The sequence below is a fragment of the Meles meles genome, chromosome 7 (genome assembly GCF_922984935.1).
Source record: "Meles meles chromosome 7, mMelMel3.1 paternal haplotype, whole genome shotgun sequence".
In the NCBI taxonomy this organism is placed as follows: Eukaryota; Metazoa; Chordata; class Mammalia; order Carnivora; family Mustelidae; genus Meles; species Meles meles.
In genome coordinates, this window is record NC_060072.1 from 96,793,540 (window position 1) to 97,348,399 (window position 554,860).

General features: G+C 49.3%; 25 protein-coding genes and 2 long non-coding RNA genes across 83 annotated transcripts; 14 read left to right on the forward strand and 13 right to left on the reverse strand.

The window, feature by feature from the left end:
• Nucleotides 1-395: 395 nt before the first annotated feature.
• Nucleotides 396-8,142, reverse strand: TAC3 (tachykinin precursor 3). 3 transcript variants are annotated; one of them, XM_046012925.1, is made up of 7 exons: nucleotides 7,951-8,142; nucleotides 7,274-7,392; nucleotides 4,033-4,138; nucleotides 3,814-3,843; nucleotides 3,268-3,321; nucleotides 2,798-2,872; nucleotides 396-657 (listed from the first exon to the last, which is right to left on the reverse strand). In XM_046012925.1, the coding sequence occupies exons 2-6, from the start codon at nucleotides 7,385-7,387 to the stop codon at nucleotides 2,799-2,801; spliced, it is 378 nt and encodes a 125-aa protein (XP_045868881.1). In that variant the 5' UTR covers nucleotides 7,388-7,392; nucleotides 7,951-8,142; the 3' UTR covers nucleotides 396-657; nucleotide 2,798. The 3 variants fall into 3 exon arrangements, with proteins under 3 accessions (XP_045868881.1, XP_045868883.1, XP_045868882.1); XM_046012927.1 differs by having other exon boundaries at nucleotides 396-718; XM_046012926.1 differs by lacking the exon at nucleotides 7,951-8,142 and adding an exon at nucleotides 7,640-7,830.
• Nucleotides 8,143-13,205: 5,063 nt separating this feature from the next.
• On the reverse strand, nucleotides 13,206-34,937 carry MYO1A (myosin IA). Of its 6 annotated transcripts, none has more exons than XM_046011524.1 (29): nucleotides 34,583-34,935; nucleotides 33,842-34,070; nucleotides 32,005-32,138; nucleotides 31,763-31,878; nucleotides 31,399-31,493; nucleotides 31,097-31,201; nucleotides 30,841-30,887; nucleotides 30,634-30,697; nucleotides 30,144-30,242; nucleotides 28,050-28,153; nucleotides 27,787-27,934; nucleotides 27,194-27,312; nucleotides 27,030-27,116; nucleotides 25,501-25,566; nucleotides 25,257-25,361; nucleotides 22,214-22,276; nucleotides 21,807-22,007; nucleotides 21,411-21,637; nucleotides 20,865-21,065; nucleotides 20,523-20,616; nucleotides 19,945-20,094; nucleotides 19,758-19,826; nucleotides 19,267-19,341; nucleotides 15,734-15,868; nucleotides 14,959-15,065; nucleotides 14,431-14,563; nucleotides 14,177-14,329; nucleotides 13,871-13,998; nucleotides 13,206-13,577 (listed from the first exon to the last, which is right to left on the reverse strand). In XM_046011524.1, the coding sequence occupies exons 3-29, from the start codon at nucleotides 32,116-32,118 to the stop codon at nucleotides 13,454-13,456; spliced, it is 3,129 nt and encodes a 1,042-aa protein (XP_045867480.1). In that variant the 5' UTR covers nucleotides 32,119-32,138; nucleotides 33,842-34,070; nucleotides 34,583-34,935; the 3' UTR covers nucleotides 13,206-13,453. The 6 variants fall into 6 exon arrangements, 5 of the variants coding, with proteins under 5 accessions (XP_045867480.1, XP_045867479.1, XP_045867482.1 ...); XM_046011523.1 differs by having other exon boundaries at nucleotides 33,842-34,132; XM_046011526.1 differs by having other exon boundaries at nucleotides 32,005-32,194; nucleotides 33,842-34,132.
• A 2,815-nt stretch (nucleotides 34,938-37,752) lies between these two features.
• Nucleotides 37,753-62,812, reverse strand: NEMP1 (nuclear envelope integral membrane protein 1). The gene is made up of 9 exons (XM_046011528.1): nucleotides 62,655-62,812; nucleotides 50,384-50,508; nucleotides 49,005-49,224; nucleotides 47,186-47,258; nucleotides 45,797-45,890; nucleotides 45,214-45,328; nucleotides 44,093-44,318; nucleotides 43,138-43,311; nucleotides 37,753-42,391 (listed from the first exon to the last, which is right to left on the reverse strand). Exons 1-9 carry the CDS (start codon nucleotides 62,776-62,778, stop codon nucleotides 42,214-42,216), a joined length of 1,329 nt encoding a protein of 442 aa, XP_045867484.1. The 5' UTR covers nucleotides 62,779-62,812; the 3' UTR covers nucleotides 37,753-42,213.
• Nucleotides 62,813-69,582: 6,770 nt separating this feature from the next.
• LOC123947466 lies at nucleotides 69,583-70,059 on the reverse strand. The gene is made up of 2 exons (XR_006819757.1): nucleotides 69,950-70,059; nucleotides 69,583-69,707 (listed from the first exon to the last, which is right to left on the reverse strand). It is a non-coding gene; the product is annotated as an uncharacterized LOC123947466 (long non-coding RNA).
• Nucleotides 70,060-71,781: 1,722 nt separating this feature from the next.
• On the forward strand, nucleotides 71,782-77,848 carry NAB2 (NGFI-A binding protein 2). Of its 2 annotated transcripts, XM_046011936.1 has the most exons (7): nucleotides 71,783-72,106; nucleotides 73,518-74,391; nucleotides 74,821-74,954; nucleotides 75,291-75,342; nucleotides 75,431-75,563; nucleotides 75,784-75,975; nucleotides 76,985-77,848. In XM_046011936.1, the coding sequence occupies exons 1-7, from the start codon at nucleotides 72,024-72,026 to the stop codon at nucleotides 77,092-77,094; spliced, it is 1,578 nt and encodes a 525-aa protein (XP_045867892.1). In that variant the 5' UTR covers nucleotides 71,783-72,023; the 3' UTR covers nucleotides 77,095-77,848. The 2 variants fall into 2 exon arrangements, with proteins under 2 accessions (XP_045867894.1, XP_045867892.1); XM_046011938.1 differs by lacking the exon at nucleotides 75,784-75,975 and having other exon boundaries at nucleotides 71,782-72,106.
• Nucleotides 77,830-91,788, reverse strand: STAT6 (signal transducer and activator of transcription 6). Of its 3 annotated transcripts, XM_046011935.1 has the most exons (23): nucleotides 91,619-91,788; nucleotides 91,365-91,481; nucleotides 88,360-88,499; nucleotides 87,825-87,963; nucleotides 87,455-87,538; nucleotides 86,880-87,018; nucleotides 86,701-86,753; nucleotides 86,342-86,490; nucleotides 85,429-85,560; nucleotides 85,115-85,303; nucleotides 84,697-84,784; nucleotides 84,457-84,579; nucleotides 83,796-83,888; nucleotides 83,229-83,435; nucleotides 81,932-82,026; nucleotides 81,701-81,837; nucleotides 81,225-81,371; nucleotides 80,947-81,010; nucleotides 80,733-80,843; nucleotides 80,455-80,538; nucleotides 79,461-79,526; nucleotides 79,242-79,370; nucleotides 77,830-79,151 (listed from the first exon to the last, which is right to left on the reverse strand). In XM_046011935.1, exons 3-23 carry the CDS (start codon nucleotides 88,473-88,475, stop codon nucleotides 78,962-78,964), a joined length of 2,535 nt encoding a protein of 844 aa, XP_045867891.1. In that variant the 5' UTR covers nucleotides 88,476-88,499; nucleotides 91,365-91,481; nucleotides 91,619-91,788; the 3' UTR covers nucleotides 77,830-78,961. The 3 variants fall into 3 exon arrangements, with proteins under 3 accessions (XP_045867891.1, XP_045867890.1, XP_045867889.1); XM_046011934.1 differs by lacking the exons at nucleotides 91,365-91,481; nucleotides 91,619-91,788 and adding an exon at nucleotides 91,177-91,345 and having other exon boundaries at nucleotides 88,360-88,496; XM_046011933.1 differs by lacking the exons at nucleotides 91,365-91,481; nucleotides 91,619-91,788 and adding an exon at nucleotides 91,177-91,354 and having other exon boundaries at nucleotides 77,831-79,151.
• Nucleotides 91,789-107,952: 16,164 nt separating this feature from the next.
• LRP1 (LDL receptor related protein 1) lies at nucleotides 107,953-187,626 on the forward strand. The gene is made up of 89 exons (XM_046013760.1): nucleotides 107,953-108,483; nucleotides 117,035-117,157; nucleotides 119,353-119,490; nucleotides 121,611-121,730; nucleotides 122,908-123,036; nucleotides 123,161-123,424; nucleotides 132,432-132,594; nucleotides 132,674-132,896; nucleotides 133,902-134,091; nucleotides 134,573-134,716; nucleotides 135,909-136,145; nucleotides 137,288-137,468; nucleotides 138,317-138,539; nucleotides 139,896-140,097; nucleotides 140,364-140,489; nucleotides 142,672-142,812; nucleotides 142,934-143,059; nucleotides 143,749-143,865; nucleotides 144,281-144,361; nucleotides 145,966-146,133; nucleotides 149,115-149,297; nucleotides 149,733-149,933; nucleotides 151,129-151,374; nucleotides 151,587-151,784; nucleotides 153,009-153,213; nucleotides 153,396-153,560; nucleotides 154,198-154,442; nucleotides 154,674-154,805; nucleotides 155,101-155,328; nucleotides 155,572-155,746; nucleotides 155,831-155,925; nucleotides 156,122-156,271; nucleotides 156,376-156,516; nucleotides 156,838-156,972; nucleotides 158,836-158,967; nucleotides 159,224-159,358; nucleotides 159,562-159,691; nucleotides 159,833-159,959; nucleotides 160,365-160,516; nucleotides 160,605-160,729; nucleotides 161,042-161,419; nucleotides 162,718-162,907; nucleotides 166,376-166,580; nucleotides 166,952-167,144; nucleotides 167,825-167,950; nucleotides 168,159-168,287; nucleotides 168,559-168,678; nucleotides 168,896-169,009; nucleotides 169,219-169,368; nucleotides 169,455-169,577; nucleotides 169,833-169,949; nucleotides 170,102-170,230; nucleotides 170,470-170,592; nucleotides 170,707-170,847; nucleotides 170,925-171,115; nucleotides 171,878-172,061; nucleotides 172,166-172,251; nucleotides 172,405-172,524; nucleotides 173,059-173,246; nucleotides 173,383-173,588; nucleotides 174,095-174,283; nucleotides 174,846-174,994; nucleotides 175,431-175,524; nucleotides 175,644-175,760; nucleotides 176,053-176,172; nucleotides 176,532-176,654; nucleotides 176,774-176,899; nucleotides 177,298-177,414; nucleotides 178,091-178,197; nucleotides 178,302-178,434; nucleotides 179,283-179,402; nucleotides 179,512-179,634; nucleotides 179,975-180,115; nucleotides 180,222-180,356; nucleotides 180,433-180,552; nucleotides 181,357-181,625; nucleotides 182,179-182,357; nucleotides 182,876-182,982; nucleotides 183,237-183,353; nucleotides 183,827-184,003; nucleotides 184,126-184,266; nucleotides 184,387-184,560; nucleotides 184,905-185,066; nucleotides 185,464-185,638; nucleotides 185,755-185,856; nucleotides 186,011-186,075; nucleotides 186,188-186,278; nucleotides 186,373-186,517; nucleotides 186,662-187,626. Exons 1-89 carry the CDS (start codon nucleotides 108,417-108,419, stop codon nucleotides 186,800-186,802), a joined length of 13,635 nt encoding a protein of 4,544 aa, XP_045869716.1. The 5' UTR covers nucleotides 107,953-108,416; the 3' UTR covers nucleotides 186,803-187,626.
• A 3,586-nt stretch (nucleotides 187,627-191,212) lies between these two features.
• NXPH4 (neurexophilin 4) lies at nucleotides 191,213-200,693 on the forward strand. Its single transcript, XM_046012695.1, has 2 exons — nucleotides 191,213-191,393; nucleotides 199,131-200,693. The coding sequence occupies exons 1-2, from the start codon at nucleotides 191,337-191,339 to the stop codon at nucleotides 199,983-199,985; spliced, it is 912 nt and encodes a 303-aa protein (XP_045868651.1). The 5' UTR covers nucleotides 191,213-191,336; the 3' UTR covers nucleotides 199,986-200,693.
• Nucleotides 200,694-203,233: 2,540 nt separating this feature from the next.
• SHMT2 (serine hydroxymethyltransferase 2) lies at nucleotides 203,234-208,232 on the forward strand. Of its 2 annotated transcripts, XM_046013847.1 has the most exons (13): nucleotides 203,274-203,386; nucleotides 203,509-203,835; nucleotides 204,379-204,576; nucleotides 205,079-205,158; nucleotides 205,336-205,536; nucleotides 205,809-205,890; nucleotides 206,026-206,148; nucleotides 206,276-206,415; nucleotides 206,761-206,926; nucleotides 207,117-207,216; nucleotides 207,303-207,458; nucleotides 207,540-207,647; nucleotides 207,761-208,232. In XM_046013847.1, exons 3-13 carry the CDS (start codon nucleotides 204,409-204,411, stop codon nucleotides 207,886-207,888), a joined length of 1,452 nt encoding a protein of 483 aa, XP_045869803.1. In that variant the 5' UTR covers nucleotides 203,274-203,386; nucleotides 203,509-203,835; nucleotides 204,379-204,408; the 3' UTR covers nucleotides 207,889-208,232. The 2 variants fall into 2 exon arrangements, with proteins under 2 accessions (XP_045869802.1, XP_045869803.1); XM_046013846.1 differs by lacking the exon at nucleotides 203,509-203,835 and having other exon boundaries at nucleotides 203,234-203,386.
• A 213-nt stretch (nucleotides 208,233-208,445) lies between these two features.
• Nucleotides 208,446-210,636, reverse strand: NDUFA4L2 (NDUFA4 mitochondrial complex associated like 2). The gene is made up of 4 exons (XM_046012845.1): nucleotides 210,526-210,636; nucleotides 210,083-210,171; nucleotides 209,245-209,305; nucleotides 208,446-209,143 (listed from the first exon to the last, which is right to left on the reverse strand). Exons 1-4 carry the CDS (start codon nucleotides 210,580-210,582, stop codon nucleotides 209,087-209,089), a joined length of 264 nt encoding a protein of 87 aa, XP_045868801.1. The 5' UTR covers nucleotides 210,583-210,636; the 3' UTR covers nucleotides 208,446-209,086.
• A 6,724-nt stretch (nucleotides 210,637-217,360) lies between these two features.
• On the reverse strand, nucleotides 217,361-224,591 carry STAC3 (SH3 and cysteine rich domain 3). The gene is made up of 12 exons (XM_046010870.1): nucleotides 224,314-224,591; nucleotides 223,526-223,592; nucleotides 222,983-223,250; nucleotides 222,230-222,327; nucleotides 221,945-222,017; nucleotides 220,961-221,058; nucleotides 219,277-219,343; nucleotides 219,041-219,090; nucleotides 218,657-218,742; nucleotides 218,429-218,480; nucleotides 218,202-218,339; nucleotides 217,361-217,758 (listed from the first exon to the last, which is right to left on the reverse strand). The coding sequence occupies exons 2-12, from the start codon at nucleotides 223,589-223,591 to the stop codon at nucleotides 217,660-217,662; spliced, it is 1,095 nt and encodes a 364-aa protein (XP_045866826.1). The 5' UTR covers nucleotide 223,592; nucleotides 224,314-224,591; the 3' UTR covers nucleotides 217,361-217,659.
• Nucleotides 224,592-226,456: 1,865 nt separating this feature from the next.
• R3HDM2 (R3H domain containing 2) lies at nucleotides 226,457-385,264 on the reverse strand. Of its 23 annotated transcripts, none has more exons than XM_046011379.1 (28): nucleotides 385,101-385,264; nucleotides 357,550-357,624; nucleotides 344,594-344,654; nucleotides 268,684-268,883; nucleotides 266,138-266,161; nucleotides 263,872-263,913; nucleotides 261,429-261,515; nucleotides 260,770-260,896; nucleotides 259,783-259,861; nucleotides 259,076-259,135; nucleotides 258,374-258,514; nucleotides 257,865-257,973; nucleotides 255,046-255,141; nucleotides 252,107-252,138; nucleotides 251,955-252,008; nucleotides 247,502-247,734; nucleotides 245,435-245,610; nucleotides 241,545-241,646; nucleotides 239,189-239,431; nucleotides 238,524-238,650; nucleotides 238,087-238,247; nucleotides 237,454-237,608; nucleotides 235,792-235,892; nucleotides 230,498-230,667; nucleotides 229,736-229,883; nucleotides 228,696-228,793; nucleotides 228,273-228,351; nucleotides 226,457-227,480 (listed from the first exon to the last, which is right to left on the reverse strand). In XM_046011379.1, exons 4-28 carry the CDS (start codon nucleotides 268,846-268,848, stop codon nucleotides 227,140-227,142), a joined length of 3,150 nt encoding a protein of 1,049 aa, XP_045867335.1. In that variant the 5' UTR covers nucleotides 268,849-268,883; nucleotides 344,594-344,654; nucleotides 357,550-357,624; nucleotides 385,101-385,264; the 3' UTR covers nucleotides 226,457-227,139. The 23 variants fall into 23 exon arrangements, with proteins under 23 accessions (XP_045867335.1, XP_045867329.1, XP_045867330.1 ...); XM_046011373.1 differs by having other exon boundaries at nucleotides 228,273-228,357; XM_046011374.1 differs by having other exon boundaries at nucleotides 228,273-228,357; nucleotides 344,594-344,659.
• Nucleotides 385,265-388,416: 3,152 nt separating this feature from the next.
• Nucleotides 388,417-400,898, forward strand: INHBC (inhibin subunit beta C). Its single transcript, XM_046012785.1, has 2 exons — nucleotides 388,417-388,871; nucleotides 398,054-400,898. The coding sequence occupies exons 1-2, from the start codon at nucleotides 388,556-388,558 to the stop codon at nucleotides 398,797-398,799; spliced, it is 1,062 nt and encodes a 353-aa protein (XP_045868741.1). The 5' UTR covers nucleotides 388,417-388,555; the 3' UTR covers nucleotides 398,800-400,898.
• Nucleotides 400,899-403,148: 2,250 nt separating this feature from the next.
• Nucleotides 403,149-405,510, forward strand: INHBE (inhibin subunit beta E). Its single transcript, XM_046012863.1, has 2 exons — nucleotides 403,149-403,661; nucleotides 403,892-405,510. The coding sequence occupies exons 1-2, from the start codon at nucleotides 403,295-403,297 to the stop codon at nucleotides 404,647-404,649; spliced, it is 1,125 nt and encodes a 374-aa protein (XP_045868819.1). The 5' UTR covers nucleotides 403,149-403,294; the 3' UTR covers nucleotides 404,650-405,510.
• Nucleotides 405,511-407,158: 1,648 nt separating this feature from the next.
• Nucleotides 407,159-418,073, forward strand: GLI1 (GLI family zinc finger 1). Of its 5 annotated transcripts, none has more exons than XM_046013928.1 (14): nucleotides 407,159-407,506; nucleotides 407,721-407,870; nucleotides 410,618-410,741; nucleotides 410,973-411,065; nucleotides 411,366-411,561; nucleotides 411,806-411,950; nucleotides 412,296-412,385; nucleotides 412,472-412,609; nucleotides 412,947-413,096; nucleotides 413,979-414,143; nucleotides 414,635-414,865; nucleotides 415,194-415,346; nucleotides 415,479-415,746; nucleotides 416,150-418,073. In XM_046013928.1, exons 3-14 carry the CDS (start codon nucleotides 410,645-410,647, stop codon nucleotides 417,892-417,894), a joined length of 3,471 nt encoding a protein of 1,156 aa, XP_045869884.1. In that variant the 5' UTR covers nucleotides 407,159-407,506; nucleotides 407,721-407,870; nucleotides 410,618-410,644; the 3' UTR covers nucleotides 417,895-418,073. The 5 variants fall into 5 exon arrangements, with proteins under 5 accessions (XP_045869884.1, XP_045869883.1, XP_045869887.1 ...); XM_046013927.1 differs by having other exon boundaries at nucleotides 407,741-407,870; XM_046013931.1 differs by lacking the exon at nucleotides 415,194-415,346 and having other exon boundaries at nucleotides 407,741-407,870.
• Nucleotides 418,074-418,468: 395 nt separating this feature from the next.
• On the reverse strand, nucleotides 418,469-425,873 carry ARHGAP9 (Rho GTPase activating protein 9). Of its 3 annotated transcripts, none has more exons than XM_046014067.1 (17): nucleotides 425,362-425,873; nucleotides 424,802-425,025; nucleotides 423,640-423,864; nucleotides 423,350-423,463; nucleotides 423,055-423,126; nucleotides 422,755-422,816; nucleotides 422,533-422,623; nucleotides 422,236-422,331; nucleotides 421,993-422,091; nucleotides 421,593-421,734; nucleotides 421,390-421,497; nucleotides 420,968-421,066; nucleotides 420,710-420,787; nucleotides 420,513-420,566; nucleotides 420,143-420,277; nucleotides 419,351-419,456; nucleotides 418,469-418,762 (listed from the first exon to the last, which is right to left on the reverse strand). In XM_046014067.1, exons 1-17 carry the CDS (start codon nucleotides 425,675-425,677, stop codon nucleotides 418,591-418,593), a joined length of 2,193 nt encoding a protein of 730 aa, XP_045870023.1. In that variant the 5' UTR covers nucleotides 425,678-425,873; the 3' UTR covers nucleotides 418,469-418,590. The 3 variants fall into 3 exon arrangements, with proteins under 3 accessions (XP_045870023.1, XP_045870022.1, XP_045870024.1); XM_046014066.1 differs by having other exon boundaries at nucleotides 423,055-423,159; XM_046014068.1 differs by lacking the exons at nucleotides 424,802-425,025; nucleotides 425,362-425,873 and adding an exon at nucleotides 423,970-424,753 and having other exon boundaries at nucleotides 423,055-423,159.
• Nucleotides 425,874-430,591: 4,718 nt separating this feature from the next.
• MARS1 (methionyl-tRNA synthetase 1) lies at nucleotides 430,592-448,223 on the forward strand. The gene is made up of 21 exons (XM_046013374.1): nucleotides 430,592-430,747; nucleotides 431,480-431,570; nucleotides 431,731-431,809; nucleotides 431,888-432,022; nucleotides 432,368-432,443; nucleotides 432,690-432,862; nucleotides 433,028-433,134; nucleotides 435,048-435,164; nucleotides 435,310-435,513; nucleotides 436,523-436,724; nucleotides 439,669-439,743; nucleotides 444,164-444,334; nucleotides 444,504-444,599; nucleotides 444,726-444,843; nucleotides 445,226-445,439; nucleotides 446,267-446,398; nucleotides 446,514-446,618; nucleotides 446,693-446,879; nucleotides 447,505-447,576; nucleotides 447,809-447,901; nucleotides 448,006-448,223. Exons 1-21 carry the CDS (start codon nucleotides 430,639-430,641, stop codon nucleotides 448,150-448,152), a joined length of 2,703 nt encoding a protein of 900 aa, XP_045869330.1. The 5' UTR covers nucleotides 430,592-430,638; the 3' UTR covers nucleotides 448,153-448,223.
• Nucleotides 448,224-448,378: 155 nt separating this feature from the next.
• DDIT3 (DNA damage inducible transcript 3) lies at nucleotides 448,379-452,292 on the reverse strand. Its single transcript, XM_046013379.1, has 4 exons — nucleotides 452,206-452,292; nucleotides 449,719-449,766; nucleotides 448,836-448,993; nucleotides 448,379-448,749 (listed from the first exon to the last, which is right to left on the reverse strand). Exons 3-4 carry the CDS (start codon nucleotides 448,971-448,973, stop codon nucleotides 448,381-448,383), a joined length of 507 nt encoding a protein of 168 aa, XP_045869335.1. The 5' UTR covers nucleotides 448,974-448,993; nucleotides 449,719-449,766; nucleotides 452,206-452,292; the 3' UTR covers nucleotides 448,379-448,380.
• A 1,846-nt stretch (nucleotides 452,293-454,138) lies between these two features.
• On the forward strand, nucleotides 454,139-461,665 carry MBD6 (methyl-CpG binding domain protein 6). 5 transcript variants are annotated; one of them, XR_006819733.1, is made up of 15 exons: nucleotides 454,141-454,563; nucleotides 455,596-455,659; nucleotides 455,836-455,972; nucleotides 456,274-456,376; nucleotides 456,507-456,669; nucleotides 456,896-457,948; nucleotides 458,125-458,786; nucleotides 459,063-459,216; nucleotides 459,398-459,567; nucleotides 459,702-460,115; nucleotides 460,208-460,275; nucleotides 460,487-460,550; nucleotides 460,694-460,863; nucleotides 461,129-461,192; nucleotides 461,451-461,665. XR_006819733.1 is itself a non-coding variant. In XM_046013373.1 (13 exons), exons 3-13 carry the CDS (start codon nucleotides 455,860-455,862, stop codon nucleotides 460,766-460,768), a joined length of 3,024 nt encoding a protein of 1,007 aa, XP_045869329.1. In that variant the 5' UTR covers nucleotides 454,139-454,563; nucleotides 455,596-455,659; nucleotides 455,836-455,859; the 3' UTR covers nucleotides 460,769-461,665. The 5 variants fall into 5 exon arrangements, 2 of the variants coding, with proteins under 2 accessions (XP_045869329.1, XP_045869328.1); XR_006819731.1 differs by having other exon boundaries at nucleotides 460,694-461,192; XR_006819732.1 differs by having other exon boundaries at nucleotides 461,129-461,665.
• Nucleotides 461,666-461,820: 155 nt separating this feature from the next.
• DCTN2 (dynactin subunit 2) lies at nucleotides 461,821-476,379 on the reverse strand. 4 transcript variants are annotated; one of them, XM_046013375.1, is made up of 15 exons: nucleotides 475,396-476,379; nucleotides 474,389-474,457; nucleotides 468,743-468,748; nucleotides 466,306-466,402; nucleotides 466,062-466,132; nucleotides 465,658-465,756; nucleotides 465,005-465,165; nucleotides 464,661-464,811; nucleotides 464,267-464,332; nucleotides 464,015-464,053; nucleotides 463,776-463,853; nucleotides 463,615-463,686; nucleotides 463,292-463,394; nucleotides 463,089-463,180; nucleotides 461,821-462,278 (listed from the first exon to the last, which is right to left on the reverse strand). In XM_046013375.1, the coding sequence occupies exons 1-15, from the start codon at nucleotides 475,429-475,431 to the stop codon at nucleotides 462,192-462,194; spliced, it is 1,227 nt and encodes a 408-aa protein (XP_045869331.1). In that variant the 5' UTR covers nucleotides 475,432-476,379; the 3' UTR covers nucleotides 461,821-462,191. The 4 variants fall into 4 exon arrangements, with proteins under 4 accessions (XP_045869331.1, XP_045869333.1, XP_045869332.1 ...); XM_046013377.1 differs by having other exon boundaries at nucleotides 466,071-466,132; nucleotides 475,396-476,364; XM_046013376.1 differs by lacking the exon at nucleotides 468,743-468,748 and having other exon boundaries at nucleotides 475,396-476,372.
• Nucleotides 476,380-478,896: 2,517 nt separating this feature from the next.
• On the forward strand, nucleotides 478,897-509,890 carry KIF5A (kinesin family member 5A). 2 transcript variants are annotated; one of them, XM_046012619.1, is made up of 29 exons: nucleotides 478,897-479,397; nucleotides 491,970-492,057; nucleotides 492,167-492,240; nucleotides 492,649-492,753; nucleotides 492,995-493,043; nucleotides 493,696-493,751; nucleotides 493,994-494,081; nucleotides 494,362-494,486; nucleotides 494,976-495,080; nucleotides 495,233-495,381; nucleotides 495,472-495,620; nucleotides 496,153-496,328; nucleotides 497,185-497,253; nucleotides 497,616-497,822; nucleotides 498,120-498,266; nucleotides 499,036-499,224; nucleotides 499,590-499,707; nucleotides 500,057-500,121; nucleotides 500,215-500,324; nucleotides 500,692-500,793; nucleotides 501,309-501,369; nucleotides 501,607-501,678; nucleotides 501,859-501,963; nucleotides 504,524-504,740; nucleotides 505,012-505,165; nucleotides 505,480-505,562; nucleotides 505,968-505,995; nucleotides 506,452-506,566; nucleotides 507,609-509,890. In XM_046012619.1, exons 1-28 carry the CDS (start codon nucleotides 479,269-479,271, stop codon nucleotides 506,528-506,530), a joined length of 3,099 nt encoding a protein of 1,032 aa, XP_045868575.1. In that variant the 5' UTR covers nucleotides 478,897-479,268; the 3' UTR covers nucleotides 506,531-506,566; nucleotides 507,609-509,890. The 2 variants fall into 2 exon arrangements, with proteins under 2 accessions (XP_045868575.1, XP_045868576.1); XM_046012620.1 differs by lacking the exons at nucleotides 504,524-504,740; nucleotides 505,012-505,165; nucleotides 505,480-505,562; ... (1 more) ...; nucleotides 506,452-506,566; nucleotides 507,609-509,890 and adding an exon at nucleotides 502,498-502,717 and having other exon boundaries at nucleotides 479,129-479,397.
• A 3,200-nt stretch (nucleotides 509,891-513,090) lies between these two features.
• Nucleotides 513,091-523,959, forward strand: PIP4K2C (phosphatidylinositol-5-phosphate 4-kinase type 2 gamma). 3 transcript variants are annotated; one of them, XM_046010997.1, is made up of 11 exons: nucleotides 513,228-513,361; nucleotides 513,939-513,994; nucleotides 515,930-516,027; nucleotides 516,700-516,796; nucleotides 517,140-517,283; nucleotides 519,946-520,092; nucleotides 520,280-520,318; nucleotides 520,879-520,992; nucleotides 521,347-521,614; nucleotides 521,792-521,895; nucleotides 522,080-523,959. In XM_046010997.1, the coding sequence occupies exons 2-11, from the start codon at nucleotides 513,992-513,994 to the stop codon at nucleotides 522,158-522,160; spliced, it is 1,095 nt and encodes a 364-aa protein (XP_045866953.1). In that variant the 5' UTR covers nucleotides 513,228-513,361; nucleotides 513,939-513,991; the 3' UTR covers nucleotides 522,161-523,959. The 3 variants fall into 3 exon arrangements, with proteins under 3 accessions (XP_045866952.1, XP_045866951.1, XP_045866953.1); XM_046010996.1 differs by lacking the exon at nucleotides 513,939-513,994 and having other exon boundaries at nucleotides 513,091-513,298; XM_046010995.1 differs by lacking the exon at nucleotides 513,939-513,994 and having other exon boundaries at nucleotides 513,092-513,361.
• Nucleotides 523,960-524,857: 898 nt separating this feature from the next.
• On the forward strand, nucleotides 524,858-530,407 carry DTX3 (deltex E3 ubiquitin ligase 3). Of its 5 annotated transcripts, none has more exons than XM_046011001.1 (6): nucleotides 524,877-525,434; nucleotides 526,781-526,845; nucleotides 527,038-527,114; nucleotides 527,466-528,201; nucleotides 529,166-529,383; nucleotides 529,711-530,407. In XM_046011001.1, exons 3-6 carry the CDS (start codon nucleotides 527,086-527,088, stop codon nucleotides 529,784-529,786), a joined length of 1,059 nt encoding a protein of 352 aa, XP_045866957.1. In that variant the 5' UTR covers nucleotides 524,877-525,434; nucleotides 526,781-526,845; nucleotides 527,038-527,085; the 3' UTR covers nucleotides 529,787-530,407. The 5 variants fall into 5 exon arrangements, with proteins under 5 accessions (XP_045866955.1, XP_045866956.1, XP_045866957.1 ...); XM_046011002.1 differs by having other exon boundaries at nucleotides 524,882-525,434; nucleotides 527,447-528,201; XM_046010999.1 differs by lacking the exon at nucleotides 529,711-530,407 and having other exon boundaries at nucleotides 524,858-525,434; nucleotides 529,166-529,663.
• Nucleotides 530,408-530,719: 312 nt separating this feature from the next.
• Nucleotides 530,720-538,871, forward strand: ARHGEF25 (Rho guanine nucleotide exchange factor 25). Of its 2 annotated transcripts, XM_046010993.1 has the most exons (16): nucleotides 530,720-530,902; nucleotides 531,187-531,301; nucleotides 533,565-533,779; nucleotides 533,917-534,012; nucleotides 534,086-534,162; nucleotides 534,360-534,426; nucleotides 534,634-534,737; nucleotides 534,923-534,992; nucleotides 535,107-535,196; nucleotides 535,282-535,374; nucleotides 535,517-535,567; nucleotides 535,761-535,838; nucleotides 536,022-536,222; nucleotides 536,373-536,553; nucleotides 536,788-536,999; nucleotides 537,314-538,871. In XM_046010993.1, exons 1-16 carry the CDS (start codon nucleotides 530,804-530,806, stop codon nucleotides 537,422-537,424), a joined length of 1,860 nt encoding a protein of 619 aa, XP_045866949.1. In that variant the 5' UTR covers nucleotides 530,720-530,803; the 3' UTR covers nucleotides 537,425-538,871. The 2 variants fall into 2 exon arrangements, with proteins under 2 accessions (XP_045866949.1, XP_045866950.1); XM_046010994.1 differs by lacking the exons at nucleotides 530,720-530,902; nucleotides 531,187-531,301 and adding an exon at nucleotides 531,929-532,623.
• Nucleotides 538,872-539,644: 773 nt separating this feature from the next.
• On the forward strand, nucleotides 539,645-546,675 carry LOC123947406 (solute carrier family 26 member 10-like). 2 transcript variants are annotated; one of them, XM_046013593.1, is made up of 18 exons: nucleotides 539,645-539,987; nucleotides 540,493-540,603; nucleotides 541,194-541,351; nucleotides 541,509-541,673; nucleotides 541,937-542,089; nucleotides 542,791-542,873; nucleotides 543,012-543,159; nucleotides 543,270-543,383; nucleotides 544,276-544,353; nucleotides 544,443-544,538; nucleotides 544,921-545,027; nucleotides 545,133-545,202; nucleotides 545,275-545,391; nucleotides 545,623-545,656; nucleotides 545,737-545,819; nucleotides 545,917-545,971; nucleotides 546,090-546,369; nucleotides 546,424-546,675. In XM_046013593.1, the coding sequence occupies exons 1-17, from the start codon at nucleotides 539,645-539,647 to the stop codon at nucleotides 546,344-546,346; spliced, it is 2,172 nt and encodes a 723-aa protein (XP_045869549.1). In that variant the 3' UTR covers nucleotides 546,347-546,369; nucleotides 546,424-546,675. The 2 variants fall into 2 exon arrangements, with proteins under 2 accessions (XP_045869549.1, XP_045869550.1); XM_046013594.1 differs by having other exon boundaries at nucleotides 546,090-546,196; nucleotides 546,512-546,675.
• On the reverse strand, nucleotides 544,051-545,866 carry LOC123947409. Its single transcript, XR_006819753.1, has 2 exons — nucleotides 545,783-545,866; nucleotides 544,051-544,344 (listed from the first exon to the last, which is right to left on the reverse strand). It is a non-coding gene; the product is annotated as an uncharacterized LOC123947409 (long non-coding RNA).
• A 57-nt stretch (nucleotides 546,676-546,732) lies between the features above and the next one.
• Nucleotides 546,733-553,775, reverse strand: B4GALNT1 (beta-1,4-N-acetyl-galactosaminyltransferase 1). 2 transcript variants are annotated; one of them, XM_046013595.1, is made up of 11 exons: nucleotides 553,375-553,775; nucleotides 552,527-552,745; nucleotides 551,839-552,003; nucleotides 551,622-551,728; nucleotides 551,143-551,183; nucleotides 550,821-551,001; nucleotides 549,550-549,648; nucleotides 549,222-549,412; nucleotides 548,605-548,745; nucleotides 548,087-548,327; nucleotides 546,733-547,443 (listed from the first exon to the last, which is right to left on the reverse strand). In XM_046013595.1, exons 2-11 carry the CDS (start codon nucleotides 552,742-552,744, stop codon nucleotides 547,226-547,228), a joined length of 1,602 nt encoding a protein of 533 aa, XP_045869551.1. In that variant the 5' UTR covers nucleotide 552,745; nucleotides 553,375-553,775; the 3' UTR covers nucleotides 546,733-547,225. The 2 variants fall into 2 exon arrangements, with proteins under 2 accessions (XP_045869551.1, XP_045869552.1); XM_046013596.1 differs by lacking the exon at nucleotides 553,375-553,775 and adding an exon at nucleotides 553,173-553,274.
• Nucleotides 553,776-554,860: the final 1,085 nt, after the last annotated feature.

The window sequence follows — 554,860 nt, forward strand, 5'->3', positions numbered from 1 at the left end:
AGAGGCAGGCAGAGAGAGAGGGGGAAGCAGGCTCCCCGCTGAGCCGAGAGTCTGATGTGGGGCTCGATCCCAGGACCCTGAGATCATGACCTGAGCCGAAGGCAGAGGCTTAAACCACTGAGCCACCCAGGTGCCCCTTGTTCGTTTATTTTTAAATTGCTAAACAAATCTTCCAATACTAATTATTTGAAGCACTGACTAAGGCGCTTTTGGGAAAATCAATATATGTATAAAATAAAAATGCTTCCACTGATACATGATACATAACCTATGCGTATCACCTGGGCGTGTATGATGTAGCTGGAAGAGTCAAGGAAGAGAACCACTCCCCTCCCCCATCAAGCAGCGAAACAAACACAACACTCTGGATCATATGTGAAAATCCTTTATTGTTGGGGAGTAGAGAGAGACATCATATTTTTGATGGAGGACCCTCCAGAAACCCCAGGGGAATCTATAGTCAATGTCCACGGGGACTGAGGGTGCTCAGTCTGTGGTTTCTACATCACTGTGGGTAGAGGGATGGGGAGGGAGTCCAAGCGCAGGGGTGTTACAAGGCTGGAGGAAAGAAAGGGAAATCAGAGCACGTGCAGCTGGGGGTTGGGAGGGGGTGACAGGTGTCTTCATGTTGCAGCCCAGGGGTCCAGAAGTGGAGTGCTGGGGACCAGAAAATATGAAATCACATCTTCTGTCTCGTAGAACTCATACCCGCCACCAGCTGGGGAAGTAGGGATGTGTGGGTGGTGGGGAGTATATAAGGGAGGAAGAGAGAGAATAGAAGTCTTAGCCCTCAGCTCTCTGTGTAGCCTTTGAACTAGAGGATGGAATCCTTCTAGCCACAGGAGCGTGCCCCTTTCTGGTCGCATGTTTACCATGCTACTTGCAAACACCTGCAGGACGGTGTGGTGACAGGGTCCCTATCTATCGTCCTTGCATCCCCGTGAGTCAGGCCCACACAAAGCCCCATTCATTGTGTCCCGATGCTAATGCTCCCCCAGGTTCACCCATGTCCTCCTCCTCTTTCCAGAAACCTCCCAGAGGAAGCTCAGGCCCAGGGATAACGTCCTTTGTCAACAGATTCACATGAATGAAATAAGATGACCCAATGATCTGTGTTGATCCATCTCATCTAATCTCCTTTAAATGCCAGCCCCCAGGGACTTTATGTGCTGTTCTTTTTGGCTCCTAACAGGCTGAATGCTCCATCAGTGGTGAGATTACGAAGGCTGCAATTATGCAACTGGCCCTTCTGAAAGAGCCTGGATTCACCGGCGAACATTAAAAGTAGATTTCCACAATGCCCTTGTTTCCACCATTTGTATAAAATACTATGGCAAAATTGCACTGTAATTATCTTTATGGCCGATGCATAGCGCTGGGGGAAAGTATGTCATCCAGACAGAGCTGCCCGTATAATTATCTGGCGGTCGGCAGGACTGAAATAACCGTCTAATGAGAGCAAAACGATACGGTAAGGACCATGTAATCAGCGAGTTACGGTCATTACGGCTCTTTGTGCCCTCTCACCCAGCACTGAATGGGGGGCTAGACCTAGTCTCCGGGCCTGAGGAGCCCTGCACAGGCAGCTTCATCAAGAGCCATCGAGAGCTCTTGCTCCTTTGGTCCCCCCTGAAAGCAACGACCATGGGCAACAGAGACACAGGGAGAGAGGCAGGAGTCTCTGCGTGGGAACATAGGCTTTCCAATCCCTCTCTTTTTCTCCCCCCACACCTTCTTTCTTCAGAAGGTAGTGCAAAGAAAGCCATCCCTCAGGCTGCTATTGCTATGTGGGGGAAGATGGGGTTGAGACGGAAATTTCCATGTTTTGACTAGACACTCCCCTGGGGACTCATGCTCGCAATAGCAAGTGAGAGATCTGTCAGCCCACTCAAGCCCAGGGTCCAGTCCAGACAGCTCTAGAGCAGACAGACCAGAGTCAGCCAGGAGGGACACTGGGACATGACCCACACCTCCCAGACCACAATCATCGTAGCACACAACACTGTGTACGCTGTGCCAGGCACTGTTCCGAACACTTTACCTATGCCCAATCCTCAAAACCACAACCCTGCAAAATAATATTATCACCCCCGTTTTTCAGATGAGGAAACTGAGGCACAGAATGGTTATGTAACTTCGCCAAGGGGACACAGTCAGTGAGCTACAGATCCAGGATTCAAACGCAGGCTATGCTCTTAGCCATTACACCGCACAGAGCAACTCTGATACGGTTTCTAGATACTCCCCATAAAATTTCAGAGTCGTTGCATTTCTTCCTAAATCACCCTTGTGAAGAATTGCACAGCAGACCCCGTCAAGATCTGAATGGCTTGCGCCTACCTAGGAGGCAGAACACTTCACCCGGGAGTTGGCTGTGGTCCCTGCAATTATCAGATGCTGGTCTCTCCATCGTGTATACAGATAATGAGAGAACAGAAGCGGAACAACTGACTTGACCATCGGAGAAGCCACAAGGAAAACCTCTCGCTCGCCACGTCCCACGACTCATGCCTGCTCGAGAGTCAGCGGGGGTCCATGATACTGGGGCAAGAGAGGGCAAGTGGGCATGTGTGCACGCACGTGTGTGCATGTGGGTGCACATGTTCTTCAGAAAAGCATGTCCCCTGAGTGACGGTGTGTTTGACAGACAGTGTGCTGGGCACTGACAGTGCATTTTAGGGCAAAATTATGAGTATTAATGCCTGTAGCGTCAGAGGAAATGCCTCTCTGGCAACCCCCCCACCCCCCACCCCCCACACACAGAGTCCCCTCTCCTCTCCTGACCAACAATCCTTACCTCATTCCACACTGGGGGGATACTTGAGGGTGCCAAAGCTGGGAACATTCTCTTGGTTTACATCAATAGAAGTGTCTGGGTTAAAGTAAATAGTGTAGTTAGGAGGGATTTTTCTGAATGTGACCTTCACCCTGACCCAAAAGCAAAGCTCTAAGCCACTAAGGGTAGCCTTGGAAGATAGAGTTGGAAAGAAGAGGCACACTGTGTTTGGGAGATGGGAGGAAGGACAGCCCCCCGCCTCCAACTCCTTCCCGCCTGCATCAGGACTAGCTTATAAAGGTCTCCCCACTGTGTTCCTGGGGAGATCTGGACTGTGTATCCAACCTGATTGGGTAGAAGGGCCAAGGAACCCTCACTAGAGCTAAGAGAAATCCTGTCTTTCCCTCAGGTGACAAATATGAGGCCCTTGACTTTTGCCATATCTTTACTTGTACCCTAAGCCCTCCCACTGCACCTCCACCCACACATACCTGGCTGGATGTTCCTCTTGCCCATAAGTCCCACAAAGAAGTCATGCATGTCACCTGTAGAGAAAGGGCCAACATTGCCAACAGTGATCATGGGGTAAGTGGGGAATGGGGATGCATTCCCCCAGACATGTATCAAGACTTCTGCAATTGGGTTTCTGGTCTTTGGTTCTTTATCATGCCACAGCATGACTCCCCCATTATCAGGGTATCCCCTAAGCTCACCCTCTCTGCCCACCTCTCCCTCCTCCACATTTCAAGAATTCTCTGCCCCCACAGATGCCTGGTTTAGAGTCTTCACAGCCACCACGAGATTCTCTTGGCGCCCAATGACCAGCTGATGGAGGGAGAGTCCATCACGCTCCTCACACCTGTTTCTTCCAGTTCCCGGTGACCTCTCACACCCAGGAAAGGCTGGTCAAGCAGTTCCAGCCACCATATTGTTTGGGCCAGCTGAAATGGGGCCAGCCAGAGTAGTCACTGGGACCCATGCCCATGGAGCTGTAGCAAGTGGTCAGCAGAGACAGGGAGGGAGAAGACACTACTCACGTTTCTGGGGAAGTGACGATTCCTTAGGGTCTGTGAAAGCAAGAACAGTGAGTTGGTGGGGAATGGAATCTGGAAAGTGACAAGAGGGGGTTCAGAGCACACCCCTCAATTACTCATCAAGCTATCTCCAGTCTCCGTCCCACCCGAAGTCTCCTCCCAAGCTTCTTTAATTATCAGAATCCTGCCCCCCAACCCCCTCTCCCCAGGGCTGCTTCCTACCCACGCTAGCCTTGCTAAGCATTTTGAGCAATCCATCCAGAGAGACAGAGCGGCTGTCATAGAGTTTCCGCAGCAAGGACGGAGGCAAGTGGTAGAGGTCTGAGTCCTTCGAAGAGACAGAAACAAAGAGGGATGAGGCAGGAGGCTTGCACTTAATCCACTCACCCCTCCCCACAAAGGACAGCCTCTTCCTGAGACCATCACAGCTGAACCTGACATCCTGTAACTTTCAGAATTTCTTCTGACTTACACTGGAAGAGAAGTGGGCTCTGAAAGTGTGGTCCATGGACCAGGAGCATCACTACTGTAGGCTTGTTAGAAATACAGTATCTTAGGGTGCCTGGGTGGCTCAGTCGGTGGAGTGTCTGATTTCAGCTCAGGCGGTGATCCCAGGATCCTGGGATCGAGTCCCGCATCAGGCTCCAGGGAGTCTGCTCCTTCCTTGCCCTCTACCTCTACCCCTGCTCATGCTCTATCTCACTCTCAAATAAATGGAATCTTTAAAAAAATATATTAAAAAAAAAAGAAATACATTATCTCAATCTTGGTCCTACCCCAGACCTACTGTGACAGCCTGCATTGTAACCAGGGCCCCAGGTGACAGGTGTGCCCAGCAAGATTTGAGAAGCCCTGGAGAAGGGAGCACATTGGGCATCCCCAGAGGCAGACCAGCTATCCCGGTTTGCTGGGACTGAGAGCTTTCCTGGGATGTGGGGCCTTTAGTGCTTAAGCCAGTGGTCTGGGAACACTGGGACAGTTGGTCACACTCTATCTCCCAAGCTCAAAAGGGACTGTCTCTTGGGGCTCTCTCCCAACTACCACTGCCTCTCAGTGAGAAGGGCCATTAGTTCTGTTCTCCTTGGCACATCGGGAACCAGTTTGCTCCAGGATATGGTTGCCTCACTGTGTGAGTGAGCCATGAATGCCAAGAAAGCCCTGTCAGACAGAGCAGGTGTCCTCTGTACTCCACGATGGAGTCACAGACAGGACTCAGTCCCTGGGATGGGTGTAGGCAGGCAGCCAGCAGCCAGCTGCGATCCTGAAATCCCCCCACCCTGCGCTGTGTTTGTGGTGCGTGCTTCTCTGGCTAAGCTTCTCACCACCTCTCACCCTCTTTTCTTCTTCATAAGTTTCTACCTCTGGCTGTCCCTCCATCTCTTTCTTTCTTTCTTTCTTTTTTAAGATTTTATTTATTTGACCGAGAGAGAGATCACAAGTAGGCAGAGAGGCAGGCAGAGGGGTTGGGGGGAGTAGGCTCCCTGCTGAGCAGAGAGCCCGATGCGGGGCTTGATCCCAGGACCCTGGGATCATGACCCAAAAAAAAGGCAGAGGCTTTAACCCACTGAGCCCCTCTAGGCGCCCCCCCCCATCTCTTTCTACACAGAATTTGGAATTTCTGGAAGTCTACGTGTTCAGAATGACTCTTCTTCTCCTCCACAAATGAACCCCATTCCGGACCTGCCGCCAGGCAGGGGCTCCTCATTGCCTTGGTGATTTTTTTTAGCAACCTGGGCACAGCCGGATGGTTGGTGGGCACACACCACACAGCCAGTTAATTACAGCTGCAGAGAAACAGTGACCATGATCATGTCTGGAGAGTCTCACCTTGAGTCTCAGCGGTGCCTCTCTCTCTCTCTCGCCCAGATGTCCTTGGGTTACTGAGCACACAAGGAGCACATTTACATGGAATGTACCCCTGCGCATACCAACCTGCTTGCCTAGGCACATACAGGTCCTACCCTGCCTCATCCCAACTTCCCTCATCCTCTCAGACTGTCGGCGGAAGGTGGGATGGCAATCTCTCCCTTTCATTGACCAAGAGGAAAAGACCTTGAAGCAAGCTTGTCTTAGAAAAATATATCCAGATAGTCTATCTCCAGCTGGAACTTTGGGCTCCAAACGTAAGGGCCAGCCCATATTTGGCATTCCTTATGTGTTTTTTAAAAGACTTTATTTTTGAGTAATCTCTGTACCCAATGTAGGGCTCGAACTCACAACCCTGAGATCAAGAGTAATGTGTTCTACTGACTGAGACAGCTGGGCAGCCATATTTTTAAAAAGATTTTATTTATTTATTTTTCAGAGAGAGAGTACACAGGGAGAGGGAGAAGCAGGCTCCCTACTGTGCTAGGAGCCGGATGAGAGACTCGATCCAGGACCCTGGGATCATGACCTGAGCCAAAGACAGACGCTTAATCAACTGAGCCACCCAGGCGTGCCTGTTTTTTGTATTTTTGAATTGGTTCCGATCTTTTGGATCTGGTGCAGCAGCCACCACCTGCAAGGTTACCAGCCTATTGTGCCCTGGGACACGTACAGATGAAGACTGATTTCTCTCTCTGCCCAGCACACGGCTTCCTAGGCAGCCGCTTTCCCCAGATTGTTCAAATATTCTGCCCACCTCCTGTAATGACATGCTAAATAGATCTGAGCTGTAGAGGCAGTTAGACTTCACACACTGAATTTGTAATAAGTTCCATCTATAATCATCTTAAAAGCATGTGTACCAATGTAATTGCTGTCATTTCAAAACCTGGAAAAGACTTCCTCCCTGCTCTCTGCCTGTACCCCTTCACTGTCAACTCCTCTTCTCTTTCCCAGAGAAACTTTGGAAATCAGGCCCAAGTCTGTGTTGTAGGGATTTTGCCCCCTACCCCAAGCAGAGACTAGAGTGGGGGCAAGAGAAAGGAAAGAAGGGGTTGGGGGTCTTGGGAGCACCTGACATCACTGGGGGTGCATGAGCAGGGAATAATGGAATTTATTCGAATTTTGGAAACAAAATGATATACATAGCTGATAGGTAAAATGGCTTAAAAATGACCATTTGGGAGAGAATTTCTGACTGCGTGTCCTCCCATCCAGGAAGTGGACAGGATCTGCCCCCTGCAAAGGACAGAAACTGAGCGAGACCACCCTAGCTTACCGCCCCCCCATGATCCAACCCCCAGGTTGCCAATCAACCAACCGCACAACATACTAGTAGGGCACGTTTTAGGTACAGGGTTATCAAAGACACACAGAGGGACTGAGACCCCCCCACCTTGTCCACATAGCTAGAGAAGTGAGAACATGACACCCCCCGAGAGGCAGGGAAACGCACCCTCTGGTGTGTCACCCAGGTAGCTCCCAGTCTCACCCGTCCCACCTTCCTCGCAACAGCTGTGGAACAGGCAGAGTGAGGGCTCTCGTGATGTCGGTCCGAGCTCCGCCGGGGCGGGCACAGCTAGAGGGGGTGTCTTACCTTGTTGTGCCCCCCAGCAGGCACCACCTGCTCCTGTGAGTCCTCACACACAGCCCCCAGACTGTAAGCCAGGCTGATGGCCAGAATGGCTGCAAACAGTAGGGCCCTCCGCATGGTGCCTAAGAGGACAGAGAGACAGGACGGGGGAGCAGAGGAAGGATACAGCATGTGCACTGGTGCAGGAGACATTCTGAGACAATCTGTCTTGACCCTGCTTCCCCAGCCTCCAATTCTCCCTTCTAAGCCCTGGTCCAGGGAGAGTATCTCTGAGCAGGATGGCCAGCCCTTGGGCTCAGTGTCCCTGCTCCCCCATCATACATCTCCCCACACTGAGCACCTGGCAATGAGCCGTGTTGCAATACAAACCCGAGGAAGATGATCGATCCGTAGCACATGCCAGGTCTGCCTTCTTAGTCAGCTTAAGGAGGGATCCTGGATTCTAGTTTCTAGCACTAGATAACCCAAGACTTAGGCAAAACTTTCTAGTATTAGAAGAATCAGTCTGAACCCACAGGCTCCAAACATTACTGGTTCTCAACCCATATCAGCTCTTTCTGCTTCCCTTCCCTGTACCCAGCGCCCAGATCATAAGTTGCCACCTCTATTGCCTCCGAACCCTGGCCTCTGTCCTGTGGTGCCAGCTCCAGTCCCTCCAACATTCTCCCACTTGTGCCTACCTGTGGAGCAGCTTTGAGCCTGGGGCAGGCGGTCTAAGAGGATCAGGGAGCTGGCCGGGAGCACTGCCCACTCCCCAACACACACACACACACACACACACACACACACACACACACACACACAGGCTGGTGGTGTTGCTGCCTCCGTGAAGAGAGAAGCTGGGAGTGGAGGGGATCTGAGGATGTGGCAGGAACTCCTGCCCAGCTCACAGATAAAGGCTCTGGGAGGGTCTGGGGGAGCTGGGGGAGGGGCTGCGAATCACCAATCCCAGGGTGGCTGGAGGGGAGGGGGGGGAGCTGGTGGAGAAAAAGGAGGCTATAGGCTGCAGGCAAACACACACACGCGTGCGCGCACACACACACACACAGGCCCTGCAGTGTGCTCACTTTCCAACAGCTCTGGAGCTGGGCGCACTAAGGAATGATGTCGTGTATGTTTTGTACCAAACTGTCCATGCTGGGTATAGCTCAGTAGGTGTGGTCCCGGAGTCTCGTTCTCCTCATTGTTCACCCACCAGTTCCTTGCCCTTTAAACCTCCAGCCTCAACTGCCAGACCAGAAGCATTTCAGGCAGGTGCTTCTCTGGCCCTCCCACACCCCCGGGACAATGAGACATAGGCCCCTGAGCACTGGGAGGTGAGTTTGGCATCCCTTCCCATCCTCATTTCTCCCTCTGTTCTCCTCCCAGCTGCAGCTGACCCATCACTTGGTGAGGACCAAGTGGTGGGTCAGTGCTTCTCCCCTGCTGTATAATGCAGAAACTTCCAGTGTCTGCCTCCCTCTTCACCAGGGCATATGCCTCTCCTTACGCCACTCCCTCTCCAGCCCATAATCAGCCTGATTTTGTTGCATTCTTCCAGAGTTCTAACTTCTATTCCTCTTGCTAGAATCTCAGGAAGGAGGAAAAGAACACAGTGGCTGAGCTGTCACCCGCCCTCCCCCGCCATTCCTCTCCCTGGCCCGGCCCGGCCCAGCCCAGCCCAGCCCAGCTCAGCATTGATCTCTTAACTGCTTCTTTTTTCTCACATTTACGTGTTTTCCCCTCTCTGATCGGCCTCCCTGCAGCCAGGCATTCTTCTCCCTGGACATTTCAAGCCTCTCCTTCCTTTCCCACTCTGTTGAAGGAGCTCGTGCTACTCATTTCATACCCAAGGTGGAGCCCCAGGGGAGAGTCAGAGTCAGAGCTGGGCTGGACTGGAAGGAGAACTGGAAAGAGAAGATGCTGCTCAAGGGAACCAGGTTGGGGGGTGAGGGGGGCAGCAGAGTGAAAGCAGCTTCAGAGCCGTTGTCACTCTTAGCATTTCCTATTTTTCAGGGGAGGAAACTGAGGCTCAAAAAGTTCAGTCCTGGGGCACCTGGCTGGCTCAACCGGGAGATCAGATGACTCTTGATCTCGGGGTCTTGAATTTGATCCCCACTTTGGGTGTAGAGATTACTTAAAAATAAAAATAAAAAAATCTTTTTAAAAAAAGGTCAGTCCCGTGCTCCAGGACATACAGCTACCAGAGAAGAGCCATAAATTCAGGTTTTGTTTGTGTGTTTTTCACTCCAAACCTCCCCTTCGTTTTACTGCACTGGTACGAACTTTGACCAGTAAGGGAGCCATTAATTCTCCCAGAGGGAGTGGTGCTCCCCCTCTCTGAAAGACCTGGAGATTTGGGGCCTTGCTCTCTTCTCCTTCTGGGGCGGTGAGGAGAACTACAGCCGTTGTGTATTTACTCCAAAGATGCTCAGCTCACCAACGTCTTCCCCAGTCACCCTACTTCAAAAGACTGCCCTTTCACACTCCATATCCCCCTTCTGCTTCTTCTCTTCATCATTAATTACATCCCATATGCTAAATGCTTTACTTACAGCCTGTCTACCCCACCAGAATGTCCGTGTTCCATTGGCAAGGACTTTTGTCTGTTATCTTTACTACTGGATCCTTAGCTCTATAGTGTTTGGCATATAGTAAGTGCTCAATAAAAATTTACTTAGAAAACAGAAAAGGAAGCCTGAGCCTCCTTCTTGACTGCAGCCCATAGTGTGGATCCTCCGCAGAGTTTCTCAGGTGCTGCTAGTGCTGAGATGCTCGCGTCCCTACTCCACACTCCCAACAGCCACCCACCCTGGGACTTGGGCCACACTGACAGAAGTCACTCTGCCAGCACATGGTCCCACGCTCACTCCTGGTGAGGGCAGCGGCTGGGTCTCAAGGCCCCTTTATAATGTGAGAGGCTAGTGGGGCCTCATTTAAAGCTTCCCATTATCCAGGTAATTACAGCGCTGTATGGGCCAACCGTGGGCCGGTACCCAGGCTTAGGAGCCTTCGGTGGGATGAGGGGTAGAAGCTGGAGCCTGTTTACATGTAAATACATGGCGGGTTCATGCCTTGGAGAAGCTCAGGTGCTGATCCTAATTGCAGCCATCCCCTACCTCTTCTCCTCCCCATACCATTCTGGAGAAGGGAGTCCAGGCTAGGGAGGCTGGAGGGAACCAGGGTGGTGGGAGATGGGGTGGGGAGCAGTAGGAGGCATGTTAGACTGAGGGCTGAGAACTAAAGGCTCCTGGGTCCCATCTCCGAGGCAGCCTCTCTCCATCCGCCCACCCTCCATCCCTGCCTCTGCACCCCGGCAGCAGGGAAGCAGGTCTTCAGCAAAGGTCCACCATGAATAATGTCCTTTGATGATGTAGCCTCTCACAGAGGATGGCAGGAGCCGAGGATGGGGAAAGCAAGGGCATGGCAGGGAGAACTGGAGAACTGATCTCCTCTTGATCTCTGGGATGAGCAGAGACTTGAAAGAGCTGATGCTAAATGAAGCCAGAAAGGTGAGGAAGGAGGGAGGCTTTGAAGGGCTGGGGCAGGCAAGGCTTCATGTTGCCCCCACACGCCATGTGCAAATGCCCTGTGGAGTGCGTGTTGCAGCTCCCAAGTCCCTAGGTGGTTTCCCCTTACATACTTTTCACTGGAGCCACATCTTGGACAGCCATCACCAGCCTAGAGGAGCAGGGCCCCTAGCAGATCCTCCCTCTGGAGCCCCCCCTCTTTGTTGCTAGGGTGGTTTGGGGATGAGGCCAGGACAGTATGTGTTCTGTGGAGCCGAGATGGTGTTTAGTAGAAGAGGAGACCAACGAGCGTGCATTGTGATGCACGATGACCGACATATGTTCGCCACGTGCACAGCTCGGGTGCAACATGGCAACTTCCCCAGCCTCCCGGAGGGGTGCTGCAGGGTGGCAGGGAGGGCCCAGACCCTAGGCGGAGATACCAGAAAAGAACAGGAGGATGGCAGTTTCTGTGTCCTGCCAAGTCCTGCAGCCGGCGACAGCTGGTGGATGGCCCTCAGCAAGGAACTGGAGGGGATGGGCTGAGCCAGGAACACGGCGCCAGAGCTGCTGTGAACTGAGGCGCTCGGATGGCTCCTCACGCAGCCTAGGGGCCTCCAGGCCGGCTTGAGCCCTCAGAGAAACCACCCAGACTTTGAGAATGCTGGACTGGCAGAGCAGGAAGGCAGAAGAACGGCAGCTTCTCCCGGCACGGTGGAGACAGTTCAAGCCTTATCACACAGGTGGGACAACAGAGCCCTCCCAGAGGCTTCGGGGGATGAAAACCCACACTCCTTGGCCCCAGAAGAGAGGCAGAGATGGGAAACAGGGGAGGGAGGATGGGAGAGTAAAGGAGATGAGCCTGCACCCTTCCTCAGACTAGCATCAGTCCACATGAGAGCTGGAGGGAGGAAGGAGGGTGACAGGGACTGCAGCCCTTCCCCCCCTCCTCTCCCCAGTCCAGAGAGCGGACAGTGCCTTCAGCCCTGGGGAAGGAAAGCAGGATGGGGAGCAGCAGCTGCATATTCTCCTGAAATTGCTTCTGAAAATGACCAGACACTTCACTGGGAAAGTGACGACAATTTGGGCCCTGGGAGCAGGAGATGAGGCAGAGAGCGGGGGCGGCCAGGCTCTGGTAACCAGCCCCCTCTCCCCAGACACGATCTCCTCCTCGGCCTGATTCTGAGAAGTCAAGGATGGAGAGAGCTGGGGTGGGGGGGCAGGCAGCGGGAGGCTGACTGGGAGCCTGAGCTCCCCTCACTCAGGACACAGCTCCCCATGTGCCCAGGAAAAGCAGACTCCCTGTGCCCTTTCCCAGCCCAGAACAGGACTGGTGCTCAGAGAGCGAGATTAATCTACAGGCAAGAAGAGAAGTTAATCGGGGCTCCCGCAGGCATGATTACCTGGGGCCGTGAGCCGCCTGCCGATGATGGAAGCTCTGGAAGCTCGAGGTGGAGGGAAACCCCAGACTCAAGGCACAGGGAGCTCAGTGGTGGAAACAGGCAAGAGGCAAGGAAGGTAGGGATGGTGAAATGAGGGAGAGACATCCAGAGACAGGAACAAAGGCGGCCATTTGTACACTCTCACAGAGCACACATCTACATTTCATGGCAAACACAGGAGCCGCTTGTTCCCTAAAGGTAGAGACGGGGGTGGGAGAGGCTGAGACAAGCAGAGTCTAGAAGGAAACAGATATTAAGGGAAAGGGGAGATATTCAGAGCATTATACAAATATTACGTATTGATATTGGTGAGAGCCCACAGAAAAGGGGACAAGATGGTGCGAGACAGTTGAAAATTAAGAAAAAAATAATGGCAGTGACCCAAGGAAAATAAATGAAGGCGGGGGCAGTCCTAGGGGTGGGAGGGTCTGGGACCGGGAGCCTCCCCACCCCCGCAAGTGCCACCAGCTGCAGCCCCAGCTGCTGGGCAGTGATTAGCAAGAAAACTATTGGCCGAAGCCTAGCATCTCTGGAGTACAGAAAGGAAGAGGATGCTGGGGGGCACATGTGGCAGAGCCCAGTGATGAGATGGGGAACGGAGGGGGCAACTCCTGGGTGTAGGGGACCCTGCATTCCCAAGTTCATCTCAGCTCACATGAGCCCTCCAGCCTTGGGCCTCTTTTCAGGCTAAATCTCCAAAGGATCCTAGTTTCCGATAAGACAGGGATCCTCACTTCTTCCCTCCAGGGACACACTTAATGAATCAGCCCGTTGGCCACCTGGGACCTGAGCCCCATCGCTGGTTGCCCCACCCCCACCCCAGTCTCTCCAAACCCCGCCAGAGCTCAGCCGGTCAAGGAGGCCAGAGACAATTTCCCTTCTTTTCCTTCTTATTATCTGCATTTGCTAGCTCTAAGGAGCCTGAGGAGGGGGAAGGGGGCGAGGGCAGTCAAAGTACAAGTCCTGTGAAGGCCGGGAAACAGGGACTCACCCACACTGAGCAAATGTTTGGAGAGTCACTTGCTTTATTAGTGGTCAAAGAGGCTGAGGATGGGAGGAAGCTAAGTTCTAAGGGAGAGGAGACTGGAAGAGTGTGGGAGGAAGGTCCTCTTCAAGGGCTCTTCAGTCTCTGAGCCCCATCCCTGGGATCAGAGGAGTTGGACAGGAGATCCTCTCACAAACACGGGTGGGCAGGATGGGCACTGGTCCAGGAGAAGAAGCTGCTGTCTCCGCCTTCGGCCCCCACCTCTTCACTATACGGTCACTTCCAGGCCACGGCTCCCTTTCTTCTTGCAGCTTAGCTTGCCATTTCTACCCGCCTCAGGGCCCTGGATGACCTTGACAGTCATACTGCTCTCCTTGAACCTCACTGAGAAACTGGAGGGGAGCAGGCAGAGGGGCAAAGCTAGTACCCCCAGCCCCTCACCCCTACTCCCGTATTTTCATGATGGCCTCCCCTCCCCTTCTTGAAGGAAGCGCATCTCTCCTCCCCTTGCGTCAGAAGACTCAGGGCCCCAGACAACTTGGGTGGGGAGATTAAGAAGACCTCCGAGGCTTGCCCTGACAGAGTGTGCTTCAGTTTCTGACTACACAGATTTTTCCGGTCACAATGACCAACAGCTTGGTCATCTGCCCCCAAGCTGGCCCTCGCCCCCAGCTCATGGCCTTACTTCTCAGTCACGGTGACTGGAAGCTGCTTCTGTGTGGCATCCAGCACAGCCCGGGACATTCTGGTTAGCAGTTCAATCACATGTTCACTGACCAGCAGGAAGTCCCCCTTGGAGCCCACTGATGATATCTTAGGAAGGGGGACAAAGAGTGAGGACGGGATTCCTTTTCCCTCCATAGGAGCAGCCTGAGAGGCATGGAAGGCCCAGAGTGAGAGGTCTGGGCCCCATCGCCCCCAGCCCACCCCAACTCCATGATGCCCACCGCCTTCTCCAGCCTAAGGGCCTGAAGCCAGGGAGCTCTGATACCTCAGTCAGATGTAAGCTGAAAAGCCCATCCTTGAAGCTGGTGACTGACACCCCGGCCACACTGTCCAGCCCAATGACAGTTTTGGCCTGGGACTTCTTGGTGTCTATGAGAATCACATGCCCCTTGGTCAAGAGAAGAATTCGGGAGGAAATCTAGGGACGGAAGAGGAAAGTGTGAGGAAAGACAGGGATGAACCCCCACCCTTCCAGCTCTGGAGCAAACTCCAGGGAGGGTTCAGGATGTGGGCCTTCACCTTGCCATTGCCACGATTGACCTTCTTCACAGTCTCTGCCACCAGAACAGACCCTTCCATTCCGTTCTTCAGCTTCTGCAGCTTGGGGTTCCCTTGCAGCCCAATGTAGTCACCACGGAATGGGATGGGGACACTGAGGACACACAGGAGGTACGTGGTGGAGACCAGGTCCTTACCACTGACCCCCCAAGGCCCTGGGCCTCCCCGCAGTGAGTTCCCCTCTTAGTCCTCCCACGCCCCTTTCCCCATCCTCCACCATATCTTCTCTCTCGGTGGTTCTCAGAGCATGGGCCATGACCAGCAGCAGCGTCCCCTGGGTACTTGTCAGAAAGGCAAATTCTTGGGCCCACAGCCCCAGACCTGCTGAATCAGAAACTCTGAGAAGAGGGTGCAGCCATCTGGGTGTTATCAAGCCTGCCAGGTGGTGCCTATGCACACCCAAGTTTGGGAACCACTGCCCTATCCCACCTGGGGGATACTCCTTTGCTTGTGATGAGACTGACTGCACAGGGTCTGAGGGGCCCTCACCTCTGGGGGTAGGAAGCCTTCTTGCCCTTGAACAGTTCGCTGGCGTAGAGTTTCTCCCTCAGGATCTCTACCTGCTTCGGGGACAGCCGATCCCGGAATTTCTTGCACTGTGGGGGGAGGGGCAGGGACTAAGCTCCAGAAGGCAGGGGGCAGGCCTGGGGAGGGTAGGTGGGAAGAACTCTGAGAAGTGGAGAAGAGGGGAGACAGCAAACAGAACAGGTTTGAGGCACTTCAGAGAGGGCAGGGGCTGGAGGAGCCCTGGGGCCTGAGGGCCTCTGGGGGAGAGGGTTGGAAACAATCAAATGCCAGCCCGAGGAGGGAGGGCCGTATGCCCAGCACACAGCGCAAGGCCTAGTCTAGACAGGTGCTCAGTAAATATTTCGTGAACGGAAGAACACTGTGCTAAGTGAAATAAGCCAGACATAAAAGGACAAATGTATGACTCTACTCATATGAGGCCCCTAGCACAGTCAAACCTCACAGGGAAAGTGGAGTAGACATTCCAGGGGCTGGAGGAGTGGGGAGCGGGGAGTTACTGCTTAATGTATACAGAGGTTCAGTTTGGGATGATGAAAAAAGTGTGGAGATGGATAGGGGTGATGGTCTTACAACGATGTGAACGTGCTTAATGCCGCCGAACTGTCTGCTTTAAAAATGGTTTAAACGGCCAATTTTGTTATGTATGCTTTTTCACAATTAAAAAAGGGGGCAAACGAGGAAAATCAGAAGGAGGAGGGAAAGAGAAATGAGAGGTGCCGCACCGGGCCCCCCTCACCTTCCAGCGGTAGAAGAGCTGCCGCAGTTCCTGGTTAGCTGCATGGAAGCACCTGTAAGGGGCGGCCGGCCACGTGCTGTCCAGGACGTTGGTTGATGGCAAATTGTCCTTCAGCCCCAGCAGGAACTTTTGTGCCTACGTGGGGAAGGGGTGGGATTGGGAGTGGACTGATAAGAAGAAAGTTCTCCCAAGAGGCAAACTCTCCTCTAGATCCTGCCACACAAGAGGAGGGAGGCCCCCCAGAGCAAGAAGCACCAAGTGGAGTGAGGAGATGGAAGGGAGTCCCCTCCCCGATCTCTTTGGTGTCAAGTGTAGGCTGGAGGCTGGCCAGTAGAGTGTGATCAGGAGACTGAAGGGAGGAGAGGGTTGGTTCCAAGCAAAGATTTGCTGCTCAGGGTAGGAGAGGTGAGAGGAGCCAAGGTGAAAACTGGCCTCCATATTTTGATAGTTCGCTCCTGTACCTTCCCGTTGTCTTGGTTCACAGTTGCCTACCGTTGGCCGCCACTATCTGCGGGGGCCGCCTCCCATCCTCTCTGATCAGTCCAGCCCAACACCTCCACCTGGCATTCAAAGTCTTCCACTTAGAGCCCAAGCTCCTGCCACAGGATCCCTGCACTATGCTGACACGCCTCTCAGACAGGACTCCTTCTCACACCCTCTGCCCAGCCCACGTGTTAGCTCCCTGTGCCTTAGTCCATGCTGCTCTCGGCTCAGTTCTGCCCACTCAGACCCTACCCATCGTTTGAGATGCACCTCCGTACCTAAGAAGACTAACATTAATTAGATACACTCATCTAACAGCGATCCATGCTCAAATTTCTCCTAACGTCCTTTATAAACTTATAAAAATGTTCTTTTTAGCTTTGCTTTTATTTTTCCTGTTCTGGGATCCAATCAAGTTTCACCCATGGCATCTGTTTACTCTCCCCAAAGAAAGAACAAGGATTCTCAAGTCTTTATATCCAAGGGAGCACCGAGCACCCCGTTTGTTTGTGGGGTAGAATTATTGAAGATATAGAGAATGGCTTGATCTTGGGGTGCCCAGATGGTGCCATCGGTGAAGCAGCTGACTCTTGATTTCAGCTCAGGTCATGATTTCAGGGCCTTGAGATCAAGCCCCACATCGGGTTCCTCGCTCAGCTTGGAGTCGGCTTCAGGATTCTCTCTCTCTCTCTCACTCTCCTTCTGTATCTCCCCTGCCCCTCTCCACCTCGCTTATTCATACTCTCTTCTTCTAAAATAAATGAATCTTTTAAAAAATAGCTTGATTTTGAGCACTTCTAAGTTTTCAGAATATTTTTTTAAAGATTTTATTTATTTATTTGACAGAGAGAGATCACAAGTAGGCAGAGAGGCAGGCAGAGAGAAAGAGAGAGAGGAGGAAGCAGGCTCCCTGCTGAGCAGAGAGCCCAATGCGGGGCTCCATCCCAGGACCCTGGGATCATGACTGGAGCCGAAGGCAGAGGCTTTAACCCACTGAGCCACTCAGGTGCCCCAGTTTTCAGAATTTTTATGGAAACTTTTTACTAAGACATCAGGTTAGAAAAATTAAAATAGGGGCACCTGGGTGGCTCAGTGGGTTAAAGCCTCTGCCTTTGGCTCAGGTCATGATCCCAGGGTTCTGGGATCGAGCCCCACATGGGCTCTCTGCTCAGCATGGAACCTGCTTCCTCCTCTCTCTGCCTGCCTCTCTGCCTACTTGTCATCTCTGTCTGTCAGATAAATAAATAAAATCTTTAAAAAAAAGAAAAGAAAAGAAAAATTAAAATAGAAAAAGGCAGTGTACTCAGTATATTGCTGTCACTCCGCAGGAATTATCCCAGCTCTTTGATTCTTCCATCACAAAGATCTAGCAGCCTGGGTCTAACCGTTAAGTTCCTGGTCCTTGGTCAGGTCTAGTTTGATTTAATTCAATGAACATTCCTAGCATTTCCCCAATCCCCCATGTTCTAACTGATGTGGAATCTCTGAGTATTTTCTCTTTTTAATTGTTTTTCTCTAGATCTAGAAAGTCTTGCCTTTCCCCTTACAGCCCTCCTGCCCCGGGTAGGCCTCTGTGAGGGGAGAGGGGACCGTGTGGGGAGACAGTCTCAGGCAGGCATTAAAACTCTGGAGTCAAACAGTGTGTATCCCAGCTCTCTTGCCCTTACCATCTGCAGGACCCCTCACGAGTTAGTCAGCCTCTCTGGGCCTACCAAATGCGGGAAAGAAAAGGGTCTACCTCACAGGATTTTGACAGTATTAGAGTCAATGCATGTAAAGGGCGTAGGGCATAGTAAGTATTCAAAAAATAGTAGGTATTCACATTAGTTATAGGCAAGGCAATAGCAAAATACAAACTCGTCAGAAACACTGAAGTAATCCATGTCGACTGGCCCTGTACACATGCTTCTGTAGGGGCTGTGGTTCACTGAAATACTGGTCTAAACCCAACAGCTGCTGGGGTGACATTCAGCAGAGGCCTGATAATATGCAGGTAAAAGAAAAGGTAGAAGAGGGGCCAGTCAGGAGGTAAGAGTTGAATCAGATTACTGGCCTCAGGGATGCAGCGAGAGAGCACGTACTCTAGGAAAGCAGACAGTCTGGGGCCATCGTGATGGAGCCCCCCTGGGGGAGGAGGAGGAGGACAGCAAAGGCTCAGGGAGACAGTGAGGAGGCCCAGCAAGGATTCCACCTCTCCAATCACAAAGGGGAGCTCCAATGACTGTATCCCAGAAGCATAATTAGTAAGAGTCCTAACTGTCAAAAATGGAATCAGCAGAGGTTAACTCTGCTTTACCCCAGCCCTCTGTCCAAGATGTCCTGCTCTCCGTCCCTCTCTCTGGCCTTTTGCAAGGCGTCGCTGGAAGTGCTACTCTCTCCCTGTCTGCTTTCCCTCGCCGCTCCTCAGAAGCACCATTTCTGTTGGATGGACGTCTCTGGAAAACACCCTCCTCTGTCCACTTTCCTCTCCCTGGAAGCTGCCCAGAGTTTGAATGTCCTGGCTTCTTCCTGCCACCTGGACCCAGATCCTCCAATTAAGATCTCGCCTAAGGTTTAATTTTGGACTCACTTGCTATGGTTTTAGAAGAGGTGGAAGGGAGGATTCCTCCACTTTCACCCCAACCCTAAAATGGATCTTGGAAGGTGGAGTTAGTTAGCCCTATGTGTGTCCTCAGGGCACTCTTCCAGAAGGCTCAGCGTCCTCCACTGCTGTTAACCACCCAGCCCATCTCTTCCTGAGCCTGTTCACCACGGATCAGTCAGTGAGTGTGCTGGGAGGGAGCCCTTCTGGCCACAAGGTTGCCAGCCGTGTCTGCTCAGGCCAGAACACCCTCCCATTCTGTCCCTGGGCCCTGGGACGCTGGAGCCTGCTTCCCGCTGGTGGCTGCCCCACTCCCTTTTATCCCCCGACTTCATCACTAAGTAGGAGAGATGGAAGAAGCCCGTTGGGGGGAAAGCCTTGAGTCACCTCTTCTCAAACCACTCATCTTCCTTTTCCAAACTGTGCCCCCCAACCCTCCACCTTCCACCCCCAAAACCCCACTACTTACTATGCTCTTATAGATGAAATTTGACAATGTGAGGGCAGCCCCTGACCGGAAGTACTTTCGATAATCCTTGCGGGCCTGGCAGGGACATAGGAGAAAGGAGTCAAAGTAAAAGAGAGACAGTTAGACCTAGATGACAGAAGACAGATCTAGAAGAGTTTCTATATTTTTCACCCACACAAAGAACACAGTAAGATAGAGCTGTGACTGTGCTGCAGGGAGAGGCGGACGGGTTGGCCAAGAGGAGGGCCCTCCAAGCAACAGGCAGAGCTCTGTTACCAAGTTCGAGACACACCCTGCACACAGACACATCCCCCCGCCCGCGGCCACCCTCCCAGACCCACGGGGGACCCGCACAACCGCGCAGGCGCAGACCTGCCATCACACCGCACTCCCTGCTCCACTTTCTGCCCTGCACTTGGCACAGTCAGGGAGAAAGCATGTGGGGAAGGACCTGTGTGTGGGGAGGAGGCCCTTCTGCCCTTCCCGGTTACCTTCCACCCTCTCACGAAAGCCTGGATCAGCAATACCGATGCCTTTATCTTCCCGTATCGTTTCTTTTGCTGCAGAAAACAACAGGACTGTTAGAAAGAAACTCCATCTCCTGAAGCAGCTGTCCCGCTTCCCAGTCTCTTATGAGAGCCAAGGGATGAGCCCTTGGGGGGTGGCGGTAAGCGGTACCCTGCTGCCCCGAAACCAGGCGGAGATGACGATCTGACTCTTGCGCATGAGCTGGTAGTGGGTCCGGCAGCGCCAGCCCCGGTAGGTCTTCTGGATGAGTGTAGCGAGTTGCTGCAGCCGCAGGCGCCGCTGCTCCTCCAGGAAGAAAAGCTGTGGGGAGTGGAAGCTGGGGTGGTGAAAGGCTGGCCTGGGGGCACCCAGGGCACCTGCCCTTCCCAGCTAGGGTGTCCTCATTGCTCAGCCACTCCCTGGGCACCTACTGAACTCTGTCTCAGGCCTATGCTAGGTTTGGATGATTGGACACTAGGGGCGCATCCCTGGGACCCCCAGGAGTCCCACCCCAGGCAGAGGCACTCAGAGTGGGCTGTGCAGGCCCCTATCTGCCAGGGCCCAGGGCAGGGGCATAGCCCAAGGATTCAGGTCCCAGGGATGAAGTCCTGGCCGAGAGCAGACTACCTCACCCACCATCCGTCCCTAGTTACAGATGCTTCCCTAAAGCCCGGCCTCTCACTGGGGGGCTCTCCAACCCGGCTGCCCCCCCCCCCCCCGACCAAACACAAGTGCCTCCTCCTACTCACAGTCTTGGGGCTTCTGATGAAGATCTTCGTCTTCCCGAAGACCAGCTCCTCTGAGGACAAGCTCAGCTCCCCCACAACCTTCTCAATCCCCTCCCTACAGGAACGGATGGGGAAAGCTGCCCAGGCCCCTGGGAGGGCCTTCTTTCACCTTTCCCCAATTCCCTTTACCCAGGGAGAAGAGCTCTGGGCTTGCACAGATTTCAGAGCCCCTGAAAACTGAGAATTCATTTCCCCAAGTATCCATTCACGGACCTTTGGGGATTTCCACTGTCTGCTCCCTCCCCGGTCCAGATGGTCCCTGGCTGCCCTTCCCTGCTCCCCTGTCTCCCCCAGGGGTCTTACCGGTCTCCCCCATTCCAGCGAGGCCAGGTGCTCCGGCTCAGCAATCGGTATCTTTCCAGGAAGGGCTCGTACCTCTGGCGGTAGGCGTAACCTGCCCGTCGCACCCGCACATTCTCTAGCAGTCCCAGGTACCGAGTCTGGACGGCCACCAGCTCTGATGAGAACTGACCTTGCTGCTGATGCTCATTGGGCTTTATACACCTTGGGGTGGAGGGGTGCAAGGCACAGGCTTCAGGAGCTTCACCTTTGCAAGTGTGACCCATTCTGGTCTCCAGAACCCTGTTCTGCACACAATCCCCCGAGTAGAAACATTTCAGAGGACGTGAACACACCAGCCTTCCCAGCTTCACTCACTGAAGCACGGTTCCTACCAAAGTCTGATGCTCTCCCTGCTCCAGGACTCTCAGCAACTCATCCGACTTTGTTCTTTATGAGGAAGGGGCCTCTGACACCCCATTCCGGAGACATCCCCCCAAAGGACATTGTGTGTGGACACTGCATGTGTCATCACATACAGTGCATTTCCCTATGTGCCCAGCATGTCACCTGATGTAGTTGGGGTTTTTGGAATATAGGTTCTTCATGAGTATGGCCACAGAATTCTTGAACTGGGCCCCAGCAGTTGGGGGGCGTTTGAGAGATGCCTGCTTGGGATCTCCCTCAGGGAACAAGGACCGAAGGAGGGGGTGCTGGGCCTTCCACATGGCCTCGGACAAGTCCCGGAAGAGTAGGTCATTGTTCTTATCAATGAAGCTGTTCACATTGTAAGTCACCTGTAGAGGAACGGCTGTTGGTCTGGAGGACCCATGACCTTGTCCCAGCAACTGGTGCTCCCAGTCTCAGCATGACGTATTCCCAGATCTCATCTCCCCGTAGTTTCTCCCCCATTGCCTTTCGCCCATGCCCAGCCCTGGTCTCTACCCTCCAGCCCTGCCATGTCACCTTGCCCGCATAGTGGCAGATACGGAAGCTGCTGAGGCCCATGGTGTGGTCATACTGGCGCTGGGCATTCTGGGTGACTTTGCTCTCATAGTGACTGTGCTTGGAGAAGAGCTGGTTCAGCTTCGCTAGGAAAGTGGTGTCACTGACCACCCCAGGCCGTAGGCACTCCTCGTCCAGCATGGCCAGGATGCCTCGCTGATTCTGGTCAGGGAAACAAGATCAGCGCAACCTAGGCCAGGGCCTCCAATATGTCCACATCCTCACTGCTGTCCCATGCCCCTATCTTTTGTCTTGTTTACCATCTTTACCAAGGGGGGCGGGAAAGGCGGGTGGGAGAGACAGGGCGAGGACATTCAGGCATTCTGGAAGAGGAAGGAGGTCTTGGAGATGAGAGAAGGAAAACTCACATGCTCAATGAGGTTGCAGATAATGCCATTGTCAAAGTAGTCCACCTTTGTCCACGGTATGCCCTGGCAAGAGGTAATGTGACAGGTCACAGGAGCAGGTCCAAGACAAGTCTCCGAAGACCTCATGGGACTCAGGCTCCCTTTGACCCACCCCACAAAGGACTCAGAAAGCCCCATAGTTAAGGGGGTGCTTGGTGTGATTTCTGTTTAGGTCCCCATCCCTCCAAGGTTTGTTTTTTTTTTTTTTAGATTTTATTTATTTGACAGAGAGAGATCACAAGTAGATAGGGAGGCAGGCAGAGAGAGAGAGAGAGAGAAGCAGGCTCCCTGCTGAGCAGAGAGGCCGATGCGGGACTCGATCCCAGGACCCTGAGATCATGACCTGAGCCGAAGGCAGCGGCTTAACCCACTGAGCCACCCAGGCGCCCCCCCTCCAAGGTTTTGATGGAGAATTTGTGGGGTGGGTGGCTGGACACGTGGGAGGACCCAAAGCAGCTGTGAGGGACAGGGAAATGCTTCAGAGTGCCCTATAGGCACTGTGGGCTGGAGAGGGAGGTGTCATATGTTGAATGAAGGCTGGGCTAGGAGTTATCCCACTGTGGCAGTAAGGGAAGGGTCTCCGAGTACGTGGAAGAGCGAATGGCTATGCTGCTCTCACAAAAACCTATAAGCCAAAGTGCACGAGCCAACTTCATCAAACAGCAGACCTAACTTGATACATCTTCAAAGACTTACATCAATGCTTCCCAAACTTGGGTCGCCGTCATCTCGAGGGCTTGGGAAAACAGACTGCTGGGCCCCCAGGCTTTCTGACTTAGCATGTCTGGGACAGAGCACAGGAATCTGGCTTTCTAACACCTGATGCTCCTAGTTTGAGAACCACTAATCTACCTGATACTTTGGGATTGTATAGTTTTTGTTTTTGTTTTTTTTAAAGCAAGAATGGTGGTGCCTGGGTGGCTCCGTCAGTTAAGCTTCTAACTCTTGGTTTCAGCTCAGGTCTTGATTTCGGGGTCACTTGTTCTGTACTCAGTGTGAAGTCTGCTCGAGATTCTCTCTCCCTCTGCCCTCCTTCCCCCAGCCCCGCACACACGTGCGCACTCTCTCTCTCTCAAATAAATAAATAAAATCTTTCTTTTTTTTTTTTTAAGATTTTATTTATTTACTTGACAGAGATCACAAGTAGGCAGAGAGGCAGGCAGAGAGAGAGAGAGAGAGAGGAGGAAGCAGGCTCCCTGCTGAGCAGAGAGCCCGATGTGGGGCTCGATCCCAGGACCCCGGGATCACGACCTGAGCCAAAGGCAGAGGCTTTAACCCACTGAGCCACCCAGGTACCCCAAGTAAAATCTTTTTTAAAAGATTTATTTATTTGAGGGGCGCCTGGGTGGCTCAGTGGGTTAAGCCGCTGCCTTCGGCTCAGGTCATGATCTCGGGGTCCTGGGATCAAGTCCCACGTAGGGCTCTCTGCTCAGAGGGGAGCCTGCTTCCCTCTCTCTCTCTCTCTGCCTGCCTCTCTATCTACTTGTGATCTGTCTCTGTCAAATAAATGTTTAAAAAAAATAAATAAAAGATTTATTTATTTGAGAGAGAATGAAAGCGAGAACAGGAGTAGGGCAGAGGGAGAAGGAGAAGCAGACTCCTTGTTGAGCAGGGAGCCCAACATGGGGCTCTACATGGCCTGCGCCAAAGGTAAACACCCAATCAACTGAGCCACCCAGGCGCACCAATAAATAAATCTTTTTTAACAAAGGCAAGAATGGTACAGAAGAAGACCCAAAGATAATTGCTGCCCACTTTAGGGATAGCTGCAGGTGGAATGGTTCCTAATTCCACCCAAGGGCCACACCTCCCAGGCTCAGGCCATTCCCGGGTATGGGGATGTGGCAGGGGAACACAAGCCTCTCTCTCTTTTTAGGGATTCTTAGGGAATCACAGATCTTTAGGGAACGCGTAGTGGAATTAAGTAGAGTTGCCCTCCTACTTCATCCCCAATATGCCTTCCCCAACTAGTTAAATGAAGTATGAGATCCTTACAATCCTAGTAGCAATAAAGATGCTTCTTTGTTTACCGATAAAGAAAGATCTCTTGTTAACTGATGAGAGCACGATGTGGAGCAGATTGTATTCACTGCCATTTGAATAAATTCTGTGGGCAAATGTACTTATAGATTTGCTTGATTACATATAAAAGACTTGTGAAAAGAGGGCCCCTTCAGTTGGCTCTAGATGGTAGGAGTACTAGGAGGCTGGGGACAAACTGGGTTTATGGGCTTTTTTAAAGAAGTTTTTGAATTTCGAAGCATGGGAATATGTTCTCTATTTGATCATTAAATTTTTAAAATAAAAAACATACAAAACAACTAAGAAAAAAAAACCTTTCCCACACATTGTGGCCACATTGCCTGAAATTCTGCCACAGCGGGTCCCTGACGGCTCAAGGGCAGCATCTCTGGGACTCTCAGCTATTCACACTCTGGGGTGGATTAGCTCAATCAGATAGCTTTTCTCACACCTAGCCACAGAAAACAAGGGTTCTCGGGCAAAAGGGGGAAGGAGTGTGGAAATGTTGAGCCATGGGGCACTTCTGGGGAGGAAGTCTGGGATCAGAGTGCCACAAGAGGGGACAGTGACATCAGCCAGGGCCCCAGGAGACAAAGAATTCTGAGACGTCAAAGAAAAGCACCAAAAGGGATATGAGGGTGATGAGGGCAGGAGAAATGGCCCTTCTAAATCTGGTTCACAGCGGGCTGCAGGCCATGCACAGCTGTCACCTCACCCGCGTGAGGTGTCCCCCCACACACCCCTCCATCCGTCTGCCCCTTCCCTGCGTGGACTGGGGTCGGCGCAGGGGGCCCGGGGGATGAAGAGCAAAAACCAGGGCTTCTCGATAATGCTGGACTGTACCTGTGCAAGGGAAACTTGTTGTCCTTTGTGTTCCCATCTGGGGACAAGTGAGAGGACATTGTGATGGGGGAAAAGGACAGATCGGGGACGTGCCCAGAAGCAATTTCCGAGAGGGTAAGCGGGGGAAGGCTCAGCGTACCTCCCTCTCATACTCCTCTTGCTCCTCTTTCAGCGTCATCTGGATGAACACCTGCTGCAGCTTCTCATTGCAATAGTTGATCACAAACTGCTCGAAGCTATTATCCTGAGGGAGGGGCCCCGGGCAGAAAGGGAGCTGCTCAGCCCAAGCCCCTTTCTGCCTCTCGGCCCTACGCCTCCCCTCTCTCACCACCCCCTCCCCAACCCCAGGGGGAAGCAGGGTGTTGCAGCTGGGCAAAACTCACCTCTAAGATTTCAAAGCCGTAGATATCCAGGACCCCCATTACCTTCTTCTTCTCCCCAGTGCCCACCTGAAGAGGAGGAAAAGAAAAGTCTGAGGACGGGCCTCCTCTGCAAACCAGGCCAGGCCCTTCTGGGGCGGAGGTGACTGGAGCAGAGGGCGAATAGAACTCGAGTGAGCTTGACCATGCTGGGAGAGGACTGCTGTGATTTTATCCTCCTTCCTCCTCTGCATGGTAGAGGACAAGTAGAGGGAGGGAGGGAGGGAAGAAGGGAGATGTGAACAGACTCTAGACTGGTGCTCCCAGGGAATGAGGCAGGAAGATGCTAAGATCCTCTCTGGACAATAGCCATCTCTTAGATTTGTGTTTTTGTTTTTTGTTTTTTTTTTGTCTTAGACAAATCTAGATTTGTCTAGATTGCATTTTACAAAAAAGTCTACGTTCTTACTTCAAGAAACCTCACAATAACCCTAGAAGGTGTGATTATTCCCATTTTACAGATGAACAAATCAAATTTCAAAAGAGCTAAGCATTTACCGAAACCTAGATTTAAATCCTATTTTTCCCCAGCTGCCTCTCAGTAATAGCTCTGAATTGATGGCATTTTCATGTACAAGAAGCTTTGAATAATAGCTCCATTTTTATCTAGCTCACATTCCACAAAATTTACCCTTTTAAGGTGTATGATTCAGTGCTTTTTTTTTGGTATATTCAAAAGGTATATGACCATCCCCACTACCTCATTCCAGAACATTTTCATCAGCCCCAAGAGAAATCTTGTACACACACCCATTAGCAGACACTCTCCCCTTCTCCTCCATTCACCCCAAGCTCCTGCTAAACATTAATCTGCTTCCCATCTCCATGGATTTGCCTATTCTGGACATTTCATATAAATGGAATCATACGAAATGTGACCTTTTGTGTCTGGCTTCTTCCACTTGAATGTTTTCAAGATTTGTCCATGCTAAGTATGAATCAGTACTTTGTTCCTTCTTAATATCCCACTGTATGAATATACCACATTTTGTTTATTCATTCATCAACTGCTGGACATTGGAGTCGTTTCCACTTTTGGGGTAGTATGAATAATGCCTCTCTGAACTTTTGGGTACAGGTTTTTATGTGGACATCTGTTTTTAAATCTCTTGGATGTATATCTGGGAGTGGAATTTCTGGGTTATATGGTAACCATGTACATAATTTTATCCAGTCCTCACTAAGCCCTGTGAGGCAGGTAGCCATTACTGTCCAATTTTCCAAATCAGGAAACTGAGGCTCAGAATCTCTGTGAAATGAAAAGGCCATGCAGGCGGTAAATAGGGGATCCAGAGTCAAATCCCAAAACCAGAGATGTTTGCACAACAACACACTACTGGAAGGAACTGAACCCTACGCTTCATCCTTCCTCCTCTGCTTGTCTCAGAACCTGAAGTATAGGGATGGTGACCAGGGCAAGAAAGGTGAGGCAAAAAAAAAAAAGAAAGGTGAGGCAGACAGGAAAGTGTTGGAAGCAGAGAACCATCCCTCACCTTGATGCTCTCATTGATTCGATTCACGATCCAGTTGAAGAGGCGGCTGTAGATATTCTTGGCCAGAGCATCACGAGCATACTGAGCCTGCGGGCAGGGCCAGCTGGTTAGGGGAGTAGCCACAGAAGAGTCCCCAGTTCAGCCTCCTCCCATAGGGCCCTTACCTGAATGACATTCAGTGCAGTGACCACCTTTTCTTTGGCTGTTTTCATGGTCCTTGAGCACAAAGCTTTCTCTAGTTCCTCTGATTTCAAACCCATCATTTCCCCAATCTCCTGAATTCCTGGAGTGAGGAGGAAAACACAACATGGCCTGAAAGAGGGCTTTCCTCCCAGGGAGGGAGCGCTGAGAAGTGACACTGCTGGGAGACAGGTGTCCGTGGGTCTTGCTGGGGATAGCCTTATAGGCCATCCAGAACACAGCCCAGGAGGAATTTCTGGGGAGGAGGAGGAGGACAGAGGGAGCTCTGGACACTTTGAATGCATTATCCACTTCAATAGGACAATCTCCCAAAATGCTTTGTAAAAATGCCATTGAGATTCAGAGAGGTCCCAGAATCTAGGTCTATTGAACTTCATAACCTCATTCCAAAGTGTCTCACTGGGAATCTCCATCAGTGTGTTTAGGAAAGAGCTCGGGAATGGACGGAGTGGGACTGAATCAGAGTGAAGTCAGTGACATGGGAGTTGATGGAAGAACAGAAATCGTAGCAGAAGATTCGGGAGCTGCTTGGGGTTACCAGCAGGGCGATGCAGACCTCTCCCATCCCGGATGCCACTTGCTGATATCCCGTTGGCCTGGAACTCATCTGCCAGCTCCACGTTCCCCAGCTTGAGCACGAGGGCCGTCACCTCAAGCACCTGTTGAATCTCCTCCTCCGAGAACCCAATCACAGTCATTGCACTCTTGAGGACAGAACAGAAATCAGAAGCTGAACGGTGGTGGCCATTCAATGCGTCCCTTCTCAAAGCCAAAGCCTGGGCTCACGGGCTGACCTAAGGGCCCACCATGGGCACCCACCTGTACGACCTTGAAGTTGGAGGTGTCGTCCATGCCGTCCACTCTGGACACTCTCTGGTTTAGGTAGGTGTAGCCACTTGGGTCCCGCTCGAGCTTCAGGGCCTCTGGGAGGGCCAGTGTGAGGGAAGAGGGTTAGTATGCAGGCTCTCAGGAGGCTTCTGGCCTTGACTCTCACAGCCCCTGACCTAGCTTGGTATACTCATTAATTCAAAGGAGCCATTTTTGCTTTAGACTTTTCCCCTGCCTCCTTTGTTTGGGGATCATTAATTCCCATTAGAATAGATGACATTTTTAAGCAGTATTTAGGGTTTGGGTGTTCTTAATCCAACTTTTATGATTTTGTTTGTTTCCAACTTTTATGAAAGAAAAGACTCCATTCCTCGTCCCACCCTCAGGGTTCTAAACAATGAAAACAAGCAAACTCTCCATCCTGCTCAGTTCTCGGTGTTTCTGAGAGGACAAAGGTGAGGAAAGAAGGGCGAGCACCTATCTCCCACCCACCCCAAGCCTCAACGCCTCACCTAGGCCAGAGTTGGCCCATTCATTATTTGTTCATTCAGCACCAACAAAGTGTCAGGTGCTCTGTTCCCCAAATCTGACCCCTCTACTGGACGCTTCTCTCTGACATTGTGGGACGGAGCCAAAGTCTCTCTTATGTTCCCCCCATGGTAAGTCTCTATCCCAGCCCACAACATATGGGCTAGGTTTTGTTTTCTTCTGTCTCTCCCACAAATGAACAACTTGTGCATTGGGACTGTGTTTTTCATCTTCATATCCTGTGTGCCTGGCTGCCATACACAAACTTTTTTCTTTATAAGAAATGAATCAAGGGAATGGTCAAAGCTGTTCACCTGAGATGGGAAGGAGTAGTTTAAGCATGGAGCTTGAAAGATATCAATTAGCTGTTATTTACCCGATCTGAGAATCAGGGACTATCCCTCAAACTGGAGTGTAATGGCAACTTCCCCTGAGACACAAATTTTAAAACAGGAACCTGCTAAAGAGGGGTGTCTGGACAAAGAATGAGTCAGAAAGGCCCTGGGATGATGACACCAGGGAGGCCCTGTCCAGATTTGGCTTCAATCAATCATTGACAGAATCAACCAGAACAGGATACTAGTGCCTATGATTCAGACAACCTGAACACAACCAAGACTATGGAGCCAGGAAGGAATTATGTGAGCGATAGGGGCTCTTGAACCAGGGAGACCCCCATAAGGGGCAAGAAGAAGGTCACAAGTCCAGTGGAGAACAACCAGAAACCAAAAGGATAGGTCCTTGGGGGCCAGACACCCACAATGCTCACAGCTAGAGGCTGGATTGGGAGGCAAACACTGGCAAGGCCTTAAGTCCCACCAGACTCCATGGTGCTGCCCACCCAGAGCTACCTCGGGCCCATCTAGCATCCAGGGCTCCCCCAGACAAGGCAGGGTACTCCATGACTAGTGCTCTGACAGCCTCCAGCACAGGCCTGTGGCACTGATCACACTGTATTTTGCTGCGTTCCTGTTCAAATAGCTGTCATCCCTGGGAGACTGTAAGTTCTTGAGGACATGTCATCTTACTCAACTCTGCATCACCAGAGGCCAGCACCATGTTCGAGCACAGTAGGTGTTCAAGAGATGTTTGATGAATAAATAAGTGAAACCTCCATAAGACCATCTAAGAAGAGTAAATCAAGGACAGGGCCTGGGTGAGGCAGATGTAGACCCAGAACAGCTTCTACTACAGCTCATCAAACATTCTTGAACACTTAGAATATCTTGCCGGATTTTCTGCTGAGCTATCGATAAAGCCCCTTAAACTGAAGATAGGAAAGAATGATAGATGGAAATAAGCGTTCCATTTTTGAAGCCAGCCTGGGGAAGCAGGATCTCAAGCAGGACAGAGGAATCAGAGGCCAGAAGGTTTATTCCTAGCAATACAATCCCAGAAAAAGAAGAGAACACAAAGGTCAGGGGATTGTTCCCAGCGACGAGTGACTGAGATTCAGAGCGAGGAAGGCAGGGAGAAGAAGCCTGAGGGCTGCAGGGGCCCAGAGGACATGGAGTGGAGGTTGGGCTCTTCGGCCTTGTGTCTGGGACAGGCACATACTCAACAGATGGTCATCTGCTCCGGCCAGTAGCTGATAGAAGATGTGGAAGTTCCTTTCTCCTTCAAGCTGCTTCACCACTCGGGATTTCTCCAGCAGATCTGGCAGCAGATTGGAAAATAACATCCTGAGGGGCTGGGAGATGCCACAGCTTCCCTCTAAATCGGCCCTCATCACTGGTGTTCTGAGGGCTTGGGCAGTCTCAGTGGCCTACTATTCCTTCCTAAGGTAGCAAATCAGCAGAAAGGGGTGGGGTGGGGAGAGAGGTGGTGAGCAGAATGGGGATACACGTTCGGGGCGCCTGGGTTCCATCAGTTATGAGCCTTTGACTCAGGGCGTGATCTCAGGGTCCTGGGATCGAGTCCCACCTGCTCAGCAAGGAGTCTGCTTCTCTCTTTCCCTCTGCCCCTGCCCCCAGCTTGTGCATTCTCTCTCTCTCAAATAAAAAAAATAAAATCTTAAGAAGAAAAAAAAGAATGGGGAGACACGTACAGTTTGTGATGACACCACCAAGGGGGGATCCCTTGAAGTCGAACTCGATATCCATGTATTTTCCCTTCAGAGACCAGAGAGAGAGAGAGAGAGCGAGACTTTGCTTCCTCCTCTTCTCACCACCCTGTCTGGCAGGGGTCTGTGCCTCATTCCTCCGTCTCAAGCCCCCACACCCTCTCCTCCCAGGCCAGGGAGATGGTCACTCACAAATCGAGAGGAGTTGTTGTTGCGAATGGTCTTGGCATTGCCAAAAGCTGCAGAGATGGGGAGAGGGGAGGTGAGGTGACTGAGGGGAGGAGAGGGGCTCTTGAGAAGGGGAAGGAGGAAGGTCTTCCAGCCATCATGCCAATCCCGGATTTTTCAGGCTGAACAAGAACAGGGTAAGAGGGTGTAGGGCTAAGTGTCTCTGGGGCCCGTGGGGAGGGGATGCGGGGGCAGAGAAGGCAGAGACTGGAATCCTCACCCTCCAGCACTGGGTTTGACTGAAGAAGCTGCTCCTTCACAGAGTTCACCTGCTCCCCTTTCCCACAGACAGCTGCCACATAGGACATCACCAGCTTGCTAGCCTCTGTGTGAGGGAAACCTTCACGTGGATCCCCACCCCCTCTTAACTCCCCTCAAGTCCAGCACCTCACACCCCTCAGAAGCAGAAAAGCCGGGGAAGAATTCCTGGGGTGGGGCAGGGCCAGGCCAGGCTGGGAAAGAGATGAGGGGAGAGCTCAAGCAGTGACTCCACGGCCCCCTGCCCCCAGCCAGGGCCCTCACCCGTCTTGCCCGCTCCGCTCTCGCCTGTGATGAGGATGCACTGGTCTCGGTCTCGGTCCCTCAGTGACTGGTATGCCACGTTTGCCAAAGCATAGCTTCGGGGGGGAAGAAGCAGGTGATGACTAAGGTGGGGCTAATCCAAGACCCCATCTTTCTCTCCATCTCCAGCCCCCAGAGTCATCTGCCCTCCTCACTTGGATTAGACTGAGGCAAGGGATAGGTCTAGGAAGGGGCTTCCTGGGGCCGGGTTGGAGGTGGGGGGAAGCTGGAGAGCCTCCTTCAGGAGAAAGGATAGAGGAAATCAGGGTGTCTCGCTCTCAGGAAGTGGGGGCCCTGTCAGCCTTCCCTCGGTCCCTTTACTTACATATGGGGCTTCAGCTCATAGAAGGTGTAGTCCCGGTATTTGGCAATGAACTCTGGGCCATAGATGGGCAGCTGTTGGTAGGGATTCACTGAGATCAACACATTCCCAATGTAGGTCTGGAGGCAAAAAAAAAAAGGAAAGAGGATGAGCAGGGCGGGGGTAGGGGATGCTGGGAGGGGTGCTGGGAGCACAGGACCGCTCTGGCCACACCCCTGCAGCCAGGGGCACCCACAAGCACTCACATAAATCTCCTTCTTTTCATAGCGCAACTTGAGGTTCCTGAGCAGAGGCTCCTGTTCCAGGGGTTCCAGGAGCACCAGGTCCTCCACCCCCACAGAGCCTTCCAGAAGCGTCATATCCAGAGGGGCTGCTGGTCCTAGGAATAAGGAGGTCAGTTGGTTGAAGTCTGCTCAGCTTTAGGGGCCAGTAACTCTGTGAAGGGAAGAGGGCAGAAGGAGCTAAGAGAGCCTCCCCTCCAGCTCCTGGCCATAGAAACCATCCTCAACCCAGGGAGGCCTCTGGACTAGCCCAAGCTAACTGTGGGAAGCTGTGGGAACACTTGCCAAGTGGGGAGAATCCCCTGCTCTCCCAGCTGGGCCGGGGCTGGTGGGGGTGGGGCAGGGGTGGGACAGGACCACCTGCCTTTGACTGGGGTTAGGAAGGCACCCAGCAGGCAGCTACCAACCCAGGGGAGGACAACTGTGCTTCCAGGAGAGCAGCCTGGGGAGGAGTGGTAGGCTCTGAAAGCTCACTCCCTGCCCCTCCACCCCCAGCACGGAGGCCCTGGCCAGGGTCCAGCTTCCCTGACCCTCTGCCCCCAGTTCTCCTTCTCACCTCCTACCTCTCACAACCTCTAGTTCAGTCACCCAGCCCACCCACACCCAGTGCAAACATCCTTGCGAAGGTCCCTCTCATGGTCACGGTGAGATTCACCTTCTTTTTTTTTTTTTTTAAAGATTTTATTTATTTATTTGACAGACAGAGATCACAAGTAGGCAGAGAGGCAGGCAGAGAGAGAGGAGGAAGCAGGCTCCCTGCTGAGCAGAGAGCCTGATGCAGGGCTCCATCCCAGGACTCTGGTCTCATGACCTGAGCTGAAGGCAGAGGCTTTAACCCACTGAGCCACCCAGACACCCCGAGATTCACCTTCTAAATGGGGGCCGGATGAGATGATTGGTGAGTTAGAGGACATGACTTAGAGGAGTTCCTCCAGCAAAGATTAGAATACCCTAAATAAAAGTGAGGTTGGTTTCTCCCACATCAATTAGCTGTCATGATCTCTCCATGTGCTATGTTTCCATCTCCTGCTTTTACACCCAGTGCTGTACCTTCCGGCATGGACTTTGCCCCAGAGGGACACTCCCAGCTTTTTAGTAGCTGGTAGGAGTGGGCAAGGAGGAGCAGAGTTATTGTGGGGCTCCCCACACAGTGAGCACATGGCAGGGGCAAACTTGGGAGGAAGCACAGCCCTCCTAGGTCTTTCTTGCGGGGCCAAGTAGGTGGGGTGGCCTGGTGCAGGACAGAATCATTAGTACAATGGTCAGGGCTACTCCCTAACAGGAATAAAAAAGCCACATCCTCCTAGTCTCCAGCAATGCTAAACCTGGGTGGGGGAGGGAAGGGAGGCAGAGATGGAAGGTGGGGCGGGAGGGGAACACAGGCTGCCTTCAGCCTTCGCTCTGCTTTCCCCAAGTTTCAGAAAATGAGAGCGCTTGTCACTTCCTGGAAGGACACAACGGTAAGAGAGCAGTAATCATGACAATAGCAATCTCTAACAATCAGATACTGCAAGCCAGGCAGGGCTCCAAACCCTACATACACGAATTCATTTGATGCTTACAAACAATATCCCTATGAAGTAGGTACTATTATTATCCCACATTTTCCACATTAAAAAATAAAAGTTTTTAAGTAACTTGGCAGGCAGGGGTGAGCAGAAGAATCGGGGCTGGAGGAAGGCATCTTCTTTGGATTTGGATTGGAGGGGAGTGGGAATGTGATGGGTTGGGGGGAAGGAAATGTCCCCAGATAGGGCACCCCTAGATGGGCAGAGCAGTGACAGGCCAAAGCAAGACTCACCCAACACTGGAACTAGGGTATAACTTCAGTGTCTCTTGGAGAATGGTGAATGAAATCCCAATTGGACAGGAAGGGGGCATAGGAGTCCCAAGGCCCCGAAGGTAGAGAGGTGCAGTCGTTAATGGGAGCTGTCCATGGTGTCGGAGAGGCCAGGAAAGAGGTTGCCCTTCTCTTGCCGGTGTCCACTCTTCTGACCTTCTACAGTGCTGCCTCCTCTCGCCAAGGCTCCCTGTGCCAGTCAAGCCAGGAGAGGCAAGAGATGGCTGCTCAGCACAAAGTCCGAGGCCGTTCCTGCTGAGGGTGTGGCTCGATTAACTCTTCCCAGGCCTGGAGCCCCAGAGGGAGATGCTCAGTCACATGAGAAAGGCCCCCCTCACACAAACACACACTGTAGGTAGGAAAGGTATCTGGCTGGGCTTAGCTGAAGGGCTAAGGTAGAGTTCTTGCCCCACTCCCCCACCCCAAATGTGGAAATAAGAGCAGGAGTGGAATTTATAGCCAAGGAAAACTTCCCCCAAAGTCAGGAATTTTGTCAAAGAGGAAGCCAGGCTGGGGTGTCTTCCCTAGCAAAGAAACAGTACTTCTCTCAAACCTGTCTATCTTATTGGGAGTCAGAGAATATTAAGGACATTGCTTGGGGGAACTAAGCAGACAAAATCCCCAAATTCCCTCCCCCCGAGTCAGCCCCCCACAAACAGACCCAGAGGCTACAGGTAGTGATACCACCTGGCGTTTGCATACATGTCAGTTTATGGACTCCCACATGCACCAGTCATCTCCAGGAATCGCACCACCCTGTCCGCCAGGCAGCACAGCTACTCACTCCATTGAAAATGAAAATTAGAGGCAAATACTGACAATACGTGGCAGAACCAGGAATAGAATAGAGCTCCCTGACCCTGCCCAAGTTTTGGTATTTCTGATTTTTAACCTTCTGGAACCTGAATGAGACCCTGAGACGCTGCTTTCCAGCACTAGCCCAGCTGGAAACAGCCGCCTCCAATAGGTAAGAGGCTTACACAATCCTATTTTCCTGGGTAGCCTCTCAGCCACCCAGGAAAATTCCTCAACAACAGGCTCCGTCTGCCCACCATCCTCTCTCCCAGGCATGCACAAAGAGCAAATGGTTCATTACACACACTTAGCTGGAGAGAGACTCGATCCTCCCAACTCCCAGGCACAGCTGCTTGGTTCAAGGTCCAAACTCTACTGCTCTCACAGAAGCATTCTGCATATGCCAGGCCCATCAGCAGTTCCATTATCAGCCTCCCCGTACATGATTTATTGATCTACTCGATATACCTGAAAGGAGAAAAGGCAAGGGAGAGAGCGAGCAAGCCAAGCGGAAGTGCCATCGGCACACTATCCCAGGTGTATGTGGAAGTATCTGTGTCAGAGGCAGAAAGGATCACAGACCCCCTCTTTTCTGTGGAGGAAACAGAGCTAAGGTGAGAAGCCACTTTCCCACGGTGTGATCCCGGCAACCCCGGTCTGGAATCCAGGTCTCTCTGTTCTCCAGGCCAAGAATCTGCAGCCACCCACAGTGAGGGGTTTATCTGTGTGTCCACCCACTGACTCGTTTTCTGAGTGCCTCCTATGTGCTCCATGACAGAAGGCATCACACAACAGCATCAACATCACAGCTGGGGTGACCAACCATCCTAGTTTGTCTGGGACCTACGGCGAGTCCTTTAAACGTGGGAACTTGAAAATTAAACTAGGAAGGTTCTGGCCACACTGGGATGAATGGGTCACTCTAAATTGATGAGGTATGAATACACTTCCAAGTCCGTGGGGATTTCAAAATCTGTCAAAGCATTCCTGGAGTGATGGAGAGGAGGCAGCCTGGGGCATGCAGGACTGGGATCTGATCCCCAGGCAAAATTCAAGTAACTGGAGCTGCTGGTTTTCCTCCACCTCGATTCTGAAACCCCCTTCCTCTTCTCTCCATTAACATTTCTAGTCTGTATAAGGGGCATGAGGGAACTCTGGGGGCGATGTTAAAGCTCTGTATCATGACTACGGTAGTGGTTACACAACTGTCAATTAACTCCTTTTGTCAAAAGTCAGCAAAACCCAAACTGAATTTTATTGTATATAAATGATATTTCAATAGAGCTGGCAAAAAGAAAAAAAAAAAGAACAATTCTAGATCCTTTAAGCACTGATTATTGGCAGGGCTGGGAAGACAGTAATCTGATTGAACTAATACATACGCGGAAGTCTTCCCAAGGATATTCATTTTTAAAAGATGCTACAAAATAAAAACACAGAAGTTTTCAGATATGGTGAAGATGTTTGGCGGTAGAGGGTCTTCTTGACTCTCACAAATTATTTGGGGTCAGTAACATTGACTAAATACTTATTGTGTGCCAGGCAACAAGCTTGCTATTCAAAGTGAGGTCCACCCCACATCTGAATCACCTGGGAGCTTATTAGAAATGCAGAATCTTGGGCCTCAACCCAGACTTATTGTATCAGAAGTCTGCAATTTTTTAAAAGATTTTATTTACCTATTTGAGAGATAGAGGACAAGCAGGAGGAGAGGCAGACAAGAGGAAGAAGCAGACTCCCCAGCGAGTAGGAGGCCGGATATGGGGCTCGATCCAGGGCTGGATATCACGACCTGAGCCGAAGGCAGATGCTTAACCATCTGAGCCATCCAGGCGCCCCTAGAAGTCTGCATTTTAACAAACTTCCCAGATGATACTATGCATGTTCAAGTTTGAGAAGAACTTCTTTACATACTTTTATCTTTTTTTGTCCTTACTAAAACCCTATGGTGTTGCATACTTAGCAATAATGCTTTTTTATTAATTCAATGATTAATAATCACCTCCATCTCGTTTACCTAGTATAGTTATAGAAGGGAGAGAAGATGCCATTAGTGTGTGTTCATCTACATAAATTTACATATGGTCTCCACTCTGGTTCTTCCTATTTTATGGTCTTTGAAAAATGGACAATAGATTTCCATGTAGCCTAAATAACTGGGAAGAGAGGACACAGGTAGAGAATTAATGCAAATACTCTAACGGATCCCCCAGAGCAAAGGAAATAGCTAAGACATAAAAGAAAATGGAAGGTACCAGACTCCTCCCACAGAAGCCGGGCCTACACATAATTGAAGTTTTTATTCCATGGCCCCCTAATACTCACTGCAGCCCTGCCCCCTCTCTCCCTACACAAAGCTCTTGGCAGACATCCCACAGCTGGATCCACAGGTCCATCTCTCATCCCAGCAGAGAAACAAAGGATATTTTTTATTTTTATTTTTTTAAAGATTTTATTTATTCATTTGAGACAGAGCATGAGCATGGGAGAGGCAGGAGAGGGAGAAGCAGATTCCCTGCTGAGTCAGGAGCCCTAAGTGGGGCTCAATCCCAGGACCTGGAGATGATGACCTGAGCTGAAGGCAGACACTTAACCATTTGAGCCACCCAGGCACCCCACAAAAGGTACCGTTTAAAAAGAAAGAAGTAGGGATACCTGGGTGGTTCAGTCAGTTGAGTGTCCAACTCTTGGTTTCGGCTCAGGTCATGATCTCAGGATTGTGACATGGAGCCCTGAGTAGGGCTCTGCCCTCAACAGAGAATCTGCTGGAGATGCTCCCTCTCCCTCTGCCCCTCCCCCCCACTCAGGCTCTCTCTCACTCTCAAATAAAAATAAATAAATCTTAAAAAAAAAGAAGAAGAAGAACTAAAATACAATCGGAGTAGCTCCCTGAACCAGGAATGGCCTATACATGTTTTTTCCCTGTGAGACTGCATGGTCATACATCCCGTGACTCCTGCAGGAATAATTCCCCCTTGAGATCGGGCATGCTGGAAAATCATCCAGTCCAAGGATGGAAGCAGACCAAGGCAGACCCAGGATGGGCAGTGGTGGGTAAGAAAAAAAAGGAAAACTGATGGCTTGCAACACCACCTCATCAGAAAGATGAAACTTAGAAGCTAATTGCCTCAAGAGATCCAAGTAAGAAAAGTACACGTTCATTAAGAGAGACTACTACATAGTCTATAAAACTTTATTAAAATTGGGATTACTTACAAACTTGTACAATAAAAATGAAAAAATATATAATAAGACATTGTTATTTTTTCTTACAGAAAAGAGTGAAAATGAGACCCATGGCAAAGAGCCATCCCTGATCGTTTTGTTCTTTTCAAACATTCATGATCATTTGTTTTAAATATAAATGACAAATCTTTTAAAACAACACTAAGGCATTACCCATGGGTTAAAACTTACCTAGGAATTCCTTAGCCCTGCTATTTCACCACCAAGTCCGCAAACATGGGAAACAGCGACCATGGCAGGCTCTAACAGTTCTAACACTCACACTACGAGCTATCTAGTATGCTAACATGATACGAATGTTGCCCACACTGTAGGAGAGTTCACAGAAGATGATTTCACCATTTTCAAGTTACTGTCAAGAGCATGAAGAGGAAGATGACACACGCAGGCAGGGAATATGAGAGCCCAAAGTCCCAAATGTTGGGGAGGCTGTGTGCCATTCCCACCCCCCCACTAAAGCTGAATGTTGATGTAGACATGAATCTGCTTTGTCCATTCCTAGCAGGCTCTGGCTCCCATCACATAAGGCACCAAACACCCTTTTCAAGGTAGTAACCACCTAGAACCTAACTCAAAAGCAACTGGGGCCATAAGCTACATTACCGAGAGATACCACTGGCTCACCATAACTGCATAGGCTTCCTTAAGCATAATCATCAATTTCTGCTACATCAAAACATAAACAAGAGGTTTTAGCTGCACCTGCCTTGTGCAAATGGCTATTTTATATGTTTATTACTTGGTTTCAATGCCTATGTAACATGAAGGCATAATAAATCTGTCAAACTGTCCTCTCCTTGGTTGAGATAAAGTTCTTGGCATTTCAATATAGGTTATTATCTCATATGTCAGACCTGAGTCCAAAGGAATACTAGAAGGACATTTAATTTCCTTTCCTCCTACTTCAACTTTCACTACTCAATTCAGAGAAAAGTTATGAATACACAGCTAAGAACCATTTTTACGCAGGCATCCATCTGAGCTCATCTTTTCTTCTGGAACAAAAAGATTGAGGGCAATTGCATAATCCATTTCCAAGCTTTTTATGGATATCAGGGCCGGGGAGGACTATCTGGCCTATTTGGGTCCTTTCATTCATCAAATCTCTAACGTATATGCCAGTTGGGAATTGGACTGAAGGGAACATGGTCCTTGGAGAGAGGGCTAGGCCCCAGATGGGATGTATCTGTGCAAAATAGAACAGTGGAACCCAAAGCCTGTGATCAGCAAAACTCCCTTTGTAACAGACATAAAAGTCATGAATCTGGGGGAGAAAACAAACTAGTTTTGGTGGGATGAAGTAGCTGGTAGGACTTCATTATTAGAAGACATCCAAGTTGCTAAACCTGTCCTTAGTTTTGGTGATTGGTTCTGCAGGTCTCGTGAAAGCAATCTGAGTGGGAAAGTGAAGGAGGAAAGGTTTTAGGCCAGCTGGCTCTCATATTCCCATTAATGGCAGTCATGCTCTCCGTAACTTGGTCAGATCAATTAGGGGTGATAGATTTCCGATGCTGAAGAGACCCTCAGCCCTGGGGCCAATTTACAGCTTGGTATTTGCAAGCAAGACGCTGATGCTGACGTGGCAGCAGACGTGGCTCCAGTGTCAGTTCAGTCCATGGTTATCCCCTCAATCCTTTTGGATGAGATCAGTCTGAGAGACGAGACTATGCTGAATTGCAAGAGCTGTAACTGCCAGAGAAAATTAAGTGGGGGCTTCAAGTAGCGACGGAGCCAGCAGACTAAACGGCCAAGAGGGAGACAAGAGCGGCTCCTGAAGAAGGCTTATGGAGTCAAGCAATCTGTGGGCACAAGGGGGCACTGAACCATCTGGGGCAGGGCCACACGGGCAGGCAGAGCAAGGACACACAGCACACCAAAGGCACCGTCGTCCTTCCCAGTCTCAGAGCAGCTGTCACGCTGCAGGATCCACGGTCACCTCCACTGCCTGCAGTTCTGGTCTCTGAACACACACACACACACACACACACACACACACTCACTCACTCACTCACTCACTGGGTTTGACTATACTCGCCCCAAGTTCAAACTCGGTGGAAAAAAGTGATCTGGAGATGGAAAAGAGATTTCATGAGGAGTTGAACAAAACAGAAAAAGACAAGACTCTTTCCCTGCTTCTTAGCACTTTCTCGCCGAGATAAAGATAAGAGGCAGGGCAGGGAAAGTCACCCTGGAGGCAAACCACCGCCTCTGGAACAAGCTCTCTGGGGGAAGGCACCGAAGTCTCCGGGTAATCCTGAGACCACTTGTACAGATGAATTATTTTTTCAAATTAACTGCTGCTCAAATATGCTGGATCCCGATTTCTATAAATATAGAGCAAAAAATAGTATATTCCAGAGGCCCGAACAGTTCTCTGCAGAGGGATAAAATTTTACCATGTACATAATTTACAAAGGCATTAAGGTTTCCCAGTATAAAGCTCCTTTGCCCTGCAACCTTAACCCACGGCATCTGCCCAAATCCTGACCTTTCACTTTCCACTGTATGTGTATTTGCTGCCAATTGAGGTAGTTGTCACTTTAGGACAGTGTAAAGCTGTGGAAAACACTGGTGGTAATAATCAACTGGCCACCTGGATGGGAATCTCAGAGCTGACATTTTGGAAGTCAGCACTGAGCCCAGGGCCGTCGAGATTATCTGCTAAATGGCTAGCCTGAAGGAGTCATTAACAGTTTTTTGAAAAAATCATCTGCCTTCTCAGTGATCCCGGTGGACCAGGGTACCTGCGGCTGTGCTCCCGCCGTCAGTGCCCACATTCCTGCCTAGAGTCATTATGGCCTCTTCCAAAGTACGGGGGTGAAGATCACTGAGCCAGAACCAACCAAATGACAGAGACTTGGGAATTTGCTCCCTCATAAATGACATTGCTGGTTTATAAGGGTACTTTCCAATGGCAAAAGAATCTGAAACTAATGCCACTGTAATAAAAGGCAGCATGAATCTCTGGTCAGAAATGGAACTGCAAGTAAGTATACTAAGTTCATGGAAAACTGTGTCTGACTCTGAGAGGTGAATGAATATCCGAGGCATGAAGGTGACGTGGAGGACTATTTCGTGGCAATGCAACTTGTGGCCGCTACATAGCTACAGTTTTATGTTATACCAAGGAAACTTCACAGACAGTCTCAGGGCTTGCAAATTAGCCAGATTATGGTGGGGGAGGGAGCGGGGTACACGTGGTAAGGAGAGGCTGAAAAGAACAGGTAGAATGGATAGACAAAGGAAGAGAAAGGAAAAGGAGAGTTTCTTGATTCCACAGCAACTCAAAGATATGTGTCCCACTGACAGGAAAAATGGAGGACACGTAAAAAATTCTCTCAAAAATGATCACTTCTCCCAACTTGCAGGAATAATGCTACAAATGAAGGCGAAGAGAATATAAGAAATGAAACGAACTCTAAATTGTACATACTTCACAGCTGAGGAAATAGACACTTCCTGGAAGGGCAAATGGGGCTGGAGGAATGGCAAGGAAAGAATGCAAATGTCTTCTTAAGATAGAATTAAAACTTAAATATAATAAAATCCTGACAGACCTCCCCTACAGAAGAGTTCACAGGCATGTTCCTAAAAACAAGCAAGACTTAGAACATCATATGTGTGAGAACTAATTCAAACCCCAACAGAACAATTCTGGGGCTTTAATGGCTGACCCATACTAACAAACATGTAGGGGCCCATGGGCTTGTCAATCCGGAGTACTCCCTGGTTCTGGAACATGAATTTGTGACATTTAAAAAAATATATTCATTTCAAAAGCAAGACAGAAATAAAAATCTATATTCCTCTTAAAACAGCTAAAACAAGGAATATTCTAAAGTCTCTGAAAGAAAAGCAGAAGTGAAGGAGGCTCAGATTTGTGGATTTCTCTCTGGAAGACGCAGCCTAGGGTCCGCAAAGGGTTACCACACATGTAACACAGTTCTCACTTTTGAGTGCCAGCTGTGGTGGCAGAAATGCCTCCACCAAGTCAATTTTTAAGAGGGGCTAGAACGCCGTGCTAGCTGTGGTCATCGGTTTTTGTTTTTGAAACATAAACATGGGAAGCATTGAAAGCATTCACTGCTTTACCCATTCTCCCTCAGAGATCCCATGGAGACCACCAAGACCATTTCCAGAGGGAGGCCTACTTCGGCTTCTAATTTCAGTGGGAGAAGTTTTACACTATCTCACCCTGTTTCAAGGAGTTGAGAAGCAATGGTGCACACATGCAACATGGACCACTGAGGTGCCAAGCCAGTTCATATAAAAATAACGAACCACCACCTAAGTCAGGAGGTGATCTGTTGTGTGATAGCAGGATACCGAAAATCTGAGTCCTCCTCCTCAGTGGATGTCTCCTCATAGATTTCATCCTCAGCAATGATGCTCCCTAATCCATATTCCTGCTCATGGACAGAAACCTCATTTGGTGTGAGGTGAGAAGAACCTTCCACAAAGTCGGCAAATCTGGAAGAGAGAAGATAATACTCATTAAGAACCTGCCTTCTGTCCTTTCTGGTTTTCTTTCAAAAGAAACGAAGTGAAACCCTCCATATACTCACAGCTCAAATTTTACAGAGCCTGCCCTACTCTGGCAGGAAAGCAGACTAAAAGCAAGAAATAAGGAGAAAAGGAAAGCTGGGGTCAGAGGCCAACATCCCATGAAACCCTATCCTGCTTAATAAGCACTAGCCTATCCTTTTAGTTAGGAAAGTGCTAAGGTTCCTTTAGTCATCTGTAATCCTGATAAGGGAAGATTATGGGGCATTACACATTTATTCACCTTTATGGCCCTGTAAACTTTATGCCATCAGAATTCCAAACTGAAGCTTCACATACTCACCAGTACAGTGGTGCCCAAGTAAAAAGGGAACACCCCACCCTCCACCCCACCAAAAAAAAAACAAAACAAAATTAAAAAAAACCACTCAGAGAGCAATGTAAAAACTGTCACATGGGAAACTTAATATGGTACTGGAGTCTCCTCCTCTCAATGCTGCCATCAAATCTAGAATAGATGGTTCCTTGAGGAAGCAGAAAACAGGCTACTGCTTAACATATGATGATACATTTATCTTTTTCCCAACTACCCCTCGATGAGCAGGAAAACAAAGCTATGAGTACAAAATGTTTATCTAGAAGTATGATCTCTGTTAAAACTCAAGGTCACAATCACCCTGATAGATTCCTGGCATAGATGGCCAAGAGTTTACCTCTTTGGAGACTGAATTCGAGAAACAGTCTTCCAAGCAGAGCAGTCTGGACTGTTACAATATTCTCGAAGCTCCTCTAAAGCCTTTCGGGTCTCCACTTCTCCTTGTATCCGATATTCTTCTTCTGTCAGGAGACGAGGGGGGACAGTCTTTTCTGCTGCCTTACACATCTTTCTGTGCTCACCAAAATAACATCATGAATCATTAATCAGTAATTTCTATCCAGCCTGCCCTCTAGCTTCCTTCAGTGTGCCAAGTATACAGGAGAGAGACTGGACATTAAGAATCATCACCCCACCTTTCTTCTAGAGACATCTTTACCTATAACATACTCCTGACGTGTTAGACTAGGAATGACAAGTCAGAGTAATCAATAGTATTCACTAATGTGAATAAATTCACTTATTTTCCTATAAATGTTAGACAAAATATTTGGAAAGTAGAAAAATGACAAGAAAATGGTATAAGATTGTGGTCCATTAACTTGAGATTCCCCAAACTGATGGCATCACCTTGACTATGTATAACAAAACCACCAGACAACCTCAGAATCTATGACCACTCCATGTTCACTGTGCAAGAAGATAACACGCTTTGAACTACATCTTAAGACTAGAACTCTCAAAGCAATCTGAGAGCCAGTGTGAAATAATCCGGAACCAGGTGACCAGAGGCATGTGGTATAAAAGTGCTATGCTTTGCACCACCTAGTGGTAACAGGAACACATGACACTTTACTGGATGCTTTTATTTTAGATAAAATGATGAAAATAAAATGAGAAAAATGCCTTGAGAGAGTCTAAAAAGAAAGACTTGGAAGGAACAAAAGCAGAAGCATAATAAGATCAATTTCCATGAACAAAAAGGCTCCCAGGTCAACGCCTCTGTACCCTTTTGCTGCAAGTGCATCCCACACGGTGTGTTTCAATACAAAGTCATATCGCGTTTCGGTCACCTGTAGGTGATGAACAGCCACTGAATAGGGTACTCCAGGTTCTTAGTACACAGTGCAATGATGATAACGGCAAGGGCAATATGTGGTATCTGGATACCGGAATACATGAAAAATAGGCCCATCAGCTGCAAGGTCCAGGTCAGCAGGTTGATGCTCCGCTCATTCTCCAAGGGCCCGTACTTGTAACAGACTGCGAAACTTATGAATCCGACTGTGAGGACATAGCCTAAGAGAAGAGTTATCAGAAAAACATTCTTTCTGATCTATAACTGGTAAAAATAATTTGTGCGGGGAGCAACAGTGCATTCACTACATGGTGCCTACTAAACTAGGAAAATGGATAAGATCTTTACCCAGGATTCACGCTTTTTTCACTACTCAAACATATTTATCTCTTGAAGTATCTACTCTTTCTGTTGTTTCCAAATTTATCTGGTTCAGATGGAGGATTAAAGCTACATGTTGAAGGGGCTCCTGGGTGGCTCAGTGGGTTAAGCCTCTGGCTTCGGCTCAGGTCATGATCCCAGGGTCCTGGGATCGAGCCCCGCATCAGGCTCTCTGCTCAGTGGGGAGCCTGCTTCCTCCTCTCTCTCTGACTGCCTCGCTGCCTACTTGTGATCTCTGTCTGTCGTGTAAATAAATAAAATCTTTAAAAAAAAAAAAGCTACATGTTGAACAACGCTGGAACAGTCTGTTTAAAAAAGCCTAATATATGAAAATCCAGATTAATCCCCTCTCAAAAGATAGATTAAGGGTTATCAACTGTATAACCAAAGGATCTTCACTTCATAGAAAAATTCAGAGTCCTTTGCTTCTTAAGGTCTTCAAGTGCGTTTAAAATATGATACTATTAATAAGTCAATTTATAACTTTTCAGAAAGATGCCTATTGTGTAAAGAGAGGTATACTTATAAACACCAACCAATTAAAGTCTTTTCCCTGGCAGCACCATTTTCATTTAATGTGACGACTACACAGGGTTAGAAATAAAGTAAAGAACTATGATTCTTAAAGATTAATAAAAGGGCATGGACTGTAAGCAGGCAACATCTTTTCAGGATCAAATGAACTAAAAAAACCTATAAACATATAAAAAGGAAAGCAAAACCAACAACACTTACTTAAAAGATACTGCCAGTAACACCTCCAGATCTCTTGTAAATTTTTTAAAACTAGCTGAATGAGGTACAGAGAAAAGGACCAGCCTCCCACCAGGATGACGTAAATGGGACTTTTCTAAGACAGAGTAGAAGTGAAAACAAAAAGTTACAACAGGCTTTCCATACATAAAACCAGCAAAATGGAACTACGATTTTTTAAAACTTCAACCTACTGAAAATGCACAAAAACCACATCCCTTAAGAAGACATCCTTAATATTTAAAATGGTACAGTATGCAAAGACCACTGGGAAAATGAGGTGCTAAATAACTTAAAAGCCTGGCTATGTAATCAGCAAATAGGAAGGAGACTTTAATTCCCCACTGTGCACAGGATTTTAAATAAGAAGGGGGAGTTTGTATGCAATCAGACTCCAAGTTTCATCATGGAAAGTACCTTTCTGAATCAAGGAAAAGATCAGTGAAAAAGGACATTAACTTATCAGTCACAAATGCAAATTTTCAGTGCTGTAAGATTATCCAAGAAAACAGTCCCTCAACTTTCCAAGTTCCTCCTGACTGCAGATGAGGATTCTGCTACTTACCTTGGGCATGAACTTGGACAGTACGAAAATGACGATTAGTAGAGAGGCCGCAATACCCACACTCATCCCAGTGGAATAGTAGAAAATTTGGCTTCTGCAGAGAGAAACATTACTTTATGACTATGTGCGCAGTCTTCACACATGGCATCGTTTGAACAAGAACAAGTAACCCAGGGGCGCCTGGGTGGCTCAGTGGGTTGGGCCTCTGCCTTCTGCTCAGGTCATGACCTGAGGGTCCTGGGATCGAGCCCCCCTTCAGGCTTTCTGCTCAGCGGGGAGCCTGCCTCCCCCTCTCTCTCTGCCTGCCTCTCTGCCTACTTGTGATCTCTCTCTCTCTGTCAAATAAATAAATAAAATATTTTTTAAAAAAAAGAACAAGTAACCCAGCTGAAAGACAGAAAAAAGCTATCAGATGAGAGCAAGTGTATGTCTAAATCTTGAGGTCTGAACACTGATGGGACTGGTACAATGCGGTTGCTGCCAGCTCAGGAGGATGGGTATCAGTAAGACCCCTCAAACATATGCCGACAGTAAGCCTCTGCCTAGTTGCGCAATCCCATCACAGCATCTCTCCCAACCCAGTTTTAAGGAGAATCTTTCTTCTAAGGAACTGCCCAGCTTCACTGGGGAAAAAGAAGGTACAAGGACACTGCCCGAGTGGACACTGAAAACTGGAACTGGACTGACTGCCCAGAAAGATAAACGTCTTTCTAGGCCAGATGCAGGGCCTAGAATAGAGAGCTCCGGATCCTACACCGGGCTCTTCCTGCCAGGCATTCCTCCCTCGCTGTGAGTTTCTCTCAGGATCCCCAAAATAAGGAACCGCTTCTACCAATCTCACTCCAGCCCAACTTCAAACTCCAATGGGTAGCTTTCATTCATTATTCCACAAATATTCTTTTTACTTTTGTACAAAGTTAATGTCAATTCTACATTTGTTCAATGTTTAGTTACCTGTGTTTTCTTCTTATTTGTACATGTCAGTTTTACCTAGCTTAGCTGGGAGGTTCCTAAAAACAGGAAATGCATAAGTGGTTGGTGTTTGTTCCTTTACCTCTGAATGGCATGAAACTCACCAACACATGGCCCTGGAAAAAGGAGGACTTAACATGTCATTCCAAATGGTGGAAAAGGTGGTGGTGTATTGGCTAAATCCCATCACATGATGGCTCAACCTAAAAGGAGACTTTCATTCTTGCCAATCTTGTTCAATATAAGAAAAAAGCAAAAATTGTAACATGTATTAAAGTATTTAAAGATTTTTTTTTCCCAAGCAGGGAATGGCCTAGCCATAAAGCTCATGGAAAAGGGAAGGGTAGCTCTTTCCTCACGATAAAAGTAAAGCAGGGTCTAAGCCTCATCGTTCTGCACTCCAACCTTGGAACCTACCTGCTCAGCAAATCTCCACAAAAAAATAGCATAAGTCCAAGAAGGAAAATGAAGAAGAGTCTGGGGTCAAATCCTGAAACAAATAAAGACTTCTGTTTGATCGGGAAAACAAACAGTATAAAGGATTATAGAATGAAAGACAATGTTGGCATTAAAGGTCAGCTAATAAAGTACAATTGACCCTTGAACAACATGTGTTTGAATTGCACGGGTCCACTTATATACAAACTTTTTCTGACAAATACATCACAGTACTGTAAATGTATTTTCTCTTCCTGCGGCTTCTTAGTAACATTTTCTTTTCTCTAGCTTACTTCATTGTGAGAATACAGCATATAATATGTATAACATATAAAATATGAATTAATTGACTGTTTATGTTATCAGTGAGTCTTCCTGTCAACAGTAGGCTATTAATAATGACGTTTTGGGGAGTCAAAAGTTATATGCAGATCTTTGACTGATGGGGTGGAGTAAATCAGCCAGCATCCCAACCCCATACTGTTCAGGGGTTAACTATAAACACAAACAACCTACCTAAACAGCATTGTAAATGTCACACAAAGCCTGGGAACCCTTCCAAACAGGAAATATAAGTAGGTCTCTGTCTAACCTCTACTTTTTTGGAGATCTTATATTTTTTTTGGTTACTTATGCTAAGGCTAAAAGAAACTAGGCTTTGCTTCAGATAAAGCTAGGCCTAATGCTCTCAGCACTTCATGCAATCACCCACAAGGGGTCTCTACCACTCCGGCTTTCACTTGAAAGTCTCTCGCAGGTTCCGATTCAGCAGATTTGCCTAGAACTTTGGGTCTGGGCCCTCTGTTGTTCTCTAACTGGCTGCTTTTCTTGCCCAACACCACCACCTACTTCCTTCTGCTACACAAGCACTGTGTTGGAAAAGCCTACACTCAAACACATCTCACCCAGGACCAGGGGGCACCCCCCGAGCAGAGGCCCTTGGTGGCATACCAGACACTCCCACAGCATTCACATTCAAGAGCTGAGTCTCAGGGAGGCCCTCAAACAGAGCAGGAGCAAGAAGAATCAGTACAAGTGAAAGGGGCACAAAAACAAACAAACAAAACTCCAAAAGGCAAATTCTAATACAAGCAAAAAAGCCTGTGGAACCATAGGGTAGTTAGAAGAGCACAACCTATTTTGTAACAAAACCCAGGGATGTTTCTGCTATTCACAACATCCCAGGACCCTCGGTAGTAACCAAGGAGAGATCAAAAGTCAGAAAGTTCAATAGGATACTTATTCTAGTCCTCTGTGAAACCTTCTCATACATTCAGAAAAGGGAAAACTTCTCCTGGTTCCACTGAATAAGGCTTCAACTGCAATGATTTTCATAGTTTCTTACGGTTCCACAAATCCTTTTTACTTGTGAAATATTCATATTCAGTTCTGCTTGCTGTCAGTTTTTATTATTTAACGACTCAGGTCTTCACATATAGGTCTTTATATCCAAGACACCTAACTTTGTCTAGGAGTGCCCACAGAGCAGGAATAAGTGTGTCTTACCCTGAAGAACACTAAGCATATCAGCTCAGGGCCACTGAAAGTATTAGGACACAAGTCTTCACAAACCTAGGTAAGGAGGTACTCTGAACCACCTAGGTGAGGTCTTTATTCTAAGTCTAAAGGGTTGTATGTGGGAGAGAGACTCTCTTAACTGTTTGCAACAGTGGTATACTCAGGTCATGATCAGAATCAAAAGGGAGTTGTCTTGAGCTAACTTCTCTGTCTCGCTAATTACACTCTCCAAAGCCCTTTTCACGATAGAATCCACCAGAAAAACAGAGGAAAGACTTACTCCGGGTCACAGTGACATTGTACTGGGTGTCTTCCTCTATAATCTCAACTTTGAGGCAGGTTTTTGGGTTGTATAGACCCACATTTACATAGGTGTCATTCAATTTCTCTTTTAAAAAGGAAGAAAAAAAGTTCCAGATACTAAACTGCTCTAACTCCTTCAGTTTCTCTTCATTCTCCACCTGGGTGACTCGTACCAGTTTGGAACTATTTACCCGGATCTGTAACACAAGTAAAACCAGCATGAGAAAGAAGTAGGAACTTTAAATTTTCATAAATACAAATTTAAAAAACCTTCAGAGTAAATAGCTAAATCAGTAATAGTGCCAGTTTTCCACAAAGCTTATACGAAATACAGAGATGCAACAGCTCAAATATAATTGGGCAAATAACGTTGCACATAGCACACAGAGGCAGCTGTTAGAATGTCTTGTTGTTAATGATCTGAATCTACTATTAAGCAGAACAACACAGGAGGAAAAAAGACTTCCGAGCTGAGTTAGTCCTGCAGCTATTTATGAGAGATCATACAAAACAAGGCTCTAGAATATTAAGAAAATTGCCAGGCAGAAACAGCCCCAGAACACTGAAAATGTTTCCCATAATGACAGGCTGAGAAGTTCAACCCTTTGTCACAAATCACTGATTATGGGTAAATGTTGGTTATAATGTGTCTCAGATGGAATGTGATCTTTATATCAGACAATAAAAAAAAGAAAATTAAAAAAACCCACAAGCCCACCCTTAGGTTTCTGATGTGAACAACAAACGCTCTTATCAGTAACTATGCTTACAGCAGCAGCGGCGTTTCCAAAAGGACTCATTTTGTTCAATCATTATTACAGCCAGATGTTCTCGCTTGCCAGGTGGCCTAATAGTGTTATGAAATAAATGAAACCAAAGCCATTCTATCAAGGGAAAACTTCAGGCATGGGGTTTACGAAACATTTCGTGTTGAATCAAAATAGAATAAGAACAGCAAGACAAGAGTTTACATCCTGACAGGCATGCAACAGTTTCCAGGCCAAAGACGGCATAAGGCCTGGCGGGGGGTGGGGAGTGCATGTGTGTTCATGTACGCATGTACGTGTGTGTGTGTGTGCGCGCGCGCATGCAAGGAGAGAGAGGACAAGAAGGAAGCTTCTTCGGGAAAAAGAGGAAGGAAGGTTACCTCAGGGTCAAGTATTCTAAGCTACTTAAAGGAACAGAGACAGAGAGGGGAAAAAAGTATAAATGCTTACTGATGAAAACCCAATTCAGGATAATCTGAACCCTACCCCAAGGTTGCTGATAGGGGACAATATATCAAAGTACTCGTTAATCACATACAGACAAGATACTCACAGAAGTTGCCCCAGTCAGGGGCCTCCAAATTATTACCTGTATCCGTGTCCACACATCATGCCACTTTGGGATAAGCACATTTTTATAACAGAATTGTTGCCTGTGATTCGAATTATGAACTTCGGATTCCTGAAGCATGACCACGCTTGCACTGATTCCCGCTTTATGCAAAGAAAGGAAACAAGAACTGAGTATAACAGAACAAGGTAATAGCTACAATTCACTCCATAAAAAAGAATTAACCTGACCACTGTTTTTTTTTTTTTTCTTTTTTTAAAGATTTTTTATTTTTATTTTTATTTTTTTTTGAGACAGAGAGAGAGGTCACAAGTAGGCAGAGAGGCAGGCAGGGGGTGGGGGGGAAGCAGGCTCCCTGCCAAGCAGGGAGCCTGATGTGGGCCTCAACCCCAGGACCTTGGGATCATAACCTGAGCAGAAGGCAGAGGCTTTAACCCACTGAGCCACCCAGGCGCCCTAATGTTTTCTTTTTTAAATTCAAGTAGACACACAATGTTACATTAGTATCAGGTGCACAACACAGTGAATTCTTCAAGTCTACCCCTTATCTGTGCTCAAAAGTGCAGCTACCACCTGTTACCAGGCAATGCTGTTACAATACTGACCACTGACCACTTTCTCAAAATTGGGGTTAAAATCTGAGGGACTAAGAAACAAGAAAACTGAAACGAGAGAAGAAATTAGATATTATAGGCACTAACCCTGAATAAGCAATAATAAAAGTTACTAGTAAGTGCTTTTTTTTTTTTTAATTTTATTTATTTGACAGAGAGAGAGAGAGATCACAAGTAGGCAGAGAGGCAGGCAGAGATAGAGGAGGAAGCAGGCTCTCCGCTGAGCATCGAGAGCCCAATGTGGGCCTCAATCCCAGGATTTATGACCATGAATTGAGCTGAAGGCAGAGGCTTAACCCACTGAGCCATCCAGGCACCCCAGTAAGTGCTTACTAAGACAGTATGCTGTCTTTCTTTTCACTCTCCAACAGTGCTATGAGGCAGGGACTCTCATAATCCCCGTTTCACAAATTAAAAAAAAAATGATGCTTAAGGGGCGCCTGGGTGGGTCAGTGGTTAAGCCTCTGCCTTAGGCTCAGGGTCCCAGGGATCGAGCCCCGCATCACGCTCCCTGCTTGGTGGGAAGCCTGCTTCTCCCTCTCCCACACCCCCTGCTTATGTTCCCGTTCTCACTGTCTCTCTGTGTCACATAAATAAATAAAATCTAAAAAAATAATAATAATAACAAAAATTGATGCTTAAGAAGGATTAAGCAACTTGCCCAAAGTCACACAGGTAGTGAATAACTTAACTGAGATTTACACCCAGGTCCTGCTTCTCTTATAAAGGCACAGCCAAAGTAACGTCATCTACTTATTTCCTCTACCCTTTTTCTGAGTAGGATGAACAGACTTAGCAATGTTTTTGCATATACAGTACTTTAAGAAGATACTAAAAGATCACAAAGTTCCTTTTTCCAGCTGCTTTGTTTCAGGTTTTAAGAGCAGTCAATTAATATATGCATGCCTTAGATTTTTGCCAAGACAGAAGAGCCTCCATTCAGAAGTCTGTATTCAATCCCAGCCAAGGCAAGGCTTAAAAGTGACCGCTCTCATACCTTCCCACCCAAGTTTGCACAAGCTACCTTCTTTACCACAAAATAGTTTAATAACTTTTTCCTTGAGTTCTATATTGTACTAACTTATTAAATGCTATTATAAGTGGAAATTAAGTTATCACTCTGGTCTAGGTACAAAGATAGGTAGATTTAAACTAAATAAATTATACTAAATAATAAATAAACAAATAAATAAACTGAATATAAACAAAACCCAAAACACACACACAAAAAAAACCTCAACCAAACCTTAAAATACCAAAGTTACACACACAAAAAAGGCAAGGATACTTGCCAGTCCAAAATGGCTTTGGTGAAGCTATGACTAATTTAGAAGTTAATTTCTGCCTTAAACCTAACCATAAGAGCAAAAACTACAAAACTCTTAGAAGAAAACACAAGTTGAGTCTTCCTGACCATGGATTAGGCGATGCAACCAAAGGGAAAAAACAGATGAATCAGAGTTCATAAGTATTTAAAACTTTTGTGTTTCAAAGAAACTTATCGGGGCACCTGGGTGGCTCAGTGGGTTAAAGCCTCTGCTTCAGCTTGGGTCGTGATCTCAGGGTCCTGAGACCATGCCCCGAATCAGGCTCTCTGCTCAGCGGGGAGCCTTTGCCTTCACTGAGCAGAGAGCCTGCTTCCTCCTCTCTCTCTCTGCCTGCCTCTCTGCCTACTTGTGATCTCTGTCAAATAAATAAATAAAATCTTTAAAAAAAAAAAAGGACCTTATCAAGAAAGTAAACAGTAAAATGCACAAAATGGTAAACAGTAAAATGCACAAAATGGTAAACAGTAAAATGCACAGAATGGGAAAAAATATTTGCAAATCATATATCTGAGAAGGGTCTACTAGCCAGAATATATAAAGAACTACAACTCAACAATAAGAGGAGAAATAACCCAACTGTAAAAATAGGCAAAGGATCTGAATAAGTATTTCTCCAAAGAAGATACACAATGGCCAAGAGACATGAAAAGATGTTCAACATCATTAGTCCTCAGAGAAATACAAATCAAAACCACCAGGAAATACCACCTTATATCCATTAGGAAGACTAAAATAAAAAAGAGGACAGTAACAGGAGCTGGCCAGGCAGGATGTGAGAAACTAGAATCCTCATAAAGGGCCGCTGGGGATGTAAGATGGTGCAGCCTCTTTGGAAAACAGTTTGTCAATTTCTCAAAAAGTTAAACATAGAGGGCGCCTGGGTGGCTCAGTGGGTTAAGCCGCTGCCTTCGGCTCAGGTCATGATCTCACGGTCCTGGGATCGAGTCCCACATCGGGCTCTCTGCTCATCGGAGAGCCTGCTTCCCTTCCTCTCTCTCTGCCTGCCTCTCTTGTGATTTCTCTCTGTCAAATAAATAAAATCTTAAAAAAAAAAAAAAGTTAAACATAGAGTTATCATATGACCCAGCAATTCCACTTTATGTATATACCCAGGAAAACAAAACACAAGCTCACCCAAAAACTAGTACATGAATGTTCATAACAGCAACATCCACAATAACTAGAAAGTAGACATCCAAACATCCACTGATGAACTAATGGATAAAACAAAATGTGATATACCCATCTATACAGTGGAATATTGTTCAACCATAAAAAGAAGTACTTGTTTCATTTTTCCTAACTCCCAAATCCCCCGCCCTGCCTCTCAAATTCCTCATATCAGAGAGATCATGATAATTGTCTTTCTCTGATTAACTTATTTCACTCAGCATAATACCCACTAGTTCCATCCACGTAGTCGCAAATGGCAAGATTTCATTTCTTTTGATGGCTACATAGTATTCCATTGTATATATATATACCACATCTTCTTTATCCATTCATCTGTTGATGGACACCGAGGCTCTTTCCATAGTTTGGCTATTGCGGACATTGCTGCTATAAGCATTCAGGTGCATGTGCCCCTTCAGATCACTACATTTGTATCTTTATGGTAAATACCCAGTAGTGCGATTGCTGGGTTGTAGGGTGGAATAGGGAGGGAGACAAACCATAAGAGACTCTTAATCTCACAAAACAAACTGGAGGTAGCTGGGGGGAGGTGGGGTAGGGAGAGGGTGGTTGGGTTATGGACATTGGGGAGGGTATGTGATATGGTGAGTGCTGTGAAATGTGTAAGCCTGACAAGTACTAGTACCCCTGGGGCAAATAATACATTATATGTTAATAAAAATAATTAATTTTAAAAATAGTAATAAAAAAGTAAATAAAACTTCAAAAATCCTTTTAAAAAAAGGAAGTACTAACACATACTCCAACGTGGATGAACCTTTAAAACATTCTCAATGAAAGATGCCAGACCAAAAGACCACATATCGAATGATTCCACTTATATGAAATGTCCTGAATATGCAAATCCAGAGAGACAGAAAGATTTCTCCTCACTGGGAGGAGAAGTGAACGGTGAGTGACTGCTAAAACGCATGGGGTTCCATTTCGGAGTGAGAAAAATACTCTGAAATTAGTCAGTGGTGATGGATGCACAACCTTGTGAATATACTAAAAACCACTGAAAGGGTGAGCTTTATTATACATGAATTGTATTTTAATGTTTTGAAAAACTCGGTCTTAGGGAACCTGGGTGATTCAGTTGGTTAAGCATCTGCCTTCAGGGGCGTCTGGGTGGCTTAGTTGTTGAGCATCTGCCTTCGGCTCAGGTCATGATCTTGGGCTCCTGGGATGGAGTCCCGCAGAGCCTGCATCAGGCTCCCTGTTTGGGCTCCTTGCTCAATGGGGAGCCTGCTTCTCCCTCTCCCTCTGCTCCCCCTGCTTGTGTTCTCTCACTCTCTCTGTCAAATAAATAAATAAAATCTTAAAAAAAAAAAAAAAAGGCATCTGTTCAGCTCAGGTCATGATCCCAGGGTCCTGGGCTAGAGCCCTATGGGCTCTCTGCTCAGCGGGGAGTCTGCTTGTCCCTCTCCCTCTGCCCCTCCCCCCACTCATGCTCGCTCTGGCACTCTCTCTCCAAGAAATAAATAAAATCTTTAAAAAAGAGAGAAAGAAAAGAAAAGGGAAAGGGGAAGGAAAAGGGAAAAAGAAAGGAAAAGGGAAGGAAATTCAGCCTTCACATTGTAGGGGAAGAAAAAGTTTTCCTCTATCCTCTTAGGGTCCCTGGCTGGGTCTGAAAATTTAAACTGACAAAGATTAACAACAGAAAACCATACACATTTAATAAAAATTTTACATGACAAGAAAGCCTTCATAAGGAAATGCAGACCCAAAGAAACAGTTTGCCTCGTTTCATGAAGAGTAGACACTTGGGAAAGAGTGTGATACGGTAAAGAATTCCGTGGTAATTGTAGTAAGCTGGGGGAAACTGAGTGAGGCTTGTTTGCTTGGATTCCTCTTGCCATCCCCTTATCTGCATTTCCTCAGGTAGAGGGAGGGAGGGCGCCTCTCACAGGGTTTTATGGTCTGTTTCACAGAAGAAGGGTGAGGTGGGGAGGTCAGAGAGATCTTCCTGTTTCTACTGTTTTCTTAAACTCCCTCAGTTTAAAAACATTCAATATGCCAAGATGCTGTACTTTGAGGTAGCATGCTCTGAACCCCCTCCCCCCCATCTATCAGCTTCTCACTAGGGTTTAGTCCAGTAGTAATTAGAATTTCCCCCTAGACTATCTTTTATAAAATGAAACTTTTTAAAGAGGTCTCACTAGCAAGCCCACAAATGTACTGATAAATACCCACTCATAAATATGGTTCAAGAGTTTATTTTTCTTGGAGCACCTGGCTGATTCAGTGGGAAGAGCATGCAAATCCTGATCTCTGGGTTGTGAGTTCAAGCCCCATGTTGGGTACAGAGATTAATTAAATAAATAGAACTTTTTTTTTTAAAAAAGGCTTATTGGGATGCCTGGGTGGCTCAGTCGGTTAAGCCACTGCCTTCAGCTCGAGCCATGATCCCAGGGCCCTGGGATGGAGCTCGATGGGCTCTGTGTTTGGCGGGGGGAGCCGCTTCCCCCCCACCCCCCGCCCGCCCTGCTTGCCTCTCTGCCTACTTGTGATCTCTCTCTCTTGTCTCTCTCTTGTGATCTGTCAAATGTGATCTGTCAAATGAACAAAATCTTTTTAAAAAAGAGAGTAAGGTTATGTGAATGCTAATGCTACTGTACTGACAAATTCATTGAGGTATATAAAAACACTGGACGTATAAAAAAAAGATGTTGTACAGAATCTATCACTTCCTTAAAAGAACATCCAATCTGTGTACAAAGCCTTAAGTAGGGGCACCTGGGTAGCTCGGTCATTAAATGTCTGCCTTCTGTTCAGGTCATGATTCCTGGAGCCTGGAATTGACACCTCTATCCAACTCCCTGATGGCAGCAGCCTGTCTCTCCCTCTTCCACTCCTCCTATTTGTGTTCCCTCTCTTGCTATCTCTCACTCTGTCAATTAAATAAATCTTTTTTTTTCATTTTTAAAAATTTTTTTATAAACATATAATGTATTTTTATCCCCAGGGGTACAGGTCTGTGAATCGCCAGGTTTACACACTTCACAGCACTCACCATAGCAAATACCCACCCCAATGTCCATAGCCCCACTCCCCCTCTCCCAACCCCCCCTCCCCCCAGCAACCCTCAGTTTGTTTTGTGAGATTAAGAGTCACTTATGGTTTGTCTGCCTCCCAATCTCATCTTGTTAAACAAACAAACAACAAAGCCCAAAGTAAAAACATACACTTGTTCAATTAAAAAAACAAGAACAAGAGTCACACTTGGTAACCCCTTCCCTCCAACAGCACCAAGTAATAGAAAACTACACATTTTTAAGTCCATTGTTATTTTCAAGAAGATAGAAAGATACAAATAATGTCAATAGTACAGGGCATTTGAGAAACTTAATGCCAAGAAAAGGTATCAGTGTTTTGAAACTAATTTTAAAATTCTCTGATACCATTTTCTTAAAGAAATAAAATGGCTCTATAATAAGCACTATCTTTTAAAATCTAGTTTGTCGGGGCCCCTGGGTGGCTCCGTGGGTTAAAGCCTCTGCCTTCAGCTCAGGTCATGATCCCAGAGTCCTGGGATTGAGCCCTGCATCAGGCTCTCTGCTCAGCAGGGAGACTGCTTCCCTTCCTCTCTCTCTGCCTGCCTCTCTGTCTACTTGTGATCTGTCTGTCAAATAAATAAATTAAATAAATAAATAAAATCTAGTTCATCATTTTCCCAAGTTACACAACATTCTAGGGAAACAATTTCAAGTAAGTGAATAAATAAATAAATAAATAAATAAATAAATAAACTAATGTCCTTAGCAGTAACTCCCTATGGAAATCAGCACCTTGGCCAGCCACATCTTTGGAAAGTTACTGAGCGGTAAAATACACCAATTCAGCCAAAAGGATACTCTGTGAAACAATCACCACTCCAGCTCTAGGTTAAATTGTTAACACAGAACTAAACCAAGTGACCTTAAACATATACAAGTTGTCAAAATGTTCACTTAAAATTTTGTGCTTCCTGTAGCAAAAGGATATACACCACCTTTCTTCCTCTTCCCTCAAAAGCCAGCATGTTAAAAAGCAGAACAGATTAAACATTCAAGAAAATGTCTTCTGAGCCCAGAGATTTTAGAAAATGCCTTCATGGATTGTAGTGAATCATAACTTGCTTATCACATTTACCCGTAAAGTAGTTATTCAAAGGTTAATAACTTCATACTTGCTTACAGTCATTACAAATTAATCAATAGCACTAATCACTTAACATCTACAGGTAGAATCAATAAAAATGATTCAAACTATGTGAGGACAGGAAGAAACCCTAAAAAGTCATGAAAAACAACCTCTTAAATAGCCTGTTCATCTCTTTCAAGAGGTAATTCAGCTCATACTTAAAAGCCTTCTTAAAAAATAACATCTTTTTGTTTTGTTTGTTTTTAAAGATTTTATTTATTTATTTGACAGACAAAGATCACAAGTAGGCAGAGAGGCAGGCAGAGAGAGAGAAGGAAGCAGTCTCCCTGACAAGCAGAGAGCCCGATGCAGGGCTCGATCCCAGGACCCTGAGATCATGACCTGAGCCGAAGGCAGAGGCTTTAACCCACTGAGCCACCCAGGTGCCCCCAAAAATAACATCTTAAACAGTGCACTTAGCAAAGCATCATTCGATGGGATGCTGGAACAACTGACTGGTTATTTGGAAAATAAGACCTATCTAGATCCTCACCTTACACCAAACACTAATTAATTATAGATTAAAAAGTAAAATAAAAAAATTAAAGAGTAGCATAAAAATGATAGAAATTCAATTTTTGAGGGCTAAGCATAAAGTAGGGGAAATAACTCTAGAGAATAAAATTAAGTGACTACATAAAAATATAAATCTATTTAAAAAATCAAAAAAGGGGCACCTGGGTGGCTCAGTTGGTTAAGCATCTACCTTCAGCTCAGATCATAATCCCAGGGTCCTGGGATCAAGCCCCACATCGGGCTCCCTGCTCGGCGGGAAGTCTGCTTCTCCCTCTCCCATTCCCTGTGCTTGTATTTCCTCTCTCACTGTCTCTCTCTCTCTCTCTTTCTCTCTCTGTCAAATAAATAAATAAAATCTTTTCAAAGTAAATAAATAAAATAAAATAAATTAAAAAAATAAAAGGAGGGTGCCTGGGTGGTTCAGCCGGTTGACGACTGACTCTTGGTTTTGGCTCAGGTCATGATCATCATCTGGTGGCGGTGGGATCAAGCCCTACTTGGGGCTCACACTCAGTGTGGCGTCTACTTTGGATTCTTTCTCCCTCCTCCTCTCCCCTCCCCCCTCGTACTCTCTCTCTACCCTAAATAAATAAAATCTTTTAAAAATAATAATAAATAGGGGCGCCTGGGTGGTTCCATGGGTTAAAGCCTCTGCTTTTGGCTCAGGTCATGATCCCAGGGTCCTGGGATGGAGTCCCGCATCAGGCTCTCTGCTCCATGGGGAGCCTGCTTCCCTTCCTCTCTCACTGCCTACCTCTCTGCCTACTTGTGATCTCTGTCTGTTAAATGAACTAAATAAAAAATTTTTTAAATAATAATAAAAAAATTTAAAAAAAGAAAAGGTAAAACGGGACTACACCTATTGTGGTGAGTGAGCATGGAGTAATGCATAGATTAGCCAAATTACTACGCTGTATTCCTGAAAATAATAACATTGTATGTCAACTATACTTCAATTTAAGAAAATAGGGTAAGGATGCCTGGGTGGCTCAGTAGGTTAAGCATCTGCCTTCAAGAGAGGGGAAAAAAAAAAAAGTGTCTGCCTTGGCCTCAGGTCATGATCCCAGGTCCTGGATTGAGCCCCAAGTCAGTTGAGCAGTGACAAGCCAGCTTGGTCAGATCACTGTCCTTGGGGATCCCTGCTCCCTCTACCCCTCCCCCAATGTGTGCTCTCTCTGGCTCTCTCTCTCCCTCTCAAATAAGTAAAATCTTTTTTAAAAAAAGGTAAAAGAGGGGTGCCTGGGTGGCTCAGTATGTTAAGCCTCTGCCTTTGGCTTGGGTCATGATCTCAGGGTCCTGGGATCAATCCCTGCATCAGACACTCTGCTTAGCGGGGAGCCCGCTTCCCCCTCTCTCTGCCTACCTATGCCTGCTTGTGATCTCTCTCTCTCTGTCAAATAAATAAATAAAATCTTAAAAAAAAAAAGAAAAAGTAAAAGAGGGTAAACAAATTAAAGAAAAATTTTCAATAAGTCAATAGATTATAAAATATATATACCCTTAATATATTAGAAAGTTCATACAAATTGATTTTTAAAGTACATAAAAATTCCAGGGCCATCTGGGTGGCTCAGTCGGTTAAGCATCTGCCTTGGGCTCAGGTCATGATCCTGGAATCCTGGGATCCAGCCCCATCAGGCTGCCTGTTAGCGGGAGCCTGCTTCTCCCTCTCCCTCTGTCTGTCCCTCCCCCTGCTTCGCATGTTCTCCTTCTCTCTCTGCCAAATAAATAAAATCTTAAAAGAAAAACTCCAATAAAGAGTAATTACAAGTACACCAAGAACAAAGGACACACACATTCCAAAAAATCTTAGTCTAAAGAAAAATTAAATAGCTACTAAAGGAGGTGCTCCCTCAAAATAATGCAAATGTAAAGAAATGCAATGTTAAAACACCACTTTTGGTCTATCAAATTAATAAAGGTGTATATATCCAATGCTGAAATATCCAATACTGGCAAGCATATGGGTCACAAGCAAATAGTGCTGTTAGTGGTGTAAACAAGCACACCTTTTCAGGAAAATATTTCAGCAAGGTGTTTCAAGGGTCTTAAATATGTTTTTGCTTTTGATCTAATAAATCTATTTCTGAGAATCTATTCTAAAAATATAATCTAAATGCAGTAAAAAAAATTATACACAAAAAGTTCACAAAGAGTTATCTACAATGAAAAACTAGAAATACAATAAATGTCCAACCAACAATAGAAACACCACACATTTACTTCAGAAACATTAAATGGTCTGTCCAAAAAATGGAATACAAATAAAAATAACATTTAAAAAGAATTTTAAATGATATAAGAAAATGCTTATGGGGGCGCCTGGGTGGCTCAGTGGGTTAAAGCCTCTGCCTTGGGCTCAGGTCATGATCCCAGAGTCCTGGGATCGAGCCCCGCACCAGGCTCTCTGCTCAGCGGGGAGCCTGCTTCCTCCTCTCTCCCTGCCTGCCTCTCTGCCTACTTGTGACCTCTGTCTGTCAGATAAACAAAAGAAAAAAAAAAGAAAGAAAGAAAATGCTCATGCTACAAAATCAAATAAAAAATAACGGGTGGCCTCCAAGGAGAACTGGCTTGCTGACAGGTCTATGAATGTATTATCAATTTAAAAAAATTTTTTAAGGTTTTATTTTTAAGAAATCTCTACACCCTATGTGGGGCTTGAACTCACAACCATAAGATCAAGAGTCACACACTGCACCCACTGAGCCCTCCAGGCACCCTCCAAATTTTTTTTTTTAAAGATTTTATTTATTTATTTGACAGACAGAGATCACAAGTAGGCAGAGAAGCATGCAGAGAGAGAGGAGGAAGCAGGCTCCCTGCTGAGAAGAGAGCCCAATCGATGGATCCCAGGATGCTGGGACCATGACCTGAGCAGAAGGCAGAGGCCTTAACCCACTGAGCCACCCAGGTGCCCCTCCAAATTTTTTTTATTAGAAACACATAAAAAAAAAAAAAAAAAAAAGACCAGGAGAAAGTGTGCTACAATGATTGTCTCTGAAAGGAATAAACGGTGAGGGTTTTTTCTACTTCTTTATACTTAATTGTGCTTCCCAAATAGTATAAAATAAACTCACATCATTTTTATAATCAAAAACTTCCAATGAGAAAATACTACCTACCTTTCGAAGTACTGCATTTTATCTTTAGGTACATCTGGCTTTTAGAAAGTTCTTCTGTACTACATGATCAGCTGTTTGTAGCTGCCACACACATGATCTACCCAGTCACACAGAACATCAACCTAAGTCTACCCTCCTGCAAGCTAAGAAGACCCTGTTCCTCTCATAAAAGTGTCTCATTAAAGTGTCTGCTGATTGAGCACTGACTAGGTAGAGACATTTTTGCATTTATTTTTCTCTTTCAACCCCCCAATCCACTACCCCATTTTAGAGGTTAACCATCTGGCCCAAGTTCATTCAGACCATAAGTAGCCCTTCAATGTTACTCTGGCCCTCTCCTCTGGCAAAGTACCTTCCTGCAGACCTACTACCTTCTTTCCCTGCCCCACACCCCCACACCAGGGTGGGGGTGGGGTGGGGGGGACTCAAACCATTGCCGGAGGACGTAACACCTGGAACTAGATCTATGGATCCTGAGACAAACTTAAAGCTGCAGCTACGGATAATCTTTAAGTGACAGCATGAGATAGGCAGCAAAGGATGGGAGAGGTGAGAGCATACTGTGTTTCCAAGATAGGATTATCCCGAACCCCACGTTTCAAACTCTCTCCAGTGGAACTTGGAAACCTCACTTATTTTTGTGTTGTGCATTTGATAAGAGGGTAGGAGGTTTTCAGAAACATTCTAGGTTTTATGAGTTAGAGCGTTAAAGGGAAACAGTTTCATTTCAGCCCAAAGCCAATCATCCAATAGGTAGATAGCAATAAGTTTGCTGGAGAAATGATGTTTTTTGTTGTTGGTGGTGGTTTTTTGTTTTGTTTTTGTTTTTTTGGAAACGCAAATTTAACAGCGCCAGGATCTTATAAGGACAGGACATTAGATAGAACTCACTGCATTTCAGTGAATTAAAATGATCCGTTCAGCCACACCCATGCCCAGAGTCTGGACAGAACAGACGCTCAGAAGGTGTTGCTAACTTCTCAATGAATGGGATGCCCCCACTCCAGTGGCAACTCTGCCCGCCAGCAATGGAACTCGGGTCCCCTCACTTGTAACCAGGAAAACCAAGGAGGCCCAGGCAGCGCGATGCAGCCCCCAGGACCGCATCTCACCCAGTCCAGGCCTCCCTTCCAGTCTCTGCCAAAAGGCTCCAGGCTCCTCCCCACTCTAGTAGCTCCCCCTGGCCATCCCAAAGCCCTGATCCCTCAGTGACGGCGACGAAGCTGCTTTTTCCACACCACGTCCGCACCCCACTGCGGAAAAACCGTCCGCACCCTGCGGACACTCCCCACTTTTCTAAATATAACCCTCTCGGCACCCGCCCACAAGGCGGCGGCTGCCCCGGCGGTACCTGAGCCGCAGGCCAAGCAGCCAAAGATGATCAGGAGCAGCCGCACTACCCCGCCGCCCTCACGGCACCCAGCCCTCCAGCCCCAGGGCCCGGCACCAACTGCCGGTGAGACCGCCACTTTCATTCCTCCCGCCGTGGTCGCCTCACGCCGCCTCCTCTTCACGTGCCTCTCCCCGGCAACTAACCGGAACAGGCAGGGCCAGCAGCCTATCCACTGCAAGACCTGCCCCCTACCCACCAATCGGATGGGTGGAGCTTCGAGCCCTCAGTCCTTTACGAACTCTATAATCCCGCCTCTTAACAACTGCTGCGAGAGGGCGGGAAAAGCAGCTTCAGCCTATTAGAGAACGAACCCTCCACCTTAGCAATGGCGACAGGAAGGTCCCACCCCTTGACAACATGCTTCCGTATCCAGTTTATTTACAACTGGTGAGATTGATGGTAAGCTTAGCCAATAGAAAATCAAAACGGGAGAGGCCTCCTTGACCAAATTTGCTATTTCCAACGAAGGAGAAGTTTCTTCTGTTCTCTTTCCTTTTTAACCACGATCTGGAGACTTACCCTTGAGACCTCTTTATAAGTAGGAGTCCCTGACGGGACAATTTTTAAAAGACTACCTGTCCTCCAAAGTCCTTTATGATTTTAAAAGAAGTCGCACAGAAAAAAAAAAAAAATTGTGTCAGTATTTTATGGGAACAAACATTAGCATTTAAAAATGTAGGACTAGGGCGGTGCCTGGCTGCTTCTGCCCCTCTTGATCTCGGGATCGTGAGTTCGAGCCCCACGTTGGGTGTAGTGATTACTAAAAAACAATAAATTTTTTAAAATAAAATTAAAATGTAGGTATAGGGTTTTGGGGTAATTTTTTTTTAAATCTCTACAGTCCACGTGGGGCTTGAACTCCACCCTGAAATCAAGAGTGGCATGCTCTTCAGACTGATTCATCCAGGTACCCATGAAGATGGGAGGATTGGAAGTGAAATGAAGGTGAAGATTAGGAGAAAATTTTTTATTCCTTACAGCAAGATGCGAAACAAATATCTCCATTTAAGAAGCCAAGGCTAGGATACAGAACCTGCCCAAGACTGCATAGTTAATTGGTCTGGGCTAAGGTTTGAACCCAAGTCTTACCCAAACGCCCAAGTTCTTTCTATACATCAGGCTGCTTCCCGTTAAATGATTTAACACAATGAGGTCCTAGAAGAATGTCTAGCACATAAACAGATATTCCGTTAATGTTAGTAGAAATTGAAGCATCTTACTTTTTTAGAGGATCTGATAGTGGTGGGTGGGAGCACCAGAGATGGTGGAGCCCAGTGAGCTGAGAGGAAGTTCTGGGAAGGAGGTTACTGCTGGGAAAGTTTCAAGCTTTCAAAACAAAGTATTTTTAAAGAGTCAAAATGGGTCTGAGCTATGCGCAGGAGAAGAAATTTTATCCTCAAAAAGAAAAGTCTAGGTTACCCCTGCTGCAGTAGTCATCGTGTGTCTCTCTCACGCATATTCCTCTGGCTGACCTGGAGAGGTCAGTATCAACAGTACTAAATCACATTGATACTGTGTATGCCTGATGTCATGCAATGAAAATGTCATTTAATGTCTGTGGTTTTCCTCCCCCAAACCCATAAACTAACCTAATCAAGAGGAAAAAATTAAATAAATTCCAATAGAGGGTCAAACTACAAAATACCTGACAAGTACTCCTCAAAACTATCAAGGTCATCAAAAACAAGGAAAGACTGAGAACTTGTAACAGCTAGCTATTTCTGGATAGAAAAAAATATTAGGTAAAACTCAGAAAATCTGAATGAACTGTAGACTTTTCATTAATAATAACATAAGAATACTGGTCCATTAATGTTGGCAAATGCACCACACTGGTAAAAGGCAACAATAGTAAAACTGGATATAGGGTATAGGGGAACTCTCTATATTATCTTCTCAATTTTTCTGTAAATTCAAAGGTTCTTCTTTTCAAGATTTTATTTATTTGACACACAGAGAGAGAGAGAGATCACAAGGAGGCAGAGAGGCAGGCAGAGGGGGAAGGGGAAGCAGGTTCCCTGCTGAGCAGAGAGCCTGATGCAGGGCTAGATCCCAGGACCCTGGGATCATGACCTGAGCAGAAGGCAGAGGCTTTAACCCACTGAGCCACCCAGGTGCCCCAAGATTTTATTTTTAAGTAATCTCTACATCCAATGCGGGGCTGTCCTCCTCTCTCTCTGCCTGCCTCTCTGCCTGTTTGTAATCTCCGTCTGTCAAATAAATAAAAAATAAAATAAAATCTTTAGGGACATCTCATGATTCAGATGGTTAAACATCTCTCCTCAGCTCAGGTCATGATCTCAGGGTCATAGGATAGAGCCCCACATCAGGCTCCCAAATCCATGGGGAGTCTGCTTCTCCCTCTCTCTGTCTCTCTCTCAAACAAATAAATGCAATCTTTAAAAATAAATAAATAAATAAATAAAATCTTTAAAAAAGGAGTCATTTTCAGAGTCCATAGCACACAATGCAATGAATATTCATTATCTGCAGGTGGATCTGATGTATGCAAATAGCCAAAAACTCAGGCCAAGACTGTGGAGTAAATGGGGTGGAAAATCTGGATAGTAAATGTGTTTTAGAATATTTTTGGATTTTAGGAAGGTAATATGGTGCATAAGCAATGTATAGGGCAACAATACCAATGGGGCCTAGGACAGCACCCTGTAATCAAACAAATTAATTTTTCTGCATTGAGACATAAATATTCACACTGGGATAAACAAAAGTGGGATAAATGGAACTATAAACAACTTGATATAAATTTCAGAGGTGTGCCACAAGTAAGTTCGGGTCAGATTAGGTTGTGGTGTCAAATGAGTTAAGAAAAGGTTTTCATTTTCATAATATTTTTTTTTAATTTAGGAGGATTGCAGACAATAAAAATTTGATGAAGATACTCCATTCCAACTATTCAGTCGCCCAAGCTAAAGTCCTAGCTACTTGGGCTATTTGCATACATCTTGCCACCTTTCACTTGAACCACTTTAATTTTCTCCAAGCTGGTTTCCCTGTGATTTTTGCAACCATAAAACCCTTCATCCACACTACTCTTTTTTTTTTTTTTAAGATTTTATTTAGGGCGCCTGGGTGGCTCAGTGGTTTAAGCCGCTGCCTTCGGCTCAGGTCATGATCTCAGGGTCCTGGGATCGAGTCCCGCATTGGGCTCGCTGCTCGGCAGGGAGCCTGCTTCCCTCTCACTCTCTCTGCCTGCCTCTCTGCCTACTTGTGATCTCTCTCTGTCAAATAAATAAATAAAATCTTTAAAAAAAAGATCTTTAAAAAAAAGATTTTATTTATTTATTTGACAGAGAGAGATCACAAGTAGGCAGAGAGGCAGGCAGAGAGAAGGGAGGAAGCAGGCTCCCTGCTGAGCAGATAGCCCTATGCGGGGCTGGATGCGGGGCTGGATGCGGGGCTGGATGCGGGGCTGGATGGGGGGCTGGATGCGGGGCTGGATGCGGGGCTGGATGCGGGGCTCGATCCCAGGACCCTGGGATCATGACCTGAGCTAAAGGCAGAGGCTTTAACCACTGAGCCACCCAGGTGCCCCATCATCCACACTACTCTTAAATGCAGTTCTGCCTGTGTCACTCCCATATTACAAAGTCCTTATGATTCCCTAGTATCTCCAGTGATGAAGCCCGGGGTCTTGACTATGATCTAAAACATAGATGTAAAGAAACTAACTACAACTGGGCTGTTCAAAGTTTGTTACCAATCTGCAATGAAAGTATTTCAGAAATTAAGTGTAAGCATTTAGAAACTTTTCTTGCAGTTTGACAGAGAATTTTTTTTAAAGATTTTATTTATTTATTTGACAGAGAGAGAGATCACAAGTAGGCAGAAAGGCAGGCAGAGAGAGAGGAGGAACAGTCTCCCCGCGGAGCAGAGAGCCCGATGCGGGGCTCGATCCCAGGACCCTGAGATCATGACCTGAGCCGAAGGCAGCGGCTCAATCCACTGAGCCACCCAGGCGCCCCACAGAGAATTTTTATATTTGTTGAATCTAATAAAAATATGGACTTTGTTTTACTTTTATAACAACTCACACTTAGTGTATTTTACAGAAATAGGGAACAATAGATTAGAATTTTTAAAAGATTTTATTTATTTACTTGAGAGAGAGAGAGAGCACAAGCAGGGGAGCAGGAGAGAGAGAAGCAGTCTCCCTGCTGAGCAGGGAGCCCAATGCAGGGCTCAGTCCCAGGACCCTGGGATCATGACTTGAGCTGAAGGCAGACACTTAACCGACTGAGCCAACCAGGTGCCCTGGAATTTATTTGACAGAGAGAGATCACAAGTAGACAGAGAGGCAGGCAGAGAGAGAGAGAGGGAAGCAGGCTCCCCGCTGAGCAGAGAGCCCAACGCGGGACTCGATCCCAGGACCCTGAGATCATGACCCAAGCCGAAGGCAGCGGCTCAACCCACCGAGCCACCCAGGTGTCCCTGAAATTTTTTAAATTGGTTCTTTACCATAGTTTGAGAAAGCACAAGTCTAAAATATACTTAATAAAATGGACTTGTACACCTCCCTGGGCTGGTTCTCTTCTAAAGATTTTATTTAGTAGGGTATGTGTTGTAATGAGCACTAGGTATTATGTAAGACTGATGAATCACAGATCTGTACCCCCTGAAACAAATAAGACATTATGTGTTAATTAATTGAATTTAAATGTTAGAAAAATGAAAAAATATTTATTTTTTAAGATTTTTATTTATTTATTTGACAGAGATCACAAGTTGGCAGAGAGGCAGGCAGAGAGAGAGGAAGGAAAGCAAGCTCCCTGCTGAGGGGAGAGCCAGATGCAGGGCTCCATGCGGGGCTTGATCCCAGGACCCTGGGATCATGACGTGAGCAGAAGGCAGAGGCTTTAACCCACTGAGCCACCGACGCACCCCTTATTTATTTATTTGAGACAGAAAGAGAAAGCGCACACACAGGCATGGAAGGGGAGGGGGCGGAGGACCAGAGGACCTGACTCCATGCTGAGCACTGAGCTGATTCAGAGACAAATCCTACAATCCTGAGATCATGACCTGAGCTGAAACCAAGAGTAGGACACTTCAACTGACTGAGCCAATCAGGTGCCCCTCCCTGGGCATCCTATCCAGCAATAATGAATAATTTCTTTATTTTTTTTAAGATTTTAATTTATTTATTTGACAGACCAAGAGAGACCTGAGCCAAAGGCAGAGGCTTAACCCACTGAGCCACCCAGGTGCCCCAATAATGAATAATTTCTAGTTTCTGAAACATATTGTTTCATATCTCCATGTAAGTTTGCCTTCTGCTCTGACTTGACTGGCCCTTACTCCTGGAAATCTATTCATACATCAATATCCTAGGCTACATCAACAAGTCCTTTGGATGCCTGTCTAAACCAGTTTCCTGTAACACCAGAAGACATCAGTTGCCTGATGGGGTATCCCTTTTGTTGCACTATCTCCCTACCTCCTTCAAGGCAGAGGTTAGGATTATTTGTCTTCACGGGGTGAAGCATCTCTTGTAAAATGACTAACTGAAGGACAACACTCCTTAGACCACAATTATAACATGTTACAAAGAGAAAAAAATGAGGATCGTTATTTTATATTCATATTTTTCTGTTACTAGCAAGGATTTCAGTCTCCTACCTTTTCCATCTGGGTATGAATTAATTTACCAGAACATTGGACATTTTATTTTCTTAATTTAAGTAAACTCTGCGCCCAACCTGTCGCTGCAGCTCACCACCCCAAGATCAAGAGTCACATGCTCTACTGACTGAGCCAGTCACACGCCCCACAACAGTAGACATTTTCGAAGACCAAGGAGTCAGACTTGTGAGATGCACTGGAAACTTTAAGTAAAGGAGACCTCTTCACTTAATAGTTTTGCCCAGGTTTGGCCCCTTTTGGAGCAAAATGTGTCAATCGCCCTTTTCAAGTTTCCTCAGACCAGGAAATAGCACCATTAATGCATTCATTTCAAAGGGTCCACCAGAGAGCAGACCAGTGCGGGATAAGTCTTGGGCTGAGGGAGAGACAAGCAAGTATAATTGAAAGGCTTAAAAAGAGCCTTGAGGCCTCTGAGGGATGGAAGGAATTAATTCTGTCTGGGGGGTGGGGGGAGCGGTGAGGGAAGATGACATTTGAGCCAGACCCTGCTGAGCGAACTTGGTTTGGCCTGGTAAAAACATAGTGGAGGGGAATGTGAGCAGTGCAATCTGCTAGATGAAAATCTGCACGTGCCCAGGAATGACAATCCTTCTGGTTAGCAATTTCCTCACTCCTCTTCCACCCACTTCTTCACACTCTTTCCCCCTGTTCTTGGAAAATTGGGACTGGGGATACTGTTTCTCTTCCTGGAAAAGACCGGTGTAGACAATAAATTAATCCTTGATTAAATGGGATCCCTTGCTATGCTATGCGTAACTCTGAGAACACTCGGATGGGGGAGGGGGAAGCAGGTCAGTCAGGTAGGGAGGTGTCCTGATCCACACTGGAGAGAATGGGTCTCACGGAGAAAAAAAGGAGAAATAAGATTTTTATATTTGTGCAACACCTTTTTATCACCCCCCCCCCACCCCACGCCACCTCTTATCTTTGTTTTTCTATAGCTTCTCATACTCTCGGTCTCTTTGTCTCTGTCTCTCTCCAATTGCAAAAGGCTGGAAATTCCTAGTTCTCAACGGAAGGGAGTAGGAGGGGAGTTGGGGGCGGCAGGAGTGGGAGGGAAGCGAAGAACAGACGTCTCAGCAGCTCCGGCTGCGGGGGCGCTCTGGGCCTCTTGCGGGGCTTCACAAGTCAATGATTTTTTTAAATGTACATATTTTTAAATTCACACATAGGGGCTCACATACAAACCTAGAGAGAGACAGAGACACAGATACACAATTCGATGTAAAGAAACATATAAATACATTATCTCAGGATACAGAGGCACAAACTAGCAATAACGTCTTAAATTTGCTTGGCACTTTACAGAGTTCTTCATACACATCTTCTCATTTGAACCTCACGACAACCCTGAAAAACAAAGATACAAACCCTCGGGAGTTCCACTCTCCCACACAGGTTCGCACCCAGGGAGACCCCCTACGTACTCCCCTAGGGGACTGGACAAGCCCAGGTCTTGGGGCTGGTCTCCCTTCCTCCTTCTCTGGCCGAATATCCGCCCCCAGAATAAAAAAGTGGAGGACCCGGAATCGGCTCCTCCCTCGTCCCCTTTCCCGGGCTGGGATCCAAGGGCCCAGCGCCCAGCTGGTTACCCTCGCCGGCTTCACTCGCTACTTCGCCCTCTCTCCCGGGCCTGCGTCTCCCTCCGGACCCGGGGGCTCAGCACCGCCCCAAAAGGGCCCGGGTGGGAGGGAGGGGGGCGCCTGGAACAGAGGCTGCGTGGGCGGAGGATGTGCGTCACGGGGCGCGTGGGCAGGGGGAGGGAGGAGGCACGTGGAAACCCGGGGCCAGCGGCTGGCAGCCCAGGCTCCAAAATAACCAGAGAAGAGTGGGGGAGGGGTGCCCACACACTTCAGAGAGGGTCAGGGAGAGTCCCAGGAGGGAGCCCGTCTAGCCTCGCCTTCGAGTTGCAGGACTGGGGGATGGGGTGTTGGGGGAGGAGGGATCTGCGCTTTCCTATTACTCCCTCACTGCGTTTGGGGCAGAAGGAGAAGTGAATCTTAGGTACCGAAATCCCACCCAGGGATGCACTCCCCCTCTTCTGCCCCCACCGGAGAAGGAAAGGTCCCCCTGCTGAGCCGGAATGTAGAACTAGTCCCGGCCCACGCCGCCCACGCCTTGCCAGGCCCGGAGCCACTCAGAAGTGCGGAATGGCGGGGCGGGGCTGAGGTTTCGGACCAGGGAGAACCTGACCCCCGGCCGGTCCGCTCGGTTCCCCATCCACTCTGCCTTCATTTTGTCGGGGCCTCGCGCCAGGACCGGCCCTCAGAGCCCCTGCTGGCCCCCCACCCCCACCCCCACCCCGACCTCCCAGCCGTGGGCGGGAGTGTAATGGGAACCAGATGGGGCTAGGAGAAACAAACGGGGAGGGTGGGTTGCGGAGGGGGGCTAGGCTCCTTGAGGGAGCTCCTCCCTTCAACTCCTCCGCAGGGAGCCACGTCGGACTCTCAGGCCTCCCGCCCATCTTCCATTAGACTCTCTCGAGCGCAGGCCCCTAAAAACGTCTGCAGAATGCATGTTCTCCCTACCCCAACTTTGCCACAAAATTCCCCAGGAGCAGGTCCCCATCCTTAGCAAACGGTGCGACGAGTAGAGGAAGGAGGAGTACCTCCTTCCATCCCTGCCTGACCAATGCTCTAACAGCCCGACGCGACTGATCGACGCGTTAGCTTCTACCATAACCCTCCCATTCCTGTACCCCAAACTTCGACAGGGACTCGAGGCAGGGATGGAGGCCTGGGTTTCTGAGCAGGGCCCTTCAAATGACTCCTTTTGCAGCAGGGTAAGAATGCTGGGATATCCGAGGAATTCCTGCAGAGCCCCGCGCTCGCAGACCTGCCCTAAGCGCACACTCAAGGGGAGTCGGAAGCACGCCCGAGAGGAGCCGCGCACCCCAAGGTTCCGCCAACTTTTCCCGGCTCATTCCTAGCAATCCCACGTACAGCATCGCGAGGCCGGAGTGTGGGCAGCGGGCGTCCGCGTATTTGTTGAGGCGCGTGTGCACGTTCGTGCGCTTCTCCGTGTTTTTGTGTACCCGCGCGTGGTTGTGAAACTCCGCTCTCCGCTCGGAGGGGTAGGAGAGGGCGGGAGGGGGATGTAGGAATGTCGCCGGCTGGGCGCTCACGTGGGTACGTGGGCGCGAAGAGGGCCGGCTGTGCATCCGGCGTGGGCGGCGCGGAGCGACCTCGCCCCGCCCGCCGGGTCCCCAAGCCCGCCCTCCCGCAGCCCGGCCTCGGTCACCTCAGTCCCAAGCTCCGCGCCGCAGCTCCGAGTCCCCGCCCCCGCCTCCCGCTCCACGCCCCCTCCCCCTAGTCTCCGCCTCTCTCCGACGCTCCGCCGCGGAGCCTCCACCGCCGGCCCCGAGGCCCGGGCGCCCGCCCCCCGCCCCCGGCCCCCGCCCCCGGCGCTGCCCACGCCCTCCGCCCGCCCGGCAGCCAGCGCCGCGCCGGGCCTCGCTCCCCGTGCGTCCTGCGGGGGCGGCGGCGCGGAGAGGCGGCAAGCGCAGCCGGGGAGGGGGGGGCAGAGGCACAGACAGAGGCGCGGAGGCTCGGAGAGAGGAGACGTGGAGGGAGGGACGGAGCCCGGACAGCGGCGGACACGGCAGCGCGCGCCAGGCGCCGAGCGCTGGGCACCGAGAGGGACAGCCCCTGTGGCCTCCGGCCGTCCATGCACAGAGCGCCCTCCCCCACAGCCGAGCAGCCGCCGGGCGGAGGGGACTGCGCCCGCCGGACCCCGCAGCCCAGACCCAAGTTAGTGGGCAGAGGGAAGCGGCGGGGAGTGGGATGGGTGGAGCTGGACTCAGTAAAGGGGTCCGGAGGGCGGAGGTCGAGGAGAGAACGAGGGGAAGCGGGATGGGGGTGGGGGGTGGAGACTGATTGAAAAGGGGGTGCGTCTTTGAATTAGGGGGCCCTGGGAGCAGGTAGGGAGCGGATGAAGCTGGATATGAAAGAGTAGTACTTAATTTTCCATCCCCCGTTTACTCTGCCGATGTGATCTGGCATGTGAACCCCCTGCAAAGAATGTGGGGGCCTCCAAACGCCAGGGGAAGCCCTGGAGCCCTGGCTGGTAATAGGGCTGGGGGAGGGCTGCTGCGCTGTTTCAGTCTTCCGTTGATACGGAGTACGCGAGCCCCGGGGTCCGGGAGAAGCCGGCGCCTCGGTGCCAGGGGAGAGCATGAGCACGACTGTGGAGAAGCTTTAGGCTTCCTTTCTCTTTTCTGTAGCTATATTTACGGCACGCGGAGGGGAGTTTCGGTGTGCAGCCCCTCCCTCAAGAGGCCTCCAGCCGCTCCTCCGCTCCACTTGGAGGTGTGGGTGGAAAATGAGGGAGAGGAGGTAGGTGGGAGCCCCCAGGCGGTTTTCGCCCACTGACGCTGCGGCTGTAGGAGTGTGTGTGGGCGGAACAGGCCCCAGAGCAGAACAATTGAGGCACTCCTCCCTGCTGGCGCCTGAGCTGAAGGGATCGGCCTACCTACCCAGCAGGTGGGGAAGGTCACTGCTGGGAGAGGGGCCAACTTAAGGGGCACTGGGCAGTCGGGAGGAGAGGGGAGGTCCTGCGGAACAGCTCAGGGGAGCTGAGCAGAACAGAGGTCCGCCTGGCTTGCAGAGTGAGAAAGGGCCACACCCCTCCCTTGCAGCTGCCTGGGTAGGACGCCACCGCGGAGTGAAACTGGCCAGCAGTAGGTCCCAGGCATCCACTGTGGGGAGGACAGGGGTCCTACATGCACCTCAGTGTAGAAAGTCACCTTGAGTAAAGTTGAGACTGCTGGGCATTTAGGGTGGAGGGTGAAGACTGTTCTGGGGGAAAAGGAGGCCCAGCCATCCCAGGAGTGTGCTGCTGGCCTCAGTGCTCAAGGTCTCATTGCCCCGGGCCAGAAAAGTAAGAGCTGAGAATGGGGGTGAAGAGCCTTTGATTTTGGCAGAGAGACTGGGCTGCCTTTTGGTACTTGTGGCTGGTCTGGGATGGCACTGCTGTGTTTATGCCTCCTGGTAATGCCTAGTTCTGTGTCTGTGCTCAGGCTTGGGTCTTGGGTAGAGGGCACATTAGAGGAGGGGAAGAGAAGCAAGCAGGAAAGAGAGGACAATTGCGAGTGTGGGTTGGTACTCAGCAGGGGGACCCATACTGACTGCCTGCCTTTCTCTCTACCACACTCCTCCTCAGGCCCAGTGCCCGAGCCATGGCACTGCCTCGGACACTGGGGGAGCTGCAGCTTTACCGGGTCCTGCAGCGCGCCAATCTCCTTTCCTACTATGAGACCTTCATCCAGCAGGGAGGGGACGACGTGCAGCAACTGTGTGAGGCTGGCGAGGAAGAGTTCCTGGAGATCATGGCACTCGTGGGCATGGCCACCAAGCCCCTCCATGTCCGCCGCCTGCAGAAGGCACTGAGAGAATGGGCCACCAATCCAGGGCTCTTCAGTCAGCCAGTGCCTGCTGTGCCTGTCTCCAGTATCCCACTTTTCAAGATCTCCGAGACTGCAGGCACCCGGAAAGGAAGCATGAGCAATGGGCACAGCAGCCCAGGTGAAAAGGCAGGCAGTGCCCGCAGTTTTAGCCCCAAGAGCCCCCTTGAACTTGGAGAGAAGCTGTCACCACTGCCTGGGGGACCTGGGGCCGGAGACCCCCGGATCTGGCCAGGACGGAGCACTCCAGAGTCTGACGTTGGGGCGGGAGGAGAAGAGGAGGCAGGCTCACCCCCCTTCTCTCCACCTGCAGGGGGAGGAGTCCCGGAGGGGACCGGGGCTGGGGGGCTGGCAGCAGCTGGGGCTGGGGGTGGTCCGGATCGCCTGGAACCAGAGATGGTGCGCATGGTGGTGGAGAGTGTGGAGAGGATCTTCCGGAGCTTCCCAAGGGGGGATGCTGGGGAGGTGACGTCCCTGCTGAAGCTGAACAAGAAGCTGGCACGGAGTGTGGGGCACATCTTTGAGATGGACGACAGCGACAGCCAGAAGGAGGAGGAGATCCGCAAATATAGCATCATTTACGGCCGTTTTGACTCCAAGCGGCGGGAGGGCAAGCAGCTCAGCCTGCACGAGGTGAGGACCCCATTCTCCTAGAATTGCACTTGGCTCCCAGGCCTCATCCTCCTCACCATGGAGAACCTTTGCCCTCCCCAACCTGTTTCATTGCCTCCTGACCAGGACCCCACGCCCCAGTCACCCTACACAGCCCGGTCCCTGCCACTGCAGTGCTTCCCTCCTCAGCTGAGGACGAAGCAGAGGTACAGGCCAGCGCTGGGCAGTCCCGTGCCATGCCTCTCGGGACTGCTCTGGCTGAGGGAACTCCAGCTCCCTTGGCAGCCAGGGATGTTGGCCTTTGTCTTCCACCTCCAGAGAACTACACAGCATCAGATCCTAAGCAAGCGTCTAATGCACGGTCTTTATCTGATGGCGAAGGGTGGGAGGAGGTCTGGGCAAGGCAGCGGGGCCTGAGGACTGTGCCCACTCAGGCGGCCCTCTCCACAGCTGACCATCAACGAAGCTGCTGCACAGTTCTGCATGAGGGACAACACGCTTTTACTGCGGAGGGTGGAGCTCTTCTCCCTGTCGCGCCAAGTGGCCCGAGAGAGCACCTACCTGTCCTCGTTGAAGGGCTCCAGGTGAGACTCCCTTCTCCAGGTCCCTCCTAGATTAGAGAATCCTGCCAAGGAGCTGGGTCCTGGGCCTAACTTTCCCGGTAGGGGCCTCTAGGCCTGCTTCCTGCCCACGTGCATGTCCTGCTTTGCACCAAGCCCACTTGTCTGGGCCTGGGTCCTCCTCCTGTCCATCTTGGGTTTTGTCTGCTCACCCACAACAGCAGTACCAGAGCTAGACACTCCTGTTCAGCCAGCTGCTTTCTGGTCTTGAAAGAGCACACGCTCCTCCCCAGATTCTATGTTCTGCCCGCCGTGCTGCCCTCCCCAGCGTCACCTTCCTTACTGCTCTTGTCTTCGCAGGCTTCACCCCGAAGAACTGGGAGGCCCTCCACTGAAGAAGTTAAAACAGGAGGTAGGTTTCTGGGGTGGACAGGGGGTTAGCGCCCCTCCCCAGCCCCTCCCTTGAGAGGTCCTCATCTTCCCGTTTGGGGCATCCACAGGTTGGAGAGCAAAGTCACTCTGAACTCCAGCAGCCTCCACCAGGCCCTGAGTCCTATGCACCCCCATACCGGCCCAGCCTGGAGGAGGACAGCGCCAGCCTGTCTGGGGAGAGCCTTGACGGACACTTGCAGGGTGAGTGTCCATCAGAATACTTTTCTTCGAGCTGTGGGGGTGGAGTAGGTGGGAGGAAGGAGCTAGGAGGCCACTGCCTGGAGCAGGGTTGGGAGGCCTGGCTGGATGGGGGCAAAGGGGCCTGGGCCTATGGGTCTGCTTTGTGCTTGAGGTGGGGGGGTGGGCGGGGCGGGGTTCCGTTGACTGTAGTCCCTTACCTGATCCGTGCCCATGCCCACAGCTGTGGGGTCATGCCCAAGGCTGACGCCGCCCCCTGCTGACCTGCCGCTGGCATTGCCAGCCCATGGGCTGTGGAGCCGCCACATCCTGCAGCAGACACTGATGGATGAGGGGTTGCGGCTAGCCCGCCTCGTCTCCCACGACCGCGTGGGGCGCCTCAGCCCCTGTGTGCCTGCGAAGCCGCCTCTCGCAGGTGAGGCAGCAGCAGCGCTGTCCCCAAGCACCCCTGCCACCCAGGCCCCACCCAGCAGTCCTGGCGTCCTGGGGCCAGGTGGGAGGGAGAGGGATGTAGTCACCAGAGAGGGCAACCAGTAGGGTGCTGGGGCTCCAGCCATCCAGGCCTTGGGCTGAGGAAAGGGGGATCCTACAGGGTGGTTTCCACTAGGAGGATCTGATCCACTAGGAGAGCTGTGAAAGGGGCGCTGGAGTGAGCAGGGGGACAGAGACTGGGGGACTAGGGGAGCAGGAAGGGAGGGTCACCAAGAAAGGAAGCAGAGACAGAGCTGCCGCCAAGGCAGAAGGGTAGGGAAGGCGAGGAGTTACAGTGGGGTTGCCTAGCTGGGAAGTAGAGGAGCCCAAAGGGGGATGCTTTGTGTGTGTATGGGGGAAGGGAGTAGTCCGCCAGAGGGCCAGAGCGGCTGGGCTGAGAGTGATGCAGCAGACAAAGCCACCAACCCTGGCTTGGTATTTTTAAACCGTGCGTGGGTGGGAAGTGGGGGTGGGGACTGGAAGGGGGGGCTCTTCTTGGGGGAGGAGTTGGGAGGCTGGCTTCCTGTGTTCCCCCTGATTTGGCTTCTAAGAAACTAGAGGGGCATGGTAGGGTAGGTGGGGCCTGGGAGGGGGGCCAGGGATGAGTGGGGGCGGCAGAGCCTGGGAAGGGGGGGAGGGGGAGAGGTCAGAGCCAAGCCACCCCCACAGCTCCTGACAGAACCAGAAATTCCAGCAGAACGGAGGCGGGAGAGACAGAGGAGAGAGACACATACAGAGAGAGCGCTACACACAGCCAGAAAGGGGAGGGGGACGCACACACTTGGGTATGGAACACCCCCCACCATACGCACACCTATAAACGTGCAGTAGGCAGGAGGCAGCCCATCAAATCCAGCTCATCTTCGCAGTCTCCCGACTCCTGCCTCCTGTCCAGCCACCTCCTTGCTTCGTCCACCCCATGGCCTCCTAATTTACTCCTCTTCTTCCTACAGAGTTCGAGGAAGGGCTGCTGGACCGATGCCCCGCCCCAGGACCCCATCCTGCCCTGGTGGAAGGTCGCAGGAGCAGCGTCAAAGTGGAGGCAGAGGCCAGCAGGCAGTGAGGGGTCCTCAGACCCAGGACTCGGGCTTCTGGCTCACACGGACTCCGACATTCTCCATCCCTGGCATCTAGTCACAACCCTGGATCCTTCAGCTGCCCTTCTCCTGCCTCCCCACCTGCTCCATGGGCATAGAACTATGGGGCTTCAAGCAATAACGAGCAGGGGCCTGGCAAGAGGACACAAGGAGGGTTGCGTGGTGCCCCTTCACCCTTGCCTAGAGCAAGGGGGCAAGGACTCTGTCTCCAGGGTATCTGGGGTTCTCCCCTCCCTTACCCAACACACTCCCGTTCTCTGTAGCTTGAACCAGTGGTATGAGCAGTTGGATTCAGTTTGGACATGGGGGAAAGGGGACTTCCCTGGGAAGGTCCAACAGCTAAAAATGGCAATGTTTCCCCCCAGAACTGGGGGCCTGGGAACACTGGACCTCCTCCTCCCCTCTGCTCCCCCATTTTTGTGCTTCTAGTTTGTTTCTTTAATTTAACAAGTGCTGCAGTTTGCCCCCCTATCCCCATCTTTCCCCCAAGTCCTCAGCAACTTTTTCCCTCCTGCCCTCTCGGGGGGTAGGGGGGAGGGTGAGTGTGGGGTCCCCTCGACCGGCCCCCTCAGGAGGCCTGGGTTGGACTCAGGGTCTCCCTCAGCTGGGGGCTGGACCGCAGCACCTGTCTGAGCAGTTAGAGCGTCTTTCTTTTCAGATCGTGTACAGTAGATTATTTATTTTGTTATTTTGGAATAAAATTTATTTTATGGCTTAGGATCGATGACCCCCCCCCCCCAAGAGGGAGAAAGGGTGGCATGGGAATGGGGCAGTGGAGGGAAGCTGGCAGTGAATGGGGAAAGAGAAAAGCAGCGGCAGGGAAGGCCCCCTAATTCACTCAGAGGACCTCATGCCCGGGCCTGGGTCCCAGACTCACCCCTGGCCTTTGGGCAGGATTGGCAGGATTGAGCCACCAAAGCTAGAGCCACGTACAGATGTCACAGCCACACAGACCCACGGGGGCCACGGTCCTATGAAAGCTGAGTACATCTGGGTTAGCGTGCATCAGAGAAGCTAGCGCATTCGCTGGTGTCTTTTGTGCAGTGTTTCACACTTCCGAACTTGTCACACAGGCAAGATCAGAAAGATACATGTATTTTTGTGGCCATAACAGTGGATGTGTGTGACATCTGTATATTCACACATCTCAGGGATGCACACTTTCACACGGCTGCCCGTAAAATGCAGCCCTTGACCTGCACGGTCTCCTACACATAACCAAAAATGTCCATCCGACTGACAGGAATGTGGGGCTGTTGAAAATTTGTTTTTTAATCTGGACATAACCCACATCAGTAACCCAACTGTACAGATTCTCCCACCCAGGGTCTCCTGAACTGCTGCTCCATCCACCCCAGGGCTGGGACCCAAGCCCATCCCTCAGTTCCCAGCCTCTCGTACAAACGTGTGCACGTGTCTGCATGTTTCTACGTGTGTGTCCTGGGCTCTGGCTCAAGATGGGCGGAGAAGCCCTCTATGCCCTAACCTGTGCTGCCACCCAGCCCCCTTCCTACCCAGCCCCATCTTCCAGGGAGAGCTGTGTGTGTGTGTGTTCTGTGTGTGCAGGCATGTTGGGGCGTGTCTCACTTTGGAACCTGAATTTCCCTTCCAGTGTCAGAAGGGGGAGGACAGGGGTGTGTGGTAGGAGGAAGGAGTGGATAGGCTCCACCCACTGTGCATTTTCCTGGCAGTCTTTTCCTCCTGACCAGGGAGTAGATGGGGATAGGAGGACACTCTCCCCATCTGCCGCTTGGCAGGAGCGTGGGCAAGTGTCCAGAGCAGGTCCGGGGGGTAGAAGAGCGGTCTTCCTTGGGACTCCCGTTCCAGCTGGGATCACCAACTAGGGTTGGCCCTTAGGTCCAGGTGGGACATTGAGATCCCAGACTGCCCATAATGAGAGGGCTGCAAGAGGGGCTGGGTGCCCAAGGCTCCTCCCCCCGATTCCCCTTGCCCCTCCAGGAGAAGCTTGGTGAGGTCCTGTTCAGTAGGAGGCAGCAAGGGTGGGAACATGTCTTCACCAACCCTGTAAGGAGGAAGGGGAGAAAGAGTAGGGTAGCTATGGCACCCACTCCTCCAGCCCTCGCCCAGCCATCACCCCCAGGCCGCCACTCACCAGGTTCCCTGAGGGAACCCTCCCACCGACTGGCTCATGCAGCTGTCTTCAGCCATGGTCACATCTGAGCAGAGCAGGGGCTCAGGAGTGGACACGGCATGCTCCTGAGATGGGCATGGGAGCAGGCCCCTGCCAAGACCAGAAAAGTCAGTAAGATGGGGGTGGGATAGGATGGGAAGGAATGCGGAGCATGGGATCAGGAGGGGTGCTGTCACTCACTGAGGGTGAGTTTGGTCAAAGGACAGGTTCATCGGGTTCAGGTTGGGGGGCATCTGCAGGTGAGATCTGGAAACAGGAAGGAGGGCACAGTCAGAGAAAGGAAGGCTAGACAAGGGCACCATGTTCCAAAGTCAAGGTCACTGAATGAGGAAACAATTTCCAGCTCCTTTTCCTGACCACATAGTCTTGGGTAAGCCGTGGGCTCAGCCTTCTCATCTGTAAAATGTGTATGTGTTGGGGATTGGACTGGGGGAGGAGAGAAGGGCTGAGCTAGCTGATCTCTTTATTTATTTGGGAGGGGGAGGAGCAGAGAAACAGACTCCCAACAACACAACTGCCAGGGGTTTGGAGGGAGGCTTTATCCCTGGGCCCCTAAGATCATGACCTGAGCTGAAACCAAGTGTCAGATGCTTAACCAACTCAATCACCCAGGAGCCCTTGAATCAGCTAATTTCTAATGTTTCTCTGGACTCTGGTGGTTCTAAGCCCCCCAGTCTCTACCCTACCTCAACTCCCGGGAGGGGAGATGTTGTGCCTTGTCTAAGAGTCAATAAGCACCTGCTGTTATTATAATAAGAGTGTTACTTAGGGAGGAAAAATGTCTAGGCCACGTCAAGGCCAAAACAGATGAATAAATAAAAATCCAGACAGCAGATAAATGACAGTGGCAGGAGAGGTAATCTTAGTTCTTAACATAGTTCTTGCTATGAGCTTTACAGGTATTACTAATTCAGTTAACCTTCACAATAATCCCGCGAGGAAGGTATTATTAGTATTATTATCAACATTCCCTATTCTCAGGCACCAGTATGAAGCAACCTGCCCAAAGTCAGTAGGTGGCGGAGCTGGAATTTGAACCTGGCTAAATCTGGATCTTAAACTCTCAATGGAGTGGACAGCCTTTGGCTGCCCCTTTCTCACAGCGGAGCCTCTCCTAACAAACGGTAGATGCCCATCCCCCTTGCAGGTGGGTATCTGTGTCCCTTCCACTTACTCTGGGAAGGTTGTCAACGTGTCTTCCCGGGAGAGGGCTTGGTACGAGGGGATGGAGTGAGAGTGCGGTGGGTACACCTGGGACCTGGGGAAAGAACGCAGACCCCCCTGAGGCCAGCCCTTCTGCTGGACACCCCCACCTCCTATCCCAAGATGGGAATCCGTCTCCTGGAAAGGGAAATCCCCTACTTCAGTCCCTAATGCCAGCTCTCCCAGCTGCCCAGGCTTAAACACCTGTCCCCACAGACCACTCCCATTCCTGCCTCTCAAGCTCCTTACACCATGTCTGGGCTGAGCTGCATATTCATGGGGGAATCAGCGGCCATCCCAAGATCGTAAGCTGGCACCATGGTAGGCATTTGGGGCTCCAAGGTAGGAAGTGGCTGGTCCCTGGAGGAGGGAAGGAGGTCCGTGTGACTGACCAAAGGCTGATGCCACACTTCTTCCAGTGAGGAGTACCAGGCCCGCCCACCATTCACAACGCCACACTCACCTTTCCACAGTCATCTTGATGGTAGCTGGGACATAACCCCTGCCGTCCTTACCCATCTGTTCAGCTGTTGTGGGGGAGGAAAGGAGAGCCATGGAGTGCCCCAGGATTGGGGAGGAAGGGATGTGCAAAAGTGAGCATAGCTGATGGGCAAGTAGGAGAAATGGGGCTTTGAAAATGGAGAGAGAAGTCAGGGATGACATACACTGTGTAGGAGGGGGCAACTGGGATGATGGAAGAGATGGACAAAAGAAGGATTCAAACTGCGAGCTCCAGCTTACGCTTGTAGTGGCTCCGGAAAGCTTCATCCTTGGGTTTCTTGGGGTAGAGGTTTTTGAGCTGAGCAAGGTCCCGGATTCGATCTCCCAGTGAACGAATGGATAGGTCTTTGGCAGAGAATGGCTGGATGTTCTCTATCTGTGGGGAGCCTACAATAGGAATGAGATCCTGAGTCTCCTCTGTCCAGACATTCTCCCCCTCTCCACCCGGCCCCAACACAGGATCCACTCTCAGTCTATCAAGGTGAGGGGAAGAGGAGTGAGGGTGAGAGTCCTGGGGGAGGGAGACCAACCAGTCTCTGTTCCTACAGAGCTCACAATGAGAAGGTAGGCTGCAGAAGGGTGGAGGGAAGTTGGGCCTAAGGAAGGACTCCCTGAAGATCAGGCTTGGCATCAAGGAAGGCCAAGACATTTCCTTCCCAGAAGAAACCCCAGAGGGCACAGGTACGGAAACAGAGGACTGGCTGGGGTGACCTCACCATCCTGGCCCCGGATGACATGGGCAATGGTGATGCCCCCAATCTCTGAGTCGCTGAAGCGAAGGAGGAATGTTCCATCAGGCTCATTGAGAAGAAGGCTAGTGACGTACTGTTTGCTGATGAAGCCAATGATCAGCCTGGCCAGGATGAAGGAGAGGAAGGGGTTGGGACACTGGCTGTGGAGAAGGAGCTAGGGGTACAAGTGCTCAGGCCACTGGGGCAGGGACTCACCGATCTGACCAGTAGCTCCGGAGACAGCGCTTGGTGAGGTCCAGGACACCGTCGAACCACTGCCAAAAGGTGAAGCCACGACCCAGCAGGATCTCCTGGGGAATAAGGGGGAGCTAGTGTGAACACAGGAGGGCCAGAGCTAGGGCCTGGTTAGGACAGGCCCTGGGCTGTGAGTGCCCACACAACAGAGTCACAGGGCTGAAGGACAAAACAGAATCTGAGATCTCATCAAGGACAATGGCCAACCCTCACACTGACCAGGTGCCAGGCAGTATTGCACATCCTTTCCATAAATTCACTTACCGGATCTTTACAAGCCTCTAAGTATCCCATCTTACAGATGAAGAAGTCAAAGCCCAGAAAGGTCAAGTAACTTGCCCAGGTCTACACGGCTGGTGAGAGGCAGAGCTGGGATGTAGCCTAGGAAGTCCAGGCCAGAGTCCCTCCTAATGACTGCGCTCCACCAATCCTTGATTAGATCGAGGGCAGCAGGGTCCAGACAAGGCAGATCGCCAGGTGCGAGTGTCCTGTTCCCTCTGCTAACACATCCTTTCGTCATGTAGACTTCTCTTTCTTTTTTGCTAAGAGAACAGTACATGACTGCATTTACCCAGCTGGTCCTCAACCAAGACACCCAGACCTTTTCCCCCATTCTTGTAACAGGTCCGGTTCTGAGCCACCTCCCTTTGAGGGCAGTTAAAATACAGCGGCTAAGAGCAAGAAATAGGAGGTTATATCCCACCCTCCTCACCTGCTGGACAAACGACTTAACCCCTCTGAGCATCACGTTCCTCACCTGTAAAATGCGGAATATAGCAGCTACCTCGAAGGGATGTTGGGAGGGGTAAGTAGATAACATCCTAACGTGCTAAACACAGTTTCTGGCACATAGTAAGGTGTCAGAGCACGGTTGCTGGTATCACTGTGTGTGTCCCTGGGGGATTTCATCCTGGTTTTTGAAGTAAGAACTATTTTCCCAATGGGTCAAAGTCATTTTGAATCAGAGCTGTGTTTACATACAATCTGGACGAGTCATGCGAGTCACTGGTAGAGAGGGAGGACAGAGGGCCCCCAGTCCAAAACCTGAGGGATGCTGGGAAATGCTCCCTCTCCTCGGGGCTTACCCGCCCGGCTGAAGGGTTTTCCTGCCTGGGCTGTGACGGAGGCTTCCCTGATCCCCATGATGGGGCACCATGAAGACCCCAGCGGTCAGTCTCTGGACAGAGGTTGGGAAGGTCCTGAGTGCCTCATGGATGAAGAGCTTAGGGGTGGGAGGTCCAAAAAGCAGGGGAATGACCTTGTTGAACTGTGACCAGGACACGGAACGGTGCTGGAAGGCCTCCATGCTGAGGCTGTTATCATTGAAGATCTTCTGGGCTAGGAAGAGGAAGTGCTCTGGGAGTAGCCCCCGATTGGTCCCCACTTCAGCCATGAACTTGAGGTTGAGAGTTTCACACATCTTCTCCCAGGGCACGCGCTCAGCTACCACAAAGGGGACACGGTCCTGGGTGAAGTGGAAGGGTAGGACACTTCAGACTATCATCTTCCTTCTTCCGCAGGAGGGGCCCTTATCCCTCCCACCTCCCCAGCGCTGCCCTTCCCAGCCATTATCCCCCTGAGCTCGCTCACAAGGACGGTGCTTTTCCGAAAATAGTTTAGGGTGCCACAACATGGTAGCTGTTAAGACCAGCACGAAAAGAGGTCAGAAGTATAAAAGCATGAAGTTAGAGAGTACGATGAAAGGAGTTATGGCCACTCCCATTTGAACATGTCTGCTCCCTACCTCCCCCTACGTGAGAGCCCACATTACTTGCCTCTGTTCCTCCCCTCCCTCCCTCCATGGCCACTCCAGGTCTTTCCTCACCATCTCAGAGAAGGCGTTGTCCCACAAGATGGTGGCTTTGGCATTGTTGTCCTGGTTGCCGTGGACAATGACTACTAGCGGCAGAGACAGAGCCTGACAGGGGCGAAAAGAGGGGGATCTTCTTACTGGAGCAAGGGGCTTCCTCAGGGGGTTGGCTCTGAGAATGCAGGGACGCTCTAGGAGTCACACAACATAGTCAAATGTTCCTGGTGTGTTATCAGATGTTTTCTGAAGCTCCATTAAGGCCTAACTATAGACAAGTGGTTATGAGTCAGTGGTTTAGAGTCAGACCTCTGGGTTTCCAATGCCAGCTCCAGCACTTCGTAGCTGTGTGACCTGGGCAAATTCCTCAGTCTCTCTGTATCTTAATGGACTCATCTGTGAAATGGGGCTAATGATAGTGCTTACCTCTGTGTGTGTGTATGTGTGACTTAAAACAGTGCCCTGGTCTACACGAAATGTATAATAAAAGCTAGTCGCCACCACATGATGCCTAGGCAGGTACACTCTTGCGTCTCCCCCTCCCGCTCTGACCCCAGTGCATGCGGATCCCAGAGGCACGAGCTACGGAGCCATCATGAGGAGCGAGGAGCCAGGGCCCCAGCATGTAGCATGGTGGGGAGCCGGTGCCCTAGACTGGGTGGCCTGAGGCTCAGTTCACCTGGAGCTGGATGGGGAGTTTGTTGGGGCCAAGCGTGAAGCTGGTGGAGAAGAGCACCGCACACTTCTCCTCGGTGACGGACTCAGTGCCCTTCCGTTCACAGCGCTTGATTTTCTTCAGAAGCTGCAGGAGTGGGAGGGAGAGCAGGGGTGAGGCTTCCCGACACCCTCTCCAAGGACAGTCCCTCCGTCTGAAGACCCCCCCACCCCACTCTTCCCAATGGCTCCCCAAAGCCCTCACCAGGTTCTTGAACAGGGCAGAACAGCAGTTGCCAGGAATGCTGTTCTCCAGGGCCACGGTGTTGTTGATGATTTCGCCAGTGCTTTCTCTGCCAGGGGAGGTCGGACACTGAGTGGGTGCATCCCAGCAGGGCCAGGGGTGGGGAGAAGCTTGAGTCCATGGGTGGATGGCAAGGGCGACTGGCCCCAAATCTCCATCTCCCTGCTTGGATTCTCAAGGAGGTCCCTATCTTGGCCAAATCACAATTCCCCATCCCACTCCAGCCCTGATGCATCCCCTCCCTTCCTCTGCCGTGACCATTCAGGGTCCACACACCCTACAGCCCTCCCTCCCCACCACCCTGCTCTTTTGGGGTGCCAGTCGCCCAGGCTCCCCTGGCCTCCACCAGCCCAGCAGGCCTTCACCACCCCTGGCTTACGCTCCAGCCCCGGGCCCCTGGGGCATGCTCAGCTCCCTGGCTTGCTTCTCAGTCACCATGTCAGCCCTGACCAGCGGAGGCTTGGCTGGGGCCCCCAGGAACCGTAGGCCCAGTAAGAATCGAACCCCAGCCTGGAACTTGGTCTGAGTCTTCAGAACCTGGGGGGGCTGCTTCTCTACCAGGAAGGAGCTGGGAGGAGGGAAGACACAGGGGAGTTTAGTGGCTGGGTCCCTCCTGGCACCCTTCCCACTGCTCTAAGCCTCTTCCTTCCTCAGGGTCTGCTCTAGGCCGGGCTGAGGGCTCAGGGGGCATACCTGGTGACGAGGGTTCGCAGGACTTCATCCAGCCGGCTGATCAGCACTGCCCGGGCCTTGGGCTCCAGCTCCCCGCCAGCTGCCCCCACTTCCTGCTGCAGCTGGGAATAAATGTCCACCAGGCTCTCACACCTGGGGCCAGGACAGCGGTCAGGGGACACAGAATTCGGGCCGCCCAAACTCCCTACCCCTAGACCCAGAACGAAGGCAGGAGAGTGTGTATGGCTGCGAGGCGCCTGGGCTGAAGGGGCTGTGGGACCTGCCTTGACTCTGGGTGTGAGGCTCCTTCTCTGTGACTGGACCCCTGTGGAAACCCGGCTGCCTCTTCCCCAGGACTCTGGTGCCCAGGTCAGCTGCCAACACGCATGGCACTTTGGCGCAAATTGAAAGGAGCCTCCGCCCAAACAGACCAAATAGGAAAAGGCTGCCCAATCCGTTGGGCAAGGGGCTCAAAGAGAAAAGCACGGGCCAAGGGAAGCCTGGGTAGCTCAGTTGGTTAAGCATCTGCCTTCGGCTCAGGTCATGATCCCAGCGTCCTGGGACTGAGTCCCACATGGGGCTCCTGGCTCAGCATGGAGCCTGCTTCTCCCTCTGACTGCTGCTCCCCCTACTTGTGTGTGCTCTCTCTTTCTGTCTTGACAAATAAATAAACAAAATCTTAAAAAAAAAAAGAAAGAAAGAAAAGCATGGAGGTGAGCTCCCGCTCCCACCCCACTCGGCCGGGCGTGCTCAGACAGGACAGGACGGGACCTGACCACAGCGCAAGCGCGCAGCCCTGCTGGAATTGGCCTCCTGGGTTCTCTCTCACACCTGTATCAGAGAGAGACACCTCTGTCTCTCACCTGTCCTCCAGCCAGGACAGCAGACACCCATCCCTGGCCCCGCCCTCCGGTCCCATCAGTCTTGCCCCGACCTCTCCTGCAGTGGTGCCAAGCTCTCTTCAAAGGGTGCACCGTTCCCTGCCAGCTGCTGCTGCCGTTTCCAAATCTGGATCCTCTTCAGCACCAGGGCCTGGGCAGCTTCCAGCTCCCCAACAGTCTCCTGCAGCAATGTGGCCAGGGCCTGCGGGCAGGGGAGGCCTCAGCAGGGGCCAGGCTGGCTCCTCCTCCAGCGCCTGAGGGCAGGCCACTCTCTCTTTCCCCTCTCAGTCCTGCCCCTTCTCTGCCACAGTGTGTATCCCTCTAAGGCCTAATCTCCATCCCTCCACAGAGCTGAGATCCCTCCCGGACTGTACTTTTGAGTTCAAACTCCACCTCCCAATCCATCACTTACCTCACTTGGCCCCTTCCCATTGGCAGGAGCATCTAACAAGTTGTGCAGAGACACTGAGGGTGAGGGTGGAAATAAGGGGTACACATAAATCTGAGGTTCGGTCAAGGGTGAGGTCCAAGAGGGTGTCACTCCCACCCACTCCCCAGAACCCTCTTGGAGCCCCGGACCCACGCTCCCACCTTGGCCAGCCTCAGCCCCGGGCTGCAGGGCCTCTCGGAGAAGGCGAGTTTCCCCCACCCGGTGCTGCAGCCTTTGCAGGGCTGTGGTAAACTTCAGTTCCTCCTGCTTCCAGTGGAAGGGCATTGGCAGGTGGCGAAACTGCACGGGAGGGAGAGACACCAAGAGGTGAGATACTCCGTTCATCCCTCTACACTAGGCCTCTGCTTCCTAAAGGAGTGCCTGCCGCCATGCTCTGCTGAAAGGAAACAAACCACTTCCCTTGTCTGGCTCCTTTTCCGCTTTGAAGGTTCTCCCTGACCTTTTGGAATCTCCCAGGGATAAAATCTCTCTCTTGGCAGAAACAGCTTCTTACCCCTTGCTCTCTCCTTCCCAGGCCTCACTACCCTCAGTCCCTCATTTTGAAGCTTCCCTGAGCTTAGCTTGGGGAGCACTCTGACCCCTGGAACCTCCTTTAGTTATCCTGGGCCTAAAACATTGAGCCTCTCCTGAAGTTCAAATTCCTTCTAGTTTCTCGTGGCTCAGGCTAACATCCCAGGGAGTTGACGTGGGGTGGGAGGTGGGGTATTAACAATACCTGTTCCATAACAGCTTTTTTCTCCCCTTGAAGGATTTGTCTAAAAGTGGCCACCAGCTTCAGGGGGTCCCTTTGATATATGCTCTAGAGAAATGAAGAGTGGCGGACTGGGTTAGCCTGGCTCTCACCCATGTTATTCTCCCCTTCCAATCCACGCCACCCCCGCCCCATTCCTAAGCACACAGAAAGGCAGCGCAACTGTAGACTCCAGAAGTTTTCATGCATTTGCATGCTTTTAAAACCTCATTTGCATGCTAGCTAACAGCTAACTACAGGAACACCAATTTGCTCTCGCATCCAATTTCTTCAGGTGTTCCAAGTCTCATCCCGGCTCCACTCCAGCCTCGTCCCCTCCCCTCCTTGTCCCTACCTCCAGGGTGCTGATGTGTTGCAAAATGGCGCTCCCCTCCCCCTGCTTTCCAGCGGAAGTCTGAAGGCGCTGGACAGTGGCAGAAAGGAGGGCACTAGCCATATTGCAGCAGAAGGTGTCTGAGCCGACCAGGAACTCCCTGTGGGAAGATCAAGATGAGGTGGCCTTGGGTCAGGGTTTCTTCAGCTCTACAGACCTTCTGCTCTTCAACAAACAGCTCAGCAGCTCCTTCCCAGTCCTAGTCTCCATCCATGCCCTGTACAGCTTCATTCATGTGCCCTTTGTTCCCCAATTTTCCAGCTGCTATGGGATGTCCCCTTGCTCCAGTCCTGACCTTCTTCCTCTTTGACTGGGGATCCTCAGGGGGTGGGGGACTCCATGTGTCAATGTGCATAATCTGGTCCCTGCTAAATCTTGGCCACCACACGGGGAATAACACATCCTAAGTCCCGACATGGGACAGAGCAATCTAATGAGAGGGAAGGTGGGAGAGGGAAGACCTGGAGGAGACCAGCACGGGGCAGCGAGGACTTACCAGGGCTGGTTCTCCAGCCAGTCACTCAGGAGATGCCGCAGGTGTTGGGGAAAGTCGACATAGAGCCGCTGCAGTTTTTCCGGAGGCATCTTGGAGACCAGACCCCACAGAGACATGATCTGGGGTTTGGAGGGTGCCTTCTGGAAAGGAACAAGGCCACTCTGAGAGGCACCCAAGAAAGTTGGCTTACGTTCTGGGGGGCAGCCAGCAACCTCCTACAGATCCCAGATCCCAGAGACCATCCCCATCACCACTCACAGCCTGACACCTCAAATGGGGGACATCATTGGTCAATGCCCCAAACAAGGTAATCCCTCCAGTTGTAAACAAAGGGGTGATGGGGTAGGAAGAGCTGAATTGCAGTCAGAGGGCTGGAAGGACAGGGCAGGTGGGCAGAGTACAGAAAGCTCTCTGAGAGAAGGCAGAGGACTTGGATTGTAGCTCTGAGCTGGCTCTGGTTCTGTGGGCAAGGAACCTCCCCACTGTGAGGCTTGATCTTCTCATCTCATAAAATATGAGACTTGGATACATGCAGAAATTTCCAAAAATTTCTAAAGTAGTAGACAATTTTAGTTTTTAATCTGTGGAATCCCAATTATATAAAAGGTATAACACTGGAGTTTCTCTGTTGAAAGCAAGTGTGGTAGGCCCCAAATCCTACGGCTTCTACTTCCCTCTCCCTACCTCCTGACCCCAAAGATGTCACTAAGGACACCCCTCAAAATCCTGGGGCTCCATGAGATAATTTGAAAACGACCAGGCTGGACGATGACGAAGAGAACGGGAGAGCATTAACAGCTACCATTTATTGAGAACTTACTATGTTTGAGGCATTACACGAAGCTCATTATCTCAGAGCTTTGCAGTGATTTTTAAAATATGGAACTATGCCCTTTCATAGATGAAGAAACTGAGTCTAAAGGGGGTTCTCTAATTTGCCAAGGCCACTGAGCCAGTGAGTTCGGAAATCAGGATTTGATTCCAAGAGGTAAGTGACACCGTTCTGTGAGGGCCCCTTCCACCTCTAGACCCCAACATCCTAAGAGGTGGGGCTGTGGGAGGAGAGCTGACGAAGGGAGGCGGAGATGGGGGAAAGGGTGAAGCAGAGAGAACTTGGAAAGAAGGTGGGAGAGACTGGAGAAAAAGTAGTGTTAGTAAGCCTGGAGTGAAGAACCTAGAAGCTGGGAAGAGGAAGCTAGAGATTGGGCTAGAGGCCAAGGGCAGAGGAGAAAAGAAGGAGAGGAAAGGAGGAGATGGAAGAAGTACGGGAGAGGGTTGCATCCCCATTTCTGGGTGGGCTGCAAGGTGGGGAGGGTCAACCAGTGTTTTCCCAGGGGTCTCTCAGAGCCTGTGTCCCATAGTGCCCCCCTCCTAGAGATGAGAGGATGGCGATGGAAATTCCCTGTAACCCAGTAACCCCAAGCCCTCTTGTTGGGCTTTTGGCTACTCCTCTCTCCCAAGACTTCCAAAGGGATAGAAAACAGAGGGACGCCTTCTCTGGAGACTCTTGGTCCCAAGCCTTCTTGCTCCCCCCACCCACCAGCTTCTATACCCTCTAGCTCTTTTCTCTGAAAGGCAGAATCCTCCCGCCCAGGATCTTCCAACAGGCCTTTCTCTACCACCTCCCACCCTGAAGTGGGGCACCTATTGGTCTGTGTTTCAAATTCAAGAGAGGACTCCATTCCTCTCGTCTCTCTTCCTCTAGTATTTCTCATGGTGCTCAGACCTTTGATCCTCTATCCCTACCCAAGTGGAGACAGGTAATCCTTAAGCAGAAGGCAGCCCCCTCCCACTCGCTCCCCACTTTCTTCTATAAACCCTTGCCGAGTGACCAGCCTCCTGGCAAGACCCAGGCTTCAAATCTCCTCCCCTAATCCATCCCCAAACCTCAGAGGGCCACCCTATAATGAAGCTGAGCCCAGGGGCCTGCACGGACTGCGGACTGCCCGCACCTTAGGCTTTAAGACCCCCAGAAGACCGGCGGGGAGGAGGAGCCACGGCGCGCGGGGGGGGGGGGGGGGGGCGGGCGGGGCCAGCGTTCCCCAGCACTTCCCAACCTGGAAGGCAAGCCCGGACGTCCACCGTCCTCTGCAGCCTGCTTCCTGGCCTAAATCCGATCACCTCTGTCCCTGCATTCGCGAGCCCTCTGACCGCGGAACCACAGGATCAAAAGTCAAAAGAGCTTCTCTGAGTTGCCCAATATGTGTATGTGGCAGTGGGGGCGGGAAGGTGGAGCTAGTTCAGCACGAGGAGGGTTAACCCTGCGCCGCCACCGGGAAATCTCGGCGTCTACAGCAGCCAAGCGTGGAGCACTTTTGAGGGGGAAATTCCCCCTTCTCCGGGGCACCATGAGGTCTACATCTGGGGCTCGCTCATCCCCCCAAGCCACACCCTTGAACGACAGCCTTTATGGGGGGACAGGATAGGGGCTTGTCAAGGACCCACCTCCCTCGGGCATCAACCTTCTAGGGAGGGGCGGCCACCTCCCCTCCCCCCCCTCCAGGGCAGAGGGGCACCTCCATGCCCTCCTTTCCGTGCCTTTACTTGCCCCTGGAGGTGCGGGGGCGGGGGTGTGGAAAAAGTGACCCACGCGGGGAGTTGGGAGTGCCGGGCCTTGCCCAGACCAGATTCCTCTGAGAATTCAAAAGTGCCCAAACCCAGGACCACCAGCTCCCAACACCAACTGAAACAATTTCCCGGGGACCAGACACCCCGCCCAGGGGAGGGTCCCGAGAGTACCCCCGCTAATCCACACCCCCCACACACACACTTAAAGTCAGCACTCCCCCCTCCCCCTCCTCGGAGACATCCCCTCACCTTGGCAACCCCTCCGCTGTCTTCTCCCTCTCTCAGCGGGCACTGCCAGGCCCCATGAGTCCAGTAGCTCTATCCAGCGAGTTCAGGCCTGGCCCTGCTGGCACCCCCGCCCCCCTCCACCACCACCACCACCACCAAAAACAACACACACACACACACACACACACACACACACACACACACACAACCTCTCCCGTCTTTCCTCCTCAGTGTAAGCACTGGCTGCCCCAGCCCGCTGTTTCCGGCTTCTCCGTCTAACCAGGTCCCTCCCTGGAGCTCTGACGACACAGAGAAGAGAAAGTGGGCTGGAGGAGGAAGAGGAAGAAAGTAGGGTGAGCGTGTGTGCCTCCTGTGCCGAGTGGGGGATCATGGGGTCCAGGGAGCCAGGACTGGGGCTCCCGACCCTGGGGCCAGACTGGAGGGGAGCCTGACCCCCACTTACTGTGTCCCCTCAAAAGCAATCAACTTTTCTCCAGAAAGTCACCCAAAACCAAGCAGAGACCTGTGGCTCCAAACTGCCTCTCCCATACTCAGAATTTTGCTGGGGCCTGCCATTGGGCACAGGAAGAACTGGGCAACCCCCTCACCCCCCACCTCTGGAAAAGCTAAATCCCTCTGGGCTCTGCGCTCCCTCCAGTGGTGGACCCTGAAAGCAGCCAAGGAGCTCCAGGCTGTCTGGAACTCCTAGGTCCTCCTCCCTTCTTGGCAGGCGATCGCGTGACCACTGATGGGAGGGAGTGGGGGAGGGGACCCAGAGCTCAGAATTCTGGAAGACTCCAGAAGGACTCTCTAGTACTGAAAACCATCTCAGCCCCCTCCTTACAGAGCACTCCTCTTCAGACACTTGTGGGAGCCAGCACAACCTGGAGCTGCTGCCTGCAGATTCCCAAGGGACAAGTTCGACTAGGAATCTGTGGTGCAGCCTTGGCCAAGTTCCTATTTCTGTGGTAAACACGGAGACACACCCAGAAACAAACACATACATGTGCAACTTCCCTGGCCATCAGACCACACACACACACACACACACACGCTTACACATGTACGGGCAGGCTCACAGTCATGTCAGCCCTCAGAGCCACAAGCAGTCACAATGAGACACAAACTCACAAACACTAGGCTTGCTCAGCTTCTGAGTCATCGTCATTACTAGTGGATGGTTTTTGCAGCTTTTGCTGGCGGAGGAGCTGAAGGAGGCCAAGCGGCCTAGAGAGGCCTCTACGTCCCCAAACCTGGGAGACAAGGTGTATAAAAAGGGTGGTCTCCAGGGGGTAGTGGGAGGTGGGAGGATGTTTTCTATTCCCTTCTCTCTCCCAGCAGGGCGGGCTGAGGGGCCAAAGCCAGGCCTATGCTGCCCCCTAGTGCTTGAACTGATTTCTAGAATCTAGCTCCTCCCCCGCCCTCCCCATGTGGCCGGGCATGTGTTTGCATGAGTGCATGTGTGCATGGGGTCCCCAGCCGGGCAGCAAAGGATAGCAGTTAAGAACTGGGATTCTAGAGACAGGCTGCTTGGGTTCCAGTCCTGCCAGTGCTGCTAACTGAACAACTCTGAGCGAGTTACTCTTTGAGTTTCAATTTTGCCGCCTATAAAATGGAGCAAGTAAGTCTTCACTCATAAGGTTGTGGGAGGGAGATACAGTAATATTATGTATAGGCTTAGAACAATGCCTGGCACACAGTAAATGTTAGGCATTATTTTTACAGGCTGGAATAAGGCAGCCTGTAGGAGGAAGGCAGAAGGACTTCCATCCCACATTGGGGACCCCTGATGTGGGGGTAAAAATAGTGCCACAAAGAAGAGATATTGGAGGTAACTATGTTTATGGGTTTGCTGGGTCAGGAAGGCAGTGGAAAGGAGAGGCTGTTGTCCAAGGGTGGAGATGACAGGTAGGGAATCTGGACCATGGGTTTGTATGACCAGCAGTGCTAGGATGGCAGTGTATGGACACAGGTGCTCAAGACACATGTTCTCAGGGGCCCACCTTGCCTGCAGACATCCACAGATAGTAGCTGAATTAATAAGGGTCTCAGTAGCCCCAAGTTCCCCCGAATTTTGGCAAGAGAAGGGGAGGATTGAATGTAGTCTCTAACTTCGACTCCTTTTGCAGGGTAGAAAGGTGAGGACCAAGGGCTGGTTAGAAAACAATATTTATTGCCATCCTCTCTAACTGATTGCACCAATGGGGACACTGTGGTGCCATAGAAAGAACTGAGAATCGGGGTGCCTGGGTGGCTCAGTGGTTTAAGCCGCTGCCTTCGGCTCAGGTCATGATCTCAGGGTCCTGGGATCAAGTCCCGAATTGGGCTCTCTGCTCGGCAGGGAGCCTGCTTCCCTCTCACTCTCTCTGCCTGCCTCTCTGCCTACTTGTGATCTCTCTCTGTCAAATAAATAAATAAAATCTTTTAAAAAAAAAGAAAGAAAGAACTGAGAATTAATTAATGAAACTAATTAATTAATTGAGGACCCAGAATTTAGAGGCAAACCTGGCTTAGATCTGACTCCACTTAAGAGCTTTGTGGCTGTGTGTCAACCCCTCAAATAGAGGTTAGCAAAACTAAACAGTTTAGCAACCGTTTAGCAAAACTAAAGGAGGCACTCATCTTCAGGTTGTACAATCGTAGGGTCAGCTAGACTTTCAGTGATGACACCCCCACTTGTGTGACTCTGGGAGTGAGGGCCTTGCTTGCCTCACCCTCCTCTCAGCCCTACCATCCCCCTGACGGGTCATGAAGATTACATGAGAATAAACATAGGAAAGAAGATATTTGTGGTCTGGGGCTCCTGGGTGGCTCCGTCAGTTAAGCATCTGCCTTCAGCTTGGTCACGATCCCAGGATCCTGGAATCGAGCCCCATGTCGTTGGGCTCCTTGCTCAGCAGGGAATCTCTTTCTCCCTCTTCCTCTGCCTGCCACTCCCCCCTACTTGTACTCTCTCTCTATATATATCAAATACATAAATGAAATCTTTAAAAAAAAAGGAAAAAAAATTGTGGTCTGTAAAGGGAAGTTTAATAAGCCAACAGTGAGTCAGAAAATCAGTTTGAAAGGTGTATTAGTTTGCTGGGACTGCCCTCACGAAGCACCCCAAGTTGGGTTGGCTTAAACAACAGAAGCGTATTGTCTCACAGTTCGGGAGGCTAGAAGTCCCAGATCAAGATGTTGGCAGGGTGCCCCTTCAGAGAGCTGAGAGGGAAAATCTGTTCTAGGTATCATTCCTTGGCTTGTAGATGGCTGTCTTCAGGTTCTCATGGTGTTCTCCCTATATTTGAACCTATCTTCAAGTTTCCCCTTTTCATAAGGACACCAGCCATATTGGCTTAGGGCCCATCCTTAATGACCTCATTTTAACTGGATTACCTCTGTAAAGTCCCTATCCCCAAATAAGGTTACATTCTGATGTACTGGGTGAACCTCAAATGAATATGAATTTTTAAGGGCATAGGAGTTCAACATATGAAAATATGAATTAAAAACAATTTTTTAGGGGCACCTGGGTAGCTCAGTCGGTTAAATGTCTGACATTTAGTCTTGGCTTAGGTCATGATCTCAGGGTCCTGAGATCACACCCCACGTCAGACTCAGCACTCTGTGTGAAATCTGCTTGTCCCTCTCCCTCTGCTCATCCCTTTGTTCTCTCTTTCTTTAAAATAAATCAATAATTTTTTTAAAAGTTGTTTTAGGGGGCGCCTGGGTGGCTCAGTGGGTTAAAGCCTCTGCCTTTGGCTCAGGTCATGATCTCAGGGTCCTGGGATCAAGCCCCGCATTGGGCTCTCTGCTCACCAGGGAGCCTGGTTCCCCATCTCCCTCTCTGCCTGCCTCTCTACCTACTTGTGATCTTTGTCTGTCAAATAAATAAATAAATATATATTTTTTAAAAAGTTGTTTTAGGGGCACCTGGGTTGCTCAGTGGGTTAAACCTCTGCCTTCGGCTCGGGTCGTGAGTCAGGCTCTCTGCTTAGTGGGGAGCCTGTTCCCCCTCTCCTTTTGCCTGCCTCTCTGCCTACTTGTGATCTCTCTCTCTGTGTCAAATAAATAAATAAAATCTTTTAAAAAAATAAAAGAAATAAAAAGTTTTAAAGTGATTAAAGTAAGTTCTACATCCAATGTGGGATTTGAACTCATGACCCTGAGATCAAGAATCACATGTTGTACTGACTGAGCCAGCCAGGCTCCCTGAAAATAAGAATTTTTCAGAGACACAGTTCAGTCCATCACAGCGAACTTTGACCATCACTTTTTAAAAACAAAGTAGAATAGAATAGAAAATATCAGAATGCATCACACAAAGAAAAGGTAAGTATTGTTTAATGAAAATTTTGTTTCTGTTACATCTAAGTATCTGAGTTCTAGGTCTTGATATAACAGATATTTTTATTGGGGTCTGTGATCAGGAAGCAAAGCACCAGTTGGTTGTTGGTAACCACCATGTATCATTTGCATTGCTTTTAAATTATTGTATGCGTGTTTCCTTCTTTGACAAAAACACAAGCTCCCAGAGGGCAGGGATTCACATCACATGGTCCACACTCCTATGCAGCTAGGAAAGACAACATGCATTACTGCTAGTGAATTCAAGGACTACCATTTACTGATTCTTTACTAGGTACCTGGTTCTGGGCCACGTGTTTTACAATCACTCTCTTACATAAGGACTACACTTAGTTATGGATTGATGGCAGGAGCTCAGTGCATTTCACAGACAAGATGGTGGGTGCCATGTTCAGGAGCACTGGATAGTGTCCTGGGATTCGTGGAGGATTGAGGGGTAGAAGGAAAGGTCACAGAAGAAGTATGGGAAGCTGCTGTGGCTCCCTAGCCAGCTCAGTCTTCCAGGCCTTTGCCATTCTCCCCAAATTTTCATCCACCTTAACACCAACTCAACACTTAGATTAGATGAAACAGAGGCCATAAATTGGAAACTCCCCCAGTTTCTTTCTCCCAGCCAACACATATATTCATCAGCGCCTGCCCCTTTCCTGTAGGCTGGGGGGAAAGAGAGGCTCTGTGCCTGCCCTGGCCTGAGGACTGTTCCTCCACCTGAGGGACCCCTCCCTCTGCTTCCTCAAGCACTGTTCAATTCATTGTCCCCTCAATCCTCCAAATCTCCAACCTCTCATTCTCTCATTATTACAGTTCTTTACTCTCAGTATATAAACATGTTCAAATCCCCCCATCTTTAAAAAAAATAAAATCAAACTGATAACAAACATAGAAAGCCAATCCTCCCAGAATATATGTTAAGTCAACAAAAATTTGTTTGGTGTCTGTTCTCAGTTTCTTACAGCTGATGGGGAGTCAGATTAGTTAGCAAACAGTGATATTATGGGATAATCAGGGCTGTGACTCCAGTGAATGACAGGGTGCCATGTGGGTCCATAGGAGAGGCATCTAAGCTAGGTAGGAGATAGGGGAGATCAGGGAGGGCTTCCTATAAGAGGTGATGCCTGAACTAAATCTTGAAGGAAAAATGGGAGTTATTCTGCCAAAGAACAGTTAACCAGGAAGTTAAACCAGAAAGAGGATCCAGCAGGTGCAAGAGTATAGATCGGTGGGAGCCTGGTACCTTCTGGAAGTGGGTAGTAGTTGGCAATGGGAAGCATTAGAAAATTCAGACAGGTGAGTAATATGATGCGGTTTGCAGAGAGATCACTCTTGCTACAGTGTAGAGAATCATTTAAAGTGTAAGTCTGAAGCCAGGAGAACAGTTCCAAAGGTTAATAATAATGGAGGAAGAGACCATTTCATGGAGGAGCAGGAGTGAAGCATTGTGGAATCAAAGCTGGTTAGGAAGAGAAGTAAAGACATGAGGAACTGGTGGGTAAGGAAAGAATAGAGTCAAGGAACTGGAAGTCTCCACAGACCTAAAGACCAGCCTTCCTGAGAGCAAAGGGAAAAAGAGCTGGAGTGCTGGAATGTTGTATTTGGAGACTAAGGGATGAGATTTCAGTCCTGCTTTCCTGGCAGGATGCGATGTAGGTCGTGGCGCTGGGAGAGAGTAGCTATGGCAACATGACAGTGAGTCGTTGGAGTTGAGGAGGGCAAGGGACTGAGAGACCAGAGTGCTGGCTGGACTACTACATGAGTATCTGGGTTTGCAAAAGACCTGGGGTAGACAGGAATACAGTGGATGAGATGCCAAGGTCTTCAGGGAGTGTGGGTAAGTGACCAGGACAAGAGTGGATGACAGAAAAAATAGTAAGAATTCACATTTAGTGAAGGTTTATGTGTCTCTTCAATTCCTACCTGAAAATCTAAACACTGTGCATTTTCCTTGACAGTGACACTATGAGATAAAACTATGTGCCCAAGATGACAACCACCAACCACATGTGGCTGTTCAATTTTTTTTAATTAATTAATTTATTTTAGAGAGGGGGAGGGGCTGAGGGAGAGAGAGACAGAAACTCAAGCATCCTCTGCCCTGAGCACGGAGCATGGAGCGTGACACAAAGCTCAGTCTCATGACTCTGAGATCACAGCCTGAGCCAAAACCAGGAGTCAGTCCCTTAACTGACTAAGCCACCCAGGCGTCCTGTGGCTGTTTAATTTTAATTTAAAAATTTAATTCCTCAGATAACTAACCACATTTCACTCAGTAGCCACATATAACTAATGGCTACCATATTAGCATAGACATGAGTCATTATCATCATCACAGAAGGTCCTACTGGATAGCGCTGATAGCCCTCATTTTACAGAGGAGGAAACTACAATGTGGAAAGGTGAAGTAACCTGCCCAAAGCCAAAGACCGGGCAAATGAGTGAGCTGGAATTTGAACCCAGTGAGTCTGGTGTGATCACCATTGCCCTGAAGCGTCACGCTACGCATCTTCTCAATGGAAGGTGAAACAGGTGGCCCTTAAAAGGTAGGGAATTTAATTTATAGGACTACCAAGGTGAGCTCTTGATGGTATCTACTCAGCAGCAATCCTTTCTCCCTGGCTGACGAAGTCTGAATTTGGTACAGGTGTTCCCCTCCCACACATTCAGGGATGATTCTTATTGGTCTAGCCAATCTCGGTATAGCCCTTCCCCTCACCAGTAGGACCTTAGGGGGTTCTTGGGAAAGATTCTGTTCTTCAATGCTAAGTTCATTTGTAAGGACTGGAACAGTGGCAACCCTGGATGGCACTTAGGATAGAGTACAAGCGTGAAGAGGTAGAAAAGTCTTGATGAATCGATCAGCCCTGGATCTATTCTAGAACTCCTCCATGTTCAATTTACTTTAATGGGGTTTTGTGCTGCGGTGCCTGGGTGGCTCAGTTGGTTAAGCGTCTGCCCTTGGCTCAGGTCATGATCCCGGGATCCTGGGATCAAGTCCTGCCTGCGGCTCCCTGCTCAGTGGGGAGCCTGCTTCTCTCTCTGCCTCTGAGTGTGTGCTTGTGCACTCTCTCTCAATCACTCTCAAACGAATAAATGGACTTTAAAAAAAAAAAATGGGTTTTGTGTTACTTGCTGCTAGATGTATTCCTAACTGAGACCTGGGTGGAGCAATACTGACTCTTGGAAATGGAGAGTTCCAACGTCTGACTGCCCATGCTCCCACACCGTAAGAAGATAAGTGATAGCTCATAATGGAAGAGAGTCCTCAAGGAAGAGCCAGGTTTCAGACAAGCAAAGAGGACCAAGGACAGTATGAACCAAGGGTGGATTAGGGTTTTCTGCAAGGAGGGGGGCAGGGAGCAGTGCAAGGGTGGTCAGGAAGAGGAAGCTTAGTGGAGAAGGGTGGACGCCCAAGGAGGCCGGCCAAGGATGACAGGATGTGAGCAATGGCGGGGTCAGCCAATCTCAGGGTTCCGAATGGAGCCCTAGGGCTGTCAGAGGCTTACTGTGGCCAATAGATCTTCACCTCACAGAAGGACAAGTGGCAACCTTGGTGGGTGGGCAAGCATCCCTGGATGGAGTCAACGGTGGTCAGGATTGAGCCTCTGCAAGGAAATTCCAGCCCTCAACTGGCCCTCTAATTACCGTCTTGCCTCTCTGTCTCTCTTCCCCTGTGTAGCCAAGCTTCTTGGGAAAGTTATTCACATGCACCGTCTTCCCTTCCTCACCTCCTCAGGACACTGCCAGCGAGTGGCTGCCCCCACCAGTCAACATCAATGAAACTGTTCTGGCCCATGTCACACGTGTCCATCTACATGCTGGGGACAGTGGCCTATCCCTGTCTTTCTCTTGCTGGACCTCTCAGCAGTATTCAACACTGTCAGCCATTCTTTTTTTTTTTTTTAATATATTTTTTTTTAAAGATTTTATTTATTTGACAGAGAGAGATCACAAGTAGGCAGAGAACCAGGTGGGGAGTGGGGGAAGCAGGCCCCATGCTGAGCAGAGAGCCTGATGCGGGGCTCGATTCCAGGACCCTGAAATCATGACCTGAGCCGAAGGCAGAGGCTTAACCCACCGAGCCACCCAGGCGCCCCGACTGTCAGCCATTCTTCAGTAAGCTCTCCCCTCATTGGTTTTCCCCAACCCTCTCTCCCAGTCTTCCTCCTACCCCTCTGGGTGCTCCTTCTCAGTCTCCTGTCTCCACAGGCCACTCTCCCTGTGTGATCTCATCCACACCCAAGGCTGAAGCATCCCAGCAGCAAAGCAACGTAATGTGGTGGTTAAAACCATGGCCTCTGGGGCCGGGGCTCTTGGGTTCAAATCCCTACCCTGCCACTCCATTGCTGTATGACATTCAAACCCCCGTTCAAGATATAGGTTGTTGTTGGGCGCCTGGGTGGCTCAGTAGGTTAAAGCCTCTGCCTTTGGCTCAGATCATGATCCCAGGGTCCTGGGATTGAGCCCCGCATCAGGCTCTCTGCTCAGCAGGGCGCACACTTCCTTTGTCTCTCTCTGCCTGCCTCTCTGCCTACTTGTGATCTCTGTCTGTCAAATAAATAAATAAATAAATCTTAAAAAAACACAACATATAGATTGTTATCCTCACCCTACCCTCCAGGGGGAGCCACTGGTCTGATCTCCCCGCCCCCCCCATCCTCCCCCCCCCAAGGTGGATTAGTTTGTTCTGGAATTCATATAAATGGGGTAAAACAGGATGTGCTTTCTGTTTGGCTTCTTTTTACTCGCCGATGAGTGTTTTGAGACTCATCCACGTTGTTGTGTGTATCTGTACTTTGTCCATTTTTACTACTAGGTAGTATCCAATCGTAGAGATAAACTAGCTTATCTTTTTTTTTTTTTTTAATGATAGACACCTGGGCTGTAGCCAGTTTTTGGCTATTATGAAGAAGTCTGCTATGAACATTCTTTTTCAAATCTCTGTTTTCATTTCTCTTGAATAAATAACTAGGAGTATAATTGTTGGGTCATAGGTATGTGCTTAGTTTTATAAGAAGTGCTACATATTGTTCCAAACTGATAGTACATTTTACATTCCTAATACTATGTGTGAGTTCTGGTTACTCTACTTCTCACCAGCATTTGGTATTGTGAGTTTTTAAAACTTTAACATTTTGGTGAGTGTGGCAAATGATGCCATTATGGTTTTAATTTGCATTTTTTTGATGACTAAAGATATTGAACACTTTTCATGTGCTTATTGGCCATTCACACATATTCTTGTGTGAATTATCTGTTCAAATCTCTTGTCCATTTAAAAATATTGGGTTGTCTTTTTATTACCGTGTTGTAGAATTTTTTTTTCTTATCCTGGATACCAGTCCTTTGTCACATCAAATTTTGCTTACCCATTTGGCTTGCTTATTCATTTTCTTAATGGCATCTTTTGATAAAGAAAAGTTTTAAATCTTGATGTTCCTTTTATGGTTATTGTTTTCTTCAAGACATTTTTTTTTTAACCTCCAAGTCATGAAGATATTCTACAAGTTTGTAATTCTAGCTGTTATGCCTTAGTCCTTTGACCCATCTTGAATTAATTTTTGCATATAGTATGAAGTGGGGATCAAGTTTCACTTATTTCTTCCTTATGGATATTCAGTGGTTCCTGCACTATTTGCTGAAAATACATTCCTTTCCCCAGTGGATTGCTTTGACACCTTTGTCAAAATCAAATGACCTTTAAGTGTGAGTCTATTTCTGGCCTCTCTTATTCTGTTCCATGGATCTGTTTGTCAACCCTTAATGCCAGTACTGCATTGTCTTGATTACTGAAGCTTTTAAGTCTTGAAGTCAAGTAATACAAGTCTTCTAACATTGGGATTTCAGGAGCTCTTCAGGTGATCCTATTGTGCAGACAAAATTTGAGAACTTTGACAACATTCCAATGAGTGGAAGTCTCCAGTACTAGCTTTCTCTTTCACCATCCTCTAGGCTGACATGACAAAACAACTAATGTACTTGATCCTAACTCCTTAATCTGGAATCTTCTTCCCCTTCAACTTTCTGGTTGATGCATTGGGACTGCATCAATTTCTCACCTGGCTCCCCACTACTTCCAGAAAAAAGAAATTCTAACTACTTAGCGTGGCCAAAATCACCCTTCATGATTAGGATGATTCAAATCATCCATTTCCCTTCCCAATAAATTTATTGAACTTCAGCCATATCATATTTGCCATATTTTTGTTTCAAACTTCCTCATGCCTCTACGTCTTTGCCTATCCTCCAGCCTAAAACACACTTTCCTCCTGTCATTCACTGCTTGTCATCTTCTTCCTCTGTCAGCATGTAGTTTTGGCATCATCCTCCCAGCTCTGCTTTGACCCCTTTATCTGGAATAGTTATCCCGCTCTGGTTCCCTCTGTTGTTTGCCTTTATCACAGGCATTAGGCACTGTGTTGTGATTGTCAATCATAGGTTGAGCAATCCCACCAAAGCACGTCCTTCTTGAAGGCTGAGACTGTGTTTCCATCTCTTGTCCCCAGTACACACCTAGAAACATGTCCAGCACGTATGAGGTACCTAATAAATGTTGATTAAGTGAATGAAAACTGGGCTCCAATCTGCACTGTGATTTGGATCAGATTTCTTAATCTCCCTGAGCCTCTATTGCTGTCTCTGCAAACTGGAAATAACACCTATGCCACAAGGTGGTTGTGAGACATAAGTGAGCTAATCCATGGAAAATCCATTGCGTGGGCTTGGTACAAGGTAACCATTCAATAAATCTTGGTTCTTGGGCTCAATCAGTTAAGCGTCCCACTCCGTTTCTGCTCAGGTCATAATCTCAGGGTCATCTCAGGGATCTAGCCCACGATCCAGCTCCGTGCAACCCTCCCTCTCTCCCTCCCCCTGCTCATGCGCTCTCGCTCTTCCTCTCTGTCTCTCACTATAAAATAAATAAGTCCATAAAAAATAAAAAGAAATCTTGATTCGCTTCCCACCTTCCACCAGACCCTTCCAAGGTATCTTTCCTAGCCACACTTCTTCAACTAGCCACTAGGTGGTATCAGTCTCGGGCCTGACATTCAGTTCCAGAGCGACTGCCTTAATGCCCCATCCCAGGACCCGCTATACTCAGACAGGTAAGGGAGATATTTCGTAATTTGCTGGGAGATCCAAAAAGAAGATACCCTCATTCTGTACCAACTTTTTTGCCCACTGTCACCATTCTAGGTATCCCAAATATGGATTGCAGAGCATTTCTCCTTGATTTCCCACTATTTGGTTTATAATTCCAACCCAAGGATTTAAAAGAAGAAACTTCTTAAGAATAAAAGGGGGGGCGCCTGGGTGGCTCAGTGGGTTGGGCCGCTGCCTTTGGCTCGGGTCATGATCTCAGGGTCCTGGGATCGAGTCCTGCATCGGGCTCTCTGTTCAGCAGCGAGCCTGCTTCCCTCTCTCTCTCTCTGCCTGCCTCTCTGTCTACTTGTGATCTCTCTCTGTCAAGTAAATAAATAAAATCTTAAAAAAAAAAAAAAAGAATAAAAGGGGGGTGGGGCGCCTGACTGGTTCAATCAGTACAGCATGTGACTCTAAATCTTGGGACTGTAAATTCAAGCCCTGTGTTGGGAGTAGAGATTATTTAAAAATACAAAGCCTTTTAAAAAATATAAAAGTGGGTCAAGCTTAACTGATGTATACTTGCTAAATAAAAATTGTATATGTTTGGAGCACCTGGATGCCTCAGTGGGTTAAGCCTCTGGGCTCAGGTCATGATCTCAGGGTCCTGGGACTGAGCCCCACATCAGGCTCTCTGCCCAGCAGGGAGCTTGCTTCCTCCCTCTCTCTGTCTGCCTCTCTGCCTACTTGTGATTTCTCTCTCTCTCTCTGTCAAATAAATAAAAAAATCTTTAAAACATTGTATATGTTTAAAATGTAAAGAAAAAATATAGAAGTGGGGTAACAAGAAGCTAAGGCAAGTGTTTATAGTCATATCTCCTTTGACAGTGAATAATTAGATTGTCTCCTCTCCCAGTGCAGGTACCCCTAGTCCTAACACTCCTATTAGTCTCCTCCAACACTCCTATTAGCCTCCTCCTTACTGGATGGATATAACGAAGTAAAAGTTATAATCTTTGCCCTTAAGGAGTTTATGGTCTCCTGGTGGGCACAGAACTCCCAAATTGAGTGCTAAATTCTATTGAGGCTATCTTGAGTGCAAGTTTGGAAGAGGATAGGAGAGCTTTTCTGGGGAGGGAAAAGAGAAGTTGGGAGAACAGTATAATTAAAGGCTCAGGTGGAAATACGCATTCTCTCATCTCACAGACACACTCTCAGCAGTTCACATACTGGAAATAACCCAAGAGCGCAACAATGCCAGTAGACTGTGGAGTAGCCAAGTCAGGAGAGTCCAAGTAGCCGATCTAGAGAGCAGGCTAGATATGTGTGTTTAATGTGGCAAAAGATCAAGATAAGTTAATTGAAAAAAGCAATTTCCAGAACAGTAGAGATTGTATGAAATCATTTGTGGTTTCAAAGGATGAAGGATGGGATGCCTGGGTGGCTCAGTCAGTTAGGTATCTGCCTTCAGCTCAGGTCATGATCCCAGGGTCCTGGAATCGAGTCCTGCATCAGGCTCCATGCTCAGTGGGGAGCCTGCTTCTCCCTCTGCCTGCCACTGCTCACTGCTTATGCACTCTCTCCCTCTCTTTGACAAATGAATAAATAAAATCTTTTTAAAAATAAATTAAAAGGGATGAAAGATTTTTTTTTCTTTTAAATTTATTTGACAGAGAGAGAGAGAGAGATCACAGGTAGGCAGAGAGAGAGAGGAGGAAGCAGGCTCCCCACCAAGCAGAGAGCCTGATGTGGGGCTTGATCCCAGGACCCTGGGATCACGACCTGAGCCGAAGGCAGAGGCTTAACCCACTGAGCCACCCAGGTGCCCTGGGATGAAAGATGTTTAATTATATATATTTTTGTCATTAAAAAGAACTTTAGGGGTGACTGGGTGGCTCAGTCGAGTGTCTGACTCTTGATTTTGACTCAGGTCATGATCTTAGGGTTTGTGAGATCAAGCCCCACCTCAGGCTCCCTGCTGGGTGTGGAATCCACTTAAGATTTTCCATCTCTCCCTCTGCCCTTCTCCCCCTAAAAAATAAAATTAAATTTAAAAATTATAAATAGGGGCGCCTGGGTGGCTCAGTGGCTTAAGCCTCTGCCTTTGACTCAGGTCATTATCTCAGGGTCCTGGGATGGAGCCGGCCCCACATCGGGCTCTCTGAGATAAATAAAATCCTAAAAAATTTTATAAATAAAATGGGATGCCTGGGTGGCTCAGTCAGTTAAGCGTCTGCCTTTGGCTCAGGTCATGATCCCAGGGACCTGGGATCAAGTCCCATGTTGGGCTCCCTGCTCAGCCTGGATCCTGCTTCTCCCTCTTCCTGCCGCCCTCCGCCCCCACTTGTACTCTCTCTCCCTCTCTCTCTGACATACAAATTTTTAAAAATTGGTGGCTCAGTGGGTTAAACCGCTGCCTTCGGCTCGGGTCATGATCTCGGGGTCCTGGGATCGAGTCCTGCATCGGGCTCTCTCTCTGCTCGGCAGGGAGCCTGCTTCCCTCTCTCTCTCTCTCTCTGCCAACTTGTATATGTTGTATATGTTTGTATATGTTGAGCCTGATGCGGGGCTCAATCCCAGGACCCTGGGATCATGACCTGAGCTGAAGGCAGAGGCTTTAACCCACTGAGCCACCCAGGCGCCCCCCGGGGAACTCTTAATAGTGGTCACTGTGAGAGTGGGACTGAAGAATAAGATCTTGGAGTATGGCAAGTTTACTTTCACCTTCCTATATTTCCTACACTCTTCCTGTACCTTTCTATACTCCTTGATTTCTTTAAACTAAGTATTACCATGTCTAACAGGTAAAGAATTCACATTTGATTCAGTGGTCTACAGATAACCCACAGAGTTTCGCCACCCAGGACGAGACACAGAGAAAACAGTTTCAGGAAGATTCCCTTGTGGTAGATTAGATATCAGAGAAGAAAGAATGAGATGTCCCTCACAGCTCTCTTGGGCTATACATGTGGTGATTCCAGAAAGCTTTTTCCTTTCAGAGCTGCCCGAAGTCTGCTTCACTTGGACCACAATATTAGGGATGTGTGTGGGGGGCGGGTCCTTGGAAAGGAAGGAACCTAGTAGACATTCATTAAAAACAGTGAGCCCGGGGCGCCTGGGTGGCTCAGTGGGTTAAAGCCTCTGCCCTCTGCTCAGGTCATGATCTCAGGGTCCTGGGATCAAGCAGGGAGCCTGCTTCCCCCTCTCTCTGTCTGCCTCTCTGCCTATTTGTAATTTCCGTCTGTCAAATAAATAAAAATCTTTAAAAACAAAACAGTGAGCCCATTACGGTGTTAGCCCATGAGGACTGGATAAAAAGATGAATATGACCCCAACCCTGCCCAGAGAATTTCTCTGGCAGTGGTCATGGAGAAAATCTGAGCTATATTTCAAAGGACAAGATGACATGCCTTGAGCACAGGCTTGCAAGATTGGATGTAGAAGAGAAAGGCCTGATGAGGAACTGGCAAAATGTCTTAAGTTTCTAGCCCAGGAGGGGCACCTGGGTGACTCAGTCAGTTAAGCGTCTGCTTTCGGCTCAGATCATGATCTTGGGATCGAACCCCTCGTCAGGCTCCCTGCTTGGTGGGAGCCTACTTCTCCCTCTCCTCCCTGCTTGTGCTTTCTCTCACTATCTCTGTCACTATCTGTTTCTCTCTCAAATAAATTAATAAAACCTTTTAAAAAAGTTTCTAGCCCAGGAGACTAAAAGCAAGTGACGGCGGCACCTGGGTGGCTCAGTGGGTTAAAGCCTCTGCCTTTAGCTCAGGGCATGATCCCAGGGTCCTGGGATCAAGCCCCGCATCGGGCTCTCTGCTCAGCAGGGAGCCTGCTTCCTCCTCTCTCTCTGCCTGCCTCTCTGCCTACTTGTGATCTCTGTCTGTCAAATAAATAAATAAAATCTTTAAAAAAATAAAATTAAAATAAAAGCAAGTGACCTTGGCCCTGAGCAAAGTGAGCCCAGAGGATGTTCTGTTTGGAGAAAAGGTCCAGTTCCTTCTGGATTCTCGCTTTCACTGTCATCAGTGGGACAAGTCCTCCATGCTGCTCTGCCAGGGACAGACTGGTGTGAGGACTTGGGACCCTTCCCATTCCTCAAGTAGAATTTAAAAAGCAAGAAGGGTGGTGCAATCCTCTCTCATCTTTAACGTCAATTTCTGTCCGGCAGTCGACCTTGCCTGCTGCCTGCCTGAACTCTGACTTCCAGACACCAGAAGTCGGACACCCAAGGTCCAACCTTAAAACACCGCCCAGAAGGGGGCAGTGGCCAGAACCACATCCACCGGGCTCTGGGAACCGCCCGGCGCCCGGCGCCTTCACGACTCAAAGGAGCACTCCCCGTGCGGGCTGGAGGCCCGGACAAAGGTCCGACACTCAGCAGCCATCTCAGAACCCGAGGCCTGGAAGCAGGGGGTCACAGTCCCGCGTCTTATTCCAAAGCCCTGTTGCTCGGAATCTAATACCTTGACTTGGTGGGAAGTCAATCTGAAGGTATAAAAAAACCAAAACACCAAACAAAACATAAATGAGCCCAGACCTCTTGGGGTGAAGAGGGGTGGCCCTTTCTCAACCCCACCCGCTGGTGACTCACCTCCCTCCAAACCAGGGCTCGCCCCTCCCGCGCCCGGTTCCAGGAGTACAGGGTGGGGCGGGTACTAAGGTGGGCTCCATCCCCAAGCCCTGGGCGAACGGACAAGCTCCGGCGTGTCCCCGCGGGTGTCCCTGTTTACTCTGAGCCCAGGAGCAAGGTGGGGGCGGGCCCTCGCAGCCCCTCCCCCACCCCGCCCCCCTCCTCCAAAAGCCCCAATCCCGGTCTTGGTTTTACAAAGTCTCCAAATCAAACCTCAGCTTTTCTCCGTATCTTCCTCGCGGACTGGCGAACCCTGCCCCCACTTCGGGGAGGAGAGGCGCAGTCAGGGTTCCCGGAGGAAATCAGGCCTCGGCCCGGACCCCGGGGTCTCGGATCCCTAGACGGAGCCTGAACTCCCACGGCATGACACACAGTTTCAAAGAGAAGCCCCTCATCCCTCGCCCACTGCCCAATCTCCCCTCGGCCCTTTAGCTCTCTGAGGCACGAGGGAGAAAGACCCAGTCTGGGGAGAAGGCGCTCCAGGCCCCAAACTGGCTAGAGGGGGTCCGGGGACCTCCACTCCGGGACCGCTGGCTAGAGCTCCAAATATTGTCGAGGCTCCGACTCCCCCTCCCCAGGGCAGCGCGCCAAATCGGCGCATGCGCACACACAGGATTGCCGCGTAGCTCTTTCTCCCCCCCTTTCTTTCCCCGCCCCTTCTCTCCCTCCCTCCTTTGCCCGTCCCCTCCCTCTACCCCCCTCACCACCCCCCCCCCCCCCGTCGCGGCACCTCAGTCCGGGGAACAGTGGTGCGAGCTCCAGGCCCGTGCACTGAGGAGGCGGAAACCGGGGGAGCCCCCAGAGCTCCATCAGGCCCCTTCCAAAGGCTCCCCCACCCGGTCCACGCCCCCCACCCCCTACCCCGCCTCCTCCCAATTGTGCATTTTTGCAGCCGGAGGCGGCTCGGAGATGGGGCTGTGAGCTTCGCCCGGGGAGGGGGAAAGAGGGGAGAAGAGAAAAGCTGGGGGTGAAGGGTTTGGATTTGGGAGCAGGGGGCGGGCGCACCCCCGTCAGCAGGCCCTCCCAAGGGGCTCTGAACTCTACCTCTTCACCCACGCCCCTGATGCTCTTTGCTTAAGGATAAGGATAAGAATAGAGGAGGAGGGGAGAAGGAGGAAAAAGGGGGACCCCCCAATTGGGGGGGCGACGGCAAGAAGTAGCAGGCCCAGAGGGGAGGGGGCTGCTGCTTGCATCAGCCCACACCATGCTGACCCCGCCGCGGCTGCTGTTGCTGCCCCTGCTCTCAGCTCTCGTCGCGGCCGCTATCGACGGTGAGTGAGATTCCGCGGCCCCCTTGGACCCCTGGGGACACCCACTCCCCAGCCCCCACTCCTGCGCTCAGATGGGGAAGGGAGAAGCGGGAGGGGGTGCCTTTTGTTATCCCAGTCCAGCTGACACAGCAGCGGCCCGACTGGGGGCGGGGATGGGGGTCCGATTTGGAGGATGGGGGCCCTGGGCAAATGATGCTTCCGGGACCCCCCAGCCCAAACAAAGACCAGAGGCCTGGAAAGGGAGAAGAGGGCTCCCCTTTTTTCTGATTCTGGGATCGAGAGGCCTTCTCTTCCTATATCTGGCTGGGGAGGGCCTTCTCCTCCCCTACATCCTCCACCCGCCCCCCCCCATCTGAAATGTGAAGGAATCCGGATTTGCAATGTACGGCTGCAAAAGGGGGCGGGAGGGGGGGCGCTTTGCAGTGGCCTCTGAATCTGGTAGGAAGCTGGGTCAGGGTTGCCCCGCTGGGCAGAGGGCAGGCAGGCCGGGGAAGGCTGTGGGTGTGGAGAAGGAGGGCCTCGGGGAGGGCCCCCTGCTTGGGTGTGGAATCTGGGCCCGGGAGACCAGGCTTTGGAGGCCTGGGTCCAGGATCCAGCGGGGCTGCCCGCCTGGGTTCCTAAGTGGGCACTTCCCCCTCTCAGGGCCTCTGTCAGTAGCCTGGATAGGGCTGTTGGGAGGGGGGGGGGAGCGATGCTATGTGACTTTGAATTTTCCTTCTTAATTCCTGGGAGCTTTGAGATGAAAAAACGTCAGATGTCATCATTGGGGAAGGGGACTGGAGAATGGCCTGGAATGCTGAGGTGGGAGGGAGGAGGAAGGCTGCTTTCTCCCTGACTTCTGGCTTGATCACAGTTTAGACTGGAAGGAGAGTTGGAGGTTGGATGGGGGTTATGGCTATGCCCCTGCCCCCCAATTCCCTGCTCCTTTAGTAAATGTGTTTATTTCTCTCCATCATTTCCCCATTTCCCCCCCCCAACACACATACTTTGTATACTGTAGTTGGGCTTTAGCTAGGACATAGTCCTTTTGGGGAAATGAGGTGCCCCCGTCCCCCTTTATGTCAGCTATTTTTCTTTTCCTTGTGAGTCACTGGTTCAAGTCTTGCCTAAGCTTTGAGCTGGGATCATGGGATTGGGCTGGGCTGGCTCCCTGATTTGAGGAGGGTGGAATCTCATCCCTTCCTGTCATTTAATCCATCCATCCAGGGAAAAAACTGGGTTCAATACCATCATGCACCCCTCCTCCATCTTCTAAATTTTGCCAGGTTGGGATTGGGAAAGTTTTTCTCTGAAATCAGATTATCTCTCCCTCTCCTCCCCTCCTCTCCCCCCAACTTGCTCCAGTTTGAGGAGGGAGGTTAGAGGGTCAGGAAGTAACTGTGTCCAGAAAGGCAGTATTTTCAGTGACACCCCCCCCCCACACACACAAGATGCCATCTTGGGGAATGTCTGTCCCCTTCCCCACCACTACCTCAATTATCTGCCCAAGAGGAGGAAAGAGGCTCTCTCCTGAGTATTCTCTAGATCAGCCCTCAAAGGCAGCCCTAGCCCATGAGTTCCTTGTTATACATGTTCTTTCCTCTTTTTCTCAACCCTGTGAGATGGAAGGGGAAACTAAGGCAGAAAGGTTCAAGTTCATGACTTCTAGGACGAATAAAAAAAAAAAATTTAAGAGAGAGTCCCCTCAGGAATCCCATGATGGAGGGAGGACGGAGTTAGGCAAAAGCAAGAGGGGTCTCTGTGGAAAGCAGAAAAGGTCCCCAGCCCACTCAGGAAGGGCGCCAGGTTGCCTCACCCCCAAGGTTCTAAGGGTGGTTCTATTTACCACGCTCTAGGTTGGTTGGTGGTGGGTGGAAGTGGGAGATACTGGTCATGTTCTCCTTAACTGTCTCCCAGCCCTTTCTTAAAATTTCCACTGAGCCCACATCTGTAACCCAGCTCAAACTAAACTGTATCCAAAGTCCCAGGAAGAGGACCCCTCCCCAGGCACACTCTACTACTCTTCCCTTGGGAATGGGAATATGAACCATTGGTTCCGCCCCGCTCTGAAGGGTGGGAAAGGGGAATTGCACAGACCTGTAGGGCCAGTGCTATCCAGCCCAGCCTAGAGGATTCTCTTATCTCTACCCCTGCCCTCATGCCTTGGGCCCACAGACATGGAACGTTCTTTGCTTTCCAAAGAAGGAAACCTCCTGACCCCAGATACCTTAGTGTTGAACCTTTCTTTCTGCCGCTATCACAGGCCTTGCTGCTTTCCCCCTACAAGAGCAGCCCTAGGGGCCTTCCCCACGTCTTCTGCTTTGTCGGCTATGCCTGAACTCACACAGGGTTCCCTTCTTTGGGGGGAGCAGCGTCACCCCGCTAGTAAGCAGAATTGAGTGGGGTTGCTACCAGGGAGGATGGGGAAACAGATGAGGTGGGGGATGGGCAAGGGAGTTACTGAGGACCCTGCTGAGACTAGGAATATCTTGGTGTGGGAAGGGCAGCCTCGGCAGATCAGGCTCAGGGAAGGCGGACTCCCTCCTTCTCTCCACACCCCTCTCCACCTTCTCTCCACACCTCTCACCACACACCTCCTTGAACCAGTGTATCACCAGTTATCAGACAAGCGGCACAGCTTAAGTGAGTTATGAAGCTGAGGTGTTTGCCTCCTGGCTCTCTGAGAGAAGGTTCCAAACTCCTTTTTTCCCCACCCAGACCCAGATCCTTGAACACTTCCCTTCCTCCTGGTCTTTCAAAGCGCATTGATTTGGGGATGGAAGGGGTATTTTGATGTTTGAGGCTACTTCACAAGACTTCCTTTTCATCCAGTCTTGCTCCCCCTTCCTCCATTTTCTCCATATATATAATTTCCCCCCCTCAACCTCTCTACCGTCACTGAGCTTCTTAAGGATGCAGCTGGGGTCCTGGCCAGAACCAGCCCTGGTCCATATCCCCCTCAATTCTTCCAAACTACTTTCTCTAGGAAGCCCTTCTTTACGCAAGTCTAACTTTCTTTCCTCCTGCTGCCGTCTTAGCCTTTGCACCTCAGAACCCCAAGCTTATTGCCCTTCAGTTATCTCTTGTCGGGGTCCCCTCACTCTGTGGACTTGCCAGCATTTAAGCCTTCTGCTCTGGACTGGGGGGAATCTGGGTGCAGTTGATTGGGGCCATACAAGGTCCTTGACCCAGTGGAGCTGGGTGCCAGGAGTGAACATTTGAAGAACTTAGTCCTACCCCACTGTGTTCAGTCCCAGATTTTAGCCCAGTTAGCAGGATCCTGCATTGTTTGGAGAAGGAAGCAGTTGGCTCTGGAGTGCTTCCAGTGCCATGACCCCAGGCACCGGTGGAAAACCTCCCCAGGAAAGAGGTGAGGGATAGTGGTGGGGGAGAGGTATTTATTTGTACCTCTTCCTCCCTCAGGAGAGATGAGAGCCTCTCCCAGGCCTTGGCTTCCCTGGCTGAAGAGCTCCAGTCTTCTTCCCCCACCTCCCTATTCTGTGGGAGGCGTTAACCCCTGTTCTGGGTATCCCTTGGGTCACACACTGCTAGGACAGGGACTCTGTCTCCCTAAGTCAGGGTATATGCTGCCCCCACCCTATTCTGAGTCTCAGGGGGCTTATTATTTTCTGGGTTCATCCCAAGACAACGGTGCCATTATCTTGGCAACTTCTGGGCTAAGACCCCTTCCTGTCTATTTTTCCTCCATCTGCTGTCATTCGTTTGTGCTGTCTTGGCTCCTTGGGCCCTCTCACTGTCTCTCATCCTCTTGGTTCATCTCTCTCTGGTGGCCCACCCTTTGTGGTATTCTCTTATCTCTTTTGGTCTCCCTTGCTTGATTTGTCTCTGTCTGTCTTCATCTACCTCCATCCAGGTCTGTGGGGGTCCCTAAAAACTACCTGGGAACCGGCGTCTTTCCTGGGCTTTCCCACATGCTCTGCAGTTCGCCCCTCATCATTTTGGAGTTACTCTCCCCTCCCAGGTCAGAGTCTGAATGCCCCATTCTGCAGTTTCCCCTCCGCTCTCCTCCAAACTTTTCTCTCTTCTTCTCCCTCCGCTAAGTTTAGGAATGGGTTTTGGAGAGAATATTTCTGGAGGAAGGGAACTTGATACCTTTCGTGGGCTGAGTAACAGGGGAAAGGAGATCTGTCAGAGGAAAGGGGGAGGTTAGACTTCTGGCAGAACTTCCTTATGACCTGAGAACTGGAGAAAGGTGTGGGAAATAAGTCGGGGGGCTCAGAGCTTCTCCTTCTGCTAGCATAAACCATGTGTGTGTGTGTTGGGGGTAGGTGGAGAGGGCTCGTAAAGGCCTGGTGAGAGATAGAGGATGACCTCCGGAGGCCTTCAAGGGCTCCGAATTTTACTTAGGGGGAAAGGAAAAGATGGTGGGGAGGTCACTGGTCAGACTAATGTCCTGCTGAGTCAATATTGACTCAGGATGGAGGGGGAGACCCTTCCCCTTCCCTGGCAATCCAAGCCATCCCGTCTGTACGTCTGTCCAGGCCGCAAAGCAGAGGCCCAGACTCAGGAATGACAAAAATGTGTCTGAGCCTCACTGAGCTGCGGGGAAGGAGCCACCGGGTAACACCCAAAATACATAAAATTCAGTGAAAAGCTCTCGGTTTGGGTCTGGGAGGCCCTACTGCCCCACTCCCGTGTGTTTGAAAGTGTGTTTGAAAGCGTAGATTCCTGCAGGCTCTGCCCCCCAGCTCCTGACCTCCCCCCAGGCTCCTCAGTTCCCTTAGATAGCTCCTGTGGTTCCCTTTAGAAAATATCCCCCGGCCAAGGGCCTATCTCTCCTTCTGCTGCGTCTGCTCTTGAAAAGGGCCTCAGGGTCTGTTTCACGCTTTCCTGGCCTCAAGTCTCCTGGTCTTTTAGGAAGAAGCGCCATCTGAGGTCTCAGCTTCCTTCCTCACCCTCACTGCTCCCAAAGGGATCAATGGCTGGGTCTCCTCCTCTGAAGAAGACTCCCTCAGGGTCTGTTCTTTCCTGTCATCCTCTCTTCTCTGGCCAGGCACTCTTACCCTCTCTTCCCCACCCCACCCCCAAGGTCCCAGAATGGGACAGAGGACGACAGCCAAGGCTCAAGCAGGGCAGTGGGGTCCGTGTTGTGTCTGGACACACACCCAAGCCTACACCTCCTGTCCTGGCTCCAGCTTGGTGGCCCTGGGGGCCATGGCTGGGCTGGGTGCCTGGGTTTGAGGGGGGAGCAGGGGTGTTGGCCAGACTTAGCATGGCGGTCACATTCAACTCCAGGCAAAGCTGAGAACAGACGGCCCCTGTGTCCTGGCATTCTCGCTGCAACCTCGCTCATTCTCCTCCCTTTCCAGTCCTCTCCTCCTTCTTCTTCCTCTGTCTTCCCTCACTGTTCTGTTCTTGTCCCTCTCTGCCTCCTCCACCACTCGCTCCTCTCCAAGGAGCCCTGAAGGTCACTGCCACCCCCTACAATCTCTTTCTCTACTCCTAGTGCCAAAGAACCAAAATATTCTCCCTGTTGGTTCCTTTTCTTCATCCTTTTTCATCTGGCCCCATCCTTGTGGCCAGTGAGGAAACCACCTGTTTGTTCAGTTACTAAATCGCTCTGTGCCTCAGTTTCCACAACTGTACGAGGGAGATCGCAAGGGTACTCACCTCCCAGGGTTGTGAGGATTTAAGTGAGTTCACATGTACCAGTGTTTCAGTTCAGTGGCTGACACATAGTGACCAGGTTGAAAAGTATTAGCTCCCATCATTAGGAAGCCCCGGTTTTTGTGAGGGGGTCAGGCAGGGGAGGCTGGTGGCTGGTTTGCTCCTGAATTGGGGACTGCATGGTTCCCTTACCTAAGCCACAAGCCACAGAGGTGGGTTTCTGGGTGCTGGTGTCAGAGGCAGAAGGCTCAGCTGAGGGGAGTGGGGTTGTCTGGGATTTCTGAGCAGGTTGCAAGTGCTCTACCCCACCCCCACTGCAGCTCCCTCCCACCTCTGAGGGAGGCTTCTCTTGGCTGTGTGGACTGCCCCAAAGTAGGTTAGTTGTTTCTTTCCTCCCCACTCCCCCTGAAGGAAATCAAAGACAGGCCTTAGCCTTCAAACTCCAGATTCCTGGGGCTTTCTCCACCATCCGGGACAGGAAGGAAGTGCTTTCACATATCTCTCCGAGATTCTTGGGCTGCCCTGTCCCTTGGGAGCAGGGCAGCACCCCCAAGTCCCTCTGCCCTGGGCCCGAAGAGGTGCTGCTGTGGGACAAGGGCCTGGGTGCCCCTCTCCCTTTCCCTCCCCCCATCCCCCTCTCCCCTCCCTCCGCAAGAGCACATCTGGTTTGTGAATCTCTCTCATTCCAGCTTTCGGAGTTTGCCAGCTGCTGTTTCCTCTGCTGACTTTAGGCCAAAAGTGGGGGTGGGGGACAGCTGGGGGGGGGAGCAAAGTGAAGGCCAATGGAGGGGAGATCGTGGCAGGGACATGGAATGGAGGGGAGGTTGGAGTGGCCAACCAGTGACCTCACGGGGCTGTGAGTTCTGCCTTGGGGAAGAGTGGGGGCATGGACTAAGTCCATGTGAAGGGGTGGGGGTGGCATGGGGGCCATTTCTGGGCTCCAAACAGCCCATCTGCCTTTAGTCCCATTCCAGCCCCTTCTATGCCCCCCCACCCACTCCCCCCAGCCAGTCTCGGCTGGCCAGGGGAAGAGGACCAGTCTCCGGCATGCTAACTAGGCTAGCGGGCTGTTTCCCGGGAAGACCTCACAGCTGGCCCAGTGGGGCAATGAACTCAGCATTATCCACCTCCTCAAGGGGCCTTTATTCCCTGCTCAGGGTGGGAGGTAGGGGAGGGGGTGGGGGAGCCTGGCCAGGCCATCCCTGATGTGTTTCCTGAACTCAGCTCTCATCCTGGCCAGGGGCCTGAGTGCAGTCCCTTCTGCCAGAGATGGGGGTTAGGGAGGGAGGCCATCGTCTCCGTGTGGCCCTCCTCAGACTCTATCCCTCCCTGCTCAGAGCCCTGACATACTTTATTTATGCTCTGTCCCAGCCCTGAGCTCATTCTGCCCTGCATTTGAGTTAGTTGTGTACAGCTGTCTTCCCAGGGGGGCTGGAGATCCCAAGGGGGCACCTCACTCCTTCTCGGCACCCCAGTGCCCAATGCAGCACCTAGCACAGAGCGGTCTTCAGTGCACACCAGTGAATAGAGCTGGAATCGTCCACGGGCTGAGGAAAAGGTGATGGTGGGCTGGGAGACTGGGAACCCAGCCCTGGGTGGGGATGAAGGAGAGCAGGGGACTTTTCTTCCCGTGAGGCCATGGTGATGGGGTTGGAAGGAACACCTCCGAGTGGGAAGACTGATGGGGACCGCACTGATTAAAAGCATAGACTTGGCTCACTGGTTTCAGTCCTAGTTTTGTCATTTGCCTGCCATGTAACCCTACCCTCTCTGGGGCTCAGTTTCCTCATCTATGAAATGGCAGTATTAGTATTACCTATTTTGTCATATTGTGGAGAGGTTTAAATGAGATGATACATGGAAAGAACTGGTTTACCACAGTTCCGGCACATGCTAAGCCCACAATAAGAGTTAGTGTTACCATTCTTAATTCCTCCTTGAGGAAAGAGGTAGGAAATCCAAGTAGGAGCAGAGGAAGGCTGGTGGGGGTGAAGGCTGGGGCAAAGACATTCTGGGCTGAAACCAGCTCTTGTAGGTTACCCTGGTCGTTCTCCTTCCTTGAATCTCCAGCTGTGGCCTCCTGAGCCGTCTTAGGTGCCTCTTATCTCGCATGACATCTGCTGAAACCTCCCTGAGGTTTCACCAGCAAGGGAAGCTGTGTCTTTAGAGAACAGAGGTGGAGGCTGGGCTTCCCCCCCTCCACCCCACCCCACCATGCCCTCCTGTACCCCTGCTGATACAATCTCCAAGTCACTGCTGTGCCAAGGGCACTACCCCCTCTCCCAACACTTTCTGTCCGGGGACCTGGTGGTTAGGACTTGGAGATGGGCAGGGCAATGGGTTTCAGGGACTAGGAGTGTCCCAGAGGGCACACTGAGCAGAGAGGTTAAAAAAGAGCAGCTCTCGGGACGCCTGACTGGCTCGGTCGGTTGAGCGTGCACCTCTTGATCTCAGGATCATGAGTTCGAGCCCCATGTTAGGTGTAGAACTTACTCAAACAAAATAAAACAAAACAAAAGAAAAAGGCAGTTCTGGGCTTCTAGTTGGAGGGAAAGGAAGATAAAGAGGAAACATGTCAAAGGCCTAAATGCGCCTTCTTCACCGTCACTCTGTCGGCAAAGCTGGGGCTGCTGGTGTCTGACCAGAGCCACATAGAATGACAAGGGCTTGACCCTGAGGACTGAAGGAGAGACACACTGGATAGGCAGCATATGGGGCTGGGTTGGGGGCTGCAAAATGTGTTCCCTGCCTTCTTCCCCTCCCCCTACCACAGGCGCACAGTGTTCAGGATCGACCCCCAGACCCCTGCCACCCACAGGCCCCTGGACTGCAGCTCAGAGTCTGGGCCACGTGGAGACTGATGCTGGGGAAGGAATAGGAGCTCTAGGGGACTTTAAGGCCTCCATCCTTCATTTCCACCCTCATTTTCTTTCCTTACTCCTAGCCCCTAAAACTTGCAGCCCCAAGCAATTTGCCTGCAGAGACCAGATCACCTGTATCTCAAAGGGCTGGCGGTGCGATGGTGAGAGGGACTGCCCGGATGGCTCTGACGAGGCCCCTGAGATTTGTAAGTACCTTTTCTCATCCCTCCGCCTAAACACCTTTTCCTTTTGGCCCAGGCAGTTTGGGATAAGGACAGTTGACCTCTAGCCTGGTGTGGACCTTGCTCTGTGATTGTTTGCCCATGACACAGCTAAAATTTTCCCCCTCTTCAAAGTACCCGGCATGGTGCCTGACGTGCTCAGAAATGGCACCGCGGATTGCTCTGTTAACGGCTGCACCCCCAAGCCTGCCAGGGACTTTGTTGTCTGGGCTGACAGCTTTGTCAGAAGGAGAGAGCCTGACTTCCCTGCCCTCTGGCTCGGTCCTCTTCTTCCCATCTCGGAGACTTCTGACTCTTGATAAGTGCCCCCCAGGTCTTGCTGCGTCCCCTTCCTATCCTCACGCTCCCAGGCCAAAGGCCACTGGCTTTGCTTAGTCTCTGTACCAGAAGCTCCACCCCTGTGCGTTTCCCGCCACCCCCGCCTTCCCCTGCCCCAGTAAGTGGTGTAATCAGAGGCAGCTGTTTAAACTGGGAGAAAGGTCCCCACCCAGCCTTTACCCTGCCAGTGGGGGATGGAGGACTTGCTGGCAGGACCCCAGAGTCCTGGGCAGCTGGCAGAGTCCTGGGGTCTCCACCTTCAGCCTCTCCCTGCTTGGCCATGGTCTAGGAGACCCTGCGTTCCTAGGTCTGTCCCTATTCCCTCTCAGAGCTTTATCCTGCTCCAGCTCCGTCCCCTGTCCTCTCCCCATACCCTCACCCGCAATTATCAGGGGTAATTTTAGGGCCAGAAAGGGAGCCACCAGTTCTCTCTGCCTCACCCCCATACCCTGCCCTTTGAAGGGTGGGGCCAGAGATATTCTGCAAGCATTTCTATGGTGGAGGTGGTTCAGCCTAGAGTCTCATCGCTTCTCACTTTTGGCTAAGTTCAAGTGCAGCCTGGAGTCTTCTTGACTGATGCCACCTTTGTGCCCTACAAATGGGGATGCAGAAGCCCAACCTCAGACAGATGACCCCAGACACTCAAAAGCAAGCTCAGACTCAGACTCCAGCTGCACAGGCCTCCCCAGGCACATGTGGGTAGACGCACGCACACACGGACACTTTCTCTCTCACACACACTGTCCGTTGTGGGAGTCCGTAGGTTGTGGTCGGTCCCCCAGACCCCCGGGCTCAGACAGCATCCTAGTCTGCATGGCCTCCTTAGACTTCCCTGAGGAGCTCTGTCCTGCTACCCCAGGCCCATCATCAGTGGGTCACAACCTCTGACACTTCCCAGATCCTTCTATCGGGCAGGCTCTGGGGTCTGTCATCTAGAGTGGTGCCGTCCAATAGAAGTATAATGCAAGCCACGCATGCAATTTTGAAATTTTCTCGTAGCTACATTACAAAGGGTAAAAGTAGAGGCGCCTGGGTGGCTCAGGCAGTTGGACGTCTGACTCTTGGTATCGACTCAGGTCTTGGTCTCGAAGTCATGGGTTTGGGCTCCCACCTTGGGCCCTGTGCTGGGGGTTGGGGGAGAGAGCCTACTTAATAAAAATAAAAATAAATAAAAACCAGAAAAGGTAAAAGTAGGTAGGTGAGGTTAATTTTAACTGTGTGTGACCCAATGTATCTGAAATATTATTTCTGTATTTTAATCATGGAATATTGGTAATGAGATCTTTTGTTTTCTTTTGTGTGTGTGTGTGTGGTATTAAGTCTTCCAAAGCCAGGGTATATTTTATATTCCAGTTCGAACTGGTCACAATCAGGTACTCGAGAGCCACATATGGCTGTTGCTATGTGTTGGACAGTGTGGTTCTAGGTAACTTGGTCTGGCTTTCAGCCCCAGGCTCCCGGCCCTGAGGAGCTATGGGAAGGCGGTGTTCTCTAACATGAGTGCCTCCCTGCCGTGGACTCTGCTTCCCTCGGCTCTTCCAGCCCTCTCACTTCTAAACCTCATCCTGTCTCCTGAGTGTATGATGTAGAGGTGTTGGGCTCCATGGGGACCGGGCGCATGGGGAGTGGACTCTGCGGAAGGCCCAGTTCTCCCCTCCCCTGGCTGCGCGGCTCCCATTGGGAATGGTGTAGAAAAGCTCTAGGCCCCTGAGGCCTCCTGAGAAGGAAGAAGTGCAGGTGTCCGAGGTGACACTCTCTGTGTCCTCATCCCCACCCCCGGGGGAACAGCCGGCCAGACCGTGTAGCTGACTTGCTCATCTAGCCTTTCTGTGTGCCCGCAGGTCCACAGAGTAAGGCCCAGCGATGTCAGCCAAATGAACACAATTGCCTGGGCACCGAGCTGTGTATTCTCATGTCCCGCCTCTGCAACGGGGTCCAGGACTGCGCGGATGGGTCAGACGAGGGGCCCCACTGCCGAGGTAAGGGCCCTTCTGCCTCTCCTGCCCTGGGAGATGGACGCCGGGAGTTCTCAGCTGTGCACTTGGTGGGTTTGGAGGCCCAGCATCTGAGGACTGTCCTCACACCTGCAGTGGGGATGAGGCCTTGTCCTGCTCCGGTTCTCCCAAATCAGCGGGCCTTTGGGCTTGGGGCTGGGTCAGCAGCCCTCAGGGATCAGCCTGGCCTGGGCACTTCTTTCCGGCTGTGTGCGCCTGAGCAAGTCACTCCTTCTCCCTCTGGACCCCAGGATCCTGCCCGTAAAATGAGAGTTCGGCACTATTTTCATCCTTCGTTGTTGTTGTAAATAGTGGGATCCTGGCTTCAAATGATTTCTTACATGAAAGCTTTGTATGAATAGGGAAGGGCAGATGCCGGGATTGGTGCTGGTGGTGGGGATATGGTGCTTGGGTCACCTGCCTCCTGGCCAGTGCCCCTGAAGGCATTCCCCACCCCCATCCCTGCCCCGCCCAGGCCGCAGGAAGTGCAGATCTTTGAGACACTCTCAAGCGGCCTGATGGGAAAGTCACCCGGACTGAGGAGGGGACTTTAGGAGGATAGGTCCCTTCCCCTCTGCAGCTCAGGTCACCAGCTCTACTGTTCTTCCCCTGAAGGCCCCTGTGGGCTGGGGAGAACCTGGGTCATTCCTGAGCAACAGGGGAGGTTTTGTCGTGAAGGCAGAGCCTCGGGCCTGCGAGGCAGGGACCAGGGAATGACGACTTCTCCCTTTTGCTGAGCTCAAGGCCTCCAGAACCCCAGCAAGCTGCCAGGTGGGTGGCGTCCTGCGCCGGTACGCCTGTCAGAAACATCTGCCTGTGGGAGGGGACACATCTGGACCCTGTTCACCAAGGGCAGGGAGTGCGGAGCAAAGAGTTCGTGGGAGATTTGTATCCTTTCCTTGGGTCGAGTTGGCATGTTATTGTCTAGAGCTCCTGGGATGGGATGCAGAGCTCGGGCCTAGGGGCTGACTTTAATAACCATGCCCATTGAATCTTATCGCATGGTACGGGTTCAGGTTTGTTTCCTTTTAATACTTTGTCAGCATCAAAAACAACAAAGAACCTCGAGAACGTAGGGTTTGAACTCCCTTCTCTGCTATTAGAGAGGTTGGGCCTCCTTATCCTCCTGCCACATGTCCAGAAGAGAAATTCTTTTCTAGATTTTCTTGAACAAACCATATCATCCCCGCCCCCGCCCTCACTCCTCCACCCTGCTTTGTGAGGAAAGGCTGGCCCGGCAGCACCTTTGGGCTCTTTGGGTAGAGACGAAGAGGAGAGGAAATAACTGGGGCCTGGCCCCCCATCTCAGCTCCTCCTGGCAGGCTTAGTGCCTCTAAACATCTTAGCATCTCGGGAAGCTCTCTCTCCTGGGGGGGGGGGGGGTGTGAGGCAACCGGACAAAGGGATCTTTGTGGCCAGGCCGCCTGGCCCCACGCAAGGCCATTAATTGGGTCGCTGGTCTGGGGGGGCAGCCGCTCTCCCACCTCTTCCCCCTCCTGTTTCATTCCCTTCTGTCTCCCCTGTGGAAGTGGGTCAGTGGCAGGAGGAAGATTAGAGAAAGGTCCTGAGGGAACCAATTTTCTCCTCCTCCCATTTTCCCCCTGGACCTTGGACCTTCTCTCTGAGGCCTCCAGGGATGGGCTGGAGGGGTGCTTCCAGACCAGAGCTGGGATCCTGAGGGCAGAGACCCCATCCCATGCCCACTCCTCACCCTCAACCCCGAAGCCAGCACTGTAGTTCCTGGGCAGTGCAGATAAGAGGCAAATGAAGGGACTGAGATTCACTGTCCTCACTCCCTGCTGACCTCAGCAAGTGCCAGAACCCCTCTCTAAGGGGACGGAGGGAGTCCAGAGCAACCACAGCAGGCAGATACGGCTTCTAAGCCATAATTCACTATATTTTATATATAAAATATATATATTGGGCCCATCTTATACCCTCCCTGGCTCTCAGTTTCCTCACTTGCAAAATATATTAGATGATTCCTGAAGCCTCTTCTGTCTCCCACCCTGCGGGCCTCGGAAGTGTTTTCCCAAGAGTTGACTGGAGTTGGGGGACCTTGGCAGTCTGGGGGCCTGAGTGCGTCTTGCCTGCCCCCCCCACAGAGCTCCAAGGACCCTGTTCTCAGCTCGGCTGCCAGCACCACTGTGTCCCCACACTCAACGGGCCCACCTGCTACTGCAACAGCAGCTTTCAGCTACAGGCGGATGGCAAGACCTGCAAAGGTACGTGAGCCCTGTGCCCGCGTGGACCTGCTGAGGAGCGTGGCTGGGGGGGCAGGCATGGGGCCGGACCAGCTCGGAGGAGGGAAATGAGGCATAAGGGACAAGAGAAGGAGGCCCTGCTCTCCGGCCTGCGGCCCCGGGGGCCTGGGTATGAGCCCTAACCACTTGCTGTCATCAGATTTCTGAATTCCTCTTCAAATTTCATACGTGGTATATGTGAGTTTTCTTGTAAAAACCTTAAAGCATTGTAGGTAAAACCAAAGTCCTCTTTGACCAATCCTCTTCAGCTCTGCTCCCTTTCCCATCTCTGTCTGTCAGCTCTGTTAGCGGGTTGCTGCCTCTGTCTCCAGGCCTTTTTCTGTATGTTGGTATGCACGTATTTGCAGATAATCGAATTGAAAGCACTGTTTACATGCGTGTGCTCTTTTCACGTTACTATCACACTGTACATTCCTTTCCTCGGTTTTTTTCACTCGGTGCATTCTAGAGAGTTTCCCATATTAATACGCAGAGATCTACCTTGGTCTTTTAGAAACCACTATGAAGTATGACTGTTCACAGTTTGCTTGGCCATCTCCCTGTTGGAGAGTGAGATGTCCCAATTTCTCTCTGTCACGAACAGTTCGTCCTCTTCTGTTTTAAATTTACCTCCCTCGGCTCTTTGCACAAATGCCACTTTCTCAGGGAGGCCATCCCTGAAATCACAACCTGCCGCCTGCATTCTCTCCCCCCATCTCTGCTTAAGAGTTTTCCCACCAGCCACTTCCCACTATACTAGCCCCTCTAACATATAGTTTACTTTTTTGTTTCATTTATTATGGAAATGCCAATATTTCATTTATTATCAGAATTTAAATTTCATGAGTTTGAATATATTTTATTCATGGCTGTATCCTCAGAGCCTAGGACGGTACCTGGCATCGAGCAGGTCCTCAAGAAGTCTTTTTCTGAATGAATGGGTGGCGTGCGCGTGTGTGGGTGTTTCACTAGGGGCCGATTCCAAGTCTGGACTTGCTCGGTGATGAAGTTTGCACATCTCTCCTTGTGGTAGATGCTGCCACATTGTCCTCCAAAGTAGCCATAAGGATGGACAGCCTCACCGGCGAGGTCTGAGGGCACCCACTTCCCTGCCCTCATTACACTGGAGATGACCGCGCTTTTGCCCCTCTCCCCGCAGACTTTGACGAATGCTCAATATACGGCACTTGCAGCCAGCTCTGCACCAATACAGACGGCTCCTTTACGTGTGGCTGTGTGGAAGGGTACCTCCTGCAGCCAGACAACCGCTCCTGCAAGGCCAAGAACGGTAGGTGGGGTCCCCAGCGGCCACAGCGATAGATGGCCCCCAAGTTGTTCCCGGGGAGGGGAGCGGCCTGAGATGTTCTAGAAGAGTCCCTTGCCACATAGCCCCTTCTCTCCTTCATCTACAGAGCCAGTAGACCGGCCCCCCGTGCTGCTGATTGCCAACTCCCAGAACATCCTGGCCACGTACCTGAGTGGGGCCCAAGTGTCTACCATCACACCCACTAGTACGCGGCAGACCACAGCCATGGACTTCAGCTACGCCAACGAGACTGTGTGTTGGGTGCATGTTGGGGACAGTGCTGCCCAGACGCAGCTCAAGTGTGCCCGCATGCCTGGCCTGAAGGGCTTCGTGGATGAGCACACCATCAACATCTCCCTCAGTCTGCACCGTGAGTCGCTTGCTCCTGGTCTGGAGAGCGGGGGAGGGCAGGCAGAATGGGGCAAGCTGGAGTCTGCCTGAGACAGAGGCAGAGGATTAGACGGGATGACCCCTGTCTGGGGCAGGACTCTAAATAAAAAGCCCTTGACCGAGACCAAGGCAAGGGGCTGCACAAAATGACACCTATTTGGTGGTCAGAGGCAGACTGATGGCTCTGCTTCCTTCCCTCTCTCTGAGCCAGGTCTCTAGATGGCTCCTGATTTTTGGGCCAGGGCCAAGGAAGAGGGGCCACAAATGGCCAATCTCCAGAGACCAGGGACTGTCCCCTCTCAGAGGGAAGAGTATTCATTAGACCACAGAGGGGCTTTCCCATGAAGCACGAGCCAGGGCAAGGGAAAGAAAGGGCCTGGAGCCCAGGCAGAGCCTTGCTAGGTTGTGACTGAAGGCAAAGATGCCAGGGCCTGGCCGGGTCTATCCCCTGGCTCCGTTATTTTCCTTGGGGAAGTCATCAGAATGGATGCACTGCTGCAGGGTGAGTGTGGGGGGAGGTCCTTAGGCTGTTTGGGGGGCTTTTTGGCAGTGACTGAGACTAGGAGAGAAGCAGAGAGCACTGGGACCACAGGATATTTTAGGACCTCTGGGATGTTTCCATTCAAACTCTCTTCCTGGGCTGTACTTTGCTATCTTAGGGGTGGAAGCAGGGGTATACCTAGGGATGGGGCCAGGGCATAGACCACTGCCTGAGGTAGTCCTGCTCATGTCCGATGCTGTTACATAAATGGACAAAACATCTGGCACCATCACAGTTCCAGGAAGCGCACTGCAGAGATGAGGGGGAGCATCTGGCCTTGGGTGACCTGACCCCCAAGAAGGAGGGTAACTTGATCTGTGACCTTGAGTAAATCAAGGTGTGCCTGCTTTGATTTCCTCATCTGCATCATGGGTTTGAGCTTGCCTGTCCAGAGCAGATCAGTTGAAGTGAAAGCGAGAGGTAACCCATAAGGTTTAGAATTGTGAACCTTGGGCCTGCTAGAAGATCTTGAAGTCCCTCATTGCCTCCCTGTATGATGATCATCACAGAAGACAGATCCCAGGAGTACACACGGGCTTAGTTCTGGACTAGCAGGGGTTCCTGAGAGCCCTCTGCAGCCTCATCGTCTGGTCCACACCTTGGATCCAGCTCCTCCAGAGCGTCCCAGGGGTGTCTCTGGGCTGTTGGTCACCAGGGCTCACATGTGACTGGACATGTCTTTCTAGAATGCCAGGCTGGGGGCTGCCACACTTGGTTGGGCAGATCAGGGAACCCAGTGGCAGCCAGGGTAGCACAGGGTGAGACCCCATGAGACAGCTGCCCTCTCCCTGCTCCTTGTTGATGGCCCCACCCAACAGGCCTGTCTGGGCAAACAGCTCTGGCAGCTCCCTCCTTGGCCCTGCCTCAGGGCCAGACGATGGGCTCGTGGGTAGGCGGCTGGCGAGGGCACCCTGATGGGAAACTTCTCGGCTTTTGCTCTGGCCTGGCCCCTTCTCCTGCCTTCCGCCAAAGGAGAAGCAGGAAATAAGCTCAGGAGGGTACCCCTCCCTTGGCAAATAGAGCCTTGCCTCCCAGTCTGCTAGATTCATTGGGCCCCTTTGGGGCAGAGTCCAGGAGGCAGGGACAGACCAAGGTTCTGGGGAGGGAGGCTAGTCAGGTAGTTGAGTGGGTTCCCATTGCCCCAGCCTCTGTCCCTCCTCCCTGCCCCCATTCCACCCCCTATGCCGCCTGGATGTCTGGCTGTCACCCTGAGGATAGTTGTTTTTCTCTCATCCCACAGACTAATTATGGGCCCTGAGATGAGGATGTCGGAAGTGTCTCTCCCCTAGCACCCTCCCCCATCCCTTGTTCAGCCCCTTCCCAGGAGAAGCTGAGTGGCCTGTCCTGGTGTGCGGGTGGCTGATCCCAGGCACTCACCTGTGCAGTGGGCTGCTGGCCTGTAATTAGCTCCCCAAGGGGGGATGAAGAAGAAAGGCTGCTGCTTTCTCCTGCTTTCTCTCTGCCTCCTAGGGGAGCCCTCCCTGCAATCATCCCATTCCTGGCTATGACCATGACCTCCACTGCATCTCTGGGAGGGAGCCCCATGCAGGAGGGAGGAGTCTGACAATTGAGAGGTGCTGGGCCCCAGAGGCCAAGAGGCAGAGAGAGCCTACTTGCTGGTGTGGGAAAAAGGGGGAGCCTGCCCCAGAGAAAACTCTGGTAACAGAAATAGAATAGAAAAAAGGAAGGAGGCCAGGAAGTGAGCCGGTTTCACACGGGTCCTAGGGCATGTGTGCTCCAGACCCGCTCGGAGTCCTGAGAGCCCTCAGAGGGCCCCTCCAAGACCCTGCCATGCTCAGTGGTCGCTGCAGCCTCCAGGAGAGGCTCCGTGGAGCCAGCATGGGGTCGAAGCTCCTGCTGTTTCCTGTCTTGATCCCAGCTCCTTCTCTCTGTTTCTTCTCAAGAGTTGGGGAACACTCTCTGACCAACTTCCTCACATGTTCTGGAAGGGGGTGTGCATGTGTGCGCGCGTGCGCACGTGCTTTCCTCCCTTAACTGAGCCCCGGCTGCAACACTTCTTCCTCTGTCTGTGACTTTCACTGGCCTGGACCGGGGCGGCGGGAGTGGGGGGCTCTGGGGGCTAAGTCCTCAGCCCTCCTCCTCCCTCCTGGGATGCATTCCCAGGGCCCATCCTCCTTTCTGCCACTGTCCCAGCAGCATGGGGAGGTCTCTGTGGATTGTGATTCTGGGAACATGGTAGTGAGAGCTAGAAGACCCTTAGGGAGGACTGAGACTGACCCCTCAGTCTGGTACCGGCTTTCCCAAAGCAGGGATGCCTTGATTTTAGGTGGTACGTGGACATGCATGTTTTTATTGTCATGGTTATGTTTTTATGTAATGCCCATTAGGAGACTCCTATAACTAGCACATCAGATCTAAGATTTCATAGATGGCTTAGGATGCAGCAAAATAAGAGACGAGAGTTGACGTACATTAACAGTAGGTAAATGAGAGTATCAACTGTATATAACCGTGGCAAGCATTTTGAAAGTGATACACAGAAGACTGAAGTTATGGAAACTGAGACCCAGAAGGGTCAGTAGCCCTGATAGTACCAGAGCCAGGCCCGGCCTGCCTCCTGTGCCTCTCCCCACTGACCACTGGCTCAGGAAACCGTAGGTTCTGCCCAGCCCCCTGCAGGGCTGCCCCTGGGCAGGGCTGGAGGTCAGGTCTACAGACCCACCCTCCCAACACCCCCACCCCCATCCCTGCGTTGCCTTAGCTGTGCTCCTCTGACCTGTCTTCCCCTGGCTTTGAGGATGTTTTCCCCATAAAAAGAATGAGGGCAGCCTGCAGGAATGGGGCCCTGGGAAGGAGTGTATGTGGGAAGGGAAGGTTCTGACGCTGCACGTAGAGGCCTTAAAGGAAGGAAGTGTTGCTGAAATCACTTAGGGTGTGAGGGGATGCTTTGGAAGGGCCCTCTGGGGTCCTCTGGTCTCTTCCCTGCATGCTGCCTCATGCGGGAAGGAGAGGGGAGGCAGAAAAGGCCCCCTAGGCTACAAGCAGCAAGGTTGCGAAATGAGTCCCCAAGTCCAGCTGGCCAGCTTCACTTAGCCCTCCCTCTTTGTGTGCCTGTGTGGATGTGTGTGCTTAAAATCACAACAGGAAATGGGTAGTGATGTGTCTAGAGGGAAGGCAGGGGGTAGGCAGAGAGCAGCCCCCTGAGTCTGCGATGAACTGACTTCCCCGGCGGGAAGGGGAGCTGTCTTCCTCCTGAACTGGGCAGCCCGGGCCCTCTCAGCATTCCCCCCTATGCATATGGAACCTTTCCAGATTGGGTGTGTGAAAGCCAGCCACTCCCCCCACTCTCTCCCTTAGCCTTCCTCACCCTCGGGGTGTCAGAATCCTGGGGGGCTCTTGCCAGCACACTCTTTGGCCTTGCGCCACCCGTGCCCTGGTGCTGCTTCTCCCTGCTCCCGCCCCGAGTTTCCAAATCATTTCAGAGCCCTTCTCTCCTCTCCCTGGCCCGGCCAGCCCCGGGGGCCAGCCCCGTGTCTCCCGGCTCAGCTCCAGCCTGGCCTCTCCTCCCCCGCTGTCTCCTTGAAGCTGCCTCTCCACCCAGCCTGCTCCCAACACAGGCAAGCCACAGGAAGTAACTTAAGCAAGAGAGATGCGTTTTAGAGCCCAGCAAGGGTTTCTCAATAGCGGGAAAACCCTGGTTCCGATTCTGAATCAGAGCTGCAGAATCTGGGCATCTCATCCCCGGGACAGGACGGACCGCCTTTGTGGACCTGGGCCAGCCGAGGGAAGGAGCAGGGCATAAGCCCGAGGCCGGAAGTGCAAGCAGGGCAGGAAGGGAGCCCCGGAGACAGAGGTGATGTGCTGTGACTGAGCCCCGGCCTCGGCCTCGCTGGAAGCAAGAGGAGCTAATGTCAGGACTTGGCAGGAAAACAGGAGCATGAGGACATGCCATTTGGCAGAACTTCTGCCAGGCCTGCCTGACTGTCTCTTACCTACTTGCAAAGCCCCCAGACTCCTGGTCATCTTCCCTGGGCCTCTCTCTCCCCACCAGCCCTCAGGACAACAGCCCCTGACTGGCTCTAAGAAGCAAGAGGGTCACCAGACAGATGTGCTCTCCCACCATCTTGGGGCATCCCAAGGCCAGAGAAGGAAGATCCTGGCAGTCAAAGGGAAGGGAAAAAGTGATGTCCCGGCGCTAGGACAACAGAGTGAGAACTCAGTGCTCAACAAATATTTGTTGAATGAATCAGTGTATGTGTGTCAGACACCGGGGACAGAGATGAAAGATAGCACCTTGCCCTCAACAATATTTGTAGTCAGGTAAACAGGCTGTGATAAAAGGAGTGACTGGGGCTTATGGAAGTTTGAAATAAGGAAAGCTTTCTTCTGGGGGCCTGAGCTGAGTCTTGAAGAATAGTAGGTGTTAGCTCCACACTGCCCACCTGGAGGGGCCACCTGTAATCAGGAGGCCACAGGGCTCTAGCTGAAGGCATAGATGGTAACTTGGTGGAGAAGGTAGGGAAGAAAGGGGTCGAGGTGAGGGAGGATGATGGTATGAACCACAGCTCCCATTTGTGGAGTGTTAATTATGTGCCAGGCCCTGTGCTATTAGTGTACCATCCCATTTTACAGATGAGCAAACTGAGACGCAACCATTAAGTAACTTTCCCATAGTCCCATTTTACAGATGAGCAAACTGAGACTCAGACATTAAGTAACTCTCCCATAGTCCCATTTTACAGATGAGCAAACTGAGACTCAGACATTAAGTAACTCTCCCATAGTCCCATTTTACAGATGAGCAAACTGAGACTCAGACATTAAGTAACTCTCCCATAGTCCCATTTTACAGATGAGCAAACTGAGACTCAGACATTAAGTAACTCTCCCATAGTCCCATTTTACAGATGAGCAAACTGAGACTCAGACATTAAGTAACTCTCCCATAGTCCCATTTTACAGATGAGCAAACTGAGACTCAGACATTAAGTAACTCTCCCATAGTCCCATTTTACAGATGAGCAAACCAAGACTCAGACGTTAAGTGACTTTCCCATAGTCCCACAGTTGAAGGTGATAGACCCAGGATTCAAACCCACATCCAGGGACCTCATGCCCTGTCCTACAATCTTTGGGTATATGGATGCATTGCAGGGTATTTCCTCTGGACACAGAGGCCGCCTTCCTCCCCCAGATTTATTTTAGGGAGAGTGACTAGAGTCCTGCAGCTGAAGTGAGGGCCTTCTTGGGAATGGTGGGGCAGGGGGTTGTTTTTGGAAAAGGAACCACTGTTTAGGGAAATGCCTCTTAAACAATGTGAATAGTAGAGAAGTCGAGAAAAATTGGAGTTATGGGGGTACAGAGTGCTGAGCATTGGTGGTGGGGGGAGTGCAGGGAGGACTATCAGTTATAAAAACACACACCCCAGGTCTATTCTGGAGCCTGGAAGTGAAAGCCTTTTGTGACATCACTGGCAAGCTGTGGTCTGTCCTCTGACTCTCACTGTCCTCCTAGCTTCCTGGCCTCCTTCTCTATACTGGAATCCCCCAACAGTGTGACCCCAGACCACCCCAGACCCTTCCCATCCCATAGCATTCTTTCCCTTAGGTTTACTTGAAATTCTTCTGTCTTCAAGAGCCCCTCTGGAGCATGCTCTGGGGTCAGCCCTGAGAAGGCTGGGGCTCAGGGGACAGCTGCCCTCTGAATGAGTGGTTGCCAGAATGTTCAGGTCTTCTGGGGTCAAACCCAGGAGTCACCTTGCCCCCCCATGCCATGAGACAGGCCAGTGGCCCAGACACTGCCCATAGGGGAGCCCAGGAGGGAAGGTGCCCTCTTCTAATCTGAGCCCATCTGTGTACACTGGCCTTGGATAGGTATGAGTGGCCGTGTGTGTGTGTGTGCACGTGTGTGAGTGTGTGTGTGTGGGGGGGCAGAGGAATCTGGACTTTAGGAGAGAGGAAAATAATGTGGAGGGGGGTTGGATAACAAAGGATTTTTGCTTGCGACTAATAGTCTCCAGCTGCAAAAATACCAAAGTGGAGGCCAGGCCGGGCTGGGGACTCCCGTTCTTGCCAACTCCTCACCGGCCTGCTGAGTGGGGCCCTGCCTGGCCTTTGGGAGGTGGAAGGGGAGACCGGCCAAGGGTAAATAATCCAGAGCAAGGATGAACCCTCTGCCTTCTCTCCTGAAATTGGCAGGGAACCCAGGCCAGGAAGGAGTCTCAAAGGTCGGCGACGTCCTGGGGGCGTGAGGGGCAATTGTGGAGCTGCTCCTGGGATGGGAGGCGTTTGATGTCTTCAGATTTCTTCCTCCTTCCTTCTTGCTGAGGGAAGGGTGGATGGGGCGCGGGCCCAGAGTGTTGCCAGCCCTGAGCTGGGCAGTGACTCAAGGAAGCCTCAGGAAGTTAGAGAGAAGGACACTGCTCCACCAGCTGGTGCTGGGAAAACGGCTTCCAGTGAAGTTGCCTTGCATGCCAGCAGCCCCCCAGCGTGCCCACCAAGTAAAGGGCAGGAGGGCCCGATTTGCCTTTCAACCTGCTTGCCTTCCCACCTACTTGCCTGCTAGCAGCGTGACGCTGGCAGGTCACCCTCAACCCCTGCCTTTGGGGAGTTTGGGTTTCCTCCAGAGGCGGCCTAGCCACATTCATTTTAATCTGCCTTCTCGGGGGTCACAACGTGTGGGGCAGTGTGATCGCCTTATCCCAGCACCGGGCCCCCTTCCTACGTGGCCCGGACCCACATTTCCCAGGAGGCTTTGCCCCTCTCTTCCACTGTCAGCAAGATGGGCCAGCACTAGGAGCCCAGAGGAGACAGTGGTTGGGCTTGGGGGTGCGTCAGCAACCACAGGGGCGCTGCCTCTTCCCTGTGACCTCCTTCTCCGGTCACCTTGAAGGGAGGCTTAACAGGGGGGACCTGAAGAGGAAACTAATTTGATGAGAGCCCCGAATTGGCTCATGCCCTTCCTCCTGCGGCCTAAGTCCTGTGACTGTGAGTCAGTGTCGGGGCCCAGCCAAGTTCCCGGGGAGCCATGTTCCTGTTCCCTTTGCCCCCACCCCCACCCACTGTTAGGAAACAGCCCCTGAATCCCTGTGGGGAGGGGGGAGGATTAGAGAGGGAGGAGCAGAGTGCCTCATTGTTATTATACGTACAGCTCTGTGGGGGCAGAACCATCCCCACTGGGTTTGAGTGTGGGTAGTGTGTGGGGGTAAGTTGCAGCCAAAGGCAGGTGGTCCACGGATCTCTTTACCTTTTGGGGCATTTGGTGGAGGAGGAGTGCAAGGCAGGGGTCCCGAGGAGTCGTGTCTTAGGAGATTCCCAGTTTGCGAGAGGCATTACCCCTGGTGGTGGAAGTTGGAGGGGACAGAGTGTGGATGGGAACCAGGAGGTCTTGGAGAGGAGCCACCCCCACCGAGGAGGCCAGCAGGGGTCCCTGTCCCCAGATTTCCACTGTTTGTGCCCTCTCCCTCCCCTCTTCAGTCCTTTTTAGCCTCTTCCATCTCCCCCAGAGCTGGCATAGACTGAACATAGGCACCTGGTCTCCATTCTCCTCTCGTCCTCACCTTTCTGAAGCTCCCCTTCTTTGTGAACCATGCCTCAGTTTACCTTCAGAGTCCTTTTATGGCCCTCCTCCTCTGTTCTCGGCCCACCAGCCCTGTATCTTATTTTCTGCTCCTTCCCACCCTCCCTAGGATAGGAAATTGAGCAATAGAGACACTGAAGAAGTGGGAACGGGGGTGAGTGGAGGAAGTCTGGCCCGTGTCACTGGATACCATGGGCCTTCCCTTTTCCCTGTCTATGGGCGCCGTGTTTGACATACTTTTCTCTCAGATTGAATTTATTGATGATGTACCCTGCTTTTCCATTTTTAAGAGTCACGCAACACGTACGTGTCTGGTTAGTGCCCTGGCTGGCATGGATAAACTGACCATATAATGTTGAGGCACATCCAGCCAACATCACACATGTGTGATGTTTCAGTTAGCCTGAATGCTGGTATCTCAAGTAAAAGCGTATTTTAAAATACTGGAATAAGCTAGGGGACCTGTCCTCCCTGCCTTTTGGGATTCCAAGAAGACGGTCCCACTCAGGGAACGGCTAGAGCTGGGGAAGCCTGTCCATCAACTAAGCAGCCAGCACAGACCCAGTGTCTCCTGTGTGCTGGCCCTGCGCTCCGTGTGTGGAGCAGGGCTCTGTGGGGGGGCACTCAGACACTTTTCCCTGAAGAAACCAAATAGGTTTCTCAGACACTTGTCTTTGGAGAAACCAGATAGACACCAGATAAGAAAGATGGCAAAGAATACAAGGTAAAATGTGCCTTTGCCAGGAACTCCTATAGGAGCTCAGAGAGGAGAGATGGCTTGTAGCCTCCGTGGTGAAGGAGGTCACCCCAGTGGAGGTGGACTTCCAGGGGTGGGTTCTGCACCAGCAAGGGTGGGCATGTCTGCAGGAGGACCTCCCCCCATAGCTCTTTCACTCACACTTTCCAGACGTGGAACAGATGGCCATCGACTGGCTGACGGGCAACTTCTACTTTGTGGATGACATCGATGATAGGATCTTTGTCTGCAACCGAAACGGGGACACATGTGTCACTTTGCTGGACCTGGAGCTCTACAACCCCAAGGGCATTGCATTGGACCCTGCCATGGGGTGAGAGGGGCGGGGCGAGTGTGGGGGAAGGGAGAGTGCCCGGTGCCCAGAAACCAGTTAACGTGCCCTCTGCCTACAGGAAGGTGTTCTTCACTGACTATGGGCAGATCCCAAAGGTGGAGCGCTGTGACATGGACGGGCAGAACCGCACCAAGCTGGTGGATAGCAAGATTGTGTTTCCTCACGGCATCACGCTAGACCTGGTCAGCCGCCTTGTCTACTGGGCTGATGCCTACCTGGACTACATTGAGGTGGTGGACTACGAGGGCAAGGGCCGGCAGACCATCATCCAGGGCATTCTGGTGAGGGCAAAGCTTGTGCCGGGCCGCCATCCCCTAGGCCTCCCAGTGAGAGGGAGGCTGACATGGGAACACATTTGCCTTCTCGCGGGAAGCAGGGTGGGTGTGAGCCCTTCAAGGAAGGGAGTAGATATAGCTTGTACTCTGACAGAAACAGATCATATTAGAGACACCTTGTACTTCCCTTTTTTCACTTGATCCTTACAACAACCCCTGGGGAGAAGCAGGCAGGTGTCTCAATTCCCCTTTGGCATGAGAAAAAGCAGGGTCCAAAGAGGTTAAGAGATTTGCCTGAGGTTACACAGCTGGAAAATAGCACTGGGACCAAGTCTAGAAGCCCTTCCAACTGGGAGATGGCACCTCCCTTTGGGGACCATTAAGGTGCCCAGCTGTCCCTGTTAGCACTGGACGTGCCATAAACCAGCAAATCCCTTTGTCTTGGACAAGCTGGGACAGTCAGTTCCCTTGGATAGGTTTTGTGGGTAGCGAGGGCTGCTACCCAGCTTGCTTGGGGCAAGTCTGTCCCCTGAACCTTCCCAAAGCTGGGGGCTAGGGTTGGGCTAAGAATGTCCTCCTGTGGACAGAGTTTAGGGCCCAACTCCAATTCAGTCCAAAAGGGGTTTCATCCCCCACAGTGTGCCTGAGCCTGTAGGGGCCATGGTTCCTGCCCTCAAGGGGTTTGAGCAGAGTGGATGAGTCCACAAATCGCCGGTCAGTGGATAACGAGTGGATAATAGCCAGAGAGATGGAGCGTGAAAGGAGAGCCTGCATCCGGTTACAACATCCCAGAAGTTCTTCAGAGAGATGCCTTGTGAAGGACGAGCAGGATTTTGACAAGCAAAGATCTCAAGAGACAGAGGAGACTGGGGGAAAGCATGGAGTTAGACAGCTATGGAATGAATTGGAGAGTGCAAATACTGAGATTTGGATGGGACGCCGAGGGGCTCTCCAGGGGCAGAGGGAGGATTCCCTTCTCTCATGCTGACCTTTCCTGCCTGCCCGTCTCAGATTGAGCACCTGTACGGCCTGACCGTGTTTGAGAATTATCTCTATGCCACGAACTCGGACAATGCGAATGCCCAGCAGAAGACGAGCGTGATCCGAGTGAATCGATTCAACAGCACTGACTACCAGGTGGTCACCCGTGTAGACAAGGGTGGTGCCCTCCATATCTACCACCAGCGGCGTCAGCCCCGGGGTGAGTGGGGCCCCGTAGCCCCTCCGTGGACCCTCCTGTGGGAATGGCCCATTCTCTTATACCATGACTGCTTCGCATAGCGATCCATCCCCGTCTAGCTCCCCTGGCCCCCCAGCTTCCCCTGCCAGCCCCTTCCTGCCGCTCAGCCTCTCTAGATCCCACCTCCATGGAGCCCCTGCACCCAATTCTGCTCAGGACAAGGTTGCACCTCCCGGTCCCTGGCTACTCCAGAGTCGCAGCACCTGCCCACGGGCAGTGGCGTGACTGTCTCCACTGACCACAGAAACCGTCCCCTCAGAGTCTGAAGGCTAGGTCACGGCGGGGTGGAGAGATCCCAGTCCTGTGGCTTCTAAAGCTTCAAATGGGACAACAGGCATAAAGGCCACAGCAGGAAGGAATGCGGTCAGACTCCAGGAAGCCTTCTAAGGTCTCGGCATGGGGCCTCTGGAGGAGCCTGACTAGCTCTCTCCCCTGCCTGCAGTGAGGAGCCACGCCTGCGAGAACGACCAGTTCGGGAAGCCCGGCGGCTGCTCTGACATCTGCCTGCTGGCCAACAGCCACAAGGCACGGACCTGCCGCTGCCGCTCTGGCTTCAGCCTGGGCAGCGATGGGAAGTCATGCAAGAGTGAGTGAGCAGGCAGGGCATGCGTGCCTGCTGGCATGGGGCGGGACCCTGTCCTTGTCTGCCTCCCCACAGCCTGGCCCTTTCTGTCTGAGATGCAGAGAAATGAAGGGATTTACCCAACATTTTGTCTCGAGTGAGGGGCCGAGACAGAATTTGAACCCACATCCAAGAACAAGGCTTTTCCCATTACCCTACTTGGGCTCCATAACAGACTGTCCACTGGCCCATTCAATTCATTCATTCATTCATTCATTCACTCAACAAATATCTCGTGAGCATGGACTGTGCGCGCGTCTGGCGCTGTCCTGGCCATGAGAATTCCTCAGACGACAACAAGGCAGTTGTCATCTCTGCTTTATGGAGTCGAGCGTAGAGTCTGGCAGGGCAGACAGACGGGTAAAAATAACTCCAGGTGGTACCTGGTGTTAGGAAGAGAATAGAGAGGCACCTAGACCTGCTGGTGACAGTGAGGGCTCCTGCTGGGTCGGAGTGGTCAGGGAAGGCTTCTTCGTGGAGGGGGGATTTGAGCCGAGCTCTCCATGAAGTGAGGAGCTGAGTCGTGGGACCATCCGAAGGCAGGGCCCCCTCTGGCAGAGGAGATTGACAGAGCCAGGCTTCAAGGCTGAGAAGGGAACAGCGTGAGTGAGGGGAGACAGGAAGGAGGAGCTGGATGCATCCGAAATGGGATGAGGAGCTCTTGGTGACTTTCCAGCCGAGAAGTGATGTGATGGGCTTCACGGGTGGCAAAAGATCGTGCTGGCTGGCCACTGGGTAGAGGACAGCAGGGAGTGGCAGGAGGCTCCTGGGGTATAAGCGAGGGGTGATGTGGGTTAGAGAAGGAGGGGAGCAGCAGAAGTGGTCCAACGTGACCAGATTCCAGTGTATCTAAGCCACTCATTTGACTCACTGAGCAGTGAGCACCTAATTGAAAACCCGCTCCTTGCTGCTCCTGCCCCATAGGCAGACCCCCCCCCAGGGTGCTGTCCCGGGCTTTCCTATTTATATGTCTGTCTGTGTGACCCAGACCCCCTGCGATGCCCATCTCCCCTGACCCAGGAGAGCTGGAGCATTGCAGCCCCTTGGGCTATGGCCCCGGAGGCAGGGTGGTAGTGTGTGTGTGTGTGTGTGTGTGTGTGTGTGCGCGTGTACACATGTGCACCTGACTTTGTGCCCCTCCTTGCACCTGCCCTAGAGCCAGAACATGAGCTGTTCCTTGTCTACGGCAAGGGCCGGCCAGGCATTATCCGGGGCATGGATATGGGGGCCAAGGTCCCAGATGAACACATGATCCCCATTGAGAACCTCATGAACCCCCGGGCCTTGGACTTCCACGCTGAGACTGGCTTCATCTACTTTGCTGACACCACCAGCTACCTCATTGGCCGCCAAAAGATCGATGGCACAGAGCGAGAGACCATCCTGAAGGACGGTAAGGGCCCCCAACGGGGTATGCAGGTGGGATCCCCAAGGGACGCCCACTTGGGACAGGAAGCGATGTGAGGCCTGGGCATTGCCTTTTAGTACCCTCTCAGCATGGAGAGTCCCCCACTCACTGGCTGGCTGGGCTGGTTGGCATGGAGATGAGGGGACAGACAGATTGACCCCTGTGTGACCCCCTTCTTGGCTGAGTCGAAAAGAGGCTGGAGGATGGATGGGTTAGGAGTGTGGGCTGTCTCTGCCAATGCTTGGGAAAACTCGGGGTCTTTCTGCCATTGGCTCTGCTCCCCGGAGCTGCATGCAGGACACAGCCCAGGAGAGGCCTGAGACCTTGAATAGAGTAGCCATCCCAGCCCACGGGTGCTCACAGAGGGCCTGTGCAGCAGCCGCACAGCCACCAGAAGCCGCTTGCTCACTTGTCCTGGGAAGAGTCTGTTTTGGGAGCTGAACCCAGTTTTTCCATCTGAGCTGCTCGGGCAAAGCAACAGTACGTGGTCTGAATTTCCATCTGCGTGGAGCCTCTGAGCTCCTGAGTTCTGTCTATTTCCTGCCAGGCGTCAGGAATTCCCAAACCTGCCCTTGGACCCCCAGGACAGGGTTCCCTAACCAGGGAATCTGTCTGATGCGTTACTGCTCCCCACCCCCCAGCCCCGGTCCTGCTTGTAGAACCTCAGCAGTCAGCAATCATAAGACTTTGGGGAAATCAAAAGCCACTCATCAGGAAGAGATTGGGGTTCCCTATACCCGGGGAACTGAACCCTTGGCTAAGTGGAAAATCACTTCCTGATTTATTCGTTTTGTCAGCTCAGGACTTTTGGGCGTGGGACGTTGTGTCACACGGGTGCCCAGAGCCACACGTACGTTTCTTCAGCTCCCCGGAGCTCAGGCCCAGATCAGCCCTCCCGCGAGAGCTCGCATTGGCCTCATAGGTTTCACGGGGTGCGGGCCAGAGTTCTGAGAGCCCCTGAGCCTCAATGCCATGTCCCCAGATCCTTTTCCATCCTCCCAGCCCATCCCACCCACTGTTGCGGGCACAGGGTGCTCCCTGCCCCACTGGGCGCTGACTCACTCTGAGCCAGGCCGTGCTAAGGTTCCTTTGAAGCCTTCTGTCATGACCCGCTTCACTCCCTGCAGGAATCCACAATGTGGAGGGGGTAGCTGTGGACTGGATGGGGGACAATTTGTATTGGACGGATGACGGACCCAAGAAGACCATCAGTGTGGCCAGGCTGGAGAAGGCTGCTCAGACCCGCAAGACTTTAATCGAGGGCAAAATGACACACCCCCGGGCCATCGTGGTGGACCCACTTAATGGGTGAGTCTGTTCAGGGCCTGCGGGCAGGAGGAGCCAGAACGGGGAGGTGAGACAAGAAGCGAACAGGGAGGTGAGACAAGAAGCGAACAGGGAAGAGCAGCCCAAGAGCAGCGCTGAGGCAGGAATCAGAGGCCGAATGAGGGAAAGGTGTACACACATACAGTTCTGGTCCTGTCACTCCCAACTCGAGGCCCTCCACAGGCTCCCCTTGCCCTGGGAGTGAGACCCACGTCTTTATCAGCCTGGGCTCCTGCAGGATCTGCCCACATCCCCTTGGCCTCATCTGCGGCTCTCTCCTGCCCTCGGAAGCTCTGTCCCCACCGCCTGCTATCTGTTCCTCAGACACCCCAGCTCTTCCTGCCTCCAGGCTTTTGCTCTGGGACTTGCTTTGCCCGGAGCTCCCAGACATTTGTCCGCATTCACACCTAGGCTCAAATGCCGCCTCCTCAGAGAGGCCTTCCCCAGCTGCTGCCCAGTCCGCTCTCTGTACCATCACCCTGCTTCGTGTCCTGCCTGGTTTTCCTCGGCCTTCAAAGTGCATCCCTTTCCAGTTGACTTACTTCTTGTCTGTACCCCGGGGTGGGATGAGACCTCCAGGAGAGCAGGGGCCTGGTCTCCACGGGGTCCCCGAGTGCCAGAAATGTGCCCAGTCCTCAGCAGGCACTCGACAAATGCTTGCTGAGTGCAGGAAGGAATGAAATGTGGGGGCGAGGGGTGAGCAGGCAGGAAGCCCCCGGGAGGAGCTCTGGCATTGCGCGCACGGATTGGGATCACACAGGAGGCTGCCAAAGGCAGTGGTGGCCCGTGTAGAGGTGCACACCAGTGTCCTGACCAGTCACTGCCCACAGGTGGATGTACTGGACAGACTGGGAGGAGGACCCCAAGGACAGTCGGCGAGGGCGGCTAGAGAGGGCCTGGATGGACGGCTCACACCGAGACATCTTTGTCACCTCCAAGACAGTGCTTTGGCCCAATGGGCTGAGCCTGGACATCCCAGCAGGACGCCTCTACTGGGTGGATGCTTTCTATGACCGCATCGAGACCATACTTCTCAATGGCACAGACCGGAAGGTGGGCGGGCACGCACCTGTGTGCGGGTGTTCATGTGTGCGTCGCTAGCCCACGTTTGTGTGTGGATGGGGCTTTTTCTTTTTTTTTTTTTTAAGATTTTATTTGAGAGAGAACGAGCAGGGCTGGGGGCAGAGGGAGAGGGAGAGGGAGAGGCAGAAGCAGTCTCCCCGCTGAGCAGGGAGCCTGATGCAGGACTCGATCCCAGGACCCTGGGATCATGACCAGAGCTGAAGGCAGACACTTAACTGACTGAGCCAGCCAGTCGCCCCTGGATGGGGCTTTTTGTGTGTGACTGCGTGGGCGTCTCTGTGTCCAGGCCCATGGGCTTCATGCGTGCTCACCTATGTGTCTGTGGGCGTGCGCCTCCCTGTACTGTGTGTGGTACGTGTCAGATCATCCGAAGAGTGCCTCTGTCAGAGTGTGGGGCTGCATGTTGTCTGCGGACTCGAGCACTCGTGTGCGTACCTGAGCACACAGCGCGTGTGCACCTCTGCACATTTGTGCACGTACACACAGCACATTTTGGCATGTGCCTGCCATGTCAGCCTCCGCCCATGTGCAGGACGGCTGGAGATGCCACGGACACACGCTTTGTCCCTGGTGCGGCCGTAGGCTTCTGAGTCGCATGCCTATTTAGGCATGGGGACTGAGCCCTTTCCTGGTAGATAAGGCCCTTGGTGACCTGGCCCCTGACTCTCTCTGGGGTCCTATTCCTCTCCCTGTTCCCTGTACCCCGAGATCTGAGCAAACGACACTCGACTGCTCAGAACTCCCGGCGCACAGTGTACACAGTGCGGCCCCCTGTGCTGTTGCCAATGTAGTTTTCTGCCTCCACCCCCCTCCTCCTCCCTGTCCCACTGCTCAGGACCCACCTTCCCCTGGTTCTTGTCTCCAGACCCCCCTCCAACCTGGACTACCGTGTGCACCCTCCATGGGACAACAGTGATTTCACAGCAGGGGCTGTGTCTTTCATACCACAGCTCGGCCCTTAATAGATCCTGGCAAGTGTTTGTTGACTGAAGAAATGAATGGATGGATTCTGGCTATGGGCTAAGGACTGTGTGTGTATGTGTGTGTGCGCGTGCACATACACGCATGTTGGGGGATATGAACGAAGATGAATGTATCCAAGGGAGGGTAGTGTGGACAAGTTCCACATCAGCATCCCTCTGTGCCCAGGGTCCAGCACCTCACTGTGTGCCAAACTGTTACCCTCAGGGTCACCCAGGCTAACGGGGGAAACAAGACCCACCCCCAGGATATGGACATGTAAATGAATAAAACCGTAACCTCCCGGCCCTTCCTCAGGCACCCCATTTGTCCTCAGCTCCTCGGTAACCCCCCCTCCATTCTTAGATTGTATACGAGGGTCCTGAGCTGAACCATGCCTTTGGCCTGTGTCACCATGGCAACTACCTCTTCTGGACCGAGTACCGGAGTGGCAGTGTTTACCGCTTAGAACGGGGCACAGACGGTGCGCCCCCCACCGTGACCCTTCTGCGCAGCGAGCGGCCTCCCATCTTTGAAATCCGCATGTATGATGCCCAGCAGCAGCAAGGTACCCTCTGGGGCTTGGGCCAGAGATGGGGTGGGACCTGGGTAGGGGGTGAGGCTACTCAGGGGTGAAGGGACTCCCCAGGGATCGTAGGCTCTGATTTTTGAGGCCCTTGGAGAAGAGTTTGACTGTCTTCCCCGTCTCCCTCCCTGTCCCATGCTTCCATGTCCTCTTCTTCAACATGATTATCATCCTGTCGCCACTGCCTCCCTTTCTGACTCCCCACTTGAATGTGACTTCTCCCTGTCCCCTCGGCCGTGCCTTTGCAGTGGGGACCAACAAATGCCGCGTGAACAACGGTGGCTGCAGCAGCCTGTGCCTGGCAACCCCTGGGAGTCGCCAGTGTGCGTGCGCCGAGGACCAGGTGCTGGACACAGATGGTGTCACCTGCTTGGGTATGAGGGGCCCAGCCAGGGTGGGAGGCCTGGGAGCAGTCCTCAGCAGGAGGGGGCCGAAGGGTCCAGTCAGAGATGAAAGAGGCAAAGAGGGCCCTGTGGGGACATCAGGAGGCAAGGGATGAGTGAGGGAAGACCTTGGGGGCTGGGGGGGTGGTTAGGGAGGATCAGGGATGGGGGGAATTTGGGAGAACACAAAGATGAGGGGAAACTGAGTGATGATTGGGACAGCTTTGGAAAGAGGAACACATTCCTTTACATTCGTCTTCCCTTGATCAAAGTAATATAACAACAGCTCTAAATACTGGAAATGAGAGAAGGGTAAAAAAGCCCAAATTCCCCCAACAGACACCAACCCGTGTATTGTTAGCAGTGTGGCAAGTGAACAGCGTCTCTCTATAGCCAGCTGGGCTCCGAGGCTGCGTTTACGTAGCTGAGATCGCACGACACGTTAAGTGCCTTCCACCCTCTTGGACTCGTACATGTCACAGCATTTTCTGTGTCATTGTTGCATTATTTGAAACAGGCTCTTCTTAGATCAAAGTAGGTCGTGCTTGTTGTAAAAGAAAGAAATAAATGAACAGTATAGAAAAACACAAGGAGAAAGTACAAGTCACCCCAAATACCAGCCCCCATGGATGTCACTGTTAACATTTGGGGGGTCACCCTTCCACACACTTCTCTCCGCATTTACCTTTACTTAAACAGAATCGCGATCTGCCGACTGTTCTGTTCTCTGCTTTTTGCCACCCGACAGTGGGTCATAGATACGTCAGCAGAATTTTTAATGACTGAAATATATTTCATTAGTAAATGTTCCCTTATTTTCTCCACCATTTCTCCCCACTCCAGGATGATCAGATTGTTTCTTTCGGTAGAGTCACAGCTAACATTGATTTCTTGAGCACAAATAGGTATCGAGACAGGGTTGTAAGCACTTCCCATGCAGTAACTTGTTTACTCTTTAAAATATTCCTGTAGGGAGCGTGTATTTGATTATCCCCAGTATACAGATGAAGAAATTGAGGCCCGAAGTCCAAATAGCGATTTGAACCCAGGAAGTTGGACCCAGAACCTGGTGTTTTTTTTTTCATCACTTGCTCCACTATTTCCCACACCTTCTTGCCTTCCCATATGCTGCATGGTTACCTTAAGATAGAATCCCAGAAATTATAATGAGTCATTGGGACCTTAGCAGATAGCTAAGAAGGAGAGACTGAGGTCAGGTGGAAGGCAACAGCATTGGCAGAGAGGGAAACTGAGTGGCCAGGGTGATGGAGTGATCCACACTGACACTGAAGTCCCCACAAATTAGAGCAGGAGAGAACTGTGGGAAAGTGACACCAAGCCAGGAGCTAAAACCCTTAAGATGCCCACGAGTGTCCTGGGGCCCCGTGGAAGCAGAACTTGGTGTAGTTGAATAGCAAGAAAGTCAGCGCTGATTTTTCAGGAAGGAGAGAATTGTCGGGAAGCAGTAGCGAGGAACAAGGTGACACATACCAGGTCTCGGTGGTCCAGGGCCACAAGAGACAGGAGGCACCCACAGGACACACAGAAGTTTCAGGGCTTAGAGCGGGGATGAGCGAGGGGTGGGTCGGAAAGACATCCAGCAGAGCTCAGCATGCAGGGTCAAGGGCCGACATGGGGGTGCTGGACTTCTTGATGTTACCCTTGCAAATGCAGACCAAGGACATGGTGATTTCCCCGCTGGGAGCTCAAGGCAGACAGGGGTGGTGAGGTGGAAGTGTTGGGGGCAGGAGGGCGCAGCCCTCAGAGTTCTGGGCCCCGTGTTCACTGCCGGTGGGGGCAGTGCCTCTGTGAAAGAAAATGCCAGGGACCAGGATGGGGACCTCCGGGTCCCAGAGGTGACTGCCAGGAGTGGTCTTCTCAGGAGGGACAAAAGTAGTGGGGAGGGGCTGGAGGCTCCAGGCCCTCTTGGAAGCAGGTAGTTTCAGGTCGTGCGGAAGTACTGGAAGTGTTCAAGTAAACGTCACCCCTGTGGCTTGAGAAAGAGCTGCGGTTTCCATCCAGATTATTTGGTCGTGAAGAATGACACCCTAGGGAAAATGACTCTCAGGATATTATTTAAAATGCGACAGCAGACGAGCGTAGTGCAGATAGGGGAGCACCTGTCCCAGGAGCTGGATCTGACTCTCCCCCCACACCCTTGTGGTGCCCGCAGCGAACCCATCCTACGTGCCCCCACCCCAGTGCCAGCCGGGCGAGTTCGCCTGCGCCAACAGCCGCTGCATCCAGGAGCGGTGGAAGTGCGACGGGGACAACGACTGCCTGGACAACAGCGATGAGGCCCCGGCCCTCTGCCGTGAGTCCTCGACCCAACCCCGAACCCCCCCCCCCAAGGCAGGGTGGGGGGATGGCAGGGTCGCCGGTGGGGCGAGCTGGGCCCCGCCCACTCACGGAGCCCGGGCCTCTTTGCTCCCCAGATCAGCACACCTGCCCCTCCGACCGCTTCAAGTGTGAGAATAACCGGTGCATCCCCAACCGCTGGCTCTGCGACGGGGACAACGACTGTGGGAACAGTGAAGACGAGTCCAACGCCACTTGCTCAGGTGTGGGGTCGGGATGGACCGCACCGGGCGCCCCTCAGGCAGGGAGGGGGAGGTGAGGGCAGGGGCGGCCGGACCCGGGAGACAGAGTTACCTCCGCCAGGAGAGGAGTGCGGGTTGTTAGGGCTGAGGGGCGGGGCAGCGAGCAGGAGGAGAGGAGTGCCTTCCCGGTGCCCAGAAGAGTGGGGTTGGCTCTGAGGACTGAGCTTGTGGGGAACAGAGCATAGCTTCCGATTGGAGACAGAAGCAAGGAGGGTGGATCTTCTGGGAGGACACCAGAGACCCCTTGAGAAATGGGGTGAAGCAGATGGGGTGTCAGACCACATGGTTGGGTTTTTAAGTTTTTATTTCATTTATTTGAGAGAGAGAAAGAGCAAGTGTGAGCGAGTGGAGGGGCAGAGGGAAAGGGCAAGGGAAGGAGAGAATCCAACGCCGACTCTGTGCTCAGCACGGAGCCCAACCTGGGGCTCGATCCCACAACCCTGAGATCATGACCTGAGCCACAACCAAGATTCTGACACTTAACGACCCAGCCACCCAGGCGCCCCACGTACTGATGGTTCTGAGCTTCTCTAAGACAAATGGTTTTGAGACCCTTGGGAAGACTTCCGGATAGGCAGTGGATGGTAGGAAAGAAGAGGAAATGGAAAGGGGGACAGGACTATGAACAATTGCACCCACCCTGTCCCTAGCTCGCACCTGCCCACCCAACCAGTTCTCCTGCGCCAGTGGCCGCTGCATCCCCATCTCCTGGACGTGTGATCTGGACGATGACTGTGGGGACCGCTCCGATGAGTCCGCCTCGTGTGGTAAGAGGAGCAGCAGGGAAGCTAGGCTGGCACAGGGAAGGGGGAGCACAGGAGAATGTGCCTGGGGGCAGGCGTGGGTGCTGGAGGGCCCCTGAACCTTAGTCCCTGGGGGGCCATGAGCAAGTTACTGCATCTCCGTGGCCTCTGTGAGTTTTGTCTGCAAAACGGGGATAATCACTGTGCTGACGTGGGGATTCATCATGCATGAAAAGCACTCAGCGAGTGGTTGGTAACTAGAAGCTTGAAAAAGGGAAGCTCAGAAGGATGGGGATGAACGAGCAGGCCTTTAGGCTAAGCCCCTGCCGCTTCCCACTGCTGACTGGCCAGCCTGTGCCTGCTGGTTCCAGGAGGGACCCCACAGCCACCTGCTGGGGGCCATGGTGCTGTATATTCAGCTGTTCCTTTTCCCTGACAGCCTACCCCACCTGCTTCCCCCTGACTCAGTTTACCTGCAACAATGGCAGATGCATCAACATCAATTGGAGATGTGACAATGGTAAGAGCTCGCCTCCCTTAACCTGCCCTGATTCCTAGGAAAGCTAGAAGCCACAGCCAGGTCCTGGGTGGGAGACAAAGGGGTCTTGGAATCAAGCTGGGGCCTCCTCCCAGTTCACTAAAGCCCCACTGGGTTGGTTGGGAGTGGTGAGTCCACGCCAGAAATCCCATGGGGGAAACCAGTACGGACCGAGGGGAGACCCTCCTGGTTGCCCATTAGCACCCAGGGCCTGAGCGGCCCATTCTCTGGTAGAGGATTGGGGACTGGGGAGAAATGAGCGAGAAAGGCTGGAGGGGCAGAGCAAGGGGAGCCCAGTGCCCCGTTCCCTTCTCCCTGCAAACCTCAGCTCCTGAGGTCCTTGCTGCACCCTCCAGGCTCTGGCTTCAGGCTCGGGAGCCCAACTGGCGGTCAGCCACGGACTACGTGATGTCAGTCCTGAGCCACGGGGGCCAGTGGATCGTCATGTGTGTGCCGTGTCGCGGCTCTGGTGGCGTCTGTGTGTTGTGACATGTTGTACCAGTGGCTCCAGCCCTGGCTGATTGTGAGAGGATGTATGGGGCCAACGCCACGTTGCCCCTCATCTGTGCTGTGTCTCGCGTGCCAATGGTTGCCCTGGCGGTTTCTGTGTTTCAGAGAAGGATTGTGGGGACGGCTCTGACGAAAAGACCTGTCCTGAGCCTGCCGGTCAGTGCATAGAAGCACATGCACCATCACCCCAGGGCCCCGGCTGGCCTCGGGCCGCCTCTCAGGACCCCTCAGCAGCTCCACTCTCCAGAGACCTCCTAGGACACGAAGGGAAAGAGATAGGGAGAGGAGGTGACAGAGAGAGAAAGACAGCAGAAGGGCAAGAAGCAGAGAGGGCAGAGGAGAGGAGGTGACAGAGGTGGGGACAAGAAGAGCAAGACACAGAGGGCAGGACAGACAAACAAACCCAGCTGGAAAAGGGGCAGGGACACACCCCACGGGGGAAAGCCATACCCGGTCCTTCCAAGTGTCCTGGAAACGTGGAGGAAAGTCCTATAGCCCCCACCCACCAGGCCTCAAAAGCAGGACATTCATTCAGTCACCCTCAGACACCTTCCAGAAGTGGCCCCCAACCCTCCCAGCTGCAGGCAGTACCCCCCCCCCCCATCCATGAGCAGGGCTCCGAGAGCCTGGGCTCCACCAGTGCCCAAGCTCAGGGCGGGGCGGGGGGGACTGATTAGTCCCCTCCCTCCCAAGCAGGGCGCCTTACCTACTCTCCACCCACCTTACTCCCTCCCAAACCAGAGAAGCCTCTGCCTTTCCCCCAAAGCAAGCTGACCCCTGTTCCCACACCCTGCCGAAAGGAGAAAGGGAAAGGAGGGTGTCCAGTCCCCCACCCACCGCCTTCCGAGACTCCGGGAAGGGCTGTCAAGCCCCCGCCACTTCTCCCCACCCCCCACGTGGGCCATGGTGCATGCTGCAGTCTATGCAGTTTCTGTGTCTTTTCTGTTTGTTATTTTCTCAGTGGGGGCGTGGGGAGGTGGGAATGGGGCGGTGGGTGTGGGGGCCCCAAGCTGGGGTCACAGATGAGGCAGCGGGCTGACCTGCTCCTCCCTTCTGCCATTCTTGCCTCCCCCCAGACAATGACTGTGGGGACAACAGTGACGAGGCCGGCTGCAGCCACTCCTGCTCCAGCACGCAGTTCAAGTGTAACAGTGGGCGCTGCATTCCCGAGCACTGGACCTGTGACGGGGACAATGACTGCGGGGACTACAGCGACGAGACCCACGCCAACTGCACCAACCAGGGTGAGAGCCTGGGGGCCGGCAGGTGCGGCGTGCCAGTCACACTCAGCCGTCCCTCCGTCCCCCTCCACCCCCCCCCCACTTTGTGTGCTGCAGCCATCTGGGAACCAGAGATAACCCAGACCCGGCTCTTATCCTCAGGAGCTGCCTGGCGTGAGGGCGGGAGGGAGATTGTCGACAAACCCTCGTCACACGCTGTTAAGATGACGGGCTTTGCAGCTGGGTGGCCTTGGGTTTGAGCTCCAGCTCGGCCACTTACTATCTGGGTGGCCTTGAGCAAGTTGCTTCATCCCTGTGGGCCTCTGTGAGTGTCATCTGCAAAGTGGGGATAATAATAGCACCCACATCACGGCGCTGATGTGGGGGTTCGCTGAGATCGTGCACAAAAAGCATTCAGCATACAGCCTGTGCTTGCAAGCTAGGAGCTTGAAAACAGCGATGCTGGGCGGGGTGGTGGGTGAGGGTGAATGAGCACAGTGGAGACCAAAGGAGAGAGGCATTGGCTCCATGAGGGTTCTCCGTGCCGAAACCTCCAGGGCCCAGTTAGGGGGCAGTGGGGACCAAGTGTTCTGGAAGGCACAGACCCTCTGAAGGAAGGTTTGTTTCTTGGCTCTGGCCCGTTGTTTCCATGGAAGACTGCAGACCCAGGGCGGTCCAGGCTTTAAGAGAAATCAGACAGGCAGAGTTCTGTGTGAAACCTGCCCATTTCCAAACACTGGTGTATTAGCTTCCTGTGTCTGCCACACCAGAGTACCACAGACTGAGCAGCTTAAACAGCAGACATTCATCGTGTCAGTTCTAGAAATTAGAAACCCAAGTCCACAACGTTGGCAGGGTTGGTTCCTTCTGAGGGCTGTGAGGGAGAATCCCTCCAGCTTGTGGTGTTTGCAGGCCATCTTTGGGATTCCTTGGCTTGTATCTCTGCCTTCATCCTCGTATGGCGTTCTCCCTGTGTGTATGCTTGTCTTTGTGTCCGGATTTCCTCTTTCTGTAAGGACACAGTCATATTGGATTAAGGCCTACCCCAGGGACTTCATCTTAACTTGATCGTTTGCAAAGACCTCTTTCCAAAGAAGATCACATTTGCACACCATGAGTTAGGACATCAGCATCTTTTTAGGGAACACAAATCAACCCATAACAACTGGCAATGGACTTTAAGTTTCAGAAATGCTGTAGGCCAAAATCTTTCTGCGGGCCTTATCTGGGTCCTGGACTTCCAGCTTCCAGCCTGTGCCCTATGTAGTGAAGGCACATCCAGTGAGAGCAGTATGGTCGCACAAGCTCCCACCAGGGGCCCAGGACTGAGACGGAGGGTAGGGAGGGTCACCTGAGGCCCAGGAAACAGCCACTGAGTCTCAAGGGCCATCTCAGAAGTATGAGTGGGACAGGTAATAGTGCCTTGGGATTCTGAGAAGGGTGTCCCCAGAGGCCTGCGGTGTGGCAGAGAAAGCACTCTGTCCCTCACCTACAAGCTGGGTGAACTTGGACAAGTCATTTCCTCTAAGCCTTGGCTTCCTGCTCCATGAAATGAGAGGGGATGTGGGGGTCCTGGCCCGGGGAAGCATGCATGTCATGACTAGTAGTGACTGTTAGTGGCGGTGGTGAGCTAAAGTGGTATGGGGCCATTTAGGATGATGTGGGGCCTGAACCGGGCCCTGATGAGGGCTTGGACAGTGGCCACATGGACAAGAGGGAGGGTCCTCAGATGGAAGGTGGGTAGGGGTGAAAACTTAGTAGCAAGATTTAGAGAGTGAAACTGGGCACTTCCGCCTCTGCCTATTGGGGCCACTCAGGCCGGAGGGGCCAGCCGGGAATGAAGCTGCGCCCAGAAGGGACAGATGACATCAGCAGGGGAAAGTCAGGCACTGGGACCCCTGAAGGACTTTGAAGCTGGAAGGTGACAAGATGGAGGAGGTGCTTTCAGAGGACAGTCCTAGAAGGGGTAGAAAGAGGTTCAGGGGCCCCCCGAGGAAGGAAGCTCAGCCCAGAGGCTGCTGCCGAGAGGCAGGCATTGAGATGAGAGCATTGACCGGATTGGTGGTGGGGCAACACGGAGGAGCAGGCAGCAGTGTGAAAGTGAGGTGGGGCTCCTGCCCTGTCAGCGGTGGGGGCCCTCTGGGTGCCACTCCCACTGCTTCCCGACCTCCTGAGTCAGACCTCGATCCAGCAGCCGGAGTACGCCTGCAACCCATGAGTCACACCACAGCCGGGCCCTGCCCTGAAGCCTGCACTCGCCCCCCACATGCTTGCACGGAGGCCCAGCCCCACTCCGCGGCCTGCAGGGCTCCCACCACCTCGCTGACCTGTGTTCCTGCTGCTCCTTTCCTGCAGCCGGACAGCCTCAAATACACCTTGGGCATTTTACTAATATGCCCACCTGGTCCCATCTCTGAGACTTTGCACCAGCTGTTCCCTCTGCCTGGGCTGCACCTCCCAGGATGCTCATGGCTCATGTCATTCAGGCCTCTGTTCAGACTTCTCCTGCTCAGAAGCCTTCCTTGGCCATCTTACCCAGTGCCATTGACACAGCTTCATCTCCATGGCTTTGATCGCTCCTCACTAGAACGTCAGCTTCGTGAGGGTAGACACTTGGTCTTGCTCACACCGGCACCAGGAACAGTGCCTGGCACACCAGAGGCACTTGATAAGTTTGTAGCCTTCCTGGGTAAAACGGAGGCTAGGTGAAGGGGGGGGTGGGTCTTTGAGCTCTGGCCTAGCAAATTGCTTAACTAATAGACCACTGGTGTGTAAAATAGGGAGATTCTTGACTAGCTAATTGCTGGGGTCCTGGGAGGTGTGACCTTCCTGCCTCCAAGTTAGCTTCTGAGAAGTGTCAGCCAGGCTTAGAGAACTCTCCATCCCTGCCTCAGCTCATAGCTCCAGACTGGGGAGAACAGGAGGGGGGTTGGGAAGGCAGACAGGAGAATGGCTGACCTAGAGCCCCTACCCCCCCCCCCACACCCCCCCTCTGTCCCCTGCAGCCACGAGGCCTCCTGGCGGCTGCCACAATGATGAGTTCCAGTGCCGGCTGGATAGTCTGTGCATCCCCCTACGGTGGCGCTGTGATGGAGATACTGACTGCATGGACTCCAGCGATGAAAAGAGCTGTGAGGGAGTGACCCACGTCTGTGACCCCAATGTCAAGTTTGGCTGCAAAGACTCTGGTAAAAAAAAAAAAGGATGGGCAGGAGCCTGGACTAGGGTGGTCTGGACAAGGGGAGACCATACTGAGAACAGGGGAGTGGCAAGGGAGACAGTGCTATGCTGGGGCGGGGTGGGGGGGGGGACTCTGGGAGGCAAAGGGCGGCATAGAAGCTCGTGGGTGACACCTGGGGGAAGTAGTGGAGGGTCCAGGGCCTGCGCTAAGGGCCCTGGGAACCAAAACCATCACTGTCAAAGTTGAGCTTCAGCACAACTCTTGCAGACTCTTGCTTTCTCTGTTGCCCATGTGAATCTGACAGAGAAGGCCTCAAGGTTCCTAGCGGACCCCAAGACATTACAATCATGGCCCTATTAGAGAAGCCCACTGGGTCTGGGAAGAAAGGCATGGAGAGCCCTCGTGCCCAGGCCTGGCCCCTCACACTATATCCATCCCTCAGCTCGATGCATCAGCAAAGCATGGGTATGTGATGGCGACAGTGATTGTGAAGATAACTCGGATGAGGAGAACTGTGAGTCCCTGGCCTGCAGGCCACCCTCGCACCCCTGTGCCAACAACACCTCAGTCTGCCTGCCGCTCGACAAGCTGTGTGATGGCAACGATGACTGTGGAGATGGCTCGGATGAGGGAGAGCTGTGCGGTGAGGCCCAGGCCTAGGAGAGGCCCCAGGATAGGAGTGGGGAGGGTGGCTGGGGAAGGAGCCTGGGCTGGGGCCAGCGCCGGAGCATGGAGCAGGACAAGCTCTGTGGGGAGAGGTCTCAGAGTGGGAAGAAGCAGCTCAGGCTACTGGGCAGGACATCCCCAGAGCAGTTACCAACAGCCTTTGTTGAGTTCAGACTCAGCTGGGCAAGAGGCTGAGCCGAGCATGCCACACTATTATAGCATATTAATCCCTCCAATGGCCCTGTGAGCAGATGGAACTATTGTTTCCATCTTACAGATGAGAAAACTGAGGTGGAAGGGTTAAATAACTGGTCTAAAGTCACATGGCTCCTAAACTGTTGTGGAGAGTGCCTAGTGCAACCCCTTCCTGCAGGCGTGGCTCCTCCCCCACACCCAGATTGGGGAACAGCACAGAGCTGCCTTTAAAAACGCAGACACCAAGATTGCGTGTTGATATGGTCAGGACAGCCTTCCCAGAGGAGGCAGAGATTTAACTGGGTTCCCGAAGATGATGCTTAGATCTTGCACAGTGAGAAAGTGTGGGGGGGGGGGGGCGAGGAGTCTGTGCATTCAAGGGTCAGAATAAATAGGGGTCAGGGAGGGCCATTTGGTGTGACGGGGGGATGAGGAGTGGAGCAGAGGCGCCTGTCTCCTCCGGGCAGGCAGGGTATCTGTTCCTGGGGGAGAGGAGTGGGAGAGGAGGCAGGCTGGGACTGGCCCGGAGAACTGCTGACGGGTCATCAGTCAGGGCTGGTGGATCTCAGGGTGTGTCAGAGAACCCGGCAGGACATTCCCACACCCCACCCCAGTTATGCCCAAGTCAGGGGAGACCAAGGAAAGGGCAGCCCCTCCAAGAGAGGCGAAAAGCTGCAACTCCCACCCGCCGTGGGCTCAAGAAGGGACAGGGAAACGGAGACCCCATGCTGCTGTGATGTGGGGGCGCTCCTCCTGGTCCTGGTGCTGGGTGCTGGGGTCCTAACCCTGGTCCTGAGGGAGCCTGGGAAGTGGTGCGGCAGAGACTTGGCCAGAAATGGAAAAGAAGGATGCCATGGGCAGGGAGCCAGGGTTCTGTCTGGGCCACCCAGGACTTGGGGCCCAGTCAGGCCATGGTCCTGCCTCGTCCCAGCTCCTGACCCTGACCCTGGTCCTGTCCCCTGCTGGCCACCCTGCAGACCAGTGCTCTCTGAATAACGGAGGCTGCAGCCACAACTGCTCGGTGGCACCTGGTGAAGGCATCGTGTGCTCGTGCCCGCTGGGCATGGAGCTGGGGCCCGACAACCACACCTGCCAGATCCAGAGCTACTGTGCCAAGCACCTCAAGTGCAGCCAGAAGTGCGACCAGAACAAGTTCAGCGTGAAGTGCTCCTGCTACGAGGGCTGGGTGCTGGAGCCCGATGGCGAGAGCTGCCGCAGCCTAGGTGACATGCGGGTGAAAGGTGGTGGGGCAGGCTGGGCAAGCTGGGGCAGGCCCCCGAGCCGCCGTTGGCTGGGTTTGGGCTGCCGGATGCCAAAGGCTGCGGTTTCCACCCGTGACCAGGCCCAGGGCCAGCGGGGACCCTGCCTGCTCCAGGACAGGGTGGCTCTGAGGCAGCAAGCCCTACGCTGACCCCTGTATTCCACCCCTCCCCAGACCCCTTCAAGCCATTCATAATCTTCTCCAACCGCCACGAGATCCGGCGCATCGACCTTCACAAAGGGGACTACAGCGTTCTGGTGCCTGGCCTGCGCAACACCATCGCCCTGGACTTCCACCTCAGCCAGAGCGCCCTCTACTGGACTGATGTGGTGGAGGACAAGATCTACCGTGGGAAGCTGCTGGACAATGGAGGTGACCGCCCCCTCCTGCTGACCCAGGACTGTCGCAGGTGGCCCACACACAGAAGGGGCACCTGGGGACTCAGAGCTGCAGACCCAGATCCAGGCCGAGGCCCTTAACTCCCCCATCCCCCACACTCTCATTAATTGGGTTAGATTTTGCTGTGGGTCTCAGTTCCTGACGCCCCGTAATTATCGTCAGCAGAGCCGGCAGCCTGATAATTAACAAAATGATCAGCCTTTCTTTGGAATGGACTGGAGCTCCCCAAATCCTTGAACAGCAAGCTTAAAAGGAAAAAGCCATTTAGGAGTGGGGTACCTGAATCCTCCCTTCTGTCCAAAGGCAGCCTGACCCATCACAGACTTCTCTCATTAGTAACACATGTACCAAGCACCTGTGTACACATGGGGCCTGGGGAGATAGCAGTGATCAGAGCAGGCCACGACGGCTGCCCTTGTGGAGCTTACACACCAGGGAAACATCAGATATGAGCAAAACAAACAAGTACAACGTGGAATATAGCAGAAGGGGATAATGCTGTGGGTATAAAGAAAGGAGGTGGGGGGCAGGTAGGGAGAACGGGGATTGACTGATTCTAAACTGGGTGGTCAAGGAAGGGCCCCTAAGAGGCAACATCTGAGCAAAAACTTGAAAGGAGCACATTTTACTAGAGGAGTTTGTATTGTTTTTGATAGAAAAAATGTTGGAGCCATTCTAAATGTTCATCAGCAAGGGGATGGCTAAGCAGATTATGATAATATTCACACTATGCAACAGTTAAAAAAATATATATGTCTGTTTGTATATATACATACATACATACATGTATACATACATATATGTGTGTGTGCGTGTGTATTCCCCCCCCCCGTGGAAAAATCTTCAAAGATACTTTATGAAGTGACTTCTAGAAAGTTCTCATATTGACTCTGTGTTTGCCCCCAAGGCCTCCACCCTCTACTCTGACCTCTTTCCATGGGTTAGCCCTTCAGAGAGCTGCCAGCAGAGGAAAGCTGTGACTTTCCCTTCTTCGGGGTTCTGGAAACTAGGCCTCTCCTCTCCTATTTGACTTCCTGGTGGGGTGGGGGATCTAGGTGAGGTGAGTGAGGGTGTCTGTGAACCCCAGGTGAAGCCGGGGTTTGTCAGACATATTGGCAGAGGTGTCAAGGCTGAGGGTGAGTCATCTAGGCTTCCTAGTCTACTGTGATTTCACCCTCATGACCTTCTCTTCACCAGCCCTGACCAGCTTCGAGGTGGTGATTCAGTACGGCCTGGCCACCCCCGAGGGTCTGGCTGTAGACTGGATTGCAGGCAATATCTACTGGGTGGAGAGTAACCTGGACCAGATTGAGGTGGCCAAGCTAGACGGGACCCTTCGGACCACCCTCCTGGCTGGTGACATTGAGCACCCGAGGGCAATCGCGCTAGATCCACGAGATGGGTAAGGACCCTGCCCAGCCCTGTTCTGGCCCCATGGTCTCCTCTGAAGCCTCATTCAGCCGAGTCGGGAACACTGGTCTCTTCAAAGGCTATTCACCCCCTCTGCCCTTTACCAAAGATCCTATAATAGCCCCACGCCAGGCCCTTGACCTTGGCACCCCTGACCCCCTCCCTCTTCCCCAGGATCCTGTTTTGGACAGACTGGGATGCCAGCCTGCCGCGCATTGAGGCCGCCTCCATGAGTGGAGCTGGGCGCCGCACCATCCACCGGGAGACGGGCTCAGGGGGCTGGCCCAACGGGCTCACCGTGGACTACCTAGAGAAGCGCATCCTCTGGATCGACGCCAGGTCAGCGCCCCCCACCACCATTCCAGAGGCTCCCATCTCTCCCCTCCCCTCCAGGGACAGGGTGGGGTTGGGAGCCTCAGGACTTGGTAGTGAAAAGGCCTGGGCAGCTGGAACCCGAACTGGGGCGGCCAGGGGCTGGGCCCAGTGGGGGGACTGAGATGATGGGTGAGGCCAGGCTGGGGGAGGAGGTGTGGGAAGAAGAGGCTGGAAGCAGGGCTGCACTGGGGGGCCTGGCCCAGGCGTGGGCAAGGCAGAAATGCAACCTCTTGCCCTCATTCACGGATCTGTGCCCTCTGCCGGTGGGCTTTATCTGCCCAGGGGAAGGGGTAACTTCTAATTGGTCTGCTCAGAGGGGGTGCCTTTTTCCAACCTCCTGCAAGCCCCATGTGTGCTCACTGTGGCCCTATGGAAAAGGGAGCCAAGAGATCCAGGGCGTGGGATTTGGGATCCAAAAGCCAGGGTCCTAGAGGTCAAACCACTCTGGTTCTCACTCCACATTGTCATGTTGGTCTTCCCCGGCCGGCAAGGCCTGGTAGGAAGAACTGCTCCAGTGTGCGAGGGCTGTAGGGGGCAGGGGCCAGGGGGCCAGGGCCTGGCCCCCGCCAGCATCCTCACTCTGCCCCGACCACGCTCTCAGGTCAGATGCCATTTACTCAGCCCGTTACGACGGCTCCGGCCACATGGAGGTGCTTCGGGGACACGAGTTCCTGTCGCACCCGTTTGCAGTGACGCTGTATGGGGGGGAGGTGTACTGGACGGACTGGCGGACAAACACGCTGGCTAAGGCCAACAAGTGGACCGGCCATAATGTCACCGTGGTGCAGAGGACCAACACGCAGCCCTTTGATCTGCAGGTGTACCACCCCTCCCGGCAGCCCATGGGTAAGGGGCCTGCAGCCTCGGCAGAAGCCCTCCAGGAAAGAGGGTGCCGTGAAAGCATGAGGGGCTGTGCTGAGATGGTGGGACGGGCCAGCCTGCTGATGGAGGAGGGTCTGGCGATGCTGAAATGGGGAGGGGGAGAGCAGGTGAAGAGGGGTTGGTCCAGGTGAGAAGGGCCAGGTAGGTGCTGGCAGATCACAGGATGCCCTCACTTCTCCTCTCCCCCTGCCCCAGCTCCCAATCCTTGTGAGGCCAATGGGGGCCGGGGCCCCTGCTCCCACCTGTGTCTCATCAACTACAACCGGACGGTCTCCTGCGCCTGCCCCCACCTCATGAAGCTCCACAAGGACAACACCACCTGCTATGGTAGGAGGCCGCTCCCTCAAGGCCACGGGTAAACTGAAGCCCAAGGGGAAGGTGTCGGGACCCAGGCTCACGGCTGTAAGCGAGCGTAGACCGTCCCAGGCGGGAGAGGCTGCAGAGACAGCCACCTGAAGAAGATGCAGGAACTCGGGCAGGGAGGTGACAGCCATGCTGTCACTTCCTGATAGCCAATGGCCAGCTGTGAATGGAAGGAACCAGGAGGAGGGACCCTCATGTGGGTGGGCAGGAAGCATGAAGAGAGGGGACTGCCTTCAGTGACCCGCCCCGTGCCCCACAGAGTTTAAGAAGTTCCTGCTGTACGCACGTCAGATGGAGATCCGGGGGGTGGACCTAGAGGCCCCCTACTACAACTACATCATCTCCTTCACGGTCCCTGACATTGACAACGTCACCGTGCTGGACTACGATGCCCGCGAGCAGCGTGTCTACTGGTCCGATGTGAGGACACAGGCCATCAAACGGGCCTTCATCAACGGCACGGGCGTGGAGACCGTCGTCTCTGCAGGTTCTGCCCTCGCCCTGGACCTCCGCAGTGGGCGTGCCCCCCCATCCAGCCCTCCCTCCCATCCCTGCTGCTCTTGGTCCCAATATTCCTTTTCCGAATCTTCCTCCTTCTCAGTGCTCCAACCCTGGATTCCCGATCCCCATTCTCCCCCCGCCAAAACCAGGCCAGTCCCTTATCTCCTCCAGCCTCCCGACCTATGCCCCTGCAAATACCCAACCTCCAAGTCCCCGCTGTGCTCCCCAGACTTGCCAAATGCCCATGGGCTGGCTGTGGACTGGGTGTCCCGAAACCTGTTCTGGACAAGCTACGACACTAACAAGAAGCAGATCAACGTGGCCCGGCTGGACGGCTCCTTCAAGAACGCGGTGGTGCAGGGCCTGGAGCAGCCCCATGGCCTGGTGGTCCACCCGCTGCGTGGGTCAGTCCGGGACCCAGGGTTGGGGGTCGTGGGATGTGGGGCAAGAGCAGAGAGGTCTGGCTTCATCTTCCCGCACCTTCCCAGGAAGCTCTACTGGACCGATGGGGACAACATCAGCATGGCCAACATGGACGGCAGCAACCGGACCCTGCTCTTCAGTGGCCAGAAGGGCCCTGTGGGTACGAGCTTGCCTTTCCCGCACTGCGGCTTGCCCTAATTCCTCAGTTAGGAGATCCTCGGGGTCCATCGATTGCCCCTCTGTCTGCCAAACTCCTAGCTTAGTGTGCATCCTCACCATCCTCCCTCAAGACCATATATCCCTCAGCCCGCTGCCCAGGAGCCACACTCCCTGGCAGTGACACCCACCTCTTCCAGGCCTGGCTATCGACTTCCCTGAAAGCAAACTCTACTGGATCAGCTCTGGCAACCACACCATCAGCCGCTGCAACCTGGATGGGAGCGGACTGGAGGTCATCGACGCCATGCGGAGCCAGCTGGGAAAGGCCACGGCCCTGGCCATCATGGGTGAGGGCTGCTGGCTGGGGGCAGGGACAGGAGCAGAGAGGCTGGGCCCATCCGGGCTGGGGGTGGGGCCCTCCCCAGGATCTCATCCCCTCCTGCCTCCCCAGGGGACAAGCTGTGGTGGGCGGATCAGGTGTCAGAGAAGATGGGCACATGCAACAAGGCGGACGGCTCAGAGCCCGTGGTCCTGCGGAACAGCACCACTCTGGTGATGCACATGAAGGTGTACGACGAGAGCATCCAGCTGGGTGAGGCCAGCGGCCGGGCTGCAGAGGGGCTCCCTGGGCAGGGAGGTGAATGGGGATGAGCATGGGCTAGACTCCACTCTACACCCAGAGGGGCTCCTCTCTCATTCTCACGAAGGTGCCGTACGTGCTAACAGGCACACTGGTTGCAAGAGCGGGGGGCCTGCGAGAACAAAAGACTGGGCGTGGTTTAGGTGGTGGCCCCCGCAAGGTCCAGGGTGAAGATATTGCCCATTCGGTCCCTGGGCACTGCAAGCCTGACTGTGAGGTCCCGAGGAGGGCCACCTTATCCCTTTCTTTCTCTGTGCCTCCTACCCACCCTAGACCATGAGGGCACCAACCCCTGCAGCATCAACAACGGTGACTGCTCCCAGCTCTGCCTGCCCACGTCCGAGTCCACCCGCTCCTGCATGTGCACCGCCGGCTACAGCCTCCGGAGTGGCCAGCAGGCCTGCGAAGGTCCGTGCCCCATGCTGCCCGGGGAACCCCCCAACCCTGACCCCTCCTGCCCCCTGCCCCCCACCCACCCCCTCTCACCCTGGGGACGGAACTGCATGGATCTCATATTACTAAGTGCCTCCTGGGTGAGATGCTTGGTAAGCCCCCACCATACTGGGAGCTGCTGGGGAAGCCCAGGTGTAGAAGTCCCTGTTCTGTCCCCATGCCACAGTCTTAACCAGAGATGGGGCCAACCCAGAGGGGAAAGGGGATGGTGAGGTGCTCTCCGGGCCCTGTGGGAGGGTTTTGGAGAAAGAGATGTCAGCAGGCAGTGCCAGGGTGGCCTCATGGAAGAGGTGTGCTGTGAGCCGAGTTCTACAGGGCAAGGAGGATTTGAGTGCATGGCTCAAAGAAGGAAGGACAAGTGAGGCACAGGGTCCAGAGCAAGAGGAGGAAATGTGCAAGGGCCCCCGAGGCACCAAGCCCATGGGTGGGCAGAGTGTGGGGAGGATCATAGGTGATTGGCTGTGGGCTAGGGCAGGTCTCTGGTGTGTTCTCAGCAAGGAGTGCCTGGAAGGTGGTGTTTGGGGCAGATTAACCTGGCGGCAGAGAGCCGGCTGGTGGGGGAGGGAGAAACCAAACCCAGGCGGTTAGACCAGTTAGGAGGCTATTAGCGTGAGCCCCGTGTTAAGAGATGGGGCTTAGCAGCTGGGTTGAAGAGAAGGGGTGAGACTCAAACATTTCACAAGAACTTGCTGACTGATTTATGAATTTGCCCCAGGACAGCACTTCCCAAAGTGCGCTCTGGGAACCTTCCTCTTTGATGTGGGTAGATGTTACAGAAAGAAGCACTGGGTTGAACAAAGTTTAAGTGTTTTTTGCTGCAGAACTTCTCAGAGTCTTGAATATGCTCATCTGCACTGAGAATTTTTCTCAAGAGAAGACTCTAATGTTTGGGGTTGCCCCAAACTCCTTTGACCTTGAGTCCTTTTTTTTCATGCAGCCTGAGAAACCAGAGCCTGCTGGGGGATTGATCTGGGAACACACTGTATCAAGGGATAAAGGCAGTGGAGGGTTCTGGCTCATGTTGATGGTGGCGCCTCGTAAGAAATGGGAAAGCAGAGAGAGGCCTGGGTAGCTCATTCTGTTAAGTGTCTGCCTTCAGCTCAGGTCATGGTCCTGGGGTCCTGGGATCGAGTCCCGCTGAGTCCCACATCGGTTTCCCTGCTCAGCAGGGAGTCTGCTTCTCCCTTTCCCTCCCCTCCCCCGACTTGTGCTCACGCCCTCTCTCTCTCTCTCTCTGATCTCACTCTCAAATGAAGAAATAGTTTTTAAAAATTAAAAAAAGAAGAAGAAGAAGAAATGGGAAAACAGAATGAGACCAGTTCAGGAGTGAGAAGTCAGGAATGTTGAGTTTTAGGTGTTTGAGAGAGGGTGTAGGTGACACAGGCCCCACTGAGGAGGACAAAGAGGAACCTAAGATGGAAGTCTTCACTGAGGAGTCATCTCGTTCCATTGCTTTGTCTGAACCTCCCCAGGTCCTCCCCAACAGCCCTTGGGGTTGAGGGGTTGTATTGAGTCAAGAGGGATTAAAGGCCCCCTTTGGGAGAGAGAAATCCAGGTCTCTTCTGCCCTCTAGTGGGAACTAGCAGTCTTGCAGGCGCTTCCCCAGAGGTGCTCTCCTTTCCTGTTCCCCGCATTCCCAGCCCAAGCTGCAGGCCTCAGGCTAAGTAAGGTGTATGTATCTGTGTGTTGAATGGGGAGGAGTGATCTGTGAGAAGATATCAAAAAGAAGCAAGAGAACAATAATAGGTTTGAGAGTGACAGACCCCAAGCTTAAAGGGGTGTCACTGCGGCCCAGGCCTGAGTGTTCTTGTGTTTCAGGTGTGGGTTCCTTTCTCCTGTACTCTGTGCATGAGGGAATCCGCGGAATCCCCTTGGATCCCAACGACAAGTCAGATGCCCTGGTCCCAGTGTCGGGGACGTCTCTGGCTGTCGGCATCGACTTCCATGCTGGTGAGTGATTTGGTGGCAGGAGAGAGTGGGACATTACCTTGGGGGTGGTGTGTTCTGGGAGCCCAGTGAGAGGCTGCATGACCACAGCTGGAGGGGGAGACAACACAGCAACCCCCATCCTGCTCTGTCTTCCCTTCCAAGCTTCCTGCCCCCATCCCAGCACTGACCTCCATCTCAACTGCCATTTGATTCTGCCCACCCTCCAACCTTTCCCCTGCCTTGAGGGATATCCCCATGTTGGCTCCTCTACCTCCAGAAAATGACACCATTTACTGGGTGGACATGGGCCTAAGCACCATCAGCCGGGCTAAGCGAGACCAGACATGGCGTGAGGATGTAGTGACCAACGGCATTGGGCGCGTGGAGGGCATTGCCGTGGACTGGATCGCAGGTGAGCCATGAGAGGGTCCTGGGTGGGCTGGGGGCCTCCAGGTGAGGTAGAGGCCTGGCAGGGGAGATGTGGGATCTCAGGAGCAGTCTGAGGAGGAGTAGGCCGGGACAGATGGGGGAGCAGCAGGGATCTAGAGGCTCAAAAGGGACCAGGTACAAGCGCTCCCACCCACTCTCCCTCCTCTCCACCCACTCTCTCCTCAGGCAACATCTACTGGACCGACCAGGGCTTCGATGTCATTGAGGTCGCCCGGCTCAATGGTTCTTTCCGCTATGTGGTCATCTCCCAGGGTCTGGATAAACCCCGGGCCATCACTGTTCACCCAGAGAAGGGGTGAGAAGCTGGACAGGCTGTCCAGGTCCCAGCCCTGGCTCGGGTCTGGCCTGGTCACTCCCCACAGCCCACACTGATGAGACCCTCTCTTCTCGGTGGTCTGGGGACTGACCCCCAACTTCTCCCTCCTCCGCCCCACAGGTATCTGTTCTGGACTGAGTGGGGCCAGTACCCACGTATTGAGCGGTCTCGGCTAGATGGTACTGAGCGGGTTGTGCTGGTTAACGTCAGCATCAGCTGGCCCAACGGCATCTCAGTGGACTATGAGGTTTGGGTGCAAGCTGGGCCCTGGAGCCCATGGGCTATCCAGACCCTATGCTCTGGGGGAGGCTCCCCTTACCCTATGCTTTGCTCCCCATTGACTCTGTGATGAGGCCCCATTTGGTGGGGAGATGTGGACCCAGGGTAGTCATGGAGTCTTCTGGCCCAGCTCCTGACCCAGAGTGGGACTCCTGCCACCCCAGAGGGGTAGGGGGCCATCACTCAGAAATGAGGATGGAAGGCATGCCTAGAACTTGTCAGACTGGCAGGTCAGAGGGTGGGAAGGATATGGAAGAAGCAGGAGAAAGACTCGGGAGGCAGGAGTGAGTGGGAGCCGTCCTGTGGTCCAGGACCCTGGGGCAGATGGGGAACACTGGGCATTAGAGGTGAGGTGGGTGCCTCTGGCTTGTAGGATGGGAAGCTCTACTGGTGTGATGCCCGGACAGACAAGATTGAGCGGATTGACCTGGAGACAGGTGAGAACCGTGAGGTGGTTCTGTCCAGCAACAACATGGACATGTTCTCCGTGTCCGTGTTTGAGGATTTCATCTACTGGAGTGACAGGTGAGGGCTTCTGCCCTGGTCTTCTCCACCGTCTGTTCCCACCCTCTGTCAATGCCCTGCTCACGGCCTAGCCCTTCCCTTCCCCCAGGACTCATGCCAATGGCTCCATCAAACGTGGGAGTAAGGACAATGCTACAGACTCCGTGGCCCTGAGAACGGGCATCGGCGTCCAGCTCAAAGACATCAAAGTTTTCAACCGGGACCGGCAGAAAGGTGAAGCTGGGGCCCTGGGCCGGGCAGGAGAGGCTCACGGGGGCGGCCCTGGCGTGGGAGTGACTCCCCCGTAGTGAGAGGGGCTGGGATAGGGGCTGGACCCACAGGGACATGTTCCAGCAGCTCTAGAGAGCCGAGAGAGGGGAGGAGAGGCTGGGGAGCTCTGGGACGGATCCAGGTGTTGTGTGCACAGGCCCGGAGGCTTGTCTGTGCTGAGGCAGAGTGGTGGCCCAGCCAGGGTCCCCACGGTGGCAGAGATGTCCGAGGCCACCCTCTGCAGCCATCTCCTTCCCCTCCCCCCACCCCCGGCAGGCACCAACGTGTGCGCGGTGGCTAATGGCGGGTGCCAGCAGCTGTGCCTGTACCGGGGCGGCGGGCAGCGGGCCTGTGCCTGCGCGCACGGGATGCTGGCTGAAGACGGGGCGTCGTGCCGCGAGTACGCTGGCTACCTGCTGTACTCCGAACGCACCATCCTCAAGAGCATCCACCTGTCTGACGAGCGCAACCTCAACGCACCCGTCCAGCCCTTCGAGGATCCTGAGCACATGAAGAATGTCATCGCGCTGGCCTTCGACTACCGAGCAGGCACCTCCCCGGGCACCCCTAATCGTATCTTCTTCAGCGACATCCACTTCGGGAACATCCAGCAGATCAATGACGATGGCTCCTGGAGGACCACCATCGTGGAGAGTGAGCCCATACCCCGATCTTCCCCCCGGGAGGGGAGGGTGGAGGGCTGTGGGGCAGGACCGGCCCACCTCCAGGGAGAGGAGCCCTCCGCTCTCAGCCGACCCCCTGAGCCCCGGATCCCAATCCCAGCCGTGACCGCGTCTCTGACAATTCACCGGCGAATCACACTGCACCTGTTATAGTTACTTGAAAGTTTCTCCTCATTTGAAGTCAGAGTCGACTCTTCTTCCTTCTCCCTCCAGCCCTAGTTTGCCCCCAGGGGGCACAAAGCTCTACTCTGTGTGGCTGGGACTCATGGCACAGGCTGCAGAGAGGCTGGTTCAACCCCAGCCACGGGGTTTCAGGCACTTGGGCAAGTTCCCTCTGCTGTCCAAGCCTCAGGTGTCTCGCATATGTAGGGAGGCAGGGTCACCTGAGGAGCAGGTGTGACAGCTTAGCTCAGCACAGGACACGTGTACGTGCTCCACAGAGAGTGCTAGGGGCTAGACATAGCGTCCTAGAACAGCCTTTCGGCTCTTTGCAAAGCATTATTTCGTTGTGCTATGGTTTCCTCTTCTCCGGGCTGGGTAAGCCCTGGTCCCTTGACTCACTCCTTTGCTCATTCTTTCATTCATCCTGTCCACAAAGATCTACCCAACACTGAATGAGGTCCTGGTATCCAGCAGTGGTAAACAAGCATCTGCCCTTTGAACCTCCTTTGGACACGTTCTGCTCCACGCAGAACACGCCTGCCTAAAAATGTGTCCAGAGCTAAGCCAGATACCCTGCAACCATAGCTTGACCAGGAGAGACTGGCAAGAACTCTCCCCTGCCTTCGGCCCGTTGTTTAAGCTGCAGTACTTCTCATAATGCAGCCTTCTGGCAGGCACGGCGTCATACAACTAGAAGCCACAAAAGACCGAGTCTTTTTCTCTTAAGCTACGGTTCCACTACTCATTGTGCACTTAATTCTTTAACCGGAGTTTAGGATGTTTAGAAACAATCCGGTTTGGGTCTTATTCATTTGGAAGCTCCCGGGACAGCCCAGGTTGGATGTGATTTACCAAAATCCATAATGCCATTTCTACTCGGCTGTGGGGAAGATGGGAAGATGGGAAGAAGGGTCAGGAGATGGACCATGGACCATTCGTGTAGAAAATGGGGAAGGACGGGAGGGGTTGGGGGTGCCAAGGGCTGTGCTCCCACACATCCCCTGACAGCTCCGCATATGCCAGAGGACTGGGTGCTCTGGGCCACCCCCTCTTTGGCTCTGCAATCTGGTCCCATCCTGACCCACGACTACTCCTCTCCGCTTGCAGATGTAGGCTCTGTGGAAGGCCTGGCCTATCACCGTGGCTGGGACACCCTTTACTGGACAAGTTACACAACATCCACCATCACCCGCCACACAGTCGATCAGACCCGCCCAGGGGCCTTCGAGCGTGAGACGGTCATTACCATGTCTGGAGACGACCACCCACGGGCCTTTGTGCTGGACGAGTGCCAGAAGTGAGCTGCTGGGTACAGAGAGTGGGAAGGGATAGGCCACAGGGTGGCAGAAGCTCCCCCAGGCAGACCTGGGTGGGGGGTGCAGCAGCAGGAGGGGCTGGCTGTCCCCTGAGATCAGCTACTTCTTGCTTTGTGACCTTGGGCCAGCTGTAGGAACTCTCTGAGCTTTAGTTTCCTCATCTGTACTACAACAATAGTATTTCAGGTGCCTGAACCAAGGGGAGGACCGGGGGACTCTGAAGGACAGTTCTGGCTCAGTGGTGAATCGATTCGTTCATCTGAGAGCCATGGTCGAGGCACATAGTAGGTCCTCTGTGTTTCTGGCCCTCCAAGCTTCAGGCAAAGATTGTTCACTGAACACTTGCTGTATGGAAGTCTTCATCTGGGCCCATTCAAACCACCTAGCCCGAAGGAGAGAAATCACAGTGGTGGGAAAGGCTAAGACAAGTACAGGACTGTATGTAATAACCAGGAGTCATCCCAGAGGCCGTGCTTTGGCATTGGGCCTAGACGTCGGCAGGCCAGGGAAGGGCCGCCTGGACACAGGGCAGTGCTTTATGTGACAGCCAGAGGAGGGAGTGCTCTGGGCAGGAAGGACTGTGGGGGCCTCCCCCAGACCCAGTCAAGGGGCTCCCATGTGCAGGGCAGGCCTGAGGATGGCCCAGGAGGCTGGACTCAGGTTGCAGGGGAGGCCAGAGCACAAATCTGGAGAACTTGGGAGGAAATAGCCCTGGGGGTGCTGCACGCCCCTGGTCTCCACCCGCTGTGCTCCCCCGCAGGGCCAGCAACACCCCCCCCCATGATTTCCAGTGTGTGGGCTGCTGCTGAGCCACCCACTCACCTTAGAAATCCTGACCCACAGGAAAGCAAAACTGTTTTCCCCGGAACTCGGCAACACTTGGAATATTTTCCCAAAGCTTTGCTAGGAAACTAAGGGACAAACAAAACGCAAAAGCAGCTACTTAGAAACAGTGAGTGTACGGAACCTAGATTCCTTACCGTGATGTCACTCAAATCCAGCCCCAGCCCGGCCTCCTGGCCCTGCAGACCAGCAGAGGACCCTCTCCCAGGTCTGCCTCACCCTGGCCTGCACGTCCATGGCTCATGACAAAGATTCTGTCTTCCCACTGTGACCCTTGGCCCCGGCAGCTGTCCCTTATGGGCCTGGAACCTCCATGAGCCGGGGATGCTGTGGGACACCCCTGCCTGCCTCCCACCCCCAGTCCAGAGGTGATGGAGCACTGTGGCTTCTGGAAACTCCTTTAAGGCTGTCCAGCAGGTTCCTTTGCTCTGAGCCCAGGGAATTCCATTGTTCACTCAGCAAATGGCTTTTGAGAACCAACGATGTGCTGAGGAGCCAGGGGAGGATGAGATGGACCTTGGCTCTACCTCAGGCCTATTTGCTGTTAGGCATGAGGCTTCAGGGGGCTTTATGAGTGTGTAACAAGGACCTGACCCAGCTGGATACCAAGGGACGTGTCCTTCAGGAGGCAGCCCCTCCGCTGGGGTCTGGAGGTGGGGGGACGGGGGTACTGAAGTCAGGGCAGGGTGCGGGAGAAAGGGCTGAGTTGTCTGGGAGAGGCCCTCTCTTGGCCAGAAGGAGCGAGTGCTTTGGGGTCAGGGGGAGGGGAAGTGTGCACCCAGTTGAAGGGGACAGGGACCCCCTGCCCTCCTGCTGAACCTACCCTACAGCTGCCCCTCGGGAAAGCCCCACTTCCTAGCCCTCCCCCCAACCCCAGAATCCTCAGCTGTGGGACATGTCCTTCTTCCACATGTGGCAGTTTGTAATGTTAAGAGGAAAGCCACTTCCTACCACAGAGTCAGCTGGGCCCTACCTGAGGGTGTGGTAGGGAAGTCCCTGAGGGTGTGAAGTCCCTGAGGGCCCTACCTGAGGGTGTGGAAGTCCCTACCTGAGGGTGTGGGACCAACAAGGCCAGGAGGCTGACTCTTGCAGCTGGGCCTGGGACACCACTTTCTCCTGTGGAGGCCGGAGAGAGATGCCACCATCCTTGATGGCATCGGGCCACCGTCCACACTCCCACCCTGAACTCCGAGAGCCATCCAGAACCCCCACCCACTTCCCCCAGAATGAGAGCCTTTAAAGCAGAGCCTCAGCCTCCTTAGGTCCCAGGGCTTGGGAGCAGCCAGCACCTCCCTGAGTGGAAACGGGTGTCCTGTTCCCACCTGAGCAGAGCAGCAGGAGGCCTCAGCTCAAACTGAGTGGGGAGGGGGTGTTAAAAAGAGAGAGACCTTGGGGACACCTGGCCAGTTCAGTCGGTAAAGCACGCGACTCTTGATCTTGGGGTTGTGAGTCCAAGCCCCTCGCTGGGTGTAGACATTACTTGAAAAAAAGAGACAGACCTGGAGAGGTTTGAGGAGACAAGTCCACGAGCAGCAGACAGCTTTGCGTCCCGAGCAGCAGAGGGCGGACGATGTGGAACCCTCGGGCCGGGAGGCAGGGGCAGTTGCTGTGAGGAAGCTGGGAAACAGAACTGACTCTGCTGCTAGACGGTTCTCCAACTCCAGGATGCATGCAGCTTGTCTGGAGAATGCGGGAAAGAGCTGGTTCCTCAGCCCCGCCCCAGGCCTCACTGAGTGTGAATCTCCGGGACAGAGGACCCAGGGGTCAAGATCCAGAGCAGGTGGTCAGAGGATCACACTGTCACACCTAGCATAGGGACTGAGCAGCCTGGAAGTGAGGCTCTCCCAGCTCTGGAGCCTCCCCACCCCCCAAAGGGAGCTGAGCATGGCCAGATCCCACCACCTCCTTTACCGAGAGGAAGCCAAGGTGCAGAGATAAGAGGCTGGTTCAAGGTCAGACCTAGTAAGGGGCAGAACTGGGGCTCAGACTCCAGATATGCAAAAGCCTGAAATGACAGAGAGGGTGATTTTCAAGAACTCCTTGAGGGTGGGTGTCCCCAGCACAGGCATATAGGAGACACTCGCAAGTGTTTCCCAGATGCCAGGCAAACAGCAGTTAAGAATAACCTAATGGGAAATAGTCCTGTGGCATTTACCAGCTGTCATTAGGTAAACATTAACTCTGAATCCTTAAACCACCTATGAGGCAGGTGTAGTATTATCCCTGCCTCCTGGACAAGGAAACTGAGGCACAGAGAAGTTAAGTCACTTGCTGAGGTTCCTCACTGGTAAGTGGCAGAGCTTGGATCAGAGCCCAGAGCCTGCCTTACTTGCTACACCGTCTCTCAGTAAATGCAGACGATCGTTTCCGAGACACCGAGAAATCCGTGTGCACACACATCCACATAGCGACCCTGTGGCAGCCTGGCCCTCTGGGACCCGGGCCATGTTGGCCTTGGTGACTGTGAGGCCGCCTGGGTTGTGGGCGTCTGCCTCACACCCTAGCTGACCCTTGGGTTCTGGTCAACTCTTGGCCCTCGACCGGGCCCTCTTGTGGCAGACTCCCCGGCTTTGATTCCTGACCCCCGGGGCCTTCCCTTCCCCCAGCCTGATGTTCTGGACCAACTGGAACGAGCAGCACCCCAGCATCATGCGGGCAGCCCTGTCAGGAGCCAACGTCCTGACTCTCATCGAGAAGGACATCCGTACCCCCAACGGCCTGGCCATTGACCACCGGGCCGAGAAACTCTACTTCTCCGACGCCACCCTGGACAAGATCGAGCGGTGCGAGTATGACGGCTCTCACCGCTATGTGAGTCAGGGGGGCCGGCGGAATGGGGCTCGAGGTGGGCTGGGGCCAGGGGGCGGCGGGTCAGCCAAGAAAGGGATTGCCCCGGCAGGAGGGGAGGCCACTGAGTGGGAAGATTTGGGGGGAGAATGAAGCAATGACACGGCCACTTAGCTGTGTGGCCTCGTGCGGCCCCCATCCTATCCAGGCTTGGCTTCCTCATTGGTTCAGGGAGGAAACGGCAAGATGCCTCTGTGGGTCCTTCCCCTTCTCAGCTGCATCCAGGAATCTGGGCCAAGGCCAGGCGCCTTTGCCCCTGGGGCCGGCTGCCTTGGGGCGGAGTTGGGGCGGGAGGCCTGAGCCCACCCGTGATGGGCCTGGTGCTGGTGCCGCAGGTGATCCTGAAGTCAGAGCCAGTCCACCCCTTCGGGCTGGCTGTATACGGGGAGCACATCTTCTGGACTGACTGGGTGCGGCGAGCCGTTCAGCGCGCCAACAAGTACGTGGGCAGCGACATGAAGCTGCTGCGCGTGGACATCCCCCAGCAGCCCATGGGCATCATCGCCGTGGCCAATGACACCAACAGCTGTGAGTGGGGCCGCTGCCACCAGCCTTGCTCTCCCGCCCACGGTGCCAGCACATACACACACATGCAGACATCCACTTGTACACACCTTGTACACACAGCCCCCGAGAAACTCCAAGACACCTAACACCCCTCTACTGCAGCTCCCTCAAGACATCTGTGCACACACACACACGTACACACATTCATACCACCCCACAATGGTTGCACCTGAATCCTTGGACACCCCAGCGCATGCCCTGGTTCTTCTCCCCACCAGGACCACACATGCCCCAGAGCCTGATCCGCGCATCCCAGGCTCTGCCTACCTCGTGCTCTGCGTGCGTGTGCCCATGCTCTTGCCTTGCCCAGCGGCCCCCACCCAGATCCATAGCTTTCCTAGGCCTCTCACACTTACTCTGGGGCCCCACCACGATGCCCACTAGACTTGAATCTCCACAAAGCACACAACGAAGCCCACACCATCCCTGTGAGAGCACACACCTGCTCTGCCCCAGGCCCACCCCAGACACTCCCCCTGGCCCACCTCTAGCGCCTTTTCTGCCCCCCCCCCCCCAGCCATGTGCCGCTATGCCAGGCCCGGGGCTAGGAAGCTCCATGAAGCTGTGTGAGTGGGTCGGGGCCTCCTGTGTGTACACAGCCGGGAACACTCCTAGCCCACTGTCGTCTGTCCCTGTTGCAGGCGAGCTCTCCCCCTGCCGCGTCAACAACGGTGGCTGCCAGGACCTATGTCTGCTCACTCACCAAGGCCACGTCAACTGTTCTTGCCGAGGAGGCCGCATCCTCCAAGAGGACCTCACCTGCCGCGGTGAGAGAGGGGATGAAGGAGGGGACACTGGTGGGGGACCCTGGGCACACACTGGGGCCATCTCCTCCCAGACTCCCAAAAGCCCGGCTCCCTGAAGCCTTTTACCAAGAAGGGACTCAGGATGACCTCAGTTCCCGGGGGCCGAGGGGTAGAGGCATTCCAGGCCCCAGGGCCCTGGCTCATGACACTCGCTCCACACTCTCGCCAGCCATGAACTCCTCTTGCCGGGCACAAGATGAGTTCGAGTGTGCCAATGGCGAATGCATCAACTTCAGCCTGACTTGTGATGGCGTCTCCCACTGCAAGGACAAGTCTGACGAGAAGCCGTCCTACTGTAGTAAGCGCCTCCTCCAGCCCCAGTGCCCCGGCCCGCCTCCCTTCCCCCGGCCCTCCAGGTGTCCCCAGCCCCCAGCAGGGCCAGGCGTGCAAGTGAGGGCCGCAAAATCTCCCTGACCCACTATGTGGCTGAGGAGTCTGGGGTGGTCGTGAAGGGCAGAGCCATGGCCAACCCTGGGCCAGGCCCAGAGCCGGGCTGAGCAGGTTGTCAAGGCCTCAGGAGGCTGCCTTCCCAGAGCTGCTGCTGACTGGTGGCCCGCTCCCCTCCCCAGACTCCCGCCGCTGCAAGAAGACCTTCCGCCAGTGCAACAACGGGCGCTGTGTGTCCAACATGCTGTGGTGCAATGGGGCGGATGACTGCGGAGATGGCTCAGACGAGATCCCCTGCAACAGTGAGTGCCACACAGCAAGGCCTGCCTGCCTCCGCCCTGCCCCGCCTCTCCCCACCCCCTCCCCAGGCCCCAGGGCGTCTGCTGCAGCGCCTTGGGGGTGGGGGATACGGTGGGGGGGTTGCTGGGCTGGTACTTTGGGCCAGGAGTTCCGGCTGGGGTCTCCTGGTCTCTGCGGGGAAGACTCTGACCTGATGGTCTCGGGGCGGGGCTGTTCTAGAGACGGCCTGCGGCGTGGGCGAGTTCCGCTGCCGGGATGGCACCTGCGTTGGGAACTCCAGCCGCTGCAACCAGTTTGTGGACTGCGAGGACGCCTCTGACGAGATGAACTGCAGTGAGTGACGCCCCTCCCTCACTCCTCTCTGCCCGCCCTCTGGCCCACTCACAGACTGTGTGCTCCTGCCCCCTGCCTCCAGGCCCCCGCTCCGGGGTGAGTGGAAGGGGTGGACAGCATCTCCTCCCCGGAAGGATACCATGTGAGGACAGCTCTGGGGAGGGAGTGTGGAGGGAATCGTGTGTCACCTGTGTCCCTGCCCCTACCAGGTGCCACCGACTGCAGCAGCTACTTCCGCCTGGGGGTGAAAGGGGTGCGCTTCCAGCCCTGTGAGCGGACCTCCCTCTGCTACGCCCCCAGCTGGGTGTGTGACGGTGCCAACGACTGCGGGGACTACAGCGACGAGCGTGACTGCCCAGGTCCCACCGCGGGCTGGGTGTGCAGCGGGCGGCAGGCGGCAGGCACCCCGGGGAGCCAGTGCTCTCATGCCTCCTTCTCCCTCCAGGAGTAAAGCGCCCCAGATGCCCCCTGAATTACTTCGCCTGCCCTAGTGGGCGCTGCATCCCCATGAGCTGGACGTGTGACAAGGAGGACGACTGTGAACACGGCGAGGATGAGACCCATTGCAGTGAGTGACCAACCCCAGCGCCCGCCCACCGTGGCCACGGAGTCCCAGTCCATGCCCGACCTTTCAGTTCCTTCCCAGGAAGTGTGCCCTTGGGAGAAGAGCCCCTAGGGCCCCTGAGGGGGCATCTCTCTGGCTCATGCTGACCCCCCAACAAAGGGATACCTGGGGTCTCTCCCATCTGTCCTCCACCTGCCTGTCCAGTGGAGTGACTTGCCATCCCCTCCCCCGCCTCACTTTGGTTTCCAACCGCCCCAGACAAGTTCTGCTCAGAGGCCCAGTTTGAGTGTCAGAACCATCGCTGCATCTCCAAGCAGTGGCTGTGTGATGGCAGTGACGACTGTGGGGACGGCTCGGACGAGGCGGCACACTGCGGTGAGGGGTGGCTATGGTCGGCTCAGGGAGGGGCTCCCGGGAGGGACAGACCCCCCCCCCGCCCCCACTCCCTCCTCTAGGAGGGGCAGCATGACGCCCAGACCGCTGTGCCTGCTCCTGAATCTCTCGGTGGCTCCCGGTTCCCCCAACAGAAGGCAAGACATGCGGCCCCTCCTCCTTCTCCTGCCCTGGCACCCACGTGTGTGTCCCCGAGCGCTGGCTCTGTGATGGCGACAAGGACTGTGCTGACGGTGCTGACGAGAGTGTCACAGCTGGCTGCTGTAAGTGGCAGGGGCGCATGAGGAGTGGGGCCACCGTCTCACTCTACAGAAGGGGAAACTGAGGCTAAGGAGAGGCAGTGCTTCAGCCGGGGTCACCCAGCTGGCTAGTGGCAGAGCCCTGTCTACAGCCCAGATGGGTGTCTCTGCACATCCCACCGCTCGGACCGCACGAAGGTCTCAGGGACGGGCAGCAGTGGGCCAGGCGGGGGCTGAGGGGCCTTGTCCGTCTCCGTCCACAGTGTACAACAGCACCTGCGATGACCGTGAGTTCATGTGCCAGAATCGCCAGTGCATCCCCAAGCACTTTGTGTGTGACCACGACCGGGACTGCGCGGACGGATCCGATGAGTCCCCTGAGTGTGGTGAGCTGGGCGGACTAAGCTGGGGTGGTGGCAGGGGCAGGCTCCACCTCCCCCGTACCTGGGCCCCGCCGGAGCACCCAGCTTCACCCCCTCACCCCACCCCTCCACCCCCAGAGTACCCCACCTGTGGCCCCAACGAGTTCCGCTGCGCCAACGGGCGCTGTCTGAGTTCCCGCCAGTGGGTGTGCGACGGTGAAAACGACTGCCACGACCAGAGTGACGAGGCCCCCAAGAACCCGCACTGCACAAGCTCAGGTGGGCCCCGCCCCAGCCTCGGGGGGACCCCCCTCTGTGTCCCCGTGCCCCACTGACCCACGCCTCCGCCCCCGCAGAGCACAAGTGCAACGCCTCGTCGCAGTTCCTGTGCAGCAGCGGGCGCTGTGTGGCCGAGGTGCTGCTCTGTAACGGCCAGGACGACTGCGGGGATGGCTCGGACGAGCGCGGCTGCCACGTCAACGAGTGTCTCAGCCGCAAGCTCAGTGGCTGCAGCCAGGACTGCGAGGACCTCAAGATCGGCTTCAAGGTGAGCCCCGCCCAGAGTGGGAGCTGCTGGCCCCTCTTCATTCATTCACTGGCTCCGTCATCCCTTCCTTCACCAAGGGCTCAGTTAGCTCCTAGTCTGCCGGGCAGTGTTCCAGGCACTGAGGGCCCAGTGGAGAACAGAACTAAAACCCGTGCTTGGTGGGGCTCCGCCTCTCTGTGGAAGGGAGAGCCGGCAAGGGCCGTGGGAGGAGGGACGAGCAGATGTCAGGGAGGCGCCGGAAGGAGGGCTACCCAGCTCAAGGGAGCACAGACTCTGGGTGTTTTCACTGTAGAGACAGCATTTAAAATCCATGAGTCTGGAGAAGATCCCCAGGTGAGTATAGTTGAAAAAGAGAGGAAGTTCAAGGCCTGAGCCCCGTGCTCTGACCCGGACCTGAGCCCTGACCCGGAGGGCCAGGGGGTGCGGGGGGACTGGCAGAGGAGCCTGAGAAGGGGCAGCGGCTGCGGGGGGAGAACAGCCAAGTGAAGAAAGCCTTGGAGGAGAAGCACAAGCAGCTCTGTCAGATAACGCTCACAGGTCACAGCAGATGAGGCCTGAGCCTCGTCCTCTGGGGATAGAAACAGGGCGGTCGTCAGTCACATGGGGAGAGAGGCAGACGCCTGGCACCGGTCAACTCAAGCACCTGCTTGCTGCCTGCCCGCTGAGCCGCCATCCGGGGTGGGTGGAGCTGGAGCCCCAGTCTCCGGGGTGGGAGGCCCCCAGCCCTGCCCAGCCCCAGACTGAGGCTCCCTGTGCCCGCAGTGCCGCTGCCGCCCCGGCTTCCGCCTGAAGGACGACGGCCGCACGTGTGCTGACGTGGATGAGTGCAGTTCCACGTTCCCCTGCAGTCAGCGCTGCATCAACACGCACGGCAGCTACAAGTGTCTGTGTGTGGAGGGCTATGCCCCCCGCGGGGGCGACCCCCACAGCTGCAAAGCCGTGACTGGTGAGACGGGCACTTGGCAGGCGTCGGATAGCTGGGACAGCTGGGGACCGGGGCTGTGGGGGCATGCCCTGGCCGGCAGCTGAGCCGGGGTGATCTGTCTGCAGATGAGGAGCCCTTCCTGATCTTTGCCAACCGCTACTACCTGCGCAGACTCAACCTGGACGGCTCCAACTACACGCTGCTGAAACAGGTGCTGTGCTGGCCCGCCTCAGCCCGCCCGTCTCCCCAGGCCCGGAGCTATGTTCCCTGCCCTGCACAGCCCCCTCCTTCTCCCCTGCTGACTCCTCCAGCCACCCATGTCCTGATTCTGTCATTCTCCTTCTCCCCCACCCCCCATATCCAGGGCCTGAACAACGCCGTCGCCTTGGACTTCGACTACCGAGAACAAATGATTTACTGGACGGACGTGACGACCCAGGGCAGCATGATCCGAAGGATGCACCTTAACGGGAGTAACGTGCAGGTGAGGCCGGGGCAGCCCACTGCTCCGCAGACCGGAGCGGTGGGGGTGGGGTGGGTGGCAGAGATCCAGTCCCAGTGTCCCTCCCCAGAGGGCTCTCTCTGTTTCAAGGCCGTCTCCCCCTCACCCCACCATCCCACTGAATTCTTCCTTCCTCCCCCTTCTGACGGAGTCTCTGCACAGCTCTGCTTGTCCGGGCTTCTACCTCCTCCTAAGTTCAGAGAGTAAAGTCTAGGAGATTCCTCCTGGTCTTTTCCTAGTCATCTTGGTCTTTTTCTCTCAGAACAGACCTCTCTTAAATGCTCGCCCCCAGGCACTGTGGGGCTTGGGGTGCGGTCTCTCTCACCTGAAGGCCCCTGTCCTAGAGCCTCCGATGACATCAGGCCCAGGGCTGGGGGTTTTCTGTCCGTTGTCCTCCTGGCTAAGCTGGGGGACAGAGCTCTGCTTCGCTTCACACCGGGGGAAGCTGGGCCCCAGAGAGACTGAGGGTTCCGCCCCAGGTCACCCACAGCTCTTCCTTCCCTGCCCCTGACACAGGTGCTGCATCGGACAGGCCTCAGCAACCCTGACGGACTGGCTGTGGACTGGGTGGGTGGCAACCTGTACTGGTGTGACAAAGGCCGGGACACCATCGAAGTGTCCAAGCTCAACGGGGCCTACCGGACGGTGCTGGTCAGCTCTGGCCTCCGTGAGCCCAGGGCTCTGGTGGTGGACGTCCAGAATGGGTACGCAGGCGAGGAGGGTTGGGGGAGCCCCTGAAAGCCAGAAATGTGCTCAGGCATCCAGGTCCAGCCCCCCTGCGGGCTCCCGGGGGGATCAGCCGCAGGATCTCTTGGGGCTCACTGCCCGCCCACCTGCCAGGTACCTGTACTGGACAGACTGGGGTGACCACTCACTGATCGGCCGGATAGGCATGGATGGGTCTGGCCGCAGTGTCATCGTGGATACCAAGATCACGTGGCCCAACGGCCTGACACTGGACTATGTCACCGAGCGCATCTACTGGGCCGATGCCCGCGAGGACTACATTGAGTTTGCCAGCCTGGACGGCTCTAATCGCCATGTCGGTCAGTGAGGCTGCCTGCCTACAGCGGACCTGGGGGAGGGGGATCTGAGTCCGTGGATCAGGCCTCTAGGGTCAGAGTGTAGAATTAAAAGTCTGAGGGCATAGTTTGAGGACACCACCCACCAGGAGTATGGGGGTCCAGAGCACCCCAGCTTATGGCCCCTGGACAAGCCCCGGCATGAGGCTGCCATCTGCTGCCTCACGGAAGAGAAAGAGAGGTCCCTTCTTATGCACAGCTCGGGGCCCCAAGAAAGGCAGGGGTGGGAGGTCTGGGGTCTGGATACTTCAGCACCCGGAATCCTATAATATTACAGACCAGGAACCTGCTGTCAGAGTCCCAAGTTTGAGTTCCAGGTCTGCCACTTATTAGTTGTGCGATCTTGGGGAGCCACCACACCATCTGGAAGCAGGGCAAGCGCCCACCTCCTGGGGTTGCTACGAGGTTAAGGGCATCTGGTAGGGAAGGTGCTGACCGGCTGCTGGGCCTGTTCCCTCCCTGGCCTGCAGTGCTGAGCCAGGACATCCCGCACATCTTTGCACTGACCCTGTTCGAGGACTACGTCTACTGGACCGACTGGGAGACCAAGTCAATCAATCGAGCCCATAAGACCACGGGCACCAACAAGACACTCCTCATCAGCACCCTGCACCGGCCCATGGACCTGCATGTGTTCCACGCCCTGCGCCAGCCGGATGGTGAGTGGCTGAGGGGTGGGAGCAGATGAAGGAGGAGCCTGGCACCAGGGGCTCCTGTGGGAGGATGGGGCCCAGCAGGAAGTTGCCTTCTGCCCCATCATCAGCATCACCTGAGACATGCTCGTCAGACACTGGGAGACTGGGGGGCTGGAGACAGGCCGTGGTCGGGCTCTCAGGAGCTGCAGCACAGCCCAGGGCCAGGCAGCCCCGGAGTCTTGCAGCAGCAAGCCCCTGAGGGTGCGGACTGCCGAGGTGGGACCCCAAAGGCAGGCAGGCCATAGCTGAGGGAGGGCCCAGGGGAGGCAGCATACGAGGCTTCAGGGCTGGCCTGATCCCGGGACCTTAAGAAGGGACCTCTCCCTTCTCTGGCTTCAGCCTCCTCCTAAGCGAGTAGGATTTGGAGCCGTTTGCCAGGATACAGTGGACTGGGCAGCCTTCAGCAGACCAGAAAGCATCGCACGAGGGAGTGCTGGCCACGCTCTGCCAGAGGCCTGTGGCTCTGGGAGTGTGGCCCATATGCTGGGCCCAGTGCGCTGTGTTCTAGCCCCTTTCTCTCCGGCAGTGCCCAATCACCCCTGCAAGGTCAACAATGGTGGCTGCAGCAACCTGTGCCTCCTGTCCCCCGGTGGGGGCCACAAGTGTGCCTGTCCCACCAACTTCTACCTGGGCAGTGACGGGCGCACCTGTGTGTCCAACTGCACAGCAAGCCAGGTGAGGCTCCTCCCTGTACCCCACTCACCGATGCCTTGCTCCCCAACCCCCCACACCAGTGCCCCTACTCCTCCTCGGACCCCAGACCCGCTCTAATGTCCTCACGCATCTGGTTTTTCCACGCTAACGCCCCCACATTTCTTGCCTACCTCTTGTCTCCCCACAGCAATACTTTTATACCTGTCACCTCACACAAACACCCCCACCCCCTAACTCTGGCCCTCCCTCACCAATACCCTCCACCCTGACCCCCCCACAGATAGCCCATCACCCAGCCCTCCTGCACACCTCACATCCCCTCCATCCATCCAGCTCAGGCCCCCCACCAAATGTCCTGACCCTCCCACTTCTTTGAAACATCGCAGCCCCTCAAAACAAAAACCTCCCGAGTTCCCCAGACCCCCACCAACCCCTCTTGCCCCCACCTGCCCTCCAGTTTGTGTGCAAGAACGACAAGTGCATCCCCTTCTGGTGGAAGTGTGACACGGAGGATGATTGTGGGGACCACTCGGATGAGCCCCCGGACTGTCGTAAGTGCCCAGAGCAGGGGTGGCAAGGGGGTCCTTCGTGGGAGCAACCCAACTTCCGAGGCTCCGAGTGGCCATGCCCAGCCCCAGCCCTTCTGACTCTGAGGCTCCCTTCCTGGCAGCTGAGTTCAAGTGCCGCCCTGGACAGTTCCAGTGTTCAACCGGTATCTGCACCAACCCTGCCTTCATCTGTGACGGGGACAACGACTGCCAAGACAACAGTGACGAGGCCAACTGCGGTAAAGGGCTGCCCAGACACCGGCTGCCCTCCTCCTCCCTCCCCCCTGCCGTCTTTTCCCTCCCTGGGATTTGGAGGTTTCACACAACACTCCAAGGGCGAGGGAGCTCAGCCCACAGCAGCCTCCTCTCCGGGCTAGACTCCAGCTGCTCTGGGCCCTGAAGCTGCACTGCTCACTGCCGTGGAGGGGGTGGGGCGGAAGCAGGGGCCGGTGGGCCCTCCCCCTCCCCCTCCCTGCCCCTGAACCCTCTGCCCTCCATTAGTTACCCTCCCCTCCTCTCCACCTCCCATAGATATCCATGTCTGCTTGCCCAGTCAGTTCAAGTGCACCAACACCAACCGCTGTATCCCCGGCATCTTCCGCTGCAACGGGCAAGACAACTGTGGGGACGGGGAGGACGAGAGGGACTGCCGTGAGTGCCCGAAGCTGTGGGCAGGGAGCGGGCTGGTGGGCAGACAGGCATGGAAACAGTCCACAGTGAGATCTACCCACCGCTTGTCTAGGGGCTGCGCTGCTCTCCGGGAACGTTATTAGATGGGCAACATAAATTATATTGGGTGTGACTTGGCTTGCTCATAAAAACATCATGCTCGGCATAGGGATGTGCATACAAAAAGCACCAAAACTGGAGCTAAATAGTCCCTTTCTCTGAAGAAATTGCTGATGGAACTGCAGCTAGAGCTTGGAAGAGGGAGAAGGTGGTGATCTCGAGCTGTGGTGCTGTGGTGCAGGTGGAATGGGCAGGTCCTCACTCTCTCCCCCACTCCGCAGCTGAAGTGACCTGCGCTCCCAACCAGTTCCAGTGCTCCATCACCAAGCGCTGCATCCCCCGAGTCTGGGTCTGTGACCGGGACAATGACTGTGTGGACGGCAGCGATGAGCCCGCCAATTGCAGTGAGTGGCCTGGCACCCCTGGCACCCACCTGCCCTCCGCAGCGTGTGCTGCTCCTGTACACCACTCCCCACCATGCTCCAGCAAGGAGCCTCCGCCTCACCACTGCCGCCCCCTGCAGCCCAGATGACCTGCGGAGTGGATGAGTTCCGCTGCAAGGACTCAGGCCGCTGCATCCCGGCCCGTTGGAAGTGTGACGGAGAGGACGACTGTGGGGACGGCTCCGATGAGCCCAAGGAAGAGTGTGGTGAGCCTCCCCAGACCTGCTCTCGGGGGAGGGCATCCGGCCTGGGCAGAACTCAGGCCGTCCACAGCCCCACCTCCCACACCCACCACCTCCTTTTGGATTCCCCATCCCCACCCACTGGCACCTCAGAGGCACACACCCGGGTAGACTCTTCCTGGCCTACCCCACACCCAAGGCTCTGTTCGTCCGCCCCTGGGCAGCTCCTCCTGCTCGAGCCTCTCCCACCTCATAACGTCCTTGCGGACCCTGCATCTCAGCCAGAATGCAGCATGGCCTCCCCCTTGCTGCCCTCGCTCCCACTCCTGGCCATCCTGCCAGTGCTTGTCCGAAACCCTCATGCCTGCCCTCACTCCATGCCTGACGGCCCCGACATCTGCCCCCGATCTTGCCTCCACTAGATGAGCGTACCTGTGAGCCCTACCAGTTCCGCTGCAAGAACAACCGTTGCGTGCCAGGCCGCTGGCAGTGCGATTATGACAACGACTGTGGGGACAACTCGGATGAGGAGAGCTGCAGTATGTCCCCGCCCCCCACCCCACCCTGCAGGCACCCTGCTACGAGAGAGTTGGGGCACTTCCCCTCTCAGCACCCCTGCCCCCACCAGGTGGCACTGGGGCAGGTGGCCACCTCCCAGGGCTGGGGGTCAGGTGCCCCCTCCCTGCTCACCCCACCCCACCCCGCTCCATGTCGTGTATTTGAGTTTGTGCCATTTCACCTCATCTCATGTTTCTCTCCATTTTCACACTGTCCTCTCGGGGTTGCAGAGGTAGGTGTCTCCGATGTGCCCGTGCTCCCACCATACCCCCTGCCACTGCCCCAGAGCCCACCCATCCCTGTGCTGTGCCTCAGCCCATCATCCTTTACTGGCCTCTCCCTAAACCCCGGTGCTTGTCTTAGTGGTGTCGTCCCTCTCCTGTTCCCCACGACCCCTGTACACAGTCCATCCTGAGGGCAGAGCCAGGGACCCGTGCCCTTTCTCATGTGTGTCCACCCCAAAGGGGTAAGTGTGAGCCCCCGCTGGACCCAGCTAATCCCGCGAGGGCAGCCAGCTGGCTTGCTCAGGATTGGCTGAGCATCTTGGTCGTCACCTGTGGCTCTCTGGGACACGGGGATGGGTGGTCTTGCTCCGCCGAGGGTTGAGTCCCTGTGCCCACCCTCCTGGGGCCTGTCTCTCCCCTATCCTTTCTCCAGCCCCTCGGCCCTGCTCTGAGAGTGAGTTCTCGTGTGCCAATGGCCGCTGCATTGCTGGGCGCTGGAAATGCGATGGGGACCACGACTGTGCAGATGGGTCTGACGAGGTGGGAAGGGAGACCAGCCCGAGGGAGGGATGGCCTCGGAAGGATCAGGGCTGGGCTGCCGGGGTGCCCCGCTCTGACCAGGATGCCCGCTCCTGTGCCCACAGAAAGACTGCAGTCCCCGGTGTGACATGGACCAGTTCCAGTGCAAGAGTGGCCACTGCATCCCCCTGCGCTGGCGCTGTGACGCAGATGCTGACTGCATGGACGGCAGTGACGAGGAAGCCTGTGGCACCGGCGGTAAGCCTATCCCGCCACCCCTCCACCCCTCACCCCCGCCACCCGGTCACTCCTGCGTCCTTTCCTATAGTCACTGCTCAGGCAAAAAATCATTCTGAAGCATATACCGTGTGCCAGGCACTATCCTAGGCGTCGGGGAGAGAGCTCTGAGCCAGACCCAGGGCCTCTGGGGATATTTCTGTGTGGGGTGTGCTCTCCACAGCAGCACATATTCAGGCTGCCTGTTGGGCCCAAATTCAGCAGAAACCTGTTGGCTGTGTCCATCCAGGCTCCACACCACCAGGTCCCACAGAGCAGTCCCCACTCACTCTCCTCTCCCTTTCCCGGGGCCAGGAAGCAATGCCTGTCCCTGGCCGGACTGCCTGGTCTCATTGGCCCAAGGCCTCATTGCGAAGCTTGGGTAAAAGAAGTCTGGGGCTTGGAGCAGAGATTCCACAACCCCATCCAGATAGCCAAGGACAGACACTCTGGCTCTGTCCTGGTGGGCGGGGGAGCCTAGGTCTCCTGACTCCCAGCCCAGTGCTCCTCCTTTGTGCCTGCTGGTAAACTAGGGTAGGCCCGGATGCCCTGCCACAGCCACCAGAGAAAGAGAGCCCTCCAGACCTTTCTGTACAGGCTTCCCCGAAAGGCTTCTTCTCCCCTAAAATAATCAGAGGAGGCAGTTTGCTCAGCTGCCTGGCTGGTATAAAATTAGGAGGCCTGGGTTCATTCCAGCCCTACCACTGCTTGCCCTGTGATCCCGCTGGGCCTCCACCTGTGGAGGGAAGGATGGGGGCAAGATCCCGGCCCCTACAGTCAGCCTGAGGCTCAGAGCTCATTCTTGGCTCTTTATTGGCCGCGGTACCCAGTGCGGACCTGCCCCCTGGACGAGTTCCAGTGCAACAACACCCTGTGCAAGCCGCTGGCGTGGAAGTGCGACGGCGAGGACGACTGCGGGGACAACTCCGACGAAAACCCGGAGGAGTGCGGTGAGCTGGGGGGCGGGGCCCGGGGGAGGGGCGGGGCTTTCTCGCGCTCCCGGGGCTCCAGGCCCGCCCCACAGGCTGATTCTGGCTCCGTCCGCTCCCACCGCTGCAGCCCGGTTCGTGTGCCCTCCTAACCGGCCCTTCCGTTGCAAGAACGACCGCGTCTGCCTGTGGATCGGGCGCCAGTGCGACGGCACCGACAACTGTGGGGATGGGACTGACGAGGAGGACTGTGGTGAGCAGGGAGGGAGCCTGGCGCCGGCGGGCGGGGAAGAAGGGGCGCGCCATATTTTGGGTGCTGCACAGGAGGTGGAGGAGGAGGGTGGGCCAAGTGCAAACTTCATCCGCTGAGGGTGCAGATCCATTGCCGGGAGCCCGAGGGCCCTTCCTTGTAAGAGAGAAGCCCCTGGAGAAAGCCGGGAGGCTTCCTGGCCCCTAGATCTTGAGGTAGAGACTGGGACTCTGAATGTTTAGCCCGCATCCCCCGAAGCTTGACAGAGAGCCCAGGGCGTCCCTGTGGACCTGGAGGCTGTGGGGTGGCCAATAGCCAGATCTGAAGCCCCCGCCTTCCTCAGAGCCCCCCACGGCCCAGACCCCCCACTGCAAAGACAAGAAGGAGTTTCTGTGCCTGAACCAGCGCTGCCTGTCCTCCTCGCTGCGCTGCAACATGCTGGACGACTGCGGGGACGGCTCTGATGAGGAGGACTGCAGCATCGGTAAGCCCCGCGCCAGCAGGGGTGGGCGGGGGCCCGCCCCGGGGCAGAGAACCGCTGCCCGGGCACAGGGCAGCTCAGGGCAGGGGACCCGCTCTGTCCCCCGCAGATCCCAAGCTGACCAGCTGCGCCACCAACGCCAGCATCTGCGGGGATGAGGCCCGCTGCGTGCGCACGGAGAAAGCCGCCTACTGCGCCTGCCGCTCCGGCTTCCACACCGTGCCGGGCCAGCCTGGATGCCAGGGTAGGAAGGCGGGACTCGGAGGGGGCGGGCAGACACCCAGACTCTCCATAACGCCCCTCCCCCGTGTAACCCCCAGACATCAACGAGTGCCTGCGCTTCGGCACCTGCTCCCAGCTCTGCAACAACACCAAGGGTGGCCATCTCTGCAGCTGCGCCCGCAACTTCATGAAGACGCACAACACCTGCAAGGCGGAAGGTACCGCCCCAGCCCGCTGACGCTGACGGCAGGAGTGGGCGGGACTACGGACACCTTGATACAAACTCTGCCGACTTGTAGAAGGGACGCTTCCCTTCCCGCTCTAAGCAGGGAACCCCAGAGCCACAGGCCGGCCAGGGCACAGGGGGTGCTAGTTTGGGGTTGGCTCATCGGAGGAAGCCTGCGGTGCGGGCAGTACACCTAAATCCCATACATACCTCCTCACCCACCGCTCACCCGCAGAGCGCACAGGCACGCATCAGCACGCAATCACCGCAGTTGCTTTTCATTTTCAGCTTTAGCGGGGTGTAATTGACAACACTGTCAGATAGTTAATGTGCACAGGGGATGATCTGATATACATACCCCTTGTGAAAGGGTTCCTTTCATTGAGTTAACACAAACCATCATCTCATATTTACCTTCTTGGGGGGCACTGAGAACAGGTAAGCTCTACTCTTCCATATCCTTTGGCGCACACCTGCACCTGCCTGAGTACAGACACCCCCAGTTAGCCGCGCATACACCCACGCACCCACGAGGGCACGTGTACACACACAATCCCACTGCACGTGCCCACAATCATGTGGCAGAGTGTAGGGATGCCAGCCCCAAGACTGTGGAGAGGCAGAAGTTTCTGGGGCTGGAGAGGCCCAGAAGGTTTTCTGGAGTGCCAGGTCACACCAGATTAGCTCAGGGAAGGAGAGGAGGGAGCCCATCCCAGCAGCAGGCCCAGCACCCCCCAGCCTGGCCTCCCATCTCTACCATTTACCGCACCCAACACCTGGCCTCTCGCCCATCCAGGCTCCGAGTACCAGGTCCTCTACATCGCCGACGACAATGAGATCCGCAGCCTGTTCCCCAGTCACCCCCATTCGGCTTACGAGCAGGCCTTCCAGGGTGACGAGAGTGTCCGCATCGATGCCATGGATGTCCATGTCAAGGCCGGCCGTGTCTATTGGACCAACTGGCACACAGGGACCATCTCCTATCGCAGCCTGCCACCTGCCGCCCCTCCCACCACTTCCAACCGCCACCGGCGACAGATTGACCGGGGTGTCACCCACCTCAATGTGAGTAGCCCCCCCCCCACCCTGGGGATGGGACCCACACAGATTGGACGGGAAGATGGCAAAGAGCAGATGGTTCAGAGCAGAGTTTGAAAAGGCCAGTGGAAGGGGGTAGAGGGTGAGGCTGGCAGGCAGGGCAGTCAAGGTCATTATGGGACAACAGGTGGTCAGAGAGATGCCAGCAGCTGGTAGCTGGCTCTGCCACATGGCTGCCCAAGGTGGCAGGGTACAGTGGGCACACTGGCCTTGAGCCTCAGAACCACATTCAGCTCCTGATTGTCACGGCCACCCACTGTGTCGGGCTTGGGAACCCATTTGACCTCTTAGGGCCTCACTTCTTTCCTCAGTAGAGCAAGGAAATAATGCCTAATTCAACAAAACATGGGAAAGCTCTTATGGCTCATAAGGTAAGTGTCAGGGAATTTCTTCAAAATCAGAGAACTGGCTCTCTGCCTAGGCTGACTTTTTAGCAGGGACAAGCTGGCAGGTGGCGGTGGGGATAACAGGCAGGAAGACAAAGGGTGGTTGCCCCTGAAATTGTCACCCCTGCATTCAGATTTCAGGGCTCAAGATGCCAAGGGGTATTGCCATCGACTGGGTGGCTGGGAACGTGTACTGGACAGACTCGGGCCGAGATGTGATTGAGGTGGCACAAATGAAGGGCGAGAACCGCAAGACACTCATCTCGGGCATGATCGACGAGCCCCATGCCATTGTGGTGGACCCGCTGAGGGGGTGTGCAGGGGTCCTCCCGGGGGGAGGCATCCGAGCCGGTGCTAGAAAGCCTCTGGGAGGGGGGCGGGTACCCAGCGTCCGCAAGCCCGTCCTTCCCCTTCCAGATCACCCTGAGATCAGAGTCTTCCTCCAACCCTAGCATCTTCAGGCCCGTACCCAGCTCTGGCTCTCCCCATGGGTTGCCTTTGCCAGAACTCCCAGCTGGCCCGCTGGGTAGGGGCCTGACCTCCATGTGGCTGGCTGTCATGTGCAGCCAACTTCCAGCTCCTCCTTTGCTCCAGGGGGCAGTTCTGCCCACTTTGATGACTCTGGATCAGCACAGTGTGACTTTAGAGTAAAAGATCTTTAACCTGGGCAGAGAGCTGACTCCCCTGGTTTTCTCTGGAGGAGGGAGATAGGACACCCTCCTTCCACTACCCAGCAGTCCCTGTGCCTAGGTCATGACCTGGTGACCCATGTTGCTCAGCCTCCTCTGGGAGCCCCGGTCCTACCAACACTGACTTTTTCTTCTTCCCCAGCACCATGTACTGGTCAGACTGGGGGAATCACCCCAAAATTGAAACAGCAGCAATGGATGGGACCCTTCGGGAGACACTGGTACAGGACAACATCCAATGGCCCACAGGTCCGTGGCAGCAGGGGGCAGGGGATGTGGGAGGGGTGGACTTGCTGAGCCTGAGGTCACATAAAAGCTAAGAGGGGAAGGGGCTTGGACTGGGATGGACAAGGAGTCATGGAAGCTTTTCCCAGATGTGACTAGGAGTGGTCATGGGGACAGGATGGAGCTGTCCCAAGCTGTCCCATGGAGACAGGTCTGCTTTTTCTCGAGTCTAGGGTGGGCGAGGCTGGGCCTTCACAATGCTCTCTGCCTTCCCCCAGGCTTGGCTGTGGACTATCACAATGAACGCCTGTACTGGGCAGACGCCAAGCTCTCAGTCATCGGCAGCATCCGGCTCAATGGCACGGACCCCATCGTGGCTGCTGACAGCAAACGAGGTCAGCATCGAGAGCAGCCTCAGCCGGCCCTGCCCTCGGGCCTCTCATCTTCCCCACTGAGTCCAAGGCCTTGTCCAGCATCTGTCTCCTCATCCTGGGGCCCAGCAGTCCTGCGGTGCCTTCTAGGCCTCACCTCCCTCCTCCCTGGCGCTGGACTCCCTCTGTACCAGCCCTGCATCCTCTGGCCCACTTGCCCATTCATTCATTCCACCAACGAGTATTGAGCTGTATGGAGGCAACAGAGGTGGCAGGAGGAGCTTAGTAAATGCAGGGAGAGAGAGCAGAAGTCGGTCCTGATCCCAGAAGTCAAGGGCTAATGGGACCTTTTGCCAGTAGTGGCCAAAGAGGAGGAACAGGTTGGGGAGGGTTTTGTTTGGGACATGTTGAGTTTGGGATGCCTGGGAGCCATGGGAGCTGTTGTCCTCGGGAGTGACCAGGGCCTGAGTCCCCTCTGAGTTCACCTCCTCCCCCAGGCCTGAGTCACCCCTTCAGCATCGATGTCTTTGAGGATTACATCTATGGCGTCACCTACATTAATAATCGTGTCTTCAAGATCCATAAGTTTGGACACAGCCCCTTGATCAACCTGACAGGGGGCCTGAGCCACGCCTCTGACGTGGTCCTGTACCACCAACACAAGCAGCCTGAAGGTAGGCAAAGAGGGCAGGCCTGGGGGCAGAGCCTCCAGGCTGTCACCTCAGGTCTCGGTGGGTGCAGGAAGGTCCTGGGTCCCCGAGGCTCAGCATCCTCCCACCCCTGCCCACACCCACAGTGACCAACCCCTGTGACCGCAAGAAGTGTGAATGGCTCTGCCTGCTGAGCCCCAGTGGGCCTGTCTGCACCTGTCCCAATGGGAAGCGGCTGGACAATGGCACTTGTGTGGCCGTGCCCTCGCCAACACCCCCACCAGATGGTATGCTCATGCCCCCGCTCCATGTCCCCAGCCCCCCTCTCCCGCCCCAGGACTCTCTGCCCCATGAGCCCTGAGCTCCCCTCTTTCCCTGGCTCTGTGCCCTGATGGTCCTTCCCGCAGCTCCTCGACCCGGAACCTGTAACCTGCAGTGCTTCAATGGCGGCAGCTGCTTCCTCAACGCGCGGAGGCAGCCCAAGTGCCGCTGCCAGCCCCGGTACACGGGCGACAAGTGCGAGCTGGACCAGTGCTGGGAGTACTGCCGCAACGGGGGCACGTGCGCCGCATCCCCCTCCGGTACAGCCTTCAGTTCTCCAGAGGCCAGGCCTGCTCCCAGCTCCTCCGCGCCCCACCCCGGGCAAATCCCCAGCTCCCTGCTACCTGGCTCCCCTCCTCCCTGGCTTCACCTCTGCCCCCGACTCTGTCGACCCCCGCCTCCTGCCCACAGCCCCAACCCACAGCCTCAGTGTCCCTCCCTCCGCTGCCCCCCCCATGCCTCCCGCCTCCCACCCATGGCCCCAGCATCCCTTATCCCTCCCTCTGCCGAGGCTCTCCACCTGGGTCCTCCAGGCCCTGCTCCCCATGCAGCAGGGCTGGCGCCTCAGTGGCCTCAGCCCCGCTCACATTTCCTCTCCCGCCAGGCATGCCCACGTGCCGGTGCCCCACGGGCTTCACGGGCCCCAAATGCACCCAGCAGGTGTGTACGGGCTATTGCGCCAACAACAGCACCTGCACTGTCAACCAGGGCAACCAGCCCCAGTGCCGATGTCTACCCGGCTTCCTGGGGGACCGTTGCCAGTACCGTGAGTGAGCCATCCCTGGGCCCCGGGGCGGGTGCTGAGAGGGTACACTGGAGAAGCTAGAGCCCAGGCTGACAGATCCAGGGGCCTGCTTTAGGCAGGGAGGCCATTGGCAGCTCAAGCAGGCTCAGGGGGCTCACCCAGAGAGGTGTGCACACTTCCCGCAAGGTGATGAGCCCTCTGGCATCAGGATCATTCAAATGAAAGCAGTGCCCTGTCAGGCTGTTTGGGGATATCCATTCGCTCTGAGTCTGTGACGATGGGGGCTCGGGAGGAGGTGGGAGTCACCTAAGAGACCCAGGGGTCCCCTCAGGTGTCCAGCCGCCTCCCCCCACAGCCTGTGGAGGAGCCTCCTGAGGGTGGGGCTTGAGGCAGCTCCTTTCCTGCCCCCCAACCCCAGGGCAGTGCTCCGGCTACTGTGAGAACTTCGGCACGTGCCAGATGGCCGCTGATGGCTCCCGGCAGTGCCGCTGCACTGCCTACTTTGAGGGCCCTAGGTGTGAGGTAAACAAGTGCAGCCGCTGCCTCGAGGGAGCCTGCGTGGTCAACAAGCAGACTGGGGATGTCACCTGCAAGTGAGTGGGGCCTGACCCACAGCTCCGCCCCTGCCCCGCCCCTTCCTCAGCACCTCAGCACCCCCCGCGCCCCCCCCACCCGCCAAGCCCACCCAGCCTGTCACTCCTTCCTGCAGCTGCTCTGATGGGCGCGTGGCCCCCAGCTGTCTGACCTGCGTCGGCCACTGCAACAACGGTGGTTCCTGCACCATGAACAGCAAAATGATGCCTGAGTGCCAGTGAGTGGGACCTGAGCCTTCCTGAGACCTCGCTCATCCCCACCCCCTCCCCACAGCTGTGCTGGGACACTGGGACCCTGTGGCCCCTCCCAGTTCCCTGGCAGCCATGGCTGTGGAGGTCCCGCCTGCTCAGGTCTGCCCCTCCTGTCTACAGGTGCCCGCCCCACATAGCAGGACCCCGGTGTGAGGAGCAGGTGGTCAGCCAACAGCAGCCTGGACGTAGGTGGCCGGGAATGGGAAAACAGAGCTTCAGGGCTCTGGAGCAGGGAGATTTGGGTCTCCCGTTTTCCCTGAACCTCACTGACTCCATTTCCCACCTCCTCCCTTCCAGATATGGCCTCTATCCTAATCCCTCTGCTGTTGCTGCTTCTGATGCTTCTGGTAGCTGGAGTGGTATTCTGGTATAAGCGGCGAGTCCGAGGGTGAGTTATGGAGAATTCTGGAAAATTCTATTAGTTTACCATCCTAGCCTTGCCCTCCTAGAATCCCTGTACCCTAAAATCCTGCTTCCCCCAGGGCTAAGGGCTTCCAGCACCAGCGGATGACCAACGGGGCCATGAATGTGGAGATCGGGAACCCCACCTATAAGATGTATGAAGGCGGGGAGCCTGATGATGTAGGGGGCTTACTGGATGCTGACTTTGCACTGGACCCTGACAAGGTGGGCCGGGAGGACAGAGGAGGAGGCTGTGTGAGGGTGGGGTGATGAAGGGCACTGGGTTGGATGATGGAATGGAGGTGGGGGGCTGGGCATCCGGGCCAACGACCCCATCTCCTGAGCCCCACTTGAACTGTCACCTTGCAGCCGACCAACTTCACCAACCCCGTGTATGCCACGCTCTACATGGGTGGCCATGGCAGCCGCCACTCCCTGGCCAGCACGGACGAGAAGCGAGAACTCCTGGGCCGGGGCCCCGAGGACGAGATCGGGGACCCCTTGGCATAGGGCCCTGACCACTGGACTCGCCCCAGAGAGCCTCCTGCCCCCTGCCAGAGAAGTCCTTCGATGAGCCCCCTCCTGCCCAGCCAGCCCTTTCCCGGCCCTGCCGGGGTGTATAAATGTAAAAATGAAGGAATTACTTTTTATATGTGAGTGAGCAAGTGAGCAAGCGAGCACAGTATTATCTCTTTCCGTTCTCCTCCTTCCTGCCTGCTCCTCAGCAACCCCCTCATGCTGCCTTCAGGGAGGGGGGCAGGGAGGGCTCTGGGAGCTCCTGAGGCTCACAGGTACCTGCCTCCCACCTTCCACCAAAATGCACCCCCACTGGGAGAGCTGGTGGTGCTGCCTTCCCCCTCCCTGTACGAGACACTTTGTCAAGGCTCTCCCCCCTCTCTCCCCACCCCACTCTCATCCCTCCCAGCTCCCCAGGGCTTATTCTGGGCAGGGGGAAGAGTCCTTTGCTGCCCCTGTCTGAAAGACTTGGCTCTGGCTGAGGCAGCAAGGAAAGGATGGAATCTTTTAGTTCTTCCTGGGGGAGGCCGTTCCAAGCGCCAGCCCCCACTCTGGGGCACCTCTGAGATGGCCATGCTCAATACCCCCCCAGACAGGCCCTCCCTCTCTCCAGTGCCCCCACCGTGGCTCCCAGGGCTGGAGACTTTCTTTGATAACCGGTCCCCCGGCCTTCCCACCCTCCCCTGGGGACGAGGAGAAGGTGGGGCACAACCAGAAAGGGCAAGCGGGCAGCCCCGCTTTGGGGACATGAACGTTTTAATAATTTTTGCTGAATTCCTTTACAACTAAATAACACAGATATTGTTATAAATAAAATTGTAAAAAAAAAAAAAAAGAAAAAATGCCACTTGTGTCTACCTGTGAGTGTGAGACTCTGGGAGCTGGGCTGTGCTTGCCTGCCTCAGCCGCCAGAGGGAGGCCTGCCCTGAGCTATAGGTGGGCTGGGGAGTCTGGTCTTCAGTGCCCTTCTCCCTGAGCTCTCTCCCTCTCCATCTGGCTGCTGGGGTTGGGGGGGGGGGGGGAGGGGTGGCACTGAACTTGACGAGGAAGACCAGCTTCTCCTGGCTGTGTGACCTTGAGCCAGTGACTTCACCTTTCTGGACCACGTATCCTCTCTGGCTCTAGGACAGTAACTCCAAAATCTGTTTCTCTCCATTGTCACTTGTGGGACATCACCACCAGCCCTCCCCAAAAAACAATCTCCCACAGTCAGAAATCCCACCAAAGAACTGAACACACTGAGGTTGTGAAATGCTTTCTAATCAGTCCTTCAGGGTGTTCCCATACAGCTCTCTCCGCCCGAGTTTGCTCTTGAAGCGCTAACATCCTCACGGAGACTAATTAATCGGATGCCAAGAGTAGAACTCTAGATTCAGGAGAAGGAGGGACACCCTAGACTGAAGGAGAGCTGGGAAGACCAGTTTGCCAGGCCCCACTGGCCACCAATAGATCCAGCTCACCAATCATTTTAGCCATCCCAGGGGTTAAAGGTAAGGACTGCCACCATCAAAGGGGTCCCAGGTCTGCCTCGACCCTCACCCAGAGAGGGGAAGCTCTTGTAGAAAGTCACACAGCTTTACACAGAGAGAATTAGAGCACCACTCTCCCCTTAAAAGCAAATGTGAGCTCAGGGAGAACATCTGCAAACACCCAAAGGACCCTTACCCCTCTCCCAAAGGAGGCCACTGCGATGCTTTCATCCTCCCTCCCTGCCTCAACTTCCTCAGCTTATTCCTTTCTTGAGGAAGCTCTGAGTCTAGGCACCTCTAGAAACAAGAACCCTCCCCTTCCGTCTTAGCCCCGAGATCCCAACTCGGCCTCAGCCTCCAAGTCAGTTCTCAGATCCTGCTCTGTCTGGGGCCCCTGGGAGCCCCAGGGCAGAGCCACCCTGCTGGAGAAGAGGCATCCTCCACTGCTGCTTGGGAAGGTTTGTGGCCTCAACTGTCCACCAGGTGGCGCACGCACTCCTGCAGCGCCGCTCACCCTTAAGCCCAGCACAGCCCCCTCCCCGGTGCTAATTATGCACCTGCAGGCGGACCCCAGCCTAGCCTCTCACTTCCTTCCCTCGGGCTATTCTGCCACACCCCCTCCACCCTCCGCCAGCCAGCTCCCTCCCTCCCCCAGCTCCTGCCTGCTCCCCCCCACCACCACCAGCCCCACCCCCTCGCTCCCTCCCTCTGCCAGCCGTGCATCTGGTGCCCCCGGGGAGCCACTGATTCTCTGCCTGTCGCCTCAAGATCCCGGGCAGAGCGAGAGGGGCCCCCAGCTGCGGCTTGGAACACACACCCCTCCTGTCAGCTTCCTCCCTCTGCCCATCAGGACCCGCCAGAAAAGGGTCTACCAGGAGGCAGTCCTCGAACTCCTGACCTGGCGAGGACAATGGGCCTGAGACCGAGATGGAGAAGAGACAGGGGCTGAGGCTGATACAGACAGAATGGGAGACAGAGATACAGATGGAGAGATGCAAGGGCAGAGGCAAAGACCCAGAAACAGGAATGGGGTGTGTGTGTGTGTGTGTGTGTGTGTGTGTGTGTGTGTGTGTGTAGCTGGAGACAGGAGGAGGTGACCTAAGACTAGCAGAAGGTGAAGAGATGACGTGGGTCAGGACTCCAGAAGATCAAGATCCTAGTGATGAGCTGGGTGCCCTAGGCCGGGGAGTATCCGCTGGCTCCGTCCACTCCCTCACAGCAGCCCCTGGGCTTGGCACCTGGGCTAAGGATTCTGGTTGGAGCTTGTGGCTTCGGGCCTGGCCATTCCTGCCCCTTCCGGCCTCTCTCCTCTTGGCCCCATCTGCACCCAGGCCCCCTCCTCCTGGCCTCTCTCTCTGGGTGTCTCCGTGTCTGCCTCATTTTCTCAGCATCGCTGATCCTTTCCCGCTGTCTGTCACATCTTTGTATCTGAGTCTCTGTTTGTATGTGGCCGGGCTTGCCTTTTGGACTGCCAGGGCCGGCGTATACCTGAGTGCATGTCCGTCTCTGTCTTTGGGGGGTTGCCTCTCTGCCAAGGCAAGGAAGGGGGCTGGGGTCCAAGTACCTGGCTGGGTGTGCTCAAGTGTGCGTCTTTGCCGTGAGTGTGCATCTGTCTCTGTGTGTGTGTGCTCCTGTGTGTGTGTGAACTGAGTGTGTCCATCTGTGTGTGTCAGTGTGCCTCTCTAGGTGTGCACTTGCCTGTGGGTTTTGGGCTCTGCATGACCATGTCTCACTCCGCCTGTGCGCTCACCTCTGTGGTGTGACCTGTCCCTGTGAATGCATCTGCGTGCATGCCTGGAGGGGGGGAATGTTGGTGTCTCATGATAGGCGTCTGTCTCTCTATCTCTTTGCTTGTCCCCATCTCTCACTGTCTAGGTGTCGGTCATACCACAACCTCAGCCACAGCCTCAGTGCATAGCAACAGCTGACAGCTGAAGACTCCCCGGGCAGGGAAGAGAGCGAGACTAGGGGGAGGAGGGAGCCAAGCTGGTGAAGAAACAGCTAAGAGGATAGGGACAGAGACGAGGCTGGGGCTGGGGACAGAGACAAGGGCAGAGACGGAAAAGGAAAGGGACAAGGACCTAGAGGAGCTGATGGTGAAAGATGGGACAGTGGAAGGGAAGGGATAGAGTCTGCACCAGGAGGCTGGGCAGGCGGCGCTGAGGGGACTTCCCGCCCCACCCCACCCCCCTCAGGGACTCTCTGGGACGCGTGGGGGTCAGCGGTGGGGGGCGAGGGGCAAAAGTGAACGGCCAGTCCAGCAGAGGGGTCCGGAGCCCTCGGAGGTGCCTTGGGGGCGGAGGTGGGGGCAGCGGGCGCCGTTTGTCAGCCCTATTGACAGACGTGATGGGGTTTCCGTCCGTGATCAATGATTCTCATCTCCGGGCCGAATGAGCCGCGGGGCGCCCATCCATCCCCGTCAGCGCCGCGCGGCCGCAGCCGTCCGAGGCCCCGCCCGCCCTCACCGAAGACCCTGCCCTACTCCTGCCCCGGACCCACCTCGGCCTGGAGCCTAGAAGGGGCCCGGAGCGCCGAGGGACCCTGGTCTTGTGGAGCCGCTGAGCCTCGCCGGGCTCCAGCTCCGCCGTGCACCCCTCCGAGGACACGGTCCCGGAGCCTCGGGCCCCACGCCCTGCCCCATTCCTCAGCAGTGCACGGACCTAGCCCCTCCGGTACACGACCCCTAGGCCCCGCAGCCTTCTGCGCTTCGCACCTGGGCCGGGGGCGTGTCCGGGGCGTGTCGGGGTGAAAGTCACCTTCGGTGCCCCCAGCTGGGCGGGAGGGGGCGCGCGGGGCGCGGCGGGGATTGGAGCGACGCGGAGCCCCGCCCCCCCCCCCCCGCCCGCCCGCCCGAGTCCGACCCAACTTTCTCCCCCGCCCGCGCCCCGCCCCCAGCGCCGAGATCTGTTCCTCTCGCACAGTCCGCGCGGGCCGCGCCGCCTGCTCCCGCCGCTCCGGCAGCCACCCCGCGGCGCGGCAGCCCAGGGTCCCTCGCCCCCAGGCCCGGCTCCGGCCTGACCGGGACCAGTCCCGCTCGCCCCGCTCAGCAGCCCAGGAAGATGCGGCTGCTCCCGGAATGGCTTCTCTTGCTCTTTGGTCCGTGGCTCCTGAGGAAGGTAAGGGCAAACCGAGCTGGAGCGGGAGCGCGGGGGTCCGGGACGCAGAGGTCCCAGAGTGCGAGGGGCTCCGTGCGCCCGCCCGCCCCTAGAACGGAGCGTCCCAACTTTGCGCGGCGCGGGGGATGCGGACAGACAGACTCCCTGACCTACGACCGGTGCTCTCCCGGCCCAAGTTGGCTGAGGGTTGGGGGTGGGTGCCGGGGTGGAGGCCAGACTTGGATCTGGCTCCCTGCTTGGCGGGGGAGGGGACGAAGCCCGACCCGCGAGTGCGCCAGACTGAGCGGGAGTGTGAGACAGACAGACAAGCCAGCAGGGTGTCAGCCTTGCCGTCTTTCCGCGCCAACGTCGCTCGCCTTCCTCGCTGTCTGTCCTTCCACCCCTCCACCTCGCCTTCCCATCTCTCTTCTCTGCACTTGTCACAATGCCAGGTGAGCATACACGACCCGACACACGCGCGCACACAGATTCGGCCGAACTTGGCTACAATCTCCCATCACATTTCCCGCGGAGACACCTTCTCCCCTGCACAAACCTCACAGACACACCCCTCTCTCGCGCCCAGCTGATGAGGGTGGGGGCTGTCTGGAAGGGGAGTCTCTCTTCCTGTGTTCTTCTGGCTCCCACATCCCACGGCTGCCTCTTTCCCGAGGCTCTGGGGTGAGGACCGAGGCTGAGGAGGCCCCGATTTGATCTGCCTTCCTCCCAACTTGAAGGCTTCAACTCCTGAACACGGTGTGCTCATATGCGTTGGTGTGGAGTGTGGGGGTCAGCGTGTGCACCTGTGTGCGTGCATGTGTCTGGGGCACCCAGGCTTGGGTGTTGAGTGCTGAGGTCCAGAGTGTGTGTGTAAGCTACTGTGGCATGTGGTGTTGGCTTTGAAGGGGTGAGTACAAGAGCCTGCTTCACAGTGCCCTGCTCTGTGCCCCACAGTGGGGGCATAGGCCCTGGACCCGGACTCCTTTCATCGCCTCCTTGTCTGTGACTTTTCTGTTTCCTGCACCCTAACTGTGACTTACCTAGCTTGGGGGGTAGGCAGGTAGCTTCCTAAACCCCTACTTCTTGCACCCCAGCCCCTAACCCCTATGGAATCTGGAAGGAGTATAGTCCCCCTGCCTTTCCCCTGCCAACACTTGGGCCCCCCCTGCTCAGGCAAATCAAACTCAGCAAGTGGAGCAGGGTAGGCACTGTCCTAGAGGAGCTGGTGATTGAGCTTCCTGATTCTCCCAAACGCGCCTGGTGACCTTGAGGGGCTGGAATATGGGAAGAGGGGCCCCCTCCACAAAGACTGCTTCTCCTGGCAGGAACTTCCCATTGCACTGGCTGCCCAGCCCTGCCCTTAGACTACTACAGGAGAGGGCCTGGGCCCCACAAGCCAGCTGTATATGTGAAGGCCTGGGGGGAATGGAGTAAGGATCCTAGTCCCCTGCCCCTCCTTTGTACTTCCTCCCCACTCTCCTCTCCACGCTCCCCATCAAATAAACTCCCCTGTGGACAGATCTGGTTTAATTTCCTTTGCCCCCTGAAGGGGAATGAAACATCTGGTAGAGACTTGAAGGAGAGTAAGCATGAGGATGTGAACGATGGGGATCTAGCTCAGAACTGCAGCTGTGAGCCTCCGTGTTGGAGGCAGTGGGGGCGAGTGTATCTGCCTTTTAGTCCAGTTTGTGTGCATGTGAGAATCAGTGTTTACACACATGGAAGGACTGTGGGTGTGTATGTATGTGTAATTGTATGTCAGAGTGTGTGTAGAGAAGTGTTTGTGTGTCCAGGTACCTATCTGTGTGCTTGTGTGCACTTGTGGGTACAGTCTGGGCACAGGTGCATAGCCCAAGGTGGGTGTCCAAGCACATCTGTGTGCTGAGGTGTATGTGTTGCCTGGAGGTAAGTCTCCGGGCTTTGTGAATGTCTGTGTGCTTGTGGTTTTGAGTGCCTTTGAGTGTGGGTGTGGGATTGTGAGCCTCAGGATGTGTTCATGATCTGAGTGTGGCTTGTGTGTGTGTGTGTGTGTGCTCTCTCTCTCTCTCTCTCAGGGCTGTCTCAGTGCGGGGGCTGGGAGTATATTGACACGGTAAGGGGCTGGTGGGGGACAGATGACAAGGTAGCTCTTTGGAAAACCATAATTGTCCAACACTAACCCTGCCTCTCCCCTGCCACCCCCTGCCCTGCCACCTGCCTCCTCATCCTGGGCCTGGGACTCTGACTCTGACCCCGAGCTTCTGCTGCCCCTGCGACTGAGGCCTCTTGGCCAGACCTTCTTCAGGATCTTTCTGATAAGGTCTCTGACTCCTCTCCCCATCTATCTCTTGCCTTCCCACCCCTTGCCAAAGCAGCTGCCTACTGGGAGAAGCAGCAGGCGATCAATAGTCACTAATAACTAATCACTAATTACTAATTAGCTAGGGGAGGGCAGGGGCGGGGCCCTGTGGGACCTTCCAGTTCTATCCTGCCTCAGGGAAGGATTAGGCCAAAGCGAGCCTCTCAGCGCTGGCGGGCCCCAGACCTGCTTCTAGCCACCCCCTCCGGCCTCATACCCCTCTCCAGCCCCCCACCTAATCTCTGCCTGGGCCACTTAGGCACGCACTGCCTGGGTGAGGGCCCAGAGCCTCTGCGGGGATTTGGGGGTAATCAGGGGCCGCAGCTGGGCCGGGGTACAGGAGAAGGGGGGCGCTGTGACAGCTCCCTTGGGCCAGAGCCTGCACATATGAGAGAGGTACCCACGGGAAAGGAGAATTTAGAGGGTCATGGGGTTGAGGGTGCGGGAGGAACTGGAGATCCAGGACTGGGTGACTGGGGAAGAGGTGAAGTAATTGGGAGACAGAAACAAGGTAATGAAGTGTCACTGGGGTCCGACGCGAGGTCACTGGGAAGGGGAGACATAAACGTTGATAGAGACCAGGTAAGTGGAGGGGGCATCCCAGGGCTCAAGAGATGAAGTCATTGTCAAGGAGATGGGGAACTTTGAACAGAGCCCTGCGACTCCACATGGGTGGGATCCCGAAAGGGGCCAGAGTAACAGAGAGAGGGCAGGGTGATGGGGTAGGGGTCCCAGGGCTCAAGCACGGCTGGGCCCAGCGGGGAGTAGCGGCGTGTGGGGTCGAAGCGAGCTGAGGGGTGGGAATGGGGAGCAGGGAGCGCTGCCTTGAGCACTAGAAATTGGCGAGTCTCCCCCTCTCCCTCTCCTGCCCCTCCTCCACCTCCACCCCGCCCACTCCCCCTCCGGCTCCGGCTTCGGGAAATTACATCCCCGCTCCGCGGCTCTCCCCCCACCACCACCACCGCGCCCCGGAGCCCGCGCCTTTATAGGCACATTTATTGCAATAATAAAGTGAGGCGCGGGGCGGGGGGGCGGGGGGCGGCCGTTCCCGGGGGGACCGCGCCGGCTCTAGGAAGCAGGGAAATAAAATAAAATAAAATAAAATAAAAATTCAGATAACGGTGAGCCTTGCGCTGCAGACCTGGAGCAGGCCGGCAGGCGGGGCTGAGGGGGAGGGGGTGCCCGGCCCTCGGGGCTGAGGGGGAGGGGGTGCCAGGCCCAAGGGCAGAGCCCGCTCCACCAGCGGTCCCCACCCCCTCACGCTATAGCGGGGTCTGGAAGGAGCTATCATCGCTTCCACCTGCCTGGCCCCCTCCCATAACCTAATCCTGCCCATCTTCTGCTTTTTCCTCTGACTTGTCCCCCATACCTGTCCTCAGTTCTGTCTCCGTCCCTGTCTCCCATCTCCTTCCTTGTCCCCCATTGCCCATTCCAGTCCCCATTCACATTTGCCATCCTCATCTCCTGGGCCTTTGCATCCCTCAGCACCCCTGTTCCTGCCCAGTAACCAATCCCCATCCCTCATTTCTGTTCCTGCCCCATCTGCTCCCCATCCCCATCTTCCAGTTCCTACCCCATCTCAGCCCCACTTGCCATCCCCAGTGCCCATTCCTCAACCACCATCCCTGTTCTCCTTCATCCCCATTTTGGTTCCCATTCCATTCTTTACCCGCCTTCATTCCCCGTCTACAGCCCTGTCTCTGCCCAGTGCCTGTCCGCCATGTATGATCTCCTCTCCATCCCTGTTTCCATGCCTATCCTTGTTCCATCCTTACCTCTGCACCATATACCTGTGCCTGCCAAGTCCCAAACCCCAGTCCCCCCATCCCAGCCCTCACCCCAGCCTGTCCTATCCGCCCACCTCTGTCCTTACCCCCATCTCTGTCCCTGGTTCCCAACCAGACCCTGTCTATTCCACCCCGCCCTGTCTGCAGTGGCCCCCACCCCCAGCCCTTGCTAGGTACAAGGGCTTAATACGCAATTTGCTGCCCTTCCCCAACCCTGGCCTGGAGGAGCACTGTTCCTTCCCCAACCACAGGGTGCTGTTCCCTTCCGGTATGGGTCCGGAATCCTGAGCAGCCCCGCCTGACCCATACCGGCAGAAAGAAGCCAGGGACTGGTCTGGAGGCCTGGGGGAGGTGCGCTCTGCAATGCGGCTGGGGGGCCGACAGGCTGAACCTCCCCCCTGCCCCCCCTGCAGTCCCATCCTGAAAGAGCCCCCCCCCCCCCACGCACGCACACAGTGGAATTTGTTCAGCAGCAAGAGGCAGGCTCAACTCCCCTCCATTGCGTGGGCTCACTGCCTTAGGGGCAAAGCACTCCTGGCTGGGCTCCCGCCCCGCATGGGCCTGGAGGCGCCCGGTGAGGAGCACCCCCCCACCCACACCCCCACCCCTGCCCGCCACCAAGCACCTCCACCCCTGCGCCAACAGCCAGACTAGCCTCTCCCCTCCGCAAATGTCACCGCGCCCAATTAGCTTAATTAAACCAGCTCTGGAGCGAGGGGGACCCCTCCTCGGACAACACCCTGCTCCCACTCTCAGGGAAGGGGAGGGACAGCACCATGGATCTGGGGAAAGAGGGGATCCTTTATCACCCTGCTTTCCTTCACTCCCACCGCACCCACAGATGGAGACAGAAGGATAGAGGGAAAGAACCAAGAGAGACAGACAGAAACAGGGAGCAAAACAGAATCATGGAAGGAGAAAATTCGAGACAGAGTGAGGGACTCAGAGAAGAGTCTCCGAGAGAGATGGAAAAACAGTGAAAGAGGGAGAGAGAGAGCGAGAGAGAGCGTGCAAGCGAGGAAGCCAGAGGGAGGATTTGATTTTATTTTATTCCATGTTCCCATTTCTCGGCTCGTTTCCTCACAGACTCTCACCCCCTCCCTGTCCGAGCTCCCCCCAAGGTCGCTTTGGCCGCCCCCCCCAACTCTTCCCTTTTATCTTGGCAGTCTCCTGCAGCGGGTGGGGGTGTGGGTACCCAAAGCCCAGGGATTTGCCAGGATCAGAGAAGCTGCAGACAGCAATTTGTCTGGGATCACCGGGCCGTGGGGGAGGGGGGAAACCCCCAACACCCCTCACCACCCAGCCAAACCTCCTTTCCTCTCCCAGCCCCTGCCTGTGAGGGGTCGCAGGTCTGAAGCGGCCTCTGACAAGTCCTGGGCTGGGTGCAAGACTATGAGTGCTGCAGGGGTGCACTGGGAGGGGGTGTCTCAGAGGTATTCAGGGTCATAAGAGCAGGTGACTGGAGACTGATGGATGCCCCTGGAAAGGCAGTGTTGGGCCTAGAGGGGTGAGGAGATTAGGAGTCAGAGTTCAAATGACTCCCCCCTTCCTTGACCTTCCCTGGAAGCTTTATGCACTCCCTTCCTCCGGTGACCAACCTGAGGCTCAGGCCCTGCCCTCTGCAAGCCCACCTCCTTGGAGGTCTGTGTTGCCCCCTCAACAGTGTGGCCTGGGACCCTTCCCACCATTCCTCTCCAGCCCACCCTCCCCATGTTAGCTGCCAGCTCAAGCTTGTCTGTCTGAGTCAGTCACTCTTGCCGCCCCCGCCCCCCTCACCTGAGCTGGGAGGAGGGATGGACGGGAGGAGGAATGAGGGGGGCGATAAATATGTATGACGAGCGGGTGGCGGCAGCATTAATAACCCGGGATCGCAGTGCTGCGGGGATGGGGACCAGGCGGTGGAGATTCTAGCCCAGCAGCTTGACTCTGGCATTCCTGTCCTTTGTGGACTCATGCTATGTACACAGGGTGTGTGCAAACACAGGGGGCACCCATGCTGCCAGGCCTCTTTACCTACCCAAAGCTCAGCCTGCAGGCCAGTGTGGAACCCTCGAGGGACCGGGACCGTTCATATACAACTCACACAGATGCACCCCCCGGGGAACACACCGCACTTGTTCTATTATTGTGGACATACTGACACACACCCTTGAGAAAGAGCTTGACTCATGGACAGAGGGTGATAGGAGGTCACACAGGAGAAGTAACACCTCTGGACACAGCTAACCCAGGCACACAACCACACCAGGCACACAGACAGAACCACCACAAACTGATAGACAGCCTCATTCAGATCAACACACAGACACACACAGCTAACCCAGGCACATACACAATCCAGGCATATATACATAGCCCCCACAGACTGACACAACAACCAACCAGCACCACAAGCAGATACACACACACACACACACACACACACACACACACACAGAGGCCCCTCAGACTGATACAGGCAGGCAGGCAGGCAGACAGACACACACACACAACCACAGGTTGAGACACAGGGTTAGCGTGCACATGTACACAAGCCCTCCCACACACCATCACTCCAGGTACACAGACACACACAACCATCCCAGGGCTGCCAGATACACCACCACTCCAGGCTGATGCCCGCGCTACTCCCTCCCAGCAATCTGAACCTTCCCAGCAAGGGCCACACAAACCGGCCACAGCTAACAGTCTGACTGACACACTCTGACACTCCCGGCTCCTCTCCCTCCCGCTGCCCTCGCTGGAGCCGCGGCTCCATATTTCTTCCTCCTCCAGCTCTCACACGTCTCTTTCTCTCCCGGCCAGCCCCCACCCCACCCCACCCCCCCTGGATAATTGATGGCCAGGGCCTGGCCCGGCCGCTCCCGCCTCTCGATCCATCTTGTACTCGCGCCCGTGCTGTCTCCCAGATCAGCGGCCACCTGAGACAGGCGGAGACGGGTGAGGGCGGGCAGGGGCGGTCCACTGGCCCCCTCCAAGCCCAGGGAAGGGCCATTAGGTGGCCTCCCCACAGTAAGAGTGTCGGAGGTGAAGAGGGGGGGCCGTGTAGCCCCCCAGCCTCAACCCACAGCGGTGAGACCCTCCAGGGCTCTTGCTCCGCGGGTTTCCTGGGCCCCTCCCTGCAAGAGAGTAGAGGCTGAGGTCTGGGCAGAGACTAAAACCTTGGCAGAGGTCAAGTTGGGAGGTCTTCACTTCTTTCTTGATGCTGGATGTTGACAGCCCCCACGGCCTGGCCTTCCTGAGTCCAGCTCCTCCCTGGTCCACCATTACTTGGAACCAAGCAGGTTCCAGGCCAGGGGAGACCCAGCCCCCATTCCATTCCCTAATCCAGCCCCGCGGGGCTTTGACTTTTTTGCCTTCCTCAGCTCGCATTGGAGTTCTCTGGAACACAAGGATTCTCAGTGTCATTTCACAGATGTGGGAACTGAGAACGGGTCAGTGACTTGGCCAAGCGCACAGAGGTTGAAAGGGCTGCAGGCCTACACCAGTACACGGCCTGGAACCACTGACCGCCCAGTTCTCTTTGGGCTCGCAGCGGCTGGGAAAAGGGGCTGGCCGGGTAGCGGGTGGTGGGCCCTGGGATGGCCAAGGACAACCCCAGCGTCTCTCTTTTCTGCTCTCCTTTGTCCACAGACCGTCAATACCCAGATACCAGAGTCCGGGAGGCCGCAGTACCTGGAGCTGCGCCCCGCCGCGGCCAGAGGGGGCGCCCCTGGCCAACAGCTCCCCGTGCCCAGGTCTTCCCACGGCCTGGGCACCGCCCGCGCCTGGAGCTGGGCCTGGCCAGCTAATCACACCGGGGCACTGGCCCGGGCGGGGGCGCTGCCGGCTCCGCGCACCAAGAGGAAGCCCTCTATCAAAGCCGCCCGCGCCAAAAAGATCTTTGGCTGGGGGGACTTCTACTTCCGGGTACACACCCTCAAGTTCTCGCTGCTGGTGACCGGCAAGATCGTGGACCACGTGAATGGCACCTTCAGCGTGTACTTCCGCCACAACTCGTCTAGCCTGGGCAACCTCAGCGTCAGTATCGTGCCGCCCTCCAAGCGGGTCGAGTTCGGGGGCGTCTGGCTGCCGGGGCCGGCCCCCCACCCGCTGCAGTCTACGCTGGCCCTGGAAGGGGTTCTCCCTGGGCTGGGGCCCCCTTTGGGGATAGCGGCCGCGGGACCCGGGCTAGGGGGTACCCTCGGGGGCGCGCTGGCGGGCCCATTCGGGGGCGCGCTGGGAGTGCCCGGGGCCAAAGAGTCTCGCGCTTTCAACTGCCACGTGGAGTATGAGAAGACAAACCGTGCGCGCAAGCACCGCCCGTGCCTGTACGACCCATCGCAGGTGTGCTTCACCGAGCACACGCAGAGCCAGGCCGCCTGGCTCTGCGCCAAGCCCTTCAAAGTCATCTGCATCTTCGTCTCTTTCCTCAGCTTTGACTACAAACTGGTGCAGAAGGTGTGCCCAGACTATAACTTCCAGAGTGAGCACCCTTACTTTGGGTAGCGCGCCTCGCCCTCGCCCGGGGCCCTAAGCTTCCCGCCAAACCCCGGCCTCCCTAAGTGGGACCCCTCCCTGTGCCCCACAGCTCCTGTGGCCGCGTCCACCCCTTTCATTCTGAGGGCGAAGGAACAGCCCTCCCAGGGACAGTCAGCCACCCGCCGTAGGTCCACCCTTTCCTTATGGGGAGTGCCCACCAGGCGGAGGTGGAGGGCTGGGGGGAGAGGTAGCCCCCTCCGCCGCCTCCCAAAGTGGAGAGGCAAGAGCGCAGGTGTAGAATAGACAGGGCTTGGAGGCGGTCCCAGCGTCCCTCACGTCTGCAATGGGTCCCCCTCATGCCCCTCGGCTCTGGGTTGGACATTCCCTTTGTCCTCATCCTTAATGACGCCTGGCCTGACACCCTCGTCGCACCCTTTCTTACCCCCAGGCGCTTGTCCTCCTGTTCCACCCTGTCCCCACGTAAAGACTGTGAGGTCTATAAATTGCGGCCTATTTCCCCCTTCTGCCTGCGGTATGCCTGTCCGCCTTACCCCCGAAATTCTAATTAGGGTAGCGGAAGCAGAACTCCTGGGCCTAGGCGATCGACTGGGCCCCTGCCCTCTGCCCGCTTCCCTTCCGTCCCTGCAGTCCTGCTCCACCTACCCCTTTCCGGCTGCTTCCTCTTGGTGATATTTTTTCTACGCCACAACAGACGGGAAAGGGAACAAAATAAAGTGAAATCCAATACGTGTCTGTGTGAGAGACCTTTGTAGGGAAGGGGTGGTGGTGTGGGTTTATGGGGGAGCAGCGTCCTGGCCAGGGCCTCCTCCCTCGGCGGCTTGTGGAAACTGAGGCAAATATTGACGGAGCTAGCACCTTGGAGGTCATCCAAGACCAGATCAGGGAGAGACGAGGGCGACCCTTGCGGTGGGAGCTCTGACTGAGGTGGGGATTTTCTCCCCGAGGTGGACTCAGGGAAGCCGCAGCAGATCGAGTGGGAGGAGACCTGAGAGGGAACTACCAGCGGACTGTCGGAGATGACTTGGGGGAGGAGGTATGAGGCCCTGAAATGGGATGGAGTTGCGGGGACAGCGTAGGCAGAGCGCTGACAACCTGCTAAGCTCCGAGGGGCTGGAGGGAGGTGGCAGGTGGGGGGGGGGGGACGGTGTTTGCGGCATCTGGAGTCATCGATCTTCCTTTTCCTTCCTAATTTCGTGGGCGCTGAGTTTGCAGACGGCTGAGACAGGGAGGGAGGCCGGAGACGAGGGGGTGGGGGAAGGGACGAGCGCGAGTTTGGAGAGCCTGTTCGCGTCGCCGCCGCTCGCCGCCTGCAAACAAGGCCCCCTTCAGCCAGCTGCCCACCCTCCCCACCCCCGCCTCCAGCTCCCTCCTGCCGGCGCCGCTGCTAATTTTATCCGCCCCCAACTCTGGCCCGGGCGTTAATTGGCTCCGGCTTCATTAGCAGTTCTCAAGCTCAGCCGCCCCCCTCCCCTGGGGACCCCTGACTGGGGAGAGGGAGGGGGTAGGACAAGCTGAGGCAGAGAACACACCTCGACACTTGGACACTTGGTCTTCTGCCTTCCTTCTTTTTGGGTCCTGGGCCAAGATACCTGCTCAAACAGTGCAGTACTCTCCAGGGAATTGCCCACTTGTTCCAGCAGGAAACCGAGTCAGAGGTGAGTCTGACCTAGTCGCGCCTGGGACTGAGAAGTCGCTGAGGGGAAAATAAATCATGGATGGATGGAGGGGTGGGTGAGTGGATGGGTGGGTGAATAACAGACTCAAGCTGAAAGGAAGAGGGAGGTGGTTCTAGGTCAGAGACTGGAGGAAGGAGAACCCTAACCAAGGGCTTATTGCTGGAAAACCTGACAACACCTGAGGTTCGAGTGGGAGGGAAGGTTAGAGCAAACCAGGGACTTCTAAGGCCTGGTAGGAGAGCCAAGTGGGAATGTTCGGAATAAGCAAGTTAGCCCATCTGGGTCTCAGTTTCCTCACTTGTAAGGCAATAATAAAATAGCATGTCCTGGAGATTAAATGAGACTTTGCATGTCAACATGTTCTGTGACGGACTGTCCTTCTCCTCTTCCTCTGACTCACAAACTGCCTCCTCTGTAGCCATCCTCTTCTCCTCCTCCCCGCCCTCCCCCTGGGACATCTGGACCTCTGGGAGCTGAATTGCCCTGCCCATCACTGCACTTGTTGCATTTTGTTACCTGTTCACTTCTTGATGTCCCAGCAGTCAGTGATCTCTTCTTGTATCTCCAAGGCTAGGCCATGTCTGGCACAGAGTAGGAGTGCAACATGTCTGTTGAATGAGTGAATGAGTGAATGAATGAATGTGTCATTTTGTTAAGTAAGACGATGATTCTCAAAATCACCGCTTATTAGAATCACTGAGGAGAGGTTTTACTGTCACCGTGAGTGGGCAAATGTCTGCTCGTTAAGATCCATTGAATTAGAACTGGAGAAGAGAAGTCTCCCACTCATATATTTATATTACATTTCCCAGCCAATTCTAATTTCGAGGTTTGGGGACCTACTTCTAGAGGGGTCAGTAAGTCCCTCTCCCAAAGGATGAGTCCAGATGAAGTCAGGCTGAAAGGAAGATCCTGTCCGGTTCTGAGGATCTAGAGCCCCAGGGATATAAAGAGAGCTCACTGACTGCTGGAGCGGCAGGAGGTCAAAAGATAGCAAGATTCAACAAGTGCAAAAACAGGAGGGAGCACCTCACTCAGCTCCAGGATGTCGCAGGAGAAGGAGATAATCATGGAGTAGCCAGAGGACGAGGGGACGGTGATCCATTCCAGAGCTCTGGGGAGCATGTTTACATACAGAGTCTCACTCAATCCTCAATACATGTTGTTTTTGAATTACGAGTGAGGAAACTGAGGGCCAGAGAGGCTAATTAGCTAGTTCGTCCCAGAGGTGGAACTTGAACTCAGGTCTCACCCTTCCAAGCCAGGGAGCTTTCCAGGGCACCGCGGCTCTCTAGCTCGAAGAGGAATCTTTATATTTTCAAAGAGCCTAATAATCTAGGTATTCAGGAGGGACCCAATAAATGGCTACTGTTTGGACAACGGGGTGGGGAAATACCCCCATTAAGCTTGAGGACAATGAGGAGGTGGTGCAGCACTGGATCTCTTTTCTTTCAGGCAAGAGCCTCTGACTATGGGCTACCGATGCGGAACTGAAGCGGAAGAAGGACGCAAAAAAAAAAAAAACTACAATTCCCAACAGACCATAAAGGGGCGGCCTCACGCATGCGTAGGTCCTTCCCCTCAATCCGGTGGTTTCTCGGGCTGTTCTCGCGCACGCGCTCTCGGATCAGTCTTCTTCTACCCTTTGCTTTTCCCCGCCAGAGTTGGTGGCTGGACCTCCTGCGACCTCGGGTTGCGATGTTGCCCTTCTCTTTGCTCCGGGCGACTCGGGTAAGAACGGGGCTTCGGATACTGGGTGACCAATAGAAAGCGAGCTCCCCTCCTACCCCAGTTCCCATTCACAAACTCTGGGGTTCTCCTGGGTTTTCCACGCACGTGGTTTTGGTCCTCAGGGAACGAACTTGCAACTATGGAATCCTTGAGAACTCCTCCGACCCCAATGCCCGCGGAGCATCTGGGGCCCCTCGCCATTCCGGCAACCAGAAGCCCCAGGGCCTGCGATCACCCGTTTCACGTGGCAGTAGGGGAGAGAACCGCACCAGATGCCCCGTGGACCGTGGTGAACGAGCGGGTTCCTGGACTGGACCGGCGAGCCGAGTCTTTTCCTGCCAGCTTCCAGCTGTGCAGATGATGCAACCCGGCCCCACTACTTACATCAGGAGTCCCTTGACTCTGTGGGCTGAAGGACATGGAAGAATGGAGGGCACAGAGAGCAGGATGTGGGTTTTGGCTTTCCTGCTAGTAGGCTCCCCCCATCCACCTTTCCCCAGAGACTGCTAAAGGTCTCTGCCACCTCTATTGCTCTGGAAACTACCTCTGTAGCCTATTGCCTAAATCCTTGCCAACTCAGCCTCCACCCCTCTGACTGCCATGGAGGTCCTGCAGGAAGACCCTTTTGTTCCTGTGGGTTGGGGAGGTTCTGGAACCTTAGTGGACTGCCTCTGAGTTCCAGAGGCATAGGCTTCTGGGGGACAAACTTTGCCCTCTGGCTTTGCAGAGTGGTTCATGGGTCAAGCTGGAGGGAAATTCTGAGGTGAAGTAAATGGACCAAATCAGAACCACCCCCTGGACATTGAACTCAACCTTGGCTCTGGAACTGGCATTTGAAGGCGGAGGTGGGGGTGGCAAGAATTGGAAAAGGCTGCTGGACCACTGGCTGCTAGGTTTCGAGCCAGAAAGCCTGATAAGCATGGCTGAGGGTTGCTGGGAGACTATTTGAATGATTGTGGGGGTTTTTTTGACTCTAGTTTTTCCTCTCCTAGCCTCTGCAGAGATGTGGTCAGCTGGTCAGGATGGCCTTCCGGTGCCAGCACAGTGAGGTGGCCCAGACCCACACTGGAGAAGCAGCCAGGGGCTGGACAGGCCAGGAGAGTCTGTCAGACAGTGACCCTGAGATGTGGAAGCTGCTGCAGAGGGAGAAAGACAGGCAGTGTCGTGGCCTGGAGCTCATTGCCTCAGAGGTGGGGCTTGGGGAGAGGGACCACGGCATGGGTCACAATGGGTGCAGGAAGTAACAGGTCATCGTACTGCTCTTTCTCCAGATTAACCTTTCAGACTCAAGGCTTTCCTGCTGGGCCTGATCTTCTCCTCTTCTTACTGTCCTCTGAAGAAAAGGCAGGGCCAGTCTGGATTAGGGGTTGGGGACATTAGCTTTCAGAATTGTCCAATCTAGTGTGAAGAATTGCAATCTAGTGTGGTCCCTTCCTCTTCCCAAGAGGGAAGAAGAACCTGGAAGTACAGGTTCGAGTGGACAGGTGGCCTTGCTGGGGACATCCATCCCGGGTTTCTCAGGATGCTTTCTTCAGGCCTGACAAGGAATGCTGAATGAAAAAACGGAGCTTTCTCTAGAACTCAGCTCCCTCCTTGCGGCCTGGGGCTCTGGCAGGAAAGGGCTACGGGGGGCTCCAGGGAAAGGGGCTCAGTACCTTCTGACATTAACTCCCCCAATCCCCCCCACCCCAGAACTTCTGCAGCCGAGCTGCGCTGGAGGCCTTGGGGTCCTGTCTCAACAACAAGTACTCGGAGGGTTATCCTGGCAAGAGGTGAGGGCTGGCGCCAGAGGGCAGAGGCAGCCTCAGGGATGGTGCTCCCTGTGGGGGACACCTGCCTGTACCCTCCCAGTGTGTGTAGAGGAGCGGCCTTCCCAGCCCATTGCAGCTGGTTGCAGGGGATACCAGGACCCTTTCTGTGTGCCCTGATACACCCCCGTCTTGTGGCAGATACTATGGAGGAGCAGAGGTAGTGGATGAAATCGAGCTGCTGTGTCAGCGCCGAGCCTTGGAGGCTTTTGACCTGGATCCTGCACGGTGGGGCGTCAATGTCCAGCCGTACTCGGGCTCTCCAGCTAATCTGGCCGCCTACACAGCCCTTCTGCAGCCTCATGACCGAATCATGGGGCTTGACTTGCCCGACGGGGGCCAGTGAGTACGGATGGGATGGGTGTTGGCTTTGGTGAGCATAGGGAAAGAGTTACTGAACATCTTCCATGTGTCCTGCTGTGCAAGTCAGTGGATGAGCACGAGAAGACCCCAGTCACCAGTGCTCAGCACAGAGTGGACCAAGCAGGGAGGGTTGTGCCTGCTTGGAGCAGTGTTCCAGGGACAGGGTCCTCTGGAGCTGGGCAGGCAGGGTGTGGTGAAGTCTGGGAGTTAATCGTCTCTGAAGCTCTCTGATCTCTCTCATCTGCTCCCAGTCTCACTCATGGCTACATGTCTGATGTCAAGCGGGTCTCAGCCACATCCATTTTCTTTGAGTCCATGCCCTATAAGCTAAATGTGAGTGCTGGGCCCTGGTGGCCCTTTCCTGGGGATGGGGAGGGATGGGAGTCCTGGGCAGCCTCCAGGGTCAAGGAGAAGAGTGAGCTGCCCTGCTTCCTTCTCAGGGCTTCAGCTTTTCGTTTGTCCACGCAGCCTAAAACTGGCCTCATCGACTATGACCAGCTGGCACTGACGGCCCGACTTTTCCGCCCGCGACTCATCATAGCTGGTACCAGTGCGTACGCACGCCTCATCGACTACGCCCGAATGAGAGAGGTTGGCGGAGGGCTGGCATGCTGGCCACATCCCAGGGAGGCAGTGGGAAGCTTCTGGAAGAGGGGCCGCCTGGGGAACATCTGTGTGGGCCCTCCCCAGGCTGAGGCCTGTCTCTGTACCTGTCCAGGTGTGTGATGAGGTCAAGGCGCACCTACTTGCAGACATGGCCCACATCAGTGGCCTGGTGGCGGCCAAGGTGATCCCCTCACCTTTCGAGCATGCGGATATTGTCACCACCACCACTCACAAGACCCTGCGAGGCGCCAGGTCAGTCTTCCCTGAGGTCAGGCCTCATCTTTCCCCTGCCTTCACGCCCTGTTCCCGGGGCATGGCTGGGCTGCATCTGAAAGAGGTTCATTCCCACCTGAAGCCCCGAAGACTCCTCAGTGTGTGATGACTCTCCTTGTCTTGCCCATAGTGGTGGTTCCCTGCTGGGGGATTTGGGAGTGGGCCCAAAGGGCTGCTCTCCTTGACCACTGGAATCCTGCACACCAGCTCAGCTGAGGTAGACTCTGAGAGCACAGTGGGCCCAGGCCAGCCAGCTTCCTCTGCTTTCCCTACCCCTTGTCCTTTCTTCTCAGCTTCGATTCTGATCACCTACTTCCCACATAGGTCAGGACTCATCTTCTACCGGAAGGGGACGCGGGCTGTGGATCCCAAGACTGGCCGGGAGATCCCTTACACATTTGAGGACCGAATCAACTTTGCTGTGTTCCCATCCCTGCAGGGAGGGCCCCACAACCATGCCATTGCTGCAGTGGCTGTGGCCCTAAAGCAGGTTGGGGAGCTTACTCTTGTTGGGAGGGCATTGGGCCTGGGGCCTTAGACCCTGTTCCGTGCTGAGGGAATCGGAGCTGAGAGCAGGGAAGTGCCCAGGTGGGGTCAAGAATGGAGTTGCAACTGTGCTGGAGGGGGCGGGGCAGAGGGGTAGTGCTTGGGGTTCCAGGTGTTCCTGTCTCGCCCTGTAGGCCTGCACCCCCATGTTCCGGGAGTATGCCCTGCAGGTCCTGAAGAATGCTCGGGCCATGGCGGATGCCCTGCTAGGGCGAGGCTACTCGCTCGTGTCTGGTGAGCCAGCGGGTGGGTGAGAGCCTCTGCAGCCTCAGACAGAGGCCTAGAACTCACCCCTCCCTGCCGACCGCCCCTCCCCTCAGGTGGCACTGACAACCACCTGGTGCTCGTGGATCTGCGGCCCAAGGGCCTGGATGGAGCTCGGGCTGAACGGGTGCTGGAACTGGTCTCCATCACAGCCAACAAGAACACCTGTCCGGGAGACCGAAGTGCCATCACACCCGGGGGTCTGCGGCTCGGTGAGACCTGGGCTTTGAGGGAGGAAGGATGGCTACCAGGTGAGCTTGGACTGTGCGAACCCTCTTCTGTGTCTCTCCTAGGGGCCCCAGCCTTGACCTCTCGACAGTTCCGCGAGGATGACTTTCGGAGAGTTGTGGACTTCATAGATGAAGGTGTCAGCATTGGCTTGGAGGTGAAGAGCAAGACTGGTGAGTGGGCACGACCCTGGCTGAGCCAGCCATTCGCTATCCGTCCCTCCCGCTGGCCGATCGAACTGGCTTCTCTGGAGTTCTTACTGCTTTTTTCCTTATCCTACCTCTAGCCAAACTCCAGGATTTCAAATCCTTCCTGCTCAAGGACCCAGAAACAAGTCATCGGCTGGCCGACCTCAGGCAACGAGTGGAGCAGTTTGCCAGGGCCTTCCCCATGCCTGGTTTTGATGAGCGCTGAGGGTCCTTCGGAAATGAGCCCCACAGACTGAAGTTTATTGCCCTGCCTACTGGGACCAAAGGAGGGGAGCGCGACTATCTTCCCATTTTTTGCTGGAGGAGCGAAGGGCTCTTATTTAGGGAAAGACCCAGCTATATTCTGGACTTTGTAGCTGAGAAGATTTCTTTTTGCAACTAAACTTAGAAGGAGGAGGCCTGGGGCTTTCTGCCCTGAGCTCTCCCATTATCTCAGTGTTACAGACTCCTTGCTTTTACTTGAAGAAAGGCCAGTTGCCCTTGTGAGCCAGAGGAAGGGGTGGGTAGGCACCCATCTTTCTGTTTTTATCTAATAAAATGCTAACCTGCCTTGAGCTGTCCTTTTACTGTGGGAGGGGTCCCTTGGGCTGGTAGTGACTTGTCTCCCTCCACGTGTCCCTCCCTTCCCTCCCACCACCACAAGGACGTCCCCCCACCCCCCACCGCAGCCTCCTTTTTCTGTCTCTGATCAGAGCCGACACCAGACATGATTAGCAGGCGCAGCAAATTCAATTTGTTAAATGAAATTGTATTTTGCCCACGGCTGCTTCTGTTTGATCCCAGGGGACCGAGGGGAGCAAGGGAGGGGCAGGATGGCAGGGGGAGCCCAGGTGCAAGGCTGCCGGGAGGGGATGCCTGTTGGCTGGGGAAGCAGTGGGCTTAGGCACAGGGAGGAGCTCTTGCTGCGCTTCCCTGGGCGAAGGTGCCTCATCCAAGGCAGGCTGGGCGGCAGGGGACGAGCCCAGTCGAGCCAGAGCAGCACCGCCCCTGCGCCGGCGCCCTGAGCCTGGGCTAACGTGGGGCCCGCCACGTCACTTGGCACCGAGAGGCCTCCGCTTGCTCTTGGCTCACGTTGGCCACGCTCAACACGTAGCCTGAGCCACACCCTGCAAGGCCCGGGTAGGGGGGCAGAGGGGCTGGTTGGAGCCTTTTGGGTCAACACACTGCCCGCCCTTCTAACTCCTCCCCCCGCGTGGGACTCCAGCGGAGGGTCAGAGGCGCTTCCGCTGAGGGAGCAAGGGAAGGGGGTGGGGAGCTGTCTCCCCTCCTGTGGGAACCAAGCCTGTGTAAGCAGCAGCTGGACAGGGTGGCTAGAGTGGCGCCCTGGGGGCAGGGGGCAGAGAGTGGAAGAAATGAGTCGGCTGGCTGATGGTGGTTTACTTTTCACTGGCACCCCAGCCAGCTTAGAAGTCTGGCCGGTCCTTCTTCAGCTTCTTATAGTCAGTGGAAACTGCAAGAAACTATAGGAGGGAAAGGGACACTGAGTGCCCCAGACATCCCTTCGTGGCCTGGGGGTGGGGAGGGTGGTCCTGGGACCAAGATGAACAGATGGAGGAGGTACCTTGTATTGGTCATTGGGGCTCAGGCGGTTCCAGGGCTCTGGGTTGTTCTTTCTGTCCCAGCTACAGAGAGGGAGGGGAAGGTGAGGGTTTCCTCTCTGAAAGCTAGGACCCAGGAGGCTAAAGTGACAAAGAGTCTCTGCCCCACCCCCAGCACCCCCTTCCTATCCTGGGTGGGGGGTCCTACTTCCCAGAGACTGACGGGGTGCAGACAAGTGAAACAGGAAGGCTCGGGCCAGGTGACAGACTGACAACCCAGCCCAGGGTCTCCCACCTGTTCCTTGCTGCTCTAGGTTCACCCCCCAGAGCAGAGCATTGGGAATGAGATCCTGAGGGGCTGGGGTTTCCTGATGTGCCTGCAATTCTATCCCTGAGGTGCTCATGGCGCTGGATGGAGAGCCCCCATGGCCCACCCCCGCCGACCTCGGTGGGGCTGGGACTCTCCACTCCCCTCTAGCCCCAGAGGCTCCCCTAGCAGCTCACCCGGCCACACCCCCAGCACTCAGGCGGGGAGGTGGAGGTACCCAAAGGCTGCCCGCCGGCTGAGCACGTCGCCATGGCAACCGGGCCTGGAGCGGTGCGGGTTCCGCAGCCCGAAGCGGGTCGAGTCTGGGGCCCCAGGAGTGAGTGGTCGGCGGGACGGATGGGAGGGCAGGCCTGGGCCGCCTGCAGCAGGAGCAGGCTCCAGCCTGAAGTTGCCGCGCGGCGCACACCCAGGTGTGCCGCCTGAGGATGCCTGCTGAGACCACCCACTGGCACCGTTCCTGAGAGGCCCTAGCGTTCCTACCCTACCCTTGCTTCACCCAGGCCCCCTGCTTGCGTCCCAGACCCGGACTTTACCAGACGTCGGGGCTGCGCAGGGCGAGTCTCAGGAGGTACAGCGCGGCGCTGCCCATTCCCAGGCCAATGAAGCCGATCATCGGGATGAGCTGCGGGGAAGACGGAGGGCACTTTAGGGGTCAGCCCCCTCCCCTTTACAATCTTCTCTGCCAGCACCCGCCCCCGCCCCAGCCCGGGTCTGGCACTCCCTCCCGTCTGGGAGAGAGGACCTGGAATCTCCCACACCACATCTCCAGCCTTCGTCTCCCTCGTCCCACAGCGAGTGGGTCCCAGGTGGATTCAAGAGACCTGGGGCATATTGCAGGGATAGACTGAGGGCAAGCTGAAGAAAGACCAGGAGCACTGGGGAACTGGGCAAAGGGCGGGGTACTGGGAGCTTTAGGGGCCGCCAGGGAAGCGAGAGAGTTAGGAGTTAGTACAGTGGCTCTGGGGACCGAACTCACCGCGGGATGTCTCTTGATCTGCCGGTAGAAGCGGGCCCCGGGATTCGTTCCCGCCATAGCGCCTCTCCACCGTCTGATGCTCCCCAGCGGTTCTGCTCCCTCGCTCTTCCTGGGGTCCCGCCCCCTACTGGGGAGGGGTCAGCCCAGCCCAGCCCAGCCCGGCGGGGCGGCTTCAGCAGGCTCACCCCACCCCCACTCATCTCTTCCTCCCGCAGTTCCCAGCTCAGAGCCAGAGAAGTGTCGGGGAGCAGAGGGCTTTCTGATCCGGCACTCCTCCCAATGGCGGCACCCTGGTCTGGGGGACACCATCACACCTGGGGCTTTGAACTGGTTTCAGAGAGAGGCAACACAGGCTTTGAGCAAGAGACTGAGGGAGGATCCAGAGGTGGAAGGAGGAACTCACCATGGGACAGGCAGTCGGACAGAGAGACTTGTGGGACCGGGACCCACTGGGGACCAGTGACAGCATCGGAAGCACTTCCCGGACAGCTCTAGAGCTCACAGATAAGGCCCCAGTTCTGTCTCCCTACACAGTGTAGTGGGAGGAGGAGAGGGACAGAGAGACCCACAGCACTAAAGCAGCCTCAGCTCCTCTAGTCCTGGGTACTTCTCCAAGTTGTGTTGTGGTTGCCTTGGAATAGTGTTTAGAGGTCAGGGGAGCTGGGTGTATTTTATTTATTTTTTTAATTTTTTTTAAAAGATTTTATTTATTTATTTGACAGAGAGAGAACACAGGTAGGCAGAGAGGGAGCCAGAGAGAGAGGAAGGGAAGCAGGCTCCCTGCTGAGAAAGAGCCAGATGCGGGGCTCGATCCCAGGACCCTGGGATCATGACCTGAGCCGAAAGCAGAGGCATTAATCCACTGAGCCACCCAGGTGCCCCACCTGGGTGTATTTTAAACTTGGTTCAGGTTAGAGTAAGTCAGTTATCGAAGTTTGGGACTTTGATAGACTTGCTTGCTCAGCCTACGTCCAGTCCCCTCCAGATGAAGTCGGAGCCCCCTAAGGAGGCTGTTTCTGACTGTGATGGAGAGGAAGAGAATGGGGTAAGGAAAATAGCCAAGGAAAGACAGAAAAGATGGTGAAGGAGGAAAGAGAACAACACATACAGAGATACACGTTCAGAGCAATTGCCTCCCTTTCTGCAGCCAACTTAGGTGTCTGCTATGCTGCTAGGGTGGGAAAGCTCACTGCCATCATCTTTGGGGAGTTGGGGGCCTAGGCACCCAGGATCCTAGTCCTAACCACCTCTCCTCACTGCCATGCTAACTTCACCCTCCTATCCTCCTCCCTTCCACCCCACAGAAAAACCCCGCGGAGCTCCACCACCTCTCCAGCCCAGAGCCCGGTGGTGGTGGTGGCATGGACAGGAGTGACTTGTGCACCCACCGCTGGGCTTACGCGGTGGTGGTGGTGGGGGCTGTACAAGGAAGGAAGCTACCCTTCTGGGGGCCCCCTCCCTTTCCTGGCGCTGATACCTCCCCCGCCCCCTGAGCTGACAAGCGCGGCTGTAATTAGGCTGCAGGGTCCCAGGCTCTCCGCCTCCCTCCGGCGGATAATGAGATAAAGTGTCAGAGACACGGCGAGAACAAAGAGACAGAGACTCGCTGCGATGTGTGTCGGGGTGGTGGGGGGGAGGGGGGACTGACGGGATGTCAGAACCTGGAGCGCAGAGCCGGGTCCTCCCTGAACACCCGCACCTCCAGGACCGGCGGGGGAGTGGAATGTTCTGTCACTCGTGCCCCCCAGCCCTCCAGTCTCCGGGACTAGCAATGAATCCCAGAGCTCGAGCTCCAGGGGCTGCACATCTGGGCTGCACATCTGGTTCTGCATGGCACAGCTGGGGCGCCAGGACGCAGACAGGGACGTCTGGCCCCCGTGCCGCGCCCCTTGGCTTCTCGGGCCCTCGCCCGGGCTCTTGTACTATTTCTTGTGACTTCTGGTGACCAAGGTCTGGCGCGTTCCGAACTTTCCGCCCCGCTCCTTTCCTAGAGCCGCGGTTATTCCTCCTGCCTCGGGCCTCCGCCCCCACTTTTCAAGCGCCTTATTACATTATTGCTTCTGTTCTGGCCTCTCCGGGGCGCCTTGACCCTACACCTATTTCTGGTGCCAGTCTCTGACCCCTTGCCTGAGATCCTACTTCTAAGTCCCCACCCATCTCTGGATCGTGATCTCTGGGGCTTAACTGGGACGCAGAACTCCGTGAGTTCCGGACCCCATCTCTCCCCACCCTCGCGCACTCTCCCATCAGAAAGACTAAGGCCACCCGACCACGCCGCGTGAGGGACGACAGAAGTCATTTGCTGCCGATTAGGGGTGGCCTGGGGCATGCGGGGTCCCGTGGGGACCAGATTCCGAACGCCAAATCGCACCAGGACACTAATCCTCGCGCTCACTGCGCGGCTGGTCAAAAGGCGCCGGACTGGGCGTAGCGAGCTGGCTGCTGGGGTTGTGGGCGCGGGCGCCCCCTGGAGGTTAAGATGCTCCCAAGCTCTTAGGGGAGACGCCTCGAGCGCCCCCTTTCGGGTCCTGCAGGCTCTGCGCCCCACAGTTTGGGGCAGGTTAAGTCTGTGCCTGGAGCATTGGTCCAAGTCCCGCCTGCCTCTCCTGCCACTCCCACCGCCAAGGCACTGGGTCCCGCAGCTTCCCCTCTTCTGGTTTGAGGTGGGGCGGGGGGGGGGGCAAGAAAGGAGAGGGCACGAGGGATCTCCCACCTCGCCAGCTGTGGGAGGCACCAGAGGTTCGGGCGGGTTCCTCTCTCCGGGCTGGTGGGCTCCAGATGCCCGGGGCTGGGTCTCTGCCCTAAGACTGTTCACTGCCCTCTGCCCCCCCGCCTGCCCCAGTCTCTGGCTGCCCTTCTTTCTGCTTCTTTCTTCTTCCAGCCCTTTCTGTCTACCTCTGTGTCTCTGTATATGTCTGTGTCTCTCTGTTCCTTATCATTCTGGCTGTGTCTGTCTGTCTCTCCCTCTGCAGCTCTCTCTACCAGGCTTTGTCCCTCTGCATTTGTTTCTGTGTCTCTCTGTGTTTGTCTCTACTTCCGTCTACATCTCTCTACCCTCTGTGTCTCTCTTTACAACTGCCCGTCTCTGTCTTTATGTCTTTCTCCCCTCCCCATCCCCCATTCTATTCCTATTCTCCAGCTTGCTGTCCCGGGGGGCTGCAGCAGTCCAACGAGACTGCCTGGGGACATCTCAGGGCACTGCCTGGGGTCTACTTCCCGGTCACCTCCACATGCCCATCACCTCGGCGTGGACTCCGTCTTCCCTCTGCACCTGTGGGGCAGGGAGGGGGCGCCCGGGAGGGAAGACACGGTGCCCAGCATCTGCTCGGGAGCCCCGGAGCCCCTGACCCCCTCTGCAGCTATTAAGGGCGCCGGGTCCCGAGGCTCTGAGAGATGATCATGATTGCATCAGCCAGACAGCCGTGGAGCCGGGAGCCGCGCGGCGAGCGAACAAGCGAGACAAAGACGCCCGCGCCATCTGTTTATGCAAAGCGCTCTCCGCCGGGGACCCCGGAGTCCCGGTGCCTCGCCCGGCTTGGGGCACCGGGTTCATGAGCCCTCTCCTGTCCGGCGCCCCCGCTGCGCCGCGGCTCCCCCCTCCCCAGAACCCAGAGGGGCTGCGAGGCGAACGGAACGGAGGGGGCGGGGGGTGTTGATGTGATTGGAGCGGACGCGGCTGTTTCTTCAATAATGGATGGAGATGATGCGGACGGCGGAGCCAAGCCCGCCCGGAGAGGAGAGAGGAATAGAAATAGGGAGAGGAAGGGGCGGGTGCGGGAGACTCACCCAGGCGCTCCCGCGCGCGCACGCACACACACACACACACACACACACACACACACACGCACGAGTGCGCGTGCGTCACACTGTCATTCGAATAAACGCTGTTGCGCGGTTCACACCCAGGCACACGCCCCCGCACTGTCACGGAGATACACACACCTGCAGGCAGAGACGCCAGAGCAACACACACTCACAGGGGCGGCTCTTCCTGATACTCACACATAGGCAGTCCTACAGGCAGAGACACGCGGAAATGCCCACACTCGGGGCACACCCAAGTGTGAAGATCGCACACATAGACACGCCAAAGCACGTATGCACACCTAGACACTCAGGGGCTAAGCCAGACAAAAATTATAAAGGTTGGGGGGGATGGAGAATGGGGACAAGTCCGACCAATACATACTTAAGGGCACAGACACACACCAGGGTCACACATACCAACTTACACTCACATCTTGTGCTGATATACACACCTCACACACTTGGGGCACAGGCACACACACCAGCGGCACAGACACCTATAACCTCCAGGGACACAGAGGGACCCCCACCAACCCCTCCACATTCAGAGGTTTGCACCCACACAGGAACTGCTGTCTGTGCCCTCCTGTGGTAGAGTGTGGCAGAGGTTCCTGGGGTCCTAGAAGCAGGCCTTATTAGCCTACCCACATAATGAGATAGTAGTGACAGGAGGTGCCTGGGGCTGTGGACCCTGCTACACTGCTTGACAGCCTGCTAGCTTCCTTCCTTGGCACCCAGGGTGGGTGGTACAGACCTTGGGCCTATCGGACAGCAGCCAAGCCAGCTGGTCCTAACCCCAGCACTTGGGGAAGGTTAGGGAGCCACGGGGGGACATTGGTGGCTAAATAGGGACTGCCAGGATTACCCACACAGCTGGGAGGCAGATGTGGAAGGGATGATCGCTGTGTGTTTCCCGCCATTCCCCCGTGCTGCCCAATCTCCGCACTTGTAAGGGGTACTTTCTTTGCTAAGAGAGGAGTGGGCACTGCAGAGGGGTAGGGTGTGGGTTGTGTCCTGGACCTTGGTAACCTGGCCCCTCCTCCAGTCTGTTTTCAATTCAGTCCATTCCTTGGCCCAGACTTATGACCTTTGCTGCCTGTGGCAACATCATCCATCACCTAGGCGGCCGTTTGTGGGAGTGAGGGGCGTTGGGGGCTCACACAGGGTCGCTGTCTCTCCTGCCTCCTTTATGAGTCCTGCTCTCCACTGGCAGGCCTGGGCTCAACCAGCGGGCAAGTGTTGGGGGGAGGGCGTTGATCATGGGGCTCAATCGCGATACTGGGCCGGTGTCCTCACCCCTGGCACCCCAAGCCCCCATCCTTCGAGCTCCGCGCAGCCGGTCTCCCCGCTCCTCCCGCCCTCCCTCTCTCGGGCCCTTTGCTTAATTTCCTATTAACTGCTGATAAATCCAATTAAACCGCCGCTCTAATTAGGGACAGCTGCCGGCTCCGCGAGGCGGGGGAGGGGGTGCCCCCCGAGTGTAGAGCGGGGAGAACAGCAGCTCTCTCTGCTTCTCGGCACCCCCACACCAGCATCACCGCCCAATGAGCCAGTAAATTGGTTTTGCTTCTGCATTGTGGGGGGGCCCTCTCGAGGATCTGTTTTGAGTCCCTCGGATCTCTTGATGAAGAGATGCGACCGGAGTCCTAGCATCCCCGCACTGGGCCTCCGACCCCCCACCCCCACCACGCCTTTCTTGGTAGGCGGATCCCGAGGAGGGATGTGGGCAAAAGGCATTTGTGTTTGGTGGTGGAGGGGGGCTGCTTGTGATCTGCTCCTATTCCAGCCCAAGCGTGATTACAGGGGGGCTGCCTGAGTTTTCCTCTATTACCCTGCCGCCGGCCCCAGGCGTCCGGCAAGACAGTCAAGGGCAAAGGGAACAGGAAACCGAACCCGGTTCCGCATAGTTTTCCTGTGTGCTTCCCTACCCCCTCCACACCTCAGCCTTCTGGAAGAAAGGGGAGCGCGTCCGTCCCGGGCCCTTCTCGTCTCCAGCCCAGCTGAGCCTCTGCCCTCCCCCCGCCAGCAGCAGATGGTGCCCGGGCTCCCGCTGCCAACCTTGCTAGGCGGTGCCAACCTCAGGCCTGGCAGACAACGGGCAGAAGAGGATCTCCTGACTGCCGGGGCTGACCCTCCCCCATCCGCCATCAAGCTCCAGACCCTCGGCCTGCCCGACTCCAGAGACTACCCCAGGCTGCCTCTCACTGGTCCGCTCCCAGGTCCCCAAACTCCTCGTATCCTTCAGCTCCCTTCCCCACACCTTCCCGCTCCCTGCCACCTGCTACCCTGACCGGGGCCGGCACATTTGCATATTTGCATATGCAAACAATAACATTTGCATACGGCGCGCCGCAGGGGGGTCTCCGCGTGAGCCGGTTTGCTGTCTGCCCGGCGCCCTCTCTCTCGGTACCTGTCGCAAAGGGCTGGGGCGGGGGCCGCGCGGGAGGGGTTAGGCCCCCCGGCCTCGCTCTCTCGGTTCCCAGAGGACTTGAGGAAGTGTTGCCATGGAGACGGCACGCACCCCACCCCCTCCCAGGCCCAGGGTCTCCGGCACGGTGTCTCAGGTTCTCTCCTTCCGTCCCCCCAGCCCCCCACCGCGCCTTCTCCCGCCCTGTCCCTCGCTCTCCAACGGAGATCTTGCATCGCCCCCTGGCGGCCTAGCTCGGCACTGAGCCAGGTTCCGAAACGCAAGGGGGCTGCCGGTGGCTGCCGGTGGCTAAATCGCCAAGAGCTAGGGGAACTACCCCGGTGCCAGGTCCTTCTAGCCGCCGGGGCGGGGTGGGGGTGGGGCGGTGACTCCAGTCAGGCTCCCCCTTCTTCACTGACAACAGAGGTCTCGCCTGGCGGACGCACCTGTCTCCCCATCTCCCACCGGCCTCGGCCCAGGTGGATGTCAGGCCGAAGGTAGTGAGCCGACACAGCTGGGGAGGATTCTCCACGGCTTCCTATGCCCTCGACTCGGCCCCCAGTTAAAGAACAAACTTTTCTAACTTTTTTCAAAACTTTAATACAGTCGCAGCGTTCGACAGTTCTCCTCCCACACCCCCGGGGCGCCTCCTGGTGGAGACGCGTTCTTCTTCTTCCAGCTCTCAAGGGCTGGGCCTGAGGAGTTGCAGGTGAGGCGGCTCTGCCCGCCAAGTATCCAAAGCCCGAGGCCGGGGGAGGGGGGCGGGAACCAGTCCCTAACCCGAAGCCCCGTCCAGCTCCGGCGGGCCTTCCCTCCCCTCCCCCATCCAGCATAGTTGCTTTCGCCCCTTTCCTCCCCAACCTCCACTGGGCCTGCCCAGAATGGGGCCTGGTATATCCCGTCCGCAGGCGCCGGCACGCCTAAATCTCCTCCAGGAAGTTGGTGGGAAACAGCCCCACCTTGCGGCCGGTGTAGACCTTGACGTAGCCGCCGGCTTCGTCTCCTTTCTGGACCACGATCTGAACGAAGGATTAAAGGTTTAGGGAGGAGAGTGATCCAGGGAAAAGGTGGAAGAGGAGAGCCGGGGAGCCCGGATTTATGGAGGCCTATCCTAGCCCCGTTAATGGCTTAAGATCTGCAAGGAGTATAGTTTGCCAAGGAACCCTGGGGCCTGGGGTTGGATTGGGGCAGCAGAGCTACCTGGTCAGTTCTATCTACCTACCTACCTACCTATCTATCATCTATCTATATTTATTTTATATTTTTAAGAGATTTTATTTATTGATTTTAGAGAAAGAGAGAGCGTGAGCAGGAGGGGCAGAGGGAGAGAGAGAAAGAATCTCAGGTGACTCCATCCTAAGCAGAGTCCACACAGGGCTCAATCTTCCCACCCTGAGATCACGACCTGAGCAGAAAGCTACAGGCAGTTGCTGAACCCACTGTGCCACCCAGGAGCCCCTACCTGGTCCTTCTTGAGAGTGATCTGCCCAATTTCGCGGTTTCCCACAAAGGATCTGGTCACGCGGTGCACACGCTCTCCAGACCGGACCCGAATGATGAAGTTTGGAGGGAAAAATCCAACCTTCTCCCCTATTTTCCCCTAGAGGAGATGGTAGGGCGAGTCAGTCTCTCAGTCTCAGATTCTAAAGTCAAGCAATGTCCCACCCTAGTCTCAGCCATTTCTCTTACCCGCCACCACTCCTCATTGGAGTCATCAATGACTGTGATCTTCTCTCCAGGCCTGCGAGAGGAAGGGAGAGGCCTCTGAGATGTAGGGGGCTTACTTACCTATCTGGCCCAGGTCCAGCCCCAACAAGCTCCAAACCCTGAGTGCCCCCCCTTTCCTTTCCCATTGGGAGCTAGGCTCTCCCCTCTCCACTCCCGGTGCATGCCCATCCCAGCCCTATGGCCTCTCACGGGAAATCCAGATCGTCCTTCTCCAGGGCTTTGAACCGATAAAGAGCCACAAAGTAATGAGACTGCTGGAAGCCAGGCTGCTTGTGCTGGGGGTGAAAGGAGGTGATGAGTCTCCGGGCTCCTCTGTCCCACACTGAGGGGCAGGAGTCCAGGGCAGGGAATTCTCCAGACACACTACATTACAACTCTCTTCCAGGTCCCTGAACTATGAGGATTCTGTTGTGTACATGCATGCGCGCACACGTGTGTGTGAGGTGGTGGAGAAGGCAGGTTAAGGGTGATGGGAACCCATGGAGTAAGTGTGAGCTTCTGCTGAGGCCATGAGTGGTGTCAGACCTGGGTTGGGGAGAGGGCTGGGGTCCCTGCAGGGAAAAGGAGTCTCACTTTGTCATCAGGTGTCTTCTTTTCAGCCTTCTTATTCCCTTCAGGGTTTCCTGGGATGGGAAACACCAACAAGTTGTCTCTAGCTACTGGAGGGTAGCCCCTCATTCTTTTACTCTTCTGTTGCAGAGCCTCTTTGATCTCCAAACCCAGCATGCCCTTTGGCCCTCCATTTCCTATATCACAGACAAGCCCCTGACCCTACTCCATCTCTAGGGATGGAGGTAGGTAACACTCACCATCCTGGGTTTTGCCTTCCTCTGGTCTGGCAGACTCTGGCTCTTCTTCCATCATGGCTGCTAGAGGCTGGAGGGGGTACCAGAGTTAGGAAGATGCTCTCTTGGGAACCCCCGCTTGCCCTGGCTCTCCAGCCAGGCCAGCCAACTAACAGAATAATAGGATCTCAGGGTTGGAAGAACCCTTGGAGGAAACACCTAGTTCAACCTACCAGCCTAATGCCTGAGCTTCCTGTAAAACATCTTGGCAGGTAGACCATCCACATTGTGCTTGAATGTAGCTAATGACAAGGAGCTCACTACCTTACAAAGTAAACCCATGCCATTTGAGGGTAATTCCCTAAATTAATCCTATTCGGTCTCCCTGTAACTTTTAGTGATTGGTCCTGATTTGGCCTCTGGAGCAATATAGAACAAACATAGTCCCCTTGAAGATCTGAGGATAGCTGATAAGTCCCTTCTGTCTTTTCTTGCCTAATTTAGTCCCTTCAAATCACCCCCTCCCCCATGATGCTGTTACCAGAATTTTCACTATGTCTGTTCTTAAAAATACTCTAGTGTGTAACAAAAAAAAAATGGGCAGCACAGTTTTTATAATTCCCTTAAGAGAATAGAACCTGAGTACGCTTGCCTTTCTGGAAGCAGTTAAGTCACACTGCTATCTATCTATCTATCTATCTATCTATCTATCTATATGCTATAAATCGTAGTTCATTCTATAGAAATCTCTAATTTGCACCCAACCTCCATATCAACTACTCTGAGGCCAATCCCTAGTTCTGTTTTTGTGCAGTTGATTTTTTTAATCCAAGAACAGGCATATACATTTTTCCTTACAAAATTTCAAATGACTGGTTTTGGGCTTTTCTTCTAGTCTGTAAGATATTTAAATACACCGTTTTGTATATAGATTTCCCCCCCTTGGTTTCCCACAAACTTCAGGGATAATACCATTTATATTTTTCATTTGTATCCAGTCTCCATAGGTGAGGACCAAGGACCAAATCATGTTATAAGGTATCAGAAATCTCCGTCTAGCTAGACACTCCCTGAAGGACTGAATCCTTCGGGCACAGTCCTTCATCCAATTTTAGGGCTCCATCTAACTGTTATCCACATCAGTCCATCCCGGTTGTCCAGAAAGCTGTAACAATATGCTAACAAATTCTTTGCCAAACTGAATGCAAGTCTATGGCATTACCAACCTAGTAACCCTAATACAAAAGGAAATCAAGTTACTTTTGGCTGCTAGTCTGGTGCCTCAGTTTCCTCGTCTGTAGGATAAGTGAGTCAGACAAGATGACATTCATGGACCCTTCATGGATCTTCATGGTCTCTTCATGGCCCTAGAATTCTAATTACTTGGCATGATAAGTATGCTTCCCCAAATCCAAAAGGATGGCTCTTGCCTCTGTTCAGCAATGCCGGGAGTCTGGGACCTAGACTTCAGTGGGTTATGGTGCTTAATCTGACAATTTCAGAAGGGAGTTTCTGGAGAAAATACATTCTATGGCAGGAGTTCTCAACCTGAGGCCCTCTAATATCATATGCAAAAATGTGTCTGTTGGGTTATGTTCCACTTTAGGGGAAGAGAATCCCTGGCTTCTGTCAGCTTTCCAGAGAGGAGAGGACCTGCTGCTCCAGGGAATCTCTCAGAGGGACCTTAGGAGGAAAATATGGTGCTCACATTTTTCTTATCTGCCTGGCCCTTCTTCCGTTCCTTGTTTGCCATGATCACCCCAGTACGCAGGGTTTCGAACACAGGATCATTGTGATTGGCAGCAGCTAGTGGGAATGGGAAGAAGAAAGAAGCCATTACTGTGGAAGCAGAGAAAGACCTGGAGGAAACAGAGACCTTCTAAGTAAGGGAGAGGTGGGATGGAGTAGATGGATACATGTGTGTGTGTGTAGAATTAGGGGAGGGTCAGCTGGGCATATCTAAGTCATCAATCTATAAAGAGCTCTAAAAACATCACTGGAAATGTCATGTGATGGAGAAAAATACTTACCAGCCCTCCTTGCAGGCAGAGCACTTATTGGAAAGACAACTGTGCTACTAAGTTGTTTGGGAGTTGGGGAATGCTCACAGTCACTATTCTCCTTCTAAGGAGAGTGGTCCTTTAACTGTTGGCTTTTGTCCCATTGAGTGGCATGTGCAAGCTGGGGGCTGCTACCAGTGGGTTCTTCTTTTTCCCACCCACGCTCCTCATAAACCTCAGCCTCTCCTCCAAAGAAATGTTGAGTAAATTGTCAATGAATTTGTTTGTAAGGGGTACCAAATTATGAATCTTCCCAGGATGCCCACAGCTCTTGGTCTAGCCCTGAGAGTGGTATTACTCTGTATCAAGGATGAAGACAGTCAAGAATCCTTGTTCTTGCTTAGAAATAGTTTTACATATGAAGAGCCCAGATTTTGAAGCTAGGCAGATGAAAGTTTCAGTCTTGGCTCTCTGTCTCTTGCTAGCTGTGTGGAGCCCTCACTAAATCTTAGCTCCCTCAGCTATAAAACAGGAATATTGACTCTGTATTCAAGTTGGCTAAAATGTTAGGTTGAGAGAAAACCATGGGAAACAGAATCTTTCTGTTTCAGAATTTGGCTTCCAAATCTAAAAGTGGTGCTGGAGCCATGTCTAGCTTGCCCTTTCCCTTGGGTCCCACATGAAGCACTTACAGAGATCTTTGACACAAGCGTACTGCTGGTTGCTGTAGAGTGGGGAGCTATAGGCCCGATGAAAACCAGGGGGCTGTAGGACAGGATGGGAGAAAGCATTAGAGACAGCAAGGTATGGCCCAGAACCCCATCTCTCCCATGAGTGCAATCCCTTCTTAGAGTAAGACATGGGTTGAGAAGGAAAAAGCAGGGAAATGGATGTGATGACTTGGGAGGGACTGGAAGAGGGGAGCTTGGCTACGCATTCTCTCCTTTCTACTTCCTCGCTCCTCAGAGCCTACTCACGATCTTGCCGAAACATCTCTGCATCTCCACGTAGGACTGACAGTGCTCGTGGATGTTAGTTTTGCAGTTCTTACAGCGAAGCCCAAATTTGTTGTTGACTTGGGAGAGGAAGAACATTCGGGTGAGATTCTTGATCTCCTCTTCCCTTTGTAGCAGTGCTGCTACTCTAGCTCTTAGGTCCCTTTTCTTTCTAGGATCCAACACTATCAGCTTCTAATAGTGTTGTTTTTATTTTTTAAAGATTGTTTATTTATTTGAGAGAGAGTGAGTGCCCACAAGTGGGGGAGGAGCAGAGGGAGAAGGACAAGCTGACTCCCTGCTAAGCATGGTGCCCCACATGGGGCTCGAACTCAAGACCCTGAGATCAAGACCTGAGCTGAAATCAAGAGTTGGATGCTTAACCAACTGAGCCCCCCAGGCGCCCCTTCAATAGTATTTTCTTTTTAAGATTTTATTTATTTATTTGAGAGCTAGAGATCACAGAGGGAGAGTGAGAAGCAGACTCCCTACTGAGTAGAAAGACTGACTCTGGACTTGATTCCCCTGGACCCTGAGACGACGACCTGAGCCGAAGGCAGAACTTTAACCCACGGAGCCCCCCAGGCGCCCCTCTGATAGTGTTTTCTTAAAGCCACCTCTTGCCACAGCCTGTCTGCCATACAAACGCTCCTCTACAAATGCTCCTCTCCTGAGCCTGTTCCCCCACCTCCTGCCTTCAACATCACGCTCTCTCCACTTCCCTTCGTGACTCACGCACAATCATCCGGGCACAGACATCACAGAACTTGGGCTTCTTGAAGAAATGATCTTTGAATTTGTGAGGCTTGTCATTGACAAGCTTAGGAGGTTCTGGGGGGGGCTCCTCCTCCTCTTCTTCTTCTTCCTCCTCTTCCTCATAGATGTAGTAGATGGGCCCCCCACCAGCTCCCACTGCCTCCCCATTGGCCTGGGGCTCTGGGGGAAGCTCCATCTCCTTTGTTCCGGGAGACTCCTTCCTGAATAACTGCTTCAGCCGCTGTAGCTGAGGGAGGAAGGGGATGGGGGAGGGGAGGAAACCCAAAATTAAAAGAACTGTCATGCTCTCTAGAGTAGGTAAGGCTGAAGCTAACTAAACATTTTTCTAGTGTGGGCAAGGGGCACCCCCCCCAAGATTAGGAGTGTTAGGGGGCTGCAGGTGCTGGCTAGCATTCTGATGACGGAGGAGTCATATTCAAGTGAGATCAATTCAAGCATTCTTCGAGGGCTGCGGTGGCTTCCCAGCTCCCCACACCCGGGGGGTCCCAGGTCCAGACTCACCCCACTTTGCCGAGTCTCTCCTGGCAAGGAGGGCTTAGGGGACTCCAGCACCTCCTTTTCTGTCATCCTGCAAGAGGTTGGACCCCACTATTAAATCTAATCCCTGACTGCCACTCTGTCCTAATTCCTGTCCCTCACTGGAGGGTGGTCCTTGAGTGGACTTTGGGAGAAATTTGGTTAAACAGAAATCCTTTCATAGGCTTATGGACAGAAAGAGTCCATGGAGGTCCAGAGAAAAGCGCAACAGAGGAAAGATCTTCCCAACTGGTTCCTCAAACTGATACCAAACCTTCCCCGCCCTCGGGGCAACCCGACTTTCCAGCCCCAATACAGCCTCAAAGCTGCATGGTTTAGGGATTTGCCTAGTGTTTTTCTCCTGGGAACCTGTGGGCAAGGGAGAGGTGACACACAGCCTTCCAGATTCCCTTTCTTGAAGAGGTTTAATGTGTGTGTCCAGAAGCATGCTTGGAGGGATGGGCTGGGGACATTTGTTCACCCCTAGCCCTTTCTTGAGTCCCAGGGGCCCAGGGCCTAGTTCCCAGCCTGCTTCAGTCCTTGGCTATTTTAAGTTTTCAGAGTAATATGAGCCTTTCTTCCCTCACTACTCCATTCCCTTGGCCCCACCCCCACCCCACCCTCCAATCCTCGCTCTTGTCCTGGAGTCATACTTTCACTCCTAAAACCCTAACTACTCACAGGCCAAACTGAAGACACTGAATAGGCTACAGATGGGGGGAAGCTGCAGGGAGCAGTTCTGGCAATGGACAGAGGATGAAGAGGCAACTTACGTTTGGGATTCCCTAAGTCAGTCCACAGTCTGTGGAGGGAAGAGGGAGCCCCTGGGGTCTTGATGGTGATGCTGGGGGAGGACTGGTCCTCTTCCTTGGGGGCTAAGCCCCCCCAGTACCCTCTGTACTCACACCGGCTACCCAGACGTTATTTGTAGACCTCCCAGTCTCTCGCCTTGGTGTCAGAGCTGAAATGACAGGGCTGGAGGAGAGTGGACAGCTGAGTGACACAGCTGACACAGAGAAATTGGACACGGGGAGGTCTGGGCTGGGCTGGACCCTAACTCCTCCCATCCCCCAGAGCTGCTACGCCCTGGTTTTTTATCTATGGTGTACAGGTCAGTTCTGGCTAAATTCAAGAAGGGACAGTGTTTATGCCGCATACTCATTTAGGTGATTTTGGATGACAGAAGATATAGATCAAATTGTACACAGTTTTCCCCAAGGTCCAAACACGTCTCCAATTCTATTTTCCCTGGACCTACTTTAGGAACTAGCTTTTGATTCTTCAGCCGCTGTCTTCCCGTGGCCATGTGTTTTCATACCCACAAACACTGATCTAACTCTACTTCAAACCTTTAGGAGGGAAAGGGCCAGGAACTGGTGAAGAAAGGAGAATTTCAATTCTCCGAGGTTTCGTATCAGCCAGACTAGATTGCATCCTTATCCATGGGTAGCGGGAAGGGTACCTCGCTGCCATCCTGAAAGGGAGTGAAGAACATGCATAGCACTGCTTCATTCCCTCCAGTGTGCCCAGGAACATCCTCTCATCCCCCATTCTAAAATCTTGTCCTCAGGGTAAATTCAGAGAAATCTAAGAGCTACTGAAAAAAAATCTAGGCTGGGATTTCTGAGAGGCTCTGGGGGAGTGCAGTGATGGTCAGGTAGAGATGGTATCATTCCCATTGGACAGAAGGCAGTTACCACACAGAGGGGTTTTATATTCTCTAAGTAATGTCTGCCTCCCCGCGAGGACTGAAAACTTTTGATGTAAGACAGCTATGCCCCACACTTCTGAAATCATTCTGATTCCCTGATTCCATCTCCCTCATCTGATGCCCCGGTATATGAACTTATGGATCAGTGAGGTATCTGGCATTTTTATCTCGCAGGGATGCAGCCTTCTACTCTGGGCTGTGACATGGCTGAAAGAGAAGATACTCCCATCTCAGAGGACAGCCATTTGGATGTAGTCATGTAGTGCTGCTTTATCCCTTGTATCTGTAAGAAGTAAAGGATTACGTTGGAGGTTGGGTCAGACAAGCCTCAGAGGAGCCTGGCTAGAGATACTGCTACCCAGACCCAAGAGATTTCCAGGGTAATGTGCTTTGTCATTTCTGTCACTGCTCTTTTTCCTTAAGGGGTGGGTGAGATTGAATAGGGGGTGCTGGATGGCTCCTAATGGCTCTGGTCTGACAGGCTGCACAACAAGAGGGCAGAGAGAGGAAAAGCTCCATCTATGCAGAGTGGGGAATGTCTGCTTTTCACCTTTCTTCAGTTGCACAGGACAGGGACTGCTGGGCGTGCCTGGATAATATGGCATCTTGGCACTGCAAGTTCAACTGATGGAGCTTTTATCCTAAGAAACATCCACTTCTGTCCTGCCACGCAGAACACAATGGCTTTTGTTTTAAAGAAAGGCCCAAGTCCTCCAGCCCTGAAGACTTTCCAAAGATCAGATTCTGGACATGTATGAGGCCACCATCTCAACCCAGTTTTGGACCTCACTCACCTCTCCCCCGACAGCCATGAGGACCCTACATGAGTATCACAGAATTAACATAGTAGAAGGAACTTCAGAGGTAAGCTAGTTAGTCCAAGTCTCTTATTTTACCAATTAGGACTCAGAGGTCTGGAGTTGAGAACTGGTGTGCTTGATGAAACCACACTTACTGAAAGAGTGGGGGGAGCCCAGAACAAAGGTCCCACTGGAGACCCAGCCATCTCTCCAAATACTATGGGCAAGGAGGAGAATGGGATGAGGGAATACTGTTAGGAAGGTATGTGTGCATACGCCAGCTAGGGAAAGCCATCCCAACCTACATGGGATCCCTCCAATAGCTGTGGGACTGTACCTACCCAGGACCTCCAACCCCCACCCACACCAGGGCAGCAATAGAGAAACAGGGACTGACGTCCAGTGACAGATTTTTTTTTTTTTATATTTAAAAACAAAATCAACCTCCCCCCAAGTAACCCCCCAAACAAACAAAAAATCAGATTAAATAAAATTTACAGTGAATATACCCAGCAAACATCTGTATGTGCAATTAAATACTGTCTGTTACTGTGGCACAAACCTCAAACAAACAATATACAAGTGTTCTGGGAGGTGGGGGGAGGCCCAAGTTTTAACTCTTTGGGGTTTGGGGAGACAAGATGGGGGAAGTGAGAGAAAGGAGAAATCAATTTGCTTTTCTTAATTCTGTCCATATAAATATATTCATAAAGACCAGAAATGAAAAGGGAGCTTGGGATGGTAAGGAGATCGAATAGGGGAGTGTGGGACCCTCCCAAATCTACCTGACCAAAAAAATATGAAAAAAAAAAAAAATTAATTTCATGGTGGGAGAAGAGATAAAAAATGGCAGAAGAGGATGGGAAGGAGAGGGAAGCGGGGGAGCCAACCAGGGAAAAAGAGGGGACCCCTGGCAGGGGAGCGAGAAGGAGTCCAGTGCCAGTGTGTCTGTTCCATCTTCATCCCCACTGTCTCACGCTCCAGTTCAGGGTCTGTCACCTTCCTTTCAGCCTCTGTCCGTGGTCTGTCAGGATCCCTCGGCCCCCACCCTCCTCCCCCCACTGCGCTGGTGCCTTCCCCTCCTCCGTTTATTGGGAGCTGGCTCGCTCCAGGATCCTCAGGTCATAGTTCTTTTTGGCCACTCGAAGTTTGAAGCGACTCACAGAGTTGTTGAGGCGAAGGGAGGCATTCTGGGCAGCCAGGGGGCTGGGAAACACAGCCACGATGGTGTACAAGGCAGCGAGGTCTGCATGGCGGCCGTTCTCAGCAGTCCCGCCGTTGTCCCCCCCACCCCCGCCAGGCAGCCCCTGAGCATCCTTGAGCCACTGGATCTTGGCGCCAGACATGGCAAGCTGAGTGAAGAGTTTGTCCGCTTCGGTCCGAGTGATGCCCTCAGGGAGATCTGTCACCTCCAGCACCCGGCCCAGGACTGAAAGGGGAGGAGAAAGGACATGGTTAGGAGAGGACTAGTGAGCTGCCTGCAGAGAATTCTGCAGCCGAATCAAGTCTATTGACAGTGTCCTCAAGAGCCTGGCCTCGCCCACCTTCCCCAAATCAGTGTTAACACCCCACCATCTAGGCATCTAGGAGAAACAAAGAAACCTTTCTCCTCTTAGTCCAAGAAGAAACTGGGGATCAGAATCCAGATTTCTTCAGATCTGGAGACCTACACCTCATTTCTTGTGCCAAGTCAGTAGCGCAATCTGAAATATATCCCACAGTCGTCCCCTTCACAGAGATCCCTCTTCCTTATCATCTAGGGAAGTCCATTTCCCTGCCTTTCCTTGTTTAGCAAACCCCTCCATATAGGGGTAACCTGAGAGATCTTGTATGCCTAGTGGGGAAGGCCTGCAGGGGGTTACTCCCCCACATTCTCTTGTCAAGCTTCTGCTAAAGGACTAGGAGAACTACCAAGGCAGACATCCTAGATTGGGGTCAGGACCACTCCCACAAGACTCTCCTGTTAATAGGCTCAGCACCCCCAGCCATTGTATTATACTCAGTTTTTACCATCACCTTTCCCAAGACCTGAAATGGCCTGCTAAGGACTGAGACACTTCAATTCTCCAGTAGAAATAGGACCCTTTTGTTGCTCTTGAGTACAAAAGGGTCCTATATCTACTCCGCACCCTAAACTGGCTTTTCTCACTCATCCTAGGCTAGTAATGCAGGCTGGAGGGATGAGCACCTTCACTTGGGGATTCAACATTTTGTCACTCACCAACATCTGTTGTCCCTAGGTCAGTGGAGGCAGATTTGAGTGCTTGTCTTTTGCTCCGGTTTCCATGCTTCAATCCACTCTGTCCCTTCAACATTTCAAAGATAACTCTTATCCCAGGTAAATAACATTGACTGCCTTGCATCCTAATGTCTGTCTGAAAGATTAAGGAGTAGCACCCAACCCTGAGGATCTTGCCCAACCAGGCAGGCAGACTGGCCTGAGTGGCCACTGAGAAACAGAGTCCTTCCCCCTTGGCACTGGGGTCAGGTAGGAAGAATGAGTATGGGAGAGGGGTAAGTCCCCTCCCACTTTATTCATTCTCAATGTGCTATCTATCGCCTGGGTCCAGGCCACTGGTTGAGGTGCACAGCTCAGAGATAGGGGCCTGGATGAGAACAGGGGTTTGATGGTGGACACCCTTACCTGGTGTACCGTGTAAGTTGACTGGCCGTGGAGCAAGGGAGGGCAGATAGACAGATTGTACTGCAATGGCTGGCCCAAAAGGGAGTAGCGCCCATCACCTAGGGGAGGAAGGACAGATGGTTTTCTGGGAGTTAGAACTTCTTGATAAAACTTTCATGAGACTTCAGGGGCTTTGGAGATGACAACAATGCATACTTTTCCTACTTTTTCTATGATAGGAGTGCCCAGGTGACTGACTGAAGAGTTGTCTCTCTTCCTAAACCCCGCGGCTGTCAGCTGTATCTCAGGCCAATGAGGCTTTTAAGTTCCCTCACCCTTGAAGAAGGGCTCTGTCCACTGCAGACGAAAGACCCTGGGGGAAACCTACAGACCCTTATGAATGTCTTTCCTTCTTTCCTTCCTTCCTTTCTTCCTCCCTACCTCCCTCCCTCCCCACCTTTTTTTTAAAAAGTAATCTCTATGCCCAACATGGAGCTTGAGCTCACAACCCTGAGATCAAGAGTCATATGCTTTACCACCTGAGCCAGCCCGGTGCCCCGAATTTCTTATATAGATCCTACCCCAAACCCAGGGCTCAAGTGTCTGACTCCTGTTGAGTGGCAATACAGTGAGTGGATAAGAACACAGGCTTGGAGCCAAACCGCCTAGGTTCAAATCCTAGCTCTGTTACTGGAAATAAGAGCTTGGGTATCTTTTCTATTCATTAGTGTTGAAGGCTAAGTGAATACAAGACACACAAAGCATGTACAGTAATGCTTTGTACTTAGTAAGCACCATAAATGTTACTTTATTGTTGATAAATGCTACATTTCAGAGCACTCTTAAGTTTTTAAACCATATTCTCATCTGGTTTTCACTACTTCTGCAACAGCCAAGACAGGAACAGATAAAATTATTTCCATCTTATTTGGATCAATCCCATTTTATAGATTAGGAAACTGAGGTCTGGTTCCAAGGTTAAGTAACATGCTATCACCTGGGTCTTCCCACTTGGGAATGGGCTGTGAAGGGCAACAGCCAGCCCTAATCTAACCTCTTACCCTGTGCTGGACCCCCAGGCCGGGGGAACTGTGTGAGGACAGGAAGGGGACTGAGTCCTGTGCAGACACTGCTGAGGCTGGTGACAGGAGAGGGTGCTGGAGACTGGGTAGGAGATGTGACGGGGCTGTTGCTCATTTGAGTGCTGGCCTGTGGGAGAGAGAAGCACACATATCATACATACACCAAATATGACCCTCTGGATAGTCCTATGGCTTGGCTTAAAATTCATCTCACTCAGAAAACTTCTCTTGCAGAGCTTTGTCAAAGTCAGACTGCGCCTTCCAACAGCCCCCATAGTCCCTAATTAATGTGTATTAATTAATTAATGTATTTTGTTAAAAGATTTATTTATTTTAGAGAGAGAGGGAGAGTGAGTGAGTGTGGAGTGGGGAGGAGCAGAGGGAGGAAGAGAGGGAGAGAAGTACAGAATCTCAAGTAGACTTCCTGCTGAACTCAGAGACCCACGATCCTGAGATCATGACCTGAGCCAAAATCAAGAGTCGGATACTTAATGGACTGAGTCACCCCAGTGCCCTGATCTGTATTATTTTAATATCCATTTTTTGACACAGTGTTTTAAGTATGTGTCCCTTAGAGCTTAGGTTTCTTGCAAGCAGATGCTCTCTATTTCTTATGATTCCCCCCGAAGAGTACCCAGGGAAATGCAAGTAGAAGAGGTTGCTCACTCAATGGCAAAGATTATTCTCCGAGAAGAATCTGGTCTCCTCCTTGCCAAGACAATGCTGGGCTGCAGGACTCACCTGGGGGTTACTCTCAGGATTGTATAGGTCTCCAGGTTTCTGCCCACGCTGGTCCATGCTGTAATATTTACAGTGACTCCACTGGACCATGGATGGGTTCTGGGGAGGCTGGGGTCCATTAGGGACATTCAGCTGCATGACCACCACGCCTGGTCCAGAAGGTGACACTCCTGAGTGGCATGGCAGGAAGAAAGGAATTAGTTGTGAATTCAAACTGTATTTTGACCTTCCAACTAACCCTGAGTGTGAAAGCCAGTTGCTTCAGGGTCACTTAAACTGTGTCTTGCTGGGAATCCGAGATAGTTGCTGATTTAGTGTCTGACTCCCCTCTCCCCAAACCAGTGAAAGTGGAAGAGGAAGAGACATGGGTCCCATGGCCTTCACCTGGTGAGGGGTACTTTGGTATGCTTGGCAGAAAACTACTTCATTCTGTCAAAGTTGAGTATTACCAAATGCCCAGGTCAGATTGCTTAAATGTCTGGGCAAGGTACAGGTCCCAGCCTAGGGCTTGGGCCAGGGCTGCAGGTATGTGTAGGCTTTTCTGGTAATGGTTGCAGATAGGTCAATGATCTCTGGTTGCTCTGGAGAAGACAAGTGCACACAGCTACTCTAAGCCAGGCCAAGAACTGCTTGAAGTGGGAATGGCATGAACCTGTATGTCATATTCGGGAAATGACAAATAATTCAAGGTGCTGAGGCATACGGATTGTGTAGGGGAAGTAGGAGATGAGATATGTTCATTCATTTATTCAACATTTACTATGTGCCAGTTCCTATGCTGGGTACTCGGAGTACAACAAACAAAAGTGACCTTGCCCTTATGGGATGGACAGTCTATTAGGGAGTCACACGTTAAGCCAACAACTGGTGTCAGAGTTTGAAGCACTTTCTAGTAAGGATCTTTATCCTGTAGGTGTTGGGAACAGAACTCCAGAGAGCTAACTCAAGTTGTTGGATGGAAAACGGCTGAAGGGAGGGAGGGACCAGAGGCAGGAAGATGGATTAGAAAGCCACAGAAAAAAGAAAGATGACGTTCTGAATTAGAGCTGTGACGGCGGCAACTGAGTGGGAGGGTCAGACTCTCTGAAGGTTTTGCAGACAGGCTCAGATGACTGGATGCGATCCTGAGGCTTTAGCACAGATAACCATGGGTAGCCTTACCCTGTCACAGGCTGGGGAAGCAAAGAGCTCAATGTAAAAGAACATTAAGTCCTGAATCATCTTCATGGTGAAAAACAAGGTAAGGGACCAGGGAGAAGCAGTCTGAGCGACAGTCCCTGCTGGAAGGGACGGGCAGGAGCTCTGCTTCCCCACAGGGGACTGTCCAGCCAAAGCATCTGCTCTTGACCTCTGAGGCGAGATCTCTGATGAGGGACAGAATAAGTCCATGTGTGTGTGGCGGGAGAGAAATGGGACTGGGTGGCTAGCTGAAAACCTGCCGCAGTGCTGCCACTGTCATGGCTCAGTGCTCTGAGGTTGCCACTGCTGCTGCTGTCACACTGCTTCCTGGGACGGAAAATGCTGCAGCCTCTGCCCTGGGCACCAGTCATGCTGAGAAGTGAGCATGATTGCTTTTCTCAGGTAGCATCGGTCAAAGGGAAGGAAAAGAAGCGGCGGGAGGCCTGAGAGAGCAGCTCAGGAGACACAGCATCTGTTGTGGCCTATTCTCCAGTCAATTTGTGGCCCCCACCCTCTGGGTTCATCTAATCAGAGAGCACAAATACTCAGAGCGACAGGCTCGCCTCTCCCCATCCTCTGCCACAGGGGACATTCATCAGCATGGCTTGCAGAAGGGCCACCAGAAAATCGAATAGTTGTGGAGTGTCATACATTTAACAACTCCCCCCTTACTATAGTTGCTCTGGGCATTTTCTTTCCCCACCCAAAGAGCCCCACCTGCTCCAACATCCTCTACCAACAAAATTGCAATTGACCTTATTCAAACACCTCATTGCTACCTGAGGGGGCTGACGCAAAAATAATCAAATCTACAGCTTTCTAGAAGGCAGCTCATAATCTGAGCCTAGTGCCTCAGGCCAAGAAAGGGTGGGGGGAACATGTGAGTGTTTAGGGTGTGGGCATAAGCAAGGCGGTGGAAGCTCTTTCTAATACCAACATGTAGCCATAAGGAGCTATTAGAGGGTTCAAGGGGAGTGGGAAAGAGAAGAAAGTCTTCATATTATTTTCTCTGATCCCAACAAAACCAAAGCCAGGGTTTCAGTCCCAGCCTTGGTCCTCCTCACACTGAGCCCTCCCCCGCTGGCCTGGAGCATTGTTCCTTCACTGAGCCGGGACACATAGCATTACACCACCCATGAGCTGATTTTTATGCTTCTCTTCCTCAAGCCAAAAGCAGGTGGCATCCGTCAACAGCTGAACTGTCGCTACTTCTTAATGGACGTGGCAATAAAAAAAAAAAAAAAAAAAAGAAAGAAAGAAAGAAAGAAAGAGAAGGGAAAGAGAAGAGAAAAACCACCCCACTACCTAGTGACAGCACTTCCATATAATCAGGTTGGGGGAAAGGAACCTGGGTTGAAGCGGGAAGGGGGAGAAGGGGGTTGAATAAGGAAATCAATTTCAGCCTGAAAGCTCTGAAAGGAGAGGAGACGTGTGAATGGCTTTTTAAGTGGCATCATTAAACCGGGGCAGAAAGGTCGATTGGGCAGAGCAAACCACATAAATACAAACAGATGACATTTATGTCTAGCCGAATTGGTTTTTGTTTAGTTTTTTTTTTTTTTTCCTCAATCACTGAGATAGAAGACTGATAAGCCTTCTTCCTTACCATGAGGAATCAAATCTATGGAAAGGAATGTCCAGAAAAATAATATCCACAGGCATCTTTCCCATATTACAGGATACAATCCAATAGGATTTAGTGTTTTTTTCCTTTTTGGGGGAAGGAAAGGAATATCTTCAGGGAGTGGGAGAGGAAAGTGTTCGTCTCACTTCAGAATCCCCTCAGCTACAAAATGGGCCAGTAAGTCTGTGAGAGGCTATCTCTGTACATATGTCACTCCGGCCAAGGCACTGTGTCACTGTGAGTGGGAGTCTGTGTGTATCACTGCCATTTCATATCTGTGTGACTCTTCCGCAGACAAGCTCCTCTGGAGAAACCTCAAGGGGCTGTGGGCCATCATTTCAGTGGGAAGAAAAGTGTTTCCTGGGGTTATAGTGCTGTCTAATATCACAGTGGAGGAATTAAGGTCTAGGCCTGGGGGTACACTGGACAACTACAAAAATGTATTAATAAGCCAGAACAGTTGTTCCAGGACAGCCAATCTTAATCCCTGCCTTTATTTTTGGAAAAGTGACCATGTTGCTACATGGGAGAAGGGCGGGTGACTGTCCTCTGAAGGTGACATAGCAGCCCTTGTGGGCTATGCTGGCTTTCTATCTTCCCAGTAAAGGGTAAACTGGAAAGGAAGGAAGAAGCAGCACTTGTTTTTTTCTTCCAGATCCTCTTATAATTCCATGAGCAGAGACTGAAGACTTTTAAATAAATCAATGATATGGTGAATATGATCTCTTAGGTGACATGGTCCCATCACCGAGGAAAAGTACAAGGGATCAGTCAGAGGAGCCTAAGATCCATCAATCAGGGCAGTTTGGAAGAAAGGACATATAACAGAAGAGTCTGAAGTAAGGGAACTAGAAGATGAAGAAGGTTTCATCCGTTTCTATTGATTTGGGAAGAGCAGAGATGACCTCCTTTCAATCCCAGCCCAGACCTCTAGTGCTGCCAGCTTTCAGAAAAAAAGCTGTTCCAGTTTGCTTAACCTAGCATTAAGTCCGGAGTAGGTGGTGAAAAATTCTTCTCACTTGCTTTGTTTCGGATTCAAAGACCTTGTATTTGAAGATGAAGAGATACAACCACAGAGACCCAATACAAAACTGAGATACCACTAAGGATTCACATAAAAATGCACATACAAATATACCCATATGCACACACACACACTTGTTTTAACAAACAAGAGAGAAAATGCCCCTGAGTACCAAGCACCACCAGAGGCTATAGGGGTTCTTGGAGCTGGTTTCTACAATTTCCATATTCCACTGGGAATTTCAAGGTCAAGTGCCCCTGGTGGACACTAGGAGAAACAGCTAGAGAGACCAGTAACATAATAACAGGGGAAAGGCTGTTGAATTTAAAACCTCTCAGCCTGTGAGACAGCCATGTTTGGTCTGGATGAAAGGAGAAGTCATGGCTCCTTGAAGGTAAGAACTGATCATGTCTTATGAGCAAGACTAATTCTGGAATCCTCTCCACAGCATCTAACACCAGAGGGCAAAACTCTTAGGTGAAAACCTTATTTCTAAAATGGGGAAAACTGTCAAAATACTTCCCTCTCACCAGAAGAGGGCACTCTGATATTCCCACAACAGAGGGAAATGGGGATGTCTGGAGACTGCATTAAGATACCACCCCTTAACCCCCACCCCCACCCCTGGCTGGAGAACCTCTGAAGCTGCTTTAGCTGCAGTGTAATGCTGTGCCAGGGTGGGGTGAACAGGCTACAAACAAGGGTGTTGGGAGAATTCCTGGCAAAGGTGGAAAGTGAGAGGCTGCATGGCATCAGCCTATTCACCTGACGTGGCTGCTTCAAAGATGGTCTTTAGCTATTGACATGATAGTCATTTATTTCCCACTGGAGGGAAAGGAAAAGAATAGAGACCTGTTGAAGGTGTGATATTGAGGGTGCAGGATAGGTTATGAAGAAGCAAAAGGCCCAAGTTCAAGGTCTAGGATCTTGACTTCAGGCAAGTCATTTATCCTCTTCAAGTCTTAAATCTTGTCTTCACAGAGTTGTGGTGAGAATTAATATGACACAATGTATGTGAGCATATATGAAAAATTGCCAAACAAATCTAAGATATGACTTAAAAAGCATTTTATCAGCCTCCCTCACACTCCCAACAGAAAAGTAAAGCTGTCTATAGGAAGAATGAGTGCAACAGACAGAAGTAAACACTTCATGTCTCAAAGGCATGAGAGCAGTGAGTGTGATGCTGGATTCAGGGAGGAAAAAAAAAATTAAGAAAGAAAGAAAACAAGGAACCCAATCAAGGATGTGGCTTCCCAGGGATGGAGACAAGGGCAACCAGCCTTACCTCTCTTAGCGCCCCTGGAAAACACCAGTAAGGACCATGGTCTTTCCTCATGGTGGTGCTACAGCTGGGAACAGAGCCAATCCCTGAACTATCTTGTCGTTCCTGGCTCTAGAGCACAATCCCTTTAGCAGTGCTTGCTCTGGCCAGTACCCAAGACCTCCAGTTCTTTATCCTCTTACCTGAGTACTGCTGTGGCATCTGTGGTGGACTGCAGGGAGAGGGAGACTGAGGCATCTGGTACTGCTCAGTGCCGGGAGGTTGCAGAAACCCCACAGAAGGGCTGAGGGATGGAGAAGAGAGTAGGGTTAAAGTGGGAGAGGGAGGAGCACAGCTCCTGACAAACAGCTGCTGCTTTCTGGGCCTCCCCTGTGGGAAGCACAGGCAGCAGCCAGTCATTCCCAGACCAATTTGCTGTGCAATTTCTAAAATCACTCATCACTTCAAAGTTAATTATATATATTTGTACTTGATCATCTTTCAATTAGGAAGCTGCTAATCAGTGCTACAGATGGAATGTTAGTGACACATGCTCTTCCCAACAGTGTGGAAACACCAGACACATACACGTGTACACATGTGCTCAGGCGTGCGCACGCGCACACACACACACACACACACATTCTGAAAAACACAAAGTGCCAGAAACAGACATACAGTGCCAGAGCGAGATGGGTGAAAAAGAACTAAGAAGATATCTGATTGAGGATATTTACACAATGGCAAACAGAGTTACCTAAAGACAAAGGGGGAATTCCCCCCAGTACTCATGATAACATGGAGACATACACACAAAAAGAGAAGTGAACATACACACAGTGTATGTTCTCACACACAGTGAGAAACACAGAAATACATACAGGTAGGCCCAGACTTGACTTCTAGTTCCAGATCTACTTCTAACTAGCTGGTTGACTTTGAGTAAATTTCTTAATCTCCCTAGCTGGAATATTCTCATTTATAAAAGAAGGGAGAAAAATTTAAAAAGGGGGAGTGGAAATAAAATAAAAAGAATAAAAGTTAAAATATTTTATTTAGTTTATATAATAAATATATATAATAAAAATAATATAATTTAATTATATTATTTTATTCTAATATTAGAATAACAAATAAAAAGAAATAAAAATATTTCTATTTATTTATTTATTTGACAGAGAGAGAGAGATCACAAGTAGGCAGAGAGGCAGGCAGAGAGAGAGGGGGAAGCAGGTTCCCCACCGAGGAGCGAGCCCAATGTGGGGCTCAATCGCAGGACCCTGAGACCATGACCTGAGCTGAAGGCAGAGGTTCAACCCACTCAACCACCCAGGCGCTCCTGGACTACATATTTCTAAGGTGGCTTCGACCTCTAAAATTCTATCTGCTATAACCTATACTAAGATATATATATATATATATCTATATATACATGTATATATAGATATATATATACACACATACACACACATATAAGCAGACACACAGAAATAGAATGAGATTCATCCAAGGATATAAACAGAGGTACATAGAAAAATTTACATATATATACTCCAAATTGCCTCTTTTAATGATGAGCAGTCTCTATACCATAGTTCTAAATCCCACTGATTTGAAAAACTGGTAAGAAAAACAAAAAAAGTGGGGACATCATAAAGCCTTTGTCTCTGAAGCAGGAATTTTTTTTCTGCTGATCAGGTCTTATTCAAATGTCAAAACAGTAAGGAGAAAAGAATGAACTCCCTCATATTCTACCTGCTTTAGGGTACCACTGGAAACCCAACCCCTGCCCTTCTTTTCTTAGGTCACTGCAAAGTTGCTGAAGGTCTATGGGAGATGTGCCCCAACTCTCTGGGAGTCCTCACCTCGTACCGTTCTGCTGAGCGGGTGGGATCACGCTGTAGTACACCGGTACACCCCCTGCTGGGAGGCCCCCTTGCACAGACTGGCTCGCAGGGACCAGCATGGGTTGCTGGAAAGGCGGCTGGACCACATTTTGTGAGTCATTACCCACTGGGACCTGGGTAGAGATAAGAAGAGAATGACCACTTGTACTCCTAATGAGCTCATCCAGAGAATGGCCAAGTAAGTCATCACCAGACCAGGACACTGACTTCCTTCCCCACCTTTATAGACTCCTCCTACTCTCCTCATCTGCCTAAAGAAAATGTGTACAGAGCTTTCTGCACTTCCCTCTTTTCCCAACACCTCTCTTGGGCATCTGACGTGGAGAAAGGAGCCTGACTTCCTTTAGATCCTAGTTTTCTGGGCTATATAGCCATTTGCATGGCTGTATAATAAAGACCAAACAATTTAAATAAAGACCATCTTCTCAGACTCTCTGGGCTTTCTCTCAGAGGAAAAACACCTACAAAATCTAGGGGGAAAGTGAACAGTATTTTAGTGTTGGAGTTGTCACACTGGATGACATGGGAGACTGTCCTCCTTTTCCTCAACCAAAGGACTGGGTGATCTTTCCCAGTGCTGAATGCACCCACTTGGTAAGAAGGCAGTGGAGTGTACTGAACCACCAGGCCTTGCATCTGGCCCCCCATGCTGCTCCTCTGGTTGCTGAGCAGGCCCTGGTTCTGTGGCTGCTGGACCCCAATCATGCCTTGGTAAGCCGCCTGCTGCTGGTTAGGCATCATGGGCTGTAAACCTAGGGACAGGCAAGGCAGAGAAGACATTAGCATGTCTCAACAATGTTTAGGAGGTCACACTCTCTCAGTAATTTTCCTTCTCTTGTCTATTTCACCTTTTCTTTTTCTGGAGATCCTAGGTCCCTCTTGGGACTAATCATTCCTGTTCCTTTTTAAAACAAAAACAAAAACAAAAACAAACAAAGAAACAAACCCAAGGAAGGTACTTCTTCTCTTTGTCCCAGTCTCTGCCCTTCCCCTATTTACTGCTTCCCTACCCCAGCAGTTCCTCTTACCAGGCTGCTGGGATGGCTGAGGCAGCTGCTGACTACGTTGGGGGCTGTAGGCCACCGGGTGAGACAGAGGTCGGTATTGCTGGTTGGAATTAGGATACTGTCCAGGGGGATAGTAAGAAACCTGGATCTATGGTGAGAGGAAACAGATATGTGAGATGCTCCCTTAAATTCAACCCCAACATCGCCAACTATGCATCAGGGTCTGGGCGCTTAGGTGGCTTAGTCAGTTAAACACCCGACCCTTGATTTCAGCTCAAGTTATAATCTCAGGGTTGTGAGATCAAGCCCAAGTCAGGCTCTGTGCTCAGCACAGAGCCTGCTTGAGATTCTTTCTCTCCCTCTGCCCCACCCCACCCCCCAAATAAAAAAAATCTTTTAACCAATAAATCAATAAATGCTTCAGTGTCAATGGCGAGAAATCTGTAAATAGAGATATTTTTGGATCTGCAATTGCAACATTAATATACAAGTTTGAAACAGAACAGGAATGATTTGTGTTATAAGAAGGATGACCTTCTGACTAGAAAGACAATACTCAAGTGCAAGGTGGGGAAATGGAAGTGGGGACAGGTATCCCCATCTACGTAAACTAGATGAAGAAAGAAAGATTATTAATAGTGGACAAACTGACTTAGTGGTTTAAGCTGGGAGCCTGTGCTGCTCACCTGTTGAGGGGGCTGCATGTAGCCCTGGGGCGGCAGAACTTGCTGAGTAGGCGGCGCATGACTAGAAGGGGAATAGCTGGACGTGGGGAGGGGCTGTCCAGTAGAAGCCATGATGAAGCTAGTCTGCTGGGGGTGCTGGGAGATAAGCGGGGGCTGGAACAGAGCTGAGGATGGGTCAGCTGCTTCAGCAGAACCTTGGCGGCTAAGGCTCATTTGTCCAAAGGGGTTGCTGAGGTCCTCTGCCTGTTGAGACAGCAAGGAAGACTTGAGGACTCAAGTCGTATTAAGCCCCCTGTATTTGGGTTCAACACACAGACAGACAGACAGACAGACAGACAGAGCAACCCTTTCTATAGCCTTCTTTATTTACACCAATTTGGGATACTCCTGTCTCCATTCTCTGGGAGGCAGTTTTTAGCCCTAAGCCTCTGTCATGTGGTGTTTTTAAACTGCTGGGAGCTGGGGGTGCCTGACTGGCTCAGTCTCTTGATCTCGGAGTTGTGAGTTCGAGCCCCACACTGGGTGTAAAGATATTTAAAAATAAAGTCTTAAAAAAAAACAACAACAACTGCTATTAGGGGTGCCTGGGTGGCTTAGTGGGTTAAATCGGGTCAGGTCATGATCTCAGGGTCCTGGGATAGAGCTCTGCATCAGGCTCTCTCTGCTCAGCAGGGAGCCTGCTTCCCCTTCTTTCTCTGCCTGCCTCTCTGCCTACTTGTCATCTCCCTCTCTGTCAAATAAATAAATTAAATCTTAAAAAAAACAACAACAACCTGCTACTAACTGAACAGGTGTCTGAGACCCAACTCCAGAATAAGACTCCTTACCACATATGAGATGACAATGGCCACTCTCACCATGACTTTAATCAGAATTAGTCCTGGAGAGATGGGAGCAAAAACACAACTTTCTATATATATAGAAAAGACAGGACAAACTAATTAGGGTTAAAAAAAGATTGTAAGTCCTTCTCTATATTTCCTGTGCCTCCCTCATGTCTCTAACCATACAAAAGGCTTTATGTTGCCATAGATCCTGTTTTTATAATAAAGGACCTAGATAACACCTTGAGTGGACTAGGGATGGCTAGGTTCATGTGGCTACCCAGCTTTGCCTATCTAGTCAAAGGACTAGTGGGCTCCCCCTCCTGCTGTTTATCTCCTTCGTCCCTCCTCTCGAGGTCATTTCCACCTCTATTCTCTGACACTTGCCTAGAGTTCTCCTGCCCTTCAGGAACCACTTCCAATTCTCACCTCTGAAAGGAGGCCAGGCTGAGTGGCCGAGCTGGAGGGCAAGGAGACTGACAGGCTAGTCTGTAATTGCCTCCTACCTCAGTCCTCTTCTCTAAGCAGCAAGAGGGATGGACGGTGTTCCGCCTCTCACTTATACGATGATAGGTCAGAATTTGTTAGCTTCCCCGTTCCTTCTGCTTCCTGGACAGTAATTCACACACATACACTCACAACACAGGCACGCAGAGGCACATGCACACACACGCACGCAAGCCTAAGAGCAGGACTTCCTTTGAAAAACAAACTAGTAGAAATAAATGACAACGCTTTCCTATGGTTTCACTTAATTTTCAGGAATTTGATCTTCAAGTTAGCTGTTTCGCTACCTTAGTCGGCAAGGTTAGATAAGAGGACTGGACTGCAGATTATTTTGAGGTCCATATTCCAGAGCTTTTCAGTATGGAGGTGAAAGGTGGAAGGAAAGAGGGGATTCTAGTGAAAAATCAGACCATGTGATTCACACACACACAGACACACACACCCAGAGCTCTCATAATCATGATAGAAGTTATCAACTATGAAGTAAATCAGGCCTTCACAGGATTTGTAGTGAGGGTACAAACAATTTAAACAGCATGTGCTATGCACTGGAAGTGGCTATTTTTTAATATAAAATAACACAGTAAGACAGAGGAATATTTTAAGTTTTTAACCAGTGATGCCAGAGAAATCTGCAATTGTGCTTTTATCTTCAAAAGAAATTATAGAAAACCAGCCTATACAAGATAAACTGGGTTCTGGGAGTTCATACACGTCCAGAGAAGGGATGAGATGAAGGATGCATACAGGAGAGCGATGAGGAACCCAGGTTAGAGCAACATCCCATTTTGTCCCCCTCCTGAAACTCAGTGCTCCTATCTGTCTTACATTTAGGCATCTTCTGATGCCTAAAGTGCTGTGATGAGCCACGGCAATGGAGAAATGTGCTAGCCCTTTGCTTAAGAAACGCCTTTTAACAAGGCCCTCCAGAAAGCGCAATTACTTTGTCCCAGATGGACCCCACAGACGTACCACAGATACAGGCCACACATGGACATGACATAGAGGGGGAACAGAGTTTATACCATGTTGTACTGCTGGGGCGGAGAGACTGGCAGAAGGACTTGGGGACAGGAGCCTGGAGAGAACTGAACAGGCTGCGGAGAGGGCTGCAGAGCCGGGACTGGCTGTGGACCAGCAGAGAGGCATGTGGAACAGGAAAGAGAAAAGGGAGGTACAGGGAGAGGTAGGGGGAGGGGAGCAGAGGCGGGGAGGGAAAGGGGAGGAACAACAAGGTTAATCATAAAAAAAAATGTCACGTGAATAGCGAGGCTGCTGAGCAGACTGGAGAGCAAGCCCAGGATAGCTGACGGCTTTGGCATCTCTGGCAAACAAGCAATCTTTCCTTCAGGAGACACCCATGGCAGGGCATGCTGCACCCCGTTAGCTGCTCAGAACTCTGCAGCTGTTGTGAGCAATCTCAGGATTCCAAACACAGCTTTTCTCAAAGCACTTTTTCTGAACACACGGTTCCTGGGGAGCATGGTTCTAACCCTCCTTGAACTCCCACTTGAGAAGGGATTCCTGCTTCTGTAGGAGAGGTTATCCAAGGTCTGGTTCAGCTTTCCCAGCCAAGCCCCTGATTTCACACCACAGCACTCCAGAGGAAGTGCTCATTCACAAGGGATCGTCTCCTTCCCAAGGGCAGGGAAAGAAAAAACAGCCAGCTCATGCCTGGTTCCAGCTACTTCCTCCTGCTCCACCATTGTTCTGTGCTCCTCCAGGCTGTGAGGGCAGTATGAAAAATGCCCCCGTAACAAAACAGGGAGGAATTTGGAATAAAATATAAATAGCTTTACTGTAGATTTTGTTCCTTCAGTTCCTTCACTAGCCTCAAGCAGGAAGATCTGTTTATGAGGAACATGATGTGTTCTAAACCAACTAATGGGAAATTCTTTTTTCTCTCTCTTCTTCCCCTCCAGCCACTTCAATCGCCTCTCCTGGAGAATCAGCTCTCCAGCCTTAGCCCCTGGTGGTGGTAGATGGGGTGAGAGAAAGGAGAGAGGCTAGGAAGGAGTGGGGGAAATAACATTTATATACACTGTCTCATTTATATACGTATCTCATTACAGACTCATAATAATCCATAGGCAGATGTGATAACTTGTATTTGCAGTTAAGATAGTAAGGCTCAGAGGAATTTAATCACACATCCAGGATCACACAGCTAATGCAGCAGAGGTGGATGGGAACCTCTTTCGGCCTGACATGTATTCTTTCCAGTCCACTCTAACAGTAGGGAGCAGGTGAAGGAAGAAGTTAAACATTATTATACAAACATTTTTTGTATGATTTTTTGTATGATTCTCTACCCTCCTTTCAAATTTAGAAGTATGGGGGCCCAAGGTATCAATATCATCTCTTGACATATACCTCAGGGGAGACCGTTTCACAAAGGGGACTAATAGTTCTGGAGGCAGAATCCAGGAATTAGAAGACCTCCAAAACAGAGAATGCTCCTGTTACCTGGATTAATAAAATATAAATCATCTTAGTTAGGAAAAAGCTACCAAGAATCCACTGTGTGACCTGGGGGAGATGCTGCAGGCCCTGTGATAGACTCCCAGCATCCCTTGTGCCTGTAAGCCAGAGCCATTTCAAATATAACAGGCTGCTCAGCATGAGCTACCTGTGCTGGTGGCTTTTAAGCCCATTTTCTATTACCCTAATCCTCTTCTTTCTCTCGGGAGAGGATCTATTGTGCTTCAGGTCTTATCTCCTCTGGGGGCAGAGAGGTGGCCATAGGTATAGCCTGCCTGTTTCTTCATATTTTTGAGTTCTGAGTTAAAAAAAAAAAAAAAAACGAAAACAAAAAACAAACGGAAGAAATGATGCTCCTCTCTTAGGCCTCTTCTGACTGAGAAGAGGTGGTAAAAGTATGGGTCTCGGTGCTATTTTTAAGTTTTTCCACCACTATCCTCAGCTACAGAGCTACAGATTCTCAGAGAATCTCAAACTTCAGGGCTAGGGAATTTGCAAAAAACTGTGGGGAAGCCAGATTGGCCCTGAGGGCTATGACTGCCACCTGCTGGTGAATTCTGGGTTAGATCACTGGGTCCTGGCTGCCTGACTAGACTCCCAGAGGGCTCTTCCTCAAGAGGTCTGGTGCCACCTTAGGTGAAGAAGGCAAAAGGTAGTCACTGGTCCTTTAATACTTGGCCTCACTGCTTGGTTTCATGTGTTCTACTGACACATGACAGGGAGGTCTGTTCTGACAGCAGAAGCCTGCCAAGAATGGAAAGTTTAGCATAGTTCAGCCAGCACTGTGCAAAGGCCTGGTGCAAATGCCTCTTGCTACAAATTTCTGAGGGAACAAAATCTCTGTCTCCAACCTTCAGGTCCTAACTAGTACTGGACATCCTGCAGGAGACCAGTCAATACCCATGACTGACCCACTGGCCCTCGTGATCCAGAATGAGTAAAAGTTTAGGATTTAGGGCCAGTCACCTAGACACTCTAAAGTTCTTTCAGCCCCAAATGGTTATTCTCTAGTCTCTTTAATCTCCTCCCTCTTTTGTTGTCTGTTTCTACATATGGGTGGAAGGAGGAGGCAGATGAAGACCAAGAAGGAGAAAAGGGAGCAAGTCTGTATTAAAATACAAACACTTTAGAAAATGCAAATATTGTGACCTTAGACAAGTGATGCATGCACAGAAATGCAGTAGGAGACAGCCAGAGAGAGGCGCACCCAATTCCAGGTCTGAATGAAGACCCATCAGGGAAAGCACGCACACATGGCACACTTCAGTGTGGAGGGAGGTAAGCTGGTAAGAATGGGACATAATGAGGTAGATGGTGGTAGAACAAGAATGGAAGTCAGGACTACAGAGAAAATGATTTAGGGACCAAGAGAAAGGCCTGGGATGATCTGCATGTGGGTTACATTAAAATACAAAGCAGGGTTCCCAGATCATCACAATATCAGAATGCAGTAGTACTGGGCCATCCTGGGCTCCTTCCAGTCTATTTTCCAGTTTCTGGGGAACGAGTGTCTGTGATTTGCTTGTTTTACCTATGGAAGAGACAGATCTGAGGCCAAGCGGGACTAAGTGAGCACAGAGGTGAGGGAGCCTGGGAGATGAAATGAGAAACACTGTGGCAGCTGAGTGCAGACATGGGCTTCCCACTAGTAGACAGCGCCACCAGAGACATGCCAGGACACAGGACAGGCTCCACTCCTGGGCAGCTCTACTCATGGGGAGAAGAGTGAAAGTGAAGCCTCCAGTGCAGCTCTCCTCAGAGTATTAAGGAGACTTAAACCAGAACATGAACATTCCAGTCTAGAATAGGGACTGATTCTGATGCCGATGACTTGCATGATCTCCACAGAAACAAAACTTCACCCAAACCCTACTTGGGATCAACCTCTATCAGTTCAGCAACAGACGGAGAAAGAGCTCTTTCATGGCAGGGGAAACAAAGACAACTTCGGGGAGTTCTGAGCCTCACAGCATATGTATGGCAGGAGTCCTGAGTATATTTCCTTTCCTCAAACCCCAACTCATAAATAACGTGTTTAGGGCTCAAGAGTCACATGAACACATTCAGTCAGTTATGGTGGGAGCTGTGATCTCTTCAAGCTCCATCTGTGGACACAGTGAACAAAATCGCCTTGCTAATTACACAGGACACAGAGGGAGATGCAGTACAGCAGAAATGTGGAATGGGGTAAAAGATCCCACTGGTAGTTCTCAGCAAGAGGAAGAAACAGGAAGCAGAAAGCTCCCAGACTAACTCTAAAAGCACTTGGGTCAAACCCCTGCCTCACTCTTCTCTCCCCACAACTAATAAACAAGACACGGAGGAGGGAGTGGCAGGCGTCCAACAGATCCTTCCTGCCACCCACAGCACAACACACACGACTGTACTTCCAGGATTGGAGGGGAGGGGGCTCTGGCACTGCGTGGTGACTCACCTGTGAGATCATGTGATTATTCAAGGGTGGCTGTTGCTGAGGCGTGGGTGGGAGAGCAGGAAGCTGCGGCTGTGGCGGCTGCTGCGGCTGCTGCTGGGCAGTACAAGGGAGAAGGCCCCGGACAGACTGGGATGAGGTGACAGGGCTGCACACTTCTGGGGCACCTAGTGCCATACCTAAGGCAAAGAGGAGACCCACCAAGAGTTGTAAGCACCAGCCGTGATCATGCTATCCTTGGAGTTGCAGGGCTCTACTCCTTCCCTGCTGCTTCTCCTCACTTCCCTTCTGTCCATTCCCCTAATGTCTTGGGAAGATCCATGCATGAGCACTGATGCATTTCAGCTGCCCTGCTGATGGGAGTCCTCATCTTAGCAGGTTTTTCCTCCCCAGGGACAGGAAATACCTTGCCCATTGATGTTGGATTTCAGAACTGAACGAAATGTGAGGCTGCCAAGGCACGTCCCCTGAGGGGCCTAGAATCTGTCCGTCATGACTAGACAGTTGAAATCATGAACATCTGCTTCCTGGGAAGGTGCAGATTCCTAGTCCCTTGATAGACCTATCTTCTCCCTGATTTCTTTTCAACTTGCTGCATTTCATAAAAGTTGCTGAGATGGAAACCTTGCCTCTCCAAGCACTCGCTGTGCACACATACAAGCACAACTGTCACCCAATTATTCTCCCCATTTTCAGCCTCTCCAAGCCATGCATTCACATAAAATACTTTTCCTGAATGTCTGCTATGTGCTGGGCATTGTACAACGAACTGAGAGCATAGAGGTGAAGAGAACACAGTCCTTGCCCTTAAGCAGCACAGGATCTTCCGACAGGAGCTGGACATACATACAATGATTACAATCTGATAAGGATAAGGGATGCCTCCCTGATATGAACAAAGTTGTATGGCAGCAAGGTTGAAGAAGCAGTAACTCACTTAAAGAGGAAGTGGGAAGAGAAATGGATTTGAAGGGTGAGGAGAAGGCTTCTCAGACTAAGAGGGGATGAAGCTAATACCATATCCAACCAATGGCTAGAGGGTGAGAGGAAGAAGGATATCCCGAAGTAAGGCCAAAGTGGCAAACTGGGGTCAGGAAAAAATGCTGCATTAAGTCATCTGGATTTTATTATGCAGGGGATGCAGAAACACGGACATTTTTAAAGGGAGGACTGCCATGATTAGATCTATGTTTTGGATTGAAAAACTGGTGCTAAAAAGGACTGAGGATGGAGCAGGGAAACCAGCTTGGGGGCTAGTGTCATAACAAACAAAAGAAGACAAAGACCAGATAAAGGCAGAGGCAGTAGAGTTAGAGAAGAGGTAACAGAGAAGGACAGCAGAGACCTAACAGAGGCAAAATCTTCACGACTACTGAGGTCTTCTTGTAGGACAAGACCTACAGAATTTCTGGGATGAGAGGCAAGAATTATTTAGAGGTGGGAAGAGGGTGAAACAGAGGCCCACTGGGTATAAAGAGCTAAACACCCCCTGCTAAGAGCACAACAGGAATAGGTGGAGAAGCTTACACAGCATGTCAGGAGAGCTGGAGGGTGGCACCAGGGCTGGCATGGGGAACACAGGCTCCTCCACAGTGGCTGGGCTCCAGAGAAGCAGCCAAGGCATGCAGTTCTGGCTTACTGGCTGCTACCAACTGATTATAAACAGCTGGTTGCCAAGGGTTTCTTCTGCTCTACCACCCCTCTATAAACTCAGAATGAAACACCCCTCTATAAACACAGAATGAAAGCAGATCAGTCTCATCTTAGTATGTAACTTGACCTTGGGCTGATAGGGATGCCTAACCTTGGTCAGAAAGAAGATAAAATAATTGAATCCCAATATTTTGTTTGTTCGTTTCCAATTAGGGAAGAAAGTCTGAAAGAAAGTCAGAGAGGGGACTCAAAAGAACAATGGATCTAAGAAATCAAATTTCTCCTCATCTGACTGTGTTAGTTTTCCAGGACCCTATACTGGGACAAGGGTTTTGTTAAAAGTAAACATCAGTGACGTTTTGCAGAAGACAAGCAAGAAGTGATGATCATGACACTGAAGGACAGAAGCTGTAGTACCTGGCCTGGAGATCCTTCCTGCACTGCCACCTTTACTGCTCCCGATGCTGTCCCCTCGGGTGAGGATAGAGATTCCACTGAAGCTGCTGGCTTTGGTGACAGGGGGCCGCATACTCCGGACAGAGCCATCGGAGTCTGTGCTGCTCCAAGGCCGTGGCTCCAGGGATTTGAGTTCGCTGTCTGTGCTGCTTTGGCGGCTGCTTGAGGTTCGGCTCAGGCCCTCACGGTTCGCCCTGCAGAGACCACAGTGGTCAGAGCACCCCCCACCTACCACTTCGGCAGAAGAGCTAGGAGAGAGTTCATTTCTATTCTTTCAGTAACAAAGAAGGGGTGAGGGCTGGGAGGAGGATGGACACTGATTTCTTGTTAGTTGGCTGGCCACCAAGACTTGCCGGGAGCAGACAGAACAAGATCCAGTACAGTAACAAAGAACATAGAGGCAAATCTGGAAGACAGTGCACTGGCAACTAATTCAATACATCAGACCAGAGGTAGACAGGAAACCATATACATGATGCTGAGATTGGCTGTAGTCTTTTCCCCTGCCCCCGCAGGGATCCCACACATGCAGGAGATGGTGGGAGCAGAGGGTATCGCCTCCTTCTAGGAGTTCTTTTTTTTTTTTTTTCCCCCTTCTAGGAGTTCTTAAAACAAAAGGACTCCTAGAAGTTACTATTGCTAGAAGGCAGAGGTAGCCAAGACATGGATAAATAAAAAAGGTCTTCCACATAACATGTGTCAAAGCCAGTGGAGGTACCACTTTTCCAGAGGTGGGAAGAGGAGTACAATAGATTAATGGGGCCCTCTGGAAAACTCAGTCTGACAGTCTGAAATTGATCCAACCTGTTTGTGGAAATTCTGCATTGGTATCTGGGAACACCTGGTTCCAGGGTCTCTAAGGGCTAAAGTGTTCAACATGATCAAGCAAATATGCCCTTGGGACTCAGGATGGCAAGGAGCAGGGGGCTGGCTGTGCCTAGCTGCTGCCATATTAACAACCTATTGCCCTAGGCAAAGCACAAGGGACTTCTCTCTTATTTTGCTCTGGAAACATCAGAGTTATCCTGATGTCATCATTACTGCCTATGATTATAAACACTTGTACTTGAGATAGATGGGGTTGACCTAAAACCCATAAGTCTTATTGAGCCCTTACTGCTTCTTAATCAACAAATAAGAACCAGGAATTTTCCTTTCATATCTTCCACAACCAATAACTACTGACCTAAAGAAACTAAATGACAACAATTACAAAGATTTTGGTATATACACTGGGATGCAGGTGAGCAAAAATCATAGTAGCTTGGGCTCACTCTCTTTCACCACCATCCCGCCTAAAGCAAAGAGAAAATCCCATCCCAATCCCCTTAGCGTCAAAGATACAAGGCTCAGAGTTATTTTAAAAAAGAAAGGTAGTTTTCCCATGAGGGTAATATTGAAAAAATACCTTTCTTTACTGGAGGATATCTGCTCCTAAGGTTACTGTAGGGAAAAATGGGCAAAATAAAAGCTAGGGTCACTATTTTAGTTTTAAGTCAAGCCAAATATGGTGGGCTAAAAACAAACAAACTGGCACAGCTGGTTAGGGACATGCTAATTCTTCTTGGAATCCCAAGTTGATGTATATATAACCTCAGTGCTTCCCTCTTTATATAGTTAAGAGAACTGGAAAATATTTCTGTCTCCCTAAAACCTTATCCCTTTCTCTTGGGAATGTCAAAAGTGGCATGGGAAACAAAGAAAGAAATGTAAATCAGGGACTCTCCAGGAACAGAACCAGACCTGAAGTGAGAGCCAAGAGCTCTGACTCAATGGCCAAAGGTAAGTCTACTGAGAGGACTCGATAAAGATGTGTCTGTCGCTGGGGCAGGGGACAGGGCAGTGGCAATGGATGGAGCTGCTCATTAGGTATCAGAACCTGAATTTTACAAGACAAGTCCTATTTTAGTATATGTGCTGCCGAAGCGAGCACTACAAGACAAGTCCTAATGGACTTTTACACCTAAATCAGACACAGCACTATCTATTAGGACAATTCTGCCATTTACTTTTTCTTTCTACTGGAGGTAAACAGTGAATGAGTCAACTTTAAACCAAACACCCTGGGAAGCTTGAGCCAAAGTGGCAGTGCTTCTGTACTTCACCAGTTCCCCCAAGACAGTGATGGCCAAATGTTGAAAATGTGGCTAGTCTGACGATCTAACCGTAGTTAGCACACTAAACCTCCAAGAGTTAGAGAATCTAAGTTGAGTCTTGGCCAGGAAAGAGATCAATTTTCCTGCACTACAACTAAACCTAATATCTAGCCATGTCTTTCCACTTTACTAAACCATATGGCAACCAGGGAAAGCACCCAGACTCAGTTCTAAGCACTGGACTGGGGTATGTATGTGTGTTGGAGAGATGGGGGTGCGGGACAGAGAATATTCACACTTTAAACCCCTATAAAGTCAAAGCTGACTTAGTTCTCACAAGGAGATTTATGCTGGTGAAAAGTTCAGTTTATAGGGTCTGGGGAGTGGGTAGGCAGGCCTGTGTAAGAAGGGAGAGTAAATGCCAGTAATGGCTTATTTGTCAATGGAGCAGAACCTTCCAAAGAACTGGGAAATTGCCCTAGTTATTGCCAGTGTGGATGATGGAATGTGGTGTAACAGTATTTGTTTCACACACTTGGGAAGAAAAGTAAAAGCAGTTAGAGAAGACCAGCTTCTCATCACTAGGATTCTGGACTAGTACCAAAAGAAGTTGCCCCCTTGAGGGTCCATGGTATTGCATTTTAGATGACCTAGATCTTTAGCCAACACTTAGTATGGAAAGCAGCAGCTGAAAAGGTCTGGGTAGGAGAGGGCTGCACCTGCTCACTGGATCCTTAGAGTTGTTACTGCACAGCTGGACGTAGTCTGATGTTCCACGGCACTAGTGGGCATCGCTCGTATTAGTGAACGCGAATTAGGGCTCTGAATGGAACACTACTCAGAGAGGAAGGGTGACATTTATAGAGAGTGGCCTGGTCTGGTGTACGGTGAAAGAACACCAGAGAGTCAGTCCCAGTTTTGCCACTAACAGCCATGTCAACCTGGGCTAGCTACTTAATTTCTCTGCTTTTGTTTTCTTACATGTATACCAGTTTACCAAATCAGGACCCTGAGAGATCTGAAGGATACAAGGTATACAGTATACTCTGGCAACAGGAAAGCCCTGTGCATTAGCATATGCACAGAAGTTAGTTTAAAACTGTTTATTACAGGATTCTGGGATGATTTATGATCTTGAAGTATACAATAGAGTAGAGAATAGGGAATTTTTTTTTAAAGGGGGAACTCTACCTCAACTATCATGAACAAGGCAGAGTTCTTACTGCCTAAGGGCTTTCAGATGGATTTCAGGGTGGGATGGTCTAGGAGAAAGAGTTCAGATATGGAAGAGGAGATAATGCCCCATTCCAAGAATGAGAAATCTTGCAACCGAAATTTCTATGTGGTTTGCTTTAGAAAGGACACTGGGGAAGGGACAACTGAGGTACTGGGAAAGAGAGCTCTAACTAATTTGAGTTAATTAGTTCCTATCAAGCTTAGGATTGAAAAACGCATAAGCCCTTTGGAAAGGGTTGGACTGGAATCCTACTATTGTCAGGTTTTCTCTACTCCATAGTTTTTCTACTGGGAAGAATGTATTTAAAAAGAGTTGGTGCCAGACAGGGCCTAATGAGGTGATTCTCTCACCGCCTTCTGTAATCCTCTGGAGGGGGACTTAGAAAATCAAATGGAAGGGAGATTCTCATGACTGCTTTGCGGAACATGGAAACTATTAGGCCTGAAGAAGTTAATACAGCAGCTTTCAACATGTTAACAGCAAATCATGAACAGTCATAAAAAAGATGTGCTATATGTCCATGCTAAGGCAGACAGGTCTTTTTCTGAGGCCACCTTACAGATTACATTGTCCCAAAGAGAAAACTACACAGAGATGTCTGTGTTTTTATATGTGTGTGTGCACGTGCTGTTCTTTCTTAAAGCTATAAAACGTTCCCTATGCTGGGTCAGGCATAAGCTTTTCACATCTTTCGTAGATTCAGAAAAGGTAGCCAGAAGACAACCATTCTTTTACCTTAATATAAATTTATGTTGAAATCTTCCCGAAATGCCCAATTCCAGCAAACTTTTGGAAAGGAGCAGTACCTATCCCAGACACACCTATCTGGTCCCCTTCACCACCTATCCACGACTTAAAATGAAATCAGCAACAACAAAAATTAAGTCATTGCGCAGGAGCCATTTCTTTTTTAATGGGGAAAAATATCCAACGTTGCAAAAACCACAAACTGATTTATTCCACAAGCAGCCATGCATGGAGCAACTCACTCCGCTGAAAAGATTACAGCAAAACAAAATAAAAAAAAATTAAAAACAAAACAAAACAAAAACAAGGAGAGATATAGATCACACAGAGGTACCTAAAAATCTGCCTTCTCTTGTGAGAGCTAGAAGAAAAGGCTTCTTTGGAGAGTCTGTTGGTTAACATCAAAGAAAAGCATCATTACAGGATTATATTTACCTCACTGACAAAGCTCAATGAGAAGCAGGGAACATGCTAAGTGGTACTAACCTGATGTCATTTAGATATCCGTTCTGGCCAGTCTAGGTGAAGGGGAGAAAACGGAAAATAACTTATAAGAAAACAGCATGGCATAACCGAAAAGGGTGTCCGTGATGCTATGAATACCCGAGGTCCTCAAACCAAGCTCACCCCCCAACAGGGAGAGAGGGAGCAGGGATAGGATGACCCACACCCACACACCCAATCTGACCTCTCACCTTTAGTGGGAAAGAGCATTCAGTGTTTTTAGCCTTCCCACAGAGTGTTTAAAAAGAGACGCTGATAAACGTGGGAGTATGGAAAGGAGGAAGAGGAAAGTTTTAAGCTATTATTTCCTTTTTAGTTCTAAATTTATTCTCTCTAGAGGTAATCTGAGCATAATAATTGGCGAGCTTTGTCCTACAGAGTATGAACAAGGGAAAGGCAAAGGGAGACAAGAGAAAGAAATTTAGGTTTTTGGGAAGTCATCCTCCACGACTATTCTGTTTCTATCCTCCACACTGGCCAAAATGAAAGACATTCTGACCTGACCTGAGACCCAAGGAGAATAAGAAACTGGGGAAGCAGGTACTTTTCGGAGCCTAAAATAAATGAAAGAATTAAAAGCCCGAAACATTTGGGGGATCATTTCCTGACAAAGCCACTGAGCTGAGTGAAGTGAGCATTGTGATGCACTCCCAAGCCTTAGAAAAAGGGACCAAGAGTGTTCCACTGCTGAGCAGAGTGAACTCCACATGGAGCAGAGCATATGTGGGGCAGCTCCGGCTCCAGAGAAGGCTGCGGTGGCAGCATTTCCATCCAAACACCCTTCTTGCCACTTCCCTTTCTTGTTGGCCTGCCTCTTCCTCCCGTCCGACCCAACCTATAGCTCCACCCTTCACCAGCTCCCTCTAACTGGCTAGGCTCCTCTCCACATAGGAATCTCAGGATTTTGGTGGGCTTTGGCCATATTTCCTTGTCTAGACCTTCTGAGATTCCTGATGCCTCTAACACAGCAAGAGTTAGGAAGTGCTAAAATGAAAAGTGGTAAATCCACAAGAATTTAACAAAGAATAAATATATTAGTAGAGGCTGGAGAGACGAGCAATCAGGAGAAAAAAGGAGAGAAGAGCGAATGTGATTTTATTACAGCTGTACAGCTGTACACAGGTATGTTCCAGTGTTGGTCCTCATTAGCCGCAATACCTTATTAAAAGTTACTTGTGCTTTCAGTGTCCAGGGCTCTGCTAATAATGGTTGGCATGGTGGGACAGTCATTTACCATGTGTCAGTGAAGCAGAGCAGCACATCACAGATGGCTATGCCAGGATGACACTGGTACTTCCTAATCTAAAGAGCCCAGAGCAGAGCAAGCTATGGTGAGGTGGTTTACTTTAGGGGTCAAGGACATGGTCTCTGGAGCCAGATTGCTTTGCTTGAGTTCATATAACAACCCTTTCACTAACTAGAGGTGTGATCTAAGATGACTAAACCTTTCTATGCCTTAGTTCCTCATTTCCTCATATAAAATGAGGAAAACAATGCAACCTACCTCACAGACCTAGTGTGAGGATTAAATAAATTTACGCAAAATGCTAAGAACAGTGTCTGAAAGATAGTAAGCAGTATGTAAGTCTTTGTTATTATCCACCAGGCTGCACTGTCTACAGCTTAAGGTCATCGCTGGCCACAACCATGTACAAGTGACCCCTCTCCTCTCACTCCATGCAAATGGTTTGCAGGTAAAGGTAAAGAACCCTCTTTGGGCTATGGTTGGATAATTTGGAGGATGGACTTTTTTTTTTTTTCTGACTCAGAATTGAAGTCTATGTAACAGAAGGTAAGAGATTCCTTTTCCTTGGACTATGGGCCAGATTTGTTATGTATCTGTCCCCATGAGGATCCTTGGAACACTTGGGTCTCCTGAGACAACAGAACAAGTTCACAGAGGAGTTCAATTTTCTTGAAGTCAGAGATAATATTTCTCTGAGCTAGGTGATGATGGAAAGATAAATGTATTTTTTGTCTTACTGACAGAGGGGAGAATGGGGAAATGAGAGGAGAGTAGTGTTCAAAGTATACTGATTAGAACTGGCCATCTTTTGACTACAAAGGGAGGCTGACGTTTTCTACTTTGTTTGCTAATTTGACTGTAAGACAGTGCTGTTATCTAGATCCTCTACGTTTTTCTGAAGATCTGTTCCTCTCTTGCTTACCTACAGCCTTTCCTAAATTTCTGAAATACTTCTCTTTAGTCTTATAGGCAAAGGCCACCGAATACAGGGGTACCAAGTATATTTAATATGGCCCACAATTCTTAAGAATAAAGTTGCCTAAAATGATCATGTTGCCTTTTGGCCCATAAGTCCATCCTACTCTAAGAAGCGAGGTAGGAAATATAGGAAGAAAGAGACTTCCTGTTCAGATAGAGACTGGAGGGAATAGTAAGTGGTACCCTCTGTGCGTGTGGAATGTGGATCTCAGAGAATGGATGGCAGACCTGTGCTGTAACAACCACCAACATATCCTAAAAACGAGGCTGGCCAAACAAGATGGATGTATATAGGCTGTGTGGACACTAAGTCTTCCACTTAGAAGCAAAGATGCCTAAAATGGATAGTGGAAGTGAAAGAGGGTAAGTGGGAAAAGGGACTGACAGGCAAGAGTCAGGGACCTTCCATAAGCCCTGCTAACATCATTTCTATTTTCAGTCTAATCATATCTACCAAATTCAGCCATTCCATTTGTGCTCTTTGTATGCTATACAGCAAAATGTATTAAAATAATACATATAAAAATCTGCAGCTTCCCAGTAAGCCACATTTAATATGAGAGACAAATTGGGGCTGGCTGATGTTGGTTAAAAAAAAGACAACAACAAAACATTTATGGAGGGTTCATTCCAATCACAGTTCCAAAGATTAAGAGCTAAAAGCTATGGGCTGACAACTCTCAGAAGCTACACTTACCTCTCGGGCAAATATTCTCTCTCGGACCCTTTGATATTCCTCCTCTCTCTCTTCTATTGACTTGCTCCTCCTTCCATCCTGCAATGGAACTCTGATCTAGATCGATGAGCAGAATTAAGCTAGTTAAGTTCTCCTCGTACTGCAAGCTCACTGCACACCAGCAAGGAAGAGAAACCGGGAGAGTTTATAGTTGCCATCAAAAAAATGGAAAAAAAAAAAAGAAATAAAATTTCCAGTGTTGGACAGGTTTCACTGGGTACATCTGACCATGCAGTTTGGGAGATCAGGTTTTCTGGATGATTGGAACCTCTTCATTTCCCCACCCCCACCCAGAGTGACAAGAACAACAACTATTTATAAGGATTGGGTTACTTCCTTATAGTAGTCAGATCCTAAGGATCAAGAGAAAAGCCCAGGGAATAAATAACATTGCTTTGGAGGGAAAGAAAGGGATAGTAGGAAACTAGAGAGGGAGAAGATCAAGTATTTAGCAGAGCTGAATGTAGAGAAGAGTTTTACAGAAATAGCACCTGATATTATCCCTTCTTTACTCACTAATGCCATGGCCTGAAGACCCAAGTCACACTCAGCTCAGCGAAGAGGGCCCTGGGAATGAAATCGAAGTGAAGCTAACCTAAAAGCTTAAGCACTTTTTCTCAGCTTAACTACAGCCACTGGAGGGAGGGAAAGAGATAGAAACTACAGAAACAGAAAAGTGAACAGAGCAACACAAAGAGAAGAGAAAGAAAAGGAGAACAGAATAGAAAGAAGGATGGACAGGGAAAGGAAGAGACAAATAAGGTATGGTGGAGGGAGGAGAGAGAGAGAGTGACAGAAAGGGAAAAGAAGGAAATGCAGGATAGAGAACCTTAAATTCTCTGAAAAATATAGAGAGGTGACGAGGGAGGGCTGGGCAAATCACCTCTGGCTAGCCTACCGCCCAGTTCTCCATCACTGTTTTTCTCTCCTGGCCTGTGAGTTGTGGGCACTGTCCTGGGTAGGGTGTACACAGTGTCCTTTTCCATACTGCTCTTGAAGGCAAAAAGCTCTGAGGGAGACAGCCCATCAAATGAATGTCATCAGGTATGAAAGATTCTGACCTTCAATCCAGAGGCTCTGAAAGCTTCAGATGAAGCAACCAAGGAGGCTGCTGCTCTAGGCTGATCTTCCTGATCGTCACCAGAGGTAGGTATAACTTCAGGAGTATCAACTTTTGACTCGATTTAATTCTCACTAGCCTTAAGAACCTAAATCCTACTAAACTGTCCATTTATAAATCCCACTCCAAGAAGATGTAGGACCTCAGGGGCCCCTAACACTGGTGAACCAGTGACAGCGTAGAAAGAGCATAATGTGCTTTGAGGTCCCGGCTAGAATCTCAGCTCTCCATTCTGTGTAATGTTATTTAAGGCAAATAACTTAACACCTCTTAGCCTCAGCTTTCTTATATTTAAAGTGGGCTAATAACCCCACCTACACTGGGTTGTAGAGATGATTCAAAGAGATAATGCACATAATACACTTAGAACAGAGTCTAGTTCAGGGAAAACACTCAACAGAAGTAACAATTATTGTATTTATTATTAATATCATAGACAGAAAATGCATAAAGGCTCCCCTACTATGGATCAAGCCTGAAGCTGAGAGATGGAAAGTTCATAATATGGACAGATTCCACTTTGCCCCAATGTGTCTCTAGGCCTGAATAATTCCTGATCCACAGAAAAAGGGTTTTGGGGAAATGGAGAGAAGGGCATCAGGATGGAAAGGCTCTTTCTTGTTTTTTAAATTTTGTCTTTCTGTATGTTTCATTCTTTTCAATCAGATCCAGTGCGTTTGTCCACAAAAGATAATGGCATTTTTCTCAAAAGGACTCCCTCAAATACTCAAATAGCAAGCAGGAAAAGTCCTGGTCTCAAGACCACACAATAGCCCAAGAAAACTAGTTTTGACTCTAGAGGTAAGATATTATTACAGTTATCACTAATTAGCAAGACTAATATTGGCTGTACCCAACCACGTTCTTCAAACCTTAATCCTGGTTCTCCACCTAACCTCCTTTGGAGGTCAAGCAGAAGCTGGCTGGATCTAAACCCTGTACGTGGCTGAGAAAAACTAATCCCCAAACAAAAACTTACTATCTGAAGGGCAGGCTAGAAGTCAGGGCAACAGCCAGGCCCATGAGTGAAGGAATGGGACAGACTGTTCACTTCTTATTCCCACAGGAACGGATTAAAAAGGGGATACAGCCTGAGACTCCCAGCATCAAATGTCAAATTAACTCACTCACCTTGGTGGGAGGAATTGGGAAAAGAATAAGGAGTTTGCAGAAAGGGATCAGAAACATCTTTATAGGTGGGTATATTACATCACAACTTTGCCAGTCCAAGGCTAGCCCTGAGCTAGGATAAGACAGAAGTGGGATAAAGTAGCTTTTGGTGGTTCCCAAAGAAATTCCTAACTATTCAAGAAAAAAAGAATGAAGCCATCAGCTGAATCAAGGCTGAAGCAGGGAGGGACCTTGATTTGTCCAAAATGACACAGAGCTAGAAGTGAGTGGCAGAACCAGGGAGTTCTAGGCCAAATGAGAAAACCCAGCAAAACTCAGCACCATGTCTCTCTGGGGCTAAGAGGGCGGCATTTAGCTCAACAAGTGTAGTCAGTCCTCAACATTAAGCCAAAGCCAACTCAAGGTGTAACTCAATACATTTTTTCCATACTAAGATGTTTTAGAGTTTTATCCCACAAAAATTCTTTTCCCCTCCCAGTTTCTCTTACTGCAATCTCTCTGTACAGGCCCACCCCTTTCCATTCTTCACCTGGTTATCATCTCGTTCCATACTGGCATCATCTCTCTTGAGAATGAATCTCTGTTGAAATTCTGTATTCTTCTCATCCTTTATGTGTTCTGAGAATCTCTGTTCGGGGCTGGGATTGGGAGAGAATGTAAGAGATGCTTTTGTTAGGAAGCAGGCCTCATAATAAAGTATTCTTCAATCCCGCAGCCCCCTCAGGAAGTTTCTGGAATCAGGCATCCAAAACATCACAATGAAATCTTCAAGGTCTATTCTTTATACATATAAATAAGTTGTCTTCTCCTAAAGTTATACCTGTCCCATCAGTAAAGGTGAAGAGAGGCCAGGCGCTAGTCTTCACAAAACATCACTGCCTCCGGAATCTATCTCCAAGTCCTCACGAAGCATAGGAATCGATCACATAACTTCCATACTATCTCCTCCCCAGAAAGGAATATATTGGTCCTACACCTTCCTCTTCCCCCCACAGACTATTCCAGGGAAGTCTCCCAATCTGTGGTTTCTTCCCTTACATTCTTGTATTACTGGTTTTGTTGATGATGACAGCTTTTCCAGTTTGATCAACATTGTGGTCCATCCCAAAATAGGCAGCTACCCGGTGTAATAGCATCCGGTGATATGAGGTCATCTGAGGGAACTTCTTGAACTGGTTACTGAAGGGAAACCAGGGGGAAAAGTGAAATAAGGATAAACAATAGCAATAATAGCCAACTGTAATTTTTCTTGTATCTAAAGTGGAGAATTTCTTAGGAGAAACAGACATGTTATAAGGAAGATAGATCCTTACTCAAATGAGAACCAAAAAGGTTCTCTCAGCTTCTTTATCTATAGCATTTTGTATATTCCTTTGATCCACTACCCTCATTTAAGATTATTCCTTAAGCTCCAGGTCTCCCCCACCTGGATGATATTCTACAAGGAAAAAAGGGAGAAATTTAAGAATAACTAAATATGGGACAAGAGTAGCTGCTGAAAAGATATCAATTCTTTTCAACTGAAGTCTGTGCAATAACTTAAAAACCTCACTTGGTCACATATACTTTTTAATACATTCTGATTATTTCTTCTCAACTCCTTTTGGTTCCCAGTGAGTAATAATTTCAAAATTCAAACTTTAAGGGAAAGATTTAAGAGGAATATCCTAAAATTGTACCTGAATTTCTTTTCAGTGCCCCCTCCCACCTCTAAATGTGTATTTCATTCAAGTAACTTACTTGTTGTCATTAATAAATTCCAGAATCTCCTGTTCTAATTTTAGCAGCATCATTCTGTCCCTGTTTAAAAAAGATTAAAACAAAGCAAAACAAAAAGCAGCCCTCCCATAGACATTAAAAGCATTGAAACCTGCACCCTACAGAAGCTGAAGGGAGGGACAGATCCAAACCCCAACAGTGGACAAAACACAGAGGCTGCTGAGCCTCACTGGCCTGTCTTACATTACTTTAAAAAAAGAAAAACAATCAAGTATACATTTTGCAGATCCTCCTAATCAGTACTTTGTTTTCCTTATCAGAAACCTCTCTGTTGGCAGCCATATTCATTTAAACGCATACTTTATACTTAAATCTAATCAGTAGTCTACATTCCATCTTATTTATACAATTTTAAAACAATTATGATTCAGCGCATGTATGTATCAATTATTTTTCCTTCTGTGCTTTTAAATGGTTCTCCCAAGACTTCACATTTTTTTGTCTTTGCATTCTCCTTCCACAGATTTTTCTCAGCTCTTCTGAAAGAAGATACCTCAACACAAGGGTATTCTGAATCCCTCACAGAATATAAAACTACACTAGAGGGAAAGGTGGTGGAGGGTCGGTAGCATAGATTTGACTAATGGAAAAATCCTGAAAAGCTACTTGACCTTTTCGGTATCCTGCTGGACCCTACTGTTCCCCCTTCCATCAAATAATGTTTTTACCTTGGGTTCTTTTTCAGTGTATTTACAAGAAATTCATGTAGGTCTATTCCAGTGGAGTCTGTATATTCTTGGCTGGAGTCTAGAACCATCACAACAAAAGAAATTTAAAATAAATGAAACTGTCTTGCATGAAATCTAATCTCAAGCAGAAGCCCACAACCCAATCAGGAGGGGTCACAGCAAAGTAAAATCAAACTTTAGGGGTTTTAGCTTAAAAACCAGAATGACGCTTGATTTGCTGGGTCCCTTCCCCCTGCCAGATTCCCCATGACAATGATGGAAGGTAGAATCTGGGTCATAGTGCTGCATCAGTATTACACTGAGAAGCTACCTTACCATAATTAAGTATTTGCTGAATGTCCCAACCAAAACAAAGCAGATTTTATTCAAGTTAAGGAAAATAAATTCCAGGTAAGAGCAATCAGAGCTGAATTTTCCCGAATCCCAGCAAACAGTTTCAAATGTTGATTATTTACAATTTTTTTAATAAAATCTTAATCCCAAGGTTGCCTTTTTCCTATCAACTATAATTTTTATGGACCAGGTCTTTTTGCTATCAGCTCAAGAGTTTAAAACCAAAGAGAGCTTAATAATTAGTGCAAATCTGATTTTAGAAAAATCACTACAAGCATCCCAAAACCAAAATATAAATGGTATATGGAGGATCTGCTACTAGTGATGATTCATGTCACTACTTATTCCAGAGGAATAAGTAATAAATAAAATCAGAATTAACTATAATGTCCTCTTATAGGTAATGCCAGTGTTAACAGAGTAGTTTTCTGCAGCAAGTGAGCCCCAAAGGCAGGGTTAGCTAAAGCAGGAAGGAAAGTAACCTAGTTAGGCCCCCCCCTCAAGCAACCATGAAGTCAGCAGAACACTAGGAACTGCTGAGCCAGTAAGGTTAGTGGGTGTCAGGCTCCAGATGGAAGGAAAGGGCACCACAGAGCCAGATCCCAGAACACGAGAGGTGGCGAGAGTTCTCACCCCTAGAAAGCATCTTCCTTGGGACCTTTTCTTTGTTTTTGTCCTTGTCTTCCTTTTCAGAGACATCCTTCGTGGATTTTTCTTCTTCCTTGTCAGAGGGGCAGCTGATGTGCAACTGAATTATATCCTTGAATAAGGGGAAAAAGGAATACAATCAAAGGGGAGAAAGGATTTTAATTCTCCCACAGGACTTTACTCTCCCTTGAAATCTCAAAGAAGGGAAATCCTGGGTGGCAGCATTCTCTTACAGAAGAGAGTATTTTGTTAATTCAATTGTTTAAGCTTTGGTTCTACCAAAAGGGTAGAAGGCCAAGCCTTTTCTGCCAACAATCACAACCACCAAATGGAGAGCTCAAGTTACACTGACTGTTCTTGGCATAGGAACTAGATGAAAATGGGTCTAACTGCCAGAGTGAAAGTGTGGGTGGGAAAACAAGATGCAGCCCTTGGGATCTCCTTGTCTGCCTCATCCCGGGTGGTCCAGGTGTGAAGACCTGTACTTCATGCTTGCAGCCATGCCCTGCTTTACAGCAACCACTCGCTTTGAAGTTCCTTCTACCCTGATTTCTAAGCCTACTGTTGATGCTGTGGTTGTTACACTACAGTTTACCAAACAACTGCCAAACTCCAAAGTTACACTACTCTGATAAAGGACCTACCTGGGTTTCTAGTGGTCCATCAGCAAATGGGGCAGAGGACTCCTCACACACCGCCAGGCTGCGCACCAACTTCAGCTTGGAATTAGACTGAAAAAAGCCCAAATATATATATGGACATTCAGAAAGCTGTTTTTCGCTGAGTGAAGGGTATCCTCTTTGGCTCTGTTAGTTGCTGCTTCCATTAAGTAGGGTTTTTGTGTTGTTCCTTTTTTTTGCCCAAAGAGGACTTACTCACCAGTTCCTGATTTACTTCAAAGATAATTTCCCTACTTCTATTAATAAACATGTAAAAACAAAATGGCTACTTTGAACAGATGATAGGAAAACTACTTCACTTAGCTCTCACCCCTTTCTTCAGCCCAGGCTCCAATTTCAGACTCAGAAGTTTACTGAAAATACACAGTTGAAGAGCTTAGTAGACACTGGATTTAAGAGGCAGAAGTCCCTGCTTCAACTCCTGCTTTTGGGCTTATGAGCTATGAGAGACCCTGAGCAAATTACTTAGCCTCTCTAGGTCTCTGTTTTTCCTCAATAAAAGAGGGATAAAAACACTTAATGATGACTTGTGAGAATTAGGTGACATAAAGTACATACACAAACATATCATAAATAGTGCCTAGAGCACAGCAGACGATAAATGCTAAATGACTCTAAACCTGAGGCGGCAAGAGTATGGAAAGAAGTGTCTAAGAAAAGAGTAAAGAGAAAGAAAACTTCCCAACATTTGGGATTTAATGTGATTAAGAAACTAATACACTTGGTTTACTTTTGCTGGCTGGAGAATACCAAAAAAATCTGAAACTCACTTTACAAATCATTGCTTTCCTAGGGATCCCCAAAGCCAAAAATGATAGAAACCTACCTATAAACATTTACTAAGAGTTCTTTAGATTTTCCATGAATACAATAGCACAAAACATGAAATGTGTTCCTGGTTGTGCAGTGCAGTGAAGAGAACTTGCAAGTCTGAAGAACTGATTCCTGTGGAGCCCTGCCACTCACTAGTGAATACTCTGTCAAGTTCACTCCATCTCTATAAACCCAACTTCTCTCATCTATAAAATGGATACAATAACTGTCTCATTTATCTCAAAAAGTATGGGTGGAAGTGAAGTAGAAGTGAACACCCTCTGTTGTGAACTTTAACATCAAGCCCATCACTGAGGATTAGGCCATGTCAGGCAAGACACAGAGTCCGTTTATCTGATGTTGTGGTCTCCTTCAAACCCAGGCTACCTACTGGCTGAGCCCCTCCCAAATTCTGCTATTGTCTTTTGGCGGGGGGAATAGGTAGATACCCTTAATAATTACTCTGGTGATAAATATTCTCACTGTAAGAAAGGTTTAACATTTTACTGTTCCCCCAACTAAAATTAAAAAACCCATCACACACTAACACATATAGTCCTCCCTGATAACACTGCTTAAAATAATCCGCGATGTGCTAATTTTATCATAAAATGATTAAAAACAAAATCCTCCTCCTCCTTCCTGCCCCAACTTAAAAAGTAACCCCACCATCACCAAAAAAGCCTTTATTTTTAGGATGTCCAAAAGTGTTGAGTCATTTCTACTAATGGGGCAGGATTTATAAAGGATAAATTCCTAATGGATAAATGGGAAAAAAATGTTGGAGGAAAAGATAACACTCACATAGTACTCCTAGAGAAACCAGAAGTGAACAGAGAAACTAGCTTTACAGCAGAACCAGTACCAATTTGCTCAGGCTTTGTGAGAGGCTCTGGCTGGGTATCAGAAATAGACTGTGACTGAACTAGAGATAACAGAGAAAAATACAGCCAAACCTTCTAACATGAAATGTGTGCATGTGCGTACATTCACAATTAGAGTATAAAGTGCAGGCAGAAAAACTTTGCTTGTATATAATCTAAATAAATTAGATATTAGTGATAAGCGCATCTGTGAAACGTATTACTAATAACAGTAGAAAAGAAACTACAGTAGTCCCCACTTATCCCCTGGGATACTTTCCCAGACCCCTAGTGGGGTCCTAAAACTATGGATAGTATCAAATGCTACACATACTATGGTTTTTCCTAGACATACATACCTAAGATAAAGTTTAATGTATAAATTAGGCACAGTAAGAGATTAACAACAGTACAAAAACAATAAAATAGAACAATTAAAATACTGTAAAAAAACTTATATAAATGTGGTCCTTCTCTCTCTTTTTCAAAATATCTTACTGCACTGTACTCACTCTTCTTCTTGGGATGATGTGAGATGATAAAATGCCTACGGGATGAGATGAAGTGAGGTGATGATGCAGGCACTGTGACAGAGCATTACTGACCTGACGATATGTCAAAAGGAGGATCATCTGCTCCTAGACTGTAGTTGACCAGGAGTAAGTGAAACCATGGAAAGCGAAACCTCAGATAAGGGTGGGGGGACTACTGTATACGGAAAGGGCTCTCACCTTGGCTCTTTTCCTGGCATGACCATGGTTGGATGTCCGCCTCTGTTAGAAGGGAATTAGAAAATATTAAAGGTATAGAAAATCAACATTTAGGTTAAAAACAATACAAGTTTACAAAGAGAAAGCACTAACTGTAAAACCATTACAATAGCTAAATAATGAGACCCACTTGGTGTGGTTGTCTCCCCTTTGCTACAACTCTAGTAACTGTGACACAGAAAGGACCACAGGCCACTTACCATGAAGAAAATGAACAGGAAGACACTGACTGGTTGGCCTACTTCACAGGTTAATAAAAATTACTTTTGTATAAACCACGGAATCATCTCCTGATTAGACGGCTTCTTGGAAATGTCACTACCATAGCATGACAGAGTGTTTTTACCCAAGCATGATCACAGGAGCCTATTTAACCCATAATGGACATGCAATATGGCCCTTAATCATCACTTATAAAAACATCTTTACAGGGTAACGCGTTCAGAGTTCTAACTTGAGAGACCCAAAGCACCTGTCCCAATGGCTGCTAAAATGGAACGAAGACTCTTCTTGCCAACTGCCTCCTTCCCTGAAGATAAGAATTCTCCTAGTTCTAAGCTCCTGGTAGTAGCTCTTATAGCCTGTCTGGGACAGGATAAAAATAAGGGAGCATGGAAGATATGGACAAGACTTCCAGAGCAAAGGGAGGGTTAAAAGAAAGTGGGTAGGGAGCAGAACTGAAGCTGAAGAAGATGAAAAATGAAGGCCTATGGCAGGATGAGGTAAGAAATGACTAATTCACTGACAGGGTTTCTGAACAGCTGAGAAGTCAAAATGGGGGCTTTGGGGAAGAGGTGGAGGTAGGGTTTTGTATGGGAGGAAGCACCTGGGGATTCTCAGATGTCTGGAATGGAACTCACTGCCCATTGGGGTGTGGGGAGAACTGAGGTTGGTGGGTGGGGAAGGGAAAATAAGACAGAGGCAGAATATCAGCATGGTCCTGGGTAGATGAGGATTTCTCTTTCCTTTGTCTTTTTCACTAGTTACCAAACAACACTGCCACAATGCAAAATGGAGAACCAGGAAGGTGGATGGAAGAGTAAGAAATGACTATGGAGCTGGTCAATGTAAGAGATGTTACAGTAAGGAAAAGCCATAGTGTGGGAATATGAAACAGTATTTCACTGTTTTTTCAAAAAGGCAGTAACACACACAGAACACAAACATTCAGGAGGTGTAGCGAGGGTATACACAACAGTAAGTCTCCTTTCATATCTGTCCCCCAGCTACCTGGTTATCTCCTAGAGGATCAAGTAGTACTGACTTTCTTATCATCTTTCTATAGGTCTTTTATGAATATATATATAAGCTCACTGTACATATGTACACATAGGGGTTTTTATTGTTGTTGTTTTTTTTTTTTTTTAAACCAAACAGATGGGAGTGCCTGGGTGGCTCACTCTGTTAAGCATCTGCCTTTGGCTCAGGTCGTGATCTCAGTGTCCTGGGACTGAGCCCCAAGTCTGGCTCCCTGCTCAGCGGGAAGTCTGCTCCTACCCCCTTCCCATGCACTTTCTCTCTCAAATAAATAAAAAAAGAAATCTTAAAAAAAAAAAACAAAAAACAACAGGGGCGCCTGGCTGGCTCAGTGGGTTAAGCCTCTGCCTTCGGCTCAGGTTATGGTCCCAGGGTCCTGGGATCGAGCCCTGCATCGGGCTCTCTACTCAGTGGGGAGCCTGCTTCTCTGTCTCTCTCTCTGCCTGCCTTTCTGCCTACTTGTGATCTATCAAATAAATAAATAAAATCTTAAAAACAAAACAAAACAACAACAACAAATAGATGTATATTTTACACACCTTGCCTTTAAACTTTTTTTCCACAGATATTATTCTACAGAAGATCTACCATTTTTCTCCATGTCTAATATGGTATTCTACTTGGGGCTGTACTATAAATTATTTTATCAGTCCCTTAAACTGCATCATTTAGGATGTTTCTGATCTTTTGTTAGTATAAACAATGGTTCAATGACCAAATCAAGTGTATCTACAAATACTGTTTATCTGTAGTCCATTTAAAATTTTTTAAAATTTAATTTTTAATAAAATTATTGCCAAATTGACCTTCAAAGAGGTTATATCAATTTATAGCCCTACAAGCAATTCATGAATCTGCTTATTTACCAGAATGGATAGTTTTCATGTAATAGTCAAAGACATATTGAAAGTCTAATATTTACCAGGCACCACGCTAATTACTGGAGGATACAGAGATAAAAACCACAAACCTTGTCCAAAAGGGACTCATAATCCTGTTGGAGAAGACAGACAAATAGACAATTACAATACAGTATGTTAAACGCATTAAAGAAGTAGTCACATAGTGCTATAGAAGCACACAGCACAAGCGTCTAACCCAGACCTAGCAACTCACAGATTCATACATTCACAGATATTGAGTGCTTGCAAAGAACTGTGTCAGGCTTTTGAGAAACAACAGGGAGCCCAAACTGTCCTAATCCTGGGCCTCACTGAGGTTATCTATAGAGATGGAGACAGACATTACTCTAAAAATTATAGAGAGTAGACCTGCAATGGGTGAGTAAGGCTGTCAAGGAAGGCTTACTAGAGAAAGACACATCTGAATTAGGTTTTGAGTTTCAGGCAGATGTTGGCAAAGGAGTTCCGGGGTTGGGGGAAGCCAAGGAAAGAATACCAAGGAAGGCATTCTAGGCAGAGAAAGCATGTACAAAAGCACGCTTTCTCCACACTTTCCAGCTCTTGTAACAAGGACCAAGGAATCAGACAATGCTGAAGCCAGAGGTGGGTGGCTGTCAGGCAAGGGATTAGGTCACAATATGTCATGCTGATAAATCTGGGTCTTAGCCTAGGACAATGAGACATACAGAAATTTTGAAGAGAATGAACATAATCAGATCTTTATTTCATGGTGATCTTTCTAAAGCAGTACGGTAGAGGAATCCAAAAGGATCACAAGTTTAAAGGCAGAAAGCCCAGTTAGGAGGTCATTCCCTGTTGTTATGAGTTAGTTGAAGGACCCCCCTAAGTTTGGGAGATCAGGGTTAATTTACCCATTCTAAACTGAATCTCAGAACCTGCCTTTTATAGCACTGTTTCCATGTGAAAGATGTTCTGAGTTCCAACTGCTGATTCTAAGAATATGTTTCACATAGTATAAGCAAGAAAACTCCCCTTTTTGCAAACTTTCCAGCTCCAATTCATAACAGGCACTCCCTTGATGGTATCAGTAAGATCCCTGGGGAGAATTCCAGGCTATGAGTTGAGGTGGGGGAAGGTAAGAGAAAGAGCAGAATTTTTAGTGTTGTTGAAGGGGCACATGATCTGCTGGGAAATGGTAGAGGGGAGAGAGCTTCTGAAAGGGGGACAAAACTGAAGACTTGGTAGAAAGAGTAGGAGCTCCAGTAGATGGCAGCAGCAGCTCCCCCTGTTCTAGCAGCCGCAAAAAGTCAGTCCCCTTCCAACTTCCCACATGACCTATTTGTATATCCAGATGAAGAGACTCCTGAACTGAGTGTCCATAAGGTATATAACACTTACACACATCCTTTCTTTTCTGTTTATCTTCAAGGGGTACACACAACAGGAGTTCAGAACACCACTTCAAATAGTCTCCTGAGAATAATTTGGACCCAAAAGTTCATCTAATTATCATCTTCCATATAACATGACAGCATATAATTAAACACTCATCACTTATCTGTCTTGAAGATTTAAAATTCATTACTGGTATCAGTGGAGGCTGGAAGTATAGCTGGAACAGTGGCAGATTGTCTCTACAAAGTCTGGAAGGATGGGCAGGGAATGACAACTCATACACAAAAGATAATGGAAAGAAAAGCAACTAGTACAGAGACCTGGCAAACTGTAAGAGGAAAGACAGTAAAAAAGCAGGGAGCCAGAGAACAAAATATTTCAGGGAGCTGTCTGATTTTAATTTGTCCCTTTATGTTGTTGTAGTTTTAGTCTTTCAAGAAGAAAAGGCCTAAATGAATTGGGTTGTCAAGAGAAATGATGCTTCAACTTTCTAAACCCTCCAAAATGTTGCCACCACTGCTTTTTAAACTAACTTACTACCATTAGTCTATCTCCCAAGCATGTAAGAACGAACAGTCCAACCCCTGGGCATGAAAGAAAGGATTTACATAATTTGGGTCTGGGTAACAGAGGAGACTAGCAGTGATCACAGAGAAGGACCAGAACAGGTAAACCAGAGGAGGCTCAGAGTATGAACTGCTTGGGTACCAAACAGGAGCCCTGGAGGAAGCTTGGCTGGTCACCTACTGCCATCACATCTGCACTGCACTATGAATTTGGATGGAAAACAACATGGCAACCAAAGAGTGAAATTCTTCTCACTCATTTACCAAGTGGCAAGTTCACAGGTTACTTCTGACCTGGAAAATCCTGACTGCTTTAATACAACCAGGATATGAATTTAATACTGTGTCTAAAGCCAGGCAGCTGTAGTTTTAAGAATTTATTATATGAACCATATTATGACTTATTAAATATGTGTTTGTATACAGTTCATTTTTTGATAGTTAAAAAATATCAAATGTAGCAAGAACCCAGTGTAATGCAGGTCCAAATGGATTAGGAAATTACTCTTGTCTTCTCTAGACTTCACTGGGGACTCTATGACAAAAAGGGAAGGAGATAGTTCTTGAAAGCTGAAAACTGGGTTTTTAGGGAGAATCAAGTGACTAGCTTCTTACAGATTCCCAATGCCAATTACGATGACATTTCTACTGAGGCATAATAAGGGTGCATATGATGCACTTCTAATCCTTACCTGTGTCTCCGGACGCAAACCAGTATCTTCGCTCTCTTTCTCAGTTTCTTCCTTACTCGGAGTCTTAGATATAAACTTGTTTTTGCTTACAGATTCTTCCACCAGTTTTTTTTCTGATTCTTTCATTATTTCCAGGGTCTCTTGAGTAGTGTTACTGTTAGACATCTTCTTCAATATAATACAGTGGGCTCTATGGACTCCTAAAGAAACGTCAAATGCATTAAACAGGAGGTATTTATCCATACTTCACATACACACAAGACTTGCACTTCACATACTAGACTACAGCAGCCACCCTGTAACCCACAAAGGGTCCTTGGATAAATGGTGACCCAGGATTGATTGACTGACTGATTGCTTTCTTTCTTATTTTTTTTTTTAAAAAGATTTTATTTATTTGATAGAAAGAGCGAGCAGGAACACAAGCAGGGGGAGTGGGAGAGGGAGAAGCAGCCTTCCTGCTGAGCAGGAAGCCCGATGTGGGGCTCGATCCCAGAGCCCTGGGATCATGACCTGAGCCGAAAGCAGACATTTAACGGCTGAGCCACCCAGGCGCCCCACTTTCTTTTTTTAACGCTTTATTGAGGTAGTGGCGCCTGGCTGGCTCTGTCAGTGGAGTGCGTGACTCTTGATCTTGGGGTTGTGAGTTCAACCCCCATGATGGGTGTAGAGATTACTTAAAAATAGAATCTTTTAAAAAAATAATAAAAGCTTTAGGAGATAAAACTGACATACAATAAACTACATATATTTAAAATGTACAATATAATGAATTATGAACATGCACCTGCCTGTGAAACCATCATCACAATGGAGATAGCAAGCACATTCAAGGTTCCTCCTGCTCTTTTGTAAGCCCCTCCCCACTCCACCATCCCCAAGTCTACGACTGATCTGCTTTCTGTCACTACACATTAGCCTGCATTTGCTAGCATTTTACATCATACATTATCTGGATTCTTTTACTTGGGTAATTATGCTGAGATTCACCAGGATCCAGTTCTAAAGCAGTGTAGTATGAGTCCTCTTAGCACTTTATTTGCCTTGTCTCCTTTCCTACAGAAATTTGCTCACATTTTCAGCTTGAGCACGAGACTCTCTCCAGAAAGAAAAGTATATTATAAAGTTCTATTCACTACCAGCAAGGACCACTCTCCTTTCCCAAGGGAGAACTTCCACAGCTACCACAAACCACAAGAATGTTACCAACTTCAAGTATCTCCCCCTTCAAAAGGCAGCAAAATCAGATGTTGGTTATAGACTCTTAAATTCTCTCCTTTATCTTAAGCAATGAAGACGTAAGAATCTTTGCTTTGTTATTCACTATTTGGGTTCAGTGCCTCCCAGTACGCAGAGCTTCTGTCTTACAGGGTAACCAGCTCTTTATCACTCACTCTGGATATCCGGGAAATCCTGTGAGCAAGTGAACACAGTAATCCAACCACAGAGAAACAGAAGTTTGTAGAGGTTCCTCCTTACTATAGATTACAGACTGCCCTTCAATCCTGAATACTTCTCTTTCCCACTTTTAAAAAGATAAGACTAGAAACCCTCCCAGACATCATGTTTATTTCATGTGGCCCTAGAAATTGAGCCAAACAAACATATAGCAATGATTGAAGAAAACTGTCACATTGTCATTTTTTCCTCCTTCCAATCAGTTCAAAAGATGAGACCCTGAAGCCTCCTTAAGAAGCACAGGTAATCTCATCCTGGTGTAAATTAGTCTGTAAGATTACTGCTTTGTTCACCTTGTGGTGACTTTTGCAGGTGCCTAGACACTCAGTTTGCAGAGGGCTGGACAAAGGCCTTTAAAAGGCCAGAGAGTCATTCAGATAATCATAGTCATACAGTTGAATTTAAGATGACAAATACTGGAAGAAACTGACTACACAAAAAAATGGCCAATATCCTTTTTTTTTTTCTCTAAAGATTTTATTTATTTATTTGAGAGACAGAGAGCACAAGCAGGCAGAGAGAGAGGAGGAAGCAGGCTCCCTGAGCAGCAGAGAGCCCGATGCGGGACTTGATCCCAGGACCCTGGGATCACAAGCTGAGCCGAAGGCAGAGGCTTTAACCCACTGAGCCACCCAGGTGCCCCTAAAATTCTATTTTTTAATTAACTGGATCTAGTACCTAGAGGATTCTATAAAAGAGTTAGAACCTATGGAGCTTTATGGATCTTTGGCAGTTCATGGAGACTGCATATACACACTTGCAATTTTTTCTCCCATAGGTAAATCAAGTAACCATTCTCTTCAGTCTGAAGTGTAATAAAACTCAGCACATGCCTTTTCCATATCTCTTAGCTGGGAAACATCAATAGAGATCAGAATTGTAAGAGTTGTTAAATATGCCTTCATGCAAACCCCCCCCACCCCCACCCCCCGCCAATCTCCCCACATCAGAACTTCCTTTGTATAACTTCCCGCAAGCCTCTCCTAGGAAACTCCTGGCAAGGGATCATCCCACTATTTTTTAAATAGTCTTACTGCTACAGAGCTGCTCCCTATAATAAGCTATGTACTGTTTCAATCTTGATGCTAAATCTGCTGTCCAGTCACACAAAATTAGGTTTACTTCTTTTACCACATAACAGACCTTCAGTATTTTCCTCTTTTTGAGGCTTAAAATCTCAGGTTTTTCTGTCAGAAAGAGAACGTGAGGGCTGGCAAATGGGGAAATTGGATGAAGGTGGTCAAAGGTACCAGTTTCTAATTAGAAAACAAGTACGTACTGGGGATGCAATGTACCACATGATGACTACAGTTAACACTGCTGTATGGTATATTTGAAAGTTGTTAAGGGAGTAGATAATAAAAGTTCTCATCACAAGGAAAAAAAATTTTGTAGCTATATAAGGAGATGAATGTTAACTAAACTTATTGTGGTAATCATTTTCTTTTCTTTTCTAAAAAGATTTTATTTATTTACTTGTCAGAGTGAGAGAACACACACGGAGAGAAGCAGCAGGCAGAAGGAGAAGCAGCGGGCAAAGGGAGAAGCAGGCTCCCCGCTGAGCAGGGAGCCCAATGTGGGACTCCATCCCAGATACCTGGGATCATGACCTGCGCTGAAGGGAGACACTCAACCAACTGAGCCACCCAGGCAGCCCTGTGGGAATCATTTTCAGTATATATGTATGTCAAGTCATCATGTAGTACACCTTAAACTTACACCTAGCTATATGTTAATTATATCTCAATTAAAAGGGGGGGAGGTGCTATGGAAAACTATAAAGCAGCTGGGTGCTTCTTTTCCCAGGTTTCAATTACCAAATAGGTATATCTCTTCAAATAAGAATAACAACTTTGCAGCTCCTTTTCACACATAAGTCAGAAGAGACTCAACTATCTGGACACCTAGACTAACTTCACAGTGTCTAAACACTGCTTCTCAGCCACAGCACTAAGGGAAAAATTCTTACTCCAAGGAAAATGCAACAGCAGAGGAAAAGGTACACTAGCACACGAGCATACTACCCAAATCTTCCCTTTCTTCCATACATACCAATCTAGCCCAGACTTTCTTTTGGTGTTTGCCTTCATCTAAGGGAAAGTGACCCTATTCCGAGCCCTAGGAGGTGGACCTTAATTAGGCACACCAGTAATAGTAATTGTTTCCTTTTTGTGACTGGTTTGGGAAGAGACCATGATTTGATCATTTTCAAAGAGACTAGGACACTTCGCTGGGATCCTAAGTAGCTAGACCAGTTGTGGTAATTCCGTTTCCTTTTTGTGACTGATTTAGGAAGTGGCAAGTGACTCAATCATCACGAGTGAAATATGAGAGGAATTTGCCAGGTGAGTAGCTTCAAAGAAAGGCTATTCATGCTATTAAAAAAAAAAAAAAAGCCACTAGGAAAAAAATGGTTGTTACTTTTACTGAAGGTAGTCTTGTGTACAGATGATGCCTGGATTGCAATATTCTATTAACTCAAGGAGGATGGTGGAGCAGAGAATAAGCCTGGATCCTTGATGCTATGAGGCAGACTGAATTAGTCAGCCTAGATCCTCCTAGCTTTGTACCTCTTGATACAGGAGGTCATAAATCCTATTATCACTTAAGCTATTTTGAGTTGAGTTTACCATTCCTTCTAGCCAGAAGCATCCTGAGATAATCAGAAATTGTAGGTGAAGAGAGGGACTATCTGGACCAGACAGACAAGCCTTGCTTTATAAGTAGAAATAACTGACAGAGAGAGAGAGAGAGAGAGAGAGAGAGAGAGAGAGAATTGATGGTATCAGCTAAAATTTTTGGAGTGCTTACGCTGTGTCAGGCACTATCCTAAAGTGGTTTAAGTGTCTCATTTAATCTTACATCAATTGTCTTAGATATATATTTTATCATCATCACTATTTTATAGATAAGTAAGCTGAAGTAGAGAGCAATTAAATACTTTAAGGTCATACAACTGGTACACAGCAGAGCAGGATTCAAAGCCAGGAAATATGGCTCTAGCACTTGCTTTATTAACCTTTATGCAATACTTCCACTAATTAAGGGGACAGATGTTCAAAGACTAGGCAGAAAACGGAAGGTCTACAAAAGACACAACGGAATCATGGCATTCACAATTGGAAAGGGACGCAGAAGCTTTCTCATTTAGTTTCATCCCTTTATATTCACGGACCTTCTCAGCCAGGTTCCTGAATCATCAATAACTCTGAAAAACTGTTGGCTTGACCCTGTTTGTATACATCTAGTGAAAGGAAGTCATCTCCTCCATATACAAATCTTTTTTGGGGGGCAAAGTCTAAAGAGGCAAAACTTCCCTTCCAGTTACTCCTGCCACTGGCCTCAGTTTAGTTCTCTGTGCAAGTCATAAAGAACAAGCTTAATCTTCCTTCCATCTCAGCCCCTTACAGGAGACAACTTTATCTTCCTTCTTTCTCGAAACACTTCCAGCTTCTTAAGTCAGGTCTTCAAATCACATGGTTTTATTTCCTCACCATTTTGCTTCAGGATAAAAGAAGCTACCTTCAAGTTAACAATGGCTAGTTATGAGAGGTCAGAGTGTTGCTATTCAGAGTCAAGATCCACTGGAAGACACACTGAGCTCAAAATTGTATTTCTTGAGCTGAGGTTCTCTTTTGTTCTACAAAATAAACTATGTCCATTTCCAGTCCCGCAATCCTATGTGGAAGTTTCTCCTTTTTCTTACGGCAAAAAATTTCTGGAAACAAATTTTTCAATGCAAAAAGTGAAGGTTCCAGCTGAGGGACAAGACAAAGACAATTTAATAACTTTTAAAAAAGTCTTAAGGAGCAAGAATAAAGCTAGTAGAAAAGGGTTAAAAGCAGAGAAGTAATTTCTACTCTTCATGGTTTATTTGGTACAGAGAGGAGATGAAGGGCTTGGGGCAGTCAAAAGAAGAAAAGAACTATTTCATATGTAACTTGACTAGAACAAAGCAAAGACATTAATGTCGCAGGAGAGCCAAGATACTTGCTTCCCTACAACCTATCTGTGCACATTTTACATTCTGTCCAGGCAAACAGTGTAACTTTAAGCCAGAATGTCTCCTGAGGACACTCAGTGGCTCAAAGCTGCACAGAGGGGACTGCCAGAAGTGGGGGGCAAGGAGATGGAGTGAGGAAATAGGATGATACGGGGAAGATGATTGGGAGCCAAGATCTGGCAATTTTTTCAGGGAGAAAACTGCATATTCCCCATAAATTTTTTGACTGCCAAGGTAAGTACCTTCCAGAGCACAGTGAAATTATATATCCTTCCATCAACTCATAAACAACTTTCTAGGCATGAGGCCAAAAAGAATATATCATATAGGGGACACTCAGAGACAGAAGGGCATTTTCTCCCTTTTAATCCATGGCCAAGTAGACAGAATGTAAGCAAGAAGACAATAGCTAGAGGCCAAAAATTCTGACCTACCCTGTGGCAAAATTCTTGTAAACTTACCAGTCCTCTGCCAATTTGTATAGCAAGAATAAATGACTCTCAATTGAAAAAATATATTTTTAAACTGTTCAAAAATCTAGAGGCTCAAGAGAATAAACAAATTACTATATGTTCATAGACTACTGTGCCACAATAAAAAAGAACTTTTGGTGTTTGCCTTCTTCTGAGGCCACATGACTGGAGAAACTGACCCTATTCTGAACCCTAGGAGGTGGACCTTAATTAGGTACACCAATTATGTAACTGTTTCCTTTTTGTGACTGGTTTGGGAAGGGACCAGTGATTTGATCATTATGATCAAACCTGGTGTTTTATGCACTTCAATTCATATTCACCAAGAGAAGTTAATCACCTTGCCCAAGGTCATACCACTATTAAATAACAGAACCAGATGAGAACCCTGGTGTTGTCAGATTCCAAAGTCTACATTCTTTCTTTGACTCTGATTTATTTTTCCTACACATTACTTTATTTAATCCAAACAAAAAACTCTTGTCAGGGTATTTTCAGATGAAGAAACTAAGCTCAGGGATGCCTGGGTGGCTCAGTCAGTTAAGCGTCTGCCTTCGGCTCAGGTCATGATTCCAGGGTCCTGGGATCGAGTCCCTCACTGGGCTCCTTGCTCAGCAGGAAGCCTGCTTCTCCCTCTGCCTGCTGCTCCCCCTGCTTGTGTTCTCTCTCTCTCTCTCCCTCTGATAAATAAATAAAATCTTAAAAAAAAAGAAAAGAAGAAACTAAAGCTCAGAGGAATTAAATAACTTTCCCAAGTTAATATAAGAGGAGCAAGGGCAGAATTCCAACCTAGCTGTATCTAATCCCAAAGCCAAAGTTGTAGGTGTCCCAAGGTAGACATTCAAGAGTGTTCTAGGGAATGAAGCGTGGGATGAGAGGGGTGCTAGAACTGAGGTCTCTCTACAGAGTGTTGGTGGGGGACAAATTTGGGGGTTCAAAAATTGGGTTTCTACATTCTCCCATCTTTTTCCTCAATCTGGGTCATCCCCATGACTTTAAATTTTTTACAGTTTACAGAGAGTATCTAATTTGATCTTCTCAAGGTATAAAATATTATCTCAATTTTTGAATGAAATATTAACAGTAAGAAATATTAAGTGAATTTTTCAGGGCCACACAGTATGTATAAGGAGGTAGAATTCAAACCCAGGTCTTCTTGATTACAAAATCCCATGTTCTTTCCACTATAGTGCTCAAAGGACGAAACCAAGAACAGTACAATAACTGCATGCCTGAAGAGGTAAATGGCTCAACCACCCTGGGTAGATATGATAAAAGACCCTACTGAGTTATAGATAAGAAACATGGGTCCAATACTCCCTTTTCTTCAAAGAGAGAAAGCAGAATATGGGGGACTAGAGAGTAAAGTACTTATGGAACATGTAAGGCTACAGTTATGTGACAGTCACTAAGTCCTTTAAGGACTTCAAAAGTCAACAGTCACAGGTTTCACTAGTACTAGGCCAATAAAAATAACAACAGTAACAACAATTTTACCAATTTTTAGATCAGGGAAGTGTTAAGAAAATCACTCTGCTCTATAAATGCAAAAGGATTTACTGGTGTATAAAGAAGGCCATGGGAGTTGGCTGATGTCTAGAGCAATTTCTTAGGCAAACTAAAGAAAGAAACAAGACTAAAATGTTCTGGACATGTACCCTATTTCTTTGTTCAATATCTGTTATGGCTATACTTGTCCTGAAATGAGAACTACAGGTGCTTTTGATCAATGGACTAAAATGTTGGGCATCATTATAGTTTCTATTAGCTTCTCTACATTCCTGGCCAAAAAATGCCCATTTTACTTCAGTGAGCAAAACAGACCAAATGAAATTTCCTCCTCTTTTAAGCAAAGAGCACCAGTGGGTGGGTGCCTTTCCTTCTGCTGCTTCCATTTTCTTTAGTTTTATCATAGTAATGCCACTATGTAGAAAATATCACAGAATCTTAGGGAGGCATAGGACCTTGAAAGTTCACACTGTATTCTCCCACGCCCTGGCAAAAGTTTGGCTCCCAGCCAAATCCAGAGAAGACATTCTGGCAAAGAGAATAAAAAATCACAACTTACCTACTGTTCATGGCATTTCAGGATGCCTTCTATTACTAACTTAAATGCTATGTGGGTAAGTCTAACTTGCCCTACTGTGATGACTTTAAAAGTCAATGTCGGGGCGCCTGGGTGGCTCAGTGGTTTAAGCCGCTGCCTTCAGCTCAGGTCATGATCTCAGGGTCCTGGGATCGAGTCCCACGTCGGGCTCTCTGCACTGAAGGGAGCCTGCTTCCCTCTCACTCTCTCTGCCTGCCTCTCTGCCTACTTGTGATCTCTCTCTGTCAAAATTAATAAATAAAATCTTTAAAAAAAAAAAAAAAGTCAATGTCACTGCTTGTTAGGTAGAGAGGACACCTAAGCCAATAATGTAGTATTAAAAGAATATTTCAAAATATAAAATGAAATGTGAGATTGCCAGAGAAATGAAAGAAGAATCTAATTTCATATGAAGGAACTAAAAACCTTTAAGAATCACTATTCCTTAAGCCTCTGCTGCAAAGGAGAGTCTGCTATTTATTCTGCAATATCCAATTACCTCTTCCTTAACAGAACCACTGGTTTTAGGTTGGGCACATGGCTGCCTGGAAAAAAGCTACACATATCCCAACCTCCATTGCAGCTAAATACGAGGACATGACTAAGTTCTAGTCCATGAGACATAAGAAGTAGTGTTAGGAATTAAACTATGTCTCCCTCCAAATTTGTATGTTGAATCCCTAACCTCCTGTATCTCTGAATATGACTATATTTGGAGATGGGAGTCTTTTTTTTTTTTTTTTAAGATTTTATTTATTTATTTGAAAGACAGAGATCACAAGTAGGCAGAGAGGCAGGCAGAGGGAGAGGAAAGGAAGCAGCCTCCCTGCTGAGCAGAGAGCCTGATGTGGGGCTCGATCCCAGGACCCTGGGATCATGACCTGAGCCGAAGGCAGAGGCTTTAACCCACTGAGCCACCCAGGCACCCCGAGATGGGGATCTTTAAGGAGGTGATTAAGTTAAACTGAGTGGGGTGGGGACCTATCCTAATCTGACTGATATCCCTATAAGAAGAGGAAATCCAGACACACAAAGAGATATGATAAATAAATGGGCAGAGGAAAAACTGCGATAACACAGTGAAAAGGCAGCCATTTGCAAGTTCGGGAGAGAGGTTTCTAGAGAAACCAAATCTGCGAACACTTTGATCTTGGACTTCTAGCCTCCAGAACTGAGAAAATAAATTTCTGTTCCTTAAGCCATCCAGTCTCTCCTATTTTATTATGGTAGCCCTATGAAATTAATACAAGCAGTAAATATAACCTTTATGAAGTACCCTTAAAGGAAGTGTGTAGCCCTTCTTTACTTACCCTAATTCCTACTGGCTTAAATGTAGAAACAGCCATCTGGGACTGTGAGATGATACTAAGACTGAAAACCACAGATCATGAGGAAACAGATGAAAGAAACCTGGATCCTTGACTAGAGCAGTCCCAGACTAGACTGACTACCTCTAGATTTCCTGAATGTGAGAAAAATACACTTCACTCCTATCTAAGGATACATGTGTGCGCATGTGCACATACACAGACACAAAGTAATTCTGATAAAACCAGTAATAATTCCTCAATTCCTACAAGCAAAAATCAAGCAGCAACACTCTGGAGCTTATATGTACTTGGGAGAGAAGTTAAAATAAAGAAAAGTTGGTTTTTGGGTTTTTTTTTAAGATTTTATTTTTAACATGGGGCTCGAACTCCAAACCCAAGATTAAGAGTCACTCTTACCACCACTGCTGTAAGGAAAAGGCTGAACATAATAACAGAGTGAGTTAGGGGTAGCACCCATCAAAATAAAGAACATTCGAGCTCCAGAGTATAGAAGGCAGCAAGCATGTTGTAGTGGATAAATTTTATGAACTTTATAATTTGATGTGAATTTGGCTAGGAGAGTCTGGTTTCCACAACTTAGCAATCATGTAACTGAGCCTGGACCTCCTCATTTGTAAGATCAGGCATCAGACACACCTCACAGAGTCACTGAAAAAACATGTGAGAGAACAACTGCAATGTGCTTGCACACAATAAATCAGTAGGTGCTCAGAAAATGTCATTCCACAGTAAGAAGAGAGAGAACAATGACTGAGAGACCCTTGCTTTCCCTTGCTGCTCACTGGTACTGTTTTTCTCTTATGAATGAACATATTTCCATTCAGAATTGGTGTCTTGTATATACCCTTTTCCCACTCAGTGTAGAAGCCATGTTATCCTGCATAGGTGAGACTCTTAGCTATTTCAACGATAAGCGGACAGTAAAAGACTACAAGAAATAGAAAAGAGAATTTTATTTACCCCTTCCTGTTAGCTTCCACTTTTTCTTAGTACTTTGGTATTTTAAGAATTGTTTGTGTTTTTTTAAGTCAATTCAAGTAAATGCTTCTTCCAAAAGAAAGAATTCCAATGATATAGCTGTAAGCACAGCCCCAAGGCAAAAGATCAATCACTGAAGTGTGACAAGGTCTTCAGACTCTGTTACCCACGATGACTGGTCAGATGTGTAAAGAATACCTAATGTTTGATGGCTCAGAGCCTAAGAAGCCCTCACTTCTAGAATGCTTATCACTGATTACTCACTCTGTTGTGTGCACAGAACTAGACACAAAGTAGGCATTATCATTCCTTTTTTATGGAAGAATAAACTGAAGATCAAAGTGATCAGAGAGCAAAACTCATTCACTCTAATTTCAAAGTACATCAAAAATCCGATGATTTCCCACACTTCCACTGCTACCACCCTGGGCCAAGCTGCCATCTTTCTTGGTGGAATGATTATAATCAGCTACTAATTAGTTTCCAGCTTCCAATCTCGCTTCCCTCCAGTATTTTCTAAACATAGTAGCCACAGTGACTGTCAAAAAACATCTTCAGATCATGTGACACATTTGCTCAAAACCATCCAATGGCTCCCATCTCAGAGCAGAAGCTGAAGTTCTTAAAATGACATACAAAACTCAAATAATCTCATACCAGTTTGCCCTCTGACCCCATCTCTTACTATCCCGCCCCCAACCCCCACTACTGCAGGTCCAGTCATACTGGCTCCCCGCTATGCTCTAAGCCCATTTTATAGTGATTACTTTTGCTGTTCCCTCCTTCTGCCCAGAGCAATCATTTTTCAGATAATAGCATGCTTACTTAGTCTCTTCAAGTCTTTACTGAAATGCTATCTCAGTAAGCCGTCCTCTGGTCATAATAACTAAAATTATAAAACCCCAAATACTTCCTATAAAACCCCCAATACTTACCGTAACAAAAAGTTATTTAATTAGATTCCAAACAGACTTTTTGCTTCTCTTTGCTTAACAGATAAATCTGATGGTTTTCTTCCTCTGAGACAGAAAGTGACAGTATAATGAAAAGTTCACATCTCACTCATAGAGATGCAAATACCTCAAAAGGGGAGAACAAATTCATGGACTTCTTGAGGTCTCTTTCAGTCCTTCAAATCTGTAGTCAAGCATGGGAGCACTGGAGAGAGGAGAACACGACCCACCATAATTTCTATCTCTGATGTAAAATATAAGAAGAGAAACACAATACTCTTGATTTCATTTACAGAAATCTAGGGGAGGGGGTGGTTCTTGGTATGAATGACTCATTCTCAATCTCTAAAGCAATAGGTACAGGAGAAAATACATGCCATGATCTCCGATGACAAGGAACTAACACTGAGCTGAGTGAAATTTCCCAGGCCTACCTTAATAAATATGAATAGGCTAGGAAAGTGAAAATGGAAAACACAGATGCAATTTCCAGCTTATTTTCTAACTCCAAACAAATGGTGTGCCAATATAATACCGATAGGGATCTACCATATTACCATATCAGAGTGGAAGAGAAACAAGGAAAAGTAAGTCAGACACAAGGTGCCAATTTCTGACTCAGATTTAAAGTTACCAAAATAAGCAAGGCACCTCTAGATATAAAGACAAATCTCTTCTGGTCTATAAGGCCAGAGTTTGGTTTAGACTTGGCATAAGCTCAACTGACTACAGCAGCAGCCTGATTCACAAACAGGTGATAGGTGTTTCCCACCATATCTTCTTCCAATCAAATCACATTAAGAAGATGATGTATCATTACAGTGTTTATATTAAACTGCAAATTTTGAAAGAGAAGAGAAAAACATCTTATGCCATTCTTAAAACATTTTATTTCACAGCTTTAAATAGAGTTATGGTATTACTGTCGCATATCATTGAGTAAATGAATTCTGCAAGGTTAAATGATGATATGTATATGTTCTATCTGCTCATTGGCCCCAAGGTCAGCCAATCTGATCCAGGACTCCATGGCAACAGGCTCTATCACTAAGAGCTACAAGACAAGATTCCTTCTGCCTTTTTTTCCTCCTCCTCCTCCTTTTTTTTTTTTTTTTAAATAATGCATTTCCCACAGAAACTGCTGCAAATACTGTCAAAAAATAGTCTCTACAGACAAATAAGAAATCCTGCCATTCTGATATACTAAAAATGAATACTGGGGAGAAAGAGTGGACAGCATTGACAATGAATCTATGCAAATAACAAGGGATCCCCAAAACTCCAGAGATCTTCCCCTGTTTAATTTCAGTAGAGAAATTCAGGAACCCTTGAATTGTGACAAACCAACACCAAGATAAATTGAGGATTAGTAATTAGGGAGTGCTGCCTTCCCTACTAAAGTTACGGTATTGAAGCTTCCCATGCCACAATATACAGGAGAGCTAAAAGCTTTAACTTAAGACAGCTAATCTTTTCCCACAATTTTTTTTTTTTTTGGACTGTTAAAATAAGCCTCAAAACTCACAGATCTCAGGGTCTTATTCTCCGTATTTTGCAAAACACAGTTCATACGTCCTTCAAATTCTATGTCTGTCTTCTCTACATTCCCCTCCCCTAGCACCCTCACTATGCTTAGAGAAAAAAACTGCCATGTCCAAATGAGGAAATAATATATTTGCTCTTCACATACCATATGCCCCCATTCCTTCTCCCTCAGCTGTAGACCTTCTTGAAGCAAAGAGGAAACAAGATAATTACAAACTAGACAAGGAGACTAGAATGAAACAACCCATCATTCTCCCCATTGACATTTTAAAATCCACCTGACATATTACAAGGTATCCTGCTTTCCTGGCATGCTTTTCGCCAATAACTGATATAGTATCTCTGGATGCAACAAGAAACTTTGGTCCCCACCTTGTGGTACATGATAGTAAGTGAATGCTAAGAAGTAGACAGAATCTGAATGGTCAGGGTCAAAATTAGCTTGGAAACTGCACATTTTTATCTGGCTCATTTCTGTTTTGTTTTAATTGTGCTAAACAGACGTAATATAAAAACTACCATTTTACTCATTTTTTAAGAATACAGTTCAGTAGTAGCATTAAGTACATTCACATTTTCCTGCATTGTAGAAGAGAACATCGTTTCAGACACAAAAGCCATGGTAAGAAACTACAATCATTCTTTCTAGGACTATTTACTAAACATGTATTTATTATACAAGTCACTTACTATTAAGAAGTATAGCTTATGAAGAACATTCAGATGTTAAGATCTGACACTAATGCTCACTAAAAATAGCCACCCACATGTCTATTTCCAGTATGTTTTTCCATATGCTGAATACGGTTTCTTATATGCACATCTCAAATAAGTCCAAAGTAGATGGAAGTCTACATCTCTTTTGTCAGCACTGAGTTCCAAGGGACCCGTAAGAGCAGACTAACATAAGAAGCAATAGATAGAGTTCCAGAAATTCCTAGAACAAAGAAAATGTTTCCTGTTACACTGTTTCAAATTTTCCAAGAATTAAGAAGATATTAAGGAGAATGAAGGTTGTTAAGGAGACAACCCAGAAAAGAGGTAAAATGTAACTTATTGTGGGAATCATAAATAATATCAAAACTAAAAAAAAAAAAAAAAGTCACTGTGGGCGAGAGGGGGAATCACTCCTAGGCCACTCTCTACATCAATTTCCTTTATACCTTCATAGCAGAAACCCCAAACATTTTGCTCTGGTCCTACAGTGCAGCACATCCCCCCTCCCCCGCCAGCTTTTTAAAGATCCTGGGCCAGTACATATAGAAACACAGCATATTTACTGACCCGAGAAGCACAGGAAGTTGTTTGAATAGGCTATTTTCTCAGGATGACCTCCCTGGGCTCTGGTCAGAGGAGGTCATCTTCCTCAAGTACCAACAACAGCCAAAGCAGCTCTCATTTATTATATGCCTACTGTATTCCAAACACTATACTCAAGAATTTATAGAAGTTATCACATTTATCTTCACTTTAATATATTCTGAAAATTTGTTTTCAAATACTAACAGGATTAAAAATTTTTTCATTCTTGTTTTTGGTTTTAAAGATTTTCTTTATTTATCTGTCAGAGAGAGAGAAACAGCACAAGGAGGGGGAGCAGTGAGCAGAGGGAGAAGCAGGCTCCCCACTAAGCAGGGGGCCTGATGTGGGGCTCGATCCCAGGACCCTGAGATCATGACCTGGGCCAAAGGCAGATGCTTAACTGAATAAGCCACCTAGGCATCCCCTTCATCCTTGTTAACAAGACCAGAAGAGGTCCTTGATAGGCTTCTTTATACTTACAGAAAACACATACACACAAGAAAAAAGGAAAATGAGCCGTAATCCATAACTAAGAGATAACTGCTATTAACAGCACAGTGTTTTCAGATAAATTTTTCTAAATTCTGTTTCCATATTTCTATGGAATTTGTATCCACACTGCATGTATTTCCATACCAATAATTTTTATGTAGTATACATTACACAGAACATCTTTATACCATGCTTTTTCTACTATGAAAATGTGATAATAAAAAAAAAACCTGTCACCATTTTCTCCACTAATACTTTTACCAGTCACTTTAATAGCTATCTAATATTCTACTACATACATATACCCTAGTTTTTTTTTAGAGATTTTATTTTTAAGGGGCACCTGAGTGGCTCAGTCATTAAGCATCTGCAGCTCAGGTCATGATCCCAGAGTACTGGGATTGAGCCTCACATCAGGCTCTCTGTTCGGCAGGAAGCCTGCTATTCCCTCTCCCCCTGCTTGTGTTCCCTCTCTCAGTCAAATAAATAAAATATTTTAAAAAAAAATTATTTTTAAGTAATCTCTACACACAAAGTGGGGCTTGAACTCACAACCCCAAGATTAAGAGTGGCATGTTCTACTGATTAAGCCAACCAGGAACCACACATGTACCATAATTTTAAACTATTTCCTTATTATTGTATAGTTAGGAAGCTGTTAATTTTTTTTTTAAGATTTTATTTGTTTGACAGAGATTATAAGTAGGCAGAGAGGCAGGCAGAGAGAGAGGAAGAGAAGCAGGCTCCCTGCCAAGCAGAGAGTCTGATGTGGGGCTTGATCCCAGGACCCAGAGATCATGACCTGAACTGAAGGCAGAGGCTTTAACCCACTGAGCCACTCAGGTACCCCAGGGAAGCCGTTAATTTTTACAATAAAATAATGTTCTGATGAGCATCCTTGAACTTAGACTTTATTCATATTTCTCATCAACATTTAAGAGTTTTGGAGATAAAAAAATTTCTCCCTTAGTTTACCCCAATAAATAGAAAAAAGGATAGCCACACTACCTAATTATGGTATTTTTCAACTGTTCCCCCAGGAACAGTCCACTTAAGCACATCCCATGACAGTGGCTGGACTTTAAGTTAGATATTCACCCAGGCAGTGCACTTTTTACTTTTATTCAACTCATGCCCCATCGTTTTAGTAATATTAACTCTCCTTTCTTATAGATCACTAGCAAAGATATATACGCTGTACTCCTTTAGACTGACCTAAGAAAATTAATAGGGAAGAAAGGGGGCACCTGGGTAGCTCAGCTGGTTAAGGGTCTGACTTGACTTCAGCTCTGATTGCAGGGTTGTGAGATGGAGCCCTGTGTCAGCTCTGTGCTGGGTGTGGAGCCTGCTTAAGATTCTCTGTCTTGGGGCACTTGGGTGGCTCAGTCATTAAGCGTCTGCCTTCAGCTCAGGTCATGATCCCAGGGGGCTGGGACAGAGCCCCACATCAGGCTCCCTGTTCGGCGGGAAGCCTGCTTCTCTCTCTCCCACTCCCCCTGCTTGTGTTCCCTCTTTTGCTGTGTCTCTCTGTCAAATAAATAAATAAAATCTTTAAAAAAAAAAAATTTTCTTTCTCCCTTGGCCCCTCCCCTCCTCAAAAAAAAAAAAAAAATAGGGGGAAGGAAAGGATGTAAAGTCACACATGGAAATATTCTCTTTGACATTAATGTTACATACCATCTACTAACTCTTGTGAGTACACCTTGGTATTAGCAGTCCAAAGGATGAAGCCTCAAAAAACACAAAAGAAAAACACTCTAAGTCTTTAATATGAAACTGTAAGAAAATAAAAGGGCATGGAGATATATTGAATATTTCAGTATTTGTGAATTGACATTTGGTCTATTTAAGATCATAGATTTTTTTTAAGTGTTTGTTTTTAAGATTTTACTTATTTATTTGACAGACAGAGAGACAGTGAGAGAGGGAACACAAGCAGGGGAAATGGGAGTGGGAGAAGCAGGCTTCCTGCTGAGCAGGGAGCCCAATGCAGGGCTTGATTCCAGAAACCTGGGATCATGACCTGAGCTGAAGGCAGATGCTTAACGACTGAGCCACCAAGGTCTCCCAAGACCCTAGATTTTTTTTTTTTTTTAAGATTTTATTTATTTATTTGACAGACAGAGATCACAAGTAGGCAGAGAGGCCGGCAGAGAGAGAGAGGAAGGGAAGCAGGCTCCCCGCCGAGCAGAGAGCCTGATGCGGGGCTCGATCCCAGGACCCTGGGATCATGACCTGAGCCGAAGGCAGAGGCTTTAACCCACTGAGCCACCCAGGTGCCCCAAGACCCTAGATTTTTTCTGAACTGAGTTCTATGCCCAACATGGGGTTTAAACTCACAACCCCGAGTTCAACAGTCACATGTTCTACCGACTGAGCCAGCCAGGCACCTAGAGTTTTTTAAGCTTGTGAATTTAAGGAGTCTTCCTATATAATGGTTCATATAAATCTCACACTCTTACAAATATGTGGAGAAAGAATACCACCTCATCAACTCAGAGAGAAAAGGAGAGGGTACAAAGTTTCAGAGGTAGACAATAAAGACAAGTGTCCTAAGATTTTAAAGTATATCAGAACCAATGCTACAAAGTAAAACATAAAACAAAAAATTAAAAAACAACAACAACAACAACCATCATCTACAGAAGTCAAAAGATGAATGATGGCCAAGGAAATAAAAAGAGAGCTATTAACCTGACTTAATGTGTTCCCAATCTGGTCTCAAGTAATAAGCATCAGATTAAAGAAGATACTTCTTTATTTATTTTTATTTTTAAAAGATTTTTATTTATTTATTATTTGACAGAGAGAGAGACAGCGAGAGAGAGAACACAAGCAGGGGGAGTGGGAGGGGAAGAAGCAGTCTCTTTGCTGAGCAGGGAGCCCAATGTGGGTCTCAATCCCAGCATCCTGGGATCACAACCTGAGTGGAAAGCAGATGCTTAACTGACCAAGCTACCCAGGTGTCCAGAGATGATACTTCTCAAAGGATCAACTGTGTCAATTTTAACTTTAAATATTTAGATTATACTTACATTCTTTTAAAAACAATATTCTACATAGCTTTAAAATAACTTCTGGTTTCCTCAAAAATTACTGTTTAATTTTTCTTTCTAAAGATTTTATTTCTTTATTTGACAGAGAGAGAAAGAGAGGACAAGCAGGGGGAGCAGCCAAGGGAGAAGCAGGCTCTCTACTGTCTGCTGAGGAGGGAGCCAAATGCAGGACTGGATCCCAGGACCCTGGGATCATGAGCTGAGCCCAAGGCAGACACTGACTGAGCCACCCAGGCACCCATCTCTGTTTAGTTTCTAAACATTAACAATAATGACTAATGCTAAGTAAGCCGTTAAGAGAACCAGGAACTATCTTAAAGGCTTCACATGCATTAATTCTTTAGTCCTCAAACAACTCTAGGAGGTGGATACCATTATTACCTTCATTTCATATACTTTACATATAATGAAATGGAGAGGTTAAGTAATTTGCTCAATGTCAGAGAACCAGCAATTGGCCTAGCTGGGATTTGAGTTCAGGCAGTCTAAATCCAGAGTCCAAGCATTTAGCCACTACACTAAAAAAAAAAAAAAAAAAAAAAAAAAAAAAAAAAAAAAAGGAAAGAAAAAAAAAAGCTCCTAACAGGCTAACAATGGGAGTGGGTAGGTTAGGAGAGAACGCCAGCCAGAAGTAGGTATAAAACTTTAGGCACAGGAGCATGTGGGTGGCTCAGTTAAGTGTCTGCCTTCTGCTCAGGTCCTGATCCCAGGACCTTGGGATCAAGCCCTGTGTGGTTCTCCCTACTCAGCAGGGAGTCTGCTTCTCCCTCTGCCTCTGCCCCTCCCCTAGCTCATTCTCTCTCTCTCTTTCTCAAATAAATAAATAAACAAATAAATCTTTTTTAAAAAGTTTCAGGCACAGAAACAGTCTCAAGAAATTTTGCGAGAAAGTTCTTTCAACATATATCACATTTTAAATTATCCCAAATAGGGTGATGGTAGCATAGAAATAGTCTCTAGCAATTTTGCCAGAAAATTCTTTCAACATATATCACATTTTAAATTATCCCAAATAGGGTGATGGTAAACACCTTTTGCAAAAGTAGTTCTTGTCCTTTTCCTCCCCCTTAAAAAAAAACTTAAATTAAGAAGGATAAGAAACTGAAATCTTACTTCTCCAACACCTTTCAACGGTTTTTCTTGCCTTGACCTTTTCCAAAACCTTGATAGTTAGAAAACAAAGATGAAAAAAGGCACTTTCACTTGAAATAAAAAGACCTCTTAGTAATTTTTCCACTGCTAATGACTGAAACATTTAAGAAAGACTTAGGTCGATCCCACCCACTCCCAAATGGAATGAAAACCAAGTTAAAACCGTCATCTTTTAATTTCACAGCAGTTTTCTTCCCCCTCTATGGCTATTCCTGTCCTCGCTGCAGACAGGGAACTGCTCCCAATGACGTCAGAGCAGTCTCCCAGCAACGATTAATAAGGGCTGTCCACCACAGGGGTTTCCTGAAAAGCTAGCAAGAAATTATCCACATATTTGCTGCAATACTGCGATATAAGGATGTGGTGGAATTTCTCTTAACCCTTATAGCTCTAGTCTCTGGCAAGTTTCAAAATAAGTTATTCTTCTGGAATGCTCTCAGATTATCCTAGGATTATCTTCCTTTTCCTCCCCCAACTTCTCTCCAAATAAAATTATAATTTTGTTAGTTTGAAATATTTTTGTCTGTAATAAATTGATAATATTGATATATTTGAACTAATGTAAGTCTGGCAGATAATATTCTTTTCACTTCACACACAGAACTTAGAATAAATGAGAGCACAGAACAGAAAAGAATGTCAGGACAGAAAAGCCAGCAAGTTCTTAAAGGTACTTTTCCACATATGCTACCCAAACACATCCACAGACAGGCAAAAACCTTAAATTTTCCTAGGCTCTAGTCTACTGAATTTTTCACACTGACCTCTACAGGCAGCGCCCCAGAGAACAGTGGTATTAAATGGAGTTGCATAAAAAAGAACTGGAAGCCCATATACTCACTTAGTCCAGAAAAGGGTAAGTTAGGTTCACACCCAAGAGGGTATCTAACAATTTCTTCCTAAAGCTTTGCTCTAGCTTCATACACTCAAAATGAGAGTTTTAGTTTACAGTGGCAAGGAATTTCACCTAACCACCTATTTTTGAGGCATACAAACTGCCTGCTCAGAACCAGTGCAAATAAGGTAGAAATAATTCCAAATTCCAAAGCTCAACCTAGAATTACCCGTGGATGCTAGGTTCCAGAAACCTGCTCGTGAGCCCCTTCTCTTTCCGTATTTAGAAAAAGCAATTAGGTAAAATTCATAAGCAGCAAGACATACAGGGTTAATTCAGGCACTGTGCTTCAGCAGTCCCAACTCTGGCCCCAACCTATTCTAAAAAGAAACAAACAAAATAGCATCGCTATCATTAACAACATCCCACTTTGGCTTCTGCTCTGTTCAATGGAACCCAGTTATCATTAAGGCATAGATGGGAGAACGCACCGCTTCAGATGGATTTTCTTCTTCCTTCTCTCTGTCCCCTCCCTCTCAGAAGAAAAAGGACTGCAAACAAATCACTACGTCACTGGAGGCAGAGGGAATCCCATCCCTGCACTCTTTAGATACCAAGGTCAGCAAACAAAAAGAGAAGCCAATTACAAGAAACAAATAAGTAATCCAAAATAAGAAGCAGTAAATCCACAGGAAATTCTTATGATCAAGCTCAATAGGTCAAAAGCATGTTTCAGTAAAAAGGCTGAACAAATTCTTCCTAAGACGTTCATAATTTAAAAAAGCTTCCCAGACACAGCAAAGGCGACATATTTCTTATCATCACAGTTAAAGACTAGGGGGCAGTTACATAAAGACAGAGGACACAGAGACATATTCACCAGCCGGGTGTGGATAGCTGTGGAATGACACAGTGAAGGATATTTATAGGGGATTCCCTGCTTCCTGCAATGTGCGTCAACAGCATCACCAAAGGAACAGAAATCACCACTATTCTCATAAGCTAAATCTGAATGAAGCATCACTTGAAATAGCTATGGAAGAGGTAGAATCTGAATACAATAAAAGTTCTAACAAACCTAATTTTTAAAACATTTTAAAGGTAAAAATCAGCAAATGAAAATGTCCACAAAACATTTGATAACTCTGTAATTTTCCTACTGTGCATTATACAGTTAAATTGGCCAAGATAAAAAAGGGATCTATTTTTCCAGCTTCTTACTTACCCAGTCTATGGAGCTCAAGGACTATTTATATAAAGAAAGAAAATTATCCAAAACTCACCCCAGATGGATCTGCACTTAAACCAACAGCAAGCTCACATTTTTAATGGAGACCTCATTGTAAGAATCTGTTCTGCCGGAATTTTGCAGGAAGAAATTCCTCCTGGGAAACCTGTGCCTCTTCCCCTACCCACGGTCCCCTCCCGCCCCCTTCACCCTTGAATGAAATGCTACTGATCCTTGCTGCTATGTCTCCAGCAGGCTAATTGCTCTGAAAGCAGCTGAAGCAGACCAGGGCCCAGCTGTTCAGAGAGATGTCACCTAGAGCTCTGCCAACAGTCTCTCTCTCTCTCTCTCTCTCTCTCTCTCTCTCACACACACACACACACACAGAGGCTGCAAGAGCACCCCCTCCCAACTCCTCTTTGCGTTCTCATTCAAGCACTTCAGTGACATGCCTGCCCCCACACTGCTCTGAGGATAGCTTTTAAAGATACAGCAGCAGCTCCTTTCTGCTGCATACACAGAGATGCCAAAATAAGGGTTTATTAAATAAGAGAATAATGAGTTGCAGATATGTATGGAGTTAAAAGTTCACTTTTAAATCTACTTTGCCTTTTTCTCACCTGTAAAATAACGGAGGACAGAGGAATGATCTTTGCTTAAATGCTACTAGGCTAGACTTCAGAAATTAGGACCAAACCTAGAAATAGAATTTTCTTTCCAGTGAGCTATATTTAGTGCAATCATTTTTCACTTGGGGGAAGAAGGTGGGCAACCCAGAATACTAGTAGCTATCTGTTCCTCCTTCCATGTGTGTCCCAAAAGGATGGGGAAGAGACTCTGGCTATAAAATGGGGGAACTGGGAAACTATGAAGGCATCTCACTGATAAAATTGATGAAAAAGGACAAGAATAGAGTGTAAGTATGTGGTTGAGGATAAGTAGATTTTTAAAAAAGAAAGGGTACAAAAGACACCAGGAGGAAGAGGAATAGTTCTTTTTTTAAAAAAAAAAGATTTTATTTATTAAAAGAAAAAAAGATTTTATGTATTTATTTGACAGGCAGAGATCACAAGTAGGCAGAGAGGCAGGCAGAGAGAGGAAGGGAAGCAGGCTCATCGCTGAGCAGAGAGCCTGATGCGGGGCTGGATCCTGGGATTATGACCTGAGCTGAAGGCAGAGGCTTTAACCTGCTGAGTCACCCAGTTCTTAAAAGTATGCAGGGGGGGCACCTGGGTGGCTCAGTGGGTGAGCCTCTGCCTTCGGCTCAGGTCATGATCTTAGGGTCCTGGGATCGAGCCCCACATCGGGCTCTCTGCTCCGCGGGGAGCCTGCTTCCTCCTCTCTCTCTGCCTGCCTCTCTGCTTACTCGTGATCTCTCTCTGTCAAATAAATAAATCTTTAGGAAAAAAAAAAAAAAAGTATGCAGGGCTCTGGGGCACCTGGATGGCTCAGTCAGTTAAGCATGACTCTTGTCTTCCACTCAGGTCATGAATTCAGGTTCATGAACTCAGGGTCGTGGGGTGAAGCCACTTTCCAGCTCAGGTTCTGCGCTCAATGGGGAGTCTGCTTGTCCCTCTTCCTCTGTCCCTCCCCCCACCGGCACTCTCTCTTCTTCTCTAAAATAAATAAATAAAAATCTTTAAAAAGAAAAAATTTGCATGACTCGGAGACAGAAGACATAAAAGTGACCTCAGGTCCTGATTTTTAAGAGCCCAACGAAAGGTAGTAATAATTTCCATTGCCATGGGAACTAATGGACATTTTAAGTGGCACAAGTTCTTCAGTAGCACAAAACAATACATGGGTAGGGGTCCAGGCATCCTGAGGAAAACAATAAAATCTGTCACAAAGACAACTAGTCGTTTATTCAAAAACATATTCATTGTGTGCTTGTCTTCTTACTATGGGCCAAACACTATGATAAGCTCTAGGAGTATGAGAGAGATTCATTAAGGATCATACAGAAGGAAAAAAGAAAGGGTCTGGCTTTTACTTTGAATAAGATGAGAAGTGAGTAGAGGAGTAAAAAGCTGATCCTAAAGGGCCAAAGAGACCACTGACAGGAATCTGGCTTTTACATTTAGAGAGGCAATCTCACTTGAGATGAGAGTCCACTGGGAGTTCTTAAGCAGAGGAATGGCATGTTTCTGACCTTTATTTCTTTTTTGCTTCCAAATTTTTGAGAAATTTCTAACATACAGAGATTTTGCAAAAACAGTACAACAGCCACCTAGGTTCATATTTGGATTTAGTACATATGTGTACATGCACCCATGTGTGTAAATTCTTTTCAGGGCTATTTTGAGATGTTCTCATAATGACCCTTCACACATATAATAATTCAGCATGTATCTTCTTGTATCTCTTAATAAAGCCACTCTGAACTATGAAATAACCACCTGTCAAGTCCCAGATGGGTCACTAGGTAGTGTACCTGCCAAAAAATCTAAATAGCACTGCAAATGCGTAGAAAACTCAAATGACTTTGGAATCACCATCCACTAAAGGCTGGACAGAACTTGCAAGCTGAACCTAACCAGGTCACATGCCTGCTAACATAAGAGTCAATGTTCACCATGGCATTTAAATCAGACCCAGACCCTTTAACATAATATTCATATTTTCTAGAATACAATCTAAAAACTTCTTGGCATACAAAGAAAAACCAAAAAAAAAAAAAAAAAACAACACAAGATAATTTCAATTTGCATAGGAAAAGAGATGACCAGATACAACATTGAGATAACACAGATATAGGAAATCTGACAGCTATTAAAACAGCTATTATTAAAAAAACAAAAAAACAAAAAAACAGCTATTATTAAAATGCTCCAACAGCACAGTATAATGTGTAGACTTGTCTAATCACTATGTTGTACACCTGAAACTAATATAACACTGTGTGTCAACTATACTTCAATTAAAAAAGGTACTCAAAAAGACTTCTGTGGAGTCATGATCTCAGGGTCCTGGGATCAAGCCCCGCATCGGGCTCTCTGCTCTGCAGGGAGCCTGCTTCCTCCTCTCTCTCTGCCTGCCTCTCTGCCTACTTATGATCTCTCTCTCTGTCAAATAAATAAATAAAATCTTAAAAAAAAAAAAAAAAGACTTCTGTGGAGGTAGAAAGATAATCCGTCACTTGGAATTACCTGGAATTACTTTAAGCATGAAAATGCGTAGATTGAACTAATATCCGTATCCATGATTAAAACAATAACCTTCCTGGGCACCTGGCTGGCTCAGTCATTAAGCATCTGCCTTTGGCTCAGGTCATGATCCCAGGACCCTGGGATCAAGCCCTGCATCAGGCTCTCTGCTCAGCAGGGAGCCTGCTTCCTCCTCACATGCTCTCTCTCTGCCTGCCTCTCCTCCTACTTGTGAACTCTCTCTCTGTCAAATAAATAAAATCTTAAAAAAATAAAATAAAAATAAAAAAGTAAATCTTTCTCTAAAAAATTCGGGAAATATTCCTGAAACCAACAGGAAGATAGACTATTTTAAGAAAAAATAAAGGATAGAAAGAAGAACCAAATGGAAATTTTAGAACTGAAAAATATTAACAACCAAAATATATATACTCAGTTCATGGGTTCAACAGTGGAACAGAAATGACAGAAGAATCCAGTTAATTTTCAGACAGATCAAATTCAAACTGAAGATAGATAAATTTGAAGACAGGTCAAATCTTTTTTTTTTTTTTTTTAAGATTTTATTTATTTATTTGACAGACAGAGATCACAAGTAGGCAGAGAGGCAGGCAGAGAGGGAGAGGGGGAAGCAGGCTCCCTACTGAGCAGAAAGTCCGATGTGGGACTTGATCCCAGGACCCTGAGACCATGACCTATGCCTAAGGCAGAGGCTTAACCCACTGAGCCACCCAGGTGCCCTGAAGACAGGTCAAATCTTAATAGCAATATCAAATAGGAATCAATATCAAATCTGAACAGAGAGAAAAAAGACTTGAGGAAAAAAGAACAGATTATCAATGATCTCTAGGGCAATACCAAAAAGTCTAATATTTGGGCCATCAGTGTCCCAAAAGGAGAGAAGAAAGAGTCTGGTGTAATATTTGAAGAAATAATGGTTAAAAAGTCACAAATTTGACAAAAGACATAAATATATAGAGTCAAGAAGCTCAGCAATCCCCAAATAGGATAAATAAAACAAAAGTCTACTCCTGGATTCACAATAATCTCAAGCTAAAAACTAAAGACAAATAAAAAAATAAATCTTGAAAGCAACCAGAGAAAAATGATGTTATTACCTATTAAGGAGAAAATGATCTGAATGCCTCTATATTTCTCATCAGAAAGGGGCAAGAAGGAAATAAAACAGCATTTTAAAGCACTGAAAGGAAATACAGGTTTCTATATCCAGGGGAAATATCCTTGAGGATGAAGATGACATAAACATTCTCAGATAAAGGAAAGCCAAGAGAATTCATTGCTAGCAGACCTATTCTAAAAGAATGGCCAAAAAAGTTCTTGAGAAAGATGGGAAATAATACAACTGATCTTGGAACACCAGGAACAAAGAAAGAAAAATATAAATGCTAAATATCTGGTTACATATAATAGATTATTCTCCTCCTCTTGAGTTCTTTGAAATGTTTGATGTTTGCAAACAAAAATTGCAAGATGATCAAATGGAATTTTCACTGTGTGTCGATAAATGTAATAGATAAGACAACTACAATATTAAGGGGGAATAGGACAGGAACCTATATGGTGGTAAGGTTTCAACATTCTACCTAAAATGGCAAAGTATTAATTCTAAGTAGACCACTAAAAGTTAGGTGTGTATATTGAAAAAAAGACAGAGATCCCTAGAGCAGCCAATAAAATCTACATAAAAATGTATAGTCAAAACCTAATAGATAAAATTAAATAATTAAAATAGAGTATCACAAAATGTTCAAATGACTCAAAAGGCAGGAAAAGGATATTGTTAGAGAATTAAAAATAGGAAGAACAAAGGAAAAAACAATAAGGTGGTAGACTTAACACTAAACATACCAATAATAACATATAATGTAAATGGTCTAACAATGCCAATTAAAAGACAGGTTGTTCAAGAGTGCCTGGGTGGCTCAGTTGGTTAGGCATCTGCCTTTGGCTCAGGCCATGAAATGAGGGTCCTGGGATCAAGCCCGGCTCTGGCTCCCTGCTCATCAGGGACCCTGTCTCTCCCTTTCCCACTGGCCTTCGGGCCCCCTTGCTCATGCATATGCAATCTCTCCCTCTCTCTCAAACAAAATCTTACCCAAAAAAGTTGCTCAAATATATTAGACACTTCAAATATAATGATTTATATTTAGGCAGGTTGAAGGCAAACAGAATAAACTACTTAATATGGTACTTTAATAGTGGATACATGACTTTACACATTAGTCAAAACCCACAGAGGGGTGCCTGGGTGGCTCAGTTAAGTAAGCATTTGCCTTAGTTCTGGTTGTGATCCCAGGGTCCTGGGATGGAGCCCCACAGTAGGTTCCCCGCTCAGCAGGGAGTCTGCTTCTGCCTCTCGCTCTACCCCTCCCCCTGACTGTGTTTTCTCTCTCCCTCACTCTCTTTCAAATAAATAAAAATCTTAAAAAAATAAAATCACAGAGCTATATAATACAAAGAGTGAAATCTAATATAAATACTAGATTTTACTTAAAAATAATGTATCAATAGTAGTTCATCAATTTTTTAAAAGATTTATCCCTTTGAGAGAGAAAGAGATAGTGACAGACACAGTGAGAGAGGAGAGGAAGAAACAGGCTCCCCACTAAGCAGGAAGCCCAAAGTGAGGCTCGATCCCAGGACCATCAGGACCCAAACCAAAGGTAGATGCTTAACCAGTGAGCTACCCAGGTATCAATTTTAATACATGTACCACAGTAACGCAAAACACTAGGAGAAACTGTGTGTGTTTTGGGGGAGGATGGTATATAGGAACTCTGTGTTTTCTGCTTAACTTTTCTTTAAACATAAAACTGCTCTAAAAAATAAAGTTTATTAATATAATTTTTAAAGATTTTATTTACTTATTTGAGAGAGAGAGACAGAGCATGCATGAGGGAGGGAAAGGGAGAGAATCTGAAGCAGACTCCACACTGAGCATGGAGTCCCATGCAGGGGCTTGATCTCACAATCCTGAGTTCATGACCTGAGCTGAAAACAAGAGTCACTTAACCAAATGAGCCATCCAGGTGCCCTTACTAATTTACATTTTAGCAAGTTAAAAATGATACACTGTACAAATGATCACCAAAAAAAGCCAGAATGGCTATATTAATATTAGACAAAGTAGACGTCAGGGCAAAGAAACTACCAGGGATAAAGAATAATGTGAGATGATGATAAAAGGGGCAACTCACCAAGATGACAGTTCTAAACATCTATACCCCTAACAACAGAGCTTCAAAATTCACAAAGCAAAATCTAAGAACTGAAAGTAAAAATAGACACATAGTTGGATATTTCAAGACCCCTTCCCATCTGGGAACAGACAAATCTATTTTTTTTTAAAGATTTTATTTATTTATTTGGCAAAGAGATAAGAGTGAGAGAGCACAAGTAGGCGGAGGGGCAGGCAGAGGGAGAGGGAGAAGCAGACTCTCCTGAGCAGGGAGCCTGACATGGGGCTCGATCTCAGGACCCTGGGATCATGACCTGAGCCAAAGGCAGTCGCTTAACCGACTGAGCCACCCAGGCGCCCCAAGACAAACCCATTATACCAAAAATTAGCAAGGATGTAGAAGAACTGAGCGATATCCTCAAACGACAGGATCTAATGATATACAACACTCAAACTAAAAATAGAATACGCATTCAAGTGCTCATGGGACATTAAAAAAGATAGACCCTCTATCCTGAGTCATAAACAACCTTAACATATTTATAAGAACTGAAATCATACAAAGTATACTCTCTCACCATGATGAAAGAAATCAATAATAAATATAGGAAAACCTCCAAACACTTGAAATTAAACAACAGATTCCAAATAATCCATTGGTCAAAGAGGTAATCTGAAGAAAAATTGGAAAATATTCTAAACTAAACAAAAATGTAAATATATCAAAATCTGTGGGATGCAAACTAAAGAAATACTTACAGGGAAATAGATAGGAAATGCTAAATGCTTACATTAGAAAAGTAGTATCATGTACTAAATATCTGTGTCTCTCCACAAGTCATATATTGAAGCTCTAACCCAGTGTGGCTGTATTTGGAATGGGGTCCTTCAGGAAGAAATTAAGGTTAAATGAGGTCACACAGATGGGGCCCTGATCTGATAGGATTAATGCCCTTATAAGAAGAGACATCATGGGGTACCTGAGTGGCTCAGTGGGTTAAGCTTCTGCCTTAAGCTTGGGTGTGATCCCAGGGTCCTGGGATCAAGCCCCGCATTGGGCTCTCTGCTCAGCAGGGAGCCTGCTTCCCCCACCCCCACCTCTCTCTCTGCCTGCCTCTCTGCCTGCCTCTCTGCCTACTTGTGATCTCTCTCTGTCAAATAAATACAAAAATAAAATCTTAAAAAAAAAAAAGAAGAAGATACATCAGGAGTACATGGGTGATTCAGTCAGTTGAGGGTCTGCCTTCTACTCAGGTCATGATCCCAGGGTCCTGGGATCAAGCCCCACATTGGGCTCCCTGAGCCTGTTTCTCCCTCTCCCTCTGCCTGCTGGTCCCCCTGCTTGGGCCCTCTCTCTCTCCTACTCTGTTAAATGAATAAATAAAATATTAAAAAAGAAAAAAGAAAAGGTATCAGAGAACTTGCTCTTTCTCCATCTTCCCCCATGTGTATAAGAAGTCATATGAATACACAGTCAAAGGGCAGCTACATACAAGACAAAAGAAGAGGCCTCAGAATTAAAACCCACTTTGTTGGCACCTTAATCTTAGACTTCCCAGGCCTAGAGACCTGTAAGAAATAATTTTTCTTTTTTTTTTTTTAAGATTTTATTTATTTATTTGACAGAGAGAGAGAGAGTAGGAACACAGCAAGGGGAGTGGGAGAGGGAGAAGCCGGTTTCCCACTGAGCAGGAAGACTGATGTACGGCTCAATTCCAGCACTCTGGGATCATGACCTGAGCTGAAGGCAGACACTTAACAACTGAGCCACCCAGGCGCCCCAAGAAATAATTTTCTGTGAGAAATAATTTTCCCGTTTTCTGGTATTTTGTTATGGCAGTCAGAGCAGACTAATATAAGTAGAGAGGTCTCTATCACTAATCTAACTTTCTAGCTTAAGAAACCAAAAAAAGGAGGTGCCTGGGTGGCTCAGTGGGTTAAAGCCTCTGCCTTCGGCTCAGATCATGACCCCAGGGTCCTGGGATCGAGCCCCACATCAAGCTCTCTGCTCGGCAGGGAGCCTGCTTCCCCGCTCTCTCTGCCTGCCTCTCTGCCTACTTGTGATCTCTGTCTGTCAAATAAATAAAATCTTAAAAAAAAAAGAAGAAACAAACAAAAAGAATAAAATAAACTCAAAGTAACCAGAATGAAGATAAATAATAAAAAGCAGAAATTAATAAAATTAAAAACAGGAAAAAAAAATCAAGGAAACCAAAAGCTGGTTCTTTGAAAAGATAAAAAATTTAATAAATCTCTAGCAAGACTGACACAGAAGAGAGAAAACACACATAATAACAGGAATTGGAAAAAAAAAAAAGGAAAACAACAGATCCCATTATCATTTAAAAGAAAATAGGGAATATTACACACACAGATTCTAAACACACAGATTCAACTACTCAGTTGAAACAGACTGCTTCCTTGAAAACCACAAATTATCAAGTCATGAGAGATAAATCAGGTACTTGAACAATCTTGTAACTGTTAAGGAAATCTAAAGGCCCAGATATTTTCTCTGGTAAATTTTAGCACACATTTATAGAAGAAATAGTACCAATTCTGTATAATCTCTTCAGAAAATAGAAGAGAAGAAAACACTTCCCAACTCATATTATGAGACCAATATTACCCTGATACCCAAACCAGCAAAGACATTACAAGAAAATACAGACCAATAACCTCATAAACAAAGACATTAAATGTTTCAACAAAATATTAGTAAATTAAATCAGTAATATATAAAAAAGATAATGCTTTACAACCTAGTGGGTTTGTCACGAGAATGCAAAGCTGATTCAATTTCTGGAAAGCAATCAATGTGATAATCCACCATATTGAATCCAAAAGGGGAGAAAAACAACACATGATCATTTCAACCACTGCAGAAAAAGCATTTGGCAAAATTAAACACTCCCTCACAATAGAAACTCTCAACAAACTAGGAATACAAGGAAATATCCTGAGTCTGGTAAGGGCGACTCTAACAAACTTGAAGACTGATGACTTCTGGGGGTGCCTAGTTGGCTCAGTCAGTAGCACATCGATTCTTGACCTTAGGGTCGTGAGTTCAAGCCCCAACTTGGCCATGAATCCTACTCACAATTTAAAAACTAAACAGGGGAGCCAGGGTGGCTCAGTCGGTTGGGTGGCCAGCTCTTGATTTTGGCTCAGGTCATGATCTCAAGGTCCTGGGACCTAGCCCCATGTCAGGCTCCGTGCTTAGCGGGGAGTCTGTCCGAGGATTTCTCTCCCTCTCCCTTTGCCTCTCCCCCCACATGTGTTCTCTTTCTCTCAAATAAATAAATCTTTTTTAAAAATTAAAATAATAAATAAAATCTTAAAAAAAAAAAAAAGACTGATGCCTTCCCCCTAAAATCAGAAATAAGACAAGGTTGTCCACTGTAAACCATTAATATTCAACATCATAGTGAAAGTCCTAGCCAGTACAATAAGCAAAGAGAAAGAATAAAAGGCATACAGATTGGTGAGGAAGAAATAAAAACCATTTCTCTTCACAGACAATATAATTGCACATATATAAAATACGAAGGAACCCCCCCACCTCCAAAAAACCCTAGAACTAATAAGTGTGTTTAGCAAGATTGTAGGACATAAATTCAACAATGCCAAATCAAATTTCCCTAAACTGATCTGTAGATTTGGTACAATTTTATTCAAAATCTCAGGATTTTTTGTAGATATGACAAATTAACTCTAATATTTATATGGAGAGACAGAAAAGCAAAATTGCCAAAATAATTTTGAAGAATAATTTGTAGAAATCATAGTACCCAATTTTAAGACTTAGTATAAAGTTACAATAATCAAGACAGTATAGAATCGGCAATGGGAAGGAATACAGATCAATGGAGTAGAATAAGAAATCCAGAAATCCATATTAATATACTGGTTTATTTTACAAAGGTACAAAAACGATTTAATGGAGAAAAGATGATCTTTTTAACAAATGGCATAGAAACCACTAGACATCCATATACAAAAATAAATGAGTATCAACCTAAACCTTACACAGTAACTAACTCAAGATTCACAGACCTGTACCCTGAAACAAATAATACATTATATATTAATTTTTTAAAAAACTAACTCAAAATAGATTGTTGATCTAAATGTAAAACCATAAAATGTTTGGAAGAAAACACAGGAGTAAATCTTTGTGACTCGGGATTAGGCAAAGAGTTTTTTTTTGTTGTTTTTTTTTTTAAAGATTTTATTTTATTTATTTGACAGAGAGAGAGAGATCACAAGCAGGCAGAGAGGCAGGCAGAGAGAGAGGAGGAAACAGGCTCCCCGCAGAGCAGAGAGCCCGACGTGGGGCTCGATCTCAGGACCCTGAGATCATGACCTGAGCCGAAGGCAGCGGCTTAATCCACTGAGCCACCCAGGCGCCCCGAGTTCTTTTTTTTTTTAAAGATTTTTTTTTAAAGATTTTATTTATTTATTTGACAGACAGAGATCACAAGTAGGCAGAGAGGCAGGCAGAGAGAGAGGAAGGGAAGCAGGCTGCCTGCCGAGAGAGCCTGATTCAGAGCTCGATCCCAGGGCCCTGGGATCATGACCTGAGCCGAAGGCAGAGGCTTTAACCCACTGAGCCACTCAGGTGCCCCTTTTTTAAAAGATTTTATTTATTTGAGAGAGATAGAGAGAGAGGGAGAAACAGACTCCCCACTGAGCAGGGAGACTGATATGGCAGTCCCAGGACCCTGGGATCATGACCTGAGCCAAAGGCAGACGCTTAACCGACTGAGCCACCAGACACCCCAGAGGCAAAGAGTTCTTAAATAAGATACCCAAAGACAATCCAGAAAAGAAAAGAATTTGGCAAGTTGGTCTTGATCAAAATTAAAAACTTGTGTTCAGCAAAAGCTAAGATAAAAAGACAATATACCAGATGGAAGAAAATATATCCAATTATATAACCAAAAAAATGACTTGTATCTAGGATAGATAAGGGACTCTCAAAACTCAACAATGAGAAAATAACCCAATTTAAAAAGAGGCAAAAGACTTAAATATAAAATAGTGACAATCCTAGTGAAGATATGGAGCAACTGGTACTCTCAATACATTGAAACTCTCATACAAACAAACGTTCTGGATAAAGAGTTTGGTAGTTTCTTATAAAGTTAAAATACACTTACCATATGACCCAGCAGTCTCACTCCTAGTTATTTCAAAACCTGTAAAGGATGTTTACAGCTGCTCTATTCATAATTGCAAAAAAAGGGGGGGGCGGGGACAACCTAAATATTCTTCAGTCAGCCAATGGATAAACTGTAGTACATTCATCAGTGGAATTCTACAGGGCAGTAAAAAGGAGTGAACTGATACATGTAGCAATTTGGATGAATCTCAAAGACATACTGAAAGAAGCCAGTATCAAAATGTTACATACTGTGTGATTCCATTTACATGACATTCTGGTAAAGTCAAAATTATAGGGATAGGCCAGGGTCTGGGGGTAAGGAAAGAGAAGCAACTACAATGCGCAAAAGGGAACCACTTAAGTGATGAAAATATTCTGTCTATATTGTGGTGGTTACAAGACTGTATATGTTTGTCAAAATTTTACAGAATTGTTCATCTGAAGAAGTAAATGTTACTTGGTGCACCTGGGTGGCTCAGTGAGTTAAGCCTCTGCCTTTGTCTCAGGTCATGATCTCAGGGTCCTAGGATCGAGCCCCGTATTGGGCTCTCTGCTCAGCTGGGAGTCTGTTTCCCCCTCTCTCTCTGCTTGCCTCTCTGCCTACTTGTGATCTCTCTCTCTGTCAAATAAATAAATAAAATCTTTAAAAAAAAAAAAAGTAAATGTTACTGTATGTAAATTGTACTATTTAAGTAAGACTTTAAAATAAGAAAAATAATACATAGGTTAAGCTGGAGAAACTGGGTGGCTCAGTCAATTAAGCACCTGACTCTCGATTTTGATTTCGGCTCAGTTCGTGATCTCAGGGTTATGAGATGGAGCCCTGAGTTGGGCTCCATATTCAGTAAGGAGTTTACTTGAGATTCTCTCCCTCTCCCTCTGCCCGTCCCTCCCACTCTCATTCGTACATGCTCTCTCTCAAATAAATAAAATCTAAAAAAAATTTTTTTAAATAAATAGGGGTAAACAATGGCTGGAAGTAGTACAGATTAAACAAAAATAGTAGAATGCTGATGATTACTGAAGAGTACATGGGGTAGATTCATTACAATATTGTATTTTTTTGCATTTTTGAAATTTTTTTCATTTAAAAAAAGAAAAAAGGCCAGGAGAACCAGCAAAGGAAACTAAGAAGGAATGGCTAGTGAAAACAGAAAGTGTGGTGTCTTGGAAGCCAAGTGAAAAAAACATTTAGAGGAAAAGGCAATAAACAATGTCAAATACTGATATGTCAGTAAAGATGAGAATTTACAACTAATTACTGGATTTAGGAATACAGAGTAGTGGTGGTAAAAGCCTAAATGAAGTGGGTTTAAGAGAGTAAAAAGGAGAGAAACTGATGGTAGCCAGAATAGATAACTCTTTCAAATAATTTTACTGTCAAGAGAAATGAGGCCCAAATGGAGCAGAAAGAGGATCAAGAAGGGGATAAGATGGGACAAACTGTACTATATTTAAGTCTGAATGTTCCTTCACAAAATTATTCTGTTAAAGAATCATTACCTAAATCCATATAAAGTATGTTAAGACCACCAGGTCACATTAAGTGATAAAAGCAAGTTGCATTTGCCAAAATCTTTTTGAGTACTTTCTATGGTCTAGGTACTACTATTATGCATTTTAAATGCTTTTCACTGGACTCTCATTCTTCAATAATCACAAAGAGTAAAACATTTGTATATAAAAATGTTCATAAGCATTATCTATAACAGAGAAAAATCTGGGAATAAATAGCCAATAGGAATAACAATAACTGATGACAAATTCAAACAAATGAATGTAAAGTCATTCTGATGTGTTTATAATTTTTTAATGACCATACAGTCTTATGCAAACTATATGTACATTATATTAATTGTAAATATGAAAAGATAATGGATTAAAAAATATAACAAAAATTTGTTTTATTTTAAAGATTTTATTTATTTGACAGAGAAAGACACAGCGGGAGAGAGAACAGAAGCAGAGGTAGTGGGAGAGGGAGAAGCAGGCTTCCCCACCACAAAAGGAGCCTGATGCGGGGCTTGGTCCCAGGACCTTGGGATCATGACCTGAGCCAAGGCAGACACTTAACGACTCTGCCACCCAGGCACCCCCAAAATGTAACAAAAATTTAACAAGAATCTCTCTCCTAGGAATGAGATTACAGGTGATATTTTTTTCTTCTTTATACATTTTACTCATCCACATTTTCTAAAATGTCTTCATTTTTTTAAAAGAAATTACTTATTTTTCCAAGAGAGCAATGGAGTGAGTAATAGCGGGCTGGGGAGGGGCAGAGGGAGAAGGAGGGAGCCCAATGCAGGGCTCGATCCCAGCACCCTGGGATCATGACCTGAGCCAAAGGCAGTTGCTTAACATACTGAGTCACCCAGGCACCCTAAAATGTCTTTAATAAAGAGCTCAGTTGAAATGAAAATCAAGGTATTAAAATTAACAATGTACCTATTTCCAGCAAAAACAGAAAAAGGGAACCCATACACAGTAACAAGCGATACTGCCTAGAGACAAACAAAAGAAAAAGATCTTTAATGAAAAGGTTATAAAACGCTATTGAAGGATAAAAAAACCCAAACAAATGGCGTTAAGAGAAAATACCTCTGGCTATAAGGCTCAATACTGCCAACAAGTCAGTATGCTCCATGTTAATCTAAAAATTCAATGCAATTTACAACAAAAATATCAATGGAATCTGAATAAGATGAACAGGTGGAGACTGCCCTACTAGTAGAGACTTCTTGCATAGTAATTATGACATGTGGAATGAATATTGACTGATTATTTGTTGCAAGGTGAAATGAAATAGAGACATTTTTGTCAAAGGGTTTTAAAATGGCCTAGGGCCATTTAGGAGATGGACCTCATCACGTTCTTATCAGGTGCAACCATGAACTTTGAACTGAAACAAACTGTAAATATTTTTTTTTTTTTAAGAGATTTTATTTATTTATTTGACAGACAGAAATCACAAGTAGGCAGAGAGGTAGGCAGAGAGAGAGGAGGAAGCAGGCTCCCGGCTGAGCAGAGAGCCCGATGCGGGACTTGATCCCAGGACCCTGAAATCATGACCTGAGCCGAAGGCCGAGGCTTTAACCCACTGAGCCACCTAGGCGCCCCAAACTGTAAAACTCAGGCCAAACACATGCAACTTGGTACAGCAAGAGACTCTGCCTACTGATAGCCTTAAGAACCAATTATTTCAGCCAAAATTAGCTTTCTGCCACAAACACCAAACAAAATTCTTTGTGAACAATATATAAAAGCACTCCTTTTTGTATTTATAAGCTCTTGATTTTTGTTCCCTAAGGGGAAGCTTGAGCAGCTTCCCCAAATGTATGTTCCCCAAATTGCAATTCTGAGACCCCAAATAAATGCTTTTGTTCTTATTTTAAAAAAAAAGTAGAAATTGAGCAGATCAGTGGAAAAGAATAGAGATCATAGAACAGACCCCCACATATCAAAAACTTGATCATATCAAGAGACATAGTTAATATTCAATAACAAATGTTTGAAGCAACTAATTCTCTATAGAGAAAGAAAGTCCATTCATATCCCACACAAACATAAATTTCATATGGATTAAAAATCTACATTTGAAAAACAATTCTTAAAATTTCAGAAGCAAATATATAAGACTCTTTATGATCTCAGCATAATGAAGGACTTATTAAATAAGGACCAGAAGCAGAAACCAGGGGAGAAAAAAAAAAAAAAAAAGACTAACTTCTGATGACTTTAAGCATCAGGGTCCTGGAATTAAGACCTGCGTCAGGCTCCCTCTCCCTCTGCCCCTCCCCCCTGCTCTCTTTCAAATAAATAAATAAAATAAATAAATAATCTGTTAAAAAATTGTAAAGTTAAAACATAAGCTATAGATAAGAAAAAAATTTTTTCAAACATACATATGTTATAAATTGGTACCCAATATATACAAAGAATTATAATCCAAAAAGAAAAAGATAAATAATGCAATAGAAAAGTTGGCGAAGACTAAGAAGTAGAAACTGAAAAGTCCAATAATAAAAGCTTATCTTCTACTGTAATTAGGAAAATGCAAACTAAGATGAGGAAATACCAGGTCACATCCAACAGACTATCAGAAAATTTAAGGGTTGTCTGGGGGGCTCAGTCCATTAAGCATCTGCCTTGCCTTCCACCGAGGTCATGATCCCAGAGTTCTGGGATCAAGCAACATGTCAGGCTCCCGGCTCAGCAGGGACTCAGCAGGGAGTCTGCTTCTCCCTCTGCCCCTAACTCCCCTCTCGTGCTTGCTTTCTCTCTGTCTCACAAAAATAAATAAAATCTTAAAAACAATTTTAAAAATTAACAGCTTTACAATACTGCATACTGGTATGTCAATACATTGTTTATTTTTGTTGCTGAACACTACACCATTGTATAAATAAACCACTATTTATCTACTTACTGTTGATAATACCTGGATTGTATGGATTTCCAATTTTTAGCTATTACAAATAGAGCTGGTATAAACATTGATGTACAAGTCCTGACATGGACATATGGATTCATTTCAGAGGTGAAACAGCTGTGTCATTATGATAAATATGTATGTTTAATACAAAAAAAGAAACTCAAACTGTTTCAAAGTGGTTTCACCATCTTACATTACTATCAGTAATACATGAACTCCAGTTGCTCCACATCCTCACCAGCATTTGACTTCATCACACTTTCTCAAGAACAGCCATGCTAAGTAGTTGTGTAGTGGTACTTACAGTTTTCACTTGCATTTCCCTAATAACTAATGTTGAATATCTTTGCCAACCACATTATCTTCTGTTGCAGAGTCTGTTCACATCTCTTGCCCATTTTTAAACTGGTTTGTCTTATTATTGAATTATGAGCATTCTTCATATATCCCACATTCAAATACTTTCTTATATTTTCTGCCAGTCTTTTTTTTTTTTTTTTTTTTTCAAAGAATAAGCTCTATGCCCAATATAGGGCTTGAACTTATGACCCTAGGATCAAGAGTACAGGCTTCACAGACTGAGCAAGCCAGGAGTCCCTACTCTGTCTTTAAAAGAGAAATTTTATTTTGGGGGTGCCTGGGTGGCTCAGTGGGTTAAGGCCTCTGCCTTCGGCTCAGGTCATGGTCTCAGGGTCCTAGGATCGAGCCCTACGTCGGGCTCTCTGCTCAGCGGGGAGCCTGCTTCCCCCTCTCTCTGTCAAATAAATAAATAAAATCTTTAAAAAAAAAAGAAATTTTATTTTGATGAGCTCAAACATCAATTTTTTTATACTTTGTGCTTTTTCTGTTTAACTTATGAAATCTTTCTCCAATCTATGATCACAATGATATTCTCAGATGTTTTCTTCTAGAATTTAATTTTAGCTCTTACATGTAAGTCCGTAATCCATGTGAGTTAATTTTTGATGATGTGAAGTAAGGTTGGAGGTTTTTGTTGTTGTTTTTTAATGTGGTGAAGGATAGCAGAATTTGCCAATCCTACATATGGCACTTTAGCATAGGGTTATTTTGAGCATAAGGAAATTAAGAAGCAGATAAAAGAAAAGCTCTCTGCCCTCCCTCTATTTGCTTAAAAGCAGGACATATTTAAATTTACAAAGGTGTCCTCCTCCCTTCTCCACTAGGAAGGACAGAAGTTAATTAACAGGAGACAAATCTTACCAGCCTAGAGATGGCACCAGAGGGTTTTACATAACAAACTTTACTAGCTAGTCTTTATCTAACATTAGTTTCAATATATCTGCCTTCCTTCCATAATTTGCCACTACCAGACACTCAAGGTCCTTTTCCTTTGTCTTAACACTTCTCTAAAAATTTGTTAGAATCTAACTTTTTTTTAAAGATTTTATTTATTCATCTGAGAGAGAGAGAGAGAGAGAGAGAGAGAGAGAGAACACAAGCAGGGAGAGAGGGAGAGAGAGAAGCAAATCCCTCCACTGAGTTGGGAGCTGGACATGGGGCTCGATCCCAGGATCTGGAGATCATATTGAGGTGAATGCAGACACTCAACCATCTGAGACACCTGGCAATCTATATAACCTAACTTCTAACCAAACTTTTGAGTTACTCATCCAGTCATTTCTCTCGTATATATACATATATGGAATATATATGTCAATAAACTTGTTTTTCTCTTGTTAATCTGTCTTATTACAGAGACCCAGCTGGGAACCTAGAAGAATAGAATGAAAAAGGTTTTTCTTCTTTATAAGGTTTATCTGTTTAAGGACTACTTATTAAAAAGTTTTCCTTTCCCCACTGAAATACCTCAGCAACTTCCAAAAATCAGACAAATCAACTGATCATACATGCATGGATCTATTTCTGAACTGCTATTCCTTTCCGTTGATCTATATAGGTTTATTTTCACACCACACCATCTTAATTACCAAACCGTTTGCTCCCTCTCCCTCTGCCCCTTCCACTCATTCAGACTCGCACGCTTTCTCTCAAATAATTTAAAAAAAAAAAAGGAAATCAGGTTATATTAAATCCTTCCATTTTGATCTTAGTTTTCAAATTTGTTTTGTCTATTCTAGACACTTGTGTTTCCAGGTAAATTTTAGTTAGTGTGTTGATTGACTGAGATCACACTGAATATACAGATCTGGGAAGAATTACAATTTTACCAATATTGAATCTTCCAATTCAATAAAGCATATGTCTTATAGTTTTCAGTATACAGCTATTGCATGTATCTTGTCAAATTTAGCTCTAAGACTTTATTTCTGTTATTTGTAAATGATGTACTTAATCTCAATTTCAGATTGCACTTCCTAGTATATAAACGTACATATGATTTTTATATACTGACTTTGTATTCTGCAACCTTCTTAAACTTAAATAATCTACTTTTAGAGAATCCTTATGTTTTCCTACACACATGAATCTGTCCTCTGTAGTAGTAAGTTTTACTTTTTCCCTTTTTCAACCTTATGCCTTTAATTGCTCCTCTTCCCCTCTTAGCTCACCACACTGGTGAGAATCATCAATACAATGTTAAAAAGAAGTAGTAAAGCAAGTATCTGTGCCTTGTTCTTGTTCTTAGGGGCAAAGAATTTTTTCTTCATTACGTACAGTGTTTGCTATTGCTTTTTCAAAGATGCCCTCTATCAGACTGAGGAAGTTCCCTTACAGAGATGCCTGGCTGGCTCAGGTAGAGCATGCAACTCTTACTCTTACTGCTATAGGTTCAAGCCCCACGCTGGGTATAAAGAGTATTTAAAAATACAGTCTTAAAAAAAAAAAAAGGAAGTTTCCTGCTAATTTGTTGAAAGTTTTTAACATGAATGGAAATGGAATTTTCCAAAAATACTCTTCTGAGTCTCGAGATAATCATGTTACTTTGTTTTCTAATCTGTTAATAGGTGTGAATTATATTGTTTGAATTTTAAATGCTAAACCAACCTTGAATTGTTGAGATAAATCCTACTTGGTCATGATGTATTATCTTTTATAGAAATTACTGATTTCAATTTACCAAAATTTTGTTAAATATTTTTACATCTATGTACATACTGAATATTAGTGTGTTATTTTCTTATGTCTTTGGTTTTGGTATCAGGGTACGGTTGGGCTCATAAAATGAGTTGGGAAATGTTCCCTCCTCTTCTAAGTTCTTCAAAAGTTTTTGTCGAAATGGTACATTAATTCTTCCTTAAATTGTTGGTAGACTCCAGCAGTGAAGCCATCCAAGCCTGGTGTCTCCTCTGTGTGAAAGTTTTTTGTTTTTGTTTTTTTTTTTTTGAAGATTTTATTTATTTATTTATTTATTTATATTTATTTGACAGAGAGAGATCACAAGTAGATAGAAAGGCAGGCAAAGAGAGAGAGAGAGAGGGAAACAGGCTCCCCGCCGAGCAGAGAGCCCGACGCGGGACTCGATCCCAGGACCCTGAGATCATGACCCGAGCCGAAGGCAGCGGCTTAACCCACTGAGCCACTTATTTGATAGAGAGAGAGACACAGGGAGAGAGGGAACATAAGCAGGGGGAGGAGAGGGAGAAGCAGGCTTCCCCCTGAGCAGGGAGCCTGATGCGGGCCTCAATCCCAGGACCCTGGGATCATGAATCCCAGGGTCCTGGGATCATGACCTGAGCCGAAGGCAGCCGCTTAACAGCTGAGCCACCCAAGTGCCTGGTGGGAAAGTTTTAAACTATAATTCTATTTCCCTAATAGATATAGACCTAGTCTGGTTATCTGTTTCTTTTTGATTGAGCGTTATGGGTTTGTGTCTTTCAAAGAGCTTGTGTATTTAACATAAATTGTCAAATTTACTGGCATTACAATGGTTTGTGGTACTTATCTTTATAATGGCTGTAGAATCATCACTCATGTCCTATTTCTCATTCCTGATACCAGTAATGTGTTCTCTCTTCCTTGCCTAAGCCTGGCTAAAAGTTCATCAATTTTGTTTATCAATTTAAAGCAGCAGCTTTGGGCACCTGGGTGGCTCAGTTGATTGAGTGACTGCCTTTGGCTCAGGTCATGATCTCGGGGTCCTGGAATCGAGTCCCACATCGGGCTCCCAGCTCCACGGGGAGTCATCTCCCTCTGACCTCCGCTCTCATGTTCTCTCACTGTCTCTCTCTCAAATAAATAAATAAAATCTTTAAAAAAATAAAGTAAAGCAGCAGCTTTGGGTTGGCTTAGTCAGTAAAGCATGAGACTCTTGTGGGGGAGCTTGTGAGTTCAAGACTCATGTTGGGTGTAAAGCTTAGGGAAGAAAGGAGGGAGAGAGAGAAACAGGGAGAAAGAGAAAGAAAGAAATCAGCTTTTGGATTCACTGATAACATCTACTATTTTTCTCCTTTTTAATTCAGTGATTTTTGCTCTGATCTTCAGTTTCCTTTCCTCTGCTTCTATGAAGTTTCCTTTTTTCTCATTTCTTAAAGTGGAAGCTTAGGTCAATAATTTGAAATCTTTCTACTTCTAATATATGCATTTAATGTTATAAATTTCCTTTTAAGTACTGCATTAACTGAATCCCACAAATTCTGCTATATCATGTTCTCATTTTCATTCTTTAAAAATATATCCTAGGGGGGCCTGGGTGGCTCAGTGGGTTAAAGCCTCTGCCTTCAGCTCAGGTCATGATCCCAGGGTCCTGGGATTAAGCCCCGCACTGGGCTCTCTGCTCAGCAGGGAGCCGGCTTCCCTTCCTCTCTCTGCCTGCCTCTCTGCCTACTTGTGATCCCCGTCTGTCAAATAAATAAATCAATAAATCTTTAAAACAAATAAATAAAAATAAAAAATATTTCCTGGTTTTCTAAAATTTTCTTATTCTTTGATGTCTAATATTGATTATGTTTCATTTCCAAATATTTGGGTGTTTTCAGGTATTTTTCTGTTACTGATTTCTAATGTAATCCCTTTATGATAAAAGAACATACTTCGTAAAATTTAAATTTTTTGAAATTTCTTTTATGGCCCAGATATGGTCTATCTTGGTTAATATTCTATGAACACTAGCAAAGAATACGATCATATCATTGTTGGGTAGAGTGGTCAGCAAATGTCAACAAGGTCAAGTTATTTACTGATTTTTTTGTCTAACTGGTCAATCAAATATTGAGAAAGTACTGTTGAAGTCTCCAATTATACTGATGGGTTATCTATTTCTTTCAGTTTTTATTACTTTTGCTTTAAAAATATTGAAGTTCTGGGGTGCCTGGGTGGCTCAGAGGGTTAAAGCCTCTGCCTTCGGCTCAGGTCATGATCCCAGGTCCTGGGATTGAGCCCCGCATCGGGCTCTCTGCTCAGCAGGGAGCCTGCTTCCTCCTCTCTCTCTGCCTGCCTCTCTGCTTACTTGTGATCTCTCTCTGTCAAATAAATTAAAAAAAAAAAATTGAAGTTCTGTTGTTAAATTTAAGCATAAACATTATGGTTGTTAGTCTTCTTAAAGAACTGACCCCATTTTCATCATGAAATCACCCTCCATATCCATGGTAATATTCCTTGCTGTTAAATCTACTTTGTCTAGTATTAATATAGTACTTCCTGATTTCTTCTGATTAGTGTTCACATAGCGTATCTTTTTCCATCCTTGTACTTTTAGTCTATCTGTGTCTTTAAATGTATTTAATGTGGGTTTCTTGTAGATAACACCATAACTAGGTCTCGCTTTTAAGTGTAATCTGACAATTTCCACCTATTAATTGTAGTGTTTAGAACATTTGCATTTAATGTGATTATTTATATGGTTGGATTTAAGTCGATCATCTTGCTATTTGATTTCTCCTTGTCCAATCTGTTCATCTTCTCCTTTTTGGATGTCTTTTAGATTAATTAACCATTTTATGATTCAATTATCTCCCTTCATGGGCTTATTAATTATACCTCTTTGCCTTTTTTTTTTAAGTGGTTTCTTTAGGATTTAAGGTATAAATCTTTAACACATCACAGTCTATCTTCAAATAAATGCTTCAGGTAAGCATCTGCCTTCGGCTCAGGACCCTGAGATAGGGTCCTGGGATTAAGCCCTGCATCAGACTCCCTGATCAGCGGGTAGTCTGCTTATCTCTGTCTGCCTTTCCCCCTGCTTGTTCTCACTTTCTCTCAAATAAATAAAATCTTCAAAAGTATAAAAATTTAATTTAATTTAAAAAAGAACTTTAGAACAGTATACTTCCATTTTCTCTCTCCCAACTTTCTGGGCAATTGGCCATCATACATCCTACTTCTATACATCTTATAAATCCCACAATACAGTTTTATTATTTTTGTTTTAATCAGTGATCTTTTTAAGTGGCTTTTTCCAAATAAAAGGACTTGTAATAGTTTCTATATAGACTTTTTTTTTTAAGTTTATTTATTTATTTTAGAGAGGGGCAGGGCAGAGGGAGAGAGAATCTTAAGCAGATTCCATATTGAGCACAGAGCCTGACTCGGGCTTGATCTCACAACCCTGAGATCATGACCTGAGCCAAAAGCAAAAGCTTAACGCTTAACCAACAGCCCTACCCAGGTGCCCTCTATATAGATTTCTGATATAGATCTAAGTTTCCATCTGGTATAATTTTTTCTTGCCATTAACATTTCTTGTAGTCATAGCTTGATGGTGATTAATGCTATCAGCTCTTATATTTTTTAAAAGGCTTTATTTCATCTTCCTTATTTTTACTGTGATAAAATTCATATACCATATTATTCACCCATTTGAAGTCCAAAATTCACTGGCTTTAGTGTATTCAGAGTTGTGCTTCCACCACTAAAATCAATTTTAGAACACTTTCATTACCCCTAAAAGATACCCTCATATTTTCCTCTTCAATTTTTAAACGCATTTTCACTGCATATATAATTCTAGGTTTATAGGCTTTTTCATTTAGCACTTTAATGTTACCACTCTAGTATCTTCTGGCTTGCAATGATTCTGATGAAAAGTCTGCCGTAATTCTTACCTTGTATATTAGTCAGGGCTGCTGTAACAAAATACCACAGATGAGATGGCTTTACAACAGAAATCTACTTTCTCACAGTCTGGAGGCTAGAAGTCCAAGAGCAAAGTGTTTAACAGGTTTGGTTTCTCCTGAGGCCTCTCCTTGGTCTGTAGATGGCCACCTTCTCACTGCGTCTTCATGTGGTTTTGTCTCTACGCACCCATATCCTTAGTGTCCTTTTATATGCTCACGATTCTTCTTCTTATAAGGATACCAGTCCTTATAATCCAATCCGGATTAGGGCCCACCCTAACAGCCTCATTTTTTAAGATTTTCTTTTTTTAAGTAATTTCTACATCCCACATAGGGCTCAAACCTACAAACTCGAGATCAAGAGTTGCACACTCTACTGAGTAAGCCAGCCAGGCTCCTCCTTAATAGACTCATTTTAATCACCTCTTTAAAGACTTTTCTCCATGTATAGTCACATTCTGAGATAACTGGAGGTTAGGATTTCAACATAAAAATTTGGGGGGACACAATTCAGACCATAACCCCTCTGTATAGAATGTAGGTTCTTTTCTCTGTCAGCTTAGGGGACTTTCTCTTTTTTCACTAGTATGAGGCAACTTGATTAAGATGAATCTTGGTATCGCTCTCTTTATGACTGTTCTTTTTGGAATCTCATGGATCTAAGCATCTCAAGAAACCTAAAGCAGAAAAAGTCATGAAGAGAACTACACCAAAACATATCATAATCAAATTGCTTAAAACCAGTGATGGAGAAAAAAATCTTAAATGGGCTTTTTGGATCTATGAGTTTATAGTTTTCATTAAGTTTAGAAAGCACTCAACCTTTATTTCTTCAAATATTTTTTTCTGTACCCACCCCCATATTCCTGAGGCTCCAATTACATGCATTCTTAAGACTGCTTGATGTTGGACCACTGTTCACTTATTATTCACTTATCTCTGTATATTTATATTTTCAATCTTTTTCTTATATTTTATTTTGTTTTATTATTTTTTCTTTAGTAAGCTCAATAACCAATGTGGGGCTTGATCAAGATCAAGATCAAGAGTTGCATGCTCTACCAACTGACCTGGCCAGGTACCCCACTTATATTTCATTTCAGATGTTTCTTTTATTATTTATTTATTAATCAGAGAGAGAGAAAGCACAAGCAGGGGGAGCAGCAGGCAGAGGGAAAAGCAGGCTCCCCTCTGAGCAGGGAGCCTGAGACAGGACTCAATCCCAATCCCAGGACCCTGTGATCACAACCTGAGCCGAAAGGCAGACACTCAACTGACTGAGCCACCCAGTTGTCCCTTAAGGTTTGATCTGGTTTATATCTTCCATGTCTCTACTTAACATGCTCAATCTTTCTTTAAGTTTTTTGAACATTTGGAACAATGTAACGGTTACAATGTCATTGTCCACTAATTCTATCATCTGTGTAATTTCTTTTTTTTTTTTTTTTTTTTTTTTTTTAAAGATTTTATTTATTTATTTGACAGTGAGAGAGAGAGATCACAAGTAGGCAGAGAGGCAGACAGAGAGAGAGAGAGAGAGGGAAGCAGGCTCCCTGCCGAGCAGAGAGCCCGATGCGGGACTCGATCCCAGGACCCTGAGATCATGACCTGAGCCGAAGGCAGCGGCTTAACCCACTGAGCCACCCAGGCGCCCTCATCTGTGTAATTTCTAGGCCTACTTCTATTGACTGGTTTTTCTCCTTAATATAAACTGTATTCTGTGCTTCTTTTATATGCCTGATAATTTGTGACTGGATGCCAAATGCCATCAATTTTGCATTCTTGGCCGGTGTTTTGTTTTGTTTTTTAAGCCTTTAATTTTGAGCTCTGTTCTATGAATCCGTGACTTAGAAGCCATTATCCTTCTGGGGCTTGCTTTTATGCTGTTAGGTAAATTCAAGGTAAATCCTTTTGATTAGGGCTAATTTTTTTTTTAAATATTTTATTTTATTTATTTGTCAGAGAGAAGGAGAGAGAGAGAGAGCACACAGGCAGGCAGAGGTGGAGAGAGAAGCAGGCTCCCTGCCGAGCAAGGAGACCATGCGGGACTCGATCCCAGGACCCTGGGATCATGACCCGAGCTGAAGGCAGCGGCTTAACCCACTGAGCCACCCAGGCGTCCCATGATTAGGGCTAATTTGACCCCTTAACTGAGGCAATGCCCTTCTAAGACCTCCATTCAATATCCCAGGTATTAGAAGGTGTTTCTGCTCTGGCTAGTAGAAACACATTTGTGGCCCTGTATTCCAGGGACTGTTCTGCCTAATGCTTTCTAGTGGTCTTTTCTGGCCTTGGGTTAATTTCTTCACTATTCATAAACTGATAAGCACTCAACTAACAAATCTAAGATAGTAAAATCCAATAGAACTTTCTGCAATGATGAAATTGTGGCAACTGAGCATGAAAATGCATCAATGCAACTGAAGAACTGAATTTTTTTTTAAAAGATTTTATTTATTTATTTGATGAGAGAGATCAGAAGTAGGCAAAGAAGCAGGCAGAGAGAGTGAGAGGGAAGCAGGCTCCCTGCTGAGCAGAGAGCCCAACACAGACTCAATCCCAGGACCCTGGAATCATGACCTGAGCCAAAGGGAGCGGCTTAACCCGCTGAGCCACTCAGGTGCCCCGAAGAACTGAATTCTTAAATATCCCCATGAGGTTAGTAGCTACTGTATTGGACATTTCAGGGTTAGGAGAAACTTCTACAAATCTCTGGAGCTCTCTTTTTTGTCTGAAGCTTTCTTCTATCAAATACTCTGCCCCAAATTCGAGCTGTCTTGGTTTCCCTGAACTTTTACTTCTGTGTCCTCATATGTGGGCGACTTCCAGCTCTGTTTAGGTATCTCTTCTCATCCAAATGTGTAGAAACTTTCATCAGATGGGGCCATCATAGGGCTCAACTTGTCTGTTTCCCTTCTCTAAGGTTTCACTGGTGTGCTGCACTTCCCTTTGTTCAATGTGTAAAACAGTTTTTAAAATATATTTTGTCCAGTATTCATTTGTTTGTATTTGTTTAAGGCAGAGGCATAAATCAACTTTTTGTTACTCTACCATGACCAGAACTACAAGTTCCCTTTCACTGAGTTTTTAACTTTGATAATAGTTATTTTTATTTTTGTGGATCTGAATCAGTTGTTTCTGCTGATTCTTGTTTGTAGTGCCTTGGGATATTTTTTCTATTACTATTATTAGCTCTTATTTGTTGGCAATCTACTATTAGGAATTCTCTGAAGCTAGGATTGAGGTATCTCTACCAGGGATGATCTGAGTTTGCTTCTCTGAGGTGCCTGGGAGTTCTATCAACTTGGATCTCCACCTTTTCAAAAAAAAAAAAAAATCAATTTATACACACTAAACTTTCTGATCAAGAAATAAATCTGCATGGCTCAAAAAAATTTAAATTAGTTCCTTTTCCCTTCCTCTTGCTTGGGCCCAAAGACTGAACTAGCAGTGTGTTGTAAAAGATTTAATCTTGGCCAAAGACAGGTCTGGTCTTTGCCTTCAGCTCCCTGGAAATAAACCTAAACTGCAGAAACGCCTGTTGTTAAAAGTTTTTGTTTACTGAGGGCTCTGAGCTGTGCCAGAGGGTCTAACAATGTGATTTATGGTGGGGACTGTGAATCATACAGGATCAGTGCAACTTCAGGAGAGGCTGGAAACTGAGGTCAGCTACGTTGGCGATCAACCACATCTACGTGATGGAGTCCCCCCCCCAAAAAAAAAACTTGACACCAAGACTCAGGTGAGCTTCTCTGCTTGGCAATACTCTATGTGTACTGTCACACATCACTGCCAGGAAGAGTTAATGCTGTCCCTGACTCCAAAAGGAGAGGACAAACAGAAGCTTGGGATTTGGGACCCTACTAGACTCTGCCTCAAGCATCTCTTCCATTGGCTGATTTTAATCTGTCTCCTTTTGCTGAAATAAATCATAACTTTGAGTGTAACAACTTTTAGAAAAGTTCTGTAAGTCCTTCTAGCAAAGTACTAAACCCAAAGGTGTTCTTGGGGACCCTCAAATTCTACAATGGTGACAGAAGTAAGGCTGGGTTTAGGGATTGTTTCCTAAATTAGCACAGTCAGTGCCATTAGAACTGAAGATTCAGAGGTGTGGCTGGGAAGGAACAAAGAATGCAACACAAGTGGTCAGGAGACTGATTTGATACAAAGTATTGGGCAAATAAGCAGTATCAAGTAGCATTCCTCTTAACCTTCCCTCAAGAACTTTCAAGCTATTTACCCCTACCTTAACACCACTAAGTGATCTAAATAGTGTCAGAAAAATGAAACATAGTTCTATTCTTAAAAGTCTAGTTCTTTTTTTTTTTTTTTTTAAGATTTTATTTATTTATTTGACAGAGAGAGAGATCACAAGTAGGCAGAGAGGCAGGCAGAGGAGAGGGAGAAGCAGGCTCTCTGCAGTCTGGTGAGCAGGGAGCCTGATAGGAACTGGATCCCAGGACCCTGAGACCATGACCTGAGCTGAAGGCAGAGGCTTAACCCACTGAGCCACCCAGGCACCCGAGAAGTCTAGTTCTGAATTAAATCTCTAAGATAAACTCAACTTTAATGCAGTGTCAGGGGAGGTTGGAAAGTGAGGTTAACAGCCCTGCAGGTAATATGCAATTTTGGTTCTACATATCATCTAAAAGACTTTTACAGTAAGGTGAACTCAAATTTATTAAGGGTGTACAAAACCACCATTGGACAGTCAGGGATAGACTTTTGCTCAAGTAAACCAACCTCCCAACATGCCAATAAGAAATAGGCTCTAATTTTGTTAGGCAGACAAAATTTGGATGGTTATTTCAGAAACCAAGTATATCTTTTTGAACTTTCAGTTTTTAGTCTGTGTCATTTTAGTCTCCAAGGTATAATTCCAAGTAAGACTATAAAGTCTTAGTATTCTTACCACTCTAAAATATATAAAACAGAGAATCCCCAATACTTAGGATCCCTCTTTCCCTACACTGATACCCTATTATCCAATGAGTCTGCCCTGTGGTAAAGTAGGCAGCTGCCTACCATGTGCCAAGAACACAGAAACAGGTCATAAGATTTCACAGAAAGGAAGATAACTGCAGCACCTCCATGGCTCAGTTGGTTAAGTGTTTGCCTTTGGCCCAGGTCATGATCACAGGATCCTGGGATCAAGCCCTGAGTTAGGTTCTGCTCAGTGAAGAGCCTGCTTCTCCCTCTCACCAACAAACCCCGCTTATTTGGACTCTATCTCAAATAAATGAATAACATCTTAAAAAAAAAAAAAAAGGAAAGGAAGATAAATGTTCCTGCCCTTACAATTGAAATCAGGAATTTAAAGATATATATGTGAAATTTAAAAACCAACAGAAATTCAAAATAATGAGAAAAGCAAGTTCATTTATCTCTGATTTTCCTCCAAGATTAGACCTCCTTAAATGCAGGGATTGTGCTTTAAATCATCAGCAACTTGAAAACAGAAGGCTCAGGGCGCCTGGGTGGCTGAGGCTGGGTAAGTGCCCAATTCTTGATTTCAGCTTGGGTCATGATCTCAGGGTCATGAGATCAAGCCCACAACGGCTTCATGCCCAGCGAAGAGACTGCCTGAGATTCTTTCTCCTCTCCCTCTGCCCCTCCCCACTCTTTCACACATGCATGCACTCTCCCTTTCTCTCAAATAAATAAATAAAAGTAGAAAGCTCAAAAATTAAGAGTACAAATTAATAAGAGATGGGTAGCTTGAATCATGGAGAGTTTCCTAAACGATGTTAATTTTGCACTGGATTTTTCAAGGGAGGTCGAAATGTACTGACAAAGAGAGTTGACGATAACTTGAAGGACAGCAAAGGCACAAGGGATAGATAATTTACTCAGTCTAGTTCAACCTGGCTGACTCAGTCCAAAGAAACGAGTTTAATGAAGTATCAGTGAGTGGGGCTGTCCTAAGATCCTGCTGAGACATGTGGGATTTATGCAACTGAGAGCCACTATCACAGGGAAATGAAATGATGATGAAGATAATAACTGGAATCTCTAAGCAGTGAGAGGCCAGTTTCTCAGCTAGTAGCACTGACCAAAAGTAGCAACAGAGGCCAAACACCTTGCTCTGGTTCAGAATGTAAAAACATTTCAGGGACCTCCGGGTTGGCTCATTCAGCTGAGCATCAAGTTTTGGCTCAGGTCATGTCAGTGTCATGGATCAAGCCCTTAGTCAGACTCCCTTCCCAGTGCAGAGTGTGCTCTCAAGCAGACTTCTCTCCTTCTCTCTCACCTGCTGCTCCTCCCTCTGTTCATGCTCTCGGTTCTATAAAATAAATAAATAAAATCTTTTTTTAAAAAAGGTATTTCGGGATGCCTGGGTGGCTCAGTCGGTTAAGCCGCTGCCTTTGGCTCAGGTCATGGTCCCAGGGTCCTGGGACCGAGTCCTGCATCAGGTTCCTTGCTCAGTGGGGAGCCTGCTTCTCTCTCCACCTCTGCCTGCTTGTGTGCTCTCGCTCGCACGCACGCTCTCTCTCTCTCTGACAAATAAATAAATAAATAAAATCTTTTAAAAAAAAAAGGTATTTCATCACTGGTGCAAGAATAAGACTCAAATCTATACCATTACTTTTTTTTTTTAAAGGTACAAGCAAACTCAGGGATGGTCAACATGGTTGGGGGAAAAACATGGTTTTTCCTTCCCAGTGCCCAAATGATTGACAGCTACTCCCTTTCTACCTATAGTGATGTGAAAAGGGAAAATATATATTTTTCAAATGTGAAATTCTTTTTTTTCTTTTTTTAAGATTTATCTATTTGATGGAGACAGAGAACATGTATGTGAGCAGTGGGAGGGGCAGAGGGATTCAGACAATCCCTCCTCTCAGTGTGGAGTCTGACCTGGGGCTCAATCCTACACCCAAGATCACAATCTGAGGCAAAAATTAGTCAGGGACTCACCAACTGAGCCACCCAGGTGCCCTAGGGAAAACATTTTTAAAAGTAAGGAATACATGAGTAGTGGTGTGCTCATCTATCAAAGAGAAAAAAAAGCAGCAATGTCACGAAAAATATTTTCATGAAAGATAGGATGCAAGGGGAAAAAACACAGGATGAAGACAAAAGAGAAACTTAGTTCTGATATACCAGAAAACAGAAAAGGGAAGAAATGTCATTCAAAATAATTGCCTCACTTTTAGATTCTGCCATCCTTCTTCCAAGCCTACAGTCTGTAAGAAGGTAAGAGAACAAGCAATGAGAAGAAATAGTCCCAAACAAAATAAACAAATGCTCCATATCCCAATACCAGAGATTTTTTGTGCCCCCAAGTATATGGATTATATATATATACATATATATATATTTTTTTTTAAAGATTTTATTTATTTGACAGACAGATCACAAGCAGGCAGAGAGGCAGGCAGAGAGAGAGGGGGGAGGAGGAAGCAGGCTCCCTGCTGAGCAGAGAGCCCGATGCAGGGCTCAATCCCAGGACCCTGGGATCATGACCTGAGCTGAAGGCAGAGGCTTTAACCCACTGAGCCACCCAGGCATCCCATGGATTATATTTATAATGAAACCGAATCTTGATTTAATGCTTGCCTTTCATAGGGATTCTTTCCTCATCTCTCCTAAAAATGCAACAATTATCATAAACACATAAACACTATCACAAAACCCAGCATAACACAATTTCTGAGCAGCATCTAAGGAAAGACTAAAGGAAGAACAGGGGATAGCTACCTTTCTCGCTGCTCCCAAAACAAAATAACAATAACCAAAAGTCTGAATGCTCTTACAGGATATCACAGATTGTGGCCTGTTCCTTGTCTTGCAGCCTTCCCAGAATGGACCAGTGGGATTTACCATGAACCAAATCTGTCAGGCAAGCTGAAGACAGACACGTGAGTTCTAACGAGCAATGGTGAAAAACATACTGCTCCATTCAGCTCCAAACAATGATAAAAAATTCAGGAAAAGAAATGCTGCATACAGAGCATAGCAGCAGGATTTAAAAATAGACCATAGGCTACAGAACCTAGGTAGGGGAATCAGGAGTCACAGAAAATGGATTTATGTCAACAAATTCCCAAATCCTTGCAGTACAGGACGCTACTAAAACTGTCACTCAAAATGGATGCCAGTATTTTAGTGTGCTTTTAAAAAAAAACAAGTATTTCCAGGAACTTGGCAAATTTGGTGATGAGAACTAATAAGCAATGGCATTATTTGGCAATAGTAGGTATCACAGAAAAAGCAGATCAAAATGACACAGGGAAGACATGTTCTTAAGAAAAAATTATAAGGAGGTTAGGGGTGCCTGGGTGGCTCAGTCCGTTAAGTGTATGACTCTTGGTATTGGCTCAGGTTGTAATCTCAGGGTCATGGGACTAAGTATAAGTCAGGCTCTATGCTCAGCATGGAGTCTGTTGGAGATTCTCTTCCTTTCCCTCTGCCCCTCCCCCTGCACACGCACGTGCATGCTTTCTCTTTCTCTCAAATAAAAAATAAATAAATAAAATCTTTTTTAAAAATTAGAAGGAGATTAAAATTCTATCTTCTGTACCACCAAGGTCTAGGTCTGAAATCAACTTGGACTTTGGCTTACTAATCATGCCTCTAGTATCAAGAGTACATAGCACTAAAGATTTTTCTATTCATTTTTACACCTTTAACAGATCCAATCATGCAATACATGCAAACACAAGATTCTCACCTGTAATAAAAAGGGTAACTTGAAAACTAAACAAGCCACGATTATGTTCTCATCACAATTATTTATTTTTTTAAAGATTTTACTAATTTGTTTGAGAGAAAATGAGCAAGAGAGCATGAGCAGGGGCAGAGGGAAAGGGAGAAGCAGACTCCCCACTGAGAAAGGAGCCCAATGTAGGGCTCAATCCCAGCACCCTGGGATCATGACGCAAGCTGAGAACAAATGCCCAACTGACTGAGCCACCCAGGCACCTCTGGTCTCATCAGATTTTAATTAAATTCTGAGTCTGACAGAATTGACTGAGTTTATAATTAGATAAGATAGTCCAGGATCCGAGGTTCATGTAGATGGTGAAGGTTTCAATGTACTCAAGAATGCTTCAAGTAGGGATCTGACAAATAGCGTGGCTGGACTGTCAATCTTAAGACTGGTGTCTTGGGGCACCTGGGTGGCTCAGTGGGTTAAGCTGTTGCCTTTGGCTCAGGTCATGGTCTCAGGGTCCTGGGATTGAGCCCCGCATCGGGCTCTCTGTTCCGCAGGGAGCCTGCTTCCCCCTCTCTCTCTGCCTGCTGCTCTACTTGTGATCTCTCTCTCTCTCTCTGTGTCAAGTAAATAAATATTAAAAAAAAAAAAAAAAAAAAAAAAGACTGGTGTCTTGAGGACCCTAAGAATGACCAGAACCCAGGTGTACTCCAAATACTCAACAATGTATGTAATGAAAAAATAACATTCTGTATCCAAACTGCATTTCCCCACAGCCAGTCTCTTCATATGTTTGAGATCAATTTCAGAAAACTAAAAATTTTAAGATCATACAATGATGCCTATACTACCTATAATGTGTGATATAAAATACCAAATAAACCATAATCTGGTTCTTTTATATACTGCTCTATCCTAACTAGGTGAAACAGGACTGAAAAAATTCTTTTTCAGTATAAACTACAGACCATTACGTAAATAGACCAAAATGCTTATGCCTCACCTTTTTTTAGAAGAAAAATTGGCTATGTCTCCTCCTAACTGTGCCATTCAACTTAAACTACACAAAGACCAGAATGCATGTGTAATATAAGATGAAGGGTTTTTTTCAATTCTTAAATTCTCTAGTTTCTAAGTATAAACACTAAATAATATTTTCAAAGGCAAACAGGCTGGCTCATTTATTAACATATAATGTATTATTTGCTCCAGGAGTACAGATCTGTGAATCATCAGGCTTACACACTTCACAGAACTCACCATAGCACATACCCTCCAGACTGGCTCATTTAAAAGACGGTCCATCCTAAAACACTTCTCCAGGGCCACCTGGGTGGCTCAGTGGGTTAAGCCTCTGCCTTCGGCTCAGGTCATGATCTCAGAGTCCTGGGATCGAGCCCTGCATCCGGCTCTCTGCTCAGTGGGGAGTCTGCTTCCCCCTCTCTCTCTGCCTGCCTCTCTGCCTACTTGTGATCTCTTTCTGTCAAATAAATAAATAAAATCTTAAAAATAAATAAATACATGTTTAAAAAAAAAAAAAAAAAACACTTCTCCAGGCATGACATAATATGGTCAAATCTGCTATTTTCCATCCCTGCTCCACTTACCAGACAGTAAGCCAATACTTCCTCTCTCTGTAAATCGAGGCTTTCTTACTGTTGACAACAGACAATATGGTCAGATAGACCTGGATTTGAATTCTGGTGCTAGTACCACCTTTGGTTGCAGTGAAGGAACACTACTCTGGGTCTTACGCTTTAGACAGATCCACTCTAACCCTCTTCTGACCTGCCTATCCCTTTAGGGCTATATGTTCATGGGACCAAGTTGACATACTACCTGAAGCCCCTGACTTTACCACCCCCAACTATGTCTGGACCCCAGAATTCCTTGCCCAAGCAGTTTAGAGCCCACTTTCAAGTACTTCAGTGGAACTCCTTAAACTCTGTTCTGCCATAGACAACACCCACTGTTGTACACATTCCATGGTCTGAATCGTGGCCAGGGGACAAATGATGAGGGTGAGGATAGAGACCAGACTTAGAGGGTACCCCTACACTATCCCATCCTGTCTCAGAACTTTGAGGAGTCCAAGAACTCTGGCCTTCTAGGTCACTAGGAAAACATATGTCTAAGTAGTAAGGGACATTTTTTTCCTAACACTTTTTAAAATCTTGACTTACAATTTAAATATATAGATATACAGAAACTGTGCTTCCATTCATGCTCTTGCCCTGAAATTGTTAGGAGCAGGCCTATCTAGTCCTATCAAATACCAGCTATGTGATCTGATTAGTTTGCTTTTGTCTTGTTTTGTTTTGTTTTAATGTGATCTGATTTGTAACCACCTCTGTAAACTTCACTTTATTGACCCATAAAATAATCTCCTTCATAGAATTTTAATATGATGAAATAATTTTCAAAATAATTTTGCAGGATGCCTGATGAACAGCAAATCTGAGAGAAACTGAAGCTATTATTATATATGCTCTGCCATCACTCTTCTCCCTATTATGGGCAAAAAGGGACCAAACGGACAAAAAAGTAGGGCTAATTTCAGAAAAAGTACAATGAAACAGCCATTTGTGATTTGTGGGTCTCATTTTAGGGATTTCTGTCATTGATTCCATGGAAGTCTGATAGTATTGGTTGTCTAGAAATGCCTCAAGGTGTGTAACTACTGAAGCTAATTAGCAGTCTCAAAATTAAACATCCATTGCAATGCTCAAGGGACTAGGGACACAGAAAAGAGATAAGGGCAAACAAACCCACCAAAAAGATAAAGTTCAAATGTGTCTAATAAATAAAGAAAACAGGATTCTGGAGTTAACTAATGTAACTTGCTGGGAGAAGAAAAATTATCAACCTCATAAGTGTCAAATAAAATACAAAACTTTTTGTTACTGTTATTCACTGGGAAAGTGGGGATTACCTGGGCTGGAAGCTCAGAACTGTGATGATTTTGTAATAAAGACTGCACGAAAGATCCTTTAATTTGAACCAAACAGATATTGTTTTGAAAAAAAAAAAATACACTAAAAAAATACAGCCTACACTAAGTCATCTTATTCTGTAAGATCAACACACCAGAGTTGTGCCGTATAACTTGACCGCTAATCCTCACTTACCTTTCCCCTAACAAAGAATACAACTATGGGATCTTGGACAAAGAAAATTCAGTATTTTATACAGTTAGTTTTTAGAGATTGAATTCCCAGCTCTGCCACTTACAAGCTGTGTGATCTTGGGCAAGTTACTTAATCTCTTGGTGCCTCAGTTTCCCTTATCTGTAAAACAAAGGTAACAGTAACTACCTAATAGGGCTATAAAGATTAAATGAGTTAATATATAGGTAAAATGCTTAGACACATAGAAAGCATTTAAATAAATGTTAGCTATTATTTATGTTGTTGTTATTTGGTTTTCTCTAAACTAAATACAAGAAGACTGGGGTCACTATTTTAAAACTTGGAGGAACTGGGGTGCCTGGGTGGCTCAATCAGTTAAATGTCCAACTCTTGATTTAGGCTCAGGTCATGATCTCAGGATTTTGAGATCAAGCCCCATGACAGGCTCTGCTCAGAGCCTATGTGGGATTCTCTCTCTCCTCCCTCTGCCCTATCCCTCTTTAAAAAAACTTGGAAGAATTAATATAGAAATAATACTATCTGTTTTATGGTTCCTCTGAAACTGTGGGACCTGCTTGCATAGAAGGAATAGACTAAGCAGGCCCAGAGTGATGTTAGGTTTTAAGGTCCTCAATATGCATTTTTTTTTTTTAAGATTTTATTTATTTATTTGTCAGAGAGAGAGCCGAGTGAGAGCGAGCACAGGCAGACAGAGTGGCAGGCTGAGGCAGAGGGAGAATCAGGCTGCCTGCCGAGCAAGGAGCCCGATGTGGGACTCGATCCCAGAACGCTGGGATCATGACCTGAGCTGAAGACAGATGCTTAACCAACTGAGCCACTCAGGTGTCCCCTCAATATGCATTTTCTCCTTACAGACAAATATGGTAGGACACAATCTAAGATTCTTGTGCCAGGGGAATGAAGTTCCCTTTCTGCACCTACCAGGAAAAGCAATGGTACAGGAAACAAACAGGTAAATTACAATGTATTATGTTAAGTGCTAGCTAGAGCTGCTAACAAGGTTAAGTGGGAATAAAGAGAGCAGGAATGTAGATCATACCAGAAGAAACTTTATCTTTTCGGACAAATAGTAGGGAGCCAAAGAGAAAAGTGGAAAAACAGACCTAGATTTCATATTCACCAACTGGATGATATGAGGAAAGTTACTCAATCTCTCTAAACCTCAGTTTCCTTATCGATAAAATGGAACGATTACAACACCTTTCTTAGAAGGCTGTGAAGATTAAATGAGATAATATAATAAAGTACTTAGAACACAGTGCCAGGAACACAGTGTGACCCAAAAAATAATAGTATCATTAACACAGACATATGGATCACCTTGATGCTTTCTCAGAGCAGCAAATATTACATAAAGAAAGCAAGAATATAAGGCACTCACAGAAAAGTGAGTGAGAAAAAGCCAGAGATGAGTGGAAACAGGATCATAAAACATCTTGCATACTAACTATGAGAAACTTGTAAAGGATTTTCAAAAATGAGTTACATCATCATATTTCTATTTTAGAAACATTACTTTTGCTACAAAGTGGACGACTTACAACACAGATAAAATAGAGGCAGACACACCAGCTAGGAAAAAGATAAGATAAGAATTCTAACCACAGGGGCACCTGAGTGGCTCAGTGGGTTAAAGCCTCTGCCTTCGGCTCAGGTCATGATCCCAGGGGCCTGGGATCGAGCCCCACATGGGGCTGTCTGCTCAGCAGGAAGCCTGCTTCCCCCTCTCTCTCTGCCTGCCTCTCTGCCTACTTGTGATCTCTATCTGATAAATAAATAAAATCTTAAAAAAAAAAAAAAAAGAATTCTAACCACAGAATAAAGGGACTGGGACCCTAGAGGCATTAGGATGTAGAATCATTAAGACTTAGTGACATATGAGATGTATACGATGATTGAGAGAGGAAGATATCCAAGTGACTGGATAGAAAATCAGCTTCTCAAAGTGGGGCCTGATATGCCTGGGAATCTATAAGACTTTTTTCTGCAAGGTCAAAACCACTTTTATAATAATACTTAACATATATATATTCATATATATTATATATGAATTAACATCAGATATATATTATATATATGAAATGAAATATAATATGTAATAATAGGCCCTTGTTTGCCCTTTTCACTCTCATGCTCTCACAGGTATATGATAGTATTTTCCAAAAACTATATAACATGTTATATCACAACCAACTGAATGAAAAGGCAGATTTAAGAATTTGTCTCTGTTCGATTAACCCCCAATATTAAATTAGATTTGTATAAATGAAAAAAATGACACTTTTCCCACTGATTTCTATCGTTAACTATTTTGAAGAATTTATTTAATTAAAAACTTGCTTTATGTTAACATGTAATACATTATCATTTTAAAATTAATAAATGTTTTTCAATTTCTGTTTTAATTTCTAATACACTAATATTGATAGATATAAACCACATAAGCAAAAGCTCTTTTGGAGGCCTCAATAATTTTTAAGAGTGTGAAGAAATTCTGATACTAGAAAGTTTGAGAACTGGGGTAGATATTTCTACCCCTGAAATCAGAATACTGAAGGAGGAACTTGTATGCAAGTCTGGACAGAAAGAAGATAAAGTTCAGTTTAAAACATGGTAAATGTGCGATTGAGGGGAAGACAGTGGCAGAGTAGGAGAATCCTAGGCTACCTTGACCCATGAATACAACTAGAGAACTATCATATCATCCTAAATAACCTAGAAATCGATCTGAAGACTGGCAGAACAAACTCCACAACTAAAGGTAAAGAAGAGGACACATTGAAGAAGGTCAGAAGTAAGGATATGTGGCTTCAGAGAGAAACAGATTGTAGTTGCTGCCGTGGGGAGGGAGGTGCCATTGTGGAGACAGGCAAGAGATAAACTAACACAGAGCAGAAAACAAATCCCCCTAGCAAATGGCATGGAAAGTGAAAGGGGCAAAATTTCATGCCTTTTGGCAACCGGTGGGGCTTTAAAGTCTGGAGTTTTAAAGGCCAGTGTGCTTGGCTCTAATAGAGCTTAGAGGACACTGGGGCTACTCTTGGAGTAAAGGCAGGGCAAACATGTTGTATGGACATACAACATAGAAACAGTGATCTGAAGAGGGCAGGGGACACACAGTGGGTAGGTTACTTGATCTCAGAGCATGTCCCAGAGAAGTAGCATTTAAGGAGAACCAAAGAACTGGCCAATGACACTTCCCTCCCCAACTCCTCGGCATAGGTACAGGGACACCTGCATGAACCAGCCCAGCACGGACACCTGCTCCCTAACTTGCTTATGCCAAGCCTCACTCCCTGCGCTCTGATGGACCCACCTTTTCCAGTCACACTTGGCTCAGTCCCAGCTTGACAAGCCCTCTCCCCCAGAAAACAAACCCAAACTCCTGCCAACACCTCATATCCTGACCAGGGAGTTTCATGAGGCCTTAGTTCCAGTGGTGGTGGCAACAAGACTCATTTTACAAGCAGACCAGAACACACCTAGTTAAAACAAGCCACATTTAGGCCAGGAACCAACCACTCCCCACAAAAGGCAAAGAGAGCCTCTGTAGACAACTGGCCTGAAGGATAAGATAAAGCAGCCAGAATAGGACAGCAAAACGCACAAAGCACACATTGAAGACATTCTCAGAAGCAAGAGGCCCTGGGGAACGGGGGACAGACACTACACTGCTGTGTACTATAAGACCTCTTCTTATAAAACCATTGTTCTCAGGTGCCTGGGTGGCTCAGTGGGTTAAAGCCTCTACCTTCAGCTCAGGTCATGATCCCAGGGTCCTGGGATAGAGCCCCACATCAGGCTCTCTGCTCAGCAGGGAGCCTGCTTCCTCCTCTCTCTTTCTCTCTGCCTGCCTCTCTGCCTACTTGTGATCTCTGTCTGTCAAATAAATTAATAAAATCTTAAAAAAAAAACAAACCCAAAATTTTGTTCTCAAGAACAGGAGATGTAACTGACTTTCCTAACACAGAAAAACAGGCACAGAGACTTACACAAAAGAAGACAGGAATTTGTCCAAAATGAAAGAACAGGACAAAACCATAATGGGAGATCTAGGCAAAACAGATATAAGTAATATGCCTAATGGAAAATTTTAAAGCAATGATCATAAGGATTCTCATCGGATTTAAGAAAAGAGTAGAGGACATCGGTGACACTAACACAGATAAAAGGAATAACAAAGTAGAGATAAAGGGCTCTATAAATGAAACAGGAAACACGCCTGATGGAATGAACAGCAGGCTGGAAGAAGCAGAGGAATAAATTAATGACTTAGAAGACAGAGTAAAGGAAGGTAATCAAGCTGAACAAAGGAGAGAAAAAATTATGCAAAACGAGAACAGACTTAGGGAACTCAGTGACTCCATTAAGCATAATAACATTTGTTTTATAGGAGTCTCACAGAACAAACGAGAAAAAAGGGGGCAGAAAATGTATTTGAAGAAATAATACCTGAAAACTTCCCTAATCTGGGGAAAGAAACATATCCAGATACAGAAGGCAGAGGAAACACCCAAAAAAATCAACAAAAGCAGATCCAAACCAGGACATATTGTAATTAAAATGGCAAAAATATCAGGGTGCCTGGCTAGCTCAGTTGGTGGAGCATGCAACTCTTGATCTCAGGGTCATGAGTTTGAGCTCCACACTGGGTGTACAGCTTATTTTAAAAAATACAATAAAAAGACAAAATATAGTGATAAAAAATAAATATTAAAAGCAGTAAGACAGGGGTACCTGGGTGGCTCAGGGGGTTAAAGCCTCTGCCTTCGGCTCAGGTCTGGGATCAAGCACTGCACTGGTTCTCTCCCTCTCCCACTCCCACTCCCCCTGCTTATATTCCCTCTCTCGCTGTCTCTCTCTCAAGTAAATAAATAAAATCTTAAAAAAAAAAACGGCAGTAAGACAAAAGTAGACAGTTACACATAAAGGAAACCCCATTAGCAGACAAACAGAAACAAAGGAGGGTGCCTGGGTGGCTCGTCATTACGCGTCTGGCTTCAGCTCAGGTCAATATCCCAGGGTCCTGGTATCAAACCCAGCTCTGGGTTCACTGCTCAGTGGGAAGCCTACTTCTCCCTCTCCCCACTGCTTCTGTTTCCTCTCTCACTGTGTCTCCCTCTGTCAAATAAATAAAATCCTTAAAAAAGAAAAATGAAGTTCATCACCACCAAACCACCCCCATAAGAAATATTAAAGGGGACTCTTCGAGTATAAAGGAAAGATCAAAAGTGACAGTATGAAGTTAGGAAACACAAAAACAGTAAAAATTAATATTTCTCTAAAAAATAAGTCAAGGAACTGACAAAATAAAAGGATATAAAATATGACACCACATACCTACAATATGGGAAGGAGTAAGGAATATATTCAAACTTAACCTTCAATTTAATATAGACTGCTATATGCAGAAGATGTTATATAGAAACACAATGGTAATCACAAATCAAAAACCACTCATAAATATGCAAAGAATAGAGAAAGAAATCCAAGTATATCACAAAAGAAAACCAGCAAACCATGAAAGAAGACAAGAATCAGGAAATCTTCAGAAACAACCACAGAATAAGTAGTAACAATAAATACATATCTATAATTACTTTAAACATAAAAGGATTAAACACTCCAGTCAAAAGACACAGAGTGACAAAATGGATTTAATAAAAAAAAGAACCATTTATATACTGCCTATAAGAGACTCATTTTACACCTAAAGACACCTGCAGATTGAAACTGAGGAGATGGGAAAACATTTATCATACAAATGGCTGTCAAAAGAAAACTAGAGTAGCAATATTTGTATCAAAATAGACTTTAAAACAGACTTTAAAACAAAGAATATAACAAAAGACAAAGGACACTATAGGGGCACCTGGATAGCTCAGTCGTTTGAGTGTCCGACTCTTGATTTCAACTCAGGTCATGATCTCAGGATCTTGAGATGGAGCCCAACATCAGGCTCCACTCAACAGAGTCTGCTTTTGATTCTCTCTCTCCCCTTCCCTCTGCCCCACCCTGCTCACACTCTAATTAATAAATAAATAAATTTTTAAAAGGACACTATATGGGGGCGCCTGGGTGGCTCAGTGGGTTAAAGCCTCTGCCTTCGGCTCAGGTCATGATCTCAGGGTCCTGGGATTGAGCCCCACATCGGGCTCTCTGCTCAGCAGGGAGCCTGCTTCCCCTCCTTTCTCTCTGCCTGCCTCTCTGCCTACTTGTGATCTCTCTCTGTCAAATAAATAAATTTTTTAAAAAAACCTTAAAAAAAAGGACACTATATAGTAATAAAGGGAATGATCCAACAAGAACATGTAACAACTGTAAATATTTATGCATCCAACATGGAAGTAAGTACCCAAATACATTAAAATCGTTAATAACAAACATAAAGGAACTAATTGATAATAATACAGTAATAGTAATACCCCCATGTACATCAATGGACAGATCATCTAAACAGAAAATCAACAAGGAAACAATGGTTTTGAATGACACACTGGACCACATGGATTTAACAGGTATATTCAGACCATTCCATCCTAGGGGCACCTGGCTGGCTCAGTCCGTAAAGCATGGGACTGTTGATCTTGGGGTTGTGAGTCTGAGCCCCACACTGGCTGTAGAGATTACTTAAGGAAATTCTTTAAAAGTTAAAAAAAAAAAAATTCCATCCTAAAACAGCAGAATATACATTCTTTTCAAGTGCACATGGAACATTCTCCAAAATAGATCGCATATTAGGTCACAAAAAAAGCTTCAACAAATTCAAAAAGATCAAAGTTGTGCCATGCATCTTTTCTGACCACACTATGAAACTAGGAGTCAACCACAGAAAAAATATGGAAATACCACAAATATATGGAGATCAAATAACTACTAAACAATGAATGAGGGGCACCTGGGGGCTCAGTTGTTAAGCGTCTGCCTTCGGCCCAGGTCATGATCCCAGGGACCTGGGATCGAGCCCTGTACCAGTCTCCCTGCTCTGTGGGAAGCTTGCTTCTCCCTCTCCCACTCCCCCTCCTTGTATTCCCTCTCTCACTCTCTGTCAAATATATAAATAAAATCTTAAAAAAATAAATAAATAAAAAATAACCAATGAATGAGCCAACCAAGAAATAACAGAAGAAATTTTTAGAAGTACATGGAAACAAATGAAAACAAAAACACAATGATTCAAAAACCTTGGAACACAGCAAAAACAGTTCTAAGAGGGAAGTTTATAGCAATACAGGCCCACTTCAAGAAGTAAAATCTCAAACAACCTAAACTTACACCTAAAGGACCTAGAACAGCAACAAACAAACCAACCCTAAAACCAGCAGAAGGAAGGAAATTATAAATATATCAGAGCAGAAATAAATGATATAGAAACTAAATAAATAAAAACAGATAAATGAAACCAGGAGCTGGTTCTTTGAAAAAGATCAATAAAATTGATAAACCACTAGCCAGACTTATCAAGAAAAAGAGAAAGGACCCAAATAAATACAACACAAATGAGAAGAGAAATAACAACAAACACCACAGAAATACAGACAATTATAAGAGAAAATTATGAAAAACTATATGCCAACAAATCGGAAAACCTAGAAGAAATAAATTCCGAGAAACATATAACCTACCAAAACTAAAACAGGAAGAAATAGAAAATTTGAACAGACCAACTACCAGCAAAGGAACTCAATCATTATCAACAAACTCTCAAAAAACAAAAGTCCAGGACCAGATGGCATCACAGCAAATTCTACCAAACATTTAAAGAAGATTTAATATCTATTCTTGTCAAACTATTCCAAAAAAATAGAAGAGGAAGAAAAACTTCCAAATTCATTCTATGAGGCCAGCATGCCCTAATACCAAAACCAGATAAAGACAGCACAAAGAAAGAGAACTATAGGCCATTATCTCTGATGAACATATAGATGCAAAAACCCTCAACAAAATACTAGCAAATAAAATCCAACAATACATTAAAAACATCATTCACCACAATCAAGTGGGACTTATTCCTGGGTTGCAAAGTTGGTTCAATTTTTACAAATCAATCAACACAATACATCATATCAGTAAGAGAAAGAACCATATGATCACTTCAATAGACATGGAAAAGCATTTGACAAAGTAAAACAGCCATTCATGATAAAAACACTCAACCAACTAGGTTCAGAAGGAATGTACCCCAACATAATATAGACCATATATGAAAAACAGACAGCTAGTATCATCCTCAATGTGGAAAAACTAAGAGCCTTTTGCCTAAGATCAGGAACAAGACAAGGATATCTACTCTCCCCATTTTTGCTCAACATAGTGCTGAAGTCCTAGCCACAGCAATCACGCAACAAAAATAAAGGCATCTAAATTGGTAAGGAAGAAGTAAAAACTTTTACTACTTGCAGGTGACATGATATTATATAGAGAAAACCCAAAACACTCCACCAAAAAACTGCTAGAACTGATAAATGAATTCAGTTAAAGAACAGGATACAAAAATCAATGTGCAGAAATCTGTGGCATTTCTATATACAAATAATGAAGCAGCAGAAAGAGAAATTAAGAAAATAATTCCATTTACAATTGCACCAAAAATAATAAGATATCTAGGAATAAACCTAACACAAAAGGTAGAAGACCTGTACTCTGAAATCTATAAAACACTGATGAAAGAAATTTAAGACGATACAAAGAAGCTCATGAACTGGAAGAACAAATATTGTTAAAATGTATTATACTACCCAAAGCAATCTACACATTTAATCCAATCCCTATCAAAATAACAAAAGCATTTGAGGCACCTGGCTGGTTCAACTGGTAGGGCATGCAACTCTTGACCTTGGGGTTGGGAGTTTGACCCCCATGCTGGGTGCAAAGATTACTCAAAAATAAAATCTTTGGGGCGCCTGGGTGGCTCGGTGGGTTAAAGCCTCTGCCTTCGGCTCAAGTTGTGATCCCAGGGTCCTGGGATCGAGCCCCACATTGGGCTCTCTCCTTGCCAGGGAACCTGCTTCCCCATCTCTCTCTCCTCTTGCCTCTCTGCCTACTTGTGATCTATCTGTCAAATAAACAAATAAAAATCTTAAAAAAAATAAAATCTTTAAAAAATAATAGTAATAAAATGATTTTAAAAATAAAATAAAATAGGGGCATCTGGGTGGCTCAGTGGGTTAAGCCTCTGCCTTCGGATTAGGTCATGATCTTGGGGTCCTGGGATCAAGCTCTCTGCTTGGCGGGGAGCCTATTTCCCCTGCCCCCTCTGCCTGTCTCTCTGCCTACTTGTGATCTCTCTCTCTCTCTCTCTCTCTGTGTCAAATAAATAAATCTTTAAAAAAATAAACAAAAAATAAAATAAAACATGGTAAATGTGATGTGCCTGTGGATCGACCAATCAAAGTGCCTAATAGGCAGTTACAGTGTTCAGACTGGGTATCTATACAACCAAACTGTGATGTAAATTGAAACCCTGGATTTTAAAGGGAGAGTGCATGGTGAGATCAGTGGTAGATTAGCAGCAGAGAAGGCTAGAGAGGTGAGCAGAAAGACCTCAGGACACACCACTATTTAAAGAATAGAGAAGAGAAAGAGGAGTCCCTATATAGAAAGGAAAAGGAAAGTTATAAAAATTAGAAATAAAATTGAAAAGTAAAAGAGCACATTACTAGCTATAAGTTAAAAAGAGGAAAAGCTGGTTTGGGCTTTGGAGGAAAGCAAAAAACCAACCACTATGGGAAAAACAGAATAGATAATGAAATCCAGCATTAACTCCAAAATCTCAATTTAGGCAAGTGTTTCAAATCTCTTCTAATATTTTCTCCTTATCAGTTACTCATAAGCGATAGAAAGATTTCAGATTCTTCTTTGCTTTTTATGTTCACCCCTCCAGAGGAAATACAAGCATGTAAGAATATGGCCAAAGGGATGGAAGTCAAAAGATCCTGGATGAATATATAAAGTAGTGACTCAATGAAGAGGCATTCATTCATCCAACAAATACTCACTGAGTAAACCACTCTGTGCAAGGACAGTAACTGTTAAAAAGAGCTGACTAGGGACGCCTGGGTGGCTCAGTCAGTTAAGTGTCTGCCTTTGGCTCAGGTCACGATTCCAGAGTCCTAGGATCGAGTCCCACATTGGGCTCTTTGCTCTGCTTCTCCCTCTGCCTGTTCTGCCTGCTCTGCCTATCGCTCTCCCTGCTGTGTAAAAAAAAAAACAACAACAAAATCCTTAAAAAAAATAGCAGGGGCACCTGGGTGGCTCAGTGGGTTAAGCCTCTGCCTTCAGCTCAGGTCATGACTTCACAGTCCTGGGATCGAGCCCTGCATCAGACTCTGCTCAGCAGGGAGCCTGCTTCTCTCTCTGCCTGCCTCTCTGACCACTTGTGATCTCTTTCTGTCAAATAAATAAATAAAATCTTAAAAAAAAATTGGGTGACTAGGGGTACCTGGGTGACTCAGTCGTTAAGCATCTGCTCAGGGTCCTGAGATTGAGCCCCACTCCTTGCTTAGCAGGGAGCCTGTTGCTCCCTCTCCCACTCACCCTGCTTCTGTTCCCTCTCGCTGTGTCTCTCTCTCTCAAATAAATAAATCTTTTTTAAAAAAATTTTTAAAATTTTTACTTATTTATTTGAGAGAGAAAGAATGAGAGAGAGAGCATGGGGGGTGGTCAGAGGAAGAAGCAGACTCCCTGCTGAGCAGGGAGCCTGTTATGGGACTCCATCCTGGGACTCCAGGATCATGACCTGAGCGGAAGGCAGTTGCTTAACCAACTGAGCCACCCAGATACCCCAAACCTTTTAAAAACATTGTTTTTAATTAAAAAAAATTTTTAAATAGCTGACTAATGTAACAAACTATGCCCTTCGTTCATTAGCAGAAGTGATAGACTGGAAATAGAAATAAATCTTTCCTGATAAGAATGGCATAAGCAGGGGCGCCTGGGTGGCTCAGTGGGTTAAGCTGCTGCCTTCGGCTCAGGTCATGATCTCGGGGTCCTGGGATCGAGTCCCGCGTCGGGCTCTCTGCTCAGCGGGGAGCCTGCTTCCCTCTCTCTCTCTGCCTTCTGCCTGCCTCTCTGCCTACTTGTGATCTGTGTCTGTCAAATAAATAAATAAAATCTTAAAAAAAAAAAAAAAAAAAAGAATGGCATAAGCAGGAGCCACTCTATCCCAAAGGTGGCTCCAGCAGATTCCCAGAGCTCAAAGTCACCCAATTACTGAAATGTGTTCTAATTTCACAAAATAACTCCAAAGAAATATTTTCTTCAAGTGTTTGATAACTACATGGTCCTATACAATACTTCATCTCTCTGAATTTTTACATAGATAACTACAGTTTTGCAATATAGAGATAATCTTGAAGAAATCCTAGCATATGTTTATCAAATCATCATAATGCTGATGTAAGCTCCAAAACTAATAAAAAAAAATTAAAGAATTACCTAGCAAGATGCACTTAGGCTGGAAAGGCTGCTTTAACTGGTCAACTCTACCCTTTAAATACAGAAAAATGTGATTTTATAAATATAGCCATTCTTTTGATAAAAGGACTATATGGATAAGAATAGAGAAAAGGCATATGAAAGCCAGAATCTAGCATTACATCCGAGAACCCTGAACAAGAAAGGATATATTATCACACACAAGCTGTCACTAAAATCTTTTCACACCATCATCTTGTGCTATGGTAGCTAACCTATTTCTAGCTCTAAGCCTGTATCTGATTGATTTGCAAACTTTTGGAAGTAGCTGGGCTTCAACTGACACCCAACAACATCAGAAGTATCTTTTTGTCTGAGTTATATTTAACCTCTATTTCCCACTCCTTTCCTGTTTAAGAACTTGAGGAAGGGGACACCTGGGAGGCTCAGTTGGCTGAGCGGCTGCCTTTGGCTCAGGTCATGATTCCAGGGTGCTGGGATCAAGTCCAGCATCAGGTTCCTTGCTCAGCCGGGAGCCTGCTTCTCCCTCTGCCTGCCGCTCCCCCTGTTTGTGCATGTGTGTGCTCTCTCTCTGACAAATAAATAAAATCTTTATAAAAAAAAGAAAACAACAAAGAACTCAAGACAGGAAGGAATTATTGGACAGTAGTTATTAACAATGGCTGTTCCTAATGTTATTGAAAACTTCAGCAGTGGGGGTGGGCAGGGGAGATTTGATTTCTGACTAACATGGAGTAAGAGAGATCATATTTACCCTCCTGGCAGAAACAACTAAAAAAAAACCCGACAAAATGGGTAAAACCATGGTTTTTAAGACATTGGACATCGGGCAATGAACAACAAGGAATCCTGAGAGATGAGAAACAAATAAGGTAAGCCTTAAGATCACCCAAGCTTAATGCCCAGACACTGCTTCCAAGTAAGGTCAAAAAAAAAAAAAAGGTGAGAGGGAGGAGTCCAGGAGAAACCTAGGTAGAATCCAACATGCTCCCTGAGTGGAGAACACAGGAGTGAAAGTCTGAGAAAGCAAAAGAGTCTAGAGTTCACAGAAGAGAGTATACCCTGGGGAAAATATTTGTGAACTGTACCTAAGAAAGGAATTGTATCTAGATATATAAGCAACTCTCAAAACTCAAAGAAACCATTAGGCAATGGGCAAAAGAGGGGCGCCTGGGTGGCTCAGTTGTTACATGATCCCTGAGTCCTGGGATCAAGCCCCACATCAGGCTCCCTGTTTGGCAGGAAGCCTGCTTCTCCCTCTCCCATTCTCCCTGCTGGTGTTCCCTCTCTCACTGTCTTTCTCTGTCAAATAAATAAATAAAATCTTAAAAAAAAAAGAAATGGGCAAAAGACATAAGCAAACGTTGAAAGTCAATGGCCATTAGGGAAATGCAAAACAGCTGAATTATCTCTATATCTCTATCATAATGGCTAAAATAAAAAATACTAGTGCGCCTGGGTAACTCAGTTCGTTAAGCATCTGACTCTTGGTTTCAGCTCAGGTCATGATCTCTCTCATAGGTGGCATGGGTCATGAGATCAAGCCCTGCATCAGGCTCCATGCTTAAGAGAAATCTGCTTGAAGACCTTCCCTCTGCCCTTCCCCCACACTCTCACGTGTGCACACATGCACTTTCCCTCTCTCTCTCTCTAAAATAAATAAGTAAATTAAAAAACAGAATGAAATGAAAAATACTGACAATGCCAAATATTGACAAGAATTCAGAAAAACTGGATCACTCATACGTAAGTGATGATAATGTAAAAATGGTATAGCCACTCTAGAAGACAGTTTGGTGGTTTTATGTAATTACTCTTGGGCATTTATCCCATACAACTAAAAACTCATGTTTACAGAAAAACCTGAACAAGAATGTTCATAGCAGCTTTATTCACAATGGCCAAAATTTGGAACCAACACAGAAGTCCCTCAAAAAGTGAATGCATGGGGCACCTGGGTGGCTCAGTGGGTTAAAGCCTCTGCCTTCGGCTTGGGTCATGATCCCAGGGTCCTGGGATCGAGCCCCACATCGGGCTCTCTGCTCAGCGGGGAGCCTGCTTCCTCCTCTCTCTCTGCCTGCCTCTCTGCCTACTTATGATCTCTGTCAAATAAATAAATAAATAAAATCTTTTTTTTTTTAAATAAAATCTTTTAAAAAAAAAAGTGAATGCGTAAACAAAATTGGGACAACCATAGCAGACTACTACTCAGCAATGAAAGGATACAAACTACTGACACATGCAATAATTTGGATGGACCTCAAGGGAATTATGCCGAGTGGGAGAAAAAGTCAATCTCAACAGGTTATACATGGTATGATTCCATTTAATTAACAATGACATGGTAAGATTAAAAAGCTTGAGAACAGACTGGTAAAGCCATGGTTATAGGTTTATGAATGGGGTGGAGGTAGGTGGACGTTGTTATTAAAGGGCAACAGGAAGAATTCTTATGGGAATGGAACTGTTCTGTATCTTGATGGTGGTTGTGGATATACATTAAAATTCCACAGAACTCCCCCAACACATATACCCATGCACAGAAAGGAGTACATGTACAATTGTCAAATCTGAATAGACTCTATGGATTATAATAATATTAACCTCCTGGTTTTTACATGGTACTATAGTTATACAAGCTGACACAATTGGGAGAAATTGGGTGAAAGGCACATGGAATGGAAAATTGTTACATTTTTTTTGCAACTTCCTATAAATTATACTTATTTCACAATGAAAAATTAAAAGACTAGAAGTGACAGCTTATAAAATAAGTAAAGAGCCAACATTTAAAAATTTATTATAACTAGATTCCGTATGTGTAAAAATCTAAAGGAAGCATGATCGGAGAAGAAGTAAAAAAAATCTCCAAAATGGTAGAGATAAAAACACACTATGTATGACTAGTAGAAGATTAAAAACTGCAACAGAACAAACAGGGTGAAAAAAAATGTGAAAACACAGCAAAGAAGTCAACCAAAATAAAACACAGAAAGAAAAAAAAAACACTAAAATAAAATGAACAAAGCATCCATGAACTGTGCGGGACAAATTCCAATTACCTAATAGGTGTCACTGGAATTTCTGAAGAAGAGATGGGGGAAAAATATTTAAAGAAATAATGGTTTCCAAGTTTCTAAATTATAATAAAACTATAAATACAAAGATCCAAGAAGCTGAAAAAAAAAAAAAAAAACCCAAGACACACCATTACCAAACAACCTAACACTAATATTACAGTAATACAGAGTAAATTTAAAAGCAGCCAGGAGGAAGGATATATTACATATAGAGGAACAAAGATGAAGACAATAACAAAATTCTCAATGGAAACTATTCAAATCAGAAGACTCCATATCTTAAAAGACTGAAAGAAAAACATTGTCAACCATAAATTCCACACTCACAGAAAATATCTTTCAAAAATGAAGGCAAAATAAAGACTTTTTCACACATACAAGAGCTAAAACCTGTGCAAGTCCTTCAGGCTGAATAAATATGATAACAGATGGAAATCTGGATATGCACAAAGGAATGAAGAGCATCAAAAATGGTTACAATATGGGTAATTATAAAAATCTTTTTTTACTCATTATTTAAATATTTTTTCAAAATTATAAACTATTCAAAGCAATAATTTTATATTGTAATTTATATGTATGTAAGTATATATATGCATATGTGTAAACACATATATGTGCATATAAAATAAATAAATCTTCAAAATACGCACACACACACACATACAAGTAAAGTGTATACCCAGAACAGGGCAATGGCCAGGAGAGGAGAAAAAGAAGTATACTATTGTAAAGTTCTTATACTACATATGAAGCACTATAACATTACCATGAAGTGGAATGTATAGCTGGAAAAATGGCAATCAAAAGAAACTCACTTAGGAATCCTAGACACTGGGCTTTAAATCAGCCAATTTAAATAAGATCAAAAAAAGAAACTATGATTAAAGAATTAAAAGTGTAACATTTCAGAAACAGAATATTAATAGAAAGACAGAAATTATAAAAAGGAACCAAATAAAAAGTTTGGAGTTGGAAAGTACAGTAGCAAAAATGAAAAACATAAATAGAGGGATTTGATACAAGATAAGAGCAGGCAGAAGAAAGAACCAACAAACTCGAAGTTAAGTCAATTAAGAATATCCAGTCTGGGGGCACCTGGGTGGCTCAATGGGCTTAGCTTCTGCCTTCAGCTCAGGTCATGATCTCAGGGTCCTGGGATCGAGCCCCGCATCGGGCTCTCTGCTCAGTGGGGAGTCTGCTTCCCTCTCTCTGCCTGTCTCTCTGCCTACTATGATCTCTGTCAAATAAATAAATAAAATCTTAAAAGAAAAAAAAAAGAATATCTAGTCTGCAGGCACCTGGCTGGCTCACTCAGAAGAACAAGCAAACCCTTTATCTTGGGGTTTTGAGTTCCAGCCCCACACTGGGTGTAGAGATTACTTAAATAAATAAATAAAAACTTTAAAACAACAAATGGAAAGAATATCCAGTCTGAGGAACAGAAGGAAAAAACTCAGGGCAGTGAGACAATAAAAAGAAAGAAAAGGCATTCGGTGTGGAAGAGAAGTAAAACTTTTTCTATTTGCGTGGCTCAGTTGGTTGGGTAGCCAACCCTTGATTTCAGCTCAGGTCATGATCTCAGGATGCTGGGATCCAGCCCCAAGTTAGGCCCCTTGTTCAGCAGGGAATCTGCTTGAGGATTCTCTCTTCCTCTCCCTCTGCCCCTCCCCCTAATCGTGCGCGCGCGCGCGCTCTCTCTCTCTCTAAAATAAATAAATTTTCAAAAACAAAAAAAGTTTTTTTTTTTTAAGATTTTCTTTACATATTTATAGAACAGCAAGAGAGGGAACACAAGCAGGGTGAGTGGGAGAGGGAGAAGCAGGCTTCCCACCAAGCAGGGAGCCCAATGCAGGACTTGAACCCAGGACCTGGGGTCATGACCTGAGCTGAAGGCAGACACAAAATGATTGAGCCACCCAGGCATCCCCCCAAATTTTTTTCTATTTGTAGATGACATGATCTTATATATAGAAATTCTTAAGGAATCCACTAAAAACTAATAAACAAGTTCAGCAAGGTTGCAAAATACAAGGTCAACATACAAAAATTGATTATATTTCTATACACAGGTAATGAATATTCCAAATATGAAATTAAGGGAAAAAGTCCATTTACAGTAGTAACAAAAATAATAAAATACTTAGGTATAATTTTAACAAGGAAGTATAATAGCATAGGATTTAAAAAACTGTAATGCTTATATATTAAAAATTATAAACAATCACTGATAGAAATTAAAGAACTTATTATTATATAAGGGGAAAGATGTCCCATGTTCATGGACTGAAAGATTTAATATTGCTAAGCTGGTAACACTCTCAAAATTGACCTACAGATTCAGTGTAATCCCTATGAAAATCCTTGCTGGCTTTTTTTTTTTTTTTTTTTTTTTCCTTGCTGGCTTTTTTGAAGGCATTGACAATCTGATCCTAAAATTCATATGGAAATACAAGGGACCTGAAATAAACAACAAAATCTTTTTTTTTTTTTTTTTTTAAGATTTTATTTATTTGACAGAGAGAGAGAGAGAGTGAGAGGGGGTAATATAAGCAGGGGGAGCGGGAGAGGGAGAAGCAGGCTTCCTGCAGAGAAGGGAGCCTGATACAGGACTCCATTCTAGGACCCTGGAATTATGACCTGAGCCAAAGGCAGACACTTAATGACTGAGTCACCCAGGAGCCCTCTTTTTTTTAAGTAATCTCTACACCCAACATGGGGCTCAAATCACAACTATGAGATCAAGAGTCCCATGCACTACCAAATGAGCTACCCAGGCACACCAAACAACATAATCTTGAAAAAGAAAAACAAAATTGGAGGACTCACATTTCCTAATTCCACCCTACAATACAAAGTGACAGTAATCAGAACAGTACTGCAGTGGTATAGAACTGAAAGCCCAGAAATAAACCTTTACATTTATGGTCAACTAATTTTCAAAAAAGGAGGTCAAGACAATCAAACAGGCCAAGGACAGTCTTCTCAACAAAAGGTGCTATGAGAAGTGGAAAGCTAAATATAAATGAATAAAGTTGGAACCATATCTCATATTATACATAAAAATTAACTCAAAATAGATCAAGTAAATGTAAGAGCTAAAGCTATAAAACTCAATATGTAAGAGCTAAAGCTAAATGTAAGAGCTAAATGTAAGAGCTAAAGCTATAAAACTCAATATGAAACATTGGAATAAATCTTTGTGACCTTTGGTTAGGCAAAACTTCTTATACATAACACTAAAAGCATAAGTAACAAGAGAAAAAAAAGATCAGCAGACTTCATCAAATTTAGAACTTTTGTCTGTAAACAGTACCATCAAGTGAGTGAAAAGACAACTCAGAATAGGAAAAAAATATCTGCAAATCATGTATCAAGTAAGGAATTTGTATCCATAATAAAGAACTCTTACAACTCAATTAAAAAAAAAGACAAGTTCTCTAAAAATACTACCAATGATTTAAATATACATTTCTTTAAATAAAATATACAAATGACCAGTAAGTACAGAAAAAGCGGCTCAACTCAAGATCATTAGTCATCAGGGAAGTGCAAATCAAAATCATGATATTATTTGACAGCCACAAGGATGGCTAGAATCAAAAGACACACAGTAAGTTTAGTAAGCATAGACAAATTGGGACCCTCATACATTGCTAGGGGGAATGCAAAATTATGCAGCCACCTGGGAAGCAGTTTGACAGTTCTTCAAAAAGCTGAACAGAGTTACCATTTGACCTAGTAATTATACTCCTAGATATATACCCAAAGAAAATATATATCCACACAAAAACTTATAAATAAATAAATGTTCACAGCAGCATTATTCATAGTACCCAAAAAGTGGAAACAACCCAAATGTCTACCAACTGATGAATGGATTAGCTAAACGTGATATACCTACACGATGGGATATTATTTGGTCATAAAATGGAATAAAAGTACTGATACATGTTACAACTTGTATGAATATTAAAACTATTATGCTAAATGAAAGAAGCCAGACACAAATGGTTCATAAATTGTCTGATCCTTTTTATAAGATATATCCAGAAGAGGAAAATCCACAAAGACAGAAAGCAAATTAGTGGTCACCAGGTGATGGAGGGGGATGGGAGAATGGTGGTTGCACATCATAAATACACTAAATATCACTGAACTATACACTAAAATTGTTAATTATAGGTTACACGAATTTCACAATTTTTTAAAAAAGAAATTCCTTAAGGGAGGAAAAAAGTATATGCCCATACAAAGATTTATACACAAATGTTTCAGCATAACTTTTAGCTGCCAAAAACTGGAAAACAACCCAAATGTGCATCATCAAAAAAACAAATGGATAAACAAATTGTGTTATAGCTATACAATGGATTGCTACTCAGCAATAATAATGAACTACTGATACATGCAGCAACATAGATGAATCTCAAATTCATGTTTAGTTTAAAAAAAGCCAAAGAAAAAATAAATAAATGTGAGAGGATATACTTTACAATTCCATTTATATAAAATTCTAGACAATGCAAACTGTCCTATAGTGACAGAAAGTTCATCAGTTCATCAGGTTGCCGAGAGACCACAGAAGTTGAGGGGAAGTATTAAAAATGGGGATAAGGAAACTTGTGGAGGTGATATTTTCATTATCTTTACGTGGTAACAGTTTCATGGGTGAACAACACATATGTCAAAACTTAACAAAACTGTACACTTTAGCATGTACAGCTTACTGTATGTCAATTACAGCTCAACATCTATTTTGAAAAAGATGGGGAAAAGGCTAATAAGACAATGTATTCATGCTGGCCACCCAATGGTTAAGGAAGTGGTAAAACAGTCTTATTTTACTTTGATGAGTGTATAAACAACTCCTGGCAAAACTGTACATGGAGAACCACTCACAACACGCATATAAAATTGAATTTTTGTAAATTTACAAATACTTCTATTAACCAACATTATAATATCAGAGATGCTAAAATCTTCATTTTGATTTTCAGGTAGTACTAAAAACCCTCTCAGTTCCAGCAAGTACTACCATTAGCATGATCTATAAATAAACATTTAGACATACCAAGAAAGCTCCTACAGAAGCCCTTATAATAAGATTCCTTAAAGCTAAAACACCTGTGAACAGTATTTCAAGTGTGACAAAAACAACACAAAAGATTCCTATTATCCATACTAATAATCTTTTAAGAATGCCCCATTAGTATCTATTAACCTTTTGTAAGATAAAGTAAATATCTATTTTGTAAGGTAAACATCTATTTACCTTTTATAGATATTCACTCAAATAAATTTAAACTATTTCAAACTTATTATCTTTCTAAAAAGTTAGAAAAGCTTTGAAATTAAAACTCTAACTAATCTAATCGGCTTTTTAAAGAAAATCTAATTGGATTTTTCTTTACCAAAAAGTATGTCCATTGTTTCACAAACAAAAAGTATGAGAAAAGTTATGTGAGAAAAGTTATGAAAATGAGGGTGAAGTTCAGTCAAAACCACTTTATACTCATGTACTTATGACAGGTGAGGAATGACATCATCTAATTCAAGCTACCATCATCTCTCACTTCGACTATAGCAGTAGTCTTTTTTATTTCCTAATTCAGGTGAACTCAGTCTTGATATACTCTCATCTCCGTTTCTTCATCTATTAAACAGGTACAATAACACTTCCAACTTCATGAGGTTGCGTGACAAGAGAATATAGTTATAGCACTTAGTTTGTTGTCTAGCACATAGAAAGTGCTCTATAAATGTTACCTATTATTACCTGAATAAATGTTCAGCCTCCATGAGTCCAGTGCTCGAATGGCATCACATAAGAAACAAGTCTAACCTCAAAAAAAAAAAAAAAAAAGTTAAAAGCAATTTAAATCTTAATATAGTGAGACTCCCAAAGAAAAATATCCATTCCAAAATCCACAGCAGCTTATTTTTGTTTTTTAAGATTTTATTTATATGAGAGACACAGGGAGACAGAGTGCGCACATGAGCAGGGGTGAGGATAAGGAGAAACAGACTCCCCGCCGACCAGAGAGTCCAAACTGGGGCTTTGTCCCAGGATCCTGAGATCATGACCTGAGCAGAAAACAGACACTACACTGACCCAGGTGCCCCTCCACAGCAGCTTCTTTGTATCTTCTTTCCCAATTCCTTTTGCTCACAATATTTCTCATAACCCTATACCTGCCTTAAACCCTCTATATCCATTCCCTCTTTTTTTTTAACATCCATTGCTTTAATGCACAGGGGTTTTTTTTGTTTTTATTATTTTTTTAAGTAAACTCTACACCCAACATGAGGCCTTGAACTTACAACCACAAGATCAAGAGTCACATGCTCTGGGGAGCCTAGGTGTCTCAGTCTGTTGAGCAACCGACTCTTGGTTTCCACTCAAGTCATGGTTTTGGGGTCCTGGGATCAAGCTCTGCATTGGGCTCCAGGGTCAGTGAGTAGTCCGCTTGAGCTTCTCTCCTCTCCTCCTTCTGTCCCTCCCCCAGCTAGCATTCACACTCTCTAAAACATATAAAATCTCTAAAAAAAAAAAAAAGCTGAGCTACCCAAGTGCCCCTACCTATTCCTATTTTCAATTCACAACACAACACTCTACTCATCTGGCTCTGTCTCCTCTAATGATACCCTCTTCTTCTAAGCAGTTCTTGGTCCACTTTCTAATATAAGTTAATCATCCAGTCTTACTCCTTGAAATTCTTCAGCTGTTTTCTACCCATTATCCTTTTATAGAAGACAATCTAGAAACTGAGCTAGCAGATAGGTAATCTCTCTCAGTAGATGAGAAGAACATAGAGAAGCCAGAGACAGAATTTTCTTCTGTGAGTAGAAATAAATATTATGAACACATAATTTAATATCTCCCCTCTCTGACTACAATATTATTATTATTGTTGTTGTTGCTATTATAGGACTCTGAGAGCTGGCTGCTGCTTAATCCACAATAGAAACTCTGAGTGCTGAATGCCACCACTAGAACCCTTCATATGACAAGCCCGTCTGTGTTCTTGGAACCCTCAAAATACCTAAGCCCCACCGGGTCCTATGCTGAAGTGAAAAGTATCCCTAACTCTCCATTTTGTTTTACAACTCTACCCATGAGTATCACATTGCTAAAGTCTGCCTTTCTAATATCATACTAGATTTCGATGAAAAAGCTCTCTGGTTTCTTTATAGCCCCTGCACCTTAGGGTTCTGGCATTAGAGATGTGTGGTAGTTTGGTTAGGTTTGGGAGGCATGACCAGGATATCACCCTTCCCCTTTTTCACCACCAACCTTGTCCTAAAACACTGTCTGCATGGTAATTCCCCCCCCCCCCCAGGAAATGCCTTATTCTCCCTTCTACAAAGAAATGACTAGTTGCTTTTCCCCGCAGGCCCTCAAGGTATGCCCAGATGTGCCTGATTTTTAAGTGGGCATAGTGAGTTCATGTTGAGAGCCCTGCCACACCAAGAGTTCTCTCTCCATTTTGGAGTTAGAGAATCGAGAGCAACATAATTCAAAACACATATTAGTACTTACTGATGTTATGGTTTTCTTGCCCTATTTGTAATTTTATCAAAATTAAAAGTGGAATACTTTCTGAAAGAAGCTCAATTCCTTTCTGCCGTCCATCCTCCATAACCCCCATATAGTTTGTAGGTTTTTCATAAAATGCAATAGTCTCTTAACTAATCTCTCTATTTCCTTTCTGGGTACTCTGCTATCTGTTCTTCCCAGAGAAGTATGAGTCATCTTTTAAAACTGTAAATCAGGGGCGCCAGGGTGGCTCAGTGGGTTAAAGCCTCTGCCTTCGGCTCAGGTCATGATCCCAGGGTCCTGGGATCAAGCCCCGCATTGGGCTCTCTGCTCAGCGGGAGCATGCTTCCTCCTCTCTCTCTCTCTGCCTGCCTCTCTGCCTACTTGTGATCTCTGTCTGTCAAATAAATAAATAAATAAATAAATCTTTAAAAATAAATAAATAAATAAATAAAACTGTAAATCAGATCATTTAGCTTTCCTCATCAACCAGCTTCTTTCTACCAATGGTTCCCCATTATCCTAGGCAAGGTCTACGGAGTCCTACAAAATCTGGCCCCTGCCTATTCTTGAAAATACAAACCACATACTCCTAATGAGGCCTTAGTATTTGTTGTTCCTCCTGTCCAGAACACTCCTTTCCCATCAGGAAATGCTGGTTCTGTCTCCCTTCAAATAATAGTTCACACACCACTATAAAAAAGTCTTCCTGACCATCCCATCTGACTATACCCCTCTCCCTCACTCTCAGTCACATCCCCACATCTATTTTCTTCATACCACTCACATGTTCATTCATAATCTGTAATTATTTATTTGAAAACTGCCTATCTTCTCAAACGAAAATGTAAGTTCTTTGAGGACAGAAATCTTGTGTCTTATTCTTATCTGTACCTCCAATGTGAAATAGTGCCTGACACATAAACACTGTAACGTTTTCTAATTGTCTGATTAATTTACAAAGCTAAGTACTACCTCTGAGGTAAACTTCAGTTTTCAAAAAAAATTTTAAACTTATTTGTACAGCCAGGACACCTGATGGCTCAGTCATTTAAATGTCTGCCTTTGGCTTGGGTCATGATCCCAGGAGTCCTGGAAACCGAGTCCCACACTGGGCTCCTGGCTCAGTGGGGAGTCTGCTTCACACTCTGCCCTCCCTTCTGCTCATGATCTCTCTCACTCTCTCTCATTCAAATAACTATAAAAATGTTTTAAAAATTAAAATTAAAAAATAAACGTATATGTACAGCCAATAGGATGGCCTAGCCATCATAACCCTGTGTTCTTGTGTTCACTGTAACAAACTGCCTTGTATTCTCAGCTCCCCTTCTTTCTCTGAAGATAAAATATGCACTCAGAAAATAAGACGGCAACTTTATCTGGCAGCACTGTTCTCTGGGTCTGTGAGACCCACACCCAAGGTTCTCAGGCAGCAACAACTGACAAAGATCTGGTTACCAGCACTGTACTAAGGGGCGCCTCACAACCCACAGCAACCAGGTTAAACTGACAAAAGGTGCAAATGCCTGTGAGAGAACACAATTGATAGAGTTCTGTGAAGCACTCCAAACGCCTTGGAGATAACCTCACAAGAGCAGGAAGATTCAGTTCAGCCATCTGACTGGTGGTGTGTTCTGTAAAGCCTTAGTAATGACCCTGTCACCAGGAAAACAGATACTGTGCCCTAGCCTTCTAATCAGCTGCATTTAGCAGCCAACATCCATCTTGCAATAAAATGCCACCTCAAGAGCTCCTATTCCCATCAAATTATCACAGGTTGGGAAACAGATAAATCAGAAACTATACTTAACAAATCTACTTGTCTGGGACCCAAGACAATTAATTAAACTTACTAGGAAAAGCAGAATAAATAGCCTCCAGCCACCTGGAGACAAGTTTTAAAGATCCTAACAACTGTAACACTTGAGCACACCAAAATGGCTATAATCTGCAAACCAGCCACATGTCACTTCCAATAGTACTCCTACACTGAAAGTGACCTTCCCCCTCCAAAATAAATAATGTTTAAAGTCAGGTGAATCTTGAACAATGACTCTGACTTTTTTTCTAAAATAAGAGCTATGACAGCTACCTTAATGAGAGGCCCAATAAATTCAGGGTAAAGGGCTCATTGCACTGACACTGTCACCTCACCTAGGACTTCAGCTGATTCATCCTGATGGGCTGACAGGTCACTGACATCTGCACCTCTCCCAAGATTCTTGTTTATTTCACATATAAAAATACTGTCAAAAAAATAAATCTTTAAAAAAAAAAAAATACTGTCTCCTCACTACAATTGCAGTCCAGACCCCTTCTCCTGCTGCAGAGCCTTTCCCTTCCAGATTTCACCGAGACCTTGGAAAAACAGTTGTCAATTCAGGCTCATATTAGTAACTCTAGATGGCTAACAAGGAATGGAAGAGATGGGAATAGAGCTCATAAAAGGACCAATGTTAACATTCAGGTCTTACCAATTTTTTAAAGAAGGATGTAAAAAAAGATCAAAATCACTAGGGAAGAAACTAATCTCTTCATCATTAACAAATGCTTGTTATTATGATAACTGGGAAAGTCACAGTCAGGACCTGAAAATGTCTGGTCCTTGACCACACCAAGTAATCACAGAAGACATCCTTTAAGTAAGCTTTGTTCTAACACAAACTACAAGAAGAAATACAAGGCAATGATAAAAAACCCACAAACTTCATTTAAAAGGAGTGATGGGGGCACCTGGGTGGCTCAGTGGGTTAAGCCTCTGCCTTAGGCTCAGGTCATGATCTCAGGGTCCTGGGATCTAGCCCCACATCAGGCTCTCCGCTCTGCGGGGAGCCTACTTCCCCCTCTCTCTGCCTGCCTCTCTGCCTACTTGCAATCTGTCAAATAAATAAATAAATAAAATCTTTAAAAAATAAAAAAATAAAAGGAGTGATGGAAAGAAGGGAGGAAGAGAAAGAAAGGAACAAGATAGAACAATGAGGCTCAATGCTATTGATCAAACACGCCCACAAATAATTTGCAGCAATTGCCATCAAAAAGGGGAGTTCATTTCCTCACCCCTTAAATCTGAGCTGGCCTTGGGACTTGTTTTGTCTGATAGAATGTGGCATGAATGACACTGTGCAATTTCTGAGACCAAGTCTTTTTTTTTTTTTTTTTTTTTTTTTTTTTTAAAGATTTTATTTATTTATTTGACAGCGAGAGAGAGAGATCACAAGTAGGCAGAGACGCAGGCAGAGAGAGAGAGAGGGAAGCAGGTTCCCTGCCGAGCAGAGAGCCGGATGTGGGGCTCGATCCCAGGACCCTGAGATCATGACCTGAGCCGAAGGCAGCGGCTTAACCCACTGAGCCACCCAGGCGCCCTCTGAGACCAAGTCTTAAGAAACCTTGCAACCTCCACTTTCACTCTCTTGGGACCTAGTCACCGTTCAAGGTAGCCAAGACAGACCGCAGGAGAGGCCAAGGCACCCTGGATGACAGCTCCAGCCTAATGATGGATAATGCCAGAGTGAGGCTATCCAGGTACAACCAGCCCTCACCAACCTACCAAATGACCACAAACACATGACTAAGCCCAGCAAATTCCATGTGCAATAGAGGCAAGCCAGATGAGCCCTGCCCAAATTGCCACCCCACCTAATCATAAGCAAATAAACAGTTGGGGTTTTTCTTTGTTGTTTTTTTAAAGATTTTATTTATTTGACAGAGAGAGAGAGCTCAAGCAGAGGGAGAGGAAGGCAGGGGGAGAAGGGGAAGCAGAATCCCCACTAAGCAGGGAGCCCTGTGTAGGGCTCGATCCCAGGACCTTGAGATCACAACCTGAACCCAAGGCAGATGCTTAACCAACTAAGCCACCCAGGCGCCCTAATAAATAGTTGTTTAAGCCACTAAGATTTGGAGTGGTTTGGTCGACAGCAATAGGTAACAGAAACACCTGCAATTAGCTGAGACTAATTCAAAACATCAGTAGTGACACACACAAAAGCACCATGTGCACTGCTATCATGTAAGGGAACTAGAATCTCTAAATAACAATATACAGAATCACTCTTCATAGATAAGATGTCTATCACAGAATCCCAGCAAAACACTCATTAATAAATTTGTTCCAGCATCTATCCCACACATAAACATCTACAGAAGATATGTGCAAATATATGTATCCCACAAAGGACTCATATATAAGATATACAAAAAATTTCTACAAATCAATAAGAAAAAGACAACTTAATTTTTTAAATGGACAAGATCTAAAAGCACTGGGGCCCCTGGGTGGCTCAGTCAGTTGAGTGTCTGCCTTTGGCTCAGGTCATGATCCCAGAGTCTGAGGATCAAGCCCCATATTGGGCTCCCTCCTCAGCGGGGAGCTTGCTGCTTCTCCCTCTCTCTCTGCTCCCCCCCCCAACCCCTACTTATATATTCTCTCTCTCTCATAAAAATAAACAAAATCTTAAAAAAAAAATAAAGAGCTGAGGGGCGCCTGGGTGGCTCAGTGGGTTAAAGCCTCTGCCTTCAGCTCAGGTCGTGGTCCCAGGGTCCTGGGACTGAGCCCCACATTAGGCTCTCTGCTTGGCAGGGAGCCTCTTCCTCCCCTCTCTCTGCCTGCCTCTCTGCCTACTTCTGATCTTTGTCTGTCAAATAAATAAATAAAATCTTTAAAAAAACAAAAGAGTTGAAAGCACTTCACAAAAGAGGATCCCTAAGAGGTCAATATGCATATAAAGATACTCCACAACAGTGTTCATCAGGGAAATGCAAATTAAAGCCACAAAAAGGCATCACTACATCCCCAACAGCTACAATTAAAAGGACTGACAATACTAAGTATACTCAAAGATGTAGCACAACCAGAACTCTCATACAATAAATTAATATAACCACTTTGGAAAACCGGTAGTACTTATATCCCATGAACTAGCAATTCCATTCCTGGGCATATAACCAGAGTGCTTACGTCTATGAAAAGACATGCACAAAGTGTTCACAGCAGCATTATTCATAACAGTCCCAAACTATAAACGACTCAATAGAAAACTTACGGTATAGTCAGAAAATGGCGTATTACCTAGCAATGATAAAGAACCATTGCTATACGCAATGACATTCATGAAATTCAAAGACAATGTAAAGCAAAAAAGACACAAGATTATATACTATATGATTCTACCAACATAAAATTCAAAAACATTAAAACTAATCTATGGTAATAGAGGTCAGATTACTGATTCTTCGGATACAAGAGTTTCTGAGGGGATAGCTTATAACTGCCATGATGACGGATGCAGCTGGTTGTGCACCTGACCAGCCAGCCAGCCAACAGATGCTACTAGGCTTAGTTCTGCTTTAGGAAGGAAATATTCTAACCCCTCCCCTGGTTTGTACACCCTGGCCTTTTGTGGTTCCATGACCAGGTCAATGCCTTAGTTAAAAACCTCATCATTTTCCACCTGCCTCCTTACTACAAGACACACTATGGTAAAGTGATCTTTAAAAAAAAAAGGGGGCATAATCCACCCACAACCCTACCATACACACACTCCCCTTCTTAAAATCCTTCAAAGACTCCCCATTTCTTTTAGGACTAAATTCAGTACTCTTTAGCAGGATACTTTAAGTTCCTTTATGATCCGGCCCCTGACTACCTATTTTCTTTCTCTCCATATATCCGAGTTCCGTAACAAAATGCTTGCAGTTGACCTGAAAGCTATTTTTTCTCACCTCAGTATCTCTGGCTATGTAATGCATGCTCTACCTAGAAAAGCGTTCTCAAAGTATGGTCCCAGGAGGCCTAAGAGGTCCACCAGTTTCACAATAAGATCTTATTTTTCATAACAACACTAAGAAGTTATCTGCCTTTTTCACCATGGTGAAATGGTAGGTATAACTGCCACTGCCTTAGCATAAATCAAGGTAGGGGTATCAAACTGTACTAGAACTTTCATATTCTTCACCACCTCACACCTGCAGTTTAAAAAAGAAAAATTTTAGGGTGCCTAGGTGGCTCAATGGGTTAAGCCTCTGCCTTTGGCTCAGGTCATGGTCTTAGGATCCTGGGATAGAGGCCTGCGTTGGGCTCTCTGCTCAGTGGGGAGCCTGCTTCCTCCTCTCTCTCTGCCTGCCTCTCTGCCTACTTGTGATCTCTCTCTCTGTCAAATAAATGAATAAAATATTTAAAAATAAAATAAAATAATAAAAGAAAAAAGAAAAATTTTAGGGGCACCTGGGTGGCTCAGTCATTAAGCATCTGCCTTTGGCTCAGGTCATGATCCCAGAGTCCTGGGATGGAGTCCCGTATCAGGTTCCCTGCTCAGTGGAGAGCCTGCTTCTCCCTCTCCCTCTACTGCTCCCCCTGCTTGTGTGCGCTCTCTGTCAAATAAATAAACAAATAAGATCTTTAAAAAAGAAAAATTTTACTTGTGTCTTTGATAAAGTGGTAAAAATAATTTTATTAGCTTTTCACTCGAGTACATGTCTTTTCAATAATCAGAATGGCAAAATGGGAAGTATAAACCAGTTCTGCAGCATATCAATTAAAAAAAAACTGTCTCAAGGAAAAGCAACTGAGCTGCAAGCTAAACCAGCCAATTTTTTCACGAGATACTATTACTTTCTGAGCAGGCAACTGACAGGCAAACTTTGGTTATCTGGCAATGTTCTTCACAAAATGAATAAAGTGAGCCTGTTCCTTCAAAGAAAATAAGTGATAGTATTTGTTGTCAGTGATAAAATTCAAGCTTTTCACCTAAAATCAAAATTCTGAAAAAGTGTATCTTCTACAATCTTGATACCTTCTTAATACTTAAGACTTTTCTGATGAGGGCACCAAGGTTCCTTAGTTGGTTATGCACTCCCTTCAGCTCAGGTCATGATCCTGGAATCCTGGGATCGAGTCCCACATCAGGCTCCCTGCTCGTGGGAAGTCTGCTTCTCCCTAACCTCACCCCTCTCATGTTCTCTCTCTCTTATTCTCTCTCTCTCTCAAATAAATAAATAAAATCTTAAAAAAAAAAAAAACTTTCTGATGAATGACAGTGATATTCATGGGTGTGATTTTTTTACTTGTATAATGAACTGTGTCAAACATTTGGAAGATCTGCATAACTCAGTGACCAATATTTTCCAACTGATAAATTCATGATAATTCAAAATCATACCTGGGTAAAAGATCCATTCAATGTACAAAATAAATGAACTTTTTATTTTGTCGCTAAATACAAAAGTCACTAATACAAAAGTTCATTAATATAGTTTCAGATTCTACACTGCAACTGGCCTTTAAGGGAACTACTACATGTTGAGTTTGGGTATAGTATCAAAGACTATCCAATTACCCAAAGATATTAAAATACTTCTCTATTTTCCAACTACGTATCTCGGAGCCTGAACCTTTTTTTTCAAATACTTCAACTAAAACGACACACTGCAACACACTGAATGCTGATGCAGATGAGTATGCAGCTGTCTTTTATTAAGCCAGACATTAAACAGATTCGCAAAAATGTAAAACCATGTCCGTCCTTCTCACTAAATCTTTTGTTTTGGAGCACCTGGGTGGCTCAGTGGGTTGGAGCCTCTGCCTTCCGCTCAGGTCATGGTCGCAGGATCCTGGGATCAAGCACCTAGTCAAGCTCTTTGCTCAGCGGGGAGCCTGCTTCCCCCTCTCTCTGCCTGCCTCTCTGTGTACTTGTGATCTCTGTCAAATAAAAAAATAAAATCTTTTTTTAAAAAAATTTTTTTTTTTTAAGAAAGTTTTTCGGGGCACCTGGGTGGCTCAGTTGGTTAAGCATCTGCCTTTGACTCAGGTCATGATCCCAGCATCCACATTGGGCTCTCTGCTCAGTGGGGAGCCTGCTTCTCCCTCTTCCTCTGTCTACTGCTCTGCCTACTTGTGCTCTCTCTGTCAAATATATATGTAAAATCTTAAAAAAAACGTTTTAAGAAAAGGTTTTTTTGGGGGCGCTGGGTGGCTCAGTGGGTTAAAACCTCTGCCTTCTGCTCAGGTCATGATCCCAGGGTCCTGGGATTGAGCCCCGCATCGGGCTCTCTGCACAGTGGGGAGCCTGCTTCCTCCTCTCTCTCTGCTTGCCTCTCTGCCTAGTTGTGATTTCTCTCTGTCAAATAAATAAAATATTTTTTTAAAAAGTTTTTTTTCATTTAAAAAACGTGTTTTATATATATTAATATGTAAGGAACTTACTATTTTTTAATGAATTAATAAATATTTAAATATTTCCCTAGTTTTGATATCCAATACAGTAAATACTGGCAAATATAACTCACATAAATAAAAGCTCTTTGGAGTCTATAATAATTTTTCAAAGAATTGAGAGGTCAGACACCAAAAATTTTGCTAATTTAGAATTTCCCCCTACCGCTCTCATCCTTCAAGGCCCTCAGAGCTTAGGTTAAAGTTAACCTGCTGCATTTGCTTACAGTGGAGAGCAAAGACTACACTCTTTCATAGGCACTCAATTAATGGTGTGTTAAAAGAAGGCTAAATGTAATTTGATGCCTATGCCAAGTGCTCCACTATAAATACACATGGATAAAAAAATTTCAAATTGGGGGCGCCTGGTGGCTCAGTTGTTACATGTCTGCCTTCAGCTTAGTTCATGATCTCAGGGTCCTGGGATCAAGCCCCTCATTGGGCTCTCTGCTCAGTGGGGAGCCTGCTTACCCCTCTCTCTCTCTGCCTCTCTGCCTACTTGTGATCTCTGTTTGTCAAATAAATAAATAAAATCTTAAAAACAATAAACTTTGTCCCCTCTAAAAAAAAAAGTAAACTGCCTATATTCTTATTTGTTATGTCTATTTTTCAGAATGAAATTTTACACTATGCTTAAAAACTGCAAAAGTATACATTTTTAGCAATTTACCTTAACAGTTTATTATTCCAAATATGGAAAATGACATATGTACAAGGTTATTCATACAGCACTCTTTGTAATTGCCAAAGACTGGGGAAAAAAATCAAAATTCTCTTAAATAGAAGAATTATAAAAAATAAGCAGTACAAACATATCCTATAATACACTTTAGACATACTCAAGAATAAGGAAATTCTTGTACTTATAAATTATACTGCTAAGTAAAAAAAGCTAGACATAGAACCATTTTTGTAAAATGGGAGAAACAGAATATATATATTTACATATATATTATATTTTATGCTTATAAGAACATAGGATGCAGGGCACCTGGGTGGCTCAGTGGGTTAAGCATCTGCCTTTGGCTCAGGTCATGATCTCAGGGTCCTGGGATCAAGCCCCGCATAGGGCTCCCTGCTTGGTGGGGAGTCTGCTTCTCTCTCTACCTCTGATCCTCCCCCCTGGCTTGTGCTCTCTCTCTCTCAAATAAATAAAAATCTCTAAAAAAATTTTTTTAAGATTTTATTTATTTGACAGACACAGATCACAAGCAGGCAGAGAGGCAGGCAGAGAGAGAGGGGGAAGCAGGCTCCCTGCAGAGCAGAGCCCAATGCGAGGCTCAATCCCAGGACCCTAGATCACGACCTGAGCTGAAGACTGAGGCTTTAACCCGCTGAGCCACCCAGGCACCCATTAAAACTTTTTTTAAATTAATTTTTTTAAAAAGGATATAGAATGCACAAAAACGGGTAATAAAGCGGTAGTATTAGTTGCCTCTGGAAAGAGGAACTGACCAATTTCGGTTATAGGAGCAAGAAGAAAACTTCACTCCGCTTTTTTCTATCCTCAGAATTTCGAACCATGTAAGTGTAATACCAATTTAAAAAGTAAATCTAAGGGCGCATGGGTGGCTAAGTGGGTTAAAGCCTCTGCTTTCGGCTCAGGTCATGATCCTGGGATGGAGCCCTGCATCGGGCTCCGGGCTCTCTGCTCAGCAGGGAGCCTGCTTCCTCCTCTCTCTGCCTGCCTCTCTGCCTACTTGTGATCTCTGTCTGTCAAATAAATAAATAAAATCTTTAAAAAAAATAAAAATAAAAAAAAATAAAAAGTAAATCTAAAAATATGTAAAAAATCTTCATTTCACACAAGGAATAACGTCTTATCTTTTTTCCCTCTAGTCTCAAAAAATATCGACCCCTAATTTTTAACTGTATGTTCAGTGCTGCCTAAACTAAGTAACTATAATTAACATAAAAATAAAAGCAACCAATATGAAGCCTTTGAATTAATGTGTTAAGTGGTTAACTAGTGATTTGGGGGGAAGGTCAGAATCTTCACCTTTTACCTCATATACTTCTGAATTATTTAAATTTCTTACAATGAGTACATACTACTTTTGTAATTTGAAAAACGTCAAGATTGAAGACATTATATAAAAAATCTATAGTTCTGGGGCGCCTGGGTGGCTTAGTGGATTAAGCCGCTGCCTTCGGCTCAGGTCATGATCTCAGGGTCCTGGGATCAAGCCCCACATCGGGCTCTCTGCTCCGCAGGGAGCCTGCTTCCTCCTCTCTCTCTCTCTGCCTGCCTCTCTGCCTACTTGTGATCTCTCTGTCAAATAAATAAAATAAAAATCTTAAAAAAAAATCTATAGTTCTGACTTTGAATTGGAAATATTGATATGAACTTGTAATACAGTTTCTTCAAAAAAAAAAAAAAAAAAAAAAAGCCACCTTCGGGCTCCTGGGTGTCTTAGTCGTTAAGTGTCTGCCTTCAGCTCAGGTCCTGATCAAGTCCCACATCAGGCTCCCTGATCAGAAGGAAGACTGTTCTCCCTCTCCAACTCCTCCTGCTTGTGTTCCCTCTCTCGTCATCAAGTAAATAAATAAAATCTTTAAAAAAACCCAAAAAACAAAAAGACCACCTTATTTCCTAGCCTTGTTCACTGAAAACAGAAACAATGACCAACCCACTAAGCAATCAGTTCCTCTTACACACAGATTAGTCTCTAAACTTCATTTCCACAAAACAGAGAAGCTATCATAGCTAACAGGAGCAAATCAAAACAACACTAGAGTCAAAAAAAAAAGGCTGGAGTTAACCTGAAGAAGCTCCCATTTGCAAGATGAGGCAATCAATGAAACATCAATACAGATAAAACTGAAATGGGCTGAAACACATAAACAGGATTAAATTGCATTTTATAACAACAATTTAAAAAAGAAAACACTTATCAGTCACTTTTGCAGGGTGTTAGTGAACAAAGTCATTATTTTGAAAACAGTAGTAACTGTTAATTTAAAAGAAAGACTAAAGCATTTATCTCACCTTTCCTGTGCAAGATGTACCTCACAGTAACCAAACAGATGATGGAGAGGGTATCTCTTTATAAAAACATTCCAGCTAAAACAAATTAAGAAATGACAGAATTTGAGAATCACCATTTATAACACCTAATGAAGTTCAATGAAGTAAAGGAAATGTCAACAAGGATCATCAATGGCTGCTGACGTCACAAAATTAGACTACAGACATCACACACCTCCTCCTAATAGAAGTGCATTCTAAAGTATTCTAGCCAAAAACACTGAATCTGAACCTGGCCAAGTCTCTAGATTTAACTCCCAATTTGAAGGAAATGTTAAATGATACTACAATGTTAATCACCAAATCCATCTATGGGAAACTAATGAGCAGATGACTCAATCCTTCTAAACTGCAAAGAAAAAAGGCAGAGTGGCGGGGGAGGGGGGGAGTCTTTCAGAGTAAGACTTTAAAAATACAATGACCAATTACAAAGTACAGACTTTATTTGGATCCTATTTTTTTAATTTGAATCCTGTTTTAAACACATAGTCTGTTTTAAAAACTTATGATACAATCAAGAAAATAGGAACACCAGATATGTATTAAGAAATTATTGTTTATTATTTTAGATGTACAAATAGTATTGGTGTTGTTTTTTAAAGCCCTTACTTTTTAGATATATATACTGAAATATTTATGGATAAAATAATATGTCACAGATCTGCTTCAAAACAATCAGGAAGTGGGGGTAGGAGCATAGACAAAACCATGTTAGCAATAAGCTGCAACTGTATATGGGGGTTCATTTTACTATTTCCACTGCTTTTGGATGTTTGAAATTTTCCGTAATAAAGTTCTTTAGAAAGCAAATCTCAGGGCGCCTGGGTGGCTCAGTCAGTTAAACATCTAACTTTTGGTTTCAGCTCAAGTCATGGGTTGTGGGATTGAGCCCCACATCAGGCTCCACACTCAGTGGGGAGTCTGCCTAAGGATTCTCTCCCTTTGCCCTTTCCTCCACTCTATCAAATAAATCACCTTTTAAAAAAAAAAAAGATTTTTTTGAGAGTGTGTGTGTGCATAAGCAGGGGGAGGGGAAAAGGGAGAGGGAGAGCAGGGAGCTGAATGTGGGGCTTGTTCCCAGAATCCTGAGATCATGACCCAAGCCAAAGGCAGATGCTTAACCAACTAAGCCACCCAGGAGCCCTTCAAATAAATCTTTAAAAAAAATTTTTTTAAATAAAAAATAAAAAGCAAATCCCAAAAATAAAATATATATATTTGAAATACAACCAGTGAAATGAATTTGGATAGTAATCTTCTACTGAACCCCAGTTCCATACCTACCTCTTTCTCTACCTTTCTATATTGGTTTCTCTCTTCCTTTTGTGTTTCTTTGTACTGAACAATTAGTCTCAACTAAATTATACTGCATTCTGTTTATGCTACAGAATCTAAAATCCATTATATCTTTTTTTTTTTAAAGATTTTATTTATTTATTTGACAGAGAGAGAGATCACAAGCAGGCAGAGAGGCAGGCAGAGAGGGGGAGACAGGCTCCCTGCTGAGCAGAGAGCCCGATGCGGGGCTCAATCCCAGGACCCATGACCTGAGCCGAAGACAGAGGCTTTAACCCACTGAGCCACACAGGTGCCCCCATTATATCTACTGTTTTAATCATCAAATGTTCATGTTTTATCTCACGGCCAGCCAATAAGGTCCTTTAACACACAGAAAAAAATTTAAACTCCACAGCCCTAGAATGATGCTGAACATTCTAATAATCCTAAGCACCTTATGTGACACTTAAGTTGTCTCTGGAAAACCCTAGGACCTATGGAAATATGTAATATTCTTCTTTGTCAACCTAAGGGCCACTCTGTGGTAAAATTAAGTTTTTATTCTAGTAAAAGCACATAATATTTTCTTCAGATTTTACAGGGATCCCCTTTTGTGACATCAAAATGCTGTTTCTAGCAGGTTTAGGCAAGCTACTAAGCACAAGTTTTTCCTTCCAGAATTCAAATGGGCATATATTTACACTGCTTCAAAGAAACAGAATTATATATTACTGGGAGTTTTTTTCTAAAAGATTTTATTTATTTGAGAAAGAGAGAGCACATGTGAGAGAAAGCACGAGCGGAGGGAGAGGCAGAGGAAGAGGGATAAGCAGACTCCCCACCCAAGGGGGACCCCAACTCAGACAATCCCAGGAACCTGGGATCATGACCTGAGCCAAAGGCAAAACTTAACCAACTGAGCCACACAGTGGCTATATATTACTAGAACTAAATACAAATTTTGTTAGTTAAGTGACTGGTTAAATGAGCTGAAGTCATTTAATGAAATTTCAGCTACAATGTAAAAAGAGAGCTTACCCAAACCAATAGTCTCAAAGCCCAGGAAACAACTCACTACCTAATTGGAGACTAATCAAGACTGCTAGAAAATAAAATCTATTGGGGGTGCCTGGGTGCTCAGTCGGTTGTATGTCTCTGCCTTGATCCTGGGGTCCTGGATTGAGCCCTACATGGGGCTCCCTGTTCAGCTGGGAGCCTGCTTCTCCCTCTCCCTCTGTCCGTCCCCCCTGCTTGTGCTCAATCTCTCTCTCTCAAATAAAATCTTTGATAGAAAGAAGGAGGGAGGGAGGGAAGAGAGGGAGGAAGGAAGAAAAACCATCCTGCTACCTCCTTCATAATATTTTGTCTCAATAAATAGTAAATTCTTTGAGGGCAGCTCATTTCTCCAAAATAAGGTCCCTCATTCTAGAATTCATCTATGGGAGCCCAGCAGGAAGAAAGGAGGAAAAAGCACACAGGCTTAATTCAACAAGAGTAATACATGGATTCCTTGTCAATTTTTTTTACATTTCACCATTTGCATAAATCTAGGGTCAGAAAAAAACATACATTCCATTTGTATGGATTTTTCTTGGTTCACAATAATTTTATTGGCGGGGTGCCTGGGTGGCTCAGTCATTAAACATCTGCCTTTGGCTCAGGTCATGATCCCAGGGGCCTGGGATCAAGTCCCACATGAGGCTCCCTGCTGGGCAAGAAGCTTGCTTCTCCCTCTCGCACTCTCCCTGCTTGTGTTTCCTCTCTCACTGTGTCTCTCTCTGTCAAATAAATAAAATCTTTAAAATAATAATAATAATAATAATAATAATAATTTTATTGGCATTTTCCCAGCATCCTTAAAATGTCTTACTATAGAAGCAACAAAGTCCTATATTTCCACTTGCCAAATCGGGTAGTAAACACATCACATTCACTCTAAATGTAAAATCTTACTCTATTTTAACTTATATTTAAATTAGTTACTTAAAATAACCATTCCTTTCATTTCCTTTTTCTTTTGTTGAAGTCCTATCAACTCCATCAACAGCTTTCTGCATTTCATGTACTGTTAAACATACATGGAATTAGTTTCTCCTCAAAATATTCCAAAAAATCTGAATTCACGCACATGCAAAACAATTCCATGCCCTAAAATTCACCCACAAATACCTAAATACAATGCTCACCTGACCTCTAGCTCAGATGTAATGCCCCATCCATCCAGGTAAAGTATAAAAACTGTACTTATCAAGCGTTATTTGGGAGACAGTAAGGAAGAATAGTGAGTAGCTTCCAGCAATTCAGCCAAGAGGGGAAAAAATTATCCCCTCCACACCCAGAGCCTAGGCTCTAACAAGTTTCCAGCAACAGTCAAATAAAATTCTCAGAATAGTCCTGACATTTCACTGGACTCTGTCTTAATTAAGCAGTCTGAGTGACAGTGCAAAAATTAATTTGAAGCTACCTTTCCTCTTCTTTACTCTGAAAAGCTGAATATTGTCTGTCTTGACTATTAAAATCCCCAGAGATTTCAGTTCTGCAGGAGCTCTACATGGTTCTAAATTTAGACAAGTAATAGAAATAGTTGGAAGGCAGGCAATTCATTTTAATATCTGAACTTTTATGTTGCCAGGCAGCTAATTTCTTAAGTAATCTTAGAGCAGTCATCCACATAAGAGAATAAATATATAAGCCATATAATCACTGATAGACCAGTAATGGTGTTAATTAAAACATTATCTATAACTTCTGGAAATGACCAACACCTCCCTCCCTCCAAAAACAGGCTGTATTTCCTCCACAAGGAAAACAGGATTTTAAATATTTCAACAGAACATGTTAATGGCACATCATCACTTTCCTTACAGTTTATTTATGTTTCTACACCAAGGGAACATACAGATAGGTTTAATCGGTTTCATCTTTAACATAAAATGCTTTTGTGGAAGGAAGTGACATATCTTGTTTCACGTAGAATCCTAGAGCAAGATGTTCTTAAGCTCCTGGACCATAAGCGATTGTGGCATACCAGATCCCAATTCTAAGCCTAACTATTTTGGATTCTCTAAAACATTAGACCTTGTAAGGACCCTAACCATGTCAGTTTTCCTAGATCGAAGTCCAGTTTTCCTACTCAAAGTCCAGTATACAGGTGAATGCAAGTTCAAGTTCAAAGCACTAAGTATGAAAGACCTGGTTTGGAGTTTCCCTATCCAAAGACATTTTAATTTAGACAGCAGAAGATAGAACAAGGGAAACAACTCTTTAAGTGGCTGTACTACAGGAAGAAAAGATCTGGATTACATGAAAGTAAGGATATGAAAACTTATTTTCACCTTCACACCAAGTTAGGAAAAAAAATCAATACAATTGCCAATTTTCTGCACAATACTTTGCCTCCCATGGCAAGTCATTAGAGTTGCCTCTAACAGACCATTCTGAGAAATAATTCCGTTTAGACACTTTATCAGGTAAATCTGAAAAGACACAGAAGGGTCTCAGATCTGGAAATCACTCTGTTTTTTCTTAATTGGAAATAACTAGTATCATAAAGATAGCAAAGGATAATTAAGAAAAGAGGTGGTTCTCCTTTAAAGAATCATTTGCCACTAAAGAAATCAAGGTTTCTTACAGAAATGATTGCTTCCAGGTCTGAAGCAAGTAAAGTACAAAGTGAGCCCAAAATACCTTGTATCTTGTCAAAAATGTTTAACCTGAATCTAATCATGACAAATCCAAATTTTAAAACATTCTTCAACATATGTACCCCGGATTCTATAAAAATATCAATGACATGAAAAACAAAAAAGAGGGAAGAGAAACACTCTGAACGAAAATACTGCACAAAAAAAAAAAAAAAAGACCATTAAATGCAACGTACGATCCCTGAATAAATCCAAGATTGGAAGGAAAGCTATAAAGCAGTATTCTCAATTGTTGAAATAATTGGGGTCTGAGCGTAGACTATACAGAATAATTACATCACTAAAATATTCTGAATGTGATAATGAGTTTGATAATACTATTGTGCTAATAAAGGAAAACAACTTGTCTTTAAGCAATACATGCTTAAGAAATTTGAGGGTGGGGGTGCCTGGGTGGCTCAGTCGGTTAAACGCCTGCCTTTGGCTCAAGTCATGATGTCAGGGTCCTGGGATTAAGCCCTGCATTGGGCTCCCTCCTCAGTGGGGAAACTATGCTTTTCCCCTTGCTTCTGCACACTCTCTTTAATAAATAAAATCTTTCAGGGCGCCTGGGTGGCTCAGTGGGTTAAGCCGCTGGCTTCGGCTCAGGTCATGATCTCAGGGTCCTGGGATCAAGTCCCACATCAGGCTCTCTGCTTGGCAGGGAGCCTGCTTCCCTCTCTCTCTCAGTCTGCCTGCCTCTCTGCCTACTTGTGATCTCTCTCTCTCGCTGTCAAATAAATAAATAAAATCTTTTAAAAAAATAAATAAATAAATAAAAATAAAATCTTTCAAAAAAAAAAGAAAGAAAGAAATTTGGGGGTGAAATTTTCTTTTCTTTTTTTTAAGCAGGCTCCAACCTAGGCATGGAGCTCAATGAGGGGGGCTTGAACCCATGATCCTGAGATCAAGACCTCAGCGGAAATCAAGAGTCAAATGTTTAACCGACTGAGCCACCCAGACCCCCCAGGTGAAGTTTTCTGAGTCTATAAGATACTAATAAAAGTTTCCTGATTTCCTATTACACTAATATAAATTCCTAATATACAATGAAAAATAAAGTATATATGTGTAGGGACGAAAGGGGGAGAAAGGTGGATAGAGAAAAAGGAAGAGGAAGGGGGTAAAGAGAGTCTAAGAGCACAAATGTGGTAAAATATTTGACAAATATAGGTAGATGTCACATTGGTTTTCAATATATCACTCTTTTCAGCTTCCTGTAAGTTCAGAATTCTTCTAAATAAGAAAGTTGGGGTGTTGGGTGCCTGGGTGGCTCAGTGGGTTAAGCCTCTGCCTTCGGCTCTGGTCATGATCCCAGGGTCCTGGGATCGAGGCCCGCATCAGGCTCTCTGCTCAGTGGGGAGCCTGCTTCCCCCCTCTCTCTGCCTGCTTCTCTGCCTGCTTGTGATCTCTCTCTCGCTCGCTGTCAAATAAATAAATAAAAATCTTAAAAAAAAAAAAAAAAGTTGGGGTGCAAAAGAACAAGAAACAAAATAACCCAAACTTTTATCGAAGTGGGGTTTTAGGAAGTGAATGGGATTAGTGCCTTATAAAAAAGGTTCCAGAGAGATCCCTATCCCATTCCACCATGTGAGACCACAGTGAGCAGCAGATAGCTATGAACCAGGAAGAAGGCCTTCACTAGAACGGGACCATGCAGGTGCCTTGATCTTGGACTTCCCAGTCTCTAGAACTGTGAGAAATAAATTTCTGTTAGTAAGCCATACAGTATGTGGTACTTTGTTAGAGCAGCCCAAACAGACAAAAGACACTCTCTAAGCCTCAGCTGTAAAACAGGGAGATTACAGGGATGCCTGGGTGGCTCAGTGGTTAAAGCCTCTGCTTTCGCCTCAGATCATGATCCCAGGGTCCTGGGATTGAGTCCCACATCGGGCTCTCTGCTCAGCAGGGAGCCTACTTCCCTTCCCCTCTCTCAGCCTGCCTCTCTGCCTACTTGTGATATCTGTCTGTCAAATAAATAAATAAATAAAATCTTCGGGAAAAAAAGAGATATTACAGTACTACTCCATGAGGATTATTACTCTCAGCATTAAATGATCCCATACGTGCTATTATTATACTTACATAATATCACATTCTTTGTTCACTTATCTTGTAAGTATGGGGAAACTGGACCAATTTTTAGCCTTTCTGTGTCTTGGCAACAAGTTTACAACCAACAGTAACTTTATTAAAATTTTGTGAACTGCCAAATACATCCAAATTCAAATAAAAGAGTTAAAATGCATTCCATCTAAGGACCAATAAAAATAAATCCACCATTAGCACAAATAACAGAGCTAGTATACTCTCAAGTACCCATCAATGGTTAAGCAACAGCTTCTCACAGCTTGTATTTACTCCTAACCTAAATACTACTCACAGGCTTGCCTTGGTCCAAAAAATATCGAACTTTACATTAAAATCCAAAGCCATCAGGCCAGAAGTGCCTCTCAACTCCTATTTCCTAGAGCTTCATCTCAGCTCTCATCACTCCACAAGTTTGCCCCAGTGATCTCATATCCTATCCTGGATTGAATCGCCTTCAGTTGCAAATCCTAAACACCCTGTCTCTCTCTAGAGCTCCAGATTCATTTACAAAATCAGCTGACACACATTTCCAAAGGTGAACTCTCTACCAACACTCTTCTAATCACAACCAGAACCCCTTTTAGTGATATAATTGACATATAACATTAGTTATTAGTGTAAAACATGACTTAACATATGTATATGTTACAAAATGATCACAGTCTTATTAAATCCATCACCAGACATAGTTACAATTTTTTTCTTATGATAAGAACTGTTAAGATCTACCATTAACAATGTTCAAACATATAATACAGTATTATTAACTATTAACTATAGCCACCATGCTGTACATGAAATCCCCAAGGCTTTTTTTAATAACTGGAAGTTTGTACCTTTTCTCCATTTTAACCCATTTTGCCCACTCCCACTCCTGCAACCACCAATCTGTTCTCTGTAGCTGTAAGGTTCTGTGGGGTTTTTTAGATTCCACATAATTAGTGAGATCATAGAGTATTTTGTCTTTCATTGACTTATTTCACTTAGCATAATGCCCTCAAGGTCCATCCATACTGTCATAAATAGCAGGATTTCCTTTTTTTTTTTAATATGATTTGCAAAATTTTTCTTCCATTCAGGTTATTTGTTCATTTTGTTAACAGTTTCCTTTGCTGTACAAAAGCTTTTCTTAAATTATTTTTAAAATAATTTCTATGTCCAACATGGTACTCAAACTTGATCTCCAATTGGAGATCAAGAGTCACATGCTCTACTGAGCCAGCCAAGCACCCTCCCCCATGTAAAAGCGTTTTGTGTGATATAGTTCCACTTGTATATTTTTGCTTTTGTTACCTTTGATTTTGGTGTGAAATTTTTAAAAATCATCACAAAAATGCAGATGGCAAGGAAAACACAATGTTTTCCTCTATGAGTTTTATGGATCCAGGTCTGTTTCCTGGATCTTTAATTCATTTTTTAATTTTTATGTATGATACAAGATAGCTGTCCAGTCTACCCAACTCCATTTATTGAAGAGACTATCCTTTCCCCACTGTATATTCTTGGCTGCTTTATCATAAATTAATTGACCATATACGCCTGGGTTTGCTTTGGGCTCTATTCTGTTCCATTAATCTATGTGTCTGTTTTCATGCCATTACACCATTTTGATTACTACAACTTTGTAATATAGTTTGAAGTCAAGAAATGTGATGCCTTTAGTTTTGTTCTCAAGCTTCTTTGGCTATTCAGAGTCTTTTGTGGTTCCATACAATTTTAGGATTGTTTGCTCTCTCTGTGAAAAATGCCAGTGGAATGTAGATAGGGATTACACTGAATCTACAGATTGCTTTGAGTAGTATGGACATTTTAACAATATTAATTCTTCTAATCCATGAAAATAGACTATCTTTCCATTTATTTGTATCTTCAATTTATTTCATCAATGACTCAGAGTTTTCAATGTAATGGTCCTTCATCTCCTTGGTTAAATTTATTCCTAGGTATTTTATTATTTTTGATACAATTGTAAATAGTACTATTTTCTTAGTATTTCTGATAGTTCATTATTAGTGTATAGAAATATAACTGACTTTTGTATACTAATTTTGTATCCTACAACTTTACTGAATGCAATATTAGTTCTAACTTTTTTTTTGGTGTTTTAAGGTCTTCTATATAAAATGTCACATGCAGAGGCAGTTTTACTTTCTTCCTTTCTGATTTGGATGCCATTTACTTCTTTTTCTTGCTCAACTACTCCACTTAGAACTTTTAGAAGTCACTATGCTGAATAAAAGTGGCAAAGAAGAGGCACAGTTGGTTAAGCATCTGACTCTTGGTTTGGCCCAGATCATGATCTTGCAGTTGTGAGATCTAGCCCCACACCACACTCCGTGTTCAGGGCCGAGTCTGCTTCAGATTCTCATTCTCTCCCCCTCTGTTCTTTTCTTGCTCTCTCTCTAAAATAAATAAAATTTAAAAAAAAATTAAAAGGTGACAAATAAAAGCTTTCAGTTATTCACTGTTGAGTACAACATAAGCTGTGGGCTTGTGATATATGGCCTTCATTGCACTGAGGTACATTCTCTCCATATCCACTTACTGGGTTTTTATCATAAATGGATGTCAAGCTTTGTCAAATGCTTTTTCTGCATTTATTGAGATGATCGTGTTTTTTAGCTTTCATTTTGTTAAAGTGGTATTATCAGACTGACTGATTTGCAAATGCTGAACCATCCTTGCATCCCTGGAATAAATCGGACTTGATTACAACCTATGATCCTTTTAATGTATTGCTGAATTCTGTCTGCTAATATTTTGTTGAGGATTTTTGCATACATGAGGATTCATTGGAGATACCGGCCTGTAATTCTCTTTTCTTATAGTTCCATCGTCTGGCTTTGGTATCACGGTTATTCCGGCCTCTGAAAATATGTATGGAAGTATTCCCTCCTACTTTTTGGAAGAGTCTGAGAAATATTGGTATTAATTCTTCTTTAAATATTTCACAGAATTCACCAGTGAACCCATCTGGTCCTGGGCTTTTGTTTCTTGGGAAGCTTTTGATTACTGGTTCAATCTCCTTATCAGTAATGGGTCTGTTCAGATTTTCTACTTCATGATTCAGTCTTGTTAGGTTGTATGTTTCTAGGAATTTATCCATTTCTTCTATGTTGCCCAATTTGTTGGAATATAATCATTCATGGTATTTCTTAGGATCCTTTATTTTTTTTTGTGGTATCAGTTGTAATGTCTTCTCTTTCATTTCTGATTTTGAAGCTTCTCTCTTTTCTTCTTGGTAAGCCTAGCTAAAGATTTGTCTATTTTGTTTATCTTTTCAAACAACCAGTTCTTTGTTTCATTGATCTTTTCTATCATCTTTTTAGTCTCTATTTCATTTACTTCTGCTCTGATCTTTGTTATTTCCTTCCTTCCACTAACTTTGGGCTTAATTCAACCTCTTCTTTTTCTAGTTTCTTTTTTTTTCCTTTTGGTGGGCACCAAAGTTTACTGAGTGATAGTAAAGTGATTAGTACAAAGCTCTCAAAGAGGGAGGCGAACCCGAGAGGGTTAACCTTTAGTTTCTTGAGGTATTAAAGTTAGATTACTTGACATCTCTCTTGTTTCTTAATGTAAGTATTTATCACTATCAACTTCCCTTTTAGAACTGCTTTTGCAGCATCCCATAGGTTTAGTATTTTGCATATTATATTTCCATTTTTACTCATCTCTGGGTATTTTTCTGTTCTTCTTGATTGCTTCTCTGATCCAATGGTTGTTCAATCAAGAGCATGTTGTTTGATCTCTAAATATTTGTAGATTTCCCAGCTTTTTTCTTTTTTTTTTTTTTAAGATTTTATTTATTTGACAGGGAAAGAGATACCACAAGTAGGCAGAGAGGCAGCAGAGGGAGATGGGGAAGCAGGATCCCTGCTGGGCAGAGAGCTTGATGCAGGCCTTGATCCCAGGACCCTAAGACCATGACCTGAGCTGAAGGCAGAGGCTTAACCCACTGAGCCACCCAGGCGCCCCTCTTCTTTTTCTAATAAACTTTTTTCTTAAAGATTTTATTTGACAGAGAGACAGAGGGGGAGAGCACGCACAAGCACACAAGGGGGGAGCAGGAGAGGGAGAGGGAGAAGGAGGCTCTCTGCTGAACAGGGACCCCAATGCAGGGCTTGACCCCCTTAACCAAGTCATCCAGGTGCCCCTCAGGGTTTTTTTTTCTAACTTATTTCTCGTTTCATACCATTGTAGCTGGGAAAGATTCTTGACATAATTTCTATCTTCTTAAATTTACTAAGACTTGTTTTGTGGCTTAACATATTATCTGTCCTGAAGAATATTCTGTGAGCACTTGAGAATGTTTTTTTCTCTTGATTTTGGATAGAATGTTCTGTGTATATCTGTTAAGTCCATCTGGTCTAACATGTCACTTAAGGGAATGCTTCCTTACTGATTCTCTGTTTGGATTTCTATCCCTTTATCAAAGTAGGGTATCAAAGTCCCCTATTACTATATTGCTATTTCTCCCTTTCTCTGTTAATATTTGCTTTATACATTTAGGTGCTCCCAAACCTACCCCTTTCTTATTTCAGTTAACAATACCACCCATTCACCCAAGACAGAAATTGAGAATCATTTATTCACATTATGCACCATCTCCTTGATCCATCTGATCTCAGCTCCTGTCCCCTCTTCTCTGCTTCTATCACTTCTGAGCAAAGAATTTAGTTAATGAAGCAAGACCTCCAGAGTTCTTTTTTGCCTCCCACGGAGCAGCTGGCTATGTTCCTAATGGTAACTGCTCTATTGGCCTCTATCACTGAATAACTAGAAGCATCTGACCTACCCTTGATGGACGTGTAGCACGAATGAGAAATAAATTGTTGTTTCCAGCTATTGAGAGTGTGGGTTTGTTTCTTACCCAGCATACCCTGGTTTATCTAGATTTCAACTTCTTCTGCATGGACTACAACACCAGCCTCCTAATTAGTGTTTCCACTCTACTCTATATCCCCTATAAGTATTTCTCCAGGGGCACCTGGGTGGCTCAATCATTAAGCATCTACCTTCGGCTCAGGTCGTGATCCCAGGGTCCTGGGATCAAGCTCCGCACAAGGCTCCCTGCTCTGCAAGGAGCCTGCTTTTCCCTCTCCCACTCCCACTGCTTGTGTTTCCTCTCTTGCTGTATCTCTGTCAAAGAAATAAAATCTTTAAAAATACATATATATATTTCTCCAAATTGCTACCAGAGTTACTTTTGTAAAACAAACATTTCTATGACTAAAATCTCCAGGATGCCTGGTAGCTCAGTCGACTGAGCATCTGACTCTTTGGCTTTGACTCAGGTCAGGATCTCATGGGTTGTGGGATTGGCCCCATGTCAGGCTCTGTGCTCAGCAGGGAATCTGCTTGAAGATTCTCTCCCTCTGTACCTCGCCTCCCCCTCATATGTTCTCCCTGTCTCTCTCTCTCTCAAATGAATAAATAAAGCCTTTAAAAAAATCTTCAGAGGTTTCTCTTTGCCTCAAAATATTCCAAATTCCTTAATATAGCTCTTAAAGTCTACCATAAGATCAGGCTCTCTATATATCCTCTCCAGCTATTCAAAATAGTGCTATATCTCCATACATACCATATTCTTTAATACTCCTAGGTCTTCACTCAGGCTACTCTCTCAACTTGAACTGCCTCCCTACCCTCACACCACCTCCCCCAACTTTGCTTGCCTACCCATATAGGACTCCCGGTCAGCTATCCCTCCCAGTCTCTCAACAACTACTCAAATTTGGCTCTCTTCTTAAGGCCCCTAAGGCCCCTATTTTAACAACACTTTTCAATACATCAGGCCCCTAACCCAAAGTATAAGTCTCTTTACAACACAAGGAAAAGTCCGTCAAGTTCCTTTGTTCAGATACCAAACATTTGTCCCCACCCCTTTCTTTACCTTTTCCTTCTATCTTAATAAAGAAGGTAACAATTCTACCTCTGTTCTGGATTTCATCTTCTCTACATGCTCCAAGACTTCACTCCATTATGACCACTCTCTATTGTCTTGCTCATTCCCCAAATATATAAATATGATCAAGTCTCTCATCTTCAAAAAACTCTTCCTTGAACCCCACAATCCCTCAGTACTATCCTCTGTCTCCACCTCTTTGTTTAAAATACAGGGCTTATTTGCCTTTATTTTCCCCAACTCCTATTTATTCCTCAACCCAATACAATTTGGTCTCTGCCTTCATCACTCCAGTGACCCTACTATCACTGATGTCACCAATGAACTGAGTGCCAAATCCAGTAAGTTCTTTTCTGTCCTTACCATACTTGACCTTTCTACCCCATTGACATAATTTCCTTCCTCCGCCTTCAAACTCTCTTCTCTAAGAGAGAAGTCATATATTTTATTGTATTGAAGTCACATATTTTATTGTTTGTCCATTTACCTTCCTCACTTCCTCAATTTTCTTCCAAGACTCCACTGCCATTAGCCACACCTTTAACTGTTAGTGTTCTTCAAGGCTCCCTCCTCAGGCTTCAACTTTTCAGTTTCAAAATGATCTTCAGATGACCCAATCCATTACTTCAACTATGGCGTATATACTGTTGATTCACAAATGTCTCTCCAGCCTCAAATTCTCTCTCCAGTTCCAACCTCATACACCCAACATCCTTTCAGGCATTTCCTACGTAGTTCCATAGGTACCTCAAATTCAACCAGCCTAGAACCAAACACCTCACCTTTATTTCCAAACACACAACTTTCTGTATTCCCTAACTCATCAATAATGTGACCATCCACCTTGGTATGGAATCCAGAAAACTAGGAGTCATCCACAAGCTCATCCCTCTCAGCACTATTCATTCTCTCTCTCTCTCTCATGAGAGTATGTACACACACACACACACACACACACACCCCTCCAATTCTAACTGGTTCTTCCTGCTAAATTTCTCTTGAATCTGTCCATCCCTGTGACTTGCAGGACCATTTCAGAGCCTACATCTTACCTAAATTATATTGACTGCCCTTAAACTGGACTCCCTGATTCCAGTCTATTTTCCAATTCAGTTCCCAATTTGTCACAAGGGATCTTTTATTTATTTATTTAAAGATTTTATTTATTTATTTGACAGAGAGAGAGAAATCACAAGTAGGCAGAGACGCAGACAGAGAGGGGGAGGAGGAAGCAGGCTCCCCGCTGAGCAGAGAGTCTGATGTGGGGCTCGATCCCAGGACTCCGAGATCATGACCTGAGCTGAAGGCAGAGGTTAACCCACTGAGACACGCAGGTGCCCTGCAAGTGCCTCAGTCAGTTTAGCATCTGTCTTTAGCTCTGGTCATGATACCAGGTACCTGGAATGGAGTCCTGCACTGGGCTCCTTGCTCAACAGGGAGGCTGCTTCTCCCTCATCTCCCCACCCTGCCCTGCTTATTCTCTCTCTTTCTCAAATAAATAAAATCTTTAAAAAACAAACAAACAAGCATGGATTTTTTACTGGGGGGGCCCATAACCCCCATGTTGTTCAAGGATTAACTATATTTTTTGTAATGTATAATAAAACATGAACTCCTTAAGGATAGGGACAATGTCACTTTTTTTTTTTTTTTTTAGTTTCTTTGGCATATAACACAATATCTAACAAATGGGCACTTAATAAACATCTGAGTGAATGAATGAGTTGGGTCTTTTCATAAAATTTTCTTGATATTAGGAATTTGGAAGCAGTTCTATAAACCTCACTTGAAGATCCCTCTTTCTATTATAAAAATATGGAAGAACCAGAAGCTAAGAGAAGATCTTCTAACAGAGACCCATTCTAGGAAGAAAACATATAAGTGACACTTATTTTAAACACAGACCAATAATAAGCAGACAGGTTTTCTTATTTCTACTATATAATAGGCTTGCAGTACACCAAAGCAGCCTAAATAAAAGGACTAAATCTGTGTTAAGTGAAAAAAGCTGGGCTGGTAAAATCAAACAGTGGCAAGTGAGTTCCTATAATTATTATTTTTCTTCTTTTTTTACCTTCTCCCCTCTCCTCGTAATTCTTATTTTTTTCCTTATTTTTAAAGATTATTTTAGAGAGAAATAAAGAGAGGGAGAGCACAGAGGAAGAGGAAGAGAGAAAAGCAGGCTCCCCACTGAGCAGAGAACCCAATGTGGGACTCGATCCCAGGACCCTGAGATCATGACCTGAGCCAAAGGCAGACGTACAACCAACTGAGCCAACTGGGTGTCTCCTCTCTGTAATTCCTCACTGAAAATCTATCATCTTTTCAGGGGGCCTCATTTGGCAGAATGCCTTTACTGTGGGCATTGAGCAAAACACAAGTCAACAATAAAGGATAAGATGAAACAGAACAGAATCATGTAGCCTAGAACACATTATGGATCTGAATAGAACCTATGTCTGTATCCAGCCAATCCACTAAACTGAAAAGACAACTGCCATTTCCCAACCAAGACACAGAAAAGCAGTTATGAAAGCAATGTTAATTCCAAAGAGAAAAAAGGAAGAAAATAGAGCACACAGAAATAAAGCAGCATTTTTCAGAGCCAACATTAACTTCAATGCTGTTGTGTTACTTAACAGCACTGGAGAACATTCTTTAGAACCTAGTAATTTTATCACGTTTAATACAGACTGTCCTTCTATGAGACAGGCTACGCTTGCTGACTGTGGCCACCAAGCTGGTATAAATAAAACTCAGCTACATGGAAAGTGTGCTCATTATCTACAGATACTTCTCTGTCCCTCTTCTGTATTGTTAAGATTTCCTTTTATTATTTTGAGAGAGAGAAAGCATGTTGAGAGCACGAGAAGTTGGGAGGGTGAGAGAGAAAAGAAGGAGCAGACTCCCTGATGAGCAAGGAAGCCCAATGTGGGGCTTGATCCCAGGATTCTGGGATCATGTCCTGAGCCAAAGGCAGCACTTAACTGACTGAGCCACCAAAGCACCCCCCTCTTCTGTATTATTAACTAAATATAGGTAACTAAAATATTGAAGCTAGCTTAAGAATCCATTAAATGGAGCTTCAGTCTCAAGTGACCACATTTTTTTTTTTTTTAAGATTTTATTTATTTATTTGAGAGAGTTAAAAAGACAGATAGTGAGAGAGAACATGAGCGGGGAGGAGAGGGAGAAGCAGACTCCCACAGAGTAGGGAGCCCGATGCCTCACTCAATCCCAGGACGTGAGATCATGACCTGTGCTGAAGGCAGACACTTAACTAAAGTGTCCACATTTTAAATCATCAGATGTATCACAAAGTATTATTGTACCTAACCTTAAGAGATACCTCCAAAAGTTAAGTTTTCCTCTACCCTAAAAGGAAGCAGACTATCAACTCCATTCTACATACAAAGACAATGATTCAATCCAATTATTGAGATTAAACTCAGAAAAGTGTCAGGGAACTTTAAACAGGATTAAAAATTCAGAGTTTTAAACAGTGGCTTTGATTTGACTTCTCATAAAGCCTATACAGAAACGAAACAGATTTGTGTTCTTTCAATAGTCCTATCTCGGGGCAGGGGGGGGGGGGGGTGTTGGGTGGCTCAGTGGGTTAAGCCTCTGCCTTTGGCCCAGGTCATGATCTCAAGGTCCTGGAGTTGAGTCCAACATAGGGCTCTCTGCTCAGTGGAGAGCCTGCCTCTCCCTCTCTCACTCCTGCCTCTCTGCCTATTTATGATCTCTCTCTGTGTCAAATTAAAAAAAAAAAAAAAAATAGTCCTATCTCGGGGCGCCTGGGTGGCTCAGTGGGTTAAAGCCTCTGCCTTCAGCTCAGGTCATGATCCCAGCGTCCTGGGATCCGAGCCCCGCATCGGGCTCCCTGCTCAGCGGGGAGCCAGCTTCCTCCTCTCTCTCTGCCTGCTCTTCTGCCTACTTGTGATAAATTAAAAAGTCCTATTTTGCTGGTCAAATATACATAATTTTTCAGCCATCACTGTCATTCAAAAAGAAAGAAAAAATATTTCTGCCTTACCATAAAGGGAAAATACTGCAAGCATAAAACCCTATTTTGACTTCATAAACAAAAATACTGACAAGTAAAACACAAAGATAAATTTTAAACCAAGTAACTCTGAAGGGAAAATAAAAAGATTGGAAAGGGGGATAAGTAATATAAGGCCGAAGATACTATGATAATGCGAAAGGTAAAACTTTGATGTTACTAGTGAAAAGGGTAAAAATGTAGCTCAGGGTTTCAGTTACTGGTCTTAGTATAGCTCTGGTCCAAATCTAGACTCAAACAATGTTCTCTTGGGAATGGCATTAATGAGGAGAGGCAAAACAACTGGTAATATCACAATCTAGAACATATACCTCTAAAACACATGCCTCAAATCATCTAGTTTCTTTCTTTCCTTCTCTTCCTTAAAGTTAGTAAAAGAATAAGACAAAAATCACATGTTTTAGAGAGCTCTTTTGGCACAGGAGAGATCACGATCCTAGCAAATTTAACTTCAGTGTGAGCAGAAACTCAGAATGGAATATAAAGAGAGAAATATGGTAAGGTAAAGACAAAAGGGAACCAACCCATCTTTGTGGAAACTGGTTCAAAACACACAGACAAAACAAGAGGTTCCAGAACATGATACCCAAACCAGTGAAGGTTTTTGTTTTTGCTGTTTGGGGGAAGAGAGGCATTCAGGGATAACAATGGTTTAGCCAAGGCAGCAAGGTAAGAAAACAAGGAGGGTGAAAGAACAAGTAATTCATCCATAGCTGATGCTTAAGCCTGAAAGCAAACGAAGACAGCAAAATATAAGGCAGATGAGGTTAAAACACTCAGGTTAAAACAAATCAAAACAAAAAGCCTCTGTACTGGGAGCAAACAGAAGACATTAAAAGGTTATAAGCAGCAGAAAATAATAGATTTTAATCTTCTCTCAGCTGAAGGGTACAAAACTAAATGAAAGATTAGGAAAAGCAAGGCTAGGACAGGAAGATCAGTTAAAGCCCATCAGTTTTCAGGATGAGAGAGAACGGTCTCCTGAACTAAGAAAGTGGCAATGCTGATGGAGAGAAATTCAAGACAGAACGAGGAGGTTAAGAGTCTACATAACTTAAAATTACTGGGTGTTAAAGAATAAGGACTCAAGTCTAACACCGAGGTTTCTTGGCTTATGCACCTGGGTGGTATCATTAACAGGAAAAAAGAACTCCAAGGAAAAAATTTCCATGGAAAAAGTATTTTTGCTTTAGTCATGCTGAATCTGGGAAGCTAGATGGCAATCAAATGGAGATACTGAAGAGACTACTGAAGAAATGAGCCTAGAACTCCTCAGAACTGGAGACAGACTCACAAGTTGTCAGCTTATAGTAATAGATGCTAAGTAAAGCCATCAGGGTCTCTGAGTCTGATGCCTGTGGAGAGCAAGGTTTTTCTAAATGTCATCCAAGACAACTGACCAGAGACATCAGAAACACTTGGAATGTTTGCTAAAGTACGAATTCCATCCCAAACCTACTAAATCAAAATTTCTGCAGGTAAGACCCAAGAATCCACATTTCATTCATTCTTTTTTTTTTTATTTGACAGTGAGAGAGAGAGAGAGAGAGAGAGAAAGAGAAAGAGAAAGAGAGAGAGAGATCACAAGTAGGCAGAGAGGCAGGCAGAGAGAGAGAGGGAAGCAGGCTCCCTGCCGAGCAGAGAGCCCGATGTGGGACTCGATCCCAGGACCCTGAGATCATGACCTGAGCCGAAGGCAGCGGTTTAACCCACTGAGCCACCCAGGCGCCCAACAAATATGTACTGCATGACTATTCTAGACCTTAGAAACATAGCAATTACCAAATAAATAAGGTCCCTGTTCTCATCGGGCTTAAGTTCTAGGTGTGAAGCAGACTACAGACAAGAAAACAAACAAGATAACTTAAGACAATGGTAAGTGTTATGGAGATAATGAAACAGAAGAATGTGATAAAGCACAAAGGGGAGGTTAATTATTTTGTACAGGTAGTCTGGGTAGGTCTATGAAGGAAGCATCTGAGCCAAGAGTTGAAAAATAAGAAGGCAGGTGAAGATCTGGGAGAATAACATTTCAGGCAGTTGGAATTATAAGTACAAAGGCCTTGGGGCAGAAAAAAGCCACTATGGCTACAGCATGGTAAGAACAGGTAAGTGTAATATAAAAGGTTAGAGAGGCTAGCAGGGGCCAGATCATGAAGACTTTTTTAAGCCACGTTCTTAAAAAATTCTCCAAAGGATGTTTATGCCATTAAAGGATGTTTATGCCATTAAAAAATTCTCCAAAGGATGTTCTGCCTTCGGCTCGGGTCATGATCCCAGGGTCCTGGGATCGAGCCCCACTTCTCCCTCTCTCTCTGCCTGCCTCTCTGTGTACTTGTGATCTCTCTCTCTCTCTCTCTGTGTCAAATAAATAAATAAATCTTTTTAAAAAAATAAATAAAGTTTAAGAATGAAAGACAGAGAGGCAGAATTCAACTGAAATCTTAAGGAAAACACACACTAAGAGATGAAAAGGAGCCAGGAATCCAAGTGGAAAAGAAATTAGTGTCACTGAAATGTTTCAATTTCAAGAGAGGGGGTCAACACAAATGCTGCAAAAAAACTGAATAAAATAAGGATAAAAAAGATGAACAAGGTCTACCATGTTCTTCCCATTGATTTTTTTTTTAAAGATTTTATTTATTTGACAGAAAGAGATCACAAGTACACAGAGAGGCAGGCAGAGAGAGAGAGGAGGAAACAGGCTTCCTGACGAGCAGAGAGCCCGATGCGGGACTCGATCCCAAGACTCTGAGATCATGACCTGAGCCGAAGGCAGAGGCTTAACCCACTGAGCCACCCAGGCGCCCTCTTCCCATTGATTTTGATGGCTGCTGAGAGCCATCTCCACCAATAGCATTAGAAACAATAAGTGCCCACTCCCTGTGCGGGTATACATTCACCTGCTACCTACCCATAGCACATTGTTTCCTAGAAGTTATCAGCTAATCACTGTCCTAGATTTTCTTCTTCCCTTTTCCCAAAGAATCACAAAGGAAGAGTTAGTAAAAAGAACAATTTGTGAATATAGGGAGAAAATGTATTTCAAATATATTAATTATTAAATTTCAATTGTCACTGCCTTGATTACTTTCCTCCTAATTCTCTGTTATGAAGCTTACAGAAGCTTTCACAAGTCTAATCCAACTAGTTCTCCAAAGGACAAAGAATTACCTGATGCCCACAAGGCTGATCACATGCCAAAACCATGCATAAATTCTTACAACTGACATATGCAACAAAAACACTGCCACCACAAAAAACATGAACTACATAACTTGGAAAATTTAGTCATTTAATATAAATGTTGACACCACTTTAAGGTCCAATGAGCTTTTAGGAAAGAGAAAGTACTTTGCAGGTATTAATATGATTCCAATCATTAGTAGTAATAAATACTGCAGCACAAATATTATCAACATGAAATAAGCCAAAAGCAACCACACAAGGAAGATAACAAAGTGGTAAAGCAAACCAGTTATTGTACTTAAAACAGTCTATCTGTATTCTGTACATCAGACAAGAACTGTATAGAAGACTAGTAACGGCTGGGGCACTTGGGTGGTTCGGCCGCCTGAGCATCTGCCTTAAGCTCAGGTCATGATCCCAGGAAGTCCCGCACTGGGCTCCCTGCTCTGTGGGAAGGCTGCTTCTCCTTCTCCCTCTGCCCTACACTACCCCCCTGCTCTTGCACTCATCTCTCTCAAATAAATAAAATCTTTTAAAAAAATTTTGTTGTTGTTTTAAAGAAGACTAATAACAAGAGCAAAATTATCTCTAAAAAAATCTAAATATGGCGATTCACAGACCTGTACCCCTGAGGATAAAAATACATTATATGTTTATAAAAAATAAGAAATAAATTTAGAAAAAAAATCTAAATAGAATAGATAGAATAGACAGCTGAACAGCTGACCAAAACTTAACCAGCTTTTCTTCTCCCACTACCGACTCCCAATTAACAAATACCAATTAGAAATAAACTGCGTTCGGGGTACCTGGGTGGTTCAGTCATTGGACATCTGCCTTTGGCTCAGGTCATGATCCCAGGGTCCTGGGATGGAGCCCCGCATTGGGCTCCCTGCTCTACGGGAAGCCTGCTTCTCCCTCTCCCATTCCCCCTGCTTGTGTTCCCTCTCTCACTGTGTGTGTGTGTCTCTCTCTCTCTGTCAAATAAATAAATAAATAAAATCTTTAAAAAAAAAAAAAGAAAGAAACTGCGTTCTTTTAAAACCTGCTAATGCTTCATTTATTCTTATATTCTAGCTCTATAGGATAAGGACTTAAGCTGAGCTCTTTCAGAACCTTTGAGGAATCGTATTAGGTGCCAAACTAGTTTTTAACTTGCCTGCAAAAGTTTTTGAGATATTCAATAGGGAAAAAAAAATACCTGTAAAACATAGTATTGACAGCTATAGAAAAATGGTAGAATCAGAGAAATAGAAGAATCAGAACAATGGTCTCAGGGAAGAAAGGTTACAGAACACTTAACAACGAGTTTCATTTTTTCCCAAAAAAAAAAAAAAAAATACCCCAAAATGACCGCAAATTGTTTCCCAGGAAAAACAGAAGTCTTTGACAATTTAGAAAACTCAGAGTGTGACAAGTAAGCAAGCAATTAAAAGGAATGAAAGATTTTTGATGCTTTTGTGGTTAACAAACTGAGGAATAGAATAAAATGAGTCCTTAAAAAATACCAGAAGTGTTTTGACTATTGGGAGACATGACTACCTGAGGATTTTGCACTTTTTTTCTCATCTCTCCTGGGGTTCCTGATTGGATAAGTTCTTTTTTTAAAAGCACAGGAAAGTACTCTGGGAAATTTACTTTCAAAATTAGAAAGTGGAAACAGCTTTTCCAGCATAGGCTCAAACAACTGAACAACTCACAAGAGACCCTGAAGAAAAGCAAAAGAACACCTGGATTTAGGAAGCATCCCAGAATCTTTCCTATCATACTTTCCAAGTGAAAAATGATGAAATCACCACAGACTATTGTAATTAAGAGCTTTTAACATCAATTTTCTTTTAAGATTTTATTTGAGAGAGTGAGCAACCATGAGGGAGGGGGAGACTCCCATTGAGCAGGGAGCCCAATATGGGGCTTGACCCCAGGACCCTGGGATCATGACCTGAGCCGGAGGCAGAGGCTTAACCAACTGAGCCACCCAGACACCCCAACATCAATTTTCTTTTAAGTGTTGGAGAAAACAGATACATGCTAAGGAAATCTAAGGGAACTCTGAAAGGAGTTAAAACAGATCAAGGTTAAGAAATCTTTCCTATCTCTGTTTTCAGAAATAAACTCAAAGTTAGGAAGTAATGGACAAACTTCACTGGAAAGATGGAACACTTGCTACACTGCTAAACTAGCAACCATGGGGGCAAATAGATGGCTCAGTCAGTTAAGGGTCTGCCTTCAGCTCAGGCACTTCAGCTCAGGTCATGATCCTGGAGTCTTCTTCCGCTGCTCCTCACCCCACTCATGCTCTCTCTCTTTCTTGCTCTTGCTCTCTCTTTCAAATAAATAAATAAAATCTTTAGAACGAAAATAAATAAATAAAACTAGCAATCATGATAAGAACAAAAGTTAACCAAACACTAAAAGACTATTAAGCAAAATGTTTTCTACACAGAGTAAGGATCCAGCTGGAGGAAAATACTGAGGCCGGTGTATGAAGGTCTCTAAAATTAGACCCATCAACTGTATTCATGCACACACATTCAAGCCATGAGTCCAGTTATTTTTCCTACTTGCAAATTGGCAGCACATTTCACACAAGGACACTCAGAGTCCCTTATCCAGTCTTAAAAAGAGGCACAGAAAATTCTTAACAAACAACAGCATACAGTTTCGCAAAATTCTCTCCTCCTGAACTTCCTGGGATCATGCAACCAAAAGGCAACACTTTTTAATCCCTTCTTCAAAATACGCTTTTTCCTGAAAACTTTTCCTTGAGTTCATGAAAAGATCTGGCACAGGAATAAGCACTGCAGCATTCAGAAATCATTACCTAAACTGTAACTTTGTCAGTACTCAGGTTTATCTAACAGAGGTGAGAACGTGGTTTAAGTATCTCTGGAGCATGAGAAAGACTTCCTAAAAACTTTGCAGAAGGATTTAAAAGAGGATAACAGAAGGGTTTTTTTGTTTGTTTGTTTGTTTGTTTTAATTTATTTATTTGACAGACAGAGATCACAAGTAGGCAGAGAGGCAGGCAGAGAGCGAGGAGGAAGCAGGCCCTCCGCGGAGCAGAGAGCCCGATGTGGGGCTCGATATCAGGACCCTGAGATCATGACCTGAGCCGAAGGCAGAGGCTTAACACACTGAGCCACCCAGGCGCCCCTGGATAATAGAAGTTTAATAGAAGTATTTATCAATCTACCTATATTACGTCAGAAATTATTCACAAAATAAGAACTACTAATATATCTCTGATGTTGTTACTTTTTTTTTTTTTTAAAGATTTTATTTATTTATTTGACAGGCAGAGATCACAAGTAGGCAGAGAGGCAGGCAGAGAGCGAGAGAGAGAGGATGAAGCAGACTCCCCGATGAGCAGAGAGCCCGATGTGGGGCTCGATCCCAGGACCCTGGGATCATGACCTGAGCCGAAGGCAGAGGCTTTAACCACTGAGCCACCCAGGTGCCCCTGATGTTGTTACTTCTTTACACTAATATCAGAACCACATCCACTCCAATAGATACAAGATCCCCAATTTTTCCCCCCTCCCACAAACTGTTCTCTCATAGCCCTGGCAGCTTTCAATGTCCGGGCAAAGGTTTAATGAAAAATTTTAGGCTTTGCACCAGCATTTCCACAAAGTGTTAAAACCCCTATCTCACACCCTTGCCTTCCTAAGCTGGAGAACAGTGGCCAGGACAGCCACAAAGAGAAACTTCATCTAGGCGACTCTAGCCAAAAGGTCAACAAAGGTAACAAATGCACCAACCAAGAACTGAGAAAGGAAAAAATAAATAAGGGATAATCCACAGAACTCAGGCGGCCTGCTCCTTTTCTCCTCAGACTTAATACAGAATTTAGTTGCTAAAAATGCACCCCCAAAATGGATTTGTGGGGGAAAAAAAGGATCAGATGTTCCCAGAATGGACCACTCCATCATTGTTAGCGAAAGCTATTCTCATAGTTTTTGAACTCAACTGGCTCCACATGAATTGGGGGGGGGGGGGGATAACCCATACAGCCCACACTGTAAATATTAACATCTTCAGTCTCTGAAAAATTCAAAGGGGAACCAGCCTGTTCAGTGCCTTGGGGCCAAAGAGGTAAGGATGGTAACAGCGGTCTCATCAGGGAAATGAACACACACCAAGGGAAGAGCCTGATGCAGGAGGTAAAAATTCTAGTCACATGAGAGTTTAAAACAATCTTCGTCTAGGACTACCGACACCAAAGATCCCCTATGCTTCACCCTCTCTGCCTTAGAAGTGCTTCCATTCAATGAACTGAAAGCACAAGACTTCTGTCAAAAAGAGAAATGCGGCAAAAAATGACAGAAAAACAATCTCAAATTCTTCCAAATGAGTACCTCACAAAATCTTAGTGATAATTCATTCCACACTTACAAGGACAACCAATAATGATCAAAAATTCATGACAAGGAGAAAACTGTTGAGCATCCAATGCATGGCAACTTCTATGCTAAGTGCTGAGGACATAGCAATTAACAAGCCTATTTATTCTCATTAAGCTTACTTTCTAGTGGGGGACACCAAACATAGGTATGTTATAGGTTGCTAAGGGTAAGGAGAAAAATAAAGCAGAAAAGTAGGATAGAAAATTATGTAAAGGGGGGGAGGGTTGCAATTTAAATAACCAAGGAAATGTCACTGTTTGAGTGACAGTTGAATAAAGAACTGAAAGAGGTGAGGGGACAAAGTTATGCGTTTTTATAATGAAAAAGTAATCCAGAAAGATCTGGGGAGTAAATGCATAGCCCCTGAGGCAGAAGTGAGCCCGGTATGCTCAAGGAAGGGCTAGGAGATCTTAGGAGTATGTTGAGGAGGAAAGGGTGTTACAGATCTAGGGCTTTAAAGGCAATTGTAAAGTCTTTGGTTTTTATTCTGAAAAATCAAGGAAGCTATTTCCCCTTCAGATTCTTTTCCATTAAAAAATATCAAGCACCCTATTTTTACATACACAAGTTTTTTAATTTTTGTTTTAAATTGTGGTATTGGGGCGCCTGGGTGGCTCAGTCCGTTCAGTTACAGAACACTTAATTTTTCAGAACACTTAATTTTTCATTTTTTTGCCTTTGGCTCAGGTCATGATCTCAGGATCCTGGGATACATTGCATGAGCCCCACAGTGCATGAGGCTCCCTGCTCAATGGGGATCCTGCTTTTCTCTCTCTCTCTCCCTTTGTTCCTCCCCCTGGCTCATGCTCTCTCTCTAAATAAATAAATAAATATTTTAAAATAAATAAATTGTAGAGTTCTACAATATAGATGCACAGTAGACGCAAAGACAGCTGGAACTACAACTCTGAAATTTAACTTTTGCTGACAGTTCATCAGACATTTCACAAGGATTCTCTGTCCTCTCAACCCTATGGAAAACAGCAATAGGGGAAGAAAAATACAACTATAAAGTGAACCGAGGGGCGCCTGGGTGGCTCAGTGGGTTAGAGCCGCTGCCTTCGGCTTGGGTCATAATTCCAGGGTCCTGGGATCAAGCCGGGCATGGGGCTCTCTGCTCAGCAAGGGGTCTGCTTCCTCCTCTCTCTGCCTGCCTCTCTGACTGCTTATAATCTGTCTGTCAAATAAATAAATAAAATCTTTAAAAAAGATAAAAAAATTAAAAAATAAAGTGAACCGAATTAACCTAACCTACCACCTGGCACCCTATTTAAGTCATTTTTATCTTGAAGCTTCCACAAAGGGGGAAAAAGGAAATATTGGAGAAAGGAAATGGGGGGGGGCGGGGAGCATGAGAAAAAAAGAGGAGCCACTAACAACTAATTCAAGTGCCAATCTAACTACCCAAAAATACAATAAAATGCTAGGAATGTGTAATAGTCCAGACATAGAACCTGTCACCTCCTTCTTACCCAGTCTCCATGTGACCACCAACATCAGACAGAACTCAGGCTTCTCTATTTCAGTTAAGTCTATTTGAAAAAGATTTATGTAAGAACATTCATCCAACTGGGATCTGAATTTAAATTTTCCCACAACAAAAACACAGACTCGGAAAGCGATCTGAATACCCACGTTCATAGCAGCATTATTGACACTGGCAAAGAGAGGAAAACAGCCTAAATGTCCATGGATGAATGAATGGATAAAGTTGTGGCGTGTGCGTGTGTGTATATACATATAAAATACACATATAATGGAATATTAGTCAGCCATAAAAAATGAGGAAATTCTACCATTTGCGACAACATGAATAGGCCTGGAAGGCATGTAAGTCAGAGAAAGACAAACAGTATACAATCTCACTTATGTGTGGAATCTAAATAAACAAATGAAAAAACAAACACCAAGCTCGTAGAAAAAGAGATCAGACTTGTCGTTACCAGAGACAGACGGTAAGGTGAGGGGGAACTGCAGGAAGGTGGTCAAAAGGCACAAATTTTGTTGTAAGTAAATAAGTACTAGGGATGTAATGTACAACATGATGATTATGGGTTGCCACTGCTATGTGATTTATAGGAAAGTTAATAGGGTAAATCCTGAGTTCTCATCACACGGACATTTTTTTTCTTTTCTTTTTTTGTCTTTTTGTATCTATACAAGAACGATGGACATTAGCTGAACCTATTTCAACAATCATTTTACAAAATATGTAAATCAAACCATCACGCTGTGTGCCTGAAACATGAACAGAAACGTATGCCAACTACTTCTCAATAAACCTGGAAAACATGTGTCATCATTATCCAAGAACAATTCACTGAGTGAACGAGTAATTATTCTGCGGAGTCACCAAAATCAGTAAGTTTTAAGAGGCTCAAGAGTGAGTTATGAGCCTAATGTAGGCCCAACTTTTAAGCTCCAGAAACATCTCCCTGTATGTTCCAACTCGGATCCCTGTCCTCTAACAACTCGGATCCCAGCATGACTTAAAACGCTTCAACACGTTTCCCTCCGTTTTTCCAGGGCTTGAAGGTAAACGGAAACCCAAGGAACACATGGAGCTAGTCACCCCCAAGCACTACAAGAGCGCAACAGTTCTTAGGTCCCACCGAATAGGCCACAGGTGGCGCCAGCCCCCCGCCCTCTGCCCCGTGCCCCCACTCCCCCGCTTCTCGCCTGCGCTCCCCGCACACACTCGGGGCGTCTCGGGCCTTGGGGCCGACCTTCACGGTGGGTTCCGGCCCTGACCCACCGTCCCCAGGCCCGGGTAGCTCCAACGCGGGGAACCCAGGTCGGGGGACCTCCGCCCTCCAGCCCGCGCGGCCGCCACGCCCCCTCCCCACGGGCCGCCCGCGCCGCCCGCCCCCTTGGCCGGGAGGTGGCCTCACCTCACGCGGGCCGTAGCGGGGACGGCGCCCGCGTCTCCGCCCGCCGCCCGGGCCCACGGCCGCTCGGCTGCGGCTCGGCCCCGACGGCCGGCGGCGGCGCGCTTCTGGGGGCGGGCTCTTCTCGGCGGGGGTTTCCCCCGGGCCCAGGCGGGGGAGCAGGGGGAATTGGGGCGGGGGAGGGGAAAGGGGCTTGGGAAGGAAGGGGGAGAGGGGGAAAAAAGGGGGGAACCAAACCCGGAAAGGGAGAAAAGGGGGGAGGGGGAAAATCAGAAGGGGAAGAAAGGCCCTGAGTCCGCCCCCCGCTGCGGCCTGCGCGCTACGTCACCACGTCCGGCGTAATCGTCAGCGCGTCCTGCGCCCCGCGAGTACTTGCTTCCTCTGTGTCTCTCTCGGCTGCAGCAGACGCCCCCTATCTAGGCACCCACTCGCCCTGACTACCCACACGTTCTCCTCCTCGGCGCACTTGCACAAGCCACCACACTCTATATCTCGTTCGCTCTGTCGCTCCCTCCGCGTTACCTGTGCCTCAAGCCAGCAATCCAGATCCACTGAGATCCTCAGTCCCCCTTAAGTCCATCAAGCCTGTCAGAGTCACCCAAGATTTAAACATAATAGTAATTACTATAGAGTAATTTCAGTTTACAGAGCACTTTCAAAATAGCCTTGCACTCAGGACAGTAACTCCTGTAATAAATATTTGTAGTATGAATGGACAGAGATATGTGGTAGGTGGATGTCCATTTTTCCAGATGTAAAAATTTAATTCTATAGAAAGCAGGTTTAAGTCCATCTTAGTAAAATCACTTGCCACCCCCTTCCAAGATCTAGTTCTTTTCCTTAAGAGTCACTTGAGTTTGCAACTTCCCCCGTTCTGTCCGTTCTAGGCAGAATCAATTTAGTTATTGACCAGATGTATTTGGATCATTTACTCACTGCCTCCCTCAAAGAAGCACTGTAGTCTTACGTTGATAGAATTTGGCTATTAAATATTTACTATGTTGCAAGAACTAGAGGCAAAAAAATAAATACTTACAGTGCAACGTAAGTGCTTATAGAGATATGTTCAATGTGCTGTGGAAACAAGGAGCAATTGGTTGTTAGAGGTAAGGGAGACTGAGTAAGCTACGGAGAAGTTACATGCTGTGTGCTCTAAACATACATGGTGATGTATGTCAGTAAATTCTCAATAGAACGGGGGAGAGAGGATTCCCACACTTTTTTTTTAAGATTTTTGTTTGTTTGTTTGTTTTATTTATTTGACAGAGAGAGATCACAAGTAGACAGAGAGGCAGGCAGAGAGAGAGAGGGAAGCAGGCTCCCTGCTGAGCAGAGAACCCGATGCGGGACTTGATCCTAGGACCCTGAGATCATGACCTGAGCCGAAGGCAGCGGCTTAACCCACTGAGCCACCCAGGTGCCCCGAGGATTCCCACACTTTTAAACACTTATATTTCAGATCAGACACTGTGTGCAATGCTAGGAATATAATAATACAAGCAACAAAGATGGCTGGCTAAGTGACTGCACTGCAGACAGAAATTGTGAGCATGGCATCTAGGAAGGAATAGTCCAGAAGGGCAAATACTGGTGGAGGTACTCTGGCCCACAAGCAAACCTGTGTAGCAGAAATAATAAACTTTTGTTATGCCCCTGCTCTGTGTCAGTCATTGTCAGTGCTTTACAAAATTATTTAAATCTCAAAACTCTGAAATAATCATTACAGATCTATAATCCCATATCCAAAGTCCATCGGGCCAGACATGTTTCAGAATTCAGAAAATTCCAAGTTTTAGAAAGGTAAAATGATACACATTACTGTATATTTTATAATACCTCCAGGGGTATCCCATAATCAAATAATTTGTATCTCTGGAATAAAAATGTGTAAATCATCTCGGTACTATTTTTTAAAAGATCATAGGTAACCTCCCCTCTGTTCAGGTCACCATATGAGTTACAAAAAAACAAAGTGGACTATGGGGGTTTTTTGGATTTTGTAATCATGGGCAATCATTTTTCTATTTCTCCAATGAAGAAATGAAAGCGCAAGAGGTCAAGTAACTTGCCTAGAGTAACACAGCTAATAAAGGAAGAGACAGAATTCTGACCAAGGTCATCTGATTTAAAAACCTATCCTCCTGGGGCACGTGGGTGGTTCAGTGGGTTGAAGCCTCTGCCTTAGGCTCAGGTCATGATCTCAGGGTCCTGGAATCGAGCCTCCCCAGGCCAAGCAGAGAGCCTGCTTCCCCCTCGCTCTCTGCCTGCCTCTCGGCCTACTTGTGATATCTCTCTGTGACAAATAAATAGATAAGGGGCGCCTGGGTGGCTCAGTGGGTTAAAGCCTCTACCTTCTGCTCAGGTCATGATCCCGGGGTCCTGGGATAGAGCCCTTCATCAGGCTCTCTGCTCAGCGGGGACCCTGCTTCCCCTTCTCTCTCTCTCTGCCTACTTGTGATCTCTGTCTGTCAAATAAATAAATAAAATCTTTAAAAATAAATAAATAAAATCTTTTAAAAAAGAAGAAGAAGAAGAAGAACTCTCCTCCTAACTCCACCCACCATCCCTGCCGGATGAATCCCTGCCGGATGAATCCCTGCTATGAGAGCCCAGGCCCTTCACTGAAGAGCCACTGGTGAGGACTTTGGAAAACCAGGGATTCTGAGAAATCTCAAAATTTCTTTTCCTAAGTAGAAGAATCCCCAAAGGGTGAGCAAATCTAGCTCTCAAGTCCCTTTCCCACCTTCAGACTTCCCTCTGAGGAAGCAGAAGACCAGGCTTAGAACGCTTACCTTCCTTTCCCTTGGCCTTCATACTGGCTACTTTTGAGCCCAGTGGAGTGGGGATGGGGGAGGGGGTGTTGGTTAACAAAGGAGTCCGCATTATGAGCCTCTGGGAGGAAGAAAGGGAGCAGCCGGACTTTGAGAAGTACCTGGCAAAGGGAAATGAAACTCTCAACTATCTGCATGACAATGACATAAAGTGTCCTGCCAAGGACCCCTCTTGTTTGAGAGTCACTCTTTAACACTCTGTCTTAAAACCTCTCATCTCTCCCTTTTCCTCCAGGCTTCCCAGCAAGGCCTTTGATCTGAAGAGGAATTTTATCTCTAACCTTTGTCCCCAGGCCCGGCAGCTTACGTGGGTAACCCACTGTCTCCCAACATTGACCCAGGGACATTTCTTTCCCCAAACTAAACAATTCACATCCCCCACTCTGTACTTTCACTGACTATGTGTTGGAGCCTTCTGCCAAGTTCTACCTGTTACTGGCTTCACCTCTCAAGTCAGATGTTTGGCTACTCTGTCCCCTGCAGCAAGGAGTCATGCCAGCTGGACACACTCTCCTTCCAGGGCCCCTGGCGGCCAGGTTGGAGTTGAGACCACAGCTGTTGAGATCCTGAGCCCCAGTTTTATGGCTCTGTCTCAACCATATCACTAAAAGAGGGCCTCCCCCAGCCATGATCTCTCCATTACTCCTGGCCTTCCTATTCCTGGCTCTGGCTACAGTGGTCATTCCCAGAGCGTCTGATAGTCAGTGTCCGGCATGTAGAGGACCCGCCGTGGACTTGGATCACCAGCGGGACCTGCTTCTTGACCTGGCCAAGAGACGCATCTTGGACAAACTGCGCCTCAGCCAGCGCCCGACACTGAACCAGCCTGTGTCCAGAGCTGCTCTGAGGACTGCGCTGCAGCGCCTCCGTGGGCCCCCACAGGGGACGCTTCCGGAGGCTGATGGGGAACAGGAATATGAGATCATCAGCTTTGCTGACACAGGTGGGTTCCTGCTCCACAGATCTTCCCCCAAGGATGGAAAAGTCTCCTCCCCAGTCTAACACCTGACTCCCTCCCCCAAACCCTCCCAACTCTTGCTTCCCAGTAATCTCCTAATCCCAGGCTCCCCCACCCCCACTCCACCCCTTGCTCTCTTATTTAAACTTGACCAATGGGCAGCTAGGAAGTGGGTAGATATCACTTCTTTTGAGACCGCTTGCCTGCATCTCCTTTGGCTCCCCCAAATTTCCACAGGCTGTGGTGTGAGCTCATCCACTTCCTGGGCCTGGCCCCTGAGGCTGGGAGCTAGGGAGTCTGTCCTTTTTCTGGCCCCTGTCTCCCCCAACACTCAGATGCCTCATCTGAGTAAAAAGGGAAAATGCAAAACACCGGGACTATAGTACTCCTCCAGCCTACCCTGCTCCCTCATCTTAATACCTTGGGTCTTCACATCAGAACAGCATCAAAATGGGACTCAGAAAGGTGGATAAAGGCAAGAAGATACAGTAGAAGGGAAAGTTACCTCCAGAGAGGAAAGAGGAGTTGGAGAATTTAGAGGGTAGCTGGAGAGAAGGCCAAGAGTTTGGAGACAGGACCCTAGAAATGGAACACAAAGTGATCTTTTTGGCCTCTGAGCTTCTTAGGAGCTCTTCCTTGGGTCTGGAAGGTCCTTCCCATTCCTGGCCCCTTTCCTTGGGTCAGCACCTACTCCCCTCTCCCTTCAAGAGCCAGCACTCCCATCCTCAAAAAACCCACCCTGACCTGAGGATGAGGGGCTTCCTCTCTGGCGGCTCCCCTACCCTCACCCAGAACGTGAATTTTGTGTGGAATTGACTGTTTCCAGGTTTTCTGTGAAGTCTGTCTTCCCATATATGTTGACCCCTTGAGGTCAGGATCTGTCATTTATTCCTCATGTTATCACCAGAAGCTAGTGTATAGTAGAAATAACTAACACTTTTATCTTATTCACATTATTCTAAGTTTTTTACATACACTAACTCCTTAAGATCCTCACAACAACCCAGTGAGACAAGTACTATTGTTATCCTCATTTTAAAGATACTGAAACTGGGGCGCCTAGGTGGCTCAGTGGGTTAAAGCCTCTGCCTTCCACTCAGGTTGTCTCAGGGTCCTGGAATCGAGCCTTGCATTGGGCTCTCTGCTCAGCAGGAAGCCTGCTTCCCCTACCCCCTCTCTCTGCCTCCCTCTGCCTGCCTCTGCCTACTTGTGATCTCTGTCTGTCAAATAAATAAATAAAATATTTAATACTAAAAAAAAAAAGATATTGAAACTGTGGGGCACCAGGGGGCTCAGTCAGTTAAACATCCAGCTCATGATTTCAGCTCAGGTCATGATCTCAGGGTCATGAAATTGAACATAGAGTTTCAAGCTCAGTGGGGATTCTGCTTGGGAATTCTATCCCTCTGTCCCCTCGGGTTCTCTAAATAAATGAATCAATCAATCTTTAAAAACAGTTACTGAAACTGAGGCACAAAGAGGTTAAGTACTTGGGGCACCTGACTGGCTCAACTGGTAGAACATGCAACTTTTTTTTTTTAAGATTTTATTTATTTATTTGACAGACAGAGATGACAAGCAGGCAGAGAGGCAGGCAGAGAGGAGAAAGCAGGCTCCCTGCAGAGCAGAGAGCCTGATGTGGGGCTGGATCCCAGGACCCTGGGATCATGACCTGAGCTGAAGGCAGAGGCTTTAACCCACTGAGCCACCCAGGTGCCCTAGAACATGCAACTTTTGATCTTGGGATGGTGAGTTCAAATCCCACGTTGGGCAAAGAGCTTATTTAAAAAAAAAAAAAGTTGAGTAATTCCTCAAGGTCACATGACTGGTAAGTGGTGGAGCAAGATAGCCTAGCTACTGAGTAGCTACAGAGTAGCTACACTACTGGGCATCTCATGAGCATACTAGATATTCAATAAGCATTGGTTGTATTAAACAACCAAACCATGCTGTAAGTCAGCTTGACCACAGTGTAGAATCCCCAGTGATGTATGAGACCCTATTATAATTCAAAAGGGGGCTTCTGCCTATGACAAACATTTATTTATTTATTTGAGAGAGAGCAAGAGCAGAGCATAAACTTGAGTTGGGGGAGGGGTAGAGAAGGAGGAAGAGGGAGATAGAGAAACTTAAGCAGGCTCCATGGCCAGCACAGAGCCCAGTGCAAGGCTCCATCTCATGAACCTGAGATCATGACCTATGACAAAATCAAGAGTCAGATGCTTTTTTTTTAAGATTTTATTTATTTATTTGACAGAGAGAGAGAGAGAGAGATCGATCACAAGCAGGCAGAGACAGGCAGAGAAAGAGGGGGAAGCAGGCTCCCCCGATGCACTGCTCAATCCCAGGACCCTGAGATCATGACCTGAGCTGAAGGTAGACGCTTAACCAACTGAGCCACCCAGGCACCCTGCCTATAAGAGCACCAACTCGGGAGCCAGATAACCCTGGGTTCAAATCCTTGCTCAGTTGCTTATTACTGTGTGACCTGAGTTGTTAATAGTTTTCTCATTTGAAAAATGGGGATAGTGAGAGGATAGGTGGGAGAATTAAATGAAATAATACGGGTAACATTCTTAGAAGATTAAGGGGGAAGAAAGCAAGAAATCGAAGGCTGAGCTCCCGCCCATGAGGGTTGTAGTTGCTGCTTCTGGGAATAAATAATTAGAAGGTAAAGCAGAATGAAATAATGCTAGAGGAGGGCCCATTGCTTGCTGGGCCAGGGATTATTCATTGGGTCCTAGTGAGACAGGGAAGTCTTTCAGAAGATTGCAAATGAACTGGTGTTGTAGAATAAGTTTGGCTTCAATGGATAGAGAACAGTAAACAACATTCTAAATGGAGGCGGGAAATGTAAGTAAAAGTCTGAAGGAGTAAATTGCATTTGGAGTTGAAAAGTAGCTTGGACTGGATGAGTACAAGCTGGACAGATGACCACGAACCATGACTTCTTTATACACCCAGATTCTGGGTTTTTGCTTTATTTTGTTTTTGGTTTTGTGCTTATACCTTTGCATCTCTGACACCAGTTCCTGGCAACATTGTGGCAATAATGATGGGTACCTGGTATGTAGTATGACTGTCTCATCTCATTTAATCTTCAACAACCACCCCACAAAGTGGAGTGTATCATTCCCATTGCAGAAAAGCAGACTGACACTCAAAGAAGATCATTTACATGGCCAAGGTCATACAGCTTGCAAGGGGCAGAATTCAAATACTGTTCTCTCTGACTTCAAAGTCTGTACACTTTCCACATATTTGCTAATCAATGAATGAGTACACCATTCAGCCTAAGGGGGGCCGATCTGAGATGACATTTGGAAATGAGAATGACTGACACCTGGATTCTACCTTTTCTTCTTCTTTTTTTTAAATATTTTATTTATTTATTTGAGAGAGAGAGCACAAGCAGGGGAATCAGCAGAGGGAGTGGGCAGACACCCTGCTGAGCAGGGAGCCCGATGTGGGGCTCGATCCCAGGACCCTGGGATCATGACCTGAGCCAAAGGTGGACACTTAACTGACTGAGCCACCCAGGCACCCCTGGATTCTACCTTTTGCATTTGGATATGCTAGCTTGAAGTTTTTATTCCAATTTAAGCTATCATCCACACAATAGTGTGAAAGCAAGACCTGAGTATTGTTCTTGCTGGAAGTATGAAGAGAGAGCTGGGGGCTCTGGGGAAACTGGGGTAGGGGCGTTCAGTGATGTACTGGAAATGGCTTCTACGGGCTCATGAGAACAAATTATGAACATCTCCCAACTCCTCATCCAGTGATGTTACACGAACAGTTTGAAATTGGCCGTGGTGGGAGAATTTATACCACAGATATTGGCAAACACTACAAATCAGGATTTATTTCCCTCTGGAATCCAGTTGCTAAACATTTACCAGCATACCACTGCCTGTGACCTAAAACGACAAGTTATCTGCCTCCCACACATCTAACATACAATGCTGACACAGGGACAGGGTCACCATAACAGATACTCCTGTTTAGTATGGGAGACAGGGGAGTGGGGGACACAGACCAGTCACTGATCCATGAAAGTTCTGATATCCAGCCAGGCACATATCTCAGTCTCCCCTAAATCCAGAATTCCCTTGGTTAGGACTTAGTTCTACTCCTTGGTAGGATTTTTCTCGCTTCTTAAGGAGAGCCCACCAGTGCTCTCCTTGACTTCTAGATCTGTCTCAGCCCTTGGCTCCACCCCTCTGAGATGTCTTTCCTTTTAAATTGGAAATGACGTGTGTCTGTGGCTGAGCGGTTTTCTGAGCCTGCTTCCGAGCCAAAGACGTTGGGGGCCCAGAGACCTCTTTTCACTTTGAATCATCTCTGGCCCTTTTAGTCCAAACTTGTGCTGCTTTTGCTACTAAAATTCTCCGTAAAACCCTGCAGGTCTTCTAAGTAACAAATTGTAATCTACTCAGACAAAAAGGCACTCAACTTGATATTAAGACAGACCCCTCTTTAGGTTGTAAGTCAAGGTGTTATGGATTGATAGATACCCTGAAGATTCTTAGAAGCCCTTTTGTCTAGTTGAGAGGATCTATAGAACATCATCTTAATTTTTTTTAGATTTTAACAAAGTGTTAGATCTTAACAAAGGGTCTTGTAGTTGTCCCATTATTAAATGTTTTGATCTTCACTCTGAGGTCATATTTTACTGGCAATCCCCTGGATTTGATTTTTGCCCCAAGATCATTTCTTACTTTAAGAATCTATTGCCAGACAGAGAGGTGAGGAATGAAAAAATATCTTATTGTTCAATCTAGCAAGTCCTGTTGGAAATATTTTCTCTAAATTCTGCTTGAAAATTGAACAGTTCCTTTTTTAGTTCATCTCACTCCTGAAATGCCTTATCATAGGCAGCTAAAATAAGCCAATTGGCACTTTCAGCATTCTGCCTGGAAATATCTTTAGCTAAATTCACAACTTTGTTAGATACCATTTCTAGCTTCCAAGTTACCACAGATGATAGCCAATACATAACACAGGTTCCCCTTTCTCCAGCTTCTGATAGCAATTTCTTCACTGCTCTTCCTACCTTCACTAACAGTCTCCTCACCATCCTTCCAACCTCTGCCTGCCATGCAGTCCCAAGGCCAAGGCTACAAATTTTAGGTCTCTGCTATGGAGCACCCAAGCACTTTGTTACTTATTTCTGTTTCAGTTACCTATTAATATAACTAATCAGCACAAACATAGAGGCTTAAAACAAGAAATTCGATATTTCTGATGATTTTTGTGCTTTGACTGGACTTATCTGGGCAGTTCTTTATGTCCATCTGAGGAGTAGCTGAGGGCACAGAGGTAACTGCCTTCAGTCAGGGACTTAGATGGGGCTAGAACATCTAAGATGGTCTCTGATCCTCAAAGTCTCTCCACACGGTTCCTCATCATCCATTAGTCTAGCCCAAGTTTCTTTAAAACATGGTAGCTGGCTTCCAAAAGGGTGAAACATCATTATGTAAGTACTTATCAAGTGTCTGCTTGCACTATGCTTGTCTATGTCTCCTTGGCCAAATCAAGTCACATAGCGATGCCCAGACAATATGGAAAGGGATGGCACAAAGTTCACGGCCAAATCAACTCACATAGCGATGCCCAGACAATATGGAAAGGGATGGCACAAAGTTCACTGGGGGCCAACAATGTAATAATCTACCATAGCCCCTGATGTTTATGCGTTCTGCCTGCCATAACTAGGGTAACTTAAGAGATTCTAATGGTAGGGGCACCTCGGTGGCACAGTTGGTTAATTGTCGAACTCAGGTTGTAATCTCAGGATCATGAGATTAAGCCCTGCGTCTGACTCCACGCTCAACATAAAGTCTGCTTGGGAGTTTCTCTCCCTCTTCCTCTGCCCCTCCTGCTTGTGCCCTCTCTCTTTGTCTCTCTCTCTCTAAAATAAATGAGCAAACCTTTAAAAGAGAGAGAGATATGGGCACCTGGGTGGCTCAGTGGGTTGAGCCACTGCCTTCGGCTCGGGTCATGATCTTGGGGTCCTGGGATCGAGTCCTGCATTGGGCTCTCTGCTCGGCGGGGAGCCTGCTTCCCTCTCTCTCTCTGTCTGCCTCTCTGCCTACTTGTAATCTCTGTCTGTCAAATAAATAAATAAAATCTTTGGGGCGCCTGGGTGGCTCAGTGGGTTAAGCCGCTGCCTTTGGCTCAGGTCATGATCTCAGGGTCCTGAGATCGAGTCCCATGTCGGGCTCTTTGCTCCGCGGGAGCCTGCTTCCTTCTCTCTCTCTCTGCCTGCCTCTCTGTCTATTTGTGATCTCGCTCTGTCAAATAAATAAATAAAATCTTTAAAAAAAATAAAAAAAATAAAATCTTTAAGAATAAATAGATAAATAAATAAAAGAGAGAGAGATTCTAATGGTGGGGTGCTTAGTGACATAACAAGATAAGTTGAGCCAATCAGACTTTTCATCAAGGATTTGGAAATTGGGACACCGGAAGATCATGTCACTTTAGTTTAGAGGAGTTGAGTAAAACATTCTGTAGACTCAGGAGCTGGGGCCACCATTTTAGGACCTGAAGAAACTGACAAGCAGAAGAAGTAGATCCACAGGAAGAGAAGAATGGAATAGACTTATTAGAGACACCAAGATGGGAGACGTCATGTTGACTTTGAAAGCTGTCAAGAGCAGCCTTATTCCTGACTTTCCAATTCACACGAAGCCCAGCTGAACTTTCTGCTCCTTCAACAATTGTTTATTGAGCTTATTATGTACTAGGTACTAGAGACACTGGTAAACCATACAGGCATAATCTCTACCTTCATGGAGTTTACGTTCTACATGGGAGGGTAGCTGGGAGGAGAGGAGGGGAGGGGAAGCACATAGTAAACAAATGAACAAAAAAACAAGATGACTACAGAGAGTTATAGCAGCTATAAAAATAGTTAAGCAGGATGATGCGTTAGAGAGATGGAGGTGGAATTGAAGGCTGCTTTAGATAGATTCGTCAGAGAAACCTCCACAAGAAGGACACATTTGAGCCAAATGCCAAAAAGAAGCCAGTCAATCAAAGATCTTGGAAAGACATTTCAGACAGGGGGAAGCACAAGCACAAAGGCCATGAGGTGAGCATGTTTAGTGAGTTCAAGGAGCAGAAAAGAGACAGTATGGGTGGTATGGGTAGAATGTAGTCATTAGATGGCAGAATGCCTGATCATACATGTTTTCTGTGTTAAGAGGCTTAGATTTTATTCAAATAGCAATGGGAAGCCTTTGAAGAGTCTGAAGCTGAAGAGATTAAGCTGATCAGATTTATGTAATAAAATGCACTCTCGGGGCGCCTGGGTGGCTCAGTGGGTTAAAGCCTCTGCTTTCAGCTCAGGTCAGGATCCCAGGGTCCTGGGATCGAGCCCCGCATCGGGCTCTCTGCTCAGCAGGGAGCCTGCTTCCTCCTCTCTCTCTGCCTGCCTCTCTGCCTACTTGTGATCTCTGTCTGTCAAATAAATAAATAAAAGCTTTAAAAAGAATGCACTCTCGCTGATATATAGAGAATGGTTTGGGGGACAAGACTGGACCACTTGGGAAGGTATTGCTCTAATTCAAGAAAAAGGTGATTGTGGGTTGAACTAATATATAGTAAAGGAGACAGGTATAAGTGAAATTATTTTATGAATTGGAGATAGAGTTGGCAGATCTTGCAGATAATTTTATTTTTTATTTTTAAGAAGATTTTATTTATTTATTTTGAAAGAGTATGCACAAGTGGAGGGGAGGGGCAGAGGCAGAGGGAGAGGAGGAATCTCAAGCAGACTTCATGCTGAGCATGGATCCCAATGCGGGGCTCCATCTCGTGACCCTGAGGTCATAACGAGGGGAAATCAAGAGTCGGATGCTTAACCAGCTGAGCCACCCAGGCGCCCCAGATCTTGCAGGTAATTTTAAAGTGGGGGATGAGGGTAATCAAGGTTTTGGCTTAAGCAATGCATTTATAGGGAATTAGGTTGGAGAAGGAATAGGTTTGGCTTGGGGGGGGATAAATCTAGAGTTTATCTGTGAACATGAAAAGCTTGAGATATCACTAGATAACCAAATAGAATATCAGATCAGCAGCTGGAAATACAAGCCTGAGGATCAGGGAGAAGTCAGGGCCAGGGATAGATAGATAGATATATATATATGGTAGTCATCAGCATACAGATGGAATAGAAAGCCATGGGAATTGACGATAGCCTTCTACAGACGAATATACAGAGAGAAAAGAAGGGAGCTCAGGACCTTCAACATACAGAGGTCAGGCAGAGGAAGAGGAGCTGTCAGCAAGAGACTAAGATAAAGTGGCCAGAGTCACAAAAGCCAAGAGAAGGAAATATTTCAAGGAGGGAATGGTAAATGTGTCAAACACTGCTTAGAGATCAAATAAGATGAATATAAAGAGGTGAAACCATTGGATTGGGCAGTATGGAAAGAGTCGGTGATCCTGACAAGAGTGGTTTCAGTGGAGTGGAGGGAATAGAAACCCAATTAAGGTGTTTCAGTAGGTGCAGGAGAAGGATGAAGAGAGAAAAGTGGAGAAGAGTAATAGTGACAGGAGACATACATAGACTCATTGCAGTGAAAGACTGGATATGGGCGGTGAGGGGGTGCTCAGAGGGTTTCTAGTGGTGATAAGGAGGGTAGTGGTGTCCCCAATTCTAAGAACAGAAAGAGGGGCAATAGCAAGGAAAAGAATGATTTCCATTTGGAAAAAATTGATTTGAATGTGCTGGCAGGACCTTCATGTGACAAAATTAAGCAGTTAGAAATTTAGACCTGAAGCTTGTTGATTCCCAGATCTATACGTCCAGTCCAGAGGTGCAAAATGGTCTGGACTAGACATCCAGATTTGGGAATCTCTGCCATAAAAATTGTGTTGGCCGACCATGAGTGTGGATAAGAGCTCCCTTCAGTGTAGAGCAAAAGGACATGAAGGTCAGAGGCAAACTTTGGAGAACTCTTGCACTGAACGGATGGTCAGAGAAAGAAAAGCCAACAAAGAAAATCAGGGAATAATCGTAAGAGTTGTGTCATAGAAGCCAAGAAAGAAAGGGTGGTCAACAATACTGAGGGCTGAGAGTTCCAGTGTGCTGAGAATAACGAGGTAGCTGATAGAATTGACACTCAGAAGGCCACGGTGACTGGGGTTTCTTGTGTCCACAGGCCTCTCCAACATCAACCAGACCCGTCTTGATTTCCACTTCTCCTCTGACAGAACTGCAAGTGGCATGGAGATCCAGCAGGCCAGCCTCATGTTCTTTGTACAGATCCCTCCCAATACCACCTGGACTCTGAAGCTGAGGATCCTTGTAGTAGGCTTACGTGACACCAACCTTACCTTGGCCACTCGGCACCAGCTGGAGGTGGATGCCAGTGGCTGGCAGCGGCTCTTCCTGGGGCCTGAAGCTCAGGCTGCCTGCAGCCAAGGCCACTTGACCCTGGAGCTTGTGCCTGAAGGCCAAGGAGCCCAGAGCTCCATCATACTGGGTGAGGCTACCCATAGGCCTTTTGTGACAGCCAAGGTCAAAGTTGGGGGCAAGCACCGGCTTCACCGGCGAGGCATCAACTGCCAGGGTGGGTCCAGGATGTGTTGTCGGCAAGAGTTCTTTGTGGACTTCCGTGAGATTGGCTGGCACGACTGGATCATCCAGCCTGAGGGCTATGCAATGAACTTCTGCACGGGGCAGTGCCCACTGCATGTGGCAGGCATGCCTGGAATTGCCGCCTCCTTCCACACCGCAGTGCTCAACCTCCTCAAGGCGAACACGGCATCAGGGACTGCGGGAGGGGGCTCATGCTGTGTGCCCACGGCCCGGCGCCCCCTGTCTCTGCTCTACTATGACAGGGACAGCAACATTGTCAAGACTGACATACCTGACATGGTGGTCGAGGCCTGTGGCTGTAGTTAGTCCACGTGTGGATGGGCAGCCCAAGGTGGGAGTAAGCAAACATGCCCTCACAGAGGTACCCTTCCTGGAGAGGAGGGAATGACCCCATTACTTCCTCTGTCCAGAAGGAGGGCTCCCTCTTCCTGAACAAACTGTGGAATTATCCCATGTGTGGCTTGAGGAGATCTTCATCTAAGGAGGGTCACTGTACCATCTTCGTGACCACCAGTCTCTCTCCTAGGGCACAGTCTATCCAGCAAGCCTCCCAGGCTCAAGAGCCACCCCAGGGACTCTGATCCTACCCTCAACCGTGAGCAGTGCCATCTAGTTCCCAGGCAAAGCCACCCGTAGCCCATCCTTAATCCATCCCATAATCCGCGGTACTTCCCTGCTCTTCCCACCTGATGGCCGTCACTCCAGGATGAGTTGACCCAGCCCCTTCCCCTGGTTTTCTGGATTACCAAAGAGCCCCTTCCTCAGATTCACTGAAGATTAGATCCCTGCTGTCCCAAGTTACTCTTCCCTGTATCTTGAGCCCCTTATTGGCCCTGGTGGGTTGCCAAGGCTCTCTTGGCACACCCTCATCCATTCTGTGTCCTTCTCTGCCCCGCTCTATGCCCTTAAGGGCTGACTCACCTCAGCTCCTTTGGTCCCTGGCTTCCTGCTGAATTTGGCTAAGGGCGGACACAAGCAGGAGATCAAAGGATAGGGGGAGACAGAGGTCAGGATATTTCTTATTCCTGTTCCCTCTGCCTAGGTGCCATGTATCTGTGTGACTGTGGTTGTGGTCTGTCCCTACAGCTCCTATCTGGCTCTCCCTGGCCCCAGTTCCACCTAGATTCTGATATCACTGCTTCGGCACTAGGGGCTTATAAGGGCTTTCCACTCTTGCTAGTCTCTGGGAGCCTCAACATTCATCCTTCATTCCTTTAGCCTGCCTACACATCCATAAATAAGGTCTTCATTAAGTCTTTTTAGTGATGCAAACACAGACAACTGAATGGTTCTTTTGTCTCTTGCCAGGACCCTGGCTGAAACCGAGGATGACCCAGTGTCTACCCACCGGCCCACTTCTGCTCTCTCTCACCCAGGCTCTTCAGGGCCGAGCTATTATGTCTATCCCACACTTCATGCCTCTTCCTTTCCTAGGCTTCCTCCTCTTCTTTCTTAGGCCTCCTCCTTCACCCAGGACCATCTTTGCTGGTCTCAGAACTAATAAAGACTTAGGTTTTATCTGCTCTTCTTCTCCCTCCATACTCACTCTAAGAGATGAGACAGATCATTGCTCAGTCAGCAAGTAGGCTGACATCCTAGGAGCACACATGTTGGGGGAGGCAGAGGCAGGGCTCAGAGTTGGCTGGTGGCTTTCCTTCACTGACCCCCAGGGCTCCATCCAGGAGACCTGCCCGGAAGCTGGAACTGGCCAAGAGCCACTTGCATGGGACAGGGAGAAGAAAAAGAAGGTGTGGAATGAGGAGGGGAGGTATTTGCTCTGAGACTAGGTCCCCTTTAGACCTTTGCCCTTCTTTCCCCATCATTCCCTCCCTTTGGTTAGACAGCCCTGAACCATGGGGTCGATATTGTCTGCAACCCAAGGCCGAGTTTGCGCAAAACCCACGTGTCCTTTGGGTAACGTGATGTCTGTGTTTGCTCAGTGTATAACCCCCTCCTCCCAGGGTCTGAGGTCCCTGGAAGAGGAACCCTAGAGGAGAAAGTCTGAAGAGGATCTTCTTAGGCGACCTGCATACCTGAGATGTGGGACTTCCTGAACAACCCACAGAAGTCATGCCACCTTTGCCTGGAGGAGATCTTCATCTAAGGAGAACATCTAAGAAAGTCTTCTGTGCCCCTTCCTCCCCCTTCCACGGTGTCTCCTCTCCCTACAAGCTACCCCTCCCCTAGATCTGACCTCTCTCCCTCCAACTCCAGCTTCAGTTCCCGGGGCCAAGATTAAGATGAGGTGAAGTAAGGCAGTCACTTTGGGGGACAAATTGTAAAGGGGTGCCAAGAAATTCATCAACTGAGATAAATAATATCTCAATGCTATGTTTTTAAAGCAGCAAAATGAATGCCAAAAAATTCCATCATGAGCAAAACAACAAATTTTAAAATAAACACGGAATCGGTATTAACTCCCTTTCTTTTTGGTTCTGCCTTTTGTAAAAGGGAAAGAGTGGGTCTGTCTTCTTCCAACCCTTGGCTTCCAGAGCCTCTCGGTCCCTAACTCTAGACAGTGTCAGGCTTTTCTCATGTGGGCAAGATAATCACTCCGGCTTCTTCTCCCTTTTTACCCGCCCCCCCCCCTCCCCCCCGAGCTCGTCCCTCCCCCCCAGCACCCAACCAGGTTGGTAGGGCGGGCCTGTGAGGCAGATGGCTGGGGTATTTATAACCTGGGAGAACTTCTTGGGGAAAGTGACTAAGATGCTAAGAGCATATTTATAGCTGGGTTCTGACGTAAGTGTCAGTGGGGAGGTAGGGCCAGGCCAGGCACAGCAACAAGAGGGTAGGAAGAGCTGAAAATTGGGGGCACCTGATAGAGGGTAGGGGAGAAGAGGAGTCAGCGACTCTTGCAAGCACTTGATGCTGCTTCCCTTGACTCTGCCTCCTGGCCCCAACAGATAAGCCCTCTGAGACACCACTATGGGCAGAAACTTCTTTGCAGTTCGATGTTCCAGACCCCAGGGGTAGAGGACTCCTTCTCACCAGCCTCAACCAACAGAGAGGTTGCTCAGAACGGGGGAGGAGAGGACTGGACAGAGAACTTGAATATGTTTCCGCCCTGGGGAAAAATGTAGGAAGGCCAGGAGGGTCTAAAAGTCTCCTTGTCCCTTCTCTACCCCAGCGTTCCCCACCCCCCAGCACACAGTGCCCTGGGTTTCTAGGACGTGCCTGGCACCCATCATCAAGCTCCATCGCCACGTGTCAATGGGACGAGGTCTAAAACCAAAGGTAGCAGTGATTTGGGGCCTGACGACAGCTCTACTCTTTGGTAGTGGCGATAGGGGAGAGCATGGGGACTGGCTTCTCTGTTTTCTGTGGGAGAGCCAGGGTTCCCAGAGCGAGAGGTTGGAAAGTCCTGTGCGGCTCCCCTCTCCTCAGAGAAGCCCATTCCCTGGGAAGCTGGTCAGCGCTAAGCCAGCTGCGGTCCGGTGGCGCTACACTGCCACATGCTGGACGCCGCCGGTACTGAGCCCCAGCCCCCAAAGCGCCACCTTTCTCCCCCTGGTGCCAGATCTGGGAGTCTCTTGGCAGTCCCCCCCCACCCCCTGCTGGCTACACAGGTGAGAGCTTAATAAGATGGAGTCGCAGCATGTGTCCAAATCACACTGTCTTCCTTCTAGCTTCTTGAAGAAACTGCGGGCATAAGGAGAAAGGCCAGCATTAAGTCTACCGTCATAAATTCAAGCTGGAGGGGCCCTGGCCTTCCCATTTTGTCAGTGAGGAAGGGCTGGGATTGGAGCTAATGTCACCCTGCTTATCTTGCTTTGCTCTTCAAAGTCCTTAAACCTCCCATGTCCTGCCCCCTTTCACAGAGGCCTCACACCACTCCTAGGATGCCCCGAATTTACATAACTCTCACAGTCCCCTTAAAGAGACCCAGCATGTAGGTATGGGTGCTTCCAAGTCCCACGCCCTTCTGCCAGCCTTGATGGACTGTGTCCTGCTGTAAGATTGCATCACCACCTCCCCTACCTCTCTGGGTTTCCCCCGACATCGCAGGAACATGCCCCCCCCACCCCCACTCCAGCCCTCCTCCACGCTGCTGTGCTCCAGTCCAACTGGACTCTGGGCAGCCAACATAAGCAGGGTCAGGAGGTAACTTCTGTGCCCCATGGCATTGCCACCTTGGCCTGGGCAGGAGGACTCCGTTCCTCTCCCCCCTGTCCTAACCCCATTGCTAGGAAGAGATTGACCAGAGCTCTTCCGGCCCAGAGACCCTGGAGAAATAACCAGGGGAACTAACAGCTGCCTCTAAGAACTGCTGCAGCAGAAGTGTCTGGGTAAGCTAGAAGGACTAGAGGTATGGTGGGGAAATTGCCCTCCCCACCTTGCCCCTACGAGTCCCTCCCCCGAGCCCCAGACCTTGAGGACTGAGCATGTGAAATCATCCTCTTTCTTGCATCATGCGTGTCCACACTGCACCCCCACCCCGTTACCCGTACCTCAAACTCAGTGACCAGGCCAGATGGTGAAACCCGAGCTCCCAGGGGTGGAGGGGGACCTCCACCCCCTGCAGGGCCCTGATGGGCAGTACAGCCAGCCAATCCTGGGGCTCAGTTGGCTGACCACTAAGTGAGGGAGCCCCAGTTGCGGCTCTAAAGAGGCCCCAGTCAGTAACCAGCCATGAGCTGTGAGGGTCAAACTGGCAGACTGCGCTAAACACAGCCACCCACAGGATCATCCACATACTGTCTTCTTGAGTCCCAGGCAATAGAAGGCGGGTGGCTCTACCCTTGGCCGAGGGTAGGTGTGGCACAACCTCTGCTGCCCCTCTGCCTTCATTGGCTTCCACGCAATGAGATCAACAGAAGGAGCACCTGCCATCCGGGGCTCCCGACCCAACCCAGGGCCATTCCCCAGGAGCATGGGGCTCCCTGATGTCCAGCCCCAGCTGGTGCTGCTATGGGCACTGCTGTGGGCACAGGGGGCAGGGTCTGTATGTCCCTCCTGTGGAGGTCCCATTCTGGTGCCCCAGGCAGAACGCGCTCTGGTACTGGAGCTAGCCAAGCAGCAGATCTTGGAGGGGCTGCACATGACCAGTCGTCCCAGAATAACTCATCCTCCACCCCAGGCAGCGCTGGCCAGAGCCCTCCGGAGACTGCAGCCAGGAAGTGTGGCTCCTGCAAAAGGGGAGGAGGTCATCAGCTTTGCTACCATCACAGGTGGGTGAGGGAGGGGCAGGCAGAGAGCAGACTGGGAGAGGGAGGCGGAAGGGGAGACCGACAGAAAAGGCAGGGTGTGGGAGGAGGAGGAGTTGACTGGTTACGGAGGACGGAGGACTCAAGACAGTCCCTGTGTCTTCTAAAGGGGCTCGGGAGAGCAGCGGGCGGGGCTGGCAGGAGTCTCAGAGGAGAGCTCACATTCCTCCATCCCTTCTCCATCTCTCTGGCAGATTCCTCCACTTCAGCCTGCAGCTCCGTGCTCACCTTCCACCTGTCCACAGCTCAGTCCCACCACCTGTACCACGCTCGCCTTTGGCTGCACGTGCTCCCCACCCTTCCTGGCACTCTATCCTTGAGGGTCTTCCGATGGAGCCCAAGGAGCTGGCACCCAGCGTCCCGCAGACTCCTGGCTAAGCACCAGATGACGGCCCCGGGCTGGCACGCCCTCACTCTGCCCCCTAGTGGCTTGAGGGCCAAGGAGTCCACCGTCCTGAAGCTCCGGCTGAACTTCGGACGCCTAGAAGGCAACGCCACCTCTGCCCAGCAGCCTCTGCGGCTCCTGGACACAGCGGGAGACCAGCGGCCCTTCCTGGAGCTCAAGATCCGGCCCACTGAGCCTGGAGCAGGCCGGGCCAGGAGGAGGACCCCCACCTGTGAGCCTGAGACCCCCTTATGCTGCCGGCGAGACCACTATGTAGACTTCCAGGAACTAGGATGGCGGGACTGGATCCTGCAGCCCGAGGGGTACCAGCTGAATTACTGCAGTGGACAGTGCCCCCTACACCTGGCTGGCAGCCCTGGCATTGCTGCCTCCTTCCATTCAGCTGTCTTCAGCCTCCTCAAGGCCAACAACCCTTGGCCCTCGGGTACTTCCTGCTGTGTCCCTACTGCCCGAAGGCCTCTGTCTCTCCTCTACCTGGACCGGGATGGCAATGTGGTCAAGACAGATGTGCCAGATATGGTGGTAGAGGCCTGTGGTTGCAGCTAGCGAGAGGGCCTGGGGATTTGGAGTAAAGAGATCAGTTGGAGGTTCCCAGGCGAGGGTATCTGTGGCTGCAGACATTAGATTCCTGATCCACACCCCCACCTAATAGGCTGGGTGGCCAGATGACCGGGGTGACCCCTAGGGGACCCAAATGGGCACTTGTTCGTACAGACTCTTGCCTACTCCAGGCTAGCTGATGTGTAGGGAGATGGGGAAAGTGTGCTCTCTAAAGGAGTCTCCCCAGGAAGCATGATTTCCTACCCTAAGCCCTCTGAGAAGGTGGCAGAGGTGAGGGAGGTGTGGAGAGAAGGAGAAGGCAGAGAAAAATTACTTAGTCTCTCACACGAAAAGAAAGTCCTCAAGTGAGGGAAGCAGGCTTGGGACAGGGGAAGCAGGCTGGTCCAGGCTAGGAACTATGGAACAGCTTCCAGGGAGGGTCAAGAAGGAGATGGGCAAGGGGCTAAGAGGAAGTAGGTTAGGAGAGCCCAAGAAATGGGAGCTGGCTGAGAGGGGTACTGAGCCTAAGAAGTTCCCGGGTTTTTCCCAGTGTGGGGGACAGGACCCACTCGGGAGACAAATGTTTATATATTCCTAATAAAAATGAGGGGGAAAATCAACAAGTATGAGTCATAAAGAAGTGCTGGGGTGATAGTCCGGAGGGATAGTTTTCAAGGTGAGGTCTGAGGACCCTGGGAGGTCTCTGAGACCCCTTTCAGGAGTGTTCACAAGGTCAAAACTATTTTCATAATACTAAGATGGTATTTGCCTTTTTTATTTTCATTATCTCAAAAGTATACAGTGGAGTTTTCCAGAAGCTATGTGGCATGTGATTACATCATCTTTTTGACATCGTTGTTAATAGGATATGTGCTTGTGTATTGTGTTACAAGCTGTTTTCAGTTTTAATTTCTAAAATAGTAAATTGACATGAACCACATAAACAAAAATTCAATAAATTTTAAGAGTATAAAGGCGGGGTGACTGGGTGGCCCAGCAGGTAGAGCATTTGATTCTTAATCTCAGGGTTCTGAGTTCAAGCCCACTTTGGGCAGGGAACCTATTAACCGCCCCCCCCCCCCCCAAAAGGCACCTGGATGCCTCAGTCAGTTAGGTGTCTGCCTTTGGCTCAGGTCATGATCTTGGGATCCTGGGATCAAGCTGGACATCGCACTGGGCTCCCTGCTTGGTGGGGAGTAGGCTTCTCCCTCCTCCGCTGACCCTCCCCCCTGCTGGCGCACTCACAGAATCACTAATCTGGAGACCTGGGTGAGGAGGAAAAAGCAGCTTGCTCTAAAAGAGCTTGGGTGGGGGGGAGGCAAATGGCTGGTACAGGACCACTGGTCTTGCCTGACCTTCTGGGTATAATTGGTGTCGAGACCAAAGTCATATGGGAGAGAGAGGGTCAAATAGGACTCCTTACTGTTCCTCTACAATTACTACCTATATTGGTAGGGCCTCAGACCTCTTCCTAGTTTCACCTTTTCCCCTTGTCCCTCAGCCAGAACAGTTAACCTACTAACTCTCCAGGCCCTAGGAGGTGGTTCTTGGAAGCAGAGCTAGGATGGGAGAGGCCTGTCTGAAGGGTGACAGGAAAGGAGGGGACTCCTTTTCCTCACCATGTTTTCTCCCCTTTCTCATAAGGAAAGATCAAATGGACTGAAATAGCTGCCCCTTCCCCTGCATCCACAAATCCGAAGGGGCAAGGCACTCCCCTCTCAGACACTACCGTTCTGTACTAGCAGCCTCTTCTAGTGTGCCTTTCCATTTCTTTGGGCTCATGCAACTCCCTCCCTGGGCTCCTAACTGGGCTTTGGTGGGGTAACCCGTAAAGCCTCCTACTCCAGCTCCCAGGGTCTTCTCTGGGAGACTCCGAGAGTGTCATGTGCCAGAACGGCCAGCAGAGGGAGCAGACAGCCTGGAATTGCAGAGGGCGGGCGGCACCAAGGTGCGGAGGTGCCCGCAGTCTCCAGAACTTCGAGATGAAGGAGAGCGGGGATTCTCCGCGGAACAGTGCTTCTTTTCGGTCGCGTCCCAAGGTTCCTTAGTAACCTTGTGAACCGCATACTCTGCACCCAGAGCCTCAGTCACGCCTCCTCTCTTTTATGCTCTATAGACCCTTCACTTCTAAGCCAACTCTGTTCCAGTCTTCTTTGCACCAAACCCCAAATCTGTCCTAACCGTCCTAACCCCTTCTTGTTCCACTGAGAGAGGCCAGCAGTGGTATACTACAGGATGGCGGAATGCTCAGATAGCCCCAACCAAAGTCGACGACGCTACCTCCAATAATATCTTTCTCGGATGAACTTCGTCGCCCCCCACCTCCCAATATATTTTTTTAGTTTTTTTCCTAGCTTGGGGGTTGGGGGGGGGGGCTCTTCGTGGGCAGCCGATCCAAGGATCCATGCCGGGATTTATTGCCCACCACCAGCAGCGTGGGGGGGGGAGGCAGTATAGGGTCCCTCAAGGGAGGGGGAGGATCCTGGGGGTCCTGGGGGTGCAATAAGCCCGGCACCCCCTCTCTTGCTTTTAGCTACCCCGCCTCATCCTCCAGAACGGCAAGAGGGAGGGAAGTAGAAGGGAGGTGAGAGGCGAGCGGGAAGAGCGGCGGCGCGCCAGCTGCTTGAGCGAGAAAAAGTTTTTGCAAAAGGGAAAAAAAAAGTTTGCGCTTCTCGCGGGTGGTCCCGGCTCGCGGCCCGGCGGGCTGGGCCGGCGGGAGGGCTGGCGGCCAGGTTAGTGGGGGGTGGGGGTGGCACTGAGGCTGCGCTGCTGTGGCCCTGTCCGCCCCCCCTCCCCATCGCACACCCCCCAGCCCAGACTCCAGCCCTGGACCGCGCATCCCGAGCCCAGCGCCCAGAAGGAGGTGAGAAGGGGGGCCGGCGGGGGACCACCTGGGAGCAGTGGGGGAGGGGGCCCGAGGGGATGCCCTGCATGCGAGGGACTCTGCCCAGCCAAGAGGGAGCCCTGGGGCACAGAGGCAAAAAGAGGGTGGAAGAGCCTGCGTGAGATATAGAAAGTTTGAAGAATTTTTTCATTTGTATTTCCCTTTCTCTGTATCTTTTTTTTTCTTCTGACAGTCTCTGTGTTTCTGTCTCAGGCAACCGTGGATCTCTTTGTCTGTCTCCGCCTCTTCCATCTATTAGAAACATCTCACTTTCATGAGTTTGGGATGAAGAGGCTGGAGGGACTGCTAGCTGGAGGTCTGCGTGGTAGAGAGGGAGCTCCAGGTGAGGTCTGCGTGGTAGAGAGGGAGCTCCAGGTGTGTCCTGAGCGCCGGCAGGAAGACGTCAGTGTTTCTGCAAGGAGGGAACAGCTAAGGAGAGAGCCCTAGGTGGGGTGGAGGTGGGTGTGTGTGAGGCGACAAACCGGTGGGGGACGGACAGTCTTGAACCCTTGACCTGTCTTGTGACAGATGAGCTTGCCGGTGCATGTGTTCTCGGGGAAAGGAGTGTGTTCTGGATAAGGAAGGGGACTGGAGGGGCCAGCGTCTCCTTTAGGCCCTAGAAAGACTCCTCAAGGAATCTGGACTCCTGAGTCCCCAAGGACTGTGGTCAGGGTGCTTAGGAGGAGCGGAGGAGACCTTGTCTTGACCCTCTGACCTCAGGACCACCAGGACAGCTGGGCCAGCCACAGGGAGACCCCTACTGGGACTGGGCGGGACCACTGGCCACTGCCTGATTATGTATCCCCGTTGGAACCCCCTCCCCAACGGGAGCGGGGGGCCGAGGCCCCTCCTCTGGCTCAGACCACCCTGCCTGCCCTGGCTCCCCGCTCTGAAGCCTCTTTCAGGCCCGGTGACCCCGAAACAATCCGCCCTGGGCAGCTAGCTTCGGGGACAGGATTAGGGAAAGGGGATCCCAGAGTGACTGGGGACTTAAGTTTTTCGGGGTTGGAGAACTGGGGTCTTCATAGGATAGGTCTTTACTGTCCAGTGGAAGGAGAAGGCGGGGCAATTTCCCGAGGGAGTTGTAAGGGCCGGAATTAGGGTGGTTTTCCCTATGGAGGCGGGGTCCGGAGACACCCCCCCCCCCCAATTATCTCTCCGGAATCCCCAACCAGGCGGTACAGACCTCGCCCTTGACGTCACTGAGGGGTTCCCGGGGGTCTGGAGGGGTTAACCCTTGGGAAGCCAGCTGTGATAATCAGGAACCTAAGGTGTCCTGACTCCTCTCTCTGGCCATACACACCTTATTTTATTTACCCAGCCACTTTCTGTTCCTATAGTTTCTGGGTTCTTCTTTCTTTTCCACCCGGCCATGGGCACCCCTACGCTTCAACAGTGCCCCCCGCCCCCCGGGCGCCACTGCCAGCTTTCTGGATGCGCTGAGGGGAGGAGGGAAGAATGTGTCCCGCCTCTCAACTACCCACCCCTCCCTCCACCGCGGCTCGCTCTACTGGGCTCCCGGGGCGGGCGGGGGGAGCTGAGCAGTCTGCAGCCAGAGCCTGCGGCGGCGACTTGGGTGGGCCGAGGAGGCACGGGGGCGGGGAAGGCGGGACCTGGAGAAGGGGGCGGGGCCTACTCCTGGGAGTTGGGGAGCGGGGGTGCGAGGGGGACTCTGGAAAATAGGGAGACACAGATGATGATTCAGGGATCCAGCAGGGCAACCCTAGAGCTCCCTGCCCCATCTTGCGCTCTCATCCACACCCCAGAAAAACTTAACTGAAGCTGGAAAAGTTGGCAAAATTTTCCTGTCACTAGTGTGACGGGGAGACGTGGGTGGGCTGTGGCACGCGTGGGCGAGGAGGGATGTCGCCCCACTTACATCGCGGCTCTTCTGCGGCTGGGCAGTGGCACAGGAAGATGACCGTGTAGGCATGCTTGGGGGTCTCTTTAGTGTTTGGGGGGTCGTTTGCGAGCCCCTGCCTCTTTCCCCTGGGTGAGTCATAGAGGAAGGAGGAGGGAGAAGTGTCCCCCCCATCCAGCTGCCAGCCAGCTGTGCCCCCCCTCACACACACAAAGTGCCAAGGTCGAGTTGGGAGGTCTTGGATGCGGGATCCAGCTCTCCGCTGGGAAAGGAGGAGTTAGGAAGGGTACAATCCAGGCTGCGGGGCTTGGGCTGGGTCATGGGGTCCGGGTTCCTCTCCCCATCTTACCCCGCCCTCACCCTAAATCCCAGCATCCCGGGATCACCCACCGCGCGCCGGCCTGCCCGCTCCCGGTCGTTCTCCACCCTACCCCGCCCCACCCCACCCTCAGTCCCGGGAGGCCAGAAAACCCGGGGTGGAACGAAAACTGGAGTTTGAGGAGAAAAGCGGACGGCAGAACCCTCTCCCTCACAACTCTTCTCTGATGGATGATGACTTTGTTTTTTCATTCTCTCAAAGCCTTCTCTTACAGTCCTTTCCTGCTCCCCCAAAACAGACCAAGGGAGGTGGGCGCCCAGATTCAAACTACCCCAGGATAACACCAGTTTCCACTCTTTGTACTCAACAGACCGGGGAGGCTCCCCTCAGAAACCTTATCCCATTCCATACACAGTTTTCTGCCTTAGAAAAAGATCTTCTGTGCTCGCTCCTGGCCCCACCAGCCTCTCTTTCTGGGCTGTGGCGAGAGCTCCCTCTGCTGGATACTGGAGAGATTGTAGAGGGCCTGTCGCTGGGCAGGAACAAATGAAGGCAAAGGGGCTCATCACGAGTTCCCCCCATCCTACCCCTCAAAGCTGGTCCATGGTCAAAGCAAGAAGAAATAGAGGGCCATGGTATAAAGTCACTTGAGGCTCATACTGGCTCAATTAGTCCATAACACTCCCCCCTAAACACACACACACACACACACACACACAGGCGCTTAGACCACCCAGGCAAAGAACCAACTCAGTTCCCACAAAGATCCTCAAAACAGCCTCTGCCTCTTTGGGACTCTCCTTTCCCTCACCCTGGCTGAGTGATGCTCACTTCACGTTGATTTCCCATGGCAGATGTCTTCGAGGTTCTATACCTGAATTAGTTATCTCATCTTATTTTCCTCCTGCAGAGTCCCCACACTCTCCTCTGAGACACCATGTTCAACTCGATGACCCCACCTCCGGTCAGTAGCTATGGCGAGCCCTGCTGTCTCCGGCCCCTCCCCAGTCAGGCCCCCAGCATGGGGACAGAAGGTCAGTGCAAATACCAATCTCCAGGCCTTGAGGACTGGCAGCGTTCTCAACCAGCCCTAGGGAATCCCTCTTCTATCTCCTACCCCATGCCAGTCTCTAATCCACAAGAAGATTTGAAGTTCTATGTATTATAGGGTTGGGATATGGGATCAGGCCTCTCCTGGTGGTTCAAGGTTTGGCCTTATGTATCCCTCATTCCCATTCCCCATTCTGGCTATCTCTCTTTTCTAGGACTGCCTGGTCTGCCCTTCTGCCACCAGGCCAACCTCATGTCTGGCCCCCACAGTTACGGGCCAGCCAGAGAGACCAACAGCTGCACTGAGGGTGAGGCCTCAGGCAACATTTCTTCCCTTCCTGCCCTTCTGGACCTTGTTCTAAAAGAGAAAGTTGTGTTGGGGGCGGGGGGGGGGGGTGGCGAGGAGGCAGGGGATCTAACTTGGAAGAGGAAATGTTTGGAGACTGGAGCAAGGAGTCAGAGCACGATTAGGAGGTCACAGATGGGGTCAGTAGGGCAAAGCAGAGTCAAGTGTCATTTTTTCTGTTGTTGAGAATCAGGACCCATGGGTTGGGTGTATAGAGACAGGCCCCATTTACCATAGCTGTCTCCTCTGTTTCCTGCCCCAGCCCCACTCTTCCCTCCTCCCCGAAGTGCAGTCAAGTTGACCAAGAAGCGGGCCCTCTCCATCTCACCTCTGTCAGACGCCAGCCTGGACCTGCAGACAGTCATCCGCACCTCACCCAGCTCCCTTGTGGCCTTCATCAACTCACGCTGTGCATCTCCCGGGGGCTCCTATGGGCACCTCTCCATCGGCACCATGAGGTGCAGAGAGCCTTGGGCTAAAGACCTGACCAAACCCCATTAAAAGCCTCAAGCCCTCCAAAGCACCTGACCGATCCTAATCCTTATCACTTCAAAGGTGTTGAAACCCCCTTTGGTGCTTTCCTGGGCCTGCCTCAACCACATCCCATACCGTCTTCCAGAAACACTCCAAAATAGCCCAAGGACTCCTGGAATTCTTTGAGATGATAGTCCTAAGTAACTGCCTCTTCCTCCTCCTCCTCAGCCCATCTCTGGGATTCCCACCCCAGATGAATCACCAAAAAGGGACCTCACCTTCCTTCGGGGGCCAGCCCTGTGGTCCCCATGACCCCACTCAAGGTGGGATGATGCCACATCCTCAGTCCCGGGGACCCCTCCCAACTTGCCAGGTGAGAGTCCTCCTACTGCTGCCCAATTTCCCTCAGCTCAGGGCGGGCGGGTGGTGGATTTTATGGGGAAAGGTGAGGAAAGGACAGGGGCTCTAAAAGTTTTCAGCAGCAGAAACATAAAGGGGTATGGTTGCTGGGGTTCATTCCTTGGGGTTTGAATCAGACTCTTCCAAATGAGATCCCGCCTTTTGCCCATCCCAGTGCAGTCTGAGGAGGAAGTCTCTTCCAAACCCAGGGGTTCCAGCTGCTTGGGTGGGGGCACTCGGGGCAGGAAGACCTGGCTGGGCTCTCTCTTCCTTCTGCCCACTTCTACCTTCATCATCCTCACCTCTTCCCTTGGGGAAGCTGAAGTCTGAGCTGGACCTGCTGGTGAGCAAGTGCCCAGAGGAGCCCTTGGAGGGTGACATATCCAGCCCCAACTCCACAGGCACACAGGTAAGGGGGGGGTGACTTTAACTCTGAAACCTGAACTAAACAAAAGCTATCACCCCAGTGACCCTTGGACTGCCTCTTCTGTCTAGGATCCCCTGCTGGGGATGTTGGATGGGCGGGAGGACCTGGAGAGAGAGGAGAAGCCGGAGCCTGAATCTGTGTATGAGACTGACTGCCGCTGGGATGGCTGCAGCCAAGAATTTGACTCCCAAGAGCAGCTGGTGCACGTGAGCCCCAGGGGGTAACAGGAATGCTGGCTGGATCTTGTAGGACATTCTGGTGGGACATTGCGGAGTGAGGCTAAGAGCAGTAGGTCCCAGAATACCAAAGTCAGAGGCTGAGTGGCCAGTTGGGTTGGTAGAAACTCGGGAGCTATCTCTGTGTTTTAGAAACACGGGAGAACAGAGGGGCCAGCTGTGATGGTCTTTCTGCAGCCTCTTCCCCCATGAGGTGGAGAGTTGGAGGAATCTGGCGGGGTGGGTGGCAGAGGGGTCCCGGGAAGGTCTGGTTTGGGACTTGGGGGCAAAAGGGAACCTCAGAGAGCCTCTGTGTCTCCTCCTTCAGCACATCAACAGTGAGCACATCCATGGGGAGCGGAAGGAGTTCGTGTGCCATTGGGGGGGCTGCTCCAGGGAGCTGAGGCCCTTCAAAGCCCAGTATATGCTGGTGGTCCACATGCGCAGACACACGGGCGAGAAGCCACACAAGTGCACGGTGAGGCGTCTGCTTCCCAAGCCCAGGGTCCCTCCCTAAACCGGGGCTCCCCAAGGTCAAGGCAGAGCTCATGACTTTCATGGATCCTAGGCACTTTTGCCACCATAAACAAATATTTTAAAACTATCTTATGACTGGGTTAGTATAAAGATGAACATATTGATGTGGTATATTAGGACATTTTCTTGGCCCTAAAAGCTATTTTTCCCTTGCTTTTAAAAGAAATTAAGATATTTCTGGGATGTGGGGCGCCTGGGTGGCTCAGTGGATTAAGCTGCTGCCTTCGGCTCAGGTCATGATCCTAGGATCCTGGGATCGAGTCCCGTGTCGGGCTCTCTGCTCCGCAGGGAGCCTGCTTCCTCCTCTCTCTCTGCCTGCCTCTCTGCCTACTTGTGATCTCTCTCTCTCTGTCAAATAAATAAAATAAAATCTTTAAAAAAAAAAAAAAGATATTTCTGGGATGCCTTGTTGGCTCAGTCTATTAAGCGTCTGCCTTCCGCTCAGGCTCAGGTCACAATCCCAGGGTCTGTGGGCACCCAAAAGTACTCTGGGCCCTAGACACTGCACTGCGTCTGCTACTTGACCTAATGGAGAAGCTCGGTGTCAAGGACATAAGACACTCCCAGACTGACCCCATCCTGAGCCAGTCTAAGATCCCCATGCAGGGAGATCTGCTCTGGCTTGACGGGGAGATGCTTGCCGCCACACCACCTCTGGCTTTCGGTTTGCCCAGCTCTTGCCTGCCCTTGTCCCTGAATTTTGGGCCTTGCTCTCCCATCTTGAGTTACAGTCTCTGATGTAGGTCCCTTGTGAGATTTACAGTTCTTCTAATCTCCCTGTCCTTCTGTCTGAGAGCTATCTTTTGACCCCAACATCCCCTAGTTTGAGGGGTGCCGGAAGTCATACTCACGCCTCGAAAATCTGAAGACGCACCTGCGGTCACACACGGGTGAGAAGCCGTACATGTGTGAGCACGAGGGCTGCAGTAAAGCCTTCAGCAATGCCAGTGACCGAGCCAAGCACCAGAATCGGACCCACTCCAATGAGGTGAATCCCCCCCTAAGAGACCCTCCCCACTTGAGAAGCCAGCCATTGGGGAGATTCCCTCATAAGAAATTCCTTAGCCCAGCACCCACTCCACAGAGGTGAGTCCCTGCCCCCTACCGAACTCACCCCCTACCGAACTCACCCGGATAAGGGCTTTCTGAAACCATGAACCTCCATGTAAACACCGCACTCCCTACCTTGAACCAGCCAAAGGACCGATCTAAATAGACCCACTCGACCTGGAGGGGACGCGCGGTCCCTTAACCCCTGACTTTATGAGGCCTCACAGACCTGGGCTGTCAGTTTTCCTAATCTTTCCCTTGATCCTCTCATTTTTTGCCCCAAGGGCCCCACTCTCTCCTTAATTCCCTGGGTGCTGTGTGTTCCTCCCTGCCCCCTCATCCCCAACAGATGCCACGTCTTCTTCCTGTTCCTTCTGCACTGTCCTGCTCTGATTCCTTTGCCTGGTGTCTTCACTGTCCACCCAACAGAAGCCGTATGTGTGTAAGCTCCCGGGCTGCACCAAACGCTACACAGATCCCAGCTCGCTCCGGAAACATGTCAAGACCGTGCACGGTCCTGATGCCCATGTGACCAAGCGCCACCGAGGAGACGGCCCCCTGCCCAGGGCACCATCCCTGTCCACAGTGGAGCCCAAGAGGGAGCGGGATGGAGGCCCCGTCAGGGAGGAGAGCAGACTGACCGTGCCGGAGGGCGCTGTGGTGAGCTGACCCAGGCAACCCCTGCCTCCGTGCCACGCCTGCCCCGCCTTCATCCTTCCAGTCCCTTCCATACTCTTCCGGGTCCTCCCCTGTGGCCAGTCCTCCAGTCTCTTATCCCAATTTGGGTTACCCCAAATGGAGAGATTCTAGTATAATTAATGACTGAACTGGTTCAACAAACTCTTATATGGGGCTTAGTATATTATCCTGATTGACGTATAGTTTACGTGTACAATTCACATGTAGTATGATTATACTGCATGATTATAATTTCATATACTCCTCACAACAAGTTCGTGAAAAAGGAACTTACTCTCCACATTTTCAGATGATGAAACTCAGGCATATAGACAAACGGTCCAAGGTCACAGGACTGGGTGCGAATTTGAGCCCAGGCAGTCTGTGCTCCAGCCTAGGCCCTTCTCTTCAACATCGCTCCAGTTTGCCCCTGACCTGCACCTGCTCAGCCCTCCCTACACCTGTAAGCTTTCCCTTGATCCCAGCAGTCACTGGGACACAGGCTTGAGCCACTCACCAGTTCAGGGAACTGTGGGGCAGTGGGGAGGGGCTGCCCTCAGCCTTCATTTTCCAACCCCCCATCCTCCACCACCAGAAGCCACAGCCCAGCCCTGGGGCCCAGTCGTCTTGCAGCAGCGACCACTCCCCCGCCGGCAGTGCAGCCAACACAGATAGTGGTGTGGAAATGACTGGAAATGCAGGGGGCAGCACTGAGGACCTGTCCAGCTTGGATGAGGGGCCTTGCATTGCTGGCACTGGTCTGTCCACTCTTCGCCGCCTTGAGAACCTCAGACTGGACCAGCTACATCAACTTCGGCCGATAGGGCCCCGGGGCCTCAAACTGCCCAGCCTGACCCATACTGGTGAGACCTGGGTGTGGGGGTAGTTGTTGGGCTGAGATCTGGACCTTCTCTGAAGTTGGAAGGACTTCCCTCCGAAGGGTTGCACCTTTGTACAATTAGAGAAAGACCCCCCCTTCCTCAGACACTTGCCTTCCATCTATCAGGTAACTGTGCTATACAAAGTATAACATGAATTCTGCTTCTTAGGGTTGTGCAGTGTGCAACGCGTACAACTGTTCACAGGGAGCAGTTCTGAACCCCTGGTGACACAGACGTAGAAAGGGAATGGGAGGAGACAGAACTGAGTGGTCAGAGTTAAGGAGCCTATCCCTGGGATTCCAGGACAGGGGCGTCCCATCGAGAAGGCAGGGTGAGATTCAGAGGGTTCCCTGACCACCCTGCTTTTTCTCCTTATCACCTGTAGGCACCCCTGTGTCGCGCCGCCTGGGCCCCCCGGTTTCTCTTGACCGGCGCAGCAGCAGCTCCAGCAGTGTCAGCTCAGCCTATACGGTCAGCCGCCGCTCCTCCCTGGCCTCCCCTTACCCCCCTGGATCCCCGCCCGAGAATGGGGCATCCTCTCTGCCCGGCCTCACGCCAACCCAGCACTACCTGCTCCGGGCAAGGTATGCTTCAGTCAGGGGAGGCGGTACCCCCCCAATGGCAGCACCCAGCCTGGACCGGATGGGGAGCCTTCCTGCACCTCCCTGGAGAAGCCGAGCTGAGTACCCAGGATACAATGCCAACGCAGGGGTCACCCGGAGGGCCAGTGACCCAGCCCGGGCTGTTGACCGCCCTGCCCCAGCCCGAGTCCAGCGGTTCAAGAGCTTGGGTTGTGTCCACACACCCCCCACTGTGACAGGGGGAGGACGGAACTTCGATCTCCAACTCCCAACCGCTGTCTACTCACCACAGCCCCCCAGCATCACTGAGAATGTCACCATGGATACCAGAGGGCTGCAGGAGGAGCCAGAAGGTGGGACCTCCATTATGGGCAATGGTCTAAACCCCTATATGGACTTCCTACCTACTGATAATTTGGGATATGGGGGACCTGAGGAGGCAGCAGCTGAAGCATATGGAGCTAGGGGTCCAGGCTCCCTGCCTCTTGGGCCTGGTCCACCCACCAACTATGGGCTGAACCCCTGTCCCCAGCAGGTCTCCTATCCTGAGCACCCCCCTGAACCATGGGGTGAGTTCCCTTCCCACTCTGGGCTGTACCCAGGCCCCAAGGCTCCAGCTGGAGTCTACAGTCAGTGTCCTCGTCTTGAACATTATGGACAAGTGCAGGTCAAGCCCGAACAAGGGTGTCCAGTGGGTTCTGACTCCACAGGACTGGCGCCCTGCCTCAGTGCTCACCCCAGTGACGGGCCTCCTCGCCCACAGCCTCTGTTCTCCCACTATCCGCAGCCTCCCCCTCCCCAATATCACCAGTCAGGTGCCTATACCCAGCCACCTCCTGATTATCTTCCTTCAGAGCCCAGGCCTGGCCTGGACTTTGATTCCCCCACTCACTCCACAGGACAACTCAAGGCTCAGCTGGTGTGTAATTATGTTCAGTCTCAACAGGAACTGCTCTGGGAAGGTGGGGGCAGGGGAGATCCCCCAGTCCAGGAAACTCTCTACCAGAGTCCCAAGTTTCTAGGGGCTTCCCAGGTTAGCCCCAGCCCTGCCAAGAGTCCAATGGCCACGTATGGACCTGGCTTTGCACCTAACTTGCCCAATCACAAGTCGGGCTCCTATCCCACCCCTCCACCCTGCCATGAAAATTTTGCAGTGGGGGCAAGCAAGTCCCCCCATAGGGTAACACCACCACCCCGACTTCTGCCCCCACTGCCCACTTGCTATGGGACCCTCAAGGCAGGGAGCACCAACCCCAGCTGTGGTCATCCTGAGGTAGGCAGGCTGGGAGGGGGTCCTGCCTTGTATGCTCCTCCTGAAGGGCAGGTGTGTAACCCTCTGGACTCTCTTGACCTTGCCAACACTCAGTTGGACTTTGTGGCTATTCTGGATGAGGCCCAGGGGCTGAGTCCTCCACCTTCCCATGATCAGGGGGACAGCTCTGAACACACCCCACCTCCCTCTGGGCCCCCCAACATGGCCGTGGGCAACATGAGTATCTTACTGGGATCCCTGCCTGGGGAGACACAATTCCTCAACTCTAGCGCCTGAAGAGTGAGGAATCCCAGCAACCATAGATCCATTTTCTAAGGGGTTTCCATCCCCTCGGAGAAGCTGGGAGGAGGAGCCAGAGCCCCGTGGGATGCCCCAGGGATGGAGATATGGGTTCGGGCTGTATACCTTCTGTATATGTTCTGGGGAGGAATTTGATAATGACACTGTTTCTGGATAATAAAGGAACGGCTTCAGAAAGCACCCTGCTTTACACTTTACTGTCTTGGGGGTGGGGGGTGGTGACAGTGAACAAGAAGAGAAGTAGAGGGGCGCCTGGGTGGCTCAGTGGATTGAGCCGCTGCCTTCGGCTCAGGTCATGATCTCAGGGTCCTGGGATCGAGCCCCGCATCGGGCTCTCTGCTCCGTGGGGAGCCTGCTTCCTCCTCTCTCTCTGCCTGCCTCTCTGCCTACTTGTGATCTCTGTTTGTCAAATAAATTAATAAAAAATCTTTTTAAAAAAATTAAAAAAAAAAAAAAGAAGAGAAGTAGAGGTTAACCCACCCACTTCCCTTTTTAGGGAGGTTCCCCCACCCCATCCCAACCCCTCAGGTCATACTCACAGAGACAGTCATCTGGGAGACACAGGATTTAATGAGATGTCCTCAAAACAGAACATCCACTATTCCCACCCCCACCAAAGGGTAGCCATCAGAGATCAGTGGAAACACGTTTTTGTCTTCTTCCTCGCCCCAGTCATGGGAAAAGGCTGGCGAAGTCAGTGAGCATGAGTTGCACTAGCTGCCCAGGGTAGAGGGCATGGGCGGCTGGGTCAGATGTCTCCTGCTCTGGCCGAAACAGGGTTGGCCCAAACACAATTCCCAGGTTGTGCGGAGTCATGCGGTTCTTATCGGAGTGTGCTATCACCCTGTAGGCAAAGACCAAGAGGAGGGGCTATAAGGCAGCAGCTTCCCCACATCAAATAAGTCTAACCCTTCGAAGGGATGAGCAGGAAAGGGCTGGGGTGGTGGCTGTAGGGAACCAAGCAGAGAGCTGCAAGGGGCATGAAGATGGGACCAGCAGAGAAACCTTCAGGATACAACTTGGGAGAGACAACCCAGGAGATGTCTGCCTCTTCCCAGCCTCAGAGACTGCCCCTAGAGTCCCCTTGGCTCCCAGGTTGGGTGGCTCTAATTCAAACAGCTTTCCTCTCTCAGAAGTCACTGCCCGGGCTCAGTTCAGCCAAATAAGCCATGAGCACGGTCCCAACAGGAGACAAAGAGACCTGGGGATGGAGCGGTGAGAGGCCATCATTTCCCTCACAGCATCCCGGGGCATCTCTTGATCTCCATTTTCTCCACTTGATGTCCTGCCCAGAGTAACCTGTTTCCTCCCTCTGCCCACTAAACAGGAGAGAAATGTAGGTGTCCCCTACCTTCCCTGCACCTGGACCCAGTCCCCACGCATGCCCCACTCTACCCTCCCTCCGTGTGCAGAGACGTCCAGTCTCCCTGACCTGCATAAATGTTCCAGGAGGCACTGCAGAGTGTCACGGTTAGGCTTGGGCATTGAACCTATTAATTCTCGTATTTGAGAGACACGCTGCTCTGATTCAGAGAGTGCTAGAGAGAAAAAGGGAAGGGAAGGGCATGAGGGTGAGGCTCGGGAAGGTGCTAGGGCAGGGTGGGTAAACTTGCTACTCTTTTCCACGGCCATGGAAGACACCACTAACGTACCACAGCTTGCTTTTCCACGGAGTCCAACTGCAGCTTATTATTTTTTTAAGGTTTTATTTTTTAAGGGATGTTTGGGTGGCTCAGCCATTAAGCGTCTGCCTTCAGCTCAGGTCATGATCCCAGGGTCCTGGGGTCGAGCCCCGCATCGGGCTCCCTGCTAATTGGGAAGCCTGCTTCTCCCTCTCCCACTCCCCCTGCTTGTGTTCCCTCTCCCGCTGTCTCTCTCTCTGTGTGTCAAATAAATAAATAAAATCTTTAAAATAAAAGATTTTATTTTTAAGTAATCTCTACACCCAACATGAGGCTCAAAGTCACAACCCTGAGATCAAGAGGCGAATGTTCTACCGACTGAGCCAGCCAGGAATCCCCCCACTGCTGCTCTAGAATTCTTCTTTAGTCAGACTTCTGGACATTCACACTCAAAAGAATAACTGGAGTTGGCACAGGAGTTGAAAGTTGTTTCCCATCTCTGTGCTCAGGATGGGATAAAAGGGTGTAAGGGAAACTCTATTCTTTACCCTTCATGCCCCACCCCCATACCAAGGGTATTGCCCAAAGTTCTCATCCCTTACCAAGGGCAGCACGAAAATTGGGCAGCAGCAATGGGGGCACCAGAGGCTGGGGTAGCTCCCTGAGAAAAAGCTTCAGAGCACCAGTGACCACGTGAATATCATCCCACTCAGGACTGTCCAAATCTAATCGGCCTTCTGGGAAGAGAAGGAGGTATAGAGGGGCTCAGGGCTCACGAAGGGCCAGAAAGATCCAGAGACTGAGAGGTCAAGAGTTTGGGAGAAGATCCAGTTAAGGGAGACCACAGAAACACCTAGGAGACCCACTCTGGGGCAAGGCAGCAGAGGTGGGGGCCTGGACATAGAGGAATCCAGAAGGAGCAGGGAGGATATCAGATGGTTTAAGGGTCTGAGGGGCCTTCCACGTAAGTACCTTGTCCTGGCTGTTCTGGGAACACGTACCTCCCATCGGAGGTGACCGCCCGCTCTGCAACATGGATGAGAAGGGATCAAGAGTTAAGACATGAAGCTCTAGCCAGACCTCGCTGTTCTGTCAGCTCCCTGAGAGACTGCCTGTGGCTCTGAGGCATGAAATTCGAAGTCCCACCACAGGCCCACAAGCTTTCTCACCTCTGTCCACCAGGAAGCGAAGCTTCTGGACCACCGCCAGGTTCCCGCTCACCCGGTAAATGCCATCCACATCTAGACCTAGGAGATGAGGCAGGGAGAAAATAAGGATTCCTGCTCCAAACTGTGTAAGGGGAGGACTGGTGAGAGATGCAGGGGTGGAGGGGAATAAGGCAGAAGGAAGACTAGGCTGGGGGAGGTGAGGAATTCTCGGCCTTGGCCTGTTGGAAGGGGAGATTGTGGGGTCTCTGGAAAAGTGACCTCTCTTATCCACAGCAGCAATGCAAAGCCGCACAAAGCTGGGCACGGTGTCCCCTTCTCTCTGGCACAGTGATTCCAACTGGCAGCCGAATACCTGGTCTGGAGAGGCACAGAGTAAGGGGGAAAGCCAGTGGCACCCATGAAAGCTCTTCTCAGCACAGGTTTTCACCCCAAAGTTGGGCTGGCCCTCCTGACCACCTTTTCTAGGCCCCTGCCAGGAGGTACCCCCCTTCTCCCCCAGACTACGCAGTAGAGGAGCAGAAAACCGCTAATCTAGTTCTGGGAAGTTCTACTGTGAGTCTCACTGAAGTTTTCTCATCCACGAAGTGGGCTAATGCCCAGATCAGTAACATAAAGGTGCTTGCAAGAATACTACAGCAGGTATGAAGGAGAAGGGGGCCCGGTGGCCCAGCCCAACTCACCTCGGAGCAGCCCACGCTCCTGCAGGCTTTGCAAGGGTGGTCTCTTTGCGATGAGCCGCTTCAGTTTGCTCCGAACGCGGTTTTGCTCTGTTCCTTCAGGACACCGACCTATAGGAGCAGGTGGAATGAGGGCGAGAGTCACGGTGGGGAAGGAGCCAGGAGACGCGCCCCCGGGCCCCGCCCACCCGAGCCCCGCCCCTCACTGGAGCTCCTGCGGCCGCCGATCCGGAGCAGTGGCTTGGACACAGGTTCCGACTCCTCTTCGTCGTCCTCCCCACCGCTCAGCTCCTCCAGCTCTGCGGGTCCCGAACCTGACTGGCGCAGTTCCAGGGGGTTCTCTCGATCCTAGACCGGGAAGGGCAAGGTGGGCCGAGTCGGAGATTGGAAGAGAGAATAAGAGAAATCTGCACCCCCAGCTCGACGCAAGGAGATCCTAGCCGGCTGCTGGGTTCCCGCGTCCCAGCCCCACCACAGGGTGGTCTACACTGCGACCACCTTGCCCCCTACCACCCCAGAATCCTACTGTTCCTTCCCCACTCCTTCTACCCCGCCCGGGCCGAGCCTTTCCCCGGGGTCTGTCCCACCGTCTCCCACCCATCTCACCAGGCGTTCGATGACCGCCCGCAGCGCGCGGTGCCAGGCTCGCCACTCGGTCTCCTGGTCTGACTGCAGCAGGAACTCGTGGCCAGGGACTGTGCGGATCTGAGGGACCAGCGGAGACAGGGCTTGCTTGAGTCAGCGGGGAGAAGCACAAAAAGCTGGGAGGAGGAGCGGGAGACCGGTGCGGGGAAACCGGGAGCACCTTCGGGTTGGGTGTAGCTTGGGGTACGCGCGGGAGGCACTCACGTGCAGGACGTTGCGGCGGCTGGACAGGTGTCGGCCGTGGGCCAGGGCTGCTCCGCGCAGGTCCACGCTGCTTTCGGGTCGGCTACCCGCTGGTCCCTGGCAATCAGGAGAAACTGAGGCCACGGCGCTGTTCCCTTCGTTGCCTCCCTCCCACCCGAGGGACCGCAAGGACACAGGAGGCTGTGCTTCTTCCCCTACTCCCCCCTGCTCCACCTTGGCCCCACAGTTGGCCTGAGGCCGTAGGAGTCTGGCCCGAACCCCTCCGGCACGCCCCCACCTCCCCTCCCTCACACTCACCCAGATTGAGGAGGGCGCGGCGGGCGGCGGCTCCCGGTAGAACACCAAACTGTTACCCGCTAATACCACCCAAGACGAGCTCCAGTTCTTCCTGCAGGGCGGAGGGGGCATGGCAGTAGTGCAAAAGTCAGTTGGAATCGCCTGGGGCAGGCGCTCTCCCCGCACTCGGCTCTACGGAATCCAGCCGCCCAGGCCCCCTGCGGTATTCCCGGGTCTCGTCACCTGAGCTTCCGCCCGCCCTGGGCGATCTTGGTCACGTTGAGCAGGCCCGACTTTTCCACCTCCTGGGGAGTGGAGCAAGGGGTGTTATTTATAAGCCACCCAGAGCCCCCCACAGCCGCCAAGGCTTTCCCAAGGGGGGATGACCCAGGAGTGAGGTCCTTTACAGTTGGGGTGGGGGTAGACTGCGTAAGAGAGGATACCCAGAGAACACTCAGAAAGAGGAAGATGTTTCTAAAGGAGCAGGAATTGGGGGGTGGGGCAGTGAGGATCTTGGCCTGCACAAGGAAGTGAGTGACTTACGTGGGGGTCGTCCAGGACCTGGGGCAGAGGTCGAGAGGGCTGCAAGGCTGAAGGCTCGTCTGAGGGGTGGAGCTGGAAGGTGTGGGGGCAGAGGTAGGGTGAACCCTGGGGGAGGGGATTGGAGAAACAGGTGGAGGAAATGTCAACTTAGGAGTCCCCCTATAGGGGGGACAGGGGTGCGGATGTGGGTGAGAGGCAGGGGGTGGGATGGGTAACAGATGAACATCTTGCATAAAATAAAGTAATGAAAAGATGGCTTTTCCTGCATGTGATCAGGAGGAGAGGGGAATCTCACCTGGGGGCCAAGCAGTTCCGGGGTCGCCTTGTCAGATTCTGAGCCCTTTGCCTGAGGTTGTGGGACACCACTGTCCCTATTCAGGGTCTGCGTCCCCTCCATGGAGCCAGTGTTCTGGGGAGTGGGGTGAGGAGCAAGGCTACAGCCAGCTGCCACCTCAACCCGCTCTCAACACCCTTCTGGGCAATTTTCCGATGGCAGCCCCGAGAGAAAACACGCCGCTTTGGGGTTCAGTAGGGGAAAGGAGGAGGTGGAGGGGACACAGGAACAGGCAGGAGGGAAAGTCTCACCATTTCCCGCACACGAGTGCGGCGTGGAGGCTTCCAAGACTTGCAGCCGGTCAGCGAATTTATGTAGAAGCAGCGTCCGGAGTTAGGGTCCAAGTGCTGCTCCCAGGAGTCCAGCCTCTGTAGTGGGGGGCACGCAGGGCTTGTGGGAGGAGACCGGGGACAGCGGCGAAGGTCCACTAGGTTGCAGTACACAGGGTGCTCTGACATGAGGGGCTGGGGTCTTGCCTGGCAGGAAAGGGGGAAGAAAAGGTAGTTAATTCTGTCGGTGCCCCTCCCCCAATCTTCTCTTCACCTAATCACCTCCTCCTCTCTCCCCCACTGTTTTCTCACCCCCAGCTCCTGGCCGGGGTGACCCAGGTACTGGGAAGAAACCCCAGCCCCCAGCTGGGTGCTTTTTTTTTCTCTCTCCTTCAGTCATTGCTTTTCTCCTCCTCACTTCCTGTTGCCAACTTCCCTCCTCCCCCACCCCGCCCTTACCCCAGGGCCTCAGGAAAGGGGAACCGGCTTTTTGTGTGTGTGGTGGGGGGGGGGGGGTTGTTGAGGGGAGCGCCCTACCCTCAAGTTCTCCAGAGTGAAAGGGAAGAGAGGGAGGGGGAGTCAGGGACCCCTACTGGGGGAGTATGAGAGAGGAGGGGCCATTTTAACCCACCAGCAAGTAAGAGAGAGGGGAGGAGCTGAGTCTTCAAGAGCAAGGGAGTTGAATCTCAGTGGCACTTGCCGGTGACCTGAGCTAGGAAGATGGGACAGAGGAAAAGCCCTGCCCTGGGCCTGGAGTCAGGAGGAAGAGAGAAAAACATAGCTCGGTGGCTTCCTCTCAGTCCCTCTGTCATCTGCCAGGTTCTGTGTATGCTCAGGCTCTTTGCTACTTGCTATCCCTCAGCTAGGATTCCTTCTCATTTCTTAGTTGGGTTCAGGCTAGTCTTCCTCCTCATTTGGATCAACTACATATCATTTCCTGGGAGATGCCTTCCCAGATTACCTCCATCACTCTCTACGTTCATGCTTGTCCGTAGCACTTACCAGTACCAACAGTTACTAGCTCCTGTGTTTGTCACCCCCATGGGAATCCCTTGAGGGCAGAGATTCTGCCTGTCTTCTAGAACAGGGCCCAGCAGTAAATAACTGTTTACTCCTTACTCCACTCAGAGGGGCTGTGACTCACCGTGTTGGCACTGGCCTCTGGCAGTAAGTCTTCCTGAGAGAGGGATCTGCCACCTGCTCCTTCCTGGAAGGGCTTCAGGAGGGTAGGCCTCAAATTGGTAACACTGACGCTTCTACACATTTTGGGGGGAAGAGGAGGAGGCCGCTTAGAGGCGGTCTGGGTCCTGCCTGGGGGTTCCTGAGACAGGTGCAGCTCCTCCGCGGAGCCATGAAACACTTTTGGCCCTGGAAACAGAGAAATGGGAAGAGTGGGGGCAGGCAATCAGAGGGGTGATCTTGGCTGGATCCCTCATCCTGGGGATTCACAAGGAAGGCAAGAGCAGGGAAGGCTGTGCAAAAGTTCATGAGACCTAGAAAGTGTAAGAGTAGAAGGAGAGGCAATGGTTTAGTGTCCCCATTGCCTCTCCTTCTACTCTTACACTTTCTAGGGTAAAATGGGTATGAAGAGTAGGCTGATCAGAGGGAAATAAGAGAAGGGGGTCAGCAGCGGCCTTGAGGGAGAGAGAGCCTTCCAATAATTCCTAGAAGCCAGGGAGGTGGGAAGGGGAAGGGAGTACTCACCAGGTGTCCAGAGGGATTGGCTGGGGGCGATGGTGGTTGGGCTCTGGGATGGGATAGATTCCTCTGTCATGTAGGCAGCTGGGACAAAGATGGGTCGAGAAGTGGGGGGTGCTCCCAGGCGCCTTGCCAGCCACCAGTCTGAGTTGGTCTTTCGAAGTAGTAGAAACCTGTCCCCTTCAGCCAGGGACACTTGCCGGCCATCTGCCCCAGTGTAAGTGAAGGCATAGAGGGCACAGAGCTGGGATCCCCGAGGAGGGTTTTGGGACCCCAGCCCAAGGCTCCCCCAGGTACTCGACCACCACCGGCCTGACAGCATTGTAGTCAGTACTGTCACCTGTGGGAAAAAGGGGTGTTGGAGATCCAGCAAAGGATGCGACAGGCTGCTTCCAAGCAGAGAGACATGGTTCTAAGAGCAGCGTAGGGAGACAGGGAGAAACTTAAGGACAGGAACCTCAGAATGAGAGCAGAGGGTAAAGCAGAGAGCCTGGGTGGGGGTCATCTACAGGTTTAGAGGACTAAGAACTCCCCAGTGATATGACTGGTAAGGAAGTATATAAGTAAGGTGAGAGAGGATGTGGTCAGCAGAGCTAAGAGGCGAGCAGGGCAGGAAATCAGGGGAGAGAGGCTAGCTTGGTGATTGTCCTCCAAGAAACTTCTGGGGCCCGTCACAAAATCCACGGGCAGGAGGAGTGGGTCCTGGATAGTGGTAGGATTTTTGAGCTGGACAGAGGAAAATGAGGAGAGAGAATCAGGCTTGACACAAAACGCAGGCAAAGAGACAGGAATTAATGACAAAGATAAAAACAAGTTTGTGACCTTTATTAAATGTACACAGGCACCAGTGTTTCCGTCTCCAATAGCCTCAGACCCAAAGCTGCGTGCTTCCTGTGCAGACTCTGAGAGACACCGAGACAGAGAAACCAGAGCCAGAGAACTGTAATACCAAAGTAGAGAGAAAGAGAAAGTGGCTGGGAGAAACATAAAGGGGTTCCAAGTTAGAGAAAGAGGTGAAAATACCACCATCCTCTCAATCCAGGTTACGTTTTGGGAGCCTAGAGGCCTTGAAACAATACTCTGTACAGAGTCTCTGAGGCGGAGTCCTACTTTGCTGTGTGGGTCCCTTCATTCATTCTCTTAACAGGGATTGGCTGAGCGCCTCTTGCATGAAAGGTACAGTGTTGGGGCGCCTGGGTGGCTCAGTGGGTTAAAGCCTCTGCCTTCGGCTCAGGTCATGATCCCAGGGTCCTGAGATCGAGCCCCACATCGGGCTCTCTGCTCAGCAGAGAGTCAGCTTCCTCCTCTCTATCTGCCTGCCTCTCTGCCTACTTGTGACCTCTGCCTGTCAAATAAATAAATAAAATCTTTAAAAAAAAAAAAAAAAGAAAGGTACAGTGTTAGGTCCTGGAGATAAGAGAGGGGATGGAGTTAGACACAGCCCTTGCCCTTGTGGAGCTTAAGGATAGATCTTAACTAATGACACAATACATGTATTAACTACAATTGAATCAAGGACTCTGGACAAATATTACAGTGTGCCGTGACCACACAGAGGGGTGGATGGGGGACTGATGTTGGCTTTTCCTTGGTGGAAGGTGGGAACTGACGTCCACTCTCCATTGCCAGGGCTTTAAAACATACCCTGATGCTTCCCCCTTACCTAACCACTCTTGTTTTGCCCTTCTTTCAGTTTCCCCACTGCACAATGTGAGGCTCTAGGTCTGGCTTTGGAGAGGTCGCCAAGGGGGACTGCCCCTCCCCCTTGGCGACATCCAAGAGCCAGCTCTCCTTCTCCTACGTGATCCAAGGACTGGTCCCCAGCATCAGGATCTGGCCACATGGGTCTTCCTTCTTAAAAGGCTCCACTTTTATTTATCATGTGGAGAACCCTACCCCTCAAATATTCCTCCCCACCTCCACAGTAGCCCCAACTTCATCCCATTCGTTCATCATTCATTCAGCTGGTGTTTGCTAAGTCCTCACATCTCTTCCTCTTCTGCCTTCTCTGCCAACTCTTGCACTTTATCCTCTCCCTCTTTATGGCTTCCCTCCCCTGAGCTTTTTTTTTTTTTTTTCAAAGATTTTATTTATTTATTTATTTGACAGGCAGAGATCACAAGTAGGCAGAGAGAGGAAGGGAAACAGGCTCCCCGCTGAGCAGAGAGCCCAATATTGGGCTTTGATCCCAGGACTCTGGGATCATGACGATCATGACGTGAGCCAAAGGCAGAGGCTTTAACCCACTGAGCCACCCAGGCGCCCCTTCCCCTGAGCTTTTAAACGTATTCATGTCTCAGCCATTTTTAGTCAACCCCCCCTTTTCTATACTCCTGGGTTACTACCCTATCTTTCTCTATTCCTCTTTACAGTCAAACTTCCTGAAAGTGTTGCCTACATATGGAGGTCTCCATTTCTTCTCCCCTCACTCCTTCACCTCTGTGAGGCTCCTCTTCCCTAGAGTCACCCGTGACTTTACAGGGATGCTTTGTCGGCCTTATATTGTTTGACATCTCAGCAGCAGCCAACACAATTGACTATTCTCTCCTTCAACAAACACAAAGAAGGTATCCTTACCTTCTTACCAGTCCCTTCTCTGTTGAATAAGGAAGGACTTTGCTTGTTCCTTAAACCGCAGAGGTCTGTCATAGATTTTGTGCCCTTTGAATTCTATACACTCTATATATATAGTCTTATTTTCTCCCCAGCTTAAATGACATCCATGTGCTGCTGAGTACACTATCTCCAGTCCAGATCTTTCTCTGGAGCTCCAGTTTAATCCACTGTCCACTGAAAAGCACTTGGATATTTCACAGTGCCCAAAGTAGCACAAATGTAGGATGTTCTAAACTGAACTTGTCAGCTTTCCCCACAAACCTGCTCCTCCTCCAGTACCACTATTTGGTTAAATTTGAGTTCGATAAATATTTATTGGAAGCTTGCTACCATATGTGCCAGGCAAGAAACATGTGCTAGGCATTGTTGATTAAGAGGACAAATATGGCCCTTGCCCTCTCATAACAAAATACAGTGTGATATCCATTATGATAGGGATAATACTATCATCTGTTCAAACACATACAGTACCAATTGTGCATACCAGAAGCCTGGTGGCCAACCTTAATTTCTTTTGTTTTCTCACCAGTCCTATTTAACCGATTACTACATCTTTTCAAACTACCTACTCCCTTTCATCTCTATAGCTATCATCATCCTTAGTCTGGATGATATAGCCTCCTAACTAGTCTCCTTACATATGGTTCTCCTCATCTCCAATCCATCCTGGCACAGCACCCAGAGCGAACTTCCTAAAGCACAAAAATGCCTTGCCATGTCCCTGACTTAACCTTTCAAAGGCTTGGGGTGCCTGGATGGCTCAGTGGTAACGTTAAGCCTCTGCCTTCAGCTCAGGTCCTGATCTCCGGGTCCTAGGATTCAGCACTGCATTGCATCGGGCTCTCTGCTCAGCAGGGAGCCTGCTCTCCCATCTCTCTCTGCCTACTTGTGATCTCTCTCTGTCTGTCAAATAAATACATAAAATCTTAAAAAACAAACAAACAAACCTTTCAAAGGCTTCTCATTGTCCTCAGAGTCAAGTCCAAAATTTACAGTAAGGTTTACAGAGACTTTCTCCCTTGAGCCTAGCCTTTTCAAGCTCCCTACCACAAACTCCATGTTTTCACCACACACTAATTCCTCAGATTCCTAAAATGCACTGAGGTCTCCAGTCCTTTGCATATATATTTTTCTCCCTCTGCCTGAGACACTTCCTCTCCAATCCCACCAATCTTCACCAGCTAACTCTTACTTATCATTCTGATCTCAGCTGAAAGGTCACTTGCATAAGAAAGTCTCTCTTAAGCACTTAGAATTAGGCTGGGGCGCTAACTAGGGGCTCCATAGCAAGTTTTACATCACCCTATTATGACTTTCATGAAACTTTAAAGATTTGTTTATCTTCTGACTTCAGAGGAAGTCTGTGAGCTTTGCCAAGGAAGAAGCCTTTATCTATTTTGTTGATAATTGGATCTTTAATGCCTTGTATATTGCCTGGCACAAAGTAATCTCTCTGTGCCTCAGTTTCCTCATCTATAAAACAAGAACGAGAGAACTGAGCTCATTGTTTGCATTTTGTTAAATATTCTGCATTTTGTTAAATTTTCTTATAGCTCACAATTTTATGGGACAGAAATTTGGATAGGGCTCAGCTGCGCGATTCTTCTAACCCAGTGGCATCGGCTAGGCTCACTTAGTAATATTCAGCAGGCAGTTGGGTTGGTTTGGAGGGCTTCACTCCCATGTCTGATGCCTTGATGGGAATGATTGGAATGCTGGGATCAGCTAGAGCCGTGAGTCAGAGTGTCAACATGAGACCCCTCCAGCATGGCAGTCTCAAGGTAGTGAAACTTCTTGCATGACTGCTCAGAGCTTCCAGTGTTCCAAGAAGCCTCGTTTCAAAAGGTGCAGAAACTCCAGAGGGTTTTTTTGAGAGTTAATATATGTTAAAGTACTTAGAACAGTGCTTAACTCATAAGTACTATTAGTTATTATTCTTTTTTTAGTTTATTTATGTTAAATTTATTTATTTAAGTAATCTCTATACCCATCATAGGGCTGGAACACATGACCCCAAGATCAACAGTCCTGTGCTCTTCTGAATGAGCCAGCCAGGCGCCCAGGTACTAATTATTGCTAAAGCGATGCGAAAGTGAGTAAGAAGTCTTCCTTTCTCAATTAGTGATACGTACCTCCTGTAAAATAAATACTGCCAAACTCTTAGCCTTCTTACTTCCCTTCAGTTTGACCTTTTCCCTACACATACTCCCTCACCTTCAGTGAAACTGTCTAGCTGCAGACAGGCATTAAATATTTATCAATATTTAATGGCCACATGTTTTATTAATGAGAAATCTACATTCATTTCCATTGTATCACTAAAGTAAGTGCATCATAATTCTCAACTGTATAATTCCTTTCCGTCACCACCGTCCAGCTGCCGTCGAGGATTCAACTGCGTGCCGGGCTGTCCGCGGAATCCCTTCCTCTGGCCCGCCCACCAAAAAAAGTGCCACTCTAGCACAGCCTCTGCGCCCTCTCCATCTCTATGATATTCTTTTCCTGTTTCCTGATATTGCATGACGGGAGAAATAGTCTACTTTCCCCCAGCTGTGCCCAGGGAATGACCTAGTTCAGAACTCCATTTCCCGGCGTGCATCGCTGCGTACACTCAGCCCCCTGGCAGGAGGCCGGTTCCGGTTGCATCAGCGTGGGACCCACGGCGAAATGAGACTGTTCGTGAGCGAGGGCGCCCCGGGGAGCCTGCCAGTCCTGGCCGCAGCGGGCAGGGCGCAGGGCAGAGCGGAGCTGCTTATCAGCACCGTAGGCCCCGAAGGTAGTCGGGCTGGTGCTGCTGGGCAGTAGATGAGGGGGGCGGGACCGAAAAACACGCTCGACATGCATCCCGCAGTTGTCTTCCCCAAACCTCCACCGCGACCACGCACTCCCGTCCACCTCAACCCCCCCTATTATTCTTGGTCAGCCTGTCCCTACTCTCCTCGTCACATCTTTCATTAATGGCTTCCCTCAGTTAACCCTCGATATACCCCTTCTCTCATCTCTTTTACCCCCATCCCCTCCGCCAATTTTCCCGTATCCCGCCTCCCTCCAGTGAACCTCTGTCTCCTTTACAACTTTCTCTGTCTAGTTACTCATCACAACCCCCAGGCACCCCTCATTCACTCCTTTCGGTTTACCTCTTCTTTCTAACCATCTGTTTGGGTACCTCTTAAAAGTAGTTTTCTTGTCAGTTCTTCCAGTTCTTTAGATCACTCTGTTACTCTCGGTTGCTTCAGTGTTTGGCTGCTGCACTGTCCCAATACCTCCAACACCGCCCCTCTGCAATGCCCATCTGTTGCTTCCAACTGGCGGTCTCAGCTGAACACCTGCTAGTCTGTCCAGCTCATTCTGGACCCACCCCCTTGCAGTGGTCCTATCCAGAAATCTTTCCAGTGTCTTTCTTCTGCTTTTCCCTGAACAATGAGATGTTGTTCTTCTAAGTTAAGAAAGGTTTTTGTTTTTGTTTTCTTTTCTTTGTCTTTTCTCTCCCTTTCCTCTTCTGCATCAGAGTGCGTGGTCCCGTTCCTGACTCGGCCTAAAGTGCCTGTCTTGCAACTGGATAGTGGCAACTACCTCTTCTCCACTAGTGCGATCTGCAGGTCAGTATTGGTCCTTAAGGCAGGGAGGCGGGTGAATAAAATCAGGGCTTAGTGTCCGCTGTGTGGCTTTCTTTGCAAGCACTACTTCACTGTGAGAGAGAAATAGGCTAGACAGATGGGCCCCTCTCATTCCACCTTCTGTTGCTCTCTTCCTGGGCAGATACTTCTTTCTGTTGTCTGGCTGGGAACAAGATGACCTCACGAACCAGTGGCTGGAATGGGAAGCTACGGAGCTGCAGGTGGGCCTGAGACATGGGGGATGGCAGGCAGGCCCTTGCTCTTTATGGCCATCCTGATCTGTGTCCCCTACATTTTAGCCAGCTTTGTCTGCTGCCCTGTACTATTTAGTGGTCCAAGGCAAGAAGGGGGAAGATGTTCTTGGCCCAGTCCGGAGAGCCCTGACTCACATTGACCAAAGCTTGAGTCGTCGGAGCTGTCCTTTCCTAGCTGGGGTGAGTTGGGCTCTGAGATGGGGATTAGGGAAAATTATATGATATGAGAACCAAGATGGAAGGCTATATTCAGAGTGCAAAACCCACACTGCCGCTTGTTAGCAGCGTAATCTTGAAAAATCACCAGACTCTAATCCTCAAGTTTTTTTCATTTTTTGAAATGAGGTAATAGATGAGTAGGTACCTCAGTGGGCTATTGTGAGGATTAAGTGAGGTGACTTAAAGGGCTTAATGAAGTACTTGACACGTAGTAAGTGTTTAGGAAATGGTGGATATTAATGTATGCACTGGGAAGAGACATAGTACTTTACCTGTAGACCTTTTCCTTTTCTTTCCTCAACAAAGGAGACAGAATCTCTAGCTGACGTGGTTTTGTGGGGAGCTCTCTACCCATTACTTCAAGACCCAGCCTACCTCCCTGGTGAGAACTCTGCATATCACTTCGTCCCCAACCCCAGCCCAGGAGCTTGGTGGAGGATTTACAGAATGGGCAGTACAAAATTGAGGATCCACTTTGAGGTGTAGCTTGACAGGGCAGTTACAGCATAAAGATGGTTGAGGGAACTGGGGAAGAAAACTGGAGACACTTCATGAAGAAGGGAGGAGGTCCATTCTTGTCTGCCCATTGCAGGTCTGGCTGATTCCCTCTTTTCTCCCATGCCCACAGAGGAATTGGGTGCCCTGCACAGCTGGTTCCAGACTCTGAGTTCTCAGGAGCCATGTCAGAGAGCTGCAGAGACTGTGCTGAAGCAGCAGGGTGTCCTGGCCCTCCGGCCTTACCTCCAGAAGCAGCCCCAGCCCGGCTCCTTTGAGGGGAGGGCTGTCAGCAATGAGCCTGAGGTTTGGAACAGCAGTGGGATCCCCACAGAACCTCAGTACCTGGGGGTGGCTTGGAGAGGGACTTTGAGCATCATCATTAACTTTTAGTTGTTGGACACCAAGGAAAGTTTCTTTAGTCTGTGGGTTTCCTCACCTGGTGAGGGATTGTGTCTGCTCTCTTCACAGGAGGAGGAGCTGGCTACTCTCTCTGAGGAGGAGATCACCATGGCTGTAACTGCTTGGGAGAAGGGCCTGGAAAGCTTGCCTCCACTTCGGCCACAGCAGAATCCTGTGTGAGTAGGCACTGAAGAGTGGGCTTTGTTTTGTTCTGTTTTGTTTTTTAGGTGCTCCGCACCAGCATGGAATTCAACACAGGGCTCGAGCTCACGACCCTGAGATTGAGACCTAAGCTGATATTAAGAGTCAGATGCTTAACCCACTGAGCCACCCAGGCGCCCCTGGGGCTTGGTTTCTTTCTTTCTTTTTTTTTTTTTTTTTTAATATTTATTTGACAGAGAGAGAGAGAGAGAGATCACAAGTAGTCAGAGAGGCAGGCAGAGAGAGAGGAGGAAGCAGGCTCCCCGCTGAGCAGAGAGCCCGATGCGGGGCTCGATCCCAGGACCCCGAGATCATGACCCGAGCCGAAGGCAGAGGCTTAACCAACTGAGCCACCCAGGCGCCCCTGGGGCTTGGTTTCTTAAGTGGAAGTTACTGATAGTGCCGATATCTGTCTGACAGCCTCCTTCACTGACCTCTTTAATTTCCATCTTTTCCTTTGGCACTTTGTACCTCTCTCTTTTTTTTTTTTTTTTAAAGATTTTATTTATTTGACAGACAGAAATCGCAAGTAGGCAGAGAGGCAGGCAGAGAGAGAGAGAGGAAGCAGGCTCCCCACTGAGCAGAGAGCCCGATGTGGGGCTCGATCCCAGGACCCTGGGATCATGACCTGAGCCGAAGGCAGAGGCCTTAACCCACTGAGCCACCCAGGCGCCCCACTTTGTACCTCTCTTATGTAGTTATATAATAGAATGCAAGCCGCTTGAGGGTAGAATCCCAGGCCTACTCCCCTTTATGTCTGCCGTGGTAGGAAGCACACTCCTGATGAAGAGTGAGCACCACACAGTGTGCTGCAGAAGTGCTTAGGGGCTCGGGGTACAAGGATGACTGGGTGGAAGGCTGGTCATTCATGAAGGGGCTGATTTCTCAGCTGGATTTCAGAGCAAGTGACGGCATTCAGTTACAGGGAGTAAAGTCAATGAATGCAGGAGAAATCAGTGAGCTCTCTTTTAAGGAAATGATCTAGAAGACATTCCAGGAAGTAGTTGGAACTTGTAACTGGAGGAGTAGGTTAACAAGAAGAATCATCTGAGTCGTTGTTAACAGTAGAAACCACGGGAATCTGTGAGCTCTCAGGATGGCCAAAGTTGAAGGACTCAGTAAATAGTGGGAGCGAGTGACTGTAGGCTGAGAATGGTTGGAAAGATCAAAGGAGCCCTGGTGAGGGGTCAGTGCCAGGAGAGGTGGATACAGGGTGTGTGCAGCTGATCTATCGGGTGTGAAGTATGGGAAGAGCGGAGTGGATGAATGACTGGAGACAGCAGATTGAGTGGCATGACTGGGCCTGAGCCTGGGAAGGGGTGGGGAGGGTGGCTAGGAAGGCAGTAGCTGATGGCTGTGGGCTTGAGTAGGGCCACAGATGACTGCCATGGGCTAGGGAGGGGGATGTTGGGTAGGGAAAGACTGGGATGACATGATGCGGTGGCAGGCTGCGAGTACTTGAAGCAGTGACTGAAGGTCATGCTTCTAGCTGGGAAGAAGGGGAGAGGGCAGTGCTGGGAAGGCGTGCTTGGGTGGCATTGGGAGTCTGGGGGGTGTGGTGGTTGGACAGAACCAGGAAGAGGGGAGTTGGTGCCTGAGAATGAGCCGACAGAAAAGAAGCAGTCATGATAGCGAAGTGAGACAGAGGTCAGTGTGGAATGCAGGTGCCTGGCCTTGCTTACTGTGGCAGGGCCCTGCATTTTGACCTGGGGTGGGGGGTTCTCATGGCTTTTAGGGGAGTTCATGATCCTTTGGTTTCCTGTGAGGAAAAACTTCAGATGTACCGGGGTCTGCAATGGTAGAACAGATCTGTGTCTGGGTGTTCTGTGTGCTGTTGGTCCCTCTGGCTTCTTTTCCATGGACTGTTGTCTTTTTCTTTCCCTACCAGGCTGCCTGTGGCTGGGGAGAGGAATGTGCTCATCACCAGCGCCCTCCCATATGTCAACAATGTCCCGCACCTTGGAAACATCATTGGTTGCGTGCTGAGTGCTGACGTCTTTGCCAGGTGGAGCCAGCTGCTGGGGGAGGGACCTTTTGAAGGAACGGTGGGCTCAAGGGAATAGAACGCCTCAAGGGTGGGGGTTCAGGGGATTCTGGGGACATGGAGGGGGCCAAGATGGCGCCCTTGTGATCACCATATCCCCTTCCAGGTACTCCCGCCTCCGCCAGTGGAACACCCTCTATCTGTGTGGGACAGATGAGTATGGTACGGCAACAGAAACCAAGGCTATGGAGGAGGGTCTGACTCCCCAGGAGATCTGTGACAAGTACCATGCCATCCATGCCAACATCTACCGCTGGTTTAATATCTCGTTTGATATTTTTGGTCGTACCACTACTCCACAGCAGACCAAGTAGGTTTCCTATAATCAGGCAGGAATGAAGGGTGAACACTGGGTCTGGGGGCAGTGAGGATGTCCTGGAGACAGAAGGAACCAAAAGTGTTGTTTAGACATCCACCCCCATCTCTGCCCCCAAACTTAGTATCTAAACAATGCCCTGAAGTGGATCCCAAGCATGGGGATTCCGCAGATGCGGAAGCTGCCTGGGGGCGGAAGGAACAGTGAGGAAGGGAAGAGACAGGACTTAGGCTCATGGGAACTATGAGCCTTCCCTCTGCCACCTCTCGGCTCTTCCCTGGCTGCTCTGGAGTTTGAGGGACATTCTCTCCCACTCCCATATGGGCTTATAGCAGATGCACTCATTCTTCCTCTGCCTGATACTCATCTTTAATAAAAACTGTGTAGTGGGCAGGTTGTCAGCTTAATAGTGTTAAGCAATTTAGCAGTTGGACTGATGAATTTTGATTCTGGGACATATTAAAAGAGTACAGTCCTGGGGCACCTGGGTGGCTCAGTGGGTTAAAGCCTCTGCCTTCGGCTCGGGTCATGATCCCAGGGTCCTGGGATCGAGCCCCACATCAGGCTCTCTGCTCCGCAGGGAGCCTGCTTCCTCCTCTCTCTCTGCCTGCCTCTCTGCCTAGTTGTGATTTCTCTCTGTCAAATAAATAAAATATTTAAAAAAAATAAAAAAAAAAAATAAAAGAGTACAGTCCTGTCCTTTTAGAGATTTTTGTTAGTGAAGAGTACAAAACTGTTAAGTTTATATTTGACAGACGTAAATTCTAGAGTGATGAGGGAAGAGATTGTAGGGGAGTTGGGGAGTATGTATGAGGGGTCTGGGTCATCCACGAAGACTCCCTAAAGATGACTAGATGGCCTTGGCCTTGAGGGGCCTTCTGCCTGATTCTTGTGACACTGGGACTGATGTGGGGCCTGGGTGGAGTAGCAGGCGGGCGGGGTGCACCCCTTCCTCGGACTGCCTCTGACCTGGCCCTCCCCTGTGCCTGGCTCACCTTGCCAGAATCACGCAGGACATCTTCCAGCGGTTGTTGACCCGAGGTTTCGTGCTGGAAGACACTGTGGAGCAGCTGCGATGTGAACGCTGTGCCCGCTTCCTGGCTGACCGCTTCGTGGAGGGCGTGTGTCCCTTCTGTGGCTACGAGGAGGCCCGGGGTGACCAGTGTGACAAGTGCGGCAAGCTCATCAATGCCATTGAGCTCAAGGTGTGAGAGGAGGGTCTCATGGAAGGAGAAGGAGGAGGGAATCAGTCTCTGTTGTTCAGGGACTCCCAGGCTGGTCCCATTTGGGGTTTTTATTTTAGCATTCAGGTCCGTCCATTGGTGCCTTTCTTTCTTTCTTTTTTACTTTTTTTTTTTTTTTTTAAGATTTTATTACTTAAATTTATTATAGAGAGAATGAGCAGGAGGAGGAGAGGGAGAAGCAGATTCCTCACTGAGAAGGGAGCCCAAGGTGGGGCTTGATCCCAGGACCCTGGAATCATGACCTGAGCTGAAGGCAGCTTCTTTTTTTTTTTTTTAAAGATTTTATTTATTTATTTGTCAGAGAGAGAGAGAGGGAGAGAGCAAGCACAGGCAGACAGCGTGGCAGGCAGAGGCAGAGGGAGAAGCAGGCTCCCTGCCGAGCAAGGAGCCCAATGTGGGACTCGATCCCAGGATGCTGGGATCATGACCTGAGCCGAAGGCCGCCGCTCAACCAACTGAGCCACCCAGGCGTCCCTGAAGGCAGCTTCTTAACCGGCTGAGCCACCCAGGCACCCCTCATCAAGGCCTCTTTTTACCCCATCTCATCGCTCGGTTCATTGGACACTTACTGAGCATTTACTATGTGCTCAGCATTGTGCTAGGTGATAGACAAGATGAAGGCATGCTTCTTTACCTTTGCTCCTGCTTCAGACCACCTGATCTGCATTTTTTTTTTTTTAAAGATTTATTTATTTTGAGAGAGAGGTCACAAGTAGGCAGAGAGGCAGGCAGAGGCAGGCAGAGAGAGCGGGGGAAGCAGGCTCCCTGCCAAGCAGGGAACCTGATGCGGGGCTCGATCCCAGGACCTTGGGATCATAACCTGAGCCGAAGGCAGAGGCTTTAACCCACTGAGCCACCCAGGCGCCCCTGATCTGCGTTTGTTTTGTTTTTTTTTTTAAGATTTTATTTATTTCTTTGACAGAGAGAGAGATCACAAGCAGGCAGAGAGGCAGGCAGAGAGAGAGGAGGAAGCAGGCTCCCTGCTGAGCAGCGAGCCCGATGCGGGGCTCGATCCCAGGACCCTGAGATCACGACCTGAGCCAAAGGCAGCGGCTTAATCCACTGAGCCACCCAGGCGCCCCAGATCTGCGTTTTTTAATTCGTTCTTTCTCTTTTCCATAAACAGGTCTCCTCTTTTCTGTGCTTACTCATTGGCTTAGTCATTCACTTATACAGCACATGTTTTTTGAGTCCCTGTGATAGGGTAGTCACTGGGGACTGCTGGGGATGTAGCAGTGAATAAGACAGATCTTTAGCTAGCATGGGGACGAGACCAACCCTAAAGACAAGAGTATATATACATAGGACAAACTGCTGGGAGGCTATGACAGTGGCTTCTGGGGAAAGGTTTTTAGCCAGGTGGTTAGGGAAGGCTTGTCAGAGGACGTAACACGCGAACTGAGAGTTTAACTGAAGAAATGAGAAGGAGCAAGCCAGGTGATGAGACGTTGAGAACATTCCAAGCAGAAGGAGCAGGAAATGCAAAGGTGTGCAAGGCAGAAGGCCGCTGAAAAGGCAGAATGGAGAAGGCCAGCGTAGCCGTAGCACAGTGAGAGGGAGGCTGGATTGAGATGAGGTTAGAGAGGTCAGTGGTGATCAGATGACCTAGTAAGCCATGGTGGCAGCTGGATGGTAGGCTGCTTCGTGGGAAATGGATGGGAGGGAAGCAGGAGAGAAGGGGAGAGACCAGTTTGGAGGCCAGAGTGGTAGCTCAGAAAGGGGATGATAGGTTGGCCTAGGTTAGTAACAGCAGGAATGCGAAGGGAAAAAGGATTTGACACAGATTTCTGAGGCAAACTCTGTAGAACTGGATAGGTGAATTCAGGCTGAGGGGCCGTCAAGAAAACGGTGACTTGGAAGTTTCTGGCATGCACCTCTGGGGTGGATAGCAGCAGTATCTACGAATGTGGGCAGGCTCGGATGAAGGACAAGCACCTGGGTTTGTTCCCCTTGTGGTGCCTGTCAGACACCCACACAGAGGCGTTAGGTAGGCAGTTGGAGATAGGCTTGGAGAGTTCAGGACAGAGGTCCTGAGAGAGTTCTCATCACCTAGCTTCAGAAGCCCAGAGCCTGGCTGGCTCAGTCGGGAGAACTTGCGCCTCTTGATCTCAGGGTCGGTCCTGAGTACAAACCCCACGTCGGGCATGGAGTCTGCTCAAAAAAGAAAAAGATTCAAAAGCCTAGATCAAAACTTACTGGGCAGCTTTCATTGATAGGCCATCCCTTCCCCCAAACTGTTGAGTTCTCTGGCCGTCATCCGCCAGTGTTTGCATAGTCAGCGTGTGCTGAGAAAATAACTTTAAAAAAAAAAATATTTATTTGCCAGGGTAGTGCACACACAAGCAGGGAGAATGGCAGGCAGAGAGAGAGAGGCAGACTGCCTGCTGAGCAGGGAGCCCGATGTGGGACTTGATCCCAGGCCCCTGAGATCATGACCTGAGCCAGAGGCAGATGCTTAACCAACTGAGCCACCCAGGCATCCCAAAATAGCTATTTCTTGACGTTTTGCTTTGGAAAGGCCTGCACTTGTTTCTCATGGGACCTGCTCTCCCTAACATGATTGTAACTTCCTTGGGAAGAAGAACTGTGTGTCCCCGCTCCCTCCTTTCCTCACGCAGCTGCTTATAGTGCAGTGCTCTTTACATAGCCTGTGCTCAGAGAATGCTTTATCCTGTTCTTTGCAGTGACAGGACAGAGTCCTGAAACTCTGAGCAGCAAATGCTGTGCTCTGTGGACTTGAGTCATCAAGTTCACAGAAGGCCCAAGTAAGCATGAAGCTCAGTGAGATGGCTTACTGGGGAGCTCATCCCTTTCTGCATCCCCCCTTGCTGCACAGCTCCCCTTGGCCTGAAGTCCTGATCTTACCTCACCTTGGATCACCCCTTCCCTTGAATTTCCTTTACAGAAGCCTCAGTGTAAAGTCTGCCGGTCGTGCCCTGTGGTGAAGTCCTCTCGGCACCTGTTCCTGGACCTGCCTAAGGTAAGTGGGCCTGTGCCTCAAGCTAGTCTGCACGGCCTCTTTGGCTTCCTCTGCCTCAGCCACAGATCTGTACCAAACCATGCTTGAATGTTTTTAATTTCCCTTTTAAAAATATACAGGCTTACTGTAAAAAAGGCATAACAGATTAAAGGGGACAGAATGCAAGGCCCAGGCCCATTCCCCGGAGGTACTAACTACTGCTCATTTTCCTTTGTGTCTTTGCAAGTAAACATATGCATATGAAAGTATTTTCATGTTTTTTTTCTTTTTCCTAATATAAATTAGATCATGGCATTCATATGGTTCTGCACTCTCTTTTTTTTACTTTATAATGTGTTGCGTGGATTTTCCGCATTAGTAGGTTTGTCTCCTTTTTTTTTTTTTTTAAAGATTTTATTTATTTATTTGACAGAGAGATAGTAAGAGAGGGAACACAAGCTGGGGGAGTGGGAGAGGGAGAAGCAGGTCTCCCACCGAGCAGGAAGCCTGATCAGGGGGCTCTATCCCAGGACCCTGGGATCATGACCTGAGCCGAAGGCAGACGCCCAAAGACTGAGCCACCCAGGTGCCCTAGTTTGCCTCCTTTTTAACTTTGGAAATAATTTCAAGTTCACAAAAGAGCTGCAAGAATAAAGTTGCTCCATAAAGAACCCCGTGTGCCCGTTACCTTGCTTCACTAGGTGTTCAGATTTTGCTCTATTTATTTTAGCACATCCTTGCTCTTTGCACATACGCATGTGCATATATAGCCTCTTTAAAGATTTATTTATTTGTTGAGAGAGAGGAGCGTGCACACACTCAGTGAGAAGGGGCAGAGAGAGGAGAGAGAGTCTCAAGCAGACTCTGCTGAGCGTGGAGCCCAATGCCGGGCTTGATGCCATGATCCCGAGGCAACTGCCTGAGCCAGATGCTTAATGGACCCTGCCACCCAGGCGCCCCTATGTCATCTTTACTCTTAAAAAGTTAATTATGTTTTCTAAGAAAAAAAAGACATTCTTGCATAGCCATAGTAAACAAGTACAAGAAATTTAACATTGATACAGTTGTCTGAGCTACCATATTTTGGTTTTGTGAGTTATCCCAATAATATCCTCTGTAGAGTTCTTTTTCTTTTAGTACACAGTCTAGCTCACGGTTAGGTATTACATTTAGTTTTTCTCTTTAGTTTCCTTTAATGTGAAACAGTTCCTCAGCCTTTCTTTATCTTTTACCTTTTCACAGTGTTTAAGACTGTGGTCTCTGCCCCCCACCCCAGTAGAATATTCCTTATTTTGGTTTGTTCGCTGTTTCCTCATGGTTGAATTCTGGTTGTGCATTCTTAGTTGGAATACTACCTAAATGATTATGTTCTTTCCAGAGGTACATGATGGCCATTTCCCCCTCACTGGTGATGTTAATTTGTCTAGTCAAAGTGTTACTCATTTCCTCTACTATTCAATTAACATTTTTCCCTTTGCAACTTAGAAGCAATCTGTGGGAGTATTTTTTTTTTTTTTTTTTTTGGCGATTTTATTTATTGAGAGAGAGCGAGCAAGCACAGGCGGGGGAGTGACAGAGGGAAAGGGAGAAGCAGGTTTTCCACTGAACAAGGCGCCCTATGCAGGGCTGGATCCCAGGACCCCAGGATGATGACCTGAGCTGAAAGCAGACACTTAAGCAACTGAGCCACCTAGGTGCCCCTTAGTTAATCATTCTTATATCCTGAACCACTTTTCATGAAGCTTTTCTAACTCTACCACCCCTACACATGTACCCTTCTCCTTTGCTCATTTTATTAGTTATCTAATTTCAGTGTGGGCTCATGGATTCCTATTGTTTTCAGTGGTTTGCAAATGGTTCCTGTCATGAATAATTTTCATGTTCACATTGTCCCTCATTTGGCTGGCGGGAGTCTTTTTTTTTTTTTAACGATTTTATTTATTTGAATGAGAGAGAGAGTGAGCATGAGAGGAGAGAGGTCAGCAGGACAAGTAGACTCCCCACCAAGCAGGGAGCCTGATGCAGGACTCCAGGATCATGACATGAGCTGAAGGCAGCCGTCCAACCAACTGAGCCACTCAGGCGCCCTAGCGGGAGCCTCTTTCTTTCTTTCTTTTTTTTTTTAAAGATTTTATTTATTTATTTGACAGAGATCACAGGTAGGCAGAGGGGCAGGCAGAGAGAGAGGAAGGGAAGCAGGCTCCCGCCGAGCAGAGAGCCCGATGTGGGGCTTGATTCCAGGACCCTGGGATCATGACGAAGGCTTTAACCCACTGAGCCACCCAGGCGCCCCTGGCGGGATCCTCTTTAAAATCATTTCTCTGTGTGTTTTTGACATCTCCCACCTTTGGCTAAGGGCTTCCTTATTTCCTGGCATAACAAGGTATTTAGGTTCATCTATTACAGGCTCAGAATCAACCATTTCTCTGCAAAGCCCTGGTTCATTTTAGTAGAGAATGGCATTAGAGACCCAGATGGAGGCATGTGGTCATTGCTACTGGGACGTCTTTGCTTCTGGTCCCTTCCCCCAAAAAGTGTTAGGCATTCATCTGAAGTTCACACTAACACCTGCGATTCTAGTTCATCCCTACAGAGGTCTTCCCCACCTTCCCTTATTTCGTGTTTATCTTCCTTCTAACACAGTAAGTACCTGGCTCCTGACCTCTTTACTCATTTCCTCGATCCTATAGTACACCTAAAAATAATTTCAGAATAGCTTCACCCATACCACTACAAAAAAACCTGCTAAAAAAGAGTTTAGGGTTTGTTGGCAGCCTTGCCCCTTCCCTCAGCTGAGGCTGTATAATCAGATAATGTGTTCAGAATTGTTTTAGCTTAGCTTCCCCCCACCCCTTCACTGTGGTTTTGTTACTGAAATAAGTTAGTAAGTGTGATTCATTTGCTTTTATTTTCCTTTCTTTGTCCTTGTTAGTTTTGTTTCTTGAATAAGGAGAACATCAATCTGCTTTTAAAAATCAAAACCAGGTGCCTCGTTAGCACAGTAGGTAGTGCGTCAGTCTCATAAAAATCAAAACCGTTCTAAAAGGTATACTCGGAGAAGTGTCATTCCGTTTCCTGTTCATGACACCTTGTTCTCCCATCTCCTGTAGCTCATCAACTTGGTCTTCGGTTTTATTCTTAATGTGTTTATTTTTGTCAACGTGTATATAAGGATAAGCAGGGGTGCGTGTGTGTGTGTTTTCTTATTTCCTCTTCTCATTCAAAATATAGCATTCTGCGTGTATACACTTGCGTTTTGTTTTTTTCACCTGACAGTACGTTCCGGAAATCACTCCATATCGGTTCCTACATACCCTTATTTGGTCAGTTTTTAACAGCTGCATAGTACTCCCTCTGGGGAATGTACCATGGTTCGTTCTGCCTGTTTCCTAGAATTACCATTTAGGTAGTTTCCGGTGAATTGTGATTATAAATAATGCTGCAGCAGATAACCTTGTGCTTGTGAATTTTTATACTGTTGGAAGTGTGTCTCTGCAGGATCAATTCCTTGAAAGTGATTACTTGCATATGTAGTTTATTGCCAGATTTTCCTCAATAGGCATTTCGTTTTGCCTTCCTTCCAGCATTGTGTGCACCTGTTTCCCCACAGTCTAACCAGTAGAGGTCTTGTCAGGCTTCAGAAGCTATGGTATTTATGTGTGTAAATCACATGAACCATTCCTTCCAACAGATTTATCTGTTTTTCTGCTTATAAAAGTGAAATAAGCTTGTTTCTAAAATTCCAGGTAGAAATAGAGTATAAAAGTGAATGTCCCACATAATTCCATCTGATACATATTTTTCTTCAGTTTTTCCTGAGCTTCTGTTCATCTGTATGCTATTACTTATTTTTAGAATTTATATTCTGCATTATTTTGTGGTTTGCTTTACTTAATAAAGGTGTCTTAGAGATGTTTACACATCAGTATGTACAGATCTAACTCACTCTTTAATGGCCTTAAAAGTATTTTGTTGTTGGGGCGCCTGGGTGGCTCAGTGGGTTAAAGCCTATGCCTTTGGCTCAGGTCATGATCTCAGGGTCTTGGGATTGGGCTCTCTGCACAGCAGGGAGCCTGCTTCCTCCTCTCTCTCTCTCTGCCTGCCTCTCTGTCTACTTGTGATCTCTGTATGTCAAATAAATAAATAAAATATTTTAAAAAATATATTTCGTTGTATTGATACACCATATTTCTTCAAACTCTACTGAACCATGGGAGTTGATTGCAATTTTTTTGCTATGATGAACAGTGTCCTTCCTTATATATGCATCCATGCACTTTTGTGTATTTTTATTGCAAAAATTTCTACCAGTGGAATGGAGTCAGAGTCACAAGTCTTAATTCTGTATCGCCAAACTACTCCAGAGAGGTGGTACATATTTATCCTTACTCAAACCAGTATGAGACTCTCCTAAATCAGCTGACTTTCTCTGCCGTCTCAGCTGGAAAAACGACTGGAGGAGTGGTTGGGGAAGACATTACCTGGCAGTGACTGGACACCCAATGCCCGGTTCATCATTCGTTCTTGGCTTCGGGATGGCCTCAAGCCACGTTGCATAACCCGAGATCTCAAATGGGGAACCCCTGTGCCCTTAGAAGGCTTTGAAGACAAGGTAAAAACCCTGTGCTTTATTCATATGTCCTATTATTCTGACTTTTGGTTGAGACCCTGAGCTAGCAGAATAGACTGTTGATTATGTCTTGCTTCAGTTGGAAACTGGGTTGGTGAGGTTCTCCCAGTGTTCTTCATCCTAGTCTCTCTCCTTCCTCCTGGCCCTCCAGGTATTCTATGTCTGGTTTGATGCCACTATTGGCTACTTGTCCATCACAGCCAACTACACAGACCAGTGGGAGAGATGGTGGAAGAACCCAGAACAAGTGAGTTCTTGGTTAGCCTGTCCATGGGAAGGGTGTGTGCATTGGGTGGTTAGGGGTGATTATCTGATCTTTCTTAGGCCTTTAAAAAAGATCTCAGGAGTTTTGTTTCCCACCTGTATTCTGTAGGTGAACCTGTATCAGTTCATGGCCAAAGACAATGTTCCCTTCCACGGCTTAGTTTTTCCATGTTCAGCTTTAGGAGCTGAGGACAACTATACCTTGGTCAGCCACCTCATTGCTACAGGTACCCTGGAAGACTGAAGATGGGGGGATTCCTAGGGAATGAGGGCTGAGGCCTTCCAGAATGAAGATCTAGGAGAGGTCCTCGATCTTGAGTTCAGAATTGAAATGATATAGGAAGTTAGAACATGAGAACTTAACCCAGAAGAAAGGAACAAGAACCTAAAGAAGGTGGAAGTCTGAAGCTAAAATTCTGTAATGGGTAAAAGCAAAGGGAAAAAAGTCGAAAATGGAGAGGAAGAGATCCCCAAGTTCTTTGCAGGCCCTCTACTCAAGAAATGTTGCTGGACACGCATAGTTGAGGTTGAGGGAGTGGAGGAGTTAGTGGGTCAGAGAGGGAAAGGTGTGATTTGAGCACATGGTTCTCATTCTACTTCTCTGTCCAGAGTACCTGAATTATGAGGATGGGAAATTCTCCAAGAGCCGGGGCGTGGGAGTGTTTGGTGACATGGCCCAGGACACAGGGATCCCTGCTGACATCTGGCGCTTCTATCTGCTCTACATTCGGCCTGAGGGCCAGGACAGTGCTTTCTCTTGGACAGACATGTTGCTCAAGAATAATTCTGAACTGCTTAACAACCTGGGCAACTTCATCAACAGGTGGGACTTGGGTGGGGGGTGCGTCAGAGTTAGCGGATGAGCTGGGGGCAGGGCAGGGTGGAGTGGTGGCTAGCTCTGCTCCACTAGGCGGGAGAGATGGGAGAGACGGGGGTGACGAGGCGGTAATGAGCAGGAGCTGTGAGGGATTGGGCGGACAACGTGGAAAGTGGATTTCTAGCAAATCATACCCGATCCTGGAACATAGTAGGATACGCTTGCTTGGGTGAAGTCAGTTGTACAGGTGTGCTTTAGCAAAGTTGGTCACAAAGTGAATTTTTGCAAACTGGTTTCATTTTAATATTCTTTATAGAATTGGAAATGTGTTCTCTCCTAGCAAAAAAATTCACTTGCAGACCGTTAGATGAGTTTGGCCAAAGAAAAGGGTTTAGTGTAGAGGTGGGAGACGCTTCCTGTAATTTGGGGGTTTTGTTACTTGAGGCTCACACTCCACCAGCAGCCCCACCTCTGCTCTCCTGCTGGCTGGGACCGATCCTCCACGGCCCCCCGCCCTCTCACATCTGGCTGTCAGCCGGGTTGCGCAGACGGTCTCTGAGAGTATTGGATAGCAAGTTACCTGTATTTCAACTTGATCGTTCTTTGCATCACTTTCTTAAACATCAGATGGACATTGCTTTACTTTATCAGGTTTCTTATTCTTAGTGGGGAGAGAGAACAAGGAATGGATGTTAAGCTTTGCCTTCTAACTGGAGGGAGCCAGGAGGTGTCCGTCCTGGGAGAATGGAGAATTAGGAAAATCAGGTCAGGTTTCTAGGAGGAGACTGGGCAGTAATTCTTTTCTCTTCCCTCTTTCCTTACTCCCCTCCCAGAGCTGGGATGTTTGTGTCTAAGTTTTTTGGGGGTTACGTGCCAGAGATGGTGCTTACTTCGGATGATCGGCGCCTGGTGGCGCACGTCACCCTGGAACTCCAGCACTACCACCAGCTGCTGGAGAAGGTCCGGTAAGCAAGCAGGCACTTGGGTCTCACTCATCTCCCCGGAGCTGTGCCAGCGGGTGAGAGCCCCCCGCTGGTCACTCTCATGCTTTACACGGTGGCCTACCCCCTCCCTTCCCAGGATCCGCGAGGCCCTCCGCAATATCCTCACTATCTCTCGCCATGGCAACCAGTACATTCAGGTGAATGAGCCTTGGAAGCGGATTAAAGGCAGTGAGGCTGACAGGTAAGTTTGGCTACAGGAATACCGTGGCAGTGGGCCATGTCCTCCTGAAAAGTCTAACGTCTCCTCTTTTGCAGGCAGCGGGCCGGAACCGTGACAGGCCTGGCAGTGAACATAGCTGCCTTGTTGTCCGTCATGCTGCAGCCTTACATGCCCACGGTCAGTGCCACCATCCAGGCCCAGCTGCAGCTGCCACTGCCGGCTTGCAGCATCCTGCTCACAAACTTCCTGTGCACCTTACCGGCCGGACACCAGATTGGCACAGTAGGTCCAAGGGCTGGAGGGGCCGGCCCCTGAGCATCCCTGCCTTTGCCGTGCAGCCTTTGGGCTGAGGTCAGAGAACTCGGACATAGGACTCTCACAGCTGTTCTCTGAACCCTTACCCCATGCCTCCCCACTCTGCACTTAGGCTTGTTTCTGAAAGTCCTTGGTATTTGCTCACAAGCCCGGTATCAGCTAGCCTGTGTGCCATCGTCGCTCTTCATGCCAGAGCTCAGGACCTGGCACGTAAACTAATTGGTCTACGGTAGATGTTTGGAAGAAACATCACGGTCCCCTGGTCTCCATAATGCCAACAGGCAGTAAGCAGGGAGAATACAGGATAGCCGTTTCCCCTTTGACACAAAAGGATAAAGTCCACCTCTGTACCCTTGTGTCAGCCCAGCATCCGCAGTCTTAGACCTTACTGATAGTTTGGGCTTTCAGAGTGCGTGCCAGTGCTTTATCTGGATTCTTTACTCAAGTCGGCAGCTATCTGCTCATTTGCTTCTTCTAAAACTACATATGTAGAGTCCCAGAATGCCAGTGACTGGGGACAGAGAGGCCCTCTGTACGGTCTGGCAGGGTTTCTCCCTCATCAGTCAATGATTATGGAATTCCTTCTTCACAGGTCAGTCCTTTATTCCAAAAACTGGAAAATGACCAGATTGAAAGTTTGAGGCAGCGCTTTGGCGGAGGCCAGGTGAGAAAGCTAGAGTGCACTGTCTCCCCGGCAAGGGCCTCAGTGTCTGGGTCCCTAAGTAGCTCTCAGTACTCTCCCTCTTCTGGGCCTGCTGCTTCCTTCCTGGGAGTTAGCAGCAAGAGCCCTTGCAGTGAAAGGTCATCACCGCCCACGCCCCCACCCCTGGGCTGTGAGGTGAAACTCGAGGCCAGGGCTGTTCACAGAGCATGTGCTAACTGTTGTCCTTCTCCAGGCCCAAGCTCCCCCCATGCCAGCTGTTGTAGAGGCTGCGGCCACAGCTGCTCCGCAGCAGGTACAAGTGCTCATGGATGAAGTGACAAGACAGGTACGTGGCGGAAGCCCCGAGGGATTGCGGAAACAAGTTTTTGACTCCTCAAAAACTTCTCTCTGGTCTCACTACTCTTCTTCCCCCACCTGCTCTGCTCTTAGGGCAACATCGTCCGAGAACTGAAAGTGCAGAAGGCAGACAAGAACCAGGTTGCTGCCGAGGTGGCTAAGCTCTTGGATCTGAAGAAACAGTTGGCTCTCGCTGAGGGGAAACCCCTTGAAACCCCTAAAGGCAAGAAGAAAAAGTGAAAGAGCCTGGCTCATAGAAAGTCATTTTAATGGATATGGACAGTAATAAATAAATTTACAATCTCTATATACATGCTGAGACCCTTTCCTGTTGTCTACCCCAAGCTTTCCTGCCTCCTGAATAGATGGGGTTGAGGGTCACATCATTGGCACTGGAGAAAGATGGTCAGCAGCCACTTTTGTGAAAAGTAGGTGGTGGCCCGAGGGGAAAGTGATGGTCCCAACTCTTCATGCTTGGTGCGGATTAACCATTCGGTCAATGAGAGCTCGGCGAGTCGCCTCTACCTCCCTGGTCAGGCGCTCGATTTCCTGCTTGAGTCGTTCATTCTCTTCAGCTAGCTGTGCCACTTTCCTTTCATTCTCTTGTTCTTTCTCCTTCATGCGTTGCTTTCCAGCCACAGCTGGGGACTGACCACTCTGTTTTCGCTTCCTGGGTCTTCTCTGGTCTTCCTCTTCTTCCTCCTGAGCCAGGGAGCTCTGACTGGAATCTGGAGAGCGAGGGCTCTGGGAGCTGTTTGTGACCTCTGCTGGTCCTGGCTCCTCAGTCAGCCAAGCCAGAGAGGCGGGGTCAAGAGTGGTGAAGGTTTTTGATTCTTCCTTCAAGAGAACGAGGAAAGGTAGGATATTAGTTGAGAAGGGAAAGGCAATGCCCCCCACCCCAGCTTTAGTCATCACATTCTCACCTCCTTGTTTCCAGAGGGGGAAATGTAGGTACCCCCATTTTCATCTGAGGACAGCACTTCTTGCAGGTCCTCATACCAGGCTTCCAGCTCCCAGCTGGACAGTGTCCCGAAGGAAAAAGGCAATGACTCAGCTGCCATCTCTGCAGTTGGATCAGGCTCTGGAAAAGGACATACTCAGGATGAGGGGTCGGGTGGGAGAGGAACAACTCCATAAAGCAATCAGATAGTCTATATAGGTTGGCAAACTGGCCTGGTACCTGCTTGCAGATACAGTTTTATCGGAACATAACTACATTCATTTATTTACATATTGTTTATGGCTACCTTCATTCTGTAAGAGTGGAGACCTCAGCATCCAAAATATTTACTGTTTCGCCCTTTCAAATGTATCAATTGGTCTATACCAATATTCCCTCTTTGCTGCTTTTGCCTGACATTTGAAGAAGCATGGGTCTACCACATACATTCTTATGGGATCCTGGTAAAAGTCCTGAGCCTCCCTTGAGGAACTCTATTGGTAGTTTCCAGGGGGCAATTATCAGACCATCTTGTGTTCCGTTCTCCTCCTGTGTGGGGAGTCCTCTGGGTGAATCTAATCTTGATGGGGACTGAGGTGTGGTAAGACCAAAAAATTAACTCTGTTGGGGCTGACTGCTCACTCAGCCAGCTTTCAATTAGGACATGCTCTAAGAATAGTGATTTGGTCACCTAGATAGGGGCAGGCCAGGAAGATGGATGTGGCCTGTCAGCAAATGTCTGCTCAGATTCAAATCCTCCTCTCCTGTTTTCTTTAGCTGTTTTCATAACTTACTGGGGCCCCAGTACAGGGACCCTAAGGAGCATCTCTTAGGAATTGGTTTTGGGAAAGGGATGGTAAAATTACCTGCTCTCAAGTGTGGTGATGTATGAAGATACACTTCCTTCTGGAACACTGTGGAGATCAAAGATAGATGTTAGCCATTTTTGGAAGGAAGAAAGGCAGCTCTTTTTATTTCCAGCCTCCTGCTAGTCTTTCCTCACTTCCTGTCTTTGAGGGTGTGGATGGTCAGTGGTCCCTGCAGCCATTTCCAAGGACAGAGGAGAGCCTGACCTTTATTTTTAGTGGCTGACATTTGTAGTCCCAATTACATAATAGAAAAGTCATGGCCAACTCCATGGCTTCAAGGTAGGCCTCAAACCTGCCAGGCTAAGGACCGGACTACAGGGAAGGGCACAAATCAAGTGGTATTTCTCTAATTCCACTCACACCCTGACATATTCTAAATGCACATTTCCAGTTTCGGTATCTCCTGGGACCTGTGACTGTGTTACATAATTGCTTATTTCAATTTCCTTTTGGGTATCTAAAAGGCTCTCAGACTTAATATGTCCAAAGACAAATTCTGGTCATCTTCCCTTCCATGGTCTTCCCCAGGTCAGTAAATCAGTAAATGGCAATTCTACTTGCTTAAGCCAAAAGCCTTAGCACTGTCCCTGATTCCTCATTCACACCCAAGTCAAGCCACCACCTAAATTTTATTTTTTTAAAAAGATTTTATTTATTTATTTGACAGACAGAGATCACAAGTAGGCAGAGAGGCAGGCAGAGAGAGAGGAGGAAGCAGGCTCCCTGCTGTGCAGAGAGCCCCATCCCAAGACCCTGAGATCATGACCTGAACGGAAGGCTGAGGCTTAACCCACTGAGCCACCCAGGCGCCCCATAAATTTTAAAACTTATTCTTCAAAAACCCAGAACCCAATTGCATAGTTTTCAATCTGGATCAAGTTACTATGCTCTCTGTTGGATTACCCAGTTTCTGCTCTTGCCACACCTCCCCAAGTCCGTTCCCAACAAAAAGCCAGACTGAGCCTTTAAAAACTTGTCAGGTCCTGTCATTCTGTTCAAAAACCCTTCAATGACTTCCAATTTCACAAATATTAAAGGCTAAGGTCCTTAAAATGGCTTCGCAGACCTCACACAATCTATTCTTCTCATTGACCACTCTCCCCCTTCACTCACTCTAGTCCAGCCAGCTGGCCCCCTGTTCCCATGCTCCCAACCTAGGACCTCTGTTCTTGCTGTTCCTTCTCCTGGAAAGCTCTTCCTTTCACATACCCGCGGCTTACTCCCTTGCCTCTTTTTAGATCTTTTAAATGTCACCTCATTTAAATGTGAGAGAATCCCTAGCCATCCAAGGTAAAACTGTAACCCCACCCTGAGCATTGGCTACCCTTCCATGCTTTGGTCTTCTCCACGGCACTTGTATTTGTTCACCGTGAACCTTTCCCACTGAAATGTAAGCTCTGCTAGAGCAGAGATTTTCTTGTTCATGGATATATCCTGGGCCTGAAATGCATGGCACACAGTAGGTGCATGATAAGTAATTTGTAAGGAAAGCGTGGACAAATTCTCCCTGGTCTCTTACAGGAAAGGGAGGAGGAAGCCCAGAAGCAGAGCAGCAGCTGCTTATCCCTGGGGACTGGAGATGCAATATCGCCCAGAGTGTTTCTCTTCAGGGCTGTCCTCCCTGGGGAACCCTCCTTGCCTTCCAGTGTGTGGGATGCTGCTTTCATCATCAGCACTGGAGTCCCAGACCAGAGGGCTGCAAAGCCAAACGGGGCTGGCCTGATGCAATGGTTACACACACAGATTAGTTGGAGACAGGACAGGGGGAAAGAGGCAGGGACCTATCTCAGGGGAAGGACCGTACACTGGGGAGACCCCAAATGGCTTCCCACACTTAAGAAATCCAAGATGCTCTCTTGTGCAGGAGGCCCAAGGACCTCTGGGGGAATGGGAAAACCCATCTCGGCTCCCTATCCATCGGCACCCCTCCCCTCAGTCTCCTTAAGGTTCTCTTCTCCATTAGGGTGTGGAATGGCTGTCCTGTGGAGGATCCAGGAGCCCCAGCTATCGACGTGGCCACTCCGGCCCTGAGACGCTAGGGCTGAAACAGGACTGGGAGTGGGGTAGGGGTAGTGGCGTTTGGTGGTGGTAAAGGGGCGTCAGTGTCGTGAACTATGGTCATCCAGGCCTCTCCGCGTGGGGGAGTGTCCTGCTGCTCCGCCTCCCAACGGACAGGCCCAACGAGGTGGGCTGGGGTCAGCAAGGGAAGATGATAAACCTCCCGAGGACCCCTTGGCCCAACGGCACCGAGCAAGGCCCATGCTCCGGGCAGGAGTGGGGTGACGCTATCGTCCGAAGGAAGAGAGGTCTGTGAGCACCACTCCTGAATAAAGGATGCTCCCCATTCCTCCCTCGGACTGTCACTGACTTCATCAGGGAAGGGGTGGGGCCACATCCTAAAAAGCATATGCCCCAACTTTGAGGGGCCAGCCAGTGTTCCCCAAGAATAGGAAGGTAAAAAGTAGATGGGGGATCAGTACTCGCCTCTCTCCTCAGGTTCCGGATCTGATTCTGGCTCTGTGGCTGCCACCCGCTCATCTTCAACATGATACCACCTGCGTCTCAGACTCAAGCCTCTGACCTCGGTAGCTCCGAGCACTGATCTTTTAATAAGGTCTTGCCCTCCTCTCAGGGGCGGGTCCAGAACCTTACCAATCAGAACGCGGCACGCCGGCGCTGGCCCCGCCTCACCCCTTACATCCGCCACTCAGAAGCCCGCGCGGCACCGCCCCCATCGCTCCCTCCTGCTTGGTGGTAGACGTTGTGTTGGACCCGGAAGTGGCTTTGGGTCACGAGGCTTCGCGGAGGAGGTGAGTGAGTCATGCGCGCGCGCGGAGGGGAGAGCAGGAGGGGGAGGGGAGGAAAGGGGGGCGGGGATGATGCAATGTTTGGCAACCGGTGTCTCCGCGCGCACGCGCAGGGGACTACAAGGGTGGTGGGAGGCGCGGGGGGTGGTGGTGGTGTAGGGGAGAGGAGAGGGCGGGGCGCCAGCGCCAGTGCTCCCAACGGCCCCAACGGCTATCAACCGTGGCTGCCAGTTTGCTGCCTGCGAAGCCTCAGGGCAGCTTGTCTTGCTCAGGAGTTCTTATTCCGCCCACCTGGCATTAGCCCCTGTTGCACCTTCTCCATAAGGGACTCCCATTTTGCTTGGTTCCCTCTCATTTAATGGGCACAAGGTCTTTTAAACCAACCTCCTTTGAAAGTTTGCATCCAGCCACAGGACTGCCTAACGTCTTCTCGAGTATTCTCGAGAATCTCGAGGTCTTCTCTTTTAGCCCCTTAAATCCCCCAGAAGGGACCGAGGAACTTGAATACTTTTGATAGTCATTTTCAGCTCCTCGCAGAAAAAGCACCCTTAACTTCTTTGTGAAGTTTCTAACGAGCCCTCAGCATGCCAGAATTCATGTCCCTTGCCCAGTGGATGCGATTCGCACTGTTTCCCCACCCGTCATCCCCCTCCACCCCACGGGTGCTCTGGTGCTCTTCAACAGAAGATCAAGACCCGCCCTTTTCACGGTACCAGACGCGCAAGTCCTGTGACTCCCTGCCGTGAGGAGTCAGTGCTCAAGCCTCCTGCCTCCTAGGTGCTTGGGCTGCATTAGTGCCCTGTTGCTTGGGACATTGGGTGCACTTGCGCGCACAACTGCCTTGGACTGGGTTGTCAGGAGCCCAGATTCTAGCCTCACCTGCCCCCCACTTGCCCCGGGATCCTAGGCCAGCCACCTAATTTCTGTCTCAACCGTTCTTGTTTGTAAATAAAAGGTAATGAGTTGTGAAGGTAAAATGAGAGAAATATGAACTTGGAGGGTGCTTCAACAAAAGTGAAAACACCACTTAAAATGCAAAGTTTTTCTTGAGCCATTAGGTAGAAAAAAGATGCCATGTGGCGGCTGGTTACATATACTGTCATACCCTCGTGGGGGCAGCCAGAATAAGTAGTATCTGTCACAAGGTCGGTTGTGGCTGGAAGGCAGGTTTAGGTGGTGGTGTGACAGTGACAGGTCCTTGGCTAGGCCTGCTCCGTTGCTCTAGACCTCCATTTCCCCTTCTGTAAATGGGGGTGGGGGGATGCGTTGGACCAGATGGTCTCTCCTGGCCCGAAGACATGACCAGGTTGTCAGTGACAGGCAAAGGTCATGTGACTTGACAGGCTGAGGTCGTGTTGTGACATGTTGACCTGGGGAGGCGGGTCAAGTCCCAGCACACTAGCCGGGAAGCCTTTGGGGCGGGGCAGGGCAAGTCGCGACTTTCATCTTTTGGGGCCGGCCCCTCCCGGACTTGACATTCCTGGCTCCCCCAACAGATTGTGGCTTTGGAAGGGGCCCCTCCCCGGGGAGGGCTAGGATTGGCCACCAGTGGCCTGGGAAGAGGCTCAGATCCTTCCGCGGAGGGCGGGGGGGGGGGGCCGCGTGGGGTGTTTGTTCTCTTGGGGATTAATGGGGGGTTGTGGGGGAGGGGTAGGCGCGCTCCCGCATGCGCACTGCGGCCCCTCCTGTTGGCTCGTCGTTGTCCGCTGGGCGGGGGCCCGGCCCCGCCCCTCTCCCGTCCGGGCAGCGGCGGCGGCGGCGGCGGCTGCGGCGGTGGCGGCGGCAGCGACGACGGCGGCGGCAGCAGCCTGCGCGGTGCCTTCTGGGAACGGAATCCCCAGGGCTGCCCCTGGCCCCCATGGCGCATGCGCGGGAGGCCGCTCGGTGATCCGCGGCGGCGGCGGCGGCGCTTCCTGCTAGGACCGGCCGGGGCCGTACCGGAGGCTCGGGCTCCACCGACCCTCCTCCCACTCCCTCCCACTCACCCTCTGGGCCGCGACTGCGCAGGGCGGGGCCGGCCGAACCATGGGCCGCGGTGAGTGCAGGGCCCGGCCCCCCCCCACCCCGCCCCTCCCCCTCCCCTCCCCTCCAGTCCCTACCCTCTGCCCCCTCCGCGTCCTCTCGGCCCCTTTCCCTGGCCCCATCCCCACTCCCCCGCCCTCACCTGCCCCCGCCGTTTCTCCCTCTTAATGCTTGACTTTTGCCTTCTTCACCTCCCTCCCCACAGTGCTTCGCCCACCCTACGCCCGCCCTCTCCCCAAGTTCCTTCCTACTTCGTGCGCCTTCCCCTCCTCCCCAAGCTGAGGGAAGCAGGCTGGGTGACAGGGCGCCTTGTTATGAGAGGGAAAGTTTAGAAGCCGCCAGTGTGGGGTGGAAGCGATGGTGAGGTTGGAGAGGATACTTGCAGGGTTGGGGGGGGCATCTCCACATATCAGGGGAGAGTCCCTTTTGGACCCAGTCTGAAGCCAGTGGGGTAGGAGGTGCTGAATCCCCCTGCCTGAGGCTTGGGGAGAAATCTGGAGCTTCTCAAGTCTCTGGGAGAAGACAGCTATAATTCCAACCTTTCTTAAGAAAATCCAAATGAACTAGATCTGTGATTGTCTAATGGAGCAGGCATGGGGGGTTCCGTTGGTACCACCCCAGCGGGCAGTTGGTCAATTGCCTGGTGACCTGTGGGGCAATCTGTACTTTTTATATGATCTTCCTGAGGGTAGGGAACAGTAGGGGGCCAGACTCTGGGAAACTTCTTAGTGTCTTGCCATTATGGGAATTTGCCCATACTCCAGGGTGAAGTCTTCTGTCTCTGATGGGACAAAGGGGCCTTGCCCATTATGTCTAGGGATTGGGCTCTGATTCCCTGGTCCCTGGGAGTTGAGGCTTTGATCCTCTGCTTCCTAGGGCCTGTATATGGAAAGGATGGTTGTGGACTCAGCCAGCAGAACCCTGAGATCTGTGTGTGCGCTTACCTCGGAGGGTTAAGGATCTTTCCCTTGAGAGTGTCCTGGGCTTTGGTTCTCTTCTGTGTTGGGCAGGTTTCTGACAGTCTCTTCTCTTTCCTGTGTTGCAGGTGTGGGCTAAGCCGGAGGCCCCGGCTTTAGACTGGACCCCACAATGTTTGCAGAGATGTTCAGGTAGCCATGGTGGGATGGCAGCGAATTCTTCATTTCTCTCCCAGCTCTCCAGGGGTTTCTCCATTCCCCTGAGTGCTTTCAGGTCCCCCCACAATCTTTGCCTTCCTGGAGTACTCCCTCAGGTACCCAGTGCAGTTTAATCCTCCTAATGCCCACATGGATGTCTGTGTTATCAGGCACGTGGGAGCTGATTACACACAATGAATGGGGGCAATGAGAGCAGTGGAGCAGACAGAGCTGGGGGCCCTGTGGCCACATCTGTCCCCATCGGCTGGCAGCGCTGTGTTCGAGAGGGTGCTGTGCGCTATATCAGGTATGGCTCCTCAGAGTTCCAGAACTCTATCCCCAGGCCCTTCAGTGCCTGTGTTTTCTCCCGCCTCTCCTCTCAGCGCTCAGATCTCTGATACCCTATTGCTCTCCTCTGTTCTTCCTTCCTCGGCCTTTCTGCTCTCTGTATGTCTGGCCCTTTAACTATGTTCTCCCTCTTTCTTTTTCCACATCCTTTATCTTGTGTCCTTCCTAGGAAGGTCTTTGAATAAGGAACTGTCCTTTAGGCATGGTCTTCTGATTCAGTGTCCCCTAACTCCGTCTTCTCTGACCCTGTGCTCTCCCAGCCCAAGTGGCACAGAGCTGTCTTCCTTGGAGCAAACCCGGAGCTACCTCCTCAGCGATGGGACCTGCAAGTGCGGTCTGGAGTGTCCACTCAATGTCCCCAAGGTCAGAGTGGTGAGGGGTGTCAGAGAATACAGGGATAAGCCAAGAGACTTAATACAAGTCACCGACCGTGGTAGCTCTTCTCCCAGTTTCCACTCTCTCAGGGGTCCTGCCCATGACTCCCACCTTACAGGTTTTCAACTTTGACCCTTTGGCCCCGGTGACCCCGGGTGGGGCCGGGGTGGGGCCCGCATCAGAGGAGGACATGACCAAGCTGTGCAACCACCGGAGGAAAGCCGTTGCCATGGCAACTCTGTACCGCAGCATGGAGACCACCTGCTCACACTCTTCTCCTGGTGAGTCTTCTTCACTTTATGGATAACTGAGGAAGACTTAAGGGCCTGGAAGAGGGATGGTGGGAGGAATTTTATAAGAAGGAACAAGGAGAAGGGTGGATTGGGGAGTTGCTTGAGAGGAAGGCACAGGGAGGTTGGGAGTTTATGGGATATGGAATGGAGAAGACAAAAGAAAGTTGTTGGAAGGGAAGCCACAGGCTGACCCTTCATTTCTCATTTATTGCAGGAGAGGGAGTGAGCCCCCAGATGTTCCACACTGTGTCCCCAGGGCCCCCCTCGGCCCTCCCTCCCTGTCGAGTCCCTCTTCCAACTCCACTTAATGGGGGTCCTGGCTCCCTTCCCCCAGAACCACCCTCAGTTCCACAGGCCTTCCCCCCTCTAGCAGGCCCTGGGGGGCTTTTCCCACCACCAAGGCTTCCTGACCCAGTCCCCTCTGGAGGCAGCAGCAGCCCCTGTTTCCTCCCGAGGGGCAATGCCCCCTCTCCAGCCCCACCTCCTCAACCTGCTATCAGCCTCAATGCTCCCTCCTACAACTGGGGAGCCGCCCTCCGCTCCAGCCTGGTGCCCCCTGACCTGGGCTCTTCTCCAGCCCCCCATGCCTCCTCCTCACCACCTTCGGACCCTTCTCTCTTCCACTGTAGTGATGCCTTAACGCCCCCTCCTCTGCCCCCAAGCAATAATCTCCCTGGTCCCCCTGGCCCCCCTGGTCCTGCCACTCAGCCACCAGTGTCTTCAGCCACTATGCACCTGCCCCTGGTCTTGGGACCCCTAGGAGGGACCCCCATGGTGGAGGGGCCCGGGGCACCTCCCTTCCTTGCTAGCAGCCTACTCTCTGCGGCGGCCAAGGCACAGCATCCCCCACTCCCCCCTCCCAGCACTTTACAGGGCCGAAGGCCCCGTGCCCAGACACCCTCCGCTTCCCATGCCTCATCACCTCGTCCCTCTCAGCGTCGTCCCCGCAGACCCCCAACTGTACTGCGATTGCTAGAAGGGGGAGGCCCTCAAGCCCATAGAAGGAGCCGTCCTCGGGCCCCTGCTCCTGTCCCCCAACCCTTTCCTCTCCCTGAGCCATCCCAACCGATTCTCCCTTCTGTGCTGTCCCTGCTGGGACTCCCCACCCCTGGCCCTTCCCACTCTGATGGAAGCTTTAACCTTTTGGGGTCAGATGCACACCTTCCTCCTCCCCCAACCCTCTCCTCAGGGAGCCCTCCCCAGCCCAGGCACCCTATCCCGCCCTCCCTGCCTGGGACCACCAGTGGCAGCCTCAGCAGTGTGCCAGGTACGTGAGTGTGGTAGCGCTCTTCCTCCTCTCCCGGTGGAAAAAGGCAGCCAAGGCAGTTAGGGGAGTTTAGAGAGCTCTTTGGTGATTTTCTGGGTTGGAGGTAGGGAGGTTGGGTTCTTTGGATGCTGGGAGAAAGGTCCTCCCTTGAGCTGAATTTCTCTTTTCCTTTGCAGGTGCCCCTGCCCCACCAGCTGCCTCCAAAGCCCCCCTGGTCCCCAGCCCTGTGCTTCAAAGCCCATCTGAAGGGCTTGGGATGGGGGCGGGCCCAGCCTGCCCTCTGCCTCCCCTGGCTGGTGGGGAGGCTCTCCCTTTCCCTAGTCCTGAGCAGGGCCTGGCGCTGAGTGGAGCCGGCTTTCCTGGGATGCTAGGGGCCTTGCCTCTCCCTCTGAGTCTGGGGCAGCCTCCACCTTCTCCACTGCTCAGCCACAGTTTATTTGGTGTGCTGGCTGGGGGAGGGGGACAACCTCCCCCTGAGCCTCTGCTACCCCCACCAGGGGGACCTGGCCCTCCCCTAGCCCCAGGCGAGCCTGAAGGGCCTTCGCTTTTGGTGGCTTCACTGCTTCCACCAGCCCCTTCAGACCTTCTTCCACCCCCTTCTGCACCTCCTAGCAACCTCCTTGCCTCTTTCCTGCCCCTGTTGGCCCTGGGCCCCACAGCTGGGGATGGGGAGGGATCTGCAGAGGGAGCTGGGGGTCCAAGTGGGGATACATTTTCAGGTTTGGGAGACCTGCCCCCGCTACTGTTCCCCCCACTTTCAGCCCCCCCCACCCTCATAGCTTTAAATTCTGCGCTGCTGGCTGCCAGCCTGGATCCCCCCTCGGGGACACCCCCCCAGGTGAGGATAGGGGGTGAGTGGGTAGGACAGAACAAGAGGTAGAATCAGGAATGGGAGCTGGGAATCAAAGGCTTTTGGTTTCATGCCTGAGCTCTTCCTCAGGGCCTTTGGGGAGGGCTTAGTTCTTGGCTGGGGGTAGGATGGCTGCAGGAACTGGGTCTGTATTTAATAAGCGTGGCCTACTTCACGTGAGGCTTCAGTGAGATCGTATATGTGATACTGTACGTTTAGGAAATACTTCACACACGTCGTGTCGTAACTATTTTTTGTCCTTAGCCCTGTGTCCTGAGTGCCCCCCAACCTGGACCACCTACCTCCAGTGTCACCACGGCAACTACTGACCCGGGGGCCTCCTCTCTGGGCAAGGCCCCCTCCAACTCAGGGAGACCCCCCCAACTCCTTAGCCCTCTGCTGAGTGCCAGCCTGCTGGGTGAGTCTGAGGGAAAACTGGTGTGAAAGAGAAAAAAAGGAAGCAGTAAAAACTGGGAGGAGAAGCTGGATGACTTGGGGAGGAGTTTTTGACCCTGGGGTTAAGCCTAAGAGGTAAAAAGGGTCTGCTCAGCCTAACCGGGTTGCAGAGGGAGACTCCTGACCTTCCAACTTCTCCACAGGTGATCTGACTTCGCTGACCAGCAGCCCTGGAGCCCTCCCCAGCCTGTTGCAGCCTCCTGGCCCTCTTCTCTCTGGCCAGTTGGGGCTGCAGCTCCTCCCTGGGGGGGGAGCTCCTCCACCCCTCTCAGAGGCTTCTAGTCCCCTAGCCTGCCTGCTACAGAGTCTCCAGGTGAGGGGATGTGTTGGGGGTGGGGGGTGGGGTGTTGCGGACAGAATTTTTTCCCAAACTGAAGTGGATCTTTTGAGTTACAGTAGCCAAGGAACCATATTTGAGACTAAGTTAATTTTATTTTTTGCCTGCAGATTCCTCCAGAGCAGCCAGAAGCCCCTTGTCTGCCCCCTCAGAGCCCCACCTCAGCCCTGGAACCGGAGCCTGCCCGGCCTCCCCTCAGTGCCTTAGCCCCACCCCATGGTTCTCCTGACCCCCCAGTCCCTGAGCTGCTCACTGGGAGGGGGTCAGGGAAACGGGGCCGGAGGGGAGGAGGGGGACTTAGGGGCATTAATGGTGAGGCCAGGCCAGGCCGGGGCCGAAAGCCCGGTAGCCGGCGGGAGCCTGGCCGACTGGCCCTCAAATGGGGGACACGTGGTGGCTTCAATGGACAAATGGAACGGTCCCCAAGAAGGACCCACCACTGGCAGCATAATGGGGAGCTGGCTGAAGGGGGTGTTGAGCCCAAGGATCCATCCCCTCCTGGACCCCATTCTGAGGACCTTAAGGTGAGTGGCGGGGTGATGGAGGTTTGGGCTGAAGGGCTCTGAGGAAAGGCTGGGAACATGGCTCCTTTTCCTAATTTTTCCTACACATACAGTCTGTGTTTTCCCAGGTGCCCCCAGGGGTAGTCAGAAAGTCTCGTCGTGGCCGGAGGAGAAAATACAAGTGAGTGTTGGGTCTACCCCAATCCTGGCTTTTTGCTACTTGATGGTTTATAGAAATGTCCAGAGTGGCTTGACTTTCAAAAAGGCACAGACTTAAATATGGATGGGGATATTATGCCTTTATTATCCGAAAGTAGAAGGTTTCCCACCCAAACTCTGAGCTTCACGTGGTGCTTGGGAAGTGTTCCTGACCACCCGTGCCCTTACTGCAGCCCTACCCGGAACAGCAGTAGCTCCCGCCAGGACGTTACCTTGGAACCCAGCCCTACAACCCGCGTAAGTGTGTGTCAGGGTTGGGGAGGGCGGAGTTGAAGGGATGAGGCAGGAGGAGAAGAGGAGTAGAGGGAGTGGGGAGAAAATAAAAGACTTCCTGATACCTAGCTGTTTGATCACTTCTTTCAACTTCCCCTCTTGTATAGGCGGCTGTCCCTCTGCCTCCCCGGGCCCGCCCTGGCCGTCCTGCCAAAAACAAGAGGAGGAAACTGGCCCCTTAGCAGCCATACCTGGAGCTGGATCTGACCCTGACTGGGGAGAGCTGAGTGCTGAGCCTTGGGAGCCCCTGCCAGCCACCTGCACCTGTGGACAGTGGGTGGGGGCACTACTCCCCACTCAGAGCACAAATGCAAGCCCTTCCCCTACAATCCCATCCTGAGCCATTGCAGGGGGTAGGGAAGCTCACCCCCTCCCCCCCAAAGCCATGTCACTGAAAAGGCCTGGGGGGGGGTGGTATATGGCCCTCTCCCCACCAGGCTAAGGGGAACACCCCCTTCCCCAGGTCTTTTATTTGTTTAAGTTATTTTTGCACAAATGACTCTTTTATATTTAATTCGACTTCATTGCCTCCCTTCTTGAAGCCAGCAGGCTCAGTTTACAAACCTGTGAGCTACTGTTGGCTGCTGCCCTCCTTCCCAGTGAAAGGTACAAAGCAATAAGCATCATGCATTCCCCCCTCACCCCTCCAACACCCCTCTGCCTCTGGCTCAGGTTGCTCAAAGCACAGATCCCCCTCTTACCCCTGTCCCCAGGTTTGAAACACATAGCCTCATTTCAAGGTGTAGCCAGCTTCCCTCTACTTTCCTCTGGGATCTAAAAGGGGGTAAGGGGGCACAGAGAGCCCCCTGGGCCTCTCCTCCCACACACACTACACTGCCCCTTCTCCCCCATCGGAACGCTCAGAGACGTTGTGATGATGCGACCGAGGATTATGCAACGTGGTCCAACCGGAGCGGCCAGCACGACCCGCTGTCCAGGGGCTGCCTCCTGCCTTTTCTTTTGTAAAGACAAGACCCTTGGGAGTTTTAATTCTGTTTTGTACTTGCCCTGTGGGGCCTCCACTGCTTTTCTATGGGAGACACTCTTAATTTAACAGATGAGAATATTTTGAAACTCTGGCTCTGACTCTGTACTCATTTTTTCCTTAGTTCTTTAGTAAGAGCAGGTTATAGTTTAAATCCTCTCGTAGCAGAGAGGGGCTGAGGCTGCCTATTAGGCTGTGAAGGTCCGTCTCAGTGCCGCCTCTTCCCCAGGAAACACAGCAGGGGCCACACAGAGTACAACAGCATTTAATGGTCAGAAACAGTTGTACAGAACTGCAACCAGCCATGGGAGCTGTGCCGGAGGACAGGACCCAATCCTGCCCCGCCCCAAGCAAAGCAGTACTGGACAGGACAGTACTGGTATATGGCGAGGCCCATATCCCCGGGGCCTGAGGGGAGACCACCATCTAATGTCCCCCAGCTACCACTCTGTATTCCTTGGAGGAGGGGTGTAAACCCCACATGCAAGAAGAACCCCTTTACCCCCAGTGTCAAACGGTATGGGGATGCAAGAGTTATAATTAAGGGGAAACCCTATGTAAGCTGTTAACAGAGTTCAAGGGGGTAGGGATTACCCCCGTTCTCCATCTCCTAAAGGTGCTCACTTTCCCAGCTTCTTCATCCGTTCGTCAATGTTGGCAAAATTCCCCTCAACCGTGGACAGGTTCTCACGCATGGTTTTCTGCACCTAGAAAGTCACAGAGATGTTTTACTCTATCAGGCCCAGGTGCGTGCTTGGGTGAGCACCTGAAGAAATGCTCTTGGAGAAGACAAGAAATGGCAGCATAGCTTATGGGCCCCAGAGTGGGCACGTAATAGTAGCTGTTTTGGTCTGTTTTATATGAGGAACAGGTATGATTTTACTGGAATTAGAGTTTTACTGGCTCAAAAGTTTAGAAAACAGCTCTAGAAACAGAACATATTATACTTTATATATTTCTTCATTTATCTTGATGGTCCTGTGGTGTTGGGTCTCTCCACGGTAATTTTGCCCTCAGCACTGAAAACAGTGCCTCCAAGAGAAACTGAGGACCATGTGCTGGGCACTGCTAAGAATCAAGGTGAAGTTCACTGCCCAGTGTCAGAGAAGAGGAAGCGGCAGAACGAGGTTGGAGCCTGCTGTTCATTTCGAAGTCCATACTCCTCCCAGTGTGCTGTGCTCTGGATACAAGCACGTCGGGCTGAGGACCCAGGGAAGGGAAAGCTAAGCTGAGACTGTAGAGGGACTGGGTAGGTGTTGGAGGAAAAACAGGTTCACTGGAACTCTAACAATTCACTCAGAGTATTTCACCTAATCCATTCAACCCTGAGGTAGGTACAGTTTTCCAGATGGTAAGATGGAGGTTCACAGGTTAAGTAAGTTGTCAAAGGTCCCACAACCACTGACAAACAGTAGAGACTCAAACCAAGCCCCTGCCACATCATGTTACGACCTGGGCCAAGGCAGAACCCAGGCTGCTAGAGAATGGAAGCAGCAGACCAATAAAGGGGCACACACCTGGGTCAGGAGGGTGGTGTTGTCCTTGAGGGAGCTAGCAATCATCTGCTGTGTGGTATCCAAGTGGGTCAGGAGTTGACCGAACTGCATGGCTACAAAAGAAGGTAGGGAAGGTATGGATGACATCAAAATCCACGAGAGGGGAGGAAACAGCTGCCCACTGTCCAATTCCTCTCCCCTCCGCCCAGCAGCAGGCCTCCCACCTTGCTCATGTAGCTGCTTGATGGTGACAAGTCTCTGCACCAGCTCTGGAAGAGTGGAGGCGATGGGGCTCCAGCGCTGTACGGTGTCGTATAGCTGGTGCACCTGGTGGGGACAGGACAGGGCCTGGAGGGGATGGCCAAGCGAGGTACACAACGACCACCTGGCAAGGTTGGGGTGGGTGGGGGCAGGCCCCTCACTGTCTCAGTTGGTAAGAGCTCCCGAAGACAGCACCTCTCAAGCTCAGGTAAGACCACCAGAAGGACTCAGAGAACACGAGGGAACAGGAAAGGGTATGGAGGTGGAGGGAAGGGCTCTTCCTGACCTTGCTTTGTGTATCTGCATCTTCTACAGAAGCTTTATGCTTGGCAATCTCATTCACCTTTCCCAGGACACTCTGAAAACACAGACTTCAAGGTCGATAGGGCACCCAGGGCTTCTGAAGTCCCAAGCTACCGGTAATCCTGTTTGCCCTCCATTTAATACCTGTAGCCGAGCTTCCACTTGGTCCAAAACTGCAAGGTCCAGGGCGTTCACCTTTGCTTGCAACAGTTCTACAGTCTCCTGGGGGTGGAGGTTGGGACAAAATTCATGGAGGGGAAAGGATCAGACTAGGAAGACGCCACCATGTATTCCACTGGAGGTGATTAATATATAGCTATGGACCCACAAACCCAACCTCACTATCCCCTCTAATCCAACACTCTGGTTCCTTGTATACTCACCATGAGACAGGCTCCCTGCACACCTGCTGAAAGAGGATTCTGGCGGGGAAGAGGAGGAAAGAAATCAGTGGTTCTTGTGTCTCCCCACAATTACTACCGTCTCCCATCCTTTCTGGGTCTAGCCGGCAACCCACCGGCTGATGTGATAAATGAAGACCTTCCCACTCTCCCTGGGGTTCTGTGGAATGCTCTGAGTGACAGGGAAGGGGGCACAGGATGCAAGGTCAGACTCAGTAGAGGAGAGCACCTGACCTGAGCATCCTGATCACAGCGTACAGTTGCTTCCAGCTCTGTCAGGCGCTTCTCAAGTTCTGCAACCTAGAACGAGGAAGGGGGTGAGACTTGCCATCCGCCTGCCTGCTGCTGCAGCAGGCACTAACATCCCACTCTTCTCTGCTTGTCTGCTTGCCATTCCCCTCCCTCCTCCTCTCCACTCTGCCAAGGGACCACTTTCTCTGGAACACAACCTGATCACATCCTTAAAATCTTAACTGAAAGTAGATGGGTGAGGGAAACATGGAGAACGAAACATCAAGAGCAATCAGAAGCATTCCCAGCACCCTGATATCTGATCCCCTGGAGGGAGGTAGGAAAGTCTTCAGGGCCATGCTATCCCAGCCCCCCAACCAATCACATACATACTTACTTTGGCAGCTTGAGAGAACTTGTCCTGTTCAGGCCGAGAATGTAGTTCATAAGTGACAAGGCTACTATCTACAAGAGTCCCACTGGTGGTCTTTCCCCCTGAACCAGTTCCTTTGCTGTTTTTGGTTGCCTCCAGCTGCAGCAGCAGGCGCCTGGGACAGGAGACCAAGTAATAAGACCACAACTTGAAGGATGTGGGCCAGCCCAGCCCTCTCTCATTTCTGCCTTGCGCTCAGCATTAAGGAACAGCTAGAGTACCTCTCCCCTTAGTATCCTGGCCAATACTTAGCTGAGTCTCCCTATGCCCCAGGCAGCAATGATTTCCCAACAAAGCAGGACACCCACTTAGCCAGAGCTCCATCAGGGTCAGTAAGGTTGATGGCTGCATCTGGTCCCAGCAGCTTCTCCAGGTGGGAAGCAACTAGCTGCTGCTTCAGGGCAGCCAGCTGTTTAGCCAACACCACGGGGGTCAACTTCTCTTCAGTGGCGGACTCCTTCACCGTTGCCTGGTATGAGAAGAAGCAGACAATGAGGGGTGGCCGGAGGAATCAAGACCAGAAAAAGGGGGTGCCTGGGTGGCTCAGTCAGTTAAGTGTCTGCCTTCGGCTCAGGTCATGAGCCCAGAGTCCCGGGATTGACCTCCGAGTCTGGCTCCCTGCTCAGTGGGGAGTCTGCTTCTCCCTTCGCCTCTTCCTCTGCGCTCGTGCGCTCGCTCTCTTTCTCTCTCTCTCTCGTGTGCTTTCTCTCTCAAATAAATACAATCTTAAAAAAAACAACAACAGAAAAAAGGATCAAGGCCCTTAAAAGTGGCTGTGGCTAGAAGTTACTGGATGATTCTTACCCACCTATGGTACTGAATATAGATCTATTTACACCCCTAAACCTAGGAACCCCAGCTTCCTTACTTAGGAGCCTTGGGAACCTTTTTCCTCCTGCTGTGAGGTCCTCCTCTGCTATGTAAGTCAGGGCGCAAAGAGGAGAAGGGAGTTTACAAGTACCTTGATTTTCTCAACTTCAGTTGTCAGCTCTTGGACCTCGTGCAACAGTCGCTGGTACTTTTGCTGTGGTGTCTCCTTCACTCCCAGGCCCTCTCCAAGCTAGACAGCAAGCACACATAGTGAAGTTACATCCCTCGGTACAGGGAGCCTCCTCAAGAATTTATCCAAACCCCGAGCTTAGGTTGTAAGGGTATCCCATCCAACTCAGAATGCACAACACCCTGGTACAGAAAAACTGGAGGCCTGGAGACTCTCCAGAGCAAACTGCAGGGGGACTAAGCATCCTCAACTGTATCCTGCTGGGTTTCTCGGGAACCCCAAGGAGAGAAAAACTCAGAAGCCTGACTGTGTCCCTTGATGTCCCTCCTAACCAGGATCACGGCACCATCCCCATCAACACACACACAACAAACCAGCTCATATTCTCCAGATTCATATCCTGTTCTCTTGGTTTTTCCAATACGATCTGAGAAATCTGCCAAGAAAAGAAGATGGAATTGAGGGCCTGATCTAGGCCCAGGGCAGTCACGGTCTCAGGTGACTGTCAGGGCTACCATGAAAGATCTGCATGAAGACCCTCTCCCCCAAAGCAAGTCACTATGGCCTGAGGATAGACCTCCCCCAATCCAGTTTCCAGTCCAGTCTCACCAAGTCCCTTTGTCCCCACTCTCTTGTCTTTGAACTTGTCATAGGCGGCATTGGGATTGACAATGATGTGCTCCACACTTGTGCTCGTCAGCTCCTCCTGCAGGAACAGGGAGTTCAGGCCAGGGGCAGATTCATTCTCACCCTAGACTTCCCTGACCCCACAAAACCCCCAAAGAGGAGACTGGGCCCCACATTCCCAAGAGAAAAGAAGGGCGGCTCCACTCCAAGTTGCTGACCCAGGCTCAATCTAGGAAACGGAAGTTTCCTGGTAAATTTGGAGTCTCGGTTGTATAAATATTAACACCCTGAATCAAGGAACAGAGGTAGCATAACCTCCCCACCCACTCTGTACATAAGCCTCCCCCTCCCCCCGACCCACCCACGGGGCCCTCCCAGTTACCTGGCACACACCATGCACTCAGGCCAAGAAACTAGCCTGACCTCTTTGAACCTCCCCCTCCCAAAAGTAAATCTCCTTGCTGAGGACGGACATTTCAAGCTAACCTCCCATCCTTGCTGGGAGGAAAGAGGAAGGGTGGCAGACATTCCAGCTGCTAACTCTGATGGTGAATATGCTGCTGAAGGGAAGATACCAGCTCTGAGATACAAAAGTAAGGCTGGGAGAGGACATGACCAGCAGTCCTGTGCCAAGGCTGCCATTAGGCTGGGGAGTTCAGGGTACAGAGAGAAGAGGCAAGAGATTACTATATATTTTTTAAGGGATGTCTTAGAAGCAGTAAGCATAAGCACTACCTGCTTGCCAAGAGGACGCCCGGGTGAGGGCCACGCCTATATCCTGACATGGAAGTAGCCCAGCAGCTTCTCAGAGAAGCCTCTCAAAGAGAAGCCGCAGCACCCGCCTCTTCTCCCTGCGCCCTCTGTTCTTGTCTCAAGCACTGAAGCTCTCTCCTTAGCAGGGAGCATGGGAAAGAAAGTAATAAAGAGAGTTTACCCTAGCAGAGTGGTTCCCTCCTTACTAGATACTGACTGGCTGTTCAGATTCCAGTAACTACACCAAGACCAGGCACTTCACACTACACATCTCCTTCCCTTGTCAGCAGTCCGGCAGCTCTCACTGCCCTCCTGAAAGGGGGGAGGGAGGCCCGGGGATCTTGTGCTACTGGGGACAACAGCGCCACCTTCTATAGAAGGCAGCTGGCAAAGTGAGTCTTCTTGCCTTTGACTAGAACAACAGTTCTCAACCCTGCCTGTGTATTTGCGCCACTTACAAAATGTAAATTAAAAATAAATTAAAATTAAAAAAAAAAAAGAGGAAAAAAGGCCTGGTTTCTCTGTAGATTCTTATTTCATTATTGTTCTGGGGCAGGGTCAGGAGAATAGGCCAGCTGAAAAGCTACCCAGCTGATTCTAATATGCGGCCAGGACTGGACAGAGAGTCTCTGCCTGTGTGTGGGTGTTGGGGGCGGGGGCAGGGGATGATAATAGAGAGGCATCATGAAGAGCAGCAGACAGAAGCTCCGTCCTTCATCTCTGATCTGCTATTAGAGAAGGAATCAGTGTGAGTGGCAGCTTTAAAAATAGGGAAGGGAGGGTTGTAAGGAGAAAACATCAACTTTGACCTTTACCTCTTCTTCAGGGAAGTGCTGGCAGCTAAAGATTAAGGGAAAAACAAAGGGCTCAACATCCGATGTGCAAGGGTAAGGAAACAACTGAGCCCCAAATTATTCTGTCTTTAATCTTCTCTGAAATGTCCAGAGCACCCACAGGCCAAATAACTGTGTGGTCTCCGGCCTCTGCAAAGTGTCTGAGGACTCCCAACGAGGAGAGATGACTACCTTCTCTTAAGTTCTCAATCAAGAGTATGCCACTCCTCCCTGTGATTGCCCCAGTCAAGGCCAATGAGGTAGAAATCATTAAAAAAAATCCTCTGAAAAAGACAAATGGGAAGCATAGTCTATAGACCAAGGAAGGAAATTAATCATGGCTGCCATCTATTAATACCCTCATTACGGGCCAGGCACTTTGCTGATGAGAACCTACTTTCCTAAGTAGATAAGGGGTTGGTTGAGTAGAAAAGGGTTGATGTACAGAGTGTGGGCCTCAGAGGTCCTGGACAGTGGCAGCAATTAACAGCGCTTTCATCTCACTCTTCCTGCTTTGGATCATGGCCTGGGTCAGGAGAGCTGCCCGACACTGGCATCCCTTCAGCGCCTCTCCAAGGACGTGGTCCCAGAGACTCAGATGGCCAGCACCCTTCTGTCCTCCAGTGGCACCCATTCCACCAGTGCCTCAGAGATCTGGGGGCATGGGCTGGGGGCAGTGTCACTACAGTGATTCATAAGATGGGAAAAGGCTGTCGGCTGGGGGTGGGGGTGGATAGAGGGATTAAAGATTTAGCAGAGACAAAAGGATAGAGAAACAACTGCCCATCACAGCACACCCCATTAAAAAGCAGATGAAAGGTCAGGCTGCTTACCAGCTCCTTGTGGTTTTCCCCAGAGGTGAGAAAATCAAAAGAGTTAAAAGGAAAGGGAGTGGGGAAATGGGGGTGAGGGAGGGGAAAAAAAAGACAAAATTGTTATTAGCAAATTGTCACATGCACTATATGATAGCTTCAAACACACTGCACCATAGGGCCCAGGGGAGCCTAGCAAAATTTGGGGCCCAAAGTTTCAGCTGGAGCCACTACATACCCCAAGAGAAAGAAGACCTTGGGACCCTTTCCTCTCTGGTGGTGAGAATGTCATGAAGCTCTGCCATTAGAAGCAATGTAAGATTATCTAAGAACTAGTGAGATGTTGCAAGCTAGTGGCATGGAACAGGAAAGTGGAGGTGGGGGCAGACAAGGCAGAATGTGAAGCAGAGGCTGTGGGGATTCTAAGGATACGTAGCTGACCAAGGAGCTTCTGAGTCCTTCTCAAGGGGGGGACTTCATGGTTCAAGTCTCACTGTCTCTTGGCTTCTCTAGTCTTGAAGAATGAGATATCTGGATGGTGGAACTGGCCACAATGAGGGTGCCCACAAGGGTAGGGTGACAGGACTTTAGGTTAAACAGAACAAAATATGTCAGGAGATGGTGAGTGTCAGGAAACATGAAGCACCTGTTCTCGTTCTCTCCTGCCAGAGGAGAGGCAGGGCACGTCCCGGCCCCTCGGACAGTCCAGTGTGTTTGCATCCACCTTGATTAGTTGGTAACTCCCCCCGCAGTCCCAGGGGAACCAGAGCAATTCTGCTATGATGTGCAAGCACAAAGAACCCAGAGGATACCAAGATTCACAGCTCCCAGCCCACGTGCAGAAAACGTTTCTTCTACCCTCTGCTCACAAGATTCACAGAGGTTAGAGCGTGGACAAGAGGAAAAGGTGAGAGTACTCCAAAGAGGCCTTCTTTTAGTCCAGATACAGAGACAAGGTTCTCGCTTCTAGGCAAGATGGGTAAAGAACTGCCAGGAGGGAAATGTAGTGGTACGCCCTGCCTCTCCAGGAGCTCTACTGATGAGCACGTGGAATCGTGGAAGCTTAAAGATGGTTATGTATATATGACAATGCACGGTGGGACAAAGACAAGTGCTTCCTGCCTCAGAGATTTCACCTAGAAACGCCTGAGCCTCCACCTCTCCATCCCCTGTCTGATGCCAGGGCCCAGCTAAGCCAAGACTCCTGCTTCAGATCAGGGTCAAGGCAGGTCCAGACCCTGTGGTCTACACTGGGAGGTCTCTGCACAGAGGGAGTGTAAGCACTCACAGGTGCACACAGGCAAACACACAAGGGGAGACACACACACTACCTTTCTCTTACTTGCCCCACTAAACTAAAACCAGCTTGGGAGAAACTTAAGGAGAGAGAGACAATGAGCTGTAAGTTCAAGTTCAAATCATGAGGAACAAGCAGAATGGGGAAGGAAAGAAAATCAAAGAACAGGAAAAGTGGCATATTAGTCTGTAAACCGTATACACCACCTCCAGGTCTGTCCTTTGGGGGCACTGTGGGATGATGAGTTTTTAGGCATAATTCCTATAACCTGGAGTATTAACAGTCACCACGGAAACAGTCCAACCAGCCACCTTGATTGGAAAATTCTAAGTGCCCTGATCCCAGGTACCAGTTTGCCTGGTACATGACTCCCAGTCCCTCTCACTAATGGACCTCCTGACTCCCCAGGGCTGTTTGGCTAAATGGCTGTGCCTCAGAGGGCAAGACCTGAGGTTCTAGATCAGATAGGGAAAAAGGCCACTGCTGCTCTCTGAGCCTGTTAAGGCTCCTTGCCAACACTGCAGCCAGGGGACTTCAGAACCATGCTGACAAGGAAGTTGGAGAATGCTGTAGAAGAAAACTGTCCAGGATGGATCAACATAATGCTGACCATCCACCCATTCCTAAAGGAGGGGTACAGAAACAGAAAGACTCGTGAAAGCACAAATAACCCAAGTTATTACCTTAAAATGACATGTAACACTCCTTTCCCATCCCATTTACTTTTGTCTAAAGGCTTAACACAGGGAACATTAAAATGAGTATTTCCCAGGGATAGTCTACACACAGCTAAGAAATGAGGACTGTGACTGTCCCCCTTGTTCTCTACCCTTGTCTAGAATAGCTAACAGTTACTTTTCTCTTAACTTCATGTCAGTCTGAGGAGGAGAAAGCCAGCCCCTTTTAACTCCAGCCCCTAAATGCCTCACATGCAAAAGCATTCCTAGCCTCCATGTTTCTATTCCATCCTCCATTGGACAGTTTTATTCTGCAGACCTCACAAGGGAAAGAGACAATGACTCATGAATCAGATTTATACTTCTAAACCTTAAACATAAGGCCAGTAGGCCCCTCAATGACCCAGCTAGGGACTCGACAGAATTCAAAATGATTAGCTACAACAGTACAGTGACAGAGCATTGCATGCGAGATGGCAGATGAAAAAAAAAAACATGCAGAGAAGAAGCATCGAATGGTCTTACTTGTGCAAACTAGTGTCCAGGCAAGGTGGTGAAGAGGGAGGATGGGGGAAGCATTAGGAAAAACTCAGGTAAGTTCAAGAGCGCCAACAGTCAATGAACACAATCAAGCAAACTCTATGGTATCTCAAACTGTAAGGAAGACAATGTACTGTTTCTCATCTCAAGCTGGTGGAGTGTCCAGCACCCTTTGGAGAACAGCCTCTGCCAGGGCCCTGTTGGACTGTGGCTAGGTCATTTTTCCCCTTTCACATGGCACTGGAGATCAGTAAGGCATCAAGGGAGAAACTATAGCCTGTTTCTAGTGAGATTTTCTGAATTTACTCTCCTTGCTCCAGCAGTTCAAAAGCCAGGAGCAGAATGCCTCAAAGACCCAACATAGACCAGGGGTCCAGCAGGGAGGAAATTCCAGTTGGGAATTAGCTTTCCTGACAAGACATTTTAAGAAAAGTCTCCAAGTAAGGCCATTGTCCAAATCAACCTAGGAGTGTCTGAAATGCAGAGACGAGATTCTCTTACATTGAAGAGGAAAGGGCTAGCGTGTGCTGTTGTCTGGCCCATTTACCTTAGAGTATTTTCCTTCCTGCTAAAATTGTTTTTAAGGAGTGCTCGCTTCGGCAGCACATATACTAAAATTGTTTTTAAGGAATAGTAGGAAAATCAGGATCATCTTTAGCAAAACTAAAACCTTTTATACTACTTTCCTCCACCATCCCCTCCACTATAGGAATTGCAATACTTTTATGATTAAACTAGCAATGACAGTCTTTAAGGGACATTATTTCCTTCAGCAGCTCAGTTTTTTCCACAGTGGAGCAATCAGAGGAAGGAGCTTAAAAGACAGTGAGGGTCAACACTCTTTGATTATTCCTTTAAATAAAAATCTGGAGATCCCCCAAAAAGGTTCCTTTAGAAGATGGTCATATTGGTTGTTTTCAGGGAAGGGACCTGGGTGGTGGCAGGCAGGGGTGGGAATAGACTTTTGTTCTATGCACATATATTATCTACGTAAAAACCAATCAAATTAAAGTTGAAAATAATCTGGAGACTAAGGCAAAACATTCTGTTGCCAGGAGTTAAGGTGACTGAAAACCTCACAGTTCAGCCACAATACTGGTGACGTGTTGTCATCAGTGCTAGGTCTTGGGAAGGGAGGGGACAGGCTGCTAGTGAGAATTCAGGCCTCACAGACATGAGGTTTCTGGACTAAGTACAACCCACTTCTCTTCAAGCTGCACATTTACATCAGTATTACGAGCAGGAACAGGGCCATTACTCAGCTGACTTCCCGAAGGCTGCCCTCCTAAGGCCCACAGGGACACCCAGAGGCCAGAGACATTAGCTGACATCAGTAAATATCTCAGCGCCCCCCCCCCTTCCTGAAGGAGCTGAAGGTCTCCCCACCCTTCTCCCTCCCGCCTAGTGATGAAGATTCATTTAGCTGTGTCTTAGGTGATGGAGGCAACTCGACTCTTCTTGTATTTACCATCCAGCTCCTCTGCACTGCTATACCGTCATCCTGAACAATATGCTGCAGGAAATGAACACTTCTGGAATCCCTCCCTATCAGCCATCCCACTAGGATTACTGAAATAGGCTGCTCAGGCGCCGCAGGGAAAAACAGCCAATCAGGGCTGCACATTCAGGTGCTCCCATGCCTGTCATCTTCTTCTTAAGAAACACCCCAGAACTTTCAAAAGGAAAACTACGCATGTTATTTTTTTTGTTTTGGGAGGGGGATTGCTGTGATACTGCCCATTCGTATCACAGTCAGTGACAAACAGACAACCTGCCATTTATTATCTCACCATGAAGCTGTGACACTTTATGGGCAGAGGCCTAGGCCAGAGTTGAACAGTCTCTTAAATGGGTCAGAGGACTGAAGTCCTCAGCTTCTACACTCATGCTCTGTGAGGTCAAAGACAGCTTCCTAGTAACATACATCTTAGACTGACAGGTGCACACCCAGGCCCTTGAGCAATGATAACATCTGCATTATCTCCAGATATTCAAGCTTGGGGGACAGACTGACATGCCAGCAAGTACGGAAGCCACAAGGAACACACCACTGAGAAAGGAGACAGGGAAGGTGTTCCCATAGAGTAGGAACCACTTCCACATGGGGGAAATCAAATAAGGAATAAGTGAGTACGCCAAGCCATACATTAGAAGCCAGCAGCCAGCATTCTCCAGGACTAATGAGCCCCACAGACATAGCCACAGGACTTGGAGACACACATACAGAGCCTGCTTCATCAATGTGACCTTAGCCCAGCTCTCTCTGGAATAGAACCTATAACACATCTTGTAAAAAATGCTAACAGACCTTTGTTCCCCTTGCTTACATACAAGTTTTTACCATGCTGATTTCCATTCACTCCATTTTGTTTGTTCCATGGTTCCTAACCTGTATGTATCCTAACTCCACAATTAGTCTGGGGCATCCTTAAAGGCAGGGACATTTCTTCCTCTGCATTGCACAAAAACCAACAGAGAATGAACACATTCAATCAACATGCTAAGTGGTTCCCCTCATGGTTAAAATGTGTCCACAGCTAATTTCTTCCTTAGAGTTCTTCTTAGGTCTGAAAGTGCTAAGGGACTCACTCTCTTTTGCTGTAGGAAATATTTACATTCTTCCTCAAATTCGTTTTGCTCTGACAGGATCCCTTATCTTTCTAAAATCTCCACATCACTTTCTCACTCCTTGCTCAACGGATACTGGGTATTCAGGAAAAAGACTATTCCTCTATACTTCAAAACCTAGCTCCTGCTGGATACTGATGAACATGCATCAAGTGAAATATTTTATGAAACCGAAGGCTTACTTCCTAACCTCAAGGAGTTTATAAGTGCTCAGGCTTCAGGATTCATTACCATAGACTAGCACCCAGGGGCCTCCCTAAATCACTGGCTCCAAATGAAACTGTCTTGAGATATTTCAAGTTTTATTTTAAAAGACCCAAGTCAGGTCTTGTTAGTTGTGATTCCACAGACAGGGCTCTCCTTCCTGGCATTGTTCACTGGTGGCGTTAAGCCTGCAACCTACATACCTCCCAGGCTGGGTTGGCATACCCGCTTATTGTTGTGGCTCCCCATTAAAGGGAAAGGGTCAGCCTGGGGGAGAGAGGTCAGGGTCTGTAAGAGTCCTGAAGCAGCACATAATCTTACCGCATCAAACTCGGCTTGATCATCCTCAGGCAGATCGCTGGTTTCATAAACATCTGGCTCGTTCCTGGCCTGCAGACAGAAGCAGTGACCATCCTACCTCATTACCCAGCATCCACCAATACCCCTGACCCACTCCATTTCAATAAGCTAACAGAGAAGACAGGCTGTGAGGCCAGGATTCTGTCACTTCTCTTCTACCTGTCCAGTGAACTGTGTATTAGTTCCCATGTCTTAAAGGGGTGGGGATGACAGAGGGCACAGTTGGGACCTCATCCTGTAATGAGTGGTGAGTATAAGTGATGACAAAGACGTGACCCTGAATCTGAAGGGGTGTGGGCTCTTGGCAATCATTATGCTCGAAGTAGGAGAGCGTTATCTTCCAATTAGGCCCTATACACCGCTACCCTGGCACAAAGGTTGAGAGTGACTCAGTACAAGGTCCTGTGACCCAACCCCCACCCTTGAGAATGCAGGCAGGGCAGCACAAAAGGAGGGTACAGGCCGGCATGTGCGAGGTGGGGGGGGGGAGGTGCAGGGGGGCGGAGGCGGGTTTCCCGGGGGACAGAGTTCTCTATCTGGTACTAGAAGGGTTCTGCCACGGCAACCTCTTCTTTGGCAAGGTGAAGGCCATCACCAAGTGGCCTGGTATGTGTGTTTGGGGTGGGGATGGTGGGGGGAGGGGCCTTATGGGGAGATTGGAGAGACACGGGTGGTGCTGACATGGATGGTAGAAACACTCGGGCTAAAGAGCTAAGCGCCCAGAGACGATTTTTGGGCGGAGAAACCTGCGACTGCCAGAAAAAAGGGCCTGGTAAGTCATTCCGCGGCCGGGCCAAGTCAGATCCTAAGAGTCCGGAGGATGCCGTGGCCCGTCGGGGAGCCAGGGGCTAGAGCCCTGGGGCGGAGGAGGGACTGCAGGCGGGAGGGGTCAGGGGTTAGTGTCTGTTGGGGGTCCTTAGTAGGTCGGGGGTGCGGTCCTGGGGAGCCGGGGTTGGCCCTGTACTCACAATGCCGGGAAGGTCGGCGTATTTGGGGTCCGCCATGGCGGCGGCGAGGCGGGGTTGGGGGACCGGGGCCTCGGTGGAGCCGGGGCCGGTGTTCGGGTAGGGGAGAGGCTGGGTCCGGGTCCCGGGCTTAGGCGGCGGCAAAGGGAGCGGCGGAGGAGGTGGAGGAGCAGGAAGTCTCGCGACAGGAATGGTACAGGAGCGAGAAGGGTAAGGCAAAAGTCGCGAGAACACCCCGCTACCACACCCCTGGAGAGGCCGGGATTGGCGAGAATGCTGCCTGGGAATGAGGTAATGGCGGGGGGACGCCGCCTGGGATTGTGGGATGTGTAGTTTTGGCCTACTCCGGCTTGGACGGAGAACGACAACAACGCACCTTGGGAGTTACTTCACACAACTTATTTTCTTTCATTTTTACATCAAGTCTATGAAAAGTATTTTGTAATTCCTGTTTTTCAGATGAATACGTTTGGGCTTCCAGAAATTAAATGACTAAATAAAGATAATACAACCTGTCGTGCTGTGGCACAGAAAGAACTTCAAAAACAATAATAGCAAGTAAAATTTAGTAAGGGCTTAGTCATGTTAGGAATGAAAACGTTAAGTGATCTTCTCGAGTTAGAGCTATCAAATAAATATAGGGCACCTAATTAAATTTGAATTTCAAAGAAACAACTAATAAGGGTTTTTTTAGTATAAGTATGCCCCATATCATATGTGGGACATACTAAGACACACACACACACACACACACACACACACACACACACACACACTATTAGCTTTTTAATCTGAAATTCAAATTTAATGGGGTATTTGTTTTTGTTTTTCAAATCCGGCACTCTTATTTCAAGCTCATAAGTAGGTAAGTGGTGACTGTATGTCTGTTGGAACACCCTCTGTGCTCTTAACCACCTCACTAATAGTTTTCAGACTTCTGAATTTCACAGTTCAATAAAATGAAAACAACAGCAACTCTGGGGCGCCGGGGTGGCTGTTGATAAAGCCTGTGCCTTCAGCTCTGGTCTTGATCCCAGGACTCTAGGATCTAGTCCCACCTGGGGCTCCCTGCTCAGCAGGGAGTCTGCTTCTCCCTCTGTGCCTTCCTTCCCCTGCTCATGCTCTTTCTCACCCTCAAATAAATAAAATCTTAAAAACAAAACAAACAAACCCAGCAACCCTTTTTGAGGATGGACATAGTACTTCTACCTTTAAATTTTGCCAACTAAGGGACACCTGGGTGGCTCAGTTGGATAAGCACCTGCCTTTGACTCGGGTCATGATCCCAGCGTCCTGGGATCGAGTCCTTGCTCGTCAGGGAGCCTGCTTCTCCCTCTGCCTCCCTCTGCCAGTGCTTACACACTCTCTCTCTCTCTCTCTGACAAATAAATAAATAAAATCTTTAAAAAATTTTTTTTTGCCAACCAAGTGCATTAGAAAAAGAAAGCCTACTGTTTACTATAGCCATCATTTCTTATTAGAAAAGTAGGAAGGACATACTCTCAAGACTGAAAGACAGTCTTTTTTTAAAAATATTTTATTTATTTATTTGACAGATAGAGAGGTCACAAGTAGGCAGAGAGGCAGGCAGAGAGAGAGAGGGAGAAATAGGCTCCTCACTGAGCAGAGAGACCGATGCGGGACTCGATCCCAGGACCCTGAGATCATGACCTGAGCCGAAGGCAGAGGCTTAAACCACTGAGCCACCCAGGCACCCCTGAAAGACAGTCTTTTGAAATTTAATAAATCTAGCTATATGAAAAGCTTGCTGCATTGTGTGTGGATGTTTTTTGTTTGTTTGTTTGTTTTTTATTTTTTGTTTATGAGAGGAGGGGATACCCAGTAAGATTTTGTCCCTGATCTCCATAGGCAAGCTTTTTTCTTTTTTCTTTTCTTTCTTAAGACAAGCATATTTTGAAAGTCCATTAGGGCTGCCACCCTGGAGCCCCTGGGGGCCTGAGTTTGGGATGTTTTCCATAATGTTTCCTGAGCTTGCAGGATGCTGCAACACTTAGAAATAGTGCCAGACCAAGTGACTGGAGAGATGCTTGTGTTCCGGAGTTTGGAACTCATTGTCATTCTATGCATACTCCCCTGGCTCCTCTCCAAACCTCTATCCAGCTTCCTATAGAGTCTTACTGCCTTCCCAACCAGTTTCTTTTCTTTCTTTTCTTTTTTTTTTTTTAAGATTTTATTTAGTTGACAGACAGAGATCACAAGCAGGCAGAGAGAAAGAGAGAGAGAGAGAGGGAGGGAGGAAGCTACTTGCTGAGCAGAGCCAAAGGCAGAGGCTTAACCCACTGAGCCACCCTTGCGCCCCTTCCCATCCAGTTTCTTATTCTGGATGAGTTTCCTTCAGTTCCCTTAAAACTCAAGGTGGGTAAGAGGTATAGGCCCAATGTGTGGAAGCCCTCATCTGAGTTCTGAGTGGTTAGTTGTCTGGTCAGGCCACCATTCTCTCTCTTGCCTCATAGTGTCCAAGTGACCTTACACAATTGCTAGGCAGAATCTCCATCCCCTCCTCCCTTCTTCCATCATCATGCTCCTTCCCTTGGCCTAGAGCCTCAACTCCTGCAGTCCAACTCTCTGTTAGCCAGCAGAGGCCTATGACGTGGAGAAAAAAAAATCAATTTGGCCAGGTTCTGGGTGGTTCTGCCCAGGGTCTGCAGCAGGAGTCTGACCTGAGGGGAGGAAGGACAAAGAATCTCTAAGGCTTGGCTTTTTTTTTTTGTTTTTTTTGTTTTTTTTTTGCCAGGGAAGAGGGAGAAGCAAAGTAAGCCCTGAGAAAGGGGCTGGGGTGTTGGGACTCTGTCCAATGGTAATTTGGACAGGAAACACACTTTCGTAGGCGCTGAAACCTGTCTGAAACCTAAATGCAGATATCTGCCCTACTGGTTCTCTCTCAAAGCCCCTGTGGCCTTCCCCATCCCCATCATGACTCCCCCTTCACTGTTTTCTGACTCCCTTTCTCTTGCAAAATCTCCTGCCCACCTGCATCTGCAGCCCCAACCCATCAGGCAAAATGAGAATTTTATCTGTGTCTGAATTCTGATAGCCCAGAACCCGAGTTTGCCTTCCTTCACACTGGGGACCTGGTGTGTATACTGGGGAGATAGTGCACCTTTGGACCTAAAAGGGGAAGGGAATTATAGCCTTTCCCCTGACACTGCTGGCAGCCGCCCTTGAAAGTTGAGTGGGTTGGGAATCTGTGTGAGGGGGTTGGGGATGGGGAATGAGAAGTGTGCTCTCAATTTGGAGAGGATGGTGACAGGGGCGGGGCGGGGTGGGGGAGGAGGGTGTCCCGGAATAAAAAGGGTGGAAGCGCAGTCGGCTCTCTTCCCTACCCAGGCGACAGGCCCACCTCAGCCCCCTTACCCCTTCCAGAGGGGTGGAGTCCGAGGGAGGGGCAGGCCGTAGAGGTGGGAGGTGGGATGCGGAGAGGGACTTGGGTGGGAAAGGGGTGAGGGCGAGGTTACCTAGGAGCGTCAGGGGTGGGGGAGGAGGCGAGAGGAACGGAAAGGTGCCCCGGCGGGTGGAAGCCGAGCGGGAGGCCCCCCGCGAAGGAAGCCCCGCCCGCCCCGCGGCCGCCGCCCCGCCCAGGCCCGCAGCGCGGCGCTGCAGCGCGAGGGGCGGAGAGGCAGAGCGCCGAGAGAGGACCAGACAGACGCCCAGGTCGCCCGCATCCCCGTGCCGCAGGAGCGAGCAAGCGCGCCCTGGCCCCGCTCTCCAGTCCTCGCCCGGGCGCCCCACCTGCTTTCTCGGCTGCAGAGACCGAGCACCTGTCCTCCGCCTCGGCCCCGGCTGAGCACCCCTCCTCCGGAGCGCACACCCGCCCCTGCAGCCCGAGAAGTGCCCAGCCCGTCGTCGGCGACCACCATGGCGGAGACCAACAACGAGTGTAGCATCAAGGTGCTCTGCCGATTTCGGCCCCTGAACCAGGCCGAGATTCTGCGGGGAGACAAGTTCATCCCCATTTTCCAAGGGGACGACAGCGTCGTTATTGGGGTGAGTGTCGCCCCGGGAGGGAATTTCGGGGAGGGGTCGGAAAGATGACTCTCCCCGCCCCCGCCCCCGCCGAGTCTTCGCCCCTGGCTGTCATTCTGCGCCCCCTCCCCGCCGCTCAGCCTCAGTCCTCTCCGCCGCAGCCCCTCCTCCCCCCTGCATCAGGATGGCTGGGTGTGGCCTGGCCAGGCGGGCGGCCAAGTCTCCGCAGAGTGGGAGGGGGCTACTTCCTCGCAGTCAGGGGACCAAACTCCCCTTTGCTGCTCGCTGCAGCGTCCCCACCCCTTAGAGCCAGTCCCGTGTTTTTCTGATATTTTCCCTCTCCCCTAGGGAAAGGGCATCTTCCTTTTGTTATTGGTTCAGATCTCTACCCCCACCTCCCAGGACGGGAGGGGGTAGACTAGTGGATGGGCTAGATGGGAGGTGGGCAGTCCAGGGTCTCTGCGGGCCGAGGTATGAATGAGAGTGGGCTCTAAGACCAAGCCCTCCATCAACCCCTGAAGTAGTCACAGCCTAGACCTGGGCGGAGGGCACAGGTCTGATGAAGGGTTTTCTGGGAAAGAAATGCATTGATGCCACACCCAGTCTGGGAAGGGGGCTCTGGGGTCCTAAGGAAATGTCTGCCTTTCCCTCCCAGGTACAGTAGGAAGAGACTTCAGACATCCCAGTTTCCCCTAACAAATAAAAATAACCAAATCCTGAGGTTTTAATAGGTACTTGCTTATTCATCCTTCCTCTTGATGATCTAGTAAAAAGTATCAAGCTGCTTCTACCTCATCATGACAGCTCTACCCACGAGGAGATCTTGTTAAAAAAGAGAGCTAATATTTACTGTGGGTTTATTACTGGACATGTATTATTTAATCTCAAAACAACACTCTGAAGTAGGTATTAATATTTCCATTTTACAGATGAGGAAATTGAGGCCCAAAGAAGTTGAATGACTTTCTCAAGGTCACCCTGTTAATTCATGGATCTGAACCTAAATCTCTAACTCCAAAGCTCATGGCTTTTCCTTTGTATCACACTGCCTCTGCAGATTTCTCTTCTCGATCTTTATCTGTGATAGCCCAAAGGGAATTCTTCATCCACCCCTCCATTTCCAGTTTGGTAGGGATTGTTAGGCTATGGGGTGAAAGGACCTGAGGTTGAGTCCTGTATGGCTTGAGGGGTGCTGGGCCAGGAAACTGTAGCCAATTTGAGAAGGGAGCGGCACATATGATGGTTGTCCTCAAGGTCGGGAGCACTGTTTATATATCTTTGGTCCACAGTGCTTGACACAAGTCCTGCTTATTAAACGAATGAAGGAAAGATGAGGAGGGAGCATGGGCCTCCGAATCAATGAGAATGGGACTTTGAGTAAACATGCCTTAGGAAGAGCCTGCTTACATGTCCCATCCCCAAGGGCCCCAGTCTGTCACTGTGCTGAGCTCTCACCCACTGAACTCAAATAGGTGCTTCTGCCTTGTGTGTGTGCTTACATATGTGCATGTTCGCCGCATCTAGAGGACCCTGTCTCTCTTGGCCTCAAGGACCTTAGGCCTTACACTCTGGTCAGTGTCACCTGGCTAAAATAATTGGTCCTGGGGGCTCCTCTCCAAGTAGTCCAGACAGCAAGCATTAGCTGTGAGAGTTGGAGCTTGAGGTTCCCCTGAGACATGAAGGCTGAGAAACAGGAGGGAGATGGTCATAGGGGAGCACATCCACAAAAGGCTTCTACTTTGAAGCCTAGTTTTCTTGGTTTAGTTCTTTCAGGTAAGTCTGAACAAACTCCTTTAGGTTCTCAGGCCATCCTGGTGTGACGGGCATGGGGCAAGGGGTGATGTTGGGAAAAGGAGTGGTGGTATTGATCTGTCCAGTTGGTGAAACAGGAAAGACACCATAGAAGGGGGAGAGGGAAAGAGAGGTAGAGAGGCCCAGATCCCCCTGCCAGTTCAGATTCTATCTTAGTTCCCCAGCTGGTCTTTCCTTGCCTGTCTTGCCTGATATTTGCAGGGCTGCACCTTTGTCTCTCTGTGTATCTTCCTTTGCCCCAGCCCTTCCTGTCAATCTCTCCAGCTGAGAGAGATGCTTGTGGGGGGCCATTTTGTCTCAGTCAGCGTCCTTGGAACTTGCCTTCCCAGCGTGACTGTTCATTGCTCATTTGGAAAGAGGAGGGCTCTAGGAGAAGGGATTTGGAGGCAACGCTCGAGGGTACCGTAAAGGGAAGGAAATCTCCTACCCCTTCTCCTCTTTCCTCCTCTCGTTCCCTTAGGGGCCCAGCATCTGAGGAATTAATGGAGGAAGCTGCTTCAGGAAGGTGAGGGAAGAGGGAAGGGGCAGACAATAGTCTCTCCAAACCCAGCCCCTGCTCCTTTCTCTGGTGGCTCCCCTCTCTGCCTCTGCGGCACTGCGGCTACCCCAGGGCTTCAGAGTCTCAGATGTTCATGGGCTTTTTCTGCCTGGCAGAGGATAGGAGAATAAGCTGGAAAGACAGCTCTTTCAACCTCATCCCTCCCCTACTCCCCTGACTTCTCCCAGGAATCTGGGGGATGGGGTTTAGCCAAAGTTAATGGCCTGAGTCATAGTGGAGGGGTGTCTGGGTCACTGTCTGTGTGCTGTGTACCTTGTTTTGCTCTTATGTCACTCAGAATCCAGTATATGACTTTTTCACTGGACGCATTTAAGTGTCTTTTGGCCCTGGTCTTGTGGGCAGAGTGCCCAGGTGCCTACTGTCTGGGTTGCTACTTCTGTACCAGACATGGGAGGGATGACAGTGAGGGAAAACCCATACATTCTCTCCCCCTTTCCCTGTTCCTCTCCATTCATTCAAGTGTCCACTATTCTTCCTTCCTCAGATCTCCTAATGGGTTAGCAGGTTCTTGAGCAGGCAAAAATCCAGGCCTGTCAAACACCTCATTTGGAAAAGCTAGGTTGGGACCTGCAGGATTACTGGACCAGAGTCAATATTGTGTGTGGTGGCCCAGGATTCCTTTGAAAACTGAAGAGGGGGAGCAGGTCTCCCTTTAGCTTTGGGGGAGTCTCATAAAGGAAAACAGAGAGGATATACCGTGGCCAGTGTCTCTCCAGCATTACCATGGCAACAATCCCCAGGGGTATCACCATGGAAATCAGGCCTGGTGCTCAGAAGTTCAGTCTCTACCAAGTGCTTTGCTGAGGGTTGAAAAGGTTGGTCATCTTGGGACCCCTGGTCTTTGGCCTTCCCATTACCTTTAGTCAGCTCACATAATGGAAAACTACCGAAAGGTGCTGGGAAGGTGTTGACAAGGAGACAACAAGGAGGTTTGGGGTGGGTTCAGAGAGACTGGAGCCCTGGGCTGCAGGGCTCTGAAAGGGAGCTCTCTGGAGAAGGCTGTGAGGAGGGCTTACATTGCGGTGGGTGGAGGGGGGAGTGGATCTCAGGGGGTGTTCCTCAAAGGTGGTGTGTCTCCCTGAGTGTTTCTTTTTTTTTTTTTAAAGATTTTATTTATTTATTTCACAGATCGTAAGTAGGCAGAGAGGCAGGCAGAGAGAGAGAGGAGGAAGCAGGCTCCCTGCTGAGCAGAGAGCCCGATGTGAGGCTCGATCCTAGGGCCCTGGGATCATGACCTGAGCTGAAGGCAAACCCACTGAGCCACCCAGGTGCCCTCCCTGAGTGTTTCTAATGAAACTGGTCTTCCCGTCTCTGACACTGGCATGGTGGGGAGGGGAGTTCCTGGGAGAGAATGGGGGGGAGAACAGCAGACTTCTGAAGATGGGGTTGAGGTTGAAAAAAGAGAGTGATGGAGGGCTCCAGTTCTGTCATAAAACATTTGGAGAAATGTCCAAATGGGGGTAGGGGTCATGTGGGGAAGGGGAAGGAAAAGCCTTGAGAAAGATCTGACACCGTGTTCAGTGTTCAGGTACTTCAGTCCTTGGATTAGTGTGGCACTGTGTCTCTGGATTCAGATTGCTTGGGTTTGAGACTGTGTGCTACCATTTCTCAGGTGTGTGTCTGTGGGCAAGCTCCCTTACCTCTCTGAACCTCAGTCTCCACAGGTATAAAATGGTATAACAATAGTACCTTCTAGGATTGCTGTGAACATTAACTGAGATAATGCATATAAATTGCTTAGCACAGTGACAGGTCCATAATAAACTCCTGGTAAGAGTTAGATGTTATTATTTTTTTATATATATGCTGTCTCCCCATAAGCTAGCCTTTGACACACTGGGAAGGAGTTAACCTTTCCCCTTCTTACTGGTTGTTTCATCCAAACACCCAGGGTTCTAATATCTTCTTACTCTCTTCCTCCATTAATGTCTGTGTTTTTTTTTTTTTTTTAAAGGTAGTTTCTTAGTAAAGAAATTTCATTTTTTTTTTTAAAGATTTTATTTATTTATTTGACGGAGAGAGAGATCACAAGCAGGCAGAGAGGCAAGCAGAGAGAGAGGAGGAAGCAGGCTCCCTGTGGAGCAGAGAGCCTGATGCGGGGCTCGATCCCAGGACCCTGAGATCATGACCTGAGCCGAAGGCAGCAGCTCAATCCACTGAGCCACCCAGGCGCCCCAATGTCTGTGTTTTTGACAAATATTTATGAAGGACATCCTGTGGGCCAAGGACTGTGCTTAATGTTGGAGATTTACAGGGAATCCCTTGCCTTCAAGAAACTCTTGGTCTACTTGGTGATCCAGGCTATAGAGTGGTCTGGGCAGAGGCCTAGGAGGGGCATCAGAAACAGCTTAAAAAAAAAAAAAAGTGGCTTTTGTAAACTATACACACAAAGATTCTAGTAGGAAACCTCCCATAACATCTGACAGTCCGACTCAAAGTAATTGTGTGTCATGAGAAATAAATAAATAATGGTGATATTTCCCATGTGAGCAGTCTAGAGGCAGAAAAAGTAGAAAACCACCGGTCTAGTTACTCTCATCAAAAGATCTGACGAGGGGCGCCTGGGTGGCTCAGTGGGTTAAAGCCTCTGCCTTCGGCTCAGGTCATGATCCCGGGGTCCTGGGCTTGAGCCCTGTATTTTGCTCTCTGCTCAACAGGGAGCCTCCTTCCTCCTCTCTCTGTCTGCCTCTCTGCCTACTTGTGATCTCTGACTGTCAAATAAATAAATAAAATCTTAAAAAAAAATCTGATGAACAAATTCATCTTGAGTATAATCAAGGGAAAATTAAGAAGAAATTCACAATTTAACAGAAATAAAAATAAAAAGATGAAATGACGAACTAGAGTTGGAATTTAAGGGCCTAGTCAAGAGTCAGGAAGTGGTAGCAGGCCTTTCCAGAACCTCTGAAATTATCATGTGTCTGTGGCTTTCCATGGTCACGAGTTTATGAAGTTAACCCATTTTTAGTTCTTGGATATCTTTTATCCTCATGGTACTGAGGACACCACCCTTTTACTCTCTCTGGTCTCTTCTTTCTTCCCAGCCTAGGCTGAGTTCCTCAGGCCAGAATCGCCTTCAGCACTTGGAGAGCGCCCTCCATCTTAATGCCTCCTGAGGCTTCTCTGGAATCCTATCGCTGGGAATGTTTGTGAGAGAGAGAGGAGGAGAAAGACCAAGGGAAAGGCAGAGAAGGAGTTGGTGCCCATGTTCCCAGAAGGGAAGAAGGGAGGGGCAAAGTTGGCTTGAGAGTTATATTTAGTCCCCTTTGGCTGCATTCCTGGCTTCAAGAAGCATAGATAGACATCACTGGTGGAGAAGAGGCGGGAGTCATTGGACTGAGATAGACATATTTTGTTTGTTTCTGTTTCTTGGCCACTGGATAGAGGCAACACTGAGTTAGATTACAATTCAAGAATCAAGTTTCAACAAAAAAATAAATTAATTAAATTTAAAAAGAAAGGTATTACCACTGAGGATGACAGGTATCAATACCACTTTAAAGCTCTTTTCTTCTAACACTGTATGATTTTATTCTATGTAAGAAGGATATTATTTTTTATAATGCAGTGTAATGATGAACTGTTCAGATAACAAGGATGAAAAATTCACAAAAGCCCTATGAATACCTCATAAACTCACTCAAACTTTTAAAAAAATCAAGGTAGATTTTTATTTTTATTTACCTTTATTATTTTTATTTTTTTTAAAGCTTTTATTTGTTTGACAGACAGAGATCACAGGTAGGCAGAGAGGCAGGCAGAGAGAGAGGGGGAAGCGGCTCCCTGCTGAGCAGAGAGCCCAATGTGGGCTTGATCCCAGGACACTGGGATCATGACCTGAGCTGAAGACAAGAGGCTTAACACCCAGGTGCCCCTCAAAGTAGATTAAAAAAAAATACTATTAAACATAGCCTGATAACAATACTAATATGTTTTAATTGTTGACAAAATTAGAAACAAAGAGAAACACATACAAGAAACTAAAAATCACTCAAATTGCTACCACCCCAAGAAAAACACTGTTAACAGTTTAATATATTTGTTTCCACTGAGTTTTTGCTGCATATATATATATTAATTTTAATTAAAGTATATAATAAACTATATATTGTTTTTTTTTTTAAAAGATTTTATTTGTTTATTTGACAGATAGAGATCACAAGTAGGCAGACAGAGAGGCAGGCAGAGATAGAGAGGAGGAAGCAGGCTCCCTGCGGAGCAGAGATCCCGATGTGGGGCTCAATCATGACCTGAGCTGAAGGCAGAGGCTTTAACCACTGAGCCACCCAGGCGCCCCATAAACTATATATTATTTTGTAAGTTAGCTCTTTCACTAACATAATACCATTACTATTTACCATTATTAAATATTTTACATAATTTTATGTATTTTAAAAAATGTTTAATTTTTGCGTGTCTTAACATGCACATGTGACAAAATTCAAATTATATATAGAAATGTATATGATGAAAAGTAAGCCTCTTTCCTACCTTTCTTTTGTAGCCACTCAGTTCCCCTTTCAGAAGGTAACCATTTCACCAGTTTCTTATGGATCTTTCTAAAACCATACCATATATTTATAAGCAATTACATTTATATGTGCATATATTAAATTTTTTTTTCAATTTACTTTAAGCAATCTCTATACCTAGTGTGGGGTTTGAACTCATAATCCCCAGATCAAGAGTCACATGCTCTTCTCACCGAGCCAGCCAAGTGCCTGGCATATACTCTTTTTTTTTTTTTTTTTTAAGAAGAATGATGGCATAGTGTACTTACTGTTCTTACCTTGCTTTTTTTTTTTTTTTAACTTAACATTGAGTCTAGGAGAGTCTTCCTTATCAGCACATGAAGATATATCACATTCTATTTAACAACCGTATAGTTTATTGTAGGGATATGCAATAATTTATTTAACCAGGTCCCTATTGATGGACTTTTAGGATTATCCTAATAAGTTGCTATTACAAACAATTGAATGACCTTGTGTGTGTATTTGTATGTGTGTGTGTATATATGTGTGTGTGTGTGTATTGCATATGTCTGTAAGATACATTTTTAGAAGTTGAGATTAAAGTATATGCACTTAAAAATTTAAGAACTGGTTCCAAACTGCCTCTCATGGAGTTGCCCCGTGTTTGTATATGCCCTCTCCAATGCAATGCATCGTCAAAATATTTTATTTTGCCCACTTTGATAGATTAAAATGGTATTTCATAGTTTTAGTATGCATTTCTCTTATTAATAATGAGGTTGTGCATCAACCAGCCATTTTTAAGTGCCATTATAACATCATTTTATGATGTTCTATTTTATGAGAGCACTGAGGTATACTTCACATACAATGAGTGTACAAATCTTATGCAAACAATTTGATGAATTTTATAACATATTTCAACGCCCGTGTAACCACTACCCAGATAGAAATCTGGAGTATTTCCATCACCCCGAAAGCTCCCTTTTGCCTCCACCTCTCAATATGGCTCCCAGGCATCCACCATTTTGACTTCTGTCACTAGCTAAATTTTGTCCTTTCTTGAATTTCATAAAAAGGGAATAATACAGTATGTGCTCTCTTGTGTTTGAGTTCTTTTACTATCACACTTTTGAGATTTATTGATGTTCTATTAGGACATCTTTTTATTTTATTTTATCTTATTTTATTTCTTTAAATAGTCCCCATGCCTACTTGGAGCCCAATGCGGGGCTTGATCTCATAATCCTGAGATTGAGACCTGAGCTGAAATCAAGAGTCAGACATGTAACTGACTGAGCCACCCAGATGCCTCTATTATGACATAATTTTAAATAGCAATAAAGAATAAAAATATGCACATGGCATTATTTAATCAATTCCTTATGTTAATCTGTCCCCTAAATATTATTCCTTTCAGTCATTTTCAATTTCTTATTATAAGACAGTGTGATAATAAACATTCTTGTAACTAAATATTTGCTACAAATATTTTCATGGTATAAATTCTTAGAAGTAGAACATCTGAATCAGCAGATATGTGCAATTCATGACTTTTGATTATGTATTTATGAATTGCCCCCATAAAAGTTGTATGGATTTACTGTCCTAGTAGAAAAGGATGAAGGTGCTTATTTCAAGGAAATTATACCTTCTTGAATGCTTATCTACACTGGATATTCCCATTAAATTTGTGTTTTTCAGTTTGATAAGTGACTAACAACATTACTGTTTTAGTTTGAATTTGTGTTTATTTTTCTGTTGTTAGTACCTAGCTCTTGTCAACTTTTTTTCTGTTGAGGTTTATCTTTTTTGTTACTAATTTATGAAAGTTCTTTATATGCTAAGAATGAAAAACTTAAAATGTTGAAAAACAAAATTTTCTTATTGAAAAATTACACATTTTCATTTCAGAAGCATTTTTTTAAAAAATTTATTTATTTAAGTAATCTCTGCACCCAGTGTGGGGCTTAAACTCACAGCCCAGAGATCAAGAGTTGCATGCTCTTCCAACCAAACTGGCCAGGTGCCCTTAATTTCAGAAAAGTTTTCAATCTTAAAAAAAAGAAGAGAAACTCCTAAAAATTCCACTGTCCACGGATAACCACCATTAACATGTTTCTTTTTTGTTGTTGTTGTTAAAGATTTTACTTATTGGGGCACCTGGGTGGCTCAGTGGGTTAAGCCTCTGTCTTCGGCTCAGGTCATGATCTCAGGGTCCTGGGATTGAGCCCTGCATTGGGCTCTCTACTCAGCAGGGAGTCTGCTTCTCCCTCTCTCTCTCTGCCTGCCTCTCTGCCTACCTGTGATCTCTGTCTGTCAAATAAATAAACAAAATCTTAAAAAAAAGATTTTACTTTTTTATTTGAGAGAGAGACAAAGAGAACATGAGCAGAGAGAGAGGCAGAGGGAGAGAGAGAGGGGACAAGCAGACTCCTTGCTGAGCACAGAACCTGACACAAGGGGCTCAAGGTGGGGCTTGATCTTGGGACCCTGAGATCATGACCTGAGCTGAAGTCAGACACTTAACCAACCGAGGTACCCAGATACCCCTTACCTTGTTTTTCTAAGCAAGGTGTACATATGTACATATACATTTTTTTTTTGTAGACATGGAATCATCTTTTACATATTTTTGTACTTGTTTTTTACACTGCATACTCTTTTATGCATTTATTTTTTGCATACTATTTTTTGATTAACAGTATTTTGTATATAGCTTGTCATGTGATCACATATTTTTCTATAACATCATCTATAATATTTTACTATTTTAATTTAAAGGCAATATGTTATCACTGTAAAACATTTAAATATCACAGAAAAAATGTTGCAAGCCTGTTATTCTGCCCTTCTGTGATAATCACCATTAGCAGGTCTGCAGAAAGTCTTCCATGTCTTTTTTTTAAGGCTGTTCTGTCCATATGCTTTTAAAAATATATATAATCACATTTCACACACTGTTTTTATTTTTTCACTCATTTGAGCTTGAACATGTCAATATATGTAAACCAACCTCACTCATTTAAAGGGACTAGAATATGGAGGTATCCTAACAAGCATCTTGTTGATGGATGTTTGAATTGTTTCTAGTTTTACTTTAATAAAATGTGCTACACTGGGACACCTGGGTGGCTCAGCTGGTTGTACAACTGCCTTCGGCTCAGGTCATGATCCTGGAGTCCTGGGATCGAGTCCCGCATCGGGCTCCCAGCTCCATGGGGAGTCTGCTTCTCCCTCTGATCTTCTCCTCCTTCATGCTCTCTCTCACTGTCTCTCTCTCTCTCAAATAAATAAATAAAATCTTTAAAAAAATAAAATAAAATGTGCTACACTGAACATCCTTCTACATAAATATTTATGTGCTTAAGTAAGTGTTGTAAAATGAATTCCTAACACTGGAATCCCTGATATAGAGTACAAACGGTATGGACATTTAAATATTTAATAGAATTGTCCTCCAGAGGGGTTTGATCAGTTTACAGCACTCCCTTCATTGTAGACAGCATCTTCACAACCTATTTCTCTTTGAGGATTCTGGTTTGGGGGCTTCAAAGGCTTTCACCAAAGACAGATCAGGTAAATATTTCAGGTAGATTTTTTTATCCCCCTAAGCCAGACTTTTCAAATCTTTTAAATATTAAAAGATATATTTATTAATTTTCCTTCATGCAAAGAAGAAAAAAGAAAGAAACAAAATAATACACTACTGTCCCACTCTCTGTGACACGAAGAAGTAAAAAAATTTAAAAATGAAACACTTGTACATGGTTTGAAGATATAAACAATTCCGGGGCACCTGACTGGCTCAGTCAGAAGAGCATACAACTCTTGATTTCAGGGTTGTGACGTCGAGCCCCACACTGGGTGTAGAGATTACTAATAAAATAAAATAAAAGAGTTTTTAAAAATATTTTATTTATTTATTTGACAGAGAGAGAGAGAGATCACAAGTAGGCAGAGAGGCAGGCAGAGAGGGGGGAAGCAGGCTCCCTGCTGAGCAGAGAGCCTGATGTGGGGTTCCATCCCAGGACCCTGAGATCATGACCCGAGCTGAAGGCAGAGATCTAACCCACTGAGCCACCCAGGTGCCCCCCAAATAAAACTTTAAAAAATATATATGTAAGTAATCCAGGATACAAAATGAAAAATAAAAGACTTGCCTCTCCTCAGAGTAACCACTGTTAACATTTTTGTCTAGAAAATGTCTAATCACTGTTAACATTTTTGTCTAGAAAATTCCTCTAGAAAAAAAATTCTATGTATAGATGGAATATTGTGAATATTCCTAGAGCCGCTGTCTCCGGTTCTAGCCAATGAAAGTTTTATGACTTTCCTTAATTAGTTAAAACATGTGTCCCAAACTCTGGTGACCATCACCTTAGAGCTTTACATTTCAGATGGATAAAGATGGGCTCTGTAATAAAACAATTTGACAACTAAGTCAATAGGCTCTTTATACTGAATGGCAGGAAAACACCACTGAGAAATTCATCACTTGTGATGGAGAACAAGCATAGTCCCATTTAATCTTTTTTTTTTTTTAAGGTTTTATTTATTTATTTGACAGAGAGAGATCACAAGTAGGGAGAGAGGCAGGCAGAGAGAGAGAGGAGGAAGCAGGCTGCCGGCCGAGCAGAGAGCCTGATCCACGATGTGCGACTCCATCCCAGGGCCCTGAGATCATGACCTGAGCCTGGGGCAGAGGCTTAACCCACTGAGACACCCAGGTGCTCTCCCATTTAATCTTACCAGAGATCTTCCCTTTAGTATCCTTAGGGAGTGAATACATTTTTTGGCTCCCCAGGTTGTAAATATTTTGTATCTGTAACATCATATCAGCATTCATGATTTGTAACATACAACCTAAATGAAACAAAGTACTTGTCGGTCAGTGATTTGTTTCAGTTTCTCTTTATTTGAAGTTGGTTCCTTAAAAGGAAACCCACGTTTCTGATTTCATATATTTCTTTCACAGAGAGAGAGAGCTTGTGCTAATGTTTGTACAACAGCTCAGCAGCTTGCTATGTGTGGATTTCATTTATGTAATAGGAAACATACTATACATATGTCCCTAACTTGGCATCTGTCACTTAGTTGCAGCTTGAAGATCCTTCCTTATCAGGACATATGGATCTATTGAGGATGATATTTTTAAACCTAGAGGTAGATTTTTAATGTGTTTAAAGATTTTATTTGTTTATTTGTCAGAGAGAGAGACCAAGAGCTCTGGGTTGGGAGGGGGGTGGCAGGCAGAGGGAGAAGTAGGCTCCCCACTGAGCAAGGAACCGGATGTGGGGCTTGATCCCAGGACCCTGGGATTGTGACCTGAGCTGAAGGCTGACACTTAACCGACAGAGCCACCCAGGCATCCCTAGATTTTTAATGTTAATGAATTGTTTTTCAGTCTCCATGGCCTGTGGCCCTACTGTCTTTACCTGTTAGGTTTCTCAGGGAGGGGCCTGGAGTGGTGGAGTGCTAAATCATCACACCAAGACTGAGATCCCCTCACACAGTCTCACGCTGTGACACTTCTCAGTGGCACTCTCTAGCGCATGGGAACAGCTCCTGCTGTCAGCACTAACTTTTACTCCTCTTTCTCTAGTCCCTGTCATCCCCCCAGACCATCCGTCACTACAGATGGCTGAAAAACAGGGACCTTCTCGGGCTAATGGAAGGGAGCTGCGGTATTTCTTCTCCCTCACATCCTGACTGCCGATGTCTGCCATGTTTTATTCCCATTCTAGGGGAAGCCATATGTCTTTGACCGTGTGTTCCCCCCAAACACGACTCAGGAGCAAGTTTATCATGCATGTGCCATGCAGATTGTCAAAGGTAAATGTATTATCTTTGTAAGATGTATTTTTAGAATGTCTGTTTTCAGGTTTGCCATTCCTTACCCCAACTCTTTCCACCAGTGCTCTTTCTCTGCTGTCTCTTCCAGATGTCCTTGCTGGCTACAATGGCACCATTTTTGCTTATGGACAGACATCCTCAGGGAAAACACATACCATGGAGGTGAGGGTTCTGACTTCTATGAGGGGCAAGGAGCTGGGAGTGTTAACAGGAGGCCCAGGAATCTCGGTGGGGCAAGACCTAGGAATCAAGCTTGCTTGGTCTGGAGGATGAGCGGAGGGGCAGGATGATAGTGGAAGTGTAGTGAAATCCCTCCAGCCTGCTACAGTTTTCCATCCTTTCCACTACACTAGTTTTCTCCTTTTGATCTGGAAAAGCAGCTGCCATAAAAGTCCAAAGGGCCGCTCAGGTCTCTCATCGTTCCAGTTAAAGGTAGACATGGCAGTGACTGCCTCCTACCTCAAGATGGTCTCCTTACCCACTCTGACCTCTGGGTTCACCTGCATACTTCTTGAGTTGTCTCATTCTTTCTGAGTCTCAGCCTCATTCTGGAATACTCTTCCTCCCCAGGGAAAGCTGCATGACCCCCAGCTGATGGGAATCATTCCTCGAATTGCCCGAGACATCTTCAACCACATCTACTCCATGGATGAGAACCTCGAGTTCCACATCAAGGTGATCACGGCATGACATCTGGGCATCCTCAAATGGGGCCTGGGAGGGGAAGAACTAGTACAAACCCACTGAGGACCTGGGCACCCCAACTTACTTCCTGCTCTTGTTACTTCAGTCCTTCTCTGCCAAGATATTCTCATCTGCTCTTTCCCTCCTCCAACTACCATTTGAGCAGGTCATAGTCACTTGAGATCCCTGGGTCAGATTTAAGATAGGACCTCTTCACTTTCTCCCTGACCAGGTTTCTTACTTTGAGATTTACCTGGACAAAATTCGTGACCTTCTGGATGGTGAGTGGTGTTTAACCCAACTGGGCAGGTGGGAGTGTGAGGAGGGCAAGGAAAAGAAAGATCACATTGCTTTTGTGCAGAGGACACACACACACACACACACACACACACACACACACACACTCATACCCATGTCCCTTGCCTCCATTCCCCCAAATTTCCAGAAGTGAAAAGGATCAGAAGTTGAGCGTGGACAACCAGGCCTATATAGAAATAGCCTGAGACCAGCTGGAACCTTGAGGCTAGAATCCTGGAAGAGAAGAAACTAAGATTTCAGTGTGTGCAGGGAATTAAAACTTCATGGGGGAAGTCTTTCTCCTTTATTTTTGTTTCTATTTTTTAGATCTTATTTATTCATTTATTTATGTGAGAGAGCAAGCAAGCATGAGTGGTGGCGGGGGTGGGGGAGGAGCAGAGGGAGAGGGACAAGCAGACTTCTCACTGAGCACAGAGAGCCCGACGCAGGGCTCAATCTCATGACCATGAGATCATGATCTGAGCCAAAATTAAGAGGTGGACTCTTAACCGACTGAGCCACCCAGGCACCCCCTCATTTTTTCACATAGAAGAAACCACTGTCGCAGCAGGCTGCAGGGGGCAGGGTTGGGGGAAGGACAGCTGGCCTTGCTTACCCTGCATTGTCTTGATTCAGTGACCAAGACAAATCTGTCTGTGCATGAGGACAAGAATCGGGTGCCATTTGTCAAGGTGAGAGTGGGGACGGGGCATCTGGGTGGGGGTCACTGTACTGAGAGTGGGGACGTGGCAGGAGGGTAGATCAGAGACCCAGAAGTTGGAAGGCAGATGTCTTAGAGAAGTGAGATGTGTCAAGTGCTAGGGAAAGTCTGAGGGTTTGGAAAAGACAGTTTTGAAAGGTCGTCTGGTCAGCATGCAGGTAATACAATCAGCAGATCAACATTCGTGGGTCACTGTCCATTCACCTCCTGCAGGGTTGTACCGAACGCTTTGTGTCCAGTCCCGAGGAGATTTTAGATGTGATTGATGAGGGGAAATCAAATCGTCATGTGGCTGTCACCAGTGAGTGGGGATCTACGGGGCTCTTGAGTCTGGGAGTCTGCTGCTCCTCTGTGTCCTCTGGGGCTGAGGGACTGGAAGGGAGCAAGGGTGGACTGTGTCCTCCAGAAGAAGGGGCTCTTCTTGGATGTGCGACCCAGCTGCCTGGGAGGCACAATGGCAGGGCTGGTCCTAGCAGGTGGCCTTTGTCTCTGGGTGGGCCAGCGGTCAGGTGAGGCTGGAGGCTTCGGGCTTCAGCTCCGCAGGTATTGGTACAAGGACTGCCTCTGCCTTGGCCCTGCAGACATGAATGAGCACAGCTCTCGGAGCCACAGCATCTTCCTCATCAACATCAAGCAGGAGAACATGGAGACCGAGCAGAAGCTCAGTGGGAAGCTGTATCTTGTGGACCTGGCAGGGAGTGAGAAGGTTGGGGACCTGGCAGTGGGGTGGGCAGGGGAGGAGGTCTGGGGACTTGTTTTCATCAAAGTAACTTCTTCATTAGGATATAATTCACATACCATAAAGTTTCACCATTTTGAAATATATAGCTCCATGGGTTTTAGGATTCTTAGAAGGTTGTGCGCCCATCACCACTAATTCTAGAGTATTTTCATCACCTGTTGGCAGTCATTCCCTATTCCCCTCTCCCCTGGCCCCTGGCAATCAGTAATCTACTTTTTGTTTCTGTGGATTTGCCTTTTCTGGACATTTCCTATAAATGGGATAGTACAATAAGTGGGCAGGAGGGGGTGGCTTTGGCAAGAGGGTTAGGGTAATAGAGGAAGGGCCTTGTCTGTTCTCTTCCCCGTCCCCTCCCCTCCTTGGACTGAATCCTCCTGAGTGGAGAAGAGGCCGCAAGAGCCCTTTCTTCCCCTGCAGCTCTCGTGACACGCTCCTTCCTTAATGCTCTGGTAGGTCAGCAAGACTGGAGCAGAGGGGGCTGTGCTGGATGAGGCAAAGAACATCAACAAGTCACTGTCAGCCCTTGGGAATGTGATCTCCGCGCTGGCTGAAGGCACGGTGAGTGTCCCTTAGGCCTTGTCCCATCTTCTCCTACTGCTGCCATCTCATCATGCTTGATTCGTGAGGTATGCAACCCCTTATCAGCATCACTGTCCTTTCTCATTCCCTTGTTGAACATTTTTCTGATTCGTGGTCTCCCTCCTCCCCAGAAAAGCTACGTCCCATATCGTGACAGCAAAATGACACGGATTCTCCAGGACTCTCTGGGAGGAAACTGCCGGACGACTATGTTCATCTGCTGCTCACCGTCCAGCTACAACGATGCAGAGACCAAGTCCACCCTGATGTTTGGGCAGCGGTCAGTGGCAGGGTCCTGAGCCATCCCCTGTTGCTCTCTCCCGTCCGTGTCATGCCAGCCTTCATGGAGGTCCTTCTTCTCCTCCCCCAGGGCAAAGACCATTAAGAACACTGCCTCGGTGAATCTGGAGCTGACTGCTGAGCAGTGGAAGAAGAAATATGAGAAGGAGAAGGAGAAGACAAAGGCTCAGAAGGAGACAATTGCCAAGCTAGAGGCTGAGCTCAGCCGATGGCGGAATGGTTAGAGAGGGTTCCAGCTGGTGTGAGAGGCGGCGGGAGGAGGAGGCTGAGGGGACCAGAGGGGCCCTGTCTGGCGTGGGACTTCAGGGTGGGCCAACCTCCAAGGAGGACTGTGTCTCTGGAGGGGTGCAATCCAGCGGTGATGAGGGAAGGGGAGAGGGGGCTGATGGCGGCCCTTATCCCACCCCTCAGAAAAGGTTGGAGAATGGGGTGCCTGGGTGGCTCAGTGGTTTAATCCTCTGCCTTCGGCTCAGGTCATGATCTCGGGGTCCTGGGATTGAGTCCCGCATTGGGCTCTCTGCTCAGTGGGGAGCCTGTTTCTCCCTCTCTCTCTGCCTGCCTCTCTGCCTGCTTGTGACCTCTCTCTCTGTCAAATAAATAAATAAAATATTAAAAAAAAAGAAAAGGTTGGAGGTGCATGCACTTGGCAACAGAGATGGAGACCTGCCTGGAGGTCTCGGTGTTGAGGAGTGAGGCAGGAAGTAGTCCTGAAGGATCTTCTCCCATCCCTCTCCTTCTGTCCCTTGGCCAGGAGAGAATGTGCCTGAGACGGAGCGCCTGGCTGGGGACGATGCGGCCCTGGGAACTGAGCTCTGTGAGGAGACGCCCGTGAATGACAACTCTTCCATTGTGGTGCGCATCGCCCCTGAAGAGCGGCAGAAATATGAGGAGGAGATCCGCCGCCTCTATAAGCAGCTCGATGACAAGGTGAGGATGCCCAGGGCACAGGGGGCAGCCAGTGGCATGAGAAGTGAGGGATGAAGGAATTCACTTGTACTGCCTTTTTTAAAAAGTTTTTAAGTGGGACACATGCTCGTTATTGAACATGTGGAAGGTCGTCCTGAGTAACATTTAGAACTATTGAATCACTGCATTGTACACCTTAAACTAATATAACACTGTGCGTTAACTATCCTGGAATTAAAATTGAACTTAATAAAAAGTTATATTAAGAAATTTAGAAGATGATTAAAAATATACAGAAGAAAATTTAAGTCCTCCATCATCCCACCATTCAGAGATAATACCTTTAGCATTCTGCTTTTCTCCACACAGAGAGCATTAATTGAGATACACTGTATATGTAACTTTGCATCTGATTCCTTCATTCCACATCGTATAAGGAACAATTTCCCACTTTGTTACCGATTCCTTACAAAAGTATTTTTTTTAAATGGCTACCTAACCGTCCATTTATCGAAATGCATCAAACCATTTATTACAGGGCTTCTAGTCTTCTCTCTTTTTAGTAGTGTGTTTTTGCTTTTGAGTGATTTGATTAGAGTGGAGCACTAAAGCGGGATTTCTAGGTTAGAGGATATGTGCTTTAACCTAAAGGCTCTTGCGGTGTATTGTCAAGGTTATACTACCTTCCGGGGAGAAAGGAATTTGAAAGGAATGAGGCAAGAGACTAAGGGAAAAACTTCTTTTTAGAATATGGGGTTTCTAACTCAAAGCCTGAACTGTCTGGAGCTTTGTCAGGATCCTCTGCCCACACCCCTGTAAGTCCTGACTGGACAGAGCAGATTCCCTTCACCCCACCTTTCCCCCTTGCCTCCAACAGGACGATGAGATCAACCAGCAGAGTCAGCTCATAGAGAAGCTTAAGCAGCAGATGCTGGACCAGGAAGAGGTAATGGGAAGGAGGACCAGACATGAGAGGAGGGCAGTGTGTTCCCCAAAAGGCATAAAAGACCTTTTACAACCAGATGGAAGAAGAACTTGGTCACCCCCCCCCCCCCAAACTATCCAAGTCTCGGGACTTAACTGGGACTGTGTGTAAAACACAGGTTTGGGAGTCTGGGTGTTTCTTCCTTCTGTGACGCCTACAGCCCTCTTGCTCTCACTTTGACCCTTACCCCTCTCCTTGAGCTCTGCCCTCCAGGCTTAGGGGGCCAGAGAGGCCCTGTCTGGGGCAGTGCTCTTGGCTTCCCCTGACCAGCGGGCCAGTCACTGGCGGCATACCCCCTCACGTGCCTCGCCTCTTGCTCCCAGCTGCTGGTGTCCACTCGGGGAGACAATGAGAAGGTCCAGCGGGAGCTGAGCCACCTGCAGTCGGAGAATGATGCTGCTAAGGAGGAGGTGAAGGAGGTGCTGCAGGCCCTGGAGGAGCTGGCCGTGAACTATGACCAGAAGTCCCAGGAGGTGGAGGAGAAGAGCCAGCAGAACCAGCTTCTGGTGGATGAGCTGTCTCAGAAGGTGGTGAGTGGCTGACCGGGGTCCAGGCGCCCCCAGCCTCCAGAACACCACCAGGGACCTCTGCATCCTGGGGGCACATCACACTCATGCCTTTGCCCCACCATGCAGTGTGCCAGGGGACCCTCTCCCGCCTTGTCACCACCCTTCGCCCTCCTGACCCCTGTCTCTTCCAGACCCTTTGGCAGGGCCCGTGTTCTCTCTGTAGCCATCTTCAGGGTCACATCTGAGACAGAGGCTCTGCTTGGGCTAGGGAGGGGAGTGGGAAGATGGCCATGGGGTGACGTGAGGGGCTGTCCCCAGGCCACCATGCTGGCTCTGGAGTCGGAGTTGCAGCGACTACAAGAGGTCAGTGGACACCAGCGGAAACGAATTGCAGAGGTGCTGAACGGGCTGATGAAGGACCTGAGTGAGTTCAGTGTCATCGTGGGCAACGGGGAGATTAAGCTGGTGAGTGGAACTGGAGGCAGCAGTCTTGTTCTGGTCAATCTTGCCCTGGGCACTGGTGGGAGAGGCAGCGGGGCACCAGGCTCTCAGGGATACTGAGGAAGGTGGGCCAAAGAGCCAGGAAACACACCTTTAAATTAGACCTGGGAAAACACGTAGACTTTTGCATAGACTCAGCCATAAATACACCTTCTAGAGGGTGCTGAATAAAGAGGCCACGGAGGGGCGCTTGGGTGGCCCAGTCGTTAAGTGTCTGCCTTCAGTTCAGGTCACGATCCCAGGGTACTGGGATCAAGCCTCGTATCAGGCTCCCTGCTTTGTGGGAAGTCTGCTTCTTCCTCTCCCACTCCCCCTGCTGTGTTCCCTCTTTCACTGTATCTGTCAAATAAATGAAATGTTTAAAAAATATTAAAAAATAAAAAAAGAGGCCCTGGAGATGGGCATATGATAACGGGTGTTAGAGGTGAGGCCCAGAGCTGGGAATGAGATATGCAAGTCCGTGGCAGTGCCCACTGAGCAGATCAGTGCAACTCCAAATCACTTTGCTCTATAAGATGAAAGAGGCCGACTGCCAGAACTGGATCTTTAAGTGCAGGGAGAAGGATTTAGTATGAAATGCCAGGTGATAGCCTCTGAAAGTTGTTTGGAAAATACAGGTGCCACCCAAGTCTCCATTGGTGGGCGTCCCCGGGGACGGGCAGGATCCCTGGGAATGGGAAAAGGCTTCCCTGCAGCCCAGAGGCACCTCTTCCCACCCTCTCCAACCCCACAGCCAGTGGAGATCAGCGGAGCCATCGAGGAGGAGTTCACCGTGGCCCGACTCTACATCAGCAAAATCAAGTCGGAAGTCAAGTCAGTGGTCAAGCGCTGCCGGCAGCTGGAGAACCTGCAGGTCGAATGTCACCGCAAGATGGAGGTGACTGGGCGGGAGCTCTCATCCTGCCAGCTCCTCATCTCCCAGGTGAGCGCCGGGCACTGAGAGCCTTTGCATGCTGTGGGAAGGAGGACAGTTCTGCGGCTATGGGATAAGACTCCCAGCAGCCACCCTTCATGTCAAGGGCCTAGGGTCAGCCAAAGTCCAGAACAGAAGCGCCTAGGCTAGCCGGAGAGGGGCCGGGCGGGGGAAGGGAAGGTTCAGGGGGGAACCACCCTTTGAGCTGATGGGGTCTCAAGGAAGGGTCCAAAGAAATGGCCCATGGCCCACTGTCTATAGGCCGGTGCAGCATAAGGGGGGGCCCTGGGAGGAGAGCTGCAGAGGTCAGTGTTGCCCAGCTGTGACCTTGACTCCATCCCTCTTCTTCCCCTCCCCAACCCTCCCCCCACTAGCACGAGGCCAAGATCCGCTCGCTTACAGAATACATGCAGAGTGTGGAGCTAAAGAAGCGGCACCTGGAGGAGTCCTATGACTCCCTGAGCGATGAGCTGGCCAAGCTCCAGGCCCAGGGTGAGGCCTTCTTCAACCTCTAAACCACGCATCCTGGGACCTGAGATCCCAGAGTGGGGCAGGGAGGAAAAGCCATGAACATCAAAATGCACCTCCTAACAGCACGCTCATCCCATGCATGAAACTGAGACCTTGGAAGTTTGAGCCCATAGCTTATTGTACACGAGCCGTAAACCCTCCAGGGACCTCTTTCCCTGCCATATCAAACCGCACTGACCTAACCCAGCACATCCTCAAGGGCACACACTGGGTCACGATCCCCTGTCCTGCCTGGAACTCTGGTCACAAAGTGAAGTTCTTTCCAGAGGAGGTAGGTGCTCAGTAAGCTGCTCTCCTGTCTTTCCCTCAGAAACTGTGCATGAAGTGGCCCTAAAGGACAAGGAGCCGGACACCCAGGATGCAGATGATGTGAAGGTGAGTGGGGAAGGGGCAGGGTGCACAGCTGGGGCCCTCTCCCAGCTGGTGCCTGGGAGTCTGGCTTTGAGCATGGGATGGGCGTCCTTGCAGAAGGCCCTGGAGGTGCAGCTGGAGAGTCACCGGGAGGCCCATCACCGGCAGCTGGCCCGGCTCCGGGATGAGATCAATGAGAAGCAGAAGACCATTGATGAGCTCAAAGAGTAAGAGTCCCCCTGGTTGGCTCTGGCCTCTAGGCTCCCTCTTGGCCCGGGGTCTGGCTTATTCATTTCCATGGGCCACTTCCCCCCAACCATGCCACAGCTTTGCAGCCCAGCTCCAGGAGGCACGGCAGTAAGGACTAGTTCTCCTTGAGCTCTTAGGATTAGATAGCCCACGGCTCCTCATGCTGTCGTGGAAGCCAAGGCCTGCATCTCCTTCCGCTAATCCGAAGGTAGAAGCGTCCCTCAGTCCTAACCGGACCCACTTGTACCAGAAGGAAAAGTTTGCAGGGCTGGTCTTCCCTTTCCCCCCTCTTTCCCCCTCATTAATAACCTTTTGTTCTCTCCCACACCTCCTTGCCCTCGGCAGCCTGAATCAGAAGCTGCAGTTAGAGCTAGAGAAGCTCCAGGCGGACTACGAGAAGCTGAAGAATGAAGAACACGAGAAGAGCAGCAAGCTCCAGGAGCTGACGTGAGTGTTGGCCAGCCCGCTACTCCCTCACACCTGCAGAGCCGGGCACCATGCGGGGGGGAAACGGTGGCCCTCGGCAGGCAAATGCCTCGGAAGAATCATCGGATGGGGTGGGGAAGGACCCCCAAAAAAGACGTTCAGAGATGACCTCTATGGAATATTAGCTGCCTGGCCTGGAAAGATGTGGGTGATGTTCTGGTAAGGGTGAAAAGCAGGCTGCAAAACAGTATGAATGGTATGAGCCCATACAATTTTTGTGGGATATACCTGCATAGAAGTAAGAGTCCGGAAAGACGGACACCAGAATGTTAATGGTGGTTTGATCTGTAAGTAGTCAAATTATGGGCTTTTTATGAAACTCATCATACTTTCTTTTTCTTTTCTAATTTCTGCACAGCAAGCATGGGTAACTTGTATAATTAGTTACAACAGAGTCTAGATCAAGGGAACGGAGAGGGAGGAGAGAGGAAGGAAGGAAAGTCCTGAGGGACTCTTGTGTTTCCTTCTTGCCCCAGATTTCTGTACGAGCGACATGAACAGTCCAAGCAGGACCTCAAGGGTCTGGAGGAGACAGTTGTGAGTGGTTTCCCTCTGGGCCAAGTTAACAGGGTGAGGTGGGGGCTTCATTTCTTTCCCTGACTTCTCCATAACCCCTTTCCTTATACAGAGTCAGTCTGTGGCATAATCAGGACATATCTTTTCCTAAAGGATCAGTGACTCACCTGCCCAGATAGACTGATGGTTCCTATAATTTGGGAGCCAAGAGACTAACCTGGGATTTGGCTACCCCCAATCTGTCATCATTCTTTCCAGGCCCGGGAACTCCAGACCCTCCACAACCTTCGCAAGCTGTTCGTTCAAGACGTCACGACTCGAGTCAAGAAAGTGAGTTCCATCCTTGGAAACTTCCCAGCCCTCATACTGTCCCCTGCCCTCAGCTTTTTCCAACCCCTGTGGCCGCCAGTAGAGCTGGCTTGGCCTGGTGTGGGTGAGACCTTTCTGGCCTTGGGACAGCCACATCTCCACCGCCCCCCCCCCCGCCCCGCCGCCCCCATCTTTCATCAGAGTGCAGAAATGGAGCCCGAGGACAGTGGGGGGATTCACTCCCAAAAGCAGAAGATTTCCTTTCTTGAGAACAACCTGGAACAGCTTACAAAGGTTCACAAACAGGTAAGAGTAGGGGACAGGGTAAAGAGAACTCTTGAGGCCAGGTGCCTGGGAGACCCAAATCCTTCAAGGTCCCTTGGATTTAGGAAAATCGACTTTTGCATGTTTTCCTTCCTTTTCCCTTTTACTTTTCCTGCTAATCCCTTTCTTATTCATGTTTGGTTCCACTTTTGCCCTGGTCTTTGTTCCACCCCTGTTCTCCCTTCTCAAAGCTACCAACCTGCCCCTGTTCAAAGGGAAATGCCCCAGGCCTCTGGGTTTGGAGGGAGAGGTTGAAACTGGTAGAGGTTTCAGAAGCATGGGCCTATAACTACAGACAAGGGGTACTGGTCAGAGACGGGGAAAAAGCCAGGGAAATGGGGCTTTCTCTCACGGAGAGAACTCCATCTGCCCAGGCCTGGGGCAGGCATGCGGGGTAATTAATTTAAAAAGATGTCCTCCAGATGGCACAACCAGCCCCTGGCAGGGGCTGGTTGGAACCCCTTTGTATTAAGTTGCTGCCTCTCTGTCCTCCTCCTTGCTGCTGTGGCTCCTTAGGTGGCTGACTGGGTTTCAAAGGTATGGGGTGGGGAGGTGGAAGGGGCAGTGCAAAGGAGTCAGGACAGGAAATGTTTGGTGCGTACAGGGCAGGAACACCCTCGCCAGCGCCGAATATCTGAGTCTTGAGGACAGGTGCCCCAATGTGTCAACCGGCTCTTCTGACACATGAAATAAACCCTGATCTATACTTCATGCCCTTTCTTCCAGTCCCACCTGGACATTTGATTTAGACTCATCTTCTCACTAAACTGGAGCTTAAATTTCTCAGTGCAATGCCCAGCATATTTAACAAATACTTGGTACTTTTTTTTGTTTAAACATATATAATGGGAGGGAAAAAATCCCAGAACTGTGGCCCAGGGATAATCTGCAGGGTATATTTATTTTATTTGGGCCTGCATAGGGCTGCACTACCATCTTTCCCCCTTTGCTCATTACACATACAGCAGTATAACAATGTAACAACATTCCGGAAAAGTTGAAAGTCCAGGGAAGAAACATGTGTAATCCGTTCTGCCATCCTCTTCTTTCTGTGTTCACTTTCCTTCTCTGTCCAAGTGCGTGTCATGTTGCATGTTTTTCCCCAATATTTTTAGTGTGGTAAAATACACATAAAATTTGCCACCAGAACGGTCTTTAAGTTCAGTGGTATTAAGTGCATTCCTACTTTTGTGTGACTCCCCCACCGTCCTTCCCCACCCCTGTCGTCTTGTAAAACCACACCTCTATACCCACTACGCAGTAACTCCCATTCCCTCTCCCTCCCAGCCCCTGACAAGCACCATTCTTCTTTTGTTCTCTATGATTCTGACTCCTCAAAGTACCTCATATAAGTGGAAGCCTGCAGGGTTTGTCCTTTTGGGGCTGGCCTATTGCACTTAGCATCACACCCTCCAGGCTTATCCACAGTGTAGTGTGTGTCTGGAAACCATGGGCTGTTTCCCTTTTCCTCACTGAAGCTACTGCTTCTCTCTGTGCAAAGTCCCAAACACCAAAAACAACTCACCTCGATGATGGAGGCCTCCTCACAATGTCCTACCTCAGCAGAAACAGGACTAGATAGGGAAATGAGGAGATGTAGAAACTTCTCAGTTCACAGAATCTTAAATAGCCAGGCTTTGAGCCCTATTCCTAACTAAGCAGAACTCTTGTCACAGCAAACCATTGTTTATAATCTTTAAGTTGTCCAAAGTGGAAGGGGCACAGACTTGTTTCCAAGCTCTGCCCTTTCTCCCGGGTTCTGTGCTCTACCAGTTCCCCTGGTATCTTTCAAGGCTGGTTCCCACAGGCTGGAGGGCCCCCCGTTATTGTATGCAACCCTGTAAAAAAGATCAGGAAGTCTTCTCTGGCTGCAGGGTGGTTGCTTAAATTAAATGGGGGAGCGACAGCCTGGGAAATCCTTGAATGTGAAGGTAATGGCCCAAATGTTTGTGAGCCCTCAAACATTTTCTTTCCTTCCTATGGGGTGCTGTGTGAATGTGTGCCAGTGGGGGGTGAGGCGGGGGCTCCCACGTTCCAGCTTCTGCTTTGCACTGCACCTAACCTGCACTCAAAACCATATGCATCTTCCAGATAGTGCTTCGTCTCCTGCTGCCCGCCCTGTGCATGCTGACAAAGCCATCTCTGGGTGAGGGCTGCCTCGTGCCCATGGTCGCCTTGGGGCTGTTGGTCTGGCGCAGGCTGTGAGGTCTGGGGGCGTGGGTATCAAGGCCAAGAAAAGACTGGGACAGGGCACTGTCACGAGAGTTTGGGGCTGCGGTGGAGCTGGCACGTTTTGCTGCTCAGAAAATGATGTAACTTTTTCATACCTGACCACTTTGCTCCGGGAGGAGGAAAGAGCAGGCCAGAGGAGCAATTAGGTAAAGGCAAGGAGGCCTTTCGAGGAAAGAATGCGATCTCCATCTTCTCTGACTTGATTTCTCTTTATTCTCTCTCTCTGCCCTGCACCCCTGTGCCCCTACTGCTGGCTCTCTCTTGGGTCGCTGGCTTTGCCTTGGCCTCTTCCCTCGGGCTTACCCCACAGCTGGTACGTGACAATGCAGATCTGCGTTGTGAGCTTCCTAAATTGGAAAAACGACTTAGGGCTACGGCTGAGAGAGTTAAGGCCCTGGAGGGTGCACTGAAGGAGGCCAAGGAGGGTGCCATGAAGGACAAGCGCCGGTACCAGCAGGAGGTGGACCGCATCAAGGAGGCCGTCCGGTACAAGAGCTCTGGCAAGCGGGGCCACTCTGCTCAGATCGGTGAGTGGGGTAGGAGGCTGTAGATGAGCCCTGGGTAATCCCCTGATTACCTCAGGGGAGATCAGCACATTCCTAAGTGTCAGGCAACTAGATGATTGCTTTTTCTGCTACCTCCCCCCGAGGGCCACACCACTACCATCCCCCCAAAAGTGTATAAAAGTGAGAATGAGGTCATGAGCAGCTCAGTCCAGCTCCAGCTCCATGACTTCCAGGACTGGGGCAACTGCAAGGAAGCAGCGTCCTCACGGTCATTTTCCTTGCCTTACCACAGCCAAACCCGTCCGGCCCGGCCACTACCCAGCGTCTTCACCCACCAACCCCTGTGGCACCCGGAGCCCTGAGTGCATCAGTTACACCAACAGCCTCTTCCAGAACTACCAGAATCTGTACCTGCAGGCTGCGCCCAGCTCCTCCTCAGACATGTAGTGAGTGGCCCGGGCATGGGCTGGAGTCCCCACCCAAGGCTCTCTGCTCTCCACAAGGCATAGATTGGGTCAATTTTTGGCTGACACTTAATTCCTTTCCTTAGTAGCTTCATTTTGAACCCTTTCTCACCTTCACACCTATGGTGAGAAGGTGGGCATTGCCCTCTCAGCCCGCGACCCTGTTTGTTGCCCTGTGTTCTCTGGGGATGGGAGGGGAGTACGGCTCCCCCCCCCCCTGTCATGGGGATTCTGAGTCCTATGGGTCCTCAAGGGTGGGTGCCAGAGGTAGCATCTGTCTCCTCCGCTCCGTCCAGCTTTGCAAACTCCTGTACCAGCAGTGCAGCGCCATCTTCCGGCGGGCCCCTGGCTTCCTACCAGAAGGCCAACATGGACAACGGTGAGTGAAAAAGGCTTTGGGATCCCCAGGGCAAGTTGAAAAGTAGGAGAAAAGTCAGTGATGCTGCACCTATAGCTTGAACACGGCCCATCTGGCCCATCGCTTCAGGGTCTTGGATCTTAGAAGTAGATTCATCCTATTGCCGTGCCTGTCTCCACCCTCCCCTCCCGTTCCCCTTCTCCTTTCCTTCAGAAGGGATCAGGGAGAACTTTCTCAAACAAAATGAGCAGGCAGCTTGGGGTAGTTGAAAATAAAGAGCCACAGACCCAGGCGGCAGCTACCCTCCAAAGTCTTGCCTTTTTCTCTAATTGGTCAGGATGAGGGAGGGTTTGGGGAGATGGCTTCTAACACCCCATATCCTTTTTTCTTCTCCTAACCCTGTATTCTCAATGATGATGCCTTCAGGAAATGCCACAGATATCAATGACAACAGGTACACCGGTCGCTGTTGCTCTTGAGTTCTCTGGGTGGGACCCAAAGAAATGATTAAATTTCCCCTGTGCCATACTTAGAGGTTCTCTGGAGCCTGCAGGGAAAGGAGGGAATGAGAACGATCCTCTCCATCACCGGGTTGTCCCGAGGATCTACTCATTCCCTGCCTCTTGGTGCAGAGAGCACATCCCCTCCTCCAATCCCTCCTTCTCCCCATTCTGTTTTGGGGTCTGGGGGAATGCCATGGCCATCTGATGACCTGGCTTTCTCTCCTTCCTTTGGGAACTCTGTGACCTTGGGCGAGTCGGCTCCATCTCTCCACCTTCGATTTTTCTTGTATTCCTGTAAACCCCAAGCAGTCCCTGCCTTTTGTTGTCTTATAGGGAGGCTATGAGAACACAGTGACAGGAATGTTTTCCTTTATATGGAGCTGACTGTGCTGGATCTGTTCTTCTAGGAGTGACCTGCCATGCGGCTATGAGGCTGAGGAGCAGGCCAAGCTTTTCCCTCTCCACCAAGAGACGGCAGCTAGCTAATCTCCCTCATGGACTGCCGCAAACCTGCACTTTCAGGTAGCTTCAGGCTGCTTCCTCTGACCAGCCTCCGGTTGCCTCCTGCCTTGCCCTTCGCCTCTGTGTTTCTCCTGCTTTCTCTCATCATCTCAAAAATTCTACTATATAGTTGTCCCTCAACTCCTGCTTTCCCTGCCTGGGGGATACGTCCCTACTGGCCCCCAGGCTCTGGACACTGACCTCCCCTCCCCCGCTGATGCTTCCCTTTTGGCCAAAGCAGTAGCCACAGTACTGCCTTTCTGCCACTAGGGGTCACTGCCACACGTCAAAAAGCGTGAGCAGAGGTGGTGGGGGTCTAGAGCCACACCCAGGTCCGGGAACGTAGGGGATGTTAGGAGATCTTGAGAGAGATCAGCTCAACCTCCTCTCTGCTTCCACCCTAAAATAATTTTGGATGGATAGGTATTTTCTTAACCAACTTGCCTCCAGTAAAGGAGGTGTTGTCTTCATTCCTGTATCTGTGTCCCATACATCTCATAACTGTGTAGGTCACCCAGAAGCATTAGGAAATGCCCCAGGAGCGCTGACTTTTTGTCTCCATACTGCAGCATCAGCACCCCCTGCCACCTTGCTTGGCAGAGGCAGAAAATAGCTGTGTTTCCCCTCTCAGACCCCTTATCCCACCTCTGTCCCCAGGTCCTCTCTTCCAGCAGGTCAGGCGCCTTCCTGGTGTTTGTGTGTCCCCAGGCTTCTCACTTGCTTGAACGCCCAGAGCTGGACACTAGGAGCCTGTCTTATTGTCCCCTTTGCATCTCTGGAGACCTAGAAATGAGAGAATATGGCCGGTCGCTTGCTGGGCTGCGTCCAAGCCAAGCCCTCTCTGGGACTTTCCGGGGTGGTAGGCCAGACACCCACAGGCAGAAAGGCATGAAGATCGAAGTAGGGATGGGGAAGAAAAAGGAAGGCCTGGGGTAGAGTGTCCGGTTGTTGGTAGTAAAGGAACAAGACCGTAAATCAAAGTTTGTACAAATGCCACCCTGTTCCTGTTGAGTGGCTGGGCGAGAAGGTGGTCCCTCACAAGCTCTTTCTCTTTCTTCCCCAGTTTCTAAGAGGGACTGAGGCCTCTCCTCTCAGCATGCTGCAAACCTGTGGTCTGTGACACTAACAACTCCCTCCCAACCCTCGTTGTTCGACTGTACTGTTTGATGTCTTCTCTTACTCTGTATCCCTTTGTACTCTATATCTATATATCAAAAGCTGCTGCTATGTCTCTCTCTTCTCTCTGTCTTACTCTCTAAGTATCTAATGATGTATTTAGCAATTTCTAAGCATAGTATACTCTCCTCATTTGGGGCAATAGGGAGGAGGGTGAATGTTTCTTCTTTCAAACATGCGTCTCTCACACTGAGTGGTGTTAGTCATGGAGATGATAAAAGGAAAAATGGGAGCTAGAGGGCTGTGATCCTCCACACACATGCACCCGCACACACATGTGCACACATGCACACGCACACACACGCACACATGCACACAAAGCCTTAAGCAGAAGAATGTCTTAGCATCATAAGAAGATACAGAAATAGACTCCTCCCCCCTCCTCTTTCACAGACAGCACAGGGGAGGGTAACATGGAAGAACTGCTAAATTACGCATAGAATTTTCTTCATATATCCCTCAACTGAACCGAGGGAGTCTGGGTGTGCAACTCCACCCTCCAAAGTCTACCTTTTGCCTTCCTCTTCCTGTGCCCTGACCCCCAGCCCCAATGACCGAGGACATGGATTATTCCAGGGACCATTTCCATTTTTCCTCAAAACTCCTTTTGATATTCTCTGCCCCAGAACTCATGAACAGAACCTAGAGTTGCTTTAAAATATTTTGAAAATTTGAGGAGGCAGACCCTTCCCAACAGTCTGTCAATGGCTGCTCATCTATCAGGTGATAGTTGTAGGCAAGTGTAGTCAGCTGATTGCTTCTTTGGGTTCAGGGATGAACAGGCTGGGAAATTCCAAGTATTTTTGCCACAGCGATGCGCTGGATTCCTTTCTCTGTCCCATATTGGGCTGCATGTTCTTCCCATCTCCACCTTTTGGTTTGGGACCTTCCAGTTCATTGGCAAAATATCTATCTCAAGATGTCTTCCTTTCAGGCTGGAGCCTGACTTTTCCCCATGACGCATAAAAAACAAATTTTGTTTGACAGAATTCCTTTGATAATGTCTCCATCTGGTTTTAAGTGCACTTTAAAGAAAGGGGCAGAGCAGAGTTTCCAGACTGGGAGAGGGTGGTGAGAGGAGAGCTCTCTCCCCCTGAGCACTGCCCCACGTAATTGATAGGACTGTTACTTTGGTTTCAGACATCCTTTCCTTCCACATGGTGCTAAGGTGGTTTTCTAGGTAACTACAGGGATGGAGAGTGGAGATCAAAATCAAGAAAGTCCAAGTCAAGAAAGTCTGGTATCCCCATACCCAGTCTTACATAGAATAGAAGAACAGGATCCCCCAGCAGCAGGGCAACCATCACCTAGCTTCGAAGGCAGGAAAGAAAGCTCGGAGTGAGTGCTAGCTTATAAATACAGGCTGTATTGGCCTGAGACTCCTTCAAGGGAAAAAGTTCATTCTTCCTTTACCTGTTGGGCCCCTCTTAGCAATTATGGAAAAATGCAGGGAAAAAAATCGACCAGAAGGGTGTAGAGTAAATCCAAGGCAGCGATATTCAAACCTTTTTAAAAGTAAATCTTATATAGTACCCTGATAGAAAAAAATAACCCGAAGGGACGCAGACCTGAGCAGTTTACATTTTCTTTATTTGCTGGAAAAATGCTTCATTAGTGGAGGAGCTCTTCAATGGTCCTAAGAGTTCAGAACCCGAGGGCTCTGGACAGTAGTTTGCAAACCACAGCTCTGAGGGAAAGGGGTTCAGCCTGGCTCCAAGACCCTAATCAGAGCAGAGAGGGAAAGGCCCAGTGGGAAAAGAAGGAAGATGCCTGTGCACCTGTAGACTTGAGTTAAGATTTGTCAACAGGGCACCTGAGAAGCCAGTAGGCTTTAGGTAATCTTGCCACCAAATGATTCTTTTAAAACACATAAGAGAACGTGAAGGTGTTGGGCAGATGAGGAGAGAGATGTAAGGGGAATCTAATTCACTTACATAAATAAGAACACACACACAAGGCCTTCACCAGAAGCTTCACTCTACATTCCCCCCCACCCCAGCATCCCTTTCCAGAGAGCCAGGGTCACCCCCCAGGGGCACCTGGTCTGCCCACTCACATCTGCCAAAATGTTGCATGCCAGCGTGGAAGACAAACCAAACCGCACAAACCCCAGTGTGTATTTACTTGATGTACATAGATACCTTGAAAATAAAATAAATGCAATGATGACTCTGCGGTGTTGTCAATCTTTATCCCTCCCCAGTCCCGCTCCCTTACTTGCATTTGATAGTGTGGTACACACCCTTCCAGATGTTCTTCTAGATATTTACGTGTTTGTTTGTCCCGCCCCTCACTGGACAATTTATTCTAGAGATCTTTTCATGTCATTATACATAGATTTACTTCATTAAAATAGGGGCGCCTGCCTGGGTGGCTCAGTGAGTTAAAGCCTCTGCCTTCAGCTCAGGTCATGATCTCAGGGTTCTGGGATCGAGCCCCGCATCAGGCTCTCTGCTCCGCAGGGAACCTGCTTCCTCCTCTCTCTCTGCCTGCCTCTCTGCCTGCTTGTGATTTCTCTCTGTCAAATAAATAAAATAAAATAAAAATATCTCTAAAAAAAAAAAAATAGGGGCGCCTGGGCAGCTCAATGGATTAAGCATCCGATTCTTGATTTTGGTTCTGGTCATGATCTCAAGGTCGTGGGATAGAGCCTGTGCTGGGCTGCGCTCAGCATGGAGTCTGTTGAAGAGATCCCCCCCCCCTTTGCCCCTCCCCTGCTTGCCTACTCTCTCATAGTCTCAAAAAGTAAATAAATGAATCTTTAAAAAAATTACCTCATTAAAATATAGATATAACTTTTTATGAACTTATCCTATTATTTAACCATTCTACTACTGGTAGACATCAATCTAGGTTGTTGTAGTTGGTTTTTTATTTTAAGATTTTATTTATTTACTTGACAGAGACACAGCAAGAGAGGGAACACAAGCAGGAGAAGTGGGAGAGGGAGAAGCAGGCTCCCTGAGGAGCAGGAAGCCCAATGCAGGGCTCCATCCCAGGACCCTGGGATGATGACCTGACCCAAAGGCAGGCGCTTAACGACCACCCAGGCACCCCTAGGTTGTTGTAATTTTTAACAAAAAATGGTATCTATCCCATTCTCTTCATTTTGTCCCCCAGACCACCACCTCAGTCCCAGTGACAATTCTGTCCTTCTCCAGTGGGACTTCATTGCTTCTTTGTCAACAGCTCAGTTCTCTTGTCCCAAGATGATCTACCACATTCACCCTTCTAACCCCTACCATTTTATTTTTTAATTTAATTAATTTAATTTAATTCTATTTTAAAGTAGGCAACTGGTATGCCCAATGCGGGGTGTGAACTCATGACCTAGAGATCAAGAGGCACGTGCTCTCCCAACTGAGCCAGTCAAGCACCCCCTGGCCCACATTTTAGAGCATACCCCTATGTGTCCTCTTTGCTCATACCTTGGAGCTTCTGAGATGAATGGAGAAAAGTACATGACCAAAACACTGGGGCAACTGAAAGCCTAGGAAGCTAACTGGCTCTTTGGTGTTGCTCTCGCTTCTGTGTATCCCTCTGGTTTCCTCCCTTGCCTCCCAGAGCAGCTGATCAAAACTCCTCCAGATCCCTTCTCACCTCCTCTCCTAGGCAAACAATGAAGGCAACTGAACATGAAATTCTTCATCTGCCATCTATCCCTACACGCTTACCTATATCTGTACCGATCCCTTCCCTTCTTGCTCTTAACAAGCGATAAATCTCTCTTCTCCAGACTAAATCAAGTCCCTTCTAGATCCTTCTTTCTTGAGATACTAACATAGACTCAAAAAATATAAGATCTAAAAGTGATGCAGACAAGCTGTTGGCATCTTCTTTGTGATTTTTCCCCTTCACCTTGTAAGGTTTCTTTGAAAAGTGTGTTTCTTTTCTTTTCTTTTTTTATTTATTTTATTTTTTAAAGTAATCTCTATGCTTAATGTGGAGCGCAAACTCACAATCCTGAGATCAAGAATCACATGCTCTACTGACTGAGCCAGCCAAGTGTGTGCTCTGAAAAGTGTATTTTTACTGTTTCTCTATAAGTGACTCCCCATCTTGTTTTCTTTCTTTTTTTTAATGATTTTATTTATTTATTTGACAGACAGAGATCACAAGTAGGCAGAGAGGCAGGCGGGGGTGGGGGGAGCAATCTCCCTGCTGAGCAGAAAGCCCCATGCAGGGCTCCATCCCAGGACCCTGAGATCATGACCTGAGCCCTGAGATCATGACCTGAGCAGAAGACAGAGGCTTAACCCACAGAGCCACCCAGGTGCCCCCCCATCTTGTTTTCTTACAGCCAAATTTCCTGACAAAGTCCCAAGCTTCCCCTCCCCACTTCTTCACCTCCCATTCATTCCTCCACTCACCTTGAACTGGCTCTTGTTCTGCTGAAACTGTTTTCTGAAGGTCACTAGTTGCCAAATACAATGGGCACTTCTCCATCCTTGTCTTGCTTCACCTCTCCATGACATGTGACACTTCTCTCCACTCCTTCCTTCTGGAAACTCTACTCCCTGGTTTCTGTGACCCTGCTCTCCTGGTTCCCTTTACCTCTCAGTTTTCTCCCACTAGCCTCTTAAATGCTGGACTATACCAGGGTTCTTGCTTTCTCTGGAAGGTGCCACCCACTCCCCCAGATTCTGTAACAATTACTCAGTCTGTATCCCCAGCCCAGACTATTCTGAGCTCTGAGCTCATATGTTCAATTGCCCTCGGGTACCTCAAACACATACCAAACTGAACTTTTCACCAAACTGCCCCATGCATGTCACCACCACCATGTCTCCTCACCTTAGCCAAAAGCCTGGGATTCAATCCCAAGGTCTTCCTTTCCCTCAAGTCGCACATCCATGAAGAATTTTCCAAAATGACATAAACCCTAACTTTAGATGCCATTCCCTTCTGTCCATCCCAACAACCACGGTTTAGTTCACCACCTCGTGCCTACACTTGGAATACTCCAGTCACCCTCCAAAATGATGCCTGAGTGGTCCTTGTAAAAGCCCATTTAATCCACTAAAACCACTTAGGGGATCTCCTACTTGGTAAAGAAATACTTTTGGGTGAGCCTCAGGCTTGAGGTCACTCCTAGAAACCAGGCAAAATCGGAAGGCAACGACTTTGCCGCAAACGAGCCGCCGACGCGGGAGTGCACGAGGCCAGCCCAGGCCGCACCCCCACCGCGGCAGGGGCAGGTCCCCGCCCTGCCAACCGCCCGCAGCCCGCAGGGAACGCCGCTCGCGTGCGCCCGCCCCTGCGCCAGGTGAGCCCACCCACCGCGCCGGCTTTGGGGCAGGCGGGCGCCAGGGGGCGGAGCCAGCCCCGCACCGCCCTGCCGCGCGCCTGCGGGCTAGCCTCCGGTCACGTGACGGCGGCCCAGGTGAGCACCGCTTCCGGGGTCGGGAGACTGCTTCGCGGCCGGCTGCGGCTTCCACTCCGTCGGGCGCCCGGGAGAGGAAGACTATGGCGTCCTCCTCTGTCCCGCCGGCCACCGTACCGGCGGCGACAGCGGCCCCGGGCTCGGGTTTCGGCTTCGCCTCCAAAACCAAGAAGAAGCATTTCGTGCAGCAGAAGGTGAAGGTGTTCCGGGCGGCTGACCCGCTGGTGGGCGTGTTCCTGTGGGGCGTAGCCCACTCGGTGAGACCCGGCGAAGCTCCGTCCGTCCTTGCTCTTGCTCGGCTGGGCGCTGCTCTTGCTCCTCCGGGCGTCCCTGTTTCCAGGCTCCCGCGTCCGGAGCCCCTTGCGCTGCCCCTTTCCCTCGCGCGGCTGTCCTGGTTCCTGCCCACCAAACCTCCGGTGTTCCCGGCGTATCTTCTCGCTCTAGACGTTGTTGTTGTTTCTTTGAAATGTAGACTTTTGTTTCCCCCTCCGCGCTCTCTTACACCCCTCTAGTTCCTCCTTCTCCTCCTGAAATCCAGCTCGCTGCCTCCTTCCTGCCAGGTCCAGCCTCTGCCGCAGGCCACGGAGACCGGGCGGACCCGGCTTCGCTTGGAAGGACATTAGGGGGAGTGGCTCTAAGGGGTTAGTGGTGGTGAGGTCTCCGGTGAGAGTTTATGTATGGGAAGGGGAGGGGAGCAGAAACGGTAGTTGAATGAGGGGGATAGGTCACTTTTCTTTCTAGCAGCTGTCCTTGATTTTGGAACCTTGGCTTTGGGGGAAGCTCCAGGCTTTCCTGGACCTTCTAATCCTGCTTGTTCCTTCCTTTCCTTTCCAGAGGTACAGCATTTCAGAGAAGCCACCGACCCTGAACCTCATTAAGACTTATGTATGGTATATGCCTTTGGTCTTAACTGCATTCCCATTGCTGGCTGGAGTGATGGTGTTTGGTGTGTGTGTGGTGGTGGGGGTCATCTTTGACCAAAGAGATAGCTGAGCGGCTCTGGTCCTGGGGTCACTATGATGGTGAACTTTAGAAATAGGTAGAGGGTATGACCTGGGAATCAGGAGGAGGCCAAAGAGGCCAGTGTATCTCTTTTCCTTCGCTCAGGTGAAGGAAGCACAGCCATTGCTCCTCTTCCCTCAAGATTTGGAGTGGGAGGGATGCAGTGACCATGAATGTAACAGGCAATATTTTAGAAATCAGTTTCCTTGAATCGTTACTGTCATGGCAGGGTTGTAGAGATGGACAAGGGTGAGGAAGAATACAATTTTTTGTCGTATTAGTATATGGTTTAGAATGCCGTTGGGGGGAGGGTCTGTATTTCTATATGTGGTTCTGTGGACTGCTCCCAGAGTATCCATGCTAAGGTGCTTGGTATGGACAACACTGATGGAGGTAGAGCTGCCTCTCATGTCAACTTTCCAGGTGACCCATCCATCCCTTTGGGAAGCTGAACAGGGAGGATTTTTCTTTGGTGAGGGTTGAGGGAGTTACACATGAGAGCTGCCTCAGCTTCCCTAGGTATATATACTTCAGCTCCAACACCCCACCCTGCAGCCAACCCACATTTACTTCAAGTGTCTAGAATGGAGAATTCCTTGAACATATGTCTTAGTGATGATTCAGCCCGCTTAACAGCAGGTGGCGAGGAGGGGGCATGAAGAACTATAACTGAATTGTAGGCTGGGAATCTCAAGTGACTTTTTTTTCCCCCCTGGAGGAATATGTTCTGTCCTCCTTTTTTACTGAGAGAGAGAGGAGCACAGTTTCACTGCAATCTGTGGGATTTAGGTTAAACTGCACTTTTTAATCTCTGTTGAATGATCAAGTAAAGATAGGGAAGGTATCCATTTATTCAGTTAAGAAACACCTCAGGACCCCTGGTTCTGAATGCTAGCTACGAACCTGAGAGACCCACACAGCTACAACTGGTCCTTGCCACGGAAGAGCTCACAGTGTAGATGGGGAGCTTACATAAACTAGCCATTAGAGTCATATGATAAGTGTGCTTTTAGAGGTGGGTGAGCAGTACTGTGACAACGCTGGGGAGAAAACACATCTCCTCGGGATTTCTTCATACAGGAACTCCCTTGCCACCCAGAATTAGCGGATGGCTGATTCTGGGGGGGTTGGGGGGTGGCAAGCAGAGCATGTGTTGCTTGCATCCTTTGGGCCGTGGGTTGGCTTGACTTCAGGAACAGATAGCTAATGAGCTCATATCCTCTGCCTACCTGCCTGCATTCCCTTTGAAATCAGCTGCTCTTCTTTTACTTTATACCCAGGCAGGTGGGGACCTTCTCAAGAGACCTGGGTCAGGGTGGTCTGGAAGGCCTGGTCCTGTTTGTAAGGAGACACCTCCTGCAGGATGTGGATATCTCATTCTTCCTGTGGACTCCTCAGAGTCCCATTAACTCTCTTGTCTACTTAAAAAAAAAAAAAAAAAAAGTCTTTTGTTTTGTTTTTCATGGAGCATGGAACTGCTTGTCTTGAGTGTTTTGAGTCTGCTGAAGATATTTTTTTCTTTAGAACTTCTCACAGCTTTAAAAATAGCCCTGAGCTGCTCACAGGGTTTGCCTAATATAAAATGACTGTTGCGAGCATGAAGTTCTGTGGGGGTGGAGTGTGAGGGGCTGTGTGTGGGGGCTGCTTACTTCAGTCCTTGCTGGGCAGCAGAAGAGGTCTGACCCATTCTCTCACCCCTGGCAAGCAGATGCATAACGGTGTTCTTAAAGGAATGAGGTTTGAGTTGCCCTTCTCTGGGACACAGTAGAGAAGTAGCTCTCTACACCCCTCCTCAGCTCCCTATTCTTGTTTTGGCTTATCAGATCAATGAGCTCAGCCAGGTGCCTCCCCCTGTGATGCTGCTGCCAGACGACTTTAAGGCTAGCTCCAAGATCAAGGTCAATAATCACCTTTTCCACAGGTATGTGGAGATCCCTGCTCTTCTCCTGTCAACCTTCCTAAAAGAAAGTAATACATAATTTTAAGAATTAAGATTCAGTGAATTAAAGGTTTTAGATTTGGAAGACACTTTACAAGTTCTGTGTTCTAACCCCGTTCCTGGTGCAGAAATTCAGTACCATGCAAAGAAACCATTAAAATAACTTACCATGCTCTATACACCCTCATATATTTGTAATAGTTTGTTTCTCATCTGACCTGGCAGTACCACAGAGCAAGTACATATAGATGGCCTTACCATTAGTGTCTGATAGAGAGTCCCTGAAAGAAATATTTGAGTCTCCTAGGTGCTTCTGGTCTCAGAAGATGCCATTCAAAACAGTGGCACCTATTGCCGATTTTAGGATGTCTCAAACTTGCCTCAGATTTGGGAAACAGTGTTGTTTACACGGGCATTAAATCCTGGTCCTACTTAAGCTGCTTACCAGCTGTGTGTTTGAAGCAGGTCACTCAACCACCCTGAGCCCCAGTCTCCCTTCCTATAAAATGGAAATAATATACCTTTAAAGGACTTCACAAGAGTTTTATGAGAATCAAGTAAGGTAAATGTGTGAAAGTGCTCAATAAACTCTCAAGCCCTACATAAATGTAATATTGTTACTTTGTTTTCTTGCCTTGAAAACCCCTATTTCAGAGAAAATCTGCCTAGTCATTTCAAGTTCAAGGAGTATTGCCCCCAGGTCTTCAGGAACCTCCGTGATCGATTTGGCATTGATGACCAGGACTACCTGGTGAGAGTCCTTTTTGGGTGAGGGGAGTCCTTTCTCTCTGACAGCCGGTTCCCCATGGGCCAGTCATGTTTGGAGAAATGAGAGCTTTGGCGAGTCTGATTCTTTACCTGTTTGTGGTCACAGGCATCTTCAAAAATCGGATGAAAGCTATTAACCCTGTCCTTGGGGAAACAATTAGCTACATTAAAATTTTTGCTTTCACTTTCATTCAGTCTAGATGAAGAACCCCTGCTCAATCTTTTATGCAAGGGTTTTATCCACTTTCAGACACGGTCACTTGGCCATTATCCTATGACTTGCATCTCCATATAAAGAGGAAAAGAGCCTCTGGCCTGTGTTGCAGGTGTCCCTCACCCGAAGTCCACCGAGTGAAAGTGAAGGCAGTGATGGTCGCTTCCTTATCTCCTACGATCGAACTCTGGTCATCAAAGAAGTATCCAGTGAGGACATTGCTGACATGCATAGCAACCTCTCCAACTACCACCAGGTCAGGCGGCTCTCCAGCTTCACTCTTGCCCTCTCCTCTCTATTCATAGCTTAGCTGCTAGAGTACATCAGGAAACTTCTTGTCTCTTCTCCCTACAACCCATTTTGCTGCCCAAGAAGCACTTGCCATCATGTTTTTGAAAACTAGGAATTTCAGAAAAAGCCTCTGCATACCTCTTTGTGTCTGACTAAATAGGATAAGTTAGTGTTCCTTCTCATTTGGTATTTACAATCTAGAACTGCTGTGGATTGTTACATAAAGGGCACGTGTAGAGTAAAGTATGAACTATAGACTGAGCCAGAATTAGGTGAAGTGTTAACACCAAATATAATGTCAGGAGCAAATGTGGTTTTGAGGAGGAAATCGGGATAAATGCGCAACTGGGGATAAACCGGAGGGGAGAAGCCATGATCATATCCAGTCCAAAGTGGGGTCAGGGAGGCTCTTCTATCTGATCAGATTAACTTGGAATGTGGAGTTTCTGGAATATTTTGGTGAGAAAAACACAACCTGAATATCTTCCTACTAAAAAAATATATCTCCCCAAGGTCAATGAGCAAGGAATAAATGAGACTCGAAAAATGACTGGTTTATTCAACAAACACTGAATGCCCATTAGCAGTAGGCCCTCCATTAGGCAGCAGAGAAAGAGGTGGATGAGGAAGAGGCTCTGGAGAATCTCTTGGTCCAATGGCAGAGGGTAGAAGAGCAGCATTAGCACGGGGGGGGGGGGGGTGCGCAGTAGCAGGGGCGTGCACGGAGCGCTGTGGGGGTGCAGGGGAAGAGCGTCCTAACTTACCTGGGAAAGAGGTGCACTGGGAGGTTCATGGAGAGTTGTTGTTGTTTTTATTTTATTTTATTTTTTCTTACATATTGAGAGATTTATAGAGAGGGTATCATAGGAATTGATGCTTGAAAGACTGGTATGGACTCCTTAGGCAAGGCGGAAGACAACATTCTGTCTTGTAAAAGGCAAAGGAAAGGCAAAGGAAAACTTGTAAAGGCACAGAGCTGTGAGAGAGGTATGTTATTTAGAAATAGCCCCACGACTGCATTTCCAAGATTGGGCTAGAGAGGGAACTCCCGGGAGTGAAGAGTGAGCAGGTAGGAGGGAAGGAGAACAGTCTTGGTGAGCAAGGACCAAGGTTGGAGGAGCTCTGGCAGCCGAGATGCAGAGGAAGACCTGTGGGAGACTCGTGCGAGTTGAGGCCAAGGCGCCTGTAGATTCCTGCTTTGGGATAACTGGATGTCCATTCATGAACATTAGGGAAGCAGAAAAAGAAACCAGTTTGGGGAGAAGGTAGTTGTGATTTACACATACTGAACTTGGGGTTTCTACAGTTCCTCCAGATACAGATGTCCCGTAAGTGGTTGGGGAATGGAGTTCAGGCAAGTAGTAGTGTAGGTTTGAGAGTCACAGGTGAATAGATAGTGATTAAAACCAGAAATATAGACTGGATTACTGGCGGGAAGTATGTGGAGAAGAAATGGAAAAAGCAAGGAGAGAGGAGAGCCCATAAAGGAGATTGAGTCACCAGATGCCCTTCTTTGTTCTGTGTGGGATATGGGGAGAGAAGGGAGGAGAACTGGAAGAGTGGAATAGTGGGCGCTCAGGGTGAAGAGAGTTCTAGGGAGAGACTGGTCGGGACTATCAAGTGCCCCCAAGTTGAAATACGACAATAACTATAATGAATGCCCATAGGATTTGGTGACTGAGGGATTTGAGGAAGGGAGATGTAGATTTCAGAGGAAAAATAAGGGTCTGAATCTGATTTCACTGGTTTGAGGTGTGAAGGAGAGGAAGTGGATTGACTATTTTCCTGAGAAGGCTGGCTCTGAAGAGAAGTAGGCAGCAATACTGAGACAGCTGCATTGAAAGAGGAATCGTTTTTTAAGAATCCAAATTATAAGCTATCATGCCAACATTTTTACTATAGGAATCTAGCCCGCCAGGAAACATTAGTCTAGGTAAAATCATTTCATTGGTAAGCAGATGTAATTTCTAACCCCGGTTCTGTGACCACTTGTACTTAAAGAGGGTCTAGGGGTGCCTGGGGGACTCGGTTGGTTGAGCAGCAGATTCTTAATTTCAGCTCAGGTCCTGATCTCAGGGTCCTGGGATTGAGCCGGCTCTGAACTCATCAGGAAGTCTGCTCATCCCTCTCCCTCTATGCCTCCCTTATGCTTGTGCCCCCTCCAAATAAAACCTTTAAAATTGAGAGACATTATACAGATGGAATAAATCAGAGGAGATGAGGGTTCAGAAACAGCCCTCTTTAACAAGTCCCCACCACTTTTTTTTTTTTTTAAGATTTTATTTATTTATGTGAGGAAGAGAGAGGGAGAAAGAATGCAGAGATGCATTTGGAGGGGGCAGAAAGGGAGGGAGAGGAAGAAGGAAAGAATCCCAAGCGGATTCCACCCTCTGCGGGGCTTGATCTCACAATCCTGAGATCATGACCCAAGTGGAAACCAGGAATCAGATGTTCAACCGACTGCGCCACCCAGGTGTCCCCCTTCCCCCACCACTTTTGACCTGCTAACCTTTCTCCCTGAAGTTGTCTGGCTTACTCTGGAATGGTGGTATTTGCATTCCCCTCCCTGGGCTGTTGGTGCATTTAGGCCTCAGCTTCTCTGCATTCCTTCCTCCTTTCTACCCCAGTACATTGTGAAATGCCACGGCAGCACACTGCTGCCCCAGTTCCTGGGGATGTACCGGGTCAGCGTGGACAACGAGGACAGCTACATGCTCGTGATGCGTAACATGTTTAGCCACCGTCTTCCTGTGCATAGGAAGTATGACCTCAAGGTAAGGAGAGGCCAGCTAGGGCTGAGGGAGAGGCTCCTGCTGGCCCGAGAGTGGGGAAGGGCCTGGGAGGGCACTTAGTTCATTTCAAAGGAAAGAAGATTGTGGGTTTGAGTATTCATCTTTGGAGCTGGGTCCTAACTATTCTTTTAGCCACTTGTGCTGACTTGGTCTTTGGGTCTCTCCACAGGGCTCCCTAGTATCCCGAGAAGCCAGCGATAAGGAAAAGGTGATACTGATATTAAGTGATAGGGCGAGGGGTGAGGGAGGGCAGATGAAGGGATCTCCTTAGGATAGATATGGGGGTCACCAGCTATTGTTCTTACCTGAAACCACCGAAGGGAAGAGAGGTGTGGACTGGTACCGAGCCAGGGGTCAGCTGCTGTCTCACTGGTGTGGGTTGTCCCATCTGGAAGGTTCGATGATGGTTGAAGATGACAGACTTCAAGAGAGAAATGCTTATTACCCTCTAGCTCCCACTCTGGGTTCTTGTATTCAGGCAGCTATTTTTTGCTTAAGAAGAAGAAAGAAAAGTCAGCATGAGGGGTCTTGACTGAAGACCATAAGCAGAAGGTGGTGGGATGTGATGTGGGGTACCATGGCAGTGACTGAGTTTGGAGAAGCTGCTAGAGCTGAGAGCAGTCTCGGGGGCACTGTGGAGGCAGAGAGGGGCTGCAAGAGTTCTCACCCCTTGAGGCCACTGAGTTAGGCATAGAGCCCCAGAGAGAGCGTTGTTCTCTGAGACCTTGGGGGAAGGGATGTGTTCTTAAGATGTCCCTTTACTTTCAGGTTAAAGAACTGCCCACCCTTAAGGATATGGATTTTCTCAACAAGAACCAGAAGGTTTATATTGGTGAAGAGGAGAAGAAAGTATTTCTGGAGAAACTAAAGAGAGATGTGGAGGTGATGATCAGGGTGCTTGGGAAACAGGGTGTTCCTGTTGCTCCCCATTCCCAGTCTGAGGGAACTGCTCCCCTTCCCTTTATTCTTTGGGTTCTCTGCAGGTAGGGGAGTTGGGTATGGGACATGAAAAAACCCTTAGAGGTGACCCATGGAGGGAGTGGCTAGAATCAACTAAAAGGATGACCTCAGATACCAGGACATCGATGTACTAAAGGGCAGTGGTTCCCTTCCAACCCTCAATTTCATCCTTCCTTTCCCCAGGAGGGCCCCAGAAACTCAGGAGTGGAGGTGTAGGGTGGTGCTTGGGAGTGGGGAAGGAGGTCTGAGGGATCTGATTTGTCAGTGGGGTCTCAGTTCCTAGTGCAGCTGAAGATCATGGACTACAGCCTTCTGCTGGGCATCCACGACATCATTCGGGGCTCTGACCCAGAGGAGGAGGGGCCTGTGCGGGAGGAGGAGTCGGAGGGGGATGGGGACTGTGGCCTGACAGGACCACCCTCTCTGGTCGGCTCCTATGGCACCTCCCCTGAGGGTATCGGCGGCTACATCCATTCTCATCGGCCCCTGGGCCCTGGAGAGTTTGAGTCCTTCATTGACGTCTACGCCATCCGGAGTGCTGAGGGTGAGAGAGATCCTGGGAATATTAATGGTGTTGGTGGGGGATGAGGGTTGGCCTTGGAGGACTGAGATCAGGGTGGTGGGAGAGAGGCTGGTTAGCTTTTCAAACCAGATCTGACTGGTTCTTGGGGGAAGGGAATTGGGACTGTACTTGCTCTTCATTGCTGGTTTCTGTCCCCAGGGGCCCCCCAGAAGGAGGTGTATTTCATGGGCCTCATCGACATCCTGACACAGTATGATGCCAAGAAGAAAGCAGCTCATGCAGCCAAAACTGTCAAGCATGGGGTGAGGGTTCCCCAAAGCCTTTCCTTTCCTGTCTTTTGACTCTTGGGGAACAGGGAGCCCTCTGTGCCAGAGCAGTGGGGTGGCAAAAGCACGAAGGGCTGGGTATGGAAGTGGTGTGTAGTGGAATGGGGGGGGGGGGGGAGGGAGAGTGAACTGACATGGTGTTCCATACCTCCTCTCACAGGCTGGGGCAGAGATCTCCACTGTCCATCCTGAGCAGTATGCTAAGCGATTCCTGGATTTTATTACCAACATCTTCGCTTAAGAGACTGCCTGACTCTGTGCTGACTGCTGCTTTCTGTTCAAGGTGGCAAGGTTCTGAGAGCTTTGGGGGAATTGTGGATATGCTGACCACTACTTCTTCTTTTCCCCCTTTGTTAAGTCCCAGCTACAGGCTCCCTGCATCCAGATCACTCCATCTTGTCGAGTAGGCTCTCCTCACCCTCAGAAACACATTATCCTGTCTCCCCCTGTCCGGTTTTTTTCCTTTTCTCCCTCCCTTCCAGTCATTCTGCTTGCTTCATTAGAGTGTTACTGTTGACTCACTCCCAAGTGCCTTGATCTTTGTAAATGTCCTGTTGCTTCTAGAACATAGGAGGAGACAGGGGCAGGGGGTTACTTGCTGTCTTCAGGACCTGACTGCACGAATGGATCTGGCTCAGGCAGCTACTCCAGATGCGCTCTGCTGTGTGTGCGATGAACTGGGAGGGCCTGAATTTTGCTGATAACTTTACAGACCTCGTTGTGGCCTGCTTCCTTCCCAGTAGGCCCTGGGATGGAGGACCTCCAAGATACTACAGCTGTGGGTGCTGGCGTGCACACATGTGATGGGATAAGGCCCATCTTACACACTACTGGGGTGGGGAGGGACGAACCGGCTGACACCTCACAGAGGTGGGACCCAGGAGGACACTTGAAATTATGCAGGGAATGGGAAAAGGTGCCTATGAAGAACTGACTACTCTCCAATCTCTTCCCTCACCCTCCTTTCAGCCCCCACCCCTGTACTGGGCACAGGAGCCCAGAGATGGCCAAAGTGTTCAAGCCTGGGTGAAGACATTTGACTGTTGCTGCTCTCTGCCAGGACCTCGTACCCCTCCTGGGGCTGGAACCCTTCAGTGGGGGTGTGGGCAGTTTTGGAGACTGGGATGATGGGCCAGGGTAAAAGGTTCATCCCAGTCCTAAATTTCCTCTCTTCATGTCTAGCTATCCCTGAGGTTTTATTCCCAGTGGAAGGGAATCTCGCTCCCTGGGTCATTCCTGGTCATCTCAAGAGGATGAAGGATTCAAGTGTGGGACCCTCCTCTCCTCTACTCCTTGGAGGTGTGCACCTAGCATACTGCCTTCCCAGGCCCTTCATAGACCCTTTTTTCTAGTTGGATTTTGTTATTCTGTTCTTTTCTGTCTCATCTCTGCAACTGTGTCTCCCGGGGACAGATGGACTTCTTTGTCATCTTCACTCTCCACCCCCAGAGAGGAGTCAGAGCCATAACTCAATCACCCAGCCCCCTCCAAAGAGTTGAAGTGCCATGTGATAGTCTCAGAATGTAGAGGACTCTGATGACCCAGATAGTGTCCTCCCCATCCCCTGATGCCTTTGGGCTAAGGCAACCATTCTTGCTACTCTCTATCCCCTCTATGTCCTCCACACTTTATTTTATTTTATTTTAACATAAAGATGAGCACTAGCAACTGGACTGTGGGGATGCAAGGATTCTTTGTATCTAGGTGGACTGATCTGTCTCACAAGAAATCATATAGTCGTAAAGGAGAATTCCTCTCTCCCCTCCATCTTTTGCTCCAAAGGAAGTAACAAGAGGAGTCCACAGTTAAGGATTAGAGCCCCTATAGTATCTTCCCATCAGGGGCCTGCTCATCTTTTTCATTCCAACGGTCTACCTTTCCCCTGTTGAATGCAATAAAACTCCATGACACCAGCAGCTGTTGCTCTTTAGAAATTGGTTTTCTGACCATTTGGCTGATGTATCATGAGCAGTATGGTCTTCATTTTGTTGTTTCTGTTTTCCTCTCTTTTGTTTTATTAATAAAGATCTTGTGTATTTACTCCCACTGCTGTCACTATATAGGAAATAAGTTATTGAATCCACATTCCTTCACAGACATGCCTCCCCCCACCCCCTTTCTGAGGAACCCTGTGCTTATGGGCGTGGAGACCAGATCTGACCTTTAAGATGTTGGACCCCTAACTAAGAATGGGTTTCTAGATAGATAGCTGTGAACTTAAAAGGTTGTGAGGGGTGTGCATGGGAATGGAAAACTTAATCCCAGCTTTGTGGGAGTTCAGCTGTTGGGGGGCTATGGAGAACAGCTGATGTGATGCTCCCCTCTCCCCCAGGGTTCTGGGCTTGGTCACACACCCATTCCTGTAAAGGTGACTGAACCTCTCAGAGCACATTGGCAGGAGCTAAAAGAAGGAACAGGGTGTTTCCTCAGGCTTCCTGGGAAAGATGTCTTCTGTCTGGAGAGCAGGAAGAGTACAGCAGGGTCCTGGGAAAATGAAGAAAGAGACCAACCCTCCAGCCCAGAGTTGTGGGGAGGGGAGTGGAGAAAGGGGTGGATGAATAGAAGTTGTTGCCAGCCTGGGAGATCCAGTTGTTTGGCCGAGGAGGTCTTCTGGCTGGTGGAAAAACCTGGCTTGATGTGGCCCCAGGGAAGCAAATTGGACTGGGGGCGGAGATTTCTCTGATGTGGGAAGCAGAACAGTGCAGAGCCGCTTTTAATTTTCAGTTTTTAACTCCATTGGAACCATAGACTTAATACCCCCACCCCCCACCCCAAGGCGTTTTTTGAAAGATGAATTCACTTCCCACTTTGCAATAGCCTCAGTATCCCTGTTTGTGGAAACAAAAGTCAGAGGCAATTACCAACACCCATCTGGGAGCAGGTTGTAGGGGGTCACAGAAGGTAACAATCTAGGAAAAGGCAAGCAAGGAGGGAAGGGACTGAAAGAGTTTAGTCCTGGGGTATGTTTATTTTTTAGAACCAGTGCTTTTCTTACTATGACTCTTCTTCCCATCCCAAATTATTCCTCAAAGGTCCTTCTAGCAACAACGTAAGGATCACAAAAAAATTGTCCCCTTCCCCACCTACCTAAACCGACACTCGCCCACCCATCCACCACCAGCTTGCAGAAGCTGCCACGCAGCTGGCTGGGAAAGCAAAGGGAGAGGGCCCCTCCCGGGAGGGGGAAGCGAAAAGGGTGGCGTCTCTAAGAGATTTAACCTCCTACCCTCGGTTCCACACGCCACCCCCTCCCTCCAAAGACTGGGACGGCGCCTCCATTTTTGTTTTGGGGCGGAAGGGCAGGGGCTCGTGGATGGAAGGGGGTCAAGGGAAACGGTGATTATCACCTGTACGGGGCAAACGGGTGCTGTTCTACCCTTTCTCTCAATCTGCACCCCCTCTGCAAACTGCCCCCCCACCTTCTCGGGGTCTCCCCCCCCTTGTTGCTAAGGCCCAGACCGTCATCCCAGCAACAGCCTCAGTCATGTGACCGGCAATGGCGGCGCTGACGGGAGGTAGGTGAGCCCGGCGCCCCCCACACCCACCGCGCGCCCCCCGGACCCCGCTCGTACCCCCCGCGCGCCCTCCCTGCCCCCCTGCGCCCCCTCCTCCGCCTCCTTACCCGCGCGCGGCGCCGGGGACCCCCTCCACGCCTGGGCGATTCTCTTCCTATCATCCTCCTGCCTTGGCCTCCATTTGGGGGTTCTGGGGACCGCGATCGGCCGACATGCACCTCCACCCAGTGGTGGGGCTCTGGGGGCTCCGGCCAGAGGGGGACGTGGGGAGTTGATTCTGGATCTTGCAGGAGGTCATGGGGGATGGGGTGGGGCTGACTCAGTTGATGCCCCCAGAGACCCTCGCCCTTCCCGGCTGCCCCCGTCTGGCCTCTGTCTGGAGGGAGGGACTGGCCCGGTGTCCGGCCTGGGTTGCCCCAGAGGAATCAGAGACCCAGCATAAGCTGTGGCCCCGCCTCCTTCTTCTGTGCCAGCAGGACTTGAGGCTAAGGACATCTAGGTCCTGGGTTCCCTCTGATGGAGAGGGGGTGTTCCACCTTGGGTAGACAGAATGAGCTGAGGTTCTAGGATTTCGGTTTCACTTTCTGAATCTAGAGGTGCATCTGGCCTTGAGGGGACTATGATGGAGGCACAAACAGAGAGCCCCTCCCCTTTGGATCAGTCAAGGAATTGAGGTCACACTAATGGCCCCTCTTTCTATTTGAGCTACATTTGGAGGTGTTGTAGGGACAGCTCTGTAGCTGAACTTGGTAAGATTCAGAGGAAACAGAAGTCTCCAGCTGAGCCCCTGCTGCGCCCCACCCCTCCCTAAATGCAGACTGACTTGCTGACAGGCTTACTGCTTGCTCCCGCGCAGGGGTTTAAAAGGTGACCGGAAGTTCTTTAGGGGCTGCGGCCACTTTGTCCGCATTCTAAACAGACTTCTGCAGAAGGTACTGGGTTAGCTCTCAAAGAAGGCTCCCTAGCAATAGGGGCTGAATTATTTGGGAATATGGGGTAGGGTGAGGAGTTAGGGAGCATAGGGAACAGTCTTACTCATGTGATCTGAGGGAGGTGGCTGGAAAGACCTCCATCTGTGTGGGCTTTTCCCTTCCTGACTTCTCTTATCTGTGCCCTAGGCTTTCTTGAGAGCCTCAGAGCTGGGGAAGAAAAGAGGAAAGTTAGCATGTTGAAGTTCCCTCGTTAGCAACTTGGGAGAGGCTGGGAGGCAGTTCTCCAGAAGAGGAGAGGAAATGGAAGAGGAGTTTTTGTTTTGTTTCTGGCCTGCTGGTGGAGTGGGGGTGAGGGGGCTATGGTAACATTTCTCATCAGGAGCCTGTACTCTCTATTCTCCCCTTTCCCCCTAGTCCTGGTCAGCTGAGTGTGGAAATAGAGGGATTTCTGCTGCTCTCGTTGTCCATGGGCTTTCCAGGTATCTGCCTCCCAAGGGAAACTCAGCTTTCACCTTTAAATTGGTTTCCTACATTCCATGTGCCAAGTAATGCCATTCCCAGTAACTTACACCCAGGTTCCCAGTCTTCTGTTACATGGGCTGCTGGGCTGGGGCATGTGGGCAGGGGGTGTGGGTTTCTCACCTTCCCTCCTTTTCCTTTCCACCCACCAGGTCACACAACCTACAAGTAGGGAGCAGGGACAGCGAGAGAGAGCCTGCATGCCAATTCTAAGCTCTTCAGGATCAAAGTGAGCAAAAGTTCTCCCTCCCCTTTAAAGAAGCCAGTTTTCACCCAGAGGGAGGAGGGCCGGAGGGTTTCTGTGATCTTGGGAGGAGTGTAAAGAGAACCAAGACTGGTGCTTGGCTCAGATGATGATAGTAATAAAGTTATAGACACTTTCTTGCTCTTCGGTGGGTGCTGGGATTTGAAAGATAAGAGGAGACAGAAAATGAGCTTGGGGAGTAGTTGGGGGTTGGACTTTAAGAGGTAATACAGGGTTGGAAAGGAACCTGAAGTAGGAGGCACTGATTTTGTCAAATGGGGACCCCCCACCCTGAGTCCCTTTCACCCTGGGGGCAGTGTCGTTCGTCCTGTCCAGAATGGCAGCCTGTGGAGGCACCTGCAAGAACAAAGTGACTGTCTCCAAGCCTGTGTGGGACTTCCTGAGCAAGGAGACCCCAGCCCGGCTGGCCCGGCTTCGGGAGGAGCACCGTGTGTCAATCCTCATAGATGGCGAGACCTCTGACATCTATGTCCTCCAGCTTTCCCCGCAGGGCCCTCCCCCGGCCCCTCCCAATGGGCTCTACCTGGCCCGGAAGGCTCTCAAGGGGCTGCTGAAAGAGGCCGAGAAAGAGCTGAAGAAAGCTCAGAGGCAGGGCGAGCTTATGGGCTGCCTGGCTTTGGGGGGTGGCGGGGAGCACCCTGAGTTGCACCGCCCAGGGCCCCCACCTCCCCCTCTGCGAGCAGCCCCCCTTCTGCCCCCGGGGGCTCGGGGGCTTCCTCCCCCTCCTCCTCCCCTCCCCCCTCCCCTTCCTCCCCGCCTTCGGGAGGAGGCTGAAGAACAGGAGAGCACCTGCCCCATCTGTCTGGGGGAGATCCAGAACGCCAAGACATTGGAGAAGTGCCGGCACTCATTCTGTGAGGGCTGCATCACCCGGGCCCTGCAGGTGAAAAAGGCCTGTCCCATGTGTGGCCGCTTCTATGGGCAGCTGGTGGGCAACCAGCCGCAGAATGGGCGGATGCTGGTCTCTAAGGACGCCACGCTCCTACTGCCCAGCTATGAGAAGTATGGCACCATCGTCATCCAGTACGTCTTCCCGCCCGGTGTCCAGGGGGTAAGAAGACCTACGGCTTGCCTTTGCCCTCTGGTTTCTTCCCCTTTGGCCCCCCCAGCCCTGCCCCGCCCCGAGTGTGTTCTCCGACCTAGGGAAACTGGGTGAACGGGAGTGTGTTTGTTAGATGCTAGGGAGTCTTGCAGTCTCCCAGTATGCCCTCCCACTCAGGGCCCCGGCGCTAGGAGGCGCCCCTCAGGCCCAGCTTTTCTGTCCCACGACTCCAAGGAGCACGGGAAAATCAGGTATGAGAGAAAGGAATTGCATACTATTTCCGTGGTGAACTTGGATGTCGACAACTATTCTTGGCGCCGGTGAGGTCTGTGGAGGAGGTGGCTCCGGGGCAGGCAGGCATAGCAGGAAGGGATCCGACCCTCCTCACAGAGCACCGTTACTTCGGTCCAGATTGATGAGAGGAAAACCTTGATGACAGTGGAAGGTTAAAACAGGAGAGGTCAGGGGCCTATCCAGTGTCTTCCTGCTCGACGAAGCAAGAGTAATTTTCGGTCCTGGTTTGCAGAGGGCCGGGCAAGCTCTGAAGAAGAGTAATGGGAGAGTGGAACAGGTTAGGCAGGCCGAGAAACACTGGGAGCGTTTTCAGGTGGAGAAGGGAAGGCTGGAAGATAGATTATTCTCAGTCTTCACGTTTCTGCTGAGTTATCTGGTGAGTAAGGACCAGCTACTTTCCATCACTTTTAAGAATCCATTCGCTGCTGCATTGAGGCTTGAAGGATTGAGGCAGCAGAAAAAACTTCTTTAATTGTAAGGATTTTGTCCAAAAGCAGGCTCCTGCTGTCCAAACCCTTCAAAGAAGGCTCTCCTTCCTTGAGAGGCCGTCAGCCTGTTGCTGCCCCATCAGCATCCTCGAGGGGTGCACAGACAGCTGGCCAGCGGGACCCTCCGTGGGCATCATGGGCCTTCAGATGCCCAGCTGCTCACTGTCCTCTCTGCTTCCCCCTCCTCCCAGGCTGAACACCCAAACCCAGGAGTTCGGTATCCTGGCACCACAAGGGTGGCCTACCTCCCGGACTGCCCTGAGGGCAACAAGGTGCTGACCCTGTTCCGCAAAGCATTTGACCAGCGTCTCACCTTCACTATCGGCACGTCCATGACCACAGGGAGACCGAATGTCATCACCTGGAACGACATCCACCACAAGACCAGCTGCACAGGGGGACCCCAGCTGTGCGACCCTCCTTCATTTCCTTTCCCTTGGCCCCTCCCCTTCTCTCCATTTCCAGTATTCCCCTCTCTCTGTGGGAGCTTCCTCACTGCAGAGGACCACCCCCAAGCTATTCAACTGCCTCTTCCATCCCAGTTTCTCTACATTCAGCCTGGTCCAGTATGCCCAGCTTAACCTACAAAAATAAGGAGAACTGGGCTGTTATCTCCCGTTTGGATATCCTTAGGGGAGGTGGGGAGAGGCTGGAATGGGGCACCCAGAATGAGGGTGAGTGGAGGCTAATAGGAGTAAGCTGCAACAGCTAATCCTTCATTCCTTTTTGCTCCCAGGTTTGGGTACCCGGACCCCACCTACCTGACCCGGGTGCAAGAAGAGCTGAGAGCCAAGGGTATCACAGATGACTGAAGGACATCCCCTTTGCCAAGCCCTTGTCTTTCTCCATAGGACCCAGCGGAAGCCTCTGTTCTCCTCTCTCCCTCTGCCCCCCACACCACACAAATAGGGGATCAGTCTGACTGGGGAAGGAGTTCAGAGAGGGAGGGGGCAATCCCTTCCCCTGTCCCCCACAGGCCAAGTGCTTCAGTGCAGTGAGCCACTCCCTTCTGGCGGAGGGATCTCCCAGGCTCTTCTCCCCTCCTCCCCCTGTACATACTCCCAATTTCCCTACCCCCTCCATTGCCCTTGGCTTTTCTGGTATGTGCTGTGCTCCAGTGACTAAGCTGAGAAAGGACCTGGGTGGGGAAGGAGGGTCTCTTGAGCCCCCTGCCCCCACAGACTGCTCCACTGCTGAACTTCACTGTAGGGGAGGAGGCACAGGGCCGAGGTATGCCTCGGAGAAGCCAGCCGGACTTGCGTGCTCTTCAGAAACAGACCCCCCTTCTACCTTAACCTTGTCCTTTCTCTCCTGTGTCTCCCTCTCTGTCAGTCTGTCTCCCGCTCTTCTCTGCCCCCTATAAGGAGCCTCCTTACCCTGTTCTGGAATCGCCGCCAGACTGTAGCTTTTAATTTAATAAAAATAAAGTAAAATATGCAACTCTCTCTGCCACACCCGCTCTGTTCTGTGGACCAGGGTGGGGGAGCGGAACCTGCTGAGAAGGGGAAGGGGGTGGCGATCCGGGAAATCCCTGTGTGTCTCCCCTGTCTCAGCCTCCAGAGTGCTTGGGGAAACGGCACTATTTAGTGGGCTCCTGACGCATTCACGTCGGGACCGGGATTAAGATGGGTTTGTTTGTTATTGAACTTTGGTTGTAGAGAAAGCAAAAACCCTACCCCTTTGAGAAGTTTGGCTGGGGTGGGAGTGGGGGCGGAGCCGGGCAGGGGGCGGATTCGACAGCAGCAACTCCCCGGACGCGAGCAGGTCTCGAGCCCCCAAGCTTCCGTGCCCCCTCCGCCCTGAAACTTGGAGCAGGGTAGGGGTCCAGCATGAAGCCCCCGGACCGCCCCGCCCCTGGCCGCACGGACCGGATACTGGGGGTCATGGGGGGCATGCTGCGCGCATGCGCCCTCCCCGGGCAGGAGAGGGTAAGAAAGAGGGACCACGGTGAGGTTGCGAATCTTTAGGGGGCTTCAGGTGGTCTGCACCCTACAACTCAATTTACCAGCAAATAGGAATTCTGCAGGGCAGTCTCAGGAATCCATGAGTTCCAAAAGAGGGCCAAGGCCCTGGTCTGGGTGAACCCGTCCCTCCAACCCAGCCTAGGCGACCCTTTCACAACAATGTGGATTTGACAGGAGGAAGGAGGAGAAGCGGGAGGTCAAGGCTGGGCGTGGAGGGCGGTTTCCTTACCACCAGTCTTTCCCCACAGCCCCCGAAGGGAAGCCCCCTAGAGCCAGGAGGGACCGAGACAGAGTCTGACTGTACCGAGGGGGACCAGAAAGGGGAGCGCGAACGTGAGGTCCTCGCCTGGGCTCCGCTGCCCGGTAAGACGCTGGGGTGGGGTGGGGCACGGTTTGCCCTCCTGCGCAAAGTGGCGAATTCAAATAATGCTGCTCTTATTGGCATAAAGGCTTGCATCTAATCTGCATGAGACCCATTTAATTGCCAAGACCTCCACGCTTCTCGCCCTCTAGTCCGCTATGTGTCCCCCACATCAGCCGGCCCCGAGCCCCCAAAGGCGAAGTGTCCCCGCGCCCCACCCCTGGCTCCTCGCCAGCCCGGGCTCTGGGACTTCGCCTTAATTGGTGATTAGCTTCAGCTGGAGTCCTGGGGCCTGGAGGAAAGAAGGGTCTGGCGAGAGGGCGGCACCTGGGCTGTGTTCCCCACAGAGCTCCCCATTCACGCGTCCCCGAAGGGCAGGGGGCTTGTCTGCCCCTGCGCGGCTAGGACCAGTCCCAGCCCCCAGGATGTCTTCACACAGGCCCGGGCCCATCCGTCCGCACCCTTCCCCATCCCAGAGGTGGAGGGGCGACCTGGGCAGATCCCGCCGCGCGGCTTACCCCCGACCCCAGCGCTCCGCAATCGGGAGCGCGAGAGGCAGGAGGGAGGGGAACCCGGGGCGGGGATCCGAGGCTGGAGAGGAGAGGCGGAGGCGGTGGGGACGTGGAGTGGGAACGTGGTGGTGCCTGGGGGAGGGGGATTGGGGCTGGAGCCCGGCACAGGCTGAAGGGGGGAAACCGGAGGGAGAGGGCGGAGCTGGGCCGCAGAGGCCCCTCCCCGCGGCAGCACCGCGGCCGGGCCTGTTATTCCGCTCGTCTTTCGGCCGGGACCCGCGCAGCGCCAGTGACTCGGGGAGTCGGCCCCCGCCTCCTCCCTGCCCGGGCCTAGAACCACCCCAAACGCGAGAGGCCAGAGACGGAGCTGGAGCGGCTGCCGCATCCCGGCCCAGCTTCCCCCACCATCCCTCCCCGCCCCGCTGGACATCTGGACCCTGGGCCCCGCACCAACTGGGTTCCGGAAACCCTCCCCGCCCAGCTCGGCTGCCCGGCCTCGCGCCGCCCGCTCTGCAGAGCCCCCAGGCCTCCCCCAGACCAGACTTCCGCCTACCCCTGGACGCCCCTTCCCTGTTCCCTCCCTCCCCTCCTCCCCCAGCCTGGAGCGGGGTAGGAGGGAGGGGGGGTGTGCGCCCTGCGCCGTCCCCGCCCCGCCCCCCGTGATTCCCCCTGCATGGCCGGCCCGGGTGGGGGGTGCGGGGGGGCCCGGGCGCCATGCGGGGGGGGGCACAAAGGGGGTCGCTGTGCCTGTCCCCACGTGATTCGAAAAGTGCTGGCAAAATGCGGCTGCTGCTTCGCCCGGGGGGGTCGTGGTGAGTGCGAGGTCGCAAGGGCCCAGCGTTGAGTGGGGGGCGGGCTGAGGGTTCAGGGCGTCAGACTGACCTGGCCCTAGGGATTCAGAGGCTGGAGACTGGTACCTGTGTTTTCCAGGAAAGTGGCTTAGTAGATCTCCAAGATCCCTTCTGCCTCCAAATTTTTAATCAGTTCAAGTTAAGGAAATTGGGGAAGGGGCAGGAAACTCTTCTCTCCATCTTGTAGTCAACTGGGTATGAGAAAAACCCATCCACAATCCCCCTGGGCCTACAACCGGATCTTCCTTAAATCCTTTTGCTGAGAATCTACTAAGGATCTGAAGAGGGCCAGAGAGAAGGAGGAATGAGGATGAGGGTCTACCTGGGACTTTATGACAAATCTCTGATCCTCTGTTCCTGACTCAGGGCAAAGATAACCCTAATGAGCTCTCCTCACTTGCCCCCCCCCCCCAGTTGGGTTTGTGCATGTGTTGGGGAGATGGGCTGCAGAAGTCTTTTCTTTTTACAGTGATTACTGCAATTGGTGCAGGAGGGGTCTGGGGATGGCAGACGGCCTTTTAGCTCTCCCGCCCAACCTCAGGGAATCGTCTGTGCCCACTGGAAGGGGGTGGATTGTAGGAGAGCAGATGGCCACCCCCAGCTTCCCCTGTCTGCCCAGATGCCTGCCCAACCACATCTGTGGCGTGCTCTGGATATGGGGGAGCATCCACATAAAACTGGAGGTTCTAGGCTTTGGGAGCCCGGGTGTTTACTGTCCTCCCTCCCAAGGGTGCCCAGGTGCAATTTTCTATCCTGGCCAAATCAAATGAGGATGACAAGAGAGTGGGCCCTGGGGGGAGGGCTCAGCATTATGAAGAAGAGCCTCTGGGAGCTCCCTAGGGCCCTGAATCTAGAGCTGGAGTAATATCTATGGCCCCTTTTCTTCCCCCACTCCCCATTAGAATCCTATTCCATTGCTGGCAGTGAGGGGAGTATCTCAGCTTCAGCTGCTTCGGGTCTGGCTGCCCCCTCTGGCCCCAGCTCTGGCCTCAGCTCTGGCCCCTGTTCCCCGGGCCCCCCAGGGCCAGTCAGTGGCCTGAGAAGATGGTTGGATCATTCCAAACATTGTCTCAGTGTGGAAACTGAGGCAGACGGTGGCCAGGCTGCACCATATGAGGTGAGCAGGGGGCACCACAAAAGCATGTAGGACAATCCATGAAGGACACTGGGAAAGAGGGCAGGTTGGGGGCCACTGGCTGCTGGGAAGACACAGCTACTGTCCATGACCTCTGACACTTGACCTCTGGCTCCCAGAACTGGATGCTGGAACCAGCTCTCACCACAGGAGAGGAGCTGCCAGAACTCACCCTGTTGACCACATTGTTGGAGGGCCCTGGAGATAAGACACAGGTATGAAGAAACGGGTCTGTATGGCTTCCCAAAAGCATCCGTGTGCTGACTCTAGGATGTTCTGTCCTTCCAGCCACCTGAGGAGGAAACTCTGTCCCAAGCCCCTGAGAGTGAGGAGGAACAGAAGAAGAAGGCTCTGGAAAGGAGTATGTAAGTGTCTCCACACACTCCCTTCCTTCTGCACCCCCCCCCCCCCATCATTGTGCAACTTCCAGAGAACTGTCCCTCACATTTTAGATTTAATACTTGGAATTTCCTCTGAGGTTGGCTATGGTAATGAAGGGACTTCTAGTCCAGGAGGGAGGAAGTGGCTAAACCAAGGATGTGCACTCCTGCTCTCTTCCCAGGTATGTCTTGAGTGAACTGGTAGAGACAGAGAAAATGTACGTGGAGGACTTGGGGCAGATTGTGGAGGTAGCTCCCTTTTCTCTCCCCAGTCCTAGCCCAGCCCTTTTCCTCTGCTCAAGGCTAATTTTAGGAGATGCCTTAGTGCTCCTCTGTCCCACCTTCCCAGTCCCCTCTACATCCTGGACTTCTTGGGGGAGGGGTCCCCCCACCCCCCGCCAAGACTGACCCCCCCCCCCCACACACACTTATGCTCCCACCCCAACCTTCTCATAGGGTTACATGGCCACCATGGCTGCTCAGGGGGTCCCGGAGAGTCTTCGAGGCCGTGACAGGATCGTGTTCGGAAACGTCCAGCAAATCTATGAGTGGCATCGAGAGTGAGTGGTGGATCCCCGAAAGCGACGCGGAAGGGCATACGTCTGTTGTCTCTGTAACCTAGCCATGGGCCCGCAGTCTCCTGAGGAACGTCTGGAGTGGCATAATGGCCCAGCTAGTGTAGACAGCTCTCAGTTGAGTCGGGTGGGGGGTATTTGACCAGCCTTTTCCTCACCAACCCCTCCAGCTATTTCCTGGAGGAGCTACAGCGGTGTTTGAAGGATCCTGATTGGCTGGCTCAGCTCTTCATCAAACACGTGAGGCTTAAGGGGGCAGCCTCCAAGGGGCGGGGCTCGGGAGTGGGTCGGGGCTCCCCAGAAGTGTTCTCTCGCCTCACCCGTCCTGCTCTCCTTAAACTCGACCCCTGTTAGGAGCGCCGGCTGCAAATGTACGTGGTGTACTGTCAGAATAAGCCCAAGTCAGAGCATGTGGTGTCAGAATTTGGGGACAGCTACTTTGAGGTCAGTGGCCAAGGTACCTTGGGGGAAGGGGGACAGAATCATCAGGCTCTCCAGGCTGCGTAACCACCCTGTCCTTGTCCGCCAGGAGCTCCGGCAGCAGCTAGGGCACCGCCTGCAGCTCAGCGACCTGCTCATCAAACCAGTGCAGAGGATCATGAAATACCAGCTACTGCTCAAGGTCAGGACCACCTATTCCCTGGGGGTTCCGCTGGCTGGGACAGCCCTCACTTGTCTCGTTCCTCTCCCCAGCATTCCTAAGGCTCCCCCCAGACTTCCTGGGCACCTTCACCTGTCCTGAGCATTTCTTTTCTACATCTTAGGATTTTCTCAAATATTATAGTAGAGCTGGGATGGATACGGAAGAGCTGGAGGTGAGGACTCCTGTCTCTGCTAGGACACACACCATATACCTCTTATTTTTTTTGGTCTCCTGGGATACCCCAGCTCCTTGGGTGGTGTTGAGCTGTCTGATTTTTAGGGGGAGGCTGGTTGAGAGTTGAAACATGCTCTGAAGAGGCCTCTTTCTCCACAATGACAATGCTCCTCTCTTCACCTGCGACCCAGCAAGCTGTGGAGGTCATGTGCTTTGTACCCAAGCGCTGCAATGACATGATGACCCTGGGGAGACTTCGGGGCTTTGAGGTATGGGGATAGAACAGGCAACTGCAGGCCCAACGCTCTTTGGTCCCAGTCTGAGCACTCGGGAGGTCCTCATGGGGGAACTGTCCTTCCCCTGAGACCGACCCCAAGGTTGGTTGGGAGAATCAGGGGAAGTCCCTTTTCTCTTTTTGCTTTTTTCTCAAAACCACTACCCTTTGGTTCTAGGGCAAACTGACTGCTCAGGGGAAGCTCTTGGGCCAGGACACATTCTGGGTAACAGAGCCAGAGGCTGGGGGGCTGCTGTCCTCCCGGGGTCGAGAGCGACGTGTCTTCCTCTTCGAGCAAATTGTCATCTTCAGTGAGGCCCTGGGAGGGGGAGTCCGAGGAGGATCACAGGCTGGATACGTGTACAAGAGCAGCATCAAGGTAGGGAGGAAGCCACAAGGGAGGGGTCTGGCTGGGATGCGGTGAGGCCTCTGAGAGAACACCTGGCTCCTGGATTTGTTGGAGGGGGTGGGAACCAGCGACAGCCTAAAGAATCAGGGGCGGGGGGCTCTCTCCTACTTGCCAATCCAGGTGAGCTGCCTAGGACTGGAGGGGAACCTCCAAGGTGACCCTTGCCGCTTTGCACTGACCTCCAGAGGGCCAGAGGGTGGGATCCAGCGCTATGTTCTGCAGACTGCAGACCCCGCAGTGAGTCAGGCCTGGATCAAGCAAGTGGCTCAGATCCTGGAAAGCCAGCGGGACTTTCTCAATGGTGAAGCTCTCACCCTCCCTCCCTGACACACTCCTTCAGCCCTTTGACCTCCCAAATCCCTCCCTGCCCAAAATTTAGTCCCTGTTCTCTTGACCCCAGCTTCTCCCCCTCTCCCCAGCAATTTACAATGGCTGACAGTTCATGGGAAGAGGGCAAAGTGGGAGGATGGTCTGGGTAGAGCCTTTAGGGAAAGAACCTGTTGTAACCCTCCTTCTGTTCCTCTCCTTGCCCCAGCATTGCAGTCACCCATTGAGTATCAGAGACGAGAGAGCCAGACCAACAGCCTGGGGCGGCCAGGAGGCCTTGGGGTGGGGAGTCCTGGGAGAATTCGGCCTGGAGACCGGGCCCAGGTCAGCACACATACACCCATCAATGGCTCTCTCCCCTCCCTGCTGCTGTTGCCCAAAGGGGAAGTGGCCAGAGCCCCCCTGCCTCTGGACACACAGGTATGAGGAATGGAGTCCCCTGTTATAGGGGCAGAATGGGGAGGGCCTCTTTTATTCTGGGATCCCTAAATCCCCTTCCCCTATAACATTCCTTTCTTCTACCACCTGCCTTTTTTCTGCCCTTTCCTACTTCCCTACTCTTACCTTACCCCCCCCCCCCCCCCCCAGTTTAACCCTGGGAGAAGCTGATGGTTTTAGATGATCTAAGGTGGCTAGCGAGAGGAGGTGGCTTAGCTAGGGCCACACACTGAAAAGAAAGGAGTGAGGGTAGATTCCTAGACTTTTTTCCTCCTCTGACTTGAGTCTTTCTTCAGGCCCACAGTGACATCCCCCGAGCCCCTCGTGACTCTCCTCCAGCTCCACCAATTCCAGACACCCCTCCCTGCCAAGCCAGACTTGCCAAGCTGGATGAAGATGAGCTCTAAGTGGTGAAGGCCTGGGGTGGTGCTGACCCAGCCACCCTATTTCAGGGCAGTCCTCTGGCACCACCTTGGAATTCCTTCTTGATGTGCCTGGAGCGGGGAGTGAGGGCTGGGAGTGGTGTTGACTTGGCGCAGGATACCTAGACTCAAAAAGACTTCTTTCTGCTTAAGGAACATGGGTTCCTTCAGCTCCCACCCCTATGCATGCGTCACAGGTCCCCCCAAAAGGAGGATATGTGGGTGGGTGGGAGGGCTGGGGCAGGGGCCAGGTAAAAATGATTGGTTTTGATTTTGATTTTTTTTTTTTTCAGTTTTCTGAGATTAAAGGTTTTGTGATATCACTAAGGCTGCTGTCTTGGCAGAGGGAAGGGGAAGTGGGATGAAGGGGAGAAATCCGCTGGGCCTGCGGATGGTCTGGTGAGAGGAGGACACAGGGTGGAAGACAAAAGGCGTCGCTGTTTTTGTCCTTCACCTGCGCTGCGGCATCTGGCAGTCTGGACCTGAAACTTGGGAAACCCTAGATCCGTGATATATCCTCCTCTTTCCCAGGCTGCTTTCTCTCCCATCTGGCCTCCATTCTAGACCCCACTGGAAAGCCCACTATAGTGTGACTTCCCACCATTCCCCCAACATCAGATTCTAGAGGACTAAATGCCCAAGTACCTTTCCTTCTGAGGCTTCCATGCTCAGCTGAGTGGGAAGGGAGATGTGGAGACGATGCTGGGGTCTGTGGCCCTCTTTGGCCCTGGATCTCCTTTTTGCGGTCTGCGAGGTCACAAGGCATATCCGTAGTGAGTAGGAAGGGAGTCTTCTTCAAGTACAGACCCAAGAGTGGACAGCTCAGAGGGGTCTTCATCCCTCCCAACTTCTGGGATAGCCCCTGGGATGGAGAAAGCCAAACATGCAGGGTTCCGTATCCAGATGCCCTGTCTTGGGTCCTTGGGCATCGGTGTGTCCACCGTGTCCATTCGTCCCCTGGGCTTGGTCACGTGTACTTGGGCTTCCTCAGCAGACAATAGGCTGCTGGTGTGGGAGGGTGAGGAGGAGCTGGAGCCTCCCTGTGGGCCTGAGGTCCCTCTGGCCGACAATGGGGGGAGGGACCTCTTAAGGGGGGGACAGGACGTACAGCCCAGATAAGACTTATGGGGAACAATAGGAGGAATTGAAGAGGGGAGACCCACCCGCACTATACCCCACACCCAGGGCTTTGGGGTCAGGGACTGGGGACCAGAGGGTGATGGGGAGGGATGCCAAGTATTCTTGTAAATGGAGGAGGGGATGGGGAAAATAGCAGGATGCTGGAGCTCAGAACCTTTGTATCTCTTGAGGGACCACAGAGGTTGGTGAGGTGGGTGCATGACCCTTTTGAACTTAATTTAACCACAAATGTGTTTTTGAGTGCCAACTTTGTAAATAGCACTTGAATGTAATAAATGGTACTTCAAGTTTTTTGTTGTTGTTGTTTGTTGTTGTTGTTGTTGTTGTTGTTGGCTTTTAAGAAGCAAAATCAAAGTTTGCTCTCAGTTCAGTATTTCCCCTGAGGACCTGAACTGGGAATTTAGGTCCAGCTCCCAGGAGAGGTGTGGGTGGTAGCTCTCGGTCATCCCCATGCTCTACTGTAGCCAAGTCCCATCTTAGCAGCCTTCGAAGCTGCTCTGCCAATGGATCCCCTTCCATTTCCTTGGGGCAAGCTGTATTTCCCATGCAGATTTGGGTCTGGGGGAGAGGCATGTGTGTGTTGTGGGGGGCACGCTGAATTTTCTTGGGGAGAACGCAGAGGCTCTGGGAATGATGGGTCGCTCTAGAGGAGCAAGCTATCTCCTCCCAGAGGGCCAACGCAGAAAGGAGCCCGTAGCAGCCGGGAGGCCAGAATCAAAAGGCTTAGGAGTGGGAAAAAGTGCGGGCTGGGTGTTGAATGCGCTGGTCTTTTGGCCTTGTCTCTAGTCCCTACACCTTTCCGTACACCCGCGCCACCCCCCACACCGCCCTCGCCCCACCCCAGTAGGCTCCAGAGTGAGCGATCCCGCCAAGGATGTCTCAGGAAACGCCTAACATAGAGACGCCCTCTCCCCCAAGCCTTTGCAGTCTCTGGGCCGTTGAAGGTCCCCAAGAGAGGGCGCCCTCCAGGGCGGGATTGGACCCTGCTTCAGGGAGGCGGGACTCAGAGCTAGCGGGTGGAGGGGTATTTAAGACTAGGCGGGGTTGGAGGTGGCCAAGGGCAAAATGAGTGGGCTACCCGGCGCCAGGACCTACCCAGGCCTGGGAGAGGCCTCCGACCTTAAGTTCCCTCTGGGCGCCAAGTTCAGGGAACCTCTCACCGAAGCTCGGTTCCAGCAACTCTTCGGGGACGCAGAGCAGGAGCCGGAGCTACTCTCGGAGCCCCGCTGGTCCCGGCTGTGCAGACAGTGGAGGCGGCGGCCCGGCGCTTGCTCGGGACCGGGGGCGTGGCGCCTGCTGCTGGCGCGGCTGCCTCCGCTGCGCTGGCTGCCCCGCTACCGCTGGCGGGCCTGGCTGCTTGGGGATGCCGTGGCCGGAGTGACCGTGGGCATCGTGCACGTGCCCCAGGGTGAGCGGCCCCAATACCTGCCCGTCTGGGGCCCGAGCTCTGGAGGGCGTCGGGAAGGTGCAGGGGCTGGAAACCCGGGAGCGAGAGATTGGGTAATATGGCTGAGGGTTCGTAGACAGATCTGAGACCAAGTACTGGGTAAGGATTGCCGAGCTGCATCAGATCCCTACCCCCAGCTCCCTTCATTTGCGCAATCCTTCGAGAAGTCTTTGACACGTTTCGGGTCAGGGAACTGGAGAGGCACAATACCTGCTTCCCCCACGCCCGCCACCCCCCTCACCCCCGTCTAGGCCGACACGGATCTGTGACCTTGTCCGCCCCAAGACCTCCCACCGAGGCCTGTTAACCCCTGGGTTCCCTCATGTGGCATGATTTAGCGTCTCCATGCCAGCCTCTGAGAGTGTGCACAGGAAGGGTGGCATTCTGGAGGCTGGTCACCTTCTCCCAGCCACCCCCTCCCCCACACCACACACCCTGAAGATCTTTCCTTCCACTTCTCCCCTAGGCATGGCTTTTGCCCTCCTGACCTCTGTGCCTCCAGTGTTCGGACTCTACACTTCTTTCTTCCCCGTCCTCATTTACACCTTGTTGGGAACTGGGAGACATCTGTCCACTGGTGAGCGACCCGGTGACTCCTCTCCTCTGTGGGGTGCCAGTGGACAGGGGTTTGAGGCTTGGGTTCCTGTGAGCTCTTTAGGTCTTATTCCCCTCTTCCCCTCCCCTGCTTCCCTTCTGCCTCTGCCGTTTCCCTGCCAGGAATCTGGGACCTAAGCAAAGTTTGCTGGGCCCTTGGGGGGTGGGGGTGGGGGGGCGTTGGTGCTGAGTGTGTGCAAAGAGAAGGGAGTGCCCTCGGACTTTACTTCACCCCCAGGAGATTCGGTTTAAACGAACATCTCCGGGAGATGGAAGAGGGGAACAGAGATGCGTGGTTACCCAGAGGAGCACGCAGTCCGCGGGGCGTCTGCAGGAGGAGAGTGATGCATTAGGGGGCAGTATTTGCCGGCTGGCGCGCCCTCCTAGCCTCCCTCAGGGCACGTTCCCGGCTGCTGCACCAGCTCTCGGCCCCAGGGCCTTCACCAGCGCAGCAGCCTTCCAGGAGAGCGGGATCTGACCGCAGCAGCCTGGCCGGGGGCGCGGAGCCTGAGCGGTCGCCGTGCTCCAGGCGGCAGGACTGGTGATCTCTGCGTTTGAATTCCCCGGCCCTAGGAACTTTCGCGGTACTCAGCCTCATGACGGGCTCGGCCGTGGAGCGGCTGGTGCCGGAACCCCTCGGGGGTAACCTGAGTGGAATCGAGAGGGAACAGTTGGACGCTCAGCGGGTTGGGGCGGCTGCAGCCTTGGCCTTCGGGAGCGGGGCGCTGATGGTGAGGGAGGATCCTGCGGGGTCCACGCTGGGGTCCCTGGGGAACTGGGCCAGGAGAGGGGGGGGGACGCCTGTCCCGCGCGGGCGTAGGCGGGAGAGGTGCTCTCCCGCCGGTCCGCTCCTCCTCCCGTAGTGATTGCGCATCTCCTCTCCTGCAGCTGGGCATGTTCGCGCTGCAGCTCGGCGTCCTGTCCACCTTTTTGTCGGAGCCTGTGGTCAAAGCGCTGACCAGCGGGGCCGCGCTGCACGTGCTCGTGTCTCAACTGCCCAGCCTTTTAGGGTTGCCTCTCCCGCGCCAGATTGGCTGCTTCGCTCTCTTCAAGGTGGGGGTGGAGAACAGCGCAGAAGCGGCTTCTGGCAGTCTTGGGAAGAGGGAAACCCGGAAAGGAAGGCAGGAAGGACGGCGAGTGGAGGGATAGAGGGTGACGGGGGCGGAGGGAAGGAGATTAGAACCACTGGCTGAATGAGGGTCGCTACGGCGGCGGAAGCCCCGATGGGAGCCGGGAAGCCTCGCCTCGGCCGGGTGGGTCCGCTCTGTGGACAGTCGACCCGACACCCCGCCCTCGCTCACCGCCCCTGCCCACAGACGTTGGCCGCTGTGCTGACCGCGCTGCCCCGGAGCAGTCCGGCAGAACTGACCATCTCGGCACTCAGCCTGGCGCTGCTCGTGCCCGTCAAGGAACTGAACGTGAGATTCCGGGACAAGCTACCCACCCCGATCCCAGGGGAAATCGTCATGGTGAGGATGGCTCCCGGGTCGGAGGTGCCCCCTGCACCACACAGCCCTTTGCCCATCGGGTAGGAGTGGCCGCTGCTGCCCCCTCGTGGAATGCAGCGAGTTTACAGAGGAGAAGTCCTGCGCCTCCGTGTCCCTTTCCAGGCCTCTTCCCAGAACATTTTGACCCTCTGGAATCCCCCACCCACTTCTCGCACGGAGCCTCTCCTGGACTTCTTACAAAGCCTTCTTCCTGCTTACAGCGCTCCCTTGCAGTGTCGCTGGCCACTGCACTCTCCACTCACATCTCTCCCCTCACCCGGTCCTTCCCTGTTCCCTGTTCAGTTTCTCTCCCTTCCCACACCCACCTACATTTCTCTCTCTTCCCGACTAAATGAGTGTTCTGCCTCTCCACTCATACGCCATCTATGCCAAGACATATCCCAGCTCTCCTAGCTAGAATGGCTCGGTACACTTCTTGATGTCTACCATCCCTCATGGGAGTCCCTCTTCTTCCATCTCTTTCTATAACCTTGCATATACATCATTCCTCTTTCCCATCCCCACCGTCCTGCACTCTAAATGGGTGGCCAGGCACCCAACCCAAACACATCCCAGAGACCTCAGGGGGTGGGCCTCCAAAAACAACAGTTGCCTTAGAATCCTCTTTCTAGTCTGCCAGGAAGCCCATCTCCTGTCACGCCCTAATTTGCTCTCCTTCCCAGGTGCTTCTGGCCTCTGTGCTCTGCTTCACCTCTTCCCTGGACACAAGATACAACGTCCAGATAGTGGGGCTGCTGCCTGGAGGGTAAGGGAATCAAGAGCCTGCTCTTCTCCCATTTCTCCCAATCAGCACTTCCTCTTGACACCCCACCCTGTTTTCTCTGTCTTCCCCATATCCTTCTTAGGACCAACCCATCTTCACCCTGGATCCCTCTCTCTCCAGATTCCCCCAACCTCACCTCCCTAACCTGGCTGAGCTGCCCAGGATTCTGGCTGACTCGCTGCCCATCGCACTGGTTGCTTTTGCTGTGTCCGCCTCCCTGGCCTCCATCTATGCAGACAAGTATAGCTACACTATTGACTCCAACCAGGTGTGACTCCGACTGAGGACTCCCAATTCATTCAGGAGACAACCCCCTAATCTGATGCCCCCTTCCCATGCCCTTGTCTCTCTCCTCTTCATCTCACTGCATCCCTCCAGGAGCTCTTGGCCCATGGTGTCTCCAACCTCATCTCCTCCCTCTTCTCCTGCTTTCCCAACTCCGCCACATTGGCCACCACCAGCCTGCTAGTGGATGCTGGTGGGAACACACAGGTAAGAGCACGTCTTGGATGAGGAGAAGGGCGGGGAGGTATCCAGGGGGATGGGTGGTGGTGGAGAAACAGGTGGAGGATGGGTAGATCCCCAGAGGGCAGCCATATAGAGGAGGTTAGGAGTCTGCAGGAGAGGGAAGGGGTGGGAATTTCTAGGTAGGAGATGGAGAGAAGATAACTAAGCTCCATTAAGGCCTTTGTAGACTTGGGGCACCTATGTGGCTCAGTGGGTTAAGCATCTGCCTTCAGCTCAGGTCATGATTCTGGGGTCCTGGGATCAAGCCCTGCATCGGGCTCTCTGCTCAGCGGGGAGCCTGCTTCCCCCTGCCTCTCTGCCTGCTTGTGATCTTTCTGTGTCAAATAAATAAATAAAAATCTTTAACAACAAAAAAAAAGACCTTTGTAGACTCTAAGCACTCAAAAAGTTTACAGTGCCCACATGTAGCTCAAAATAAAAACAAAACTGAACTGTAAAATTGAGAGACAAACTTCTGATTTCCACCCCCCGCCATGGGACATATCACACATGAAAGTCTCCCCCTAATATTTCTGGTTTCTTACTTTGCTGGTCCCCTAAGAATGTGGTGAGCCTGCTTTTAGGGTCATCCAACAGTGGCTTTTAAGATGGACACGGGCTACAAAAATAGGGAAATTGAACTACATCTAGGTAGAGACTGGCAAATGAGAGTCATTTAATTGGGAGAGGGGAAAAGTAGGTGTGAGATGCAGAGCAGCAAGAAGAGAGTGGAACACTGAGGATTATCTTCATGGACAGGGATTTGAAAGGAGGGAGAGTTCCAGGGAAGGCAAGGTAGAGTGGGCAGAGGCCAGCTCTCTCACAGTGGTGGATGAGATGCCTTTGCTTCTCGGCTTCCATCCCTCCTCCTTTCTAGCTGGCAGGCCTCTTCTCCTGCATAGTTGTCCTCTCAGTGCTGCTGTGGCTGGGGCCCTTCTTCTATTATCTGCCCAAGGTAAGGAACAGAGGAGCTATGGGGGCGGCTGGGAGGGGTGGCTATAATCCAGGACCCTGAGGCAGTCAGCTTGTCTCCTCTGCCCCAAGGCTGTCCTGGCCTGCATCAACATCTCCAGCATGCGCCAGATGTTCTTCCAGATGCAGGAACTGCCACAGCTATGGCGCATCAGCCGCATGGACTTTGTGAGAAGTGGCAACATTACCCCAGATTGCCCCCTCCCATTTCCCAGCATCCCCCCACCCAGCCTCTGCCCTGGATTGAAGCTAATTGTCCTGGTCCTAAATTCTGTAGTTCCCCCCCACCACGCCCTCCCCCCCCCCAACTTGCCTACCTCCTAATCCCATTACCCAGACACAGGGTGGAGGGTGGGGTTTGGACTCCTTCCGGTTGTTATATTTGGTGCATATCTCCCTGCTGAGTCAATCCTGTCCCTTCCTCCTGTCATTCTTTCTACCTTCTCCTGGGCCATCCCTTTCTATCATTTGCCTTGGCAGGCACCATGCCCCTGGACCTCTTTCTCTAGCAGTGATGGCCTGGCCTTTCACTCCCAACCCTGTCCTGCAGGCTGTATGGATGGTCACATGGGTGGCCGTAGTGATCCTGAGTGTGGACCTAGGTCTGGCCGTAGGTGTGGTCTTCTCCATGATGACTGTGGTCTGCCGTACCCAGAGGTGGGAGTGGAGATGAGCTGGGAAGCACAGTGGGGAGAGAACAGGTGCCTGGGGTGACTCTCCAGCCAGGCCAGGCTGGGAATCTGACCCCAGCTTCCCACGCAGGGTGCAGTGCCTGGCACTTGGACTTGCTGAGGGGACGGAGCTCTACAGGCCACTCAGAGAGAGCCACAAGGTGGGTGGGCTATGGACAATGAGGGAAGGGAAGACCAGACCCAGGTGTTTTTCTGACCCTCTGCCTTCTTAGCTCCTCAAGGTCCCAGGGCTCTGCATCCTGAGCTACCCAGCACCCCTCTACTTTGGGACCCGCGGGCAGTTTCGCCGCACCCTGGAGTGGCACCTGGGGCTTGGAGAAGGAGGCAAGGTGAGAGACCTGGTTAGAGGGGAGGGTGGCCTCTCAGGGAGAGGGAGGCAGGTGGGTCATCTGAAGGAGATCACTGTGCTTCCGGGGCGCACGTTCATGCTGGTGTCTTGGGAGGGTGGCCTCTCAGGGAGAGGGAGGCAGGTGGGTCATCTGAAGGAGATCACTGTGCTTCCGGGGCGCACGTTCATGCTGGTGTCTTGGGAGGTGGTAACTGCCCTTCTCTACTCACAGGAGCCTCCAAAAACAGATGGCCCACCCGATGCAGGTGAGATGGGATGACAAGGAGGGAGACTGGGCGCACGCCCTGTGGGGGCGTCTGACCACTCCTGCCTTCTCCCATCCTAGTTGCTGAGCCCGTCAGGGTGGTGGTCTTAGACTGCAGTGGTCTCACCTTTGCAGATGCTGCTGGAGCCAGAGAAGTGGTACAGGTGAGGGACGGGGCAGGTAGGTTGAGGAGAAAGTCCCCTTAGCATCCCATGCATACTCTCTGACGTAGGATTTGACCCTCCCTCTCCTTCTCCGCAGCTGGCCGGCCGATGCCGAGATGCTGGGATCCACCTTCTCCTGGCTCAGTGTAATGGTGAGAGGTGTGGAGGCTGGAGGGACCTGGAGACTGGGGAATGACCAGACACATGGGGGAGGGAAAAGGACATGGTGTGGATTTAAGACCTACAAGCCTGGCCTGCCTCTCTACACAGCCGCAGTGCTGGGGACACTGACCCAGGCAGGACTCCTGAACAGAGTGACCCCAGAACAGCTGTTCATCAGTGTCCAGGATGCAGCTGCTCATGCCCTGGAGAGACTGGTGAGGGGGCAGGAGCAACAGGAAGGAAACCCAGGAGGTGCTGGGCTATATAGCAGATCACATGTGAGACCGTGGCTGAGATCTATGCAGAGGGTTCTGGGAAGAGGCCTGAGAAAGAGACTAGGGGAGGGAGAGTGGGGGATGAAATGACGAGTCAATTTAAGGCTAAGCCAGGGAGACTGGGCCCAGCTCTGCGGGAAGAACTAAGGAGCTAAGGTTTCAAAGTGGGGTGGTGTGCCCTCAGAGGACTGCCAAATGCTGAGGGAGGGAGGAGGGCCCTGAAACTATTCCTGACATGTCCCCTCTCTTTTCCAGGAGCCTACGGGTCCGAAGACTTGCACAGTGTGGGTCTGACCCAGTCATCTGGAGTGTGGAGGGCCCCAACAATATGTGTGTGAGGAGTCCCCTTACTTCTTATAACTAATAAAACAAAGCTGAGCACCTCTGGGGTTCATGAAGTGAACCTCTGGGTGTCTGCACACTGACCCCTGGTGCCCCTTTCTCCATGCTCACAGCATTGCAGACACAACTAAAAATGACTTTCACTTGTGTGTTCACCAGCGCCCCCTCCTCCAGAAGTCTCCAGTTCTCTCCATGGGAGGTGGGGCTGGAGCCTGTGCACAGAGTCCTGGATCCAGAGATGGGGGAGAGGGGCACAGCCCTGGGAATACACACAGGGGCTTCCCCACCCCCTCAGTCCCAAGGAGATGAGAGTATTTCCACTTTAGGTTCTTAGAGTCCCCATGGGCTCTTTGGCACTTGGAAAGTGACCCCCCCACTTCCTGCCCCATGACAAGGGGGTGGGGGGAGGACTTGGCACTGGCTGTGGGACAGTTATGGCTCCATCAGGTCCCTGGGCACTTGCAGAAAGGAGGAGTGTCACCAGGACAAGCCCCTGCTTGGGATCAGTTTCTGAAGGGGATCAGGAGAGTCAGTGGAGCGGTCACTGGGTGCTGGGGTTTGCTAGAAATTCCTGGCAGGGACAAGGAGGCAGGCCCAGCTTGACAGTTTGAAGGCCCCGAGTGGCCCTCATTCCGAGGTCATGCACTGCAGCCGGTGTTTGAAGAAGAGTAGGCGGTGTTTGGCCACCTGACTTTCATCCAGTGATCCTGGGTAGCGGTAGCGGGCATAAGTCTCTGTCCCCACATCCCTTGATGTCCAAGGCAGCTTCAGCTTAGATGCGTGATCCACAACGACGTCTGAGCAGGAGCCCACTCGAAGGGAACCAAGCCCATCCAGGAAGAATTCTGAGGGGGGGGGGGGCGTGGAGGGAAGGGGAGTACACAGTGAAGGGTCTGAAGGGTGTAGAAGGCCAACCCTTAAAGGAAACTAAGATTTGGGGTATGGAGGGCACATAGGCAAGGACCCCGTTTCTGAGGGCCTTGGGCTAGTAATTAATTCTTCAGGGTCTCAGTTTCACTCTTCTGTAAAATAGAATCAACATACTTACCTTGTGCTTGGATAACATACCCCACCTGTCCACCCCCCCCCCCCAACACCTAAAGTTTCAACAGATGCTGAATGGGCTGCTCCAGGAGTGTGGTCTGAACCAGGGGGAGCGGCTGGGAGTGGAGGAAAGGTGGCGGTGACAGCGGTGGGGAAGTCAAAGGAAGACCCAGGGGCTGTGCTGGGTCTGGAGGATCAAATGGCTGGAGGTTCTGGAGGCTGTGGCACCCTCGGGCCAGGAGGGTGGGAGCTCTGTGTCTTGCCAGGGCTCACATCTTGGTAAATCTTCGCGGAAATGCCACAAGAGCCCCGGGTGCCATCCGTGGGCTTCATGGGGTAGGGGGTGGGGTAGGCGTAGGAGTCGCCAGCGCCCTTGGATCCTCACCCAGCGCCCCGCGGGGTCCCCTGATGGGCCGGGCCAGGCCAGGAGGGGGCGCCACTCACCCAGATGTGCCACGCGGCTGAGGCGCGGGTCGAAACCGACCTCGCGCACCTTGTCGGTGCGCGCCAGGAAGAAGTTGACCACGCCGTCGGTGACCACGCAGCCTGGAAAGCCGACGAGCTCGTGGTGGAAGCCGCGCCTTTGCCGGAGGCAGTTCCCGCGGCCTGGCGCGCCAGGCTCCACGCTCAGCAGCTGCCGGTAGGTGGTGGCGAAGCCGGAGATCTCGCGCACCGCGCCGCCGACCTGCGGGAAATGGGAGGATAGCTCCAGGAGGGACGGAGACTACGGTGGCCAGGGGTGGGGGTGGGAGTACCGCATCTGTGCTCCCTCTCCCCCGCTCGGTTCCCCTGCCCCGTCCTCCTCCGCTCCACTCCTACAGGACCCCGGGGTCTCCCAGGCTCCGCCGCGTCGTCTTGTCAGTCCCAGAACCGTCCGCGCTCGCCCAGGGCTCCCCCGCCGCTGCCTTAGCCTGCTGGAGGCCCTCCTTCTCCCACCCCGCATCCTGCAGGCCCTCCCCTACCAGGTCCAGCGGCGTCCGCTCCAGCACGTCCACAAGCCTCTCCAGCCGCGTCCGCGCGGTGAACACGAAGTCGTCGTCCACCCACAGGACGTACTTGGTGGTTACCTGGGATACGGCCAGGTTCCGGCCTGCGAACCAGCCCTGGGGGGAGGGTATATATGGTCAGTGAGGCTGGAGAGAGAGGACATAACCCCTCTCCCACCTTCCCTTCTCTTTCCTGACGCCTCTCTAAACAGTAGTGCCCACGAATGGCTCAGACCTGGATAAAAAAGGCAGTTACCCACGGCCAGGGGTTCTGAGTCAGTGTTCTGGGAGAAGGTGTTAGAGCGCATCTAACCGTGCACCTCATTCATTCATTCATTCATTCATTCATTCATCACCTATTTACTGAGCGCTCCCCAGGTGCTCAGCACATTCTAAGAACGCAGGACGAACAACATAGGCACGATTCCTGTCCCACGGAGCTTACGTTCCAGGAACTGCCATGCTTAACAGGCACCCCAGTAATTCTGGGATTACAGGTAGTAGTCCTGAGAATCACTACTCCGGAGACTTCAGACCGAGGGCGCGCCTCTCTCCGCGGGCGAGCGCGCGGTTCAGCCTCACTGGCTGCGCACCTTGCCAAAAGGCATGAGATAGTGCTCGATGTGGGGACCGCTAATGCTCTCTGGCTTGTCACTGTCGTCGGCGATGACCACGGTGACTGTTGGGTAGAAGCGACGGATGCTGGCGATGAGTGCCCGTAGCCGATTGTAACGCAGGAAGGTCTTAGTAGCAATGGTGACCAGGGCGCTGATGTTGTACTGGGCTGGGGAGGAGGAGGGTTAGGTGCAGAGGAAGGAGAGTGGGAAGTTAGGAGCAGGAAAACATCTTCTCCCAAGGCTTCCCTCCTCCACCTTCTCCCCACTAGACCTCGATTTAGGTCACGGCAGGCACCGGCCTCACCTCCCTGGGGTAGAGACCCAGATGGGTACAGCCGAGGGTTGGGCGGATGTCTAATGCGGATGGTAAAGGCAGCCTCATGTCCCTCCGTGGAGAACCGGACTGGGAAGAAAGGACACAAGCCGTGGTGCTTAAGACTGGGATAACATTCCTTTTTCAGTAAATCAGTATTTAAACGCCTACTCTTTCTGGGCCCTGATGGACAAGAATGTAAGATTTTTTACCACCATGGCACTAACATTCTAATGGGTGGGAAATTAATTTAAAAAAGAGATTTAGGGGGCGCCTGGGTGGCTCAGTGGGTTAAAGTCACTGCCTTCAGCTCAGGTCATGATCCCAGGGTCCTGGGATCGAGTCCCACATCGGGCTCTCTGCTCCGCGGGGATCCTGCTTCCTCCTCTCTCTCTGTCTGCCTCTCTGCCTACTTGTGATCTCTGTCTGTCAAATAAATAAATAAAATCTTAAAAAAAAGAGATTTAATGAAGAGTGCACATTTATTATTTACTATGTGGCAGGTACTTTTTCAGTTACCTTAAATATAGGAACTCATTTAATCTTCACAAGTCCTATTAAGTAGATTTCTACTACAGAAAAAGAGAAATTAAGTAACTTGTCTTCATTTACAGAACTCTTAAGCAACAAAACTGAGTTAGGAGCCTAGTTAGTCTGGTTCCAGGCTAAGTAAATGAAATTCAGAGACTGGTAAGCATTGAAGAGAAAAAACAAGTAATGTAATAGTGAAGAGGAACCAGTCGAACTGAGATCCAAATGACAAGAAGGAGCCAGCCGTACAAAAATCTAGGGGAAGAACATTCTAGGCAGAGGGAACAGCAAATGCAAAAGCCCCAGAGTGGGAGCAGGTTTGGTGTACCAAGCCTTGGAGAGAAGCAGGAGGGCTGTGTTGTGCTTTTTTTGCTAGAGAAATGGGAGCTCTGGGAGATAAAGCCCCTTGCCCTCCTGGAAGTGGTGGATTGGGAATAGAGCTTGAGTCTTCTGGCTCCTGGGGCAGGTCACTTCCTGGGGCCCCCACGGTTGGCCTGAAGGGGGGACACACCCAAAGCTCGGGTTTCCCTTTGGCCTGCTCTGGCCCCAGATGAACAAAGGCCCCTTCTCTCCTTCCCTGGTCCTGCTAGCCTAGCTGAATGCCCATTGTGTGACTGGGCAGCTCTGGCCATTGCCCTAGTGTCTCCCACACCCTCTGCCATTTGCCTGCTCCAGCCTTTCTGGGCTCTCTGTTCACCCAGCCAGCCACTGCCTCCGCCCAGGCCTCACACCTGTGTCTGCTGTGTTTGCCTGGTAGCTTCGGCTGCTGTAAGTGACCAGTTGAAGCTGCCGATTGAGTTGGTCTAGCCCAGGGCTGGTGAGGGTGAGATCTGGCTGTCCCTCTCCCGTGAGAGTCACTCCAGTCACTTCCCCTGCCACGTCCCAGGTGCCCAAGGAGGCAGTCAGGTTCACCTGGGAGAGGGGGATGGAGAGTACGGGGTTAGGCTTCACACCCACTCTTGCCTCCCTGGTGGCTTCATCCCTCCTTTGGCAGTGGGGTCTCCCTCCAGCATCCTCTGCCTACCTGGCCTTCCCAGCCTCATTTCCTCTTACCTGGTAAAGCTCCTGACCAGAAGCTGCCTGCAGGCTCAGCCCTAGGAGGAAGGAGAGGGAGTCAGAATCACACACAGCCTTGAATTCTTCTGCACCTTCTCTCTCTTCACCACCACATGGACCTTCTCACCAACCCCTCTTTGTTGGTATGCAGCCAGAGTAACTGATTTTTTTTTACTCCTTCCCATCAAAGCAATGGCTCTTTATGGCCTGCCCCACCTACCCACTAATCTTTGGTCAGTCAGCAAAGAATAGATTCTTTCCCCAAACCTCTCCAGTTATAGCCTTCTGCAATTCCTGACAATGTAGAGTCCCTTCTGTCCTCACCTCCCATCTCATGAGCCCCCTTCTGACCTCAAGTCCCCCTTACTTCTGAAGTTCCCCACTTCCCATTCCAATCTTGCTTCACTCTTCCTCACCCAACCTTGAGCTCTGACACTCAGGATGACAAGGTCATCCTTGAGGCTCATTCTCCCCACCTGGCACCAAGATGCTCCGGAGGGGCTGGACTTCCACACCCTGCAGGGGGTACTGAAGAGGGGAGTTGGCTGGGGCTATGAGCAGCCGGTCAGCAGCGGACTGGCTCCTGGCAGCGGAGGACAGAGAAGGAATCAGGGGCAGAGGAGCTCTCCTTCCAGTCACACCCTCCCTCCAGGCCTCCCACTGCAAAGACACACCCTCATTTCAAGAGAGTACCTTGAAAGGAAGGCCTGGAACTCCTGCTCCCTGGATGCAGAGGCAGCCCTCAGCTCCTCCGGGTCAAAGGCCTTGGTGAGGTCGATGGCTCGGACCTGCCTCTGGAAGGGGAGGTAAAAGCTCCTTCCACTGGACTCACAACTACAATTGCTCCCAGAGAGCAGCCTGGAGGGGGGACGAAGGTCATCAGAGCCCAGCCATCCAACTCCATTCACCCCATGAAATATTTACACAGTGCCCACATCTTGGCCTTTCAACCCTGCCCATCCAGTGTCTGTCCCCTTAAACATTGCTTTTCAAATAGTCTCCAGGGGGAGAGACCACCATGACTCGTCCCCTTTACAGAGCCATAGAATAGGGTCAATTGCTAGAATTTCAGAGTTGTCTACCCACCATTTAGGACCCCACATGGACTCCCCTTTCAAGTGGAATCATCAGGACATTGGGAAGTCTTCTAGGACCCTCCCATGCCGGCACATCCTCCCCTCTCCATCACCATGACAAGGTTCAGGGAGGAGAGATTCCCCCTCCCCCCCCAGCCCAAGACTCAGAAGCTCCCCCTGCCTCACCCCCACTCCTCAACTAGTCCGGAGAACCCAGAGATCGGAGCTCAGCAGTGCAGGAAACAAAAGCTCCCCACGCCACCCCCAGTGAGTGCCGGTCTGCCGCCACCACCCCTGGCACTCACCCCACCACTTGCTCCTTGATCCTGACTGGGATGTGTGCATAGCGGGGCTCGGGCGTCAGGTCTGGAAGTTCTGGTCTGGGTGGGCCTTGCAGGGGCGCCCATAGCGCAAGAGGTGCCCCGAGGCCCGGCGCGTCCCGGGTGCTAGCGTACAGGAGCCCCAGCGAGGCGCAGGCGAGCAGCAGGACCAGCACACAGAGGGCCCGGCGGCCCAGCCGCATCCTGGTGGGCGGTAGGAGTGGGAGGGTGAGAAAGGTGTGTGTGGGGGGCGTGGGATGCGACCCTCGAGCCGGGCGGTTCTGGAGGCTCCTGCCAGCACACCCCCCACCCCCCGCCGGGACGCTCTCTACATCTCGGCGCGCTAGGATTTGCACAGCGAATCGTTCCCCTGGCCCTCCTCCCTCCACTCCCCGGGCCTCGGGTCTCCCGGCCTCCTTTCTTCTCGCCTTCTCCCGCATCTCGGTTTCCTCTCACGCCCGAGGCCCGGCATGTTGATGTGAGAGACCGCTGGATGCGGGGCTTTCCTTGGGGCCGCGAATAAGTAGGAGTGCATCGCTTTCTTAGGGCAGTGGACTCCCCCATTCCCGCCCACCCCCGCCCACCCCCGCCCCCGGCCCGCGTGTCCCCCACCCCGCGGTCCGAGCATCACCTGGGCCTGGGTGGGCTGCACAGGGCGGCTCCACACCTTGCCAGTCATGAAAAATGCAGAATCACGCCCGCGCTGTTGCGTGCCCCCGGCGGAGGTGACCGCGCGAGTGGCCTCGGGAAGCTGTGCAGGGGACCGGGGGGGACCCGCGAGCGCGCCGCCTCCCGCCTATAGCTCGGCCCCCTCATCCCTCCCGGGCACTGACCTGTCTAACGCTCTAAGGCCGCCACAAGATTTCTGTCCGGGCTGCTCCAGGCTCTCAGTCCCGGCCTGGGGGTCTTCATGGGGCTGGAGGCGGCCTGATCGGGGAGCCGGGCGTGAGCCTGTGTTGTGGGGATCCTCCTGCCTCCCGGGCTCGCCCAACCCCTCCCGCCTTCGGACGCTCTCGGCTTTGTAGACCTCGGCGCGGGGTGGTTCTGGGCGTTTCCTGCGGGGGGTGGGGGATGGAGAACGGAGTGGAGAAACCGTGCATCCCAGCCGCAGAAACGAAGCCAGGGCTCCCTGGCACCCTGTCCCACTTGCCGGGAGGGGAGGGCTCAGGCCACCGCCCGGTTGTTCAGATCGCGGCGCCGCGCGGGTCGGCTCCCGGGCTCGGTGCGGCGGAGGCTCCAGCTCCGCGCGGGGAATGCGAGCGCCCGGGCGCCTTCTGGTGGGCGCAGAGGACATTGCGGGGGCGCCTCGAGAAGGTCCTTCTCCCGACCCTCCCAGCACTTCTCCTGCAAACCTGGGGTCTCAAGGGCCTGCCCCAGTCCCATTCTATTTCCTAGTCGTGTGGAGCCTCCCTGTCATCCAGGCGGTACACGAGGATAGGGAATAAGGGCTTTGGAAGGCTATGGGGCGAGGGCTCCTTATAACCCCATTCCAAGGAAGGTTTGGGTGGTTAGAGTGGGATAAAAGAAACCAGACTAGATCCTGGAAAATAAGATTTTGCCTGGCTAACAAAGACAGGTTCACATCCTCCCTCCCATCCTCTCCTCCTCCACGGCACCCCCACCCCAATCATCCAACAAACACTCGAGATGTAATCCAAAGGCCTGCTTCCCCTAACTGCTCCTTTTGCAGATGCTGGAGGAAGTGGCTAGGTTGGCTGTAATTCTGCATGCAAGCCTTTGACCCATACACTCTCTTCCCTACAGCAGGATTCAGGACACTACCCAGAGTCCTGTGGTTTCATGGTTCTAATGGAAGATGTATCAAAATCTAAGAGGGAAAATAAGACACAATAAGGAATGTAGAACATAACAAAAATGCGGGGCGAGAGCAGGATGTATTGTTGAATGAATGAATTGTGTACAAAGAACTGACTAATCAGATGAGGGGAAAATAGGATTCTCACTCTCTTTACACCAAAATAAATTCCAGATCTATCAAATATTTTAATATTAAAAACAAAACCAGGAAAGTAGTAAAGGAAATTATGGAGGGTTTTTTTGTTTTGTTTTGCCTTTTTTTTTTTTTTTTTTTTTACAATCTTGGAGTGGGAGAAGAGATCTCCAAACAAGATAAAAAGGGAATAGTAATAAACTTGCCTGTATGAAAACCATGAGTGAAGGAATTTCTATAAACAAAATTAAGAGATAAATGACAAACTGAAAAGAATCTTTCCAACATGTAAGATAGATAAAGTTTTATTTTCCTCAAGAGCTCTAAAACATTAATAAGAAAAAATGATCAACTACCCCCAAATGGAC

Coding starts and splice junctions, on each gene's coding strand:
- TAC3 (XM_046012925.1), bottom strand. CDS start 7,387: ATGCGGAGGGCCCTACTGTTTGCAGCCATTCTGGCCATCAGCCTGGCT. Junction 4,139..7,273: donor CTGCTGGGGGGCACAACAAG/GTAAGACACCCC, acceptor GTCTCTTCGAAG/GACTCAGACCTCTACCACTT. Junction 2,873..3,267: donor CAAGAGGAACATCCAGCCAG/GTATGTGTGGGT, acceptor ACTTTAACCCAG/ACACTTCTATTGATGTAAAC.
- MYO1A (XM_046011524.1), bottom strand. CDS start 32,118: ATGACGCTTCTGGAAGGCTCTGTGGGGGTGGAGGACCTGGTGCTCCTG. Junction 15,869..19,266: donor ATTTCATCTATAAGAGCATA/GTAAGTAGTGGG, acceptor TTCCCCACGTAG/GCACAAAAGTTCCTGCTGGG. Junction 15,066..15,733: donor AGCTCTTCTACCGCTGGAAG/GTGAGGGGGGCC, acceptor CTCCCCCCACAG/TGCAAGAAATTCCGGGATCG.
- NEMP1 (XM_046011528.1), bottom strand. CDS start 62,778: ATGAAAGTGGCGGTCTCACCGGCAGTTGGTGCCGGGCCCTGGGGCTGG. Junction 43,312..44,092: donor TGGCTGTTCATCACCTACAG/GTGACCGAAACG, acceptor TGGTGAGCACAG/AAAGATGTGTAAGGCAGCAG. Junction 42,392..43,137: donor CGAATTCAGTCTCCAAAGAG/GTAAACTCTTGG, acceptor TCTCTCTTCCAG/ATTTGCCGACTTTGTGGAAG.
- NAB2 (XM_046011936.1), top strand. CDS start 72,024: ATGCACAGAGCGCCCTCCCCCACAGCCGAGCAGCCGCCGGGCGGAGGG. Junction 74,955..75,290: donor TCCTCGTTGAAGGGCTCCAG/GTGAGACTCCCT, acceptor TTGTCTTCGCAG/GCTTCACCCCGAAGAACTGG. Junction 75,564..75,783: donor CCTTGACGGACACTTGCAGG/GTGAGTGTCCAT, acceptor CCATGCCCACAG/CTGTGGGGTCATGCCCAAGG.
- STAT6 (XM_046011935.1), bottom strand. CDS start 88,475: ATGTCTCTGTGGGGTCTGGTCTCCAAGATGCCTCCGGAAAAACTGCAG. Junction 82,027..83,228: donor CCTGGTCACAGTTCAACAAG/GTCATTCCCCTG, acceptor CTTATTCCCCAG/GAGATCCTGCTGGGTCGTGG. Junction 79,371..79,460: donor TTTGACCAAACTCACCCTCA/GTGAGTGACAGC, acceptor TGGTCTTGGCAG/GGGCCTGCTCCCATGCCCAT.
- LRP1 (XM_046013760.1), top strand. CDS start 108,417: ATGCTGACCCCGCCGCGGCTGCTGTTGCTGCCCCTGCTCTCAGCTCTC. Junction 117,158..119,352: donor TGACGAGGCCCCTGAGATTT/GTAAGTACCTTT, acceptor GTGTGCCCGCAG/GTCCACAGAGTAAGGCCCAG. Junction 144,362..145,965: donor CAATTGGAGATGTGACAATG/GTAAGAGCTCGC, acceptor GCCTCCCCCCAG/ACAATGACTGTGGGGACAAC.
- NXPH4 (XM_046012695.1), top strand. CDS start 191,337: ATGCGGCTGCTCCCGGAATGGCTTCTCTTGCTCTTTGGTCCGTGGCTC. Junction 191,394..199,130: donor GTCCGTGGCTCCTGAGGAAG/GTAAGGGCAAAC, acceptor CTTTGTCCACAG/ACCGTCAATACCCAGATACC.
- SHMT2 (XM_046013846.1), top strand. CDS start 203,354: ATGTTGCCCTTCTCTTTGCTCCGGGCGACTCGG. Junction 205,159..205,335: donor GAGGGTTATCCTGGCAAGAG/GTGAGGGCTGGC, acceptor GTCTTGTGGCAG/ATACTATGGAGGAGCAGAGG. Junction 206,927..207,116: donor TGGCTGTGGCCCTAAAGCAG/GTTGGGGAGCTT, acceptor CTCGCCCTGTAG/GCCTGCACCCCCATGTTCCG.
- NDUFA4L2 (XM_046012845.1), bottom strand. CDS start 210,582: ATGGCGGGAACGAATCCCGGGGCCCGCTTCTACCGGCAGATCAAGAGA. Junction 210,172..210,525: donor AGATCAAGAGACATCCCGCG/GTGAGTTCGGTC, acceptor TCTTCCCCGCAG/CTCATCCCGATGATCGGCTT. Junction 209,144..209,244: donor GCCCCAATGACCAATACAAG/GTACCTCCTCCA, acceptor TCCCTCCTATAG/TTTCTTGCAGTTTCCACTGA.
- STAC3 (XM_046010870.1), bottom strand. CDS start 223,591: ATGACAGAAAAGGAGGTGCTGGAGTCCCCTAAGCCCTCCTTGCCAGGA. Junction 221,059..221,944: donor CGCTTGTGTCAAAGATCTCT/GTAAGTGCTTCA, acceptor CATTCCCACTAG/CTGCTGCCAATCACAATGAT. Junction 219,091..219,276: donor GGAAGGCAAAACCCAGGATG/GTGAGTGTTACC, acceptor TTCCCATCCCAG/GAAACCCTGAAGGGAATAAG.
- R3HDM2 (XM_046011378.1), bottom strand. CDS start 268,848: ATGTCTAACAGTAACACTACTCAAGAGACCCTGGAAATAATGAAAGAA. Junction 266,162..268,683: donor GTTTGCGTCCGGAGACACAG/GTAAGGATTAGA, acceptor CTTCTCCAACAG/GATTATGAGTCCCTTTTGGA. Junction 261,516..263,871: donor ATGCCAGGAAAAGAGCCAAG/GTGAGAGCCCTT, acceptor GGCTTTTTTCAG/TCTAATTCCAAGCTGAAGTT.
- INHBC (XM_046012785.1), top strand. CDS start 388,556: ATGATCTCTCCATTACTCCTGGCCTTCCTATTCCTGGCTCTGGCTACA. Junction 388,872..398,053: donor CATCAGCTTTGCTGACACAG/GTGGGTTCCTGC, acceptor TTGTGTCCACAG/GCCTCTCCAACATCAACCAG.
- INHBE (XM_046012863.1), top strand. CDS start 403,295: ATGAGATCAACAGAAGGAGCACCTGCCATCCGGGGCTCCCGACCCAAC. Junction 403,662..403,891: donor CAGCTTTGCTACCATCACAG/GTGGGTGAGGGA, acceptor TCTCTCTGGCAG/ATTCCTCCACTTCAGCCTGC.
- GLI1 (XM_046013928.1), top strand. CDS start 410,645: ATGTTCAACTCGATGACCCCACCTCCGGTCAGTAGCTATGGCGAGCCC. Junction 414,144..414,634: donor ATCGGACCCACTCCAATGAG/GTGAATCCCCCC, acceptor TCCACCCAACAG/AAGCCGTATGTGTGTAAGCT. Junction 414,866..415,193: donor CCGTGCCGGAGGGCGCTGTG/GTGAGCTGACCC, acceptor CCACATTTTCAG/ATGATGAAACTCAGGCATAT.
- ARHGAP9 (XM_046014066.1), bottom strand. CDS start 425,677: ATGCTGTCAGGCCGGTGGTGGTCGAGTACCTGGGGGAGCCTTGGGCTG. Junction 423,464..423,639: donor GCACTCGTGTGCGGGAAATG/GTGAGACTTTCC, acceptor CCCACTCCCCAG/AACACTGGCTCCATGGAGGG. Junction 418,763..419,350: donor CTCCTGGAACATTTATGCAG/GTCAGGGAGACT, acceptor CTTTGCCTACAG/GGTGATAGCACACTCCGATA.
- MARS1 (XM_046013374.1), top strand. CDS start 430,639: ATGAGACTGTTCGTGAGCGAGGGCGCCCCGGGGAGCCTGCCAGTCCTG. Junction 432,444..432,689: donor AGACCCAGCCTACCTCCCTG/GTGAGAACTCTG, acceptor CCATGCCCACAG/AGGAATTGGGTGCCCTGCAC. Junction 433,135..435,047: donor CGGCCACAGCAGAATCCTGT/GTGAGTAGGCAC, acceptor TTTCCCTACCAG/GCTGCCTGTGGCTGGGGAGA.
- DDIT3 (XM_046013379.1), bottom strand. CDS start 448,973: ATGGCAGCTGAGTCATTGCCTTTTTCCTTCGGGACACTGTCCAGCTGG. Junction 448,750..448,835: donor CCCCCTCTGGAAACAAGGAG/GTGAGAATGTGA, acceptor GTTCTCTTGAAG/GAAGAATCAAAAACCTTCAC.
- MBD6 (XM_046013372.1), top strand. CDS start 455,860: ATGAATGGGGGCAATGAGAGCAGTGGAGCAGACAGAGCTGGGGGCCCT. Junction 459,217..459,397: donor GCTGAGTGCCAGCCTGCTGG/GTGAGTCTGAGG, acceptor ACTTCTCCACAG/GTGATCTGACTTCGCTGACC. Junction 460,276..460,486: donor GGCCGGAGGAGAAAATACAA/GTGAGTGTTGGG, acceptor CCCTTACTGCAG/CCCTACCCGGAACAGCAGTA.
- DCTN2 (XM_046013375.1), bottom strand. CDS start 475,431: ATGGCGGACCCCAAATACGCCGACCTTCCCGGCATT. Junction 464,812..465,004: donor CCTGATGGAGCTCTGGCTAA/GTGGGTGTCCTG, acceptor CTCCTGTCCCAG/GCGCCTGCTGCTGCAGCTGG. Junction 464,054..464,266: donor GCTGTGATCAGGATGCTCAG/GTCAGGTGCTCT, acceptor CTTCCCCGCCAG/AATCCTCTTTCAGCAGGTGT.
- KIF5A (XM_046012619.1), top strand. CDS start 479,269: ATGGCGGAGACCAACAACGAGTGTAGCATCAAGGTGCTCTGCCGATTT. Junction 479,398..491,969: donor ACGACAGCGTCGTTATTGGG/GTGAGTGTCGCC, acceptor TTCCCATTCTAG/GGGAAGCCATATGTCTTTGA. Junction 492,241..492,648: donor GGAAAACACATACCATGGAG/GTGAGGGTTCTG, acceptor CTTCCTCCCCAG/GGAAAGCTGCATGACCCCCA.
- PIP4K2C (XM_046010995.1), top strand. CDS start 513,188: ATGGCGTCCTCCTCTGTCCCGCCGGCCACCGTACCGGCGGCGACAGCG. Junction 520,993..521,346: donor AACTAAAGAGAGATGTGGAG/GTGATGATCAGG, acceptor GTGGGGTCTCAG/TTCCTAGTGCAGCTGAAGAT. Junction 521,896..522,079: donor CCAAAACTGTCAAGCATGGG/GTGAGGGTTCCC, acceptor CTCCTCTCACAG/GCTGGGGCAGAGATCTCCAC.
- DTX3 (XM_046010999.1), top strand. CDS start 527,086: ATGCCAATTCTAAGCTCTTCAGGATCAAA. Junction 527,115..527,465: donor CTAAGCTCTTCAGGATCAAA/GTGAGCAAAAGT, acceptor CGTCCTGTCCAG/AATGGCAGCCTGTGGAGGCA. Junction 528,202..529,165: donor TCCCGCCCGGTGTCCAGGGG/GTAAGAAGACCT, acceptor CCCTCCTCCCAG/GCTGAACACCCAAACCCAGG.
- ARHGEF25 (XM_046010993.1), top strand. CDS start 530,804: ATGAAGCCCCCGGACCGCCCCGCCCCTGGCCGCACGGACCGGATACTG. Junction 534,163..534,359: donor AAGGCTCTGGAAAGGAGTAT/GTAAGTGTCTCC, acceptor CTCTCTTCCCAG/GTATGTCTTGAGTGAACTGG. Junction 534,993..535,106: donor CTCAGCTCTTCATCAAACAC/GTGAGGCTTAAG, acceptor GACCCCTGTTAG/GAGCGCCGGCTGCAAATGTA.
- LOC123947406 (XM_046013593.1), top strand. CDS start 539,645: ATGAGTGGGCTACCCGGCGCCAGGACCTACCCAGGCCTGGGAGAGGCC. Junction 540,604..541,193: donor TGGGAGACATCTGTCCACTG/GTGAGCGACCCG, acceptor CCCCGGCCCTAG/GAACTTTCGCGGTACTCAGC. Junction 543,384..544,275: donor ATGCTGGTGGGAACACACAG/GTAAGAGCACGT, acceptor CCTCCTTTCTAG/CTGGCAGGCCTCTTCTCCTG.
- B4GALNT1 (XM_046013595.1), bottom strand. CDS start 552,744: ATGCGGCTGGGCCGCCGGGCCCTCTGTGTGCTGGTCCTGCTGCTCGCC. Junction 551,184..551,621: donor CCGGAGCATCTTGGTGCCAG/GTGGGGAGAATG, acceptor CCTTCCTCCTAG/GGCTGAGCCTGCAGGCAGCT. Junction 547,444..548,086: donor CAGCCGCGTGGCACATCTGG/GTGAGTGGCGCC, acceptor CCCCCCCCTCAG/AATTCTTCCTGGATGGGCTT.